Source organism: Zootoca vivipara, chromosome 5, assembly GCF_963506605.1.
Source record: "Zootoca vivipara chromosome 5, rZooViv1.1, whole genome shotgun sequence".
NCBI classification, from domain to species: domain Eukaryota; kingdom Metazoa; phylum Chordata; class Lepidosauria; order Squamata; family Lacertidae; genus Zootoca; species Zootoca vivipara.
This window is the reverse complement of record NC_083280.1, coordinates 85,897,562-86,306,050: the sequence shown is the minus strand read 5'-3', so window position 1 is coordinate 86,306,050 and position 408,489 is coordinate 85,897,562. Positions and strand designations below refer to the sequence as shown.

General features: G+C 42.7%; 10 protein-coding genes across 33 annotated transcripts; 6 read left to right on the top strand and 4 right to left on the bottom strand.

The window, feature by feature from the left end:
• The first annotated feature begins 3,359 nt into the window (after positions 1–3,359).
• Positions 3,360–47,081, top strand: PIK3AP1 (phosphoinositide-3-kinase adaptor protein 1). Its single transcript, XM_035138125.2, has 17 exons — positions 3,360–3,584; positions 10,936–11,343; positions 16,474–16,625; positions 22,337–22,481; positions 23,910–24,052; positions 25,855–25,984; positions 27,214–27,410; positions 28,972–29,164; positions 32,378–32,458; positions 33,627–33,809; positions 36,043–36,108; positions 36,718–36,923; positions 38,180–38,252; positions 39,835–39,990; positions 41,214–41,284; positions 42,668–42,771; positions 45,890–47,081. The coding sequence occupies exons 1-17, from the start codon at positions 3,557–3,559 to the stop codon at positions 45,957–45,959; spliced, it is 2,406 nt and encodes an 801-aa protein (XP_034994016.1). The 5' UTR covers positions 3,360–3,556; the 3' UTR covers positions 45,960–47,081.
• Positions 47,082–50,670: 3,589 nt separating this feature from the next.
• Positions 50,671–78,349, top strand: TM9SF3 (transmembrane 9 superfamily member 3). The gene is made up of 15 exons (XM_035137789.2): positions 50,671–50,825; positions 59,397–59,592; positions 60,456–60,578; positions 63,314–63,474; positions 64,324–64,401; positions 66,454–66,585; positions 68,199–68,365; positions 70,319–70,413; positions 71,766–71,896; positions 72,953–73,092; positions 74,422–74,490; positions 74,599–74,745; positions 75,542–75,625; positions 75,769–75,845; positions 76,459–78,349. Exons 1-15 carry the CDS (start codon positions 50,748–50,750, stop codon positions 76,524–76,526), a joined length of 1,746 nt encoding a protein of 581 aa, XP_034993680.1. The 5' UTR covers positions 50,671–50,747; the 3' UTR covers positions 76,527–78,349.
• A 2,125-nt stretch (positions 78,350–80,474) lies between these two features.
• EIF3F (eukaryotic translation initiation factor 3 subunit F) lies at positions 80,475–91,448 on the top strand. The gene is made up of 8 exons (XM_035137791.2): positions 80,475–81,120; positions 83,738–83,808; positions 84,193–84,272; positions 85,480–85,617; positions 86,652–86,743; positions 88,704–88,840; positions 88,942–89,055; positions 90,290–91,448. Exons 1-8 carry the CDS (start codon positions 80,490–80,492, stop codon positions 90,365–90,367), a joined length of 1,341 nt encoding a protein of 446 aa, XP_034993682.1. The 5' UTR covers positions 80,475–80,489; the 3' UTR covers positions 90,368–91,448.
• Positions 91,449–97,396: 5,948 nt separating this feature from the next.
• On the top strand, positions 97,397–128,108 carry ANXA7 (annexin A7). The gene is made up of 13 exons (XM_035137701.2): positions 97,397–97,559; positions 110,300–110,354; positions 113,116–113,338; positions 114,539–114,634; positions 115,972–116,009; positions 117,918–118,020; positions 118,842–118,936; positions 119,397–119,510; positions 121,013–121,183; positions 123,428–123,598; positions 123,703–123,778; positions 124,597–124,709; positions 127,795–128,108. The coding sequence occupies exons 2-13, from the start codon at positions 110,301–110,303 to the stop codon at positions 127,915–127,917; spliced, it is 1,377 nt and encodes a 458-aa protein (XP_034993592.1). The 5' UTR covers positions 97,397–97,559; position 110,300; the 3' UTR covers positions 127,918–128,108.
• Positions 128,109–128,768: 660 nt separating this feature from the next.
• Positions 128,769–166,239, bottom strand: PPP3CB (protein phosphatase 3 catalytic subunit beta). Of its 11 annotated transcripts, none has more exons than XM_035137689.2 (14): positions 165,858–166,238; positions 161,383–161,583; positions 157,242–157,366; positions 154,591–154,702; positions 153,418–153,563; positions 152,860–152,999; positions 152,703–152,780; positions 152,509–152,603; positions 145,796–145,921; positions 144,846–144,923; positions 140,240–140,324; positions 139,103–139,200; positions 134,448–134,477; positions 131,179–133,375 (listed from the first exon to the last, which is right to left on the bottom strand). In XM_035137689.2, exons 1-14 carry the CDS (start codon positions 165,925–165,927, stop codon positions 133,197–133,199), a joined length of 1,563 nt encoding a protein of 520 aa, XP_034993580.1. In that variant the 5' UTR covers positions 165,928–166,238; the 3' UTR covers positions 131,179–133,196. The 11 variants fall into 11 exon arrangements, 9 of the variants coding, with proteins under 9 accessions (XP_060131054.1, XP_034993580.1, XP_034993582.1 ...); XM_035137691.2 differs by having other exon boundaries at positions 140,240–140,321; positions 165,858–166,236; XR_004693879.2 differs by lacking the exon at positions 134,448–134,477 and adding an exon at positions 143,686–143,712 and having other exon boundaries at positions 133,327–133,375; positions 140,240–140,502; positions 165,858–166,239.
• Positions 166,240–166,961: 722 nt separating this feature from the next.
• Positions 166,962–260,779, bottom strand: USP54 (ubiquitin specific peptidase 54). Of its 10 annotated transcripts, none has more exons than XR_009557644.1 (24): positions 260,656–260,766; positions 217,513–218,343; positions 212,470–212,562; positions 205,954–206,088; positions 204,238–204,351; positions 204,045–204,127; positions 202,185–202,290; positions 201,561–201,707; positions 201,136–201,285; positions 197,948–198,116; positions 195,679–195,849; positions 191,581–191,712; positions 191,054–191,422; positions 188,657–188,882; positions 187,435–187,574; positions 185,924–186,097; positions 184,549–184,668; positions 183,222–183,408; positions 178,534–179,969; positions 176,929–177,047; positions 175,454–175,591; positions 173,246–173,435; positions 169,580–171,924; positions 166,963–169,487 (listed from the first exon to the last, which is right to left on the bottom strand). XR_009557644.1 is itself a non-coding variant. In XM_035137682.2 (24 exons), exons 3-24 carry the CDS (start codon positions 217,657–217,659, stop codon positions 171,272–171,274), a joined length of 5,199 nt encoding a protein of 1,732 aa, XP_034993573.1. In that variant the 5' UTR covers positions 217,660–218,343; positions 244,913–245,191; positions 260,656–260,766; the 3' UTR covers positions 166,963–171,271. The 10 variants fall into 10 exon arrangements, 8 of the variants coding, with proteins under 8 accessions (XP_060131052.1, XP_034993573.1, XP_034993575.1 ...); XM_035137682.2 differs by adding an exon at positions 244,913–245,191 and having other exon boundaries at positions 166,963–171,924; XM_035137684.2 differs by adding an exon at positions 244,913–245,191 and having other exon boundaries at positions 166,963–171,924; positions 217,513–218,339.
• An 11,021-nt stretch (positions 260,780–271,800) lies between these two features.
• On the bottom strand, positions 271,801–298,269 carry MYOZ1 (myozenin 1). 2 transcript variants are annotated; one of them, XM_035137946.2, is made up of 6 exons: positions 298,060–298,269; positions 290,593–290,675; positions 285,481–285,662; positions 275,449–275,710; positions 274,623–274,788; positions 271,801–272,415 (listed from the first exon to the last, which is right to left on the bottom strand). In XM_035137946.2, the coding sequence occupies exons 2-6, from the start codon at positions 290,666–290,668 to the stop codon at positions 272,184–272,186; spliced, it is 918 nt and encodes a 305-aa protein (XP_034993837.1). In that variant the 5' UTR covers positions 290,669–290,675; positions 298,060–298,269; the 3' UTR covers positions 271,801–272,183. The 2 variants fall into 2 exon arrangements, with proteins under 2 accessions (XP_034993837.1, XP_034993838.1); XM_035137947.2 differs by lacking the exon at positions 290,593–290,675.
• An 8,227-nt stretch (positions 298,270–306,496) lies between these two features.
• SYNPO2L (synaptopodin 2 like) lies at positions 306,497–344,470 on the bottom strand. Its single transcript, XM_035138046.2, has 4 exons — positions 344,160–344,470; positions 331,410–331,561; positions 326,960–327,627; positions 306,497–312,524 (listed from the first exon to the last, which is right to left on the bottom strand). The coding sequence occupies exons 1-4, from the start codon at positions 344,265–344,267 to the stop codon at positions 310,189–310,191; spliced, it is 3,264 nt and encodes a 1,087-aa protein (XP_034993937.1). The 5' UTR covers positions 344,268–344,470; the 3' UTR covers positions 306,497–310,188.
• A 3,959-nt stretch (positions 344,471–348,429) lies between these two features.
• On the top strand, positions 348,430–387,064 carry SEC24C (SEC24 homolog C, COPII coat complex component). Of its 4 annotated transcripts, XM_035137722.2 has the most exons (25): positions 348,430–348,643; positions 353,650–353,853; positions 355,656–355,739; positions 358,752–358,893; positions 360,638–360,816; positions 361,690–362,154; positions 363,281–363,417; positions 364,885–364,953; positions 367,138–367,249; positions 369,297–369,424; positions 371,039–371,177; positions 371,934–372,049; positions 373,210–373,334; positions 373,703–373,894; positions 374,774–374,867; positions 376,175–376,291; positions 377,878–378,048; positions 378,858–378,954; positions 379,130–379,275; positions 379,493–379,631; positions 380,541–380,659; positions 381,615–381,794; positions 383,496–383,687; positions 384,352–384,441; positions 384,778–387,064. In XM_035137722.2, the coding sequence occupies exons 2-25, from the start codon at positions 353,679–353,681 to the stop codon at positions 384,916–384,918; spliced, it is 3,549 nt and encodes a 1,182-aa protein (XP_034993613.1). In that variant the 5' UTR covers positions 348,430–348,643; positions 353,650–353,678; the 3' UTR covers positions 384,919–387,064. The 4 variants fall into 4 exon arrangements, with proteins under 4 accessions (XP_034993613.1, XP_034993615.1, XP_034993616.1 ...); XM_035137724.2 differs by lacking the exon at positions 364,885–364,953 and having other exon boundaries at positions 348,431–348,643; XM_035137725.2 differs by lacking the exon at positions 355,656–355,739 and having other exon boundaries at positions 348,432–348,643.
• A 9,746-nt stretch (positions 387,065–396,810) lies between these two features.
• Positions 396,811–402,403, top strand: CHCHD1 (coiled-coil-helix-coiled-coil-helix domain containing 1). Its single transcript, XM_035138629.2, has 3 exons — positions 396,811–396,985; positions 399,205–399,323; positions 402,087–402,403. The coding sequence occupies exons 1-3, from the start codon at positions 396,835–396,837 to the stop codon at positions 402,198–402,200; spliced, it is 384 nt and encodes a 127-aa protein (XP_034994520.1). The 5' UTR covers positions 396,811–396,834; the 3' UTR covers positions 402,201–402,403.
• The last annotated feature ends 6,086 nt before the right edge of the window (positions 402,404–408,489 follow it).

The following is a 408,489-nucleotide window of genomic DNA, read 5'->3' as shown; positions in this document are numbered from 1 at the left end:
GATATAGCATGTTCAGCCTGCATGGTTCATATCGCCAGGGATGATGGGAAATGTAGTCCAGGAACACCTGACGGCCGACACCTTGACTACTTTCTTTACGTTGGAAAATGTGGCAGGTGGCGAGCGCCCGCTAGGGTTTCAATGGTAACCCAAAGGGAAAATCTGTGCCGCGGGAGTCCTTGACTCCAAGGGTTTCTGATGTGGACAGCAATGCTCTTTCTTCACTGATACACAAACAAGAGCAAAAACCAGAGTTAAACTAGTTTAAAGCAACAGACATTCCAAGGAATATTGCATTGGCCGCAGATAATGCTTGCTAAGCGCCTTCATCTGATCATCTCAAAATTATCATTCTCAAAATTAGGTTCAGACAGGTTGGGAGATGGCAGAACTAAACACTTTTATGTGTTGAGAAGCATGGGTGTAGCCAGGATTTATTTTACAGGGGGTAGGCATTATGTTAGGGGGGCAGAACCGAGTTATCTGTGATGCAATTAGTTAAGTATTTCTATTTATTTACTTGATTTGGGGGACAGCTGCTCCCCCCTCTGCAACCCCTTGGCTACACCCATGTTGAGAAGTGCATATGCCAGATTGTTTACTTATTTATATTGTATTCAGCACTATTTATCTAGAAAAATAGGTGCCGGAACTCATCTTGAATGCGTTCCTTTTTCTCTTATAATGGCAATGGTGCCCACCTGAGAGATGCCAGAACTGAGTTCTGCTGAGTTCTGATTGAAAAAAGCCGATTGTATTTATAATGCACCAAGGAACTCAGGGTAATGTCTCCTTGTCTCCATACTATTCTCACAATAACCCTGTGAAGTAGGTTAGGCTGAGAGACAGCTTTGTTAATGAGTTGGAATTGGAATCCAGAGCTCCATGGTTCTAGCATAGCTGCCAAGTTTTCCCTTTTCTTGCGAGGAAGCCTATTCAGCATAAGGGAATTTCCCTTAAAAAAGGGAGAACTTGGCAGCTATGTTCTAGTTTGACAATTATTTGCTTAATATGACTTAGAAATTTTGTTCACAACAACAGAGGCTGAATTCCTATGCACACCTGTGTGACAGATAGTGGGTGGGATTTTTTTATTGTATTTCTCTTTCCTCTTGTTTTTTTACATATTGATATGGGGTATATTGTCTGTCTGTTTATTTTATTTTTTTAAAAAATCCTTCCAGTAGCACCTTAGAGACCAACTAAGTTTGTTATTGGTATGAGCTTTCGTGTGCATGCACACTTCTTCATAAGTTTATTGTAAGTTGCTTTGGGTTGCCCTGGGCAAGATAAAGCGACTAACAAATTTTTCGTATCTAACAATACATAATAATAGTAAGTCCTGCTGGACTCAGTGAATTTCATTTGTGTAATGCTTGGGCTGCAAAAGACTCATAGCATAACCCTATGCTATGCTACAGAAGTAGGTGGATCATAGGGAACTTACTCCTAGGTAAGCGTGTATACCATTGCATTGTTACAGACTGGCCCAATTGTCAGGTTAGGCTGGCAACCACTGACACAAGCTATTATCCTATGGGTTAGTATAGGGCACCAGACCAGCATGGAAGGAAGAAAGAAAATTAGCATCAGACAAAAGGATTTACAGAAGAAACAGGTATTTCTCACCCATCAACTTCAAGGACTGTGAAAATAAGAGCATTTTAAAGTAATAATGTGTTCACAATGCAACGGAATGTTTCACATCAAGGACATTGCTAGGTACTTAAGACTTGGGAACACAGCCTCATGAAACAAATTTGTATATACAGTACACTATATACAATAACCACACGACACGTAACCGGCTGCACTCTTGCAAAATAAAGTATACTATTCACTGTATCATACATTTCAACAGAAATGAGTCTAGTGTTATACACTATATATGCAAGTCTAGGTATCTGAGCAAATTAAGGTGGTAGGTCTGTCTCCTTGGCACTGTGCCCAAAAGTGTAATAAGCACAGGAAAAAAATTCATGTCAAGGGGGCATGAGATCTGGAGCATAGCACAAATGATCTGGGGATTGAAGGATTTTTCAATCTTGGTGCTCTTGGGTTCTCGTTTTTCTGATCTAAAATTTAGTTCTTCACATTTCTGTTGCAATTTGTGATTAAATATTCATAAGTTTTGATTAATGTGCACATTTTTACGAGCAATTTCCCCTATATAGTGCATTTTTGTATGTTATTTTCACTTTATATCCCATTTTTTAAATTTTGGTTATTTGGAGAAACACAATGCAAAATATGGATAAGTGTAAATTTCAAAGGATGGCTTATTTCTCATATTGTTTCAGAAAGATCAAATTCAAAAAACTAGTTGTTGCATAAAATTTTTATATCTCTTGTTTGTAGAAAAAATATCAAAGCAGTTTGCCTTTAAATGCTTAGTGAATATAATTGTAACAAAAATCAGCACTGCCTGCCAGTTATTTAACGGGCCCAATTCAAACTGCTGGTGCTGACCTATAAAGCCTTACATGGCTCAGGACATCAATACATTAAGGACCTCCTTTCCCCACACAAACTGACCCAGACCCTGTGTTTGTTATCCGAGGTCCTTCTCTATGTCCTTCCTCCCTGAGAGGTTCGGGGGGGGGGCAACACAAGAATGGGCCTTTTTTGTGGTGGCTCCCTGATTGTGGAATGCTATCCCCAGGGAGGCTCTCCTGGCACCTTCAGTACATATCTTTAGGTGCCAAGTGAAAACGCTCCTCTTTACCCAGGCCTTTGGCCATTAAACAATCTAAGTGTGTGGGGGCGTATGTGGACTGTTGTTATGATTATTGCATTCTCATGCTCTACATTATTTTTTATTATTATAATTATGCTCCATAAATTATAATAGTGTTGTACACTGCCCTGGCATCTTAGGATAAAAGGTGGTATATAAATCAAATAAATAAACACTCTTTTGAGTGCATTGCTCAGAGATGGCCAACGATGGGCACTGCCGTTCCAAGTCCAAAAGCAACCACAGGTAAAAGTGTGTGTTCGGTCCGATAGGATGACCTGTCCCTTTTAGTGGTGTTGTAGCACCTCCTAAATGGAGTCGGAGGTATGAAACCCACACGCATCAAGAATAGCATACCCCAGACTTTTCCACACGGCCGGGGTGGGGAGGATGTGCTAGTTTTGTTTTGCATATTAGTGCTGTCTGGTAACGCAAGGCAGGGTTCTGTTCTATTTCCCCGGGCTATGTGTTATTACATTTTTAAAATAGAATTAAAAATAAAATTAAAAATCCATCCTTTTCAGAGGACGCCACCACGGGGTATCTCCCCCCCACCCCCGAGAAGCGGTTGGCTCCCACCCCCCTATTAACTTTCGTGCAGGAGAGCGTGGAAAGGGAGGAAGTGGTCTCCGCCCTCAGCCAGGCTCTTGCAGAGGCGCCCCAGCGCGCAGGGAGCCAGCGCTTCCGCTTCTCTCCCTCTCTCTGTCCCGCAGCTCCGACGGGGCCAGGCGCCCCGCGCGATTAGCGGGAGCGCCTCGTCGGTTTTCCTACTCTGGCTGCCGGCCGGAGCTCGGCTTCACCGAGGCCAAGAAGTCCGGAATGGCGGCGGCGGCGGCAGCAGCTCCAGGTAAGTGCGCTTTCTGAGGAGCGCTTTCCGTGGCGCGCAAAGCCGGAGCCGCCTCTCCGGACGCCTATCTACCGCGGCGAAGGGGGCTCAAGCAGAGCCGCCCGGGGGTTCACAAGCTCCCTTCGCCGCCCTACAGACCGCCTTGTAAGGGGGGGGGGAGCACGAGTCGGGTTCTGCGAACTTAACTTTGAGGCGCCTTCCTTAACCGAAAAAACTGGTGGCCACCCCGAGGACCGAGGAAGCCCTTGGTTTCCTTTCTCAAGCCCAGACCCGGCTGCTTCGTCAGTTTTACCTCGGGAATAGAAGCCCTAAAAGTGCGCTTTGCCCAATCTCACCAAATCGATGCAGATCAGGTGAGACAATTAGACCCCATTTCGTTTCACGGCTGGAAAGGGTGATCGTGCTTGATCGCTTTCCCAGCTATTATATACGGTAGATCCTGCTGATCCAGTGAGCAGTATGTTTAAAAGTAAAGGTAAAGACACCATTGACCGTTAGGAAGTCAATGCTCCTCAGACTTCAGGTCCTACTTAGGATCCTATGCATGTTTACTCAAGAGCAAGCCCTGTATATCCAGTGGGCCTTCCTGCTAGCTAACTGTGCTGCACACAGTCCTGTTCTATGCATACGGTAGTTAGGCACACCTGTGCTCAGTGACATTAAGAATGCCTGTCTCTGCATAAGATTGCAACTTAGCATCCTGATCCTGTGCATATTTATTCAGGGAATTAACTCATAAATTTTGCTCATCTAAATTAAGCTTGCTGTCAAGTAAGAACTGCAGTCTTACAGCGCAATCTGTTCTATTACATGTCTGTTCAGAAACAAATCCCACTGACTCCAGTAGGGTTTAGAGGACTGCAGCCGTAATCTCTTATTGCTAGATTTCTGATATATTTTTACCTGGACTGTCATATGTAGTCAGGGTGTTAAAAGTTTGGGCAGTTGAAGTTACCCTCTCCCTCCCATGCCGGCCTCTAAAACTCTCACTCAGAAGAATAATCTTGACAGTTATGAATCAGCAGTTCAAGGTCCTTTCTTGTTTGGATATGCAGATTGGGTAACAATAATGGTTAGGGATTGTTTTGGAAGTGATCAAGCTTGGCAGCACTTCTCAGCTTGCTTCACTTGTGTTCACTCCAGTTCCACTGCTGAATTGGGGACTGAGCACTGCCAATTTTAAAAAAGGCATTAGACAGGCTTCTTGAGCTTGCTGTTGTAAGCAAGCAGAATGGTAGTTTGCATCGGACTGAGCATCATTCCGAGGGTGGCTTCACATTTTAGCAGGATAGGATGTGTGCCCTGTGCAAAGCCAGCCACAACTAGGTTTACTTAAATCAATGGTCTTCTGGTTACAGGTAGGTAGCCGTGTTGGTCTGGATCGAAGTAAAATAAAAAAAATTCCTTCAGTAGCACCTTAAAGACCAACTAAGTTTTTATTTTGGTATGAGCTTTCGTGTGCATGCACACTTCTTCAGATACAGTGAAATGGAAGTTTCCAGGCACTTATGTAGAGAAGGGGTGGGGAGGGGTGGGGATGGGGAGGGGAGATCACTCAGAAGGGTGGTGGAAATGGTCTTCTGTGCATCCCCAAGTCTACTAAAGACTGCAGTCTGAGGCAGAAAGCACAAGTGAGTTTCTCTTCCTTTTTTGCCTGTGTGCTTCCGTGAGAGTAATTTACAAAGGGGGAACTCATGCATGTCCCTTATGGCAAGCTGCATGAGCTATTCTCACATGAGGATCAACACCCACGTTACCCACAAGCGCATACAAAGGAAGTACAATGCAATGGTATGTGAAATTACAGCTATTTTAATTTCTGTTTATTACATGCATATCTTGGCATTCGGTGCATCACATTCCTCAAGGTGGCTCACATTTCAAATAAATTAATGCAATGAGAAGACCTTGCCTGCTTTTCCCAAGCTATCATGGCTGTGTTCTACCAACATAGGACCAAACTACTGTACATGTATGATGGGAAGAGTCATGGCTGGAATGACTGATGCTGTATCAAAACAGCAGAGAGAAGGCTGCTAACTTAGTACAATGTCAAGCCTACGCCAACACTCCCTTCCCAGATCAGCATAGCAGACATTGTTGCTGCTTTGAAGCAAATAAAATATATTGGGAGACCTGTTTACAAATCTTCAACATCAAATGCAGTCAGGTTCTTATTCGCCCTATACCTCTAAGACAATATGAAGTATTAGCTGGGACACAGGCAACCATGGCAAAATATAGGCAGCTAAGAATCTTGTAATACCTTGCGTGGAGTGCCCGGTCCACCCATTAGGCAAGTTGAGGTGACCCTTGGAGACAGCAGATCTGGTTCCTCCTCCTGCTGCTGCCGCTTAGAGCTACCAGACACTCCTTGGAGGCCGGATCTATCGTCTCCTCAGATAGGGAAACTGGCTGAATTGGTGGCAATGTCCTGGAACTTCAATGTAATGAATAATTCCAGCTACTGCCTTGGGAAATAAAGGTGTCATGAATTATAGGACAGCCTCTTTGAAGGCTGAACACAATGCACCCATAGCCCAGCTCAAGTCATGCTTCATTGGGGCTAGCCCTACCATTAGGCAAAGTGAACCAACCACCTCAGGCAGCAGATGCTGGGTGCCAAGTGGTGGCGGCTGCCTTGCTGTTTCTCTTATTTCCCCTCTGGGAAGAGAGCTATGTACCCTATGTGATGTATTCTGGCCCCTGCAAGCTAATCTACTGCATTCGTTGTGAAGGATACTACCCCACTGCCTGCAGTTAATTAAGAATCACTTAACAGTCCAGTCAGCTTCTGTATGTTGACTCTAAAGAGAGCCGCCATCTTGTCTTTCATCTCAGGAAGCAAAAGGTTCTGGGCCAGCCCTGTGCTGCACCCCTACAAAATGAGAAAGGAGTAAAGGGAGATTGAAAGCGCCATGGGACCAGGTTCCCGGGAGCAGATAAACTTTCCCCACGTGTACTTTTCTTCCTGAAAGTTCTTTTTTAAAGCATTTTTGCTCCCTGCGAGGGCTGCTTCTACTCACGGGGGACTTACCCAACGCTTTCTGTTTGGCGTCTTTCAAAATGGGGAAATGGCCCCTTTGGTGGGGTTATGAACCTCTCATAGGCCTTAGGTACAGAAGCTGGTTTATAGAGCAGGCAGAGGACCGGAAGAGGTCACAGGAGTGCAGGGCCAGCATAGCTGAGGGAAGAGCTGGAGAGAAAGGAAGTTGGTGTGAAATGGGCTGATGAGAGAGGGCCCTGATAAGGCCAAGAGAGGGTGTGTGCTATGGCGTGGCTGGGAGTGCATACCCTCCAACATTTCTCCAATAAAAATGAGACATTCTGCATCAGGAAGCTTCTCCTGAGTTTGACCTTGCTGGAAACATATACATCATATACACATATTCACCTGCCGCCTTGAGCCAATGACAACCTCTCAGCCTAGCCTACCTCGCGGGATTGTCGTAAAGAAAAGAAATGTGTGAGGGACGGGATTATGGACAACACCTTCAACAGAGATATGGAATGAAATAAAATTTTAGCTGTAAGCTGCCTTGAGTCCCTGTCAGGCGAAAAGACAGGTGGTAACAACAACAACAACAACAACAACAACGGGAAACTGTGAGAATGATAAGGAACATAGGTAAAAGGTTAAGGGACCCCCTGACCGTTAGGTCCAGTCGTGACCGACTCGGGGGTTGCAGCGCTCATTGGCCGAGGGGGTACAGCTTCCAGGTCATGTGGCCAGCATGACTAAGCCGCTTCTGGTGAACCAGAGCAGCACACGGAAACGCCATTTACCTTCCCGCCGGAGCGTGGTACCTATTTATCTACTTGCACTTTGATGTGCTTTCAAACTGCTAGGTTGGCAGGAGCTGGGACCAAGCAACGGGAGCTCACCCCGTCGCGGGGATTCGAACCGCCGACCTTCTGATTGGCAAGTACGGAGTTGTCCGCAAAACAGGGACCCGAGGAAGCCATGCTTGCTGAAGAAACAGAATGGAAGGAAGGAAGGAAGGATGAGCCTGGGCTCAGTGGTTTAACCCACAGCGCCACCTGCGTAGGACTTAGTTCTGTGTAAAAATGCTTAGGATTGCAGTGTAAGGCTGCCCAGTCTTTACCCAGTTACCTGTGAGTAAGCTCCAATGAATTCAGTGGGACTTAACTTCTCAGTAGACAGTGTAAGGTTCCATTAGCACTAAAGGAATAAGCACTACCGTAAATGGATTTTCTTTTTTTCTTTTCTTTTTTAAATGGTTGCCTGCAATTAAATAATTTAAAGTAGATTGATGACCTTTTCCTTAAAAATTATAGGAAGGGCTTCGTCGGCCAGCTTCACCATTTCCTTCATTTGGTGCAGGATTTCCCCCCCCCCCCAGTAGAAACAGGACTCCATTTTTGCACCTACACACACACACATCACTTTTAATTGTTCTCTGGGACATGGAGGGTGTTATAGAAAATTCTGGGTGCGAGGCTGCTCAGCCACCCAGCTCGTCAGGCAAGAGCCCGTGGTCCACTGCGGAATAAAGGAAGGAGTCCAGCCACCAACCGGAGCAAAATAGCAAGGTTTATTGCGTAATAGGTTCGAGCCAAGACTGAAGAGCGGGAGCAGGATTGCAAGAACTTTTAAAACTTCTCACCTAAATCCCAGAATACATTTCCAAAGCATCATTCCTACATCATAGTTACCCTCAGAAAAGGGGAGGTACATACAATATTAACATACTGGTAAACAAGATTAACATAAGGGTAATGGTTCAGGGCAAAAGTAAATGTGTGATAAGTACTGGGAAGAACTTCTTGAGTATACACCAGAAAAGAACAATGACATCCTGGCTTTGCATCCTCTGTTACCTGGGTGGTTCTGGTGATGGGATTAGGCTTGGTCGACAATCAACTCAGAAAAGTGCCTCTGGGCACTTCCTGGAGTCCCTTTTCAAGGGCAAAATAGCATTGGAATGGAGGAAACTGGAGCTGATTTTATATGATTTTAAAAACTAGGTAACTTCCCTGAGCTGTCAAGTTGAAAGGATACATTTATGCATAATATTTATAACATTTAACAACTTTAAAGATGTGCCCCCCCTTCCGTGATTTCCATAACAAGGGGAGGATAAAGGAAAACCGGGACATTCTGAGATCAAATCAGAAACCGGGGCTGCTTCTGTAACTCCGGGACTGTCCCTGGAAAATAGGGGCACTTGGAGGGTATAAGAGTAGGTTGAGGGGGGAAGTCCAGAGCCACAACTCGGCGTGGATAACAGATGGGGAATGAAGTACGGAGTTGTCCGCAAAGCAGGGACCCGAGGGAGCCATGCTTGCTGAAGAAACAGAATGGAAGGAAGGAAGAGCCATTGAGCATGTCGAACTGCTGCAAAATCTCCCACAAGGTCTCAAGGCAGGATGCCATTATTGGAAGGAACAAAGTTGGAAGAGAAGGAAGGGTTGGAGGATGGTCGCATGAGGAATTTTGTCAGGAATGCTGTCACTGCCATGTTAGGACCCGGCAATTGTAAGGCGTACAAAGAGCCCCAAAAAATAAGCCTTGGGAGGTTAATTCAATACTGTATGTTGATCTAAGCTGCCATGCTTTTCACACAGCAGGCTTCTGGCATAATTGGCTTGTGCTAAGATTTACCATTTTAGCAAGTGAGGACCGTCACTCCAACCCTATTCCCTCTTGTATCGAGGTGACAGGGCCACCAAGTAATAAGGTTTTATAGTTGGACTGTTGTGTTGTATAATCCTATACAGCTTGCTGTTTGTTACCGATTTTCCAAGCTAGGTAAGTTGTTTTTCCCCCAGCTTGCACAAAAATCTCTTCTAAGGTGCAGTTCCCAAAGAAGCTGTGAAGCTTTGATAGCTTTTGTAAACAATTGTAGTGAATTATTAGGACAACAAGATGTTTTGTTACGCATTGCCAGCTGAAGAAATGGTAGCCTTTCTTTTACTTTAGCTGTGCTAAAGTTCACATGGCTAAGCTTTTGTTAAATTTTATGAGTAATTGGCACATCTTTAATGCCAAATCTAACAATCAGCAGGAAGGAGCTTGAGCTGTTAGCTGTAAGTTAGAGTTTCTCTTCTGCAGAAATCAAGGGGAGCTTCATTGAGTTTTCTTGCAGTATATTAACATTATATGTTAATCCCACAATTCTATGCGTAAAGGTATAAAAGAACAATTCAGTTTAACAAAAAATGGGGAAATGAAAACCACTTCCTGTGGTTGATCTCACCACTGTTGATCAAATAGCTCCTTCAACCAAGAGTTGCCTGGTAAGAGAATCCCTGCTATATTATGTTCAAAAGGAGAGGCTCATATATTTTTCTGCATCATAAACTGATGCATGCTTTTGTGTGAAGCTTCTTGGAGTAATAATTCCATGGAAGAGTGCGTTCTGTGCTCTAAAGAAATGTAGATGACATGTAACATACAGCAACGATTTGAGCAGAATAATATCAGTTCATGTGTCGTGCATGAGCATGTATTGTGCATGTCTACAGAACCAAAAGAATTGCTGCATTTACTTAGAGGCAGATGATTCACAACATGTAACTGACCAATTTCCAGCACAGTGTAAAGACAGGGGATGTAACTACTGCTAGATCAAGATATATACTTATTCTGAGATGAACGCTAAATTATGCAGAAGATGTGTCATTGTAATTTTAGGATATGTGAGTGAACTTCAGTGGCATTTAAATGGTTTGCGGGATTGGTCAGTGGCATTTAAATGGTTTGCGGGATTGTATCTCAATTGCATTGGTAGGTAGGTTGCGCACAAATTGCTAAATATTTGATTTTTTTAAAGTTTTGTTTTACCAAGGCTTGACATTACTTTCACTAGACCTCATTTCTATGGTTACCAAACACTGGTTTGTTCGTAGTCATTATTGACACACTTCTGTCCTAATACTGTTTACCTTGCCCACTGCTGTGAAGCTTGGTGATGCAACTACGGCAGGTTAAGATGAGCCACAGGTGTAGTGGTTCGAGTGCTAGACTAGGACCTGGGAGACCAGGGTTCAAGTCCCTACTCAGCCACCGGGTGACCTTGACCCAGGCACTGTCTCTCGACCTAACCTACTTTGCTGGGTTGATGTGATGATATAAAATGGGGAGGAGGAGAATCATGTACCCATCCATGAGCTCCTTGGAGGAAAGGTGGGATATAAATAATAGAATTGTAGAGTTGGAAGGGACCACACGGGTCGTCTAGCTCAACCTCCTGCCTTGCAGGAATCTTCTTATCTGACATGGGGCTTAAACTCACAATCCTGGGATTATGCTCTACCAACTGAGCAATGTAACAAATAAACAAGATTCCGTTTGTATAATATGTTTACATTCTTTATTCCCTCACAGAAGGACACTCCAGTGCACGCAGTGTGCTGATTCTATATGGGAGCGATGCCAGTGAATGGTGCAACTACCTTGAGAGCATCTTTAGCTCGTGCCAAGAAGTCTGGAGCTATCAAGTGGAGAGCGGAACTACTATTTCCACCGAGCAGCTGGACCTCTTCAAGAGCAGCAGGTGCATCATTATTCTGCTGTCCTCTGAGCTGGTGCAGAGTTTCTATGTCCCCGATGTCCTTCAGAGCCTGCAGAAGGTTCTCCAGCCACCCCACAAAGTGGTGAAGCTATTCTGTGGAATATCAGAATGTGGAAATTATCAAGAATTCTTCAAGGACTGGTCCCAGTGGAAACAGCTTACCTACGATGATGACCCAGATGTCTATGTCGAAGCTGTCATGAAGGCTATTTCAGAAGGAGGTAACCTGGTAATACCTGTTGAAATGTTTGGATTTTGACTGTGGCTTTAAGTCGCTCATCCGCCTCCTGTTCCAACCTCTCACTCATGGGTATCTCATCAGAACCTTACAAACCCTATGAAAATTGCTGCCAATATTATAAATTCAGAATGTTTATGGGAAGCTCTAACACAGGCATCCCCAAACTGCGTCCCTCCAGATGCTTTGGCCTACAACTCCCATGATCCCTAGCTAACAGGACCAGTGGTCGGGGAAGATGGGAATTGTAGTCCAAAACATCTGGAGGGCCGAAGTTTGGAGATGCCTGGTCTAACACTATTACCATTTCATATATGGATGGTATTTCTTCCAGTTTATTTAATTATTATTTGCACATATAACCCATCCTTCACTGAATAGCCCTAGGGTTGGCTACAAAAACAACGCAATAAAAACAAGTACAAATCGTCAATAATAATAATAATAATAATAATAATAATAATAATAATTTTATTTATACCCCGCCCTTCCCAGTCAAGACCATAAAACATACCATAAAATAAAACCACAAAGCTAACCAATAATTAAGTTAACGAAACAGCTGTGCAAAACAGCTGTGTAGGAGGAGAGAAGACATCTATTCAACCAAAGGTGTGCCTTGACCAATCGTTGCAAAGCATGCAACGATGGTGGAAAATGCACCTTGAAGGGGAAGTCATTACCCAATACCTGGGGGCCACTTCAGAGAAGACTCTCTCAGACATGGTATTGCTGCCATCTAAGTCCAAGAGAGTAAGAGCCAGAAAACAGGTGATGCCAGCCTTAGTAAGTGAGCATGGATGGAAAATAAAATACTATGTGACCTTATTATATACCAGTATTTGGTAACCATAGGAACGAGGGCTAGTGAAAGTAATGTCAAGTCTCGGTAAAACCAAACTTTTATTAATTCAAATATTTAGCAATCTGCACACAACCTACCTACCACTGCAGTTGTGATACAATCCTGCAGACCATTTAGGCTGCTGAAATGCCACTGGAGTTCATTACAATATCTTTATAGCAAAGTGTGAAGTTTCAAAAGCTTTAGGTATTCTTAAACTGCTAAAACACCTGTATGCCTTGAGAGTAGAGCCCTTTAGTGCTGCTGGGGCATTGCATTTCCATAACAGGCAGTTAGCATGTCTCTACATGAGAACTGCCTTCCCACGGAGCCTCCACTGTAATATAATGCCTCCAATGCTCACCCTGAACATTTGGTCAAAGTGGGTACCATTTTGAATGGTATCAGAAGCCAATGAGAGATTGTGTAACAGTAACAGGGTCCTCTGTCTCTCAGTAAAAAAACATCTACCAGGATGACCAAAACTGATTCCAGGCCTGAGACCAAAATGATTTTTCATCCAGGAACACTTGCATTTGCTCCACCACAACCATCTTTACCATCTTTCCCCAAAAAGTGGCGTTGGCTGGTAGTTACTACACACCATTGGGTCCAGGGTGGGCTGTTTAAGGAGCGGACTCTTTTTGAGGATGCCTCATTCACAGCATCCTGGGCCCACCTGGTCACCCCACTCTGGCTAGCTTTAAGCAGCCAGGGAGAGCAGGGCCCCAGAAGGCATGTGGTCAGATGCACTGCTGCAATTATCCTGTCCACGTCATTGGGCCACACCAACAGGAAACAATCCCTTGAAACTGGGCCAGGTGCAGCATTGGGCACTGCAACCAGATTTGATGAGTTGTTAAGAAGTCAAGAGACTTTGTCTTCAAGCAGCTCAGAGATAGTCACCAGTGCTACAAAGTTCAACATGCCCAAAACTGGGTTAACTAATCTCTGGACCACATGGAACAACTCGACCAGGCAACTCCTTGAGGGTACCAGCAGAGAGGGTACCTCAAGGACCGCCTCTTTCCATTTGAACCTACCCACCCTGAGATCAACTTCTGAGGCCCTTCTTTGTGTGCCTCCTCCTCAAGAGGTCCGGAGGGTGGCAACACAAGACCGGGCCTTTTCTGCAGTGGCTCCCCGTTTGTGGAATGCTCTTCCCTGGGAGGTTCGCCTGGCACCTTCAATATGCACCTTGAGGTGCCAGGCAAATATGTTCCTCTTTAACCAGGCCTTTGGCTGATTGACATCCAATACCCTTTTAAAAAGTGTTGGAGGGGTTATTTGGTTACTTTTGCTTTTATTTTGATTATGTATTTTGTGATTTTATTTTGTGATTTTATCTTGTGAACCACCCTGAGACCTGTGAGTATAGGGCTGTATATAACTTGAATTAACAGCAGCAGCAACAAGAAGAAATTTGACTAACACCTGTTCAGTTGTATTCAGAGTGAGATTTCCACCACTTACAACTGTGCTCCAGTTAAGATGCTGAGGAATTGTTGCTAAGGTGTGCCTGCAGGAATGTTCAGCATATGCATTTCAGAGGCTTCAAGCCTAAGCATGCTTACTTCCTGTTTATATTTTACCGTAGCATTCATCCCAACCCCTTGTGCTCAGAGAGCCAGGCTACTAAATCTGCAGAGACACTTTGTCTCTGCTGATTCCTGAGACTGCAAATTTGATCCAAACGATTTGCCAAAATATTTAGCGGGAAAGCTTTGTACAAACCAAAGTTTGAGTGACAGGATCCTTGTCAGTGGGGATGCCCAGAGAACAAGTAAATTGCATGTTGAGCATATTGTGTTGCTTCTGAGCACATAACATCTTAAGAGTTTACAAGCCCCAAGCTTGCTGAGTAGAAAATGAAATCTGCGGTACCCATTTCCTAGCAAACATGTTTAGGCTGCATCTGTAAGCCTAATAGCTAAAGGTATCATACAAACCACCATCACTGGGAAGTTAAAAATGAATCTTAACCACAAGCAGAGCGATGCTAAAAATATCCCGGTATAAGAATTTGTGGCTTTTGTGGCAGAGATTTAAAAAGGCAAAAACTTAACCAAAATGATACTTCAGAAGTGAAAACTACATAGTGTTCAACCATGTGGGCGATTCTTATCACATTGCTTGGTTCATTAAAGAATTGCATGAATTTGAAAATGTCTGAAAGTCACAGTAGTCTGGTTCAGTTATTCAGTAGTTTAGTGCAAAGTTTCGCAACTTGCTAGTTAGTACCTGCTTATTGCAGTTGGAGGTTATGTGCCTGTGGAAGTTTGCAATGCACTCAGGAGAGCACATTGTCAAACATCCCAGATGGAGCAATAAAGTTCTGCTGGGTCACTGGTGCTATTCATGTGCACGTTTTCATAGTTACATCTTCACGGTACAGTAGAAGGCACATAAAAAAGAGGAATCTAAACATACGTTTCCGAAGGACCTTTGATACAGGAACTAAACAGATGCCATGCCATCACTGAGGGCTTTGTTTTCACAGACACAGTGAATGCCAATCTGGACATCCTAGGGCAGGCATGTCCAAAGTCCGTTTGATCTAATCCAGCCCCCGTGGCAGTATATGCCCTGGGGCAAAATCCTAGAAAAAAGCTCAGCATTGTAAAAAGAAAGCTCAACGACTTCAATCCTAAAAAGCTAAAAAGCTCAACAACTTTGGCCGGCCCTCACGCATGTTCACTTCATCAAATCCGGCGCTCTTTGAAAAAAGTTTGGACACCCCTGTTAGGGGCAGGGCGTCCTGTTTCAGTGCTTGAGGCGAAATGGAAAGCATCACTCTGACGATGATGACACCTGCATTGCCCATGTGGCGCAGGCATCATCGCTGATTTCGGACGAGACCTCTTGCACTCCACAAGATCTCTCGCGATTTCGATGAGATAAGCACAATCTCAAACAACTTCACTCTCACAAAGACCTGGGATGAATGGAAAGTTGTTCTTTTCAACTGGTCCTCTTGACATTTAAAGAGACATCTTCTTTAAGGCGGGAGAAGCTAAGGGAAAAATACTGTGTGTTTGTGAACACTCAGTATTTGGTCCAAATATACCTGCACAAGCAGTGACACTTGATGATCATGAACTTCACTTCATTTGATTGCCTTAAGGAGCAGATCTCAAACACTGTTCTATAGGGTTTGTGCCATGTCAGAATGCAATCTTCCATTTCACTGCCTCATTCGTGGGCTACAAAATTGGAGGGGGTGGGGAGAGGTGATTTTTCAGGATGTGGAATGGCAGATGCAGTAGCTGAAACTCACTGTTGCCACTGGAGCTTTTATGAGCTATCACTCCCACCCCCAAAACTCCCTTAAGCAATGCTATGTTACTGCATCGTTTGACGAAGATGTCTTTAAAAATAAAACGCCCACCATTTCCTCCAGAAGTCCCTGTCAGAGTGGTGCTATTTAACGTCTCTTCAGGGGGCCTTTTTTGGAGGGGGGCGGCAGGTGCCACCAGGCAAGAGGACCTGGGGGTGGCGGGGAAGTGTTTCAGCCACCCCAAAATTTCGCTTGCCATCAGCTCAAATTTTGCCAGGGGTTGCCGTTCCCCATCCCCACTATTCACATCCCAAATCAAAAGTCTTCTGTGGAGAACGTGTAGCTCAGCCCTCGTGTGAAACGCTTAATCCTTAGTGCAAACAATACAGAATCAAGTTGGGGAAACCCAACTTGGACTGGACCGTACATGGGCAAACACTTAAGGAACTTGGGGGGAACTCTGCCTGGAGGCCTGAACCACTATTTCATGCCCCTGCTGGCATCTCTGGGACTTAGGTGACAGGGGGGAGCGTTTCTGCCTTTTGACAGGTGGATGGGATGGGTAGTGTACCCCCCCCTCTGGACAGAGTGTCTTGACAACTCCTGAGGTGGAGGGAGTGACATGGCAGACACAGTGGAAGCATCAGAGATTGATTCCATCACATCCATATCAGGCATTTTGAAAACCCAAAGTGTCATTTTTCCAACTGAATGTGAGTGACGCCAGTAGGTCACAAACTCATCCAGGCCCTACTTAATTCTGCTTTAGCACCTGCAGCTTAAAATGAGTCCAGTGGGCTCTTCTGATTCCGACTAATTTATGCTTGAGGCCAACATAAGATAATCCCTTCTGTGTGCAGAATGTGCATCCTTTGCTAGCGCTAGCTTTCAATAAACCATTCAACTTCTTCTTAAGGGACTTTCTTAGTTAATTAGCGAACCTCTTGCTGGGACTGCATTGAGAAGTAATACCAACTTTGTCCTGCACTTAGATTCTGGCTGTGATTCAGTGACTGATGCAGAAGCGGAAGACGACAGAGACGCACAGCATTCGTGCAATATTGCAATGAGCCGAGAGCATGGGAACTTGGTGACCAGACTAGGAAGCCTAATTACAGTGCAGCCTGATCGCATTCGCTGTGGGGTACGGTATGTCTCCATTCTTTCAAAGTTGCTGGGGAAAAGGGCAAAATGTGTGTGTGATGCTGTGCTGTGCATGCAGCTTGGCTGCACTACGATTTTCCAGAACCGAGCCTTGCTAAATAACTAGGCTAAATAAGCAATCCTATGAGGGTTGCCCTAGTGTGTCGTTAGAGAAATATGTGAAGCAACGCCGTCCTCTTGGGCATTTTCCTTTCCCACCTCCAATATTATTATTTGCAGCATTGTTTGCATGTGTTTGCCTGCTTGGAGTACAACCTGAGGACATTCCATTGCATTTCTCTCTGTGTTATGGGAAGGGCATGAGGAACTTAGCCCGGTGTTTGGCGTCGCAGTTCTGCTTTAACCCACCTGCAAATAGTTCTGTTGGCTTTGAGGCGCGCCTAAAGCACAGGTGTTCCTGCTTTTACCTGATTGTGGAATAACTAAAGTAGCGCACTCATGTTCGGGACTTGATCTTCAGTATTGCCACAGCTACCCAGGCTGCTTTTGCTCTGAACCTCGAATAGCTTTTGACTTTTGACTACTGTAGAATCTATATATATAAAGTCCAAGTTGTCCCTGCGTCCACGTTTTCCCGTGTGTCCCTGGGCTACTGCGCATGTGCCCCACCCCAGGGACACAGGGATTGGACCAGAGACTTGGAACGAACACACCACGCGCTTTCCCCACCAATGAAGAGAACCAGAACTCAGTAAACGAGCCACTGGCAGCTTCTCCTCACGCCTCACGCTCGAGAGCGGCTGCTGCTGCTGTGGGCCCTGCCAGCGCCGCCATCTTCCCGCACCCCATTCTCCCGCCTGCTCAGCGCTCAGCCTCTTCAGCTGCTCGGTAGTCCATCGGGGGAGCCTGGGGCCCTTGGGGCACATCCCCGCCGGTGGAGGCAGCGACGGAGGCGACGCCTGCGCGGTCCCAGGGCTTCCCCTCCGTTCTCGCCCGGCCGCTGGTTGTGCCCACCTCTCCTGGCGGCGTATCGTGAGGCGGCGGCAGCCGCCGCTCCTCCCCTCAGCCACCTCCCAACTCCCCCTGCCCTGCGAACATCGTCCTTCCTTTCCTCCGGTCACACGAAGCCGCCTCCACCCTCCACCGGCAGGGATGTGCGCCGTGGGTCCCAGGGCTTCCCCTCCATTCCAGGCCGCCCGTTGTGCCTGCCTCTCCGGGCAGCGCGGCGTGAAGTGGCGGCCGCGGCCCCGGCTTTTCCTATAGCCAAGCGCCGGGGTTACGATCCGGCCTTGCCGCTGCCGCCAGCGCTCCCCTCTCTCATTGTCGCGTTTGAGGGGAAATTAAAGCATTTTGGGCGGAGGGGAGAGAAAGCCGTTGGCGCCCGCCCCTTTCCCGGCTGCGCTTTTATTTTTATTTTTTATGGAGTGTTCCACCTGTTGAATGCCTGCCTACCCGGCACCGAAAACGACCCTTCTCCCTGTCCTCTGCACCGCCCGCCTCCTCCCCCCTCAGCGACGGGGCGTCCGAGGCGGCGCGAGCAGGCAGCCAGGCATTCGCGCGGGCAGCCCCTTTTTGCTTTTTGCCCCTCTTTCCTGCCTCTCTCCCTCCTGCTCCCTCTTTTTTTCCTTCCTTCCTTCCTTCCTTCCTTCCTTCCTTCCTTCCTTCCTTCCTTCCTTCCTTCCTTCCTTCCTTCCTTCCTTCCGTCCTTCCCATCTTTCTTTCTCTCCCTCATTCTTATTCTTTCTTTCCCTCTCCTTCCTTCCTTCTTTCTCCCTTTCTATCTTCTCTTCCTCTTTCTTTTTATTTCCTTCTTTATTCCCTTCCTTATTCCCTACTCTTCTTTCTCTCCCCTCTTTCCTGCCTCTCTCCCTCCTGCTCCCTCCCTCCTTCCTTCCTTCCTTCCTCTCCCTCATTCTTATTCTTTCTTTCCCTCTCCTTCCTTCCTTCTTTCTCCCTTTCTATCTTCTCCCCCTCTTTCTTTTTATTTCCTTCTTTATTCCCTTCCTTCTTTCCTACTCTTCTATCTTTCCCCTCTTTCCTGCCTCTCTCCCTCCTGTTCCCTCTTTCCTTCCTTCGTTCCTTCCTTCCGTCATTCCCATCTTTCTTTCTCTCCCTCATTCTTATTCTTTCTTTCCCTCTCCTTCCTTCCTTCTTTCTCCCTTTCTGTCTTCTCTCCCTCTTTCTTTTTCTTTCCTTCTTTATTCCCTTCCTTCTTTCCTACTCTTCTTTCTCTCCCCTCTTTCCTGCCTCTCTCCCTTCTGCTCCTTCCTTCCTTCCTTCCTTCCTTCCTCTCCCTCATTCTTTTTCTCCCTCATTCTTATTCTTTCTTTCCCTCTCCTTCCTTCCTTCTTTCTCCCTTCCTATCTTCTCTTCCTCTTTCTTTTTATTTCCTTCTTTATTCCCTTCCTTATTCCCTACTCTTCTTTCTCTCCCCTCTTTCCTGCCTCTCTCCCTCCTGCTCCCTCCCTCCTTCCTTCCTTCCTTCCTCTCCCTCATTCTTATTCTTTCTTTCCCTCTCCTTCCTTCCTTCTTTCTCCCTTTCTATCTTCTCTCTCTCTTTCTTTTTATTTCCTTCTTTATTCCCTTCCTCATTTCCTACTCTTCTTTCTCTCCCCTCTTTCCTTTCTCTCCTGCTCCCTCTTTTCTTCCTTCCCATCTTTCTTCCTCTCCCTCATTCTTATTCTTCCTTTCTTCCTCATTCTTATTCTCCGAACCCCGGGATGTTCTAGCGCCCGTTTACTCAACGGGCTGAATTACACTAGTTAGCTATAAAAACAACTCTTCCAATTATTCTCTCTGTAATTTATGTTATTCTTATTTTATCGTACATTTATGAATACTATATCTGCTTATCGTTTCATTTCTTACTGTTTATGCTAGGTTCAGCCTAAGTCTGCTATTAGGGTTTCAGATATTCCATTGTTCAATAAATATTCTTTGAACATCCTCCATTCCTCCTGTGTTTTTTTTCTCGTTTGTCCTCTTATCCTTGCTGTTGTTTCTGCCAACTGTAGGTATTCTAACATCAGAGTTTGCCAATCTGTTATGCTGGGTAAATTTTTGGATTTCCAATTTTGAGCCAATAGGACTCTTGGTGCTACTATTCCATACATTAGTAATGTCCTTTTTGTTGTTTTAATATCCTCTGATACTATATTTAATAAGAATATTTCTGGGTTTTTTTTCTAAATGTATGTTTTAGTAGTTTTTAAAGTTCTTCAAAAATCATATTCCAATAATTGCGAATGATGGGACAACTCTACCACATGTGTATAAAAGATCCCTTTTCTCCACTACACCTCCAGCACACAGACAAATTGTTTTTATACATTTTGGCAAGTTTCTCCAGTGTTTGGTACCACCTATACATCATCTTTAATACATTCTCCCTTAGGTTATAACAGGCAGTAAATTTCATATCTTCCTTCCACAGTCTTTCCCACTGTTCTACTAGGACGTTATATCTGAGATCTTGGGCCCATTTTATCATTACTGATTTTGTTTTTTCTTCTTTAAGTTCCCATTCTAGCAACAGATCATATAGGCGTGAAATGTATTTTCCTTTCCTCTGCATCAATTCTATTTCAAATTTCGATTTTTCTTTTGCAAGTCCCAATTTTTTGTCTAAAATAAACCTTTGATTTATTTGGAAATATTGTAGCCAATCAGCAGATGTTCTTTTATTTCTTATTTCTTTAGAGATAACTCATTTTGTTTCTTTTCTAGTAGTTCCTGGTATGTGGCATTTTTAACATCCATATTAAGTTTTTTCACTGTTACCATCTCTTTTGGTGATACCCACAAAGGTATTTTGGGCTCCAGGATTTCCTTATATTTTGCCCAGATTAGATATAATGACTTCCTTATCAGATGATTTAAAAAACCTTTGTGGGCTTTGACCTTATCGTAAATTAAGTATGAATGCCAACCAAATCTGTTGTTCACCCCTTCTAAATCGAGTAATTCTGGATCCTTCAAGGTTATCCATTCTTTTAACCAGACTAGTCCTGCTGCCACATGGTATAATTCTAAGTCCGGGAGAGCAAATCCCCCTCTTTCTTTTCTATCGGTCAGCAGTTGGTATATAATCCTAGGTCTTCTACCATTCCAGATAAATTTTGTTATTTCTTTTCTCCACTCTGTAAAACATTTCATACCTCCCAGAATTGATATAGTTTGAAACAAAAACATCATCTTCGGAAGTATGTTCATTTTGACAGCTGATATTCTTCCCCACAATGATAGAGATAGCTTGTTCCACGTCTCCATATCTTCCTTAATTTCCCCCCATATTCTCTTATAGTTGTCATCATATAATTTTATACATTTTGGTGTTATCCAGATGCCTAGGTACTTTGCTTTTGCTTTAATTTCTAGTCCTGTCTGTTGTTGTAACTCTTCCCTCTCTTTTGCATCCATATTTTTGGTGAGTAACATCATTTTTTGATAATTAATTTTCAAACCTGCCACCTTCCTGGGCTGGACTATATTTGGGGATGATGATGAATGAATTCCTTTGCCCCACAAATAACCCAGAGATGCATTTTAAATAAAAGCACACATTCTACTCATGTAAAAACACCAGGCAGGCCCCACAAATAACCCAGAGATACATTTTAAATAAAAGAACACATTCTACTCATGTAAAAACACGCTGATTCCCAGACCGTCCGCAGGCCGGATTGAGAAGGCAATTGGGCTGCATCCAGCCCCTGGACCTTAGGTTTTAGACCATAGCTGAGCCTTACCATGGTTTAAAGCCTTACCATGCTGCTTTGCTTCTTCCTCAGCTGTGCTACTGCTGCAACGCTGGGAGCTAAGCCAACCATGGCTTGGTTTAGCTTTACAGTGGTACCTCTACTTACGAATTTAATGCGTTCCGAACGCACATTTGTAAGTAGAAAAAAATCGTAAGTCTAATCCCATAGAAATGCATTGGGAGAAAAAATTCGTAAGTAGAAGCAACCCTATCAAAAAATTCGTAAGTAGAAAAATCCTATCTAAACCGCATCCAAGATGGCGGACAGAGCTCTATTCGTAAGTAGAGGTACCACTGTACTTCCAGACCTGGGCTTATGGCTTGTTTCCCCCTTAATGGCAAGCCAAGAACTTTGCAAGCCAAGAAATGTTATTGGCAACAACTTGTGGTTTATTCGGATACAGACAAACTATGAACCCTGCTTTGGACATAGCACTGAGCTGAACCATGGCTTAGCTCCCAGCATGCAGGGGAGGAGCAGGAGAGGAGCAAGGTGGCTCTGATTTTTTTTGCCCTGTGCACCATCACACCTCATTTTCCTTGAAACACAGTTAAGCTTAACTCTGGTTTAAACCAGCCTTTGCCAACCAACTGCCTCCCCTACCCCATTGGGGAATCTCCACACATTCCTTCTCAACTGCAGTTCTGTGAAAACCGTCATTATCTCCCATCCTTCTCTCTGTGCAGCAAGAAACAGGAAATTCTGAAGATTCTGCTCAAGATCCTGTGCTACTTTCTCTGCAGAAGGATTGATTTTACAGCCAAAAAACTAGAAGTTGTTAATATATATGTGTGTGTGTGTATATATGTATATATATGTATATGTGTATATATAATGTGTTCATTTTAATGCTTTAAACTATTGCAAGTCACTTTGGGCACATTTTGTGGAGAAAGGGATTGCTAAGCAAAACAAATAAATAATGACTGAACAGCATTCAAAAGCCTGCAGATAATTACTGTGTTTCTAAAATGTTATGCTCTACTTCTAGGTGAAGACAATAGTTTACATCATCCTAAAATGTAAGCTGGATAGCCACGTAAAAATGGAAGTGGAATTTTCCTCCGAGAGCTGCCAGTCAGTGCGAGTTCTGGCCAGGATAGAGAATGAATACACTGTTTCGGTTTCCGCACCTGGTAGGTGCCAAAATTGGCATTGCTTTGCTAAAACCCTTCTCTGCAGCAGAAAATATTAAACAGAATTGCACCTTATCTCAGAGGCAAATTTAGCATCAGCTAAGTAAGCAGAAAGTGAAAGAAACCACGTCCTCTTATGAAGGCTCCAAAAAAGAGCGCACTGGAAGCTAAAACTGTATACATGAAGCCACAAATAGATAGTTGCTAGAGTGTAGTAGAGCTAAAACAGCCTGATTAGACCATGCTTCCTGTTAGCATGTTGCATTGCGTCTGAAGTGGGGGCTTGCAAGTCTCATCATCATGGGTTGGTTGACGTCTGAGCTCCAGATGTTTAGAGGGCTGCCTCCACAGGAAGCAGAAGCTGGCTTGCGCTTCCTCTTTCTCCCACATTCTGCCAAATGGCCAGAGCTGCACTTAATTTTTGCTGTGTGGTAATTTTAGAAGCATAACGGAACTTAGATTTGTCATTCAAAATAGGAAGGATTATGTTGTGGAAGCTAAGTTAATTTTTATTCAAATGACAGCCTGGAGAGTATGAAAATCCTTAACGGAAACAAGTTTTTTCCTATATGTAGGAGTTTTTTCTCACTTTCCTAAGGGCTGAGTAGTGCAGTTGATTGTGCTTAGGGCTGTGGCATGGACCCTGTTTAGTTTTCATGCATGACTCTTTTAAGGGAGTTTGCGACTGTAAACTGCAACAGGTTTCGTTGAAACTGCTCATCAGAGAGGACTGGGGCAGTGCTGAATCATTCTAGGGCTCCCCCCTCCACCCAGTGCCAATTAATAAATAAAAAAGCAAGGACTCAGGACTGCTTCTTGGGCTTTGTTTAGGCCAGGAGTTCTGAGTAAATACTTCCTGCATTCTCTGGTTTCATCACATGATCACGGCTAAAGCAAGTTGAAAGCACTGATTGTGCTGCTGGGTGATTCTTGACCTTCCAGTTTTGTTCTCTTCCATAACTTTAGGTTTACGTAATCGCTTCCACTGCTGGAGCCTGTAGGTTTCTCTTGGCATGTTAAGCTCTTCCACACTTTCAGATACATGTGAAAGAGGCATAGCAGCAGCAGCTCCACCACTGGTTTTGGGTGGCATGGTTGGTACAGTTCAGCTTTCGAGGGAAACAGAGGCCCACCTGTTGACAGGTAGTACTTAGTTTCTTGGTGCATCCCTAACAGCAACCTTGGCTGTTAGGGAATGAATGACCCCAGGAATGAATAGGTAGCCGATGTTGCTTTTAGAGATGCACCAAGAAACCAAGCACTACCTGTCAGCAGGTGGGCCTCTGTAGTATTCCTCGAAAGCTGAACTGTACCAACTGTGTTCAAAGGAAGGCCACGCAGAGCATTGTTCTTTATTGATTCTTCTAGCATAGTGGGTTTTCTTTTGTACCTTGTCTGTTACTGATTAATCTTTGCCTTATCCCACAGACCTATCGCCTGGAGCTGTATGCCTGCGATTGTTTTCCGGGGATTTAATGATAGCTGAAGCAAGCATTTGCTATTACACTGACATGGAAGAAATTAGCAACTTGCTGTCTACTGCAGCAAATCCAGTGGAATTTATGTGTCAGGTAAATGTTAAAGATGGGGCAAAGGAGATAACTTGAATCAGCGGAGGAACCTTGAAAAATAGCTAACTGCATGTCAGCATAATTCTTGTAGTCTTGAGAGACACAAGCTATGCCTGGTGGGCATGCTGCTTTGATTTGTTTTAAAATCCAGGGTGGCAATAGAAATGATTAGTTTGAAAAAGATCTGTGAAACAACTGCAATATACCTTCCATGTAAAATTCAGCCATGGAGGCACAGTATTTATGAATTTAAATGGAAATTTAGGTTGCTATTTTATTTCCTATTTCAAGAAGGAACAAGGAGCATGTTTACTACTGTGTGATGTGGAAACATATTTTAGATGCAGCAGTAGCTAGAAAGAATTTGCTCCATGGCACCACGAGTTAAGCATTCACTTTTTCTGTTTGGGAACAACAGTGGAGGAAGGTGCTTGCAATAGCAGTGATGAAAGGGAGGGCTTGCTCATTGCTGCAGCGAAGCAAAAAAGAGGCTAGTTGCTTTGGAAGTCTCCGCAATAGTGGGAAAGATGGAGTACAAAAACAAAACAAAAATCAATGATGAGGTCTATGGGTTACCTGAACTGTGTGACTCTGACATCAGCTGCTGCTGAATGGATGTTATTCTATATATTATGCAAAGTTAGTAGCTTAAGTTTCTAAATTCAGACAAAAAGTGGAGCACCCATAAACCCTCTTACTGTGCCTCTCAGTTCCAGTGTGAAATTGAATAAGAGACCTTGAGATATAAAAAGAGTAACCTCTGCTTCATACAATCCCTGCACTAACATGTGTTTAGACATTCATCACTTAACGATTTATGAAAGGCTTCTTTTAGGAAGCTATAATCTCATTAAATGTAAGTGTGTGTGAGAGTGTGCATATTATTGTTGTTGTTGTTGTTGATTCAATTCATATATTGCCTTTTATCTGAAGATCCCAGGTCAGTGAACAGCATTAGAAACAACATTTATGTAGCATAATAATAAAAGACAATTAAAACCTCATGAAAAAATCATAACCATCCCCCCACTTTTAAAAGGCCATACACTGTTCAATGGCCTGGGTAAAAAGGAATGTTTTTGCCCGGGGTCTAAAGACATGGCGCCAGGTGAGTCTCTCTGGGGAGAGCATTCCACAGATGGGGAGCTACCACAAAAAAGGACTGTTCTCGTGTAGTCACTCTCCAAACCTCTCAGGGAATGAGGACACAGAGAAAGGCCTCACATGATAAGTGCAGGGTAGGTTCATATGGGGAGAGGCAGTCCTTAAGGCAGGCATGTCAAACCTGCGGCCCTCCAGATGTTTTGGACTACAATTCCCATCTTCCCCAACCACTGGTCCTGCTAGCTAGGGATCATGGGAGTTGTAGGCCAAAACATCTGGAGGACCGCAGGTTTGACATGCCTGCCTTAAGGTATTGAGGTACCTAATTTCTCCTAGGAGCCATCTACTGGGAAGCCACAGACTCTAGAGCAGCTTTTGCCAGTGCAGTTCCCTCCCAGATGTATCAGAGTACAATTCTGATCAGCCCCTTCCAGCACAGTCGTCGTAAGAGCTGTAGCCCGATACATCTGGAAGGCATCAGTTTGGCAAAGGCTGCTATAGATGGACAACGGTGCAATCAGTATTGTGGCACCTTTGCTTAAATATCAGGTGTGCCTTTGAATGTGGGTAAACGGTTCCCCAGAAGGGGATGACTTCTGTTCTTGAGATTTACAGGTGATGGATGAACTCCTGATATATTAGAGCATACTGTCTGGCTGAAATAATCTGATATGAACGGGTTCCTTCCTTGCATTCAGGCATTTAAAATAATCCCTTACAACACAGAAGCACTAGACAAAATCCTGACAGAGTCAATGAAAAAGAACCTTCCTGCGAGTGGTTTGCACCTGTTAGGGATCAACCAACTAGAGGAAGAAGACATTGCATGTAAGTGTGGTGGTGGTTTGAAAGTTATTGTGTTCTGTGAAAAGGCACAGTACAATGGTAGGAATAAAAAAAGAGAGGAAATGCCAGTTTGGCGTGTTTGATCATCCCACACAATACAAGGTAGTATAGGATAGAGGGTTTGGTCAAGCTCTCTTGTTCTCAGCTCAACACAAAATTTTTTAGAGTAACACATCTGCTTCTAGAGACAGGTGTGCTCCGGAGTGGTTTAATATAAGAATTTAGCCCCCTGGCTCATCAGCTGCTGGGTGTGTGTTAAATCCTGCTCATCAGAGCCTTCTCTGCAGGGAATGTTCTGGTTGTTGTTGTTTTATTATATTTAAATCCTGCCTTTACCCCTGACATGAACTTAGATCAGCTTGCAACTAAAATAAAAACAGCTAAAAACAGAGAAAAGAAAGCAATCATGAAAAAACAATTAAACACTAATAGTATAGAGTCGTATCTTGGTTCTCGAATGGAATCCATTCCGGAAGTCCATTCAACTTCTGAAAACATTCTAAAACCAAGGTACGGCTTCTAATTGGCTGCAGGAGCTTCCTGCACTCAATTGGAAGCTGCAGAAGCCGCATTGGAAGTTCAGCTTCCAAAAAAAGTTTGCAAACCGGAACACTCACTTCCGGGAACACTCACATTCGGGAGCCAAAACTTTCGAGTCACAAGGTGTTCGAGAACCAAGGTACGACTGTATGCACCCACACCCCATTTCAATAAAAATATACTAGCACCAATTATTTCCTTTAAAACAGTCAGTTCCCAAAGGCCTGTTGGAACAAGAAAGCTTTCACCAGGGTGGAAGGGCAAGAAGGAGGGAGCCAATCTTATTTCTCTAGGAAGGCAGATCCCCACCTCAACCCCTACGGGTCAGCTGAGGTGAACAGGATCACCCTCCTGTCCATCACCTGATGTCACCTTGATGTTAGATGATAAACAGGTGTGTGCACCACTCAGTGAAAGTTGGCCCATGGGGTGACTGCATAAAGTGATCTGGGCTGCTGGTCCAAAAGGTCCAAGGTTCTAATGCACCTTGCAATTAGGGTAGAAAAATAAAAGCTTCTTTCACCTGGGAAGGAAACTTTTGAGAAATCGGAGGTTTGGGCATGACACTAGCTCCGAGACAGTATAATGGCTGAGAATTGGCGAATTTATCATCCATGAGTAAAACTTTAAAAAAAGTAACTCGCCTTGCATGCCTGTTTCCTTCTTTTCAGGCCAGAGGGATGAAGAGCTGCCAACTCTGCTGCACTTTTCTGCTAAATATGGGCTAAAGAACCTCACTGCCCTCTTGCTTTCCTGCCCAGGAGCCCTACAGGCTTACAGCGTTGCCAACAAATATGGTCACTATCCCAACAACATTGCAGAGAATGAGGGCTTCAAAGATCTCCGGCAGTTCATTGATGAATATGTGGTAAGAGGGGTTGTTGCCCTTCTGTTACCTGTTGTCAGGGTGGTGGAGAGGAGATACCTCAGTACGGGGACTCTGAATCTTCACACTGCTTAGGGTGGTGTCTCACATAGAAACTGCACTCCAGTGGCAAGAATTCGATTGCTGCAGTTTTATTCCTTCAGAAAGTGATACTGTACTAGTATTTGAATGTGGGTCCCCTTCCCCTATTCTCCATAAGTTGAAGATGCATTTTCCTTAAAGTCACATGGATGATTCCTTTCTGACAGCAAAATAATAACCTGAAGGAGAGATCCTGAGAACTCCCAACACCCCCTTCTCCGAATTACTCTAGAACAGTGTTTCCCAAACATGGGTCTCGAGCTGTTTTTTTGGTGCTACAACTCCCATCATCTCTAGCTAGCAAGACCAGTGGTCAGGGATGATGGGAATTGTAGTCCAAAAGCAGCTGGAGACCCAAGTTTGGGGACACACTGCTTTAGAATCTAGAGCAGGCATAGGCAAACTTGGCCCTCCGGATGTTTTGGGACTACAACTCCCATCATTCCTGACCACTGGTCCTGTTAGCTAGGGATGATGGGAGTTGTAGTCCCAAAACATCTGGAGGGCCGTGTTTGCCTATGCCTGATCTAGAGTAATTGATAGGGTAGATGATATTTGTGGAATTAGGGCCTGGAGATATTGGCACACTTCAGTGTTTGTAGGAGGAAAAATAACACCTGTGAACAATGTTGAACAGATCTTCAAGTAGATAGAGAAAGCATATGCAGAAGCAGTGTGGATTTGTCAGTGGGAGACAGGCAGGTCGGTGTCTCTCTGGATCAGTGGCAGAGGTGAAAGGTAACAGCACCTTTTTGCTCTGCTTTTCTGGAATTTCTGAGACAGGAATGCTTTAAAGATTTAATGTATGGCTTAGGCCTTTTGCAGGAATGTCATTCTCTGAATGTCATTCTCTGCATAGATACGATAGTTTCTGATTTAGCATCACTTGTGACATTTCCCTTTTCCACATATAACGGGCAGTGAGGAACCTTAATGTGGGAAAGAGAGCCATGCTCTGGGGAGGGATTGCGGTTTTTACGGAATCGGGGCAAATGTGCACACCAGCCCTAGAGGGTGGAAAGTGCAGAAAGCGAAATGCAGTAAAATAATGATTTATCAAGATACGATACCCACCCTGCCATTTCATGAAGTTTAGAGGTGCGTGACTGCAAAGGAAAGGGGTAAATTTCCTTGTATGTGTTTCAGAAAGTGGCTAGCTGATGATTGTGTAGGGGCCCTGCCTCTAAACGTTTAAAAGAGTTAACGAAATGTTGTGGGCAGTTAGTGAACAAAAGGCAGTAAGACTAGCCTGCTCCCCTGTATGGTGGTCTTTCTGCTCATTCTGCTGACTTCTACCCCAAAGTTCTGCCCTGCCGTGACAGCTCCACTGCATATAAAGACTCAAGTGTGGTAGGAGGGGTCATGTTTTGGATTGGTTACATGGGGGCATGCTCTTAGATTGATTCAATGGCATTCAGCACCACCACTGCCTCAATGGGTCTGTTTATTTTCTTTCTTCTAGGAGACAGCAGACTTGCTGAAAAGCCACATAAAGGAACAGCTGATGCAGGGCGAGGAAGATGATTCTGTTTATGAGTCCATGGCTCACCTTTCCAGTGACCTGCTGATGAAATGCTCTCTGAACCCTGGCTGTGATGAGGAGCTCTATGAATCCATGGCTGGTTTGGTTCCTGGTGCTACTACAGAGGACTTGTGTATGTATAGTCTTCCTCTTGGTCTTAAGCTCCACGTTTATATAGACGCTGTAAGAAAACAGCATCCGTAAAGTAGCGCTGAGTCAAAATGCCCCCCGGTTTGCCCTCTGGTCTGACAGCTTTCTATTTTCTTGGCTCATCTCAGGCTGTTGCCCATAGCTCATCTCTGACAGAGAAGTGACTATAATCTTAGGAACAAATTCAAACTTCCAAGACCTCAAAGTTTTTTGATTAGGGGGCTTCATAGTTTTAGATTACATACTACAAAAGAACATCAGAAATAAGCTTGCGACCCTACCGTTAGGCAATTGAGACATAGGCTCGACACATCTTTGTGTTTCTTTACCCTTATAGTTGAACGGTATTCCCAGTGGAATGGAACACTTTTATCTTCCATGAAGAATCTGTAGTTAGTCCCTTTTTTTTAATAGCCTTCTGGAGATCTCCTTTAAGATGATAATTCTTTGTTCTTCTATTTGTAGTGATTTTTGGAAATGGGCTTGGAGAATGTAGTCTCTGATGCTTCTTGTATTAAATATCACCAAACAGTCCCGTGGCAGTTTTTTAGCTTTGGCATATGGAGACTTTACTCTGAAAACTTTATCTATCTCTTTATTCAGTTCTTCCTCCTCCATCTTCAAGAGTTTAGATTGATGTTCGATGATTAAGACTCTGATTTCTTCATTCTGATGCTCCGGAATGCCTCTCAGACATAGCGTTTTTGTTTTAATTCCAGAAGTGCAATATTATCGAGTATATTCTCTTGAGTTCCTGTGTTTTCATTCTTTCTTGATCCCTTTTAATCTCTTGGTCCTCTTGTTTATTTCTCTTAACTGCCTCTTCCAAAGGGGACAAGGTGCCTTCTTGTCCTTTGCCTCAGGCAGCAAAATGTCTTGGGCCAGCCCTGATGTTACTGAGGCAGGTTGCTAAATAGGTGTAGCCAGAGATCAACTTAAATGACACCTGGAGAGCCGTAAGTGGCATGTATGTGGAAAGATAAGCAAGTGTGCATCTTATTCTAATTTCCAAAAGGATTGATCTAATTCTGGAATCCGTTTCCCTGATCTCATAAACGCAAGGTTCCATTATTGTCCCAGAGATATGATCTGATTGCTCATGGGTGTTGCTAAGGGCATGGCTGGAATCCTAATATGAATGTTGGAAATTGAACAGCATTCTTTTAAAAGATATAGCTGTAATGCCATGAACCAGTGAGGGCTTTATATATTATTTTAACTAAAAGCAGACACTGGCAGTTTCTTATTTGTTTGGGATGCTTTCAGAACAGCTATAGTCTTACAGCATCACATTGGCCACTCCTGAATTAGAGAATGTTGGAGATGTGTCTGGCTTTAGAGTTAGTATCAACCTATCTATAATAATCAATGTATCTACCGTGTTTCTCCAAAAATAAGACACCGTCTTATATTTATTTTTCCTCAAAAAACCACACTATGGCTTATTTTCAGGGGATGTCTTATTTTTTCCCTCCTCCTGCTGCCGCGGCCGGCATTGCTGCTGCGCCTATCACTATGTCTTATTTTCAGGGTATGGGTTATATTCCTTGAATACTTAAAAATCCTGCCACAGCTTATTTTATGGCTACGTCTTATTTTTGGAGAAACAGGGTATTCCACAAATTGTTCAGAATCACCTACAGAATTCATATACATTTCCATGATTTAACAAGCCATTCCTATGGAGAATCAGAATTCCTTCAATTTACATGAGCTTAATAAATCGAACTTGGACTTCTTATCCACTAAGCTAAATTAAGATATTAAAGGACAGACTAAAGAGTCAGTCATGGCTGCCACCATGTATTGCTGTAAGTAGAATGAAACGTCTCCTTCCCCCTAGCTCTATCCCTGATCAAGATCTAGACAAAGCAATTTATCAGAACAAGTTAATTGTTGTTTACTGTTGTAACAATTGTTTTCTCAAAATGTATCTTCTGTACCATGAAAAATACATTGAAAGCATTATCCAAAAAAGCAAAGAAACAAAAAAGATCTGAACAAAGCCAGTGTCAATTAACAGCTTCTCTTGGACTGGTAAATTACTCAGATTGAAAGGAAGTGTATTGCAAAGATCAGTAAATAAACTGGGTCCGGATGTACATAACATGGCAGGGTACCATGCAAGGAGGTCAAACACAGAATGTTCTAACATTGTTTCAAGTCCAAATGCACACAACAGAACAAAGAATTTTCAGATCGCGACCTCTGGATGTTTTTTTTTTTTTGGTAGGCATGAGGAACTGACTCACCTTGCCACTGGATTATTTATTTATTTGCATTACTGAGAGCGGCTTGCAGCAGTCAAAGTACTACGTTCCAGGATAAAACAGCAATATCAAGACAGGCTCAGCACATTTTCACCGGAAATGGCAAGGGAGTGGGCCAGATAAACCTAGTAGGGCAAGGTTATCTACAGTCTGGGTGCAGCCATCAAGAAAGTCCTTCCTATCCAACTGCACCTCCATCATTGGTGGGACACAGAGAAGGGCTTTGCTACCAGATCTTAGGGATCTTAGGCCATTTGGGACTTCAAAGGTTATCACCGACACTTTTAACTGTGCTTGGAAACAGACTGGTAATCAGTGCAGCTATTGCAGGATGAGTGTAATATGGTGGTCCCATGGGCAAATTTGTTACCTATTTATTAATTAAATTAATATCCCTCGAGAGTGGGCAGTGCTGACCGAGTCTCTTGCTGCCACACCCTGGACCAGTGGGAGTTTCAAAAGACTCTTCACAAGTAGCCCCATGCAATAATAATCCAATCTGGCTCTGGGTCTCACTAGGGCATGTGCTGTCATAGCAAGACCTGACTTTTCAGCAACATGCACAGCTGAGCAGCCTAAGTTGTGCACAGCCACTATCTCAGCATCCTGATGCAACACTGAATGCAGGAGAACCCTCATACTGCAAACCTGGCTTTTCCCAGATGGAAGTACTACCCCATCCAAAACAAAATCAAGAGCTGCGGTGCCGCTACAGGAATTCCCCGTGCGAGTGGGTTCGTTCACATGGGGGGTGGACAAGCCAGTTTCACCCATTTCAGCCTTACTTTGCAGCGCCGTGGAGCCTTTCGAGCAGCTTTCCCCTTTCAGCAGCTTTCAATGGGAGTCATATCTCAGTTGTTCTTAGATGCTGATGAGAGAAGCTTTTCAAAGAATCCAGTAGATTATGTTTTTTCATTGTTTTTCAGATGTAGAAATGCTTCAGTCGGAGACTAGCAGCTCCTCTGCACGGACAACAAAGGCCTATATGATGCGCAAGTTCTTAGAAGGTAAGCATATGCAGAGAGGAAGGCTCAAAGTTAATATGAAGAGATCTGGACGGTAGCAATATGAAAGAGAGCCTTTTCTGCAATAGCTCCCAGTTTGTGGAAGGCTCTCCCCAGGAAGGCCCGCCTAACACCTTCATTGCATGTCTTTAGGTGCCAGGCGAGAACAATTCTCTTCAACCAGGCCTTTGGCTGATTAACATTCTGTGGCCTTTTAAATATGTTTGTGGGAGGGGGTTATTGTTTAGTTTAGTTTTCATTTTATAATGTATTTTGTATTCATATTTTGTATTTTTATGTTGTGAACTGCCCTGGGATCTTCAGATGAAGGAGGTTATACAAATTTTATTAACAACAACAAATCTTGTCACTAACTGCGAGCTGTAGCCAAGGCTTGTTCTTGGTCAAAAGCTCATCATTATCGTGGAGACAGCTTATCCACAAACCTGGGTTCAAATGACACACTATGGCAATCCTTTGCTTTAGTTCAGAGTGATGCAGTGGTAAATATGTTCAGATACAGCGGGTCCAATATTAGATATTCCCTCAGTGACACCATAGCCAACGAAACAAAAATATTCAGACTAACATCTTTCTATATATAAAAAATATGTAAGCTGTCCATGTTGGTTATATTCCACTTTTCACCGAAACTGCTTGACCAATTGCATTGAAATTTGGACACAACGTCACATGCGAATAGCCGATTGTTTGTATAAACTTGGATTATACAGATGTCACACCTATCACAGGTAAAAACATAGGTTTTTTTAAAAAAACAGAAAAACAGGAACATGAGAGGTTACAAAACATCGCCCTCTAGCGGCGACGCCACTGGTACTGCAGCTAGAAAATCTTCCCTCTCCAAAACAGCTCAGCTCCGGTTTGCAGGGGAGAGCAAAACAGCAGACTGGGCTGAGTGGAGGTGGAGTCTCGCCTGGATTGGGGGTGGGGGCAGGACAGGTTGGGATGGGTCATGGGTCGGGACGGGGTGGGGTGGGGTGGGGTGGAGTCACAGAGATGACCCACAGCAACGCGTGGCTGGGTACAGCTGGTAAGATATATAAAAGCTCTCTCCCCCCCCCTCTACAAGTTATGTAAAACTTAAATGCACACAGTTGTTCCACTCTGCGTGAGTTTTCCCCTTTCTTATTATGGGTTTGTTTTCTAGGTGTGAGCATGGATGTATCAGAAACGAAAGAGGATATATACCATGATTGTGAAGATGAAGTACTCTATCACGCGGTGGAACAGGACAGTTTTCCTCAGGAAATGGTCAATAGACCGCCTGTCCCTGTTCCGAGACCTGATCCCTCCACTAAACCACAGGACAAAGAATCATACATCTATAAAGGTGACCGAGGAACCAGAATTATCTCGACGTCGTTTTGCAAAAGCCTGTAGCGTGTAGCGAGGGGGTCCCCCATATGTTGTTGGACGTCAACTCCCATCATGCTCAGTCAGTGGTCATCCATGATGGGAGTTGCAGAGCAGGTTCTCCATCTTTGCTGTAGGCTATACAGCCTAGGATGGGTAAACTCAGTTTGTATGCTTATAGTTGAGTTCAAAGTATTATGCCTCTCATTTTTTAAAAGAGGTTTTGTCTAGTCTTCCGGGTCCCAACAACATATTTGCCAAATACCAAAGGGGTGAAAATAAAAGGGAAACAGAAGTGAGCTCCCATTATTTCAGCCTGTCCATTCAACTAACAGCCAACATATGACCGCCTCCAGGAATGTTCAAGGCCCCAGTTGGGTTCACTGCCGGGAGGAACTCATGGAGAGAACAAACCTGTTTATATGATCTGGAACCTCCATGTGCCAGGGCCCAAGCGTGGGAGGAATGAAGACACACTTGCTGGGGCTTGAGGGGGTGGCCCAGTCTACAACAAGCCCATTTTTGTGAATTGGGGGAAAAAAATAAGGCAAATCTGGTTGTGCGAACCTAGTTCCTTTTTATCTATTTGAGATTTCCAGATCTTGTCTTGTGAGATTTACCAAAGCCAGTTAGAAGCAGTGTTTGAACAGCAGAAACAGCATTTGAAGTGCTGGTCCAGGCTCTCCTCTGGAATAGGGTTGCCATACGTCCAGGAATTCCCGGACATGCTCCTTTGGGGGGTCCTACGTGCTCATCCAGAGGGAATTATACATTTTAAAGCAAATGCCCTGGATTTGGGGTTTGTTTTTTTTTAAATTGTGCACAGGCGGCTCTGGTTCAAACTCTGGCTCTGGTGTGGGCGGCCCAGGTTTGGTGGTGGAGGAGGAGGGGCTATTGGGTGATTGCCCAAAAAAATGCTGAAAAGCTTTTTGTGTCTGGATTTTTGCCTCTGGCAACCCTACTCTAGAACTATCTTCTCATTGTCTTGCTAGGTGATTTCTGCGTTCTCATTGGAGAAGCCATTCATGCATTCAGTTATTCAGAATATGTAAATCCTATTTTATAGTCCAGTTTACAGATTATTATTATTTTATTCTCAAACAAACAAACACAAATTAAATTGTGAAATGTTCCCTGGCCAGAAATCAGAACTCCCCATAGAAATGTAAGATAGCACCACCCTAAAATGAGAAGCAAGTAGCAACGGCAGGAGTTACGTTTCTTTCTAATATGACCTTCTTTCATGTGGAACCTTTGATTATTATTTTTAAATCTTTTTAAATCTGCTTCTAGAATATGCAAATCACAAAACACAATGCTGGTGCATCCAGTGGCGTAGTAATGGGGGGGGGGCGCAGCCCCGAGCAGCAGGCTAGATGGGGCTGTCCACCTCCGATGGCCGCTGCCATGGAGGAGAAGCGCCGGTGCAACCAAGACCGCCTCACTCCGCGGCTTGCTCGCGGGGTTTGCCGTGTTGCCGTGTCGCATGCCTCCTGTGTATGCATGCGCCGTGTGCATCATGACGCGCGCCGCATGGCGTGATGGACACCCCGCCCCCTGGCGGGGTGCCTTCGGGTTTGCCGCCCCGGGCAGCCAGGCGGCTAGCTACGCCGCTGGGTGCATCCCATCCCATTCCTTTTCCTTTAAACATATCCGTCTTCAGTATGCTCTGTCATTCAGATTTTCATAGACTGCAATGAGTATTCTTTACAGGGAACCAGGCAGAGGGCCTTCTCGGTAGTGGCGCCCGCCCTGTGGAACACCCTCCCATCAGATGTCAAAGAGAAAAACAACTACCAGATTTTTAGAAGACATCTGAAGGCAGCCCTGTTTAGGGAGGCTTTTAAAGTTTAATAGATTATTGTAGTTTATTTTTCTGTTGGAAGCCGCCCAAAGTGGCTGGGGAAACCCAGCCGGATGGGCGGGGTATAAATAATAAATTATGATGGTGGTGGTGGTGATGATGATGATGACGTCAGTGTTGGCAACACATGGCAACGGTGATGAGTACAGCATCTATCTTTCTGTGTTGTCTGTAGACCAATGGAAGTTGGCTGGCTAATTCCCACACTGATCTGCAGATCAGCTAACTCAAGAGTTTAGGGTTTGTTGTTGTTGTTTTTGCTTAGAATGGGGTTTCTCCTATTGACTGAAGTTTGGTCTGGATCTGCCGTATTGTCTCATGCCTTAAATAGCTTGCGACTGTTTAGTTTTTGCAGGAAAGCACCAGGAGAAACCAGGGAACCTCTACGTGTCTACAGGCAATATTAGGAAAGGTAAGTTGGAGTTATAGCGACTCTTCCCATTGCCCGAGAGGCTAATTCTTGGGTATGACTTCCATTCATGGTTAATACCATTCACCATATTAAGTATAGATGAGCTGTGCAAATTGCTGTAGTGGAATAAGTAAGAGAAGTGAGTGGGCTGGGAGTAGCAAAAGCATTTGGATTAGAAAAGCAATGATGTGCTCTAGGTGTTCCCTTAATATATACTTTTTAAAACAGAAGTTTTCAACCTTTTTGAGTCCATGGCTCCCTTGACCAGGCATAGCCAAACTCGGCCCTCCAGATGTTTTGGGACTATAACTCCCATGATCCCTAGCTAACAGGACCAGTGGTCAGGGATGATGAGAATTGAAGTACCAAAACATCTGGAGGGCCAGGTTTGCCTATGCCTGCCCTTGACCAGCTACATTCTATCTGCGGCTCTCCTGTGGGGGAACAGCCTCACAAGCCCAGTTATGTCACCCCTTGCCTGCAGAGTCGGCAGCCCCTCAGACCTTTTCAAACACCGTCCCTGAACTGAACCACATGACACATCTAGCAGTGTTTTTGTTTTGTTTTTTTAATGATGTTTTCCAAGTGTTTCCTTTGTTTCCATTCCAGAGCAAGCAGACAGAGTTCCAAAGGCTCAGCCTCAAACCAGTATATATGACCCATTTGCTGGGATGAAAACCCCAGGCCAAAGGCAACTGATCACTTTACAGGAGCAAGTGAAACTGGGGATGCTCACTGTAGATGAAGCTGTCCTTTGTTTCAAGGAGTGGCAGCTTAATCAGAAGAAGCGGTCAGAATCATTTCGCTTTCAGCAGGTGTGTAAGTCAAAAAGTGCTTTTCACTGGGATATATAAAAAGCAACATCGTTACCGAGTCTACCCTACCACATACCACACATTATTCTTTCTTTGTTTTTCTGTTGTCATTGCTGGGAAAGGTAAAAAGCTGCTGTTTTCTCTCCTGCGCCTTTCCATAAGTTGGCATAGTGGAATTTAGAATGCAGAGCAAGTGGGCAGTGGTTTCAGCTTGTAGGAGCTGGAAGCTAAAACGTCTTAGTATTCCCAAATGTGTCTTTTAACAAAAAGGACAATGAGAACAATATCTAGGGATGGGCGGACCCTCTCCACCTCAGAAAACCATCTTGAGTTTTGCGAGCATTCCTCACAAGAACCTGAGGGGATTTGCAAGGAATGCTGGCAGAGTCCAGTTAGTAGATTTCCCCTCCCTGTCCCTCCCCTGTCAAATGGATGACAGCTCTTCACAGCCGAGGGCTTCTGCTCTGCTGCTTCAGTTGCAAATGTGGTATGTGGGGCAGGAGCCCCAATTAAAGTCACAGCAAGCTCAAAGGGGACATTGTCCAACTTGCATTGGAGCTGACTAGTCTGCAAGGAGGGAGCCTGCATTTCAAGCCCTTGAAAATGTCATCATCCCCAACCATCCCCAACATCTCCTTTGTACAAACAAACCCATAGTACCCAGCTGTACTGTGGCCTTGCCTTTGAAGTCACTCTGATGGGTGGTCTTATTTTTAAAAATATGCAAATAGCTACAGGCTAAGAGAGAAGCCAGCCTTTGTGCCCATACTGGAGTCTTTGCTAATAAACGTACCGTAAATGGTTGGAAAGGGGGAATATTTGGAGTATGTAACACAATATTGGTTAACCACACCAAATTGCTGCAAAACTCACTTTACTATTGATTGTGTGTTGAACATTGGTCAGACTTCATCAGCTACACAAGTATTTCCTGCGTTCCCTCCTGAAATACCTTCAGAACCTATGGAGTCATAGCTAGGAGGACTCACAAAAAGGTGCATGGACAGGGCAATCAGTTTATAAGAGCAGAACACCATGGGCTGGAGGCTGTGGAGAATTGCTGATAATTAGTTAAATCTTGCTTCATGATCACTAGAATCTCTTTCCTAAAATCTTACACAGTGAGGCCCACGTATTATGAGAAGAAATGGGATTATCTACCTTGCATTCAGTTAGATCTTGTCAGTTTTGCAAACCATTATGAATAGTTGTGCATGTTTGTTCAGATCCTTGAAAATAACATTTTGTGTTTCCAGGAAAACCTGAAAAGATTACGTGACAGCATCACTCGCCGGCAAATTGAGAAGCAAAAGGCTGGTAAACATGCAGGTAAAGGGCTTGACTAATTGGTGACCATGCTGAAAACTGCAGCAGTTGGACGTCTCCCACTCCTTCTGGTCTGTAGCCAAGTGTGGTGGAGCTAAGGGGTTGTATGCAACGTTTTGCTAAGTGCTACTTTGCATGAGCGGAACAACTTCCTCTTGCACAGCAGGGCATTTCCCCCCTCTCCTCCCCCTGTGCTCTGCCTAAATCTCTTAGGGGTTTTTCCCAACCCTCCATAGCAGATTTGGGGACATTATGGAACGCACACAAGGGCAGGGGGAAGTTGCATTGCAAAAGCAGAAGTAGTTCCACTTGTGCATTTATTTAGTTGGCCCATGGTACACTCTGTTGTAATGGCCTAGTTCTAGTTGGTTTTCTAACCTCTCTTGACTTTGGTCTGATTGTAAGACAAAGGCTTTTGAGGCAAAAGCAAAACAGCCCCCAGCAATCTGAAGAGCCTCAAATGCGGGAGCAAACCTGAAACCATCACTGGTAAACGGGGATTCTCTCAATAACTCATTTTTTGTTACTTTAGTACAGTCTTTACATTTCAGAAGGCTAAACAACTCCCAGAAATTCTAAGTTGATGTATACATTTTTGTGAAAGTCCTGGGACACAAACAAGATCACGGATAAAAAGACTATGATAAAGACTCGAGGCAAAACATAACCTTACTTCAGTGGTTACTGTCATTTGACACACAGAGGGCAGGAATATCTCAGGCTGTATGTGCACAAGCATACCAAGACTGCCCAAATAGCAACTGGTTAAAATTATGTTCTTTTCACTGGTGTCGTAGCTCATCATATGCCATCATTTATGATAGCAAGACACTAGTGGGAAAAGTATGGTTTGGACTGGTGCAGCGGTGGCTATTGTAACTACAGAGCTGTGCCTACTAGATGCCAATTTTGCCAGTTGTATTACTGAAGGGGATGTGGGTGGCGCTGTGGTCTAAACCACTGAGCCTCTTGGGCTTGCTGATCGGAAGGTCCACGGTTCGAATCTGTGCAACGGGGTGAGCTCCTGTTGCTCTGTCCCAGCTTCTGCCAACCTAGCAGTTCAAAAGCACTCCAGTGCAAGTAGATAAATAGGTACCACTGCGGTGGGAAGGTAAACGGCGTTCCCGTGTGCTCTGGTTTCCGTCATGGTGTTCCATTGTGCCAGAAGCAGTTAAGTCATGCTGGCCACATGATCCAGAAAGCTGTTCACAAACACCAGCTCCCTTGCCCTGAAAGCAAGATGAGCGCAGCACCCCTTTGACTAGACTTAACCATCCAGGGAGCCTTTACTTGCACAGAATAGGTGAGGTGGAAAAGAGACATCAATGGCTCCCAATGGAAAATCCAAGCAGCCCTATGCACAGATTTCCAAAGTGCAGGAGGGATTACCTTGTTTGGGGCAGAATCAGAATTTTAGCTGCGGATGCCAAGGAACGTACTAGATGAGCAACGAGGTGTAACTTCCAATTTGAAAAAGTTTTGCCCACTGCCAAAGGGACAAAGCTGAAGTGTAATTTTTTGAATGAATGTGTTTTAATAGTAATAATAAGTTGCCTTGCCTTGACTCCCGACTTTTTCTTCCTAGATTTGGAAATCACTGTCCCTGTTGGCCATTCCCAGAACATCCCCAAGAAACCAGAGTGTAGCATTTACGAATCTAGTCCTCGGAAAAATCTCTACCAACCAATTAAAGAAATCAGGCGAGGGGACTGGAAAACAGAAAGCGCCTCAAGTACTACTAGTAAGTAAGCAGCCAGGAAACCATCTAGGGAGAGATGAGGATGTTTTTTATTTCTAGTCGTTAAGGATGGAGCACTTAGCAATTGTTGCTTTCCCAGCCCATGCTCTATATTACCCGCACTGCCCAGTCTGTTTATACGCTTTATAAACGTTTCCTATATGAAAATTCACTTATCTAAACATGAGGAACTAGTACCCAAACCTCACTATACACACCACAGATTCAGATAACCAAACATAAAACATGTTTTACTTCCTTGTTTTCCCTTTGCTGATTGGCAAAAGTGTAAGAGTGTCATCATGCTGCAGTTTCATCCAATAGCAATAATTTAGTTTAATTTAACAGCTTTTAATTTAACAGTAATTTAATTTTCTGGTCAGAATTCCACACCTCCTTGATGCTGTCCCGGGGGGGGGGGGGAGTGGGAAAAGCCTCCCCTCTTCAATCCATTTACCTATAAGATCAGGCTTCCTTAAACTCGGCCCTCCAGATGTTTTGAGACTACAATTTCCATCATCCCTGACCACTGGTACTGCTAGCTAGGGGTCATGAGAGTTGTAGGCCAAAAACATCTGGAGGGCCGAGTTTGAGGAAGCCTGTGTAAGATAAACATGTATACTGTAAAGCCTATTTCTCAGGACATGCCATTTTCTAAGCACTGTACACATATTGAAAGATAAGGCAGTCCCTGCCTAAAGGTTCACAATCTAACAGACACATGACACAAAATGAAAAAGAAATCGAGAGGTAAGAAGAAATAATTTAATACTGAGCCCTTCCCTAATTCAGTAACTATAGGAATAAGCAGAATGGTGGTTTCAGGGCCAGGGGAAAGGATTGGAAGTGTTATGTATTAAGTTAACTGCAGTACTCCTTCTGGCCACCATGGCTGCAGTTCTTACCCTGCCCACTGTGGCTGCAGTTCTCACTCAGGTCCACAACATGCAAATGAAGGATTGAGAGTGCTGTTCACGGATTGGGTAGCTAGGGGAAGTTTGTTACTGTTGCAAGTTACTGAGTACTATATAAGCCAGTTGGCTAAGCTACTGTTCAGTCTGGACTCAGAGCTGGAATAAAGAGCTGGTTGTTTTGAGAGCTGTGACTTCATCCTTCTTACCCACTATTCTACAGGAAGGTGGTTCCTCACAAGAAAATCTGAATGTGTGGACACTTTATGAAATGCTTCAGAATCCCTAACTGGCCTTGTTTCCTCATCTAACCAGGTAGTTCAAGCAACCGATCCAGTACACGAAGTATACTGAGTGCCAGCAGTGGGATGGATGGCGACAACGAGGTAACACTTCTCACTGCAAAGTTTCTCTCTTAGCAAACTGCTGTGGCCTGATCCCTCACTAAAGCTACAGAAATGCATGTTTCAGTGTACAAGCAGTAGCCTATTTGTGGACAAACAAACAGGCCGCATAGAGCAGTGATGAGGCGTTGGGACTACAACTCCCATAATCCCTGCCCATTGGGCAATCTGGCTGGGGCTGATAGGAGTTGGAGCCCAACAACCATACCTGCAGGGCCACAGGTGACCCCCAACCCTGGCATAGAACTTGATAAAGGAGTAGTGGGAAGAGTTAATTTGAGGCACCAAGCCACAATTGTTGATGCTGTGGTGACATTGGAAGGCTTCGCTGTGTGTTTCTGAGGGGAACTGAGAAATAAAAAGACTGCTTTGGCAGAATTGCACTCTTGCCTCCCAGGAAAAATATTATGGGAAATGGGGTCTGGTGCCAGCAGATCCACAGGGAGAAGGACCAGGGTGTGGGGCCATGATACTCCCTACCCTGCCTGAAGTAATATACTGTTCCTAAGCCAGGAGCTCTGGGGCTGCAAAGTTGAAGAGAAACCCACTCTGGCCTTTGCCATCAACCAGTGGACTAAGGGCCACAGGGGTCGTTTCCCCCCTTTGATCTGTTCATATTACTGTGCTATTGCTTTGCATATCCATAGGCACTATATAAAACTTCAAAATCAATGAAGTAGTTCCAATGACGAGGTAGTTGCAAAGTCCTTAATTATAGAGCTGTAGTCTGGCTTGGTTTAAGGCAGTGTTCTGTGTTCCTGTGTAGCACACTGATTCATTCATAGAAGAAGGCCTGAAGGCAGATCTAGCATAGTCCTAGGCAATGCAAACATTATGTATGTGTATTATTATTATTATTATTATTATTATTATTATTATTATTATTTTGCCACCCATCTGACTGGGTTTCCCCAGCCACTCTGGGCAGCTTCCAATAAATTAAAACACAGTAAGACATCAAACATTTAAAACTTCCCTAAACAGGGCTGCCTTCAGATGTCTTCTAAAAGTCAGAAAGTTGTTTATCTCCTTGACATTTGATGGGAGGGCGTTCCACAGGGCAGGTGCAACTGCTGAGAAGGCCCTCTGCCTGGTTTCCTGTAACCTCACTTCTTGCTGTGTGGGAACTGCCAGAAGGCCCTTGGAGCTGGATCTCAGTGTCCGGCTGAACGATGGGGGTGGATACGCTCTTACAGGTATACTGGGCTGAGGGCGTTTAGGTCGGAACCAACACTTTGAATTGTGCTTGGAAACACACACACACACACACACACACACACACACACACACACAACCACATAAATGTGGCTGTGTAATTTCCAAGAAAATGCTGCAGGAAAAGCTTACTTCCACATCTTTATGTAGGATAATGAAATGCCAGAAGTGAAGAGAAATTTCAACCCCGGGACCCAGCCACCAGACAGACCATCTACAAGACCTCCAAGGATACCCCCTCGAGTTGCTAGCAGGTTGTTGTTGTTGTTGCTGCGGCTGTTATTAATATCATCATGATCATTACCTTTCTACAGCTGTCTACGTGAGGAACAGGTTTGACAGGTCTCTGCCCCATGGGGCTTACAATCTAAAATAGACACAGGGAAATGAAAGACGAAATGTGATGGTGGCAGATATAGACAAGAGACTATGCAGTTATTATTTTGTTCCAGTTACACCTGCTTATGCTTAATACGGACGGAGGTGTGATAAGGCATAGGCACTAGGGGTTCCTGCCAGAGGCTTTGTGGGAAAGATGGTTTTTGAGGAAAGATTTGAAGGAAGTAGGAGAGATAATCATACAAAGGTGTTATGGGAGGGAGTTCTAGGCATAAGTGTTTTTCTTCCTAACAAATCTTTATACCTGGACCAAACACTATACAGAGATTTTCTAATTATATGCGTTTTGAAGCCTCTGTGGGCCTTCACTTTGTCATACCATAAATATGCATGCCAACCGTAAACATTATCGTAACCTTCTAAATCGACTTATGTAAAAGGCTCATGGAAGCCAGTTGTTTTGCCATTTCCGTATAGTCAGTAAAAATATTTAGTGTGCTGATATAAATAGCGTGCAGATATAAAAAGAGTTGGAAGTCATAAATAGCTGCTGTAAGGTGATCTCTTTCAGTATTTCTTTCACTTTTATTGGAATTGCACAATGAGGTAAAAGCCAGTTTTATATTTGAACCACTTCTTTTTGTAAAGCTTTTGACCTAGTCCTCTAGTTTTATCGGAATTTGAAATGAAGCTACATGTATGCATGTAGCTTCATTTGAAATGAAGCTACATGTATGCATGTAGCTTCACAAATACTGCTTGTGTTACTCTATAAAGTGTTGTATGCTATGTAGTTTCAAAGTGTACTATACTCTCCCTAGCCTTACTTAACATTTATATGTTAAATAGCCAGAAGGGCAGGGTATAAATAATAAAATTATTTATCAGTATACTGATGACAGATAGCTGTATTTATCTCTAACATCTTAAATGGGAGAGGTGGTGAAAGCTCAGGATCAGTGTCTGAATGTAGTGGTGGATTGGATGAGGACCAATAAACTGTTTGAATCCTGGGAAGACAGAGGTTCTTAGGGTGGGTAGTTCCCATGTCCGGGAGACTGGCAAATTGCCCATTCTGAATGGGGTCACATTCCCTCTGAAGGAGAAAGTGTATAGCTTGGGGCTACTCCTGGTCCTGGATTCATCTCTGTTATTAGAGGCCCAAAACCTAAGAGTGCATTTTACCAGCTCTGTCTGGTGAGCCAGCTTCATCTGTTCTTGGACAGAGAGAGCCTGACCACTGTGGCCCATGCATTGGTATATTTGAAAGCTGCATTACAGCAATATGTGGACCTGCATTTGGAAGCTCCAACTGGTACATGAGCCTGACTCCTGATGAGAGCTTCTGGTTGAGAACATGTGACACCATGGTTAAAGCATCTGAACAGGCTACTCAGCTACTACGGACCCAGGTTCAGGGTCCTTGTATTAATTTACAATACCCTGAACAACTTAGGTCCTTGGGGACTGCCTAACCCCTTACATCCCAGTGGAATCACTGAGATCATCTGCAAGATGTTAGCCACTCTGAGCCCGGCTTTGGCTGGGGAGGGTGGGTTATAAATGAAATTTTTTATTATTGCTATTATTATCATCATCATTAGTGTTATTGGTTGTCTTCTAAGTTGGCAAGACTCATTTGACAGCAACAAGAAACCGATCCAGCCTCCTTCTGTTTTAACCTTTAAGCCCCTGTTGCCAAGCTTTTTTTCCTGGCAATTAAAAATAAACATTTACATGGTTTTAATTGCATGGCTTTATGTAAAACAGTTGTAAGCTGGTCTGATAGTTTATATGACTAGTAGAATATTAATATTTTTATAAATAAACTAGCTGTACCCGGCCATGCGTTGCTGTGGCTAAGTCTGTGAAATTGAGAAGAATGAAAACAGAAAGTGGACGTTCCCCTGACTCCCTCCATGTTTCCCTGAGTCTCCAGCAGGACCGGCACCCCCACCCTCCCCCTTCCCCTCCTCCTCCTACCTTGTCGTCGAGACCTCCTGTCCCGGCCTCCCCCCTGCGCTGCTCCCGGCCTCCTGTAGGTTGGCCCCCACGTCCTGTGGCGAGCGTGGGCCTTTGGAGACAAAGCATTCCGCACTTCCAAACATATTCCGGTGGAGGTAGGGATGGACTGGTCAATCGGTGGGAGGCGGCTTCGGGTTCTCCTGTGTAGGCGCAGTGTCCGGGAACCTCGGAGAATGCGCCTGCGCAGGAGAACCCGAAGTCCCCTCTGAGCGACCGAGTGGGTGAGGGATCGAGCGTGTGGCTGCCAGAGCAGCTCTGTGGTAGGGTCTCCATCGTTGTGGCTGGGGCAGGAGGCCTCGACGGGGAGATAGGAGGCATAGGAGGAGGAGGGGGTGTCATTGCTGTTGGGGACTCACTCAAACATGGAGCCGGTCAGGGGTCCTGACGTGGGAGGTACGTATTGTGTGTCTGTAGGTTTGTGGGGTGTGTGTGTGCTTGTGGACGTTTATGGTAATGCAAGGGTGCAAGTTTTATATCCCGATTCCCTCTCCTCCTCCCGGGTTCCCAGCGGGGTTCCCAGTGGGAGGAAAGAATGTGGAGGGGTAGACTGTTCTATAGGATCTGTTCCTTTGAAGTCCAACAGATGGTGCTATTGCTGCATAAAAGGATATGGCGTCTCTTCCTTTGACGTCCAATGGAGGGCACAATTTTTTCACAAAACCATGTTTTTACCTGTGACAGGTATGACACCTATATAATCAAAGTTTATACAAACATTCGCGTAGTGGAATGGAACGTTGTGTCAAAATTTCAACGCAATTGGTCAAGCGGTTTTGGAGGCAGCTCGATGTGTATGAACGGGGACCTTTTACATTTTTATTTACATATATAGATGTAGACTGGCATCATTAGATAAGAATATTAATAATAGCTTTTCTGATTCAATTTTGTGTTGTGATTCACATAAAAACTGCAAAGGCATTCTGTTGTTTCCTTGCTTTTGAAATTCAGCATGTGTAATATTCCAAAGCTATTCTTATGCTCTGCTTTTCAAATGTTCTTCTGCAGGCCTTTTAGCAGTGACAACTTCTGCCCTCCTCCCCCTGTGCCTCCGAGAGGTCGTGAAATGCCGCGCTAAATCTTCAGGATGGTGAATACGAAAATGCATGGTGTTTATTCTTAAGGTGGACTTTTAATAATATTGAGGATCCAGCACAGGTTTTCTCCTCACCCCGCCCCTGTCAAATGAGTAATTTTGGCACAGATTTCTTTGAAAAACCAAAGTGGGGCGGGGGACGACGACAAGAATTTGACTGTCCTCTTGGCAGTTGTGGCTTTTCAGAACAAATTGGTTGCAGCAGAGGAAAGTACACACTGAGCTTTTTCAGGATTATGTGATTCATTCTTCTTAATCACATCAGATCAAAGGTAGAAATTCCTCAACGTGGAAATGGAATACCTACAAGTGGACCCTTTTCTGTTTATCTACAAATGAGGTAAATGTCCCCTGTGCTTTCAGGTAGGCAGACCGGAGTTGACATAGGGCTGTATTCAACTAAGTATTACTCAGAGTAGACCCACTGTAATTAATGGACCTAACTCAGCCATTTTTATAAATTTCAATGGGTGTACTTCGAGTAAAGCTTTGTTGAATCCCACCCGCATTGCAGTGGAAACTTGGCCACAGTACACAATGGAGTAATTCCTTCGAAATCTGCACAGGCAGGTTTTATGATGATTTTATATTTCAGACTACCAATTTGGTGCCTAAAGTAGCTTTTTCAGATAACGGGGAAACATTGAGCATTGTTTTGCACTTTAAGTCCTGTGCCTTAGAACACAGGACCTCCGTGGAATCTTGTTCCATGTGCCTTGGTGTGTATTAATTCTGTGATGATGTTACCAAAAGCCGCCCATCAAACTGTGGATGTTAAGGAACCTGGGTTCTGTATAATTTATGAATATGAATAAAGTTTATGCACAGATGTTTAACATAGTTTTTTACAGTCTGAATTCTTTATTCTGAGGCAGCCTGTGAAGGCAAGCAGCAGATCAGAGTTAAAAAGGTTTAAGATGTGCATTATTAACGGTCGTGTAGAAACCCCTGGGAAGGCACAACACGTCTGGAGAAGTGAGAGAAGACTTAAGATCTTGCACCAGGCAGATCTTTATTTTCCCAGCCCTTTGACCTGACTACCTCAGGTGATACTATTTTCCAGGGTCTGTTCCAGCAGCAAACTCCTCAGATCAGGTTTAACAACAACAACAACAAAACACACACACAAAAAAACACCACTGTGCAGAATATCTCGCATAGCAAATTTCCAGGAGGAAAATACATATGGAAGAGGAAACGAAGTATGGCTGCTTAGAGTGGTGGGTGCTTAATGTGCCTTAGCTAAGGACCCCCAGTGCACTTGTAAGGAAAGTGTGGGCTCCATCATCCCTGGCTAGCCTAGAAAGGAACACTGGGAAGAGGTCCTTTCTTTTAACTTCTAGGTTTGATTTTAGGAGACAGCCAGAGATGGCCTACTCCATCTCTAATGCCAATCCTCAGGGCCAGCCCAATACATTTTAGCATCCGAGGCAAACCACAAAATGGCGCCCCGGGGAAGAAGGATTAAGTGAAGAGCAACATCAGGATCAAGGGAGGGAACGTTGGGAAGGGGTTTTGCTGTGGGTTTCTACATTGGGAACTAGAGTGGGAGGCAGTAGCGCCTCCTGTTTGCCAAGAGGCTGTTGTAGAGGCAACATGTTGCAGGGAAGCTGAGAAGGCAGAAGATGTGGCCTTCAAGCAGTGCACCACAGCTGTTACTGCCACCATATTTGTACTGCCATTTAATAATAATAATAATAATTTTCATTTATATCCCTCCCTCCCTGGTCAAAGCCGGGCTCAGAGCAGCTAGCAACATGTAAAAATAGCAGAGTGTACATAAAATCACATAGTCAATTAATTAAAATACATTCTAGAATCAATTCAGAATCAATTAAATCCATTGATTTTGCTGGGCTTGCCCCGAGTACGTTCTTGGCACCCGTCTGTCTCTGGAGACAATGGAGGAGTGTGCCTTCGAAGGTGAAGTCAAACAGTGGGAGAATTACAGCCCCTGCTGTAGCTGTAGAGACCAACACAGGAGAGACATGTTTTGTTGCAGGTGGAGGCATCCAGTTGTGCTGATGCAGATACACCATGGCATTTCTTCTCTCTGCACTCCTCCCAGTGGTCATTCCTGGGTATGACTTAGTTATACGTGCCTTTCCCGCAGTGTTTGCTATCTGTGTTACTGCTCCAGTTACTGATAGATTGACTTGCTATAGTCATGTAAGAGGGAGGAGGGAGAATGATCAGCAGTGTGTGTGGTGTCTGTTGAGCCAACAAGGAAATGTTCTGTGGCTGACTGGGGTTTTCCCAGAAGCACAGGAATGTGAAGAGTAAAGCCAGGAGGGAGAGCCATACAATGTTTGTTAGCTCCAGTAAGGAGGCAGAGTTAGTAGCTTCAAGAGCTACACTGCTTCCAGTGCATAGTGGAAAAGGGGGCTTGCATTCTCCTGGGGGGGGGGGAGTCACAATACTGTATTGCCTGGAAGTGCCTCTGTGCTGTGTGGAAGTATTTCCTGAGCTTTCTTCATCTGGTGTCTAGGGTCAGCACCTTTTACTCTTCCTGACATGCTATAGTGGGAGCAAGCGCAACCGAGGTTCCCCTGGATCCTGTGCCTGCAGTGTGCTGGTCTGGACTGCTCCCTCACCTGCTATGGCAATTGGCAAACAGGTCTCCAGTGTCTGAAGGAGGAGAGCAGACAGCAGAACTGTATGCAAGGGAATTGAAGGCCTTTTCTCTTGCATGCAGAATATCTGGTCAAGGTGTAGAAGTTGGGAATAAGGTCCGTGGGCATAACTCTTTTAAAAATTTTATTTATTTATTTCAGCAATGATTTATACATCATAAAATTACATTTTAAAAAATCATACAATATTTACATTACAAATACATACATATAAATAATATAAATGTAAATAATATAACTGTATATGAAGTAAGAAATAAAGAATATATACACTTTAAAGAATTGAAATATAGAATAATAAACATAAAGAAAAAGAAAAAGAAATAAAAACAATAAAAGAGAAATAAAGAAAAAAGAAAAGAAAATAAAGAAGAGAAAAAAGAAAAAAAGAAAATACATCAAAGAATACAGCTAAAGAATCCACTGCGGGATACACTTCCACCGCTTTCCACACAGTAGTCTACAGTTCACTTTCCCCCCCTGTCTTGGATTATATAATATATATTATATAATATAGAATATATAATATATTTCACATATAGCAATTAATCTGATAACATTATCTTCTTACTTTAGATCAGTCTAAACATAACCATATTCTGTTCCCTATTTCCGTCTTCTTTAAATAGTCATTAAGACATTCCCATTGTTTTTGATCCTCTCTTTTGGTTTTTGTCTTATTATATCTGTAAGTTTCACCAACTCTAGGTATTCAAATACTTTGCTTAACCATTCCCCTTTTGTTGGTGTAGATGTATCTTTCCAGATTTTGGCAATTGTTATTCTAGCGGCCGTTGATGCGTATAAAAAGATGTTAACTTTATCACGTGGAATATCACCGCCTATAATTCCTAAGAGATATAATTCCTAAGAGATATTAACGAATGATATTTTTATTAGTTTTTTAATTTCTACATGCACCATTTCCCAAAACTTACTGGGCGAGTCCACCACATGTGGAACAGTGTGCCAATCGTGTTCTGGCACCTCCAACATTTGTTATTCAAATCTTTATTTTAGCTAACCTGTCTGGGGTCAGGTACCAGCGATAATGGAGTTTCATATAATTCTCTCTTAAACTGCAACAGGCTGTAAAACAGCCTGTTACAGCATGGGCATAACTCTATTATGTCATTCCATGCACTTTTCCTTGCCTTTTATGACAAACTATCCTCTTCCAAAATCCCCTCTTCTACGTAAATTAATAGAATCATAGAATTGTAGAGGTGGAAGGTGGAAGGGAACCTGAGGATCACCTAGTCCAAGCCCTTGCAATGCAGGAATATTCAGCTGTCCAATAGGGGGGGGGATCGAACTTGCAACCTTGGCATTATCAGCACCATGCTCTAACCAACTGTGCTAGTTTTTATAAATGTATACACTCATGCACAGTTTTCGTTCTGTCCGTGTTTCCCAATTAATTTTCTTCCCAAATTATTTCCAAATTAATACAAATCGAACCAAATTAATTTAATTGACTACAATTTCTTAAAATCAGGTTTCCCGCTCCTGTTCCAAACATGATCTTTATCTGTTGTTGTTTTTTTCTTCAGTATGTTTTTAGCGGTATCTGTTTCTGTCTGTGATTGTTATATTAATTATTATATTTATTTACACCCGCCTTCTTACTTGACAGGAACTCAAGGAGAGTTATAGAATAATGATGATGATGAATCGGGATGCAAAAATTAATAAATTAATAAATAATCGTTAGGCGCAGACGATGTGGCGATGCGACACTGCATTGGTCCCCCGCGAAGGGAAAAAAAACTGCGGGAAATCCTCGCTTAATTCAGCAGCCCCGCATGGCTTTAACATGCCGTTCTTACGCAGCTCCTCCCTGCACGCGAGATTGACGGCCGCCTCGCCCCGCCCACTCATTGGAAACCCAGCTCACGTCAGGGGCCGCATTCTCTCTTATATCTCGGGTTCCCGCGTCACAAGATCGCGCGGGGTGGTGCTTGGTCCCGACGCCGACGCCTCCCCCCCCACTATCCCGCCTGCGCTTTCTGAGCCTTTTTGGGCGGCGCCGGCCGCCGTAAGCGCCGGCTGTTCCGGTGTGCGCCCGGATGACGTGGCGGGAACGGCGGAAGCGGCGGCGCCTCCTTTTCTTCGGCGGCGGCTGGTGGAGACGGGGATGGCGCCGGCCGGGCTCCTGTGGTGCGTGGCGGCCTTGCTGGTGGTGCGGGGCCGCGCCGACGAGCACGAGCACACGGTGAGCCGGCGCGCCGCGGAGGGCCTGAGGCGGCGGGGTCGGGCGGCCTCCCCTCTTCCTTCCGCCTTTCCGTCAGTCAGTTGCTCGCTTGCCCGCCCTGCCTGAAAGGGCCTGATTCGGGGCGGCCCCTTTGCCTCCTCCAGGCCTGTCCTGAGGGCCGCAAGAAGGGAGAGGGCCTAGTGGGGCTTCGCTTGGTGGCCGTGAGGGCCCGTCGCGTGTCTCTCCGAGCGAGGAAGGCTTCTTGCCCTGTTGGGGCTTAAGAACCGGGGTTGGGGGTGAGGGGGCTTCGTCGGGGCCGCCTTTTATCCAGTGGAGGTGGGAGGCGAAGCGGGCGACCGAGCTCAGGATGCCGTGCAGCTCCATCCTGCGCCGTCCGGCCCCGTTAAATTCCCCGAGTACTGTTATAGGATTGCGAGTAAGACTTTTGTAGCCCCGTGTCACGTTGGAGGAGGAGAGATTCACTGGATAGCATCATCCCTTTCGCTTCCTTGAGGGAACGTTGCGCTGCGAGAATTTGGTGGCGTGATGGTGGGGAAACGCCAGCCACATCCGCAAAACAAAAAAAACCGTTCGTCTCACATCGCATAACGTGCTTGGCAAGTTTCGAGAACAACGGCGTGGATGCGATAGTGATAGTCGTCCCTTCACGTGAAAGTTGGGAGAGGCAGCAGCTTGCCGCTTTGCGTGTCTTGGCTTCTAGCATGGCAAAAGTGTGTGGGGGTGTGTGCCTACGTTTCTGTGGCAGGTTATTGCCCCATTAGAGAGCAGTTAAGCATGTGCAATCTTGGATACGCAGCCATAAGCAGTGGCCTACCTGCAGCGCTGTGGGGTGTGCGTAGCCTACATAGGAAATGTGCGTAGCCTACATAGGAAATGCGCAGCACATAAAATATTGACTTGATTCGCATGTCAAGTTAAGCTATTGTTTATTTTTATCTATGGTCTCATACAAACAAGCAGTGTACTGATGCACACTGTTCAAGTTTCCAGCTCGCTCTTCCCCCTGCTAGCCCTTTGCTGTGGTGGGGAAGAAAGAAACCAGAGGCTGGCTTAGCATTGCAGGTGAAACAGCAAAGCCATGGAATTGTTTGATTATGGGACTTTTCCTGTTCATGTGTGCTTTCTTTTTCACTATGCCTTTCTTTAAAAAGAATATTCAAAGTGGCAAAGGGTGTGATAGAAAATTAAAACAACATAAAACATAAAAACCCACAGTACATATTTTCAAAGTAAATTTGTAAAACAACAAAGAACAATCCCACAAACAGTATATTTATTTATTTTAAAGATTTGTGCTCTCCCTTTCAAGCAACCAACTGTAATGCACAACTCTCACATACACACTGTCTGGCAGGCCTTGGTTCTCTAACTGGTGGATGGTTCCAGAGTTTGTTATCCTTCATTAAGGAGCCCTAAAGTGGAGCTGAATGTTCTTTCTGGCAGCAAGTGGGGAAGCAAACATCCTGCTGCCTTTCCATCTATAGTGAATGGGGCCAAAGTGGTCTCCTTGGAGGTGGGTGATGGCCATTGGTCTTCTGACCAACAACCAGAATTCCTTTTTAAAAGCAATACCTGTTGAAAACTATTGGAAGAGGAATTGTAGAATTGGAAAGGACCCTGAGGGTCATCTAGTCCATTCCCCTGCAATGCAGGACTCTGCACAAAACTATCCATGATGGATGGCCACCCAACCACTGCCTAAAAACCTCTAATAAAGGAGAGGACTACCTTTTGAGGGAGTGTGTTTCACTGTCGAACTGCTCTTGCTTTCAGAAAGTTATTCCTGATGTTTAGTCAGAATCTCATTTCTAGTAACTTGAATCCATTAGTTCAGGTCCTACCCTCCAGAATGGGAGAAAACAAGCTTGTTCCATCTTTCATGTGACAATCCTTTAGATATTTGAAGATGGCTCCTCTCAGTCTCCCCTTATCCAGGCTAAACATACCCAACTCCCACAACCATTGGTTTCCAGACCCTTTATCAGGGATATCCTGGTTTATTGAAAGGCAAGCAGAAGCAGTGATAGCAGCAAGCAGATTTTTTTTCAAAAAAGGGTTGTACAGTCTTGGTGCCACTACAGAAAATGGCCAGATCTGAGTCCTATGCTTACTCAGAGGTAAGTCACATTGAATTCAGTGGAGCTAGGACTGCAGCCTTAGCCTATGTAGTGCTATTCAAAGGCTACCCTCTGTCAAAGACAAGGAGGGATGAGTGTGTTCTGGCACATAGTATATGCCTTAATCCCTGGTATAACAATGCTACTAAACCAACAAAGTTTTCCCTGACAGAATATTGAATGCTTGACTTGATAGGTAGGGCAGCTTAACATGACATGTGTGGGCTCCCATGGAGTAGCTGGTAGCCTGTTTTTCTTTCTGCCATTGTTTCTGGAGCTGTGCTGCAATAAGTGAAGCTAAGATTTGCCTTACCATGTTATCTGAATCAGAGTAACAGTAGTTGTTTAGCTCTCCCAGACTAACCATGAACTATAAACCAAGAACAAACCTTGGATTCACCTCGCTGAAATGGAAGCCCTGGTTTGGATGGTGCACTAAGCCAAACCGCAGTGCAGCACAGTAGCAAAAGGGCCTGTGGGGGAGTAAAGTGACTGCAAGCTTTTTTGGGAACCTGCTTATTTCTGCTAAGGCATAGTTTGGTTTTGTGTAGCTGATTTCACTTCCATAGAATCAAAAAGTGTGCAGCGTCTTGGAAGGAAGCCACAACTCCTCTTGGGTGTGATGAATGGGTAAACACAGAAGAAAACACTGGTTTCAGTGCAAACATCTTGGTTTGTATATTAACCAAGAGTTCTGTGTTTTGTCAGACCTAATACAGTAGTACCTCTGGTTATGAACAGGAGGCCCGGCTGCATCCTGAAAACTTCGTAACTGGAGGCGCCCTTCTGTGTACGCGCACGGTGCGATTGAGCACTTCTGCGCACGTGCACAGAGCGAAACCCAGAAGTATAAACTTCTGGGTTTGCCGCGTTCGCATCCCGAAGTTTATGTATCCACAGGGATAAGTAAGCAGAGGTACGACTGTATAGTTAAATCAGGAAAATAAGCCAGGATCAGGCTTATTTCCTGGTTGGTTAACAGACATTAAGCCAGAATTGCGTGTTCTGGGCAAAATGAGGAACTGGCTTAATACAAGCCAGGATCTTTGTGCTGAAGTAAATGCACAGTTGGTAGGGCAAGAGAAATGTTTGGCCCTAGTGTCCATTGGAAGCCTCAGAAATAATCCAAACTGGTCTTTTCTCCCATTTAAAAATAACATGAAATCTGCATTTCATATAAATTACTATATTGTGGGCTTCCTACAGGACAGAGGGACTAGCTAGTCATTGCAGTGTAGCTTGTATCAGCAGAATAAGCCACAGATCCATGTGGATGATACAGTATCCTATTTTATACCTTATAGTTATCTGCAATGTTTTAAGCTCTTTTTTCCATGGTTAGCATAGGTGGCATGGAACAAGTGTTTAAAAAATAAGATATGCCAAAAGAGAAATAACATGGTAAAAAGAAAGCATCTGAGTTATGTATCGAATAGATTTCATTAACTTCACAAACCTACATGCCAGAAGTCCTTTTCATTTTTGGGCCATTCCGTGAAAAATGAGCCTGATAAGAAAAAAATTATTTTTAAAATATACTTATTTTACTTATAGTTTCATTAACTAAACATATTAAAGTTCAATATTCCAAAGAAAAAAAGAATTTAAAATTATTTTTTTCATGAGAAATTTGAGCTTGAAGTTTCAGTATCACTTTTCTGATTGTGTAGCTTAATTTTGTTCATTTAGGTTGGCATTATTTTTTAAAGATAAACAAAAATTGTGGTTGTCATTGTTGGTATATTATTAAAGTGAAGAACTTTGTCTACACATTGGACTTGAAATTTTTTAAATAGGTAAGTTATTTCTATTTTATTTTTATTATTGAATGGGATGCTGTTTCAGTGTCCCACCCGTGACAGCAAAAGGTACAAAAGTTTATTTTGTGATAAAACTAATTTATAGGTTATGTTTGTTTTATTGTGGGAGTATGTATTAGAGTATAACACACCTATCAATAATAAAAATGCAGTTAATTAATGTAAACACCATGAAATTTTAATAATTCTTTTTCTGTCCCACCCGTGACAGTTTTCAACTTGTTTTACTGTTGTAGCTTGAGTTAGTGATTTCAGCAAGTGATTTCAGCTCTCTGCAGACAGGAGACAGATTCCTCATGTAACAATTCTTTATTCTGGCAAACAAGACTGAGGGACTGAGGAGAGGGGAACTAGCTAGAAAGGGATACATTTTGGAGGGAACAATCTCAAGCAACCACAAAGCTGCCTTTTGGTGGAAACCAATAAGACTAAGGAGCCAAATGCAGCTGCTTGAATGAACCAATAGTAGCTGTTCCTTCTGGAACATAAAGGCAGTTACCGTTACTTTACCCTAATGCGAATACATACAGTAATACAGATAATATAACCTTTGAATCAATACACAAAATGGGAAAGACTACATCTGCAGAACGTATGAGAATGGTGAATGCAAAAAGTGTGTACTTAATTTGCACACCCTAATTGATGAAGACTTAAACATGTCGTCTGAGATTTTCTGGAAGCAATGGAAAGATGACTGTTCTAGCCGGCCTAAGGTTTTTGAAGCAAAAGGAACCATAGAAGAAGCTGTCAATGAGCTACAAAATCAATTTAGTAAATTTAAGAAGCACTTCTTTGTAAAGTGATTACAAACTAAAGCTTTCAAAAATATGAAAGACACAGTAGCTGATGATGAGGTGATTCTTCAAGTGGATTTTGCTGAAAACTATTTGGCAACATCGCAAGATGAAATCCAAAGTGCACACTGGACCCACAACCAAATCACAGTATTTACAGGTTGTGCTTGGACTCAAGGCAAAGTACGTTCTTTTGCCGTGGTTTCGGATCACTTAACCCACGACAAATACTCAGTATATGCATGCATAAAAGCCATAATTGAAGAACTTAAGAATTTAACAGACTGACAAAGGTCAAAATCTATTCTGACGGATGTGCTGGTCAGTTCAAAAATAAGTACACACTGTCCAATCTGTGTTTTATGCCTGAAGACTTTGGTGTTGATGGGGAATGGTTTTTTTTTTGCTACATCCCACGGCAAGGGTGTCGTGGATGGGATTGGTGGATTAACTAAGCAAGCAGTTTGGAATGCAGTAAAACAAAGGAGAGTAGTAATCAATTCAGCCTCAGATTTTGTTAAATGTGCTGAAAAAGCAGTACCGAGAGTGAAGTTTGTCCTTTTAACACCTACTGATATCAGTGCAAATATGGCGATGCTAGACGAGCGCTGGACTTTGGTGAGGAAGATTCCAAACGTGCAGTCCAACCGTTTTTTTAAAGCTAAAGACAAAAGAAGTTTAGTTTATGGACCTTCTTTTCAAAAGTCCACCCACGTAGTCTTCACAGAACTGTTCAAGTTAAAAGTTTCTGATGTTTACAGAGATTCTGAAAGTGACACAGAAAAACAAGATGGTGTAGCAAGTTGTACAAATGAAACAGATGTGCCGGTGGTTGGATTGAAGCCGTTCGTTGATGGAGTGACTATTGGGACATATGTTTTAGTTGAATTTGAAACAACTACAAAAAGACAAAGAACCAGGCCTACTAAATATAGATATGCTGCAATATGCCAAAGTAATGTTGAAGATGATGGAGAAGTCAAGGTGATGTGTATGCGAGCAGTTAACAATTCTGGAAAGCTGTTTCAAGTTGATGAAAAAGACATATCATATGTGCAGTTTGAACATATTCTTAGTATCTTACCCCAACCTAATGTTAAACGAGTCAGAAGGAACATTTTTTATGAATTTACTGAAAATGTAGATGTGTTTGAAAGTGGTTGATTGGCCCAGAGATGGACTAGAAGAAAATATTTTTTAAAATCGATTTTAATTTTAGTAAATACAACATTATACTTTGTAGGCTATGGTAGATAGTAAGTGTAGTAATAGCAAAAGGTTTTTTGTAATTATTCCATTTTTAACAACCTTAATTGTATGTTAAATCAAGTGTATGCCAGACGCGTCCCACCCGTGACATTTCATTGTCCCACCCGTGACAGCATTTTTTCCTTAATTTTGTATCATTAAATTTCTTAACCTAAATTTCTGATTGCATAGTTGTAACCAATAAACATTGATTTAAACAGATATGCTGAGTTTATAATTGATTCACCTCCGAACTCACAGAGTTTTTCCATAAATCAAACTTATCTCAAGCTCCATGTCCTTTTTTGTCCCACCCGTGACAATACTTTAACATTTAATAAAATTGTCAAAAATATCCATAAAAAAATTAAAAATTAGTAAAATGTTCAGTATCTTATTAAGAACATAGTTCAAATTTTGGTTGTTAATTTTTATGTATATTTACATTCTTACGCATGTGTGAATACCAAAAAACATGGTCCAAGTGTCCCACCCGTGACAATGGAATGGCCCTTTTGTGGCTCAGAGATGTTGTCTTCACTGAATTCTCCTCCCACCTCAGTAGCAGCCACCTGCCTTATTTACTAGACCAGGGCGATCCAACCTCTCAGTTTAAGTGGGCCACAAGAGTACGGTACTTTGACACAGAACCCGTGGGCCATACACTGAATTAAATAACCATATCATAAATTAAAGTTTTTTGCAATATAGTTAATATTTTTAATATACACAATATATATTTAAATAAATAAATACAGAATTTATAAATTTAATATATTTATTAAATGAAATTTAATACACTAACAGATGCATGTGCTTTCATTAACGACACAGACACTGAGTCCCTGTCAGGATAAAAAGGGTATAAATATGATAAACAACTTACTTTAGAATGCTCCTAGTTAAAACAGTTTGATCCTCTTGTGAAGCCAGTTAACAAACTTATCCCATTGGTTGTCACCCTGGCACGAACCAACTAAGTGACAGGGTTTCTCTCTAACCTTACTATTCATAACATTCCCCACCCCCCTAGCAATGTATACCTGTAACTAGGGATAATATTTTATGCATCTGATGAGGTGGAATGTAGTCCACAAAAGCTTATGCCACAATGAATTTGTTCGTTTTTAAAAGTGCCGCAGGACTCTGTATTCTTATTTACCCTGTTAGCTTCTTTTAATTGCTTCTCTCCTCTGAAGCCTTTGACATTTGTTCCCATCAAAATGACATATTCCAGCTAGTTTTCTAACCCATGCCTCTCTAACATCTTCCCTGACGTTACTTGACCCATGTACTCTTATTAAAAAAGGAGTACAGATACTGCTTACTTTTTGCATAGGAAAAATATATAATTTACTGCACTTTTTTACATTTAGCTGCCCAAATTAGGTAGAAACCTAGTGCACTTTGGTCACTTTGAGGTAGGTAGCAAAAACTGTCTCATAAGCTTCCCTGTGTCCTGTTCAGTTGCTTTTCTCCTAACTATCTACCCACTTGCTGCAGCCCTGCCTCAGCTTTTTGATACTGCAGTAGCCCTATGCTCCAAGATTTTCTTTGCCTTGTGTGAGGGTGCATGGACATTGGACAACTGCCAGGGCACTTTGCTTGGCAAAGCTTAGGCCAGCTTCTATTAGTGCTGTGATCTGCAACTGCTGTGCCACCAGTAGGGAGCTGTGTGTTTTGGTGGCAAACCACCAATAATTGTTTGTCAAAGGAAGTCAAGAGATAATAAGCAGAATGTACCTTTTTTTGAGAAAACACAGCACCTCACTATTGTGTGCTGAATGTGAGCAGCCATCAAAAGTAAGATGGGATTCTTGGACATTTTAACGCCCATACATAACAAATGACAAACACTTCATATTCCTGCTAAACTTACACAATTCAGCCAACAGTGTGCTTACCTGGTGCTCTTGTTGCTGACCTTTAAAGCCCAAAACGGCCTCGGCCCAGTATACCTGAAGGAGCGTCTCCACCCCAATCATTCAGCCCAGACACTGAGGTTCAGTGCCAAGGGCGCTCTGGCGGTTCCCTCCCTGTGAGAAGTGAGGTTACGGGAACCAGGCAGAGGGCCTTCTCAGTAGTGGCGCCTGCCCTGTGGAACATCCTCCCATCAGATGTCAAGGAAATAAACTATCTGACTTTTAGAAGGCAGCTCTGTTTAGGGAAGTTTTTAATGTTTGATGTTCTGTTGTGTTTTAATTCTGTTGGGAGCCACCCAGAGTGGCTGGGGAAACCCAGCCAGATAGGCGGGGTATAAATAATAAATTATTATTATTATTATTATTATTAGCAGAAGATGGATGCAAGAGAGAAAAGGATTTGAATATGTAGTGCAGTTCTAATTTTAAAGTAAGGCTGTACAAGCTTGGCCTAATTTCATGTGAGTGGCAAGGAGGGAGCCTATAATTAGCTCCAGCTCAGTTGGCCCTCAACAGTTTACTTCTGTGGGAATGTGGCCCTTGAAAGCAAAAATGTTCCCCACTGTGTTTTGCACATTCTTCACAGATTTTCCTGTGAATACTTGCTCCATTCTAAATAACATATTTATTTATAATCCTTTTACTTTTCAATATGCTTTCTTTTCAGTACCAAGATAAAGAAGAAGTTGTTTTATGGATGAATACAGTAGGACCATACCACAATCGCCAGGAGACATACAAATACTTTTCTCTCCCTTTCTGTGGTGGATCCAAAAAAAGCATTGGTCACTACCATGAAACGCTTGGAGAAGCACTGCAAGGAGTCGAATTGGAGTTCAGTGGTCTGGACATTAAATTTAAAGGTAAACTGCTTTTATTAAATGTTTTCTAAATTTGCACACGACTGTTCCAGTCTTAAACACACACTTGGAATTATATTGTCTTATGTTCATAAATTTGTTTACTGCAGCTCAGTGACTTCTTAGTTAACCCTCCAACACCATCATTGATACTACTTTTGTTCACAATTATTTTTAAGGGTTCAGAAGCAGGCCACACTCCTGTTCCATTCCATGGGCCTTTCCCACACCTGTCTTCAACATCATAAAGGTTAATGCTGGTGTTGACCTTAAGATTAGGAAAAAGGTTTAGTGGGAATTGCTATTAACCAGTATTTGAAACCAGGGTTTTAATTTTGTTACCATTAACCATGATGAAGGATGGCTGGAAAATTTGCACAGGCAGCATCCTATCTCCTAAGCTTAGGTATACACACATTCTCTTTTTTGTGGGAGTCGTGTGTGTGTGTGTGTGTGTGTGTGTGTGTGTGTGTGTGTGTGTGTGTGTGATCTGGTGGTTTGGTTACTGGTTTGGAGAAAAGCATGGCAGGAGTGATAGTCTATGCAGCCTGTGTGCTTTGAGGGACTGAGAGCTGTATATACTCAAAGCCAAAAAGCTGGATTTGGGTTGTTCTTAAGTCCTTGAGCATTTGATGCCCATCAATAGACTTTTGGGGCCTTGTGGGTTGGTTTAGTTTTATTTGTGGTTCAGCAGTAAGGGTTAGCAACAGTGCAGCATAAAGGAGCTCAGTGGGGTTGAAAGTGGGGGAAATCATCTTTGAGTGACTGATCTTTTTAGTAAAATAATGGTTAGTGTAATATCCAAGGCTCAATTAACTTTCAGTTAATGCACTACTAATGCATTTTTTTATATATAATTTCCACAGATGATGTGATGCAGACAACTTACTGTGAAATAGACTTGGATAAGCAAACAAGAGATGCATTTGTTTATGCTATCAAAAATCATTATTGGTATCAGATGTACATAGACGACTTGCCAATATGGGGTAAGAAATGTTTGCCTGCAGAACCGGAAAACATTTAAATAAGTAGTATACCCTTGATCTTATCTGACGCCTTTCTTTCCTGCTTTATCCTACTTTCTTCCCTATTTGCCTCTTCCACATTAACCTTGAATAACTGGCAGTGGGAATTGGCACGAGCTACTTAGGCTCACTTTTGTGTTTGTAGCTCTGCGTCATGCTGGAAGGAATGGGTATGTGTTACTCAGCTGGAGTGACACACATGATTACAGTTTTTTACTGTTTTATAGGTAACCTCAAGACCGGATTACTGCAACATGCTCTACATGGGGTTCCCTTGGGTTTAACCTGGAAGCTGCAGGGGATGCAGAATGCAACAGCTTAATTGTTGACTGGGGTAGCCAGCCAATACAGTGGTACCTCTACTTACAAATGTTTCTACTTACGAATGGAGCTCCGTCCGCCATCTTGGATGCGGTTTAGATAGGATTTTTTCTACTTACAAATTTTTAGATAGGGTTGATTCTACTTACAATTTTTTTTCTCCCAATGCATTCCTATGGGATTTGACTTACACATTTTTTCGACTTACGAATGTGCATTGGGAACGCATTAAATTCGTAAGTAGAGGTACCACTGTACGTTACTGGGCACAGTTCAGGGTCTTGCTTTTAACATTTGAAGCCATAAATAACTTGGGACCAGGATATCTTAGGGACCACCTTGCCCACAATATCCCTTCTTGGCAACTGTGCTCCTCAGATGGGGCACTGCATGCTGAGACTACCATATGCCCCAGAAGTGCACTTGGAAACTGAGATTTCAGTGTGGCAGCTCCAGCTTTCTGGAATTGGGCACCAGCTGGTGGTGTTTAGGCACCTACTAAATATATATATATATCTGGCCCGGCCACGTGTTGCTGTGGGTTTTTGTGTTAAGTGGACCCTTTTCTGTTAAATGGACCTTCAGAGTCTCCATGGAGAGTCCTCTCTGGTTCAGAGTCCCCCTTCATTTTGTACACACTCATTCCCCCCATACGCGTGTTCTGTGAAATTATGAAATTATGGTGCAAAGTGAGGCACCAGCAGCGGGAGGCAGTGGATGGCTGCACGCCGTTGGAGGCAGCGGTTTCAGGTGGCAGCTTAAAATGTCAAGCAGGTGTTGGAGGCAGCAACTGTAAGTTGTCGCCTTGGGAGGTGTGCGCCAATGTCGGAGAGGCTTTGCAGGCGGCAGCGCGTGATCTGCCTTTCTATTGGATGCTGCTGGAGACTTCAGAGCTTCTGGTAGTGACATCTAATTTGTGAGCCACCTTTTTGTGTTTAATCATCATTTTAGGTGTGAAAGGTGTGGGTTTTTTTGGGGGGGAATTATGCCAGATCCCTCCCTGATGGGCATGGAACGTTGTGGCCAAATTTGTTACATTACGGTTCAGCGGTTACGGAGAAAGGCAGTGACCTCTGCGCACGCAATGCCTACATTTATTATATCTATACACACACACACACACACACACACACACACACACACACACACTGTACTAGCTGGCCCTGCCATGCGTTGCTGTGGCTCAGTCTGTTAAATTGAGCCTCAGAGTCCCCCTTCAGACTCCCCTCACCTTCAGAGTCCCCCTGTTTTACATCCCAGCCCCTCCCCCCACCCCCACTCATCCCTGTGATTGGCCCCACCCTGTCCCGACCCATGACCTGTCCCGCCCCCTCCTCCCCCCATCCCCCACCCAGGCGAGCCCCCACCTCCACTCGGCCCAGTCTGGAAAGCCAAGCTGATATGCTGTGGAGAGGGAAGTTTTCCTAGGTGCAGTACCAGTGTAGCCATCGCTAGAGGGCACTATTTTGCAACCTCTCCTGTGCTCCCAGCATGCACTTTCGTCTGATTTGTGAGTTCTGGAACACGTGGCTTTATAGATATTTTAGGAAGGCTGAGGTGAAATTTTATATTTGAGAAAATGTTTTTGTTGTTTTAGAGTTTGCTGAATTTATTCGATTGTTCTTCACGCTTGTGTTTCTGAGTTTTACTCTGTTTTTACTGTGTACAACACTTTGATGGCTGTGTGTTGTGAAGCGGTCTGTGGTTTTTTAGGTTTTTTTTAAGCCGTGCAAGTTTTCCAAGGATATGGTAATTTGTCTGGTTGGTAGATTAATCTACTACAGATTTAGTTAATTTAGTTTTAATCTATAATGATAAACTTGCAGGCATCTGTTTAAGGCCACTGGGGTACTGCAATGAGATTGTTAAAATGGAAGCCATCCCTTCCCAGTGTGTGATAGCTCTTTTTTTATTACATTGTAAGTTGATTTTAAACTTCCAGGTTTAATGTTTATATCCAATTTTACTTTAAATTGATCATTTAATGGGCTGCAAGCTTGGTGAAATCTTGGTAGGGAAGTCAAGAGAAGGTGTAGCTGAATTGAATCATCAGTGCTTATATTGCTCCTTGTCCCTCTCTATGACTAGTGGAAGCAAAATAAACTATGCACATTTGTTTTATGTTGTGTAATTTAGCTTTCTTACCCAGAATTTGGATTCCTGCGGGATCGTTTTGTGTGCATGGAATGCAGAGTTTGCCTGCAGGCTGCAGCTCTCTCTATCTCTGCAACAGCAGGGAAGTCTCTAACTCTTGAAGCCCATCTTTATTCCCCTAAGGGGGCCACACTTGTAGACTGCAAGCCTGCTGCAAAACAAAACCTGCTTTGGTGCCTGAATTAATAATATTACTTATATCCGTTCCCTTCTCTTTGCAGGTATTGTTGGTGAAGCTGATGAAAATGGTGAAGATTACTATCTCTGGACGTACAAAAAACTTGAAATAGGCTATAATGGAAATAGAATTGTAGATGTGAATCTGACAAGTGAAGGAAAAGTTAAACTAGTTCCCAACACCAAAATCCAAATGTCTTACTCTGTAAGTAATTCAAATTCATGGGTAACATTATTTATACTCTTATGTTAGTGGTGACTAGGCCATTCAGCAAGCTGAGGTAATCTCTTCGATTTAGCCTTACGTTGAGAGCTAACTGGTGTGCTCGTTGAAGTTTGGCTCTTGCATATTAACAGTGCTCTGGCACATGGTCTTCTGCTTCAACAGTCTTCTTCCTGTATGGTTGCCAGCTTGCCATTATTATTTTTTTATGGCCCTTCCCCTGTGCCTTCAACAGCAGTTGACATGGAGAAAATAATGACTGAAATAAACAAGTGATTCTTTATCTCTGTCTCCCTACTAGGAAAAGGTTCTCTTGCATGTTAAGCACAGGAGTAGGGTCATGAAGAAGGGTGGCAACTCAGATTGCCAGTTCACAACCTAAGGATGCAGTGGTGAAAATAAACACTATACAGTGGTACCTCGGTTTGCGAACTTAATCCGTCTGGAAGCCTGTTCTTAAACCAAAACCGTTCTTAAACCGAGGCACACTTTCCCTAATGAGGCCTCCCGCTGCCAGTGCCCTTCCATCATTTGGCTTCTGTTCTTAGACCGAGGTAAAGTTTGCAAACCGGGACACAACTTCCGGTTTTGCGGAGTTCGTAAACCATTTCAACAAGCCATGGAGCTTGGATAACACCAGGCCCTTTTCAGAAAAAACATGGTAATTGTTACCCTGTATAAAGTTCATTTTTGTGTCTTCTTGACACAAAATATTTGTACTATGTCAGCACATGTTTTATTTTTTCCTAACTGTAGGTGATTTGCTGAACTGGAATTCAGTAGACCTATAACTAAATATTCTCAGCTTTCCAAGTGTTAATTTCTTTCTAGGTGAAATGGAAAAGGTCAGACGTGAAGTTTGAAGACAGATTTGACAAGTACCTTGACCCATCTTTCTTTCAACACAGGGTATGTTTCCTTTATTCAGTTTATGTATATGCACATTATAATAATTAGTAACCCAGAAAACTTCTGTCCTGGTTAAAGCTTGAAGGGGTAGTGTCCAGATTGGACAGTGAACTCTCCTTCAGAACTTTAACCAGGGTTAAGGTTGGGGAGGTCACTTAAAACCTGTGGCGTTTAAACAGAAGCATGCAACAAGAGTTTCTTCTTCTTCTTTAGTTCCATTAGCTTTACATATGAGCTCTGCTTCTAGGGTATGTTCCTTCCATCTTTTAATTTCACCTTGCCCCTCCAACCTAGCCCATGTGTGTATATGATACCAAGCTATCTCACTGGTTAGAGTGCTGGGCTAGGACCTGGGAGAACAGGGTTTGAATGCCCACTCAGCCACGAAGCTCGCTGGGTGACCTTGGGCCAGTCACCATCTCTTAGCCTAACCTGCTTCACAGGGTGGTTGTGAGGATGAAATGGGGAGGAGGAGAACAATGTGCACCATGTTGAGATCTTCGGAAGATAAAGGTTGTATATAAATGCAAATAATAATAATATGAATACAAAATAAGCTCTTGCCAGTGAAAGTTCATGGCACAATAAATGTTGGTACATGCACTTCCTAAATGACATACTTTTTTTTAAAAAAAAAATCTCTTAGCCAGGCAGCATCAAGATCTTCCATCTAACTTAAATTAGATGAATGAATGGAAATGAATGGAACCTATATTAAACCTGCTCATTAATTTCAATGGTTCTACTCTGAGTTGGACCAAAAGTGGATACAAACTGCAATCCTGATAGTTGCTTGTATCATATCTCCTACGTGCAGGGGCAGAAGAAGCCACGAGAAGAATTATCATTGTTAAAAGTGGACAATCTGTTTGCTTATTAACTATTTAGCTAAATAAATAACCAGCTCAGACCTACACTTACTTCCCTTTTCACAGAAGCAAGCAGTAACCTACATAAACAATGTAATTTATTTATTTTTAATGCAGAGAAGCTTAAATAGCTATGACTATCTTCCCAATTCAACTTCTTCATTTGCCTCTTTCACATGTCATGGGAAGCCAAGCTAGAGCTTATCGAGATTGCATGAATGTGTGGGCTCCTGGAGAGGGAACTTGCTCCTCCTCAGTCTTCACTCTGCTGAACTAAGCCTGAGATGTCGTCCAAACTTGAGCTTGTGATTAAGCTTCCTCATTGCTAAACAGGAGCTGAGAAACAAATGGGTCCCAACTGAAGATTGGGCCATACAGAACTATGAATGCTGACACATTTTGAAGGTGGCCTGAGTAGCACTGGATTTTCCAGCGCTACTTGGACCCTCCTAGCACAGAGTGTTGGGCTTGGATATGAGAGCTTAGTTCATATCCCTGTTCAGGTGTCATGCTGACTGAGTGGCCAAATTGTGAGGATAAAATGGGTAAATTGTGCATGTGTTGATCTGTAATTCTTGAAGGTGAAAGAAAGGTGGTATGGAATGTAGTGTCATTTTGGTTTGCTGTTTTTAAGTAACAGGGCTTTAAAATGTATAGGTCACATTTTATTGAACCTGATGTCAAATTTAGTCTCTAAGGCGGTTCATACCATCCCTTAAAAGACTTTTGTCTTGACCTCTTCAACTCCCAAGACCTTTGGGCTTGTGTGCTGAACGGGACATAGTTAGACCTGACCTGCTTTGGGGTTGTAGTGGGATGGTAAACCTTTTTCTGCCCAAGGCCCATATTCTGTCATGAGATGTGACTCTTAAACCTTAGTACAGTAGGCTATATTTCAGCTATGCAACAAACACCCACCGTTCTCCATCCAGTCAAACAAGAAGCATTATTAGATATAAGTCACATTCCAACCCGGGGGGGGGGGAGCATTGATGGTGTGGAGCAGGACGGTGAGGGGCGTGGCTTGGGAACAGTTCCAAGGGCCAAGTTGAGAGGCCTTCCGGGCAGCATTTGACTCTTCTACTTGAGGTTCCCCATCCCTGGGCTACAGTATTTATTTTATCTTTTGAGTAGCTTGCTTAAATAATAAACAAGCTAACACATTTCCACTATTTTATTTTAGATTCACTGGTTTTCAATCTTCAATTCCTTCATGATGGTTATTTTCCTGGTGGGCTTGGTTTCTATGATTTTAATGAGGACACTGAGAAAAGATTACGCACGATACAGTAAAGAAGAAGAAATGGATGATATGGTAAAAGTCTTGTTCATCTGCTAGTACTACTTTTTAAAAATTGCATTTTCATTTCTAGAAAACTTGTCCAAATGACAGTAATTTTTCGGTAAAAAGAAAGGATCTCTAGAACAAGTTTTCGGTCAGATTTCAGTTCCTCTGGGTGTTTCTGTGTAATTTATGTGAGGGCTTAAATGCAGGAAGGTTGAAGTTCCTTGACATGGGGATGGGGGTGTCTACCTGCTCAGTTTATGTTTGACTCAGTTTATGTTTCCCCCATATATTCAGTTTAATTGCTTGCATCTTCCTTCCTTTATTGGAGTGCATTTCCAACCCCCAACCCCAACATGCCTGGACAGAAAGTCAAGAGAACTCCCTACCACTATAGGTAATTATTTTAGAGTGCAAGGAGTAGACTTCAAACAAGTGCAACTGTGGTGTTGGAAAGTCTCAGAGCATTCAAATATGCAAGGCCTCATAAAAGAAAAGCTGCTTGGAGCAACATTCCTTTACTCTTTCGGCCCTTTTTCAAAAGAAAGGAATGCAAGTGGATTATGGCAAAGAACTTTCTCAAAAGCTTGCTGACCTGGCACATTTGAATACATTTCATCCCCACCAGTAGTATAGCAGAGTATTGACACTCAAAAGCATGAACTCATTCGCAAAAGAGCTTTTTGACTCCTGAGCCAATCAATATATAAGTCAGGAATTATGTCCAAGCAATCCACTCCTGGTGGTGGTAAAACGATTGCAGAGAGATCCTGTGAAACACCTAACATTTAGAACACTGGAAATGAAAGACCAAGAACCACAGTACTTGAATGTTCTCCTTACATCGGTGGTTCTAAGCTTGAGCTCCTCTGAAAGAAAATATTTTTCTCCTTGGGGCAGTCCATAATAGCACTTAGCAAGGTTTCTGGTGCTGTGCACAGAATGTCCCCCCCCCAGCTGATTGTCTATGGAGAGCAGCTCTCTGGGAACTAGCATTTGAGTGACAGAGCCCCAAGAATTTACAGTGGATTTGGTGGTGGTGTTTTTCCAGGAATTCTTACTAATGGAATGGGTACAACTGAAATACAAATGTGTTGTGGCACCCTAGTGTTGCAAAGAGAATGGATCATAGCCAACCATGGCAACTCACTCTAACCACAAGTAATTTTTATTAATTAATTTATTATTTCTATACCACTTTATATTTTTTAAATAAAAACCTCAAAGCGGTGTGCAGCATGTTAAATAAATAAAACAATAGTTGGGCGATGTTCCTCCGGCTTCATGAGGATCCTCTTCAGTAGGGCTGGGTGAGTCTGGGCCCTGCCCCCTAGGCCAGGTGGAAAGGCCAGGTGGAAAGGGCCTTGCAGGGAGCGGCCTTCACGCCTCAAAGCTGGGTGATGTTCCTCCGACCTCACTGTATCAAACACTTGCCATTTAGTGAGCTTTAGTACCCTCATGCACGGTGCTTTGGATTATTTATTACATCTCAGGATACATAGCGTCTCACAAAGTGCTTCCTTCCTATGGCAGTTTGGCCATTGTCTCTTTTCCCCCTCCTTAAATGGGTATTTTTGCTTAAATGGGATTGACTACTAGCCATTTCCTTCCTGGTGATTGTTTTCAAACTTTTTTGTGTGCAGGACAGAGATCTAGGTGATGAATATGGCTGGAAACAGGTTCATGGCGATGTCTTCAGACCATCCAGTCATCCTTTAATATTTTCATCTTTGATTGGTTCCGGCTGCCAGATCTTTGCAGTTTCTTTCATAGTGATCATTGTTGCAATGCTGGAGGATTTATACACAGAGTGAGTATTGCTTCATGGCTTCATCATATTTTAAAAGCTCCTGGCTGAGAGTCAGGAACTCCTTACAGTTTACAGAGTGGATCACATTGGGGAAATTTTTCTATGAGAACCACCACTGTGTGCATAAATCATTGTTAACATGGTGCCATCATGGTGCAGAACCCTTGAGCATAAATTTCAGAAATGCAAAGTTTAAAACAACTTCTTGGATCCTGGCTTTCTTTCCATGAACAAAACAAGAGTTCATGTACCCTGAACAAGGATTCCCTTGAGGGCTGGGGAACCCTTTGGAAATAGTGTGGTCCAAATGGAAAGAGGGAGGAGTTGGCAGAAACCTTGATTTTGTACTTTCTACGTGCAGATTAAAAGCATACTTAGTAACACAAACTGATTACTTGGGAGAGCATTGTAGAGGCTCAGGCAACCTGGAAAGGTGTAGCCCGTCAATTGATGAATTATGTCTCAGACTTCAAAAGAGTTGACTTGGCCATGAAACAGCAGAACTAGATAAGAACCCAAAAGCTGCTGGATTCCAAGACTGTTTTTCCAGCAACTGACATGCATTCATTGTTCAGTTATGGTGTTAAAACCTTAACCAGTTGAGCCTGGAGCCTCAACACAATGGTGTCCAGCACCCTTCAGCTGCACCTCACTGCTTCTGGCTCCCGGCTGTAGCAGAGTTTCTTCAGCAGCGGTGTTGTCTGTGTGTAGGTAACAATAAAGCCCAGGACACAGCTTCTTCCTAATCTAAGAAGCTTTATTTACAGCAACGTACAACAACGTAGCCAGGAGAAAGCGACAACACGTTGAATCCCCTGTTCGGCAAAACAGAAAAGACCATTCACATAGCACAGTGAACACACCCCAGTGACCAGGACGCCATGTCCCCTGAGCTGTTAACCCTGTAAGCACAGATTGGGTGCACAAAAGGGTGCCTGCTTTTAAATAAATAAATAAAGCATAGAATAGCAAGAGCGAGCATCGGGCCAGTGATGAGAAACCGCCTCTTGCAGCTCTCCCAGTATCTCTTCTGGAGAGACACTTTGTTTTTGTGGAAACTCTCTGGAACTGTATATACAAGCCAGAAGCTTCCAAGTGATCCTTGTAGAACTTAGCAGAAACAAAAACTTTGAGTATCGTTTCCAGGCTGCTGTAATCTGAAAAATACTGACATTTCTGATATTTCACTAGAGAGCTCCTTGACGATTTGCATTGTGAATCGAAAGACCAACATCAGAATTAGCAGTATCTCCTATGGTTTTGATTCTTGTACTGCTAGGCTACAGCAGTGATACCAGCACTTCTGATCTCCAAGGAATTGTGTTTAATTATAAGGGCATAATTGTTAAATAATTTAGATCTTTTAATAGAATTTGGCCAAAAGATTTTTAGGTAGAGTTTTAAAAAATATATATTTTAACATAGTTTAATGTTGCTTATCCCCAAAACTGTTGGAACTGTTCTAGTTGTTACTTTTTTGCAATGTGACACAGTTTGCATGTCACGGTAAGCTACAAACCATACCTTATCATGAATGAGTCACACTGCTTGATTATTGCTCCTGCTCACGCTAGGTGAGGAACAAACTACAAACTTTGGATTACCATGTGGTCTGGGAAGATGGGTTGTTTTTCCATAAGCCAAGGTTTATGACTTGCTAATTGTGGTTTGTTTAGGAAGAAACAAACCATAATCCTGGTTAAGGGAAGTGTGATTGAGCAGCACGCGGCAGTTTATGGTGACATGTAACTGTGGCTGTAATGGAATACTTAATCCAGATGTTCAAAGCACTTTGGGATTTTGTTCTTGCTGCACATTAAAATTGTTGGTGTTTTGCGCTAGCTGAAGCTAAACTTTCAGCATATCTTCCACAATTTGCTCCTTGTAACTTTTTACATTGGTAGACTTCAGGCAGTCATTTGTGTAGCCAAAACTACATGTCTTTCATTTTAGGAGAGGATCAATGCTAAGTACCGCTATTTTTGTTTATGCTGCAACATCCCCAGTGAATGGCTACTTTGGAGGAAGCCTTTATGCCAGGCAAGGAGGTGAGACTTTTAAAATTACTTTCGTATTAAAAATAATTTTGAAGGAATTTAATATCTCATCACCATCCTGGGTTGTTTTTAACTTTTTGGGATTACCTGTGCCTAGCAAATTTCTCTGTGGCAAGAATACCTTGAGTAAATGTAGAGTAAATTAACACTGTGGTCGCAGTTAGATGTTGCAAATATAGTACAGTAGTAGTATGCTGTTGTCTTTGGGATAGATTGCTCCCACCTGATCAGAAAGGAGTTAAGAAGGGCTCGGCGGTTAAGTCAGTGAAGGGTAAGCAAGTTTGTGTCCTGTGGCAGAGGGAGAGAAAGGTTCTTGCTCACAGAACCTCAGCAGCATGTTAATCGGAATAGCTGAACAGATGCTGCAGTATCCTCTCATGTCCCTTTGAGCATATGTTGCCATCTGAAGAAACCCCTTGGAATCTACTGAAAGCCAGACTCTGTTCTCATTTATGGGAAAATAATACATCCCAACCTAAGGCTTTGGAGAGGAATGGGAGGCTGCAGGGGTTTCCTAGGTGACAGCAGACACCACAAACAACAAGAGGGCAATTCTCCTGCAGATACCATATCAATTGTATCTATTCCTTGTCTTGAAAATCCTAGAGGTGAAAGACAGAATTGTGCCAAGATGTTGAACAGTATAGTACTTGGGACAATGCCCTCTTCCAGGTTGATGCAGAGATGTTTTATGAGCGCTTTTTACCTATGGTTGCTCAACCAGCTATGGATCTATCTCAGGGGTCCCCAAACTAAGGCCCGGGGGCCGGATGCGGCCCAATCGCCTTCTAAATCCGGCCCGCGGACGGTCCGGGAATCAGCATGTTTTTACATGAGTAGAATGTGTCCTTTTATTTAAAATGCATCTCTGGGTTATTTGTGGGGCATAGGAATTCGTTCATTTTTTTAAAAAAAAAAATACAGTCCGGCCCCCCACAAGGTCTGAGAGACGATTTAGCGTTTCTGCGCATGTGCGAGCCCCGAAAACCGGAAGTAACCCATTCCGGTACTTCCGGGTTCGGCGCGGTACACAACCCGAAAACATGCAACCTGAAGCGTCTGTAACCCGAGGTATGACTGTACAAGTAAGGTTGTTGACAGAGTCATTTGAGACGTGAGTCTGTTTTAGATCTACACAAGAAAGTTAATACTAGGATCCAGACATTTCCAGCCAAAAAATTATCACTTTGATCTTAACATATTAATATTTTCCCTGAACCATTTTTATATAATGCTTTCCTTTTACCTAATCATTCCTATATCACAATACAGTGTTTTTGGTTACAGAGAGGAACATGTTCACGTCCTGCATCTTAATTTCATTGGGATATTTCTCCTTGCAGGAAGGCGGTGGATAAAGCAGATGTTCATTGGGGCGTTCCTTATTCCTGCAATGGTGTGTGGCACAGCCTTCTTCATTAATTTCATTGCCATCTATTATCATGCATCAAGGGCTATTCCCTTTGGAACAATGGTGAGTACATTAGCGCTGTAGGTTTGGTCTATTAAATCAAGAAGGCCTTGGGCAATTAACAGTTTAAAGTAGGCGGGAACTTGCATGCAAAACTTTGAATTACATCACGTCAACAAAAAACCAAAAGCTTAGGTTTACTGATGCATCCTGATAATTAATTGATTTAAAGCAAGGATGGGGGGGCCCTTCCGGGGGTCTGCATGTCAATGACTTGCAAGATCTGTAGTAAGACAGTCCCTGCCCTACAGGTTATAACATAAAATACACAACATGCCAAGAAACAGGGATTGGCGGGTGCGGGGAGGTAAGCTCCACCACAAATCTTAGTTAATTTTTAAAAACAACTAGCTACATGGAAGCAGTTCGGGATGCAAACTAGCCTGATATAATAACTGCTTCTAGATGACCATTGTGGAAAACCAAAGGCAGCTGGTCCTTCAGCAGAGATAGGAATCATCCAGCATAGCACTTTCCCTGTGATTCATTTCGCTGGATTAGATTCAGTTGCAGTTGCAGGATTTCCTTTGACATATTTATATTAAGTTCGGTTTTCACTCCAGTTGAAAACAAACACACAAACAAAAAGGGACTTCAGCAGCTAAAAGGTTCACCAAAAAATCCCTACTTCCCCCATTTTTTTTAAAAAAAAGAAGTCATCCGCTGCTCTCTTGAGGGAAGGAGAGCAGCTGGATTAGGAAGGCCCTGTGAATGCAGTCCAAGTTTGGAAATGGGACTTCTCTTCCTGACCCCCAGACCTGTCTTTATTGGGGGAGAAACCAAGCAGAGTGTGAGTTCTCCAACCCTGAGCTCCAGGACAGCTGATGCAGTGGGCTCCCAAAGTTCCCTCCACCAGGAGAGGAGAAGACAAATTCATGCCTGGTGCTGTCTACCCCCACCCCTTCAGATACTTACCCTTTCATGGAATGAATCTTAGTGTTGCTATTCTGAATAGGCATGTTAAGTTTAATGTTGCTAGGAAGCAGAAATTGTTATAATGGGTGCATGTGCTTTGATGCATTTTATATCCTCTCTTCTTGTGTGATTATGAGTTTACAGGTAGCTGTGTGCTGCATCTGCTTCTTTGTTATCCTTCCTTTGAACCTGGTTGGCACAATACTGGGACGGAACCTTTCGGGTCAGCCCAACTTTCCTTGCCGGGTCAATGCTGTTCCTCGTCCAATCCCAGAGAAAAAATGGTAAAGTATAAATTGCTTCTCTTGGCATTCATGCATCTGGTGAAGTAGTTGGTTGTCCTTGAAAGTAGGTTTGCCCCTTTACTAGCCAAACTACCAAGAAGGTCAGTTCAATTTTAGGTTAAATACTTGCTGAGAGATAAAAATCCTATGGGTGTCACTGGTAGTTGCCACATCTTTTTATCAGTGGTTGAGTGGCAATGTATGGTCTTCTTTCTGGTCTGTTGCCTGTAATTAAAGGTAAAGGACCCCTAGATGGTTAAATCAAGTCAAAGGTGACTATGGGTTGTGGCACTCATCTCGCTTCAGGCCAAGGGAGCCAGCGTTTGTCCACAGACAGCTTTCTGGGTCATGTGGCCAGCATGACTAAATCGCTTCTGGCACAATGGGACACCATGACGAATGCCAGAACGCATGAAAACGCTGGTTACCTTCCCACTGCAGCAGTACCTATCTATCTACTCGTGCTGGTATGCTTTTGAACTGCTAGGTTGGCAGTAGCTGGGGCAGAGCAATGGGAGCTCACTCCGTCACATGGATTCAAACCATGGACCTTCCAATTGGCAAGCCCAAGAGGCTCAGTGGTTTAGACCACAGCGCCAATGATGAGTATTGTGGATAATTTGAAGAGCAGGATTAGAGAACTGGGCTACCCTCTGTGGGCTGCTTTTGACAGGTGGGCAGTCACTAGCTGTCAATCATATGGTCCAAAAGTCAAAGGAAGAATTGGGAGCTCACTCTTAAGTGTGTTCCCGAGTCTTCCCTCCAAGCTGGGGCTGCAAAGATTTGGCAGTGCTGCAAACTCCAGTAGAGCTTGCATTTGGTGCCAGACGCAACTCAAGCCTGCCAAGGAACAATTTGGGATGCACATTAAAGCTTCCAGTTGTTCCTTTTGCAGTCATAGCCTTCCTTGCCCCACACGTTTTCGATGTGGGGACAGGTGGGTGCAACTGAGGGGAGAAGACCTTGTGTGCCTAATTTGGCCTGAAGAACAGAAGTTCATTATTCCTGATTTAGAACTGCTACCATGTTTTTGGTCCAGCAGTGATGAACTCCTTGCACAGGTGGAATTTTGGGGGCTGGCACTCTAATCCAGAGCACTAACTGTGTGCAGAATGCAACTAACACAGCAACAGTTCTGGAGAATCAGGACTCACATGGTCTGAATCTTAATGAAGTGATCACAGTCCTCTTAGATCTTGCCACCAGTGCATCCTTTAATCAACTATCACCTTCTGTTTGATTTCAGTGATTCTGCAAGAGCCCCTCTCTTAAGTGAGCTATTCCATTAGTTATGGTCAAATGCGAAAGTTAATTCTAATTTCTTTTCAGGTTTATGGAACCAGCTGTTATTGTTTGCCTAGGTGGGATTCTCCCATTTGGATCCATTTTCATTGAAATGTGAGTCTTCTGCCTAGAGAACTTTGCAAGCGCTTTACGAGGCATTATCAGCCTAGTTTAATCAAATGTTCATGTCTGTGCAATAAACAATGCTTCTTTATTCTGTAGGTATTTTATATTCACTTCCTTCTGGGCTTACAAAATCTATTATGTCTATGGCTTCATGATGTTAGTTCTGGTTATTCTCTGCATTGTGACCGTATGTGTGACAATCGTGTGTACATACTTTCTACTGAATGCAGAGGACTATAGGTGGTAAGTATTGTTTTTTCGCTTACAAGTCACTCTTAAGCAGCAAAAAACCTAGAAATTAGTGCCACAGAATGTATATTCTGCACTTGCAAGAAATCTGTCTTTCAGTGGGGTAACACTTAGACCTGGCTTCCTCAAACTTGGCCCTCCAGATGTTTTTGGCCTACAACTCCCATGATCCCTAGCTAGCAGGGCCAGTGGTCAGGGATGATGGGAATTGTAGTCTCAAAAACATCTGGAGGGCCGTGGTTGAGGAAGCCTGATTTGAGGCAGGGGTGTGTGTATTAAGCAAGCCTACCCAGATACATAACATTGTTGTGCATTTTTATGTGTACTCTTTAAATAATGTAAACTTAAAACTGGTAATTCAATTATATTTTGAATTGCTTAGGTCTACTTATGTTTGACTTCATTTTATTGACAATTATAATGTGCATTTTGTGTAAAATGCTTGGAAGATTTTTACAGTTAAATGGCATGCATAGTCTGTTAGGTAAACATTTTTATTTATGTGATGAGTCAACAATGTTAAATGCATTGTTTAAAAGTTATGCCAAGAAAAAGAAATGTGTGAAAAACAGAACTGGAAAATGGCGATTCCTCAAAAGTGCACAAGGATTGTGGACAATTTGTGCAATAGTATGAAGAAAGCTTGAGAAAGCTAGCTTGTTTTTTCATGCAAGGTGGTAAACAGTTGAACAAATTTTATGACTCCCTGTTACAGTGCTTGTCTAGATTTTCTTGTACTGTTTGCCAGGCTTTTATTCCCAGTTGTTAAATATTTGTGTTTGTTTTTCAGGCAATGGACAAGTTTTCTGTCTGCTGCTTCAACTGCAATCTATGTTTACATGTATTCCTTTTATTACTACTTTTTCAAGACAAAGTACGTAGCCTTTGACATTTTGTATTTGCCTTCCCTTTTAAATTAATAAAGCTAATACTTCACATTTTTTATTTAAAAAATGATTAATTATTCGTAATATGGGAGATACAAAAAATACTCCTCTTCCTCTTTTTGCCCCCCAGGATGTATGGCTTGTTTCAGACATCATTTTACTTTGGTTATATGGCAGTATTTAGCACAGCGCTGGGAATAATGTGCGGTAAGTTTTCTGCAGCATACTGAAATGCTGTCATCTCTCTTTTCTGCCAGGCCCATTCTGTTATATTGTGGTTTCAGCCTTAAATTAGCATGTGTCTGTCCTGTCTGTGAGTTCGTAGTCTATTGAGAAAACAGAGAACACTAGCTAGGAAGAATCCTAAATGGGGGGGGGGAAGTATTCCATAAATTCGTTTTCTGGACCTGATTCATTCTGTTTGGGGAACATGAGTTTGCTAGCTTATCAGATTTTTAGTCTTTAAACTTTTTGTCATATGTATGGTTCTTGGCAGCACATGTACAAACTCTAGGCTGAAATGCATGTGTTGTTTGAGATGAAAAGAAGCTTGCACTCCAGGGTGAACAAAATGTAATTTTAAAAAATGATATACCAAAAAAGACAATGGTGCATATCTTAAGCTTTTTAAGGAATGAACTTTTTGCAAGCTATATGATTGTATGGCATAAACATAATTATTGAACTTTATCTGATGTGTTTTTACTTGGGAGGAAGTCCTAATGAATTCAGTAATACATATTCGTAGCTGAGGATTGCAGCCATTGTCTTGTAGAACTTAAGCAAATCTAACCTATATATATTTGCCTTGTTTTTGCAGGAGCTATTGGCTATATGGGAACAAGTGCCTTTGTTCGAAAAATCTACACTAATGTGAAAATTGACTAAGGAAGGTGAACTTTGGAACAGTTAACCCTTGGGGTGGGGTGGGGTGGGGGACAGAGTATATAAACTTGCACACCAAAAAGCGCAAGGAGAAAATTGTGTATTTAACACTGGGCACTCTGTGGGTCTCTCTTTTGTGGATCATTTAAAGCAACATCTGTTTTCATTGATCCTAGGTTCTTACTGACTTTCTTCAACTGTTCTCAGCAAAAGCTTGGATTGTATTCGGTAGGCATCACTCCCCAGTACATGCTAATCTTCCCAAAAACTAGCTCACAAAGATGAAATAGACTAGCTCTCTTCAGTGAAGAGGACAAAACTGTATTTACACATTTGTTCCATTTAATTATAAAAGGAAAATGAAACTTGTGGATCCTAAAACTTTGCTGATTTGTTTCTGGTCCTTTAAAATACTATTCTGGAAAGATTTCCTCCATCCAGTTGTTAGTGCTATTCTACAGGGTAAGGGGGACACTGGATGCCAGCAGGATAATTTGCAGTATCACCTATTCTAACATTTACATGCATTTGTTTTAAAAAAGCAAATATTTGCATGCAGTATCAGTCTAATAGGACCAACTTTCCATTGGTTCGTCATTAAAGGAATATCCAGCTATATCTGAGATCCATCCAAAGAATCTTAAGTACAAAGGTGGAATTCTCTGCACTGCAATTTTTGTACAGTTAGCAAGAAAAAACGGTAAATAAAGATGATGCCATCGGCTTTTATTCAACACTTGGTGGTCTAGGTAACAAAAATAATTGAATGTCTACAATGATTTTTTCCCCCCTAACTCAGCCGCCCATCCCCGGTTTGGCGTGTTTACTTGATGATTAAAAGGGGTAACAAGTGTATAAAACATTAAATGATGTAACTTAGATGTAGCTCCCAAATGTATTTGGATGTACAGATTTACTAAAGAATACTTTTTTCTGATGATTCAATGTACAAACGTGTGAATTTAGGTGGCTTTTTACATCCTGCCTGCTGTTGCATGAAATTTGGGGGGGGGGGTTCCTCGCAATGTGTGTGTGTGTGTGTGTCATGTTTTCTGTTGACTGAAGCTCTTTCAGAAGCAAAAACTTGTAATTTATAAGTTTACTTTTGTTTAGTTATCTCTGGACACATTTGTAACACCTAAAGCAGTGCTGCTTTAAGTGTTCAGAAAATTTAAAATAAACTTTTCAGACAAGTGTTCTGATTGTAAAAAATAGATAAATTTCACAGTTGATTTTTTTTTTCAAGCAGTACAGCAGAATACCAATTCTTGAATAAAGTGCTACATATTCTCCATATATCAAACACCAGAGGATAGGTCCCATTCCAATTCCAGTGTGGTTTGTTAATTTAGAAAGAAGCTTTCTGGCTCATGAGAAGAGGTACCTATTAAGTGTACAGGCTATGATGGTGAAATAGAGAGTGGACAAATGACAGTTATTTCTGGAGATTTGTTGCAGCAAGGCCTTCTGGGTTCCTTGTTTTCAAAGATTAATTTTAACATGTATAGCCCAAGGCAAGGCAGATTCCAAATAATGCAGATGTTCCCAAAAGACAAATTACTGTGAGGGGAGTTGGTTAGCCCTAAACTGTGTGTATGGTGTATGTATGTATAAAGCAAAAACAGTTTTCTCGAGGTAAGTTCACTTGGATACTTATTTTCACCTTGGAAAATTGTGGAAGAGGAGAAATAAATACAATTTACTGTAAGTGAATTGTAGCTGGCTATCTGAAAATGTTTTATATGTGTAGTTAAATTCCATGGTGGGTCTGCAGTTCTTTTCATATCTAAATGGCAGACAGATATTAAATGATTTTGGCCCTCCTATTTTGGTAGTGTTTGCAGTTCATTTTATAAACACTGGTTTTATTCATAAATTCTAACAGAGCAGATTAAATCCTCCATACAGTTACTGGGCAATCTCTTTTCAGGTAGCAGTGCATAGGGGTTCTGCACAAACTTCACGGAAATCCTTACAGATTGCACAGTAGTGGGATGCATAGCACATTATGATCCACGGTAGATTAGATGTTTGCCTCTGTTTGGAAGCTGGAAGTATTACCTAAACTAATTAGAACGGTAACCCAAATTTCAATATGGATGCCACTGTCTCTCCAATTTTTGGTTTGTTTCCTGTTCCAAAAAAAAAAATAGATTATTTCACAAGGACAAACACTGCCAATTTAACAAAATAAGCAAATTAAGTGATGGGGTTTTTTTTGCACAATATTTGTTTATATTCAGCCCTTTAGTGCAGCTTGCAGTGTTTAGGCACCAGGTGAGCCAGCCAGGGGGTGGGGGGAGTGTTCCATAGATGGGGCACCAACACAATATTTTCTCTGCTTCCTACCCAACTAATTTTCAAATGGAAAAGAGGTGTCAAAGCTTACCTCAACGTGTGGGCAAATCTTGGATTTTGAGTGAGTGCTCAGACTCAGGACAAACTCCACAGCAGCCGTTGTGTGACTAACACAAAAGACTGCCACCCAGAAGAGACATCACAAAATCAGAGTAGTCAGGGTGAAGCTTTTCCTATAATTGTATTTCCATAATAAGAAAGGTAAGCTTTTTGAATTTCTGACTCAAACAGCTGTTAAAGGAACAAGAAAATTATTTCCCCTGCCCTGGAATCTAGGGCTGCGCTGCTGCAGGAAGCAAGCCCCACTTGAGATGTGAATGCACTGAACCAGTGTTTCCTAATTAGGGGTCCGGGGACCCCTGGGGGTCTATGGAATGCACCCAGGGGCATCACAGCCCCATCTCTTGCCTCCCTCCCAACTAAATTGTTGTTATTCCTGCATGGTAATATCTCAAATTTTATAGTTTGCTTTAGCGCCATGCGATTTTTCAGCTTATTGGCCAAAATTGGCTTTGAAATCACACCACAATAATGATTTTGAGCCAGCAAGACACAGCAATATATTGCTCATGCAAGGGAGAGCAGGGCAGCTGATTTCAAGGCACCGTTGATATCGCATGAAGATGTCAGCCGATAATGCTGAGAATCCTTTAGAAAAATAATAATAATAATAATAATAATAATAATAATTTATTATTTATACCCCACCCATCTGGCTGGATTTCCCCAGCCACTCTGGGCGGCTTCCAACAGAAAAATAAAATACAACAATCTATTAAACATTAAAAACCTCCCAAAACAGCCTTGTATGTTTTCCCAGCGTAAGAAAAACGTATCCTTTCTGCCCCAAGTGTAAAAATACCCTTTAAAAAAACCTGTAGTAGATGACCAGATAATATTGGACTACACTGCAGGGTTGTCATGTATCAACATAGGCCTAATTGTTGTCATACCCATGTGTGATGGGTATAATAATGCTGTTCTAAGTTGCAGGGCACTGATGTAAGAATCTATATGCCTTCAGTGCCACTTATACCTGCTATATTAGGGGTCAGCAACCTTTTTCGTCCCTCAGACCATGTGGTGGGCTGGACTATATTGGGGGGGGGGGAATGAACAAATTCCTATGCCCCACAAATAACCCGGAGATGCATTTTAAATAAAAGCACACATTCTACTCATGTAAAAACACACCGATTCCTGGACCACGGGCTGCATCCGGCCCCCAGGCCTTAGGTTGCCCACCCCTGTGCTATATCAATAGTGCATGTTACAGGATTGTTGTAAACTACCTTAAGTGCAGTCCACCCACCAGCACTATAACTGGACTGTATTGGTATTTTATTTTATTTTTTTAAAAAAAATTCAAAACAAACAAAACCTTTTTAAAGCTCTCTCCCCATCCCACGAGAAATCAAATATCCACAATTTGGCAGGGAAGGATCAGTACCTATTTAACACGGGGTAGCTCAATCGCTTAGCATGATATTTTTAATATCAGAGTCGTAGGTTCGAGCCCCACATTGGTCAAAGGCTTCCAACATTACAGGGATGGTTGGACTAGTCCCTTCCAACTCTAAAATTCTATTATTCTTGGTGGGATGGAAGATGACACACTCGCCGCCATGCAACAAGCAAGCTGAAAACTCTCCATTGCTACTCTATCGGCACTTTGAAGGGAGGAGGAAGGAGAAAGTGAAAAGGGAACTAGGACGCTCCACGCCACTCGGGTTGAACGCGTCACTCTATAATTATTTATACGTCTATGGTGGCGGCAACCAAAGCGTCGCGGGGGATGGAAGGCGTGACGCGCCTCCTCGGGAGGAAGGCGGAGCACGTGACTCCTCCGTCGCATCGGCTCAGCCTATCAGCGCCGAGGAGCCGCTTCCACGGGTCCCTTTCGCCGACAAGATGGCGGCCGTAGCAGCGAATTCCCCTCAGAGCGCCGCGACTCCCTCGCCGCCGCCTCCGCCTCCTCCCGCGGCTGCTTCCCCGCCCGTAGCTGCCTCCACTGCCGCCGCCGCTGTTTTGTCGGCGCCCCCCGCGGCTCCAGCTCCGGTTCCCCTTCAGGCCCAACCCGCGCCGGCCCCGACTCCGGCCCCTGCCCCGCCGCCGGCTTTGGCGGCGCCTTTTCCCGGCGGCCGCGCGGTCCGGATCCATCCGGTGGTGCTCGCTTCCATCGTGGACAGCTTCGAGCGGCGGAACGAGGGGGCCGCCCGGGTCATCGGGACGCTGCTCGGTAAGACCAACGACACCCTTCCGTCCCAACCGCCGCTTTTACTCGTGGTCGGAACTCTGCACATGCTCAGAAGTCCGCCTTTCGTTCTTTACCTATCTTGCACTCCGTCTCTACTGGTAGGCTGGTAATAATCGGCTTGGAGTTTCGCTGGCTTGCTTTTGTTTTATAACCGACTGGCGTATAGGTTTTATGAAACGGAAGCGATAAATTAATTAACTGGCATTGTTACGTTTTAGTTCGCAGTTGAGTTTTATTTCGTAAAATGTATACACCGCTTGGGTGTTAAAACACAAACGTGGAACTCGGAAGTCAGTCATCTGTGTACTCATTTAAATGTAGCTTTGCCAGTTAATAACTTTATGCGTCCTTTGTTTTTATCCCATAATATATATACCGGTACACTGCTTGGTCATCAATCAAACTCAAAATCATTACTGTATTATTATTTATTAAATTTTTATCCTGCCCTATATCCGGGGGTCTCAGGGCGGTTCCTAAAATAAAATCAAGATAGAAAACCAGCTAGTCATCTTCATACTAATTAAAATGTAGCTATGCTAGTTAATTAATTTGATGCTTTATTTTTATTTCATGAAGTTTATAGATCAATTGTAAACAACAATAACCCAAACCCTCAAAGCGGGTTACAAAAAGATAAAACCGGGAAAAAGCTACCATGCGTTGAAAATATACAAGAAGTTAAAATGCTACAAGCAGTTGCTTTGCAGCATTTATGCAGTGCTTAGTTTAGACTGCTTTGCAAGGTTACCTAGACAGGGATGGGGGAGCCTTTTGCCTCCAGACATTGGTGGGCCCGAGCTCCCATCATCCCTAGGCTAACAGTAAGTGGAGGGTCATAGGGTCCCATTCCTCCTCTTAAAGTTTTCCAAGTGTATTTGACAGGCAGAGGCGAAATTTGAATCTGGCCTTGTAGCCGAGGTCACATGGCAGCTTTGCTGCTTCGCCGCTCCCGTTTTGTAATGGTGCATTATTTATTGCATTTTGTTCCTGCTTCCTCTTGTCAATGTTTGGCTGGTGCACAGGATCATTCCTGTGAAGTAGCCTAAAAGGCAGCCCACCTGTGTATACTGCAGTGGCTTGAGCAAGGAATTTGGAAGCCAGATCTCCCTGTTCTATTCACGTCAACTGTAGTGGCTCTCAGAACACTTCACTCACTATGGTATCTCAACCAGTTTGTCAGGCAAGTGAGAAGAATGATTATTCCCATATTGCAGATGGGTGTTGAATTTATGACTTTATGGCAGGCATCCCCAAACTGCGGCCCTCCAGATGTTTTGGCCTACAACTCCCATGATCCCTAGCTAACAGGAACAGTGGTCAGGGATGATGGGAATTGCAGTATAAAACTTCTGGAGGGCCGAAGTTTGGGGATGCCTGCTTTATGGCAAAGAGACAAGGCAAACCAGGAACTTACTGATTTGTAGGTCAAGCCGCTAGGCTGTGCTACCTCTTGCATGGTCACATATCTCAACCCTAGGATGCCCAAATGTAGTGGAGAACTAAATGTGCTTTAAATAACATCTAGGTTGCAGGTTTGATCCCCTTATGAGACAGCTGCATATTCCTGCATTGCAGGGAGTTGGACTAGATGATCCCCAAGATCTCTTCCAACTCTACTATGATTCTACAAATTTACGTAGAAGAGGGGATTTTGGAAGAGGATAGCTTGTCATAAAAGGCAAGGAAAAGTGCACCTGTTGCAGTGTACTTTTCTAAATAGTTTATTGAAGGAACAAGGAGCTCTTTTTTGCACCAGGTCAAAATACTCAGGCCTTATACTGAAAAGTGATCCCATGAGCCAGTGTAACTTATGGCCACATTGTTGTACATCACAATAAAAAGTAGTATTTGCTAGATACAGAAAGAAACTGAAGATGGAGAAGAAAGCTGGGTGATGTTTCTAATTCCACCATACTTTCTTAGCAAACCTGAATGTTCTGCTTCTTTTGGTCAGGCTTTTCCTAAGTTCTGTGCCAAGGGTGGGAAATCTTCTGTCAAGGGCTGCAATCCACCAGCTGTAAGATGTCTGGGGTCACATTATTTTGGTAGATCCAGGACTTCATCCTTCCCTCCCTTTCTCCCTCCAAGAGAAAGCAATAAAAGGGAAAGCACTTTGCATTTTGAGTACATAAAATGCTTTGATACTCTACAGCAGCAGCACCCCTAAAAACAAGCCCCTTGCCTTTCCCTCCAGCAGCCTAAATTTTGGTTTCTTTCTCCCCAAGGACCCACAACACTTTGCAATTGGATAACATCAGACACTCCAGCATAAAGAAGGCATTTTGCCTATTAATCTGGGTTTCCTTCCTCTACCCTCCAGCACTTTTGCCTCTCCCTCTAGCTCCCAACAAAACTGGAGAGGGCCATGGTAGGGATTGGGCTGATGCTTTCTCATGGAAACATCTCTCTTAATTTCACAGGCACAGTTGACAAACATTCTGGAATTGCAAGGCTTCATGAGCTGAGACCAGCCCAGCAGCTGACAATCGCTCATCCTTGTCTTATACCTTAATTACAAAATCTCTCCTTGCATGATCCCGGGGCCTTGGTTAGAAAGGCTTTCTCTTACAGAAACATGTTGTCCTTAATTTTGCAGGCACCATTGACAAGCATTCAGTAGAAGTCACCAACTGCTTCTCAGTGCCTCACAATGAGTCAGAAGATGAGGTGAGTACCTGCTTTCTCCCCGTGCTGTATTATGTCATGTACTGGCCACTCAGAGCTAAGCCCAGTGTGGTGTTGAAATAGTTGATAGCTAGATTAGAGAATTCTGGGTTTTAAAATCCCTGTGACTCTGGTGCAGCATCATTTCTTGGAAATTTGATAACCTGGTGATTGATTGAAATGAAGGCAGGGAAACTATAAGACCATTTGTAAAGAGCAGGTTTTGTGCATGTAGAGTTCCAGGTTCAATCTTCGGCATCTACAGCCACAAGAACTTAGTTAACAAGGCAGGGAAGACTGCTTCAGGCCTTGGAGAGTTGCTACCATTGCAATAGATGAGACTCACTGCTACAGATTCTCTTACTTACTTCCTTTCTTTACTTCTAGGTGGCAGTTGACATGGAATTTGCCAAGAATATGTATGAACTGCACAAGAAAGTTTCTCCCAGTGAGGTTATTCTGGGATGGTAGGTTGCTGGTCTTCTTGTTACAAAAACAGAACAGCATTAATGGGCTTTTAAAATTGTTGATGTACAGTGCAAGTTATGCAGGGGCAAAAGTGTGTTTACTCCTGTGTTGCATAACTCATGCCAGAGAAGGTAAAATTAATTGTGACACCTAAAAATGGCAGAACTACAGCAATTTCCTGACTTCAGTTAGTTCTATGTTAGAGTGTCTTATCTGATTTTTTTTTAAAGCACTGCTGCCAAGTCCCAACTTGGGAGAAGGGTGGGATATAAACATGTTAAATAAATACATATTTGTTAATATTCTTTATGACATCTTTCAAAATCCAAAGTACCCCCCCTCCATGATGGCTTACAGTCAACACAAAAACATTTCAAAAATATATTTTTGTACCCAACAAGAGACCTCAATGACTGCAGTAAATAACTGACTGCCCATTTAATTGGAGGAGAGGAACATCTTGTTCCATATAGACCAATTGGTTAAATGGCTGGAATATCATGTGGCTACATTACTTATGAATGTTGGATATGCCAGTCTCCCCATACCTATAACATATGTTCACTGTGTAAGGGCCTGGTTTAGACATAATGACAAACCGTGGGCTGTGATTAAAGGAATGAGTGTTTTGTGAGCCTCAGAGGCATATACCTCCCTGCTACTTTTCCTCTCCACACAACCAAGAGGATATTATAAGCTTATCTGCTTTCACTTTTCGATTAATCACAGTTCTCTATTTTATCCAGACTCTGAGAACTGTGGCTAGTTCTAACTGTAGTTAGTTTAAACAAATGTCGAACATTTGATTTTGGTTTATTTTAACTAAGTTCAGTTTCTAATTGCACTGGGCTTTTGCTTTCTCAGCAGAGGTACTGGCAATTCTCTTGCTATCTTTTTCCCTAGTATTTATTTTGTAATGCAACTGGTTTATCAAAGAATCATAGAATTGTAAAGTTGGAAGGGATCACAATGGTAATCTAGTCCAACCCCCTGCAATACAGGAATCTTTTGCCTCCAAACCAAGTTATATTTCTTTAATGTAATTCAGAGGACAGCACAAGAATGATTTATGGATGTATCTACATCTGAATTAGCATTGTTTAATATATCTCACTGGCATATCTCATCTGTGTCTAAAAGGTCTGTGTTGAATGAATGGGCTTCATTGTGTGCAGGTATTAATTAGTCTTAATTATGTTTTTGAAGGTATGCAACAGGGCATGACATCACAGAACACTCTGTCTTGATTCACGAATATTACAGTCGAGAAGCACACAATCCAATTCACCTCACGGTGGACACCAGTCTACAAAATGGGCGCATGAGCATTAAGGCCTATATCAGGTATTTACAAAACAACTTTTGTGTACTGCACTTGTTCTGCCTCCATCTTTGTTCCTTTTAACTAGAAATCTGGTGTTTTACAAAATAGCCTTTCAAAAACAAGCAAGACAATAAAATATCAAAAACAAAAATCTAAATGCAATAGGCCATCAAATAAGTATGACTATTTGAAATAAAAATGTTTTCAAAGCATATCTATAAACAGAAAGACTGAGCCCAGTGGAACTTTCCTGGGAGACTGTGCCTTATTTGGTCGTTACCATGGAGAAGGCACTGTCTGTCTCATATACCCAAGGACATTCAATTTATGAGAACATTCCAGGGCTCCTGACTGTAAGTTTCAAATTAACAAAGGACTTGGAGAACGTTTCAATGGGCATTACAGAGGAAGGAGGAAAAAAATCCTTCATCCTGCTTTTAAGGATCCTAATTGTGTGGATGAAAGCATTTGTTGTGGAGATATGGTCCTCCACGTACTATGTATGGGGAAGGGATGAGATGAGAACAGGTGTTAATGTTCTCATTTGTGCTTTCTTCTGTTTCCTACCATTCTGTAATTTCCTTGCTTTTTAATCAGGTACTTGTCCACTTGAGCATTCAGAAGTACTATTTGTATATTTGCAGTTCTTGCCGAAGTTTAGCTTACTTGGTTGCCCGAAGCAGGATTCATAGTTAAGCTCTCTTTTCACTAACTATGAGTTGTGTAACCAAGGTTTTTTTTCTTGGCATTAGCTGATGGTTAGTGAAGAGGGAGCTTAACCATGATTCTGGGTTCAGATGACGCCCTAAGGCAAACTTAGGCATAGTCTGGTGTGATGTGGGAACAAAAATGACCCGGGAAGAGCCAAGTGATTGTGAGCTCCTCCAAAACCCCACACATTTGCACCATCACGGTAAGCCATAGATTGTCCTACCATGCCATATGAATTAAGCCAGTGAGGCCTCCCGGTGTAACCACCTCCTTGGGTGCTATAAAGCTTCCTCTGAGCCCTTGTTTGGAAGTGCTGTGCTAAGAAAATCTATTTTTCCTCTAGTACTGCAATGGGAGTCCCTGGTAAGACTATGGGAGTAATGTTCACTCCGCTCACAGTGAAGTATACTTACTATGACACAGAACGGATAGGTGGTAAGTATTCTCATACTTGTTTGATATTTGATAAATGTCTTTGAGTGATTAAAGTAGTGTGTGCCTGTCCTCCCAAGTTCCCCTCATTCTTTGGGGCTGCTCTCTAGTGTGACAAAGAAATGGGTCTAGACAGACAGACTCTATCTGTGGGATAGAGTAATAGGGCTGTAATCTAGGACACAGTTGAGAGTGGCCTAACCTGCCACTTATGCCTGATGCTGATTTTACTAGGGATAAGGAGTGGGGCTTGTGTGATCACTCCTTTGCTACTCCCCGTATAAGTGAAATAGTTGCCACTCATTCCTATGGGTGATGCTGACCCTTAGGTTGGAAGACTGGGATTTTATTTATTTATATTAGAGTATTACAGAACCAAGTCTCGATGATCTTAGTTAAATAGAAAACAAGATAAGATATTTGAAGCAAAGAAGTTTTGAATATTCTAATAAAGTGGGGAGATACCTAGCCTGGCAGTTAAAGAAAAGACAGAAAGAAAGAATTGTAGATAAATTAATAGGAGGAGGAAAAATGATGATTAATTAATCTACAGCAGCCATCTGGTTTGCCTGGGGCAAGTAGTTATCAAATGCACACATATGTTTATTCCACCACCAACCTGACCATAGTAGTGTGTTCCAGTCTAGAGCATTCATAGTACTCCTTTGTGTTGCCTCCGCATATTATGGCCGCTGTCTCTGTACATGCTCTCTCTACTTCCAAGTAGTGGGGGTGGGGGTGGTTTGCTGTGGGTGATTTAGAACAAAAGACTGAGGATTCAGTTACCCAACACTCTTGTAAGGCTGGAGCTGAATGATGTAGAGTAGTAATAGTTAAGGCTATAATACAGTTAAATGTACAACACTTCAGGTGGAATAACCAGCTGATCAACTAATACATTTTCTTGAATGAACTGACTTTTATTTAGCTTATATTAAAAATTCTAAACCATATATATCCTGCCTCTCTGCCTGTCAGTAGGCCTCCAAGGCAGCTCACAGTAAAAAATAAAAATGAACCTACAACAAATGTAAGATTCTTTTTCAGAAATAAGGCTGTGGGAAAGGTATTGTTTTCCAGTTGCTGCTCTTTCAAAGTTCGGCCATGGCCATGTGGGAAAACAGCCTACCACCACCACACGACTTTGTTCCAGGGGTTAGAGAACCTGCTCTTGGGCAGTAGGATGGTGCTGGCTTTTCCTTGAAGCAATGAGGGCACAATGATAGCTGTCCGCTGATCAGTGCTTAGATACCACTGTGTTTATAAATATTTGGGTCCAGCTGGGTTTTCGGTTGCTGACCAAGGTCTGGTAACCTGGATTGCTGCCCAACAGCTGCAAAACGGCAGTGAGTGCATAGCTTGAATCGGGTGGGTAGAGTGAGGGGCCTTAATCTCCAATTGATTACTTTTTGGCCCTGCAACCCGCTTCCTTCAGCTCAGGTCCTAGATACAGTATATGTCTGCCACATTGTGAGGGAAAGCAGGTGGGAGGAGGGACTTGCAAGGGAACTTGGCTGACAGGAAGGAAATTAAGCACTAATAGCAGCAACAGTAGCAACATGCTTGTGTGCCCAGAGACACTGTTCTGCACCTAAACATGTTGTTCAGCTTTTAAATGCTTTCCCTAAATTGGAAGATGCACACTACTGTATTTGGCAATATCAACCTTCAGCAACCTGGATTTTTAACAATTGGATTTCAATTTCAATGAGTGAAAGGCTTTGCCAACAATGCTTTCAGCTGAATAACTAACCATACAATGGCCAGGGGAAAGAGATGAGACAGTAGCATCAAATTGTTGTTGAATTCCCACTAGAAAGGCCATGGCATTGGATTCAGAAGGCTGCATATGAGCAGTGAAGCACCATTTTTGCTACAGTACATGGCTTTAGGTTCAATTTCTGGAATTGCCAGTGGCCACAAATGCTGTTCTAACAGTCATTCCCACACCCTGTCTTCTCAGTTGATCTCGTCATGAAGACTTGCTTCAGTCCAAATCGAGTGATCAGTTTATCCAGTGACCTTCAGCAAGTGGGAGCTGCTTCTGCTCGGATTCAGGATACCCTGAGCACGGTTCTGCAGTATGCCGAAGATGTGCTGGTGAGGATAGTGTTGTGGTCTGGCCAGAAAATAAATGCACCCTTGTTTGTGTGCACATTTATTTTGAATGACTTGTTAACATTGCCTGTCTTCATATCTAGTCTGGTAAGGTGACTGCTGACAACACTGTTGGCCGCTTCCTGATGGACCTCATCACCCAGGTTCCAAAGATTTCGCCAGAGGACTTTGAGACAATGTTGAACAGCAATATCAACGTAAGTCCGTAGAGCTGGCTTGTAAAAGCATTGCTTGCTTGGAAGCTTCCTCCATGCAAGCAATGTGCCACAATTGGCTAAGATACAGATGTATAGGTGGGTAAGCTGGTGATTCCTGTTGAGTTTAGTAGCACCTCTTGTGTGTACTGACTTGCAAGACAGTCTTAGATATCTGGTGCGGCAACCTTCCTGAACAACCAGAGGGGACTTTGAATTGGCTACCTTTTATGAAGGCTTATTTCCCTGCAAATACAGAACTTGCGTTCTATATTTTATTTGGATAAAAATATGGACTCTTACCAGTTCCAAAGTTAGTGTTGGGGTGGGGTGTGTGCATACACGTTGCTTATAAAAGGATGGTAGCCAAGCCAGTATGTTCTATGTATAAGCTCCTTCCCACAAGCTCCCTTGAATGCTGCTGTGTAGTTTTGCAGTCACAGCCTAGGTCTTGACCAGTGCCTCGGTTTACCCAACTGCACATGGCAGTTTTGGACATGTAAAATTATTGGTGGTGGCCAAGCAGTTCAGACTGCATAACTCAAGATAGTGGTGGTAACCTCTGGTTCAGGTTTCCTGTCTGGAAAATAGAGGCACAGCAACTGTGCAGCCTTTGTGTACAACGGGTCTGGAACATTGCGGCCCGGCTACCCAGGCCACATACCTAACTGACACTGCTCCATGCTCTCTTCAAGTCCTTTTGCACGGTTGGAATGTGTCCTTAGACTTCGATAATTCATCTTGCTTGTTTGGATGGGGGTGTTTGTGTGTGAAGAGATGTAGCATGTCCATGTAGAAACCTCTGGCTTTTGTATGGTTGGAATTAGTCTACCATATAGAGAGAAGAATTTCATTTATTGCTGTGCCCACTTTTGCTTCTGGCCACACCAACCATTGGCAAGCAGCCCCCAGAAGGTTGCTTATAAGGGAATGTGGCCCTCAGGCAGAATAAGGTTTCCCTTCCTGTACCATATTGCAGAGAATGAGATCAAAATTAGTAGAGCACCTCTCTTAGTGGACTAAATCCCATTGGTACGAAGCTTCATGATAATGTAACTGTTTGGCAAGGCTTTCAAGCTGCATTAAACAATCTGGAACTGGGAGTTTAAGAGGCTCTGCAGTCTCTTGGCACAACCAGGTGGACCCAAGTATAAATATGCTCCTGCAAATTAACAGATTATTATTTTATACAATTGTTTTCTGCCTAATCTTATGCATGCTCCTTTCTTCTTTTCAGGACCTGCTGATGGTGACTTACTTGGCAAATCTCACACAGTCACAGATTGCACTCAATGAAAAAATCCTAAACCTGTAATTAACTCCTAACCATCTTATTAGAGGAGAAGGTGAAGAAAACTATGGAGTTGTAACCTTGTCATTCAGTTCTTATAATTGGACTATAACTTTTGAAATGACTGATAACTAAACTCTCAACTTTATCCTGGCCCCTCTTTCCAACCCTTGAAAAACCGCACCCCCCAAAAAACAGGATCACAAAGAGGAAGACAATAATTAAAAATAAGCTAGCAACTCCCAAGCTGCTTGCCTATTCATGTTTAGATCTTAAGAATAAGAATAATTTATTATTGGCCAAGTACATTTTCCAACATACTTGGAATTTGTTTCGGCTACATTGCAATGTAAACATACACACACTGTTCCACTCACAATACAAATAAGCAAAGAAACCCACCCATAATTGACCTCCCCTTCAGCTACACATCTACAAATTTAACAATTTAATGGCACAAGGGAAAAAACTGTTCCTGTGCCTGGCCGATTTTGTATATGAAGACCTGTAGCGACGTCCAGATGAGAGTAAATCTAGCAGATGATGTCTGGGATATAAAGGATCTGCTGCAATTCTCTCTGCTCTCTTCTTAACTCTGGTAGCATAGATTGTCTCTATTGTAGGCAAGCTAGCACCAATTGCCCTTTCTGCAATTCTTACAGCTCGTTGGAGCCTTTTCTTGTATGTCTTGGAGGCTGTGCCATATCAAGCAGTAATAGAATTACAGAGAACAGTTTCAATAATGCTTCTGTAAAATTGGATCAACACTTCCTGGGGCAATTTAAATTTCCTTAGTTGATGCAGGAAATACAACCTCTGGTGGACCTTTTTAATAATACTATTGATGTTGCTTGACCAGTTTAACTTTTGAGAAATTATAGAGCCCAGGAACTTAAAGGACTCCTCTACTACTACAACCATGTTACCAAGGATGGAAATTGACAGTAATAACCAACTGAGTAAAATCCCATCATTTTTAATTCATTTTTTGACAAATATGTTCTTAAACTCATCACCTCAGGGCAGAAGAAGAACAACCTAATAATACATACCACAAACATTTCAAAAACAAACTACATAAAATATTGCTGATCTTTGAAACCTTTCCACTAAATGTCCAAAGTTCTTTCAGCACTACCCAAACTCTGCTTGGGCTTCAAAAGTCCTTGGGGTGGGGGAAGAAACTATAAAATATAGTGAAGAATTGTGAGACTCTAATGGAGCGGGATATGTTGCCTGACTTTTCCTTGGCCTAGAGGCTTCTGCCCCAAGACACTCTTAATAGTTCAATATTCTTGGAATCGGGGGTACAGATGAGATTCCAGCCAAGCGGCAACAAGAGTTTATTGGAAGTGGACTTGTTCAGAACAGTGTTGAATTGATGCTAAGCTATGGCAAGGAGCCATTGTTTAAAGTCCCAGTTTTCCATATAAAGCACATGTGTTAGCAAGGGGGTATGGCTCTTAAGCATGTTTTCCGGCTAAACACATAACAGTGTCTCCTCTGTTACAGGGAGCTATCCTGCCAAGAGGCATATGATACTTAGTTGTGTATGTCATGATTAACTATAATCTCTCTAAAGTGCATTCCAAACTCTTTGTTTCTCTGACACTCACTGTTGCCAAGCTTGTTGAAGCCTTCACTTTCATCAGGTCTCTACAGCTGTGCTATTTCTCATACGTAATATGAAAAAATAATTTTACAACCTTTGGCCCTCCAGATGTTGTTGCACTACAATTCCCACTTTTCCCACGGTTGCTGGGTTGATAGCTGTTGAAATCCCAACAACATGTGGTGTGCACCAGAGTTCCTCATCTTGGGACTACACGAAGCAACCTTTGAAAGCCTCTCTGTATGCCTATACTGTACTTATCACCACAATCTGTTGGAACATAAGCATTCAGGGCTTTCTAGATCAATTTGATCTTCCTAGATTATGCTTTAAAAAACATTTACACAGTTGCTAGCTTAATCTGTGATGGGCAATAGTCAACAGATTGATTAGAAAGTGTGGTCCTCAGTTTCTCATTTTGAGAACCTTTTGGGCAACAAAGTTATTGCTATCCTGAGGATGAAGTTGAAAAATAATATCCTTTCTGATTTTAAACCCCAAATACAAGAGTAACCACACTTCATCTCCACATTTATGGAAAAGATTCCTGCTGTGATGTCTTTGTGAGGACTCAACAGAGAGGTATTGGAATCTTTTAAATGTAGTCTAATGCACAGGTGGCGCTGTGGGTTAAACCACAGAGTCTAGGGCTTGCTGATCAGAAGGTCGGCGGTTCGAATCCCTGCGACGGGGTGAGCTCCCGTTGCTTGGTCCCAGCTCCTGCCAACCTAGCAGTTCGAAAGCACGTCAAAGTGCAAGTAGATAAATAGGAACCGCTACAGCGGGAAGGTAAACGGCGTTTCCGTGCGCTGCTCTGGTTCGCCAGAAGCAGCTTTGTCATGCTGGCCACATGACCCAGAAGCTGTCTGCGGACAAACGCCGGCTCCCTCGGCCTATAGAGCGAGATGAGTGCCGCAACCCCAGAGTCGGACACGACTGGACCTGATGGTCAGGGGCCCCTTTACCTTTAATGCACATAAAAGGAAGCTTCAACATTTTCAAAGATCCTGACTTGGTCAGCCTTTTGCCCATTGGAGACTTGCGCTCTACAGTAGCACTTCTGATTATTATTAACTGCAACCCCCAAAACAGACAAGTAATTGCATGCAAGCCTGCCCAAACTCTATATTCTGGTCATGGTAGCAAACACTACTTCAACCTGAGGATGTGAATAGCATTTCCCATTGCCTGTGATGGTCTCAGCGCCATTGTTCGGACCTGATGTCCTTGGGCAGGTGCTAGGATCCCAGCACCTTTGCCAATTCTTACCCTTATCCACTAAATTCTATTTTCAATTTGATATTCCAAGAAGTGCCACTTGGTTGGATTTACCAACCTTTTAATTACCAACAATGCCCCTGATCTAATGCCACATAAGGGAATTATGGGAAATTAAAAAGATGGCTATACCCAACACAGCTTTGAGTGCTACCACCAAAACCAGGTTAGTTGGAGAGAACCTGTTGGCAGAGGAGGGGGCCCATCAGTGGTCACTTTGCTTGGGGAACCCTTTAAACTTGGATACATCTCTGGATGTTCTGCTGCCCTTGTCTGCACTAGGATTATTATTATTTTACTTGGGCTGTCAAATGGTGGTGGAGGCAACCCATAATTTGTGCTAATGGTAGTGACACAATGGCCCTTGAGAAACCTGAGATGGCAGCATCTGTGGTCTCTTTTGTGATCCTTGTAAAAACACGCCATTGTTACTAGTCTGTCCCCTATCAGCATATATTGTATGCTTGGCAGAGAAAAACACAAAAGAGAGGAGGCAAAGGTATATCTTGCTTCTGAGGTTGTTCACAAGCATGTCCTTTAATGAATGAACTGCAGTTTCTGCCTATCACCTGCCCCACTCAACTCATTAATACTAAAAGCTTGCCTTGACAGTTGTCTTCTCAACCAGCAGCCTTTGGCATTCCACCTGTTAGCAAGGCTACAGAGCCCCTTCATACTCTCAAGACACTGCAAGCTTACCCTCGAACTAAAATTTATGAACAACTTTGCCAGGGAGGGGCAGCTCTTTCATCAATGTTACAAATGGAAACTTAGTGTTGAACAAAAACATGGAGTAGATTACAAATTTCCACCAGTTTTGATAGGTGGGATAGGGGAAAGGAGAGAGAAAGAAAGGGACCTTTCTCACATATGGTTGGTTGGTACCTCTTAGTTTTGTTCCTTATCACAAAATGCACCTATATTGTGGTTTTGGCAATATTACTGTTTATATAGTACATTGTGAGCTCTAGTGACACCTTTCAGCCATCTTTTTTATGCCTGCATGTTCTTTTGCACTTTGGCATCTTAGTGATGATGAGCAGTGAAAAGTTTCAAGGCAACCCTATGCAGCTTTGGTATCCTTTTAGATGTGAGTGCACTAGAGATAGAGGGTGTCCTTGTAATATTTTCACTATTTGTAAATATGCTAGTGGGGAGTGCTCGGTGCTGCCCAGAAAATTTCAGAAACCGAAAAATACTGTGAGTTTTAAATGGATTGTATGATGCCAAAAGCAGGTGATGTCATGTCAAAGTCACATTTATGTCTGCTATCTTGATTTAAAATGATACCCAGACTCCAAACATTGACAAAGACTGCTGCACCCACCCCAGGAACCCTAACCCCAAGTTTGGTTATATCTTGAAAGGTGGCAGAACCTAAGCCAAAAAAATCACACCAAAGTCACATTTCAGTCCACCATCTTGATTCAAAATTGTGTCCAGTGTCCAAACGTCAGCAATGTCTGCCACCTCTAGCTTGTGAACTCTCGTGCTGAGTTTGGTTGTGATATCTCAACAGACTGCCAAACTTATGGAGAACAGATGGACAAATCACTTTCCTAAATATAAGATAGAGAAGCAGAGGTCTCTGACCTTCTTCCTCTCCATTTTGCAGTGTTTTCAGCCAATATTTATCCCCTCCTCTCAGCTGTGTCAAGCTGTGCTTGGTATATCATCCTTCCAACTCTGATCTCCTGCCTAACAATTGCCTCCCACTGATGAAACATCAATTAGCCATTCTGGACTATTGACCAGTAATTTGCATAGGGAAAGGTCAACCTTCAGATCTCTTGACAGCTGCTTAGCTTAAGTTGGATAGAGTGTGGTTATACAATTGTTGCATTTAGTTTAAAGGAAAGCCGAGATTCGTGTTCTTTCAGCATTCCTTGATGCCTAGTTCAGAGCCAGGCAACTAATTATGTTGCTTGGGGTAGTGGGTGAAGATGCTGGCATTTCCTTAGCTCTTTTAATGTCTAAACTGGCCTTCAGCAAATTGCAGGTTGGTATACAATAAACACAATATGATGAAACATCATATTCAAACAACGTAGAAGACTGGGAGGCAACAAAAATATAGAGAGACCATCTCTAGCAGCAGTTCCTGTGTGAATCAAACCTATTATGAAGGTTGTTCTGGGTATAAGCTACTGGACTATGTTTTTTATTTATTTCAACTGTGTTAGACCAACACGGGTACCTACCTGAATCTATTATGAAGGATTACTTACGATGTTGGACTCCCAACTCTCCTCAGCTCTAGCCACCACATTCAGCAGTCAGGGAAGATGGGAGTTGTAGCCCACAACACCTGGAAGGCTGCAGGTTAGCCCTCAAAATATTTTAAATGGTTGAACTACCGGCCACAACTAAGGCACATGAGAATGAAGTTTTTGCCAGACAACAAATGGATAGCAAAGCAGGTGCCAATACTGGATTACTAGGAACTGGAATTCAGGGGGGCCCTACTGCTGAAAATGTCCCCCTCCCTAGTCATCACCTGCCTCAGCTGAGGGTGAGGGCATCCTGAGGAGTCAACAGATGAGTCCAATGTGTGGTCAGGTTGCTACAGTGTTCCTTTAGCTATGTGGGTTCTCATGCACCACACCAGCACCACATAATAACGTTAAAGTAGAGAGAAGAAACAAATGAAGAACCCTCGTGGCGATTGTAATCTCTGCTCATTGGGGATTTTCAGATGCGGCACATATGGAGCTTTAAAAATGTGAGTTGCTGCCTGTTTGTTGTTTATGTGTGTGTGTGCGTGAGTGCGCACACTTGTTTAAATCAATCTATGCAACTAAAGACATGGTCCTCCGGGGAGCACCCCCAGACTGAACATGATCTTTCCGGGGGAGTGCTGCAATCCCATTCAAAACAGGTCAAATGCCACCCAGAGACGTTTTCCACTCACAGAACCTCAGTGTGTTGGGAATTTAGCTTTAGTGTATTGGCCCTCATCCAGCTCATTACTGATTCCAGGAACTGGTTCAGAACTTTAAGTGCCTCACATGACTCCCATGACAAGGAGAAATAGAGGTCAGCAGCATATTAGTAACATTGCACTCTAAAGCTCTGGATCAGCTGCCTCAGCAGTTTCATGTGCATGTTAGAAACCATTGGGGATAAGGTGGAACCCTGTTGGGGATCCACAGCCAAGATGTCATGAATGAATCTCCTATCTCTAGGCTCCTACCCACAGAATAATACTGCCAATAGTGGTATCAAAAGCCACTGGAAGGTCCAATAAAATTGTTACGCTTGCATTCTGTCTCCTGCTATTAGAGCGACCAAGGCTGGCTTGAAATGGTGTAGATTAGTGGTTCTGAACAGCGTTCGAAACTCTCCTCATTCTAGGTGCATTTTGCAACGGGGAATTTCATTAGCACAAGTGGTTTCTGAGCTCTGGGTGCAATACTGCGCCTAATATTTCACATTAAAACTTCCAGAGTGGAAGGAAAGGAGGAACTTTTTTTCTGCCTCCCCACTTCTACCGTAGCTACTCTCTGAAGCCTGGGGAAGAGACCCTCTTAAGAGTATTAGGGGGGTGGGCAGGGGAAGGACTAGAAGACCATGTGAAAAATGAACATAGTATTTTAGCTGCAGTTCGTTCATTTTCAGCCTTGCAATCAAAATGACATTCCGTTGTGACGCTCATAAACCTAGGTTTAAGGTGCCATTTAGCTCCTAGCTTTAGTTCCCGTCCCAGTTTCTAACACTGGTCTTGAACCTTGCAGCCCTCCCATCAACAGCCCATGGCTGCATAGCTGTCAAGTTTTCCCTTTCCTCGCGAGGAAGCCTAGTCAGCATAAGGAAATTTCCCTTTAAAAAAAAAGGGGAGAACTTGACAGCTATGCATGGTTGTGGATGGTGGGAATGCAATCCGGTAAAAAAAAAAAACCTGAGAGCCACAATTTGCCCACCCACGGCTGGTCTAGATAATCCACCTCTGGGCTGAGAGAGCTTGGAGTGGTTATAGCCACCACCTTGAGCGACATTCGCGAGCAGCTGTGAGCCGTTCAAACGTCCCAGGTTCGTGGGTGGTGGTGGTGCCTACGTAGCCGCCCTGAACGTGCGAACGTGACGGCGGGGCCCTCCCCCGCGAGGCCGGGAAAGAGCCGCCCTGAACAACAACAACAACGCCGCTTCTCCTCACAGCCGCTGGGGCACCGCGGCGGGTCTTCGCTTTCTCAAGGCGGGCGGGGCGAAAGTCAATCCCGTTCCCCAGGGAAGGGGCGGGACGGGTTCCGCCGGCCTCAGCTCGCCCGGGCGACGTCTCCATTTTGCTTCGCTGAGCTGCGTTACCGAGGATTGTCGGCCGCGCCTCAGGTGAGTGCGGGAAGGCGGGAACCCGCGGGGGAGGTGTAGGGGGCAAAATACCGTAATAATAGTAGCAGTAGTAATAGGGATATTAAGTTCTAGCGAGGTTTCCCGTGTTGTGTGTGTGTGTGTGTTAAACCAAACCCGTGTTTGTGTTTGTGTGTTTTCCTCCTGGACGACGTGGACGTCTCCTCAGTCCTCACCTCTTTTTTGTGTACAACGGTCTCTCTCCCCTCTTCTGAGCGTGCCAAGTTTTCCACCCACTTTGAAATCCTGCTGAAGTCCAGGGGCTCGAGCAAACAAGAGTTTAACTGCAAACTCTTCATGCTGCGGACATTGCCTCCCTCCCCTCCCTCCCTCGGTGGTGGATCAAATTCGGATTAACAGCCGCAACCACGACTCTTTTTAACTCTGGGCGAGGTTCCCTTGGAAATCAGGCGACCGAGGCTGAGAGTTTCGCTTTGCTTTGGTGCGTTAGGCGAGCTCGCCTCTTTCCTTTTTCGCGCTATGCTGAGGGTAACGTTAAGGAGTAAATGCGCATTATTTTTTCACATTTCCTTCCCCTCAACCTGCGCCCCAGGCGGCAGCCACGGAGATCAGCGCGTGATTTCTTCAGCTGCTAGCATTTTTCAAAACCGGCTGCTTGCTCAAAAAAGTATGGGCAGAGGTGCTGCCTCGCCTAAAGCGGCAGAGACAGAGGAAGCCCCAGGAATTGAAGCTTCGTCGGGTTGGTTTGCCTCTGTTGCTAGGCTGGCCCTGTAACCCCATTTGAGTCTTTTTTATGATGCTTGTGGCAAGATAGATATATATATTCTGTGAACCGCCCTGAGACCTCCGGGTATACGGCAGTATATAAATTCAAGAAATACGTGCTTTTGCTTTTTTTTTTTTAAAGTGGTTACTGAACTGCATGCATGCTCTTTGGAGGAAATTTGTTTGCAGGTGTGTTTTCAATATTAACGGTGACTAAGCCGCCGCCTCTTGTTTAACACACTGTGAAAGTACGGTACTGTACTAGAGTTTTTCTGGATTAAGCTGAAGAGAAGCATTGCATGGGCTTGGATTTAGATGACCCTTGGGGGTCCTTTCCAACTCTACAATTCTGTGATTCTATGACTGTCGGTCTTTTTGCGATGCAATGATTCTTGACGCATTTACTTTTAGTTGTACAGTACTGTATGTCCAAAACGGAAAGTGTGACAACGGGCAAACGCATGAGTCACACAAGGTAGCTGTAACCCTGGATTTGCCATCCTGCCTTGTGTGCTCACAGTGGCCCTCATTCAACAAGTTCTCCCTGTAGAACTTTGAGTTAATCTTAAAGATCTGTTAACTGCTGTTGAGTTTCTCTGCAAACAAGCAGGCTGAGTAGTTAACAGAATGAAAAAAGGTGTGGCATTTATTTATATATGGGGTGGAGATTATGAAGTAATCCTGAAATCGGGACTTCAGGCAGAATGCGACTGCAATTTCTCCTTAATCAAACAATGTTATCTGTTCCTGTAGTTGCAATTTATTTATTCATATAGACTGCCCCATCTCAGAGATGGGTAACACTTTAAGTCCATAAAACTAAAATTTAAATAACCTGATAACAACCATTATTTGATTCTTCAGAATTTACCTCCTATTAAAACTAGGCCTAAAAACTAGCCCTAACAGACTACCCCTACAAAAGAACAAGTGTCCTATGTTCCTGTGTGCACTCTTAATGATCACCCCTGATCATACAGGAGTGAGCAATTACCCCTATAGATTTCTAGCTGCTGTTTCATGCAAAAACAGTAATTGAAAGGTAGACGGGGGATTAAAATGATTATCATACATAAAGTGATTTTATGTTCTCTCCCAAAGTGAGCCTTCCATATTGATGTTAATAGCTTGTGTTGGAATTCCTAAGGAGGCTGTTACGAATTTTGACTTGCCTTTTAGGAGACTCTGTTTTTGAGAACAATCTCTCGGAGCACACATAGTACAGCTTCATAGTACATCATTATTTTCTGTTAATTCAAAACAGCCCAAGCTAGGGGGGAAACGCAACTACAAGAAAAAAGTGGCTGCTGTTTAGTAGTCTCATTTAAAAAACCTGAAATAAAATAAATTAGTCATATAATCTTGAAAGCATTTATACACCCACAAATATGGGTTTCTTAGACACTATCATATAGGAATTAGTGTAGGCTAGAAACCAGTGTGTATATAATCAGATATGACAAATAACACTATAAATTACAGCTGTGTTGGTCTGACACAGTCAAAATAAAAATAAAAAATCCTTCCAGTAGCACCTTAGAGACCAACTAAGTTTGTCATAGGTATGAGCTTTCGAGTGCATGCACACTTCTTCAGATACACGCTATAAAACACTATAAATGTTTCTGCACTGAAGCATACATGCTGAAATACGCGATCTCCAACATAATGTGTAGCTTTGGCCCTTTTATTCCCTGTGGCTCTTTCAATTTCTGTTGTGAAATCTTACTTACAGAATTCCCCTATTTTTTTCTTCTCCAGTTATATTGCAGTGCTATCTAGTTGATGCCTGTGATGCTTATGCAAGAGCACCGGATTCACTAGCATGTGGGAAGAATGTAACTTTTCCAGCAACAAAAATATGATGGTTTGAATGCTTTAAAAAAATCTTGGTTCCTCCTGTCACTAAAACATTACCTTAAGTAGAGGATATCTGGATTCCAAAACACAATTTAGTAACAAGGGTGCATCTATTGCACTTTAAAAAATTGTAATAACCTTCCCTCTATATTTGCAGCTTAATTTGAAGTAGGGGGTACCTTTATCTCATGTTTGGGTTTCGTTCCGTCTCGCATTCCTGCAGTTACTTGATATGATGCTGCTTTGGTGTCTCATCCTTCTCAAACTCTTTAGTCAAGTTTCCTTGTTCTTGTGTTTCTTCATGCTTATTTCCTGATTTGTCAGTTTTATTTATGCCATTACCCATTGTGAGGGACAGGGGATATCGCGAAGTCCCTCCCCTCCTGAGTTCAAGCCCGTCCCCGAGCAAAGGGGAAAGCAGGGAGAGTTCCGATTCCAGTGGGGAAGCAGGAAGTCGTGTCCGAGGCTCAGGCAAGGTAGAGGAGCCAGGGTCCCAGGTGGGACAGGAAGGGGCAAGCAAGGGGGGAAGACCCATCCCTCCAACTCCAGAATTACGCAGGAAGAGGAGGGGCAAGAGGATGGGTCTGCCAAAGCTTTTGTGTTGGAGAAAGACGCGCCAAAAGCCATTAGGAGGTTCTGAAACCGACTGACAACATCGCTCCGTGTAAATAGCAATGACTTGAGCACTGTAAATACGCAGCACCAATAAAAGAATAAAATGCAGAGCTGCGTAGCGTCGTTACTCTGAAGTAGTCCACTCCGGCCACTGTGACAGCAACCTCCTAATCATTTTTGGGCTACTTCGGAGTTGCCGGGATGAGCGTGTCCGAGGCGGAGAAGTGGCGGCAGATCGCTGAGCAAGCCCAGCTAGAACTGCAACAGCTGTCGCTGCAGGCGCAGGGAGAATTGAAGGCAGCTAAAGAGGAGACTAAGAAGGTCCAGGACGACCGGCTACAACTTGCGGAACAGGTGAGAGAGCTCCAGGAAAAAGAGCAGCATTTAAGGGCGGTGGCGGTAGACCTCCAAAACAAGCTGGATGCAGAGAAAAACAAGGCGGGAGGGGCTCCCCAAGTCCAAGTGCTGCCAGGAAGGAGAGCAGGGACCCTTGTAAGCAAGTTCAATGGAGACCCGAAGGAGTTTCAGGGCTTTGAGACTGAGATCGTGTATGCTCTTGAGCTGCACCAGAATGAGTTCCCCGATGATGAGCACAGAGTAGCGTTTATTGTGGAACATCTCACCGGAGCAGCCAGGGAGTGGCTAAGACCATTAATCGCAACCAAGAATCCTTGCATGAAAAATGTCCAACAATTTCTAGAAGGTTTGAGGACGATGTATTCGTCCGATAGTCATTTGGACCAGACTAAGGAGGAACTGCATAATTTACGCCAAGGAAATATGACAGTTCGCGCATATTGGGCGAAATTCACCATGCTGGTGCACAGACTGGGGTGGGTTTTGGATTCGCCTCCCATGCAAGCTGCGTTTTACTTGGGTTTGAGCGAGGAGGTGAAGGATGAACTCTCGAGAGGTCCAAAGCCCAGTACTATGGATCAGCTGAGCAAAGCAGCTCTGGCGGTGGGGGTGAGGCAGGAATCCCGGTGGAACGACAAGCAAGCGACGCGCGCAAAGCGGGCTTGGTTCCCACGGTCGCAGGAGAAGCCACTCCCTCAACAACCCTTTCAGGCCACGCCTGGAGCCAGCCAGGACCAGGAGCCCATGCAGATTGATAGCGCGCGCGCGCGGGCTTTTCAAACCCCAGCGGCGCCAAGACGCAAGGAGGGAAGGGGCGGGAATTGCTTTCTCTGCAACTCACCCCAGCATCTCGTCAGAGACTGCCCACATCGCAGGGAGTGGCAAGGAAAGGCGGGAACGGTGGTGCCCTCCCCCACTGACGCAGCACCACAGCAGGGAAACGGGAAAGCCTGGCTGCAGGAGACAAGGGGCAGCAGCCAGGCACAGTCAGCAGACAACAGCCCCAGCCCGCCCACCCGCACAGAGAGGTGCAGAGCCAGCCCACCCCTCCCAGAGCAGGAGTGGTTCTAGAAGTGACGCTAACGCTCCCAAATGGCTATCCCCTGACGGTCCTCGCCTTAATTGACAGTGGGGCGTCCGCCAACTTCTTCTCGAGAAGCTTTGCAGAAGAGCACCAAATCCAGCTTTTGCAGTTGGATTTTCCTCTGCACGTAGCAACCATTGACGGCAGGGAGCTGCTGGGAGGGGCCATCACACATCAAACCCCCCCCATGAGAATGACGGTGGGAAGGCACTCAGAGACACTGGCGTTCAACGTCACCACCATCTCAGACCCCCCCATCGTCTTGGGCATGAGCTGGCTGGCGCGCCACGACCCCTCCATCAGTTGGCACCAGAGGTGCATCACGTTTGGGTCAGACTTTTGTCTGGAACATTGCATGCAGCACCAACCAGGGGAGGGGCCTCCGATAGCCACGGTGGCCACCATGCATATCAAAGGGGGTGAGGCAATACCCAAGCAGTACTGGGACCTGCAGGAGGTCTTCAGCGAAGCGGAGTCCGACCACCTACCCCCGCACAGGCCTTTTGACTGCCAGATCAACCTGGTGCCAGGGGCGACGATACCCCCAGCCAAGCTGTACGCCATGTCAGACCAGGAGCTGGAGGATCTGCGCGCTTTCATCGACAAGAACCTCAAGCGGGGGTTCATAAGGGTAAGCAAGGCAGCAGGGGGCAGCCCGGTCTTCTGGGTGGACAAGAAAGACACGCAACAGCGCCGTCTTGTGGTGGACTTTAGACGGCTGAATTCGGTGACAGAGCCCGTGGCTTTCCCCATGCCCAGAGTGGATGATCTCCTGACAGCGGCACGCAGGGGCAAGATTTTCACCAAGCTGGACCTAAGGGGGGCGTACAACTTGATCAGGATCCGGGAAGGAGATGAATGGAAAACCACGATGTTCACGCCTCTGGGCTCTTTTGAATATCTGGTGATGCCCTTCGGTTTGCAAGGGGGCTCAGCATGCTTCCAGGCCTTCATGCACCACGTCCTGGGGTCCCTCCTCTTCAGGAAATGCTTGGTCTTCCTAGATGACATCCTTATCTACTCGAATGACCCAGTGCAGCATGTGAAAGATGTCAGAGAGGTGTTGCAACGCCTGAAGGAGCACCACCTGTATGTGAAGCTGGAGAAGTGCAAGTTTCACACCAAAGAGGTGGACTTCCTGGGCTACAAGCTGTCAGACAAGGGGCTGGCGATGGACAAGGACAAGGTGCAGGCCATCCTGGACTGGCACAGCCCCAGGACGCGCAAAGATGCCCAACGCCTACTAGGCTTCGCTAACTTCTACAGGAAGTTCATCAAGAACTTCTCTCGCGTTACGGCTCCCATCACGGACTGCCTGAGAGGCAAGCAGAAGTTCAAGTGGACACCAGAGGCGCAAGCAGCGTTCGAAAGCCTCAAGAGAGTGTTCGCCTCAGACCAAAACCTGTTCCATGTGGTGCAGGACGCGCCCCTACGCATTGAGACAGATGCTTCTGAAAAAGCTGTGGGCGCAATTTTGTTGCAACTGGACGCCAACAGGGAGTGGAGACCCTGTGCCTTCTTCTCCAGGAAGCTGACACAGCCTGAACGCAACTACACAGTGTTTGATAGGGAACTTCTTGCGATCTACGCTGCGTTCCAGCACTGGCGACACTTCCTGGTGGGCGCGAAGCACCCCATCCAGGTGTGCACAGACCACAAGAACCTGGAGTTCTGGAGAACTGCCAGGGTGCTCAACCAGCGGCAGATACGGTGGGCAGAGTTCTTCTCGAACTTCAACTTCTCCATCCACTACATCCCGGGGGAGCAGAATGTCAGGGCGGATGCCCTCTCCCGCAAGCCAGAGTACATGGAGGAGGAGGCGCCACCAGCCCCAAGGCACATTTTCCCCCCGTCGGCATGGTCCTGCGGAGCAGCTATGGTGAGCGAGGCAGAACTCACAGCACTGACGGCAGCGGATGAATTTGCCAACCGCATCTTCAGAGAACTGAGAGGGGGGAGGGAGCAGGCAAAAGACTTTGCAGAACGCAGAGGGCTGCTTTTCTACAAGGGTGCGCTGTACCTACCCACCACCCAGCTTCGACGTACGGTCCTCAAGCAGATGCACGACAACCCTACAGCGGGGCATTTTGGAAGGGACAAAACCGCTCACCTAGTCATGAGACACTTCTGGTGGCCAGGGGTGCGGGAAGATGTTCGAGACTATGTAAGGGGCTGTACCACCTGCCAGCGGGCGAAGGTGGTCAGAGCAGCGCCAGCAGGATTGCTGGAGCCCTTAGCCACACCACACAGGCCGTGGGAAGTGGTGTCCATGGACTTCATCACAGATCTGCCTTCGTCCAGGGGTAAGACTGCAGTGTTGGTGGTGGTGGACCTTATGTCCAAAATGTGTCACTTTATACCGTGTGCCAGGGCAGTCTCGGCAGAAGAGACAGCCAAACTGTTTGTTGATCACATTTTCAGACTGCATGGATTACCTTTAAGGGTTATTTCGGATCGTGGCCGCCAATTTGTTTCCAGGTTCTGGCGGCGGCTCATGAACCTCCTGCAGGTGGAGGTCAGCTTGTCGACGGCTAGACACCCGCAGACCAACGGACAAGCGGAGAGGGTCAACGCCATTCTGCAGCAGTACCTGAGATGCTACGTCAGCCAGCGGCAAACGGACTGGGTGGATCGCTTGCCACTAGCAGAATTTGCCTACAACAATGCAGTGCACGTCTCCACAGGGGTGTCGCCCTTTAAGGCCAATTACGGGCGCGACCTCAGATCTTTCCCAGAGAGGGAGAGGGAGGAGGAGGAGGAGGAGGGCCCACAGGCTGAGGATTGGGCAGAGGAACTGGAGACGGTGCACCAGCAGCTCAGAGAACACTTGGAGAGGGCCAAGGAAGCGTACAAAAAGGGGGCAGATCGCCACAGGCGACAAGGGGAGGTCATCAGGGTGGGGGACAAGGTGTGGTTGTCCTCGGAGGGCCTTCCCACCAGAGGGAGGTGCAAAAAGCTGGCACCCAAAAGGCTGGGCCCCTTCACGGTCACGCAACAGGTAAACCCGGTGGCATACAGGCTGGCACTGCCAGAGGACATGAGGGTGCATCCAGTGTTTCATAGATCGCTGCTGTCGCCGTACAGGGAAAGCAGCAGGCTCCGAGACAGCGAACAAACCCCCGAGGGAGGGGGGGAGAGGGAAGGCAGGGAGCAACTCAATGAGGCCACGGCCATCCTGGATTCAAGGTGGGGGGTGGGGGGACTGGAGTACCTCATGGCATGGGAGGATGCTCCACCGTCCCAGAATGAATGGGTCCCAGCCACTCAGATACAGGAGGAATTCTTGGTGGAAGAATTTCACGCCCTCTTTCCCCACAGACCCAAGCCCTGGCACATGGAAAGGGAGGGGGAGGAGGAGGAGGCACGGGAGAGCAGCTCACCATGGCGCTGGGAAGCGGAGTTTGAGGAACCAGAGGATGAGGTATGGGTGTCACCGAGATCCACCCAGTCAGAGGAAGGAGCAGATTGGCAGAACGTTTTTACCCCCACCAGCTCTGACGCCACGGACTTTTTGGGATTCCCGTCCGCCCAGGCGGAAGGGGGGGGCTCGCAGGACTGGGGGGAGGTATTCACACCAACGGGCTCGGAGAGCACTGAGTTCTTAGGCTTCCAGTCGTCACCGACACATGGGGGGGGCCTGGGGAGGGGTGAAGGAGAGCTTGGGAGGGGGGTGGATGTGAGGGACAGGGGATATCGCGAAGTCCCTCCCCTCCTGAGTTCAAGCCCGTCCCCGAGCAAAGGGGAAAGCAGGGAGAGTTCCGATTCCAGTGGGGAAGCAGGAAGTCGTGTCCGAGGCTCAGGCAAGGTAGAGGAGCCAGGGTCCCAGGTGGGACAGGAAGGGGCAAGCAAGGGGGGAAGACCCATCCCTCCAACTCCAGAATTACGCAGGAAGAGGAGGGGCAAGAGGATGGGTCTGCCAAAGCTTTTGTGTTGGAGAAAGACGCGCCAAAAGCCATTAGGAGGTTCTGAAACCGACTGACAACATCGCTCCGTGTAAATAGCAATGACTTGAGCACTGTAAATACGCAGCACCAATAAAAGAATAAAATGCAGAGCTGCGTAGCGTCGTTACTCTGAAGTAGTCCACTCCGGCCACTGTGACACCCATTTTGAAAAGGCTTTAGAATTTAATGCAAGAACGATAGCATAGCAAAAATACCCTAAAGCTTCCCAAAACAATCTCTAATCAGAAATATGTTTTGCTATCATTCATAGAGAAGACAAGGTTGGGAAAAAGAGGTAAAGGTTTTTCCTTTGAAAATAAGTCTAGCATTAACTGTAAATGCAGGGTTACCTAGTCCTGGACTGTGGTATGTACAGTACAGTACAGTATAGCCACATCTCTGCTTGTCTGCTCCCTTGTCAAGATCTCTTTAAAATAATTTCTCTAACATTGCTGAACGTCATCACAGTTTTAACAGTCAACTTTGGATTTTGTTTTATTCTTGCATGGCTTGCTAGGAAGCAGTATGGAAGGGGAAGAAAGTGCTGAGTGAACCTGTTAATGAATAAACAGCTAATGAATAAGATTTCTGTGTGTGGAATAGAAGAGGTCTGTAGCGTGTAGCGATACTTGGGGCTGAAGTCGTGAACAGGCCCCGTATAAATAAGAGGAAATGGGAGAGAATCACAGACAAAGCAAGCAACTTCATTGCCAACTGTTACATTCATAGAAGCATATGGCAAAGTGAAATGAAATAGATGGCATAGTCTCATCTGTATCTCAGATTTGACCCAGTTAAATGGGCAATGTAACAAAGTTAAATTTGCACCGGCAGATGTGAAAGGTGTAGCCATGGAAGAAGGGGATGTTTTCAGAAACAGGTTTGACTGTAGTCTGGTACAGGAATCTACAGATTTTGACTTGGCTCACCAGCAAGTCATAATTTATGGACACCTCTGACCCCTCACTTCCAAGTCCCCTGTATGTGCAAGAGGAAGTACCGTATATCACACAATTGCACTGTGACCGCCTCCAGACAACAGGGTGATGAGAATTGCCTAGTAGGAAGAGGGGAATCTTCATATCTGGCCAAGTAACAAGCAGGCTGGGGCAGGGGTCAGCAAACTTTTTCAGCAGGGGGCCGGTTCACTGTCCCTCAGACCTTGTGGGGTGCCAGACTATATTTTGAAAAAATATATATGAATGAATTCATATGCCCCACAAATAACCCAGAGATGCATTTTAAATAAAAGGACACATTCTATTCATGTAAAAACATGCTGATTCCCGGACAGTCTGTGGGCCGGATTTAGAAGGCAATTGGGGACCCCTGGGCTGGGGCTTTCGTTACCCTGAGCTTCCTTCCAAGCTTTGCATTGAGAAACACTTGGAACTGTTTTTGACATTAAACCTCTCCTTCCCATTCCCATGTTAAAAGGAGGGGAGATTTGTTATCTTACCTTATGATGAATGGAGGCCTCCTTGGAAAGTACTGTAGATTTGTAGAGACTTTATTTACTAATCTAGTGATAAAATGCACAGCTATGCCTCATCAGTGCTTCTTTTCCAAGATTTTGAATTAGAAAGAATGTCTAAATTTAATTTTCATTGCTATGAAACTTGTGAGAAGAGAGCCTGTTATAACTTGAGTGCTACCCAGATAGCCTTAATATAAAAAGGCAGATCCTTTTAAATTATCTTGAAAACTTTTAAACTTTAGACTGCTTTTCCTGAAAACACACACATTGTTTTCCACAGTCAAATGAACTACAGTACTCTGTTTCCTGCTTGGCCTTACGTAACTGCCTTTGTGGAGGGTGTGGTCCTCATTTCTTTTACTTCAGGAGGATACAGTACTCTGAAGCATGGATTAGTGACTCATTGTGAGTTGGAAAGATAGCTGGCTGGCCTTTAGTAAGCTCATATTATGTTTGTCATTGGTATGAGCTTTCATGTGCATGCACAATTTTTTTATTTTGTTTCGACTACGTCAGACCAACACGGCTACCTACCTGTAACTCATATTATGTGACTTCAGTTCTCTGGAAAAACTAAATGCCTGAGAGGCCTATAGGCACTGTGGAGCTTGTGGAGGCTTGACTTCAATCCACCACCTCTGATTTCTAAGTCTTTATCCCTTTTATTTGGAGGCAATGTGCATATGCTACCCAGTTGCTCAGAAAGGAAAAAAATAAACCTGCCTTTTTGTATTCTGATGAAAGACTATCAAGGCCATAATATGGATGGCACATGCATTAAAACAGGAGTGGGAAACCTTTTTGGCCCATGGACTAGATCGTTATCTCCCTCCAGCCCTTGTGGGTCAACTTTGACTTGTGGGAGGGGTTGTTGTTGGACCAGAGCACGCCAGGCACTCCTGTCTTCCACTGCCTCCCGCAGTTTCGTCAAACTCATGTTGGTAGCTTTGAGAACACTGTCCAACCATCTCGTCCTCTGTCGTCCCCTTCTCCTTGTGCCCTCAATCTTTCCCAGCATCAGGATCTTTTCCAGGGAGTCTTCTCTTCTCATAAGGTGGCCAACTATTGGAGCCTCAGCTTCAGGATCTGTCCTTCAAGTGAGCACTCAGGGCTGATTTCCTTAAGAATGGATAGGTTTGATCTTCTTGTAGTCCATGGGACTCTCAAGAGTCTCCTCCAGCACCTAAATTCAAAAGCATGGAGGAGACTCTTGAGAGTCCCATGGACTACAAGAAGATCAAACCTATCCAATAGTTGGCCACCTGATAGGTGGGTGGGATCACCTAACTGTCAAGTAGACCTGCCAAGGGTCCGTTTTGCTGGCATATTCCCCCACAAGCAACATGCTGGTGAAGCAGAACCCTATAGCGAGCAGCACCAACCAATGAACAAATTGTTCTATCCTTCTGTTGGCTTCAGCCATCTGCTTCACCAGTGTGTCCACCACTGGGTGATGTCGGCTGATGAGCTGAGGGTTCAGTTCTGCTGTGTAGCTCGCTGCTTTGCCAGTGCACACTCTGCGGGGAGCATGCTGAAGAAGCAGGATTGAACCCCGCCCATCAGCTGAAGTCCCCCAGTGATGTCAGTTGAGGGACAGGTGAGTGTGGTTTGTGGGAAGTGGTCTTCTGGGCCAACTTGGACCTCTTGCCAGGCTACTTGGCCCATGGGCCGAAGGTCTTTCTCTCCCTGCTTTTTGGAAAAGCCTAGTATTATTTTTGCTAGTTGATGGCTATAGTTTGTGTTTGTTTTTTGTTGCAAAACAAAAATGAGGCATTTGAAAAATTTAAAGGCTTTGTAAAAGTGAGAAAATGGAAAATTCAGTAAACCTGTGTCAAATGGAAAGGAGAATACTGTACAGTAATTCATGTCAAATCAGTTTCAAGCTTTCTTGGTTCAGAAGTGAGTTAAACAAAGATTGACAAACCCATATTGTAAAATGATATTTTATTGCATAGAATTGTAGAGTTGGAAGGAACCCTGAGAATCATCTAATCCAACCCTCTGAAAGCAGGAATAAGCGGCTGTCCCATATGGTGATCAAACCTGCAACCTTGGTGTTATTAGCACCATGTTCTAACCAACTGAGCTATCCACTTGTTGTACTTCAGTTTCTGTAATTGATGATAGACAGCAACCCAATCCCTGGCTGATTAAATTATTAGCATCAGTCCACTTAATTTCTTATGCCTTCAAATACAAGGGGGTATTATGAGCGGAGGAGCACATGCATAAATTAACAGGTTCAACCCACGTGATACTCAGATAAAGGATATTTTGCAATAGAACTAGTGGGAAAATGTTACCAGAGGCCCTGGAGAACCTAATGGGCTAGATTGACCTGTGCTCTAATAAAGTTGTTTACTTTTTGACTCAGTACAGTTTTTGTCATCTTATATCAAAGAGCTACACTTTAATTGACAATATCTCCTTGGAAACAGATATACTGAATTTTATTTACCATATCTATTGTACTGAGGCTAAAGCTAAGTTACAGGTGATAGATTCATTCAAGAGGTCAATGCCCTCCTTTTGCATGTGCTCTTCACCGTCTCTCTGTTTGTTGCTCTTGCACTGCTTGCTGGTGAAGTACTGTACTCACATGAGGAAATCACTTGGCTCTTAAGTAAAAGCTCTCAAGTGCTTTTCTTTTGTCTTACAGAATGTCGTACCCAGGATATCCCCCTTCAGGTTACCCTGCTTTCCCTGGCTATCCTGTAAGTATTATATCTCAGTTATATCTCTTTGTCACACTTTAGCACAGCAGTATACAATATTGCTCCAGACATTGCTGGTCACCGGGTCTCATAAGCCTAAGCCAGGGATCCTCAAACTACGGCCCTCCAGATGTTGTCGCCTACAACTCTCATGATCCCTAGCTAACAGGACCAGTGGTCAGGGAAGATGGGAACTGTAGTCCAAAACATCTGGAGGACCAAAGTTTGGGGATGCCTGGCCTAAGCCTACATGGCCAAGGATTATGGGACTTGTAGTCCAGTCACTCTAGCATGATTGAAAAATGGTAATTAGAATGGGATTATGTAGGTGGTGGTTGGCTTAGTTCTCCTGTTTGAGTCTATGGGATAAATTAAAAAGGCTTCAGTCTAGAATATGAATAAGCCTCATGTATCATGGACAAGATATGCTGTGATAATTATAGGTTTCTCACAAGAAATATTATACAGAAGCCTCTCTTGGTGTTTAGAGTTCAGGTTCGTGTATAGGCAATAGTAAGTAAAAAGCAGGCATTACCTTTTAAGCTGCTATTTTTAAAATTTATAATATAAGGAGGTCATACTGTATTTTTATAGAAGTATGTTGCCTTAGAAAACAATCTTTTGGATCCTCTGAATTTCCTTTACAAGTTTGTAGTGTATGAAATGTTCATTTACAAAAATTGGATTCGTGGGTGATGTACTATGTTGCATGCTTTTTGAAGTATGTTCCCCCCTCGCCCCCCGCTCCACATCACAAATATTGTCTCTGTGCAGGTAATGATGAAGGTGTGATGTGATCCTTAGTTAGGAACAATGAACTTCTACAGATGTACTTGCCATCAGCAAATAAGCTCTTATACTGCAAGAAAGATTCAGAGCAGGAACGCGGGTGGCGCTGTGGTCAAAACCACTGAGCTTAGGGCTTGCCAGTCGGAAGGTCAGCGGTTCAAATCCCCGCGATGGGGTGAGCTCCTGTCGCTTGGTCCCTGCTACTGCCAACCTAGCAGTTTGAAAGCATGCCAAAGTGCAAGTAGATAAATAGGTACTGCTCTGGCGGGAAGGTAAACGGCATTTCTGTGCGCTGCTCTGGTTCACCAGAAGCGGCTTAGTCCTGCTGGCCACATGACCCGGAAGCTCCCTCAGACAGTAAAGCGAGATGAGCGCTGCAACCCCAGAATCGACCTAACGGTCAGGGGTCCCTTTACCTTTACCTTTAAGATTCAGAGCAGCTTGATCCTAGCCTAATTCTATGAGCAGTAATGATGGGCAGCAGCAGATGATTTGCACTGTTTTGCTGTGTATTTGGTAGGCATAAAATTTCAATCAGATGGTGCCTTTAAGCCAGGTGTGGCTAATCTGTGGCCCTCCAGATGTTGTTGGACATGGCCAATAGTGAGGGACAATGTGAGTTGGATCTCTGCAACACCTGGAGAGTTGCAGGTTAGCCACCAGTGGTTGAAGCAGTCCCAGGGTAGCTTTTATTTTATTTAGGTTTCAAACAGCTCCCAGAGGTATTGCCAGTGCTGCTTCTCCAGAACACTGAGGCTTGTGTTGTAACTATGTATAATAACGAACGCATATTATTGCGTAATAAAAATTAAATTGAATTTCCCCCCTGTTATAAACACAGATGTGATTTGTAAGGTCCAGCTGGTCTAGAAATTATGTTATTGTTGCGAGCATTATTGCATTGTGTTTGGATTGGGTTTTGAAGTTGCATAGGGAAAGAAAATGTTAGTGTTTTGAATTGTTGTGCTGAAGGATATTGACTCTCACACATCAAATTGCATCTGTCATGCATAATGGCATCTTCTGTCCTCCGAAGTGCTCTGAGGTTTTCACCACATAAAAGCAGTTTGTGCTTCTCCAGCAAATACTCTCAATGGCACTTTTACTTTTCTATTCCCCCCCCTGTTTCCTGTTTACTCAATGGACACCCATTGTTTTGCTCTTGTGTTCGTCCACTTCTTCTTCATAATAGTATATTTTACTTCTGTTCATACTTTTTGTCTTGTTTCAGTCTGCTTATGCTTTACATTCTTGTTTGCTCTTTTGTTCATGTTTGGTTTTTGTATTTTTTTGGTTATAATTTTGATTTTTATTTATAATCTACTATAATGTGTATTATTTTTACCAGTGTTTTTCTCATTCTCTCCCTCCTCCCTTTTTTATTCATTGTGGTTCCTCCCCCCCCCCTTTTAGCTGCTTTTTGTTTGTTTGTTCCATGTCTAAATTTTTTTGTTCTGCAATTCACTATTTTTACTGTTTGTTTTTATCTTTCCCATGAGTAATATGGTTGGTATCGTGTAAAGAGACCTATCGACCTGAGTCTCCTGTTTTAACTACTGTGTTGTTTTAATGTGATTGTTTTATGGTGTGTTTTTAATCTCTAGTTACATGCATGCATGCATATTGCAAAAGTTAGTTTTCTGAAATGTATGTTTTGAGTACATAAGACTTCAGGATTGGGGCTTTATTATACTGTCTCTGGTCTTGGCAAATACATTTTGAATTTACTTATTTTACATTTATTGCATTAACTGTTTTAATGGTCAGGTTTGCACTATATGTATTAGGCAAGCATATTCGTTCCATGTGTGGGTTTTTGTTTTTTCTAAAAGTACAACAGAGTTGTTTTCTTTAATCCAGCAAGTGGTGAAGCTGAAGTGAGAGCCTCAGTATAGATTTTAAACTTTCTGTGAATTTCTCTAGGACTTTCTTTCGCAACCGTGTTAACTCTTGATCTACTGATTGTGTTTAGCCTACAGGACAAGAGTCTACTTACCCACCTGCTGGTCAATATCCTTACCCTGCTGCTCCTGGAGGCTTCCCGCCTATGGGAGGTGGTGCATATCCTGCTGCTCCGCCAGCTGGTGGTTTCCCAGGGGCTGCAGGATACCCACCCGCACCTGGTGGGTACCCCCCTGCGCCTGCTGGATACCCTGGGGCTCCTCAGCCTGGTGGGATGCCAACTTATCCTGGAGGTAATGTGCTGAAACACTGTTGGCTGCTTATCTCTGCTGTAGTTGAATGCCTGTGTTTGGTGGCTTAAGAAATACAAGGTTGTATCCAACAAAATCATCCTGTTAGTTCAGGGCCCTCAATCTGTGCAGCAGGACTTCTTTTTCTACCAAATATCCACACACCCTCCAGATCTGTTCTGGAAGGTTGTGGAAACCCCCCATAATGGGTTTGCGGGGGGTGGGCATGAGGAAGAGGAAGTCCTTGACTAACAGGACAACTTCATACAAAACCCTAAGCAAGAAAGAAATGAACCAATGCTCTCAGTGAGGTGGTGGTGATGTTCTCTGTGTTTCAGAAAGGTCAGAGAAGCTTAGATGAAAAGGGCAAAGCTAAATGCTCAGCTCCCATTTGTCTTCTAAACAGGCACTGAACAGGCTAGGGAAGGACACTGTGTAGCTGAGAGTGACTATTCAAGGCCACACACACACCAGTCCCAATCCCACATAGTATTAACTTACTGCGTACTTGCCACCATTGGCCCCACTTGAATGACTTTTTAAAAACCTACTATAAAACCAGAACCATGTCAAGGAATAGGTAAGCTTCAGACAAGGGCTGGCTTATCCAGACGTACCTTTCCTTTGCTCTCTCCAGACACAGTCCATTATTTAAAGCTCTGTGTCTGAGTGTGCCACCACACTCCCCCTGGAGCTTTCCCTGCGACAACCCACTCTTTAAAGCTGAATTTGAGCAAATGGCAATTTGGGTTTTCTGTGGATTGCCATTTGCCCTGATTCACCTTTAAAGACCAGCTTTTTCTGGTGAAAGCTCTGAAGCAAAAAAAGAGAGAAAGGTGCTCAGACACTGAGCTCTAAAGCGCATGTATCGTGCCTGGAAAGTGTGGATAATGCTGGCCCTAGAAACAGCTAGCCTTAACTCTGCAGTGTCTGCTGAATGATTCTTTAACTTGCCCCCCTCCTCTGCCCACAACATGCAGTGAGCTGCCTGATTCATTTGGGAAAATTCCTTACCCAATATAAAGGGAAAAAATAATTATGATTCTGGTAGTGAGCACAAGTAATATAGGTTTTCAAAGAGACATTTTCTAGCTCTTTAAATTGATGTATTAACTATATATTTTGTACTTTGTGATTGAAATATTTTGGTTGCACTTGCATGGTATTACATTTTTTTTATTTTTTAAAATGTATTTATTCCAGGTGCTGGGTTTGGAGTACCTTCAAATGGTTCTGGCTATGGCTATCCGCAGCCTCCAACCCAAAATTATATTGGAGGTGGACAAGCACAAATGCAAGGTATTGAACGACTATTGTGATGGGATATGGAAAAGATAAATCATTCTGTTTATGGGTTTATAGGTGGATTGCATCCTGTAAAATATGAGACTAGTGAAGCAAACTTGTATCTGTAAGTCTTACTGTAAGTCTGTGTTCCACTGCTAAAACACAAAATAGTGCTTAAGTACTGTTACCTTGTACTGTACTTAACTGTACTGTAAGTACTGTTAATGCCTTGCGGGACATCTTCAGGAGAAGAAAAGGCCAAGGAGCAAACCCTCCACAAATTTGAACTCCCTAAGATGGTTGGATGGGGCCTTGTACTCTCCTGGCAATTCCTGCAGTCAAGCTGGTGCCAAATGTATTGCTCTGTTTTCCTTGGGGCCACATCCTTGACGCCGGTGTGTGTGTGTGCAGTTCTTGTCATCTGGGAAACCCAGGACCTCCATACACACCGCCCAGGCCTCTGCCTCAGAGAGGCCACTTCAATGTTGCTAATATAGCAGAAACAAATGTGAGAGGCAACAGCTATGAACTACTAGTCTCTGCAGCCACAGCAGGTGCTGTGATTCTCCAGCAGTTTAACTTCAACCCCAGAAGCACACTTCATGGTCTCTCTAGATGGACGAATGCTTGTGACTCTTGTATAATCCCATGTGGGGACAGTGATTCACAGAAACAGCATCTATGCACAGCCCCAGCTGGCTTGTGAGTCCACTAGTGGTCCTGCATGATCCTGGATTGCATGGGTGCTGCTGTAGTTGGTTTCTATCGTTAATGTTAATCTGCTCAGTCGCAATGCAGGTATAACATGACACCCGAGTAAATACTAACCAGGAAAAGGAGGAGGAAAATTGGTGCAAAAAAGGGAGAGGGAACCTGTGAATTTGTGGCATTTCTCCTCATCTTGGTTAAGCTGCTGTTAATGCCACATCTGCACTGGGTCCATCTGTAGTCCCACTTCCTAACCTGGGAACTTCAGCATGTGTTGGAAAGCGTCTTGGAAATAAAGACAGGGAGTTCCAGGCTGCAAGTGATAGTGTTTTAATGGTCAGCTTTGCATCCAACAAGTATTTGTTCCATGCACAGCTCCCTGAAGGGAGCAGGAGATGCAAGGAAAGAGACAAAAATCCGAAGTGTGATTGAAAGTGACAGAATTTGGTGGGTGCTCATGTCACTGTGAAGCCTGCAGGCTTCTTTGCAAGTCCTGAAGTTCTCCCTGATCTGCATGAGGAAATATTAGCTGAAAACCAGTGCATGAATCAGTAGCAGACTTCACATTTTTCTATGATCATCTTCTATGCACACAGCATGGCAACAATAACATTTTATTTCAATTTTATATTTTTCTTAAGCTGGGTATCCAGGTGGACCAACTCCAACACCGCCTCAGGTATGTCATTTGTATTATAAAATGGGACAATGTTGTTGGTTTTATTTGGTCATGGTGGGAATGCAAATTGTTTTGACAAAGAAAAAAATGTTGTGGTCTAGTTCTGCAGATCAGTATAGAAAACTACTCACTTGTGTATGCAGCGTATTTGAATACACCTATTGGAGTTGGCTTGAGAAGCCAGAGAATACCATAAATATAACTGAGTCCTTCAGTCTTAGGGGGCAACCTTTCCTTTTGAGGGAAATCAAGCTAAGCAAACTTAGTGTTGTATTGGCTAGGTTGTTGCAAGGGCTCTGGGTGGACAATCAGAACCAGTTTAAACTACAAAAAGGTATGCTTAATGAAACTATAAGGAAAACTTTCTAAGGGAGGTTGTGGAATCTCAGCTCAGACATACACAAGCAATACTTCCGGTGTGTGTCAAATTCCCTACCTCACTTGTTTTTTGAGAACCATAGTTTGTCATCCAAATTTGGCAAACCATAGTTACTGCATATTTTGCCTCTGGGCCCGAATTGGAAACCATGATTTGAAATGGGTTTCCAGTTATGGTTTGGAGAGGCACTTATAATGATTTTGCTTGCCTGATTTTGAATAAACTATTGTTATCATGAATCGGGAAGGATGGTAGATGAATTGGAGTACACAAGGAGAAGATTGCTTGTGCAAGCTTGAGCTGTAGCCTTCCATGTAAAAGAAAGACCTGGGGGCAGAAAATAATAATTGTCAAAATACTGAAATTTAAATGGAAGAAAAAGTTTGATACTAGTTTTTTAAATTATGCTTTTAAAATAAATGCTAATAAAACCCTTCTGCAGTAGCCGTTTGTAAAAGCCTTCCATGTTTTGAGAATTGCAGCCTTGATGATTCCAGTGTGATAACTTGGAACATAATAGATTTGGGCAAAAGTTACATTTCACAACAGGGTGGTTTCCCCTCTAACCCACCCCCCTTGAGGTTTAGGCCACTCTTGTTTTGGAGTAGACATAGTGAGCCCTTGTTCACAGAATTCAGGATCCCAGTTCATCACAGGACCCTCCCAGGGGCTTCTTCTACCTCCTGACTGGCCCCTGTAACAGTTGACACAGGCAGTGCTGTTGCTTCTTGCCTCACCCAATAAACTTTCCTTTGACTCCCAAGGGAGTGAGAGATTGCCACCCTCCTACTTATCGTTGAGTCAGCTGCTTTAAAAGAGGGTTAGACAAATTCATAGAATAAAGGATATCAATACTAGCCATGATGGGTGTGTTCTGCCTCCACAGTCAAGAGGCTGTATGCTTCTGAATACCAGTTGCTGGAAACCGCAGGAGGGGAGAAGGCTGTTGTGCTTGCAAGCTTCCCACAGGCATCTGTTTGGCCACTATGCCTGTGTTCCTGTTGAAAGCCTCAAATGCTGTGGAGCTTTTCCTGCAGCTGCATCTTCAGTTGTTCTCTCCTTCACCCTCTCTTCGCCTCAAGCCTACCTCTCTCTCTCAGTGTTTCTGTTGTAGCTCTGAATGCTAAGGAAGGAAATTGATTGCTCCAGCCTGAAATTGATTGCTGGGGAAATTTCCTGCAAATACTTCTAAAGGCTTGAGCCGATGACAGGTGCCCCATCATATTAGTAAACAAAGTCTGTTCACTGGAATATATTGGCCTCCCGACTGCTTAGGACAAGCACCCCCAAACTGCGGCCCTCCAGATGTTTTGGCCTACAACTCCCATGATCCCTAGCTAACAGGACCAGTGGTTGGGAAAGATGGGAATTGTAGTCCAAAACATCTGGAGGGCCGAAGTTTGGGGATGCCTGACTTAGGATGTCTCTCCTTTCCCTCTGAAGTACTGATGCCTAAGATTTCATTGTTGAGACTGAATAAGCATTTCACATGGATCAGTAACATAGTAAAACAGATTTCTCAATCTCAGCCTGCAGCAATGACTCAACATATGCAAGGCACAATTCGACCAGCTCCGAACTTTGATGCAGGGCGGGATGCAGAAATTCTGCGCAAGGCTATGAAAGGGTTTGGTAAGAGCTGTTTTGTGTTTCATACAGTGTTCGTGTTTAAACTTGTGTAGGCCCAGAAACCAAACACTCTTCTCTACCTTAATCCTGTGCTAGATCCTTCCAACACTTGTATATATTTTAACCATAGTCTTTAACATAACTTGGGGTGCAAATCAGCCTTTCACTCTACAACCTGAATTAATTGTTTATATGGAATATTTTTTCAACATGGCTTCCTCTTTCAATGGCTTGGTTTCCATTTTGGATTTTTAAAAATGGAAATACTGGGCAACAGTGAAAAAGAGTAGAAAGACAGGTCTGTAGAATGGGGCATGAAGAATTGTAGCCATGGGAGAGGATTGCACAATATGCAGGGCACTAGATGTGCCTCGATACTGTCCTCAGCAGGGAACTCCCTTGTCTAAAGTGTATCCAACACTTTCCAGGGCAGATTTTGGTGGTGCCTGATTTGGTGGCTGCAGGTGGGGGGAGGGTGAAAATTTATTGTATGAGAGGAGGGTGAAGTTCCATTGTAGGAGAGAAGTCCACTTGCACAAAGTTGGAATCTACCCCAGAGCTTTTATCAGATGTCTCCGTATTTGAAATCTTTTCCCTACAGTGTGCATTGCTAAATACCTGTTTTAAGCAAGCCTACGATATCCCTGTGAATTCAAACACTGCAGTGAAGTGAGTTTCCTTTTGTATAGGAAATCTATGAATGTGAGCAGTTTGCAGTGTCTCTGTATTAAAGCAGTGTTTTTGCCCCATGCCTTGGGGTGTACAATAAAAGGGATGAAATGGCTTGATATGAGGCTACACTGAGTTGCCTTCTTGCTCCCTAGGAACGGATGAACAGGCAATCATTGATGTTGTGTCCAACCGCTCCAATGGTCAGAGACAGCAAATTAAGGCTGCTTTCAAGACCATGTATGGCAAGGTATGATTGGTGGTGATTATGTTTTAGTAATAATAATAATGGTGATGAAAAGCAAATCAACAGCTGGTACAGCATATGGACAGCTTGTGTGCTTAACTGTTTCAAGCAGAGTGAGGTCTGCAATTTAACTTCATTTCTTTATTTTGTCAAATAGTGGACCCACCCTTGTAGTGGTTTGCAAGAAAGCTAGGAGTGGACATAGCCTCTGGCCGTGCTTTACTAGTATAATGTGTAGACAGTTCAGTATAATGTTCAGTATGTAGTGAGTGATGCAACCTATTTCAGGCAGAGGCTTTCTCCTATCATAGATGGTTTTCATTTTGTCTTGAAAATATGTCTCACTAGACTTCAGTAAACATTGATTTGCCAGCAACTGAACTGCACGTTCAGTCTTTGTGCTCATGCATATTTTATATTTTATGAATGTATGTCTTTCTGATACCACTTTGTAATTGGACAGGATTTAATTAAAGACCTGAAGTCAGAGCTAAGTGGAAATATGGAAGAGCTGATCCTTGCATTGTTCATGCCAAGTACCTACTATGATGCTTGGAGTTTGCGGCATGCCATGAAGGTATGATTTTCACTGGCATTTATTTTCATGTAAAATGATCACATTAACTGTAAAGGACCATAAATGCTCAACTAGATCAAAGTAATTTCAAAATTTATTTTCAGTAATAAAGGTGAAAATTGTGTTAATAGTTTTTTAAAATTAAGGAATATATACAGTGTACATTTCCAGAATATTCAGACAAATGCAATCTGCTCCCACTCTCTCAAAATTATGGCAAATCTCTCATGAAAATAGGCCCCAATGCCTGTCTTGCAAAATTAAACATGGTCCTGTTTTGCATATTCTTTTGTGCTACTCATAGAACCCCACTTCTTGTTTTCTTATTCACTTGGTTTTCAGTCAGAGATTATTGTTCTCCCCTCCCCGAGTTCTTTATTCCACCCCCACCCTGTTAGTTGGGGAATGGGGCACATGTGCAATCCAGGAACACCTTGTGCTTGGCAGTAACAAATAAACCCAACACATTAACACCCTGCACCCCCACCCCCAAAGCCATTGGAATCCACTCCTGGTTTTCATCTCAGCCCCCTTCGATTCTCCAGAAAGGCAGGTTGGGAGTAGCAAGGTCTAGGGTGGGGAGGCGGGTGAGAGAAATTTTTAATGCCAGGCATACAGAAGGAAAGGAGTGTGACAATGCTTCTGTCATCCTCAGCCAACAAGTCAGATATGCAGCGCTGGCTTGTCACCAGTAGCAGGGCTGGGTGACTAGGATTGATCTGGATGCAGAAATACCTGTAAGACAACTGTGGGAGTACTTCAGGAGGGAGGCAGGGATGCTCATTCTGTGAATTTAAGCTAGTCTAGTTGAAAATATTGCTCCACTGACAATGAATGAAACCTCTGCAAAGAGCATAGCAGTGCCCCAGTGTAATTTATATGTACATGGTACCGATTCCTAACATGAACCTCTCCACACATCCCTTAATCATTTTAAGAAATGGACAAGGCCTTCTATGTTCTGAAAAACTGAAGGATTGATTGGTCTCCCTAGCTTTCTTTGCTCAAGCTCCTTATATTTCTGGTAGCATGACTTCTATATGTACCCAGATATGGAAATATGTATGTGTTGGAGACACAAGTGACAAATGCCCTATAGACAGAGTTCCCTGGTTGTAGCCAGCTGAGTTTTACTAATGCATAAGCCCATTAAAATTAGTAGACCTAAGTCATGTTTGCCCGTGCTTGTGCCTGCGTCCTGTTCATTTCCAGTGAGACGATCACTGGATTATGCTCTTAGATTATAATACTTTTCTTCTGTAACAAACCTTGGGAACTATTGGTAGATGGTTGCTAAATGAAGCGTTTGCATGAGCTGAAAGATGCACAAGGGCTTGCAACGTGATCTAGTTGAATGAAGTAATATGGCTCAGATGCTCCTACAGTACAAAAAAGTGATCAATCTTCTTTCTAATGTAATAAAACAATTAGATGTTCTGGTCAGCTTTCTGAGCAGCCTGCATTGAGGTAATGTCTGTAGTGCTTTGTTTCTCTGCCTGCAGGGTGCAGGCACACAGGAGGATGTGCTGATTGAGATTCTGTGCACAAGGACAAACCAGGAGATTCAAGAAATTGTCAGATGTTACAACAATGAATTTGGAAGAGATATCGAGCATGATATTCGGTCTGATACGTCAGGACACTTTGAACGATTACTTGTATCTATGTGCCAGGTAAGATGAACAACCACCTTCTGTCACATTTATGTTTACCTTGTTCTCGATAACAAGGCCACCATATAAGTACCTAGTTTGCACAAAGTTTTCCACCCCTTTTGAAATGTATCCTGGGTAGGTACCATTCCTTGTATGAAATAGGATTTGATTATAGGACTAGGCTTTTTCTATCGGATGGAGATTTCAAATACCTATCTCTTGAAGTAAATGGTCTTGACTTAACATGACCACCTAGGACCTGATCAATGTGACATCCAGCTCTGAAGGAGACCTATTATGTACTGAATAATATTATTGACTAAAACAGACACAATAGATCAGTAGCTCCCAATTAGCTTAGTACTGTGGATCCTCCCTTTTCAGAATCCAAGCCACAGACCTACTTTTGAAAATGTGGTAGTTTTTGTTATGTGAATGGTGCCACCATACCTTTCAACATGTCCCAGCACAAAAACCAGGATGTGTGTCTTCTGGGCTGTGCTCCTGCACGAGTCATTTGGCCCACATACAAGCATCGTGCCCAAAAATATGTGTTTTGGGGAGCACCACAGTGTTGTGTAAGATGTGTATCAGGTTGTGATCTCACGTACAGCACCCAAAAAGGGCTGTCTTGGACATTTTTCCCCCCTCTTGGGTGCAACCAAAGTACACCTGTTCCATCTTGCCCAAACCAAACCTCTGATTTGGAATACATCTCTCCTAACCAGTTCAACCTGTTAATGTGTTGATACGGGCACAGATCATGGGCCAGGCCTCCTCTCTTTGTACATTGTATTGAAATGTTTTTTCTTCTTCAAAATAGGCATATTAATTAATGTGCTGCCATTCTTTCATATCTTGCTCTATGGTGGGGGTGACTGATCCTTTGGTCCTCCAGATCTAGTCCGCATGGGCCACTGATGTTGGGAGGTTTAGTCCAGCAACATTTGGAGAGCTGCAGGTTCCCCCATCCTCTTTATGAGAGCCAGTGTGGTGTAGTGGTTAAGAGCGGTAATCTGGTGAACCGGGTTCGATTCCCCGCTCCTCCACATGCAGCTGCTGGGTGACCTTGGGCTAGTCACACTTCTCTGAAGTCTCTCAGCCCCACTCACCTCACAGAGTGTTTGTTGTGGGGGAGGAAGGGAGAGGAGAATGTTAGCCGCTTTGAGACTCCTTAGGGTAGTGATAAAGCGGGATATCAAATCCAAACTCCTCCTCCTCCTTTTTTATGGGAACAAAGTTGGTTCATTTCAATGTTCATAATCTTCCAGTGCCAAGAAAGTTTGAGACTAGTCTGTCTATCCAGCACAGTTTAAATCTCTCCCCTAAGTGATTGTCATTGTTGATTAAAATAAAAGTATTGGACTAGTCTGTTAAATATTACTAACATGACCAAACTGTTTATCTTATACTGTGGCTCTGCTTAATTTAGCCACCACTGTAATGCTAAATTAATTAATTTCTAATTTCTCCCTGGTCACAGTTACCAATGGCTTTAAATATAGGGAGAAAGGGGGGCAATCTTGCCTTGTCCTCTAGATCAGACATCCCCAAACTTCGGCCCTCCAGATGTTTTGGACTACAATTCCCATCATCCCTGACCACTTGTCCTGTTAGCTAGGGATCATGGGAGTTGTAGGCCAAAACATCTGGAGGGCCGCAGTTTGGGGATGCTTGCTCTAGATCAGGCATGTCAAACCTGCGGCCCTCCAGATGTTTTGGCCTACAACTCCCATGATCCCTAGCTAGCAGGACCAGTGGTTGGGGAAGATGGGAATTGTAGTCCAAAACATCTGGAGGGCCGCAGGTTTGACATGCCTGCTCTAGATGGTTTAAATCATGAGATGACTGAACAGTTGATCTTAGGTTTGCTCATTTCATTTTGCATATTTGTGGAGCCATAGCTGTGTTCAAACAAGGATACTGTAAAGCATAAATGGAGGCCAGATGTTTAATCATTTGATTTGCTATGTCTAAATGAAAGAGAAAAGGGATCACCAATTAGCTGAAGGCAACTTGCAAGCAAGGCTAGTAGTACAGTAAGCCTGCAACTTGCATGCATTTAACCTGTGTGCTTGGCAAAAAAAAGTAAATTAATAGAGGGTGGGCATCCAGGGAAAGAGACTTGGCAATTCTACCTGCCACTGAACCCAATAAGTTCCGACTATACACAATTTCAATTGCGATCCCTGGAACGTAACCCCCACGTAAGTTGTGGGCTTACTGTATAAAATAGTAACCAATTTTTTTTCTCTCTTACAGGGTAATCGGGATGAGAATCAAACTGTAGATTATCAAAAGGCTCAACAAGATGCTCAGCGCCTTTTCCAAGCTGGTGAAGGGAAGCTGGGGACTGATGAGTCTGCCTTCAATATGGTCCTGGCAACCAGAAGCTTTCCCCAGCTGAAAGCCACAGTTGAAGCCTACTCTCAGGTAGACAAGAAGGGGAGGCCATTTGTGTGGACTAGACTGGACTAGATCTGGCTTCCATCAGTTCTTTGGCAAAAAATTAACATTTTCTATTCATATTTTTGCAGGTTGCTAACCGAGATTTATTAAGCAGCATTGGCCGGGAGTTTTCAGGAAATGTAGAACGTGGCTTGAAGGCTATCGGTAAGGGACTTTTCCTGCATTTCATTGTTCAATGAGGACATTTTTATGGGCAATTTATTTACCAAGCACCTACAACTATTAGGTGCTAGAAACTTCACTGATAAATGACCATCAGCTGGGGCTTCAGTGCCCTTCCCAGACCTGTAAAATAATTTATGCAAAATAAGAGGACTGATGTCAGTTGCTTAAGTTGCACATGCGATGTACCTTGGTTGTCAAACTTAATCCATTCCGGGAGTCAGTCAACTCCCGAAACTGTTTGAAAACCAAGACACAGCTTCTGATTGGCTGCAGGAGGTTCCTGCACTTAAGCAGAAGCCATGTCGGATGTTTGGTTTCCAAAAAACATTCGCAAACTGGAACATTTACTTCCAGGTTAGTGGCGTTCAGGAGCCAATTTGTTCAACAACTTAAGCTGTTCAAGAACCAAGGTACCACTGCTTCAGATTGCCGGTGGTGCAGTTATCCTTTCCCTCCACTAGGAGGCACACTCCCTAAAGAAAGTCCTCACTGGGGCCTGGGCTAGATGCACCACCCATTTCCTCCCTAGAACCATTTAGGACTTGTCTAATAACATTTAACTCTAATTTGCCTAGTAAGGACATGATGGTTACTTTAATGACACTATTGGGTTGGATAATTTTATGCTTTTGGACTCTGTTGCTCTTTGTATAATCTTTATGTTATAATATGGGGGGGATGCAATGACAAAAATGCAATTTGGATTAAAGATTCTGGCAGGTTGATGCTGTTAGACTCTTGTGGCTATAAGCTGTCAGTGTCAACTTTGAGTTGATCTTAATACTGTTTTATTGCAGTGCAATGTGCTCTGAATCGCCCAGCCTTTTTTGCAGAGAGGCTTTATCATTCCATGAAAGGGGCTGGTACAGATGACTCTACCTTGGTTCGAATTGTAGTCACTCGCAGTGAGGTAAGAATTTATTATGTGTAAATTTTACCTAATATGTACTGGTAATTAAAGGCTGGTTATTTAATCTGTGTCCATACTTCCAAATGGGTCAAATGGCTTTTGCACTAAGCTTTGCTCCTTTATTAAAACGCGAATTACAGCAGGCATCTCCAAACTTCGGCCCTCCAGATGTTTTGGACTACAATTCCCATTTTCCCTGACCACTGGTCCTGTTAGCTAGGGATCATGGGAGTTGTAGGCCAAAACATCTGGAGGGCCGCAGTTTGGGGGTGCCTGCATTAGAGTCTTTTGCTGTATGAAGTTCAGGCACAATGGAAAGGTAACAGAAGCTGTAAACACGTTTGACAAATTGTTGAAAAATTTCTGGTGTAAGCAGCTTTCTTTATTAAACTTGTACAATCCAAGTGGCACATTGTATAGATTCAAAGGCCATCAGTGGTGATGCCAGTTACCTGAGCTGGCACAGATCTAGAAGACAGAAAGCACTACTCTTTTAGGTAGCAGACTCAGTGCCACATTGTTCCTGACAGTGATAGTTGCCCCAACCTCAGTCTTCAATATTGAGTCATTGCTTTAGAGGCTTTCCAGGTAGAAAGACTGGCTATGAACATGAGGTGGGGACAGGCTGGAGCCATGCACTTTAAGAATGAAAGCAGTGTACTGTTTCATGTGTTTTATTTATTGTGCGTGATTGATTTGTCATATTATTAGGCCTGGCAATACACCAATAGGAGTGCTAGGAGGGACGGACTGTTATGACAGCTTCACATTCTGGGTGAAACGTCTGCCTCCTGAGTGAAGCTGCCATGCCATTGTGCCCTCATACCGGCAGAGGGAGAAACAAGCTGCATTGGCGAGGCACAATACAGCTTGTTCCTCCCTGCGCTGCTTTAAACTGCTTGGCTTAGCATGCCGCTGCCCTCTCATCGCACAAGCCAGCAGTAGGGTGGGGGCTCCGTTAAAGTGGTTGCCAGCCCCACTCCTGCTTGCACATGAGCAGGATTGTGGCTGGGGGACACTTCTCCATTGAGGTGTGCACACCCCTCAACAGAGAAGTTAGACTTCACCTGCTGAGGCAAACCTGTGTGCACTTGCCTCAACTGCTGCCACTTAGGGGGTTGGATGGGCTCAGCCAGGGGGTGCAGAGGCTGCGTGGATACAGTGGTTTTGCAACCCAGAGCTTGAGGACCAGGCTCTGTGCACTTGGCTGCCTTTGTCTGGGAGGGTGGGCTGTCTGTTACCACCCCGCAAGGGCAGTCAACGCACAGAGCCTGACAGGCCCTGTGAACTTGGCTCCTGCCACCTGCTCCGTCTTCAGGGAGTGGGGGTGCGTGTGGCAAGCTGGCTGCCTCTTCCTCCCAGCGGAAAAAGGTACCATGCCAGCAGAAAGCGCCTCCAAAAGGAGCCGTGAGGTCCCCTGCTGCTGGCATACCAGGGCTTGCTCAGTTGGGCAGGTAGGATCCTTCCCATCCACCAGGCGCTGGGGGTGGGGGGTGGGGTGGTGAAAGCTCCACAGTGAGACCCGAGGCTGGTTTCACCCCTTGCTGGTGAGACATCACAGTGTTGAAAATGTTATTTGTATGCTATCTTTCCATAGTGAAAACTACAGTGGTGCCTCGCTAGACGAAATTAAATTCGTTCCACGGGTCAATTTGTGTAACGAATCTTTCCTCTAGCGAGTCCCGGTTTCCCATAGGAAGGCATTGAAACTTAATCAATGTGTTCCTATGGGCTCCGGGGGACTGGTGGTGGGGAAGGCAGGCACTTGCTCTCTTGCCTGCCTGCCTTCCCTACCGCCTGTCACACGAAGATCGGGGGGCGCTGCTTGCCGGGGCTTGTCAACCCCGGCAAACAGCGCCCACCGATCTTCGGATCTGTCCCCCGATGTGCTTTGGGTCGGGGAAGCAGGCAGGGGGATGGCAACAGCCCGCAGCTTCCCGGGCTGTTGCCATTTCCCTGCCTGCTTCCCCGAGCCAAAGCACATGGGGGCGGAGCCTAATTCCTCCCCTTCTTCCCACTGCCGCCAAGCCAGTCCCCGAGCCGAAGTGCGGCGTGGGAGGGGGCTTTTCGTCGTTTGCCTCCCCCTCGGGGGAACATTTCCCTCGGCAGCCACCGTCTGTCTTCAGGTGGCGGCTGCCGAGGCAAGCAGCTGTGTGCCAGGCGGCGTGGGAGAAGCGGCTCCTCCGCTTCTCCCACTGCCGCCTGGCACAAAGCCGACATCGGACGGGGCTTCAGAGAGGTGCAGCGCTTCTCCGAAGCCCCGTCTGATGCTCCCGGGTGTCCATGACGTGGTGGTGGTGGTGGGAGAAGTGGGGGAACGGATCAGTTCCTCCACTTCTCCCCGCGCTACAGCCCTTTGTGTTCTGCTGGTTGCCCCTCACCGGCAGAGACCAGTGGAAAACAAAGGGGAACCAGCTGCAGCGCAGGAAGAAGGCAAAGGAAGATCAGCTGAGAGGCGGTGACAGCTGTCACCGCCTCTCAGCTGATCTTCCTTTGCCTTCTTCCTGTGCTGCAGCTCGTTCCCCTTTTGCTAGGTTTTGCAATCGGAGGTTTTTATGGCCACACTTCGCAAGACGAAGCGGTGGCCATAAACCTCATTGTCTTGCGAGGCAACCTCCGATCGCAAAACCTATTCGTATAGCGGAAAATTCGTCTTACAGGGCATTCATCTAGCGAGGCACCACTGTATGCCTTCAGGAAAGGTAGCATACAAATAACATGATAAAATTCTCTCCCGATGTGGAAACGCAGCTTGCATTACACATCATCCACTGTACCAGAGAGTAGCATATATGCATTACTTACTTGTTCATGGAGTAATGGAGGCTGCAGAGCTAGGCAAACCTATATCTCAAGTAGCTTTGTAACGTTGCAGACGGTGTTTCTGGTGTCACATTAATTCTTCCTCATCATCAAAGTTTGGGTGATGCAGAACATGACTGGCACTGAATTTTTAATACCTGGTGCTGGTGAATGGGGCACAATCCATCAGGAATTTCAGTGGCACTAGACCCGCCTGTTGAGTTTAATAGGAGTCATGAATTGTCTGCTATATGCTAACCTTGCTTTGTTTCTTTTGGCACAGATTGATCTTGCACAAATCAAACAGATGTTCACCCAGATGTTTCAGAAGACTTTGGGCACAATGATACAAAGTGACACAAGTGGAGATTACAGGCGTCTGCTCTTGGCTCTTGTTGGTCAATAGACCACGCTGAAACAAAGAAAATGGAAAATGAGCTGCTTGGGCAAATGACTATCATTGCATATAAGAACATAAGTTATCCTAGACAATGTAAACAAGTATGCTTCTAAAGGATAGTTTATTTTGCACATATAATTGCCTTAATTTCGCACATCATGTACTTTACAATATAAAATAAGACACCTGCTGTTTGAGTTGTAGTGAAGTGTCTTTTTCTTGTTACTGTGGCTATACTCAATACATTAATATAAACCAATATCTCTTATTTAGAAATATTAAGTAACCTTGGATTGTAGCTATGTTACTCAGAGTAGACTTAATGAACCACAATAGTAGGATACAACCACACCTTATTCTTGTGATCATTTCACATTTACATAGAAGAGCCATTTCTACTTAGGAATTTTTTCCTATATGTAGAAAGTTTGCAGCAGTTCAAAACATGCTGGGGGGGGGTGGGGGTGAGAAGAAAAGGCTATAATGAAATGAAGTATCTTTGAATAATTGCATGGCTGTCTTGCTGAAACCTTCAACAAATTGCTGAACAGTAAATATGCAAAATAGCAAAACAGGTACTAGAAGCCACCCCAGAACTAGCCCTGTTGGAACATTTCCCCACCTACTCTCAAGAGCCAAGAGCATCAACACTGGAGGGAGCTGTCAGGATTGAACATGGAGCACTGGTACCAAACTGTATGGGAAATAGCCTTACTAGAAAAGCTAACCAACAAACCGAAACGAGCACAGGGACAAATAAACAAGGATGCCTTTACCCCAGTGTGGCTCCCGTTTATTATACACACAACCCAAGAACCCACGGACCATGCGAATCGACATGACTAACTTGACCCAACAATCCTTCCCCTTCATACACAAACAAAACTCACTGAAGGCAACTAAGCATGCCCCCCCCCAATGAACACGAATGAATGAATGAATAGAAAAGGAACCTACACATGTGACGCTAACACAAAAACCTGGCACATACACTAAAATTTAAGTTTACTACACCCCACCTCTCTTCCCACAACCTTATACTGTATACAAACATCAATGTCTAACATTGAATAGAACTGATCTGTTGAAAGGACTGTATGATGCAAAAACAGAGATGTATGTACTTTTGTAACCCAAGAAAACCTTTAATAAAAACAATTAAAAAAACTAAGAGCTGAAACCTGCAGCTCTTTGCACTACAACACATTGTTGCAGTCTCGAAGTGCCTAAGCCAGGGCTTTATCCTTCACCCTTCCAGTTTTCAAAGTATGTAAATACTTGCTGCTGGTAAAATGGAACAGCATCAATTAAAAGGAGTACTGTATGAGGATTATGATTTAACTAGATCTTCAACGACTGTATGAAGTGATCAAAACCCTGTTCATATGGTAGTAATGTTCATAACTGCCAAGTTATTCCTTTTTTTAAGGGATTTTCCCTTATGCTGAATAGGCTTCCTCACGAGAAAAGGGAAAACTTGGCAGCTATGGTAATGTTACTCAAGAACCATTTCTCCATAGTCTGAACCCATATTGCTACTGTGTGTTTGAGTGAGGCATCTAATTGAGCTGCCAAAGTCCCTGTTACTTGCTAGTCATAGAAACACTTTTACTATTCAAGCAGTGTAGTGCCAGCAGGACAGACTTTGGGAGTCCTTGGTTATTCTGCCCTAAACAGAAAAGCTCTAGCTTAGTACATACTGAAGTGAAGTACAGTGCAACCTCGGGTTGCGGACGTAATCCGTGACAGAGGCATGTCCACAACCCGCAGCGTCCGTAACCTGCAGTGCTGCGTGTGCGTGATGCAATTTGGCGCTTCTGCGCATGCACGAGCAGCAAAACCTGGAAGTAACCCTTTCCAGTACTTCCAGGTTTCCCGCGGTCTGTAACCTGAAAACGCGTAACCCGAAGCACCACCACTATCTAAAGAGGAAGGTCCCTGTATGCCCCAATTTAGGAATCTTATTACAAAACTTTTGACCTTGCCAGCACTCAGGTTTATGCATCCTGATTATATGAAAATTCAGTGGCATGAGGTATTTCATTTAATTTCACTGTTCATTTGTATGCCGCCTCTCTTCTACGTGAGATCCCTCTGCTAGATCAAAAGCCTCACTGACAGGAGCCCTTCTACATAGGGAGGGTGAAGTCTGGAAAAACCCACAGGCTTATACCACAAATAGTAATTCCCAGCAGTTGGAATGAGTTCTAAATTGAGAAGATGCTTGACAAGCATTTCGGAATAATTATGTCTGTGTTCAGGCTGTATAAGGACGTGAAGATGCTAAAAGAATGTGGCAGGGCTGTCCCTTATTAGTTTATATTGCTCTGGCATCCTCGAGACATCAGGGCACAAACATTAAAAGGAACCAATATTTTATGCCAAGAAAACAAAACTGCACTGTGTGCAGTTTTTTTATCTTGCTTCTGGGACAGCTGCTGTGCCTCAAGTAATGCACGTAAATAAGTCATTTGATGGACATCTCAAGGTATAAAATTAATATGGAATAAGTCTGTGGCCAAGTCACTGAGTCAATTCACAACAAATGCAGCTGACTGGAACTGCATTTTCTTGCAGTTAAACATTTCAGATATTTAAGCATTTAATCTCTCCAACCAACCACCCACCTCACAAGTTAAGAGACATTGCTGTTTTGAAATCTCACCTCTAGTGAATGGCATAGCAGATTGGAAAAGGTGGAAGCTTCAGATTAACCTGTGGGGAAAGGGGAAAAGAGAGTCAGTATTGTCCCACATTATGTACACCCACTTCACCCCTCCCCCACCCTTTATCTGTTTAATCAGATTTATTACTTATTCAACACATTTATTGTAGAGCAGCATTGGTGTTAAATAGCATATACTTGCTGCATGTTCTAATTGATGTAGGAGGCGATGACATCCCCCCTTCAATATACAGCGGAACCTCTGTTTTCGAGCCCATCGGAAGCTGAATAGCTTCCAAGGCACGTTTCTCGCGTTTTCTCAGAGGGATTTGCCGACCGCCCATTGAGCCTCGGTTGTTGAACGTTTCGGAAGTCAAGCGGCAACTGAGGTTCCACTGTATTTCATACACATTTATGATCGTATACATGAGGCACTGGAAATGCATAGCTGCCAAGTTATCCCTTTTTTAAAGGGATTTTCCCTTATGCTGAATAGGCTTCCTCGCGAGAAAAGGGAAAACTTGGCAGCTATGGAAATGGGACATTCTTCGCTGCTTTTGTATTGTACCTGCGGGCTTACCTTTATTTATTTAATTTATATACTTTCCCACTAAGGTCCTCGTGGTGGCATACATGGTTCTCCCTCTCCCCATTTAAACCTCACAACCAGCTTGTGACGTAGGTCATGGGAGGTCACCTGTGATAGGGATGGAGACGGCTGGGAATGCTGGGCATGAATATGGCTGTTATGTTCCAATTTTTATTTTTTTTAAAAAAATCAATAAAAATAAACTTTGGTATTTAACAACACCCCACCCCAAATTACACACATCATTAATAAACAGAGCTGGTAACTCTACGTTGTCCATACATGCAAAACCATCACCGACTTTCAAATGAAAAAGTTCCCTTTGCCATTTTAGTTAGCTGTGCTTGAGATCTAATCACCATATAATAGTCTAATTAAGTACAGCACTGCTCTACACCCAAGTAACTATATGAGGAAGGATTGTAGGAATGAGCACACCAGCTCTGCCCCTGTCACCTTCCTCAAGTTGGAGCAAACTTCTGAAATAGGGAGGCTTCCTTAACTCGGGGACATCAAAGATCCTAAAATGTGCTGGGAACCTCCCCATTCCAGGTATTTGAACCCAGGTGGTCAACTAGAATGGTTGGTTGGTTTTGTTGCGTTCCTCATTACTCAAACAAAAACAGAAGCAAACCAATCCGAGCTGAGGCCCATGCACAAACTTTATTGTGCGCTTCTTATTATAAAATACTGGTACTTCAATGGTTTAAAACATGCATCAAATAGCCAACTTAGGGCCACAAACAAATTCCACTTTGTGGCAAACAAACTGCAGATGAAATCCACTGCCGTTAAGATTCCAACAGCTTCCCACAGAAGAAGAAAGTTAAGTAACAAAATGTCGGGAGAATTTGACTACAGTTCATCATTCATTAGATCAACACATGGTTTGATTTTATTTCAACCGAACAGTCCAGCTATCAAAAACATAACATGCATCTTGATTTTATATCTTCACTAACATCTTAATGTCCAGAGTAATTATGCATTGTATGGCCAAAAGTTCAAAACAAAAACAAAAACAACCAAACAGAATGAAAGGACCACACTTGCAGCCACTCAGCCCAACAATTATTAACTATTTAAGCAACTTTAATACAATAAACTAAAAATACCCATAACAGCTGTGCTGCATAACCTGTAGGATGTTTTCTCCTGTACATCCTAGGTCTATATATTAAATATTTGCAAAATTAAAACATGCATACAGAAAATACAAAGCCAAGCTTTACAGATCTGATATGAATCAAATTTACTTTAAATGTAATGTACAAAGTTCAGTTAGAAGTACCTTAATTTTAACCTTTTTAAAACTGTTAATAGTTCTTTTAACATTCAAGTGTAGGGAAAGTCTCAAAAAGTTGGGCAAAAAAGTTTCTAAATTAAAATATTATGGTTCAAGTAATAAACATTTTTATATAGAAATTTTCTGGTAAGTTTTAACTAAAAATAATATGTTGAATATTATACAGAATTAGCAATAGGAGTATACCCAAGACCAGAAATTTACATAATTGCTAAGATTTTTGGCATTTCTTCCTCACTTATTTAAAACACAGACTTGTCTGCAGCCTCAGATTTATATTTTAAGACCACTGTAAAACTATCATTTAAAGACAGTTCATAAGACCATTAAATAAATACGGATGCATTAGAATGTCCAATTTAAAAACAAAAGAAAACCACCTCACAAACCCACCACCTAGCTCTACAATCCCATTCTGTAAACATAAAAAGTGTTGACAATGATAAAAAAAGTAACATGCTAAGTCTATAGTGATAACAGCAGAAGCTTGTCCCTGGATCTCTCTCCACAAATGAGTTCCAAATATGCACTGTTAATATTCGTGTTGTCACTTTTAGAAGAGTGGCTGTCATCTCCAAAGCACCATGGCTTCTCTTCTGTAAGATCAAGTTGTGCTTTCGCTCCGGGTAAAGCATGCGGACTGTATCTCCCTGGGATGTTTTGACTACTGTCTTATCAAGAAGCAGTCCTCAGCGAATTATTAGGCAAGTAAGCAGATGCGATGGTCACTGTGCATTGTTGTTGCCAGCCCCCTTGTTTACGTTGGCATTTGTTGCATTCACAGAATTAATGCCACCCTGAAGAAGAGCATCTTTCCTTGGCGGCATTCGCTCATTGATCCTATCCAGTCCTTTTGCCTCTTCAAAACTGCAGATTTTATGTTGTGGAGAGAATCCTCGTATTGCTTAACAAAATGCAAATTAGACAGGTCAGTAATGGGAAAAAGCTCTGCGTATTCTTAATAACATCTAAGGAAATAATATCAAAATGTAAAAAAGGGGGGGACACCTACAAAACCAGTAAGTTAGATTAAATGTGATTTTATGTATTTACACTTGTCTTGTAAAAAGTGAGCAGAGTTGTACAGCCTCTCTGACTTTTCTTCTTCACTATATCATACCAATTTCTGCTTAAGCCCACTAGGCATTCCAAGCGTCCCTTATGAGAACACAAAAACCAAAGTTGGCAGCAATGCAAGATATGACTGTGAATACCTAGGCTAAACATGTGAGAATAACCACAACAGCCTTGGAAGCCACCTTAAAATAAGGATGGTACCTAGACTTCAACAGATCACCTCATACATCAGACAGGAGCCCATTTTATTTTGAACACTGATAATGAGACATTTTTTCAGTTTTGAAGAACAATGACATGTGCACACACTGCTATAACAACACCTTTATAAAACTAAATCTTGCACTACCAGATGGGTTATGAGAAAGAAATGAAAAGACACAGACTTCAATCCAGAAAACCATATGGGAAGATATCTGAGCACATTGGAAGAGAGGAGGAGGGCTGCATTATTGTATGGCACTAGAAACTACTTCTGAAACTCCGGGCTATGATGTATTGTTGAGACGTGACATTCAAAATATTGGGGGGGGGGGAGGAAGCTAGCAAATATGAAAAGCTCAATTTGAGTGTTCAAGCCATGCATATACTTAAAAGTGGCCTGCTGGATTGGAGACATTTAAAATCCATTATCACCAGAGGAAGTATGTCAACTAAAAGAGGGGACATAAACATAGCATGCTATTATGCTAACAAAAAACAACACATCCCTATTCCACAGTCAGAAAAAGCAAATCACCCAAAAAGCAAAAGGCAACAGTCATCATCAAGACAAGACAAAATGCTACAGATAACAACAAATGAATCAGTGTATTGATTCATCTCTGGTTGTGCAAGTTGAAAGAGCAGAACAGACTTTTAAATTCCCTCCCAGACCCCAATCCCTACTGAGACCATACCTTTTTCAGCCTCAATTGCCTCTACTGTGGCTGTACAGAAGTGAGTAGATGCATGCAAAATGAATGAGAAAGATGAAGTGTAATATCACATAGCAGAAAAAATATGATTAATATTATACTAGCTGAAGGTTGATTTAAGAAGTCCTTTTTGAAAATAAAAATTTCCGTGCTTTTTTGGCTTTGATACTATCATTTATTTATTTATTTTTAAAGAAACCACATTAGTTCCCAACAACATGGAAAGGGCTGAAAGGGACAGTTTGTAATGTTTCTGGAGGACTTTCTTCATTAGTCCGCAATAACAACATGCAATAAAATATCAAGTATTTTACTCCAGAGCCAAACACAAGAATTTAAGAAAGGAATATTTCTTATCATCATCATAATGAGTAACTGCTGCTTTACATACGATGATATTTTTTAAAAAATGTAACCAGTTCCCATGCAAACTAAGAAGACGAAAGTCTGCATGTTTGTAGGTGAGCTGCAGTTAATAATGGGAATCCCCAGATTTTAAAAATGGATGTGATCCCCCTACTGTTTAAAGTAGCTATGAAAAACTAAAGCTTTGGATATTCTTCTGCACGTTTTCTAATATGCTTATTAACAGACTAACACTATTTCACATGAGAAGGAATGTAAAGACCCTTCACTGATAGCCAAGGTAAGACAAATTGATGATCACATCATCAAGAATTAACTATTTTTCTTTGTAATTTCCTTTGGAGAGATGAAATATTCAAACATCTCTGTGTACTCTCCATGACAACTGAAAAAGCAGTGACCCATGCCATTATCCCAGTAAGATCTTAGAGGACAAATACCTGTTTTCTATAAAGCAATGATCTCTTATTACCATCAAAAAAAGTTCCTCTTCTGCGCTTACCATCAGTAGGATTAAGAAATAGGTGGGAACAAAATTTACAAATGAATATAGAGGAGTGAAAATGGGAGAAATTATGGGCAACAAGGTCTTTCAGATCAATATTGTGTTTACAGAATTACCTACAAACTCACCCACAATGAAACCATTGATAAAGATGATGAAGCCAACCTTTAATTCTCAAGCTTTAGATTGTCAGTTTGTCATTTAAGTGCAGAACCGTATTCTTTGAAATACGATGAAACATTTGTTTTGGCATATATTTTTAGAGGTTACAGTGATAAAAGTTTTGCTTCAAAATGCATTTTATGTGCATTAAAAAACAACAACCCAAACACTGTTTTATTTTTTAATCAGGGCTTTTTTGGGGTAGTGATGGTAGTGGAAACCTCCCAAGATACCGCGGGAACAGAAGAGGGCTAATAAAAACATTGTAGAAACTAATTTCACCTCTTTAAGGAATAACCAAACTCAAGTCCCAAGTGACTCTAATAAAACTTTCCTCTAATACAAAAGCCCACTTCAAATTTCTTAAGGAACACCCTTGAGTTTCAAAAGCAGCTTGCCACGCTCCTTGATCTGGGGATGGGACTGAAAAAGCCCTCCTTGACATACAGAGTCTGAGTTTGGACGCAACAATAGATTACGGTTTATTATTGTAGGAATAAACCTAGGAAGGCAGTGGGCTTCTTTGTTCCTCTCTGCTCCTATAGGATTGGCTGTGAAGAAACACCAAAAGCTTCTGCTTCTGTTTTTGACTAGCTGCAGTTTCATGTTACATTTGAAACTGGATAAACTGCAGTTGGTGTTAACTGTGGTTTACTGAAAGAAGCCAATTTCAAACTGTGGTTTATGAACAGTTCAGGTTAAATGTTATCCCTAAACTGTGGTTAATTGACAACTGAAGCTGAAGATTCCAATCTCCTCCCTGTGGCTGTGCTAAACGTGGCAGAGAAGAGCACAAGGTTGACTAGGCTCCTTCTTGTAATGGTAAAACAGTTTATCATTCTGTGTGAACATAGCAAGAGGGCCACAGCATTAGTTTGTAGGCAAAGCCTGGTTTGTTTACTGGGCACCATTCAAACTTAAGAGACAATATCATATATTTTTTCTGAATTCCATTGCACCACAACCCAGGCCACTGAAAACCAGTGACATAAATGTCACTGTCTTTTAAAAATAATTCTGTCTAGTCAAGGAAGACAGGGAAACATTTGCCTTTTTCTTAAAGTAATTTTTCCTCCTAGGGCAAGCAATACAGTAGCAACAACAGTGCACTTATCAGGGTTCACCTTCAACCATCTTACTACTTACTAAGAGACCAGTCCATCTACAAGTGTGTAAGATGGTTAAATCCTAGACAACAACAGTGCAAAGGGGGGTGATTGTGGGGATGCAAGAACACATACATACCAGCACAATCAGAGATACCATTTTAAGCATGTAATTCCAACCAAACATGATGAAATTACCTAACTTGCATCAGGTCTGGCACAAACTAGTGAGCTGAATTAGCTTCTCTGAAATGCTAATCCCATTTCTGGCAGGGGTTTCCCCCCCCCCCCTCTAGCAAAAGAGATACCAAAACTCAAATATCTTGATGTAGTATTTCATTTGTACCTCATAGTTCTGAAAGATTACCTGAATTAAAGAATGGAAATGTCAGGCTATTAAGGGCTGGATGCCCACTCCCAACAGCTTCACCCATAAGATGCAGCTGCTCTTACAAAAAAATAAAATAAAATATAGGATAAAAGCAATGGTGCTCAATCAAATCTTTCATCACAAGAAGCCATTTGATTTATATTGCTACTACATTAATTTTAATGTAGACAACACTATGCCATTACTCCTTTGGAAAACAAAATGACTCCTGAATGCCAGTTTTCTATTTGTCCAATTTACTATAACGTTTCATTGTTGTAAGTGATGAAAGATTTGTGTTACAACTTTCCATTAAACATTAGAAACATCTAACTTGCAACAGGAATCATCTGGTTTATCCTATCAACAACAGTAGAAATTGTGTGAGCACCTTACAAATCTACTGTATTCACAACATTTCTGTTAAACTGTTGCCATTTGAGGCTCCTAAAGGAGTAAAGATAAATGTTAAAATTCTAAGTTGTGGTCATGCTGAAATTAAAAATTTTGATTGATGTTATATGTCAGGTCTACTTGTCTTGTTTTAAAACAAACATGAGACAACATTATCAAGTCCGATCAAATGCATATGTTCCAATTCTCTACAGCTTACATACTGCTGAGAAAACGACAATATGCAAGCTGGGTAGTGAATATACACACTGAAAGTAACATTTAGAGGGGGAAATCTGATGATACAAGGAACATACACACCATTTGCTATTACAGACATTCACAGATCACATACATATATAAGGACATATGAAAAGTGAACTTGCAGACATAATATGCTCCAAGAGGATAATGATAGTAAATAAAACAGTTTACATAATTTAAAAAGGTGTTAACTCAAAGAAAAATTACTTTAGACTGACACAGTACCAGAAAAGTTTCACAAATTTACATTAAAATGTTGAATTTTGATTACATTAGGTGGCAAAAAAAATTTTTTGACAGACAAGAGAAAACATGTGCTGTAAAACTGAACTCAGATATTACAGAAATATCAACACAGAAAACTAAAATGTTTTCTGTTAATAAAGCTCAGGAATGTTATGACGCCCACTTTCTTTCTTGACATCCATTACAAAAAAAAGAACTATATAGTCAGAAGAAATTAAAAAAAAGGAATCTCACAATATTCTTCTGGCAACAACTAATCCATCAGCTTTTATAAAGTATTAAATGAGCCAGATTACAAGTGTATTTTCTTTTTATTTTCATGCAAAAAATATAAGCACATTTAAACTCCCTTGGAGTCTGACTTATTTACAAGGTTTTCATTTAGCCCCTTTGGATTTTATAACAGCTATTGGCTATTTTTCAGTTACATTAGCCATTGGAATGCATCGTGTGCAGCACTAAATGAAGCCAACCTCAAAAATAAGGTGCTACAAAGTTGCTTGTACATCAAGAGACAGACAAGTGTTTGAGATAGTGATTTAATTTTTTTTACACACTTATACAGACATACAGTGATACCTAGAGAAAGACAGACAGATCTAAAAAAAGCAGCTACATCTACAGAGGAAGGAAATAGCAACTTACAAGGACAATTCAGGGAGGTCAAGTAGTATTACACAGAACATGTGACAAACAACAGGAAGGAACAAACTTTGGCATCAATCACCAGGGTACAAAACAAAGCACATTTTCCATCCGTGGAATGCAAAATTGAGCTTGGAAACTTGTAGCTATCAATACTAAAAGGCAACTGGCATTTACTAAACAGATTTACGTCTGTAATAAAACTGTAGGAATAAAGGATAAGGCCATATTCGATATCTGATGGAATAACGATGGCTCTTTAATTTTCTGACCTACCCTGCCAATCTTTTTCCAGCTCATAAATAATCTTGCTATCTGAAATGCTCTATCAAGGAACGCTCAAAGACAGACAAAGATTAGCAAAGCGTGACTAATACTGTTTGCTTTTTGTTTAATACCCTGGTTAAATACTGATTTTACATTGCCTGATTAATACATAAAGTTATGCTTTATCATCAGCCGCTAAGACAAGAACTGAAAAGCATAAGGAATTCCCTGCATGCACTGTGTGTGGTGTTAGCGAAAGAGTGAGATGTGCCCCATTCCATCTGAGGCACAGCAAGTTGCATAACATCATTACCACTTTGCAAGGTCTGGCGTCCTCCAGCCAATACTCCACTAGGTAACATTCCAGTGGGAGTCAAACCCTTGAGTGTCAGTACACTTTCACTCTCTTCCCTGAATTTAGGAGACAAAAAAGGGGAGAGGGGGAAAACTGTTTTACCCAAAGAGGTCTTCATACCCAATATGCTTCAGACTTGCATGCAGGTTCTTGCTCCTCTTATCCCCCAAATCCACTATCTCCTATCTAACATTGAAAACCAGGAAATGTAATACCTCAAGTGAAAATAGCAGGGAGGGTGTGATTTAGAATAGTGAGAGGAAAGTGAAGGCTGGGGAACACAATCTCAGGAAAGGTCTGCCAGCCCTGCTCCCTGGTGTTTAGGAAGGAAAGGAAGGAATTTCCTCCTCCCATTATACGTACAGTCGTACCTTGGATCCTGAACACCTTGTTACTCGGACGTTTTGGCTCCTGAATGCCGCAAACCCGGAAGTGAGTGTTCCGGTTTGCAAATGTTCATTGGAACCCAAATGTCCGGCGGGGCTTCCGCGGCTTCCAATTGGCTGCAGGACCTTCCTGCAGCCAATCAGAAGCCGCACTTTGGTTTCTGAACGTTTTGGAAGTCGAATGGACTTCCGGAACGGATTCCGTTTGACTTCCAAGGTATGACTGTACATCTTTGGCATCTTCTTGCCTTTCAAAAATATATGTCAGGAGCTACTCTGAGCTTGGATATGGCAGGATTATTATTTTTAAGCGAAACAAAATACCAGATCCCTTTGTTCTCGTCTCTTACTCCTGCTGCCTTTAAATTCTGCTTCTTGACATCATTTCCCTTTCCTCCTTTGCACCTGTCCTTCAGAGCCCATTTCTTTGGCACAGTTTTTCCTGCCATTATTTTTTACCCTTTGAACCTGCCATCACCTTTGCTCTGCTCTCATTATTCAACCCTATGAGAAAGGGTTAGGCTAGCTCCACATTCTGAAAAACAAGCATTGGTGCTAAATAAATGTTTAGTAGAAGTACAGTATTAGCAATAGATAACTCATCTATTTAAAAAGTTACAGTCACACTTAATTGCAAGAGCAGGTAGGGAGCTGCTAATACGTAGTATTTCCATATAAACAGATCAGGCAAGTTGAGAATAGTAATTACCTGAGAACAGAGAAGACTCTTGCCATCTTGCCAATTGCGCGGATTTTGTTTCTGATTATTTCTTTTCGTGCTGCAGCTGTACCTACTTCCAATGGAAGAAGAAAGTCTCAAGCTAATGGAGCACACAACAAAAATTGCATACAATGTGACCATCAATAAAACTGTGATAACATATGGTTCTCCTTCAGCCTGGAACTTAAGGTGATTGAATAAAGATGCCTCATCACAGACAAATCTCTTCAGTCCACAGATCACCAAACATCCTGAAAAGATTAAACAGTTCTAAACACTAAGTGACAAATATCAAGACTATTAATTGCTGCCAATTGTTTACTGATCACATTTCATTCTTAGGCTTTTGACTGCTAGAAAATTCAAGGAGTAAACAAGAGTATGGAACGTAGACCATAGCTGGCATTCTGAATGTGCTCCAAATCAACAATGTTCTAGAACACTGAACAGCATGTCTATTCATCCATCTATCTCCCTCACTCACTATATTTTATTCATGTAAATAAGTTCACGACTTTCTGTTGTGGGAAGTGATTCATTTATTCAATTAAGCTAGCTAACATCCCCTCTCATAGCATGTATACTTCATTCCAACATAAGTGCTGTTTCACTTGTAAGGTTCTTCCAGGCATATACCGTATTTTTTCCGTGTATTGGACGCCCCCATGTATAGGACGACCCCTATTTCTGGGGACTCCAAATTTAGAAAATCGGGGGAGATTGCTTTTTTAAGGGAAAATGGTTGACAAACACTGCCAGCCGAATGCGTCCAACAAGCTGCCTATCAGCTGTTCTCTCGCAGCAGAATCACATACACACTTTGCTTTCTTTGGTGGGGGAGAGTTGTTGAGCTGCTCTGCTTTGCTGGAGGCTAGGGAACAGGCAGGATACAATCACGTGGAGCTGGGCAACACTGCTCGTGAGGAGCAGGCCGCCGCTCCTTGCCACACATGCAGTAAACGGACCCCCCGCTCCCCCCAGGAAGCTGATAGCAGAAACCACCTATCAGCTTCCTGATCGCCACCAGCACCTGCCAATCACGTGCCTGCTTGCTGTGACAAGGGCAGCTGTCTATTGGCTGCCGCAGCAGCAATCAGGAGGGCTAATGGCAGCAATTGGGAAGCTGCAACACAAATGGTTGTGTGCTGCATTCCAGTGGGTGAGCGATTTTTGGCATCCCCCCCCCCAAACAATCAAGCGGTCAATTCTGAAAATTGAAAGCCCGCTGGAACGAAGTGCAAGCCCGAGATTATATGCAGCAATTGGCCGCTTGATTGTGTGTGTGTGTGGGGGGGGGGAATGTTGAAAATTGCTCACCTGCTGAAAAGAAGCACAAGCCTGAGATTGTAAGCGATGCGAGCGGTTGTGTGCTGCATTCTGGCGGGTGAGAGATTTTCGGCACACCCCCCCCAATCAAGCGGCCAATTGCCGCTTACAATCTCAGGCTCGTGCCAAAAAACTTTTCACCCATCACCCCCCAGCACTACCCGTGTACAAGATGATTCTAAATTTTGAACCTCAGTTTTGGGTCAAAAAAGCTTGTCTTATACACGGAAAAATACACGGAAAAATTTGTTGGGAAAATTAGATTAGACTCTCATACACACACGAACATGATTTTCCTACAGGGATGTGGTCTACAGCGACTGTAGGACAGGGGTGGGGGACCTTTCAGCTCAAGGGCCACATTCCCTTCTGGGCAGCCTGCCAGGGGGTGGGCAGGGTCAGAGGCAAACAACGACAAAAATCCCGCCAACAACACAAGAAAGCAGAAAGGTGGGTGGGGATGGAGACTAGAATGGAAGTTGTCTCCTCAACCAATGAACTGTAAGGCTGTACTTAATACAGTGTGCAACCGGGAGACATATAAGGGACAAAAGGCAGTTTCCAATATAGCTTTCAGAAGGAAGACTAGATAATTACTGGGACATTTCTTCTTTATTTAAGATGCACACTTAGTAGGCAATCTAACATGCCACTACCAGCATACTGATTGCATAATTTACATTTTTATCGTAATTGTGTTTAATATCTGTCCCCAAAGCCTGGTCAATAAAGGTTATGGTTGGGTTATATTTGGTGCACCCAAGGATTTGGGCAAGCAACATGGAATGTTTAATTTTTACTTTTAAACAGTAGAGCCATCCCCACTATGCGATATCACAGCTTTAAAAAGCCCCCCCAAAGGTTTTCCATGCAACTGGGAGGCTGGGAGAGGACCATTAAAGAAACACAAGTCGAAAGCTCCCTCACGTGTGTAGAGCAAGTTGTACAGTTCTTTGGATCTGCGGCAATAACTGCAGCAATATTTAGAAACAGGCTCTTTCAAAGCTATTAAAATATACCGTATTTTCTGGCGTGTAAGACAACCCCCAACTTTTCCAGTTAAAATATAGAGTTTGGGATATACTCGCCGTATAAGACTACCCCTCTTCCTACGATTGTCCGTGGGCTGAACATGCCTGCGCTGCCCATATCCAAAATGTCCACAGCGCCAGAAATTGCTTCTGTGGCTGCGTATAAGACGACCCCCGACTTTTGAGATTTCCTGGGTTAAAAAGTAGTCTTATATGCAGGAAAATACAGTACTTCTGCTCATTATGAAAGTTCTGGGAGGAATTCCACATAGCGCCAAGCAGATTGCTCTATCAGTGCAAACACTTATGCTTATGCTCCCATGTGCCTTTCTGGAGGTTCTCCTGACCTCCACCATGCAAATGGGGGTGTTTTTGTTTTTTTAACAGGGGGCTTGTGGGGAGGTGATGGTGCAGGAAAAGCCTTGTTGTGCTAGCAAAAGTCTTTGTGCGAATTTCTGCTTGTAGGCCTGGTTAGTTCTTCCCTTTGTGGAAGAAGCTACCCTAGCAATATAAATTATTCTAACTTACTATTATATACAGTGGTACCTCGACTTACGAAGACGATCTGTTCCATGGCCGTCTTTGTAAGTTGAGGTTTTCGGAAGTCGAAGCGTTCGGTTGTCGAGGTATGACTGTACATCAACTTGAAACTAGCACAATAGTTTCTCATACAAATATTTCTCATACAAATATTTCAAATATTACAAATATTTCTCATACAAATATTAGCTAGAAGAGAACAAAATTACTGCACAAACAGCAACTGAAACATTACAGAGATCACATTTCATGCACCATTTGTAATGTAGAATGCTTACACTAAAATCATAAACAAGGCAGACAACTGAAAACTTTCCTACACATGCAGGATCAGAAAAAGAGATATTAAAAGTAGGGAAAATATGAAAGCTACTACAAAAGGGGAATGGAAAAGAGGAGAAACCCTTCATGCACAGAAAGACTGGCAATAAAACAAATACTACACATTTATATAAGGAAAATATATAAATGTGTTCTCTACTTTGATAACTTTGGTAAGTCATATTTCAAAACAATATTACTCCGTCTTGTCTGTACCTTTTTTATTGCCATATATGATTCGTTCTTCAGATGGAGAGTCCAGAAAAAAAGAAAGTGAACGATGGAGAAAAAGGTGAGTGAGGAAAACTAAAAGGAAGAGCTTTTACATTGGCAGTGATAATAAAGAATGGAAGTTGAAAAGAAAAATGAGGAGGAAAAATGGAAAACTGCTACTCTCATAGAATACTGCATACTGCTGAGTGCCTTTTTTAAATATATTGGTAGCATTTGTAACGTCTGTTCAGTATTCAGTGAGTTTGTTGACATGATGATATAAAGTGTAGGAAGTACATAAATTTCAAGTAACACAAATATACAAACAAACACTGTTAAATATATAGTATAAAAAGCACCCCAAAGTAAAAGTTGTAGCTACTGAACCGTATATCGGCCAAATTCACTTAAGAGTTCTATAAACAAAACAGGCTTCACAGGTTTCCTTGCAATGAGTAATAATAACTTACATGTATCAGGAAGCAGAAATTTCCCTTGCTATCAATCCCTTATCTTTCTCCCCACAGTGTTTGGGGCTGAACTTGTGCAGCAAGGAGTCTTTTCTACGTGCACAGGCTCCACTTATGATTTAGCCCCCAAGTCAGGGTTCCAGACTGCGCTGGGGAGCCTCCTCAAGTTCCCTACTGAAGAGGTTTAGCCCTCAATATGTTGGGGATGTGTAGGAAGTGTTGGGGCCAAATAGTTCATCCCTATGATACTTAAGAACTATCTATTTTATGTATTATTGGTTTTCTTTTTCTTTTTTGCTGGTCTATGACCGTAGTAAAGATATTATTATTATAGTTCATCCCTACTCTGCTCCTTGCATGATGCCAATTGTGTGTGTGTGTGTTTGTTTGTTTGTTTGATTGTGTGTGTGTGCGCGTGCGTCGCAGGGGACAGGGGGAGACAATGAAGAAGCAGGTCTTGTGTCTTTTTATTGTATGCAATGGAATATTTTACATTAAGAATTTTAATATAGAAAATATAAGCACACCAAGTTTTCAATTCTTAATATACCAGAATCATTTGAAGACTCCCCTTTAAAAATCTAATAGCATTCCTCAAAAGTGAAACCCTTATAAGTTCACAAATTATGCACAGAATAAAATATTTCAGGAATTCACACTACAGAACCGTAAGTCATAAAAGTAGCCCCTTACCGTCAAATTGATCTTCACCCTCAGTCATCAGTTCATCATCAGAACAAATACTCAGAACGTTCACCAGCATTTCTGTCACTAAATTTAAAAAAATTCCAACATATCATAATACTTATTATAAGCTGAATAGTTTAAAATGATACAATACTACTAAAATGCAAAATACATTGGAGGGAGAGAGAACAAAATTATATGAAAAGCTAAATAGGTCAACTTCAAGTCCTTCACTGTAAGTCAATTTAATAAAAAAAACAGCAGTGCTGGATCAGAAATAAAGTAAGAACAATCACTGCCATTAGAGAGCTCACAAACAGGGCATGAAGGCATCAGCCCTTGCTCCTAGCAGGGGTTGCGTTCCAGGTGATTGTGTGAAATCACATGCAATTTAAAGCACCCTGTTCTGCCTCATTCCACCCTACTCCACCCCATCCTGCCATGCCATTCTAATGACACTTTTTATTACATTTCCGAGTTACTTCTGGGTTTGGTGCTGTGCGTGATTGCATGCATATCAGTTGCGCCTAAAACGGGGAGTGCTTGTACAGTATATTGATGGCTGCTGACTCTTACCAGTCAGTTATAAATTTTGGGAAATGTCTGTTTTACATACATACATAAAAATCTGCAGCCCAACAATTTAAAGCACAACTATAGTACCCTGTGTAACGTACTATGCTGAACCCACCTAACAGTCAAACAGCAGGGCTCAACAAGCATCACATTTAGCTACCTGCCTGGAACAGGCATTGTAATTTAGCTACCTGCCTGAAACAAAACCCAAAATGATTATCAAACAATGGGCAAAAATACAGTTTGTAGGTGGTGTCTGAATTGGTGGCTATCAATTGAAAGCATGCGTTTAAATCTACTTGCATAAATGTAACACTAGGTAAGCGGAAAATGTTTGAGCAACAACCTGTTTTTATGCCTTGTTTCATGATATGATGTACCTTTTTCTCCAACAAATGGCAAAGACCATGTGAAGACATCCATAAAATTTGGCAACCAATAAGGATGTGGGGAACAGTTGAACTGCCGAATATTCATAACATTATTTTCATATTTCAATACAGCAGCTGTAAAAAAGTTTCAGTGATTAGCTGAAATTATATATCAAGCAATCAATAATAACTGCAAACCTTTCTGCTAGCACATTACCGTGTTTCTCATATTATAAGTCATGTCTTATATTAATTTTTTTCCTGAAAAAAACACAGCATGGCTTATTTTCAAGGGATGTCTTAATTAAAAAATAAGTACCGGTACCGGTATCTGTACAGACCACAGACCTGCTCCCACCGGGTCTTCGCGCGCGGCAGGCAGAGGCTGCAGCCGGGTCCTGGGGCTGCGTGCATGGCAGGCAGAGGCTGCAGCTGGGTCCTGGGGCTGCGCGCGCGGAAGGCAGAAGCTGCAGCCGGGTCCTGGGGCTGCGCGCGCGGCAGGCAGAGGCTGCAGCCGGGTCCTGGGGCTGCGCGCGCGGCAGGCAGAGGCTGCAGCCGGGTCCTGGGGCTGCGCGCGCGGCAGGCAGAGGCTGCAGCCGGGTCCTGGGGCTGCGCGCGCGGCAGGCAGAGGCTGCAGCCGGGTCCTGGGGCTGCGCGCGCGGCAGGCAGAGGCTGCAGCCGGGTCCTGGGGCTGCGCGCGCGGCAGGCAGAGGCTGCAGCCGGGTCCTGGGGCTGCGCGCGCGGCAGGCAGAGGCTGCAGCCGGGTCCTGGGGCTGCGCGCGCGGCAGGCAGAGGCTGCAGCCGGGTCCTGGGGCTGCGCGCGCGGCAGGCAGAGGCTGCAGCCGGGTCCTGGGGCTGCGCGCGCGGCAGGCAGAGGCTGCAGCCGGGTCCTGGGGCTGCGCGCGCTGCGCTTTGAGGCTGCAGCCGGGTCCTGGGGCTGCGCGCGCTGCGCTTTGAGGCTGCAGCCGGGTCCTGGGGCTGCGCGCGCTGCGCGCTGAGGCTGCAGCCGGGTCCCGGGTGTCCGCGCGCAAAGGCTACAGCCGGGTTCTGGGGCTGCACGCGCTGAGGCTGCAGCCAGGTCTCGGGGGTTAACGCGGCAGCAGCAACCCTTCTTTGCCACAGACCTTCTTCCACCACCCGGTACGGCTTATTTTCGAGGTATGCCTTATATTTTTCCACCTCAGGAAAATCCTGCAATGCCTTATTTTGTAGGGATGCCTTAAAATATGAGAAACACGGTAATTCCAACACCTTATCAACCTGAGGGTTGTTTGACATTTTTTAAACAGCCAACAGTTGTGTGAATTGTAGATTCTATGAGGCTATTCATATCTGAGTTTAAGCAGGCACAAGCCCCTTAGTTTGTGAGCCTGGCTAGCAGGCAAACAGAAACCATGAATCGGTTTGTTTGAACAAAATAATAAACCATTGTCACAAACAAGGACTAGGAGCTACTAATTTCAGAGCACAAGAGGAGAGAAGCACCAGGCTCATGCCTTTTCTATTCTTGTAACACTATACAGTTAGCATTTGGCATTATGCTTAAACAGCCCCTGTAACTATTCCGCCACAACCATAGTGGGCACACAGTGGAACTTGCAGGATGTAATCCAATATGGCCTCTAACAAGCAGCAGCAACACAAGCTAGTGTCATCTTGGACATAGCAGGAATTTCCAAAGATAGATGAGTGCTCTCCCTGAAAGTTGCAGATCCTGGAAGGAAAGCCAGTTAAAGCTTTAGATGAGTCAAATTCTCATTCTGCACAAGATGATCAGACTTGAGGTTTTACCACCACTGTATCAGGGTATACTGAGAGACCTTTGTGCTTCTTTCTCATCCAGAACAACTGTGGCCTTGCCAACTGGTCTTAGCTAAAGTAAAGGTACAAAAGATAAGGAAGCTGAGTAATGGCATCTACAATAGCTCAGATTCACTAACATAGATGGTCTCTTCCTGAGTAATGAAACATTCCTTCTGACCTGAAGTAGTAGGTACGTTGGAATGACTAGCTGCAATTATCCCTTAGGACTTTCACAAAATACTGCTGCTGCTGCTTCTACTAGGTACTAACATATCGTGTCTACATGACATGTGTCTATTTATCTGACTCAAATATAATTCAGGAATGCAAATTGTACTATCTTGGTCACATTCAGATGAGATTAATGAAATGCACCCTATGGGACACGGTCTCTTAAATGTGTTTGGAGACTTTAGGTGGTGCAAAATATGGTGGTTTTTCAGAGCATATTAATTCTGATAGTTAATTTTGTCCTGGCTGAAAGAATTCAAGTGCTGATTGTTACATATAACAAGCTATTAGAAGGATTGCCTTCTTCCACATAAGCCTGTCTACCTACTGTGATTCTCATCTGAGGACTCGCTCTGCATCTCTTTATCATCAGAGGTTTCCGTTTCAGCACCTAGGTTGTGGGAATTGTTACTTTGGGAGGCCAATCTCTAAACACTTTCCAACATTCTGTAGATATATCTTGTTTTGCTGAGGTTTTGATTCCCACCCCCCACACTCCTGCTGCACATATATTTTAGTACAGTATTAAGTTCGGTCTTTTATTATTATTTAAGAAATTTACATACTGCCCTATACCCACAGGTCTCAGGGCGGTTCACAGAATAAAACAGAATACATAATCAAAATATAAACAAGAACAAGTCTTTCACTAGATGTGTGGAGATTTGTACCAGAGAAAGAGCACTTTAAAACCAAGCCACCTCCCTAGAGGAAGAGTATTAATGCAGAAGTCTGAAGTGATGGCACAGGAGGGAACATTCCCCTCCATCCAACAGGGAAGGGATCACACCACTAGTGAACAGATGTATAAGCAGGTGCCAAGTACCCTGATATCTGTGAACTTCTGCTCCCCTTAGGAAGACAGAAAATAGAAAGCTCTTGTTCCCCACTCCCAGTATATAACCTGGTTGTCTTGGGTGCTAGTAGATGTGGGGATGTCTCTCCTGTAAACTCCTGACACTGCTTGGAAAGTGTTTCCCAGACAGCCACGCACATACATGATGCTGTGCGACATTGCTCTAAGAAGAATTAAACCTGCTGCCTATTCTCTCTCTTAATACTGAGGCTCCATCCTTGTCTTTCCATTGTCTCAGCCAAACTCTCATGTGAGCATTCTCTAAAGCCAGGCTTTAGAGTGCCCCAGGCTTTTCTTCAGTGCCTCAGACACTTGCTCTCCATTTCAATCTATATGAAATGCAGCATCTTCATCAGTTTTGAATCCTTTTGAGAATTATTTCAAAAATATACAGCACTGTTTTCATATTAGCTATTTCCTTGCTTTTGAAACCCTCATATTATTCCTATTTCTTCCCACTAATGCTTACTTGGATTCATTCCAGGGGAACCTTCTTTTCACCCCATCATTTTGGGGGGGGGTATTTATTGCCTTATTTTCCACTTTCCTCCTTTTAAAAAGTTTTTCAGTGGAGTATTTACACTCTTTTAGAGCTGGTTCAACATCTCACCATCATCTCAGGAATACACAGGGTAAGTGCTGGGCCAGAAGTTTATCCCCACTCATAGAGGCACTGGCTCACACAATTGCTGCCTCCAGTGCAAGCTTGATCTCACTTCAAACAGTGTTAGTCCCACTTTCCGAAGGCACTAGAGAGTGAATACAGAGTTGCTTACCTGTAACCTGTTCTTATAAGTCAGTTTTCTGTGAAGTCACACATATACAGTAGTGACATTTTAGAAAGGTGTTGGAGATTAGGAACACTGGCCCCTCATCCCACATATTATAGAATTCTATGCATTGGGTGAGGTTCGTGAAGCCGGTTGTTTCCAGAGGGCTAGTCACACTCTGCTTTCCTATTTGGGATCTCTATTCTACATTATAGGATGGGGTAAAAGCAAGTGTCTGCTTGTAAGTGAAGCACAATGAGTCTACTTTTAACTGAGGGCTGTCTTTCAGTGCGCTGCTGGTGGTGCAAAGGAGATGGTTAGAGATTTACCTGAAGTATTTTTTGTAGGAGTTATTTCTTCCTGTGCTGTCTTGTTTTCAATGTGGATGCGCTTCAGGTGATTTAGACTTGAAATGCATATCCTGTGTAACTACCTGCATCTTGATAACACATGTACACTCTGTAGTACTGCAATGGGGGCTTGTATCTGTGATACACAATTTCCATTAAAGAGACTTGTTGTAAGCTACTATTAAGCAGCTTGCGCCCTCACCTGAAATCTGGAGAACACAACACAATTTGTGGTAACCCCCACCATAAGCTGCAATATAGGGATAATAGTGAATTATATTACAAGTTATTGTCAACCTGCTGCCCTCCATCACTGTCTGTCTGTCTGTCTCTGTGTGTCCTACGCTGTAACAGAGGAAAACAACTCTGGTTTTGTCCGACCTGCAATGTGAGCATACTGTCCTCATTCTCCCCACCCGTTCTCATCTGTTGGAACTGAGTTGGAGAGTGTAGGTAACAGATCTGTGCCACACTCATTATCAGTTACATGAGGGCTATGAGTTTGATTGCCACCCCCTGAGTCCTGACTAGAAGGAAGAAGTAACCTTAATAACCACTGAAGGATTAAATATTGCAATCAGTTTTGAAATGCTCAGGAGCTGAGGATTTATAATTTTGTTTATTTATTGAATTTATATACTGCCCTATACCGGAGGTCTCAGGGTGGTTCACAGTACAAAATCAGAATATAAAACCCCAAAATATACAATCAAAATCAAAACAACCCAATAACCCCCCACTTCAGAATCTAAACGCTGAAGACAATGCATTGGTAGTTCAATATCTAGTTCTAATTCTTAGAAGGGGAAGATTTGGAACCAGAAGGCTTTACTGGTATTAAGGGTTGCTGTCCGTGGGACACTCTGGATCAGCAGGTGACAAGGAGCCAGATATAGGCGACTCAGGTCAGATATTGAAGAAACAGCAGGAAAGGGGGCCAGAACACAATGAAGTGTGGGAGGCAGAAGCCTACAGAGAAGTTCCGCCTAGGAATACAGGAGGACTGGTATGATGAAGTATGTCTTGAAGGGCTTCTTTCACATAGTGACTTGGGAGGTAAGGTAAAGTTAAAGGGACTCCTGACCATTAGGTCCAGTCGTGACAGACTTTGGGGTTGCGACGCTCATCTCGCATTATTGGCAAAGGGAGCCGGTGTACAGCTTCCAGGTCATGTGGCCAGCATGACGAAGCCGCTTCTGGTGAACCAGAGCAGCACACAGAAACACCGTTTACCTTCCTGCCGGAGCGGTACCTGTTTATCTACTTGCACTTTGACGTGCTTTCAAACTAGGTTGGCAGGAGCTGGGACCGAGCAACGGGAGCTCACCCCGTCGCAGGGATTCGAACCGCCGACCTTCTGATCAGCAAGCCCTAGACTCTGTGGTTTAACCCACAGTGGCACTGAGCATTTAATTTGTAAATTCTTTCACTGGGTTTCTGAAAGTACTTGTAGATTTCCATGACCAGGCTCTCACTCAACCATGTAAGGCAGGAACCATGAATGCCTGATTTTGGAATGTAGATGCTGCACTTATGGCATTTGAAAAACAAAGCTCTCTCTCCATGGTGCAAAATCTTGATTAAAGAGAAACAACTGAATATTGGAGAGATATCTAACAAACTTATGGCAAACATTTAAGCAGCTCTATAGAGAGAGGACCCTTTCTGCTGTGGCCATGTGTGTGTGAGAAATTACCCTGAGTGGATATGTAATGAAACATAAGTGCATCTGCACTTCAGTTCTTCTAATCTTCCAGAAGTTTCCAGATGGTTCTGCATATGGGAATGTGCCTCTGCAGACCGTGCGGGGCACTGCATAAAACAGGAATAGGCAAACTTGGCCCTCCTGGTCCTTTTAGTTAGGGATGATGGGAGTTGTAGTTCCAAAACATCTGGAGGGCCAAGTTTGCCTATGCCTGGCATAGAATCTATGAAGCAGAACCAGACCATAGCATTTTAAAGAACTTCCTGGATTCTTTTCTACAAGTTACTGTGAACATTTGTGTTCAATTGTGTACATATTGTACAATTCATTCATTCCCTCAGCTACTCAAACGTTCTACTTGTGAAACCATAACCAGCATATCATAGGGGGGGGGGGTGAGTGGACATGGACATTTTCTGCTGTTGCCCTCCTTTTTTGTGGAATACCCTTCACTCTGCTATAGACTAAGAAGCAGCAACCACCAGTTGCTTCAGGTGTCTTGTAAGGACGTATCTTTTTATCTAGGCTTTCCTGACCTGTAAGACTGGACCATGATTAATGTGCATGAATCCCCTGAATTTCTGTATCACTTGCTTTTATGCTTTTATATTGTGTTACAGCAGTACCTTCGTTTACGAACTTAATCCGTTCCATAAGTCCGTTCGTAAACCAAGGCGTGCTTTCCCACAGCAGTGGGGGACTCAATTTACAAATGGAACACACTCAACAGGAAGCGAAACATATTCTTATTCGAAGGCAAAGTTTACAAACCAAAACACCTACTTCTGGGTTTGCAGTGTTCTTAATCCAAGTTGTTCATAAACTAAGCTGTTCTTAAACCAAGCTAGCACTGTATTTCTTTTATCTTGTATTTGTTTAAATGTCTAATGTTTTTTGTAAATAGCATACACAAGAGATTTTAAAAAAATAATAAGCAGTTTAGAAATGTTTTAAACAAAGACAGATTGTTCCAGACATATTTACCTTTCTTAGCAATATGCTCTTACCTTTATTATTGTAGACATCCAAGTAATTAGGTGCAGAAAAAATTGTTATTAATGATGGGAACCCTGTCGTTTGACTTTTCCTGTACATTCTATAACTGTAAAATAAGACCAGTTGACTTTGTGTCACAAAGGAAGTGGTGAATCTGAATATTTGAGTACTGAATATTTTTATCATGGGAGGGCAAGATACTTACCCTGCATCTTGTGCTTCATGAGCTCTGATAATAGACAACAAATTATTACTCTGCAAAAATTCGCAAACTGCAGGATAGCTGTAAAATGAAACAACTATGAGTATAAAGTAATGCTTTCATGCAATCATTTATCAATTTGATCACTTTTATTTTTTACCTATAAAAATAGGAACATCCTCTGACTGTATTGTGACTGAAATGCTCCTGTGATTTTTCATTTCCAAAGTCTTCAGAGGGATCTGACCACAACAAGTCACACATTGGTCCAAATGCTGGGGGCTCTTTGAATCTATCTAGCTGTTTAAATGAAAAACACCACAGTGATCTTCATTTTCAGTATGTCCATTTTATTTTATTATTTTCACTCTCTTGTTAAGCTGTATAGATCACAAACATCCAATCATACCAAAGAAATAAAAGGATATTCATTACTTTATGTTTTTTTCATCTATCACTTACCTTCTCAGACTGAAAAACTCCATAAATCAGGGAATTAGGCTGCAATCCTATGTACACTTACCAGGAACTAAGTCGCAGTGGGGACTAAGCCTCAATGCGGCTTATTTCTTAGCAGGCACGTATAGGGTTGCAGTTAATTTTCATTTGATGTCTAACAAAGGACAAGAAAAGAATTAGCTTTACATTTCAGAGTGGCACTTCAAGACCATTACAAAAGACCCCAACATCCCCATGCCTTTAGCACAGTAACACTCACCCTCCTAATGTCATCTATTGTATTTATTTCTGGAGAGAGTCCACCATGGACACAAAGAAACTGCTGGTTTAGAAGTGCAGCAAGAGGAAGGCAATCAAAAGCTTCCATACAAGCATCATAGACTCTTTCAGAATATTTTATTTTACCTATAAAGGTGGGGGTGGGGAGAGAGAGACATAGTCTATGACATACATTTGTTTATGATGGCATAAAAATAAGTTATCAAGATGGTTCCTTGAAAAATTGATGAGTGGGTATCATAATTTAAACAAAAAATAAAATAAAAGGGAGAACCCTCTGGCAAAGCACATTTAACTAGATGAATATAAGCTGACATGTGTCTTAACAATATGATATGCTAGAATGTGAAAGGATACTGCTCATGTAATACCAGCTTTGCAAATGAGTACACTAAAAATCACCTTTCCATTAAAAATAATTAGTAGCCCAGTTGGCCATACAAAATTCCAATCAGCCTGCCATCTTAAATTCCAATGCTGGAATACTCTGATCATGGTCAGGTGTATCCCTCAAGAACTGCAGGCAGGAAGTTGTCCTGACTCAGTTAAAAAGTGGATATATGGTCCACATGTACCTGATCTGCTGGAAGCCCCAATCTGTATGTAGGCTCTGCAGCCGCCTTCTTATACTAAAGCATCTTTTCTATAAGGTTAGCTAACTGACCTGTGATATATGGATCTAGCTTCATTTCTTGGTAAATGTATTTACATGTTGTCTTCATTTTTTTTAATTGATTGGCTGGTTGTTATCTTAAGCTCAAAGGGTTTGTTGCTGTTTGGCACAGTCGTAAGAGCTGTAGGAGAGCCATCAATTTGTAGATAGGGGTAAGTCACTTAATGAAATCCATGTGAGTCTAATAGCAAGGAAGGCTGCCATCCTATCCTGGCAGCCACTTGGGCTGAAAGGACAAAGATTTATTACAGAAATAACCATACTGATATGTCCTATTCTAATATTTTCATGGGAAAGTGCACAAAAGAGACACATACACAGTACTGTTATAGATTATATCTCAAGACTACAATGTTGCACCAGATCCCAGAAAACATTTAAATACATATGAAGCAAGACAAAAATGTGTAAAAAAGGAGGGTGGGGACTGATAACTAAGTATTCAGGAAGCAAACAATTACCACGGTTATTAATACTTACACTCCTGCTTAAAAGTAAAATATTCTGTGAGGTGCCTGCATTCATGGTTGCCTCTCAAAAGAAATAATGTGCTTGGATACAGAATCTTCAGAACCCACAAATATAGCACACACTGTTGAAAAACAAGAGTACTAGTCATATGTGATAGCCTCATTTCAAGTATTACAGCGTAATATCCAGCTGACATATAGAATAATGCTCACCTAAACTTCATTTATCACATTTGTATACCACCCTTCCTTCAGAGAACTCAGGATAGTGTATTAGAAAATTACCATGGCAATTTGGAAAGGAATGACACAGAATACCATAAGACAGAATTCCCCAACTTACATTGTGTTACTGCTGAGAGGCAAGGGCAATAATTGGCAGGTGGGAATAGCATATTGAGACCATCTTTCCCCTGATACCCCTTTACCCCCTCCCCATCAAGAAACAAACCTACTGGGGAAGTGATGAGATGAGAACTGACAAGCAGAAGGGTTAAACATACTGCTCAATGGATCCTTCAATCCACACTTGTATGTAATTCTACTCTGGCTGAAGCTGAGTTCACACATGGTGGTAACCTAAAATCCATTACTACTTGGCAATAACTGCCTGACACTTCAGAGGTATGCTAATGAATATTTCCTGTTAGTGCAAGAATATAGTATCAAATTCTGTGCAAAATGTCCTGTGTACAGCAGCACAGTGGAATGTCCTTGCATTACTATTATAAAACCAGCCACATCAGTTTCAAAAGGCCCAGTGTTTCAAAAAAATGCATACAAATGTCTTAAGATGCCGTTGCACACACAGTTGTCAACCTAGGTGTCTCTGCTCCAAGAGCACACTATTCTGTATGGTATGGTGTTTTAAGCACATAGGAAAGTTGCTTTCTTTTTTAAAAAAAAAAGATAAAAAGCTGTTCACAATTAATCTAGTGAATCTTTGAATCTAGTTTCACAGAACTCTAGAATGCTTGCTTCCTATCAGTCAGTTTCCTAATGGTTTACTGATGTTCTTCCAACAGTAATGTAGGAGCAGGCAACGTACAGCTAAGAGGGGTACAACTTATTTTTCAGGCCTATCATGTGGCAAGGGTGGTCATTCTAGAAGGAAATCTGAGCAAATTTTAATCAATTAGTAAAATTAATAAAAAGTGGATTGAAATAAACATGTTTTAACATTTCTCTTAAAAACTGACAATGATGCGTGCCACAGTTATTTCTTGGGCGGGGATAGAAAATTCCAGAGGGATTCCAGTGCCACTCCCAGAAAGTCCCTGTACTAGCGACCCATCAATCCAGCATCTCTTATTGACAAGTCAGAGAATAGACTGCTGTACATAAATGTTCTGAGGCTATTATAGGTTTCAAATCAAATTTGAAACCTATCAGCTTCAAATTTAAGTTGGGCCACGAAACCAGCAGGCAACCACTGGTACAGAATTGGTGCAATGTGTTCCAGCTGCTTGGGCCCATATAAGTAAGCATTCTTGATGCTGCATTCTGCACCTGCTTGGGCCCATATAAGCATTCTTGCTGCTGCATTCTGCACCAGCATTTCCAAACCATCTTTAAAGGTAGCCTCACATAGAACACATTAGTAATCCAGCCTGGATCTAAGCAGTGCACGTGCCACTAAGGCAAGCTACTTTCTCCAGATAGGGTGATAGCTAGAAAATTAGCCAATGCTGATGAAAAGCAGTTCTGGCCACCAGTGCCCTCATCAAGAGTGCCAAGCACAGAAGCAAACCCAGACGGTCTACCTCATTTTCCAGGGGGAGTGCAATCATCTCTAAAACAGACTGCACACATCCATCCAGATCAGCAGTTTCCCAACCTGCCAAATTTCCATCTTGTCAGGATTAAGCTTAATCTGTCTTGTTCTCATCCATCCCAGAACTGCCTCTAGACACCTGTTCAGAACTTCCATCGCCTCCTTGAGATTAGATTACAGAAACAAGAAGAGCTGTGTCTTATCTGCATACTGATGACACTGCGGCCCAAATCTCTACACTAGTTCTCCCAACAATTCCATGTAGATTATGAAAAGCATGGGAGCAAAACAGAGCCCCGAGGCACTCCAAATGTCAGTGGTCAAGAGGAGGAACAGAAGTCCTTTAGCATATGGGAACTTCTAGCAGACCCAAACACTGCCTTATGGTGTAGCAATATGTGAAAGATTGTGATTGTGGAAAAAATTACAAACCAAAGTAAGGCTAATAAAGGGTGTAGGCACATAATATGGTTGATGTTATTGTTATGTTATTGGAAGCCGCCCTGAGGCCCAGAAGAACCAGTGGGGTCATATTTTCAGTGATCTCAGGATAAGTTACCCACCAGGACAAACAAAACAGTTTCCATCTTGAATCCAGGCAAAAGAAAAAAAATGGAGCAGTTCTAAATAACTAGCGTCCTCCAAACTGCCTGATGCTGACAAGACTTCACTCACTCTAGGACCTTGCTGAGCAACAGTAAGCCTGAAATGGGACAGTAATTTTCCAAAGCTGAGGAATCTAGACTCAGCTTTTTTAATAGCAGTTTTATCATCACCTCCTTCAGAGAAGAAGAAACATACATCTTACCACGGTGAAACAGTTACTATAGCAAATAAATGGGAAAACCATTGTTGATATTAACATCAGGACACACACATTCAATTACCTCTATGCTAAAATATCCTCTGTCTACATAGTCACCAAGGAACAGGTATCTTGTGTTAGCAGGTGATCCTCCCACTTCAAATAGCTTCATTAGGTCAAAGAATTGGCCATGAATGTCACCACACACTGCAATAAAAATGCTGCTGATTAAAAAACCATGATGAAGTTCTACTGGTGGGGAAACCACCCAAACTTGATTCAATCAGAATTTCAGGTCAAGAATCTAGTCATTGCATCTTAATTTTAAGTAGCAATGACTTCCCACCCCAACACCAATCTTGCACCATCTGCTTTTCAGCTACTGTTCACACTCAGATTAATAGGACTGGGGAAAAAATATTTGCAGTGTCAGGTGCCACCAAGAATGTTCAAGTGTTAGGAACATATAAACTGTTCAGAGCTATTCAGTAGGTTATCTGCATACCCTAGAAGCTATCAAACATTTTTATTGCCAGCTTCCCTAAAGGAAGACTAAAGTTATTTGAACTTTCTCAAGTCTAGATTATGGCAGAACTAGAATCGTAAATTGTATTCAAGCAAACTTGTCCTCTTTTTCCTCATTAATTTATCACTTGCTATTGTTCCATTCATTTTTTACCATAACTTTTGCTCCAATCTCTTCCTCATGTTGACCTTTCTTCTTTTTCCTAATTTTCCTTTCATTTTTTGTCCTTACATCCCCTCTTCTTCCTGCTAACTATTTCTGCATGTAATTTTCACTTCTCCCATGACAACATGGTACTGGGTGGAAGTGTTCACACACCAATGGCATATAGTCCTGGAGGCAACCAACTCTGGCACATGACATTTCATGCATTTACTCTGTTTAACAAGGTAGTGTGAAACAGAGTTTCCCATATGGACTTGTTTTCTGAGTGACCACGAAATTTATCCCATTCCACAGCCAAGTCTGACTGAATGTTCCCTGTGGTGTTCACCATGCAGCTCTACCCTCAATGGTGGTAGATAGGAAAACATACTTGACTTAATAGAAGGCATTGTGTATTTGGCTCCCAGTTTTTTTCCTAATGCTGCTGTAGAATTCTCTGGGGCTACGATCCCAGATAGATAGATACTTTTTTTGGTTTTTTTTTTGGGGGGGGGGAGAGAAACACATACACACACAATGGAGGTAGACACACTATATATGGAAACCAGTCAAAAGTATGATATTCCAGCTGCAATGCATTCAGAAAGCGGATTCTCTTTAGCTGAAAAAGTCTCAGCCTGAAAGTAAAAAGAGCACTATCTCCTGAGGGATAGGGGAATTTTTTCATAAAGATAAAGGGACAGAAAGACTTCAAAGTAAAAACTGATTTAAAACCGCTCTTAAAAGGTCTAGCATCTGTGTAGCAAGCAGAGAACCATCTGCTTTATCAAAGAAAGGAACTCTTAATCTGGGAAGTTGGACATAAGGCTGCTAACTGAGGAAAGACCTACCTGTTGTTAATTGAGTAACACATGCATCAGGGGGCAAAGTTAATTTCCAAGAAATGAATCATGAATAAGGTCAGTCAGAACACCAGTTAAGCCGATAGTATTTAACTTGCATTGAACAGTAATAAATTTATAATACAATATTTTAAAAATGCAGAAGAGAACTGCAGAAGAAATTAACCTTCACATTTTTGATGTCATACTATTCAAATATCCAAATCTAAAACTTTAAAGCAATTCTTATATTAAAAAATAAAGCACAAAAACCCATCTCTTTTCAGAACCAATATTTCTTATGCAATATTTTCCAGTGTTTTGTCCAGTTCCAAAATATTAAAAGGTAGCCTTTCTTTCCAGCAAAGAATTAATCATATCAACTTTCTGTAGCCATTTGACATGATTTATTTTAATCACCAATTACACCTGCCAACTCTTCCAATTTCCCCCCCCCTATTATCATCTTGCAGTAACCAGTAGATTACTAATACCTACCAGTTCTAGGTGTTCAAGAATAAAGCTATATTCTGAAATATACAAACGTCTTAATTTAAAAGGAAATAAACATTGTCAAATTTGCTAATGAACTCATTTTATTTATGATGCAACCTCCACTGCCTATGTATCTACCAGCTTTCCAAATTAATCTACCATCTAATTAATTAATTAGTTAACCTCTGGTCTATGAAAAATCATGCCAATTCAATCTTCAAGATGCTAGGAGTACTTGCAAAAGTGAGCAGCGCCCCAGCCTGAATGCTTGTGTTCACAGCCTGCTGAAAGGGCAATCTGTCCTTGCTTTGACTCAGTAAGCACCATCAAGTGTTCCCCCTTTCCTTGCCCCAAAGACCAGTAACTAATCTTCGGGGGGGGGGAGGATTGTGGGGGGAATGATGAAAGCCCTGGTAGAGTGGCTTTTCCTGGCACAAACTCTTAACTACCAGTTCCAAAATCCCCGTAAGGAAAGTGATGCTATGCACATAATTTCTCCCTGGGAGCTTTGCTGCATGCAGGGTGCATGATCACATTGATCCTGCGAGTACCACCTCCCCCCCCTTCCCTGCCCCAAGATCTCTCTGTTCTGTCCAGGACCTAAAGTAAGGTTGGAGAGGTGGTAGGCAGTGTCCATGTCCCAGCCGTGTCCGAGGGCCTTCATCCCAGGCAGAAATGATGCACATCCATCAGTTTCCCACTAGTAATCTCAATCCTCACCAAGAAAAGTCACCAGAGCAGCACACGGAAATGCCGCTACCTTCCCACTGTAGCGGTACCTATTTATCTACTTGCACTTTGACGTGCTTTCAAACTGTTAGGTGGGCAGGAACTGGGAACGAGCAACAGGAGCTTACCCCGTCGCGGGAATTCGAACTGCCGTCCTTCTGATCGGCAAGCCCTAGGCTCAGTGGTTTAGCCTACAGCGCCACCTGCGTGTGGTCACTCACTAATGAAACACTAAACAAAAATTCAAGACTTAGTGAACATTCACAAAGGAAGGGAAACATTCATTTGGATATAATTGGTCTCTTTGCTTGGTCTCTTTCAGATAAGCAGCAGAAATGCTTGTGCATTCCTTGTCACAAGGCACCATCATCTTTGCACATAAAGTGATGGGTATTTTATGTGTAGCAAAAGCAAATGATGCAAAAGTCTAAAAGCATGACAATATAAGGGTGCATAAATATGTTATTTATTCTATGAAGTCCAATGTGTTTTGGGAAATGCTAAAACTCTACAATTAAGAAATCTAAAGTATTTAATCCTGCCTCCCTGAAAATAAAATAAAATAAAATAAAATAAAAATGAAAAGCAAAACTTGATACATAACCAAACTTATAAATGACCAAACCAAGCCTTAGATAAAATTTCAATGTTTTCAATTTCAGAAGTGTAAATTATATCACTACTAAAATCATTAAGCAAATTAAAAATTTCAGAAAGACTTGTTTAACATAGCTGCCAAGTTATCCCTTTTTTAAGGGATTTTCCCTTATGCTGAATAGGCTTCCTCGCGAGAAAAGGGAAAACTTGGCAGCTATGTTGTTCAAGTTTCCACTGGACCATTAAATTGTATTTTTTTAGCAAGCTGAAAAGCAAAGCTTCATCCAAGGTACAGTGAGCTGGTTCAAACATCACAATAAATCATGATTTGTATAATGACAAGAATGATATGAGACAAGTCTGAGACTTGCACACTCACCCTCTGCTTCCTCCTTTAGCACAGCAGCAAGGAGATTAGATACAATGCCATTTTAACTGCAGCTTTTCATTGCATCTGAACCCAACAAACTGTGGTTAATATGAACTATGATTTGTTTGAAACAAGCCAACTTCCAACCAGAGATTATGAATATTCCCCCCACCTGGCCGCAAATCATAGCTAGTACTGTACTAAATGGTTTATGTTCTGATGTAATGTTAAACTGTAGTCAATTGAAAGCAAAAGTAAAAAAAAAATCAACTCCTTGCAATTGTAGCAAGTGAGGAAGAAAAAGTGGGAGGACAGGTGCTCAAGGCTTATCAATGACATCACTACCCCAGTATATTTCAAAGCTAATAGAGTATAATCCCTTTTTCTTTTCTTTACCATTCATGCGAAAATTCTATGCCGTCAATCTTTCTACCTAAATTATTTTATTTCCAAAGGTACTGAAACCTCATTCCATACATTTATGACATTAAAAGTGGCAACAGTTAGCCAGAGCTTGCACCTGTAATAGGAGCTTCAACTTCTATCATGGTTTTCTCTCTTCTTAAAATTGCAGCACCATCATTGATTATTCTTAGTGCAATTTCTTCATCTACCCGACCTTCTTTTATTAGGTGGTTTTTCAAAATATCAACCCGAGGTTTTCCAGCTGCATCAAACACTTCTTCTGATGTTAATCGGTGTGTTGGTGGAAAAGGGACAGCTGAAAATGAAATACCACAAATATTACTTACAATCAGTGACTAGAAAAAAGCTCTGAGCACCATTTTGATCCAAGACAGACAAAAAAGTGAAAAAAAAGAGGAAGAAAGAAACACAGTTGGCTTGGTTATTTATGTATGTATACAGTACTAGGAAAATGAGGGGGCTGAATGTGTGAGGATAGAATACATTACAGGGTTTAATTTCCTTGGCAGTGAGGGCAAGGCCATTCAGTTTCAGAAATGCATGTGCATTGATTTAGTATTCCACACTGAAAAAGTAGCAGTCACTATTATTAGAGAAATAAAAGGGTGTTTGAAATAAACATATTCCCTACATCTTGTGACTGTAGCAACTTGTACATTCCTTTCCTGGTTCCCTTTTTAGTCTAGAGCACAAGAGTATGGTTCAGTTCAGACATAATGCCAAACTAAAGTTCATTAAGCAGTTTGAGGAGCTGTGTGAACCGAAAAACCACAGTTTGTGCTAAATGTGAACTGGTGTGATGTCTGAATTCAGTTAAACAAAGTCATAATTATAATCTACCTCCACAGGCTGTTTCACCATAAGGACTGGAGTAAACAAAACAAAAAAACCTGACAATGAAACTGGAAACAGAAAAGCAATTATAAACCAGCTACTTTGGGAAGCTCAGGACACAGTTTGGGTTCTAAGCTGCTGTGGTTAGCGCAAGCTATGGTTTGGTGTAGAAAGTCACAAACTCTGCGCTTTTTTCTGTGTTTGTGCTGGACAGTGTGGAGGAAAGGGGCAGCGGACACAGAATATTATCATCACCTCTCCTCAACCATTTGTGAAGCTCCATGGTTATGGCAGTACCAAATGGAGATATGACAGTAAAAATTAACTCTGGCTTAATTTCTTGCCCATGGGGCTTAAAAGCAACATGCTGCAATGTGACAGGCCAGTGCCAGTGGGCTAATCCCAAAGGGATGACACCAAAGGAGAATGCCGCAAGGGCACCCACCCCACCTTCTGACTTGTTTTGTTCCTTAAAGGAGATTGTTTTAACTTATTTTTGTCTAATTGACTGGGATAGTCCCTGTGAAGTGGTAAATGGCAGGTGTGCTGCTGCCGCACTCAGCACTGTAAGTGAGGGCTTAATCTCCCTAGGTGAAAAGGAAGGACATGGGGTGGGAATTACGGTAATGACAGTGGTGCTGGTAGCAACTTTTCCCCATTTGGATATTTGCTCTTTGTTGGTAGATCCAAGCAGGGCTCAGCAGAGGGACACCAAACCCCATCCAGTAAAGCAGACTGAAGGCTCAGATTGCCCTTCAGTCACAGCAGGCAAAGCAAGGCAGGGTCACAACAGGTAAGGAAGGGGCTGTCAGGACCTTGGACAGCACACTCCTGAAGGTGGTGGCTAGAGAATCTTCCCACAAGGAGAGCTGTTGCCTCAGCAATGTGAACAAGCCTTACGAGTACAAAGGTCTGGTCCTGCTGCCCTGCCCACATCTGAGGGGTTGTCTGAGGGGGCAGGTTTTGGGGCACACAAGAGGGATCAGTGTACCAACAGAGTTCTTTGGGCCCAGTACACAATATATGTATTGCCTCTCCCAAAAGAGGATACACATTTGCACATACCAATTTATAGGTAAATTAGCTCTCCCCATAGTGGGGAAGATGGTAACCAGGTTAGGAGACTAATCCATGTCTGGGTCTTTTTACTATGGTAAGTATAAGGCAGGGGTGGGAAATATTTGAATTGTTTTTAAGGGCCACTGACTCACAGAAAAAACAAATAAGAGATTACAAATAAAATGTCTGTCAGATTGTTAATTTCCACTTGCTAAACAGTCATTCATGGCAAAAGCTCTGCTCTCTCCCAGAGCCACTCCTAAACCATGCAAAGAACTCAAGTTTCAGGAATTGTAACCAAATTATGTTATACTACATTTCTTATCAACTGATTTTAGAATGACAAAACTACATCTAGAGCAAGATCAGACATAGTGTTTCTGATTTCAAGATGATGGTGTTGAAATAAATCTAAGATTTACAACAATCAAGGCTGAATACTACATATATACTTTCTTGGAAGGAGGGAATGCATAGGTTTTTTTTGGGGGGGGGGGGTAATTCTGGATAAATTATGTTGCTTGAGCCTTCAACTGGTGGCCTAGCTGTATCTGAACAGGGGCAGCCTAACTTCTGTTGCCTGTGCACTGGTAACCCTAGTTTGGACTACTGCAGTGCATTGGCTGCCTTTAAAGGTAGTTCAGAATCTGCAGCTCATGCAAAATTTGGCGGCCGGATTGTTTATGGGAGCTGATGGTATGGAAGGAGCAAGCCTGCAAAGGCAGTTTTAAGCCACAGATTCATAGGCATAAAGGCAGTACATAAAAGTTTTTAAAAATCAGGATAGGAAACTGGACCTGGAAGCAGTGTCAACCAGTCCACTTGGTGTAGAATGAATGTAATGTGTCTTGACACTCTACCACCAAAAACACCCAATTTTTGGCTGCTGAACCCTTTCCTGAACAGAGACAGTTTCGATACAGTAGCCTCCATATTAAATTATTTATTTTATTTCATCTTATTATTTACCTCTGCTATTTTTATATTGCTGAATCACCAAACTGCACTATATGTAGGGCTGTCCTTACAGTTTACAGTGGTACCTCTACTTACGAATAACTCTACTTACGAACGGAGCTCCGTCCGCCATCTTGGATGCGGTTTAGATAGGGTTGCTTCGACTTACTAATTTTTTCTCCCAATGCATTCCTATGGGATTCGACTTACAATTTTTTTCGACTTACAAATGTGCATTCAGAACGCATTAAATTCGTAAGTAGAGGTACCACTGTATTCAGAATCTGCAGCTAGTGCAAAACACAGTGGATAGGATGCTCAGTGGTACATTCTACTGTGCACATAACACACATGTGCTCAACTGAACTACCAAGCCAAGTTTAACAGGTTGTTGGTGATTTATATGGCAATGAATACTGAGTGTCTCCTTCTACATAATCCAACTCATTCATTTGGTGACCTTATGGCATTTTATGAAAGGACTGGTGCTGCACTGTTTTTATTGTAATTGTCAGTGTTTTATACATATTTTTTATATATATATATATATAGTTTTAATTCTGTTAAAGTTTAACTGTATGTTAATGATTTTTTTCTACATTACTATCTCTCCCCATATGAACCAACCTGGACCCTGTGATCAACACCTGAACTCCTCCTTCGCGTGCCCCCTTCCATGAGGTTGGGAGGGTGATAACAAAAGAACAGGTCTTTTCTGTTGTGGCCCCTGAGGGAGGCAAAAAATGATCTTCTCCCAGGCCTTTGGCTAATTAAAAAGTCTGGGGGGGAACAGTGTTATTGTTTTTTTGTTTGTTACTACGTTATGTATGTATATATATATATATATATATATATATAGTAAATCACTCTGTATTTTGACGATGATGATGTTTTTAGCAGTTTGTGTTTTTACCGTATCTGTAAGCTACCATGAGTCCCAATCAGGGGGAAAGTTGGGGTATAAATATATAGATAATAATATTTCATTCTACTATACTGCCTTTGACAAGGAAAAGCTTTTCAATAATAATATTAATCATGTTCCTAGTGGTTCTTTTTATCTGTAAGCTGCCTTGAGTGCTCATCAGGGGGAAAGGCAAGGTATAAATTAAATACATAATGATTGTAATACATTTTAAATAGATTGCCCTGGACAGAGAACAGCTGTGCGATACCAGCTGGAACCGTCAATGTACTGTATTTCCCTTCCATCTCACCCCTTTTTGTTTCCCTGTCTTGGAAAAAAACACAAATCAGAAAACCCATGATTCAAATAGGCAAATCCCTGCGAAATTTCAGGTGGGGGGAGGCAACCCCACAAACTCTCTCTTAGCCCAACTCGAGGGTTGTTCGGAGGACTACCAAACAAAACCCAACCCACACCTTCGCTGCATAAAGGAAACAACTACAACATCCGTAGCTCACCACAGAAAAATCCCCCCACCCGCCCCGGCATCCCGATGGACGTCCACCACACAACCACGTTCGCAGGCAGGCGCCATACAAACAAGCAGCCAAGGCGCTCTTCCCTCCCTCGGGTGAGGAAGCGGGCATGAGGACGCGAGCAGCACCCGCCTCTCAGGCCCGCACCCGCAGCACGTATGAACTCCCCACATACACACGCAGAGCGAGGGGAACTGACGGGCGAGGCGCGGGATCGCCCAGCCCCAGGAGGCGGGCCTAGCGAGGCGGCCGGGCCGGGCCGGGCCTGTCACTCACCCTTGACGGTCCGCTCACAGGTACCGTGAGGCGTCGCCAGCGCAACCCGAGTCCCCTCCTTGCCGGACATGGCGCGGGCGGCGAGAGCAGGAGCGGCAACGGCAGCTCCCTCAGCGTCTCTACCCGCCCCGGCCGCCCCCCGCCCCGACTGCGGTTCTCTTTATCCGCCTCCCGCCGAGGCCCGGCCAGCGCGAGGGCGAGGGGCGGGCGGCGAGACACTAGGGGCGGGCGGCAGCAGCCAGGGCCCAATGCAACATGGCGGCGGAATAGCCGCTGAGGGAGAGAGAGAGCGCGAGCGCGAGTGACGAGGCGGCGGGTGAAGCCCGCCTCGGGACCGGCATGCACTGCGCCCGCAATTCCCCGCCGCCCCCGCCACGAGGAGGCTTAAGGGGGCGCCTCAGAACTGCTCAGCTGAGACGCCATAATTAAAGGCTCCTCATGTAAATGAGGCTGCTTCCTAAATGCTTTTCTTTCCCCCTTTCTTTTTTTTAAAGAGTCTATTCCTCTCAGTAGGAATATTAGTTTGTGGCATATTAACTGCACCCCCATAGCGGTATTGATATTGGACGGTTGCAAGGCGGCTCACAAAAGTGTTTTTTAAAAAAAGCGTGAAGAGTGTCGAAACTCCCCCAAGCAATAAAACAAGGGCGAGAGCCACAGTCCCAAGGGCCCTCCCATATTTCTTATTTTCCACACATACACAATTGCTTTTTAAATGGGCTTTGCACCCTCTCAGCTCAGTACCCCGTGGAGGGGAACTGCTGAGGCTTCCCTAAATCCAGCCAGCAAGAATAATAAAAGAAAAGAAAAGAAAAAGTGAATGAAACTTCAATTCCAACTTTATTTTTTTGCAAAGGTAGAAGCTATAATAAGTTCCCTTTAAAAGCCTTCAAGTGTTCTTAAACATTTAGGAAGCTCACTTCCCCAGTGTCACCATGCTGCATAAATTATTTCATGTGACAATTCGTGAATTGTCCAAAGAAAAGGCTCTTTTGGTAGCTTCATATTAAATCACCATTGATGTGGGAGGACTCTGCCTAGAGGCTTTTATACTGGACTTATGACTGGCAAACCCAGGCTTTAAAAAAAAAAACACTAGAAGGTGGTCCTGGTTCAGACTAGGATACAGGTTACTTATCCAAGAGGGCCTAAAATAGAGGTGGGGGGGGGGTGTCTATGGCGCTATAGAGTATTTAAAACTATAACACCCATCACCAACCAGCAGCTAGCTGCGTTGGCTGGGGGAATTGATAAGAATTGGAGTCCATTAACTTCTGGAGGGGCAGAGGTTCCTCATCCCTAGTCTAGGGTCATCCATATTAAGACCTTACACATCGACAAGAATATTATTCTGCACCAGTTCTACATCTAAGAGAATATATTCACCTTGCATATCTTTATGTGCGCTCAGGATCGTAAGGTGATTTTTATGAAACAACACTGATCTCTCTTTAGCTTGCTTAGACTTCCATGCTACGCATATTTATCCTTCCTAGCTTTTATTTGCTATTGACAAAGAATTTTTAAGCAGCATTTTAAACATTCCCTTTGAGGGAATGTTTTACCTGTGCAGTGTTAGAAGTTGAAGCTCCTGGACCAGTTTGCTAGAGAGAACTCTGAGATTTATTCTCCTTACCTAGGGTTGCCATGTTTCAAAATGTGAAAATCCAGGCAAAAAAGTTTTTTGCCCAACACAAGCCAGAGAGCTGAGAACAATCTGCATGGCTGAGCTTCGTAGTTCAGACACCGCTTAATTCAATTGTCATTTTAAGCCTGCCTGAACAAAGCTGCTGTATCTGTTATTCTGCAACAGAAACTCTGAGTAAAGGCTATTTTTACCTTTTATAATGTTGTTTGTGTGATTATTGTTTTAAGGGGGAGAAAAAGGGGGGGTATCAGGAGAATCCAGTCTGCTTTAAAGCATCCTGCATTACTTAAACTGAAAGGCTAAAACTAGCCTATCTAAGTTGCTTTTTAAGCTGCAAAAGGATGCTCTCTGCTGAACTCACAAATGTGAGGAAGCAAAACATCTAATAAATATATAGTCTCCTAACATCTATACACATCGCTACACCCGACGCAGAACATGCTGAATCCTTAACCCAAGCCACATTTTCAAACACTCCTTACTCACCTTTCTCTTCACACACATACTTCTCTCTCCACTCCAATTTATTTAAAATTATAACCCAACCATCTTAATAGTGCCTGTAGCAACATCCCTGACCATAGACCAGGCACTCCCAAACTTCGACCCGCCAGATGTTTTGGACTACAATTCCCATCTTCCCCGACCACTGGTCCTGCTAGCTAGGGATCATGGGAGTTGTAGGCCAAAACACCTTGAGGGCAGCAGTTTGGGGGTGCCTGCCATAGACCAAGCTGATGGGATCTAATGGGAGTTGAAGTCCAACATCTGGAGAACCACAATCACCCACTCCAGCCTGGAAGAAACAGCAATCATCAAGTCAAAATGTTACCCAAACTCCACATCTGGGGAAGGGGTTAGAAGAATCCCCATACATACATACATACATACATACATACATACATGTGCAACAAAATACTTAAAATATTTAGGAATTCAAATGTGATCAAATTTGCATTTATTTTTCAGCTAACCAATGTCCCCCTCACTAGCACCTTCTATATTAGCCTGGGGTCCAGCCATGCCATAAGGGCATATAGATCACCACCTTGTAACCTAATTTATGTGCTGTCTTTTGTTACCTTATTCTACCACCTTTAAAGTATTAAAATGTAAGAAAACCAGGGTCTTCACGAATCCTCACCCACTAAGGAAAAAAAAAGAATAGCCTTTTTTTTACCTTATACTCAATGCACTTACTTTTCACCAGAATTGAGGCAACATCAGAAGTCGGTGTTCACAATGATGCTCGCACATCCCTGATATGAGCCTTTGGCCTTGATTTGCAGACCAGTAAGACTGTTTTTGGCACAGCTGTGCTCTATTCAGCTTTGTAACAAGGCAATTCACTCCAGCTGATTGCTCCTGCATCACCACTAGCAGGTGACATGAGAGCTTTTAAAAGGTTGCTCTGAGCATGGTTGTTACTAGAGACATCATATGCCAGTGCTACAGAGGAATATTGAAAATTGAATGGGCAACCATATCACATCGAGGTCAGGTGTAAAAATATTATCTGCAGCTCAGTGCTCAGACTGCATACAAAAAAACCCCAGAAACCACACCATCATGTTAAATGAGCTGTACATTTAGTAAGTTTCACTGCAAAAAAAAGTATAATTGTCAAGAAGGATAACAATATGGTATATGTCTTTAGAAGGAACACTAGGGAGCTTGCAGGACTCAAGCAATGAGACAAAGAAGAACAATTCACAAAGCTCAAAATTTTCACACACCAACACTCCTAGTAGAGCTAGCTCCTAAGTTCAAAATATCTAATTTTTAAAAAGCAATTAATTACTAATTCAACACACCTACCTTTTAGCAGGAGCTACAGGCAATGTAAAAAATCCCAAAAGGAACGGAGATCATATGGAAGTCAGTAGCCAGCCCAGCCCCTTTAACAGGCAGAAAGCAGTTTTTCTTCAAATAAAGTCTCAGACTAACTGTGACAGGCAGCAGATGGTATGGAGATTCCTTACCTGTTAACAAATTGTTTTATCTTTTAATTTTTATATTTAATTACTTCCCCACTTTCCTCCAAAGAGCTCAGGTCAGCATACATGTGCCTCACCTTTCAATGTAATATTCACAACAACCCTATGAAGTAGGGTAGACTGAGACCAATTGGCCAAAAGTTGCCTGGCAAACTTGATGACTGAGCTGGGATTTGATCTTGGGGTCTTCTGGCCTTCATCCAACCACACTGGTGAACTTCTAAGATGTTTATAGAATAAACGCACAAGTATAGGGTGTTAGGGGAGAGGTAGTATCTCTGGTGGGGGACATATTGTGCAGCTTCTGGGGTAATTTGTCCACCTTTGGTCCATACCCTGCACTCAGCTTTCACCTGTGGCTACTAGAAGCTGCCAGTATGCGGCAGCAGCCACACCCTGGAAATGGCTTTGATTGGCTGGCTAAACCAGGTGAGGGTAGCTGATGGGTCTCAAATCCTTGGTGAGTTAGGGACATCTTCGGGAGAAGAAAAGGCTAAGCAATAAATCCCACGCAAATCTGGAGTCCCTAAGATGGGTGGATGGTGCCTTGGTACGCCCCCTTCTGGCAACTCCTGCAGCCAAGCTGGTGTCAAACATATAGCCCTGCTTCTCTTTGGACCACATCAGTGAGGCTGAGAGAGGAGGGGGAGTCCTGTCATCTGGGCAGCCCAAGACCTCCAGACAACTGCCCAGGCTTGTGCCCTGAGGTCACTTCAGTGCTGCTAATGCAGTTGTTTCTCTTCACCCCTGGAGGCACACTCCATTGTCTCTCCAGACAGAGGGATGCCAACAACGTAGCAGCACGGTACTCTTACCTCTGCCTATAGAGTGGGAAGTCCTACCTCTTTCCAGAGGTTTGCTCCAAATACAGGATCATGAGCGAACCTGTATCAGATGCCATAGGGGATAGTTTCCATAATATGCAGCTCACATGCAAAGCAAAAGTAAGAGCTAATGAATGTGCAACAACTGCAGAATACCAAGTTTGTTAGTTTTTAAAAATTGCCTGGTTGAAAGACAAAAAGAGCAATTCATACACCACCCAATAAATATAACTATTTCATAAATTTATTTGAAAAATACTTACAAAGGCAAGTATGTTTGACCCTAAAATAGTTAAAGTGATTCTGTGTTTACAATGTTATAATTAAGTGTGCAGCCTTAACAGTCTTTGCTTTCTGAAGCACTGTTAGTCTGCTTTGAGGACATGGGAGAAGGCCTGATTTACACATGAGCTATGCCTTCTTTCCAGCTCCGCACTAGCACCTACGGCAGTCATCTGTGCCTAACATCTCAACACAAAGAAGGATACTTTTGCCTCATTAACCCATAAGCACTGCCAAATCTTTAACTTCAGAGAACATGGGAAGTTTATCAGGCCCCATCTAACAGAGAAGAACAACTCAAAACTGAATAATGGGTTGGCATATGGGATTAGTAGCGATGCTTTTCATGACTCAAGTCCTTTAAAACACAGCCTGCTTTCAACAACCGATTTCATTTGCAGCTCTTGCTCTTCTTCCAATTGCTAGTGGGCCTGAAACCATTTTCTGCGGAGAGAGGCTTAGAATGGAGTCTCTAAAAAGTTCCCCATGGACAGCAGTTCGGCAGTACAGAAACACAGTGCATTTAGTTTCCACTTATTGTGTAGCTACTTTTAAAGACAAGACTGGCACAGACACGGACTGAAAAAAATCTTGCTGTCTTATCAACTATAGCTCGGACAACCTGTTTCATAAGGGGGCATATCTTCTGAAGTTAAAGAGACCTCACCAGCCGCTGTTGTGCATGGAAGCAGCAGCTGCGCGGGCCAGCATCCTACGGTGCGCTTCAGAAGCAGATGAGTAAGTTCCATCCATCATGTGCACTGGCAATACTCTCCTTGCTCCAGGCTGAGAGGTATAGCTATTCTGCCGCCAGTCTTCATCTGGGGGCATATCTACCCTCCTGGGACCTGGAACCTTGGCCTGTGTGGGTGGCACTGGACAACTTTGAAAGCCACCTGTGTCTCTTGAAGCCCACTGAGGTATGCTTAAGGTACTGTAACTCGTGCCAAGCGGCGACCTACAGTCAGCGGCACAAGCACCCCGTTTTCCTTGCTGCAGTGGCTGCTGGAGTAAATGTTTTTGTGATCCCTTGTTTGTCGGAGCAGCATGTCCCCAGTGTACTGTTTGTCTATCTGGCAGTGTTGCTGTTTGTCTGGCAGTGTGACTCATCTGCAGCCAGTGGCCAGTGGGGCCAGATGCTTCTTTGCTTCCTAAATGTTGATTAAGAAGAGGTCTCTGCCCAAGTTGAGAAGGCAGGCCCTGCTGTTTGTACGTGAGGCTCCCATAGTTCAGTGCCACAGCTGGGTTGTCTTCACCTTGGAAAGTTTCACCCCTGTCAGGCACAACCAAAAATTTTTGGATGTTCTTCTGATTTCCTGTGAAAAGGAAAAAATATAAAATTATTTGCCCCGAGCAAATGTTTTTTGTTTGTTTTTTAAGTAATGATATATCAACAATGTACCTAGAAAGTTACTAACAAAGGTGTTTGAGTGCTTTAAAACAAAACACCAGCAACATTCGTAAATAGTCGCTATTCACTCCTTTGGGACAATACCGAACTACAGGCAAAACCTGACTACGCCCCCCTCACACAGGGTTACTAGGGTGCTTACGACAGATAGGAAATAATGTATATCCTCTTCACCTTTAGGAGAAAGAGGATATACATTATTTCCTATCTGTCGTAAGCACCCTAGTGACCCTGTGTGAAGGTTAGAAGGAAGAGGCAGTATTTTCCCACTCCTCCTCAAAAAAGCAAACATTCCCTCCTCTCTGGAGGTGAGTTTCAGGAACGAATGGGTTCAGGTTTGGGGAAAGAAAACAACAACACAGTACTTTCCCACCCTTCTCAAGAGTAAAGGCTTCAATGGTCGGTAGGATGGTAGGCCATTGGTAGGGTGTTGTAAGATTGAGGGAAATGACTGATATTCTTCATCCCATAACTCCATCACACTTGATAAAGCCTGTAACTAGTATCTGAAAACAACACCACCACAAACAAACAATGCCAACTCTTCTCACACCCTTTTTTGTGGGGGGATATAGTCATACCCAGGTGGCGCTGTGGTTAAACCACTGAGCCTAGGGCTTGCTGATCAGAAGGTCGGCGGTTCGAATCCCTGTGATGGGGTGAGCTCCCGTTGCTTGGTCCCAGCTCCTGCCAACCTAGCAGTTCGAAAGCACGTCAAAATGCAAGTAGATAAATAGGAACCGCTACAGCGGGAAGGTAAACGGTGTTTCCATGTGCTGCTCTGGTTTGCCAGAAGCGGCTTTGTCATGCTGGCCACATGACCTGGAAGCTGTACGCCGGCTCCCTCGGCCAATAATGCGAGATGAGCGCGCAACCCCAGAGTCGGTCACGACTGGACCTAATGGTCAGGGGTCCCTTTACCTTTTATAGTCATACTACAGATATACTGCCATGACAAGATGAAGAAATACTGCTACTTAACATAGGCTAAAGATGAACTATTTCTTTTATATGCCCACTCGCTACAGTATGGATTGAGCAGTGCGGTGTGTTAAGACAACGTATTGTGGAAAGGGCGTGCATCATTCCAGGCAGCTGGAGGGATCAAAAGCATCACTATTGCAGAAGAGCCCAGCCCAGAGCCCTGTGCTAGAGGTGATGAAAGAGCGCGTACTTACTCTCCCATGACACAGGAGGAGGAGGAGGAGGAAGAGCCCAGTGATTACCTGATGGCCTATGTGTCTTGCCCACCATGCTAGGCACTGGTGCATCATGGGAGAGGTGCTGCAGTTGGGTTGAATAGTGCTGGGGATCAAAGGGTAACACAGGAGGAGAATCGTGAGGGAAAGTGAGGGAAGTGGTGCTGGAGGAACGGTGTCTGGCTTCCACTGGCATTTTCCTCTCATTGGACACTTCCTTTTGACAAAAGGGAAAAAGGGAAATAGAATTGAAAATGACGATTAAACACAGAACTGGGGGGGGGGGGGAAACCAGGCAAGTAAAGAACCGGGATAACAGGTGGGGAGAGTGCAGGGACAAGTGAGTGATATGGTCACTCCAAAAAGGGCATGCAACTGCTTGTGAAAAGAAATAGAAATGTTGTAGGTGTGGCCATCACAGTTCTTGTAAAAGAATTGTCTTTTTTTTAAAAAAAAACTTGTTTATTGTATAGTTATTTTATTATTATTACTATTGCAATATCTAGTGCAATGTAATCTGAAGACACAGACATAAACAAAATGACTAACATCAACTTTTAAAATAAAGAATCAAAAATTCTTTATTTAAAATAAATAAAGAATCAAAAACAACACGTCACCACTGTAAATTAAGTGGATTATAGACAGAGCATAAATAAAGATGCCCATGGTCAAGGATGGAAGCTGTGCTCCAGCAACATCTGGAGGGCACAACACTGGTTGTCCTTGGACATATCCCTTAACATCCCAACACATTAAGTATGTGGACAGCACAAACTACCCTCAAAGTAAGCTGAGGGTCAGGATAACATAAAGCATTAACAGGGGCATTCAGGTTTTTCCCCCCCAGGTTGCGATGCATCAAGAGCTCTGGCATATGCAATGCCTAGATACCAGGTAAGTAAGGTCAGGTTTAGTTCTATTCATAATCTGAATTTGGTGTGTCTGCTTTTTAGCAATTACACACTGAGCAAAACCATTCCATTGAAAAGCAGCAAGAGGATGGAAGGAATTCTGCATCTTAATCAAGTCTCATTTTGAAGCCAGCAGTCAGTAAGAAAAAAAGGGCAGGTCGTGACTTGGAGGTATCACGCCCCCCTTTTTAAATATCCACCCCCCTTTTTAAACATTGGGGGGGAATATTCAAAGGAATACCTATTATCTTTAAAATGACCAATGATACACCAAGATTAGTACCATAGGATTACAGACATAAAATAGTTCTCATTTGCTAACCCGTACACGCTAATTTTACCATAGCCCCTACAATCCCCCCCCCCCCGATATCACAGACGTGTGAAGCAGTAAAATGAAATGGTTAAACTGCAAGGAGACATGTCCACATACACAAATCCAAGCAATTTCACAAAGTCAGGAAAATCATAATGAAGTAGGGCAAGATAAATACCAGCTCATGTGTCTAATAATCATAGCAAATTACAGGAATGGTCTTTATCGATGAAAGCTGATCACGTGGCTTGACAATGTAGCTCTGTTCACCATTACCCAAGCTCTGGTTACCTTTCTATTTGCTGCTGTAAAGCACTCTACATGAAGCTACCCTTGAAGGGAGTCTGTAAATTTCTGCTAGTGAAGAGCTATGCTGCTCGGTTCTTAAACAGAAATTTTATAAGCAGTTCTCAGTTGAGGTACCCTCATGACCACTGTAACTTTTAAGTTTCCCTCCCAACTCACAGCCTATCTGTAACCTGCCTTCATCCCAATCTCAGGTGCAACAAACACCTGAGTGTCAACACCCTACTGACTGAATGATTGTTCACAATCTTTTAACGCAAAGGCTTTAGATGTGGGGTTCTGAGGGAAAGTGTTGGGAAAGCAGTTGAAAGGTTTTAGATACAGAGTAGGATGCCCCCAAGAAGGCTTGGACTATAACACTCTCCAACAGCTCCAGCCAACATGGCCACTAGTCCTGGATGGTAGGGGTTGTACTCCAAAACATCTGCAAGGCACCAGACTGACTACCCTTGGTTTAGAATGTATTGGTACTAAAAACAGCAAAACAACCTAAAAGAGGTGAAACTTAACTGACCCATGTGCCAATGGCATAAGAAGGAAGGCACTTTCTGTTAAATGAGAAGAGATGTAAGAACGGCTCATAGAACAAGCTTATTAAAATGTCCCTCCTTTTAGAACTTGGCAATAAAGCTAAAGAAATTATTTTTTTGGGGGGGGGGGAGTGACTCAATCACACTCATATTGGAATATTGTACTTACAAAACTGTGGGAAGAAACAAGTGTCTCCTCCTTGTTTGCAAGGACGGTCCCACTGAGACTACGTGCAATGCGACGGAAGTTCTCTGCACTGTACATCTCCTCTTCTGGCTCTCTGCCATGGTTTCTTGGGTATGGTACCTGAAGAGATGTTGCCATTGAAAATGGGCATACAAGACTATTAGCTAAAGGAGACCATAGCAATATGACACGCAGTTTCAGAAATGGACACTGAAATTATATCGATCATTAACATTTCAATTTCAGAAATGGCGAAAAAATAAGGAAGCAAAGGGTGGTATTCTACCAATGGATTTCCACTTGTGCACCAGGACTTCTCCCCCTACACATGCTCCATGCCATCCCCAAATCTGCTTCAGAGGGTTGTTGGAACCCCTAGCACAGCGGGAGGAGAGAGGGAGAATATTCCATTGCACAAGGAGAAATACTTACACTGATGGAACAACTGTCTTAGCACTATGTTAGGTTCCAACCAAGGCTGCAAAGCAACAGAAATCAGTTTACATAAGATTCAGAAAATAAAGGTATTATGTTGGATGTGGAGATGCCATCTTAAAATGCAGCAACTATGTTCAGTATCAGGTTAGCCCTGCTCAAGAACTCTTCCAGTATAGCAAGAGAAGATCAGAAAATATTCCTCTATGCCACAGGAGCGGCAAGGATCCTAATTACTAAAAACTGGAAAAAAGAAACTGTGTCAACAAAAAAGGAATGCCAAGATGAGTATACTGAACTGGCTAGATTAACAGAGGCAATTAGAGATCACACTAGACAAGAGTTTCAAAAAGCATGGGGAAAATGCAGGGAATACTTCACAAAACAGTGCCCTAAAATACATACCTGGACTTGTTTTGATTAATGTCTGCAGGAGACTTTGTGGATATTTAAGTTATTATTAGAAAAATCTTAATAATTATTCATAAAGAAAACAGTTTATAAGAAGGAAATAAGGAGGCCAGAAACAGGATAAAGGAAGTCTTTTATTTGGTTGTTTGTATTGTTGTATATTATGTTCACTGTATGTTATGTTCATGTTTAATGAGGGTGGATTTGTGTATTGGGGGCGGGGGGGGGGGGTTGTGTTATGTTGGAAATAAAATTCCAATAAAAATTAAATTAAAATAAAAAGAACTGTTCCAGTAGAACGTGGAAATTCAACAGTTTGCTCCATATTGTTTTAGGTTCACTGGGAAAGGACTGGCATATGTGTGCTTGGGTTTAGAACATTATTTCTTTCATCTTATGGTTCAGTAAACCATACTAAAAAGTTATTAGGATCATGACCAGGTAAACTTAAACTGTTCCTACTTCTAATGCTGGATATGATGCAACGTTTAATCTAAAACAAGTATTTGTAACTGCCCGGCTTTTACATCTTCATTTCCTCACATCTTTTTAGTATTCCTTTATTTAACACAACCCTCTTTTCAGCTCACACATGTACAATGTGTTGCTACCTTGGACACTGGAGATGCAATGGTTCCGTAGAGGTTACGTTCGATCTCTGCTGTTGGTGTTTTTGAAAGACCCATGCAAGCTACACCACGCATCTTTCTGGTAGGTAAGTTTGCAGATGCTGTGGGGTAAGGGGAGGGGGAAAAAGTAGTAGTAAGCTGAACTTTTAAGTATACATCTGTAAAACATTCAGGTTTTTCCTGCCAACCACCAGTGACCAGTAAAGTAGTCTAAACTCCGAGAGCTAACAAAAAGAACAGAGATATTTATAACCTATCCCATAACCTATTATTTTACAGGACACCACATTTAAGGTTCAGAAACAATTAAGTCACAATTTAATATTATACAGTTCCATTTCATTTTTATTACACAGATTATCAGTAGTAAACAAATTAGCTAAATTATTCATATTCCTATACCTCTCACAGCTATTACCTTAGTTTTCTTCATATTAACCAAGGTGAAAAACCAAAACCACATGTGTTTGGCAGAGGAGCTGCACTGTCTGCACAAGTGACTATTTTTCACCAAGCTGCACAACTGAACTTTGCTTGGAGCACTCAAAGGCCACTGATGGCAGAACACAGGAAGAATGGTAGGGCATGGCCATTCAACACATGGAATTAAACTTACTGTACTCATCCTGTTGCCTCCCAATTACAACCCATGCTGGCCTAGGAGTGTTGCAAGCTCAGCATATACAGGGAGCAAAACCAGGAAAAGTGGAAAGATTGAAGGAAGGATATGGTAGGGAAGGGGAAGACTAGAACCTTAAGACTACAAGCGCCTTACCCTAACCCAGGGGTCCCCAAACTTAAATTGCCGAGGGCCGGTGCTGCCAGCGCCGATTGTGCTGCGGGCCGGAGTGTGCGGGAGCATGCTCCCATACATCTGCACACACGTGATTTCCGGTGCACTTCCAGGTCGCTGGAACACCGGAAATAGCTTGTGTGCATGCGCATGGGCCTCCTCCGGCATGGAAGTGCGCCAGAAAATATGCTTGACTGAAGATAGGTCATGATTAATGAGAATTGCTGTAAAACTGTTCATTATAGTGTTCATAAAAACTGAATTCTTATGAGGAATAATAACCCATCAAATTTGAGGCTCTGACATAGAAGAAAAATAGGTATGTATTGTAGGAAATAGTACAAGAGCACTCCAGTTAATGGCAGAGGTTTGAGCTTTTGCATGGAGCTTGACAGACTTGTGCACCAAGGGAAACCTTTACAGGGAATGTGCACAGATCGAATGAAGAAAGTAACTGAACATCAAAGCATATCAATTCAGAGGAAAATGTTGGCAGCATTTTCCTGGCGATATATATTTCTATGCAGAACTTGTGTGCTTTAAGCATTTATTTCATGACATGTACGTTTTACACATTTGTTTCCAAAAATTTCATGCTGTGCCTTTTTGAGCAACAGAAATTATACTGCAAACTCCCAATGTTGCCAACTCGTGCAATACATGTCAAAACATGCAATGCCACTGGCCTTTAATTTAAATCTAAATGCCTTTTATACACTCCAAGGCACTGAGTACTTGCAATATTTTGCCAGTCTAGGCCCGTGGGGGGGGGGAATTCATAGCATTTACATTACCTGTCTTGCCCAATGGATGCCAGGGATTGTCCAGCTTTCCCGATACAGACTGGCTTGTTTGAGATGCCTGTAAGCTAGCCTGATACAGTGACTCCAGCTCAGAAATCTCCTGTTCTGTGTCTTCATTCCACTGTGGGTGCTTCTGTATTGGGTCCTCCACAAAGGCTACTTGATGAGACACAGGCAACTTGTTCCTAGGCACCGGAAGACAGGTGGCACTCTTGCAATCCAGCTGAGAACTATAATACCTTTTAACATTGTCTACCCAGCAGTCCACAGGCATAGATGTAACCAAGCCAGCAAGATTGCCGTCATTCACCTCTCTCACTTCTCCCTCGTGGTTGAACTTCCCCAGGGATAAGTCAGGATCTACGGAACAATGTTCCCCTTTCTTACACAGTTCTTCATTGTGTGATCCAGAACTCTCGGACATTTTACAGTGAGCACTAAAATTTCCGGAACTGAACTTGTCTCTAGAACTCAGGCACGAGTTCAACTTTTCAACAAACCATATTCCATTCTCTTGCCTTCCAACTACTGGCTGCCTAGGCCTTAGGAATTGAGGATTGCTGAAGGACTCCTGTTGTAACACTGGAGCATACTGATCACGACAGACAGACACTTCCCTTTCTTTCTCATGAGTGCCCTCCTTCTGTGAGACACCCTGCAACTGCTGAAATTGCTCTGCAAGGGAATGAACATGCCCCTTAGCACTGATCATCTCAGGTTTCAGAGAACCCCCACTGACAAATTCTTCCTGTGAGTGATGTAAACTCTCGTGGCTGTTTGCTCTTGGGTACCTATTTGCAGTCTGCAATGGATCTGGAGGACAGTGGGGCAAAGGGGAAAGAGAAGCCAGGGTTATGACGTGATTGGCCCACTGCTGCTCAATAAGAGGCCTCTCTGAAGAACTTGATGATTTGAAGCATGGATTATGATTGCTGTTTTTATCAGATGGTGCTTGTGCTGGATGTGAAGAGGGGAAGAGCGTAGGCAAAGATCCAGAGTTTACCATGTTACTTTTCAATTTGCAATATGGTGTGAGAGAAGCCACTATGTTATGCACTTCTTCGAGTTTACTGCTACTTATTGTCTTATCCTTATTGTCTTTTAGACTAGTGGGAGAGACTCCCTCTAGCACTGTATCATGGCAGACTTCATTCTCCGTTCCAATGGATCTGTCACCCACCCCGTGTCTACTTGGAAAAGAGGGAGCTCGATCACTGAAACCAGCAGAGGCAGCTTGAAAGTTCAGAGAAGGCTTGCAAGAGGGGCTGCTTTCAGGAGGTGGGAGAAAGGACTTGGGATAGGATGACTGCATTTCATGATGGGAAGCAGGTGGATGGAAATAAGAACTGGACCCAAGTTCTGCTTCTCTGCTGGGTTCCAGTACTATCTTCTGGCTCAGCAGTACTTGGAGCGGGCCAGTCTGTTCACTGAAACACACATAAAATCACAGTCAGTTTTTAGTGCTTCTTAACTGGAAAACAAATCTTAGGATGAATTTGAAACCCCTTGTGCTCCACCAATGCCCACTCTAATTCACCTTCAACAAGGCACATTGTTAATTCTTCTAGCATTTTAAAGAAATAATAAATTGGTGGGGTGGGAGAAGAAAGGCTACTACTGATTTCAGGATAACATTTAGTCTTCTTACAGGCATGAGTCCCATTGATACTTATCATCACCATTCACAAGCACTATCCATAACAAAGAGCTTTGGTGTGCATTTTGTCAAAGATATCTAAAGGGAAATCCAAAAATGGAGTATTTTAAAAAAAAATCTGAGTAGGACGGAGGAGATCCTCATAAAACCAAGAAGATGCAGTTCCTAGCTTACAGTATGTGCATCATCTACCGTGTTATGGTATAACTCTTCTTAGAACTTATTTTCTCCACATTTTTTAAAAAGTTGAAGTTTTCCAAAAGCAAGTGTAAAAGGAAGTTCGAAGCTATCATGCAGAAGATTCAACCAGTAAGCATTTTAGATGGAGTTGACTCTTAACCCAGAGGACCAGTGACTATAATAGTGTTACAAGTTGATTTACTTTCCAAATTAAAAATTACCTTTGAAGTAATGTTTTAACATGAGTATTTCTGTAACAGATACATATCTATAAAATATAATACATAAAAGAATACTTTTTATGCATATGGTGATGTCAAATTTTAAAACTGTGATGGAACTTTATTTTCCAGAGATATTATTTTCACTCATGTCTGTTTAATATACACCGTAGGGATCTAAATTAGTCTACAGTACACCACAGCACGCTGTCATGGAAGAAATAACCAGAACTCTAGGCTAATAACGTAGCGAATAAATCACCTTTTGATGCCTTCTAAGTTTTTCATCACAACCCACAACAGTCTGAACGAGAGGAAATGTGGCAATATTTCAATGTACATTTTCAATGTAACATCTCTCCAATGACCACCATAAAGTGGGTAAATTGATAACTATTAAATCTGAAGCAAAACTAGCATGGATTTTGAAGAAATACCTAAGGGCAGAGTTTCTTTTCTCCAGCCCTTTCTGCTCGCCCCCAACCCAAAGGATTTCAGGCCAGTTTCCAGCTAAATCTCAAAAGGACTAGGAGAAAGCTGTAACAAGCAAGGCTTAGCACAAATCTGCATTATGTTATTCGTGCTTTTAAAAAAGCATACTCAGACTGGCCACTTTCATTCTGAAGAAAAAGCAGCTGTGGGTCCCAGGTCTGAAATGTGTTCTTGGTTTGGATTTGCGGATCATACCAACTTCCTGCCTGCCACTCACTCTCTCACACCCACCCAAATTGCTATTTGCCCTTTACTATAAAGCAATTTGGCCATACAATACAGCTATTGTTGAAGCTGAGGAAAATTTGAACATGTGTCTCTTTTCAGATGCATCTCTGAAGTACTAGAGTAGGGAGGTTCTCATCTCCCTTGATATTGGGAGAGTTTTCCCGCTTCCAAAGTCCCCAAATTTCAGAACACAGGAAGCAACCCTCCAGTGCATGTAAAAAGAAACGGCATGCCCCAGAACTGAGCAGAAGTCAGGATATTTCCAAAGACTGACTATCTATCTACCCTGTTTCTCCTAAAATAAGACACACCCATAAAATAAGCCATAGCAGGATTTCTAAGTATTTGCGCAATATAAGCCGTACCCCGAAATTAAGACATAGTGATAGGCGCAGTTCTGGAGGGCCCCAAGGAAGAGGCAAGGCTGGATGCATAATAAAAAAAATAAGACATCCCCTGAAAATAGGCCACTGTGGGGGGTTTTTATAGGTGTCTTATTTTCGGAGAAACACGGTACTAAGGACTTCACTGAATACTAGTTTGGAAAAAGGCATGCTTCCACATTTTATTTGCTAGTTTGTGTGCATTTTGGGACGTTGGATACAATTTTAAAAATCAGCTTGCATATGGATCCTGATTCAGTATGGATCCTGATTCAGTAATTGTAACTTGAGGTTGACAATTTGAAGAACGTACTCAAACACTTTGTGCCACATTCTAAAACTACTTTGCAAAATAGGAAGCCTCCATACACACAAACTTGGGGTTTTTTTTTTAAAAAAAAAGAATTCAGGATTTGCAGAAATCAGACAAGAACTGATTGCATGGCAGTTAGTGTTGGGTTGTTGGGGTGCACACACCCTGTGGACAGGATAGCTATTGCAAGGTCATCATTGTGATTTCTGAAGATGTCTCATCCAAACTCATCTATAGACGGGCTTTCTTTTATCTACATGGCGTATCCAACTTTGGTATTGTAAAGCATTTCTTTTTTTTTTTACTCCCACTCATTCACATCTTCTCATTTTTGCCTTCACATGGCTCCTTTTTTAAATGGTACTGTCATCTATCCATTATTTTTTCTTTGTGGTAAAGAAAATCTGCCTGGGTTAGCAAACTACTACCGTATCAATTTCTTTAAATACCTTACTAGACAATTGTACAATTAATGCAAAGTTGTTGCAGTGGATCTCTCTCTGTCTTTCCCCTTATAAGTGGTTCTGTTTTGTTTTCTCAGCATCTAAAGTGCCATTTTGTTGTTGTGATTCCCCCCTAGCTAGGCACATGCAGTAAAATTCCTTGAGTGCCACTCCTGGTTCCTTGCTGGCCAACATCCACAGTATCACTAGTGATAAGAAACATTCACTCTGCTCCTATGCCCGCACCATTCTCAGCCTTTAAAAAAGGAGAGGTACTATTATTCCCTGTTGGAAGAATGGAAGAAGAGTGGCCTTTAGAAATATGCACAGCAAACCCCCCAAAACCATCAAGCTTACTGCCTTATGAGCAGCATTCCTCAACCACTGTGCATACTTTGCAGACTTTTTTAAAAATGAGATGTAGACTTCCATCTTCAGCACTAGAATGCATATTCCACCCCCTACCCCTGCCAAATGAACATTTCCTTTGAAACAAGGCACCTTTCTCACATCTGTTACAGAGGCATTAACCTTTCAATGGATTGTGCTCCTAGTGCTGGATCAGGATTTGCACTGTTCAACACACACACAAAAAACCAAAATCCAATTATTCTCACCACCTGGAGAGGTCAACGGTATTCTAAGTTGCTTGGGGGCATGAGTTAAAGGGGTTTCACACAAACCAGGGAACATATAAGCTCACTTCTTCTTTCCAGATCAGGCCCAATTCAGATCTGGAGTACTGCAATATTCTTAGTCTACCTTGAAGATTGGGTCATGTTGCCCCCCGGTGGCGGGTGGCAGGTGGGCGGCGGCTGGGCTGGCTGCTGTTGCTGCATGCGATCCTGGAGGCTCCGTGATTTTCGGATAGAGATTTGCAGCTTCTTATCGACTAGAGCTCTGCTGTGAGTGCTAGAGCTGGCATCATGCATGGCAAGTCTTAGTTTAGCTAAAAAGCAAAAGAAAACATAGCAGAAACAAAAACAAAACTGGGGGGGAGGGAGAGAAAAACAAAAGATGCAACAAAAACATAAAAAAGAAACATGCAAATACTGCCACAGAAGAGTCCACAAGGATGCATCCGTTCCCATTAATGCACATTCAGGTTAGCTATGTGTCCAAACAGGTTAATCAAAACTGAAAAGATACGAAGCTGAGCAAAATTGTTTTGTTATTATTATTTTTAGGAAACCCCCTCTTCTCTGTGACATGGGTCACTCCCTGATGCATTGATGCAACTAATTGTTTCATTTCAAATGGCCGTGTTTAGCTCCAAAGAGTGTAATAATACTCTATATACAAATGAATCTGGTCAGGATATAAAATCCAAGATATAGCCAGTTGGGACACTTGCTACCAGAGCCTTTACGAAGTCTGTATTTTGCCTTCTTGTTTCCTTTAATCCATGAGAACAGACTTCTAAAAAGAAATACTTTCAACCTTCCAAAGCCATGGCATTAGAAATCAGTTTGTCTGCAACCTTGCTAACCAGCAAGAAGGGAATGGAGGGTGGGGAAAGAGTCAGCCAATCAAAAATATAACGTATCAAAATAAAGAAATGCAGCGGCACATGTTCCCAAAAGTCACAGCACATGTCTTAAACTTATTGAAACACCAATGCCTCCTCTTCCATTACAAAATTTCAATTGGTACAGCATATACACTCTCCTTTCTGGGGGGATCAGGCAACTACATGCTGTACTTTGGGAATTTAAACTTTTTGAGAAACCAGTCTCTGAACTGGGGGGAAATGTATGCCGCGGGGGAGACGGGCGGCTGGAAAGCAGGAGGTAGAATAATATAGCAGTCAGAACTGTGGCCTCAAGTGGAACATTTTTGTTCCTCTTTCTATTGCCACAGTTCCAAAGGAGCCCCAGTAGGAAAAGGGGATGGGGAAACGCTGGGACTGAATTCCAGGGATGATGGTGCTCACAAAGAAGATGCTTCCATACACTTTTAAGACACACACAAGCTTTTTCCAACTGTGAGTTTGCATTGACCTGTCCAGTTTTACTTTCCTAAGTGATGATATTAGATATTAGTAAATTGCAAAAAGCGAGGTAAGCTGAAGCAATTAAGAATTACTTACATATAGCTTCATTACAGAGAGCCAAAGCTGCAGCACAGTCTCCCTTCTGCTCTTGATGCAGTGACTCTTCAAAGACTGAATCTGCCTCCTGCACAGACCTCTCAAAGCCATCAGTCCTCCCTGCAAGGGGGCAGCACTCTTCATTTTCATTGACATTCTTTTCAAGTTTTCTTTCCCCGCTTCACCTCAGCAAAAGACAACATCCCCTCCCTAATGCAAAACAACCTTAGCTCTGCAACATTTTGAATAGCAGACCCTTCTCAGAATCACAAGCACAGCAAAGAGAAAGAGAGGGAAGATTGTGGGTCAAATGCAGCCAAGCTATCCAGGGATTAAGAAGCAAGTATCGTTAGTAAGTTGATGACACCCAGTTCTATCCTTCATTTTCCTCTAATACAGGGAGGAGGTGGGTGTGCTAAATATGGAACCCAGGAGCAGTAATGAACTGGATAAGAGCTAATAAACTGAAGCTCAGTCCAGAAAAGGTAGAATATTTGATCAGCCTGCTCTGAGGGTTTCTTCTTCCCCTAAAGGGTTGGATTCACAGTTTGAAACTGCTGTTAATTTTAGCACAAACTTTAGATGTCCCTTTCATTATCTAAAGCTAGGGCACCAGCTGAGACTCCTCCTGGACTGAGATGGCTTAACCACCTGTCATCTATGCCCTGGCAATGTCCAAATTAACTACTGCAACTTATTATATGTTGGACTCCCCTTGAAGACTATTCAGAAATGACAACCTGTGTACAATGCAGTGAAAAGGCTACTAACCAGAACTGATTGTTTGGAACATACTGTACGGTTTTAAAAACAGCTTCTCTGTTCATTTTCAAGCTCAGTTCAAACTACTGGTTAGAGTGGTTGGTTTGTTAACTCCATTTCTGTAAACTACTTTGACAACAACATAGACAGAAAAAAACTTCAAAATAAGAGGTATCACAAAACATATTATCTGTAGTGGAAATCTGTATACTTGTTTTTCATATGGGCCAGATAATAGCTTAAATTCTTGGACGTTGTAGCTTCTGGGTGTAATTCATCTAGTTCACGCTTGATAGCAGCCCCAATGTAAAAAAAAAAATTCTTTCACTTATTTTAATGTCAGTTGCCTTTGGAGCCCTTTGGGATCCAATGATAGGACAGAAAGGAAAGGAAATCAATAAATATAAGGACCTCCTTTTTCTACTGAAACACTTCTAACAAACTCTGTAAGTATGTATGCAACTGCTACAGAAGTTACACTGCAACCCCCAAAGGGTCTGAAATGATCTTTGTAGTAAACCATTCCCTTTCCATTCATCATCCTAGGCACAGATCAGCCAACCCCAATCCTACCACTTCTGTGCAAGATGGATAGCCTGCCCATACATGTTACCCTGGTTTTGCAGTTCATCCAGGTCCATGAACCTGCTTGGGCGGGGATTAAAGCCCATTGCTGCCTCCAGTTCCTTTTCCCGCTTCCTTCGAAGTTCCTGCTCCTGGGCCCTCCTTGCCACTTCTTCCTGTAATTCATCCAGTTCACTCTTAGAAGAGACAAGCATCTCCCCGCCTTGAGAAGGAAAAAAACATCAAGAACACCACATTTTGTTAATAAACATGCCGTTTTCTTTCCATGATTCCACTCCCCCCCCCCAAAAATGGTCAGTTTTCTTAAATCTACTATAGCTCATACAAAGTTTGTACCAAGCAATAACTTCCAACATGAGACTTATCAAGGAGGTGAAAACCTGCCATTTCTGCCCACACCAATACCTCTCTACTTGCTGGGCATGCAATTTTAGCATCATTTCCTATACCTTCTATTCTTTCACCACAAAACTCAAACCGCTGTCCAATTTCTTGTTCCCCAAATTAGTCTGGAAAAGATAGGCTGTTCTTTGGGCTTCTCATCCACCCCATTTCCTTTTGCTAATTCAGATCAATCTACGTTAAACTCTCTCTGTCTCTGTCTCTCTCAGTTCAGACATCGTAATAAATCAGAACCAAGAAAGCTTAACTATGTTTAGTGCAGGGCTTGGGAACCTGTGGACTCTTTGAAGCAAGTCTGCAAACAGTGTTTTGTGCGATTGTTTAGTATGCTTTTACAAACCATAGTTATGACCATTGCTCCACCACTGAAGGCTCTTGCACCTAGATGTAGCAGTGCGGAATAGACTGAAAATGAAAGCAGGCATCTAAACAGTGATTTACCTGGTAAATATATTTCAGATTGTGTGTGTGAGAGTGTGTGTGTGTGTGTGTGTGTGTGTGTGTGTGTATACAGACAGACAGACAGCCATGTCAGCAATTTAGGATAACGCTTCATACATCTGATGGTATGGACTAGTTCACAAAAGCTTATGTCATAATTAATGTTAGTCCCTAAGGTACCACAAGGCTCTTTGTTGTTTACAACCCCCCCCCCAAAAAAACATGTATTTGTTTCTCTTGGATGACAACAGCCTACTTCTAATTGTGGTTGTTTTCCATTTTCCCCGCTACCACAGCACCAAGCAAAAACTGAAAACGTATCAAGTGGCATTTCTATTAAATGGAACTGAAAGTATAAGAGAAAAGATTCATTCCTTTCTCAATATGCCTGATTATTGAGCAAGTTGTGTATGTAGTGTGTTCTGTTCGCACTGCAGGTGCTCTGAGCCGTCAGCCTATTCCAGTCACCTGAGCTGCCGCCTTGCTGCTTTCACCAGTCTGTCTTTTGGTGTTGAGGGCCAATGATACTCTGCCACCAATACTAAGAGCTTGTGCTAGTGTGACACAGTGAGGAACACCCACAGCTCTGATGCCTTCTACTTGTGAGATCGGGGGGGGGGGGGGCAGCAGGTGGAGGAAGTAATAAAAATAACATGCTCCAAGGACTGCAAGTAGTTTAGGGGGGGGGAACCTTACCATTACCGATGGCGTGCTTGTTCTTTGACCAGCAACTAGCAGTTGGTGCAGATTCTACCTCCAAGATACTGCTGCTATGTGATTTGGGAATGTTACGCCAGGCAGGAACAAAAGCTCCAGGTCGCTTCATATGAGAATCTCTTTAACCCAGAGAAAAGCAAGGTTATTGTAATATGAACTTATAGGGTGTGCTGTCTTTGCTTGTGCCATGCACCAACCCTGCCTACTCACAAAGGCCTTTGCCAACCCACTTTCCACACCTGACCAAACCCTTTCCCTTTCCACCTCACCCCTTCCCATTTGTTCCACCTCTGCCCTCCTAGTCTTTTTTACACGTTAGGTGTAGTTCTATTGTATAGCCTTTGCCCTAGAAGCCATGGGTTTAGACCTGCCAGATCTTCAAAAGGTGACTTCCAGACCTTCTTCAACATTAGTTAACATTTTAACCTTTTCAGTCGGAAGTATACAGATCCTAAAAGTAGAGGCTAGGGACCTAGCCTGTATTTCACATATGGCATTCTGGCTCCTTAGAACCCCAAAAATTAATGGTCTAAAATTAAGAACAAGGGGCTGAAATCTCTGTTGTTTTGTTTCCTTCCAACACTGTAATGAATTTATAATTTATCTTAAATTCCAAGATCCTAGGCTTAGTTTATACATTAACCTCTTAACAGGTACAGAAGCTTCTTTATCTGGCCACTGTGGGCAATTCTGTCCCCCAGCAACAATTTTCCTACACAAACAAGGAAATCACTCCCCAGCAATTATCATTCCTTGTAATCTCTAATATTAGCTGCTCGTCTCCTCTTGCCTGCAGAGGACAGAAGATAAAGAGTGGGTGGGAATAACTAAAGTCAAATAGAACAAGAAAGTAAACAGTTTGGGACTTCCTTGCTCCTCTTTGCAAGAGATAGTGGGGCACTGTTGGCAAATGAAGGTATCGTGTTGGCTGCCCTGCCCACTTGGGGAATGGGGCAAAGTGAGAAATGAAAAGCATCCCTTCAGCACATGCACCTGTAACAGCTATCAATTTAGCAGCCATTAAAGCCCTTGGGAGGCCTGTGCAGATTTTTAATTTATTCTAATTTACAGACCATCTCTCCATGTAAGCTCCCAATCTGGTTAACAGGGAAATCTTGCAATGATTTATTAAGAGGATAATGTATGAACTGAGCTTCAGAGCACTGGAACTGGAACCACGTTATATTTTTATGAAACTTACCTGGAGGTGCTAGAGCTCTCTGATAAAGGCATGTCCAGGCTGACTGGGCTGTTGCTGTTGCGTTCGCTGCTTTCATAGCCAGATTCCATCCTTTGGATCAGGCGAGGTTGTTGATCCATCAAATAGTGCGCACCCCGACCTAGAGTCCATTGCTTATACCTGTTGGGTTGGGTTGATCTTGTTTGGGAGATTGGCTCCTTTGGCTCCTCTTCCATAAATTCTTTAGCTGGTAAGATACAAAGAACATGAGTGAAGAATCAAATTTTATTCTGTCACACTCTATATATAATTCAGCATCCTAGAAAGATTGCTTATCTGTAATTAATGTTCTTTCGGTTGTTATCGGTGCACTAAACACTGCTGGGACCAATGCGCCTTTTAGAACCTTCACCAGAGAACCAACAACTACCATTCCCTCCCAGAAATACGAGGAACCTTTGGTTAAAAGAGGTGAGCCAAGGATCTTTCCTTTCAGTTCTTTCTAACTGCCAGCAGATTTGGGGGGGGGGGAGAGAAAGAGGTGAAGCACCAACAGGGCTGTGAGACTGCACAGATGACGACTTGAAGAACATCTACTGCAGGTAAGCAACTAGTCTCTCTTCTTTGTGGCCTTCCAGATGTTATTGTCCCAGATCATTGACCAGAGTGACTGGGGCTAATGGGAGTCCAACAATGTCCGCAGGACCACAGGCTCCTCTTCCCTACTCTATAGAGGTCCCCTAAGACATAACTATGATGACAGATAAAAGATGATTTTTTGGAAATCAGATTTAAATTGGGGTTTTTAATAAGTCATATTAAAACTATATTTTAAAAAAATGGTTTAAATGAAATCTGGCTTTAATACAAATCAACATGATAAATAAGCTTCCCCTCAACGGATTGTCAGTTGCTATTAGAGACTGGAAATAACCCCAAGCAAACAGAATGAAGCAAGCAAGTAAACAAAAACCCACTGGATATGCTCAGTTGTGAATGAGCTCTCATCAATTACCAAAGAAGTATTTTCAAGCCACAAAACCTCCTGCATTGCTTTGCAAAGAACTTGTTAATTGTGCTCTGCTTATTATCTTTTTTTGTGTAGATCAATACCTAGCAAATTAAGATTATGAGTTAGCGGACTGTGCTCTCCAAGTGTGGCCACTATGTTTGAGAGTAGCTCTTGATTTACAATAAACACAACCATAAGCAATGGTGAAAAGCTGCTTGCTTTGGCAAAGGAAGTCCTGTGAGATTATGGCTTGAAATTGGGGCCAGGTCAGGTCAGGTCAGAACTGTTATTCCACTGATTTATCTGAGTGACCTTTTTGCACCTATTTTATGCTTCACAACTACCTGATCCCTGCAATTGGCTTATTATCTAAAAAGAAGCAGTGCACTGTATAATATTTTATTAAAGTTAAGTATTTCAGAATCTTGGAGGGTGCCACCTGAGTCTGCATAAAGTTTATATTCATGTTAAGGAAGCATCTAAATAAATTATTTTTAATTAAAACAAATGCTTTAAATGAGTTGTTTCTACTTGGTGATAGAAATTGGTTATGTAAATCAATCCTTCCTGTCTCGATTTCTTTAATTCACCTAGAAAGATGCCTGTCTTCCTATTTCTATTGAATTCTCAGCAATTTCCAATTCTTATAGAGCGTATCAATAGTTTCCACTACCTCCTTCCCATCCAATTGCTACATCATTAAACAGCCTCCATTTTTTTCATCCTAAATCCAAGCACCCCTAATTCTGAAACCTCTGGAGTGGAGACCACTTCAAAATGTCTTCACCATTCGTTGTGAAGGTTTCTTGCTTTAAAGAAAAATGTTTCCACCCCTAACCATTATGCATAAGCAGGAGCAGGATTAGCTAGTATGCCCATCTTCCATTTTCACATGGAGAATATAGTTTCTGGTGTTTCCTTACTGAAGACTGGGTTTTGGTTTGACAATTAAAGGGCTTTTCTATTCGAGGCAAACCAGGGTTAGGCCCTCGCTGATTCTGTATCAGTCAATTTCACTGTCAGAGAGATTCAACAGAAACAGTAGTGAGTAGCTGTCCTCAATTCCTTTTCTAATCTAGCGTCCTAAATTACTGTACTGCAGAAAAAAGGGAATTATGACTGCCGTGTTTTGCATAGACAAGTGAAAGGGAATGACAAAAGGACCTCTCAGAATGAAAATATAGACCTTTGAGTGTGTTTGAAATATTTCAGCAAACATTCACAGGGTCAAAACAGCACAAAGAAAAATCCAGGCTTCCCTCACAGATTTATCTGGTACAATGTAAGAAAAAGTACTGGCTATGCATACTTGTTAATAATGCTATCAGTTGTTTCTACATAGCGACTAATAAAAAATGAATGCATTTTTCATACTCTCCCAACCCAGACCTCTCCCAAATTCTTACCTGAATCCTCAGAGAAGGGGCTGAGTTGTGTGTAACCACATTGCCTCCTCTTTTCTTTATTGAAGATGCTGTCTATGTTCAGTGACTCCCTTTTGGGTCTCCAAGTTGGACGGTACCTGCTAGAAGAACTTGATTTGGATTCGCTGCTTGTGCTCTCCATTTCCCAGTCTCGAGACAGAGCAGGCAGAGCTCTGGGCAGTGACTGTATCTCAGCCTGATCCTTCCCTGTTCGTGGAGAGCCTTGGCTTGTCTGTGATGGTCTGTTGTGGATCATGTTGCTGACAGTCTCTTTAAATTCCCTTAGCCTGCTGGTACTGCTGGATGTCTTAGGGGCAGTTCTGGGGGCTTGTTTCTCCTTCAATGTTTCCCCTACAGCTCAAGAATAGAAGCAGAAGATAGTATGAGCTACATAACCTTTTTTAAAAAATTAACAGTACTTTTATCATCTTTCTAAACTGGCAGAGGCAAAAGAAGAGATTCAATCTATGCTGGACAGACACATAGAAGAATTAAACCATTCTTCTTGCCTTCACTGTGATATCCTGACGGATGTGATTCATCTCCCTTTTTCCGAGACCTGCTGGAACTCCTCTTGCGGTCTGTCAGCGAGCCCTTTTTGGAAATATGCCTCTGATTACATTCACTGTCAGTCAGGTGTCCTGAAAGAAAAGAATATACTTCAGATGGAAAGAGCATTCCAATTGGCTGTGTTGCATTCTAAGAATAGCAGACCCTTTTCACTCCCCACAAACTGCCGGTTAATGCTAGAGCTGAGTAAAATGAATAGCTTTCAGTAAGTGTATCTGGAAGTTAAGTGTTATAATAAAAGCAACTATCCATCTAGATGTGGTAAGTTAAATAGCTAATACAGAGGGACAGGAGGCAATGCATTGAGCTTTGGCTCAAAATCCTCTAGGGCCACTAGCACCTTTCAGTACTACCATACTAACAGACAGAATTCATGCATCTCTCCAAGCGAATGTGGATACCTATGTTTCACTCTTTCCCTTCCTCCTGCTGCACTTATGGTCTTTTCTTGATATCATACCACAGCTATCAGCCCAGTTGAGAACAAGGGTGGAGAACCTGTGGTTGGTCCAGCTGTTGCTAGACTACAACTGCCATCTTTCCTGACTACTAGAGCCGATGGGAACTAGAGTCCAGCTACATCTAGGAAGGCCAGAGGTTGGCCACCCCAGTTCAGAAATTCAGCATATTGTGCAGGATAATAATGGGGGGAGGGTGAACTAAGTCTGAAAAGGTTGAAAATACATTTAATAATGTATGTAACAAGAAGGGGAAGGGATCATTTTCACTTTTGTTTCCTTGCAGTTCTGCCTTACAGCTCAGAAGAACTTCCTCTCATCTTCTCAAATACATATATATTCCCTTTCTATACCTGAGCTCTCTTCTAAAGCAACATGGTATGCAAATAATGTAGGAAGAGCCTTGTTGGATGAGACCAAAAGCCTATACAGTCCACCATCCTGTTTCTCTCTGCGGTCAGTCAAATGCCTATGGGAAGCCCATAAGCAGAGCCTGAACACAACAGTCCTCTGCCACAGTTGTTCTTCAACATCTCCTATTCAGAGGCATGGTACAGATGTCATGATTAGGAGACATGATTAGCCTTATCCTCAATCAATTTGTTCAATGACCTTTTAAGGCTGTCTAAATTAGTGACGTGGGTTGCGCTGTGGTCTAAACCACTGAGCCTAGGGCTTGCCGATCAGAAGGACAGCAGTTCGAATTCCCGCAACAGGGTGAGCTCCTGTTGCTCGTTCCCAGCTCCTGCCCAACTAGCAGTTTGAAAGCACGTCAAAGTGCAAGTAGATAAATAGGTACTGCTCTGGCGGGAAGGTAAACGCCGTTTTCGTTTGCTGCTCTGGTTCGTCAGAAGCAGCTTAGTCATGCTGGCCACATGACCCGGTAGCTGTCTGCGGACAAACGCTGGCTCCCTCGGCCTATAGAATGAGATGAGCGCCGCAACCCCAGAGTCGTCTGCGACCGGACCTAACTGTCAGGGGTACCTTTACCTTTAAATTAGTGGCCATCAAAATGGTAATATTTTATGAAGGAAATTCTGAAGTATAACTGTGTGTTTTGTGAAGAAGTACTTCCTTTTGCCTGTCCTGAATCTCCCACCATCCATCTTCTCCAGATGACCCTGGATATAACCCCAAGGGATTTCTATCCACTTTCTCCATACCACGCATAATTTCATACAGCTCCCATCATCTGTCCCTTACTTACGCCCCCTACCCCAACAATGGTCTGGTTTGCATGTGACGCTAAGTCATGCTTCGGTTAACAAACTATGGTTAAACCTCCAGTCGTACCACAGATGATCAAGCTTGCTACATTATAGCTTGGTTTCTCTCCTGACTACCTTCTTCGCATCCCCAACCTAATATCCAAAATGCCTCTGCTGTGCCCTAGTACTGGCATTGGCTCACTGTGTCATCAGCCAGCTGTACAAACTGATCAGGAAAACCACCTTGGAGCATTTCTGCTCTCGGCAATGGCTGTGCCATTCCAGATTTCCTCCCTCCCCCAATTAAAAGAAGATCAGTGGGCTCACAGGAACTCTTAACAATAATCTAAAAAGTTAGTGAGATAAAATTTGTCTTACAAAAATCCTATTGATCCTTTTTCAGCAAGATTTGTCCATCACTCTATTCTACATGCTTGATAAATTTATCTTTAGCAATGTGTTTCAACAATTTACCTAGAATAGTTGTTAACCTAACTGGCTTGCAATTTTCTGCATTCCTCACCACCACCACCACCCGCCCCATTACTTTAAAAAAAGAAAGAGTGCATTGCAATGGTCATTTTTTAGTCCATCGTTATGAAGACCAATCTTAGGTGAAAGTTACATATTTTTGTCAGATCAAAAACTTCCTATCTGAGTTATTTAAGTACTCTCTGAGACTAGACGTCATCTGGATACAGTGATTTGTTTTTCCCCTGCATGGCTTTATTTGATGTTTTAAGGTGTTGTAAAACGCCTTTAGATTTGTTTCTATAAAAGCAGCATAGAAACAACAATGATGATGTTACTTTTTAAATTGCCCATAAGGTCTGGAACATATCTTTGCATCACTATCTGCCTACAGCTCTCTTTCTAATGGAGCCCCAGCAACTAGACTTTGCCCATAGCCATAGGAGGAGATAACCACCCCTCCCAGTGCTTCAAGGGAAAGTAATAAGTGAACCTGAAATTTAGAGATGAAACGATACAAAATTTTGACAAGGGCAAGCTTTGAGAAAGTCCTTAAACATTAATATTTTGAAAGAAAAAGATTTCATGTTTGCTGTTCACCAGCCTGTATGGTTCCCATGGCAACCAAAAGAATTTATAGATACAAAGATTACATATATTGGACCCAGCATGAACTCTTCTCATCACCATGGGAACCATACAGGGCACCAGGTAACTCAGCAGGTAAGGATGCACAGGGTGAATTAGTTAATTGCAACTAATTACATGTTTACATAGCAGTGATACCTGCTTCAACCCCCTTTTGTGGCTCACCTTCCTCTCTTATTAGGGCTGGGAGCATAAAACTTCAAACATTTGCAAACCATGAAAACAGAACCAACAGAAATAAAGCCGGGGGGGGGGGGAACAACACATTGTTTTGAATATATTTTGTGTAATGCTGTGTTGCTTGTGTTTTAATTATTCAGCAACTCCCTCTTGCGGGTGCGGGAGCAGACTGTGCCACATCCAAAAGAGCTCCTTATTCATTTCACATCAGCATAGTCACGTGTTACAATTGTATTTTACATTTCTTCAACAAAGATCAAGGTAGCAGTTGTCCCCTCCACGCTGTATCCTCACAACATCCCTGTGAGTTAGATTGGGCTGAGAGATGGGGAGTGGCCCAAGGTCATCCCGCGAGCACTTCATGTCTGAGTGGGAATTTGAACCGGGTTTTCATATTCAGATCCACTAGCTACACTGCACTATTTTGGCTCTGAACAGTTTATTTTCACCACATCCATATCCAATGCTTGGCGGGTTGCAAAACTTTGACCATAATCCAAAGCATGGGAAACGCACATCAGAATGACAAAACAGGTAGCAAAAGGCAAGCAGCAGCAAGTGGATCAAAGAATCACAGAGAGAAGAAAGGAAAGGAAACTGTTTCTCGTCTTCAACTATTCCCATTGCTTTTGGCCCATTGCTTACTGTTCCGCTGCTCCCTGTCATCTCACCTACCTTCTCCCATTCATTTTCCTTCCTTAATTGAGCTGGGTTGGGTGATAGTGAATGCCCACCCACTGACAGATACTGCTGGTTTTTCCTGCACCTGCAGGAAACCCAGCTCATATATTTCAATGGCTTCATTTTCATAGTCCCAACCCAAGAAATAGGGAGAGGGAAGCACAACTCTTACGGATCTGACAGGCAGGGTGGCAGCCCAGCAGACATTTGAAAAATCCCTTCTCTGATAAGACACTTGATTGCCTGAACTTGGGTGGGCGGCCCTGCAGAAGGCATATGGGAGCTCAGTCATCACAAACACACACCCTGATCTGCTGCCTAAGCCATGTGGCTCAGTGTAGCCCATAACTGGGCCAACTTTGTGTTTGCCTTAAATGAAGAAAATGATTACCTGTGTCCCTGCTGCTTTGTGAAGCTACATCGTTTTCCATGTTGTAAATGACAGTTCCCTGAGAATCAGAAGAGAAGTGACTGACCACAGATTCGTGGTGGGAATGTTTATAGGGATAGCTGTCTGTAGAAGAGTCTGTCCTGGTGTCACTTGCGATAGAAGGCTCACGCCCTGATAAAAGGAAATTATAGGAGAATTAGAAGGGCAAATCAGAAAAGGGCTAAGATAGAAAACAGTAATTGAGAAGTGTTATACAATGATGTACAACAACCACTGTGCATAATAACATACTGCAGTGCAGCCAAGAACAACTTTTTTTTGCAATTTATAAATTTCCCCAAAAGCACAGGAAATGTTTTAATTACCTTACACAAAAACTCTATTATACAAAATATTTTTTAAAAACCCACTCATCTAAAATATTAAGGTGGTGTACAGCAAAATATGCAAGTACAACACAACATAAAATAGCATAAACCAATACAAAATAAGCATCTCATCTTGCAAAAGTTTAAACTACTGAACAGCATGTTGGCCTTAAAAGATCTTCAAGAGATCTCTGAATCTCTGCTGGAAGACTATTCCACAGCATGGGTCTGGCGACACTAATTGCCAGACTGCTAGTTGAAGCCAGTCAGCTCCTGAAACATGGGGATAAATAACAGCAGTACTTTGGATGAGCTGAGTGATCAAGCTGGGATATAACGACTCTTGCACACAAGTTGTTCAAGATGGGGTATTGGTGACTGGACAGTACTTATTACACACCATTGGGTTGGGGGGGGCACTACCACCTCTTTAAGGGCTGCAGGCAGCACCCCATCACACAATGATGTGTTCACAACACCCTTGGTCTACCTGATGATTCCCCTCCAACTAGCTTCAACCAGTCAGGAAGGGAAGAGGACCAGAGGGCACATGGCTGGTTGCATTACTGCATGTATGTCGAAATCAACTGAAAATGATCCTATAGCACTGGGACAGATTTTAACCTACCTCCCTGCCCCACCAAACAGTTCATCAAATGGAAAGTTCTTACAGTGCTTCTGAAAGATGCTCTAGCGGTGGCTAGTATTCAAGAGAGCAATGAATATATCTGCCTGGACCTTTGCTACCTCACATGATACATGGAAAGCATTGGGGGTGGGGAATGAATTTTTAGTTCATACATTCCTCTTCTCAAGGATGAAATGAAGGAATTAATTGCTGCTGGAGTTATGCCCTCCCCCTCCAGTCTTCAAGGCAGGAGGAAGAGCTAGTCATGATTTGCCCTTCCTTGTGGAACTGTTGTTGTTCAGAATGATAAGCCAAACCCATAAAAATGATGAGTCAAACCCATAAAAAAGTGAGAAAATAGTGCATCCTTTGTTCCTCAAGAACAGGAATTTAGGGGAAGTAAGATTTCCTGTTTCCAAATCAGGAATTCAGTAGCCTTCAAGATGTAGCTCAGCAGCAAAATGACAAAAGGGTGATGATACAAGTACGGTAGGTTGCAAAAGCTTCACCAGGGGAGAATCTCCTAACAAATGCAGCATCGGCAAAAGTGAACACATCAAACCTACAGTAATTGGCAATTGTGTGAACTGACGCTGCTGCAAGACAGGAACTGGGCTCAGGTGGCATTTCATCTAAACCCAATCTAACCCAGTGCAATGGTCAATTCCTTGTGGGGAAAAGAACAGTTAGGCAGAAGAATTTAGAGAATCACTTGCACCTGACTTCTGCCTTGCTCCTCTGCAAGTCCTTGTCAGTTCCCTCTTGTGTTTTTAAGTATGAAATCTAAGCACTTGAGGATTCAGCAGAAGGCCACAACCTGCACTGCAGCAGCCTAACAATAACAAATGACAAATTTCCAAGTCCCATTGGAAATTCTGGATTTAAAAATGGTATTTTATTTGCATACTGAGGAAATAGTTCTATCTAAATATATGACATCAACAAGTTCATGTACCTTTATGCCAAGAAAAGGTCAAAATTCTGCACTTGGGGCATGCTGAATTTCTGCTGCCTCATGCATATCAAGCAAATTGGCCAAATTATTTACTTTGTACCATTATTCTGTTTTTCATTAATTATGAGGAAGGGTGGAGAGTTTTGGAGAACACTTAGACACCATCTCTTATCTAGAAAGATTTCTTTGTCACTCCTCTGCTTTCTGTTATTTCACCAGGCATTGTTCATTGCAGGTATTGATAGCAAACACACCATAAATCTTGGTGACTGGCAAAAATACACGCAAAACTCTGAAACTAGAGTGCTCAAAAATTACCTGAGTCTTCACTATCATAGTAGGTCCTGCTATACTGTTGTAGGTCCACCTGTGTGGGAAGATCCTGCGTTGATACTGGAGTTCCTCTCGGGTCTGCATATAGTAGTAGCAAGGGCTGATAATGACCCTTAATGCACTTGGTCACAACATCTTTCCATTTCGGACCTATCTGAAATTTATGGAAAAGTTCAAAACACATCTTAGTAGAGGTTACCTGCATTTAGTTGGAATTATGAAAAAATTTAACACACCAGTAGTCAACCAAGATTCACACTGAACTTTGGTTACATTAATAAAAATTCTCTTTTATTTCTTTTGAATGAGTGTTAATGCTTACAGTTGGAGAAAGTCACGGAATCTGCCCCCCCCCCTTTCTACAGCATCCTCTATGAGCAAATGTAATACTTGCTGGAGAGGAGTTTTGGTTTTTTTTGCCCACATCTCCTAAGACAAACCTGAGCAAGAACTTTTAGGCTTTTGGAACCACCCTCACTGGATATTCTTAAAGGCTATGTGATTTAAAGATTTTAGTGATAATTCGTATTCTCATGAGCACATTTCTTCATGCACACAAAAGGCTGGTGGTTGAGGACAAGGACAGCATGCAGTAGCCTTTTCACCAGCAGTAGCCAGTGGGAAATTCTGAAATGGGCCATTTCAGGGTAGGGGTAGTGGTAGCTTTTTAATATGATGGATTCAAAGCTCCATGGATCTGCTTAAAGGCTCAGTTCTCCAGTGTCACCAGCTTAAAGCACCACCTTACCCACCAAGCACCACCTTACCCACCATGTGGCTGGCATGAGCCAATAGGGTTTTGGATGTGCTTGTGGACCTACTACTCTAAATCTCCTGGTCCCTTGTCCGAATTGCTCAGCCTCGCTCCTTTGCCACCATAATATGAAAAAGACATTGGTATTGGCAGAGAGGCAGGCAGGAATCAGACGTTGATTGACCATTATGAACTTAGTTACACAAGATTTAATGTATCAATGGAGTAACGTTCCGAGATATAAAAGGAGTCGAAAAACCTTTAAAATGAAAATGATATGCCAATGAGTATTTACTGTTGACAAAACCTCTTAATTATTTAAATCTGAGTTGCACATACTTTCAAGATCAAAGGGTTGATGTCCATCAGAATGAATATACAGAAAAGGATTTGTACAGCATGCAAAATACAAGTACAGTGGTACCTCGGTTTATGAACACAATTGGTTCCGGAAGTCTGTTCATAAACTGAAGCGAACTTTCCCATTGAAAGTAATGGAAAGTGAATTAATCCATTCCAGACGGTCCACGGAGTAAGCGTTCATAAACTGAAGCAAACTTTCCCATTGAAAGTAATGGAAAGTGGATTAATCCGTTCCAGACGGGTCCGCGGAGTACTTAAACTGAAGCGTTCATAAACTGAAGCATGGGTGTAATTGGTTCCGGAAGTCTGTTCATAAACTGAAGCGTTCATAAACTGAAGCAAACTTTCCCATTGAAAGTAATGTAAAATGAATTAATCCGTTCCAGATGGGTCCGCGGCGTTCATAAACCGAAAATTCATAAACCGAGGTGTTCATAAACCGAGGTTCCACTGTAGCATTCTAAGCATTGCAATAACCACTAATCTGTTTCGTACAGGTGGTGACCATTACACACATGTCCAATTGATGTGCAGGTCCTTTTGGACCCAGAAGAGAGCAGAACAGGGGGTGGGGGCAGAACAGGGGGGGGCAGGCTTTGGTACACTCCGCCGATGCACACGGGGGCCAAGAACGGAACCCCCATGCAAAATGGTCACCACCTGTACTTCACAGACATGCACTGAATCAAGCACCTTAAAATACATTTTCTCCTTGCACAGGGATGTTTTTTTAAATACAGATATTTTACGGCAGAGAAAGACAACCAAAAATAAGGAGGTAAAGTTCCTCCTTTAGGGGTTGTGCATATTCACATTGCAATAGGATGGTTCCTTTTGTTACTTTTTGGCTTTTGATAAGTAGGAACAGAAGATGAGAACCACAGAGAATATAAAAATGAACTGTTTGTTCAAAATGATGGATTTCATGGCAAGTGCTTCATCCAGAGCAGCAAGAGAGAAGAACTTCTAATTAGGAAACAGCATGCTTAAATGACGGCATGTTTGCACTAGCCAACATCTGCTGCAGTCTGCTGTATTTCATTTTGCAGAAAGAACAAGAATGGGGAACCAGCTGGGACAGGCCACTGATGGGTGAACTACATAAGCTATTTATGATTCATTCAGCTACAAGCTTTGCAAAAGACAGCTGTACAGAAACACCTGAGAAGAAGGGAATAAGACATAAAGCTTATAAACTGAAGGGTTCCAACCAGATGCAGGAAGGCAAACAAGTAACCCAGACGTTGCACTCTGAGCAATGCACCAAGTGCCATGATACCAGGCATTGGTAGCTGTGCTGTATACAAGTCCACAGGTATTTGAAATGTAGACACAAGCAGCACAGCCAGCCAGGAACAATTTCAGCAATGGACAATGCAAACTTAGAAAGAAACAGCACCCATATATCACACAACCAAATATATATCAGAAAGAGCATCCATTGTATATAGTCAAAAGGAAGGTGTGGTTAAGTAAGCCTCCTCCTATTTTTTCTGCTCCCCTCCATGTTTCTCTGGTACCCTCCCCTCACACTCAGCATTATTTTTCCTTTTTAAGTGATCACATTTCTATAAGAACCTGCCTTTGCCCTGCACAGCTCTCTAGATATACGGGCCAGAACACATATTGTTATATATAGGAAGGCAGCCCATTTCTGTTTTATTCAAATGATATGCAGTTGTCCCTAGAATAATAATCTGTAACCATTCACTACATGGAGAGCCACCGCATGAAGTGATTTAAAATGCCCTCCATATATCAGCTGTTACATGAACACCAGCCTCTGCTCTCAAAAATAAAGTGCCTTCCTACTGAGTGACACTTTTAGAAGCAATGAGCACAGCTTACCTTGCACGTTTCTAGCACGAGATCCCTGGAAATTAATGAAAGCTGTACAAGAACAAGTTGCATGAGGTGAAGCAAGTATGAGCTGAAATGTGAAAACCCATCATAAAATGATCTAAAAATCTTTAGGAAAAACAAAACAGACCCACATTCTCACAAACACCCAAACCTCTTTACTGGACTTGCAAATAAACAAATCTAATTTTCTTACCTCTTTAACATGAGCATCATCAAAGTACATCCACTTGCGGATCTTTGTTTGGAAGAAGAAGGTAGAGTAATGTTTTCCATAGTAACAGATCATTCCAACCAAATACAGTTCACATTGTTTTGCTCTGTCATCAGTTACTCTGAAGAAAAGCTTTTAAAAAAGGAGAGGGAAAAGCAAAAATTGTACTGTCTTTTGTATGAAAATTACATTTATCTAAAAACTACTGAAAGGTCATTATATATTTTTTCTTTTTAAAAAGAAAAGAAAGGAAGTTAACTATTTAGCTCAACCTTAAATCTAGCCCATGCAGTCCATTTGATAGTAAAAAGGAACAAAAATTTGACATCACTGGCATAAAAAAAACAAAAAAGGACAAGAGACATACAGTATTGCCATACTATACATCTGGACTGGACTGGACTTACATCTCCCAGTTTAAGACAGGTGCCCAGGCTGTGAATTACATCCTCAGCCAGATCAGAGTGATCAGAGTCCCACACCAGCCCAATAGTGATGATCTGGGGAGAGTTCATCAGCACACGACGAATGCGAATCTTTTCCCCACAGTTGCTCTGAAAAAGAGTAACAGATAAAGTCCCAGGTTAACTAAAACTTGAATTAATGCTGTTGTTTAGTATCCTCTCATCTCCTGACCTCTTTCCACCCTAAAGATATTGCTCTAAGACAGAAAGGGCTTGAAATGTAACTGATTCACAAAGTAAATACGAGTGCAGGTGGTGCAAGTTTCTTTGTCTGGAAGCACTCACAGTGAGTTTAAGTAAACTGACAATATAAAACAAGGAGGGAGTCAGAAAACCTCACCCAGTTAGAACATTGACAATATTGACAATTGACAGTCATACACAAACTTGTACAATTTCCATTATGAAATCAGTCTTTGGAGTGAACCAGCAATATTTTCTACTATTTCTAAGTATGCTGATGAATTAAGACACGGCGGATTCTACAATTAGATACAGGTAGATACAGATTTCAGTAGATACCATTTAGTCTACTGCTTCTATTAAAGGAAAACAGCATATACACACCGGACAGTTTCTCAAGTCCCCCATGGTGCTGGCATTTTGTAGCAGCTCTCCAAACATATCTGGAGTGGGTTTCTCTCGTCTTTCCAGCATGCAAATTGCCTGATTGCTTTAAGTTGAGGGGGGAAATGTATAGAGCAAGAATTAAAAACGTTAGACTTTTGTCTGTGATCAATACTTTAATAAAGCGTATGTATCCTAAGATCTGGTGTAGAAGTACAGGGTCTCAGCTTAAAAATCAAACTCACAAGCTGAACAGAGAGATGTGCACGGGCAACATATGATTCAGAATCTAATGTGCATCTGAGCGATGCTTTTAGCAGTGAAGAATTGGAACTTTAAGGGCTGGCTCACTGCCCTGTGTTGGATACACTATCCTGCTCCTCCACATCCTACAAATGTTGAAAACTAATTGAAATCTCTTAAGATTTTATACCCAACTTTTTGTGTGCATTTCTTGCAATATAATATTTGGATAAAAGCTTCAGAATACACACAGCTTTAGAAAACAAGTTATGCAAGGAGGACAGATCCTTTCCCCCAAAGAGCTTACATTTAATGTCGATTGGAAGACTACAGTAACAGAGAAAGGGAAGAGATTAGTTACTACTGTAATTTGATCAGAAAGGAACTTGTTAGTCATGCAAACATACAGTAAAAAGCTCCTCGAGGATGAATACTTATAACACATTGTTTTAAGCATTTTCTTTCCTATATTTATGCTGCCTTTTCTAAAATACTCAAAGCCATATTTGTGCCAATTAAAATGTAAAAAAGATCAGGTACTCTATTGCAGCCCCTCAGCTATGGAACTCCCTCCCAAGAGACAAGTCTCCTCAATAATGGTTTTTAGGCAGGTGATTAGTCTTCTTAATTTGCCATGCCTTTGATTTTAATTCCTACCTGCTTGCAGCTTTGTTTTGTTAGCTTGATTTAATGCTCTCTGTTTGTTATATTTTATTTATTTATCATTTTACTGTTACAAAATTGCACACACATAAATAATAAAACATGAGACGACTGACAAAAAAAATGGGCCACGGGGGTGTGTGTAAAATACTAAACATATTATTTTACGGAACATAATAATGAAGCGATTACAGTAAACCAGTTCAATGAATTGTTCAATAAATCAACTTGGAAAACACAGAATAATAGAAGTGAGCTAATGAGCAGTGCCTGCTTGTCTACACCATATTGCAATATATGTTGCATATATTCTTGTCCATGTGTTGTTTAATTTGCATATTTAATCAAATCATATCATGCAGTGTAAAAATTATCTCATTTTTCCTCTGGTTTTCATATTTTTTAAAATTTTAATTCTAATTGTCTAAAGCACTTCTTCACACATAGGCATAGTAGTTAAACCATGGAACTCCTTCCCACAGGAGGGATGGCTTTTAAAAGACAACCGAGATGGCTTTTTAAAAGGATTAGACAAATTCCTGGGAGGAGAGAGCTATCTATGGCTGTTAGCCATGATGGCTATTGCTCTGCGTCCACAGTTTGAGGCAGCAATGCTTCTGAATACCAGTTGCTGGAAACCACAAGAGGGGAGAGTGCTTAAATCCTGCTTGCAAGTTTCCTTGCAAGTCAGTCATTGTGAGAATGCTGGACTAGATGGGCCTGATACAGCAAGCTCCTCTTATAATTTTAGTGCTGTAAAACACAAGGAGGGGCGTCCTCTTGAGAGCCAAAAGGAGGTATACAAATGCTTTTATAATATAAATAAAAATATCTGAAAAGTATTATTATATCATGAATTGGGGGCTAATTATCAATAATATAGATAACATATATTGTCCTGACACAAAGGGAATTTTTTCCTTTTCTTTTCCATTGCAAAGAACTGAGACTCACCAGAGTGAAGTGGTTGAGATATAATGTACCATCTGGATAAAGGGCAATGGGTCAGAGGTGGCACCACAACTGGTACAAACACACTAAATCAGAGAAATAAAAACTGTCAGTAGTCAAAACTGAAAACAGTTTCTCATGCACATTTCCGCATCACAGGATTGAATTGGTTTGGGATGGTTATGTTGTTCCATACCTGCTCAAATAGGGTCATTGCAAACTTTTGGTGTGAAATGCAGTGTGGGGCAGTACAGATGTCTTCTTTAGATTCATCTGCAATGTGAAAGTGAATCCGCATTAAGAGGTTTTCCTGCAACCAGGGAGAGAGGAAATAAAAATAAGAATTATTAAACAATTTCAAATAATGAAATGACATTTTAGGGTCAGGTGGGATGTACCTTTTAAGTATTCTAAATTTATTTAAGAATTTAGGAGCTTGACAGCAAATGTCAAGAATGAGTTAATGTAACTCAGAAAGCTACCCTGTATTCCATCCATATTGGATGTTACACCAAATCTTCAGGTTTTTGCCATTATTAATTTTGACAAATATTCAAATGTCAGTGGTTTGGCTGAAGGAGAAAACAGCATCTAAATAGTGGGCTGACAAAGGGTGACAGGCAGAGCCTAGCTTTCTGCTCACTGACCTGAGATAATGTTATTATCTTTTGTTCAGTGATTTTTCAAGTACATATAATATTGGCTTAAGTAGTATTGACATACCTTTTAAGGAAAGAAAGTAAAGTAATGAAGTTGTTATAAGGTTTAAGTGGGAACCTATTTGCATTCTCCATCCACAACCTTTATGCCAGCCTACCAGCTTGCAACGCTAGCAAATATCACAAACTGTATACTGTATTTGTTAGCACCTATATGCTGGCTTGGCAAGTCTTGAGTTCATATCCTTTTCCAGTTTTAGCTACAGAACATCACAAGTGGGTTTTTATATAACCAGTTATGACATATTCTTTTACTATTGTGAGTATGGGTACGCAATATGGAAGTGACGGCCAATTAATATTACTTCCCCCTTTTCACCATCAGATATAGAAAGGCAGCTTCACAAACCTAGCCAAGATCACAGAGAAACAGGAGCCATATCAACTAAGATTTCCCAGTTTGATTAAGTCTGGGTACCATGCACCAAAAGCCCGAGGAAACACGGATATGCAAAACACTGACACTCCAAACAAAATAAATAATGTACCTCAAAACCTTAAGTAGTTGTTGTTTTTTAAGAAAAGGGTAAATATGGTGGCAGGTGTTAAGTGGTGGGAATCATCCAAAATAACAAAATCGGGGAGCAGATGCAACCCACTAGGCACAAAGCAGAGACATTAGATTATGCCAGATGTAACATTTTCTCTTCCTGGTAAAATTAACACAATGACTTGGCCAGTACTACCACAATAGTGTCTCTGAATTCAAGAAAGATCACTCTCTTAACAGCTGACATCATTGTTTCTAGAACAATGGACATTTGAAGGATTTATGTAAGAGATTCTTCAAACATCTGAAATTTTAAAATTAAGCTTCTACTTAAGCAGTAAAGGCTAAACTATATTCTTAGTAGAATTTAATGATACCATTTAAGTCCAAAACTGTGGCTTTTCTCACAGTCTTATTCACAAACACGCAGCTGTTTAGATGAGTTAAAACAGTTGTTAAATTCGCCTGCTTTTGCAACAGTATTATCTTCACTATTACACTGTATAGCCTACCTAAGTGTCTCACTAGAAGCAGCTCAGTGTTCCTCACTACTACCTCTGCTGTAAAATACTTATTAATAATATGGAAAAAACACCACTTCCCATTTGAAACTATGGGGATTTTATCTGCTAGTTTGTGCTTAGCAAGGCAAGGCATTCTTTCCTGAAAGAATTTTCAACTATTCCACAGAAGTCATACTCACAAAGCATTCGGCAGCATCATCCATGATGCCCAACTGGAAACGCTGTTCATCTTGAAAAGTCTTTGCAAGTGCACTACGAAGTGCATCAGATGGCAACACTTTCTCACTGCTGCACTGAAACTGGTTAAAGATACCCTAGGATAGGAGGAAAGTTAAAGGTCAACTTTTACATGAACTCACATTATTTCTGCGGGAAAAGACACGACGTCTTAAGTGAGTGTACATTTACACAAAGTGAATCCAATTACCAGTATCTGTCATGTTATCATGTCATATATGAAAACCTTGATACGAATTACAGACTCACACTTTCACTCTTTTCCTGCTTTTGGCATCTTAGCTACATGTTTTACTTTTATCCCACTTTTTGTTCGCATGCTCATGCTAAATTAGTGTTTACTAGCCTGTACCAGCATACCATCCCCAAATCCAGACATCAGAGATTACTGCCATGGATGGTACTGCACAGAACATTTTGCATATATTTTTGGTAACAACCCTATAAACAACCAGGCTTCAATGTCCTTAAGATATGGCAAACAGGTGATCATTTATAGGTTCCTGACTTGCCTGTAAGAGTTAGGCATCTGACTGGCATAAAAAAGACATCAGCATCTGAAACACATACAGTATAGGGGATTTGACTGCACCTCCTTGCACTGGACTCCATTCTGCTGCAAAGGGTTCCAACAGCCAGGAGAAAATTTTCAGGTGTGCAAGGGGATGCAACAGGAAAGGCCCCAATGTGAGATAAGTTAGGCTGAGAGATTGTGTCTAGTTGAACAAGCTTCATGGTGGACTCGATTGGGAGCCGCCCAGAGTGGCTGGGGAGACTCAGCCAGATGGGCGGGGTACAAATAAATTGTTGTTGTTGTTGTAGACTGAGCTTCTCCAATCCTAGTTTGGCACTTTAACTACTACACCCCAGTCATGTATGGCTTACAAGTCTTAGACCCACTTGTTTGCTGATTGCTGGTACTTTGATACTTTTTTTTTTGTCTCAAATGGTTTAAATTATTCTATCCATTTTAACCCTGGTATATTCCTTTTAAAAATGTTTTACTACTAAAAGCAACCCCATTTGCTTTCATCTGCGGCTAGAAATATTCCAATCCACTTTCCATTACAACTAACTCAAAGCTTCTTCGTGTTAGTGACCTTAGGGACACTGTCTTCTTCCAGTTTGCAATAATATCTACCTTTCTAAATGAGCAATTAACTTCCTATGATGCTAATTGGCTTCTAACCGTAAGACTAATGAAATCTTGTGGAGGACTGTCTCCTAAGCATCACAAAATCTTCCTAGCTGGCAAAAATCAGTTTCAACATTTTCTTTACCTATTCCAAAAACATGCAATTATTATTATTACAATGATCATAGTATTGCTTTATTGTATGATTTGATTTTTTTAATGAACGTTGAAAAGTGCCTTTTTAAGCTCCTTCCTCACCCATGACTCATGATTTGTATTCAGAAAAACTCCCATTACACATAAAAATGGAAATTAAAGGTCCTAACGGATTGTGCTTAATTTTGAAAACAGAATTAGGATTAGGGAAATGGAACCAGAAAATAACTCTTAGGATGTCTAATTCTAATAATGCTTACTGGTAGTTTTATTTACGTTTGAAAATAATATTAAAGGATCACTGGATGGAAGTTAATATTTTATGCAAGGATCTTGAACAAAATGTTGGAGCCGAGGTAGAAGGACCCAGGTGGCGCTGTGGTTAAACCACTGAGCCTAGGGCTTGCTGATCAGAAGGTCGGCGGTTCGAATCCCTGTGACGGGGTGAGCTCCCGTTGCTTGGTCCCAGCTCCTGCCAACCTAGCAGTTCAAAAGCACGTCAAAATGCAAGTAGATAAATAGGAACCGCTACAGCGGGAAGGTAAATGGCGTTTCCATGTGCTGCTCTGGTTTGCCAGAAGCGGCTTTGTCATGCTGGCCACATGACCTGGAAGCTATACGCCGGCTCCCTCGGCCAATAATGCGAGATGAGCGCGCAACCCCAGAGTCGGTCACGACTGGACCTAATGGTCAGGGGTCCCTTTACCTTTACGATCATTGTAATAATAATAATATTTTATTATTTATACCCCGCCCATCTGGCTGGGTTTCCCAGTCCAATGAAATTTCCCTGTTAACCTTTAGAGCTGCCTATTTACTAATATGGAGCAAGCCTAGCTTCTAGAAGCGCAGGGAATTTGCACACTAGACAATATCTGGGCTCCTTTAGGAAGAACAGTGAGTTCGGGGGCTGCAGGGGCACCCAGGGCATTTTCCAACAAGAAATATAAATAATAATAATAACTTATTACGGTCAAAGACCAGCTCATATAACACAATAGTGACAGCATTCATAAAGATAAAAGATACATTTAAAAGATTGCAGCAATAGCTCATGAGTTAAAATTGATATATATATATATACATCCGTACGGCTGAGATTTGGGCTACCACAAAAATTGATCCTAAGGCGCCCCAAAAGGGGACTTCAGCTTTTCCCTAGTAAGCTATTTTATTCTAGGGGATGATCGGTGCCTACAGATCTGGGCACAGAATCTGGCTACCAGCCAGGTCGTCTTGTGATCTTTGCCTATGAGGAGAGGATTAAGTTTAGACTTGTCTGGTAGTTCGGCAAGCATCTTCAGCAAAGGGTTGATGGTTTCTCTACGAATCTCAGCATAAAAAGGACATCTAAAAAATATACCGTATGTTCGGGGCTTCCTATTTCCCCTAACGGGCAGGCGCAAAGTCTCTGTGCATACGGGACTCTTCCATAGGAGCCTTCAAGAACCGGTGAGGGCAAGGCCAAGCTTCTAGCAAGAGTGAAAGCCCTTCTTGCATTTCTGGATGCGAGGAAATAAGAGATATGTTGCTGGAGCAGCTACGTATCTCCCATTTTCTATGAGTTTATAATTGGGAACCCTTGTACAGTCCTGTTGTCTCTCTATGTCCATGATTCTTTGCCTAACCACGGATCTAGCTTGGCCCAGGCCCATAGTTATGAGGGTTTGGGGGGCAAGGTCCAGTTTCTGGAGAGTATTTAGAACTGCTGTCTGCCAGCGAGACTGAAACTGGTCGCTCTGAATCAATGGGGCTATTCCTCGGGGGAGCAGTTTCAAAGTTAGCCACTTATATATTGATGTTAGACTGATATGAGCTTCAACTTTCATCATCCCTGTTTCTAGTCTGACCCATGCATTTGAAACACATCAGGGAACTTGTAGAAGGGCTCTGAGGAGTTTGGATTGCACTCTTTCAAGGGGAATGAACGAGGAGGGAGGCGGACCCAGAAAGGATCCGTAAAGGAGCTGTGCCAGCGTTTTGGCTTTGTATAATTTTAGTGCCGCGGGGATGTAAAAACCACCTTGAGTTCTAAAAAAATTAAGAATATCATTTGCAGATCTTTCTCCAGCACACCCATTTGAGTTAGTATGAATTTTGTTGGATCCTGATGCTTGGACTGCCATTCCTAAATATTTATAATTCAAGACTTGTTCTAAATTTTGGCCTTGAAAATTCCAGTTTCTAAGCTTTGGTTTTTTCCCCCAAAAGCAAGAATTTTGGTCTTCTGGTAATTTATTTTGAGGCATTCCATCTCGCACTAGGCAGCAAATTTTCTTAATGCTCGTCTAAGCCCTACAGGGGTTCTAGATAGTATTACCATGTTGTCTGCATAAAGCAGAGTCGTGATATGCCGGTTTGCTAACTTCGGAGGGTGGAATAAATAATAAATACTTAAAGTGTAGATTAGGAAAAAGGAGGCTTGGCAAGAGACTAAACTAGGAAAGCAGAGAGCATCATCTTAAAAGAGGCATTCACCCTTCTTTCACAAACCTACTTTCCTAAAATGACACCTGTGTATGACCTAAAAAGCAAGGAAAATAAAAACGTTAAGCCTTAATAATGTTATGAATTTGGCCTGGTGCCATGATATAATTAAGGTTTGGTGTGGTAAAAGCTACCATATTTTTTTCATGTATAACACGACCCCGTGTATAAGATGACCCCCTTTTTGGGAGACCAAAATTAATAAATTAATAAATTAAGGAAGTTGTTGAGCTTTCTTTGGGAAATTGCAACAACAGTTGTTGAGCTTCTTTTGTAAGCAGCCCCAGCCCTCAATTACTTACCATATTAACACGTGTATAAGATGACCCCCCCCCAATTTCAGAAAAAAAGGTCGTCTTGCACATGGAAAAATACGGTAGTCTCCAGACTCAGGAATTTAAGAAGTGATAGCTAGACTCACAAATTTAAGTGTGCAATTAAGCTAAGTATCAAAAGCCAATTAAGTGAGGGGGTGACTTGAGGTGTTTAATTAAGCTTGTGTTAAAAACTGAGTCATACTATCTAGGGGCTAAAACCTAAGGAAGCATAGTGTGTATTCTAGGCACACTTCCTGGGTTGTGCATAGGACATTGTAATCTTAGTCAAATCAACAAGTGTTAATGAAGTCAAGCAAAAATAGTCTTGGGGGGGATTAACCATTAGGAGTTCAAAGCCTCAAAAGAAATAGGTGTTAGAGTGCAAATGAATGGAGCCTCCCTTCCTCTGTAGACAAAGAAGGCTTAGTTCAGGGAAAGGATGTAACCAGGAAGCAGAGAGGAACAGTTAAGGTGGGATGTGCCATGCAGAGCAAGAAAGGCTGCAGAGAAAAGATCCTGATGCTGCGACTATGGAGTAAGCTGGCACGCTTTGGGGTGCTGCTGCTGTGGGCCCCTCCAATTAAAGCTTCAGGTTGCATATACGTGTAACTAAACCATATATCATAAAGACACTATAGCCTCTGTTGTGCCTAATTTTGCAAAGGAAACACAAACCCTGGCTAAGCGCCAAGACCCTTGGGATCATGTGCACCGCTTGATACAGATTTGGGTGGCCTGTAACAATACACCCTTTGACTGAAGGAGAGAATGCCTACTAATCCAGTCATACATACAGGTATGTATCTCGTTCCTTAAAAGAATGTGTGTGTTTATCCTGCTCCATAAATGAGAAGAACGTGTGTAAGTCTGCCTTAATGACATGTGTTTCCGTGTACTGTATGAATGTTAGTGAATGAATGAATGTATGTATGTATGATTACACACAGAACAGGAAAGCTGTGGCTCTCCAGATGCTCCTGGGCTACAACTTCTCAGGGCTGTGGGTTTGAGCCGCACATGGGGCAAGAGTCCCGCATCACAGGGTGTTGTACTAGATGATCCCTGTGGTCACTTCCAACTCTATGATTCTATGAAAACTCCAACCATCTTTGGCCACTGGTCATTCTGGATGGGAATTGGAGTCTAACAACATCTGGAGGGCCACATGCTCCCCAATCCTGGAACAGAGGGAGTGTCTACCCTAACAAGAGGACATTTTGAAAGAACAAGTTGGCAGTGGCGCCAGGAGTCTCGGAAACCAGAACACAGCTTTGGCAATGTAAGTAGATCTGTATAGATGTACATAATTTATTTTGCTTGCTCAATATGGACTTACCTACTAAAATTAGAACAGTACATTTCTTGTCCCTAATGTCAGTCCAAACACTGTGTGTCTCAGCTTTCACCTCAGAAAACACCCGTTCTGCCCAGAAAGTTAATTCTTCCTGCTTTTGTTACATATGAAAAACTTCTAATACAGAAGCTCTAGAAGAATGTACAAATCAATGCTGCATTCTTCTCCACCAACAACAAAACACCCTCTGTCCTACATCCTGGCACTACAATCCCTGGAAGGCAAACAAACTCTTTGTGGCCTGCTTAGTACCACAGACCAATTCCAACCCCCCCCCCCTTTCCCTGAGCAGAGATAAACAAACTCCAAACCAAAGTCATACATTAGATGAATAAAGAAAGCAAGGACTGCGCACAACAGACATCAAAATGAATAATAGATCAGAAAATTGTTCTAGTCTCAAGGCAGCACTTCTGCATCCTACAGTCACTAAGACAGCTGGCCTGAAAGCAGGTAGGAGCCTTGATTCATGCATCACAACCACTCACGGTTGTTTTTCCAAGGCAGAGATTTAAGATTGCAGCTCAGATTATGAAAGCTACAATATTTTGATATGAGCAGGTATGACAGGTTCTGACCGACAACACTCAATGTAGGCGAAAGCATATGAGCAGTAAGACACAAATTAACTCTTGCAGAATGTGAATTTATATTCACATGAATGGGAAAATCACATGGAAAAAATCACAGCAGGGGAATTTCTTGCTGGAGAAACCTGAGTTATAGTCCATAAATTGAAGCACTTCACAAAGTTCTATCTCATGGCTTCACTTCAGTCTGACCAAAGTATATCTTGAAAGTAAAGTGAGGCCTTGAAATACTGCTACAACATTATTATGACTTTTGTTGTTTAAATGGCATTTTGTATGATTGTTTATCTATCAGTCATTAGCTTCTCTGAGCTCCTGACTGGAGGAAGGGCAGGTTAAGAATCTTCAGTGAATGAAGGTGCAGCTAATATGCACTTACTTTTTCATCTAAATCTGAACTGAACTGAAAAATTACTCACTTTGAGAGCACAAAATATACAAGAATCTCCCATACACTTGTGTGTTGTAAGTTGTCGAAAACTACGTCGAAATATATCCAGATGCCAGAGAACCTGTAAAGCAAAGAAGAAAAATGTGATTTTTAATTTATCCATTTCAGAATGTCTTAGATAGAATCTCTGGCTAAAATTAGACAGATAATAAATTCATCAACAGCGTCTAAGTACCTTTGGGATAAATCTAATCTGGAGATTAGCATTTTTTTAACCTTATCTATCTCTATCCCAATGTTTGAGTTAGTATCATAGAATCATAGATTTGTAGAGGTGGAAGGGACCATGTGGGTCATCTAGTCCAACCCCTGCAATGCAGGAATCTTTTGCTCCACATGGGGCTCAAACCCACGATCCTGAGATTGAAAGCCTCATGTTCTACCAATCAATTTGTTCCAGAGAATAAAAATTAAAAGAGTAAAAGATAAAAGGGGGTAAGATCCAGGATTGAAAGAGGTATGCTTTATCAGAATAAACTAGGTAATATGAGTATTCCTAATATATTTCAAACACATTCCTCACTTTATTCAGCCACTTTATTTATATGAGCCTTTTGCCCACTTGTTCTGTCCTCAAGCCTTTTCTAATCTCTTTTAAGCAGGCCACAGTAAGTCATAGGGTTTTTTTAAATTAACCATAGTTTCCCGTTTCATGAGAACGAGGAAACTATGGTTACTGGATTCATAACAAGCTAGGATCATAAACCATGGCTGGAATTTGCTGTAAAATCCTGGTTTCTTCAAAACCTGGTAACCATTGTTTCCCAATTTAGAAGGGAGAAGGGACCGGTGCCTTTTAGTTTCTTTTTAATAAAGACAACTAAGGTGCAATACAATAGAATTGTATAAAATTATGCATGATGTGGGAAAAACAATTAGACCAATTCAGAGAGTATGGATCTACCACTGGCTACTAGTCTTGGCAGCAATGGAGCTGCAGCAAAATACTACACTATATATCCAGCCACTATTAGGAATGTTCTTCTTCATGGTCCCAGCCAGCATGCAACAGGGGACTTGTAGAGCTTTTTGAAGTTGGCACCTCCCCCCCCCCCATCACCCTCTTAAAACCTTCTTCCTCCACCCGGTGCTACAAAGGTGTCTCTCCATCACAGGGTTACGTTCCAAGCCCTGACTGCATAAGTGAAATGTATGTAAGTGGGCAGCACTCTGTTGAGTCCTTGTGGCTCAGAAGGAGACCATCCTGGAGACCAAAGAGGATACCCTATTCAAGATTTGGGGCGGGTCTTGTCATGAGCTGGATGCACAGTGGGGCTTTGTTGAGGCTCTTCAGCTGACATGCAGGAAAAGTACATGTCAAGTGTTAAGTGGGAGGCTGAGCAGCCTCAACAAAGCCCCACTGTGCCTCTGGCTCGTGTGGAGATGCTCTCCAAAGCCCGAAAAGGATGTCCTCTTCAGGCTCTGGGGAGGGTCTCCCCACTAGCCACTTCCGGATTTCCAGCACTACATGTATGCATGGTCACGTACAAGTGGGGAGTTGCCTGTACAGTGGTGCCTCGCTAGACGAATTAATTCGTCCCACAAGTCGCTTTGTATAGCGAAAAATTCATTTTGCGAAGCGGTTCCCATAGGAACACATTGAAGTGCGGTTCCCCATAGGGTGCCTTGCAAGACGGGGGGGGGGGGGGTCATCTTGCGATGCACCCTATGGGACGAAAAAATTCGTCTTGCGAAGCACGCCATAGGAAACTTCGTCTTGTGAGTCTCTCTCCATTGAAATCACAAAACGCTTTCGTTTTGCGAGTTTTTCGTCTTGTGAGGCATTCGTCTAGCGAGGTACCACTGTATATCAGCTATCGGTGTGGGTATATATTTAATTGTGTGTGTGCTTAACGCTCAAGCATGTCAACTTTCCCTCTCTTCCTTCATTTTCTGTTTTTAACTGATACCTTCAACTTCCATGGCTCAACTGCCCTAAACCACAAACCTAATTGCTAGACTCATTGCTAGTCTTAGTCTGCCTGACTTCTTTTTTCCTTTACCGCTTTTTTCTCTCCCCAGATGGAAATGAGAGTTGCCTATAGAAAATAATGAAAAAATCTAGGAATTTAGAGATGTAATTGCCAGCAGCATGTTTTTTCTCCACCTCCAGCCCAGAACAAAGTAGCAGCAAAGGCAGAAGTTAAAACCAGAAGCTTTTCTCCAAACAATTATATGGATTACCCATGTAGAATATTCTTATATTCATACTCACAACATTCCATAGGTCATGGAAGCTCAAGTTTCTTTCGTTTTCTTTTAGTGTACAAACTTATACTTTTTGGTGGCCCCATTTTGTTTCAAAATTGCTAGAAAGTTCACTATCAAACTGATCTTATTTTTAATATCTTTAAATGCTAATTTGGTTGTGTGAAAGTTTAATAATAATGCAATGTATTAAAGCCTGGACAATGTCTTCTTCATCTTCTTTTAATTATAAAGCTTTAGTTATTGTTTGGATCTGAATTTCTTTACCAAGATAGTCAAATGTTTAAAGGCTCAATAAATTCTTTTTTTTATATTAAAGCATCCCATAATATTGGATCTGGGGAGCAGTTCAAATTAGGGTAGTCATATTGTATTTTATATAGGCTCCCATTATCTACAGCAAGGGATGATCCTAAAAAAATAAGAGATGGCTCTTAAAATAATAACTTTAATAAACTAATTTTATGAACATGCACAGGATGCTCCATTATACCAAGTCACAATTACTGGTCCATTTAGCTCAGTATTGTCTACACTGATTGGCAATGGATCTCCGCGGTTTCTGATTGGCATCTCTAGATAGGACTAGTAAAGACGCCGAAGATTGAACTTGGAACCTTCACGCAAGGCAGTTATGCTCTAAAATTGAGCTACAGGCCCTTCATAGCATCTAACCAATTAAGGGCTTTTATCATTTCACTGACTAAGTAGAAGATTAAAGTTCTCTCTGCAGTTTATAACATAATAATGGTTCTATATTTTGGATATGACCAAATTCTAGGTCTGGTATAAATTCTAACTACTAAAGTGTAGTTTATCTCCTCTTCACTGCCAGCTTACTGTTAGAAATAATTTTCATATTTAAAAGATAGAAAACCTAAGTATAACTAAAGTGGTACCTCGGTTTAAGTACACAATTGGTTCCGGAATTCTATACATAACCTGAAGCGTACTTAACCTGAAGCAAACTTTCCCACTGAAAGTAATGGAAAGTGGATTAATCCGTTCCAGGCAGACCGCGGAGTACTTAAACTGAAGCGTACTTAACCTGAAGCGAACTTTCCCATTAAAAGTAATGGAAAGTGGATTAATCTGTTCCAGACGGGTCCACAGAGTACTCAACCTGAAGCGTACTTAACCCGAAGTATGGGTGTAATTGCTTCTGGAAGTCCGTACTTAACCTGAAGCGTGCTTAACCTGAAGCGAACTTTCCCATCGAAAGTAATGGAAAGTGGATTAATCCGTTCCAGATGGGTCTGCGGAGTACTTAAACTGAAAGTACTCAAACCAAAGCGTACTTAAACCGAGGTATGACTGTATTTAAAAATGTAGCTTGATGTCCCGGATGTTTGCATATAAAGCAACAGAAGTACAATGAGTACCTCTTAATATGAGACAGTAAACTAACACTTCCTCTTCTAGCTTTTCCTCTGGTCTACTGATCAAGGACCATGGGCATAGGCCAGTGGGCTGGGGGGGGGGCAGTTCCCCCCATCAAGTAAATAAATAAAAATACTTAATTGACCATTTCTGTCGCAGATAGATCAGTTCTCTCTCTCCCCCCCCCCCAACATAAATCCTAGCTGTGCCCATGTCAAGGACCTAGTTTTAAATAGGGTTGACATATTTTCCAGGTCCACTACTAAATAAAGTTTTTTCAGTCTCAAAGTGGCAACCATGCAAAAAAGAGGAATTGGCTGCCTCAATAAAAATAAGCAGATACATGTTCAGCTTCAGAGGAACTCCATTTAACACACGAGCTAGACACAGATATACCCCAAAACCCTGCGGTTTTGCTATCAATGTGATTTAGTGAGCCATCATGTGTATCCACAACACTGCCTGGAACTACTTGCTCAACAGTTTTCCATGCCTCTCTCAGTAAGGGAAAATCAAAAGTGATATGCCACTAATAACAACAATCACACCTGAACAAGAATATTTATGCGTATTTCTGACTCCAATCAAAAAGAATATGACTTGCTCTCATAAAACTTAGTAATTCTATCGGTTACCCTGTACTAGTACCAACGATCTCTGGTGTAAACAAAATCAGATGTATGTCTATCCTAGCTTTATTACCAAAGTTTCATAGTCCTGAGCAATTAGATCAAATGCTTTAGGAAATCTTTTCATAAAATTAGAATAACTGGTACCACTTAAACTTATTCTAAACATACTGTGTAATTAATCCAAAGGACTATTATAAATAATTGTCACAAGCTAATGGGGCATTTCCTGACATTATTACATTCCAACTAACGCTTGCTTAAAAAAATTATTATTATTACACAATTTATATATTATGCACCCTACATCAGCAGGCCCTTGGGAGGGTTACAACAATTTCAAAATTCAGAATTAAAAGCAGTGAAAACATACTACATTTACAAGAACAGGGTGTGCCCAGGCACAACTTTCACATGGGAGCCGATTTGAAAAGCCTACATGAAGATTGTGCAATAGGGTCTCACCTCAACCCAGTGTCAGATCCAAACCACTGCTGACAGCCTTGCAATTGTATGTGATTTCGAAGTAACATTTGTTACCACTCTGAAATACCTTTTAACCTCATAAAATAATTAAATGAATTCATACAAATCCAAGACAAGAAACAATAATTGTACCAGTGACTGGTCCCTGAATTAAGAGGAAATAAATTCATAGAAGGGTTTGATAGTTTTTACGTTGTTGCTTTGCTGTTTAGATGTTCTCACAGAAGCACCATAATCCATAGCACAAAAAATAAGGGAAAACTATGTATAAAAGATATAAAAGACACACATTCTTTTAGATTTCTTACCTGTAATGCACTATTCAAGAAACAGCTGTTCTGTCCAGGCTCATTGCTGAGACCTTTACTAGGTGCTATAGATGTTGTATTACGTGGAGTGAACATTCCTTGCACAGTGCCCCGTCCCACCGAAAAATAATTCCTCTTCCAAGACATCTTTCACACTTCAGACTTTATCATATGGAAGGTTTTATACCTGCATGTTATGTACACGAAGTCTTTTCCTTGATTCAAAATCAGAAGTAGCTTGTATAACACTAAAACTAAATTCTATCTCCAGATTTCTCATTTGTATTGCATCAAGGTTTAGTAAACCATAATTTTCTTCAAATGCTGCTAATTTTGCTATATAAAACTACAGTACATGTAGAGAAACACCTGTCATAATAGCTGAAAAGAGGAAGGCAAACTAAAAGCAGTCATGGTCTTTCAAGTAGCATTGTGATTATGTGTCATCCTTTAGTATAACAATAATAATAATTCAGGTAACACTTTGCAAATAATAAAATTGCAAGTGTTCAAAATGGATACAAAACAAGAAAAAACAAAAACAACTTCCCTTTCTTTTTAAATCTTCTCAGACTGATGAGCCAAATCCAACAGAGAAAAGATCCAGTAAAGAAAAAGCAATCCCCTCACTTCTTCTTGTCAGTAGTTTCTTGCTGGAATACTGATTCAGGCCAACTGGCTTTTTAGAAGCTGAGCAAAGGAGAGATTCAAAAATAATGCCCTTTAATCCGAGCAAAAAAAGGTCTTCTCTTCCTGAAGTTCTTTTAACGTCCTGCGTAGAACTTGAGCAGTTTCTTCTAATGTTCCTTCTCTTGCAAATGGAATGCCTAGCTGTGCCAGAGAGAGAGAGAGAGAGAGGAGAGAGAGAGAAAAATAATCAAAGGCTTGCATCACTTAATTACTCACTTGGTTTTGTTCTCTTCTGCCAAGATTAGCATTGCCTCACCTCCTACCAGAAACTCGGGACCAGACTCAAAACAAAGCAAAACAAAATCCCAACCAAAATCTAACCATTGTAGCTAAGAAGCATCACCACGGTCAGGTTTACAGATACTTCTATAACAGACAACTTGCATATTTTAAGACGTTACACATAGCTTTATATGATAATGCTATAGCAGGCATAGGCAAACTACGGCCCTCCAGATGTTTTGAGACTACAATTCCCATCATCCCTGACCACTGGTCCTGTTAGCTAGGGATGATGGGAATTGTAGTTCCAAAACATCTGGAAGGCCAGAGTTTGCCTATGCCTGGGCTATAGTATCTCTTGCTACACACATGCTCAGAGAAATCTCAAAGTAGCCATTTACCTAGCTCTATCCTTGATAAAGGGACCCAGGTGGTGCTGTGGGTTAAACCACTGAGCCTAGGGCTTGCTGATCAGAAGGTCGGCGGTTCGAATCCCTGTGACGGGGTGAGCTCCCGTTGCTCGGCCCAGCTCCTGCCAACCTAGCAGTTCGAAAGCACATCAAAATGCAAGTAGATAAATAGGAACTGCTACAGCGGGAAGGTAAACAGTGTTTCCGTGTGCTGCTCTAGTTCGCCAGAAGTGGCTTTGTCATGCTGGCCACATGACCTGGAAGCTATACGCCGGCTCCCTCGGCCAATAATGCGAGATGAGCGCACAACCCCAGAGTCGGTCATGACTGGACCTAATGGTCAGGGGTCCCTTTACCTTTATCCTTGATAAATAGTTACAAATGACAGTTTTCTATTCAGTATTATAGATATGGTTCCTAAATCACTGTTGAACATGGAAGAGATGGAAGACAGAAAATTCAGTTCATTATGATGATTAAGATTCTTTCAAAGGTTTGTTTTTTTATTACCCAGTGTCGCTTGTTACCTAGATGTTTTTAATTCAGGCAGCACATTCTTTCAGATGTGCAAAAAAATCAACAAACAAAAGCGAAAAAACCATGAATAAAATAATCTGTTTGTGGAACTAAACGTTGGAGGTGGAGAGAGAGGAGAGAAAACTTCCTCCATGTTAAGGAATTCTAAGTTCAAGCAGGATGAACACTTGGGATATCAGCTTGTATAGGGTTATACCGCAGCAGAGAAGACAAGCTATGGAACAACCTACATCTGTTTACCACTATTGTCTTGTGTCTTGGCTTACACATGGGAGTGAGCATCTGAACTACACACTAAGAGGAGAGTTCTACTATAGACTTTCTTGCTGTTCACATGGATGTGTGTATGTTAAAAAGCCTTTTGCCAATGCCTCACTTTCTGTTGGTACAGGATAAAGTGTTGGTAGAACAAAATGGTGTGTCCATTATTTTTTCAGATGGGGGCTATTGTTGGGGGCCAAATGAAAAGCATTTGGAGACTGCCTTTGCTTCCCAGACCTCCGTTATATACCATGTTTCTTATTAGAATATAATGAACACAGTCCAGAAAAAAAATACAAATATGTGTTCCAATGTGAGCTTCAGTCATCTTCTATTGGGTATGTTGCACTTTCATTTCATTATCTGAAGATCAGATTCCATAAAATATTAATTAAGTCTCCACATCCCTATGAAGTAGCATAATTCAGATTTTGCAGAAGAATTATTCCTTTAGCGCCCTAACTATTCATCTATGCTCCTTTAGGGGATGCAAGTACAAAGAAAAAGAACAAACCAGTTCTCCAACATTCCTAAACACTGAAAAATATCCAAGACCTATTCCAATGCCAGCCCCAGTCTTTGCTCAAGACTCAAAAGCCAATCCAGAAGCACTTAATGCAATGAATTCAGTGACAACTACTCATTTATATAGCCTTATAGCAACCTAAGGCCCGGGGGCCAGATGCGGCCCAATCACCTTCTCAATCCAGCCCGCGGATGGTCCGGGAAGCAGCGTTTTTACATGAGTAGGATGTGTGCTTTTATTTAAAATGCATCTCTGGGTTATTTGTGGGGCATAGGAATTCGTTCATATTTTTTTTCAAAATATAGTCCAGCCCACCACATGGTCTGAGGGACGGTGGACCAGTCCACAGCTGAAAAGGGTTGCTGACCCTTGCCTTAAAAATATAGCCACATTATCTATAACTATGCTAAAAGAGAGAAAAACCTATATCAATGATGCACATAAGTAGATATTATAATTAGAAAATAAAAGAGCAGGCAACGTTCATTCCATTCCCACCTTTTATACTTTATTTCACAAGACTGTCATATTGTGCACTTGAGAGACACAGAGCAAAGGTAAAAGTGTGAAGTTAAATTATTCAGTCTTTTTACTATATGAATTAATTTTTTGTGGAAAAAGAAAAAAAAGAGGATTACATTGTGGATTCCAAACTAATTATTTCAGTTTGATAGAAGCAAAACAAATTCCTTTATTGAAAAGTATCAGCTATAAGAGCAGTAGAACTCTTTCTCTCTCTCTCTCTCTCTCTCTCTCAGATTATGACTTCGCCTTAGAGGTAAATATTTATAATTTACGCCAAGTCAGAGTACCTAATTTTGCAAAAATAAAAACGCCCCCCCCCAATGTCTACTGCCATATTCCATTCTATGTTTCAGAGGGTCTTCTCAATCTTTTAGAACATCTTTTTGAAAGTGTATGTGTACAGAAATCCATTCTCACTTTCACCTATATGAAGCTACTCCACATGTAAATCAAATTTTGGGGGGCATTAGTGAATAAAAGGATTATTGAATACTGTATCAATCAGTAAATTAAAAATCTAAGTAAAAGAACACTGATCTAAACTGAAGTCAGAAATGAGAGATGAAAGTAAACAAGTTCCTTAAATCACATCTCTCAGAAGGAAGATGTCTGTATCTGGGGCATCAGTGAGTACTTATCCTAGTACAGTCATACCTTGGGTTGCGAATGCTGTGAGATTTCAGGTTGTGCTCCACATTTTCAGGTTGCGCTCTGCGCCGAACCCAGAAGTACCGGAACGGGTTAGTTCCAGGTTTCAGCGCTCGTGCATGCGCAGAAACACAAAATGACGTCATGCGCAGAAGCACCGAATTGTGTCCCACATGCTCGCAGATGCGGCACCGCGGGTTACAAACGCGCCTCCTGCAAGGATCACGTTCACAACCCTAGAGTCACTAGGCAAGTCAATTTTAAAAAAATTAAATGGTGCCTTAAGCACCCAAGATTTACCGCTGAGACAATAATGAATTGCTAACTGCTACCACTTGCTGAGCAGTAAGATTCAAAATATTTTGAGAAGCAATCTTCTGACAAGGGTACTGAGTCACCTTTCTGCCAGCTTCTCAAATCTCTTCCCACTCAGTTTCCTAGAAGTTACACACCTCTGCAGTAGTATGGCTGAGCGAGGCCAAGGCAATATGTGGGGAAAGATATAACGGTTTAGACTCTAGCCAGATCAGATTACTTCAACAAAAAAGGATGTTTCTCAATCAGAGCACAAAGAATATAATGTTACAGGTCTTCTTAAAAAAAAACCAACAACCAACAAACAAAAGTTTCTAAACTTGTCTTATCTGGCACCTTTCCTATGTGGTTCCTTTCTTATGTGGTACAGAAGACCCATTGAAACAGAAATTAAAAATATCTTGTTCTGTCCTATTAGCACAACACAAACAAGCTCCTGTTCAAAGCCCAGTGCAACTGAGGGATAAACCCTACCCCTTTTTCTAAACCTGCAATCAGGATGGGGAGCCAGGAGTTGTTTTGGCACTTGGTTGGTGAGGTGCTCCAAGCTTTCTTGGATATTTATAACTGGGTTAGATAATTTAACAATGATTTCATAAACAACAAAGTGACCCAGTTAATATGTACCAGGTTAAGTCTATGAAACAAGGGTAGGATTTAGCCAGCCAATTATCAGATGATGCATGTAGGCATTTAATCTTTCACTGTGGAAATTAACATTAATGTTCTTTTAAGAACCCATCTACTATGTACTGCTGCCTAGTGACAACATAGCAAATGGAAAAAGCTAGACAGTTTTGTTCTCCATCTCTCATAATGTGCTTGTTTGGCATTTCACTTGCTTGTAACATGATAACAGGATGCCACTTTTGCTGTTGTGGTGCATAACCAGAGTGAGGCACTTTTCAATCAGGAACATGGTGCAAGAGTACTTTAAAAGGGCACCTACCAAGCAATGGCACATAGGGGGGGGGGCAACACTTAGCAGTGCAATCCTAATTACTAACAACTCAGAAGGAAGTCCTATTAAATTCAATGGGGCTAAGGAACTCACACCGAGAAATCATGTGATAATCTAGCTCTCCTTTCATTTAAATTTTATATATGTGGGTAAAGGTAAAGGTAAAGGAACCCCTGACCATTACGTTGAGTTGTGACCGACTCTGGGGTTGCGGCGCTCATTTCGCATTACTGGCCGAGGGAGCCGGCGTACACCTTCCAGGTCATGTGGCCAGCATGACAAAGCCGCTTCTGGCGAACCAGAGCAGCACATGGAAATGTCGTTTACCTTCCCGCTGTAACGGTACCTATTTATCTACTTGCACTTTGACGTGCTTTCGAACTGCTATGTTGGCAGAAGCTGGGACTGAGCAACGGGAGCTCACCCCATCGCAGGGATTCGAACCGCCAACCTTCTGATTGGCAAGCCCTAGGCTCAGTGGTTTAACCCACAGCGCCACCTGTGTCCCCTATATATGTGGGTGGGTACAAATGGCCATTTTTATGTCATGTAGTAAAGTATTCCTTATTGCTTGGATGCCTGATATGGACTAACTCAGATGAGCATTTGTCTAATGGCTTGTTTCTGTTAGATTTTCCCTTGCAAATATAAATTTTAAAAGCCACATTTGAATTTGATAAAATCACTCTTGATTAGGGTTCATTCACACTCTCATGGGAAACAGTAGCGAACCCTGTCCAAAAAAATGATGAGAATATGGCAAGACTCAAGACCAGAGGCATGGAAGCCAAAGCAGTGTTGTTTCCTGTGGAAGAAAGCAACACTAACTGGACAGCTGCTACAACAAACAATACAACAAACAATTTTCTGCTGTGTTTGGAACAGCAATCGACAAGTGGTATGACAAGGAAGAGGAAAATTGGGGAGAGCGCTTGAAGGCAGAATTCTGGGACTATAGCCTTAGGAAAGCATATTAAGCCAGAGATGAGGAACCTGTTTCCCTTTAGAGGTTGTTAGACTCTAGCTTCCATCAGCCCCTGCCAAGATTGACAATGGTGAGGGAGAATGGGAGTAGAACCCAACATCAGGAGGTTACAGGCTCCACAACCTGCATCAAGCCAAGGGGTCCCCAAATGGACCCACCAGTTTATGCTAGTACGGTAAGTGCATTTTTATTATTATAACAATATACAACAGAAATACCAGTACAGACATAAAAATAATGAAAAAGAATGAAGTCTGTTCTTGTTCTTACTGCAGGGTGCATTGTGGAGAGCTATCATGTCAATATCATGTTCATGGAATCTATGTCCCCAAAGATACGGACAATTCATCCCAGAGGTGTAGATGGAAACTTGGACACACTTTATTGTTCCAAAGTTTAATATACTTATAATGAGCAGGTCTTGCATTATCCAATGTACTGGTATAAGAAATAAATGCTAGTGCTATGTTGCTAAAAGCAATTGGGGGTGGGTTGTAATAATGTGCCCACATAACTTACAATTTGAACTAATGTTTCCCAAATTCTCTCTTGCAATATTATAAATGAATCCAATGCCCCAGCATGAGACAGCATCATGAGGAAAATGTTAATTATCTAGTAAACAAAACATGTTTTGAAAAATATTGTATGTTTTAAGAAGCAGAACAGATGTATGTCAAACAACATGACATAAACAAATCTGTGCAGTTTTGTACAGTATCCTCATGCTAGATGAAGCTACAAATGCAGCACTTCATTTTAGTTTTTGTAGGCAATCAATAAAAAACATCTAGTTTCAATTACTTTAAAAAATAAGACTCAATGTGATTAAAACCTATAATTTAAATTAAATAAATAATCAGTTAAATTTTAAGGTTCCATTTGTTTCCTTGCAGAAAGCTCTTAAGGAGGTCTTAATAATTTAATGACATTAAGGAAAGAGCTAGTCTTTCATTCAACTGCATTAAAATTCATTCTCTGAGAAATCTGTAAAAAATATTCTATCTATTGGGCCCTTGGGCAAGAAGCTACCAATAGATGGCCCCATCCATCCCCCTTTAGATTCAGAAGTAGGAGCAGCAGATGACTGCTAAAGGGATGGACAAGAAATTGGGAAACCTGCTGGATTCAATGTTGTGATTTTCCCAATCATCCGGGGCTACAAACCAGTATGAAAAGTTCTGCTGCACAGCATACTTTAGACCAGGCTTCCTCAACCTCGGCCCTCCAGCTGTTTTTGGCCTACAACTCCCATGATCCCTAGCTAGCAGGACCAGTGGTCAGGGATGATGGGAATTGTAGTCCAAAACATCTGGAGGGCAGAGGTTGAGGAAGTCTGCTTTAGACACAATGCAGGAACAGGATCACTTTTCTATCCAGATTGCTTTAAAACTGCCAGGTTCATTCTGGGTTCTCTACTTCCTGTGCTCTAGCTATTGTTTCGCTTGCTTAATTTCCACCAGCTGTGCAGTAAACCACAGTCCCAGAGAGAATACTTGTGCCACTTGACTAGGTCAATTCAGTATCTTTAAACTTCTTGAGCAAGAGAGCTTGCCAGGCAGCTGGAAACTCCAATGGGAGTTTGGAATCCTCCTGAATGCAGCCAGCCTCTGGGGGAGATAAATTTTAGCTGGCCCTCTTATCTTTGCAAATGTTTTTTCCATTCCTAAGAGTTCCATTCCAACCCACTGTTACAACTATCCATCACAAAAGATTTGTGATTGGTGTCTTCCACTCACAAACTGTCCCTTTTCTTGACTGCTACAGAACTCCATATTGATATATTACCAGCAACTTACATAGGGCAAGAAACACAGTGGGACATCCCATGGCTGTCACAGTAGCCACAAGCAACCATAGTAGGGATGTTGAAATCTCATCCAGGACTAACACCCAGGGCATTTCCAACACTGGGTCCAGGACCATTTCTGTGAGCTCAACTACAGAATCTGTTAGGCAGTCAGGAGAGCAGACAAACAGAAATCCCTATTCTGTCCCAAGAACACTAGATATATAGAGACAGTAAAGCTGCTCTGCTATACTAAGTACTTGATAAGTGAGAAGATATCCTTGTGGACCATGTCTATTCCAGCTCCCTGCCCAACCTCCATATGCTGATACTGTACATTATTCACTAGATTACAGTAGTACCTCTGGTTAAGAACTTAATTCATTCTGGAGGTCTGTTCTTAACCTGAGGTAGCACTTTAGCTAATGGGGCCTTCCGCTGCTGCTGCTGCCGCCGCGGGATTTCTGTTCTCATCCTGAAGCAAAGTTCTTAACCTGAGATACTACTTCCGGGTTAGCGGAGTCTGTAACCTGAAGCGTCTGTAACCTGAGGTACCAGTGTACTGTTTTTCCTTCACAGAGCTCAATGTGTGGTTTCTCTGCCCAATTTATCCTTACAACAACCCTGTGAGGTAGGTAAGGCTGTGAGATGGTGACTGGCCCAAGGTCACGTTTTGAGCAATATAGACGAATGGGAATTTGAACCTGGGTCTCCTGGATCCTAGTTGGATACTCCAACCACCATACAAGCCAACTCTCAGTAGCATATGACTTTCTTTAGGATCTAATCCTGCAAGATGTATGTTTTATGGGAGAGAAAGGACACAATATTAACTTGAATGAATCATACAGAGAGTGGGTAGATAACAAGGTACCAAGGATTCCACGGTTTAGAATAAAGACCAAAAGCAGGGACAGACACTATTGGGTTAGATCTTATTCTCTAACTGGTTAGCCTAACCTCCCTGAACAGCTAAATGGCCACCGGGACATTGCTGCTGCTGTGAGTGTGGAAGGAAGACTGCTCCCCACTGCAAGGCCCATTTCCACCTGGCCTAGGGTGCAGGACCCACACTTACTCTGAGCATGTCAAAAATGTTTTGAAATGTTTTGAAATGTTTAAAATACTTGTTAATCTATGGGGTTTAAAATGTTGTTTTTGCACTTTGGACATTTGTCAGGGCTGGGGATTAGTTTAGTTTTAGTATAAATGTAATTCTCCATTATTTCAATTAGTATTGTCTTGTAGGTTTTCTGTATAGTTTTATTTTGTTTAAAGGGGAGAGGGTATGAGTCAGGGGTTGCAGAGATTGTGTAAATGAACTTAGTGCTTAGCTTATATTTTTAGTTGCTATTTTGTTAATGTTTTTAATATCATTTTATAGATTCTAAACGCCACATTCATTTGTTAATCACACGACTTGCCGTAATTATGAGGTTTAATTTACTTTTTAGTTGCTGTTTTGCTAATTTTTTTAAAAAATGCAACTGTTTTATTGATAATTTGTTAATTATTTTATATGATGTATGCTGTATTCACAATGTGCTATTATGTTTTATTTTGTTATGGTTATTTATTGGTTGTAAGCCGCTTTGAGATTCATTTGAATGAAAAGCGGCATAAAAATACAATCAATTGATCAATCAATCAGTGTGATACGTCCCACACCCCTAGCACAACCAGTTGTGGCTGCAGTCCACAAATGGCTGTGCTGGAGTGTGGTGGAGTCTCCTTCTTTGGAGGTCTTTAAGCGGAGGCTTGACGGCCATATGTCAGGAAAGCTTTGATGGTGTTTCCTGCTCGGCAGGGAGTTGGACTGAATGGCCCTTGTGGTCTCTTCCAACTCTATGATTCTATTCTATGATCCTTGTCATGCCCCCTCAGTCCTCTGGCCAGGAGTTACACCCACAAAGTCTGTTTGCTCACACACCCAAAATGAACTGTGCCAGTTAAAGACTATATGCTAAGTGAGTTTTGTAGATTTCCAACAAATCCCTTTGCCTTATAATCCATATATGTGACTTGACACACACCAAGTAGCTTGGCTCATTTTGTTGTGTTATCTGTTCTGCAGAGAAATTCTTCCCTGCTTTCTTGAAAAGTTGTAGTCTGGATTGCACAATGATCTAGGGGAACTTGCATTCACAGCATTGCTTGTTGCACAGAACTTGTACGTACATGCAACAGGTGTACTGCTCAGATGAGTAGAGCATTTTCTACAAGCCCTGCCCCTAGCCATGAGAAGTTTCAACCCTAAGGCCCCATCCAGGTGCCATAATGTTTTATGTCAAGAGCTGTCAACACTACTCACTTTCCCATGGGACAGTCAACTTATTTTTTTTTCACACCAATCTCAGTAAAAAGAGTATGTGCACACACCCCTAGAATAACCTATCAGTTTATATGAGAAGCAGGCTTATAAAAATGGGAGTGTGCTATTAAGAGTAATTCAAAGGATGTATGATCTTGAAATCTAGTAAATGTCTGTGGGTTGGTGTTTGTTTTATATCTTGTCTAATGCGACACTGGGAGATGTGGAAAGCATGAAACACAGTATTGCAAATGGTCACTACCTATGAAATGGTCATACAGTGGAACCTCGGTTTATGAACACCTCGGTTTATGAACACCGCAGACCCATCTGGAACGGATTAATTCATTTTCCATTACTTTCAATAGGAAAGTTCGCTTCAGTTTATAAACGCTTCAGTTTATGAACAGACTTCCGGAACCAATTACACCCATGCTTCAGTTTATGAACGCTTCAGTTTAAGTACTCCACGGACCCATCTGGAACGGATTAATCCACTTTCCATTATTTTCAATGGGAAAGTTCGCTTCAGTTTATGAACGCTTCAGTTTAAGTACTCTGCGGACCGTCTGGAACGGATTAATCCACTTTCCATTACTTTCAATGGGAAAGTTCGCTTCAGTTTATGAACGCTTCAGTTTATGAACAGACTTCCGGAACCAATTGTGTTCATAAACCGAGGTACCACTGTACAATGAGAAATAACACTCAAATTCAGATTAGTACAGGCAAAACGGACAAAGCAGGATAAAGGCAACAGAGACCACAGCACTCCTGTGAATCCTTTTGAGCAATTTTCTGCTTTTAGAAGTTTAATCAAACATCTAACTAAAGTCAGGCAATTTTGAAGAGACAGTACGGGCTTAAAAGGCACTTTAGCTCACATAAGCAGCTGCAGGGGCATCACAAGCCCTCAACATGCTTCAGTTTTCCTGACAAGCAGGTATGAATTCTTCTCTAATTACTCCTACTTGTAAAATATTTGTTCCTCTGATGCCATGGAGAGTGCAGTGACTGACTGAATACTTCCTCCCTAGGAAGGGGATCTGAGGAAAACTCTGGGGCAGCCTCAAATTACTACACTGAACACATCTGATTCTCCTGGTAGGGAATCTGTTTCAATACACAAAGAGCACTCGAATAATATAGAACAGGGGTGTCCAACAGGTCGATCGCGATGTACTGGTAGATCCCTGGGAGATTTTGGTAGATCATGGTCGATCGCTGTGTTCCTTTCCTTAGCATAGGTAAAATAGAATCCGGCCCCGTCGCGTCGCTCTGCCCTCCATTGTTGCATAATGTGCAGAACAGAAGACAGCTTACTCAGTGACCTGTTGATGAGTGGCTGTTACCCTTTCTTCCTTGAAGTTAGGCTGGAATTCTGTAAAATTGGGGCTTTCCTTCTTAAAAAAAAAGCTCAACAACTTTGACCTACAGCCCCCAGTTTTTAATTCTGTGAGTAGATCGCAGTCTCTTGGGAGTTGGCCACCCCTGGTATAGAAGTTAAGTATTTGCTACTGAATAACCAGGCAAAAGAGCATGCATGGTCTCTTTAATTCAAACAGAAGCTCAAGCTATGCTTAAGCCCTGGAAATACGACAAGAACATGGAGCATTCTCACACAAGCTATCCATTTTACCTCATCCCTGCTATGAGAAAGGAAGAAAGGAGGAAGAAGAAAAGGAGAGGGGGAGAGGTCAGAAAAGTATGACGCATATTCTATAGGAAACAAAGCATCAAGCACCAAAGCTTCTCTCTTGAAACTGCTATTTAAAACAGTTCCATAACTGACCAGCTATCCCTTCTTACCTAGGGACAGTTCCTAAGTTTTGAAAGTATCAGGTATACGTCTATATTTCATGTAATGCCACAGCATGCAAGGACCTCATCCAAACCTGCCAAGCTTTGTGCTAATGGTTGGATACAACCCAAAGAAAGAAAAGGCCACACACTGCAGGGTCTTGTAATAGTCCCTGCTTCACCATACCATGTACAAACTGTAAAGAAATGTGAGTATGCCCCTTACACACCGGAAGGGAGAGGTAGTCTACTGGCATATATCCACTAATGCTTGCAACGTGATACGTTTTTACAAGAGTAAATATTGAGAAACACTGAGAAATATTGAGAAAAGCAGCACAACTATTGACACTGCAAAGCTTTTTATGAGAAGCTAAATAAGGATGGATAAATATTTAATAGTGCAGCAGGAGCTGAAGAGGCAGAAGTGTTGCTGAATACTTTCCTTTTTTTATTTAAAAGATTTATGCCCCAACTTTCAATCAAATTATTCTCACAGCAGCTTACAACAAACAGGCTGTGATAACAGGAAGAGAAAAATTCCATGCACATGGATGTGTGCACACGTACACACATGAAGCCATGTTCCCCCTGCTTGACAGAAGGTGCCAGGGTGCACTTCCCTTCTGTTCTCCATCTGTGATGGGTCCCTGTGCAAGATGACTACTGCCCCCCCCAGTACCCAAGTCACTCTGCTGTCCTTTTTACTCTCTCCACCAACCAGCAAGGCAACCTTAATTGCTTGCTCCCCCCCCCCTTTTAAAAACTTTATACAGAGGTTGCTGGTGGGCACAACTGGAAGCTTGCTGTCCATCATGCCCAACAACAAACTCTGTAAAAAGTGTTCTTAAAAGTGAAAGGGACTCATTTCCTACCATCACCCACTATGCAGCCTGGTTGATCAATTTATCCCTTCCACCTGTGCCAGTGGGGGGCAGGGGCACAGAGAAATTAATCCCTTTGTCTTTTGAAAGAGGTTTTTGTTATGTGCATTGGGCAGCAAAGTTCCAAATTGCACCCATTTCCCTAGAGAAATTTAATATAGTGGCCATGACAGAAGGTTCATTGCAGCTGCACACCAAGAGATCCCTTTAGTTTCTTTTTCTCTTACAATGGCCAAAGGGTATCAGTCACGCCCACCAAGTTCATTTCCCTAGAGTGCCTGGGCTCCATGTGGGACCACAGGCACACTGGGGGAAATGAAGACGGTAGCTGCAGTTGGAGCTTCACTTTGCAATACACCCACCTCTGCAAAAAAAGATTTTTAAAGGTGAACAAATATATTGATGCAGCTGCCCCGTAATTTATTTGGCTACTCGCTAAGCTGCGGGATCCTGGCCTTGTGCCCTGTAATGAACTTTCCTCATTCAGATTTTTCCCCTTCTTTTTTGTGTGTGTGTATTTCTGGAAACCTATTGATACCACTCTTTTCATGAAACAACTCTCTCTTTTCTCATATTTGTCAGAGATAAAATTCTTTGTTGACAAAGATATGTTGAGGAGAGAGGCATGGATACTGTTTCTGGTTGTGTGTGTGTGTGTGTGTGTGTGTGTACACACATACATAATACATACATACATTTGATACTATCCTATCCTATCCTATATTACACTGAAACATTTAAATGTTTCTTTGGTTGTCCACAAATCTTCCTGCCACACTTGCCATTCTCTCCTGCCATACCAGTGTGGCATGCCCCACCCTTTGAGAACCACTGTGATTTAGTCAAATCCCAGCCACCTGCTAAATCTTTGTTTCCTAAACGTGGGAAAATCCACTAACATTTCACGACCTTTAGCTTTTTATGAGAAGATGATACAAACTTCCCAATAAAGTAACAGAGCACAATGTTTTCACAGCTTGCTCTCTCTGCCAAGTCATAGCTTAGGGGGGAAAGGGATTCCATAACAGTTGTTTCATAAACATAATGTTCAACAGAAAAAAGGGGGGGACACACAGAAAGATCACCACAGCAAAATTTTGGTTTGTTTGTTTGTTTTTAAGTTACATCAAACACATTGTAATCTTCCTTCATAATGTACACCAAGAGCACCTGATCCAATAAAATATATAACCTCAATACTTCTAATGCTGGCAGCTGTGTAGCTGTTTACAGTGAACAGAATTATACTAGCAAAAGTTATCTTCTTTATCTTGATAGGAAAAGACAGTAGTCAAACATATCTGAAGTCAAGCCTCCCCCCACAACCCGCCCCCTAAGGAAAAAGCAAGTTTGGTTTGCTACAAATCTAAATGCTAGGAAAAGAAAGGATATTATTGTTTCATAATGCCTAACTTCCAAAGTCAGGAAATCTGGTATTTAATGATGAAGATAAATAAAACAATAAAATTCAACAGGGATCAAACTTGCAACTTGGCATTATCAGCACCATGCTCTAACCAACTGAGCTATCCAGCTGATGACTTGGTGGAGTTGAAAACTGAAAATATTTGTAGGGCCACAGGGTTCTGCGAGTTTCCTATGCTATTCAAAAACTCCTATGCTATTCAATATTACATGAAACTGCTTGGAGAGGATGTGACCATCTAGCTAACGAGGCAAGAAGTGTTAGGCCTTTTAAAAGGGGAGTTGGGAAGTATTTCTTAGAAGCTTGATTCATGGTACCCAGAAATGAGGAGGTTGGCTATCAGGATCAGGCTTTATCAATGGAGTGAAACTCCTTGTCCATATCAATTCATTTTGGCACCAGATTGAAAGTACTGTGTTTTCCTAGTCTTTTAATTGTTTCCAAATTGGCCTATGGTTGACTATTAAGGAATTTGCTGATCTTTTATTTAACTGTTTTTAATCACTGTTTTGCATGTTTATTGCAAACCACATTGAAAACATTTTATTGGCAAGCAGGGTAAAAAAAATTTTTTTAACCAATTAGCTAAATGATTAACTTCTGCAGTCACTACCTATGCTTTCAAACATTATCTCTACAGCTACAAGGACAAGTTTTGTTTTCTAAACATCAAATAATCTGGTACTGCACTCAGTACTAGACTGATGCAGTCCTAGAAGTACAAGATTTCATCAAGTCAAAGTCAAACTGCCCTGAAGGAAGCAGTAAGGATTATTTAGATTTAGATGCATTAAGATTTCTTTTTTAAACTGATTTTATTTTAGTCTCTCTAGCTTAAGTCAAATAATCTCCACAGATATTTAATATTTGTATACCTCCTGAAAATACTGTCAAAGTGGGGTACAAATTCAATAGGATTTTAAAGATTTGGTTAGGAATGTGATGTTAATTGACAAAAAGTTCTATGGCATGGAGGACAATCTCTCTCTCTCCACCCCACATACTCAGTACAGCTACACTGAAGTATAGAATGAGTTGTAGCATTTATTGCTGTCAATTCAGCATTTATTTCCTTTCAATAACACCTAGAAGTACCGGTATGTTATAGACTGTCAGTGGTTCTTTGATCACAGACCCACTGACCTGTTAAACTTAAAAGGATTGATATTTATCTTGGACCATAGCTGGAAAAATCATAGAAATAGATTGTTGCAGCTGTTTGGACTGCAGAACTGAATGCATGTGATTATTACAGGGCTGAACATATTATGCTGCAGACAGGGAAAGCCACAAGGTCTCCTGATGTAGATCAATGTTGAAAGACCTCTTAAATCTTGCAGCTCAAATACTTTATATAAATACATAAATTTCAATGTATTTGGCAGAATTTCTTAGAATTTCCCCTTTACACTCCTACTTTCTGTGCCAACAACATGTTTATTTTTTCTTCATTGAAAAGGGGAGAATTAGAAAAAGAGAGACGGAAGAAACAATTGGAAGAATAACCAAACCAGTATATGTATAAATGATAGTGGTAAATTATTTAATACACTGGGAAGAAGGAAGCAAGATGGTCTCTTATTGCAAAAAAAAAGTTTTAAAGATTTCCATAAACAATATTTTAGAAGTTTAACCAAAGGAAACCTTGAACACCATAGATCTGTCACAGCAATAGGTGCAATAACATTTCCCCCACCCAGTAATCTTTAAGGCTTGTGCCTAGCAAGGGTTTTCATCCTACAGCTCTCAGCCAAGACCAAGCAGCCGAAACATGAAGCACTGATAGTACAAGATGGAAAGGATGCTGATTGACTGTCAAACCAGGCAATACAAGCATGGGGATGGGGGAGAGGCAATTGATCCCATCTGTCCACCTCATTCCCTGGCAGCTCTACCAGACTGAGCACTGTTGAGCTGCAGAACAACTGTTGGGGAAATCCCTAGAAATTAGCAAGGGTATGCTGTCACACTTACTTTTTATTTACATTACGAGATGACTGAGGGTGTATGTGTGCACTTCCTTTAATCACCAAAAATCCCCAACAATGCTTTTGTAGCTCTGCAGTCTCACTATTGCCTGTGCTTCCTGGAATGTGTTTCGAAACAGAAGGACCTGTGAGCAGCTGGTGATGCTACCTGTGGAGAGCCTGGGAATGGCAAAAATATTTTTGCATTGCTTTCAAGGGCTCCAGCTGCAGAACTGCACAAGGATTGTGTGTTTTTTTTAATAAAAAAAATTAAAGGAAGCATGGACACAAGCATAGAAACATTCATGCACACATGCTCAGTTATCTTGTACGGTAATTTAAATAAAAGGTACGGTAAGTGCCCCAGTACATGTCAGTATATGTCAGTGCGGGGGCTTTGCATCATCGCCCACCCCCAGTGTTTCCAAAAGTACACCTGCTAATTTCTCCTAATATTCACAGTCTTGCCCAGGCATCCCCAAACTTCGGCCCTCCAGATTTTTGGATTACAATTCCCATCTTCCCCAACCACTGGTCCTGTTAGCTAGGGATCATGGGAGTTGTAGGCCAAAACATCTGGAGGTCCGCAGTTTGGGGAAGCCTGGTCTTGCCCGTTTTTGAGGGCAATTTCTTCCCCAACCTCTGTGAGCAGCTGAAAAAAAAACTCTTGGCCAAAATATTAGGACAGCCCTAGTTTCAGCATTATCCTTTATTTTTGCCATTTGTTGTGAGATCTATAGCTCATAAAATTATTAATAGAGAGCATTTTCATAACAAACAGCACTGAGATTTGTTCAGTTCAAACAGATCGTGAGAAGCTACCACTTACTTCATGATGAACAGCACGGCGTGAAACAATCTGCCCAAATGTAATTATGCCTGTTTAATGATATTATAAAAACACAAGTCACACACTTTCCCACACACTCCCTGAAAAACATGAGCCAAAGTCTTCTCAACTATCAGAACTTTCTGGGATTCCCAAGTAGTACGGCCTGCACATATTTAATCACAAAGGCTGGACTGAACAGAAACCACAAACAACTATCATTAATAACAGAGCATAGGGAATCTTTCTATGCTGTATTTCAGTGCAGCTGCTCCAATACAAATATGACTCTTCTACTCAGTTTACTCTGGGAAGCTAAGTGGAAGAAATTAATTGCAAGGACAGTGTCTGAAGAAGACATCTACTAGTCACTTCCACTAACAGGTAGAGAATGCACCTGCACAGGAGTTTACCTCTCTGAACAGTTTGTATTTACTAGCATACCAGACATTTTGCTATGAAAAATTCATATAACACTAAAGCCCTGAAAAGGCATGGACATTGAAACCATTAACCTACAGTTGAGGAGCACCAACTCAAACTGCATGACCCACAAATCCAAGTTCCACGGCATCATTTAGCTCCAAGGGTTCAGTGCACTGAAGTGGAATGTATGCAATGGCTTTGCAAGATAGCACACTGGAAAAGATGTGAGCAGAGGTGATGGCAAAATCCTACCACCACACAGACAGAATTACAATTTGGTCCATGAGCTAATATGCTGCCACAGGCATCTCTTCTTGAAAACCCAGGGTATCTTTTGAAATATAAATGCAGCACCAACCCTCAAATATGCAGCAACACCCTACTTTCTCACATATGCAGTACTTTATTCCTCGTGTATATGTGCGTGCACGCACGCGTACACACACACACACACACACCAGCACCTTGCCATACATGCCCTTCCAAGTGTCCCCTTTTCATGATCGATGGACAGGCTCCACATCTTTGGGGTCTGGGGCCAGAGATTCAGAGGAAGTATCAAAGTAAGAGAGGGATTTGCCCCTGGAATAAGTCAAACTGCCCAGAAAGCTGTAGCACAGGAGCAGACTGTTTTATCACCACCACTCCATCCTGAGAAAGTTACATTGACATCCTCAAATTCTGAGGACTCCAGAAAACTACAGTCTCTTCTGCGCCATCAGTCAATGGTTACTCCTTCCTCCTGGGCTGTGTCCAGAAAGTGGTGTTGGGGCATGAGTTAAGACCCCTCACGTTCACTTGTGGGGTGCCTCAGGGCTTCATCCTCTCCCCCATGCTTTTTCACATTTATATAAAATGGCTGGGGGTGTGAGCTGAGTGTCCACTAGTATGCAGATAATAGCCAGCTCTAACCTCTCACTTAAATCAGAACCAGTGAAGGCGGTGAATGTCCTGTGTGAGTGGCTGGAGGTGGCTGGGGGATAGATAGCAGACCACAGACTGAGGCTGAATCCCAACCAGAAGTACAATTTCTGGGGGACAGGGGACGGGCAGGTGTGGGAGACTTCCTGGTTCTGAATGGGGTAACTGTGCCTCTAAAGGACCAGCTGTGCAGCCTTGGGGTCATTTTGGACTCACAGCTGTCCATGAAGGCGCAGGTCAACTCTGTGTCTCGGGCGACTGTTTAGAGCAGTGTTTCCCAACCAGTGTGCCTCCAGATGTTTTGGGACTACAACTCCCATCATCCCTAGCTAGCAAGACCAGTGGTCAGGAATGATGGGAGTTGTAGTCCCAAAACATCTGGAGGCACACTGGTTGGGAAACACTGATTTAGAGACTCCTTCTGGTATGCCAGGTGAGACCCTGCCTGCTTGCCCACTGTCTTGCCAGGGTGGTACATGCTCTGGTTATCTCCTGCTTAGACTACTGCATTGCCCCCTACATGGGGGTACCTTTGAAGGTGACTCAGAAACTACAATTAATCCAGAATGCTGCTAGACCAGGGACTAGGAATGGTCGCCAGGGCCATATAACACTGGTCCTAAAATATCTACATTGGCTCCCAGTACGTTTCTAAGCACAATTCCAAGTGTAGGTGTTGACCTTTAAAGCCCTAAATGGCTTTGGCCCTACATGCCTGAAGGAGTCTCTACCCCCATTGTTCAGCCCAGAAACTGAGGTCCAGGTAGTTCCCTCATGATGAAAACTCAGGTTACAGGGAACCAGGCAGAGGCCCTTCTCGGTAGTGATGCCCATGGTATGGAACACCCTCCCGGCAGATGTCAAAGAGATAAATAATTATACGACCTTCTGTAGACATCTGAAGGCAGCCCTGTATCAGAAAGCTTTTAATGTGTGATGTTCTGTTGTGTTTTTGTATATTCTGTTGGAAACTGCCCAGAGTGGCTGGATCAACTTAGTCAGATGGGCAGAGTACAAACGAACAACAATTACTACTACTACTGAAGCAGACTAAGACCCTTTAACTGCTGACTCAGTTTGGGCTTGCTTGTTGCTGAAGCAACATTTGACTCTCCAGCCTGAGTGGCAAATGGAGCTATCCACAGTGCTACTTGTTTTGCTTGCCTTGCCTTAGCAGAATTTGATCTCTGCTTTGCTTGACTTTGTCTTATTGGAGGGATGGGAAATCTCAGGCCCAGGGACCAAATGCAGCTCTTGGTGCCTCTCTGTCTGGTCCTTAGAATTCTCCCCAGGCATATCCTCTCACCATTCCTGTTGTGTACTCTCCTTGAGTACTTTGCCTGGCTAGAGCATGTCATTGATAATGTTTATTGCTTGCCTGGATGGAGAAGAGTGTGGGTAAGTACAGTCAGCCTACTATACAAAGATAACATTAATATTCATTGTTCTATTCATTTTTGCTTATGGCTCTACCCACCACTGGCATGTGGTCCCCAGGCTGAAAAAAAGTTCCCTACCCCAACCTCCTTGGAACCTAGCTTCCGCTTTGCTGGTCTTTGCTTTAGTAGAAGCTGAACCTTGCCTTGCTAGACCAGAACCTGGATATCCTTGACTCTGCCTTGGTTTCCTTGCTGGAACACAAATTTGTGCCTAACATCAACCCACACCCTGACATCAAACACACCCTGAACTATAACCTAATCTGGCTGAGACCACTACCTGGAACAGAACAGTTCTTTACCTTCAGCATGAAAGAAAGGGGTAGAGCAGCATTTGCAGGTCTGTAAAATCCCTCAGCAGTGTCCCCACCTCCACAGCACAAGTGGTACACCTAGGGATCTACAAGAGGTGGATTCCTAGCTCTCAACTAAACTTGCAACTCTAATAGTTACTATGTAATTATTAAAGCTTTTGAGAACACAGCTAATGAATTCCCTTTCTAATTAACAGTGTACATTTTCAGAACATGTTTTATGTTGGGCTAAAGCAAGTCCATTTGCCTCTAGTAGTTCTGAATACATGGCTCCCCTCCATTCATGAATCAAACTTCCAAATGTACGGTACATCTTCAACCTACAATAAATACACACCTAATCGGCAAGGGATGATTAGCTCTGTAGAAATAGGCCTACCCAAACAGCAGGTACTTTCTTCTCCTATGACCCTATGAAGCTGAGGGAATAATCTCAGGCAGTAATGCAGCCACAACAGGACATGTATGTACCCTAGAATGTACTGAAAGCCATGTGCTGATAAGCATCCAAGGGGACCATGGGAGAAAAAAACTGAGTGCAGCATTCTTGTCAGGTGCTGGAGCATTCACATCAGAACACTGAGAGTCAGTTTCCTGTTCCCTTAACATGCTGTGCTAGCAGGACAGTTCATCAGAGTAAGAGCTTGCAGGCCCTTCAAGTCATCAGATGGAAACCTCAAGCAGAATTCTTCTGGCAAAGGAGTCATGTGAACAGGATGAACCAATTACCTTCCTTGTATATAAACTCTGGGCCTCTTCACACTGAAACTCAGCTCACCTAGGGGTGGCATTCCACACTGCCTGTTTCTATCTATATGCCAGTACCCCACTGCCTATAGCAACTTTCTCCACCAAACCATAATTCTACTTTCAACTTCACAAGACACAACAGCAGGTACATTTTACCTATGTCCACTGCTTCATACCTGGTAGATACTATAAACACTAAAGATGCAAGTAGTGCACACAAAGAACGTTTTCTGAAATAGCCAGCAAGTTCTGCTAGTCTTTCAATCCAATTACAGATTCCCTTCCCTTAAAGTACTGCTTTAATCAAAAGTAAACATTTCACTTCCTCCTGAAATTTACACACGTCAGAGCAAACAACAATCCACTACAGCCACATGCTGTAACTGCAGTCTTTCTAGGTTCTGTGCTAGCTTAATTTAGGTCTACTATTACAGTTCAATACCTACCATACCTATCCACTAGCACTAACTGCTTTTCCTTGTATATGTGGGTGCCTAAGGAGTCTGTAGAGGCCTGGTTATTTTTGAATCAGAAGAAAGAGAATACTGAGAAGAATGGCTAACAAGTCACCATGAAGCCACTATTTAGAGACCCTCTGTTCACCTAGATAATGTGGTGCAATGCCAGAATTATTCATAGTCCAACAATCACATCACAGACCATGAAGCAGGCTGACAGCTGATATCAAAGACACGAAAGCACCTAACTTTTGTTGTTATTGCCCATCTTGCATGTGTTAATTACATTTGCAAGCCAAAAATTAAAAGCCAAGGTTCAAGCAAGCAGTGCTTGGGGGACCAAGGACATTTCTCATCAATACAGGACTACATTTTACCACAAGTGAGTGCTAAGTATGAAGGCAGTATGAAAAGGCAGGTAAAATTAGTCAATAAGCCACGCAGCATGCTTTTTTTCCTAGGAAGAAAGCATATGACACTTACTGTCATTAGGAAGAAACCTACAAGAAATGTTACGTCTAAACATGGGGCACTAGTGTCTTTCCACAGTCCTCAATTAAGAAGCATGCTCTTTGTATCACCTTCACACAGCAATTAATTCCTGAAGACTGCAGATGACTTCAGCAATATTTTTAATACTTACAAACTGCCTGTGCTCTATCCATTTCTTACTCCTTCCAGCTGGAAATCTGCAATTAGGAAATCATTCCCTCCTCTGCATCCGTCTCTCTCAAGCAGGTCTACTTAGAAAGATGACATCATCTCTACAGACATGCACCTGATTCTCAGGAAACTGCCCCTCCTCCAACAAGCAGGTCATTTTTTTTAAAGTGACAGCCAGAGACCGCCCTTGCCAGTGTGTTCTCGGCACTGCAGAACATACTCCCGTAATCATTCAATTTCTGCATTTTTCCTGCTCTGCTCAGCTCTGCTCTGCTCAGCCTGGATGTTAAATTGCTCCTTTGGGGGGGAAAACCCCACAGCAAAGAAATGTCATTTTTAGCTGAAATGCAGGTGACAATTCACAATTCCTCTATAACCAGCAATAAACCAAAGACAATGCAGTTTAGTCCCGTAATTCTGCCCCAAATGCATAAAGGTAGACAAGAGAAATCTCTTTCATATTTGAGACTAAGATTTCAAAAACATTTTAGCTCTGAATATTTTACCTCCATTCCCTCCTCTAGTCACTACAAAAATGTCCCTTTTCCTAATCCTACTATCTCTACTGCAATATATAATATAAATATGATCTATGGTCACAATTCAGCAAACAAATGATACAAACACACCCAGGATTGTTTCTTGCTGTCTGCTGTGAACTGACTGACTAGCACTCAGTCTTTTGCTTTCCACAGGCAACAAAGGATGAATAAGTGTAAGCTTGCCAAGCCAGATTTTAACACCATTCCAACCCCTCCTCTTTCTTCTTTAAATTGTGTGTACACAACTGACCTGGATAGAGAAGAGGTGGAGGAACACAGTGGTGGGAATTGGCCTGCAAGGGGAGACATAGATGCAGAGTAGTGTGGTACAGTGGGAGCAACATATCCTCATTACACTTCATGTTGGACTAGCTTTTCCTAGTATATGAGACTCAAGGCTGTGTTGTGGTCAAACCAGCAACCTTAGCCCTGCCCACCCGCTTAGGTGAATAGAACACGAGAAAGAAAGATTGTTGGGTTGTGTGCATGAGTCTATGAGTAAGAAGAATCTGCTCACTTCCTAAAGCAATCTTCTCTAAGCTGGGCTGGATCTAGACATGTCAAAGAAGCGATTCAGTTAAAGCAGGCACCCCCAAACTTCGGCCCTCCAGATGTTTTGGACTACAATTCCCATCTTCCCCGACCACTGATCCTGTTAGCTAGGCATCATGGGAGTTGTAGGCCAAAACATCTGGAGGGCCGCAATTTGGGGATGCCTGAGTTAAACACATACTGTACAGGGATATCCGGTATGGAAAGACAGGACTCCACAGTGCCATCTAGTGTCACAGTGTTATAACACCTATACAACACATATAAAACACTTTTTCTTTTCTGGAGTCCCTAGTGCCCTCCAGATATTGTTCCATTTCAGCTCCCATCTGCCAAAGCCAGCAGTGGTTAGGGATGATATATTCTTTATTAGGTTTAAATACCACCCTTCATCAAAAGGTCTCAGGGCATTTCATAAGATAAAAACACGAGGTAAAAGCACAAAGAAATAGTTAAAACAGAAACAACAATACAATAACCCCCTCCTACACTGAAAAAGCTGTAGAATATTAATCAACCAAAGGCCTGGTTGAAGAGGAATATTTCTGCCTGGTGCCTAAAGATATATAAGTCACCAGATGAACCTCCCTGGGGAGAAAATTCCACAAACGGGGAGCCACTGCAGCAAAGGCCCATTCTTGTGTTGCCCCCCCCCCGGGACCTCACATGGAGGAGGCACACGAAGAAAGGCCTCAAATTATGAACACAGTGTCTGGGTTGGTTTATATGCAGAGAGGCTATTCTTGAGGTATTGCAGTGATATAGTCCAACATCTGGAAATCATCAGGTTGGGGAAGGCTGTTTTAGAATAATCTACTATAAACGAGTTTTGAAATACCAGTACATCCATCAATACACTCATTGGTCTAAGGCTGGGTTCACGTAATTGAGTTAGGAATTTTTAATCCCTGCTTTAAAGAAGGAATCTGAAAAAAGTGACTATGTTGTATAAAGACATTCCATTGACATGCTTGGTACATTCCTAATTTCGACCCCATGCCTAAAGATGCTCTGTGTTCTGTAACTTTTGAAATTATGTTCTCACCATAAATGCCTAAGAGTGTTGTTCTTGCACAGCACATGCTTATTCAGCATATGCTCTGATTATCTATATTTCCTGTACAATCACTGTCTCTATATTTGCCTTTGGGGAAAGTCTTGATTAAAAAAAAATTAGTTGCCAAGAGCTGCTGTCAGTTTTCAATATTTAGCTCCCTTCCCAGGCTCACAAGAAGTGTGGGGGGGGGTGTGTGTGTGGATGGATCTTGTCTCTTATATGCATGTAAACATGTGCGCAGAAACACTAAACCACCATGCAGTGCACAGCCAGCAACTGCATATGTTGGTGAAGCTCCTTTCGATTTTTAATAACCCAAGAGAAAACTCTTTTTTTTTCAAGTATAATTTTAGCCAAAAAAACAGACTCTTATCAGATTTTAAATCACTGCAGGACAAGCTATTGCAAAGAGGGATAATATTAAAAATATTAAACCACCATATTTAACAGTATGGGAGGTGTTACATGCATGTGTCAAGAAATTTGTGGATGATACTACAGTCATTGGGCTCATCCAGGAGGAGGATGAATCTGCATATACGCGGGAAGTAGATCATCTTGTCTCGTGGTGCAGCAGGAATAGCTTGGTGCTAAATGCCCAAAAGACAGTGGAAATGATAATTGATTTTAGAAGGCACCCTCTCATCTAGTTGCCAATTCTTGGTAACACGGTTGTAGTGGTAGAGTCCTTTAAGTTCTTGGGCTCTATGATCTCTCAAAAATTGAATTGATCAGATAACATCAATATTATTATTAAAAAGATACACCAGAGATTGTATTTCTTGTGACAACTAAGGAAATTTAATCTGCCCCAAGAATCGCTGGTCCAATTCTATAGAGGTACTATTGAAACTATCCTCTGTAATTCCATTACTGTCTGGTATGGTACAGTCTCTAAGCTGGACAAGAGGAGGGTCCAACGAGCAGTAAGAACAGCAGAGAGGGTAATTGGTGTTAGTTTGCCTCCAATAGAGACACTTTATGCCGCTCGAGTCAGGAAGAGAGCAGAGAGAATTGCTGTAGACCCTTCACATCCTGGTCATCACTTGTTTGATTTACTCCTATCCGGACGTCAGTACAGGACTCTATATACAAAAACGTCTAGGCACAGGAATACCTTTTTTCCTTGTGCCATCAAATTGTTGAATCTGTAGCTGTGGGTGGAAGGGAGGCGTTAGTGGTATGGGGTATTTTCGCTGTGCTGTTGTATTGTGAGGGGAATAGTGGTTGTACGAGGTACTTCCCCCCCCCCTTTTCTTTACATTGCAATGTAGTTGAAGCAAAATTCCAGGTATGGTTGATACTTGGCCAATAAATTATTCTATTCTATTATCTTCTATTCTATTCTAAATAAATTATTCTTTATCTGTGAAATGTTGTGGGGTATGGATTAGTAATAAAGAACACAAGCTACTTTCATTCAAATATGTTAGCTACCATACCCAGGTGTTTAATACTCCTAAAAAAGTAAAGGTAAAGGACCCCTGATAGTTAAGTCCAGTCGCAGACGACTCTGGGGTTGCAGCGCTCATCTCGCTTTACAGGGCAAGAAAGACGGCGTTTGTCTGCAGTTTTTCCGGGTCATGTGGCAAGCATGACTGAGCCACTTCTGGCGCAATGGAACACCGAAACCAGAGCAGCGTACAGAAATGCCGTTTACCTTCCTGCCGGAGCGGTAACTATCTACTTGCACTTTTTGACGTGCTTTCAAACTGCTAGAAGCTGGGACAGAGCAATGGGAGCTCACCCTGCCATGGGGATTCGAACCGCCAACCTTCTGATCGGCAAGCCCAAGAGGCTCAGTGGTTTAGACCACAGCGCCACCCGCATCCCTGTTTAATAGTCCTAACTGCTCACTAATAATATCCATCTGAACTTTTTGCTTAATAAAGCACAGTACTTATTGGGCTGGTTTGCCACACTATGGCTTAGCAAGAGAGAACCCAGAGGAAAAAAATTATGTTAAGTTGTGGCCCTCCAGATGTGGGGACAGGAGAGAGGGGCTGGGGTGGCAAAGCTTAAGTTCTTTTATTTAGTGTATGCTTGGGGGTTTTCTGCCAGCATCACTTGGGGAAGTTCTCTTTCTATTCGCTGGTTATGTTTCCTTGGTGGTAAGAGGTTGAGGTGGCCTGGGTGTGGTTGATAGTCTTTGGCTGGCTGCAGTGGGATTTGTTTGTGCGTGGGTGACGGAGTTGTCGGGTTAAGTTAGCCAAATTGAATCGTATGCTGTCTGTGGGTTATGAGCTCTTTCTAGTGCGAGTGGGCATTGTTTTCTTGGAAGATGTTTAGTAGGGCCAGTTCTGGGGTGACTTCTAGTACCCGTTTAGTTATTTTGCTTATTTCTGATATGACTGTGCACACTCCTTTTCTGACGGGGTCCTCAATTACTTGGTTTGGTGGGATCTGCTGGTTCAGATACAGTTTATGTCTGAGAAGGCCCCAGGAGGGATCATGGGGAGGAGGTGCAAGGAAAAAACTGTTGTGACATTGATTTCTTAGGCAACTTGGAAGGGCTGTGGTGGGATCCAGAAACGGCAACCTGGAGCCCCACTGACACTTAACTGCTCTCTTCTCCATCAGCTCAGGAGCGTTTTCTGAGACACCTGCTGGGTATGATAGCATCCTTTGTCGTTCGAGCATCTTTATCAAGATGCTAACAGATCTGCCTGCCTTTGATCAGTTGTGCTTCAAGGGAAGCTCACCAGTCCTCTGATTCTTTAGTATTTTCCAGCCCAGATAGATGTTAACCAAAGGATCTCACAATAGTATAGGAGAATCAGATGCACCACAATAACATCTTGGATGGGATGGCTTTCAAAGAGGGCTAGACAATTGCATGGAGGAGAGACCTATCAAAGGCAACTAGCCGTTATGGCTATGCTCAACCTCCCCTGTTGGAGGGAGCAATGCTTCTGAAAAGTACTTGCTGGAAGCCACAGACTCCCCAAATGTGTTTCACAAGGACCCCTTCCTTCCCTCTGCCCCAGTACCCGAGGGTCGTCATGTCTCTCCAGGGATTTGGTCAGAACAAAGTATATGTTGGAGAAAGGCTCCCTCCCTGCAAAGAAAATGGAGGAATCAGCAGGCGCCTGGCTCCCAGCCATGCTAGCACCAGTCTGGAGCATGAGGGTGGGAGACACAAGAAGGAAGCATTCCTATAGTATAGGGTACTCTATTGGCATTTCCACCTACCTGAACTCTGAGCCTTTCCCTCCTTGTTCTGGACTGCCTCTCTCCTAAGGAAGATGCAAGCTCTTGCTGGAAGCCACTGGTGGGGAGAGTGTTCCTATGATTCCCAAATGTTTCAGAAGCATCTTTTTGTTCCTTTAGCTGCTTGATATAATCATAGCATGGCAGAGGTGGAAGGGATCCCGAGGGTCATCTAGTCAAGCCCCTGGCAACACAAGGATCCTGCCCACAACCAGCCCTGGCTGGGCTCCAAACTCCAGTCTTCTGGTTACCATTGCAATTCTGCATGGTGTGGAGAAAGAGGAGAGAGAAATGTGTTGCTTACACTCTCATAACACTGATATGAGATCCACACCATGCAGCCTTTTCAATAACTAAAGTCTAAAGGGCTGTCACATGGAGGATGAAGCAAGCTTATTTTCTTCTGCTCCAGAGGCCCTTAGGGCCTGAAGCAGTGACTCTCCTTCCTTGGAGGTTTTTAAGCAGCGCTTGGATGGCCATCAGTCATGGATCATCTGGTTGAGATTCCTTCATTGCATCCAATGCGCCTTTAAAGCACATGACTTCCCCCGAAATGATTCGTGCCATTGTGGCTTCCCTCTCACAGACCTACAATCCCCAGAACTCCTAACAAACTACAATTCCCAGGATCATTTGGGGGAAGACACCTGGTTTTTAGAACAGGGATGGAGAACCTGCAGTTTGCTCACCCCCATTTCCTAGGAACCAGGAATGGGAAGCTCAAGTGCTTCTAACAGTATGGTTATAGGGAGCAGCATGTATAAAATATTGGATGTAATAGGGTTATTAAGGTAATTGTATCAGAATTGTGGGAATGTTAAGGAGGGAGGGAGGGAGGGAGGGAGGGAGAAAGAGAGATTGTGGAATTCTGGTGGTGAGTGATGATTGGAGGATTTGAAAGGGAGTTTGAGTGTGAGGCAGTTGAGAGTCAGTTGAGAGCGGTAGGTTCTGGAGGCGGTGGTTGGGCAACTAACTATTCCGTTTAGGATCAGTAGTCCAGTCGTCATTTTTGTAATAAAGCAGCATATAAGATAAAGTGAATTTGAGGCCATAAGCTCAGGTACACACGTCATCCTACAATCATTTAGTGAATCATCCATACAGTCTCCTTTAGTGAGGGTGCAGTACCTAGGATCTGGACCAAACATTTATATATATTTTTTCTCTTTTCTCGTTTCATGGGTTTATGTTCTGGTTCTAATGATGTAATGGGGTGGGGGCTCTTTAAATACTGGGGGCTGCCGCACATTCCTTTTCTTTTTTAAAATAAAATAATTTCCCCTCGTTTTCAAAAACACATGCATTGTCTCTTTCTTCGGGTTCTTCAGTTAAATGTGTTGTGAGACACAGTATAGGGTTGGGAAGAAAGGAGGGCAGGACTGCAACTCCCATTATCCCTAACAATGGCTCCTCATGTTAGTGTTATCCTTGCTCTACTATTTAGTGGACAAAGCAATCTGAAGTCCAAACCATGCTTGTTCTTCTGTGTCTGAAGGCCTAGTCTTTCTCATTTAAAGTTTTAGAATATGCTAAGGAAATCTGTGGGAAGATCTGCTGTCCAAGTTAAAGCAAGCTTTTACAGACAATTTTCCAACAGGTTTTACATAAAAGAGTGGCAGGCATATTATACACACACACCAGCAAGGAATTGTCAGGAGAAGGAAATAAAAAGCGAGTTTTGGTTCTCGTAGTATTTATTGTCCAAGCTATGGGTTCATTGTAAATAGACTTTTTATAATCATGTATCCCTCCTTTCCTTCCCCTCTGCAATATATCCACCCTTAGAGGCTGGCTCCATTTCAGTAGCCAAGAGTGATCTTAGTACCCTTTTGTCCTTGGAACAATTGTTGCTGAGCAGAGAGATGAACTGGTCTCAGGCAGAAAGAGGCCCTTTTTCTTTTTAAATCACAATTCCACCCCTCCCCACCAGATTACTTTTGGCAGAGGTAAAGCCTCGCTCTTTACACCAAAATGACAGAGCAAACATTGTCCTGTAAAACATTCACTGGGGGCCTTGTTAAGCTGAGGGAATGCACATGGCTTCCCTTAGCCAGCTATCAAAGGTGTGCATATCCTTCTGCTGCTGATATACTGCTGCTATACTCTATAGCAGCAGGAAGGAAGCAGGGATCTTCAACCTGCATGTTAAATACTCCAAACACAACACAGCAATAACAGGCTAATCCCTTTTACATCTAAAATGTTAGAAATTTTACTTCTTTTTTATCTCTTAAAACAGTAGCTAATCATAAGACTTGACTCTACAAACATGCACTACTGAGAAGTGACAAGAGTTCTCTGTCACATAATGACACACACAAAATTAGAAGGTGGTTGTATTTTCACGACTGTCATCAAAATGCATCTCTTAAAAAGTAGGTCCCAGTGATTTCACATCAATTTTTGCCACTGAAGAATACACACAGGATTTTTTGTAAAGAGATATACAACATAAGTTTCAGAGAAAAAGTTATTAGATGATGGCTGGGGTGAAAGAAAACATTTGCCCTGGGTAGCTGGTAGTTCTCCTATACCCTATCTGCTTTATTGTTCAACTCTCTAAATGAGACACACACACACACACACACCCCTACATAAAATCATTTAAAAGGAGGCAATGGAAACTTGTGGTTAGAGGGCTAGCCGCTAGACTAAGAAGAGTGAGACCCAAGTTCAAATTCCCACTCAGCTGGGACATTTATGTTGGGAGACTCATTCCCCGTCTGCAGTCATAGGATTATCATATGACTGTATGTGTTTTGTTCCCACAGAGTGGATGTGACGTAGACAGGATGTTTGTCTTACTGTTGTTCCTGAAGTGGGATTGTTGCTCCTTTGTTCTTTCTCTTTACTGGCTGTGATGCCAGAGAGAGGGAGCCATGATGTAGAGCTCCCATCTGTCTATATGTAAATAAAGCAGTTTAGCCTTATTTACTGACTTGTGTGTGTTGTTCTTAACGTTTGTGAGAGCAATTGCATATTTGGCCTGTGGAGCCAGTTTAGCCACTGGCCCCCCGGGACAGCTTAATGCCAACAATTTATTGGGTTTTCACAACCTGCAGACGTTTGGGGAAAATTTGGATTTTCAGGTAGGGAGGCCATTCCAACCTTCTGTTTGTTTGTTTGTTTGCTTGCTTGTTTTCTGCAAGGGTAAGAAGCCTCTTCGGTCCACTTATTTTCCTAATCTGTATCTCATCCCACTTAGGCCTCCAGGATGTACACAATGAACATCTACATAATATAAGAAGCAATACACTTAGACACAGCCAACATTTTCTCAAACACAAAAAACATACAACAGTTTAATGTTATGCCATTTACTCTTGAGCACAATAATAAAGCAAGTTAAAAATAAACATGAAAAAGAAAATTTGATTACTGTAGTTCCATTCTCTCAAATACACTTGAGGTCCTTGCCACAGTTTTCCAATAGTCTCTCCCCCCGCCCCCCAATATCAAAATGAATTTAGTAAGTCAGATCATTGCAGATGTTAAATTAGGAGAACTGAGCCAATTTATTATTGGAGCAAGTTATCCATATGCTGACAGATATGCAGACATTAAATTCTGAACTGACTGGATGCTCTGGGCTGAGATCACTAAACCAGTTAAGCAAAACTATTTTGTCATAACTTTGATTCTGAACACAGACTTTAATCTTAATCCTTAAAACTTCATCTATCAATTGACTTTCTTTACCAGCATAATGTTCTATTCTGAAATTTTGTTTTGACTACAAATGTCAGATGTTGAAATAAACAGCAATTTGATAGTACACAAGTTCTCAGCTCAGTTTCTTGCTTTACTAATATGAATGGAACAATATTGCCATTATTTTGCACATTGAGCTATTGAACTTGATTCAGCACAGCCGCAGCAAATCTTTAAAGTTGCATATAGCAAGACTCAGCTAAATAGCTGCCGATTTCTTGGCAGCCAAATCCATCAAGCTTTGCTAAACCCAATATTACACTAAGCAAATGAGTCCCCCTGCCTCCAGCAGAATTTCTTGACTGACACTTACCTAGAAATAAATTTCCCAATAATATTCAAAGACTTTAGCTCTTTGGGAGGGAAAAAGACAGTCAAGACTATTCAACAAAAGATACTTGTGCGCAGACAGAGCACTGAGGTAATACTGATCTACGGAAGGTACCCACCTCCCCAAAGCATGCACACGCAAGAACCTTGTGTGATCAGACCTTGACAAGCATTTCCATGATAAGGAAAAATCTATGACCTACCGCTCAGCAGTAGCTTCCAGTTTGAAATCCCAAAACCAGACACACACAATTGTAAGGTTGCTCCTATTTGATTTATTTATCAGATTTATTTTTATAAGCTCTCTCTAAACATGGATGGGAAAATAATATCAAGGCAATGAGGTAAAAACACAAAACCAAATATTGATATTGCGGCTAGTGCCTCTGCAAAGGTTGGAAATTAATTTGTGAGAGAACTGTAGCATTGTTGCCCCCCCCCCCCGCCTTTGGCAAATTTACAAAATCAAATACTGGTATTTATTTTAAAATACATAGAAAGAGGACAAAATAAATCATTGCTGTTCCTCTTTGTTACTATGCTCTGTAAGCATATGCTAAATTAGCAATTCTACTTTTTTAAACTTTTTTTAGCTTGGCCCTGGAGAGAAATTTTTATTTTGACAGCTAAATACTAAACTGCAGGACACATCATTCAGAACAATAAGTTTCCTTTCAGAGCTGACTTCCCAACCACAATCAGCACTAAACACTTCAATACATTTCAATAAATTCCATCAACATCCCACTTGGTAGAAAACACAATGGAAAAACAAAGGGCCTTGGCTCTAGTCAGCTGACAACAACAGAAACATGGAGCCTTTCCTAGCGCTACAAAATAATGAGTTTATAGCACATCACCACAGCCACCACTGCTTGGAAAACACCTGAGTTGAAACATCAATAAACAGAAAGGCTGAGCTGGACAGCATGCAGAGAAAACTGGGAAAGAGAAACCTGGCTAAACAAAAGAAGAAGTTGCAATTCCAAAGAGTACAAGCACTAATCTAACCAATAGTGTCTATTAAATTTTACAAATTTCAGTCAAATGTTGTCTTAGAATTGCTTGAAAAGATTCTCCAACTTCAGTGTTAGAAACTGAGATATGAAAGCTAGGAGCTAAATGGCACCTTAAACCTAGGTTATGGGCGCAACAGCAGAATGTCTAGGTGTGCTTTTTATAATTAATAATAATAATAATAATAATAATACAAAGCTGAAAATGAACAACCTGCAGCTAAAATATTGTGTCCATTTTTCACATGGTCTATTCCTTCCCCTGCCCACGTCCTAATATTCTTAAGAGGGTCTCTTCTCCAGTCTTCAGAGAGTAGCTGGAAGTGGAGAGGCGGAAAAAGGTTCTCTTTTCTTTCCACTCTGCAGTTTAATCTGAAATCTTAGGCGCAGTACTGCACCCAGGGCTCAGAAGTTGCTCACGCTAATGAAATTCCCCATCGCAAAATGCACCTGGAACAATGGGAGTATGGAACACTGTCCAACGTGTACTGTTGACATGCATATACCTAATAGACTTTCTCCATGGGAAAAAAGTCTTTGGATTTAACTAAACGGTGAAATTGAAAACTCTTACAGCAAAGACACAATGAACCAAAACAGATATTTGAATATCATAAAAAATAATGAGGACAAACATATGATTTAACTTAATGATAAATGATCTGTGTAAATGCTAAGCTGTAAGGAAGTCCAGTTTGCAGATGGCTCCGGATTATTTAAATTAGGATGGTGAAAACACAAATTGTGAACAGCTCCAGAAAGGACAACCTGAGTAACAAATAAGCAAATGAGATCCATCTTAAGTAAATGTAAAGTGTTACACACTGGAGCAAACAGTTCAATATAAATTTGGGCAAGCAAGCAAGCAATCAGGCAGTCAGTCAGCTTGCTGTAATGATAAATAGGTGGGTTATTGTGTTTAGATCCCACTTTTCCTCCAAGAATCTCAAGGTGGTGTACATATTTCTTTCCTCTTCATATTATCCTCACAACACCCCTGTGGTAGGTTAGACTGACAGAGCATGACTGGCACAAGGCCCCCAGTGATCTTCATGGCTGAGTGAGGATTTGAGCCCTGGTCTCTCACGTCCTAGTCAAGCACCCAAACCACTAAATCATACTTGCTCTCACTTGCTAATATAGAAAATAAAAACAATCCATATTATAATACATTTACTGTATACAAATGAAGGGGTAACAATCAGTTCCAATGACAGACAGAATGGTGCCAAGCAAATAGGTATGAAATTGGCCACAACTAAGTCTGTCCATCCCAGAAACTATTTAAAAATAAACAAAACAGGTATAATTGAGGGTTAGTAAGTATGCATTTGTGTGAACTGCTTTGCTTGCAGTACGGGTACCTTTTAAAATCAATGTGGGAATGAAGTTACCCACCAGTTTTCTTTCCTTTTTTTTAAACAAAAAACAAAAACAAAACAGCTCCAGTTAGGTTCCATTAAACACCATCAATAACAGTAAATAAACAGTAAATAAACCAACAATCAATAAGATCTAATGAGATCAAGGAATTAATGAATATGTGATAGTGTTATTTTATTTATGCTTATGGCAACTTTTTTACATATAATTATAAATAGCTCGACACAAGCCAGTCGCAAAAGCTGTGAATTCAATCTTGGGCTGGAATACTGTTTAAAGGGGTTCACTTGAGGGTTGATGCTGGTATTGATATTAATCATTTTTATCTTTATTTTAAGTTCTTATGATTTATGTGGAAATTGTTCAATTTTGTTATGTACTTTTTAATGTTTTATTTATTATTTAAGACTACTTTTGGTTATGTTTGTAATTATGCAATTGTCTTCATGTTATAAGCTGCCTTGAGCATGATTTGAACTATGGAAAGGTGGAATACAAATAAAATGATGTGTGTATTTTTCAGTTAATGATAATATTAAGCCCCAAGCTAATTGTTTTAAGATAATACAGGACTTGGCCATATGGTTGTGTTTATATGGTGATCCACAAGGATTTGTCATGAAAATCTTCACTAAATAAGAAACTGTTTCTATATTTAACCAACCGTTTACTCACATCCAGAGCAGGCAGTCTTAATGTGTTGTTAAATAGACATGGTAGAGTCTGGAGTAGAGATCAAGTAAGATTTGGGATAAAGAGGCATCTGGGTGGCTCAAGGGATTGGTAACAGGATACACTACTTTTCAACGGCAAGGCACTGGTTTAACTTAAGATAGCTCATAGTTAAATGAAAAAAGATTGTTCAACAGCTGTGAAAAAATAACTGGTAGTCTCAACAGAAGCTACGGAGACTATCAAGATTTTCATTGCTAATAGTGTCATCATACCCATTACTTTTGCTGGGAAAATTGGGTATTTTCAAGTTCGACAGAGCTCTCTCCCCAGACAAAATATAATCAAAGATCCAATGGATTGTGTGAGGTATGCTATCATTCTCACATAATACAAAAATGTAATGGGAACAGAGGAGGGAATGGGCATTTGTTTTCATAATTATTATATTTATTTCCCATATTTCTTTCATGGAAATTAAAAGCAGCACACAGAACATTCGAGGCTACCGTCCACATGGACATCTGATGAAACCAAGCAATGTTAGCTTTGGCAAAATTACTGTACCATATGCCTTGAGACTATTTCCTTATACAGTATATACTTTGCTCTTCCAGGTCACAACCAAGATGAGATAGCCCCACATACATGATCAACCAACAGCAGTTATTTATTTATTTAACCATTTAATACAACAAATTTAGGATTCAAGGACCTCCACTACCAACAAAGTTTAAACAAGATTAAAACAACAATAAGGCATAATAATCTACAAAGTCAGGGAGAATCAACAGAGAGATTGTTACACAGAAATCTATGCTTAAAACTACATCTAAATCAACCAGTCAAGCAGTATCAACTCATCACACAAGGCTTGCTAAATAATCAAGTTTTCACTGCTCGCCTAGAGGAGACCAGACAGACCTCTCTCAGAGTTGCGGTGCCACAACTGAAAAGATGCCCACCACATCACTTCTAGAGTAAGGAAAATAGAGGTGTTCAGAAACTGACTTGAGGATATGGGGAATGCAGCGGGATAAGTATGCTCTTTTGGTTGTCTTCACCAACCACCTGCAGGTCCAAGTAACACCATAGCTCCTTAACAAGGTACTGACAGAGGGAGGAGTTTCCTAGTTTTCCTAGATAAAAACCTCAATCTTAGCTGTGGTAGCATCTCAGCAATCACACCAAGCATGGTTATCAGCACATGCACTTATGACATCACAAAAGGAAGCACAGCACAACAATATTGGCTCAGATTTCTGGCTTTCTATGAAGCATCGCTTGACAGTCCGAAGAGCCTAATGGATAAGATTGTACCAACAGCTAAAAGGAGAACCTGAAGTATGTACCTGAACAACTCTACACTTTTCACTTTCATTTGAGTGTGCTGATCTTGTTTCTGAGTGAGCATTACAATTCTCGGTATCAACTGTATTAACTGGTCTGACCTTTGCCTTACTTGAACTTTGATGGAAGTAATGAAGGGGGGGATACTACACTGGCTTCATGAATCGACTCATTGAATTACTGTTTCTGCCAAACTGTTTTCCATCTAAACTAAACAATTCAGGTCACAATAAGTGGCATACTCCTTGCTTAAACTAACAGTACTATACTTTTAAGTTTAAAAGCAAATCAATGTGTTCATTTAATCCCTTTCATCTGCGCAAAATTTCCTGATGAATAACCGAATAACCTGTTGAATAACGGAACTGATACAAGAGAGTTATTTAGACTAAACATTAAGAAGAACTTTCTTATTGTACAAACTGTTTGACATACGAGCCAACTCCTAGGGGCCAAGATCCCTTCGCCCCTCCAAAAATATTTGACGGGCCCCCCAAAGTTGATTATCATTGCCCTTCAAATGGTGTGTATGCACCACATGATGTGATCAATTATGAGGGTGGTGCTTCATATAGCAAGGAAATATGCTGTATTGGAATAAGGTGGACTTTCCTTTGTTAGACGTTATTAAGCAAAGGCTGGATGGCCACCTTTCAAGGATGCTTCAGGAGCACATTTACTACATTGTCAGGGTGGGAGACAGACCACATGACTTCTGAGGTCCCTTCTCATCTGATCCTACATTTGCTACAGTGTACGGTAAAAGGTAAAGGGGCCCCTGACCATCAGGTCCAGTCGTGTCCGACTCTGGGGTTGCGGCGCTCATCTCGCTCTATAGGCCGAGGGAGCCGGCGTTTGTCCGCAGACAGCTTCCGGGTCATGTGGCCAGCATGACAAAGCTGCTTCTGGCGAACCAGAGCAGCACACAGAAACGCCGTTTACCTTCCCACCGGAGCGGTCCCTATTTATCTACTTGCACTTTGATGTGCTTTCGAACTGCTAAGTGGGCAGGAGCTGGGACCAAGCAACGGGAGCTCACCCCGTTGTAGGGATTCGAACCGCCGACCTTCTGATCAGCAAGCCCTAGACTCTGTGGATTAACCCACAGCGCCACCTGGGTCCCAGTGTACGGTATGCTTGCCTAATTCAGTTTTGACTTTGCTACAAGGGTTTATGCTAGGGACCATATTACAGTGTTTCAGAAACAAGGCAAGAAATCTTATTTGCATGAGCATTTAATTTTAGGGGATAATCAGAAGATTCTGGAGTCAAACTGTTATTACCTATCTCCAGTGCTATTTTTCTAGAAAAAGAGGTGCCGGAACTCACCATGAATGTCACTCTCGTTCTCTTAGAATGGCAATGACACCCACCTGAGAGGTGCCGGAACCCACCTGAGAACTGCTGGAACTGAGTTTCCCCAAGTTCCTGCTTAAAAAAGCCCTGCGTATCTGATGTTCTGAGGATAAAGTAAAAAAAAAAATCTAATAATTAAATTATGCATACATTTTCTGTACTAATAATATTGAAAGCAATCACTTTATTATACCCATGATGCCCATAGCAATTCTCTTTTCACTGATTTACTGATCCAACAAAAGGAGTGTAGTACCTGCAAAGTTTTAAGAGCTTTGTTTTGGTTTATTTTTAGGACTCTAATCCTTGATTACAGAACAGCAGCCATAATCATTCTTCAGAACAGGAGACTAAAACCTATAACAATAGAACCATGTAGCTGTATTCTAAAAGAGAAAGTGCCCTCCTTTTGTGCGTTTGCAGGGAATTATGCTGTAAAGGGGAAATAATGTTTAGTTTCTATTACAGTTACATAAGTGATCCAAGAGTATTCATTTATCAGTATATTACAGTACTTAAGAGTATTTTTCCTGTTACTGAATAGTTTGAAAATAATGACATTTTCAAAACTTCCCAAAACTAGGGCTGCATAGGTGGGCATCATACACATTTTCTACCCTAATACAACAACATACTCCATATGCAACCCCTATATACGGTATTATTGGGCCAATTAAAACCAACATCCAGATTTTATGTTCATGTAATTCTGCTACAGTGAAGAATACATTATCTATTAGCAAAACAGACTGTCTTAGGCAGGCAGAATATGTAGCCCTGTTAAAGAACTCATTATCAGCCTAGGAAGACTATAGTACTACAGAGCTATCGTCACTGTATCTCCTGAATAACATTTTTAGGTGCAAACTTAAAGTCTTCCAAAATAGTATTCAGACTTCAGTTTTAGTAATTAATCCTGATGCAGTGAAATAACTAAGAAACAGGTTTTAATGTAGCTATTCAAAATTATATTCCAGCAGAAAGCATCCTTAGCTGCTGTTAACAGCACAGAAGCAACACAGTTCTTTGTTTCCTAACAAGCAGTCTTCTTATTCCCTCATCAATCACATCCTAGATTTCAAGTACAGTATGTAAGAACATGTTGGTTTTCCTCCTTTTAAATGGATACAACAGGCTTTCAAAAAAGAATTAAGCCTGCCTGCTCAACCATACCTAGTTATTTGTGATCCACTGTCAGTCATGCAGCACAATTCTATGCATATTTGTTCAGAAAAAGTCCCACTATGTTTAACGGATTTGAGTCTCTAGTATCCACGAAGACTGAAAGAAAAACAACAACTCTTGTCCATTTAAAAAGCTCTTTACATCCCTGATGGGTATAACCTCTGATTACACGAATTAGGCCAATTTTGTGCCAATACAAATTGATGTAGCTTTTTATGTCAGGTGCATGATTACACATAGTAAATGGCAAAGTCAGGTTCCAAGACAGCAGTTGGTTGTTCAGTGGAGCACAGCAATGAATAATTCACCCACATGATTTCTCCTGTATACCAGTAAAACAGTACAGGGTTTGATGATCTGGCAGTGCTGTCATTAGCACACTGTTCCTTACTTGTGTGTGCCCACTGGTTAAATTCCAAGAAGAATGGGGAAGCAACAATCCATCTCAAGATTGCCCCGCTTATCCTTATGACTTCCTGTCCTGTTGGTTGGTTACATGCATGCATGCATGGATTTCACACCTGCAAACAGCAGCACAGGAATTAACTAGTAAACAGGCTGATAAGAAAGGGTTCTAACATGCTCCATCTCACAGCAAGCTGATGGCGAATCTGTCACGAAGGAGGAGGCTTCATTGTAAGAAGAGCAATACCCTCCCACCTTCTCCAGCCCCATGGCAGGGGTCTGACTTGCAAGAAGAGTGGAGCCCACTTTGTGATACAGCAGGAGTTGGAACTGTTCTGCTGTCCTTCCTCAGAAAACTGTGTTTCGTGAAACATTGTTGAGGAAAAGCAACTCGCTTTCCTGCAGCCAAACTCAAAAGAGGAACCTGATTCAGCAACTCCAGCTGGTATTAGGAAACATTCCAGGAAAAAAAGCTGGTGTGAAAGCAACATAACTTGTAATACAACAGGGTGCCATAACACCTCTTCCTTTGTTGAACCTGTGGGAGCAGACAATCTCAGGCAGAGCTGAATCCGCCTACACGAGAGCTCCTTTCATTCTAGGACTGTACTGGAAGAATGATGTTTTACTTTCTAACAGTTTATTCAGCAGCTTTATAAAAATGTTTTGACACTGGTAAATCAAAACTCTTCACACGCGAGTCATTTAACTTCCTTCTAAATTCTGTATCTTGATCTTATTTGTCACTTGTCTCTTACATGTCATTTTATGTGTGCCCCAGATTTCTCTTTCCTTTTAACTCTGTTACAAAGATACTCTCCCACATGTGCCCACGGGCATTCTGGGGAAACCAAGGTAGAAGTTGCTATGAAGTTTCTCTTCCCATCATCACACTCTACCCCATCACAGTCCTGGCAACCCTATGGGAGGCAGGCAGTGAGGCAGGCAGCACTGGACAGTGGTGGCTCACAGCAGCAGTGGATGATAGTGCACAGCCCAGCACTAAGTAAGAGAAGCGAAGCACTTGGCAAAACTCCTGCAGCAGCCAACATCATCTTCATTTTCCAGGGAGCAGAGGACTCTTTACCCAGACCTCTCTCAAGCCTGGCAGAAGTCCTGTCCTTACTGAATATTAAAAGATATGATTGTGCTGCTATCCTAGCAAGTATTTTTTAAAAAGAGGATAGGTTTCTGTAGATAGTTGGAACAGATGAGACTAAATTGCTCACCCTCTGCATGCTTTTTATTGTATAAAAGCAATCAGTGCATTTTAAGAATAAAATACAGCTCAGGGGAACATTTTCTATTTGGCTAAATAATATAGAAGTTGTCTAATGTACCATTTTCCCTGTTTAAATTCATGAAATTTGAAGCTGCATTCAATGGAAGAGGGCTGTTGTATTTATACATAGAATGAATCTAAGTTTCTGAAGTTTTCATGGGGACCTCTCCTGACCAAAAAGACTTTTTATACAAGGTGTATAATGTTTGATGGAAACTGGCAAAATAGAATCTACTCCTAAATTGCAATGGTAAAGAGATCTAAACATTCAAACTATGCTTCAGTCCATGGACAGGCATTATGAACCAAGCCCATGCAGAGCTTGACTGAGGCAAAAGTCCCTGTTTGGTTGGGAGGCCCAGGGTGTTCTTGGCATGACAGCTTAAGTCCAGTAGGCCCTTGGTGAGGGCCCTGGGCCAGCGTAGCCCATCAAGGCCCAGGACAAGTGTACTCAGCTGCCCCCTGCTCTTCATGGGCCTGTAATGAACAACATCAAATTGGACTGCATAAATATTTACAGTATTTTAGAAGTGATATTATATACTACTTACGGTACATTACAGAGAAGATATATCGATTTAATTGGTGCATATCTAGTGAGACTATGAGGTCACCCAACTAATTGAATTTTTTTCTATGTGTCAAGGATATTGTTGAATACGAGATTCCATTCATGCCTATAGTTAGTTTGCATGGGTGTGCAAAACATCATGTTAGATGAGGACAGAGGCAGCTAGATGGTACTGTAACGATAAATACAGCTAGAATTCTTTAATTTTTAAATTCTGAATTCAATATAATTTGTCATGTATTAATAATGCCTTCAGAAAATGCTCATCTTGAAATACCAGCTATGGTTTAAGATGGATTTGAAATGAATTACACCCTAATAAATACAGTACCTGATTTCCCACAAACCTTCAAAAAAATGTTTCTCCAGGGTCCCTTCAAGAACCACAAAACCAGTACTAATAAAATGCAGTAGTCAGCCCCACTATGTCACTGTGTTCAGTTGGACTTGTTTCCAGATAAGTGTGCCTAGGACTACAGTGAGAGAATTTCTGCAAATTTAACATCGTAAAGGGATACAGTGGTACGTCTGGTTGCAAACGGGATCCATTCCGGAGGCCCGTTCACAACATGAAAAGCCCGCAACCTGAAGTGCCGTATCTGCGCAGGTGCGCCGCACGATCTGGCGCTTGTGCAAAGTGAGATTTAGCGCTACTGTGCATGCACGAGTGACAAAACCTGGAAATAACCCCTTCCAGTACTTCTGGGTCGCTGCGGGACGCAACCTGAAAAGACGTAACCCACAGCGGACGTAACATGAGGTATGACTGTACTAGAGGCATCGTGTTTCTCATCTATGTGGATATGACAACACAGAAACAAGACATGCAGCTATTTTATATGCTAGAGTGGCCTTCTTTGAGCTGTTTATATAGCATATTACAGTATAAGACAATAATGTATTTAAACTACAGTTTTTTAAGTGGGAACAGAACCGCTGTACAACAGTGTCCCTAACCCAGACAACTAATCAAAAAGATACCACAGTTGATGGTATGAAAACCCACTGAGAGGTCTGGGGAAATGAATTGGGTCCCCCTGCAAAGGGAATGAAATTTTAGAACTTAAATTAGACCTGAGATCAAACTCATCCAAAAGATCCTGGAGTTACACAACATATTTCAGAGTGCACATACACACAAACAAGTTGTTCATCATTGCTCTTTCTGAATGGAGAATATACATCTCTTGCAGCTACAAATCATGAGGGAGATTTCATTGTATGAAGAGCAAAACCCTCCCACCTTCTGCAGCCCACTAGCAGTGGATATACTTGCAGGAAAAGACTGGAACCTGCTTTGCAGAAACTTAAGGAACCCTGGTTGCCATTACTCATTTTCCCATTGAGAAAACCCTGATAAACTTGTAAATAACTCAACAATCTGCATAATAGTTTGAAAGCCAATGCCATACAGTATGATGAACAGCCTTTATTTCAAAACACCCCTGCCTCTGCCTTCTGTTATTAGGAAGATGCAGAAAGTGAATACAGTAGCTCAATAGTGTCTTTATATTGTAATTTCAGCCTTAATCCACAGTTTTCAAATTATAAGATTTCCTAAAGGTTACCAGGCATTTCTAGTAATGCATAATGTGAAGCAGGGAACAATGAAATAAATATGATCCTTCAGAATGGAGCAAAAGAAATCTGTGGAACCTTAAAAACAGGTTTATTGTCGCATAAGCATTGTGGACTGCAGTAGGCTTTCAGATGCCACAAAGATAATATTTTCTTGCCAAATAACACGCACACATATATACAAGTGTGGGAGGTATTTTAAAGAGTTAAGTCCAGGCTGCAGGAGGCAGTAAAATGTTAAGTAGCAGTAGCTGACCTGAAAGCCCAAATTTATACAAACAAGGATAACGAAACAGCCCATACCAACAGAGCCAATGTTTTGCCGGAACCCATATGAACATGCCTGACAAAATGAGGATAACACTTTTCTACATCTGATGAATCCGAGTCCTTAAGATTATTCAACAGGATGTGTTTTGTTGCAGTTTCGGTGTGTGTGTGTGTGACAACTGCATTCTCTAGCTATGCTGTGCCCATTTAACACCTGTAGCGTAACAAAGCAACAACAAGAAAAAGGCACCCACACCAGAATTGGGGGGAAATGGGATTAAGAGTCTAGTTCAGCATTTACACGATATTGGGGGAGACGGGGGGTGGGAACAATGTCCCCCCAAAATGTGAGTGAAAATGGAGGGGGATTTACCTTCCCCGTACTGTATTTCGAGGGAATTGGAGAGGGGAGCTTATCCGGCCCCCCAAAAAAGCCTTCCTCAAAGCCAGGGTCGCGCGCCGCCTTACTCCCCCTCCCCGGAGGTCTCTGGGCTCCCCGGCTTCGAGGCACCCGGCTTCGAGGCGGGCTCAGGATCCGGCCCAGCTTGAAGCAAGGCCCTCTCCCCGGGCCGCTCCGAGGAGTTTAAACGGGGTCTACCAACTTATGACTACTCACCGCCGGCCAACCCTGCCCGTTCCCCCTCAGGAGCGTCTCTCGCGAAGAGCATCGCCTCGCCTCGCCTCGCCTCCTCAGCGGCTTCGCCTCCTTCCCCGCCCCCCTCGCCCTTCGGGCCGCTGTGTCACTACTGCTATAGCTACGGGGAGCCAAGGCAACCGCTTCTCGCGATAGTTCAGGCGCGAGGGAACGCGGTCCGAGAGAGAGAGAGAGAGCAAGAGCGCGACTGCTGCCTCGGCTCGCGGACAGGGCGTAAGCGGGGGTAATGTGGCGGCGGAATAAAGGAACCCAAGTATCGCGAGAGCGAACGAGGCCCACCGCCGCTATTGCAGAGTGTATATAAATAATAAAGAGTTGTGGAGCTGGAAGGGATATTAAACAGCTGGTTAGTAGCCAGATGCACTGGCCCATTACGGCTTTGGGGGCGGGGTGTTCGTGGTTGGGCTGCTCGGGAGAGCCCTTTGATCTCCTTGATGTTTTTAAGTGGTCCTGGGAAGATACCAGCTCTCTATTCTGCTCTATTGTAATGAGGGGGTGTTTTCTCAGCAAAGAATAAGCTAACAATATATATTTTTTTCTTTTATTGTGGGGGGCGATCTGATTGCATCCGCCTGATGCAATTAGCCAGCAAAGAGCTTCTTTCCTTAGCTTTTACTTGTTTTCATTTATTTATTGAATTTATATACTGCCCTATACGCGGAGGTCTCGGGGTGGTTCACAGAAAAGATCGCAATATATAAAATCAAAATAATAACAACCCAATAACATCCCCCCCCGCCAAAAGAGCCACATTTTTAAAGGGTATATAGGATGTCAATCAGGTCAACCAAAGGCCTGGTTAAAAAGGAACATTTTTGCCTGGCGCCTAAAGGTGTATAAATGAATAAAAGACTGAATAACTGCAACATAGGTTTCTACCTCAAACATCATTTCCACCTTTGCTTTCTTCAGGCTGACGGCGAAAGCTTGCTCTCTAATGTGTGGGTGGTCCTTGAGATCACATTGTTTTTAGATTCTGTGTATGTCTTAGGATTCTATCTCAGAAATGTATACTGATAACATCTGTCTCCAGCGTGCCTGGTGCCCAGGGCTGAGCAGCAAACAAGGATGATGAATGATGCAGCAGCAGAACTTTGCACCTGCAAACCCAAAATGCTCTGGCACTGCCATTACTTGTATCAGCCCTTACGCCAAATGTGTGTACGTTGGGGAGAACAAGTAGATAGATGGTCAGGCTGGGAAATTCAGGCATGGGCATAAAACTTCATTCAGCAGCAGCACACGCAGACTGACCGTGATTTAGACTAAGGAAGGCAGTCTGGCAACAGTAATGCAGGCCGGCACATCTGAACTTGGCAGCATACACCATGCCATCTCTGTTCCCAGAATGTACGCATCAGGGGCAAGTTCTGTATTATTAAGACGGGTGAGGCTTTAGCAGTGCTATTTTCCTAGTAGAAAAGGTGCCGGAACTCACTATGTCATGGTTCCCACCTGAGAGGTGCCGGAACTGAGTTTCGGTGAGTTCCAGTTGAAAAAAAGCCCTGGGTTTTAGGTGTGCAGGCTGGAGCTCTGCTCAGCACTGCCACCATGGACAGACGGGCCACCCAACCTGCTTTCCTGCCCCTGAACTAATAAGCCAGGAGAACTGGGCCCACTCTCCAGTCATAACCTGCCTTGTTGTAAATTGCCCTGTGATGTGTGCAAAGGGCGGCATATAACTCATCTAAATAAATAAATGGTGCATTATGCTTCCCACAACTGAGTGCAGCAACATGCCTCAGGCTGAAAGACACATTTGCTTGAGGAATGGCATGTGTGTTCTCTTGTTGACCTCTGAAGAGGATTGCTGTAGTTATGAGGCTGATAACCTTAAGTCTGAAGAGGAAACAAAAATATTATACATACAGTGGGAAATCTGATTAAAATCTAATTTGCTCACTTTTTCTTTCCCCCCCTAAAATGGTATGCCTTTAGCAACGCTTCTATATTGCAGATTTGTTTTGTTCCCTTGATGAGTCTCCCCTGTTCATGATGTATTTCCCGTCCATTTTTTTGGAACTGTGGATTATTCCTCAGGTTGAGAAATTTAAAATGGAAGGAAATAAAGCACCAGAAGGTGAAAAAGCATATAGCTTCAAGTACCTGGTGGTACTCATAATTTATTTACAAAATGCAGTATGTTGAATATATTTCAATTTTTAAAATTTTCAAGAGCACTTATCCAAATGTATTTACCGAGTGAAGCAGTTTTAAGATCTTTTCATGACCAAGTAGTGTTACCTCAGGATTGTGGGCTTTTCTTTGGCTTGGGTACTTTAATGCATCTCTGTGGCAGGCTAGGCCCACGCAATATCAGAAGAACAAGAAAAAAATTAAATAACTTCTAGAAAGGGCCATGGCACCTTTCATCTCACTTGTGGCCTCCCAGTGTGCAGTTTGTATACTGCATGAGGTGTCACGTGGCTGGGTGTGGGTCCACACATTATCCTGTTCTCTTTCATTTCCACATTGGCATGGCAAGAAGCAGGAAGACAGCTTTTTAATTTTAATTTTTCTTTGCTTTGTTGACTTCAAAGGGAAGAAAAATGTTTTCACCAGCCTTTGATCTGGCCTGAAGTTGTGTCATCGTTGTCAGTAAAACAGAAGGAGCTGAGGATAAATTGTAGCTCTGCCACATCCCCATCCTGCTTTCACCTGTTCTGCTGGTGTAACCTGGCTAGTGGGGTATTAATATATTTATTTCATCACCATCACACACATGAGCAACCTCTCACTTATTCATACATACATACAGGCATGCACCCCATTCATTCTCTCTCCCTCCCGCCCACACATACCGCCGCCAGATCCCGACTGCAATCAATAAGTTCGTCCCAAATTAATTTCCCACCTGGAGATCACCCCAAGTCAATTTTTCCCACGTCAAAAATATTCACCTAGATCCCCTCAATAAATTTGTTCCCCTTGGGCATATTTTACTCAGAAATAAATCACACACACAATCAGTCCTTCACTAGTTCATGTGTGAATCTGCGCAGCAGTAGCTCTACTGGTCCCTGTTCTCGCTCTTGATCGTCTGGGGAATGAAGGGCAGCTTAATATCTCTTCCTCCTCTGCCTTCTCCTAGGCAATGTTTAGACAGAATCAGAAGCAGCATGTGAGCTGGGAGCAGGGCATGGCAGAGGGGCCCTGTATTAGAGGATTGATCTATTAGTAATTATTAGTAATGACAAGTGAGGCCTTGTGTGTGTGTGTGGAAGACATTCTGCCTCCAGATTCTTCTCTACCAGCTATCTCTCCTGCACCCTTTATTTCTCTCTGCTGTTGCACCATGTCTCTTGGGTGCCACTGCTGCAGTTGTTACCCTTTCCTCTCTCCTTCTTCCTGCATCCTCACTCACCCCACCGCTTCCTTGCCCTACCTCCAAGATCCAGCACAATTCCTTTCTCTTCCACTGTGATTAAAAGATGGATTGTGCTATGTGTGGGCAGCTTAGCTGACTGCCCCTCTCACTTCTGCATTTGTTCCAAGCTCCCCTTTTATCCACCTAGACCCACCTAGTGGCCATTTCATGTGCATTTCATGGGTGGGCTGTTTGTTTCTGTTAGGGGCATGTGGCTTTTTCCCTTTTGTTTTTTGTATTTTGGGAAATGCAGAGTTCTCTCTCCTGTGCACAGCTGAGACCATTTTGCCTACCATGCCATCAGTACAACTGGCCTGCGAGCGCTCCAGTTGGAGAACAGCCTTTACCAAAGGTGTCATGGGCTTTGAAGAAACTCGATCTCAGAACACAAGGGAGAAACGTGCTAAGAGGAAGGCATGCTTGGCAAATCCAAGGGGCGATAGGGGCGCTTCGCCCTGGGCTGCGCAATCCCGAGGGCGCCATTACAGTTGGTCACCCCCCTGCGCTGGGCGCCCCGCCTCCGCAGGCAGTGGTCCCAGTCCCCAGAATGTGCACCACGCCCCCAGAACTCGTGTCACACCACTACGGGCAGTGTGCCACGCCCCCAGAACTCACGCCAGCCCAGCCCCCGCCTGCTGTCCGCCCCCAGTGCCGGATAATGAAGCTCCGCCACTGGCAGTACCTATTTATCTACTTGCACTTTGACGTGCTTTCAAACTGCTAGGTTGGCAGGAGCAGGGACCGAGCAATGGGAGCTCACCCTGTCGCGGGAATTCGAACTACAGACCTTCTGATCGGCAAACCCTAGGCTCTGTGGTTTAACCCACAGCGCCACCCGGCAGGTTACCTGATTGCATTATCTGGGTTTTGGCCACTCTTTTGTTATTATAACTACTTAATTCCTGAATCCAGGTCACAGGCTCACCCTATTCACACCTTAAATGTTCCCTTAAGGCAGAATTTGTGAGCACAGAGACAATGGGGAGGTGTTTTTCATTTCCTCTCCTTGCAGAGAAACATTTGGTCTGTTGGGGAGAGTCAAAATGGTTCCAGAACTGTCTTCCTGTACCATTTCAGACATGTGGTTTATGTATTATGTGGTTTATGTGGTTTATGTATTTATGTAGGTGTTTGCCTTGTACATTTAATTTATATATCTGATACCTTAAATTCTTATAACAAACCTTACGCCCACAATAAGTCCTTACACAAAATGAATAAAGAAATCTTGGTTAATAAATAATTTGATATAATAATATCAAATGAAAGGGACAGAATATATAAATGCTGCTTCAGACAGCAAAATGACAATGTAAGCAGGCAGCAGATCCTACAATACAGACACACCTTGAGCTAAAGAATGAAAGACTCTCTACTATTCTTATAAGCCTACAGAAGTGAGTGTGACAATTTTGCTACAGAACTCACACTAATAGAAAGATGAGAAGAGGAAGGAAAGGGTATATCTGTCCTAAAGGAAAAAAACGGGTGTTGGATTCCTTGAGAATGCTGCATAAATTCTTTGTGGGAGCTACCTAACTAATGCTAACTAAGCATTCAAAGTCTCATGTTTTTTGTACAGTGGTATCTCGGGTTACAACACTTCAGGTTACAAACGCTTCTCGTTACAAACTCCACTAACCCAGAAATAGTACCTCAGGTTAAGAACTTTGCTTCAGGATGAGAACAGAAATCATGCTCCGGCAGCACGATGGCAGCAGGAGGCCCCATTAGCTAAAGTGGTGCTTCAGGTTAAGAACAGTTTCAGGTTAAGAACGGACCTCCGGAATGAATTAAGTTCTTAACCAGAGGTACCACTGTACTGTTTTTAGTTGGTGCATTCCAAAGGAGAATGGAGTGGGCTTTGAGATTAGCAATTCCTATAATTTCCATAGTTTTACACTGCTATTGAAACTTATCCCCAGAGTTTCCTGCTTCCTTTCCAACTTTGCCCATCTTGCTTAATTAACAGTTGAAAGAACGTGTTTCTAGCGAAGGACTGACAAAACTGGCCATTCCTGTCCGCCTCCTGTCTCAAAATTATCCCACTATGATCTTGATAGGTATCCATTCAAGCGGTAAGTAAATTTTAATGGGAGCTAGATTTACATGTGCTGACCTTTATGCAAAGTATTAGAAGCTCAGGGTGTTTCTAAATGCCTTCCAGGACATGTTTTTGAGATCAGACTGGTTGCCAGAGTCAGGGGTAAGCATACCCCTAAACATTTTGTGAATCTAAGTTTGGCCTCATTGAGGGGCAGTATTTCAATATGAGTAGGAAAATGAGAGTACCAATAAAAAAATTTTTTTAGAAAAAAAAGCACTGATCTACAGTAATAAATCATAGAAAAAGTTCAGATGGACACACACATATTCAGAGATGTCCATGTGGAGGCTACCATTCAGGAAGGTTGCCCATGGTGTAGCCTCTCAATGCAGAGCAGCAATGGTTGTTTTCACAAGTAATGATTTAATTGGTTTTACATTTATCCTCATATGCAATTAGAATATATAATCTCAAATAGATGATTTAAATGTAGCTGCCCTCTACTTTCAACCTAGCATACAGACTCAGTGGCACTTGTAAGATTGCCATAGGAATCTTCTCCAGCACAAGCTGCCTCTGTTCTGCTGGCCTAGCCCTAGGCAGATCTTTCAAAACCCTAGGACTGATATGTTACTTCCCCAAGGAAGGATTCCTCACCTACCTCACAGGTGAACCCAGATCAGAGTGCAATCGTGGATCACTTCTCCTTTTGAGCTTCCCCTATACACAAATGTACAAGAACATTGCTGCATATGGAGTTCGATTGAAGGATACTTTGCCAAAAGTTCTGTGTATGCATGCAATGCTTAAATTAGAAGGATATGCAGATCTCAAGAATGGCCAGATGTAGATCAGCTTGAAGAATGTCATTTTATTGATTTTTCTTCTGTTTCAGCTGTTTGTTCAGCTGAATTAAATTCTAGAAATTCTAGAATATTTCTATTGTCGCTGCTTGACTTGCTGGGGATTGTTTGTGGACTGATATGGGTAGAGCTGCAATGTATTCTGTTTTGTATTGCGTTTATTACAGTAGTTAATAAATAATCAGTGAAGCCTATAGGGGGCAGTCCAAGCCTCATTCAGCTATCTTTTGCTTATTGCCTTTGATAGAGCTGGGGTTTTTAGTATCCACAATATGTTTTAACTGCAACACCAAGTTATTATTATTTTTTAAAGTATATATGTTTATCTGAAAACTATAAGGAGATGCACATATTTTTCAAAAAATTTCCCTCTTCACCACAAGAGTCACTCATTTCTCTAAGTCATCGTGTTTGTGTACTGACCCGTTCAGAAACTGAAGGTGCCATGGAGGCGATGCCTTGAGATTCTCTGCAGGACCCAAAATAATTAAGGCAAACACTTAACAAGAAGAAATAGAAGAAAGCCCTGAGTCTGCACTTGCTTCAAGGCTATTGGAAGATGCTTGTGTGTTTCCAGTAGAATGTGGAAATAATTACTCATCCAATAGGCGCTGTGAAATTTGGCTGAGGCGCTGTGTAACTGAATTTGTGTGGCGACTGTGAGCAGTCTGACTTGTTCTGCTAAAATCCTTCCAGAGCTTGTAGGTGTACTCCACAAGCATACCAAAATAAACACTCTTTTTACCTACCTTTACCTTCCCACACATTAATAAGAAGTAAAAGGGGGAAAGGTAAGGGACCCCTGGACGGTTAAGTCCAGTCAAAGGCAGCAATGGGTTTGTGGCGCTCATCTCGCTTTCAGGCCAAGGGAGCTGGAGTTTGTCCAAAGACAGCTTTCCGAATCATGTGACCAGTATGACTAAACTGTTTCTGGCGCAACAGAGCACTGTGACAGAAGCCAGAGTGCACGGAAACGCCATTTACCTTCCCGCCACAGCGGTAACTATCTACTTGCACTGGTGTGCTTTCGAACTGCTAGGTTGGCAGGAGCTGGGACAGAGCCACAAGAGCTCACCCTGCCACGGGCATCCAAACTGTTGACCTTCCGATCGGCAAGCCCAATAGGCTCCATGGCTTAGACCACAGCACCACCCGCGTCACGACGTTTCTGTGTGCTCTGGCTTTGAGGTTTCAATGCATGGAAGACATTAGCTCAATCCCTGTTTCTGTGTAAGACGTACACAGCAGGCCTTTCAGATATAATTGATGAAAGGTGCTTTCAAGCTGCCCAAGGAACAGCTTTCAAGGAACAGAACTAGGTTCAAGAGTAAGGATATAAGAATGTGAGAAGAACCCAGCTGGATCAGACCAAATACCCATCTGGACCAGCATCCTGTTCCTACAGTGACCAACCTGATGCCTATGGGGAGCCCACAAGCAGGACTGAGGGCAACATCACTTTCCCCACTCGTCATTTCTAGCAACTGATATTCAGAAGAGGTACAGCATAGTCACAATGACAAGAAATCCCATGTTGAGAATCTGCTTCAACAGGGTCACTGTAACATGATGCAGTCTGCTAAACAAAACAGTTTTCTTGACTCAGTTAAAATGTGTATGTGTGTATACCATGCCTCAGCAAAGCTTCCAGGGTGGTTTACAAAAGCACAAAACGTTGAAATAAAATACATTGCGTGTTAAAATCACAAAACATGCTTGATTGGTCTGAATTTCTTGCATAAGTAGTCTAGTGGGGAGAAATGTGCATTATCTAATTTATGCTCTGTTTCTTCCCAATAAGTTTAGTTTAATGACAGTACTGAACTTTTCCATCCCATCTTCCAGCACAAATTGTCCACCTCTCTGTTTCTTTGTGCAATGCCTCTGGACTCATTGAGAAATAACACAAGATATTCACTATTCAGCCGTAGGACCAAGCAGGCAGCGTGGCTTCTTAGGACCCCATTCTTCTCCAGTACTGCACTTTCACACTCTAGTAGAGATGGTACTGCTGTACATGCAGACTTGGCAAGCATACTGCATTGGGCAGTAGCCAGTGCATAATAGATCTAATTTACCACCCTGTTACCTTTAAATCCTATGAGTAAGCATACTGCTTAAGCACCTTAGTAATTGCCAGCTGATGTTTTTTCTAACATATAAGCTTCTGAAGCTTAAGGAACTAGCAACTTAGTCCTAACTACCGTATGTCTACACAGAATTGCATCCAGCCAAATTCACTGGAACTTACTCCCAGTTGCATGTGTGGATAATGAGTGACTCCTTGAGTTTTTAGGCAGCAGCACAGGGATGGAAGAATAAGGGCCCTGATAGCTGAAAAATAAGAAAGGGCGTTGAGAGGGAAAGCAAAAACAGGCTGCTTCCTCTTTCTTTGGAGAAGGCAAAGCATGCAACATGGCATTGTTGCAATGTGTTCTTTCTTCTTTGGCGATCACTTGTAGCTGAGTAAGATGGTCTTCCATCAATATGGTCTTAACGGTGTGTCTGTAGGTGACTGTGGAGGCCAATTCTGGACCCGCATGTCCTTCCACAATGGGGACATAGGTTTCCGGGCAGGAGTTGATCATAGTGAGGGTTTGCCAAATGTGGGGTAGTGATGGCTGCACAAATGCTGCTTATTATTTACAGTGGTGCCTCGCTAGACGAATGCCCTGTAAGATGAATTTTTCGCTTAACGAAGAGATTTTTCGAGCGGAGGTTGCCTCGCAAGACGAATTCATTTTGTGAAAAATTCGTCTAGCGAATCGCGATTTCCCATAGGAATGCATTGAAATTCAATTAATGCATTCCTATGGGCAAAAAAAATCAATGCATTCCTATGGGATTCGCTAGACGAATTTTTCGTTATACGAATTGACCCGTGGAACGAATTAAATTCGTCTAGCGAGGCACCACTGTACTTAAATCTGACTGCACTAAGCAGGGGATTCCATGAAAAAGGCCAATTAATTTGTAACATTTTGAAGTGCAGCCAGTATACCTGGGGGAATTTCCATCTCCCATCTCAGTGTGACTTTTATATCGTTCACAGGAAGTGAATGAGGCTCCAAGGCAAATGGTTGCATGCTATTACCATTGAACAGGAACTGAGAGGTGTATTGAGTAAGGACTGAAATCCCAGCTAGGATACTTTGACTCTTGGTCAGATCCACATTTGCACTCTGCCTTGGTACTGTATTGTGTTTCTGGCTTTACTGCAACTACCTATGAATAGCCATAGTTTAGAAGTTCCGGGCCCTAAGGAAGTCAGACTATCCTCCACCAGGGCCAGGGCCTTTTCAGTGATGGCTCCGACCTGGTGGGATGCTCTGTCCCATGAGACTAGGGCCCTACAGGATTTAACCTCTTTCCACCGGGCCTGTAAGACAGAGCTATTCCACCTGGCCTTTAATTTGAACTCAGCCTGATCTTTTATTTCCCTTCTCTCCCCCCCTCCCCCTTTTAGGAAGATTACCTGCTCAGGGACCCCACAACTAATTATCCCCTGGCCTCCTCGCTGGCCCAAGTAGGACTAGTTTAGCCAGCTAGCCCTGGTGACTATCTAATGTTCATTGGGTGGATTTCCCCCAAATTGATTTTAGATTTTTGAATTTTATTTTATTTTCACGCCTTTATACTGTCTTTTATGCTGCTTTTATGTTGTATTACAATTAAGTGTTTTAAATTTGTTGTTAGCCGCCCTGAGCCCAGGTTTCTGAACCGGGAAGGGCGGGGTATAAATAAATTTATTATTATTATTATTATTATTATTATTATTATTATTATTATTAACCCTTTATTTCAGGATTCTGCAGCCTACTTTTATGATGACTTTGTTGAGTTGTTGCTTTTTCCTTCTGCAGTTCAGGTCACATCAATCACCTGTATGACATTAATACAGTTCTGGATAGGAGTGGTGTCAGTCCTGGAAAACCAGCTAAGTACCCTTTTCCCTCACCTTCTTTCTGGTGTGCTTGCACACAGCTTACGTGGCAGTTAGGTGATGTCAGGATTTTTTTTCATGTTCCTTCTGATTTGTTTGCAGGTTGACTATATGACCATGATGTCATGATTTCCTTTCATAAGTGGTTATACATCTTCCCATTAATCAATCATTTCCCCCACACTTTTTAGTGCATTATCCATCACTTTCCTTACAGCATAAAGTTTGGAGCTATTTAAAGTAGATTTCTTGTGCCAGATTACTTTAGGTGGGGGGGGGGATAAATCCCCAGTATGCAACTAAATTCCTTTTTGCAAAATACTGACAACTTGAAATTGACTTTTAACCTTTGATCTCAGCTAGATGGTTCTAGGAACGAAGTTTTATTCTCCATTTTATTCTCAATAACCAAATGGCTGTACAGTATATACTGTATATATATTTTTAAAAAATGAGCGACAATTGCATTTTAAAAAAATATCTAGTACAGCAATACCTTGCAACTGTAAGGGGCTGCAGTGTGGATCCAGCCATTGCGTGGAAGAGCCTTTAGACTGTGGCTGGTCAAACAGAAAGTCACTGAGTGAACGGTTTAAATTTCTTCTTGCACTGCTAAGCAGATGCGCAGCATAATTCCATAAGACCTGCACAACTTCAAAAGCTACCTATTGGTAGTTGATGCACAACTGAACCAGTTGCTGGTGCCAGTCCGATAGGTGCATCCTTACATGCCAGAGCCACAAATATATTTGGCAACCTTGGATCATGGCAAAGCTGAATGATAGTTCTTTGTGCCCTGTTAGATCCTCCCCCCCCCCCCGGCAATGTAAAGTAGGATATGGATGTTTTAAATAAACTGTGAACATGAAACAAAGATTAGAGAGTCTTATCTTCTTTCTTTCTAGATGCTTTATTTGTTTTTGCCAAATGATAAAACAGGATCAAACCCAGTACAGAGCAGGCAGGCAGCTTAAACATTCCAAGACTGTCTCTTTGTTTTGTTTTGGAGGGCAGATATATAAGCCATTTATCCCCCCCCCCACTCCCCACACCATCTCTCTTTCTTCTTTCCTACTTTAGTGCTTTCCTTCTTCTACCTCTGATATGGATAAATACCACAGCAAAGATATGTTTGAGAACCTAGTGGGAACTTGGCTGTTCTAAGGACAAAGATTAGGAATCTCTGGGACTGGAAGTGCATTTTTCAGCTCCTTGTAACAGACTTGCATGTGGGCAGATACAGAAAGGTGGGGGCGGCAAAGGAAGGTTCTATAATTCTTCTGTTTCACCTGCAACTGGCACATTCACTTCAATGGTGTATTCAGTAGGCTCTCCAGACCCCAGCCAGGGTACCGGGGTTCTGTTGAAAGACGGTCTATTGGTGACTTCTTGGTTGCACACAATGATAGGTTCAGGTACCAAAGGGCCAGCATCAAATTCGGGCATTTGGAAGGTCATCAGCTTGGCTGCCTTCTCATATCCCCCATAAGGCACTGCAGTCCTAAGGAGAAGTAGATTGAATTGGCAATCAAGGTTTTAGCCTCAGCACCAGGGACAATTGTATTGACAGTTGGGTGCATAGGGAAGCCCTAGCTATACGTGACCCGGGGACAAAGCCAACTCAGCCACTACTTAGATAATGACGATGCTTAGCTTTATTTCTCAGCTATCCAAAGCAAAACATGTCTGAACCCTGGAAAGGAAAGGAAGGGCAGGGGAATGAGAAACAGCTACGCATAAACGGGAGATTTGGAATGGAGACACAGTGGGCAGAAAAACCACTTCTCCGTTCCACCCTACAAAAAAAGAAAAGACATTCCAAAATAGGGAAGTATGAACAAATCAACATGGGGACAAAATCTTTGTTAATAAATGTATTGAAGGTTTGCAGGCTTCATCTCAAAGTGTCAAAGAAAACAACCATCAGAAAATAATGATGTCACAGTGCAGATTGTGTTTGATCATAATGTTAAACAATCAGAATTTCATTTAAAAGGGAAGGTGGTTGTGTCAGGTAGAGAACACCAGTCTGGCTTACCCCATGTCTTCTACATGACTGCATCCTAGAAAACCAGAGCTTTGTAACAAATATAAACTGATTTGCCCCTTCCCTCCCCTTTTACAGAGAAGTCTGATGATGCTATTGCCAACCCTTAGCATTCCAGTCGTGTGTGTGTGTGTGTGTGTGTGTGTGTGTGTGTGTGTGTGTGTGTGATCCTGCTATCCTTTTGCAGACCCAATTTGTGGCAAACTTCCCCCCACTTAAAATGCAGTTGCGGCACCAGCTGGTCTAGTCTGAATTGGCAAAGTGCTGTTGAGGCCTTTCAGGGCTACTGTATCTTTCATTAGAAGTGTCCTCACTCTCTTTCCCATTGCTTTCTAGGTCGCTCAAGATGTGTGCAGTGATGAGCTTCCCCTTAATTACATAGAAATGAAAGCCTCCCCTGCCCCATGAGAGAGGGAAACAAATGCTTTGTGGGGCAATTAATTACTACTGCTGTATGGTGCTGAACAGAAAGCAACTAGGGGTTGGAACTGGAAGGAAGAAGCAGAGGACTTCTTCTGAATGGGAATTACTTCTGAGTACACATGATAGAAGGATCTTGGTCAAGGGGACAAGCCTTGTCAGATAATATAACATAATATTGTGCCCCATGGAATCATTGTTTTAATTCTGCTTCCAGATTTAATTTCCTGCTTCCAGGAAAAGCAATGTCTCACAATGCTCTCCCAAGGGAGAGTCACTTGGTGCCATTGTTACATGCCTTGGGGGGGGGGGACTTCCTCTTCCCCTTTGTCTAATTAAACTGTTTGTGGTGGTTACTGTTTTTGTTTCTTACTATGTTATGTATTTTTGTGTTTTTACACAGTTAACCACCAGAGGTGTACCTAGGGTCTTTTGCACCCTGGGCAAGGGACTGTATCGGCACTCTCTCCCTTAAAAAAAATCACATTACCACATGCCTTTGTGCCACAGTGTGAGACGGAAAAGAACCTTATCTCATGTTTGATCTTGCCACAACAGCACACACACATATGCGTCACACTCTCCACAATCTGATAGGTGATTCCTTTGGGGGGGGCTGGGCCTATGCCCCCAGTGGAGGCCAGTTTCGTGTGCTCCCCCCCAAGTATGCCTCTGTAATCAGCCCTGTGATCCCCGGATGAAAGGCAGTGCAGTATAGAAACTGAATAAACAAACAAACAAATATCTTTCCCTGCTGTTGTACCATCCACATTCAATGTACCCTCCCCTGCCACTTTGTTGTGCAGATTTCCTCGTAACAACTCCCTGTCAGTTTCCATCTTTCTTCGTGTGTATACTCTCTGCATCTTCTCTACCCAGCCCTTCTCAGTTTATAGGATCATTGATTTGGAAGAAACCAAAATGCCATTTTGCATGTGGTTCAGGTCTACCCCGTGGCTTCACACAATGGGTGGAACCAGAGCCTGTTTCAGTCTTAGCAGGGAACAGGGATTTCCAGTATCAACAAACCTTGGCTATTTTGTCTTGTACTCACAACTTCCCTAATAACCAAACAGCTCATATCCCTTGCATTTAAGGGAAAAGGGTCTTTTTTCCTAATATGAGGATCTTACTTCCTTTTGTTGAAGCTCCAGAACAAATCCGTTTTCCGTTTAACTCGCAATAGTCTTTCTTCACATCCACTGTCAGCCTCCAACAATATATCAAAAGTTTCCCCTTACCTGTTGAAAGATTTATAACGGCAGAGGTCTGCTTTGGAGCCATAAGAAAGGAGGTCAATTGTGAATTCACTTTTCTCTTGTGGGGTCATGCCTAGAGCTCTTTCCCACGGAGAGATGTAGGTCTTAAAAATGGAGACATGCTTCCCACTTCCACCTTTGCTATCACCTGAAATACAACAACAACAACAACAACAACAACAACAACAACAACAACAACAACAACAACAACAACAACAACAGATGATTAGGTTAATTTTTTAGGCAAAGCAGAGGAACACATAAAATAATGCCAAAGGGGTAGATAAATGTTATGAATTATCAAGTCAAAAGGTGGCAATAGGTTGCTTCAAACAAAATCCAAATTCTGTACCAAAGAATAAGAAAACCTCCATTCAGAATAAATTACGCAAGTTGTGCCATTCTGCATGAATTTACCAGAGTGCCACATTATCATTTATTTGGATGCAGCTGGAATAAGTTAGTAGTTGGAATAATAATAATAATAATAATAATAATAATAATAATAATTTTATTATTTATACCCAACCCGTCTTTCAGTGATGCTGAAATGTCTGCAAACGTGTCAGTTTCCTGGACCAGGAAGCATAAACAATTGAATGTTTTATGACTCAGGGGTATCCAGATTTGGGGAAAGATAATGCAAAAGGCGGGATTCGGATTGCTTCTTGCTCAGCTGAAACACGTATTTCGATCTCTGGAGCAATAGCCCCCAAACCCTGGCATCTTTCCTCACTTAAGCTTGTGTGTGTGTGTGTGTGTGTGTGTGTGTGTGTGTGTATAATGCAATATGCTCACAGATACTTGCCTTTCCCGCCAGTGGTGTCACTTCCTCCGCTACCGTCCACGCCTCCCCCTGTGCCAGCAGATCCCTCGGCGTGGCCTGCTCCTGTTCCTCCAGCTCCACCTTTGCTCCCAGGTTTCGGAGGAGGAACAGGAGGGTATTGCAGTTTACTGGATCCATACTGCCCTACAGTTACACCGCCCACCATCCTCCCACCGCTGTGTGAATAACCGTGAGAATCAACTCCATATTGTCCCCCAGATGGGATGAATCTCTGAAAATGATCCTGGAAGGGAGGAGAGGGAGAGGGAGAGGGAGAGGGAGAGGGAGAGGGAGAGGGAGAGGGAGAGGGAGAGGAGAGAGAGAGAGAGAGAGAGAGAGAGAGAGAGAGAGAGAGAGAGAGAGAGAGAGAGAGAAATAAGTGTGAATGTTAAGGTGCAGATTCATTACACCTATTTCCAGCTAACAAAATTCTTATTGGGCCCTATTGCTGCCAGCAGGGTGGATAAAAATCAATCCATTTTTTTCATTTTTAAATTGGAATTTTTAAAAAAATGCTTTTGGAGGAAAAATCTTTCTAAAGAAAGTTTTCTATTTAAGTTACATTATAGTCCAAATCAGGAAATAAGGATGTGTTAAATTATTCATATGTGCTAAAACTCAGTCTAAGTTTTGGTTTTGGTTTTTTAAAAATTGCTTAACCACATCAGTTAACAAACATGGATACATATGCTATAATGTTATTGTTATAGTTAAATAAATTGTTTAAATTGTTATTAAGGAAATGATTGTTTTTCTCCTTCCAATAAAGTACAGCAGAAACGCTCTTCAATTATAAACAGTTAACATTAAACCTCCCAATAATTTCATAATTATCAGTCTATGTATTTCTAATAGTATAACCAAATCAGTAATTTTTGATATAGCTGTAAAAACTACTCTGAAAAATTATTATTCCAAAAATGAAACCTTAATCTGGTTGTAAATATTAAGATTATACCAGAAAGAATGAGTCTTTCTGTAAAAAAATGATTTAAATCAAGTCTTACTGACTAGTGATTTAAATCATGATTTAAATCGATTTGATTTAAATCAAATCCACCCTGTGAGCAGCTATGCCATAGGTGTAAATGCGTTGGCAGGGATGGTTGGATGGCCTCAAGGTTATCTTTGTAAACTGCTTAGAGAGTCTTGTAGTTAAGCAGCATATAAATTATTTAGATAAAATAAAATATTAGAAAGGAATATCAGTGAGAACTGCAACTGGTAAGAGTCTCTGTATCTTTGCTAGGTTTACTTAAATTGTGAACCGCCCTGTGATCTTCAGATGATACAAATTTAATTAATTAATAATAATGATAATAATTAATAAATAACAATAATTTAGGTTCTGAGAACTAGATTGTTAGGACAAAGTGCCGTTTGTTGCAGTACTGGGCAGCACTCCAGATGTAACGGGCGGTAAAAGGCACAACTAAGACACAAATAATGCATACTAGCAGGAGAAGACGTGCTAGAAAAGGGGGGAAATTAAGGTACCAAGGCTACCTGCAATTTTAAACTTGACTTAGTCAAGTTTACCTACAAACTTAGAGTTGGGTTTGGGCAGAAAAATCCTACAAGTGTATGGCATTGATTGGTTGGCAGCTTAATTGACATCTAAGGGAACCTCCTCCACCAATTCTGAAAATTGTAGAAATAGCATTGAGAGAGGTTGATCAGTAGGGTGCCCTTCTTCACCCCATCATTAAAAACAAACACCTCTGCTATGCCATCTGCGTGCAGATTTGTTGGGTGTTTTTTTCCTGCAGGTTTTTCCCTTCTACATGTAGCTAATCCCAGCAAGTCATTTTGACTTTTGCCAACAACAGGCAATCTGTGCGCTAACTAGGTAGATGATGTTCATATTATCCAGCTATTTGCCTTCACTAAATACATTTTGCAGGAAAAAAACTAAGTAATCACATAGGCAGCCTGTGCAAATCATAAAACAGAGAGATAACAGCAACTACTCAGATTCTGTCGAGCAAAGGCACATGATTGCAGAATTGCAAGGCCCGCTGGGTCCACCTGCAAAATCACCTCGGAGGGATCCACATTGGTTTTTTTAAAACGGTCAAGCACTTTGTTTGCCTGTTACATGCAGCACTGTTTGGTGATGAGAAGCTTTCCAGGCTGTAAACAGGCTTCCAAGGCCAGCTGTTCGGTCAGCTAAATATAGGAGAAGAAGTGAAAACCCCACAAGGCTGAGTGTAGAATTATCTAACACTCCACTCCATGTATTCAGCTCAGCTGCAGTCGCCAGGGCTTCACGGCAGGTCACCCAATCTGCAGTCTGGGCACAGAGCCATCAGCAAACTAAACTGACAGAGCTCTGGGGAATCTCCTTCCCTCCCTTGCCTATATAAATTTCCCATTTTAAGAACAAGGAGAATGAATTCCCTCTGAATGTTAGGAAATATGGGATTGGGGGTTGAGAGGGGGAGAGAGGAAAAGAGGAAGAGAATCCGAGTCACGAAGATTTCATCTCTGATGCTGCCTGGAGCTGGAGGCTGCGGCTGGTAGGGCTGTCTCTTCCCGTACTAAACAGGGAAGCATGGAGCGGCACAAATGCGAACTGAAATCTGCAACTGGTTTCTGAGTTCAGGAGGCCAGTCAACTTGAAGGGTGAACATGTGACGGTGATGCCTACATCTGCAGGTAGGCAATTCCTCAGCACAGCTTCTCACTAAACTCCAGCCGCCAACAACCATCTGGGCTGCTTCCCTCCCTTGCATCTGCTTCCTCTTCTGCCAGGCTAAAGTCCCTGCGAGCGCTTACCAAAATTATGGGCGCCCCAGCCTTGTGCTTATCCAGCAAAAGGAGCTAGCAAAAAGCACCCACTCTTAACAAAGCCACAATTGATCCTCTGAAATGCCTGGCTATGCCCACAATTTGAAACAATCACATGCACGTAAACTGGTGGTATTTAGTGGTGCTTGCAGTACAAAATAGTCAGTGCACATGCAGTGAAATGCATCCAGTGCATTTCAGTTACTGAGATCCAGTCATGCGCCACCTGGATTTTCTACAGACAGCTCAAAAGTTTGGTGGTTGCCTTCGAGAAGGAGAATGGAAAGCCGGACTGAGCAGGGGATGAAGGTAGATGAGAGTGAAGAAGGGGGAATCCCTGGGCACTGATCTAACTCAGCTACACAATAACATCAATACTGTAGCCTCTATCACAAAATGTCCCATACAGAACAATCCTAATTTCTAGGCACATAGTAAAGAAACTCTTTTGACCACATATTCCTACCAAAAGAGGCCACAGAGCAGCATCAGTCAGCATGGCCAGTGGTCAAGGAGGATGGAAGGTGAAGGATGACAAGTTTGCCAGCCTTGTCACAAGAGGATCAAAGGAACGGAAGGATGCAGGTGATCAAACAAATGGAGATGCCCACATGATTCTGCTCCTAAGTCATGGGGTATATCGTATGGTAGATGGAGGTCCCATTCAATGAGATATATATGGGTTGGTAAACAACTTCCTTAATTTTGTTCTCTGCATCTTTGTACGGATGCAGTCCTGTTCACCCGCCCTTGAAACAGTTGTTTAGTTTCTGGCCTGTGGGATATTTAAAAGCACATATTCTTTGCTTGCACACCCTCCAGCATTTCTCCAATGGAAATAGGGTTAGTTGATTCAATAATAGTATTCCATTATTATTATTATTATTATTATTATTATTATTATTATTACCCCCATCCATCTTACTGGTTTGCCCCAGCCACTCTGGGTGGCTTCCAACAGATATATAAACATAATGAATAATTAAACATTAAAAAACAACCCATTTCCTTAAACAGGGTTGCCTTCAGATGTCTTCATACCCTCCAACATTTCTCTTATTAAAATAGGGACATCCTAAGGGAAAACAGGACATTCCGGGATCATATCAGAAACTGGTTTCCAGGACTGCTCCTGGAAAATAAGGACACTTGGAGGGTCTGCAACTACTATGTTAGTAGGATAGTCTGGGAGCTGGTGACTGCCCCAGAGCTTCATAATTGATCAGGGATTTAAACATGGGTCTTCCTGCTCGAAATCTGACACGCTTATCTGGTACACTAAACTGGAACATTCCCTTCCACTGGGGCCTTTCTACAGCTGCACACACACATCCCATGCATTTGAAGTACGCCCCAGAAAGAATCCTGGGAACTGTAGTTTGTTAAGCAATGTGTTGTGCTTTAAATAGATAGTTTAAATAGATAGTGTGGATAGAGCTGCTGTTCAGCAAAAAACCAAGTTTTCTGGGGACAGATGAGCGCCAGCTGAGTACTATTAAGAAGGGAATCTTCAGATGGTGACTCGAAAAGGCCTAGCAAAGAAGGGCTAACAAAACCAAAACACCAGGCTTGGTGGAAGGGAGAGACAAAAGTCCAAAAAAGGAGTCTTCTCTGTGCTTTAGGCAAAATCATGAGCGAACGATGCCAATCAGAAAATAGGCAAAGGGAAAAAAGGGTATTGATGCATCAGGTCGTTTTAGATGTTTGTACATAGAAAAATGCATTAATTATGAAAAATTATTGGGAGAGACTGGTTTTGGGGGACACCAGCAGGATTATGACCCATATTGGCATTATGAAGACATAATGGGGTGAGACATATGGCATGTGGATGTGTGTTGTCTGCAATAGCTATAGGTATGTTTTGTTCAGAGGCAACAGAAAAGGGATAATATGATGGGCTGTTCATCAATATATTCAATGAAGGACCAATTGATCATGGATACAACAGCTGTTGTGAGACCTATCTTGCACAAATTTATATAGTAATAATTAAAGGCATCCAAACTAGTGGCTATTTGCTACATCTTGGGACAATGGATTGCATACATTGATTGTGCAAATAAGTCCTTATTTTTGTCTTTTCTGAATTTACATCCTGCCGACTAACACTCCTAGCCATCATGTCAGGGCTCCTGCCACATTTTGGAACCCAGAGGTTCTGAAATGTGCGATGACACCCCACCCATGAGTTCCCTAGGTTCCTCATTTCACAGGTTTACCCTTCTACTCAAAGAGAGTTATGGGGAGAGGAATGCAGGTTCAGACAATGTGCTGGTCTCCAAGGCTCCCCCTTGTATGTTTTAAATAAATATTTAACCCTAATATGAAGTGGCTGAAAGGGGCTCTTGAGTTCTAGCATTGTGTGAGGGCAAGGGAAAATGTTACCTATTTCTTCTTTCCACACTGTTCATCATCTTACACAGAGTTCTCATTCCCCCAACAATCCAGTAACACCTGGTTCTAATTATTGAACAGACAGGTGAACAGTTACAGGTAGGTAGCCGTGTTGGTCTGGGTCGAAGTAAAATAAAAAAAATACCTTCAGTAGCACCTTAAAGACCAATTAAGTTTTTATTTTGGTATGAGCTTTCGTGTGCATGCACACTTCAGAAACGCTATTTAAAGTGTTCTTTCTTTGAAAGCGAAAAAGTTAGTTCTTAGGGTTAATATCGGCAGTGCAATTGGTGTTCCCATTAATAAATATCTGGGCATAATAATAAGAGATACTGGTGAATCTTGAAAGGTTTCCCCCATTCATAATACCTTTAATACAGGCAAATGGTATGGAAATGAGCAAATGAGTAATTCCATTCACAGAACACGAAGCCAAGGGAAGAAATGCTTGCCACACGCACGCACGCACGCACACGCGCACACACACAATATATTTGCAAAACAACTATATTTCTGCAAGCTTGGGAGGCTAGTGAATGAGGGAATGGTAGAGATGAGATATGAGATATCTAGTGAAGAAGACAAGTGAGAAAGTAGATGTGTGCACATTCAATTTATCAGACACACACACAGAGGGGGGCGGGGTAGAAGAGATGGGGAGGGCAATGGTTTGGTTGGGGCATTAGAAAATGTTTATCCTGGCAAAGTGACAATGTGATATGGCTCATTCCCGTTCTGTGAGGTATTAATGAACTTTGATCACCCCATGAGTACAGTGCTCACACAAGACCGAGTGTGGTGCAGCTCATGTAAAAAGTAGCTGCTTCAGACATCAGCGAAGGGCATTTTCATACATTTCACTTTTGTTTTGTTGTTGCATTCAATGCCTGGAACATTTTAATATAGGACCAAAATGACCCCAAGGCACAGGAGCTGCATGCCTACTGCACACTAAAGGCTGGTATGCATGCTGATGTCCTTTGGACATTTGCCCAAAGTGGCTTGAGTTAGTCACCAAATAGCCTGGCTACCCCAGAGGGCACCTTCAAGTTTGGTGCAGGCTAAGCCTTCTGTTTCAACAAGAAAGAACTCCACTTGTGTGCCCTTCAGGTGCCTCACATGGAAGTCCCAATAGCAGCAACTTTCCTGATGCCGCAAGGCGCTTTGGCTCTCTTTAATTCCAGCATTTCTATATGTGCTTCAGAAGAACTAGGCAATGAAAAACGATCCACCTCAGGGAGATGGAACTGCTAGGCATCTCAAGGTCCTGACGTCACTGGGGGAGGAGGCTTGCTGAGTTGGGGAGATGCCATGAAGCTCTTTTCAGTGTGCCCTAAAGGGAATGATTGAGACCACCATGTGTGTTTCTATTTCCACCTCCCTGATGAAGAGCTTCCCAAAATGCTTGCAGTCTATGTTATTAACAACACGTCTGGAGTTACAGTCACTCGCCTTCAGTCACTGTCCTTAGCCCTCGTAGAAAGGAGTCTTTACTTTGAAACAGGGGAAGTTGACACCTCTCCAAATCCATGTTGTGTTGTACATGGAAGCTGAAATCCTCTGTAATTAGTAAGTTGTTATAAGGGAGTCAAACGCCTTTCCTCAAATAGCCTGTCAGATAGTTTGGGAACTACATTCCCCCAGTACTCAAACCACTATTCACAGTTGCTGGGAAAGTAATGCCACCCCCCAATATATCCATGACAAGCACTGCATGCTACAAGGATCTGGGTTTTTTGCATGTCACTCCAGCTAATGGCTGGAACCTGTGATAATGCTGATAATAAGCAACCCTGCCCTTACCTGTGCCATTTAAAAATATTTCTATAAAGAGTTAAAATAATACCTGTGAGGTGTTTTGTTGTAATTCTGTACATGTGTATTTAGAAGTAAATCTCCCTATGCTCATTAGGACAGACTCATAGAATTGCTGCCTGCATCTCCTATGTCAGGAGTGAGAGGCCACCTCAGATTCTGAACCCTGAACCTTTCCCTACATCCTCCAAGTGTCCCTATTTTCTAGAGACAGTCTTTACAGAAGCTGCCCCGGTATCTGATTTGATCCTGGAATGTCTTGCTTTTCCTTAGAATGTTCCTATTTTCACTGGAGAAATGTGGGAGGGTATGAAGTTATGTGACCTCCCAGAGCCGAGGAGATAAGTATCTATACAGCCTTTAGAAGACATCTGAAGGCAGTTCTGTATTGTGAGGTTTTTTAATTTCTGGTGTTTTATTATGTTTTTATATATGTTGGAAGCAACCCAGAGTGGTTGGGGCAATCCAGTCATATGGGCGGGCTATAACCATTATTGTTGTTGTTGTTGTTGAATAGAATGTACCTATTTTTATTGGGGAATTGTTGGAGGGTATGTACCCCAATAGGATGTGGGTGGCGCTGTGGATTAAACCACAGAGCCTAGGGCTTGTTGGCGGTTTGAATCCCCACAATGGGGTAAGATCATGTTGCTCGGTCTCAGCGCCTGCCAACCTAGCAGTTCGAAAGCACGTCAAAGTGCAAGTAGATAAATAGGTACTGCTACAGCGGGAAGGTACACGGCATTTCCATGTGCTGCTCTGGTTCGCCAGAAGCGGCTTTGTCATGCTGGCCACATGACCTGGAAGCTGTACGTCGGCTCCCTCAGCCAATAATGTGAGATGAGCACCGCAACCCCAGAGTTGGTCACGACTGGACCTAATGGTCAGGGGTCCCTTTACCTTTACCTTTATGTACCCCAATATTGCTAAAAACAACAGCCATTGAAAATAAAGCCAGTCAGTGATCATGTCTGCGCCTGTATGCACCACTAATGGTGTCTGCATGGTGTTGGGGATCCTGAATTAGGAACTCCAACCTCTGGCACTGTCCTGGACCCATAGGTCCTGTGGGAGTCCAGGGGTGGTCTGCAGCATAGCATGGGTTGCCAGCATCCGGGGCCTCGAAGGTGCAGAGGGGGGATAGGAGGGAGGGAAGGAAATGGACAGTGTATGCATGTGCATTCAACTGCCTAACAGCATCTGTGTCACCCAGGAGATGGCAGCCTCAGAGATAAGAAGAGTTGTTCTGTTGTCTGGAAAGGCCACTTCCTGGTTTGCATGGAGAAGCTGTTTACAACAGATTCCAGTGACAGAAGCGCACAGCTGTTTTGAGGCAGCCCTGAGTGTTGAAATTTTGCACCCCTAACAACGTTGCACCCAAGGCAATTGCCCCTGTGCCCCTGCACACTACGCCTCTGGTCTGTGGGCAGGCCAGCAATTATTGGTCGGCATGTAGCTTGAAAAAGCTGCCCTTGTCCAAGGCCTAGCACTTAAATATGGAGGAAAGACTAGAACCTTATTTGCTTGCCACATGGAAGTTAGTGGCCTGAGAAGGAGCAGCAAAGCTCTGCCTCTGCCATGCCACTATCTCTTGCTTCCTCAGTTTGGTTGCAAAACTTAGGGTCTAGGCAATATGTAGGAAGATATCATAATATGCAGAACAGGGCAACATGTGAATCCAGCACATGCTTTGGATTTCCCCCTGGCATGCAGCCTCTGGAAGCCTCCCCACGAGGAATTACAGCCCTTTGGGTTGAAAAACAGACCCCGGGTCTATTAAACTATTTTGGCTATATTTAAAATGGTAGGAAGGGTCATTTGCTTCATTATAACCTATGTGTTTCTCTTTGTATGCTTCGAAAAGCAACTTCAAACACAGTGAGTCAAATTCAAGAATAAAAGCAATCTTTTATAGCATCATGTATATTAACAATGTATATTAAAACATATATGTATGATGTTGTTCTTAACTGATGTGGCTTTCTTACTTCTGAATGGTAATCATCCTTTGCAGTTGCAGTGCCAGCCCTAACATTTGGCATAGTGGGGCAACTAATTTTGAGAGTCATGAAAGATCAGCAAATTGTTCCTGTTGTTGTATTTCTACTCCCAAGGAGAGGCACTCGCAGGATTTTCTGCCTCAGGTGATAAAATAACTTGCCTAGCCTTGGGCTTTATGCACCTTGCCCGGGAGCAAGGGAACCTGGGTCTGTTCTTAGCAGGGGCAGGACAGCAGGTAGATTATATTTGTTTTGGGGTCCCTTGCTCTGTTTTAGACTCCTATGTGGGAACACAGTTGTCAGATCTCTATGCACAATTTGTATATTTATAAATAAACATCTACCACCAAAAACATGCCACACATCTCCAGTACTTTCTCCTCACAAGTAAATAGCTCCTATAGTGACTGCCCCTGGAACTTCAAACAATTTGCAGAAGTAGGTGAAGCAATATTATTGGAACATTATTATACGAGGGAGATAGTACGGTGACCTGCTTTTCTGCCTCATCCTCTAGACAAGAGGTCCTTGTTCCATGTTATCCTCAAAAGATCAGGTACCGTAGGCTAGGATGAGAGGGACTGACCAGCTTGAGTCCGTTCAAATGAGCTTGACAGCAGGAATTTGAATTTGGATGTCTTATATCTCAATCCAACCTACTAACCCAAAACTGCTCTGGTGAGCTGTGGGCCTGATCTGGTTTTCCAAATGATTTCAAATGCCCCCTCCCGAATATATCCAATCATTCAGCAGCAGTGCTGCCAAAAAAGAGAGTTATTATTAACTACTACGCATTTGTATGGAGGTATACACCTAATTTGAAGATCAGTATTTGTATTAGGGCCAGCTTTTATATAGGCACAAAAACAAACTTCACCAAGAACCACAGCCGGCCCTGCCTTTGGGCACTTTTGACAGCATACAACCATCTAGGTATTCTTTTTCGTCTATGATCAGCATGGCCATGGACAAATGCAATTAACCACACATTTCTATACTTTTCTATACTTACCACAGAATTGTCAGTGAACATATCTGGGTTGTTCTCATATATGAATTTCTCTACCCTTAGCTGACGAAGTTTGAACATCTTGGATCCCTTGTTGGTGAGGAGAGAGAGTTCTTCTAGCATCACGTCCCTGGGGATGCTGATCTTCTTCCCCAGGTTCAGCTTGGACCCTTCTTGTGGCATGACTGAAGAACAACAAGGACAATGTTACAACTACAAGAAACCTACATTTTGACCTCTTTCTTCATTCCTCCAAACCAGTGCAACCAGAGCAGTTAAAAAAACAAAAAGCCTATAAAGTATGACTGGTGGAATTGGCCTTCTCTGAAGGGAAATTATGGGCCCTTGATAATTTAATAACAGGTAAGAAGAACTTAAATGACCTGGGTGGTAGGATTGTAAGAATCTACATGTGCTGGTGGGGGTAAGCACCCTTCTTCCCTTTCTGTAAATATTGTGTAATTGATTCCATTCCCATAATATTGGCAAAATATAGGCTTGGGAACATACATTTGCACAGTGCCAAGCAGCTGACCTTTTTCGGTGGTGAAGGTTTTATTGCAGCCAAGCCCAAGGGAGCTATCAGTGGCCTGTTGTGACAGGTTTTCGATACTTTTTGCAGATAAAAATCATTTGAGTCCACTCTGACTTTGATTTCACCTGTATCATGAGTGTACATGGTATACCGCCCAGTTAGGTTTCAAGCGTTCGCTTCCTGAGACTGCTTGAAGGTTTGCGGCCTACCGTGTTGTTGCCCTAACCTGTGTTGCTTCTAACAGGGTATGATCCCCACAGCCTTTTAAATAAATCTGCAGTAGGTGGAACCAGAGCCAATGACAGTTGGGATTTAGTCACCTTACTCCTCCTTGTTGAGTTACATAAAGGTAGTACTGACACTAAGGAGGAGGAGGACGTAGACAGGCAATGCCACCCCTTGGAGTGGTTGGAAGAAACCGGTGGCAGCTGGCTGAGGGCAAGACCGATGATGCAGTGCCCCCATTCACCCAGATGTACCAGCCTCCACAGTGCACAGGTTGCAACTAGACTGGGCTACAATTATGTTTTCCAAGTGGAGCTGCTTTTAAAGACAGTTCAGAGATCGCAGCTGGTTCAAATTTTGGGCCTCCAGCTTACTGAGAGGAACAAGGCAGTTATTGACTCTGTACCACGACTATGCTGGGTAACAATGAGCCATTTCACTGCTAGTTTTAACCTTTGAAAGGTTATTTGAACCTTTCAAACACAAACTTACCTCTGCCATTAAAACCAGCTGCTGAGGCCTTGCTCTCTGACCCATCATTAGCAAAGATTAGATGAATTGACACAGGGGAAGGGATTTTTTAGGAGCAGCTCTGCTATGGTTGAACCCCCTTATGTGAGAACTCTCATTGCTTTTAAATAGATTCTGAATGCATTATTAATGTGTGTTTTTTCAGCCGGAACTCTCCAGAACTCAGTTCTGGCACCTGTCAGGTGGGCGCCATTGCCATTCTGCGAGAATGAGGGAAGTGTTCATTGTGAGTTTCAGCACCTCTTTTTCTCGAAAAAATAACACTGATGTCATCTATTTTACAACACTTTTGTGCATGTTTTCTCCTGACTCAGGTATATATTACTGTGGGTATGTTTCTTTTGATTAAATTGGTTTCAGTTATAGTTTTATTGTTATTTTATTGGTAGCATTGCTATTTTGTTATGTAGACTACCTTGCAAGTATTATTGCTAAAGGAAATGAGTGAAATAAGTAAATAAATGAAGAAGCAAATAATGGTATTGAGTGGCCACCATCTTGTTACTAACCACCGAAAAGACACACACAAAAATCCTCAATCTTGCCCTGTAAAAATTCCTACATCATTGATGTCAAATTGTGTGTCCTTGCAAACCGTTTGTTACATGTAATGCACACAATGGTACCTTTTCCAGTCATGTTTCTTTCATGTAAGAAGTATGACCAGAAAAGCCACATGTTGCCATATCAAAAGCAGTTATTATGATCTTCCAACGAAGGGGGAAATAACAGACAAGGTTTTGTTATCTGCTATTTCTTCAGCAACTGTGTGTTGTTTTCTCCCTGTGGAAGGCCAGGGGATGGTGAACCATGGTTGTGTTCCAGAAGCAGTGGGGTTGGAGCGCAAGTGGAGGAGCACAAGGAGTCAAGACGAGGGATAGACCAAGCCAGGAGAGAGCAGGGAAGTGCAGAGCCAAGGGGATGAGGGACCCTGGCAGGCCCAGAACAGCTGGAGTGACATGAATACCAAACAGTTGAGCAAGGAGAGAACAAGGGTGGGACTTCTGGATCCAGGTTATCAGAATTAATGGGTGTGGAAGGGACAAAGGAGGACATAAAGGGAATGAGGTTGAGACAATTTTGCAGGAGGAGGAAGTAGAAAGAGAGTGAGATTACCTGAGAGCTAGAGAGGAGGAGGAAGAGCAGTAGCAAAGAAGCCATCACCAGCCAAGCTTAAGCAATAAGTTTGAGGTGGTGGGAAGGGGCTGTGTCATGTGTGTTATTATGTGCAGAGCAGAGATGCCCTGCACTGGAAGAAAGTATCTATACAATGTGACATTGCCTCTGGCTATCCCGTAAGTGACATTTAGAATCTTAACCATGTGTACTTCTATCTGTCCTGCTTAGCAAGCACCAATGAGTTTTGAACATATTCAGTTTTTTTGTTCTGCTCACCCTACAACTTTACCCATCTTAAGCAGGAAAGCTACTTAAGCTACCAGCTGTCACAGACAAATGGTTCTTTCTCAGTTAATGGCAATATCACTCAGGTGGCATTAAGCAGGGTTGGCGCTACCTTTGAGAAGCAATTGCACTAGCCTACGAACTAAAATTACTTCATGCCAACCTGTCGTCCTCAGTTGCTTATTCTATGAAGTGGAGATCTGAACTCTCTCGCCATGTCCACTTCCACCGTTTACAGCAGATACCAGGTGTCAAAAGACAGAGCAAAAGGACTGATCTCTATGGGTCATTGTCAGAACAGATGTCTGACCCAAGCATGTGTAGATGGGCATGGCATTTGCACACCTGACAGCAGAATTCTTAGTCTCTCTATCTCTGTTTTTTCTTTTCTTTTGATGATTTCCATCCTAATCCAAACAGAAGTTGGCAAGTTATGCTCATTAGAAATTCTAATGTGCGCTAGCCCTGACACCAAGAAACATACAGATCCCAAATTTTGGTCTTTGCCATTTTTTAAAGGAAATGTCTTTATTTAATTTTCCCAACCCCATGCAAACACAAACAAACAAAACAGGCTGTTAACATTTCATTTCTAAGCCAGCGATCCTGGTTGCCTCTCATGGCATCTAGTGTAACAGCAACAACTGTAGGGGATTCAATTGTTGCTTCTTCAGCAGGAATCCACCATGAGAACCGTAACAATGGAACCTCTGTGATTTTGTTGACGTTTCCGCAGTACAGAGCTGGGATGAGCCCAGTTATACACCACACAATCGGAGCAACACCATTTCCCTCACCTTGCAGAGTCTGAGCTCTGCATATGCTTGAGGCCCTAAACTTGAAGGCCACCTGGTCCTAAAATTTGTGCCACTGTTAACACCCCCCCATGGTTCTTAGGTCACTGCTGTTCATATCCCAACCCCAGCAGTCACTTGCCGTGGCTGCTGTGCTGATAAACTATGTGCACAGAATGCTGGAGGCCATGCGACAAGGTTTCAAGCAATACTGAAGCATTTCAGCCAAGGTGCTGCCATTCATTTACTATACTGAATCAGAGCTTTGTGTGGCTTGCTTGTCCAAGTATATTTCTGCACCCCCCACCAACAAATCAAAGAACTAGAGATTCAGAATAAAGCCATGCCTGTTTTCCAGTCAAAGCAAGATGATTAAACGATGAACTTCTTTCCCGACTCTTTACCGCCCTGTTTGTACTGTACCTTTAAAGTGGTATTATGCCACTTTAAACAGTCATGGATGCCCTCAAAGGATCCTGGGGATTGTAGTTTCTAACAATGCTGAGAGTTGTGAGGAGACCAATTTCCTCTTATAGAGCTATACAGTGGTACCTCGGTTTATGAACACAATTGGTTCCGGAAGTCTGTTCATAAACTGAAGCGTTCATAAACTGAAGCGAACTTTCCCATTGAAACTAATGGAAAGTGAATTAATCCGTTCCAGACGGTCCGCGGAGTAAGCGTTCATAAACTGAAGCAAACTTTCCCATTGAAAGTAATGGAAAGTGGATTAATCCGTTCCAGACAAGTCCGCGGAGTATTTAAACTGAAGCGTTCATAAACTGAAGCATGGGTGTAATTGGTTCCAGAAGTCTGTTCATAAACTGAAGCATTCATAAACTGAAGCAAACTTTCCCATTGAAAGTAATGGAAAATGAATTAATCCGTTCCAGATGGGTCCGCAGCGTTCATAAACCGAAAATTCATAAACCGAGGTGTTCATAAACCGAGGTTCCACTGTAGTTCTCAGAGTTCTCTGAGCTGCATTCCCAAGAGTGGCTTAACACTCAATCCCTCTTCCCAGTGAACTCTGGGAATTGTGGTTCTGTGAGGGAAATAGGGAGTCTCCTTTCAACTCTCAAAACCCTTAACCAACCAACTATAGTTCCCAGGATTCTTTGTGGCGAGACATGACTGTTTAAAGTGGCATAATACTGTTTTCAGTGTGTAGTGCAGGAGGGGCACATTTGTCAGTGTGTATATCTAAATAACCTTTGCTGCTGCAGTGCTGCTTGTAATCTGAGGTCTTAACATCAGTGACAGTGAGGAATGCCAATAAATATCCATATTTTCTCCCCAGCTGGGAAAATATGGGTAGTCATTGCGTCCCTCACTGTGCCATTCTTCTGCTTGTGGGTTCCATCTTGTAAAAGAAAAAGAAAAAACTAAACATCATCACATACAGTTTGGCTCTTTGGGGAAAGCCCTTTGGCCCTGTGAATATTCTAGAAAGCAGGAGACTGTTGTAGTCCTTCTACATAAGCCGTAACTTAACCACCCGTGACTCTTCATTTCCATAGAGAAGGGCTTCTATGCTTGTCCTCTGTGTGGCACTCCACAGATATTCTAGGGAGGAAGTGCCCAGAGAGGATTTTATGTCTGCGATCAGGTGCACGTATATCTTACCTTCTTGTGTTAGTTCTAAAATGAGTTTAGTAGGCTTTCTCTTCTTATTGGGAGCCGGGGTTCCTGCAAGAGGCATGCTGTTTCTGTACAAGAATAGAATAGTGTAAATGAACTTCTCATTCGTATTAGGTTAAATAAAGAGCTGTTGCCTCTTTCATGATGGAGTTTTGTTTTGTTTGCTAATCCCTTCCCCCTTCTGGCACATATAGAAAAGGTGTCTACCAACTTCCTCTCTCAAGACAAAATGGGCCAGTCCACACAGATGCTTCTGGAATCTTTCCTAGCCCCAGCAAACTCTTAAGGAACAATGATGGCACATGACCTGTTTTTCATTCTGGCTGTGTATTTTGCAGTTTTGGCCAATTTCAGTAATCACTTCTGGCAGTTCCCCAACTGCGAGAAGTGAAGTTTCAGGGAACCAGGCAGAGAGCCTTTCCAGTAGTGGCACCCGTCCTGTGGAACGCCCTCCCATCAGATATCAAACAGATAAATAGCTATATGACTTTTGGAAGACATCTGAAGGCAGATCTGTACAGGGAAGTTTTTAATGGTTAGTGTTTTACTGAGTTTTTATTACTGTATTTTGTCAGGAGCCACCCAGAGTGGCTGGGGCAACCGTCAGATGGGTGACTAATAATAATAATAATCACCAACAAGAATTTCATGACTTGGTACCCAGCTGCTGGGTATGTTTGAGGTTCGTTGAGGTTCACCTAGATCTCTGGTCTACAGACGAGTCACCTCAGTACAGAGAACTATATTCATTAATTATTATAATATACAGAAGGATGTAGCAAAACAACAAACAAAATTGAGTGATGAATAAGCTATGCAGGAGATTTTATTCAGTAAAATAACTGTGTAGGCTGCAGACTTGGAAAGTAAACGAAAACAAATAATTTGATAATGTGGCATGTCCCTGAGGACAGAAAAGACCAGGAAGCCTCTTTATTAATTTCTAGGCCAAAGAAGCTAAGGAAGAGTCTCTTCTAACACTGGACCATATAAATGTTCCAGATACAGTATATTGTTAAAGACCTGATCAACAATGCTTAATAGAAGTTGATACAACATGCTGTATGGCACAAACGTAATCTGATGATTAGTTTACATATTATCAGATTTATTACTTAAATATGTTACTTAAAAGCCTAGCTTTTTAAAAAAGGTCACATCTACATTGCATCAGAATAAGGTTAGTTATTGTTGGTGCTTTTCTCTGAAGTGTTTTGTTTTGTTTTTAACAATGGGTGTGCTCAAGAAAATGTATGTTGGTAAATGGGCAGATTTGGTTTGAGCAAAAAAATTAGCTCTGTCACTAACAATTTCTGGCTGTTTCAGGTATTCCAAAGATGCAGGTTAGTCTGCAATATGTGTCCCCATGTGTTTCTCACTTGAGTTATCAATGTTCTATTCTTTCTGGTTTCAGTTATCAATAACGATGCGATTTGTGATGTTGTCTTATTTCATTCATTTTTCTCAAGTTATAGAACCCATCCCACTTTACACCTTCTTCTCTTTTATAAATGTGATACATCTGTTGTAAAAAGTGTAAAAAATAAATTGTACAAAATTTATAATTGTTTTCAAAAACTTTGACATCTGTTTCTCAACATGAATCCCAGCCACAAATTCTAGCATGGCTTTGGTTTACATAATCTTACATATTTTTAGGGCTGCCATATCCCCCAAAGTGGAAATCCAGACAAAGTTGGGGGTCGAAGTTGTTTAGCTTTCTTTGGGAACATCTCCCCCCCCCAAGGCTTTTCTGGGAATATTTTTAAAAAATTAAAAATAGTCACCCTACTTGCCATATGTCCAGGAGATTACTTGTATAACAGTAAGCTAAAATAGCAAAATTCATTATGGAAAAAAAGATTTTTCATTTAAAAAGGAACTACCACCACACAGAGCACTGTAATCCTGCAATCGCTCGAAGAATCTCGCTCACTGTGCTTGAGGGTGCAAAACACCAAATTGCGTGACATTTTGTAAGCGATTTCAAAAAGTGCAAACTTTGTCCACATCCCCAGTCAAAGGCACAGCTGGCAGCTGGTAAGACATATACCCTCCCTACTCTCAAAATACCCTTAGCTGAGGCCAGGACAAATAAAGACAAACATGGGACAGGATTAGCCCCCTACTGCAACAGTTAAGTGATTTCCATTCTTCCATTGGGCTGCCTATGCGTAGCCATATGTGTAGGTTACACAAGAGGGAAATGAGTGAAATCTGCTCCTTACAAGTGGAGCTACCAGGGAAAAATATATATTGGGGTGGGAACAGAAGGGGCAAAGTGCATGGGTGTGTGTATATGTCTAGCATGTTAAATTTATGATTAGGTTGTGCTTGGGGGAAAGCAAATGGAAGCAAGGGTGTGGCAAAAGGGACCACCCACTGAAACATCACCGCACACATGACCAGAAAAAAAAATGCACTAATAAACTTCCACATTTTGTAGCCCAATGGTAAAGGTCCAGCATATGTCCACTTTAATTTCTCTTGCATTGATTTTTTTTAAAAAAAACAGCACATAGAGCTTCTTAACCTATCCATTCTTAAGGAAATCAGCCCTGAGTGCTCACTGGAAGGACAGATCGTGAAGCTGAGGCTCCAATACTTTGGCCACCTCATGAGAAGAGAAGAATCCTTGGAAAAGACCCTGATGTTGGGAAAGATGGAGGGCACTAGGAGAAGGGGACGACAGAGGACGAGATGGTTGGACAGTGTTCTCGAAGCTACGAACATGAGTTTGACCAAACTGCGGGAGGCAGTGCAAGACAGGAGTGCCTGGCGTGCTCTGGTCCATGGGGTCACGAAGAGTCGGACACGACTAAACGACAACAACATTCCTCATAATCACCTCACTAACATTTGGGTACATTTGCAATGCCTATTAAGACTATATTAGTTACGCCTCAGTTTTTGACAGTACTCAAACTTCTGCATTGGCACCACAATCCTATATTTCTACTCAAATGTAATTCTTCTTGTTTTCCATTGAAATGCTCTTTGCCTGCATCGCTATAGTGGACCCACTCACAGTGACGCCCAACGCAGGCAGCAAAGGTCTAGGCAATGTTTATGTGTAACAAACCCAACAAGAAAACATTCTGGGATTTTAAATGGACCACAACTTTTATTGATTATAGTTATAGGTAGGCTTTGGCTCAGCCATTGGGTGCATATCCAATTTCAGCCTCCAGATGAATGGCAGATGTTTGAGTGGGGTCGTGCCTGAGATTATGGGACTTCCTCAAAACATGGGTCTACATAGGTAGCCCATGCTTGGATTTTCACTAAACTCCTCTAATGGAGTACCCTGCGATCGCTCCAGTTTGGTTTAGAGGTGATGCACCACTTCACACCGACCCGATATTAGACTAAAGGATTCCACCCAATGCCTTATCTGCCAAAAGTTGTACGGTAACTATTTGTTATCAGGGAGGCAAAACCTCCAAACAGGGTCAATCTTGTTTGCAGGAAATTCTTTCTCAGATCTGAATACGGTCCGAAACTTGCATGCAGCTGGCCTTTATACGGTAGCTGGGTCCTCTGGCCACCTGATGGCCAATTTGAAATCTAGGGGTGGTGGACTATCCCACCATCCTTTGCAGCTGGCCAGGGGGAATTCCGCAACTGCTGCCCACCCAGAGACTGAGTAAGCAGTCATTTTATTACACTTGCATTTTACCCGTTCTTCTGTAATCATAGCTGTCAAGTTCTCCCTTTTTAAAAGGGAAATTCCCTTATGCCGAATAGGATTTCTCACGAGAAAAGGGAAAACTTGACAGCTATGTCTGTAATGGAACCTGAAGTGCCATTCATGTGGTTGCCGGGAGGTTAAACCCTGCTTAACTTCAGGAAAGTGGTAGTCTCATTGATTAGACAGAGAAGGTAATGATTTGACCAGGATACCCCAGTGAGTTTAATTCAGGCTTCCTCAACCTCGGCCCTCCAGATGTTTTTGGCCTACAACTCCCATGATCCCTAGCTAGCAGGACCAGTGGGCAGGGATGATGGGAATTGTAGTCTCAAAACATCTGGAGGGCAGATGTTGAGGAAGCCTGGTTTAATTGTTAAGAGACATTTTTAATCTGTCTCTCCCTGTCCAAGAGCCAAATTAGGATTGACTCAGCAGAACCATAATTTAGATCTACCACCACCACCACCCCCAACTTCAAGGTAGCTATAGGGGGCTGCCAATTTATTAAAGGAAATGGCACTGTGGGGATTTTTGTGTGGCCTCCAGGGCCTGCTGTATACCTGAAGGAGCCTCCCTACCCCTATTGTTCAGCCCGGACACTGAGGTCCAGCGCCGAGGGCCTTCTTGTGGTTCCCTTACTGCGAGAAGCGAAGCTACAGGGAACCAGGCAGAGGGCCTTCTCGGTAGTGGCGCCCGCCCTGTGGAATGCCCTCCCATTGGAGGTCAAGGGGATAAACAACTACCTGACATTTAGAAAACACCTAAAGGCAGTTTTTAATCTGTGATATTTTAAAGTATTTGTTGGAAGCCGCCCATTCTTCAAATGTTTCAGGACACCCATTCTTCAAATGTTTCTGTATCATAATACTCAGTTCCATTCTGTTTTAGTTCTAAATTCATTGCTGGCTTGTAATCTCTTTCCTGCACAGAATATTCCTTTGTTAATGGCAGAAAAATTTTTACTTGTTAGAACTACTGGTTTCTTATTAATATATCAGAACCTCTGATTGGCCTACTGCTCCTATTTGGGAACAAGAAGTCTATTTAGAGAAAGCAACCATGGAGGTCCCGAATTTCTTACCGAACAGCCTAAATTTAGCACCCAGGTCATCCCTCTGACATTTCCCTATGCCAATGGTACCCACACTTCTACAGGCCTATTCCTGCTGCTCCCTATATGGCTGCCTAAAGAGACTGGCCAACTTCATACCTGGGCAAACAACTCTTTCTGTGATCCTCCCAGCCATCACACTCCTTCCTATATTTTTCACATCCTATCAGAAATTGGGTCTCATCTCCCATGAAGCAAGCAGCCACCATAATAGCCAAAGGTTTTGTGCAGGGGTTCCTCCATTAAAGTAAGCAAATCATTTCCCCCAAATCATGAACATCATGAACATTCACTGGAAATTTAAATGTTCTTATATGTTTCCCAGAATCTCACCAATCAGTGTTTTCTGGTTTCCTTAGCAGCCGCTCTGGTCTCTGTATACTGCATTTTGCCTTTGAGAACCTCAACATTTTTGAAAGACCGTGTAGAAATGGATCTATTTACCTATGTGCCACATTCCTACAAGGTAGTTATAGGTTCAATTCAGTTCACAAACAAAGGTGGATCTGCCTAATTCACATTTTATTAAACAATATGTGAACGGAAATGCAACTGTTCAAAATTCACACGTCTCCGAATTTTGCAATGCAGTTCGCCAGCCAAGCAATGTGTACAAAAGTGCACATACTGAGATAAAATATGCATAAAAATTGATATATCGGTGAAAATAACATTAAAAATGCATCATTTTTGGAGAAATAGAACTATTAGGGAAAAATAAAATGCTTTGCTAAAATGCGTTAGGCAAAAATTGCAAACAAAAATGTGTCTACGAGGAGAAATTTGTAGTGTTCATGAGATTTTTTTAAAAAATGGAAACTGATATGGAAATGTGGAGAACTGTACTCAGATTGGAAAAATGAGAAACTGACATAAACAAAAATGGAATTATTCACCCATTCCTAGTCATAATAAGGCAATAAAATGATAATTAATCTGTTGTTGTACACTTTGAAAGTTGATTATAGATATAGGACAATATTTTGAAACTTAGAAATTTCTTTTCTCAAAAACCGACTGCATAGGAAAACCCCTTCCATTACTTTTGTTTTTGCTAATGCAGAAGTTATTTACACCAGTAGGAACAAAAGCACAGGGATATTATTTGACCACAAAATCCTAATTCACCCTTTTGCCTTCCAGTTTTTCCCTTGGCGAGATGAGGAATGTGTGTTCGTGTCTGAGACAGGGAATTTAACAGATGAATTTGGTTACATTCATTTGCTATCCATCATTAAAATTAAGGCTGTGGAAGTGGTTAAAAATAAAACAAGACCACCTTTGGACTTCCAGTTTTGCTTTTACAATTATGTGGGAGAGTTCTGGCAATTGCACCCCAAACTCTCAGCCATGAAAAAAATAGGTAGGACTTCTTTGACAGATGGCATAACTGGTAGAATCTAGCTGTCCACGGAGCTGATTGCACCTTCTATTTAAAGCAGAAGAAGAAATCAGCTAGCTGGACATCTAAATTCTGCTGTTTCTGCCATCTGTTCTCCAGTCTCTGATTAAAAGTACAGAATTGCAAGCATTAAACTGAGAGGATTTGTGAAATGTATCCATTGCAAGCAAGGTTTTTCATTCATTATTCTTAGATTTCAAGGGCAAAGGACAGCATTACTCTTGTCTCAAAAGACAAAACACATTTCCCCCTGTAATTCCTCATTTGAGCCCAAGAGCTCAGGCTGGGCTAGAGCTCCTTCATCTTAAAACTGCTTTTATGGTATTTTTTCTATTCCATTTTGAACAGTTTGAGGTGAGAAGTGAAGGCTGATTGTTGCTGTGTAGCACCTTGGCCAGAGCAGATGAGAACCCTACAGGTCAACAAAATGTCTTCTGGAATGGAGTTATTTACTGATTTCCACACTTTTCTTTCTAACTGGGATCCATCCAACAAGTGTGAACTCCATGTCATGTAGTTGCCAAATGTGTATATCTCCAAATCAAGGGCAGCAGATGTGCCAATTAAATGCCCCGTATGAATACTTCAGCAAGACCCTGGACAGCTGCTCCGGTGATAGCGAAAAGGAGCAGAAACGACCGGTAGCTGACAAGGCATTGGTGCTACTACCTGACCTCATGGGGAATGGGAAAGAATTTCTGCTGTAGTATTTATTACCTAGTGGGATAAGTTAGTAAGTGGGGAAACATGGGAGGAAACACCCTTATGTGCAGTATACTGAGATACATCCAAGAGAAAGATCTGATCTATTTTGACATTTAGTAAGGCCACGAAAGGAACGGGAGAGTTGGCAGACTTCCCAAATGTCCTGGATGGTAACTTAAAACTGCTGAAGCTGTCAGTGCCGGCGGTGACAATTTTGAGTGGATCGCTTCAAGTTAAAGGGATCTCTGTAATGGTCATTGTCCCCAAGAGCGGGACTTCAGCAGAACTTTGCTTTTCTAGTGTAGGAAAGAGGGTCCGCTGGATTTAGTGGTTTCGGGAGCGTTTAGGGAGGAAAGGGGTCTCAGGCTCACAGGTGCAAGTACTTCTTTCTGCCTACTTTGCCTGTTAACCCCCTACCCCGCTGCCAGGCAGTATGCTGCAATGCAATGCAGACTTTCCACCATTTGTTCTGCCCCCTCTCTTAATGTCCCGTCCCTCCTAGCTACCTTTCCCGGCTCACCATCACCTTGTGGAGGCACTCACCTCAGGCACGCATGCACAGGCCACTCCACAGAGCCTCCAGCAGCAAGAGCAGACCTTGGTGTGTCTGGCGTTCTTCGCTTGCTTGGTCTTGCAGGAGGCTTGGTAGCTCTTCCTGACCCCCCTGGGTATCCAGGGGCCCACACACTCCCTGCTCAGGGTCTGCACGGCACAAAGTGCTGATGTGGAGTGCTGCGAATTTGACTCTTGGAGACACTGCTCACACAGACATCCTGGGGTTATTAATAGTCAACGGGATCTCGGAGTCCAAGAGTCTCAGATAGCACCAGCCTAGGCAAGGCTGGGAAGAGAGAAAAGTGCACCTCAGCACTCCCACGACAGCTACCTCAACCTGGGGCCAGGTACCGAGCAGGGGACCAGCTCTGCACATCACTCTCCTTCCTCTGGGTTGTAAACATTGCTGCTACCTGCATGAAAAGCTATATGAATTATAATGTTTGAAATCACGCATTTAAGGGCAATCAGCTGTAAGCTGTTAAGAGATGGGTTGGTTGGGGCATGCAGTTCTGCAGAACTTGGCAGGCAGCTATGTGAGATGAATTGGCGTGGAAAGGTTATGGGGCTCGGAGGAGAACACAGATGAGCAATAGGATCACAGCCCCTCTATGTCCGTGCCACGTGTCACTTCTGCTGCCGTTGGCATGGTGGTGACTCAGTGTACTTGTTTCAACTCTCCAGTGCGCAAAGCAGGAAGAAAATAGACACTTTGCATTTCAGTTCACCTACTTTTACCAACAGAAGTATGAGTACTTGCAGCAGACGGGGAAATTATTTACCTTCTAAATTTACTTTTAACATTCATAAGTTGCCTCTCCATTTAGAAAGCCTCAGAGCAGGGAAGTAAGGCATGAAGCAACCCTGACTCCTTGAGAGGAATGTCTGTCAGGAAATCTGGAGAAAAGCAGGACTGCGGGAATAGAGGTCTCCCCCTGGATGACCTATTTATTTAACATTCATCCAGGTTTGCTTGCACAAAGCATACACAGAAGTTAGTTTATATCCGGTCTTTATTGAGCATTCATTCTGATTTGTTTGCATGGAGGTGCAGACAAGGTGTACAAGAACAACGAGCATTTATGTCCTGTCCTGCTCATCATTCCTTTACCTTGTGCTTTTCAAAGTGTTCCCCCATCACTTTCCACAGTCCATTTCTTTTTCAAAATGGATTTGTTGCTCTAGAGGGTAGACTGCTTTAATTTTTGCAATCTAAATGTCTCACAAAATATTAAGCAGACTGGAAGCACAAGGCATGTAAAGCAAGAGCTGCAAATGTCAAAGCAATAGTGAAGGCGGTGAAGGTCCTGTGTGAGTGCCTGGAGGCAGCTGGAGGATGCATGGTGGCTAACAGATTGGGGTTGAATCCTGACAAGATGGAAGTACTGTTTTTTGGGGGGGGGACAAGGGGCGGGCAGGTGTGGAGGACTCCCTGGTCCGGAATGGGGTAATTGTGCCCCTGAAGAACCAGGTGCCTAGCGTGGGAGTCATTTTGGACTCACAGCTGTCCATGGAGGTGCAGGTCTACTCTGTGTCCTGGGCAACTGTCTACTAGCTCCATCTGGTACGCAGGCTGAGACCCTACCTGCCTGTGTACTATCTCATCAAAGTGGTGCATGCTCTGGTTATCTCCCGCTTGGACTACTGCAATGCGCTCTACGTGGGGCTACACTTGAAGGTGACCCGGAAACTACAACTAATCCAGAATGCGGCAGCTAGACTGGTGACTGGGAGTGGCCGCCGGGACCACATAACACCGGTCCTGAAAGACCTACATTGTCTCCCAGTACATTTCTAAGCACAATTCAAAGTGTTGGTGCTGACCTTTAAAGCCCTAAACAGCCCCGGCCCAGTATACCTGAAAGAGCATATCTCTCCCCCCCCCCAATTGTTCAGCTCAGACACCGAGGTCCAGCGCCGAGGGCCTTCTGGTGGTTCCCTCACGGCAAGAAGCGAAGTGACAAGGAACCAGGCAGAGGGCCTTCTTGGTAGTGGCACCCTCCCTGTGGACATCCCTTCAGATGTCAAGGAAATAAACTACTATCTGGCTTTTGGAAGACATCTGAAGGCAGCCCTGTTTAGGGGAGTTTTAAATGTTTGATGTTTTATTGTATTTTAAATATTTTGTTGGAAGCCGCCCAGAGTGGCTGGGGAAACCCAGCCGGATGGGCGGGGTATTATTATTATTATTATTACTACTACTACTACTACTATTATTATTATTGATCTGGGTGCAGTGTAGGGTGCAGTGTAGAGGAATTGCTGACAGCAAGATGCAGTCAAGTTCAAGTAAGGTGGTCATATTCAAGGTGATTCTTCCCAAACACCAAGTGCTGTCAGATTCAGCATTGGTAACTGCTGCAATTCCAGCTTGGGTTATGTGACACCAGGAGCTTTTATGCTCGCCCTCAGCACTGTTGTGACCCAGCCCCTGACCCCCCAGTTACTGAAACCCAGAGTCCCTGAATCCATCAGAAATAGAATTTGAAAGAAAACTCTTTACAGGCCTTTCTGAAGAAGAGGATGCTGCCCTCACACTCTGAACCACTGGGGTCAGTTGCAAAAGACAGTAGGGCTCTTGCGCCATTAATAATCGTGCGGAAGAAGGAATGTCTGCTTGTTGTGCAAACTACACCTGCTGAATTTTCCTTTCACATAATTACTGTCAATTGTGGGACAGTGCTCTGGGAGTCATCAAGATTTGGGATTTGGCTGGCTATTGATGGATCTCAATTCTTTCAAAGTTTCCTTGGATGCTGTGCTGATGGGCTCTCACCAGCTGCTTGTAAGCAGGCTCTCCATGTCTTGATTCATACATTCAGCATTCTTCCCCTGCAAGTAACCTCATTCCCATAGCCTCATGCAAGAATGTATGAGTCGTTTCACGTCAGTGCCTGATCTTGCAGAGCACCCACTCTCTGGATTCCCTTCCTTTTTTGAAAGAGAAACCCTTCCCAAGCAGGGCCTCAGTCTCTTGCCATCAGCTATCAGACCAGAACAACCTTCTCACACATGGGCTACCCCATGGGGGCCTCTCCATGTGGGTGCTCGGAGTTGTTAGGGCTACAAATTGATGGTATGCTGTTGAGGTTCCAGGTTGAATGGCTTGCTGAGCTATGATGTGCCTTTAGGCTCTGTATTTAAGATAACTTTACCCACCCATGCAGTCCATTGGCCTCTCCTCCATGTTGAAGAACTATATGAAGTTCCAGGTCAGGCTGTATTGTGATCCACAGGGATGTCCACCACAAATAGGGGTGATAGTCCACAAAACCGGAGGTCAGAAGTTCCTGGCTGTACAGGCAAAAGCACCCAAGTTGTGAGTTCAGCATCATAGATAAAACTTCTAAAGCAACACATCCAAGTTGTTTCAGCAAGAGCCTAGAGCAACTGGCTGAGTTTTATAGCAGGTCTACATAGTAGTGGACTGGAAGCCCCACCCACCAAGTTCTGCCTCATGTAGTTAAAGGGCCAGAGTCTCCTGCTGCAGTCAAGGTAATGGGGTTCCCAGCTGTGGAGATCTCTCTTCAAGGTTCTCTCACCTTGATCTCCTGGGGTGTCTGTGAACCAGCCGTCAGATTTCCCAGTGGATTCTGCCTCTGTGGAGTCCTCATGTTGTAAGATCACGGCAGGCTGGGACTATGCCTGAGTGAAAGTACTTTCCACTATGCCTGCTTGACTGAAAGGTCTTCATCCTGACTCTCAGTTCTTTGCTTTGCATGGCCAGTTGTGACAGTGGGATAATTTTAAATGTATGGACCAGGGCCACGAAACGTCCTGTCCATGCTTCTCACTATCACATTATATAAAACCTACATTAAAGATTACATGCAGTTTATTATATTTAATTAAAACAACATGACTGTAAGAAAGAAAGGATGTTTGATGTTTTGTTTCATTTCCTTAGAGTGGTAGCATTGTAAGGATGCTCCTACAAAACTGAAGAAAGAATTGGGGAAACCTGAGATTCTTTGGTGCTCTGAAATGAGGGTCCAGGGTGGGATAAGCAAATCCCTGCTGAGCAGTGAGGGGCAATGCTTTGGCAAAAGGGTGTCCTGTCATTCCTACCAAGTTCTCATTTGACATAATGCAGCGGAGAGCATGAGACTCATGTTTCTCACCCCAGTTTCTCTGTGGGAGTCTGTCCTGGTTTGTATCACCACACATTGCAGAAGTGTCACATTCAGGTCCCTAACATCATTTTCCGAGTTTGGCTTGCAGTGCCCCTCATTATGAAAGTTGATATGACAACTCTGTTGCTCTGCATACAAATCTATGTACTCTCCAGTCCTGCAGAAGCTATTTTGACCCTCCTTGTCTATATATACAAAAGTCAAAGGAACACACGTTGTTGGCGGTTTGTGTCACTCCTCTTGCAAGTCCACAGCACTTAGAGTTGTGTGTGTGTGAGAGAGAGAGCTTCAGAAGACAGAACTCCCCTAAATATTCAAAGCCAATGGCATGAGCAGCTCTACTGAAAGGTATAGCAGGCAAAATTATTGGCTCTTCCTCATGTGTACACATATATAGATATAGACACTCCCAGCCCTAGACATTTGTGTCATCTTACATTCTTGGAAGATTGAATTAAGGTCACGGATAACAAGCTGCAATAGGACGACATTTGCTGGTGCATCTTGTCCATTTCGTTGCTGTTGCCAGTTGTCATGTAGTCAGCTCGTAAGGCTATGAGCTCAACGTTTTTTAAAAAAGAGATTCTATCACAGCAGCCAACAAACTCAAGTAAACAGCGTATTGGCATGCAAATTAGCACAATTTTATTCAGGAACCTGGTCAGGTATTTGGGTCTTCTTGCCATTAAAGCATGTTCCTGGGCATATGGAGCAAGATCCAAGCCTATGGCAGTCATGCTCTGAACACAGCTGGAAGAAATGTGACTGCAAGGTGAATTTTATTTCATCTACTATATTTATATTCAGGCTTTCCTCCAAGGGGCCCAATGTACTGTATACAATCCCCACTCATTTCATTCACAAAAACCCTGTGAGGTAGATTAAGCTGAAAGGCAGCTTGAGGTCACTTAGTAGGCCTTTATTACCCTGTAGTAGAATTGCTTGAATACCCAACGCTTCTGGTTTAAATGTGTGTTTTTTAGTGTATGTCATTTATCCCAATCCAATCATTGTAAGCTGCCTCAACAAGTCCTTAAATTTCACAACAGAGTCCTAATAGTTCTTCTGCTGTTTGCAGCCAGGTGCTAAATTTTAGCACAATGGAAAACTGAAGTGGTTTGTTTAAGCAGAAACTGGAACATTGTGAGAAGGGCAAGAGGACTTTAGAGTGGTCACTGCACTGAGCCAAAGTAAGGCAGATGCTCTCTTTTCTGGAGCTGGTTCTCTGCTTGGAGTGTTGGTTTCATCCCATTTTCGGAAGGTGCTCTCTTATGAAGTACTGTACTTATGAGAAGTACCTTTGATTTTTGTCTTTAAAACAGAATGCAGAGTTTTGGCTCACGTGCTTTCCTTCAAAAGCACACAACTAGTCTTCCTCTTCCTCTTTCTGATTACACTTGTCTTCTCAAATTATTCATATTCTAAAAGGTAAGCAAGTGTTTTCATGTGCTCTGGCTTTCGTCATGGTGTTCCATGTGTCAGAAGCGGTTTAGTCATGCTGGCCACATGACCCAGAAAGCTGTCTGTGGACAAACACCAGCTCCCTCAGCCTGAAAACAATATGAGCGCCGCAACTCTAATCGCCTTTGACTGGACTTAACCGTCCAGGGGACCTTTATCTTTTACCTTTATTCATATTTTAACCTAAGTAATTGACCCCCCATTTTTTCTGTTTATCTTCTTTGTTTCATATATATTAGTATTATAGATTGAACATTGTGGGCTAAGGTTAGATCTACCATTTCGTTCTGTTGTTGGATGAACTGGTTGAGAAAATTATGCTCTGTTGTATTTCTATTCTGTGTACAGTATTTGGTTTTAAACCACTGATTATTTTGTTGCATCTGACATAGGGAATGCAATGACTTCTAGGCTTTTACAAACCCAGCTATGTGGCCATATACGCAACACACATGTAAAACACATGACTTCCCCCCAAATACTGGGGGGAACTGGGAACAGAAGGGTGCAGGAATCTGTGGCTCTGTGGGGAGCAAACTAGTTCCCAGGATTCTGAGAGCCAGTGTGGTATGTGGTGAAGAGCGGTAGTCTTGTAATCTGGTGAACCGGGTTCGGGTCTCTGCTCCTCCACATGCAGCTGCTGGGTGACCTTGGGCTAGTCATACTTCTCTGAAGTCTCTCAGCCTCACAGAGTGTTTGTTGTGGGGGAGGAAGGGAAAGGAGAATGTTAGCTGCTTTGAGACTCCTTCGGGTAGTGATAAAGTGGGATATCAAATCCAAACTCTTCTTCTCGGGAAGCCATGTGATTTAAATATATGGTGTTGATGATGTGACCATATTTTCATACCACTAAATGCAAAATCATACCTCTAAATGAGACCTCATACATGATGATGCTTCTATGCTGAGTCTTCTATGCTGAGTTGTTATATTTCTGTTTTCTGCAGATGTTTGTTTTTCTTATAGTTCAGTGATGTGTGACACATCTCACCCTTGCGGAGAGCCTAGGGCAGCAGCAAACAGCAAGCCCTTACTAGTTGTAACCTGCACAAGCAACAAAAGGTTAGCATCATTAGACCAGAACTGCCTGCTGGGCGAAGTGGAAGAATTGTGACGCAGCCTGTGATCCTAACAGCACAGGTGGAGCGAAATAGATTTTTTGCAAGCCATCCATTTGCAGAGTCAAGAATGTGCGATTGGTTTGCAACCCTGCAAATATGCGGCACAGAGTAATTGCCAGATGTGATTCTCTGTGAAGTCCAAAGGGCAAAAGATTAAGTGGAGAGGATTTGTAAGTCTGCCATAAGATTTTAAATCCTCCCAACTTATCACAGCAGGTGAATGCAGAACCCTGCTAGGCTATGGAAGCACGAGACCACCATCTAGTGGCCATGTGTGCATGCCTTATATCCTCTCTGTAAAGTTGGAAGGAATCAGAATCTGGTCACATCCACATCATACATTCAAAGCACGACTTCTCCCAAAGAATCATGGGGACTGTAGTTTGTTGAGGGTACTGGGAATTCAGGATTCTTTGGGGGAAGCCCCAAAGAAAAGGGATAGTGTGGATTTGACCTTTCAGTGAAGACATTTGCAAGATGCACAGTAGGCCTAATACATGACAGCAGAAAAGGCATATACTGTATTTGCACTGGTTTTTTAAAAATCTGCTATATTGTAAACAACTTGCAGAAGGGACCTTGTTTAGGAGCACAATGGAGGTGACTGTAAGATCTTTTCCTCATTCCCTGCCTTAAAACTCACGCTGAAACTGCAAAGGACAGCCTCAAAAGGGCATAGACCACTGAGAACTCTCCAGGGGGAGATTTGGGAATCTGAGAGGCATCCATCATTTCCTCTGATTGTGAAGGAAGAAGATAGAAGCATCTTAATGGGTTGAGAGGAACAGAGAGCCACTTTTTCAAGGGGGGGGGAGCAAATGGTGCTGGAGAATCTCACAACTTTCACAGATGAGAGCAAGGATGTGGAGTATGGAATCCTGATTTTTCCTGGTTGTTAGGGAGTTTCAGGTTTGGTTCTGATTCTCCAGTGTTTACTGTGTATTTGTTTCCCACTGAATCTGTTTGCCACTATTGGGATATGTACCAGGAGAAAAGGGACGCAGGTGGCGCTGTGGGTTAAACCACAGAGCCTAGGGCTCACTGATCAGAAGGTCGGCGGTTCGAATCCCCGCAACAGGGTGAGCTCCCGTTGCTCAGTCCCAGCTCCTGCCAACCTAGCAGTTTGAAAGCACGTCAAAGTGCAAGTAGATAAATAGGTACCGCTACAGCGGGAAGGTAAATGGCATTTCCGTGCGCTGCTCTGGTTTGCCAGAAGTGGCTTTGTCATGCTGGCCACATGACCCGGACAGGGGTCCCTTTACCTTTACCAGGAGAAAGGGCTGGATTGCAGGAGTGTGGGAAATATAAGGCAGTCAAGATGTGTACACTATGCGTGTGAAGAAGGGGGGCAATACATTTCTCAGAATCCAATAGGTGAGAGGTTGAAATCTGTCATTAGAGCTCCCTCCCCATCTCAGGATACACCATGTTTCATTCACTTGCTTTGAAGATTTTGCATTACATGGATATACTAAAACTGTGACTGTCCATTCATTGATGGACTAAAATGCCCATCATCCCTGACCAGCTTATTACATGAGCAGCATCAATGCTACTTAAATGCCGCATTCTCTCATTATCTTAGACAGGCAGCTTAGCACAATGCAGAGTCATTTTGTCTGAATGTAACAGCATCGGCTAAGTGTGAAGATGTTTGGGGATCACACTGTGGAAGAAACTGAAAATGAAAGAGGCAAATGAAGGCAACGGTTAAAGTGCGTATCAGAAATTTATTCCTCAGCACAAGCAGTTGTAAAGTGACTTTTAACTTCAAAAATAAAATGAAATAAAAATATTTCCAAAAGAACAGAACAAGTTCTCTTACTGCTTGAGATGTACAGCCCTGTGTATTTCAGGATGTTGCTGGCAGGTTCATTTCTTGGGTGTGAAATTTGAACACCCTCCCGGAGAAACAAGAGAGCTGCCAGTCTAAATAGCAAACAATGACAAGATATCTGACAAAGGGTAACATGAAGATTTCACTGGTGTGGTTTCCAGCTGGGTTGTGTGCGACTGTGAAAATGAAAATGACAGAAGCCTCATCAAGAGCTCCTCCAAATGCCTTGCTCCCAACTCTTGTTCTGTATTCTAGCTCCTGGTATTGCTTCCTAAGCTGTTCTGAATTCTAGCATCTTGTTTCACTTCCTAAGCTGTAAGATTGGACTTGGAACCTTTCTAGAGCAGTGTTTCCCAACCAGTGTGCCTCCAGATGTTTTGGGACTACAACTCCCATCATCCCTAGCTAGCAAGACCAGTGGTCAGGAATGATGCACACTGGTTGGGAAACACTGTTCTAGAGCACAGACTGGCTCAACAGGGGCTGTCATGTAGAACAGAGCCACTGGATTCCTTCCTCTAGTGTGCTCCCTTCTCAGGCTTCTTGCAAAGAGGCTTCCTTCCCCCCCCCCACCATTTCACACCTCTTCTTAAACTATGAAAACCTGTGCTAGGCAGAAGGAATGGGAAGAGCCTATCTTCTACATTCTCATGGTGCCCGGCACCCGTTTTCAAAGGTAAGCCTATCACTACCCTGATCTGTACTTCCTGCCTGTACTAAGCCTTTCCATGAAGGCTCTTGGTGAAAGGGCACCAAGAGAGGTTTTTTGCCTTTGGTTGCTGCAGAGCAAGCCGTGCCAGGCCAGGGAGGTTCTGCTATCATCACTACAGTGCTTCTTGCAGTCAAGCAGCTGTTAAACACACAGGAGGCTCAAAAGAGTCAGAAACTAGCAACCTGCATTTCACAGCACAGCAGCTTTGAGAAGTATGTCTCAGTGGTCAACACCCTCCTCCCCAGCCCCAATTTTGCTAGGTCTCAACACTCAAACTTGGCTGCATGAGGTCAACAGGACTACACGGAGGCTGAGGCCTCCCAATTTTTTTTGAACTTGGGCCTAAGTACATATCTGGATGTGGAAACAACACATTACAAACCACCCTTGTGCTCCATCTGTCTCCCTCTTGAATGACAGGTTTGCATTCTTCAGACTTAGCATTCTTCAGACAATGTTAACCAGTATTTCATATCTACTCTTCCTTGAACCTACCGGTATCCATCCTCTTGCATTTGGAGCCCCACCTCAACCATCAACGCCTGCTGAAAGGATAACTTCCTGCAACAGACAGCTGAGTTCAGGCCTGTGTTCTTCGACACTGCATCTCAAGATGTTGTTGGCCTCCAACACCCATCATCTCTTACAGTTGGCTAAGGTGGCTGGGAATGATGGGAGTTTGTAGCCCAACAATATCTAGACTCCATCTACAAAGCTGAAGAAGATAAGGGTGCACCAAACTGTTACGATAACAGGCAGTGACAGGGGATTGGCTCTTTGGGATCACCTGACTCCCAGATCAGGAGCATTCTCATATATACAGTATATATGTATTTTTGTGTGTGTATCTTCTCCAACCAGCAGGGAGTAAGGAATCGGCATCTCAGCTGCTGTTTGAGCCTCATAATAACTGGCCCAAACATATACATGATGCATTGATTTCAAATGGCAGACATGCTTTTCTCCATGCTACAAGCCTTATTCAGCCGCTCAGTCTCCTCTTGTGCAAACGCATAGGGCTCTAAATCACATGGGGAGCCTCCCCACTTAAGAACTTCACCCCCCAAAAACTCACGAGTGGCTCTAAACTGTGCAGCAATGATACATTACAGGAGGCCGTAGGCCTAGTCAATTCCACCTGCTTCGGGGGATGCATAAAACACCCCAAGCACATCCTGGGCAGTTCTTCCAGCAAGCTGCCTGTTCTACTATCCCTTCCTGGCTTTGAGTAGATATAAAACTCCTAGCCATCCCTTCTCTCCCTGCTAGCTTTCATTGACCTGGGAGAGTCTACAAAAACTGGCCCTGGAATTGCATTTCCAGTTGCTAGCTTGTCAGACATTGGACCAAACATCTGAGGTACAGGAACGCCTTAAAACTCTGTCCTGTGGACTCTGAAAACCACTCCCACACTTGTTCACACATTCCTCCCTCCCACTTACAGTGTCCTATTCTAGCAAGAGATTAATGTCAAACCTTGCACTCCAAAATTCCACACTTGGTCTTCCTTTCATTTTTCTGAAAGGATTCTCCTTCTCTGGTGCTTCGACACACAACATTGTCTTTTCAGCCCTTGCAGTCCTGCACAGCCTCTCGTTCGGCTGTTCAGAGGAGGACCAGGAAACTTTGAGAAATTTGTGTCTCCTGTCTCATTTAATTATGTAGCAAATGGCACACACATCTGTGTCAACCAATTGCTTTCAAACTTTCTATCTGACTTATATGTTGAAGAAGCAGATGATTCTGGGGCATAGTCTTGGGGCATTTCAAGAGAGAACAGCATGTTACAAGGCAAATGCCATGCCTGGCAGTCGTCGTATTTGCTTCATAATGCTAATGTGGAGGCAGAGTCATAACACAGGGACATTGAGGAAATGCCTGCCAAGCCTTTCCTGTAAATGCAAGAGAGAAAGTGATTTTCTGATGTGAACCACCCTGGGATCTTCAGATAAATGGCCATATACAAATTTAAGAAATAATAACAACAATTTGCATTTCCTTGGAAAATTTTGGCTGTGCTACAGCATTGCTCTCAGTTAAGGCAGGGCAAAAACTGGGTCTCTTATGCCTAGCACAAGCGGAAACTTGCAATACATCACTGGCTGCCTCCCCAAGGAACTCACAACAAGCTTCCAAGACAATCCTGTTGGGAAGAGAGTGATGAAAACTTTGAATTTGTGGGCTATAGCAGGCAGATGTTGAGAGACAATTAGGAGACTCCATCCATGCCTCTGCGACTGCTTCTTTTCCACCTTACCACCATGCTCAGGGCTTCTGGATGATGAGGCGAGGAGCTGTTCTCAAAGATAAAAATGCACTTGCTTACAGCTGCACAGCACTGCTTTTCCTAGGGCGGTTATGAATCTTGCTGCTACGTGAATGGCAAACCCTTCTATCGTTGCTACTTTTCTCCTGTTCCAGCCACACACAGTTAAATCCCTTGGAAATGTTGCAAGTCCAAAAAATGGATAGTTCAGGGATTCGGAAAAGGAGGCTGCTTGCCCCCCATTTGGTTTCATTGTCCTAATTTACAGGAACTCAACTTAAACAGAAAAGGAGGGGGAGGGGGAGGTGCTAAAGGTAACTATTCTGTTCAAACGCCTGCCTTGCGTCTGTGGGCCATCTCATCTCATCACACAGCAGCAAACCTGGGTTTGCCACAAAGTGGGCACTCAGAAGTGAGCTGCAGCCAATTGTAGCTCTCTGGTGGGTGCACTTTTAGGATGAACTGCTGCATTTACACTTTAAATTAATAGATGTATGCGCCCCCCAAAAACCCCTTAGGTGTACACCTAAAAAATCACGACGTGTGAAGAAGCCCACTGATGGGGATGGGGAAGCGCTATTTCTCTTTCACTGGTGACCAGAACTTGGTCTCCAGGTATGTGCCTGCATCCCAGTTTGCGCAGCTGAGAACCTGGGTCTCGCTACATGGAAACTGGAGGATGAGGAGGGTCGGCTTGGGGAAGGCCCCCTGCCTGGCTGGCTGAGGTCAGGGGAGCTTAGATACTGTGTGGGAGCCACCTGGAAGGGCCCCGGGGAAGCGGGTGCAGAGATGGAGGTCATTTCTGTCCTCCACATAGGCTCATCCAACGTGGTGGCAGAGCGGGGGGCCAGCACTGTAGGGGCCAGGCTGCTGGAAGCTGGCGCTGGAGCAGGTGTGGAGAAGCGGCGGATCTCATAGGTCCGGGCTGTTTTCACAGGCACTTGCTTGGCTGGGGTGAAAGACAGGCTGGATTGCTGGGCTGCCTGGCTTGCGGAGGAGGCCTGGACGTCAGAGCCTGGCACATCCCCGAAGCAGAACATGGCGGACTTCAGCTGGTACGGCTGGTGCCGCATGAAGTCGATGGCCTTGATCCCCGATTTCTGGCTGGGCCCCTTTTTCGCTTTGCTCTCTGCCTTGCTGGCTTGTGACCTGCTGGCTCCCAGGGGATAAAACGGAGAGAGCAGTGGGTTGTAACCGATGGGGGGTGGGGCGCGGATGTTGGGGGAGTACTTCCAGGAGGGAGGCAGGGAAGGGGTCGGGGATGGGGTCCTGGCCTTTGGGGCCGGTGATAGAGCAGACTCCACGACAAACTTGTCCATGCGGCTCTGTCGCTTGGCAAAGAGCTCTGCCCCTTTCCCCTTCAAATGGGATATGTCGTTGGCAGAGGAGGAGCCGTTCACCAGTCCACCAGAGGCCTTTGACTGCTGGGGCTTAGGAGCTACTGGGGGTGGGGTCCTGAACTTCCGGCCCGAGGCTTGCATGAAGTTGCAGGCTTCAGCCCCCAGGCTGAGGAAGTCCTCCTCGGGCCCAGACTCAAAGCCTGTCCCGTGGTGGTCTCCTTTGGGTTTTTCGTCCAGGTTCTGCACTAGAGACAGCAACTCAGGGTTGGGGGAATTCTTCTTCTTCTCCTCCACAGTCTTGAACATGGGCTTCTTGCTGCTCCTCCGGCGAGCCTCCTGCAAGATTCCCGTTCTGGGAGCCGGAACTGCAACTCTCTGTTCCCTGGAGGCAAAGGGCTCAGAAGCAGGCCGTGAGATGGCTGGCACTACAGCAGTGTAGGGCTGGGAGAGGGGCTGCTGTTGGACTGGGCTGATGTACAAAGTTGAAGAAGCCATCTCTTGGCCTTGGGAAGGCAGCAATGGCGGTGGTGTAGCAGCGACAGCCTCTGCAGCTGGCTTAGAAGGTGCTGATAGGTATATGGAAGCTGTGGAGGTTCGGGCTGTGTTGGAAGGTGGCTTGGCCTCCGCAGAACTTCCAGCCCCTGAGAGTTGCACCAACGATGGAGGGGTTGGGATATACAGAGACACAGAGGTACTTGCTGGGCCACTAGGCTGCACTGCCATGGGAGCGGCAGGAAGCAGAGTGGTCCCTGGAGTGACAGGGGAGAAAGGAGGCACCACTGTTCTCTGTCCACCCAAACTCTCGCTGCTTTTCCTTGGCGCAGATGGTCTGAACATGACAGAGGAAGTCATAGGACGTTGCCCGGGAAAACCTGGAGTAAAAGGTCGGGCAGATCTGTTGAAGATGCTGGTGGCACTTGGCGAGTTCTGGGCGCCCACTCCTCCTCCTCCGAAGATGCCTGATGGAGACTGGAGCTGAGCTGGGCTGGGTGATGGCAGCTGGCTAGAGACCTGCACAGCTTCTAAGTGGACACTCAGAGGGGCCCTTTCTGCCTTCTGTGGAGTGGGTACTTCATTGTGTAACACGTTATGTGCTTGAAGGACAGGTGGAGGTGGGGGCTGTTCTTCTGGCTCATGAGTAGCGACTCTCTCCACAGTATGTTCACCAGCCTTCTGCCTTTGCTGCTCAAACAACTGTGCCCCCCTGCCTGATGCTCCGCTGAGGCCTTGCTGAGCCTGGTCCTGCTCGTGGGCAGGAGGCCCCTTGGGCTTCTCAATGTCAAGGTAAGTATTGTCCCAGTCTGAGTGGTTTGTTAGGCTCCGGGCATCAGAGAAGCCTTCCTCGTCAAACTCAGATTCGCTGGTTGGGAAGACACCGTCCTCTTCGTCATAGCAGCGGTCTTCATCAACGCTTCCGAAGCTGACCAGGGTGTACTTCTTTGCCCTCTGGCGGCGTTTTTTGAACATCAGGACACCCTTGGAATGGGGGTTGGGCGCATCTGTCAGCAGGGATGCAATGGTTCGGCATTTGGTTTTGGCTTCTTTCACATTCTTTTCCTGCATACTTTCACTGCGATGAAGCTCTGCAAGGAACAGTGACAAAAAGAGAGGCACAGTCAGGATACTGTGGGGAATCTGGCTGGAAAGCCAAGCCTGCCTTATCTGATCATGTTCATATGGGAGAGGAGGATGTGTAAAATACAGTACTTATTCACACTGTGCATAGTAAACTATGGAACTTTCTTCCACAGGAGGCAGTGGTGTCCACCAACTTGGATGGCTTTAAAGGTAAAGGTAAAGGTACCCCTGACTATTAGATTCAGTCACGGACAACTCTGGGGTTGCGGCACTCATCTCGCTTTATAGGCCGAGGGAGCCGGCGTTTGTCCGCAGACAGCTTCCGGGTCATGTGGCCAGCATGACTAAACCGCTTCTGGCGAACCAGAGCAGCGGAGGGAAATGCCGTTTACCTTCCTGCCATATCGGAACTTGACATGCTTTCGAACTGCTTGACATGCACTTGACATGCTTTCAAACTGCTAGGTTGGCAGGAGTAGGGACCGAACAATGGGAGCTCACCCTGTTGCAGGGATTTGAACCGCCGACCTTCTGATCGGCAAGCCCTAGGCTCTGTGGTTTAGACCGCAGCGCCACCTGCATCCCTCTATGGATAGCTTTAGAAGAGGATTAAACAAATTTGTGAAAGAGAAGGTTATCAACAGCTATTAACCATGATGGCTATGCTTTGCCTCCCAAAGCAGAGACTGTATCCTTCTGAATATCAGTTGTTGGAAACCACAGGAGAGGAAAGTGCTCTTGCCCTCAGGTCCTGCTTGTGGGCTTCTCACATGCATCTAGCAGGCCTAGATCAGGCATCCCCAAACTTCGGCCCTCCAGATGTTTTGGTCTACAATTCCAATCATCCCTGACCACTGGTCCTGTTAGCTAGGGATCATGGGAGTTGTAGGCTAAAACATCTGGAGGGCCGCAGTTTGGGGATGCCTGACCTAGATGATTCCAGCAACCTCTTCTTATGTTCTTAAGAGTTACCTATCAACATGAGGAATATTATTGCCCCTCCTGTTAACTATTACCAGTACTGTGCCAGGCATTCAGGTAATGTGGGTATATCAGAGCTGGCTGGATAGGGGGAAATATAAAAAACTTCTTACATTGGCTCTTCCAGTTTGGATCTGAGGTTTGGACAAAACTCAAGGTGACAATTTCTCACTGCCTGTGGTAGTCCAAGACAGGTTTCATAGGACTGAGGCCTCTACACACACAGAGTTGAGTAGAGTGTACCACCATGTCAGGCTCCAGGTGGGTGACTTTGAGATGCTCCCCCACAAACAGCTTCCAGGAAGAAGAAACACCTCCTCCCCTGGCAGACCAAAGTAAAAGGTGCCTTCCAACTCTATAATTCTATGATTCTTGCTCAAATAGCCCCCTTCCTGCGCTGTGCTAGTTTTCTAATAGAATGTAAACCACTTTGAGTGGTATATAAATTCAAACAAACAAACAAATGTAAAACAGCATGTAAAAATATGATCTTCCATTTGCAGATGCAGTCATACCTCATGTTACGGACACTTCAGGTTATGCGCTTTTGGGTTGAGGACTGCGGGAAACCCGAAAGTATTGGAACGGTTTACCTCTGGGTTTCACCACTCGCGCATGTGCAGAGGCGCCAAATCGTGCCGGCACAGACACGGGGCTTCAGAATGTGAACGCGGCGGGTTGCGGACATGCCTCTGTCACGGATCACGTCCGCAACCCGAGGTTCCACTGTATCTGAAACTATATTTTTCTGCCACCTCGTTTTCTTCCATGTGCTGCTCGAGCACAAGTGTCCTCTACTCCAGCACAGAGAAGCATAGTATGTGTGTTTGTGTGAGAGAGAATTTAAGTGGGGATGAGAGGGTGGGTGGGTAGGAGGAGAGAGGTCAGTAGACAACAAGCCAAGGATGTGCTGCAAGGAGAGAGCACATGATGGGAGCCACGAGCAGATACATGATTCCAAACACATTTAATCACCTCAAAGAAGAAAATGATGCCTTGTCAATTGCAGTCAAGGCTAGCATCCATCTCCATTACTCTGCTGAAGGGTTTCTAAAATCTGAGGGGGTAACTTGATGGAAAACATTTAAAATAAAAACGGGAAAAAATATTTTTCTGATGGATCTTTCTTGACATTTAATCAATGGTCCAAGATAACCATAGTGAAACATTTTCAAGTGCGAGACTTAAATTGACTGTAAAACTATTCTTAATGAAAATTAACTCCAGTGTAGTCGGTGTGTACATTCCGTTTCTTGTCTCTCCCTCATCATGCATGAACAGTATTCATAGGAGACATTAAAAAAATAAATAGGAAGGATTCTCAAACACATTTTTAATGTCATGTTTAAAATGTCCTAAGAGAAAAGGCAGGATTTCCTGCTTCAGCCTCCTCTCATTTTTTCCCTCCTTCTCCTGCCTTTGCTGCTCCATCCATTCTAGAACAACATCAAACCTGTGGTTACGTAAAATACACTCAACAAACACACAAGACGTAACCAGCTGTGCTCTTACATAAATAAAATATATTATTCGCTATATCATATCAAATACTTATAGACTTCAACAGAAGTAACTCAAAGTTCAACCAAGTAAGCAGAAGACCCAGTAGATCAGTTAATTCACAGATCAGTTCATTCACGAGGTCCATACATGTACTAGTGTCTATTCCACCTGTGTCTTTGTATGTTCCTAAAGTCCAAACAATCCACATGTGAGCTTGTTACAGTTCCACAGAATCCTTTCACAGAGTCTACACAAGGATTTCTGGAATATTGGCCTTGTTTCGCTGTCCTGGGCTTCATCAGTTGTACAAGTTCATATGTGTAGTTGCAACTACTACTGTGCCACAAGATCCACAATCTTATTACATCGCATATGAACTTGTACAATTGATGAAGCTCAGGATGGTGAAACAAGGCCAATATTCCGGAAATCCTTGTGTAGACTATGTGAAAGGATTCTGTGGAACTGTAACAAGCTCCCATGTGGATTGTTTGGACTTTATGAACACACAAAGACACATGTGGAATAGAAACTAGTTCATGTATGGACCCTGTGAATGAACTGATCTGTGAATGAACTGATCTACTGGGTCTTCTGTTTACTCCGTTGAACTTTATGAGTTATTTCTGTTGAACTCTGTAAGTTACTGGTATTTGATATGATATAGTGAATAATATACGTCTTGTGTGTTTGTTGTCCATCCATTCTAGAGGCACAACCACTGAGATACAGGGTGTTCTGGAATGTTATCCATTCTCCTGTCGGGCACAGAGAAGGTCAAGATGAGTGGCAGACAAATCTGTGGGAACAGACAGTGCTGAAGATACCAACAGGGCTCTATACACCTCATAAAAAATAATGGAATGTACGAAGTACAATGGAAACAATAGTTGAAATTCCAATAAACCTTAAATTTTCTGTGTTTAATAATCATGTAAGATCAGACCAAGGATCCATTTGGTTCAGCATCCTTTTTCCAAAGGTAGCTGTTTCCAGGAAGCCCAGGGATGAAGGCAGCATTGTTTGCCCTCCTCAACTCTGCATGTGGCGATCCCCAGTAGCCATCATGAACTAATAGCCAATGAGTTCTCTCTCCCCCATGAGTCACCCTCTCTAGTCACCCTCCAGAGCAAGCCTCTCCAAGGGGTCACCCCTACATTTTGTGGGAGCGAATTCCATAAATTCACTGTGCATCTTTTTTGAAGGCATGCTTCCTTTTCCTTGTCCTGAATCAACCACCAATTCTTTTCATTGGCACTGTTTTACCTTCTTTATGGCCATTATAGGTTAGTGAGCACATCAGGCAAATGGGCACTGCACAACTGACAGGAGGTTTAAAGCCCCTTCAAGCTGGTTATACTTCCTACTGTCCAAAAATCCAGCTACCTTTCATTTACAGCTTTTTTCCATAGCAATACAAACCATCTGAAAGCAAAGCAAGTGGAGCCTCTGTCTGTGAGGAGGCTTGCAAAAGTTTGGCATGCAAAATAAACTGGTACCTGCATATGGTTGGTCCAAGCTCTTGAAAGCAACATCTAGTCCCGGAGAGAAGGGCATGTCACACGCCCGTAACTCACAGCTCTCCATAAAGAGAGGGAGAAGTAGAACAGCTCAGCTCCCTTCTGGAGCAGAACCAAATCCTTAAAAGAGCCCAGGCCCTTTGCCTGCAGCTCCACTAGCCTTTTAAAGCCTCTCTTTTGTCTCCTCGACATTGCTGCTGAAAGCCATGAGGTAACTCTCTCTATTTTTACCCCCCAGGCATCATCACTAAACAGTGTGATGGACATTGTCAAGTGTCAAACACTTGCTCCACTTCCCATCCTCCTCCCATAGATGGGGTTTAAAATAGGACATGTCCCTTGCCACAAATGTTTCCACACTTGCGCTCAGGAGAGGGGACTCTTTGAGTCACTGAGCATGAAAGCACTAAATCCAAAAAACAATGTCATCTTTCCTGATACTCAGGCATGTTTCACAAACAGCATTTTTCTGATACAGTCATTTGCAAAGGATAACATCGGTGAAGATTTCTCCAAATGGAGATGGGCCATTCATCACCATTAAAAAGTTTTAAACAGGCATCAATTAACCATTGCGGAAGGATGCCTGCATAGGCCCGGCAGAACAGAAAAGTTTTCAGCAGGCATTCAAAAGTTGAAACGGCTGAAGCCTGCTGAATCTCTTTTGGCAAAGGACTGGGCTGATCACTAAAGATTTGGTTTCTTGTTGTTGCCAAATGAGCCTCATCAACTCAGGGAACAACCAGAGATGCTGATCTCAGTGATTGAGCTGGGATATAAGGGTTCAAGTGATCCCTGGGGTACCTTGGACCTAAGTTGTAGCTGGCAAACCAGCCAGAGCTGGAAAAAGGCACTCTGAGCCACTGAGCCTCCACTGACAGTGTTGAATTCAACAGCACCCCCAAGCTGCAGACCTGCTCTTTCCTGTAAAATGCAATCCAATCCAGGTAGGAACAGAACACTGAAGTCAGTTTTCCCAATGCCCATCCTACAGATCAGAATTATGCCATGGTCAATAGCACAGAATGCCATGGAGAGATCAAGCAGGAGAAGCAAGGTCACAGTCCGCTTGCCCCTCTCTCAATAAGCAACATCCCCTCAGAGAAACCAAGGCTGACTCTGGGCTGAAACCAGGCTCAAATCCAGACTGAAACATGTCTAGATAATTAGTCATAAATGGGGCAGACATGTGAATAAAACAAAACAAAAAAACAAACAAAAACACAACTGCCTTCATATCCTAGTTGGACCCTGGGCAATTGACCTACTGGAGTTAAAAGAGGATTGTTTCCCATCTTGGAGTTACGTTTCCTTTGTTTTTAAAACATCAGGAGGTGGCCACAATGGAATATAGGATCCCAGGCTATCCCTAAACTGCTAAAAAGAATGCCCCAGTCTGCCCCAGGAAAACCCACAATCTACTGCTGAATTAGAGCAAATGGCAACCCATGAAAAACCCAGTTGCCACTTGCTCTAAAACATGGCTTTCCCCAGGGAAAGCATGCCAGGGGAAGAAAAAACAAGCAAACCATACACACACCTGCTTGGACCTGGATGTAGAAAGCCTGGATCTGTGCCTAGAAACGTGGCAAAAAAGTAAGCATGGATGAGCCCTTAGTGGTGTCTCACTTTCCAGATGTTACACGATTATCAACATGTTCCCCTATTCTAACAGTTGTAGCTGAGTATGAGATTTTTAAGGAGGGATCAATTTGAATTGGCAAAATAACGTGGAATCACCAAGGAAGAATCCTCCTGATGGGAGAATTACAGTACAGTGGAACCTCGGTTTATGAACACCTCGGTTTATGAATTTTCGGTTTATGAACGCCGCGGACCCATCTGGAACGGATTAATTCATTTTCCATTACTTTCAATGGGAAAGTTCGCTTCAGTTTATGAATGCTTCAGTTTATGAACAGACTTCCGGAACCAATCACACCCATGCTTCAGTTTATGAATGCTTCAGTTTAAGTACTCCGTGGACCCATCTGGAACGGATTAATCCACTTTCCTCTCTCTGGAACGGATTAATCCACTTTCCTCTCTCTGGACCAGATAGTTCCTCCAGTATTTTCCATCATGAACTTTGCAGGGGGAGAAGGTGGAAGGGTGTTTACTGCACCATTTGTCCAAAAAAATGTCTGCATGCATTACTGTGTGATATTGGCTGGGTGGGTTAAACCACAAGCCTAGGGCTTGCCGATCAGAAGGTCAGTGGTTCGAATCTGCGTGATGGGGTGAGCTCCCGTTGTTCGGTTCCTGCTCCTGCCAACCTAGCAGTTTGAAAGCACGTCAAAGTGCAAGTAGATAAATAGGTACCGCTACAGCAGGAAGGTAAACGGTGTTTCGTGTGCTGCTCTGGTTCGCCAAAAGCAGCTTAGTCATGCTGGCCACATGACCTGGCAGCTGTACGCCGGCTCCCTCGGCCAATAATGCAAGATGAGCACCGCAACCCCAGAGTCGGTCACAACTGGACCTAATGGTCAGGGGTCCCTTTACCTTTACCTTGCCTCCAAAAAGCACCAAATTTTTCTTTGTGATATATTTCTGACTACTGCCAACGTGACATGTGCTGTCATATACATCAGGGCCTCCATTTAACACAGCTACCCAAAACAAGCAGCTTTGATTTTATAAAGGCACACCTGAAATTACTGCAATGTGAATCAGGAGCACATTACGGTCTCATTTCCCCTCCAGTTTCATATGAAAGCAAGTGGAGCAGCACTGTGGGATGGTTTTGGACTACCTAATATCTCCAATGCTTTCCAGCATGTTACTGGAGTTCATAGAACCCCCTTGTCTTAGTATAAGATCTAGACCGTGCCAATGCCTGAGAATGGGAGGACCATGCAAGCAGCAGTTTATTTAACCATGTAACTAAGTTCTCTGAGCAGCTCAATCTCACTCCCCATTGAAAATAAAGAACAAATAACCTTTACAGAATGACAGTCATATGAACCACATTTTACATCAGCCAGAGATTAAGCAACATTGCAGTACAACCTCAAAGCAAACAACTCCAAAGGCTGGACTATTTATAGTACAGGACGAATTGTGAAAGTCTGTCCATACCAACGGAAATTCAATGCAAGAGCAGATCGACAGGTATTTGATAAAGGCAAAGGTTCTCTGATAAAGGCTGAAAGAGAGTGATCTGTAAGCTTTCATGAAGTATATATAGCAGTGTGTGAATCAGTGTATGTAGACACAGGAGTGAAAAACATATTGAACCTGTAGAATATGATGAGCGTTATCAAGCTTTAACCCAGTCAGTGGATTTCTATTGGTGAGATATTTGAATTTGAAATGGAAAAGATTGAAATATTTTACAGAACAGATGATGTTCTGTGCTTTGCTGAATTTTTAACTCTTACAAAACACTATGTGCATGATCCAGCAAAACTAAGAACTTGGTTGTCTCATGCATTTCAGCTGCAGAGTTAATCACATGTGCTTACATCATTTAAATCAAAATCTGTTGGATTTAAATGTGCTTAATGTTGGCTAGATCATGCCCTATTCATTTTGCCCCTGTTCATATCCTTACATATGATCCATAAAGAGTAACTGATGCAGTATAGCAAGAATACATTCTCAATATAGCCAAAGTTGAGTGAACTTTGGCAGGCAAAACAAATTTTCCACGGCAGTTGTCACAGTTAACACAGGGAGCCAAATATAAGAGGTTAGAGAATAAGAGCAGCTGCATGTCCTTTATATGTGCAAGGTGGTGTGTGTGTGTGTGTGTGTGTGTGTGTTTAAAAACAAGAAGAAGAAGCTATGGTACCACACAGGTCCTTTGCACCCCAAAGCATCACCCAGCCTGTTCAAAAACAGCACATGTGTTACGGGGCACATACTATGTCCTGCCCATAAAAGTCCCAGGTGTGTCATCCAGCAAGGGCAAGGCCTCCCATGCCCCCAACTCTTTCAGGACGTAGCTTCTCAGGGAAAAGCCAGCTTTAACACGCTCCTTTAAATAAGCAGAGGTTCAAACGGATGTGGAGAAGTGAACATAGGATGGGAAAGATGAGAAACCGAAATCAACAGATTTGCCCATTTCTAGTCCTGAGGCACCAAGTATTATTATTATTATTATTATTATTATTATTATTATTATATTGTTGTTATTATTATTGATAATATGTTTATTGAAATTTTTTGCATAAAAATATCAAAAACAAAAAATAGAAAAAAGAAAAAAGAAAAAAAACATCAAAAAAAGCAAAAAGAAAAATACAAAGCAAGATCTTGATAATATCTTAACATCGACTTCCCCGTCCCTCCCTTCCCGAGCCTAATTGAAATCCTCTTATACAGCTTCCACAATATTTTGCATAATGATTCAACAATTATAATTCTTCTTCTTCTTCTTCTTATTGACTCAATAATATAACTTAATTTAAACAACATTTTAACTATTATTAATAATAGTAATAATAATAGTAATAATAATAATTTTATTATTTATACCCCACCCATCTGGCTGGGTTTCCCCAGCCACTCTGGGCAGCTCCCAACAGAACACTAAACTTCAAACATTAAAAACTTCCCTAAACAGGGCTGCCTTTAGATGTCTTCTAAGCCTAGGGCTTGCTGATCAGAAGGTTGGCAGTTCGAATCCCCACGACGGGGTGAGCTCCCGTTGCTCAGTCCGAGCTCCTGCTAACCTAGCAGTTCGAAAGCACGTCAAAGTGCAAGTAGATAAATAGGTACTGCTACAGCGGGAAGGTAAACGGTGTTTCCGTGTGCTGCTCTGGTTTACCTTAATGCAACCATTTAAACAGTTTAAAGATGAAAATGAACATAAACTATGCTACAAAAAAATTAATAGGAAACTATTGTTATTCTCTTGGACGCAGCAAATCTTCCATGCTCTACGCTTGGACCCAACCCTGGCCTCAGCCAGGTCCCAGAATTTTTGAAATCAAAAGCTGACAACCCTGTAAACAGACTGCTTATTATTACTTGTTTATCATTATGCCTGAATAGCTAGTCACTGCATGTTGTACAAATAGAATTAATTGGAGAGGGGGATTATTTTATTTCTTTCAAAAAATTATTCATTTTATTGATACACACTTAAAACAAATATAACAAACAAATTAAAAACAGAAAAAGGAAAAAGAAAAATACAAATACATATTGCTTATCATCTTGTTTGCTAGTCATTACCTTGTGGACTTCCTTGACACACACCCCTTTATTGATTTTCAATTTAAAATCTTCTTTAGCAGTTTTCATATCTCATATTTTTTACCATTTTTCAATAACCTAAACTCTATTTTAAATTCCTCATAAAATAAAATTTCTGTTCTAAATTACTCATATTTCTATGCTATCCTCTTTCTTGTTATTTCTCCTTTAATTTTACTTCCCACCACTCCCATCTCAACATGTTGCTTTTAATCTAGATTGTTTCTAGATCCTACTGTCCACAAGGTTGGGTGGGGTTGCTCAATATGCTAGTGGGATGGGAGAGCTGGGGGGGATCACATCTGGCAACCAATTGCCACTTTGGTTCCAGATAGTACGTACATAGGTAGATGAGACTAAGAAGCCCAGGACACAAATTTTCATGGTTCTCTAGCAGTTATGGTGGCCCATTTAACAAAAGTACAGTAATGTATTTTGCATTAACTCTGGAAGTTTATACTTGATTCTGATGAAACTAAGCCTCCTTGAGCAAAATAAACACAAAGATTAGCTCCCCCTGCCCAAATATCATAGAACCATAGAACTGTAGAGTTGGAAAGGTCATCTAGTCTATAAAACCTTCATCCCCATTCGATTTAATAGCATCAAACATGAAAGAAAAGAAAATACTCAGTGTACTTAATGTTTCAGAGAGAGAAACAACCCTCCCACTGTATATAGCTCTCATGATTCAGACTGTCACTAAAGAAAAAAAACCATAAATAAACTGTCTCATCTAGGCCTGAGTGTTACATATAATCGAGTGCATGAAGTATCAGCCACAGTAACAAATGTACTGTGTGAATACAGGGGAAACAGTGTGTGCCCACCTAAGCTGTGTCCTAGTAAAGTAATATTAATATTAATAATATTAATATTAATAGTAGTAGTAGTAGTAGTAGTATACTCCACCCATCTAACTGGGTTGCCCCAGCCACTCTTGGTGACTCCGAACAAAAAAGTATCAGACACTAAAACAGGATCAGACACTAAAAACTTCCTTGTACAGAGCTGCCTTCAGATGTCTTCTAAAAGTTTTATAGTTCTTTATTCCTTGACACCTGACAGGAGGGCATTCCACAGGGAAGGTGCCACTACCGAGAAGGCCATCTGCCTGGCTCCCTGTAACCTCACCTCTTGCAGTGAGGGAACCAGCAGAACACCCTCGGAGCTGGACCTCCGTGTCTGGGCTGAAAAATGGGGATGGAAATGCTCCTGCAGGTATGCAGGGCTGAGCTGTTTAGGGATTTAAAGGTTAGCAACAACACTTTGAATGATGCTCAGAAACATACTGGGAGCCAGGGGCATCTTGCCCATAGAGGCAAGTGGCTCGGGGAAGCAGGGCACCAAGTTCCTGCCGAGTTCTGGAGGGTGCCTGGGAAGAGGTGGAGGCTGGACGCGGCACCCTCGTCTGCCACGCTGAAGCAGCGCCGTGCCCCGAGCCTCCACCTGCCACGGCCACCGAGACACAGGCGCCAGGGAAGAGGCAGAGGCTGTGTGCAGCGCCCTTGCCCGCCGAAGCAGTGCTGCGCCCGGAGCCTCCGCCTCTTCCCTGCCAGAGGAGCCGCTCTGCAGCCGCTGCCTGCCTCCTCCAGCCCCGCAAAACTGCTGGCGGCAGCGGTGTAAAAGGTCAGCAACTCTGGGGAACGGGGGTGCCGGAGGGATCTTTGAACCAGGCGCTGGATAGGGTTAAGACGGCCCTGCTGGGAGCCAATGTAGATGTTTTAGGACCAGTGTTATAGCCTCCCGGGGCCCACTCCCAGTCACCAGTCTAGCTGGATTAGTTGTAGTGCTTGAGCCATCTTCAAAGGTAGTCCCACTTAGAGCATGTTGCAGTAGTCTAAACAGGAGATAACCAGGGCATGTGCCACTCTGGTGAGACAGTGTGCAGACAAGAAAGGTCTCAGCCAGCATACCAGATGCAGCTGATAGACAGCTGCCCTGGACCTGTGCCTCCATGGACAGCTGTAAGTCCAGAATTACTCCTAGCCTGCACACCTGGTCCTTCATGGGCACAGTTACCCCATTTAGGACCAAGGAGTCCCCCCACACCTGCACACACCCTGCCCCCCAGAAACAGTTCTTCTGTCTTTTCGGAATTCAACCTAAGTCCAAAATGAATAAAGAGCAGCTGGGTGTTTCTTTTCCTCTCTACTCCTGCTGAGGGATTGTTTCTGCATTACAGCTCAGGGTGGCAGGGGTGAAGAATGAATGGTGCACTCTTCAAAGTATAACTACAGATAAGTACTACAGATAAGTATTATATGTGTAACCCATGTGCGAAAACCATGCAGGGACACTCCATAGTGCCAAAACCCATGCAGGCATGCTCCATAGGAAATAATCTGGCCTTCCTAGGACCCTTCTGACTCTGCCTAAGAAAATAAGCAATGATGCAAGACATTGCTCACCCACTGCTAGGACTATCAAATAGCAGAGAACAGCTGGGTATGCCTTGCCTTGCTCAGCATTGGCCTCATGGCTGTGCATTATTCAAAAGAGAAAAATACTCCATCAAAGGTGGCTAAAGCTCCTGGGCTGGCAATTTAGGTTTGCTTGACTTACCTATTAGTAAGTCCCGCGGAACTTACTTCTGACTAAACACATATAGGATTGCAGTGTAGATCACTCAGCTCTTGACTCTGAAATTTGATTCTTAACAAAATAAAATAAAATCTCCCCCACTTTGACAAGTGTTAAAGTGAAGTCAGGTGATTGGCAGCTGGGCGGTCCCACTCAACTGATGCACAGAGGGTTCAATCCTACTTTCTACAAGGTTTGGTAGTACAGTGGAACCTCGGTTTATGAACACATCGGTTTACGAATTTTCGGTTTACGAACGCCGCACACCCATCTGGAACGGATTAATTAACTTTCCATTACTTTCAATGGGAAAGTTCGCTTCAGTTTATGAACGCTTCAGTTTATGAACAGACTTCCGGAACCAATTACACCCATGCTTCGGGTTAAGTACGCTTCAGGTTGAGTACTCTGCGGACCCGTCTGGAACGGATTAATCCACTTTCCATTACTTTCAATGGGAAAGTTCGCTTCAGTTTATGAGCACTTCAGTTTAAGTACTCCGCGGACCATCTGGAACAGATTAATCCACTTTCCATTACTTTCAATGGGAAAGTTCGCTTCAGTTTATGAACGCTTCAGTTTATGAACAGACTTCCGGAACCAATTGTGTTTATAAACCGAGGTACCACTGTACCGGTTAGTTTCCCTTCCAAAACATCCAAACCAAACAGAATTGAACTACTTGTGAATCAGCTGTTGTGCTTGGGGGAGGTCCAGTCCTGCTGTCTGCAGCTACATCTCTACCTGCTGTACACCTGATGTCACATATGATGTCAGGTATGGGCTGGTGGGCATTGTTTGGGGGAAATGGCCTTGCAAATAGGGAGACTTGGTCGGCCAAATTTGGAGCATGGGCCAGAGATTCTCCACGCCTTTTTTAAAAGGCTTGGGGTGGCAATTGTGTAAAGCAAGGGTGGCAGGTCAGGGGCTAGCAATGAGCCCTCCCAAGCTGCAAATACCTAAAAGGTGAAGGAGCGACTGCTACTGCTGTATAAAAGTTCATCCACAAAATAAGGGGAAAAGGTGAATAAATCAACACTAGAATTGCGGGTTGTGTATACCAGTAAACCAAACACTGAAAAACGCAAGAAAGGCTGCTGCGGACTGCATGTAACCGTAACAGTTCAAAACCAACTTTCCGTTTATAAGACGCCCCCATGTATAAGGAACCCCCCCCCCCAATTTTTGACATATTTTTAAAGGAAAAAAACCTAGTCTTATACACAGAAAAATATGGTAAACAACAGTATCATTTCTGATCGACTGTGCAATGTACACAGATCACTCAGATGACAATTTAACTGATATAACTCATTGACTGGATTCAGACATAACACTGAACTATGGTCTAGTGCAGGCATCCCCAAACTTCGGCCCTCCTGATGTTTTGGACTACAATTCCCATCATCCCTCACTACTGGTCCTCTTAGCTAGGGATCGTGGGAGTTGTAGGCCAAAACATCTGGAGGGTCGCAGTTTGGGGATGCCTGGTCTAGTGTTATATGGGTGAACCTTGGGTTCCTTCTCCTTTTCTTCTTCTCTGGCACAGTCATTAAAATATCAGAAGTTTTTACTACCATTTTTGAATAACTGAGGGTTATCTCTTGTTTAGATAAACAAGTCAAATTCATAAACCACTGTTTTTTGGGGGGGTTGTTCTACTAAACCATAGTTAAGACTAACCACAGTTTGCCTAGATTTGGACACAATGGTAGCCACATAGAATTTTAAAAAACTGGAAGTGAAAGCTTCTGGTCACCTCCTTATAGCTGCACCACAGGAGGAGGGAAGGGGGAGCATGTGAGCATGAGGATCATTCACATAATGCCAAACCATCTTTAGTGTTATATCTGAACAAAGTGGATTCTGGACTAGATATGATCTAAACCTGATATAAATTTGTATTATAAAGCATGCATATCATCACATTTTCTTTGATTTTTATTGCTTTATTGGGGGAACTACATTAAGTTGATTACGCCCCACCCAAACAGAAGAAGTCACTGCTGTCATCTTGCTGAGTCACTGCTTGAGCTGACTTACTGAGCAGAAATCACCACTGACCCAGCGCTCCTTTGCTGACATCATTTACCCAGTCCAAGGCATTGTATCACTGAGCAGCAAGCTAAATGAGTCAGGCCAGCTGCAATCTACGAGGAGCACCACTCACAACTTGGAGGTCATCCCAGAAGCAGGGCCATAACATCATTTGGCAGCAAAAGCAGCAGCACCCCAGGAGGACTCTGAAGAAGACTCAGAGATCTAAATTTTCAACAGTAAACTAGACTTTGGGCAAGGCTTTTTTGGACATGTGGTTGACCATTGTTTGTGCCTGACAAAGGTAGTTTTGAAAGCCAGTTCTCATACTGTGGTCCCTTTCCATGTGTAGGAATTAACAAACATTTATATATTTAGCAAAATGTATAAAACACACCTCTAAGTGGTTGAGAACAATATCAAGTAAAACATTTTTTAAAATTGCTATAAACCAGTTATGAACAACTATTGGAATAGTAAAAATATGATTAAGATCAACAATAGCTAAAATGAAATATAACATGTAAATTCTGCATGTCTGGTTAGGATAGCAAATAGGAGAGGGTCGGGGAGGGAAGAGGGGAGAAGGAAGCAGGTCTGCCAGGAACACTTACTGGCTTCTTTGGCTTTCTCTGCATAGGAGGTGGTCAGGTCTTCATCGACGGGGTGCTCCACAGGCCCTATCATAGGGATGAGGTGCCTCTCTGCTCGAATGTTCTTAGTTGCATGTGGGAGGAGCATAGCCTCTGGGGAAGGCTCTCTGTCTTCAGGTAAGGGTGGCTGCAGTAGCAAAGCTTCACTCTCTGAGAAGGGGGTGTCAGTGCGACTTCCCGGCTGGCACACTATCTCCCTCTTGGCCACGCCGCTGTGGTTTTCTCCACGTTCTACAACTTGCGCTGTTGCCTCGGGGGTGCTGTCGTACCCGCTCAGCTCGGAAAGTGACACTTCATCCTGCGGCTCACCCGCTTTATTGTTTGGCCCCCCTGGGGGAGAACGGGGGCTCTTCTTGCGAGCTCTCCGGTGCTTTTCCTGGGCAATGTTATCAGCGTCACTGTCGGTCTCGGCATAGTACGCTTCGCTATCAGGGGGTGAGGTTATGTTCTCCAGGGGCTGCTGCCGTCGGGGCTGCTGCTCAGGTTGCAGGGCAGCAGGGGGAATGGCCAGTTCAGGACTGCGCAACTGGGAGGCCCGGCTGAGCGGAGGAGTTGGTGAGGGCACTTGCAGTTGCCGGGGGGAAGGGGAACGCAGGAGCCCATCAACAGATGGGTCCCCACTAAGTGCCCTGTAGGAAAGAAGAAGAAAATACAGTAAGAGATTCTGGGAAAGTTACACACAAAGCAACAGATGAATATCTGATGCAGTTATCTGGATCCCGTGCAGAATCTCCAGTATAGCCCACTTGAGAAGTAAAGTCAGTTTATGGTTAGGAAATGTGAGCAACGCAGCTAAGAATTTGTTCGTAGGCAGATAGATTTCTCTGCTATCTTTCTGTCTCACAAAACTGTGTTATCGATAATTAGCCAATTACGGACTATTATCTCAAGAGGAAATTATGAAAATATGTCACACAATGGCTATCGAAGATATGAGTAAATCCCCAACTTCCTATATATTGCAGTCAGAAGGCCACTCATACAAATTAAGCAAAAATCGGAAAGGTATTTAGTTATGCATCCATTGGACTCTCATGAAGAAGTTTAACCTCTTAGGATGAAATATGGCTTGTTAATAGTACTGGGTGAATCTATTAGTTTCAGTTTCTCTCTGTTTTTCCTTTTTCTAATCTTAAGTTCAATTTTCCACATTGGTTTGCAAGAGAATGAAAATAAATAAAGTCATAATGAAAATTCATCAGCGTTATAGCTGGAATAACACCTAATATACACATGTAGGTAATTTTCCCTAGTCTGCACATTTTTGCATGGCATTTTTCAATAATAAAATGGATTTCTGTATATTATTTTCACTATATTTCATAAAATTTATACACCATTTGATTGTCCAAAAAATCCCTCCCAAGCCCTCAAATCAGTATACAAAAATGTGCATTTATGTGCACACATATTAATTTGTCACAGGATTTGGTTCTAGTAAGGTGAGAGAGGGTGGGGTGGAAATCTCTCCATCCACTTTCTCCACCCGATTCATAATTTTATACCCCTCTATAATCTCCCCATTTGCTCACTCCCCCCCCTAAATCAAAACACCCCAAATGATGTAACCTTTCCTCACAGAAGAGTTGCTCTAACCCCCTTGATCATTTTAGTTCCCTTTTTCTGAATCTTTTCCAGCTCCTTTTTGAAATGAGGCAACCGCAACTGTGCATATTAAGAGTGTGGTCTCAGCATATCTATTATCCATCAGTTGTTAGCTTCAGTTATCAGAAAAGTGAGATATAAATTTATTTGTTTGTTGATTTTAATATTTATCAATCTTCTTTAAAAAAAAAACCCTGCAAAAATGGTGTTGGATGGGAAACAGAGAAAATGCACAATGCCCTTGGATGCTTGGAGAATTGTTAGTTCTTAATGGAAGAGAAATATGAAGCTGCCTTATACTGGGTTAGATACAGTGCATAATAAGTGTCCCCATATAGAAAAAAACAAAACAAAAAACTATAACTACACAACTTTTATAGAATACTTCAAATAACAAAACACCATACAAACAGTAAACACACAATATACGTACTCAGACAGAAAAACTGGTTAAAAGCACATCTCAACTTGATAAAGTCCTTATCAAGTTTGTATAGTGAATCCTAATTGCTTGAGAATATTCTTTTCAAGTTCGAAGTACAACTTGAAAAGAAATTTCTCAAGGAATTAGGAAGCAAGTTTGGGGTCTTGTAGATAATACTGAGTCAGGCCATTGGTCAATCTAACTAATAGTTTCCTTTCATTTGCAGTACTCTCCAATGTCTCAAGGCTGAAATACATACAGCATGGGAGAGAAGAATTGAATTCCCCAACATTTTCTCTCTCTTTAAAGCAGCAACCAGGGGACCTAAGAAGCGGCACCGACAGCACCCTGGGAAATGTGTCAACGCCCCCTTCCTGAGCACTGTCATTCCAATCCAAATGAGAGCACCCTGCTTCCCAACTGCTGCTTTAAAAAGTAATCAGGAAATCTGATCCTGGGTCACATCTGTGTTGGCAAACAACCAGAGGTCTTTCCCAGCCTTGCTACCCACAGTCCTTTCCACTGGAGAGCCAGGGGACTGAACATGGCTTCTTGTGTGTGCAAAATTTGACATTCACTACTGAGATACATGCAAGTAGCAGGAGGGGCAAGTACCAGATGATCTAGGTCGGATCTGATCAATGCATTTTAAAAAATAAATAGTGCCACCTTATGTGAAAATGGTTGAAATTGCATAGGCCTACAGTGTTCTGCTTTATTGTCGTTGTGACACACTTAAAGAAGCTGCATACACTTGATAAATGAGAAAATTGTTAACTGCTTTACTTTTTATACAAATGAGCCTGCATGGCAGTGTCCCATGGCAAACTTATCCTTTAATTAACGCTGACTTTGTGTCAGAATAAAATTCTTTACACATTGGACATCTTTCTTAATAGAGGGCCCACAAGCATACTCCAGCCCAGAGAAGGCTGCAAAAGGCCGTCCAGGCTGCACTGGCAGTGCTAGTGATAATGCAGGCACTGTTGCCAGCAACACAACTTTAAACTAAGGCTCAGCTGACAGCCATGAAATTTTCCAGATGGGCTCATGCTGACTGAGCCGAGTGGCTGGGATCTAAAGAGCTGCTCTGCTTCACTCAAGAGCAGGCGTCCCCAAACTGCGGCCTTCCAGAGTTTTGGCCTACAACTCCCATGATCCCTAGCTAACAGGACCAGTGGTCAAGCATGATGGGAACTGTAGCCCAAAACATCTGGAGGGCCGAAGTTTGGGGATGCCTGCTCAAGAGTTTGCATTAGCTCAGTGGACTTTTTTCTACTCTTTGTTGAACAGCTTATCTCCATGCTTCCAGAGGGCAGCCATGGTGGCCTGTTCATCAGCAAAACAAGGAGCTGCATTCAAAGAAGAAGACTCAAGCCCACAGGGGTTCTCTCCTCACTCACTGTCCACGTCCTACTCCTGATATATATGTTAAATAGCAACAGTCTTGGTACAGGTTATTTGGGTACAGCATTGCTTACTTTCCTGAAATATGAAAACAGTTTAACCTAACATTTTGCTTTCTGTTTTTTAACTGCTTAACAATCTCCATAAGAGCTTCTATCTTATTTTCCCAAATTTTCATATATGTCTTTGGTGTGGTGTTGATCAATGTATTTACAGTATTTATCTACCTACCTACCTACCTACCTACCAGCCTCACATATTCTTGAAATCTGCACTCCAATGCAATTATAAAAAAATATAAAAGTAAAGTAACCATAAGCCTACAGAATGAGAACTTGGATACATGATGCTATTACATCGATCCTATTTAGACTAAGTGCTGAGCATGCAAGAATTTACCCATGCAGCATTCCATGTAGCTGGCTTCAAATTTAAACTAGGCTCTCAGCTACTGAATGTGCAATAATAGCATGTCAATGCAGCACGGGCTCAGGCCACAAGGTTCACTAGTGTCCTAATGCTGTATTAGAAGGCAAGACAGCTGTGGCTTAAAAGAGACATCAGGCACTTGGAACACGGTGCAGGAAAGCTTTTCTTACACATCTGACATCTTCCTTTAAACAAGCCAGCCTGGTCACACTCTGAATGTCCAACATGTCCAGAAGCCTAATATGAGTCATTCTGAGTGTTTTTTAAAAAACCAGACTACATATAATGAAAAAGAGTCCCTGTACTGTTAGTGGGGGGAGTCATTTTCATATGACGCATGCATTCTGGATTGAAGTAGGAGCACAGGACAGGCATAGCTGGGAAGGTATATGAAGTCACATATATAATTACATTGAACATTTAACCAAAATCAGTTTGTGCTACCTTAACTTTTAAAGGACAGAATTTACATGAATGCAGCAACAGGGTGCTGTATTTTTCACTGAGCTCAGCTGACACCAAGAGCCAACAGCTGTTATCATTTACCTTTTTACAACAATGTTGAGGATGCCATTTGAGGAGTCGATGATCTGCATGGCGCTGGCATGTGAGAGGCCAGCACATGATTTCCCATTGATGGATACCAGTTCATCATTTTCCCATAAGCCCCCACGGCATGCTTTGCTTCTTTTACGGATCTAAAAAGGGAAAAGCAGAGAAGAGAGGGTGAAGGAAAACGTTACCATCATGGAAAAGCTGAAAAAGGGGGTTGGTCAGCACACGAAAGGGGCACACTTATGCCACAACCTATATCCCTTCAGCCCATGGCCACAACCCCATCTTTGATGCCAACCCTGCATAGGGAGACCATAACTCAGATGACAGCTGCTTGTGTGTGTCCTCTCTCTGTGTCTCGTCTCATGGCATTCACACCTAGCCCTCACAAGGGGCAACTTCAGTAACGTGAAACGACATAGAAAGGACATGTTGCACACAAAGGGACTAGTCTGGAAAAAAACGGCCTAAGCTTGAGCACAGTACCAAGACTTCTCTCCTTACAACCCTAAAAGCATACGTCATATTGGGATAGGTAACACTCCACTCAAATAATTGGAGTGAATGTGGGGCTGATATATCCAAAGGACCTGCTGCAAATACCCCAATTCTTTCCTTCCACCCACATTGCCATACATGAGAACCGTCTTCCTTTGCCAAACCGTATTGCTCTAGCAATTCCCCAAACACAACAGTGGGGGGCAGTGTTCTCAATGCATGGGAAATACTCATCCCCCATTGGCCAAGACCAGGTACTCCACTTCGTGCCAGCTGGAAGTTAATAGCAACAAATGGGGCCCTTTCATCATGACCTAGGTGACGTGGGGAGGATAGGGTTAACCTTTCCCTCTCAGTGTGCTGTGGTCCCAATGAAAACAAACCCCTCCCTCCAGTGTACCCCTACTTTTTAAAAACTGCATAGTTGCTAATGATGAGCCTAGCATAACATCCTGGGCCTCCGTGTCTCCCCTGCAAAGTGAAGGAGCAGGGAAAAGGAAGAAATGCCTATCTTTTTTGGGTGAGGTATGAGCTGTCTAGACACTTGTTGGACCTTTATCAGCCCCTGGGGATCAGCTCCAAGCTTTTCCTGCAATCTTAAAATAGAAATTGCTCATTCCATCTGCCACATTCATCAGCACAAATGCCATCATCCTGGCCTTCCAGAGACTTTGCCCTTCCTCTGCCTCTAACATTTGGAAAAGAAAAAAAAATCTGGAATGAGAACATGAAACCTAGTAATAGAGCAACAGAGCAAACAGGCTCTCCTGCGCCTATAAAACTGAGCAGTTTCCATCTGGTTTCCTTCCCTCATTTTACCAAGTTTTCTGGGTTACAGTTTGTAGGCAAATTACAAAATAAAGAACTATGTACACTCATGTGAGATGCTATCATTAGGAGAAGCTGGAACGAGGGTATCTGCTTGTATTTGAAGAATGTAATTGACTGGATGGAGAAAAGGTGCCTGAAGCCCAATATTTGGAGAGAAACAACTCTTTCATGGAGACATTTCTCCACAAAGAATGCTGCACCCACCATACCTTTAAAGCACAAACACCAAATCATCCTACGAACCACAGCTTATCCTTCACAGAGCTACAATTTCCAGCACTCTTAATGAACTACAGAAGGATTCTTTGGGGGGAAATGATGTCCTTTAAATGTATGGAGGGTGTACACAGCCATAGACTATCAGCTTTTCATTTGCATAACGAGGCCCCATGACCACCCTGTTCCCTAAGGTGCACCACAGAGGATATTGATTTAGGATCAAATACGGCCACAACTTTATTTGGTTACAGATGTGAGGTTTGGACATAGGCAGTGTGGTAAGCAACTGTGCATGTCACTCCTGCCCATCTGCTGGGAGTGTTTCTAAGGGTGAAGACGACAGGGGACGACGACGATGGGACACCCTATGACCTACGTCAAATCAGGGCATCCCCCAAGTGGTCCCTGTTGGAGGAGTGGTATGGCCCTAGCCCCCGTCTGGGCAATGGACAGGATCCACTCCTCCTGGATCCTTTTAACAGGATACCCTTCCAACCAAAACTAGGCTTACCCAATGCCTATCTGCCTTACAAAGTTGTGACGATTGCTATGAGCTAGGCGAAAACCCAAGCGGTGGTGGGGAAATTCCTCCCCGGCACCCTGAAAAATTAGGCGACTGACATTGTCCATAGCAAGGTTAAACCATCCATGAAAACGGGCGCAAGAGAAAGGCAGAAAAGCTGCGCCATTTAATCTTCCCCTGGGCGTGGTGCCAAGGGCTGCAATTGGTTGGTTGGTCCCGCACCCAGGGAAACACCCACTAACTCCTGCCGCCATTGGCCCATTTGGCAGCAGGAATACGATCCGGCCTGCGATAGGCCAGTTTACCAGGGAGGCCGAGGTCCTGCCCACAATGCCACCCGCCCCAAAAGGGGGAGAACAGACATTCTCTGGATGATATACAATGTTACATTAATGGGATTCCACTTACACAATAGTACTTCTCCTTCCTCTTCTCTTCCCTCCAACCTTCAAACCCCCATTTACTCTGGAAGGTCCCACATAATTTAAGGGTGCAGGTGGAGGAGAGGAAGAAGAAATCCTGCTGTGCAAGTAGATGGACACATCTAGATGTCACTCCCTGAAAATAGCAGCATTCTAATATGCATGCCAATGAGTTCTAAGGGGGAATTCTTAGCACCTTGCTAAAATTAAAATTCTCCCAAACCTGATCCCCCCCACACTCTCATGCAATCTGGTAATTATCAGATTTGGGGGTTTGGCAATGAGATTTCCACCCACTCAGTCCTGAACCTGAGGAGTGGAGTGCTTCACCACACTAATAAAGTTTTTTAATCTATAGAATAGAAAGAGGAATTGATCATTTATCTTTACCTCTCACTCCACTATCATGTTATTATTTTATATGTTTAGGTTTTGTATACCCTGCTTTTATTTGGATATATTATTGATTTTTTGTTTTTATTTACATGTTTCTGTAGTTCCATAATAATTTGAAAATTAAGAAAAATAAATGGGGGGGGGGGGGGTCATTTGGAACTAAAGATCATGCTAACAACCCTCTACCGGTATCCCAGCATGGTAGGGAAGGATCAGCCTACACTAGCTGCAGAGTTCCAAGTGTTTCTCCAGACAACCTATTTATTAAGCAGTCATTTGTTTGCAAAAAATCTGTGTGGAGATTATATGACACTGCTGTTTGTTGAGTTTTCATTCCAATTTGTTTGCACAGACGTTGCATGGTATTGCCCATCATTACCCTTATTACACATTTTCCAGTGCACATTCCCATAACTTTTCTTACCACATACTTTCTGTGAATTTTGGGGGATGCGGTTTTTTTGTGTGTGTGTGCAAAAGCACCAAATCCACTTTAATTGTGCAACCTAAATTTGTTGGTATACAGTTGTATCAGACTCACAAAATAGCGATAGTCTGGATTCTGGAAGCTGGAAGTAAGAACCCAGCGGGGCTTACTTCTGAGTAAACATTGCTAGGATTACACTGTCAGTCCATTTCTAAAACCCTAACAGCAAAAGGGCAAAAGCCATTCAGTCTCAATTCAGCAAAAACAAATATATTTTTAATTTAAAAAATAGACCAAGCAAACTGCTTTTAAATTTTGTACGATAACTAGGGGAGGAATGATTGAGAAGACAGAAAAATCCCAAACATACCCAGGATATTTCTACCAAACTCCACCCAGTGGTATGGATGACAAGGAGCAGCAAAGCAATGAAAAGGTCAGTGAAAAAACGGAAGTGTGTGGATCCTCATGTGCCAATCACACACATTGACAAATTGGATCTAAACAACCCAATTGCAAGGCCCTCCCAAGAGTAAACACAGCCTAAAATTGCAAGGCCATTGAAAGTCTCTCTCTCTCTCTCTCTCTCTCTCTCTCAAAATAATTCTTCCATCCCAAAAAACAGTTTAAAGATGTTTCCTCCTAGAATTACTTTAACTCATGACATCTCACCAACGGAAAGATGATATTGAAAGGCTGTTTCAGAGGGTCAGGAAAAATTAAGCGAGTGGATTCAGCTCCTGCCTCTAACCTACCCATGTTAACACCACTTGACAGGACACCACTTGACAGGAATTCAATGGCAAACCCAATTTGTCTCTTAAGAATCTTGAACTCCAGGAGTGTACTCCTAGCAACCCTCAACCTCCATGGCTATGAAATCTGGAGCTTGGAGCCAGATCAGAGTGCTCTGGCCTAACCACAGCTTAGTCCATGCCAGGATTTATGGTAATTCTGGAACTCCAGTTTGTATGTAACTGAGCAAGGAAAAAACACTGCAGCAAAGCTCTTCATTTACCAAGCAGTCTCCAACTATGTTGTGTGTCCCGGGCATCTAAAATCAACAAAGTCCACTCTCTGTCTTCACAGCCAGCTCCCCACACAGAGGGAGAAACTCTAAAAATAGGATGAAAGACTTCCCAACTGTTCTTGTTCCCAGAGGCAGCTTTTCAAAAACTCATAAATCCCTCTTGGAACGTAACATTGCCAACACAACTTGACTGACTAGTTCTCAGTTTCTTTGCAACTATAGCCTGGGCTGGTATCAGTGAAAAAGATGATATGGGAAGAGAGGATGAAAGTTGACACTATATTTAAAAGTATAATGTGTACCTTAAACTTTCAAAGTAACCCATACTGTACATCTTGGGCTTTGCACATATTACAACTCCAGATGTTTTTGGCTACAACTCCAATCAATCCCGGTCAGCATGGCCATTCCAAGCAATGCAAAAGACATCTTCCTAGATATAAACCACGAAGCAAACAGTAAGGACCCACTTAAACTCACTAAGTGCAGCACCATAAAGTACTTTTCAAAGTGTGCTGGCAATAAACCTTGTGGCTGAGTTTATATGTGACTCTGTAATCACACACAAGAAACTGAACTGATCCAAAATGCCTTCTGCTATCCCATCTAATATTTGCTGCATGGTGTTTGAAAAGCTCAGCTGCTGCTGTTTGTAATTCAGAAGAGTGAACCAGCCCCTTCTCATAGTCCCATCTAAATAAATAAATAAATAAATTTATACCCCGCTCATCTGGCAGGGTTTCTCCAGCCAATTAGGGCAGCTCCCAACAGAATATTAAAAACATGATAAAACATCAAACATTAAAAACTTCCCTAAACATCACAAGCAGTGGAAAATAAGTCATCCTAATAGATACGAATATACTATGTGAGAGAATAATTGGATTCCCCAATGGATGCAAATTGCAGGGCTGGCATACCCTCCAACATTTCTCTGATAAAAATAGGGACGTCCCATTCCATAATGACAATTTTACTATTTATAACCCACACATCTTACTGGGTTGCCCCAGCCACTCTGGGCAGCTTCCAACATATATAAAAACATAATAAAACTTTAAACAGTAAAAAAAACTTCCCTATACAGGATTGGCTCAGAGGTTAGATAATTCATACCCTCCAACATTTCTCCAATGAAAATAGGGACATCCTATGGAAAAGTGGGACATTCTGGGATCCAATCAGAAACTGGGATGGCTTCTCTAAATCAGGGACGTCCCTGGAAAATAGGGACAATTGGAAGGTCTGGGGTGGGAGTGATACCACTATCTTCACAACAGATTCTCAACCAGTGTATGGACCGTGCATTACAAATAAGAAACAATTACTATTTATTGCCAGAAATCCTGATATATAGAAATATCCTCATTCTTCCTATAGGAAGGCCAGAGAGCAGCAACATAATTAAACAGGGAAGGATGAATACATGTGTCCGTAATGCACTGATGAGGAGAAAAGGTATTAAGCAACAGCTGTTCCACTGGAATGGAAAGGATATGTCAAGTATCATAACCTGACTCCTCCAAAAGGCTAATTCAGCAGAACCAGCAGCTGCCACAATGAGTGGAGTTTAAAAATCCATTCACTCACAGCAAGTTCGTATGTCCCATTTCCAACTGGAGTTTCTGTTAGTTTCACAAAACAGCTCACAGTCTTGTGGTTACGATCATATTAAGTGTCCAATTTTAAGCAGAAAAGCAATCTGATATTATTTAATGATCCAATTTAATCCAATCCTGGAAATTTCTGATAAAAGAGATCTATAAAAATCTTATGCTTATGTATATGATGATAAGAAGTGCAGTATGTAAGGACATGAGTTATAGATACTATCTCACCAGATTGATTCACAGAGACAATTATGTTGACAATAAAGGATTTTCTGGAACCTCTCTTTCAGAACTGCTGATGGAAGAAAATTTAAATACACCAGATGAAAGGCTTTTGAGAATACATCATTCGGTTCTCTGTGACAGGATAACAAAATCATAGAATCATAGCACTGTAGAGTTGGAAGGGACCCTAGTTCAACAACCTGCAATGCAGGAATGCCCACAGCTGTCCCTAGGTGGGCTCAAACCACCACTTGGTTAGTTGGCATCTATCTGTCTCGGGAGACAATGGAAGAGTGTGCCTTCAGACATGAAGTCAAACCATTGGAGAGTTATAGTGCCTCCTGTGGTTGTAAAGACTTGTTATGGCAGAAATGTTTTGCTGCAACTGGGGCAGATGAAGGCAGATGTAGATGCACCATAGAGTTTCTTCTTTCTGTGCTCCTCCCAGTGGTCATTCCTCCTCTGGTCACTGTTGTGGATACACAGTCTGACTGTTTTCAGATTCCTACATGAAGGGGTTAATGTTGCCAATCTTCATGTCCTGTTTGCAGACACCTTTGTAATGCAGAGTTGGTGCCTGAAGCCAGCTCCCCAGGGCCTTGGGGAGCCTGCCATCCTGATCACTCTGGCATCAAAATCTCCCAGCAGGAATAGGTGTTCACAGGCTGGGACCCTCCTAATAGCATGGTCTAATCTTCTGGTTAACAGCCATGTGTTTTTGAACAGAGAGAATGTAAAGACAGCTTGCTGGTTTATAGAGTTGAAGTGCTCTGTTGATTAGCATGTTATCTGAGGTTAAGCCTACAGCCATTTAACATCCTTATGAAGCTGCTGGGAGTGGTTATCTGGGGATCTGGACCAAGATGTCATCAGTATGCTGATGATATCCAATTCTTTCTCTGTAGTGTCTGAATTGGGAATGACTGAAAAGGGTCTGGACCAGTGTCTGGATGCAGTGGTGAACTGAATGAGGACTAATAAATTGAGTCTGACTCCTGGCAAGGCAAAGGCTCTGTGGGTGAGTGGTTCCCAAATCCAGGAAGTCAGCAAGTTGCCTGCCCTGGGTCACACTTTTTTTGAAGAGGCAGGTGTGTAGTTTGGGAGTGCTTGTGGATCCCGCTCTGTCACTGGAGGCACAGGCGTCTTCAGTGGCTAGGAGTGCCTATTACTAGTTTGGGGTGGTAAAACAGCTGCAGCCATTCCTGAGCTGGGATAGCTTGACCACAGTTGCCCATGTATTGGTATCCTCAAAGTTGCAGTGGTGCAATGCACTCTATATGGGGCTACCTTTGAGGTTGGTCAAGAAGTTGCAGTAGTGCAAAACTACTAGATTGCTTATGGGGACAAACTACTGCCAGCATATAGCACCTTGTTTGCAGAACTGTGGGACGCAGGTGGCACTGTGGGTTAAACCACAGAGCCTAGGGCTTGCCAATCAGAAGGTCGGTGGTTTGAATCCCCGCAACGGGGTGAGCTCCTGTTGCTTGGTCCCAGCTCCTGCCAACCTAGCAGTTCGAAAGCACATCAAAGTGCAAGTAGGTACCGCTACATCAGGAAGGTAAACGGCATTTCCGTGTGCTGCTCTGGTTCACCAGAAGCGGCTTTGTCATGCTGACCACATGACCTGGAAGCTGTACGCCAGCTCCCTTGGCCAATAACACGAGATGAGCACCGCAACCCGAGAGTCGGTCACGACTGGACCTAATGGTCAGGGGTCCCTTTATCTTTATCTTTGCAGAATTTACACCAGCTGCCAATCTGTTACTGAACAAAGTGCACAGGATGGTATTCAACAACTGTGTCCCACCAACACTAGAATTTCCACTTGTTCACATGTAAAAGATTATTTATAAATACATACATACATAAATCACAATGGGGCTTACATAAAAATTCATAATGGATTGTGCCCTTAGAAATTTATTTGTGGCACACATCTTTATAAATGCCTTGTTTGGTACTTAAACTGGCATAACAGAATCAACAAATTAGAAAAAGGGAAAGCCTCTTGGTATGAATGGGGGAAACTGAAGTTGCTCTTTATAAACAAATTCAAATATGTGTGTGTGTTGACCGATTTGATCCAATTTAAAGGCGGGGCGGGTGGAGTGGATTAAGAGATAAATAATGCTCAAATTTGGACAGCCCACAGTGACTCCATGTGCTCTTTGATGAGATGGATTATTTGGACCCAATGCAATCAGGCATGGTTTCAGTATTGGTATATAAACTGATCAATTTATCCATTGCTTTTAAGAAGGAGCACTGGGCTTGGTTATCCCGAAGCATTTTGCTGTCTTGGGCAAAACAACATATGCCACCCTGTCTCCCAAATATGCATCACAATACAGCAAATACCTCTGAGTCTCCCTGTGAGTAAAAGACAATAAATTAAATAATGGTTGCTGCCTTTCAATGACATTCCAAATCCACTGCCTAAGGCCTAGACTGCAGTTACACAGGGTTCAACATCACCCCAACATAAAATAGAAAACACTAGATATTGACAAAAGGACTTTACATTAGTAGCAGCCCAACTTGTGTGCAGACTTTTCCATTTCCCCCAATTCCACAGAGTTGCACTCTTTGAGAAGACATGGGCACCTCTCCGCACATGTCTATGCTTCTAGAGAGGAAGTAACCCCACATCTATTTTCTCAAATAATGGCTAGATCATTAAGAAAAAAGGATTGGCGCTGCTACTCCACAAGCTCTCTCTTCTGCTCCAGGGAATGCTGAAGTTACAATTCCCAGGGTTCTCTGGGAAGAGGGATTGACTGTTAAACCATTCTGGGAACTGTAGCTCTGTGAGGGGAATAGGGGCCTACTAACACCTATCAGCACACTTAACAAGCTGTAGTTCCCACAATTCTTTGGGGGAAGCCATGACTGTTAAAGTGGTACAACTATACAGTGCAGATGAGTTTCTACATACTCACACACTCCTCTCTCTTGTCCAAGGCAAGCAAGAGTGCTCAAGGATACATTATGTCCTGGCAAAAAGACTCAAGGGGTTTTTGTGTGCAGCATGTGGTCTAGGGAGAATCTCAAGGGCAATACAGAATGGCTTGTTTAAGCTTGCGGTGCATATATGCTCTTGAGCCTGCATGCAGTATCCCATCACTAGTCACCAAAGACTGACAAAGGTCCCATTCCCTTTAACAGCTTACTTCTACCAAAGCATTTAGGTCTGGAACCTAATCCCATTTTCCACTAACACAGGTATTTCTGGAAGCTGCATAGAGGCCACATTTGCAATAGCATGATTGCAGGAGCTAAACGATCCATCCAAGAATGTTGAATTTCTGATAACTACTGATTTGGGGGGGGGACAACTCTTTCCTGAAGATCTGGCATATGAAGGGCTTTAGCATTTGGCACAAGCCCTACTACCCCGGTGGAACTCCGGATAAAGCAGTGGAACATCTTAGATGCAGTGGCAGCTAGTGTTGGCTGAACCCTTCTCCAGCTGAGCCACTGCACTGGCAAAAGATGTGTTGGCAGAATGGCTGAAATAGGGTAGAGACGTGGGCAGCATGAGGGAATAGCACACTGCTGTGTTATTTTTCCCATTCAGTTCACTTTCCCTCCCATTGCTCCTGGCATCTGAATGCTACCTGCTGCTGTGGCTAGGCAACTGCTCTGTAGTGAGCTTGAGGGGACTCCTACTTGAGGGGACTCCTACTTTTTTGCCCTCAACTTTTTCCCCTGTGCATGAGAAAGATGAAAGATGAAAATGTTCCTCCCTTCTCCCTAATGGGGCTTAAACTGCCAATCGCTGCTTCTCAACACTATGCCCATTGATAGTGTGAACCACTGGAGCCAGGATGCAGCTGTGGCTGCCCTTGTTGCGTGTCCTGTCACCCCCTTCCCTTGGGTTGTTTGGGGAAAGGTTCTTTCCCACCCCTGAGCAGCTCTTGAACCCATATCTCAGAGAGCATATGTGTCCATTAAGCTATGTGAGTGCTGTGTTGCGAGTCTTCCTTTATTTTGTGTACTGTCCTCAAAAACAGTGGCTGCGAAAAGCATAAAGGGGCTCGGACCCCTGTATGGAAACTGACTGAGGTGGGTTTTACCACTGGCTGTGTCAGTGGGGTCACTGGAGGGATAATGGTGTCATTTTGCATGTTTTTATGTCGTGATGCACGGGTGTGTGCTGTGGAAATACCCTCATCGTGACTTCATTGGCTTCCTTCATGCGTCAGTGGCACATGGCTGCTGTCACAGCCCCCAACTGTGAGCACTGGTAAACTGTCCAGGGATGCTGGGTGCATGTCTGTCATTTTTACACTGCTTTTTGTACTATCTGGATGTATGCCCCCTCCCTTCACCACCCTGCATTGCAAGCATAGCGCCCATTCAATGTGGTGGCCATCTGAACGGCACAGCAGTAACCTAATTCCAGTCTTGTCATAGTATGAGGATTGGTTTGCTTTGTTAATTTATTAAAGTTTGTACAGTGCAGACGTTTTGAACTATCATCAACAAAGATGAATTAATGTTCTATTGTTCCTCTCTTGCTTGCTCCCATATAGGCCCACCTGGGACTAAATATTAACTCTAGAGCATAGCTGCCAAGTTTTCGCTTTTCTCGCGAGGAAGCCTATTCAGCATAAGGGAAAATCCCTGTAAAAAAGGGATAACTTGGCAGCTATGCTCTAGAGGTCTTGTTCTAGGGGTGCTATCTTGGGACATTCATCAAGTGTGTAAAATAGATGAGGCCTTTTCTGTGGCAGGGTGCAACTCTAGAATGCTCTCCCTATCGAAATTGCACAGGCTTCTGCTTTGTGTGTCTGTTTTGCTAGAAACTGAAGATGCATTTATTTCAACAGCCTTTTAAAATACAACACCTAGTTTTATTACTGCCAGTTTTAAGGTGCAAAACTGTTCAGCCTTGTTACTTTTATTTTAGTGCTGTTTGTATTTGCTTTTCGATATTGTAAACTGTACTTTTGATTATTTTATTGAATGGCTTATTTGGTTATGCTGTATATGAGTACATTTTGATAATTTTCTTTCCCACTCTTCCTCCCAAAGGAGCCCAGAGCAACAAACATCAAAAAATTAAAACATCTCAATTTGGTAGAACAGTGGCATACAAAAAAATAAACTATGCTAATATTACTGCTGCTGCTACTACATTGGCTATTACATTTTGCTGCTCAGTGGGAGATAGCAAGCTACCCAGTGTCCAGCTAACAATCATGACTAGGCTTGATTGGAAGTTATGCAACTTACATAAAACAAGATTAATATATTCCATTAGTTTCAATATGAATCACTGCTACCTTTAGCAGTATTCATAGCTGCCAAGTTTTCCCTTTTCTCACGAGGAAGCCTATTCAGCATAAGGGAATTTCCCTTTAAAAAGGGATAACTTGGCAGATATGGCAGTATTGCAGCATATGCATATAGATGAAATAGGTAGAAATTGATAACTTGCACACAAGAAAGACTATGAGCCTTTACTTCAGCAGCCTGCATTTAAGAACCCTCCCCTTTTGCTGGGCATGATCACATCATTCCATCGAAACTTTTATTTCATGCACGATAGGTCACTACAGCATTTCTTAAAGACACAGAGAGGTAGCTAACTTTCCAGAAGTTCATGAAATTTGTTCCAAACCAGAGAAGAATTTCTGTTACTATTTTCATGGGACAAACACCCACAATCAATTTGCATACATATCAATTAATCTACAAGGGACAAATAACAATTGAGAGATACATGCACCTGCCTTGTTTAAACAAACCTCAGATCTGAAAAAGCATCATAGCTAGAGAGTTGTATGTATGTAATCTTTATTAATTAATTTAATTATTGAATAAATGTGCATTGGGGTAGAAAGCAAAATATATACTTTTGTTTTTACATGATGTGTGCACACATTAGGCATCACATTAGGCATTTTCTCATGTGAGAAAAGGTGAAACACTTATTTTAAGACAGTACTTGTCATTAAAAAATATTTTTTAAACAAAGATGGTGCTTGTCATTTGCACTTTTTACAAGTACTGTACTTGCCCAACTAATCAGGAACACCGTTTTAGTCAACAGAAAAATTGTTAATAGATTGATCTGATTAACCATTTAAATGTTGCATCCATACTTTAAACCATATTGAATCTGGGCTTCATTTTATTGAGCGCCTCATTTTCAATCCATGAGCATTACATTTTAAAATGTGCCGCTGTAACCATCGCACTAGAAGCTTACCTTAAAAATAAAAAGGATGCTAACAAAAATATTGGCTGCACAAACCAGCCCACAATACTATATGAACCTCACAAGTTATATGTTGCCTAATACTATCCTGAAGTCCAATTCCATGCATACTTCCTTGGAAATAAGCCTTGCTACTGTATATTACAACAGGTAACTACACAGTCCAAGGGTGAAGACAGACATTCCAATTCTGATGGAAGTAGTTTGAATGCATGCTTTCTGCTCTGAAAATAAATTTATTTAAATGCAGCAAAGCAGTCAAACGAGTTTTGCCACATATTAAACCGTTGGCCTTTCTTCACCTTTAGACGGTTAGAATATATTCCTTTCCTACCTTTGACACTTGAAGGGGTCTTTTCTGTTCAGAGCCCCCCTGCAAACGGAAGCCCCAGGGTGCCACTCCAGAGAGAGTGACAACGACCTCTTCTTCTTCAGCTCCCATTTCAGCAGTCTTTTTCCTTTGGTGACAAATGTCCTTTTCAAAAATAAAAATAAACCTTTTTTTACTCTTAAGGGATGGTGCTTTCCTCTTCCATTGCTGCAAGGAGCATCAACCTTCTCAAGCCCGTCCTAAAGCCCACTACTTCCTTCCCCCCTCCTCCTTAGAGGTTAGTCCTGCAAGACCAATGCTCCATACCCTTCTAGATCTCCAGCTGCTGAGCAGACTATCACCAGCCGTTTTGACTCCACTTTTGGTAAGAGGCCAGAGTCATTTTGCACATGCACCTTGTCAATCTCACCCTCTGTGCTCCCCCCACCTCCTGTCCCGCAATAGACTCTGGATGTTTCACTAAAGCATGGCTGAAAATAGCTCTCCTCCTGTCTCTTTCCAGAGCTTTGTCTCACACTTTTCCAGCTGGGGAGGATTTGATTTAAGCTTTGCAATAAAACTTGGTATTTCCAAAGCTCCTGAAGGCTGTCCTTTGTGTTTTTCAACATGCACACAAAACCATTCAGATGTTTATGCCACCTTAGCCAAAGCAACCTTCATTTATTTTATGCAAAGCAATGGATACCATCCAATGAAACGTTCTCCTGTGTGCAAGCCTGTTAAATGAAAGGGAGCTGCCATTTATTTCATTTGGGCCTGTGCACAAGGATTTCCCATTTGGATTATGTTTAAAGGGTCAAAAACTACTGATAGCACAATCCAGGCCTATCATTATGTAGTATTGTAATCGGCTGAAATGCCTGAATCAATATCAGAATTATAAAATTTCAGAGAAGCAGCCCAAATTGATCTTTAACAAATTCCTTCATGATGACTAGACGACATGACAAAAATGTTGAAAATGGAGAAATGGAAAGTCAATATCCCCACCCCACCCCCCAACTAGCAAAGCAAACCTATAAACACATTATAACTAGAGATATGCCACTTCTGTGCTGGTGGAGCAGCTACCATATCGAGTATGTTCTCAGCTTGGGCAGAGTTGAGGAAATTACACAACCAGAAAATACAGAAATTACAGCTAGGCCCCTGGTGTTCTAGAAGACTCTACCAGTTCCTTCCACTGGGGAATGTGTTGATGCCCATATAGTACCCACACATGGAAGAACCTTATGTGTTGTTGTTGTTGTTGCTGCTGCTGCTGCTGCTGTTATTATTATTAACGTGGTACTTTAAGCCTCACCAGAAGGGAAATGCCTCCACTCACCTCTTCCATTCCTGGTAAAAAAAACAAACAACCCCCAAAACAAACAAAACCCAAAAATCATGTCAGAGGCAAAAGAGAGGAAACTGTTTTGGGTGGAATCCACCTAACAAGCCCCATCAGCAGAAGCCCTGTGCAATTACTTCTGTTTGAGCAGTGGGGTTCCCCTCTCTTCTCCCTTGTGCACCCCCACAATTCCCATAATTGGCACGGGGCGGTGTTCAGAAGAATTCTCAGAACAGCACATGGGAGGAGGAGCAAAGGGAGGATTGTCATAGTACTACATTGGATAATACCCTCAGTACTTGAAACCACACTGCACACACTACATACAAAGCAATTTCCTAACCACCTAGCTATAGCAACAGGCAGCAATTATACACATAATGGGGAATGTGTCTTCTCCCCTCCTCTACACAAACAAGGCAGGAAGAGTTGTATGTTTTACATGCTGGAGGTGCCAGATTCAAATGCAGGGTATAGCCCCAAACTAGGAAAGGGCTGAGCTTCTCTAATCAAATCTGAGCCAATCAGTGGAGCGCTGCATGGATCAATAGTCTACTGCCTGCATGGCGCAACCACCCTTTTGCTGCAGCTTTCCCCGGTAATCCATGTGTCCAATCCTGTTTCTTCCCATTAATTTGCTTAATAGCTCAGCATAGCAGTGAAGCGGGCCACATTGCTCCTCCCACATTTTACAGAATTTCACACTGTAATTCTATAATTGCCTGTTTGGAAATGTTTGGCTTAGTGAAGTTGTATTATGTTCAATTGGACTTCCTGTATGTTTTATAGCAGGGGTGGCCAACTCCCAAGAGACTGATCTACAGAGTTAAAAATTGGCAGTGATCAGGTCAAAGTTGTTGAGATTTTTTTAGGAAGGAATGCCCTGTTTTTTTGGGTTCGAGGTCAATGTTGTTGAGCTTTTTTAGGGAGGAGGAAAGCCCCGTTGGGGGGGGTGCAGGGCAAAGATGTTTTGATTTTTTTAGGGGAGCCAAAGTTGTTGAGCTTCTTTGGGGGGAGCTGGTGATCTACCAGTGATGTACCAGTGATCTACCACAAACATCCAGTGATCTACCAGTAGATAACGATCTACCTGTTGGACATGCCTGTTTTATAAGATTACAGCTATATACTGTATAGTAAAATCATGGCTGAGTTTGAAATCCGATGAAAGCTTTGCAACCCAAGTTCACCTGCTATTTACTCAGGCCAAACTGGATATACTTGTTCATGCATTGAAGAGAACTTAAAACATTATTAAAATGTTTTATAAGTGATTTGTATGTGTGAATGATGTATTAGGAACTAAACATTACAGAGATAACATCTGTATAATATTCCTTCCTTCCCTCCCTCCCTCTTTCTTACAGCCAGAATTTATATTGTAAGGTTCTCTAGCCATAAACCATTTTTTTTGTTTACTTAGTCTGTAATTCACAATGGAGCTCAATGCACTCTCTCTCTCTCTCTCTCTCTCTCTCTATATATATATATTGCCTGTGAGTCAAGACTTCTGGTAGAGTCAAAATAAATGAATACATTCAGCTGCAAATCATCATGGGCATTACACAATCAGGGGACAGGAAATCAAGTGTTACTTATGTGTGTATTAATGAGGAATTTAAACAGATTTATAGCACGCTAAGAGAGGGAGAAGCCTTATGGCCTGTAGAATTGGTGGCCCCATGCACAAATTCACTTGATGGGGTACATATTTGGGGCAGCTGTACCACTTCAGAGTCAGATGTGGATTCAGATTATGAAACACTTCTGAATAAGATTCCTGTATGTATGCAATAGGCAGCCCAAACAACTACAAGCTGTTTAACACACCTTTGGCACTGGCCAGTTACAAAACTTGCCTTTTCTTCTATAATGTGGTCCTGAAAGGGGAACATGCCACATCTCTTTGATGGACAGGCAGCACAGCATCAAAATAGCACAGATCAGCAGGAAAGCTTGGCCACTGCTGTGGCAGAATTCTTAACCTAGCTCTAACCATTCATGATAGTCTCTCCAGCGTCAATCCTTGCTGTCAACAAACTTTGCTTTGAAAGGATAGTCCACAGACTCACTCTTTGCCAAGTGTGTCTGAATATGCTTAACTCTTCCCAGGGAGGCTCACTTGGCACCTTCATTATCTATCTCTCAGTGCCAGGTGAAAACATTATTCTTCTCCTAGGCCATTGGCTAATTAAACAATCTATGGCCTTTTAAACTATTTATGTGGTGGGGTATGGTTATAATGCTACGTATATTTGTGGTTTACTGTATATACTGTAAACTGATGAAGGGTGGCATATGAACTTAATAAATAAATAATGAAATAAAAAGGAATCAAGGTTCTAAGTTGGCTTCTTTTGCTACACACTAAGTACAGGGGCTTTTGCAGGATGGATAGGAGGGTCACACCTGCACTTTGGGACTCCCGACCTATTGAGATCAATAAAGCAGCTGCACTGTGTTTTTTTCGGTGCATGCTGAAAACATCCCTGCTCAGCCAAGACTTCCCAGGTGCTCAGAAAGTTGAGGTAATTTTAATAAAAAAATGCATGTTTTAAAGTATGGTTGTGGATTTTTCTTGATTTTGTTATTACATCTTTCTGTAAACAACTCTGAGGTTAATGTGTCTCCACTCCCCCAATCAAGCGACGAAATTAATAAACATAAATAAAAAAATAAACTGTTCCCCCTACAGTCTTAAGTACTACCACGTCAGGGAGAACTAGCCTCCCGTTTGTTACAGTGGACAGCATCATCCTACGATGAAATCACTACCGGGGCCCAGTCGGGCGCCACAGCCCTCGAAGACTTGGGTGATTTAAGCGAACGCGGTCCCTGAGGCAGCAGAAAAGCCGCCATCTTGACCGGAAGCGCGTCACGAAAAATCCGCGATGGTCCATTTCCTCCTCCTCCTCCTCTTCCCTAGGCTCTCACTCTCTTTCCCGAGCGCCTCTATGGTCGCCGAGCAGCATCCGGGTCCCTGTTGCAGCGGAGTGCAGCGAGGGCCGCGAGCGAAGTGAGGACGTGGCAAGCTTTGAGGGAGAGCGGAGCGGACGTGGAGGGGCCTTTCCGGTGAGCGGCGGCGGCGGGCACAGGAAGCGGAAGCCGGCGCCAGCGGCGGCCCGACGACCAGCAGGAGCGGGGACAGCCGGTTGAGGTAAGCGCGAGGCTGGGCCGATCTCTTTTGAGGCGCGAGGTTGTGAGGGACCGGGGGCGGGAGGGGGGGGAGGCTCTGCGACGAGTCCGGGGCTGAGGAATAAAGCGCCGCCCGACTCCGGAGCGCGCCTGGCCTGATCCTGGCAGGCTTACGGCTCCGGCCTCCCGGAGAGGCCCTGTGCTGAGCCGTTAGCTTCTCCCTTAGAGAGTTCTCATTACCAGGCCTTTGGCTGATTAAATGCCATTTTAAACGTGTTTGTGAGAGGGCGGGGGGATGCTGTTTGTTCTTTGTATTATGTATTTTGTGTGATCTCATTTTTTGCATGTATTGAATCGCTTAGTGCTCTTCGCTTGAAGGGCGATACACACATTTAACGAATAAAATTAAAATAAATGAGTCTTTCCAACCCCACCCTCCGGAACGGCAGGAAATAAGCGGCGCTTTCCCTTCCTCCCCGCTTTGCCTCACACAGCCACCACGCAAAGTGTGTTCCGCTTGACGTGTGCTGCATTCACAAGTGCATGTTGATAGGTGCGGGTGCGTGCGTCCCTGAGGCTTGTCGGTAACAGGTTTAATACAGGAGTTGTGGGAAATTATTCGGACAACTTCCAAATAGAGAGCCGGGGGGGGGATGTTTTCCTGGCCTGCTGGTCTTTTCTGTATGTGGGAGATTTAGCTTATAGGGAGTAACCCCACACTCTGATCTGCATCCAAAAAGGGAAACAACCCGAGAAAAGCTTTACCAGTTAATCCTGCCGAATGTGTGAACACGCTTGACAAGGTGAAACTGAGATGAAGCAATATTGTGTTTATGTAGGAGTCAGGCTGCATTTCAACAAAAGCAATTCCTTGAGCCCTTTTTCCCCAGAAGTAGTAGCAGTGTTTACTATTTAGAGACTTCCTTTGAAACGCTTGGTATTAGAAGCAGAGTTGGAAAGGTACCCTTAGGATCACATAGCCCTGCAGGAATGCAATGCAGGAATACACAGCTGGCTCTTATGGGGATTGAATGTGCAACTAATGGAATAACTTTGTTTTGAAACTTAGGTTCACCTTGAAGATTTAAAAGCACCCATGGTGCTTTCCTTTTCCCAAGCAGTGCACATTAACTTGCATTCGAGCTAAATTGTACTTTGGACTGCAGGATTAGTTACGCATAGAACTCAGAAGAGTAGCTTCTTAATGTGTGGGTTATATATGGGGCCAGGCTTTAAATTCCCAAATTTTGTCCTATAGAAAAGGGTTTCGCTCTTGCCAGAAGAAAATCTGTGCAAGACTAGATGTTATTATGCTAATACAGACTGCTAATCTCTGGGAACATTTGGAATTTTGGGAGTGTGTTGTGGGCACCAACCCTTCTTGTTACTTCTCTTCTGCAGAAAGAGAGTCATTGTACTTCCAAGGGATCTGGGTAAAGGTTGAATATCAAGCAGGATTAAACTGTTTCCTTTTCAATCTACACAATTTTACATAGGATCCCTAAATTCACTGCCAAATTAAAGCTTACCTTGGTGGTAGACTGCGCAGTAAAAATTACAGAGCACATCTATGGATACAGAGTTAACCTGTAATTGGAGGGGGATCCCTTGTAAAAATTATGGCAATCCATAAGTTTCTATACCTTGAGTCTATATTTTTTCACAATGGCAGTGCTAGAAAGTATGAGTTCTGTGGTTTTTGCTTTTGCAGTTCAGTCAGTAGATAGGTGTAACATTTATTTGATTGCCAATGGGGAAAGAGCCTGTGAGAAAACAGTTTAAATAGGGTCTGTTGTATTGGATATGGTGTGCATATGTGAGTGTGTATTCCTGACTTCCATCCCACCAGCTGCTCCATTATTCTCTCCCACTTCTCTTCCGTTTACCTCCTACTCTGTCACTTCTGTTCAAGTGCCAATATGGCCAATAAGAGCCTTGAAAAGCACATAGAACTGAAAGAAGCTTGATGTCCTTTTCAAGGAGTGAGGAAGGGAGCAGTGAGTGAGGGTTTTGCAAGCACCCCAGCTGTGTTACTAATGTAACAATATGATATGCAATGTTCGACTAGGGTAGCAATCCTAGGTGGTGATATTGCATCCTTTTAAAGCACAGGTGGGCTGAAGACAGATTGAGATCTACTGATAGATTTCAGGGTGATCAGCCGTAGATTGGCAGGGATTTCTGATTAATTGTTTAATCATAGCAAAATTCCTTTTCCCACCTAAAGTAGGCTGCTGAAATGACCTAACTAGATATGGACTTCTTTATGAAAGGGCTATGGGCAGTTCAGTTCTAGAAACTAAAAACAAATTGGTTGGTTGGTAAAAACAAATTCCTAGGCTCAGAATGTGCTCAGAAACACCCGTTCTTTAACCAGGTCTGATTGGTAGATCTTGGGGGGGGGGGGGGGGTTCTAATAAAAAAGCCAAGCAGATCCAACAAGCCTAAGTCTACCCACTCCTGTTTAAAAGTCTTAGCATGTTGGGTGGATATGGAGAGGGATACAATGAGGATAGGACAAGTCAGTGGTCTCATTAAGCACAACTTTATCCATTAAAGGGAACCAGGTTGCACACGTGCCATCCTACTGCACTGGTGATCACAAAACAAGAGCATTAATTGACAGTGAGGTGTGCCAAAGTCCATAGCTCAAAGGTCTTAAAGGAGCTTGCATGTGTACCTCACAATACTGGGCTGCATACCAGCTGTACAACATACTGGCATGCTTAGACACTGCCATAGAACCCATTGTGCTGGCACTTAGATATTTGCAGATGGCAAAAATAAAAAAGATGGAGAAAGGGAAATGAGCAGGAAGCTTGCAGAACAAAAAAAGGGACATGGCAACTGCCATTCCTCTGCTGTAGCTTCACTTGCTAACCAGGATGCAAAAATTAGAACACGCATTATGGAATAAGAACTGTCCTCTTAGTATGATTCCTTGTAACGTTTCTAAAAAATGAATTCAGTTTTATGCTTGTACATTTTTGGTCAATACTGTTATACTGTCAGTATACCTAAAGGAGCGTCTCTACCCGCATCGTTCTGCCCAGACAAGTACCGAGGGCCTTCTGGCGGTTCCCTCATTGCGAGAAGCCAAGTTACAGGGAACCAGGCAGAGGGCCTTCTTGGTAGTGGTGCCCACCCTGTGGAACGCCCTCCCATCAGATGTCAAAGAGAAAAACAGCTACCAGATTTTTAGAAGACATCTGAAGGCAGCCTGTTTAGGGAGGCTTTTAATGTTTAATCAATTATTTTATTTTATTTTTCTGTTGGAAGCCGCGCAGAGTGGCTGGGGTATAAAATAATAATAATAATAATTTATTATTTATTATTATTATTATACCAAGCCATATTCTCTACACTATAGTTTAGGACCAAACCATTGTTTGAATTTCTAAACACATGCTAGGGAAACTGTAGTTTAGAGCCACTTGTTGAGAAGGTAGGAAGCAAAACTAGACAATCAGCTTCATAGTGATGGCCATAACATTAGATTGGCAAATCATGGTTTGTACTATTTCTCATTTGATAGCTGAACTATAAATTTAGTTTGACCACCATAGCAACTGTAGTCTTGGAAGTGCTTTATGTTTTTAAAATTTGTTACGCCTATTTGTTAATACTACAATAGCGCAATGACATATTTTATGCTGTTGCAAATAGGGCTGTGTTTTGCTGTTATTGGTTGTAGCCTTGCTTTAAACTAAAATTTAAGGGTGTTATGAAGGCTATGTATTTTATTTATTCTGGATTATGTGTGTGCTGATTCAGAAGATCACACCTGCAAAACATCCCTTGCACTGATACAATCTGACACACTACTGGAAAAGCTTGATTATCCTGCTATAAATTAACCTTGCTACTAGTAGATAGTGTTCTGAAGAGTATCAGCTACTGAATACAGATTATTGCGGGAGACTTGACATGCAGCTAACATTGCAGGCATTTAATACAACTGAAAAGGACTAATCTACATTCCTTAAACTTTATGTTCAGAACCATGTAGTATATACAAAGTTCCTATAAATTTTGTCCCCAAATAGTACCTGGTACCGGTAGTAAAGGAAATTCCATTCAGGTCCAGCATATCCAGTAGTCATGGACCATGGGAACTGTAGGACCACAGGTTAGCCAACCAAGATATAAGGATATGCTGGCTGGGCCTCATGAGGGTTGTATGAATGCCTTCTTTGGCCATAGCTTTTAGACCTTAATTCTTGTTGAATCTATGTTATTTTAAATTTTTCATATTTCTAAAATAAGTGCTTCATAACAGCAACATTATTTCTCATTGATGGCCCGGTTTCTTCTGGGGGTAATTGGCAGGGACTATAAACTGGTGATGAATGGGGCCAGAGATAAGTGTTCTAGATTAGCTGATCCAGAATTTAAGATTAGAATTCCTGATTCTAAGCAGGTCTGAGAAGTAACCCCCAGTGCTATACTCAGATAAGTATGGGGAGAATTTTTTTTTTGTACAGTGAACCAATAAAGTTCCTTGTCTAGAAAACAACTGAGAGTATTTTCTGAATTTGTCGTTCCTATTAGTCCTGTATGCTCTATCCTGTTTTGTATTACAAACATATATAAGTGGCAGAAGCCTACTATTCTCTACCCAGAGATTGGGGGGAGGGACTTATACCCAAGCCATACAACCAGGGAAGAAATGAAAAAGAAATCATTTTTTATATATAAAAAAAGTTTTTCTGTGTGATTGCTCTGAAACTACACAGAAAGAGTTTAAAAAAACCTACCTCTAAAGGTGAGGAAAAGCAAGGAGGAGACCAACTGGAAGGAGAAGAAACTTTGATGGGATGAAAAGGTTGGACAGCTTTAATAGATATTGGGTAAATATCCCTAAACAAGCTTGGAGCTCACAAGTTACTCAGCTGTAGTGTAATGTGTGTTTAAAATTACTTTAGAAAACTAGCACTGCAAGGGTTATTGAGCCTGGTTCTTCAGCTCTTTTGCACAAAATCTTGTTTTGAATAATGGCTCCTAATGTTTCTCTTTCCTTTCTCACAGGTGAAGGCTAGTTTGGGGATGTGAGCACAATGAGCGTAAACCAGTCAACTCACACAGGGCCACCTTATGGGCAGCCACAGCCTGGATATGGAGGATACCTGCCGCCTGGTTACGGAGGGCAGCCAACCCCGACTGTTCCCACCTCACAGTATGGTGCTTATAATGGTCCAGTGACAGGATATCCTCAGACAGCCCCCCCACAAGGTATTCTTCATTGGTATAAAGGGGGAAATGACCTTTGTTTTTAGCTTTTTTTTAAAAAAATGTTTACCCTGCTTTGTAATGTTCTGTATGTGCCCCTGAGGTGGTGGCAACAAAAAATTCAAAAGTGCATTTAAAATATTCAGTATAAGGATTTATGGTACCACTCTATTCTGCTTGGTTAGACCACACCTACAGTACTGTGTCCAGTTCTGGGCAGTGTAGTTTAAGAAGGATATTGACAAGCTGGAATGTGTGCAGAAGAGGGCAACCATGTTGATAAAGGGTCTGGAAACCAAGCTGTATGAGGAACGCTTGACGGAATTGGGTATGTTTAGCCTGAGTGCTCACTGGAAGGACAGATCGTGAAGCTGAGGCTCCAATACTTTGGCCACCTCATGAGAAGAGAAGACTCCCTGGAAAAGACCCTGATGTTGGGAAAGATTGAGGGCACTAGGAGAAGGGGATGACAGAGGACGAGATGGTTGGACAGTGTTCTTGAAGCTACGAACATGAGTTTGACCAAACTGCGGGAGGCAGTGCAAGACAGGAGTGCCTGGCGTGCTATGGTCCATGGGGTCACGAAGAGTCGGACACGACTAAACAACAACAACAGCAGCCTGGTAAAGAGGAGACTGAGAGGAGATATGATAGCCGTCTTCAAATATCTAAAGGGATGTCACATGGAAGATGGAACAAGCTTATTTTCTCCTTCTCCAGAGGGCAGGACCTAAACCAATGGATTCAAGTTAGAAGAAAGGAGATTCTGACTAAACATCAGGAAGAACTTTCTGACAATCAGAGCTGTTTGGCAGAGGAATAGACTCCCATGAGAGATGGTGGACTCTACTTTCTTAGAGGTTTTTAAGCAGAGGTTTGCTGGCCAACTGTCATGTATGATTTAGTTGAGATTCCTGCTTTGGACTAGATGACCCTCAGAGGACCTTCCAGCTCTACAATTCTATGGATGTAGATAAATGTCCTTTGTTCTTCATGATTTAAGAACTTGTGCATACAGTTATATTTCATAAAGCAATGGGAGATGGTTCAGATGGCAATGCAGTTTCATGCTGGTGCATGGGGTTTGGGAGGGCTCCATGCTTTGGTGGTCCACAGGCATTAAAGCAACTGGAAGCCCCTAGGCCAAATTTAGCTGCCTAGGACGTTGTGCTAGATGCTTAGTTGCTTGTCAGCTGGTGTAAAGAAGTGGGCATTAATGGCACCAGAACTAGCTGGAAGGCCACTTGAAGGAGTAAAGTTACCTTGGGAAAACTAGCAGCTTTATCATGACTTACAGTCTTGGAATGGGAATGATTATTAGTTCTCTTACCTTTGTACATGGGAATCATAGTGGAGACCATAGAGAGTTGTATTTATACTAGGCTTTAATGAAGGAAGCTGCTGCAAAGGTAGCACATGTGCTACATTTAATAGTTATTTATGTTAAGCAGAAAGGTAATGTTGATGTTGCATTCTCTCTTCGGAGGCTTGTGTAAAGTTGGCAGATATTTGTGGGGGAGCTTGTTGTTTTAGGGTAGCTTACTGGATGAGCTGCTCCATTTGCTCATCAAGTAGTTCACTCATCAAGCAGAAAGTTCTGCTGTTTGAGGTAAATCTTCTCATATTTTTTTTACTTTGGAACTACTCGTCCCTGCCGTCTCATGGCAGGTAGCAAATAAACTATATTGAAAATAAACAATGATTGCTAAGCAGGAGGAAACTCCAGCATTTGTAGGACTAGTACAATGCATTTTATTAGAAGTTTTCCAAGTCTATTCTTACTGATGTGTATATTGCCTTTCTAGGTTACTTTCCTTCAATGGGGTTTCCTTCTAAGGGCTCTCCTGTCTCTCTTGATTCTGATGCTTCTTTTACTCCCAACTTCATAGGTAAATGCTTTCCTTTTCATGCACTGTCTCTTATGAGAAAAGACTGTTTCAGATGCATTTCCTTCTTTAACATTACTATTGTTTCATCTTAAAGCTAAGCCATGTAATTATTAGAATGTGTGGAGCTGTGATGCCTTATTACAAGGAATGTGCAGGTCTCTGGGACACAGCGGTGAGATCCAACTAAGTTGTACTCAGAGGAGACTTAAATCCATTGATTTCAGTGGGTTTGCTCTTGAGTGTGGCTAAAGGTGGATATCACGCTTTGAACATAATAAATTTCCTTCAAGGCTTTTTGTACTCTGGGTAAAGTTTAAAAACAGCATGTACTCCTTACTTCTCTGTGTGCGTATGCTGCAGCAGAGTACATGTTTATGCATCTTATATGGAAGTGCTGTCATTTCAGCAGACTGATTATTTCTAAAGTAAGGAGGATCATACATACTCTGAGCAGGACTGGCATTGGTTATAACCCTCTAACTTTGATGTAGCTGTAATCTAGACCAGTATTTCCCAACCAGTGTGCCGCCAGATGTTTTGGGACTACAACTCCCATCATTCCTGACCACTGGTCTTGTCTTGCTAGCTAGGGATGATGGGAGTTGTAGTCCCAAAACATCTGGAGGCACACTGGTTGGGAAACACTGATCTAGACTACTGTGCAAAGGTAAGGGTTGCATCCATTGCTCTGACCAATTTGCCTCTGGCCCCGCCCATCACTAGCAGGTAACTGTCAGAAGATTTTGCATGAGGAAATGAGCCCCTTGGGCTGAAAAACTGGTTCACCACTTTCATGTCATAGAAGCTCAGCCAGATGGCTTAACTTTTGATGGCTGTGCTTCTCCGATAGAAATTCTTTCTCCTTTTGAGAAGGAAGTGCATTAGATTATATAATGTGTGGCCAAATCCCAAGAGACTGCGATCTACTTACAGAATTAAAAACGCAGTGATCTACCCACATTTTGGGGGGGGGGTTCAGGTCAAAGTTGTTGACCTTTATTGAGAAGGAAAGCCCCATTTTGGGGGTTCAGGGGAGGGAAACCCCTATTTTAAAGGGTTTGGGGGAAAATATAGGAACACCCACTCACCAACAAAACGCTGGGGAAACTAACAGCCTCACTTAGTAAACGCTGTCTTCAGTTCTACAGATCGTGCTACAATGGGGGGGGGGGGCAGGCCGGAATAGATTTTAGCAACGCTAAGGAAAGGGACCCAGCGATCGACCATGATCTACCTAAACCCTTCCGGGTATCTACCAGTAGATCGCAATCGGCCTGTTGGACATCCTTGCTGACTGCTGTTGAGAAGGGAGCAGCAAAGCTTAACTTCACCGTGGCTGTATAAATCTTTATATTAAAGTGCATTTATCCTGTACTTTACATTGTTGAAGTAATTTGACAAGGCAGTTAACTTTTATAAGTAGGCCTACTTCTGTTGTTACCATAATGGTTTTCCTAACAATTCAAAAAGGATACTAGGCATATGTTGTAGTAGTCCATTGTTAAACCCATATTGCCCAAAGGAGAGGAAGCTGAACCAGAGAAAGTGACTAGTGATAACTCTTGTTACTGTAAACTGCAAATTTGAATGGACTTGGCAGAATCTCAGTAGATGCATAGAATGTTACTAGAGGAAGTGAGCAAATAGAATGCAAATCAAATGAAGTTTTGGTACCCCTTTCTCTTGTATACAAGCAAGCAGAGCATCAGTTCCAAATGGCATGCATGTGCACACAGAGATGCATCCCCCTCCCCTCCCCTCCCCATATCTACTGCCTTCTAATCCTTTGGTCTGTCAACTCCAATGACAACCATTTTTTCTTAGAAGCAGATGCCACCAGAGAAGCCTGAAAGATGTGTGTTAACAATATTCGTCTTAGAGGAGTGACTGGCTAATTAAATTTTTTTTACATCTTATTTGCCCAGAGATATAAGAACAAAGTGGTTGCACTTACAAGACACCTGCCTTTCAACTCAAAATATTTTAACTGATGATATAATCCTGCCATTTTTATGTCAGAATTTTCTGAAATTTGGCCAGATTATCCATGCCAAAATTCCTAATTTCTGCAACAATTTGTATTTGTTTTATAGTAGTATTTTTCAGGCCTTTTAATGATAAAAAAACTGGAAAATCTGTATACAGTGGTACCTCTGGTTAAGAACTTAATTCGTTCCGGAGGTCTGTTCTTAACCTGAAACTGTTCTTAACCTGAAGCACCACTTTAGCTAATGGGGCTTCCTGCTGCCGCTGCGCCGCCGGAGCATGATTTCTGTTCTCATCCTGAAACAAAGTTCTTAACCTGAGGTACTATTTCTGGGTTAACAGAGTTTGTAACCTGAAGTGTTTGTAACCCGAGGTACCATACCTTAACTCTGAAACTGCTCCTATATTTTGGTAATAGTTCTAATATACAGTGGTACCTCTACTTACGAATGTTTCTACTTACAAATGGAGCTCCGTCCGCCATCTTGGATGTGGTTTAGATAGGATTTTTTCTACTTACGAATTTTTAGATAGGGTTGCTTCTACTTACAAATTTTTTCTCCCAATGCATTCCTATGGGATTTCACTTACAATTTTTTTCGACTTACAAATGTGCGTTCGGAACGCATTAAATTCGTAAGTAGAGGTACCACTGTATAAATATTTTCAATATTGTTAGAGAAGATTCTCATGCAAATAAAGATTGTACATGGCTTGTCTAAAAAGAAAAATGCTATAAGTAATCTGACAAATCCTCGTCTGTTCCTTTCATCCACAATAGTGACTTCTTGGGATCTGCAAAAAAGCTAGGAACAGCAAGCGTTATTTTCACTAGCATATTTACATGCTTCTATTAATTTTCTGTCTCAGCTGTTGAAAATCTTGATAGCTTTCTGTTCTTCCTTGTATTCATTTGCTTCCTGTTAATCTCACGAGAGATCATGCCTAGCATATTTTAAGTATCTTCATAAGTAGGCTCCCACTTATTTACTTGTACACGACTAACATGCAGTTCAATATTTCTAGGTTCCCTGAGAGCTCCCTCTACTTCTGGAGCACCTGCTTCAGCATCTGGCACATTCGTTCCTCCTGGACAGCAGGCCTATAGTCAGTTTGGACAAGGAGATGTACGCAATGGGATTCCTGCATCTACAGCTCCATTGCAAAGGTAATTAGGACAACAGTCATCAGACTCTAAGCCTGTCAGTACAGACAGCGACCATTTTACAGTCAGATGCTCTCTCTCTCTCTCTCTCTCTCTCTCTCTCTCTCTCTCTCTCTCTTTCTCTCTCTCTCTCTCACACACACACACACACACTTGTCTCTGCTGACCTAGAAGTGGCCCGAAAATGGGGTGTGGCAGGGCTTATGCACACTCCACCAACGTACGTGGGGGTCAGGAATGGAACCCCCATGCAGAATGGTTGCCACCTGTATCAAGTTTTGGGGGACAGAGAACCCATCCACTTCCCTGCAGAGCAAAATAGTGTGGTTTTGGGTTGTTACATAGAGATGTTGTTGGGCTGACTTCTAACAGCTACTAAATGTGGTGGTAACTTTCTATTTTCTATAAGCACACTTAATTGGATATACTTTATTTATTTGTAATGCACCAGAATGCTCTTCTCAAGACAGTTAGCAATTAGTGTTATAGTAAAGCTTTAGCTGTGGCACTGCGGGACACAGGTGGCACTGTGGGTTAAACCACAGAGCCTAGGGCTTGCTGATCAGAAGGTCGGCGGTTCGAATCCCTGCGACGGGGTGAGCTGCCGTTGCTCGGTCCCAGCTCCTGCCAACCTAGCAGTTCGAAAGCACGTCAAAGTGCAAGTAGATAAATAGGGACCGCTACAGCGGGAAGGTAAACGGCGTTTCCGTGTGCTGCTCTGGTTCGCCAGAAGCGGCTTTGTCATGCTGGCCACATGATCTGGAAGCTGTACGCTGGCTCCCTCGGCCAATAATGCGAGATGAGCGCGCAACCCCAGAGTCGGTCACGACTGAACCTAATGGTCAGGGGTCCCTTTACCTTTACCTAAAGCTTTAGAACAAAGCTGAGCAGTACATGTGTCTCAGTCAAGCCGTCTACCCACAGCTGAATTTGCGGTTAGGCAGCAGGGACAATACATAGTTCAGCAACACACCTAATTCAGCCGTGTTGAGTGAGCAAGTTACTCATGATCTGAGTAATCAGGCTGCTGCTTGCGCAATTGGGCTGTGCCTTTCTTCCTTCTGCAGAGCAAGAGCTCTGCTTCCACTGCTTTTGCAAAATGGCACATCTTTGATAGCTACTGTGTAGGCTTAAGCTTGCACATAACTTTCTTATTTTATTTTATTTTTTTATTATTTTATTTAATATTTTTACACACACACACGTAACCAAAATACACCATCACAGTGGAAATCATTAAAAATCAGTAGGAAAAATAGATCAAAAATTACTGTAAGTGGGAAGAAAGTGAACCCATTAACCACAGCTTGCAAGTTCATATTTTACTTTGAAACAAAGCAGCCACATTTTGAGTGGTCACAGGCTTTAGGAGTAGGGGAGCGGCAGCATTGGCACTAGTGCAGAACCCCAGAACTGCCTCTGCAAGCCACTTGCCCACCCTTGTTTGCTTTCCTAAGAACAGAGATTGCAACCTATCATCCCAGGCAATAAATGCAACAGAGAGTTGTGAAGCCAACAGATGATGAACTGGACAGATTCTCCTTTGCTTTTCAGTGCCTGAATGTCTGTTGCTTTGATTGATGGGTGTGCTGCAAAGGGGTTTTAGAACCTTCCCATTCTGAAAACTGCAGAAGGTCTTCTTCATCACCACTGTCTCATAATCAATACTACTACTACTACTACAAATACAAATACATGGGTGGCTCATGTAACAAAGGATTGTCTTTATTCTGCTTCCTTTTCTTAGACCTCCTGCTTCTCAACAGTTCATGCCTGGAACAACACCCACACCTGTTTCCCAGTCAGCTACTTTCCAGTCATATGGGCCACCTCCAACGAGCACACAGCAGCTGACCAATCATATGGGAGGAATGCATATAAGTGGTGTTTCGACCTCTGTTCCATCCCCAGGTGTACTGGGCTATGGTGAGTAACCAGAATGTTTGGATGCTGCTTGCTCACATAGACTGATTTGGAGTTCCTTTGAGAAGGATCTTCCAGACTGCTATGGGTACTATTACTTCTCTCTTTTGCAAATTCTATAAAATGCAATAAAGCAGGTCCCTGTGTTGCAACTATTGCATGCTGTCACTCAACTATTGCATGCTGTCACTACTTGGAACTCAAGTAGTATAATATATAAAATAGTTCCAAGATATTAAGCAAGGGAAAAGGACCAACTAAATTAACTAAGGTTCATAATCCAGCGTAGGTTATACTTGGAGTAGATCCACTAAAACTATTGATTTAAGTGGGGCTACTCAGAGTATTGAGATACCAGTCAAAGTAATCTGGGGTATTCATATTAAAAGAAATTCTGAGAAGTGCAGAGACAGCCCATTTAAATGCACATAGAGTTTGTTACGTTTGGCCTTTATTTCAGCTCCACTAAAGATAATAACAACAACAACTAAAAAAAAAAGTATACAGTCATTCATCCAAAGAGCTCAGGCCAAAATTCAAGTGGGAGAACTGCAACTTCATCATGCTCTCACTTCCATTCCATTCTTAAAACTGAATGTTTTGATAAGTAGCTCTTTAAAATTGTTTTCTTGGCCTAGGATATCATAAGGTCCGGTGACGAATACCAAGTATTGGTATCGGTAATCATGAAAGTGAATGGTAAAACCTGCTTGTTATTAAGCACCTCCATTTCTGTGTTCTCTCTCTCTCTCCACCTTGAAATAACTTTGTATCCAGGGTGAGGGGCTAGTTTACTAAAACACCTTATTGCACACTGGGAGAAGAACAACACTTTTATAAAGCAAGATGTGACCATAATTAACTTCTGCTCCTCAGGTCCCCCAACATCAGTTCCTGCCTCAGGAAGTTTTACTTCGAGTGGATCTGGGCAATATGTGCCCTATTCAAACCAAGGACCGCCACCTCCTGCTGTGCCCCATGGATTGCCTCCTACCACCTTGTCTCAGGGTCTTCCTATGGCACAGCCTCCTAGTTCTGGTCCTCCGTCAGCCCTGAACCTCTCACATCAAGCTCCTGGGTTTGCCCCACCGCCTTCATCTGCTGGGGTTGGTGCTTCCAATTATCCTCCTCCTGCAGGAGTTTCAAGGCCTCCTCCAATGCAGAGTACATCATTACCAGGACAAGCAGCTACTGGGCCACTCACTTCCCAGCCAAACCATGTGACCTCACCACCACCTCAGCCAGCTATGGCAGGGCCACCCCTTGGACCACCAATGGCAGGCTTGCAAGGACCACCTCCCAGCCATCCTTCCCAACCAGGATATGCAGTGCAGCAGAATGGTATGTTCAGTACGTTGCTGAGAGAGGGCTAAGGAATAAAAGTCAATTGGGTTTTAACACTTGTTATAATAGATGGCTGTGCTAATTTGTAGTGAGGTCTTTAAAATACGTTGAATTCAATGGAAATTAGCAACTTGCAGATAACTTGGTAACTCTGCTTCCTCAGGAAGTCATTCCTATTAGGATGTAAAGCAGTTGTAGTCAACAGGCTGTCCTCCAGATATTGGACTACACCACCCATCATAACTGATGGGCTATGCTGGTTGGGGCTGATGGGAGTTGGAGTTGATCTAGTGGACATCACATTCTCTACCCTTGATGTACAGAGTGGTTCTGATTGCTGTTATTGCATCAAGGTTTTTTCCTGTAGCTGTTTAAACAAATATATTTTCCTGTGGATTTTAAAACCTAAATATAAAGGTGTGGATTGGCTTGTTAATCAGCTACTCTTTTTTCCTACATTCCTCTGATGGAGACTTCCAAAGTTGAGTTTCCTTTGCTTCCTAGCTCAGTGAACAGTGAGTTAGAAAGTTGCTTGCAACCTGTATAAGAACTGTTTGCTTCTCTTTGGGGAGATCTTTTTATATTTTGGGAGGTCCTTCTTTCTATACTCAGAACCATGCTGTTTTTGGATTAGCTGGTGTACAGAACTGGATTGTTAAGTCTTGTGGCTACCAAACACACATAGTTCTGTGTATGAAACTTCTGAATAAGGAATGCAGAATCTGCCAGCAGAGATCCAATATGTGCAGTAGGTTGGAGCTAGAGAAACTCTGCCATAGCATTGCTCCTGTTGAAATCATCAGTGAGACTTAAGTTAGCCACAGTTAACTTATTCCTTTATTTTCAGAGAGGCTAAAGTGGGATTAAGTTCCTCTGGATTCCAACCCGGTGCCTTTTCATTCTGCTTGCATAATTGTTTCACCATGGAGTGAAATACGCCTCTGCTTTCTTTTCTATGGGGATTTTAAGCATCAATCATAATTTGAAATTTTTATCATCGGAATCTTGGATTAATATGTATTGAAAAGTGGTTATAGGTGCTTTTGTGGTGATATGTTTACTATCAAAGTTGAATTTATTTTAATTCTATTGCATACTTAAATCTAGCATATATATTTTTCAGGGTCCTTTGGACAGCATAGAGGTACCCAGCCAAACTATGGGCCAGCTTACCCTGGGCCAGCAAATTATGGGAGTCAACCTGGACCGCCACCTCCACCGCCACCAAAACGTCTAGATCCAGACTCCATTCCTAGTCCAGTAAGTTGTATCCATTTTTGAAATGATTATCCTATTCTAGAAAGTGATTCTGAAGATTAAAAACCTGCCTCTTTGTAGCTTCTATCAATTTGTTTCATTCTTGCTCGCTTTAAACAGAACAAGGGCATGCCTATGCACTACTGTTATTGGCAATCCTGACCATCTCTATATACTTATATAAAGAAATGTAGCGTATCAACTGGATTATCACAAGATAATAATAATCTACAGCAAGCCCTGCAATTACACTACCTGGGAAAGGATCACAGGAATTACTGTGAACAGTTGTAGTTCTGTCTAGTTCATATCTTTGTCCACGTGATTGGCCTCGGTTGGAGTATGTTAATGTTAGTAAAACAATATTTTGAATGGCTTCTTTGAACTTGCGAAATAGGGCTAAGCAACTTAACTTTGCTTATGGCGGGCTTTTATGCCGCTTCTCAAGTTGTAACAGAATGGCATTTGGTCGGTTTTCTAGCATATAATGACCCTTGCTAGGTTAAGGCCATGTTGTACAAAACAGCTGCACAGCGCAGTCTGGATCCAAATAACTGCATGACATAGAATCTCAAGGGAGAATTATAGAATTCTTAAGGGAGCTTTGGGTTTGGGTGCCTTGAACACCAGCCTCCATACATCAGTGCTGCATGGGCTGAAGACACACCTCTTTTGAAATTAAGGGGAGTTTTGAACGTGCCCATGCCCTTGGGCATGTAGTTTCTTGCCAGCCAGTGAATGTAGGACTTGCATGAACCCCGGTGTGAAAACAAGAGGATTTGTTTTTAAGTTTTATGAATTGCAACTCACATATGAGAGTTCTGGGGAACACCACAGTGTATATCCAGTTGTACAGAGAGTCTGCTTGCTTTAAATTCGGGTGTGCTAGTCTTTTATCCTCTCAATTCCAGTGGGGTTTTGTGAAGCCATTGTTCCAAAGGCCACAGCTACAGGTGGTTAAAGCAGTGATGGTGACAGCTATTTCTCCAGAGTTGCTCTTTGATGTCCAGCTTTATGCTATCGTGCTAACTTATACTTGTGAAGGATGAAGCTACAGCCTCCTTTGCTGTAACCTGCAGCTTGAAAACTTTGAGATATGTTAGTAGCTTTGCTTCCTTCTGTGCTCTTCCTTTAATTGAAATCTCAAGATGAGTTGCATGTTCTTGAGCCCGTAGTTCTCCAAAGTTGAACTGAGCAAGCATGTGAGCTGCCGGCTTGGTCAAGAATAGTGCTCATTTTAAGTACATTTCCAATGAGGGAGCAAGATGTGGAAATAACAAGTAGAACTGAAGATGGTAATGTTGTTTCCCCTCTTGTTGCATGAACTGTTGTCCATTATACATATATCTAACAGTGATGGAAACAGGACAGATAGGAGTAACATTGCTTGTTAGTTTTGTTTTACTATTCTCTCTTTTTCCCTTTTTGTGGCAATTTTACTTCTTTTTTCTTTTTTAAAACAAAAAAAAGCAACTCAATGAGCTGCCACCTCAGCAGAAACCCAGACACAGAATAGATCCAGATGCAATTCCTAGCCCAGTAAGTGCGGTGTCTCTCTGTCTGCTATTGTCTGCATGTTGGTGGCTGCTTGTTTGTGTCTGCAAAGTAATCTTACTCTTGCTAACTACCCCTTGGTGTTAGTCTTTCATCTTTATCCCACCCCTCTCTTTCTGCTCACAATATTACAATAAGCAGAATAAAATATCACGAACTTTGAAATCCTCTTCACACCACAAATCAAGGGGCAATAGAAGTTTGGCATTATAAGGTAATGAAGTGGTATTTCCTTCTTGAAATTAAGTCATTTATAAGCAAAATACTTCTGAATATTACATTTGTCAGTTTTGCTCTATGAATTATGAATTCTGCATTGAATTTGGCATAATCCACTTGGAACTCTTTTTGAGTCCTGCGCTTCTGAAATGAATGGTGTGTTTTTTTCACAAGACCCACTGAACTAAAAGGGAATTTCCAGTGGATTTGTGCATAACCTGTATAATATTCCTGGACAGAAATCTTAAAACTCATTTGATTTAGGTCATTCTTTTACACTTTAAAAAAGGATTCAAGTTTTAATTTTTAGATTCAGAAGTCATTATTTTAACATTTCCCTCCTAATACAAGAAGATCATGAGTGTATATTTGAGGGGAAATGGAGATGATAAATACATTGAATTTTCTGCTGTAATATCTCGCTTAGGCAGCAGTTTATTGAATATGGTTTATTAATGAAAGATATTCCATCACAATACTATTTCAGTAACAGACGAAATGACTTGGTTTGCAATTAAACTTGTCAGTGTGGCTTGTCTATTGCCCCTGCGTTGTTGTGTCTTGAACAGGCTGAAGTTGGTCACAACGCTAGAATCTCCTCAGTGGTGTTAACAACTTCAGTTAGTTTGTAGTATCTTCCCAGCATGGTCACTCACCTTTTGTACGCAGCCTCTTCATTGGTGTGTTTCAGATCCAAGTGTAAGGGTATTTATTAGTGCTCTTGTCATAGGAGCCATACTAGCAAAGGAATGAAGACATGAAGGGAAAGGGAGGGTTGAATGTCCTCATTCGCAAGGTGAAGTAGACTTCCATGCTAGTACTTAAAAGCCATACAGCGGTGGATTGCCAGAGAACACCATCTTTTCTATAACTTTTTTTGGAAGGAACAAGTACATATTTGTAATCCAGTAGGTGGAAAGTAGTTTCAAATAACATTACATTACCATTTAACTTGCCTTATTGTTTTATGTTGAAAGGCTGAAAGCAGGATTATCCAGATTTCTTGGGTTACAGACCAACAACTACTGTGGTTAACCAACTATTACTTAATGGCACAATTGTTCTTAGATTTGAACTCAACTCAAGGTAGTATGAATGGTAACCTGAGATTGCAGTCTGGGCAAAAGTGAGGACAAGTGCCTGATAAGTGGACCTGAAAGGGCTTTGCAGAAGTGCATTTTTGGAGAAGCAGCTTGCCAAAGACTGTGGTGGCTTGACAGATGTGGGGAGTCCTTTCCAGACATTGGGATTAGTACGTCCAGATTGCCCAGAATGACCATAGTAAGATGAGAAGTGGGAGGGAAGAAGTAGTGTGGCTGGGTGTAAATTAGAACCCAATTTAGCCTTCTTCCTGATGTGAAGCTTTTAGGTGGATTTTGTTTTGTTTTGGGAACAATTCGTTATGTCACTCCCACCTGCATTCAGAAGTGGCACAGCCCATACACAAGTTATCTCGGTGAAAGCTAAAACTTAACTCTCACGAGTTCTTAAATTTGCCACTGTATTGGTTTTGCCTTGTTGTTTATAATCTTAACTTGACTCACCTTTTGAAGACAAGCATACTTGGGACATGGCAAACTACAGTTCTGCAAAAATGCTGCCAAAGTGCTTGGGCGATAAATTCTCAGACCCTGCTGCGTAGGCAGTTTGCAACAAAAATTGCTGATGAACAATGAGCAGGAACTTCCTTGGACCCAGGATTTTTAGATCAGTGGACATACTATCTCATAATGTAGAGGTTTAACATGCCAATTGTATTATCTTCAAATTGACTATTTACTTATCCCCTAAATCCTCAGCAAAAGCAAAATGATAGACTCCTAAACCATATGTAGTTGTTATTTAGTGACCGATTGCAAATATTTGGCTATTGCTAAACTTGAATGTTTCATTATTACCAGTTTTTGCACAGTGTCCACTGTACCACTAACTTTCTGCTTACCATTTTAGATCCAGGTAATTGAAGATGACAGGAATAATCGTGGGTCAGAGCCATTCATCACTGGAGTCCGTGGGCAAGTCCCACCCCTTGTCACTACCAATTTTTTGGTCAAAGATCAAGGTAAAATGTTCACCTAGCCAAAGATTTTTCCATGTTAATCTTTTGCTGTAAAGACAACAAAGTCTCTCATGAGCTACAGTCAAAGATTAGTAGCAGCCATTGCAGGAAAAAGAAAAGAAAATAACATGGCCCTTTGTCATAGAGGCTGTGATCACATAGATTCAAGTGATACTTGAAGGTGCTCATACCGTTTGTGTTCAGAACAATTAATTTTTTTGTATCTTTACTTTAGATCTCTTGTGATTTATGTGAAAATTGTTCAGTTTGGCTGTGTATTTTTTAAATGTTTGACGTATTTTTGACTACTTTTGTTACGTTGTTTTAGTTACATGTTTTTTCATGTTGTAAGCCGCCTTGAGCATGGTTTGAACTTTGGAAAGGTGGCATAAAAATATGTATGTGTAGTCATTGTAGGGAAAGAGAAAAGAATGCTATCAAAGAATGGACTGGCTATGATCACTATTCAGAGTTGATTTTGGGGATCTTTTAAGCTCCCAAACAGATGCACTGATAGCATTTACCTTTACACATCTCTGGGTTTTAAGATGGTGAAGCCCATGGGTAGGCAAAGCAAGGCCTGGGGGCCGGATCCGGCCCAATCACCTTCTAAATCCAACCCGCAGACGGTCCGGGAATCAGCATGTTTTTACATGAGTAGAATGTTTCCTTTTATTTAAAATGCATCTCTGGGTTATTTGCTGCTCCAAACTTGTTCTTACCAGCTGGGCTCATATCCTGCTTTGCTCTACAGAAAAAAATCATGAAGTGAATGGGAAACTTGAGGGGCAGGTGCTTGAAACACCATCTCAAAGTACAGTATATTGCTCAGTACTGTACACCCTAGATGCTGCTCTAAGAGGAGGGGGGAATCTACTTCAACTAACTTACTTACTTACCTATTTCCTATCTGATTCCTCCTTTTTCTTATTTGGCTAATCAGTGGAGTTGGTTGCATAATAAAGAATTGTGAAGACCAGACTTTACCAATGTGGCACTGTTTAGACAGTTCTTCATACTGCAGCTCCCATTATGTTGACCATTAGCCATTCTGGCTGGGGTTTAAGCACTTTGGGAGTCCCCTAACATCTGGAGGGTACCAGGTACGGAAAGGCTGTTCCTGTGTGGTTTGAGATTTGGGATTTTTGTTTCCCTGTTCCCCAGGGCTTTTCCCTCTTAACTCCATCCTTACTGGGAGCCCGCAAAATCTTTTCAACTCACATGCCCGCAAACAGCTGTTCGTATCTCCATACAACTTCAGAACACCTGCAGTTTTTGATGTTGGTATGCATATAACTCACCTGTCGTCATCAGCTCAAAAGTTATAGCCTTAATTGGGATATCTTTGAGGCTTGGATCTCACAAACTGCAAATGGAACCCAGCTCAAGAAATGGGGCTTTTCTATCTGCCCACCATGGTCTCCTCCCACAAGTTGATCCTAACCTCTCAGGTTCCTTGGGAGCAGTGTGGGCCTGCAAACAGAGGGGTTGGAAATCATGGATATCCTAGCTTGCATGTATGAGTGAGTGGAAGCACCTACTGTTCATGCTAGGGCTCCATTGGTTCCATTCCTTGGTCACTGGCTAACTTGGGTTATGTTTTGGACAGCTCTTATTTTTCTGCAAATCTTCCAGTAGCCTTCCCCAACCTGGTGTCTTTGAGATGTTTTGAACTACAACTCCCATCAGCCCAATGTAGTATGGCCAGTGGTTAGGGACTAGAAGGCACAGATTAGGAAAGGCTGCTTCAGAAGCAGGAGTCCTGGAATAAGGCTGTGAAATCTAATGTCCATGCACAACAGGCACACACACACACACACAGGAGTCCCTTCTTCCACTTGAAATTGCCTGCATGCCAGTATATTCTTCAGAGGTCCTTCTCCAGGTTCCCCTGTGTTCCAAGGTTAGGTGAACGGTGACTAGCAATACTTGACTGTTAGTCCCCCTTGAGTGTGAATACTGAAGAGCTGGGATATAAATCATTGAAATAAAGTGATCTGTTTGGTGTTGATGTACGGATAGAGTTTTTATTTTCTTCTCTGTTTTTCAGGTAATGCCAGTCCCCGCTACATAAGATGTACATCCTATAATATCCCATGCACCTCAGATATGGCCAAGCAGTCGCAAGTTCCTCTTGCTGCAGTCATAAAGCCGCTGGCTGTACTTCCTGCAGAAGAGGTGAGACTGATATCCCTGAACCTTCAGCTGAAGTAGCAAATTTGTCAGTAGCACCTGTTTGTTTTGTCACCACTCATACTTTTAACACTGCTAGTTAATGAATCTATCCAAATGAAAGTGCTCAAGTAGATGTTCAGAATTATTTGCTGTGCAGTTTTCTGTGCTTGTGTTTATTGCGTAAGCACTAGCAATCTTTAATTCAAACATTTGTGCCATGTTCCACAGGGTTCCAATGTGTTGCCCATCCTCTTTAACATCTAGATCGGGGTGGGGAAGTTTTTCAGCCCAGTGGGCCAGATCCTTAGCATCCAAGCTTGAAGCCACTGAGCCTTGGCACTGGTCTCATGTACCCTTTTTGGCAGGTATTGGCTCCACTCCTAAGTAAAGAGTTCCAAGTAAAACCAATCCCAGCAGGCACAGAACGTAAGTCCTGCTTTTCAAGGAACAACAGGGAATGCATTTTAAGGCTCCTGGTGGAGTCTTTGAAGCCGTGTCCCCACACCTGACACCATATTTACTGCTCACTGTCTCCAAGTCATAGGGAAATGCTGCAGATTTTGTTACCAAAATCTAGTGCTTTACTTTCTCCCATAGGAGTGAATGAAAAACTGAACAAGACTTCGCTGCATATTCCTGCCTTAGGTCATATTAGAGCATGACAGCACAATGAAACCCTTTTTTTTCTACAACCTGTTTCAGCCATTCAAACCTTTTAAGCCAAAAAAAACTATCCGTAGAGAAATGAAAGTTGGACAGATGTTTCGCTTTCAAAAAGAGCTATTAATCTAATTCAGTAGTCTCCTATCTCAGGCTGATAAACTGGTTTTTAGAAGCTGATGCTTATTGAGGGAGGGGGAAAGTTTTGCAGTGGTCACCAGAAAGCCTTTTGATAGCTTCATGCAGAGCCAAGCTATGCAATACTTTTTTTAAAAAATTGGCAGGTGTTGCTTCCAGTGTCCAGGGACTTGTCTGGCAGCTGTGTCCTCCACCTGTTAGGGGAAATAAGACACTGAATCAGTTAATGTTCAGAAGTATCCAGGAGAATGGGTGTTAATGTGAGACTAGCAAAACCCAACTTTCAGAATGGTTGAAATGTTGCACCTGTCCTTTAGAGATGTTTGCTCCTTAGTGCAAGGAGGCTTTTGGAGGCCTTGAAAAGGGGTACTTGCTGCCTTAAGGACTTCATTTATAGCCTCTGCAATGGCAGCACACTACATATTTTTTATAAACACAAGTATGGATTCTGGTTCTCTAATATGAATAAAACTGGGTCCATATTTCTTGCCTCTTAAGAGTAAGATTCTCCTAATCAAACATAAGTTGGTTCAAGCATAAGGAACTTGTAAGCATTTAGCTATGCTAAAAGTTATACTGAAGAATGGGTTTTCTTTTCTTGGGATGGAGAGCATGATAAGAAAAGAGAAGGGATTTGCTGCTTGGTATAGTCTTACACAGCTGATCTTATATTACAAGACAGATGTAGGAAAAGACAAGTTGCTTTGCTGACATGAATGCTAGAGCAAAGTGGCAGAAGGCATGCTCCCAGATATCACCTGTTGAGGGAAAGGGAAGCTACTTTAAATAGCACCAATGTCCTTTTCCCCTTTTTTTCAGGCTCCTCCTTATTTGGTAGACCATGGAGAATCAGGCCCTATCCGATGCAATAGGTGTAAAGCCTACATGTGCCCTTTTATGCAATTCATTGAAGGTGGAAGAAGATTTCAATGCTGCTTCTGTAATTGTGTTACAGAGGGTAAGAGTTTTCGATAAAGAAGCAGTTATAGAGGGTGGGGAGGGAGATGGTTCTATTTTGGCTGCAAAAAAGTGCAAAGATGATTATCTAATGGTATAACAAATCCCAGAGTACATTGCTAGTATTTTAATGGTAATGGTAAAATTCTGAGCATACCAATTAAAATGCTCTAGCTGAAGAGGCATGCCACTAGATTCTTGAGCAATTTTTATTGCTTTAAATATTCCTAAACTTAGGAGCAAGTCTGTGCATAAAACCTGTGTATATGTACAGCCATTCTTCAGTTTTAGTATACCTGCAGATCTGATTAGGTAACACTGGTTGTAGCAGACTGTTCTTTCCATGCTGTGCCTATACTAAGACTTGGTTTGTGAGTATACACATAAAAAGTGTAAGAATCAGTGAATGCCAGCTTCAGCTTCATGAGAATCCCTGCATAATTGGCTGACTGCAATATTCATTAACATGGAACTGCTCCATGATTTAAAGCAGTCAGGGTAATTGACAAAAATAAGTGTCATGCATGAAATGGGTCCATAGCTGGCCAAATCACAATAAACTGGACCTGGGAGGCCTTTGATAGTTGCAGTTTTTTTCCTTACTGGTGGTGTTTTCCCGTATCCGTCAAAATCTTCCTGGTTTGGTACCTGAAGTGCCCTTCCTTACCATGGTAAACATCTTTTACCCATCTAGGAAAGTACATGTATTTGAGCTTTCTTCTCTTTCTCTTTTCTTCTCCCCTTCCCCTTTCCTTAGTGCCATCTCAGTACTTCCAGCACTTGGATCACACGGGCAGGCGAGTGGACTACTATGACAGACCTGAGTTATCATTGGGGTCCTACGAGTTCTTGGCAACTGTTGACTACTGCAAGGTATGATGACTTGTAAGCACAGTGTTGTGTTAAGTAAACGTCACTTTTGCCCCATTGCTCAAGGTAAGCAGGAACAATGGACTTTTATGGGTTTGTTCTTGAAGTCCTTAATTCTGCCAAGGGAGAAAAAAGTATTTTCTTGATGATGGGATGTAAGGGGGAGAGATTATAGAGAACCTCCCCCTCTCATCAGGAGCAGTTCATCCCCAAGCAGCCATGAAAGCACGGGGTCTGAAGGGACTAGTCAGGAAACGGAGAGTGCCAGGTCTCTGGCAGCATGGGAGAGCCCCTGCTCCACAGAAGGGAAGAGAGAGAGACGGAAAGGGGGGAACAGGGGAAAAACAGACCGTAGACCCTTTCCCCCGGCACCGGAATTAAGGAGGAGGAGAAAGGGGAGGAGATTCACTGTCCCGTGGCTTTTATGTTGGTCCAAGTCGCGAAAAGGGGCAGTGCCGGATTCTGGATCGGAATGAGCAGACATGTATCCAACAGCTCGTTACACTGTAAATAGAGTGCACCAATAAAGACTGTTAAAAGACAAGCATGTGGAAGGTCGTTACTCAGGAGTAGTCGCAACAACCCATGACATGACCCAAATACCATAATACAAACCAGCACTGCACCAGGTTACCACTGTCAGATTTTTCAAACTAGAAGGCAAAGTACACAAAGCAGCTGTCTGCTTACCTAAGAGTTGGACTCTAGGCTCTGAAACTCTTTGCATGCATTTAATAAGCTTAGGAAATCCTGTCCAGGGCATGAACTGAGGAATGCTCACCTGTTTTTCTTTCCCTGGTGCATTGGTGATTCTCTTCCTTTGAGTTCTCAAGGGAAGAGGGTTTAAATCTATAGAAAAACCACTGGGAGAGCAACTTGCTCTCTGAATATGTAATATAAGTTTGGGAATTCTCACGCAGGTTCCTACCAGATTCTTTATAATTATCCCTTTGTTCTAATATGGTGATGCTAAGGATCATGATGTGATTTTTTCATTTCACTGGCATAAGAAGCATAGTTATCAAGGCAACAGTGGAAAATGGACATCCTCTGCATTGTAGAACTAGTTGCAGATAGAACTGTATACAGTTTTTGCTTTCAGTGTGCGAAATACACGTTAATAATGAATGCTTAGTGATGGTGTTTTGTTCTTCTCTTGTCAGAATAACAAGTATCCCAACCCCCCTGCTTATATTTTCATGATTGATGTATCATACAATGCAATAAGAAGTGGCTTGGTAAGGCTGATCTGTGAAGAGTTGAAGACGCTCCTGGACTACCTGCCCAGGTAACCATGCAGATGAGATTCCATTATAAACGAATGAGTAGGATGAATGTGGGATGCAAGCTTCCCAAGACATTCTCATTGTGTGGAACCATAACTGCGTTGCCCATTTATTTATTTAGAAAATGTTTAGTGATTTGTTTCTCAATAAAATACAATGTGGGGAGCATTTGACAATTGTATGGCTTGTTTTATTTATTTGTTTATTTTCTTTATCTGCTAGGAATTTTCAATTGCATGCTGCTTGTAGAATCTGGAGCAGAATCATATGGTGCCACTATTATTTGAGCTTACGCTGCTTTGCTTTGCATGTGTGTTTTCATGGTGTTCTTATTTTATTCTCCCCCCTTTTTGCTTTTTGGAAAAAAAAGAGAAGGAAACATGGAAGAATCGGCCATCCGTGTGGGCTTTGTCACCTACAACAAAGTTCTGCACTTCTATAATGTGAAGAGCTCCCTGGGGCAGCCGCAAATGATGGTTGTGTCAGATGTAGCAGATATGTTTGTCCCTCTGCTCGATGGTTTCTTGGTGAATGTTAATGAATCCCGCACAGTTTTCACTAGGTAAGTAGGAGCTGGTATAGATCAATAAATGGTTTGTATGTCCTGTTACATACAGTAGCTATCGTGGAACACATATTTCTAAGGTTCTTTTGCCCATACATAAGTTTAAAGAAAACGATGTATTCAGTACCGAAACCCATAAAAATAATTGTGGTTTTTGAGGATGGGGTAGAGAAAGGGACGGTCTCTTGTGGTGGGCTGGTTTACCCTCTGTTGTGACAGCTTGCACTGCCTTACTTTATAGGTATAGAAAAAGTACAGTGGATGCTGGTGGCACCTAGGTGGAGACTCCTGGTGGAGTCTAGGAGGTCACAGTGGCAGAGCCTTGGCTGTGACTCCCTGTCAGGTGGTCCTCCTCTGTCTTGCAAATAAATAGTGAACATCTTCTAAGCAGTTTGCTGTGTTTGCTTCACCAAAAGTGACCTCTCCAGGGCACATGCCTGAGTTATGTGTTTGGAAGTTCTGGGCTGTCCAGGCAGTACAATTGTACAAGTGCTTGGCATCTTGGTTCGGAATGGGTCCCTGCTGTCACACTTGTTCTCTGGAATTCCCTCTCCTCTCAGCCTTGGTGTTTTGTTGTGTGACTGGGCCTTGGCTTTGGGGAGGGGGTTCAGAATCTTGCCAGGGCTTTGTCCCACTTTGCCCGTAAAAGGAGCCTCCCCTGAAAAAAAGGTCAGGCAATTTGAAAAGGTGAGTACATGACCCAAGACCTGCTGGTCCATATGCAGGGAAAGGAAGCAAGCACCTTCTCCCAGAAGCTGTTTAAATAGACAAAACAAACATGTCATATCTTTAATCTGCAAAGTATCAGTTTCCACTGACTGGAATTCACCTAGTGAATTTTACATGTCCCTTGACTTGCACTTCCTTGATTTGCAGCTTGCTGGATCAGATACCAGAAATGTTTGCTGATACGAGAGAAACAGAAACTGTGTTTGCCCCAGTAATTCAGGCTGGCATGGAGGCTCTGAAGGTTTGTTCAACATTCTAAACTGACTTCTAACATCTCTTTGTTTTGTGTTGTAGTATTTGAACCTCTTTCCCAGCACTTCGTAAAGCTGCTGAAGTGTTGAGAGGAGGTCATATATGTATGAAGCATTTATGGAAATGTAACTAATTTACAATTAAAAGTGGCTTTTTAACTACAGCTTGCATTGCAACTTATAGGATAGTCTAACTGGTAAAATGGGAAAAAGCAAAGAGGTATTCTGCTCCGTGAGCACAGAGGATATTGCAAAATGGAGACTGAGTTGGGTTTTAGGAATGCGTTGAAAGCAGGAGTTTGATCTATCACTGCACACTTACCATACATTTCTAGTGAACTGTTTAAAAATTGTTCATTACCAGGAGTAGCAAATGCAGTCATGTGACTTCTCAATGAGCTTTTGTGGATTGTATGTCTCCAAAGATAAGAACGATTTTTCCATGCTTTTGAGACTAACAGAAGTATCATAGCACTTCATGGCCTTTTGGTCCCAATGTCTACATCCTCCATACCCATTTTGCAAGCACATACAAATATCTGCCAACACTTCATGCATCACAGTGAGCTCTAGTCCACAAAAACCTACAACACAATAAATCTGTTTGTCTTTGAGCTTCCATGGGTTCTTGGTGGGTGCTTTTCTTTTTCAAGGAGTTAATTTATCTGAGAGCGCATTTTTAGGAACTGTAGATAGGCAGTCAGAAACTTGGTGCTATGTTTTCCCTTTTTGAAGGCTGCTTCTTGCAGTCTCGGACTTCAAATCTGTTTGAATGGTATGCTGAAGTTTTGGCAAACCTACTAAGTTAATCTGACAAACGTACAAGCCGTATACTGTATTGTGTAGCTGGTTGTTAAAGTTGAGGGCTGCCAAGTGTGCCCCACCCCCACCCCCATTCATATGGCCACTATTCCCTTTCATATTTTGTAACTGAAAAACTTCAGTTTTCTGCTTTCAGGGGTAGTAGTCAGGCTTCTGGGCAGATATGGTGGGCTTCAGTAATGGGCACAAGTACTGTAATGAACTTGCGGCTACCAGAATTTGCTCTAGTTTCCTTGTTCCTTGTATGCACAGAGCACTATCTTGGATGACAGGCCATGTAAAGTAGGCCTATTTTAGGCCTTAGTTCTACTTCTAGGGGAGCCGAATTGCTTTTTATAGCAGACAGCACTCAGTATCTTAAAACAACAAATGTTTGGAGAACATGGTTGCTGAAGGCAGACCCAGGGTCGCTGAACCCAGAGTCTCTCAGTTATATTTGTGTCTTACTTAATGGCTTTTGTATGCTTACTTGCAGGCAGCAGAGTGTGCTGGCAAGCTCTTTATATTTCATACATCACTGCCTATTGCGGAGGCCCCAGGGAAGCTGAAGAACAGAGATGACAAGAAACTGATAAACACTGACAAAGAAAAGGTAGCGGGACTTGTGTTCCTTGGGTTGCATTTGGCTTTTCTTCACGAGTGGGTTCATTTCAGGAAAAATATTTCCTTGTTAACTCCTCTCCCTGCTTTTCTTCCTTTATACTTTCCTGTTTCCAGGATGCACATTTCACACAAACACACCATGCCTTATTTTCTCTCCTGGAAATCAGCTGAAATTCTCAGCAACGTGGTCATTTTCAAAATTTGAGGGACATGCTGGTTCAGAAAGCTGTATAGATCTCTTCATTAGTTGTAACCCCCCTGCTGTAACTTGCAGCAAAAAAAATGAAATGATTGTTTTTAAATGTGATTCCTAAGAGAGGGCAGTAGTTAGTATGAAAGCATGTGCTGTCACTTTTCCTCAGCGGTCAGACAAGGGGAAAAAAAAAGAATCCTATATATGTAAAACATTTTAGCAGAATTCTTAGAACCAAATTTAACATTTTATTACTCTGAATATTCACTGTGCCTCTTGAGGTACTTTGAACAGCACTTGGGAAGAGAGTTGTTGAGAGAGCCTTCCTTTTTTTAAACAGGAAGATGTGAACACAGACCTGCTAGTTCCCATTCTGAGCAGAGGAGCTGAGCTTGCTAGTTCAGAACAAAGCTACTTGCAAAGTATTTTGTTTTATTCTAAAATGGTTTCTGTAGCTTGTTTCTTAAAGGACATGCCAGGCAGGATTAATTTTTTTAAAGCTGCTTCCAGTAGTTCCCCACCTAAATTTTCCTCTTTTCCTCTTTTCTACCCTTGTAGAATCCTAGGAACGACAGTAATTAGTCATACAACAAAGAATAACCTGCAGTTATTAGAATATAGCAGTACAGTGGTATCTCGGTTTTTGAACGTCTTCGTTGACAAACGTTTTGGTTTTCGAACGCCATAAACCTGGATGTAAATGCTTCAGTTTTCAAATGCGCCTCGGAAGTCGAACATGCCACACGACTTCCGTATTGAGGCTTCCATATTCAGTTTTCGGTTTTCGAGTGTTTCAGAACTCGAATGGTCTTCCGGAATGGATTATGTTTGAAAACTGAGGTACCACTGTAGTGTAAGCCTTACAAAACCTGAGGTGCTGGATCAAAAAACTCTGTAGAGGACCTTACTTCCTTTTGCAGGTTACTTGAGTTGCTTGTTTATCTGGTTCTGATTTTAGTGATATTTTGTGCTCTTAAATTATTGTGGATGGGTGGGGTTTTTTTAGGTTTCAAAATTGTGATTTATTATATTTGCTAAGTTGTAAATCACTTTGTAAATCTTTAGCTTAAAGCATGCTGTAAAAATATTTTACATTGAGAAACTTTGCTAAAAACTGGTTGAAAATTCATCAAGGGTCTTGCAAAGCTAGCCTTGTGTGGAGTTTTCCAGCATTGTCATCGTTGAAGTTAGAACGTTTTAATGTCCCAGGTGTACTGCAAGACATCACGTATTGTGCCCTGTGGTTGGTTTTGCTTCTTTTTTGTCACATGATCAGGAATAGAGAGCAGAGTGTAAACCTGCTGCATCAGAAATTGTCAATTATTTATCTTATTTCTTCTCTCTCTGCTCCTTTTTTTTTTTTTTTTGCTTTGCCTCCGTAGACTCTCTTTCAGCCTCAGACAAACTTTTATAACAATTTAGCCAAGGAGTGTGTAACACAAGGCTGCTGTGTGGATCTCTTCCTTTTCCCAAATCAGTATTTGGATGTGGCTACCTTGGGGGTTGTTCCTCATCAAACAGGCGGCTCCCTTTATAAGTACACATTTTTCCAGGTATGATCTATCTTTGATTTGATGCCTGTTCCATATAGATGATTTAAGTAGGCAGTAGTTGCCCTGCTGATCTCAGAGGAGAGAAGATAAAAAGCTGGATTAACTTTTTCATTGGACCAGTTTGGTTTTTTTAGGAGTCTGCAAGCCTTTTCCAGTTACATGAAGAACATGCACTGTTCTCCAATCACCATACACCGAATATGGGTTTGATTTCTACCCTAATAGTACAAAATAAAGCATAGCTTACAGAATGACAGACCAGAATTTTTAGTTTGTTTGAAACAAGCAGCCTTCACGTTGTGCCAAAATGCCATCACAATGGCACCAGGTGAGCTTCTCTGGAAGGCCTCTCCCATGGCTGGGTTGCTAACACCAGTTCTCTCTCTGTAGTAGCCACCCACCTTGCCTCATTTTTGTGGGGAGGGCAGCAACGGGTACAAAACAGCACCTCTAAAGAGAAGCTTCAAGTTTAGGTATATATGTATGCCAGAAGACCATTTTTCATGTAACCTGGTCCTAAGGGCTTTTAAAGTTAAAACCAGCACTTTAAATTGAGCCCGGAAATGAACTGGGGAGCCAATGGATTGTTGTACAGTATAGATAATGTAGATTGCTGTATACAGATAATGGGTTTCCTTAAACTGCTGGTGTGCTTGCATATTTTGTGTGTTAATTTAATGGTATAAGGTTTGTTCCTGGAGAGAGTCTAGCAAGATCATCCTAGGACTGAAGGCTAGTAGCACTTTTAATATACCTGGGGCACCTCTATACTTGTTGTGTGAAACCTACTGTCTGTTTGTGTACTCTAGGTGGAAACGGATCAGGAACGCTTCTTGAACGACTTGCGCAGAGATGTTCAGAAAGAAGTGGGCTTCGATGCTGTGATGAGGGTCCGCACAAGCACTGGTACGTATTTATGAAGATGCTGTCTGGATTTTAGGAGTGTACAGAGGTCTGGCGCTCGAACCTGTGAAAATTAGGATGCCCTATACTGCCAGCATCGATCCCTTTTGCTCAGTGGTAGCTTTCTGGAATGATGGACTCCAAAGGATTTCTTACCACGTGTCCTCTTGCCTCCCAGGTATTCGCGCAACTGATTTCTTTGGAGCTTTTTACATGAGCAACACCACAGATGTGGAATTAGCCGGCCTAGACTGTGACAAAACAATCACCGTGGAGTTCAAACATGATGATAAGCTTAGTGAAGAAAGTGGAGCACTTCTTCAGGTGATGCATGCAAGATGGGCGATAATGGGCCATTCCTTCGAAATGTGTTTTCCCTCCCTTATTCGAATTCTTGTTTAGCCCCAAAATATTCAGTGCTGTTTAGGACTGCAGCCATTTAAGCACAGCAGTTGTGTCAGATTTGTTGGAAGCCCACATAGTGGTACTGAACTCTTTCTTTCGCATGCTAACGGTTCTGCTTGTAATCTCTCTCATGTAGTGTGCTATATTGTATACAAGCTGTGCAGGACAGAGGCGACTGCGTATTCACAACCTCTCCTTGAACTGCTGCACTCAGCTGGCTGATCTTTATAGGAACTGTGAGACGGACACACTTATCAACTTCTTGGCCAAATTTGGTAAGGGGTAGACCTGTAACAGTTTCCTGGAGAAGACAACTATTCACAAGAAGCTTTGGGAGGGAACATTGTTCTTGTACTGTGAATATAGTTTAATGTAAATGGGTGTGTGCTGCCTTCCACGTGAATGTAGTTAAAGACAAAGTTGTAATATATATATATATATATAAATTGTCCAGTAGCACCTTAGAGACCAAGTAAGTTTGTTCTTGGTATGAGCTTTCGTGTGCATGCACACTTCTTCAGATACCCTGAAACAGAAGTCACCAGACCCTTATATATAGTGGGAGGGTGGGGTGGGGTTTTTCTCAGGAGGGTAGTAGGAGATGGGTGATTGACTCAATGGGTATGGTAAACCTGTTGATGACTGTTAACGACTGCAGTTAGTCCTACAGGAAAAAGCAAGGAATCCAATATATCTATTAAGACCAGATATGAAAACTCTGGAGAGACCAATATTGGATTCCTGTCTCATTACATATGCTAATCATCTGCATAGTATCCCTTGCTTTTTCCTGTAGGACTAATTGCAGTCGTTAACAGTCATCAACAGGTTTACCATACCCATGTCATCATATCTATAAAGTTAATTTTCCTGTTTAAGAATGCTCCATTTAGAATGTGCAGGTTGGCTACTATTCAAGTTACTATAAACAGATTCTGGGGTACAGAACTTAATATACGTATGCCCAGAAGGGTCTGTCTTAGGCTTTGGGGAGACACTTCCAGCCAGTGGACAGCACTTAACTAGGTGGTGCCATGGACTGACTCAGTCCAAAGCAGCTTCGTAGGGCACAGCAGCACAAGATACCTTCTTGGTGGTTTTCCAGGCGTCTTACCGGTACTTAAATATTCTTTACATCAGCTTGCATAGGACTTTCTAACCAAGATGTTGTTCTTTTCCTTAAGCATATCGTGGAGTTCTGAACAATCCAGTCAAGACAGTGAGAGATACGCTGATCAATCAGTGTGCGCAGATACTGGCATGCTACCGGAAAAACTGTGCTAGCCCTTCTTCTGCCGGACAGGTAACTTCTTGGTTGTGGGGTACTAATCCTGAATTGGGAGGCTGGGAGAGCAGCTGGAAGTGGTCCGTCTAATAATGATGCTAACATGGAAAGGAACCTTCTTGCTCGCTCCTTAGAACTGCCTTCCAGATAGTTGCTTTGTGAAATAGGGTAGTGGTTCCAGCCTTCCTGCATTTCATGAACTTTATGAAACCAAGAAATGAACCTGAGTTATTGTCTTGCGATAACGTTAATCTTACTATAGCACACTGATGGTGAAGATACTTCACCGTAGTATTGCAGGTGAAAAGAACTTAAAAGGCCATGTAAGCCCCAACACAGGGACAAATCCATTCACTAGCTCCGCCCAACATACGCAATCCAGACCATAGTATGCTTTGAGCTGCAAGTGGTTGTAGAAGTAATTGCTTTTATGGCAGTTTACTTCAAAGGCGCCTATAAGCAAGCAACATGCTACAGAATATGCACTACGTACTAAACTGTTCAAGGAAGTTAAATACAGGTCTCTTCTGATATTTACAATAGGTTGCAGTTTTACAGTTCTACAGCAGTAGAAATTAAAGAATCTCCTGAAGTAGTTACCCTGATCTTTGTTAGAGACTGAGGGTTTTGTTTTTTTACATCAGTGATGTCCTCTTTTTTCCAAAGAGGGCCAGATTTGATGAAGTGAAGGGCCGTGAGGGGCGATCAAAGTGCCAGCCATATTTGTTGAGCTTTTTAAGAATTGAAGTTGTTGAGCATTTTACCCCAGGAAATAAACTGCCACAGGGGCTGGATTAAACCGACTGTTGGGCCAGATTAGGACTTTGGACATCCCTGTTTTACATTTATGCCAATGTTAGCAATGATTCTCTTCAATTTTTACAAAGTTAAAATGCTCGTAAGTTCTCTTTCTCTCTGCCACCCCTTTCCCTAATGAGTGATTTTCTCTAATTCCGTCTCTTACCTCTTTCAGCTGATTCTTCCTGAATGCATGAAACTGCTTCCTGTGTATTTGAACTGTGTTTTGAAAAGTGATGTGCTTCAGCCTGGGGCAGAGGTCACCACTGATGACCGATCCTACATCCGCCAGCTAATCACCTCCATGGATGTGGCAGATACAAATGTTTTCTTTTACCCCAGACTCCTGCCACTGGTAAGCACTTCTGCACATAGAAGACTTGTAATTGCTTAAACATACAACTCATGGAATAAGGGGGGAATTGAGATGTTTAGGTTGAGGCTGCTTTGTCTACGTTGAGAGTACTTGTAACTTAGAAAATTGTAGCATTTATTCTGTTGGAGCTCTGACACATACAATTGTGTTTATGTCAAGACATGCTGTGTGCAATACAAGGAAAAAGTACATTATTGTTCTCCCTGGTACTGCAGGAGTATCAGGAGACTCCATGCACAGTGCTACCCTTAAGCTCAGTCTGTTAGTAGTCTTGGGGAATTGGGCACAAGTGTCTGAACAAGGAGCCGTGTTTCCTGTGCGATACCACACAATATCCCTCTGCCACACTTTCTGGCTGTAAACCTGGAACTGCAGCGGGATGTAGGGAAGGCAGTGCAAGTCCACTGATAAGGGGAAGGTGAGTATCCTGGAGACCACAACTTTTGGTTGTGCACCAACACCAACCAAGAATTGTTGAGCCCTGTTTGCATCCCCTTGATACAGGGAAAGTGGGTCGTATTCTCAACCAGGTCTGCCAATCTAAAGGCTGCTAACATCTTAGGGCATGTGTCTGAAAGGGAAGCACCTCTTCCCCATATCATTTTGGCCAAGTTTGAGGTTAGCTGGGAAGGCTGTTCTGGCAGTGCCATTGTTGCATGAGATTAGGAGATCCGTGGCTCACCAAGGTACTTCTCAGCAGCAGCAGCCCAGCTACGGAATATTCTTTCCCACCCATGAGGCAACCGTCATGGGCAGCAGGATCCTCAGGGGCAGAAGATCTGGGCTCCAAGGAATGCATTGCCTCTGGTGCTGCCACTGCCACCACCACATTGGCAAAGTCACAGTGGCAGCAACAGCTGTGGCACATTCTCTGGAGGTTGGACCTGCTGCCTCAGCAGCCATGCTGCCTCTTGGCGAATAATAATAATAGTTTTATCATTTATACCCTGCCCATCTGGCTGGGTTTCCCCAGCCACTCTGGGGATTTCCCTAGGCACTGCTGGTCTCCTCCTACCCCGAGGGAGGAAATGGCGTAAGCTGGGTCTCCTGGGCTCTGCAACTGCTTAGCATGATTCAAATCAGTCCCCTTTCCCTCCTGTTACAACTTTTGATTCAACCGCTGGGTAAGGTTGGTTTGATTCCCTTGTTCCCAGTGTAGATCTTTATTTCCTCCTCATTCTGTTATAGATGTGTGTGGTTCACCTCTTCCACCACGCTTTCTGAGTGAGCCATTATGCACCTGGGAGCTCTTTGTGCACTGAGTTACATTGCCATTCTAACCGATATATTTTGTGAAGTGTGGTCAGTTTTGAAATGGTTGTGACTTGCCCCCAAGGTCCCATGTAATGGGGTGGGATATAAACCTAATACATGAAGCAAATCAGCTTGGTCCAGTCACGGACAGCAGCTGTCCAAGATTTCAGACAGAAGTCTTTTCTAGCCCAACTTGGAGAGGTTGGGGGTTGAATCTGTGCCCGTTTGCTTGCAAAGCATGTACTGTACTGCTGAATTACAGCCCTCCTCCTGAACATGTATTTTTAAACGAAAGATGGGATTTTGCCACATTCCGTCCCAGTCAGTATGATTCAGTGGGCATTTGCAAAACTGTTGATCCGGTTTAGTATTGTTGTGAACTTGCAAATGTCCCGCAGCACAGTGACTCCAGTTCTTTATCTACAGACCAAGATAGATCCCAACAGTGACTCCTTACCACCAGCAATCAGAAACTCTGAAGAGCGGCTCTCCAAGGGTGACATATATCTGCTAGAAAATGGGCTGAACATCTTTTTGTGGGTAGGAGCAAATGTTCAGCAAGGGCTGATCCAGAACCTCTTTGGAGTGGCATCTTTCAGCCAAATCAGCGGCAGTATGGTAAGTGGGGTCATGCTGGGCAACAAGAAGATTTCTCCTCATTCTTAGGGTGCTGTCTAACCTTCTGCTTGCAGGATTTCCCCCAAAAGATCTGGCAAGGTTCTGAATAATGGGACCAGCCCTGTGTAACGGCCCCAACTCTCTGATTTGTGTTTTGACTCCTTAACACAATAGATGGAACAGATCAGTTACTTACAGTTCCATACTTAAACCATTGGTGCATGTAGCTCAGTATTGTTTACACTGACCAGCTGTAGTACTTCATGATTTCAGACTGGGGACATTCCCAGCTCTGCCTTGAGATGGCAGGGGTTGAATTTGGGAGCTCCTACGTGTAGTGCAGATGCTTTGCCACTGAACTGTGGCACTTCCCAAATCATGGGTAAGAGTGAGAAGTGCTGTGGAAAGAGTTTCGGCAAGGTTGGGTAGCTCTTCTACACGTGGGTCAGGGTGGTTTTTGTGATGCATCCATCATTTTCTGTGTGTGTGCTGCTCTGGGAATGTTCCTTCTTGCTAGTTTTGAGAAGATCCAAGCTAGGTGCTTAGTACCTCTGTTGATTGTGACATATTTGTGACTAGTAAATAACACAGCTCGCCCATGTGCGAATGAATGTTTTGAAGTGGTTCTTGATCTTCTGTGAGATGTTTCAACTCTGTGTTGCAGTGCGTGCTGCCAGTTTTGGACAATCCCTTTTCGAAGAGAGTACGGTCCGTCATTGATATGTTCCAGTCTCAAAGATCACGCTATATGAAGGTAATTGATGCTTGCTTGTGATTGGGTTTTTTTTTAATCGTTGCCTTCTGTAATCTCTGTGCATCAAATAATGTATATGAAACTTACGTTTGAATAATCGGGGGGGGGATTACACAATACCGTAGTACTTGCAGTTTCTAGAACCCCACAGTGGGTTCTAACTTAGTGTTTTCCCTATGCAGTTTAGAACGGGGCTTCATTATATTGTGTCGGAAACTTATTTGGTTGTACAAACCATAGCTAGCCAATGCTAGAACGTCCAAGGTTCCATTAATACTTGGCACCAAAGGCACCACTCTCTTAACATCTTACTAACATTTTCCTTTTGCTTTGTAGCTCATGATTGTCAAGCAGGAAGATAAACTGGATTTGCTGTTCAAACACTTTTTGGTGGAAGATAAGAGCATGAATGGGGGTGCTTCATATGTGGACTTCCTCTGTCACATGCACAAGGAGATCCGCCAGTTGCTGAGCTAGAGCTGGAGATACGCTGGATTCCAGCACTGACACTTCTATGTTCACTAACCGCCTGATGAATGGGCCCAGCTCCTTCGAGAAGGACAATACAGAAAGCTGTACAATTCCATAATTTTTAATACACTGTGCATAAACAGTTTCAGCATCTCCCAAAACCCTTTGAAGAAGTGAGGCATGGACAGACGAAACATCAGCTATAGGGGTGGGTGTGGGAATGTTATTTGATTCCAGGCCTTGGACCTGTGCCCTCTTCTTGTGCTTGGCAGGTATCTGTACCTCCTGCCTCCCAGCCCCCCAGTTCTGTTATAACAAATGTAATTTGAGTTTCACTATACAAGATTAAGCATCAGGTGAAAAGGTGATTGCTCTTCAGAACCACACAGTGCGTGTCAAGTTTGTGCATGTGATACTCTATATGAAAAGGAGCTATTGGGGTGGGGGTGGGGTGGGGAGTGGAAGTTGGCAGGCCCTGTTCAACCAAAGAGTAGGAGATTGATAAAGCAACCAAGCTGGGGGTTTTTACACCTTCACTTATAAGTGGAGAGCGCAATATACTGTAAGCAAGTTATACAGTGGCATCTTCTAGGAAACACCTGAGCTGTTAGGGAAAATAGCAGGGTAGGCATGCCTTGACTGTAGTTGCTTTGCTGTGTGGATATGCCTTGGAATAAGTGAGTGATAATGAGCAGGTGCTGTTTTGGGGAAAGCGAAATTATTCGGGGTTGGTATAAACAGGTGTTGCCTCCCCCACCCCTTGAGAAAAACAGCATCTTTCTTTCTTTCTTTTTCTGCCAGTGTCCTCTTGCTTTGGTGGTCTGTTGCCTCTTTCCATTCACGTGGTAGGCTTTTGTCTGGAACATCCTTTTCAAAGGAGATGGCCGTGCTTTCCCCTTCTTATCACTTTGAAAAAGTTGTGTTTATACGCAACACAGGAGTTTGCTTGGAAAGACACTCAGTTTGAATTGTATCCAAGAAGCACTGAGAAGTCCTGTAGCACCATGCAGAAGGAGTTGCTCATATTCATAACATAAGGTTCAAATCATGCCACTAATGTATTCTGAAATTCAAACCTTTAGTAGCTCTGAATAATTTTGGTCATGCAGCACTTAAATGGCTACACCTGGGCAGTTCTTACTAGTCCATCAGCGTAGGATATCTGTGGCATGCCTGCTTGTAGTCTTGTTACAACAAATCAAGCAGGCTTATGGTTGACCTCTCCAAGGCTGAGCAGAAAGTATTCTGTTTTGTATTAGACAGAAAGATGATGAGTTTGAGACTCCAGGAGTCAAAGGGCTCATTCATTTTTAAAAAGACACTAACCTTTTGTTTTTAATGCTACACTTAGAAATTCTTGCAGTGCCCAGAATGTACTGGGGAACCGGCAGCACTGAAACGTGAAAAAAGGAAAAGCAGGGAGGTAGATCGCTTGGACAAATGATGGATTAAGACTGAATATAAGTAAAGCATTTATTCCATCTGCCATTGAAAATTGAAGTTGAAACCTTATGTATATGACAGATTAAATAATCCAGGAGTGTGGTTTCTAGTCCCTTGAACTATAGTGTGTGTATGCGTGTGTGTTTGTAAATATTTTTCCTTCTACTGCAGCTAGTTTGTCTTCCCTTTCATCACACAGTGAAGGGGAATATCCCAAAAACTGTTAACTGGCCACACCTCAGTGAGTTTCTCAGCAGTCTTAAACACATTTGCAAGTGTGGCTACCCCCCCTTCCTCTTGCCAAACATACATACTGTCTCCAACCAAAAAAATTAGAAATCTGTTAAACCAGTGAAGAGATTTGCTCCCCAAGACTCCACAACAGGACTTCCAGAATACTAATTTCTAGAATTAATATAAAAGAAAATATACGATCATAAATCTTTCTTCACTTTTTTCAATGCATCTTTTAATTTGTAAAGAAATAAAAATATATGAAGATGTATTTTATGTCATTGTTAGTAAATAAATACTGATTATTTTTTCCAAGCCCTGTATTTTGGGGATGGGAGAGAGAGCTGGTGTGCAGGTGACTCAAATCAAGTTCCGTCATGGCAAATAAAACTGTTATTTGCAACGATATTTGAAAGAATTCCGTAAGGTGCTTATAATGTTTTGCTTTCTGGATTAAACACATTTCAGCTTTCAATACTATGACCTTCACTTCCTGTTAGGAATGCGGTGAAACATATTAGCGTACATGGCCTTATAAACTGAAAACGCTTGAAAAGATGCTCCCCCATAGCTTCCTATTTTCATGAATATAGATTATCTCAATGTTAATTTCCTGTAATCATGGCATAAGACCTTGCACTTTCTTCGTAACCCATTTTGGTCAGTGTGCTATCGCATAATTCTTATGTGGTTGCTCAAATAGAAATGAGGTTTATTTCTCTTAAATCACTGATATTGCTGCTACTACTGTTAATAATAATTGCATATCAGATGTTGCTGTCATTGATTCCAAGGCCAGAAGCAATCACAGGAGCATAAAAATACTTCTACAGTGGAGTCCATTCCTGATTTGTTTGTTTGGAGAGTTAGCAATTCATCCTGGTTTTCTGCACAACTGTGATCATTATCCAGTTTCCTTTTTTGCTACTTGCTTTTCTTCACTATTTAGTTCTGCTGCTGGTGTGCCTTAAAAATAACTCTTCAAGCATCATCTCAGCAGGCCTGCTTCAGCCTCAAGGTTAGTTGCATTGAGGGATCCTGTGTTTGAGAGTAAGAGGAAGAAGATGTTACATATGATCTTGTGTAGGTCTGCTCAGAATAAGGACATCCTGGATTCAACAGAACTCGCTCCCAAGGATGCAACATAGCAAAGAAGGCAAGCAAGGAAGGAAGGTATGGCTTAAAAGGTAGCAGGCTGCTGCAACATTTTATGTTGAGAAGCAGTATTTCATTTACGGCAAAAATATTCCCATTGATTCACTCCCACCCATCCCCTCAAAAACAGTGAGACTGCAATATAAGAGTATAGGACTACAGCTGGGGAGACCTAGCTTCAAATTCCTGCTCATTCACAAAGCTGCTTAGGAAATAAATACTGGGTATGGTCTTATAAAAAATATGGGTTGGGGATGACCCTGATTTTTTGGATTGCTTGCCTGCCTCTGGCTAGAAAACTAAAGTTGCTAGACATCTTTGTGTGTGTGGAGGTTGTCATCATCCTTGTTCCTGCCTGCCTATGTGCTCTCCCTCATTTTCACTAATTCCTTCCCCCGCCCGCCAACCATATTTTTAAAACTTCTCATTTACAGCAATTTATGAGGCTTATTTGCAGAGTCCCAGATACGTGGGGTTAGAATTGCAATAAGTATATGAGGATCTGGGTGCTTAAGTGCAAATTTTCCTCCCTCAAACCCGTAAAACAGGAATATAAAAACGTGTAAAAGTAGATAAAATAGGAATTCAGGAGTGTTTGACACATACAACACAGTCCAATCTTACAGGTGTCAGAAAGCCTGACAAAAATATAAATTGCCAGAAGACATCTGAAACAGCTGGTGGTTTGTTGCATGATTCATATATGGCAGGGTTAGAGCCATATCGTGACCCTGTGATATGTATGGTGCCGTCCCATGTGTAGTTCCCCCATATTTAAGTGATATTAAAGGGCAGTTGGTCTTTCAGGAAATCTGGATTACTGCAATGCACTCTACATGGGGCTGCGTTCGAAGGTGACCCGGAAACTGCAATTAATCCAGAATGTGGCAGCTAGACTGGTGACTGGGTGTGGCCACTGGGACCACATAACACCGGTCCTGAGAGATCTACATTGGCTCCCAGTATGTTTCTGAGCACAATTCAAAGTGTTGGTGTTGACCTTTAAAGCCCTAAACGGCCTCGGTCCTGTATACCTGAAGGAGTGGCTCCTCCTCCATTTTTCAGCCCAGACATAGAGATCCAGCTCTGAGGGCCTTCTGGTGGTTCCCTCATTGAGAGAAGTGAGGTTACAGGGAACCAGACAGAGGGCCTTCTCGGTAGTGGCACCCGCCCTGTGGAACGCCCTTCAGATGTCAAGGAAATAAGCAGCTATCCTATTTTTAAAAGACATCTGAAGGCAGCCCTGTTTAGGGAAGTTTTTAATATTTAATGCTGTATTTTAATACTCGATTGGGAGCTGCCCAGAGTGGCTGGGGAGACTCAGCCAGATGGGCGGGATACAAATAATACATTATTATAAATTATTATCTGTTTCTGAATTTTTTATTAGAAGGCTTAACAAGAAGACCTTGGAAATGGGTTGTTGGATTCCTAGCAGCCAATACTGTCTGATAGTACATAGCCTCTATAGGGCGGAGGCATCTTCAGCTCCCCTCCCCAAGTTTTTTGGGATGTGGCTGAGTCCCCCCAATCTCGAGGGGGAAGAAGAGGCAGAGCCCTTCCTCACCTGTCCACTCCTTCCCTCCCCCATCTCTCTACAGCCTTTGGAGATGCCATGCGGCCTGGCTGGATATTGCCCTGGGTCGCACAGCATTTGTGTTCGGTCATACGATGTTGCGTGTTGCACACACGCATGTCACCCCCCTTGGTTATTACAAATAATAGCCCCTTGGACAAATGCCCAAAACACTTTTAAGATGCTCTGATGTTTCTACCTGTTGAGGCCTTTCATTTGCCATTTTGCTTGTAAAGAAGCCAAGTTCCTGTTTGTCAATATAGTGTTCATAGCATGGGATCTTTCTTCTTAGAAAAATGCCTGGCTGCATACATAACTTGTTTTCAAGTAGGTTTCCATGACTGCACAAAAATAGCTTGCAGGCACTACGAAAGTAATTTCTTAAACTATTGAGATGTTGGCTGAACTAATTGTCCTATTTCCAGCGGTAAGCAACCCAGGACCACTGTAGAAACGATTAAAGTTTACACTTAAAGAAATAATGCTTGAAACCACAAGCTATTCATGTAAACCCCAACTACAAAACCACATCTCTAGCTATAAAATGCCAAAAGACATCCTGGAGTTTATTATGTCTTAACTTTTTATGTGTTGTAATATCTGTTTATCTTTTTAAATATTTTCCCCTCTACCGTCAACCCCCTGCCAAATCATATATACTGAACAGACTGCTTACTTCCTTTTTTAAAAAAAATGTGGGCATGGATATTAAGTTTTGTTTTTAAAATGAGGCACATAGACCTGATGAAATTCTTAACAGCTGGTGGCAGCAGAGAGTTAAACCAAACTGGATGCTTCTCGATATTAACAGGGAAAGGTAAGCATGGCTTCATAGAATCAGAGACTCGTAGAGTTGGAAGGGCCCTGAGGGTTATCTAGTCCAACCCCCTGCAATGCAGGAATCTCAACACACACTCCCGTGTGCGAACCACTTTTATGGCTGCATCACGGTTGTGAGCATCCTGCTTCATTTTGTCATGCAAGTTTAATTGCAGGCTATACTGTAAGCACAGTCTTATGGTAAGATAGGCTAAGCAGGTTTGCTTGGGTTTGTTGGCACTCCTTTTCTATGTTTCAGCAGGAAGGAGATGTGGCTGCAGGATTACTGGTATAGCTTTGATCGGGATGAAGCCTTCCCAGTCGCATTAATGAACGAACCACACCAGGGGAGATTTGGGGAATTACATGCACAAAGTCAAGGCTCTTTTAGTGCTATGAATAACAAGTAGAGTGTGCACAGATTTACCAGTGCCGGAGCTGTTGTTCTGGGACAAGTTAAAAATAATATTCATAGGGTATTCTCACTCTGGAGACTACTTTTTTAATGGCATCAAGGAAAGACCAATTCAGATAAGATTTTGGCATTGTTTCTTTTGCTGCTGCTTCATATGGAGCAAACCTCTGCTCTGGAGCAAAGAAAAGTAGCATTTCTGCTGCTGTAAAGTCATTTCAGAAAGCGTGTTTCTTAAATTCCTTTGAACATGGTCAACAGGGCTTAACATTAAGAGTCATAAATGGTTGCACTCATAAATATATTCAACATTAATTTGTAGAGTCATTTTGTTATTTTTATATATTTCATTTTATTCAACACATAGTTGACATTACAACATGAATTCACATCGCCTATCAGTTAAACAGTACACAAATAACTACATCTCTATGGACTAAAATACAGTTTAATGTTATGAACAGTGCACTTTATGATACTGCATCTTCCCATAATTTGTAGGGACTACAATTCTTAGTTTCATTAGGCTGATGGTGATGCCTTTCCTTTCTATTGGAAATTGAATGGAGTTAGGAACAATGACAACTGAAACTGGATGGCATGCACACGAAAGCTCATACCAATAACAAACTTAGTTGGTCTCTAAGGTGCTACTGAAAGGATTTTTATTATTTTGTTCATTATGTGTACAAAGTCAACCATTCAATAAGAGGTATACAAACTGTTGCTTGTATTAAATGCAGCACTAAGTAGGCATCTGCCAGTGTAAGGATTTAAGCCTACACAACAGGAATTATCTCCCCCTGATCTGTTCTTGGGGGCCTCACGCAACCTCCAGAGCAGATTTGGGGAGGGCATAAAGTTCATGCAAGGGAAGGAAGGAGGGGAGTCACCATGCACAAGCAGGAATATTTACACTGATGGGATGCATTGGATACAAGTCATAAACTCACACCCTCCAACGTTTCTCTGATGAAAATAGCGATATCCTATTCCACAATTAGGACATGGGTGGTGCTGGGGTCTAAACCACATAGCCTAGGGTTTGCCAATCAGAAGGTCAGCGGTTCGGATCCCCGCAACGGGGTGAGCTCCCGTTGCTCAGTCCCTGCTCCTGCCAACCTAGCAGTTTGAAAGCACGAAGTGCAAGTAGATAAATAGGTACTGCTCCAGGTGGGAAGGTAAACGGTGTTTCCATGCGCTGCTCTGGTTCGCCAGAAGTGGCTTGTCATGCTGGCCACATGACCCGGAAGCTGTCTGCGGACAAACGCCGGCTCCCTCGGGCAGTAAAGCGAGATGAGCGCCGCAACCCCAGAGTCGTCTGCGACTGGACCTAACGGTCAGGGGTCCCTTTACCCTTTGCCTTTATTCCACAATAATTTCTCATTTATATCCCGTCCATCTAACTAGGTTGCCCCAGCCACTCTGGCCGGCTTCCAACATATATATTTTAAAATACTCTGGTTTCTCTTCATATCGGATATGAAAAAAACATTTAAAACCGTCCCTATGCAGGGCTGATGGTTTGGGAGTCAGATAACTCCATGCCCTCCAACATTTCTCCAATGAAAATAGGAAAAGTGGGACATTCTGGGATCGAATCAGAAACTGGGATGGCTTCTGTAAATCTGGGGCTGTCCCTGGAAAATAGGGGAGGGTCTGAAATCTTTATTCTTTTATCATGTTACTTGAGGTCCAGTACAGTTCGCTTGCTTTTCCCTATCCCCCAGGTAGTTCAAGGAAAGACGCACGGCTAAAAAGAGAGGACAAATGGAAACTTGTGTGGAAGCCATAAAGCAGAGGTGGCTAACATTTGATCCTCTGGCTGTTGGAACTCTGTTGCCACAATCCCAAACTATTGGCCATGCTCGATGTTGATGAGAGATGGGTATGCAACCACATCTGCAGAGTCTCAGGACAGCTGTAAAGGTTGGGTAGCTACGCACGGAACATAAGCTCAGTTTCCATAACCCTCAAATGTGTCATAGAAACAATTTGTCTGTTTTAACCCGAGATCTACGAATCTAAGTTTGTAGCAGCTAGCATGCAAAAATGTTGCACATACTGTATACAAATTTACAAGCTAATTATGCTTCTCTTTAGAGGCAGATATTTTATTGGTCTTCTGTATTTAGATGGTAATGATGAGTGGGGGGGCCATGAAAAACTCAAGAATCAACAAATGAGGGTGGCAGAGTGAGGTGAGGAGAGAGTGGTTTATAAAGGGATTGAAGCAATGGGAACTACTCTAATAATGTCATTGTTGCTTCAGAAGACTTAGCTCTGGGCACAGGACTGGTATTTGCAGAGATTTTAGCTTTCAAAAAGGTCCTTTATGTTTCTAACTTGGGAGCTGGCCACTGTAATAAAGGGAGATATTGTGTTGGGTTTAAATAATAAGTATCTGTAGCTTAATGTGAATTTATAAACTTTATTTTGCCAGCATTACACTTATGAGAACGGCTGCTCATTTGTTCCCGGGGAATGACAGATACCACCTTGTTAAGCTATCAGTATAGCAGGCGTAAAAATGTATTTGAAGTTGCATCAATCTCTTGTTCAGGAAGAAATCCTGACTAACATAATCTTAGAACAGTGGGTTTTCCCCTCAGGATTGGAGTAATACGTCTCACTCTCTGCTATTATGGCTCCAGGCTGTCTGGCATTATAGTAAAAAGTGAAGAAGAAGAAAACATTTTACATTCACTTGCTTTGCCTACAGAATAAAAGAAGTTGTAAAAAGCATTTTTGTTTTGAAAACAATTGTTATGATGTACTATGGAAACAAAGAACAAAAAAAAACATTTGTTGGTATGCTTGCATGCCATGGCTGGTATTTGATTAAGTTTTACTCAGGCCCATTGAATCAATGCATATTACTAAGTTAGGTCAATTCATTTCAATAGGTCTGCTCTGGGTTGGTCCAGTTGATGTGGTGACAACAGAGTGCAAGGGTACTAAGGAAAGATAAAGTATTGCATTGTGCCTGGGGGCACCTCACCTCAATTTTGGCTTAAGAGAAGGCAAGGCATGTTCAGTTATACTTTTCCCAGGAGAACTTGGATGTACATAATGTACATGTATGAGTTTCTAAAAGTTGAAATGTTGGACATGGTGTTATAAGAATTTTGAGGTCATATATATATATATATAATAATAATAATTGTTCATAAAACATGTACATGAATGTACAGTACAGGCACATGTCTGAAGCAGCACAGGAAGACAGGCCTTTCTGACACCATTTTGACTCTCTCTCTGACCAGGTGTTCCTCTGCAAGGAAGAAGGGGGGTGGGGGGAACCTTCTCATTGTCTCAGGAATTAAAGTGATAATCCCTGGCATCCTGATACCTGGGTGCCAGACAAAAGGGTGTGATTAACTTGGCTGGGAAACAGGGAAATGTAAATATCTCTCAATTTTGTTGATTAGGTTTTGGGGGCAGGGGGCAGGGTCCAGACTGCTCAGATTACTGCCACCAGACCTCCCCGTTCATGATGTACCTATGATGAATCTAGGGAGGGGGGGTCTTGGGCTACACCCCTTCTGTGACATATGGATGATGCTTCTGGGGGGTGGGCTGAAACCAATTTCAAATTTCTTTTTAAGGGCAAGACATCTTTGGGGTTCCTTCCTTGTTCTCCTGCGTGAGAGGAAGGACCCTGTTGCAACAGCGAAAATAAAGGCTTTGCTTCTCAAACTTCTCTGGTTGGCCTCTGTTATATTCTCCAACCGATGGAGAACCCAATAAGGGAATAAAGGCAGATTTTTGCCCATATCACATGGATACTGTGCTTTAAACACAGGGTGTGATATTTCTTCTTGTCAAGGCTCAATCTATACACCTTCTCCCCATGAGGATTACCCAAACGCTAATTTGCTTTGTGAGCCACCTTGAATGGTTCTTCGGTTCTGATCTAGAAAATCTTCTGTTTCAGTGTCTCTGAAGAAGTGTGCATGCACACGAAAGCTCATACCAAAATATAAACTTAGTTGGTCTTTAAGGTGCTACTGAAGGAATTTTTTTATTTTGCAATGACAAACTTAGTTGGTCTCTAAGGTGCTACTGGAAGGATTTTTTAAAATTTTGTTTCGACTATGGCAGACCAACACAGCCATCTACCTGTTAATAAACATGTGAGTGACAACTATTTGTGAGAATGAATTCGATTGGATGACAGGATGTGTTTAGATTTTATCAGAGGCAGCAGTAGTTGAATTCTCCTAAAATTCTCTTCTTATCCTCTAGCAGTTACTGGGAAATATTTTAGACGAGCAAGGCAATCTGCTACCCCAGGCAAGAGAGTAAGTTGTGCTTGTTCTTCCAACATAAAAGAGCAGGTTGCTTTCTATACCGTGTTCATTACTGGACAGTGAAGTAGCAGCTCATTATCCACTTCCAGCCTCTCTGCTCCAAGCAGGCCACAGGGAGCCAGACAATTTTTCATTTTTCATTTCTCCTCTTGTAGCCTGAAGGACAGTCTCACTGGTGAAGCCAATGCACAGAGTGCACACATTATGAGTAGCATCACTGACTGATGTGTAGTGTAAGTGGAGACATGCTTATTGAAATCGCACGGCTTTAATGTCCTTGATTTTATTTTTGAATTATATTCTCTCATTGCAAATTACATGCCCAGTGTTTTTCTTTGACAAAGAGCAGCTGTAAGCGGACTTAGAAGTGACAAATACTGGACAAATGACCCACTGCTTTCTAGGTCGCTGTTAGCTACAGTACTTGATTCCAATGGGAATCCCGTTCAGTCTCACAGCTTGTGTAGTGGCCATTCCCCTCCCACCCTGTATTTGAGTACCCCCTTGCTGTTCCCTCTCAACAGCCATTCCTTTGATTGACTGGCTATCCTTTTAATTTCAGCGAGTTCCTTTAGCGGGAATAACTGAGTCTAATTGGACCCCAGGCACCGCTCGCGGAAGTAGATTAATCAAAGGGGCTATGCAAAGACCTCCACTGATCAGATGGAATTCATTAGACAGGAAATCCTTTTAGTGATGCAATTGCTGAGCCAAGATAGACCATGCCGCTTACGGCTTGACCCAGACACTATCTCATATCTTGCGCCATGAGGCACAAGGAAACTGCAGAGAAAAGGGTGGGTCTGCAGATATTTATTCTGACTACAGCAGGCATGCTAAGCATGTCACTATTCTTGCTTTTGTAGTTCCAAGCACTATAGGCATAGCTTAGGAGAAATGGGCATTTCGGGCATTTCAAAGCTGCACATACCATTGATCCCTATCCTGCATCATGCCATAAGTTGTTTTCTTACCTAAAAATGACAGGTTAATCTGCAAGCAGGATAAGGGAGAATAACAAAGGGATTTTTTTGGGATTGGTCTGATAGGGAACAGGAATTGGTGCGCTTTTGATTTGCACTGACATAGTGGCCGTTGGCCTGATCCAGCAGGCTCTCCTTTTGTCCTTGAGCTGCCTGTATGCTTGCAGATAATTGGAGTCCAAATTGGCCTGTCCAATGCATCTGCACGTCATGGAGAGCTTGGGAGGCTATCGGAGCGGGATATGATGACGGTCATCTAGTCCAACCCTCTGCAATACTGTACAAGAATCTTTCGACCCAATGTGGGGCTGGAACCCACAACCCTGAGATTAAAAGTCTCATGCTCTTACTGGCTGAGCTAGCGACACTCACAACTTGAACAGTGGGGGGAAAGAGGCGGAATGATGGGTGACCATACTGACATACCGTGCTGTTGTTGTTGTTTTTAAAGGGATTTAATCTTTTTAAAATGTTTTAAATGAGACACACACACACACAATCAAAAACAATATTTTAATATTAAAATATTAAAAATAAAATTAAAATAGTATATTATATATACTATTTTTAATTTTATTTTTAATATTTTAATATTTAAAATTAAAGTTATTCCCATCACAACCACAGTATGTATGTATGTATGTGTGTGTGTGTGTGTGTGTGTGTGTGTGTGTATATATATATATATATATATATATATATATATATATAAAACGGATCGCATTTTCCCCATAAGACTTAAGTCCCGACGTAAGTTAACTTACCCCGCTGTCTTGCCGTATTTCTAGCGCGAGTTCTCGCGTTCCATCTCAGAGAGAGAGAGAGAGAGAGCGAAAGTGGAAAGTAACCCGAGAGTCCCCCGTTCTCCCCACCCCCGTGAGCGAGATCACGACTCTCAGCTTTTCCTATCTCTACACAGCCTCGCGCGACGGTCACGCGGCGAGGGTTGCTTTCCGGCCGGCCCTTGGCTGTCGCAGAAGCGCAAAGATGGCGGCGGCTCCCCCCTCGTCAAGCTACGCGGCTTGGGTGGCTCGGCTAGCCGAGCTGAAGAAGCTGCGGGGCAAGCAGCCCCGGATGAGGCCTTACCGGCCCCTGGTGCTGGCCAACCAGGTATCCAACCGGCGCCTGGGCCTCGGAGGTGGGTTTCCTCCTCAGTCCCAGCTAGGGTTGTCCTCTCTCCTGTCTCGTATTCCAGTGTAAAATCCTACGTTCTATATTGATACTGTACTACAGTTTTGTCCTGTATTTCAGGTCTTCTCTCTCTTTCTGCTAAGTTAAGGACCCTCTCCAAATAGGTAAAAAAAAGAGAGGTAAAGGACCCATGGACGCGGTTACAAACACGTGTTTGAAAGGATGTGTGAAAGGTCATGTATTTCATTGAATATTTACAGATAAATTGTAAACAGACAAGAACGTTAGTAGGATTGTTGTAATAACCTGCAGTTGTATAAGAGTATATATTTAAAGCAGATGAATAAATGAGCAGATTAAGTTAATTTGGATATGCAGAAGACATTGAAAATAAATTTAAGGAACTGCAGAAAGAGGGGGAAGGAAGTCAAGTTTTGAAATGTTGAAATGATTTGAAAAATCAGTGAAATGTATAAACCTGAAAAGCATGAATAAAATTTAAAAAAAGAAAAAGAAAGGTCATGTATTTGAGCTCTGCATAGCCAAGCGCAGACAGATTTGCAAATTCATGTGTGTGTATGTGTGTGAGTGAGTGAGAGAGAGAGAGAAATTCCAGAGGGGCCATCCTATTAGGCTGCAGTAGATTGTAATGGATGACTCGGGGGGGGGGATAAAAATCGCACCCCACCAGCCGTGCCCTGTATTTTGCCAGAACAAAGGTGGCAACCCTAGACTCCCAACTCGGGACTGCATCCTGCTCCACTCCATGCGCAGAGGATCCCGCCATGGCTAAACCAACCTGGTTTGGCCATATACTTTAATTCCAGGTTATCTGCTGTTCTGGATATGAAGCCTAGAGTTGTAGGGCAGGCATTGGCAATGTTTTCCAGCCATGGGCCGGATCATTCCCACGGACAATTGTCCGTGGGCCGGACATGCACCTCACATGCGCAGAAGCGATTTCCGGCGCCCACGCTGTCCATATCCGGGGCTCCGGAATTCGCTTCTGCGTGTCTGGACATGCACAGAAGCGATTTCCGGCGCTGCGGTGCCCATGTCCAAAATGTCCCCAGTGCCAGAAATTGCTTCTGCGGCAGTGCAGACGCAATTTCTGGCGTCACTCGGTGAGTCACCCCGCCACATACGGGGGGGACTTGCCGAGCGGGCAGCTCGGTTCACTGGTGGTCCGTGGTCCGCATCCGGCCCATGGGCGGACGTTGCCGACCTATGTTGTAGGGAGTTGGAAGAGGTCCCATAGGTCATCTAGAACTTTTGCCCCAACCTGGGGCTTGAACCCATGATTCTGGAGAGATTAAGAGCCTCAGGCTCTACTGTCTGGGCTATCCCTTCACAGTACTGACGTTTATTTCATTGGCTGCATTTCAATCTCACTGTTCTCGGATGTATGCCTACATTCAGCTGAATATGAATGTTTGGTTGAATCATTTTGCTTTATAGTGCTCTGAAGGCTAGCAGACTTTGTCTGTGGCAAATGGCCAGAGGGAATAAATTCCACAACTGGAACACTGTAAAGCATGCTAATTGTTCCCTCAGTATTTATAAAAGTAAAGTAAGGGAGAAAACCATGTGTTGTATGTAGGAAATATTCTTTCTGGTTGGCATGAAAAAATGGGTTGTTACCTTGTGATCAAGGCTCTTTATTTTCTTCAATTCTGTCTGCATAAAATTTCATAGACAATCCAAGAACTGGTACAGGCTTCTGAGAACCTTGCCTTTTAATTACAAAAAGTGAAACGTAATCCTTAAAAACTTACGTTATATTACATTTGTTAGCCTTTCAAATATTTCATATGGCCATGGTTTAAAATACAGTTTTTGCCAATACTTATGTTCGACAACCGAGATGCGGCTTCCGATTGCTTGCAGGAGCTTCCAGCACTCAGCGGAAGCTGTGTTGGACATTCAACTTACGAAAAACATTTGATAACCGGAGCATTTACTTCTGGGTTTTCTGTGTTCATGAGCCAAAATGTTCCGAAACAGAGGCGTTCAGTATCCGAGGTTTGACTGTATTCAAATAATAACTAGAAGTGAAATTCCCAATTCCAATGAAGGCATGTTTTATTGGATTAAAGATGCAATAGAAAACAGTGTGAAGAATCTACTTACTTTTATTGTCTTCAGTGTTTCATATGGTATTCACGCAATAGAGTTGTCACTGTTATAAAATGCTCCTGAGTAATGGCAGTTTCCTTTCTTTTACAGAGGCAACATGCATCACAGAGATGTCATTAATGATGGCCTGTTGGAAGCAGAATGAGTTCAGTGATGTAACTTGCGCCCAAGAGATCCAGACATTCTTCAACTGTGCTGCAAAGGCAGAAGTAATTATTTCGCAATTTATCCTCTAATCAAGCTGCAGGAAATTAGTTTCCATAGATAATTTGAGTGTGTAATACCACTACAAATCTCCGTCATTGTGTTTGTATTATCCTGGGAGGCAGGTTCTTACATTTTAATTGCATACTGCTGAATGTTAACCTGAATGTGTGAAACTGGCAACAGTGGTGGTTTAGCAAATGGTAAGCATATTTGCCCAAGACAGTATAATGCAAAGGTGCAACCCAGATAATACAGCTTTAAAAAGATATGGTGTGCTGGTTAATGATGCGAGTAGTTTGAATATGTGAACTTGCCATTAGGACCCATTCTTGGAGATTATAGGTCCATCACATACCAGGTGTCATTGAAACTAATGAAATCACTACAAAACGAATGAGGTTAAGGCATTGGTTACATCAGGTGATATGCTATTGTGTGGCTGCATATTTTTTAAATACCGGTGTGGCAGATGGAATTGCTTCTGCAATTTTTGAAACATCTATTTCCTATGGCATCTATGGTTTCATATCTGGTTTTTTTATTAAGTTCTCATCCTGCTTTTTAAAAGCAAGTTTCAGAGTAAAGGTAAAGGGACCCCTGACCATTAGGTCCAGTTGTGACCGATTCTGGGGTTGCGGCGCTCATCTCGCATTATTGGCCGAGGGAGCCGGCGTACAGCTTCCAGGTCATGTGGCCAGCATGACAAAGCCGCTTCTGGCGAACCAGAGCAGCACACGGAAGCGCCGTTTACCTTCCCGCTAAGTTTCAGAGTAGTTCATAGCAAAAATGTCTAAAACAATAATAAAATATATAATATAATTGAAATAATAAAATATATAATTGAAACAACCAAACATCAAAAATACCTGAAAAACAGCAGCTGTTTTTATTAGCAACTTTTTCTGTTTTATATTTCTTTGGTTCTTGACTTATCGTGGGCAGTTTTGAGTTTCAGGTTGCTGGAAAAATCGGTTATAGAAATTGCAAATAACTTTTCCTTCAAATAGCTGGTGCAGTCTGCACCAAACATAAAGTCCTGTTCCCTTCAAAGGGCTGCCTTTGAAGATCACATTGAAACTACAGTTAGTTCAGAATGCTGCAGCCAGATTGTTAACAGGGCTGCATACGTGTGATTCCCATTTTGAAACAAATACCTACAAGCCTGTCCACCCATTGGGATTTGGAATAATTATTACTGCGACTGCATTGTATTTTTACTGTTGTTCTCAATGGTTTAATTTTTTGTAATAACTTATATTTTAAATTTAAGTGACGGCCTGGTTTTGTTAGCTTTTTATGAGGAAAATCAGGGTATAGATATGTTAAACACGATGTACTATGTACAATCCAATTTGGAAGGAGAGAAACCCCCACTGTATAGCAGAGGAATATGGCCTTGTGTGTTAATGGACAACAGCAAGGAATGCATGTTTCAGGTAAGCTATAGAAATGTAAAAATCCCGTAAGAGTTATTTTTATAAACAAATATCAGTGTGCTCCCCAGTTTATAACTTAATGACATCTGGGGTGCTTCTGCTGTACACTCCATGCCTGAAAATGAGATTGATCAAGTATTTGACTTCTCAACCAATCCGACCAGTAAAATATTGGCTAAGCATGTAAATTTAGAATCTTGTACACAGTTCCTGGGGTTAGTACTTTTCAATTTGTTTGGGCATATTCCTGAGTTGATAAGCATGGGTTTGTGCCATTTTGTATGACTGTAAAAGAGAGGGAGAGGGGGGGAAGAGAGAAAAAAAAACCTTAAAGCTATTGCTGCTATACCAATATACATTCATGTAAACAATGTTCAGGAAATTGACCAGTTCTTCTTGATTTCTTTCCTACAACACCTGAGTCACAGTCATTTTTTTTTAAAAAAAAAAACATTCAAGACAAGTTGTTTTAAAACGTGGTTATAGCTGTACGTCAGGGCAAGAATTGCCTTCCCTTAAATTAAACAGGTAGTAAAGGATTCTTATTCCTGCCTTTGCTATGAAGCAATGATGCAATTAAAAAAAAGTAGGCCACCACCTACACAAGGGCATTTTTTACTTTGTGGAATATTTGGCTGCAGGCTTATAATAGTGGACCTGTATCCCAACCTTGTTAAAACATATAATGAGACAAATTACGTTCTGTTTCCATCTTGCATGTAATAATCATTCCCATTGTGCAGGGGTGACTTTTGAGTGCACCCCCCTGTGTCATTAAACCATAAATTGCAAGTAACCATGTGCCAATGGAAACAAGCTTCAAGAATGAAGAGGATTCCAGGGGGCCATGGGCCACAAAATAGATAGTGTACCTGCCAGTATTTTTCTTAGGGTTCAAGAACTAGTCAATCGAATTGCTTCAAATCACAAGTGTTTTGATATAATACACATACTCTATAGTTACTTTGCCAAGCCTTCTGTTTTGTGAGTTACACTTATTCTTAGAAAAATATGATCCTCCCTTGTTGCTGCACAAGCCACTCATATCAACAGGAAACTGACTAGACGCAAAATGTGACCAAGTACATTCAAATAACATCTAAAGGATATATTGTCCTCCTATTCCTAGGAATTGATAGTAAAAGTTCAGCACCTCTTCCTTGACTGTAATATTTATCATTTCATTGTTTCAAATAAATTGAGTTACCACTGGCTTCTGAATGCAGCTCTCTCTAATTGTCCAGCGGTTGATGCTTGCAACATTGGGAATATTGCTGGGATTTGTGCATCAGTTTAATAAACATAGGAAATTGTTTGTGTTCTTTTCAGGCAGAACGCAAGGGAAAGCTTCGAGCAGAATCTCTGGGCCAGTCGGAGAAACTTGGTTCAAAACAAATCAACAAATTACTGAAAAGGTTTCCAAATATTACACACAATTATTAAAGAGAATTGCCTCGCCAAGTATCTGTGGACACCAGGACTGGAATTTGAAGAAACTCACTGCTTGTTGGTCATTCTCTTTGAAATGGACGGGAAATGCTTTCCTGCATTTCATACTGTTTTTTTGAATAAAACTACTGTTGAGAGAAGATGAAGACCTAAAGTTTCCTTGGATACAAAGAGAAGCTACAGCAGTTATTTGACCAGAAGAACTTTTGCTTGGAATGTTCTTCAATTATCATCAATTTTGAGTCTTCAGTGAAATAAAATCTTTTGTGAAATCCTATCTGCTGTTATAGAGCAAACTTTCTTTCTGAACTTTGGCCTCAAAACTGCTAAACAGCAGCATCCCATAAGCATGACCCTTGCAGCCAAGAGTTCCCAGTATGACATGGGTGGTGGTGGGAAGTATTATGAGTGTTAAATTATCGTAGGATCACGCAAAGATAACGCTCAGAGTCTCTTTTATAGTGCCATCTGTGTGCCACCCCCAGAACACCTGCCTCACCACTAGGGAACTTCCTTATGGAAACTTCCCAGTCTAACTCTGATTTACAGTGGTGGATAGGAAAAAGTTGAGAAGCAGGAGTACTTTAAGGGGAGTGAGAATGGATTGAGTTCTCTCTATTCTGTCCATAGAATTTGGCAGTTTTTAGAATCCGTCCTAGATTCCATTCACTTGTGAGGGGCAAAAACCTCCCTGCTCCCTGATTTACACTTCTCTATAGTACTTCTTCTCGTGGAATAAAACTTTTAACTTCAGTTACTAAAAGTATTGCATTTAAGGGTGCTGTGTTTGCTGGGGACTAAAGGGAAGGTAAAGCCTCAAAATATGCTTGAAGTGAAACAATTTTATGCTGCATTGCACCCAACACATTTCAGCATGCTGCCTTCCTGAATAATAACAACAAAGATTACTTAGAGAGAGTGTGTTGTTGTTGTTTTTAGTTTGATAAAAAGAATCTAATTGCATTTTAGGCGGTAGTGATGAAAGACTTGTGAGTATACGACTTCTGTTTTTACTAACTGCTACATGTGTTCTTTGTCATGTTCCATAGACCTTTCCTTTATTTGAAACTAAATCTGCAGAATGCTAAATTCAGTTATCTGACCTTGCAAGTGACAAGTTCTGATTAACAGTTTTTATTAAGGCATTCTTTTGTTTAGTGTTCTTATTTTAAACAAAGAGTTTATTTTTTATTTATTTTTGCCAAATCATTTTTATTCATTTTACAATAATTGTTAATTTCCATTACATTTTCCTTTCTTATATTACACATTTTGGCTAAAACCCTGACTTCCTTCAACCCTTCCTTATGATTTTCTTACTATTATAACTATTTTCTATATTTTCACTATTTAACCATTGCTTAAAATTATAACATCCTAATTCATCTCTAAAAGTCCTTAAATACACTGATTTTTGTAATTTAACTTGCAAAGCTTTTTGCAATCCTACCAATGTATTTAATTGACTGCAATTGTCTTTAGTCTGCATATTTAGACTTTTACAATCTGCCAAAAGGTCTTCTAGCCAGGTAAACCAGATCCCTGGTACATCTCACCACTGATTATACACTGAAGAAGAAACAGTCTGAGAACCTCAGACTTTTCTAAATATAACATCTGGTTTACAAAATCTTGAAAAATTTCACCACTCTCCTACAACCCTGTCATATCTAGTAGAAAACTTCCATTAATTGGTTGACAGGGCCCTCTCAAGTCTTATATATCCCATCTCTCTCCTCCTCCCCACCCCGCCATGCTATTTCTGATTCAATATTTCTTTGCTTTCAAAAGTGTAGCCAAAATGACACCCCATATGCACAATAAATAGGAATCAACTGACTTGGGGTAACCCTGAGGGTTTTTATTCATTTAATTTGTTAGTTGCTTTATCCTGCTCAGGACAACCCAAAGCGACTTAAAACCACACACACACACACACACACACAAAATACATTAAAGCCAAGAGGAGGGAAATGCATTAAAAATGATCACACCCACTTGTAAAAGGCCACATATATAATGAAGATGCCAGGTGACCCTCCCTGGGGAGAGCATTTCAGAAAGCAGGGAGCCACTGCAAAAAGGCCAGTTCTCATGTTGCCACCCTCCTCAATGAGGGCACATGAAAAAGCACCTCTGATGATGCTTGCAGGGTCTGGGTTGGTTCACTTTGTATCTGGCTTTGACACTTTTCAGACAATGACACCTGGGTCCTTCTTGGCAACAGAGCAAGACTTATTTCTGTTTGCACCATGGTATATTCCAGGGGTGGCCCTCCAGATGTGGCTGGGGTTGATGGGAGTTGTATCTGGAGGGCCACACATTCTCCACCCTTGCTACAGGTAAAGTTAAAGGTACCCCTAACCGTTAGGTCCAGTCACGGACGACTCTGGGGTTGTGGCGCTCTACTTGCTCTATTTGCTGAGGGAGCCGGCGTTTGTCCCCAGACACTTCTGGGTCATGTGGCCAGCATGACTAAGCCACTTCTGGCGAACTAGAGCAGCGTACGGAAACGCTGCTTACTTTCCCGTGTTGTAGGAATTTGAGCGGTACCTATTTATCTACTTGCACTTTGACATGCTGTCGAACTGCTAGGTGGGCAGGAGCTGGGACCGAACAACGGGAGCTCACCCCATTGCGGGGATTCAAACCACCAACTTTCTGATCCACAAGCCCTAGGCTCTGTGGTTTAGACCCCAGCACCAGCCGTGTCCCTATGCTAAAGTTAGGCAATATTTAAAATGCATCAACATGCAAATGTGGCTAAGAACAGGATTCCCTGCCCATCAACTATTGAGTCAGCCTGGTAATGGCTGGAACAGATCTGGGTAATGCTGACAGGACAAACAAGCTGTAGGGAACAGGTACGTAACCATCCCATTTTTTTATTATTTCCTTCCTGTAACCAGAGCTTCCTCATGTGTTCATGATAAAGGAGTATGTCACCCCAACACTGAAATCCCCTTCTTCTTTTGTGAACCATACTAAATACAATCCGTGAGGACCTGCCAAGGTTATTTCTGTACAAATCCATGCCCCACCCCCCTTTGCTGTGTCTCACTTCTGACGGCAAGCAGAGCCTGCTGCTAATTAAATGATTGCAATTCCTTGGCCAGACACACTGCAGTAGAAAACACCCAAGAGAAACCACTCCCTTCTCTTAGCAGCAGCCCCTGCAATTAATTCATCATTTAACACAACTGCATTAGACCTTGGTAGCAGTGGCAGAAAGAAGGCACTGGCAGAGAAGTGCAGGGTACTAGGAATCAAAAAATGAGAGGTGCCATTGGGAGGATGTGTGCACATTTGAGAGCTGTGTAAATTCAACCAAAAAGTTATTGTTTGTTTAAAGGAGAGAGTTTGATGTTTTCATGGAACAAAATGAAATGAATCACACAGGTTTTTTGTTTTTGTTTTTGTTTTAAAAATGTTGATTGGGGTGGGGTGAAGGGAACAGGCAGGAAAATGTATCTGTCCTTGCAATTTTCATTTATTCTTTATATTTTTTCTACTACCATTGTGTTGGAATACAGTCTTCCATCAAATCAAAGAGGACTCAAGTTGTATTTATATCAATTGCTGTCATGCTTAACAATAGTTTAAGGGAGGGGGAAATATATTAAACAGCATAGCCAAATTTAATATATCTAATACATAGAAATTTAAATCTTCCTGTATCTGTTCTCCCCAGCTGTTAAAAACTAGGCGGCACAATATATTATTACAATGCTTCCAGAGGACATATGATGGAAGGCTGACAGACTTTTAGAGAAAGTTCATCAAGTGAGCAGCAGCCATCAAAGATTCCTCCTCATGTGTCCTGCCTGTTTGAAAGCATGGTACTGTATAGAAAAGGGAAGGTTGGTCAGAAGAGTCTTCTTGCCAAATATTACCAGAACACTCAAGCAATCTCAAGTGTGTTCACCAATTGATATAACTGATGCACCAGGATTTCATAATCAACAGTTTCAGTAGGGTTGAGTTGAGTTGAGTTTTGAGTTGACATCTGTCTGTCTCGGGAGGCAATGGAGGAGCATGTTCCTGGAGGTGAAGTCAAACTGTTGGGATGTTGCAGCACTTGCTGTGGCTGTAGAGGCTGATAAGGGATACGGGAGAGACATGCTTTGTTGCAGCTGGGGCAGATGAAGGCATCCAGTTGTGCTGTTGCAGATGCACCATGGCGTTTCTTCTCTCTGTGCTCCTCTCAGCATTCGTTCCTCCTCTGGTCACTGCTGCGGATTCAAGACCTGACTATCTGTCTCTAGGCACTGTGGTCCTCTGCAGGGGATTCCCACCATAGTTGTCAAGTCTCCCGTTTTTTGCGGGAAACCCCGTATTTAAATCTGTTTCCCGCTGTTAGCCCGAATTGGAAAATATCCCGTAAATCCCCCGGGATTGCCGAGTGCTGCCGAAAATCGCCTCTGCGCATGCCCGGGCATGCGCAGAAGCAATTTCAGGTGCCTAGACATGCAGACACAGGCAGCCCGGCACCGGAAGTTGCTTCTGCGCATGTCTGACATGCGCAGAACCGATTTCTGGTGCCGCTCTGCCCATGTCTGGGCACCGGAAATTGGGCAGAGCCGGCACCGGAAGTCACTTCTGCACATGTCTGGCCGGTGCCGCGCCACTGCTGATCTCTTATTTTCCAATCCGGAAGTTGACAGCTATGATTCCCACATGGCGGGGTTGATGTTACCAGCCTTCATGTCATGTTTGCAGACATCTTTGTACACAGAGTTGGTCTGCAAATGGGCCTGGTGCCTGAAGCCAGCTCGCAATAGAGCACATCCTTGGGGATCCTGCCATCTTCCGTTCTGTGGACACGAGCAAGCCAACGTAGACGGCACTGATACAGGAGCGTGAACATGCTGGGAATGTGGGCTTGGAAGAACATGTCAGGGTGCAACCAGTCCTATTAATCCCTAGGCAAGGAATGGAAGCCATGAACCTAGTCAGTGCCACAGTGAGGCTGAAAACTAGAGTGGCATAACATTAGATTAGATAGACAGTAGCTAGTATCCAGAGAAGTTTTGAGCTGGAGAGCAACCACTCAGTCACCTCACCTACAAGTGGACGGAAAGAACTAGGTGAATGGACAGCTAGAAAGCCTGAATCCTGGCTAGCCAGTTAGGAGGTAGAGCTTTTGAAGAAAAGCCAAATAACTCTGGAATTAAGCTTGTCTGGTGCTCTCCCCTCCCTCAGCAGGCATTTATAGTTTCAGTCAAGTGAATGCCAAGCCCTTCCCAGCTGGCTTTCACCAGCCAGTGTGGGTATGAATCAAATTTAGTTCTCCAGCATGCAAGATTTAAAAACTGGTAAAGGGACGACGCGCCCACTCCCAGACCCACAAACCACTGTGTGGTCTGGGAGCTGCAGAAGTTGCAGGTTCGTCACAATGGGCAGTAGATGTTTCAGTCTCCGAACCACAAGTTGCTGAGCACCTGGAACAGTTCTGCTGGGTGACACTTAGATCACCATGGTAATTGAGAAGAAGGGTTTATTCACCACTGACAGTATTTTTAAAAACTATGCTGCCTGCAATCAGGTATGTTTCAGTGCAAATCGTATGCCACCTTGGGAAAGGATTGGAGCTCAGTGGGAGAAAATCTGCTTGGCATGCAGAAGGTCCCATGTTCAATTCCCAGCACCTCCAGGTAGGAGTGGGAGAGACCCCCATCTGAAACCCTGGGAAACCACTGGTGGTCAGTATAGACCCAGGTTTCCCAAACTTTCGTCTCCAGCTGTTTTTGGACTACAACTCCCATCACTCCTAGCTAGCAGGACCAGTGGTCATGGGTGATGGGAATTGTAGTCCCAAAACAGCTGAAGACCCAGGTTTGGGAAACACTGGTGTAGACAATACTGAGCTACATGGACCACTGGTCTGACTCAGTATATGGCAGTGTCTTATGTTCCTGCTGTTCCTTCCTACAGGTCATCTGAGAAGGAGAGAATCCTGTGCAGACCAGCGGGAGATAAAGCCTGGGAGTATCTGGGTCAGTGGCCGATGTCAGTCTGCTACCACGCAACGTGAGCCACAGAGGAGGGCAGCAGCAGCAACCAAGCCATTCTTCCTGCCACAAGCCTTAGTTCAAGGGAGAGGACTAAAGGAAATACAGACCAGCTTCTAATGCACCAATCTATCAGTGGCTGGGAATGCTCTCTGTGTGAAGCTTTTCCTAGGCAGGGAGGGAGGGTGGGAAGCTGAGAAGAATATGGTCCAGGGCAACTTCAAGTAGTTGATTAAGCTGGAAGGATAAAGTCCAGATTCCTTTGAATCACT

Bases quoted from the DNA above. Each gene is read 5' to 3' on its own strand.
- PIK3AP1 (XM_035138125.2), top strand. From the start codon at position 3,557: ATGGCGGCGGCGGCGGCAGCAGCTCCAG. The intron at 36,924-38,179 runs GTGTGTAAGTCA...TTGTGTTTCCAG, and splicing joins AATCATTTCGCTTTCAGCAG to GAAAACCTGAAAAGATTACG. The intron at 41,285-42,667 runs GTAACACTTCTC...ATCTTTATGTAG, and splicing joins GGATGGATGGCGACAACGAG to GATAATGAAATGCCAGAAGT.
- TM9SF3 (XM_035137789.2), top strand. From the start codon at position 50,748: ATGGCGCCGGCCGGGCTCCTGTGGTGCGTGGCGGCCTTGCTGGTGGTG. The intron at 71,897-72,952 runs GTGAGTACATTA...ATGAGTTTACAG, and splicing joins CTATTCCCTTTGGAACAATG to GTAGCTGTGTGCTGCATCTG. The intron at 75,626-75,768 runs GTACGTAGCCTT...TTTGCCCCCCAG, and splicing joins TACTACTTTTTCAAGACAAA to GATGTATGGCTTGTTTCAGA.
- EIF3F (XM_035137791.2), top strand. From the start codon at position 80,490: ATGACACACTCGCCGCCATGCAACAAGCAAGCTGAAAACTCTCCATTG. The intron at 88,841-88,941 runs GTGAGGATAGTG...CTTCATATCTAG, and splicing joins AGTATGCCGAAGATGTGCTG to TCTGGTAAGGTGACTGCTGA. The intron at 89,056-90,289 runs GTAAGTCCGTAG...TCTTCTTTTCAG, and splicing joins TGTTGAACAGCAATATCAAC to GACCTGCTGATGGTGACTTA.
- ANXA7 (XM_035137701.2), top strand. From the start codon at position 110,301: ATGTCGTACCCAGGATATCCCCCTTCAGGTTACCCTGCTTTCCCTGGC. The intron at 123,779-124,596 runs GTAAGGGACTTT...GTTTTATTGCAG, and splicing joins ACGTGGCTTGAAGGCTATCG to TGCAATGTGCTCTGAATCGC. The intron at 124,710-127,794 runs GTAAGAATTTAT...CTTTTGGCACAG, and splicing joins TTGTAGTCACTCGCAGTGAG to ATTGATCTTGCACAAATCAA.
- PPP3CB (XM_035137689.2), bottom strand. From the start codon at position 165,927: ATGTCCGGCAAGGAGGGGACTCGGGTTGCGCTGGCGACGCCTCACGGT. The intron at 144,924-145,795 runs GTACATCATATC...TTTTAAATTTAG, and splicing joins GCCATTTGTTGGAGAAAAAG to TGACAGAAATGCTGGTGAAC. The intron at 139,201-140,239 runs GTAATTACTATT...TCCTAAATTCAG, and splicing joins AGAGTCTTCTCTGTTCTCAG to GGAAGAGAGTGAAAGTGTAC.
- USP54 (XM_035137683.2), bottom strand. From the start codon at position 217,659: ATGTCTTGGAAGAGGAATTATTTTTCGGTGGGACGGGGCACTGTGCAA. The intron at 212,563-217,512 runs GTAAGAAATCTA...TTTGCTTTACAG, and splicing joins TCTTGAATAGTGCATTACAG to GTTCTCTGGCATCTGGATAT. The intron at 202,291-204,044 runs GTGAGTCTCAGT...CTCAACTTAAAG, and splicing joins ATCTCAACCACTTCACTCTG to CAATCAGGCAATTTGCATGC.
- MYOZ1 (XM_035137946.2), bottom strand. From the start codon at position 290,668: ATGCCTCTTGCAGGAACCCCGGCTCCCAATAAGAAGAGAAAGCCTACT. The intron at 285,663-290,592 runs GTAAGATATACG...GTTGTTCTTCAG, and splicing joins TTTAGAACTAACACAAGAAG to TCATGCCACAAGAAGGGTCC. The intron at 275,711-285,480 runs GTAAGTATAGAA...CCTCCCTTCCAG, and splicing joins TGTTCACTGACAATTCTGTG to GATCATTTTCAGAGATTCAT.
- SYNPO2L (XM_035138046.2), bottom strand. From the start codon at position 344,267: ATGGGAGCTGAAGAAGAAGAGGTCGTTGTCACTCTCTCTGGAGTGGCA. The intron at 327,628-331,409 runs GTAAATGATAAC...TCTTTCCTACAG, and splicing joins CTCAACATTGTTGTAAAAAG to GGCACTTAGTGGGGACCCAT. The intron at 312,525-326,959 runs GTAAGTGTTCCT...TGTTCCTTGCAG, and splicing joins AGAGAAAGCCAAAGAAGCCA to AGCTTCATCGCAGTGAAAGT.
- SEC24C (XM_035137722.2), top strand. From the start codon at position 353,679: ATGAGCGTAAACCAGTCAACTCACACAGGGCCACCTTATGGGCAGCCA. The intron at 379,276-379,492 runs GTGATGCATGCA...TCTCTCATGTAG, and splicing joins AAAGTGGAGCACTTCTTCAG to TGTGCTATATTGTATACAAG. The intron at 380,660-381,614 runs GTAACTTCTTGG...TACCTCTTTCAG, and splicing joins GCCCTTCTTCTGCCGGACAG to CTGATTCTTCCTGAATGCAT.
- CHCHD1 (XM_035138629.2), top strand. From the start codon at position 396,835: ATGGCGGCGGCTCCCCCCTCGTCAAGCTACGCGGCTTGGGTGGCTCGG. The intron at 396,986-399,204 runs GTGGGTTTCCTC...TTTCTTTTACAG, and splicing joins CCGGCGCCTGGGCCTCGGAG to AGGCAACATGCATCACAGAG. The intron at 399,324-402,086 runs GTAATTATTTCG...TGTTCTTTTCAG, and splicing joins ACTGTGCTGCAAAGGCAGAA to GCAGAACGCAAGGGAAAGCT.